General features: G+C 44.0%; 17 protein-coding genes and 1 non-coding gene across 38 annotated transcripts; 5 read left to right on the forward strand and 13 right to left on the reverse strand.

Annotated features, from left to right (window-relative positions):
- Positions 1–2003: 2003 nt before the first annotated feature.
- Positions 2004–17490, forward strand: ADAM8 (ADAM metallopeptidase domain 8). The gene is made up of 22 exons (XM_055810351.1): positions 2004–2175; positions 3336–3445; positions 7378–7454; positions 7720–7798; positions 7907–7983; positions 9717–9903; positions 10382–10447; positions 10551–10619; positions 11246–11415; positions 11518–11599; positions 12255–12403; positions 12649–12826; positions 13619–13708; positions 14464–14659; positions 14863–14962; positions 15089–15272; positions 15371–15448; positions 15537–15621; positions 15804–15918; positions 16022–16196; positions 16286–16372; positions 16625–17490. Exons 1-22 carry the CDS (start codon positions 2076–2078, stop codon positions 16799–16801), a joined length of 2631 nt encoding a protein of 876 aa, XP_055666326.1. The 5' UTR covers positions 2004–2075; the 3' UTR covers positions 16802–17490.
- Positions 17491–18022: 532 nt separating this feature from the next.
- On the reverse strand, positions 18023–37695 carry ERLIN1 (ER lipid raft associated 1). The gene is given in 13 exon segments (XM_055810529.1): positions 18023–21758; positions 21760–21903; positions 22096–22175; positions 22492–22581; positions 23135–23226; positions 24270–24328; positions 27083–27156; positions 28272–28397; positions 29299–29360; positions 35150–35196; positions 35735–35816; positions 37049–37172; positions 37608–37695. Coding segments are annotated over 12 exon segments (1092 nt in total). The 5' UTR covers positions 37162–37172; positions 37608–37695; the 3' UTR covers positions 18023–21635.
- Positions 37696–37798: 103 nt separating this feature from the next.
- On the reverse strand, positions 37799–69397 carry CHUK (component of inhibitor of nuclear factor kappa B kinase complex). 4 transcript variants are annotated; one of them, XM_055810360.1, is made up of 21 exons: positions 69239–69397; positions 69068–69162; positions 67121–67235; positions 64181–64250; positions 60533–60621; positions 59747–59836; positions 58988–59112; positions 57764–57871; positions 56073–56208; positions 54854–55048; positions 54369–54471; positions 51926–52049; positions 50516–50667; positions 49422–49483; positions 46855–46964; positions 44678–44727; positions 43744–43840; positions 42765–42912; positions 41759–41895; positions 40181–40280; positions 37799–38282 (listed from the first exon to the last, which is right to left on the reverse strand). In XM_055810360.1, exons 1-21 carry the CDS (start codon positions 69395–69397, stop codon positions 38256–38258), a joined length of 2292 nt encoding a protein of 763 aa, XP_055666335.1. In that variant the 3' UTR covers positions 37799–38255. The 4 variants fall into 4 exon arrangements, with proteins under 4 accessions (XP_055666335.1, XP_055666345.1, XP_055666354.1 ...); XM_055810370.1 differs by lacking the exons at positions 69068–69162; positions 69239–69397 and adding exons at positions 67385–68747; positions 68791–69004; XM_055810379.1 differs by lacking the exons at positions 69068–69162; positions 69239–69397 and adding an exon at positions 67385–69004.
- A 21-nt stretch (positions 69398–69418) lies between these two features.
- Positions 69419–85966, reverse strand: CWF19L1 (CWF19 like cell cycle control factor 1). Its single transcript, XM_055810519.1, is given in 15 exon segments — positions 69419–69653; positions 69743–69795; positions 69797–69841; positions 70773–70892; positions 71687–71896; positions 72473–72552; positions 74198–74309; positions 76560–76700; positions 77536–77620; positions 79349–79467; positions 81440–81654; positions 82446–82547; positions 84786–84864; positions 85663–85747; positions 85828–85966. Coding segments are annotated over 15 exon segments (1614 nt in total). The 5' UTR covers positions 85851–85966; the 3' UTR covers positions 69419–69508.
- On the reverse strand, positions 71060–71201 carry LOC114013635 (small nucleolar RNA SNORA12). Its single transcript, XR_003556713.1, has one exon. It is a non-coding gene; the product is annotated as a small nucleolar RNA SNORA12 (small nucleolar RNA).
- Positions 85967–97665: 11699 nt separating the features above from the next.
- ALOX5 (arachidonate 5-lipoxygenase) lies at positions 97666–132472 on the reverse strand. Its single transcript, XM_055810436.1, has 14 exons — positions 132256–132472; positions 124128–124326; positions 122238–122319; positions 120564–120686; positions 115488–115594; positions 111760–111932; positions 110888–111034; positions 110586–110789; positions 110232–110318; positions 108364–108542; positions 105543–105664; positions 103173–103273; positions 100470–100640; positions 97666–99048 (listed from the first exon to the last, which is right to left on the reverse strand). The coding sequence occupies exons 1-14, from the start codon at positions 132403–132405 to the stop codon at positions 98869–98871; spliced, it is 2025 nt and encodes a 674-aa protein (XP_055666411.1). The 5' UTR covers positions 132406–132472; the 3' UTR covers positions 97666–98868.
- Positions 132473–141013: 8541 nt separating this feature from the next.
- On the reverse strand, positions 141014–243993 carry MARCHF8 (membrane associated ring-CH-type finger 8). Of its 11 annotated transcripts, XM_055810459.1 has the most exons (10): positions 222330–222635; positions 221419–221741; positions 219139–219317; positions 196647–196778; positions 165497–165547; positions 155599–155678; positions 154449–155294; positions 152338–152518; positions 148389–148536; positions 141014–145932 (listed from the first exon to the last, which is right to left on the reverse strand). In XM_055810459.1, exons 3-10 carry the CDS (start codon positions 219232–219234, stop codon positions 145628–145630), a joined length of 1839 nt encoding a protein of 612 aa, XP_055666434.1. In that variant the 5' UTR covers positions 219235–219317; positions 221419–221741; positions 222330–222635; the 3' UTR covers positions 141014–145627. The 11 variants fall into 11 exon arrangements, with proteins under 11 accessions (XP_055666434.1, XP_055666453.1, XP_055666422.1 ...); XM_055810478.1 differs by lacking the exons at positions 221419–221741; positions 222330–222635 and adding an exon at positions 243856–243993; XM_055810447.1 differs by lacking the exons at positions 221419–221741; positions 222330–222635 and adding an exon at positions 243693–243849.
- A 14856-nt stretch (positions 243994–258849) lies between these two features.
- ZFAND4 (zinc finger AN1-type containing 4) lies at positions 258850–281467 on the reverse strand. 4 transcript variants are annotated; one of them, XM_055810415.1, is made up of 10 exons: positions 281342–281467; positions 280119–280421; positions 272665–272740; positions 272502–272569; positions 271766–271952; positions 267452–267599; positions 265483–266664; positions 264804–264858; positions 261866–261983; positions 258850–259758 (listed from the first exon to the last, which is right to left on the reverse strand). In XM_055810415.1, exons 2-10 carry the CDS (start codon positions 280300–280302, stop codon positions 259623–259625), a joined length of 2154 nt encoding a protein of 717 aa, XP_055666390.1. In that variant the 5' UTR covers positions 280303–280421; positions 281342–281467; the 3' UTR covers positions 258850–259622. The 4 variants fall into 4 exon arrangements, with proteins under 4 accessions (XP_055666390.1, XP_055666384.1, XP_055666401.1 ...); XM_055810409.1 differs by lacking the exon at positions 281342–281467 and adding an exon at positions 281146–281330; XM_055810426.1 differs by lacking the exon at positions 281342–281467 and adding an exon at positions 281141–281330 and having other exon boundaries at positions 261866–261980.
- A 2423-nt stretch (positions 281468–283890) lies between these two features.
- On the reverse strand, positions 283891–326421 carry WASHC2C (WASH complex subunit 2C). 4 transcript variants are annotated; one of them, XM_055810329.1, is made up of 31 exons: positions 326348–326421; positions 326153–326266; positions 325563–325727; positions 323949–324014; positions 323099–323272; positions 322349–322442; positions 321893–321951; positions 321029–321076; positions 319437–319538; positions 318829–318916; positions 317527–317595; positions 317045–317157; positions 314816–314888; positions 313955–314011; positions 311792–311956; positions 311077–311210; positions 309516–309608; positions 308907–309011; positions 307414–307530; positions 305816–305979; positions 305242–305353; positions 304196–304378; positions 302970–303152; positions 300505–300633; positions 300216–300311; positions 299019–299138; positions 297360–297422; positions 293613–293825; positions 290685–291296; positions 289910–290084; positions 283891–284365 (listed from the first exon to the last, which is right to left on the reverse strand). In XM_055810329.1, exons 1-31 carry the CDS (start codon positions 326390–326392, stop codon positions 284229–284231), a joined length of 4068 nt encoding a protein of 1355 aa, XP_055666304.1. In that variant the 5' UTR covers positions 326393–326421; the 3' UTR covers positions 283891–284228. The 4 variants fall into 4 exon arrangements, with proteins under 4 accessions (XP_055666304.1, XP_055666296.1, XP_055666306.1 ...); XM_055810321.1 differs by having other exon boundaries at positions 319437–319541; XM_055810331.1 differs by lacking the exon at positions 313955–314011 and having other exon boundaries at positions 319437–319541.
- An 11372-nt stretch (positions 326422–337793) lies between these two features.
- LOC101913903 (beta-microseminoprotein-like) lies at positions 337794–343002 on the forward strand. Its single transcript, XM_005242600.3, has 4 exons — positions 337794–337937; positions 340980–341079; positions 341637–341739; positions 342616–343002. Exons 1-4 carry the CDS (start codon positions 337935–337937, stop codon positions 342743–342745), a joined length of 336 nt encoding a protein of 111 aa, XP_005242657.2. The 5' UTR covers positions 337794–337934; the 3' UTR covers positions 342746–343002.
- A 2317-nt stretch (positions 343003–345319) lies between these two features.
- LOC101913566 (beta-microseminoprotein-like) lies at positions 345320–354997 on the forward strand. The gene is made up of 6 exons (XM_027794116.2): positions 345320–345353; positions 345638–345716; positions 346425–346539; positions 352482–352569; positions 353264–353366; positions 354538–354997. The coding sequence occupies exons 1-6, from the start codon at positions 345320–345322 to the stop codon at positions 354665–354667; spliced, it is 549 nt and encodes a 182-aa protein (XP_027649917.2). The 3' UTR covers positions 354668–354997.
- A 4778-nt stretch (positions 354998–359775) lies between these two features.
- NPY4R2 (neuropeptide Y receptor Y4-2) lies at positions 359776–370598 on the forward strand. Of its 2 annotated transcripts, XM_027794132.2 has the most exons (3): positions 359776–359906; positions 360399–360508; positions 365516–370598. In XM_027794132.2, the coding sequence occupies exon 3, from the start codon at positions 365633–365635 to the stop codon at positions 366764–366766; it is 1134 nt and encodes a 377-aa protein (XP_027649933.1). In that variant the 5' UTR covers positions 359776–359906; positions 360399–360508; positions 365516–365632; the 3' UTR covers positions 366767–370598. The 2 variants fall into 2 exon arrangements, with proteins under 2 accessions (XP_027649933.1, XP_027649934.1); XM_027794133.2 differs by lacking the exon at positions 360399–360508 and having other exon boundaries at positions 359788–359906.
- An 18975-nt stretch (positions 370599–389573) lies between these two features.
- LOC101924968 (annexin A8) lies at positions 389574–404201 on the reverse strand. Its single transcript, XM_005242578.3, has 13 exons — positions 404044–404201; positions 403887–403933; positions 399153–399243; positions 398794–398888; positions 397553–397666; positions 396607–396697; positions 395912–395991; positions 395254–395313; positions 394643–394736; positions 392759–392854; positions 392327–392385; positions 391379–391501; positions 389574–389951 (listed from the first exon to the last, which is right to left on the reverse strand). The coding sequence occupies exons 2-13, from the start codon at positions 403905–403907 to the stop codon at positions 389895–389897; spliced, it is 981 nt and encodes a 326-aa protein (XP_005242635.1). The 5' UTR covers positions 403908–403933; positions 404044–404201; the 3' UTR covers positions 389574–389894.
- Positions 404202–415492: 11291 nt separating this feature from the next.
- On the reverse strand, positions 415493–480026 carry ANTXRL (ANTXR like). The gene is made up of 18 exons (XM_005242597.3): positions 479441–480026; positions 466844–466915; positions 466652–466723; positions 464427–464508; positions 464290–464323; positions 462251–462330; positions 462071–462139; positions 461792–461872; positions 461628–461688; positions 453774–453872; positions 451439–451508; positions 450557–450635; positions 446301–446396; positions 445558–445596; positions 442353–442451; positions 440675–440842; positions 439412–439492; positions 415493–420649 (listed from the first exon to the last, which is right to left on the reverse strand). Exons 1-18 carry the CDS (start codon positions 479602–479604, stop codon positions 420419–420421), a joined length of 1677 nt encoding a protein of 558 aa, XP_005242654.1. The 5' UTR covers positions 479605–480026; the 3' UTR covers positions 415493–420418.
- A 3695-nt stretch (positions 480027–483721) lies between these two features.
- On the forward strand, positions 483722–511419 carry ZNF488 (zinc finger protein 488). Its single transcript, XM_055793744.1, has 4 exons — positions 483722–483898; positions 497885–498107; positions 502245–502473; positions 504386–511419. The coding sequence occupies exons 2-4, from the start codon at positions 497889–497891 to the stop codon at positions 505564–505566; spliced, it is 1629 nt and encodes a 542-aa protein (XP_055649719.1). The 5' UTR covers positions 483722–483898; positions 497885–497888; the 3' UTR covers positions 505567–511419.
- A 62-nt stretch (positions 511420–511481) lies between these two features.
- On the reverse strand, positions 511482–529453 carry RBP3 (retinol binding protein 3). Its single transcript, XM_013303360.3, has 4 exons — positions 526301–529453; positions 518561–518751; positions 514968–515110; positions 511482–513112 (listed from the first exon to the last, which is right to left on the reverse strand). Exons 1-4 carry the CDS (start codon positions 529346–529348, stop codon positions 512787–512789), a joined length of 3708 nt encoding a protein of 1235 aa, XP_013158814.3. The 5' UTR covers positions 529349–529453; the 3' UTR covers positions 511482–512786.
- Positions 529454–539828: 10375 nt separating this feature from the next.
- GDF2 (growth differentiation factor 2) lies at positions 539829–543501 on the reverse strand. Its single transcript, XM_005242576.3, has 2 exons — positions 542733–543501; positions 539829–541013 (listed from the first exon to the last, which is right to left on the reverse strand). The coding sequence occupies exons 1-2, from the start codon at positions 543070–543072 to the stop codon at positions 540082–540084; spliced, it is 1272 nt and encodes a 423-aa protein (XP_005242633.2). The 5' UTR covers positions 543073–543501; the 3' UTR covers positions 539829–540081.
- A 4513-nt stretch (positions 543502–548014) lies between these two features.
- On the reverse strand, positions 548015–560620 carry GDF10 (growth differentiation factor 10). The gene is made up of 3 exons (XM_005242595.3): positions 560163–560620; positions 553884–554791; positions 548015–549041 (listed from the first exon to the last, which is right to left on the reverse strand). Exons 1-3 carry the CDS (start codon positions 560458–560460, stop codon positions 548850–548852), a joined length of 1398 nt encoding a protein of 465 aa, XP_005242652.3. The 5' UTR covers positions 560461–560620; the 3' UTR covers positions 548015–548849.
- Between the last annotated feature and the right edge of the window lie 16096 nt (positions 560621–576716).

Genomic DNA, 576716 nt, shown 5'->3' on the forward strand with positions numbered 1-576716 from the left:
TTTAGCAGGGGAAGGCACCCATCTCCTAGGAGCGGGGCTCTCCTCCTCGCACACCTCCCTGCGGGAGATGTGGGCGCTCCCCTTCTGAGATCCCGTGCTGCTCCCTGTGACCAGCAGGTCCACACCCAGGTGAGAAAGCCCCCAGGAGGTCACCTACACCCTGGGTTTGGGTCCCCCCTGCTTGTTGCACCATGTACCAGCAGCCCACTGGCTGGATGCTGCCCCCTCGCTGTGCCTGCCCCAGGCAGAGGTGGGGATGCTGGTGGAGCAGTGTCGTACCAGCCTTTGGTTCCTGCTGTTTGCATGAGAATACACTGATAGGTAACTTCAGTTACCCAAAAATAGTGGCCCACATGTTGGATGCCTGATTGGCTGAGCAGTTTAAAGGCTTGGGGTGCTCGGAGAGATCTCCACCCAGATCTACCCACTCCTCTCCGAGAGCAGACCTCGGTCCAGGCCAGGTGCCTACTGCCAGCCCCGAGCAGGAGGTGGATGTGTCTTCTCCCCTCACCAGAAGCTGGGAGGTGCTAGGAGAGGGGCGAGAAAAGGTCCTGTGCCTGAATCCAGCAGCCCCCTGTCCCACGGCACGGCCGTCTGGTACCTCCTCGCCCAGAGCTGCGGAGTGGCTGCTCTGTGTCTCCCTGGCAAGCCGGGATCTGGGTTGGTCAGTGGCATGTTCAAAGCCTGTTCATCTCTGCACGCGTCGCAAGGGTTATGTCATGGTGGGGACAGTGCTACTGGAAATGTTTAGGTAGTTATCAACAGACATGCCTGGAAGCGTCAAGGGTGAAAGCACAGAGCTTTAATATTTATTGGGTTTTTAACCAACTTGACTATTTAGCAGGGAATTACAGAAAAGCTGCAGGGAGAAAGAGGGAAGACATTGGAGCAGCACTAGGCTACGGTGGTTTCTGTGCCATTTTGGAGGAAGCCTGTCCCTGGTGACGGAGCTCTGCAACAGCCAGATTTGGCATCTGATCCCCTCTTTTGTTAAATGTGACATGTCCTGGCTGGGCCTGGCCTGAAACGCCAAGAAATATAAAATACCTGTTTGCAGGAGGAGGTTCTCTCTTTGCAGGTTACCACATGGAGAAGGCAAGGGGCAATGGGTTGCACCAGGAGAGGTTTCATCTGAATGTAAGAAATAAGTTACGGTGAGAGCAATCGCTCACTGGAAGAACCTCTCCAGGGACATCGTAGAGGGTTTCAGGATGTGACTGGACAGGGTGCATGATAATCTCATCCAGGCTGTCCTCCCTGTGACAGGTAGGTCCTCAGAGGTCCCTTCCAACTTGGGACGGTCTGTGAGCAAGGGGCAGGCAGCAGCCAGCCTCGTGGCAGGGGGGAGGGTACAGTGCACCTCCCAGCTCAGCCCCACGTGGTGGTCCCAGCCCCTTTGATCCTTTGGGATCAGGGAGGGTCCCAACGCCCCCCTGATATGCCCTGATGTCCCATGGTTCCCCCTGACGGCTCACCCCCCCGGTGGTGATCCCAGCCCCTCCACCATTTCAGTGCTCCATCATTTCGATGCCCCACCGCCACCCCCCAGCACCTCCCCAGTCCCACTGCTGCCCTCGGGTACTTCAGCCACCTTCAGCTCTGGCGTCGCCTTGGGGCCACCCCGGCGCCCCACAGCCACCCCCTTCATGTCCGATGGACGCTGCTCGATGTCCTCAGCCCCTCCAGCCCCTCTGCCACCTTAGAGCCTGGCGGACACCTCCAGCGCCCCATGGACACCTTTTCCGTACCCCACGGGACACTCGCAGCCCCGCCGCCCCCTGTAGCAGCTCAGCGCCGGGTGCCCTCTGCCACCCCCGTGCCCTGCGGGCCCCTGCAGTGCCCTGGGACATGCCCCGACGGTCTGGGGACCCTCCCCGATCCCTCACAAGCACCCCCAGGTACCCCCCAGGCCGTCCCCGCCGCCCGCCCCGGGCCGCCCCTCCCAGCCCCGCTCCGCACGGGTCCCCCCGCGGGGGGCGGCCCCGTCCCGCCCCGTCCCGGGAGTGGCGGTGAGTCACGGCGGGCGGGGGCTGCCGGCGCGGCGTTGGGGCTGGCACCGCGGGCACCTCCGAGCCATGGCCCCGGCGCTCGCCCTGCGCCGCCGGCTCCTGCTGCCGCCGCTGCTGCCGCTGCTGCTGCTGCTGCTGCTGCTGCCGCTGCTGCCGCTGCCCCACGGTGAGCGAGGGGCGCGCGGGCCCGAGCAGGGCGGGCAGCCCGCGGGCAGCTGCGCTCCGCCGACGGGACGGACGAGAAGTTTTGGGGGTGGGGGCAAAAGCCCGGCTCCTCGGGGGTCTTCAGCCGTGGGGCGGGGGAGGGGGAATGCTTTTCCTTGCGGGAATTGAAGGGACGCGTGGGAAGCGGCACAGGAGGGATGCGCGAGGTGGGAGCGGGGGGTGCGGTGGCTCTTTGGGACGGGTCGCAGCTCAGCGGGGTTGCGGCTGCCAGGCTGAGCCCCGGGGTCACCGCGGGGTTAGGCGGGCATCGCCGGCACCCCCTCCCCAAGCTCACTCGAGGGCGGAGGATGCAGAAGGGGCTGTGAGGAGCGGGCTGGCCTCCCGCCCCGCGAAAGAGGGACCCTTTCGGGTGCGCTGGGTCCTGCCGCCCCGCCGGGGCGCCCGCCGTTATGTAAAGGCACCTCGGCCAGGAGGCTCCAGCGAACGAGGGGAAATTTGTCATCGGCAGCCTGCGGCGTGCTGGCGGGGGGACCGGTGACTCAGCCGGCCGAGGGGGTGGTGATGAGGCTGCTGGCTCCTGCTCGGGTCCGTGGGCGAGGGCTGCCAGGCACCCGCACCGGAGAGCCCTGCTCGGCCACTGCCTCGCCGCGCTGGCCCCGGCTCACCCCGGCAGCACGCGGGCACGGCCGCGGCACCGGCTCTGCGGGGCTCCTGCGGAAGGCAAAGGGTTTGTCGCAGAAACGTCTCCCTTCTGACACAGAAAAAAAGATGGGAGGAGGGCTGAGCCAGTCCAGACACGAGCCATCCTCCAAAACGCAACCCCTGGCAGCTGCCAGGTGCCAAGTCACAAACCGTGGCATCAAGGTGGGAAGCTGGGAACCCTCTGGCTTTACTTGCACACCCAGGGTCTCAGTAGGGTTTTCCAGCCTTGAAGGGACCTGGTTGCACAGGAGTCCTGCTGAGCACTCTGTGAGTGCCAGGGCTCGGGGGGGGGGGCGCTGGAGCATCCCTGGAGCCTGTTCAGGGCGTTCTTGTGTTCCCAGCAGGTATTCCAGGACTTCATGTTTTGGCTTTTCCCTGCACCTTCATGTTGGCCACTTCCCTTGTCCCCTGACTGTTGTTTATGGGCATCCTGGCTCAAAGCCCTTTGACCTTTCCCAGGTGCTGCTGCCAGGCTGGAGGAGAAGCTTGCCCACGTCGAGAAGTACGAGACAGTGATGCCACGCAAGGTGACAGATCCTCGGGGGAAGAGGGACCTCCCTGTGCGACCGGTAAGTAGCATCACCTCCCAAATACCGCCTTGGCACAGCTGCCCTCACTGCCTTGCAGGGAGTCCAGGGGGGGGTGTTGAATCAGCAAAGCCCCTTGCCCGACCACTGGGCTCAGAGCCAGACCCCCTTGGCCCACCATTGGGCTCAGAGCTTGACCCCCCTGGCCCACCACTGGGCTCAGAGCCAGACCCCCTTAGCCCTGTGCTAGAAGAATGACCTGGTGCATGTTCTCTTGCATTGCTTCTGTCCCAGACGGTGGAGATCTTGCAGGAATTGATCAGATAAGCTTGCCTGGACTGTTTTGGGTCAAAATAGGAACTGCATATAGGAGGGTGGACTCTCGGAGAGTGGGGGCTGCTTTCTCCAATGCTTTCTTTGGAGGCATTATTACCCAGTGGTGCCACCTCTTGCAGCCTTGCAGTGATCTTGTGACATCTGGTCTTTGCTTAAGTAGGGATTTGCAAAGCCTCATTGAGCTGTAAGCACTTTTCTTGCTGTGTTTGCTGAAGTTGTTTTTTTTTGTCCTTTGGGACAAGGAAATAAGAATCAGAAAGTTTCAGAAATCCACATGAAAGAAAGCCAGTGTTATTTTTCTTGGGAAACCTTGTAATTTGGGGAAAGGAATAGGGTTTGACTCAGGAGTTTTGAGTGCTTGGGGCTGACATCCATAGGATGATGGCCTTGACCTCAAAGATGCTTTCCTCATTGCCTTAAAGTGAAATTCAGCCAAATATGTGGTTTCATTTTCTAGGGCTGAAAAGCACTGATTTTAGCACCTGATGAGATGGAGGGGCTGGGGAGATTTATTTCCTAGTAAACTCTTTGTACAGCACATTCATCTGTGATTCAAACCCTTTCTGATAAACTAGCTTCAAAAACACTCCCCAAAAGCATCTGTTTTCTCTGCTCTAGAAACCTAAACTTGTCCACGAGATGAGATAAACATTCCTCAGACTATTTAGAGACACCATCTGTGCTGGGTGCGCCGGGTGGCTCTGCACTGATCCCCCTGGAAAGGGGAGCTCACCCATCTCAGGGTCCCTCTGCTTTCCGTGGTACAGGAGAAGATGCCTGCCTTGAGCTGTGTACTTAGGGACAGCCATGGGTGGTGTCTACCAGGTGGCACTTGGATTGGGTGGTCCTTGGATCTCCTAAATTGCTGTGTTGAGGGTGTGAGGTCTCCTGCCTTTTAAACCATTTTCCTCATCTTGGACAAAAGCTGGGTTTGATGGCTCAGTAACCTTGGTGGGGAAGAAGTTCTCTTCTGGAGGTGGCTGGACCACCACCAAGGCCCTCTTTGATGTGGAGACAGGATGGGTGTTTTCTGCACCAGCTCCTCCTGTGGCTTTGCAGTAGCAGTCTGTGGCTGCGATGGCCATGGGCTGAGAGATGGTTCCTGGGTCAGAGCAGCTGGGACACATGGGGTTGGTCCAGCAGTGCATCTGCTAGGTGAGGTTTGAAGCAGACCAGCTCCCCTCTGGCTTTGCTTAAAATGTTCACCCCTGAAAGACAGGGTGGAGACTTAGGGCCTGCCACACAGGATCTCCTGGGATGTCAGCCTTCCCACAGGTCACGGTCTTCTTAGCAGGGGCACAACAAGGCATGTGGCAAACCTGGGTTCTTCATGGAAAGGAACGTGAAAAAAGAGCAAGTACCTTAAAAAAAAATTATGGTTACATGCTCTTGATTGCAGAAGTGACATCTCTCTCACCCCCATGCTCCAGCATTTCAAAGAACTCTATTGAAATGGCAGTGTGTTTCCAGCCCATGTGAGACCCAGCATTGCAAGGTACTAGCTTCTCCTGCAGCACACCTGTGCTTGTGCATCCCTGCTGATCTCCCCCACCACATCCCACAGCCAGTTCATGCAAAGGGGCAAGTCCTTTGCCTGGGTGAAGACAGCTGAGCTCCTGCCAGCGCAGCCTGGGGCTCTGCAGGAAGCAGCAGGCTGTTGCAGAGCGAGCAGTGGGGCTGGACGGAGCAGAAGCGAAGGGGGGTGGTGGTGGCCCAGTGACCTGCTGCCCTTCCCTCCTCTCTTGTGCTGCAGCTCCTCTGATACATGGCACGGTGCAATGAGCCCCATCCCTACTGTCCTAGCGAGACCTGTTGCCTCTTACCATTCAGGGAAGGAATACCGTGTGCTGGGGGTGGGACAGTGGCATCCCGTCCCGATCCTGTGTAAACTCTTTGGGTCTCTTCATAAGACCAGATGGAAGAAGTCCCTCCTCTCTGTGTGCTGTGGCCACAGCTCTGCTTTGCTTGCTCAGCACGGTCATGGGGTTAGCATGGCTCAGGCAGGGGCAGGGCTGAGCCGCCTGTGCTTTCAAAGCCTTTCCATCTGGAGCCCTTGCAAAGCCCATGCTAATAGGGAAGGGGGTGATTCAGAGAAGCTTTATCAGGACTTTTTTTTTTAAACTTGCCCTGTGGTTGTCTCCAAGAGACAGTCCCTGACCCACCATCCCCTTTCCAAGTGCTTTCCTGCCATTTCCTAAGACCTATGCTGGCTCCGGCACTGCCAACAATAACAAAGCATTGCTTTGTCGGCGGACACGGGATGGGACGGCCACGTCAAGCGGGAGACACTGTTCATAAGAGAAAAATTTGCAGGAGACCCGTGAGTGTGCTTACACACCAGCAGTGTGCCTGCCTGCAGCTGGGGCTGCCTGGCGGGCTTGTCGCAACCTGCTCAGCCTGTGGAGAGGACATTTCATGGCCGGCAGCCCACTGCTTCAGCTTCAGATCGGAAATGCAAACCAGGTAGAATTGAGGGCAACCAAGTGAAAGACAAACCCACTCACCTGGCCCCGCTGGCAATGAGTCAGCAGGACTTTGTGCTCAGCTTCAGCTCCTGTCAGGTTGTCGATCATCTCCCTGGGAGTGCTGAGCCATTGTATGACAGCAGGTGCTGTCATCCTCCCCAGGGAGAGACCGCTCACCTCATCCAGGAGGAATGCTGGTCCTGCAGGAGAGGCTTGCTTTGCCTTTGGCTCAGCTCACCACCCCAGGATCCAGTAAAGGTATGAGGATGTGCCCTCAGGGGAGGTCTCTGTGCTGCCGCAGTGGCTGAGGAGTATGCTGGTGCCAGGGGTGCAGCCTGATATGGGGCACCAGGCAAAGGATAGTCATCTTTCTCAGTGGCCCTGGTGGGATGGGACCTCTGGAGCTCTGTGGCCCAGCCTCTGTAGGTGGAGATCACAAGGCAGCCTAGAGGGAAACACTTCTTCTGGAGGGACATCTCCATCCTGGGGGTTCAGGGCTTGGCTGGGCTGAGCCACAGCCACCCTGACCCAGCCATGGTGACTGGAGGTTGGACTTGAGGTGCCCTGAGGTCCCTTCCACCTGCACTAGGGTGATGCTTGGGGGCTCTGGCACATGGTGATACTAAAACGTACTCTCAATAGCAGACAAGAACCAAGAGAAGGTCATTCTCTCACTGTGATGTGGCATGTTGGATCGGTCAGAGATAAGGAAGTCTCTGCTGATGAGAGCTGTTGGGAACCAGGGATCTTTGTGGTTTAGCCTGTGAGTGAGTGAGCGATGAACTCAGCCCCCAGAAATGGAGCTCTATGACTGATGAGTAGGAAGTCTCAGTTTCTGGCACGGCCATCTGCAGCCATGTGTCAGACACGGGAAATCAGACTTTGCTGACTCTGTTTCGTTGCTGGTGACCTGTTCTTTATCTCAGGATGTGCCGGGGATTTGCATTATTGCCCACATGCTTTCTTTTTTCTCTTCTGATTTCCTGTGTCTTTTCTGGATGCCTCCAGGGTGAGCAGCCAGGCTCCCCGTCCTGCAGCTGCCTTCTAGTGGGGTGCATGCAGACCCCATCCCCTTTCTGGGCAGGACGGAGGCCAAGTGGTCCTCTGTCCTCTCTTCTGTAGCTCTCGCTCTTGGTGATGGCGGGTCTGTGATGTCATCTATCTTTCATGCAGAGCATCTACCCGGACCACATCCTCTACAGTGTCCGTGCTGAAGGCAGGGACTACCTCCTGCGGCTGGAGAAGAACAAGTGAGTGCGGGTGGGCACGGCGGGACGGCCAGGGGGCAGCTCACTTCCCACCCTCGCTGTGAACATCAATTCTCCAGGGTCGCTGCACTGGTGATCTAAGCCCTCAGCCCAGACCCAGAATACCACATTTTCTTCCCTCCTTGCCAAACCCATCTGGGGAGGTCATGGGCCCACTGTACCCAACCTGACCAAACCTCATCCCCAAAGCTTTCTATCCCTTCCCCAAAACTGGGTTCGCCGCTGACCCCCATTCCCCATCCTGCAGGGAGCTTCTGGGACAGCATTACACCGAGACGCACTACTTGGCTGATGGCACGGAGATCACAGAGAAGCCAAATATTCAGGTATGGGGCTGGCTCTGGGCAGAGTAGTTTTCCCCACTCCTACGGGGTCCCTCCATGCTGACAGCTGGTGCAGACCCCCTTTACACCTCTCCTTTCTCTTGGTGGCAGGATCATTGCTTTTATCAGGGCCACGTGCAAGGACATGCCAACTCAGCAGCGAGCATCAGCACCTGTGGTGGGCTCAGGTAGGTCCTCTGGCTTCCCTGGGGCACTGTGGCTGGCCAGAGGACAGCATCGAGCCTGGCCTTGGTGCATGTCACGGTACCGCTCCTAGCGGATGCAGTGCTGTGCAATGGTGAGCCGGTGTGACCAAGCTCTGGCCAGCTGGAGCTGTGCTGATGGAGGGAGAGTTCAGCTTTCCCCTGAGGAAGAGAAGAAGACATCCCTTTTCCTGCTGGCGGTGGGAGCGCTGACCGCCCTGGCTCGGTGCCCAGCAGGAAAGGTGCACCGCGTTTTGCAGCTACTCCTGCTGGTTGGGGGTTGACTTGTGGCACGGGATAAGACTGGGAACCCGAGCATGACAGAAGGTCCAGGCAGGAATGCCTTCTCCAGGCAGCAAGGCACAACTTGTCCTGCATCTACCCCCTTTTCCCAGGGCAGACTGGCCAAACTCACCCCAAGTGCTGCAGCCAGCGACACAAAGTTGTGCTCATGGTGATGCACGGGCCTGCAGGCAGCCAGCATCTCCTCCCTGTCATGCTGACCTCCTAGAGCTGATGGCCAAATGCCTTTCCGAAAGAAAACGAAAGCAGATGGAGCATCAGGCCAGCTGTGTCTCCCTCTACCCACTGTTTGCTGGCCATGCTAGTGCTCATTCCTCAAAAGCTGCCTTGAGTCTACCTTCATTTAACAGCAGAAAACGTCCTTGCAGAGTAACCGAGCCACCAGATCCATTCAAGGCTGTTCAGTTTGCCATGCAAGATTCACACTCTGCTGTTCTCTTTCTTTTAAGATCAGCTGGCAGCCAGACATTGCAAGAGTAAGCCAAAGAGGAAGGGGGCCCTTGCAGGGAGATGTGTAAGGAGGACGGGTGGTCCCTGGCGCACCCAGGGACCTGCAAACACCCATTTACAGGTGAAATGCCTGCTGGAGCTGTGTGGCAGCCACCTCCTCACACTGAGCATCTTGCGCATACATGGGACATTTGACATCCTTGTATAGTAGGAGGACAAGATGTGCAAGGGCAGAACAGGAGGCACAGACAGTACAGACAGGGTACATAAGACACCTTATAGAAAGCATCCTGAAGGCCAGAGCTGCTTAGTAGGAATAATGCTATGTTAAACCTGGCCTGGCAGCACTGGGCAGCTCCTACTGAGCCCTGGGACACTGCTGGTGCCCGAAGTACAGGATACTCCCCTTGCTACCAGGCACAGATGCTGCTCCACAGTTTGCTCCCTCCCAGCCCAGAAGCCAGTTTCCAGCCCTCCTAATGCTCCTTTTGTTCAGCCTGTGCTTCTGCAGCCTCCAAACGCCAACGCTGTGGACATGTTTCCTATTGCTCCCCAACTCCTGTCGTGCCTCAGGTCAGCTCCATCCTGCAGCATTTCCTTGGTGTACTCTTGGGCCAGGCGAGGTTTGTAGGGAAGAGGCATCGAGTCCCTCATGTTGCTGTGAGCTCCTACACCCTGTACCTCTGCACAGTGCCGTGGACCTTCATGCACTGCCCAAGGGCTGCTTGGGACTTTGCATTGAGTGTGGTCACGTGCACGTGGCCAGAAGGACCTGACTGTCACATCCTGCTGGTCGCCCATAGCTCATCCAAGCTGCCTATAGGAACCATGGAGGGGTGGGGTGGTTTCCTAGCTGGGATTTGGCAGCTATATTTTGTATCACAGGCCCTTGTGGGGGTGCGTAGGGTCCGTCTGTGTCCTGCAGGATACCTCCCCAACCTGATACCTGCTGTCTCTCTTGGCAGTGGGTTTTTCCGGGTGAATGAAACCACCTTCCTGCTGGAGCCCTTGGAGGAGGATGCGGCTGGCTGGCACGCAGTGTACAGAGCAGCTCACCTGCGGGGGAAGCGCGGCACGTGCCAGGAGTCCGGTGCCACCCTGGAATATGACCATGAACCAAAAATTCCCGCAGCCATGAAGCTCTACCGCTGGGTTAAGGATTGCATTGCTTCTCCTTCCTGTAGCTGAGTTTGCAAGAGCCTAGCTCCTGTGAAGTCCAGGAGAGGAGTAGGGCCATACTGCATCTCTTGGAGATCCTCCTCTCCCATGTGTTGTTGGCTGGGTGCCCAAACACAGATTGTTCCCAGTGGCCTAGCTCCTGGTGGGAGCAAGTCCTCAGGTCCTGTACCATTAACAGGAGCATCTTTCTACCCTGTGAGCTCCGTGATGCCTGCAAGCCTGTCTCATGCCTCATCCCAGTAGCAGGCTTGGGTTTTTCCTTGTATGTTGGAATATGTCTGAAACACCCAGCAAAGTAACATCAGGAAGCAGAGCTAAAAGACCTACCAGCCTTGAATAATGTTGGAAGATGCCCCAGGATCCAACACATCCCACAGGAGGGTCAACCGCAGGGCTCGGCAAGCTGCAGAGCTGAGTCCCTCTTTGCACTCACTTTCCTCTTTCCTTCCAGAAATCAGCTCCGTTACGGAAAGGTCCCCGATATGTGGAGCTGGTCCTGGTCGTGGACAACGAGGAGGTAAGCAGGGTGGGGGGCAAGCTGGTGCCTGTGTTTTCACTGTCTTCCACTGCAGCGAAGAGGTTGAAGCCAGCCTGGAAATCTCTCTGTGTCCTTCCTGTAGTTCCGAAAACACAAGGACTTGCGCACAGTACAGAACCGCATGAAGGAAATCGTGAACCACGTCGACAAGGTGAGGCCAGATGGCCGGATCCTCTCTCCTGGCTCCCAGACATGCCCCATGGTGCCAGCATGGGCGTGAATGTGGTGGAGGAGAGATGGGCATGGGGAGGGTGATGGAGCAGGAGCCGATCTCAAGCCTGCAGGTGGGCTGCTGCAGAGTGACCAAATCCCTTGACCAACAGGGTGTGCGACGTGGACAGGCCAAGCGGCTCAGCCCTGGGTCCTGGGGGGAATAGGACAGCTGCCTCCCATCTCTCTCGTAAGGGAAGGGGGGAGAAATTTTTTATAATCCCCAGAAGCTCTCAAGCTGGAGCAGGTGCTAACAAGGGGAGGGTGATGGATGCAGTGCACCAAGGCGGAGTTTCTCCTTGCCTTGCTTCAGCCCCACTCTTTGGTCAGCAGCATGAGAGCAGCATCTCAGCCTTCACTGGCCAAGAGGGAGCCCAGAGGTCCTGGGGTAAACCCTGTCTTGTGTGGTCACCCCAGCTTGTGTTATTTATTGAGAGGGTTACGGCGTGGTATTCCCAGTGATGTGTGGTCCTGGGCTTGGTTGTGGCTCTTCAGGGGAGGTGGGACCTTTCTTCTGCTTGTGGAGCTCCAAACCAAGCATTTCCTCCGGGCTGTCTCCCACCTCAGCTTTATCAGCCTCTTCGCCTGCGGGTGGCCTTGATTGGCTTGGAGGTGTGGAGCCACAAGGACAAAATCATGGTCAGTCCCAACCCAGAGGTGACACTGGACAACTTTCTCCACTGGCGGGAGGCAGAGCTGCTGCGGAGGAAGCCACATGACAATGCCCAGCTGATCACGTAAGGACTAAGGGGGGAGGCAGGGGCAGGCACCGCCTCGCTGTCCTTGCAGCCCTGCTGCCACCCAGGCCACATGGCCACAGTGGCATCTCAATCCCACAGGGGCATAGACTTCCACGGCACAACCGTAGGGCTCGCCAAGAAGCTTGTGATGTGCACCAGGGACTCAGGCGGTGTCAACCAGGTGGGTCTTGCTGCCTGGGCATGCGCCAGGAGGGCAGCAGCAGTCCCATGATCTGAGCTCCCTGCGTTGTATTGTCCAGAGCAGGTTTCTCCTCCACTGGTCTCCAGCTTTCCCCCTCTGCAGCCTTAGGGCTGGATCTGGTCCCTGACATCTCTGGCCCTTGAGTGACTGACCCCCAGAGAAGTGTCAAGGCCACAGGGGAAGGGTAGCTGTGGAAACCCAGCCGGGTGCCTGTGGAGGGCTCTGATATACCTGAGCCCAGATGAGCCTCCCAGAGCAGCTCCGTGGATGCAGGGCTTCTCCCACCACCTGTCAGGTAGCTGGGACTTGGTTTGTAATTGCTCCTTGGCCATCCTGGCTGGAGCAGGAGTGGTCAGCCATGGGACCTGTGGCTGTCCAGAACCACCACAAAGCATCTTTTCAGGGTAGCTGGTACGTGTAAGCTCACTTACACCCCTGAGACCCCAGGCAGGAGGTCTTCAGGGCCCATGGGACCAAGTCCAGCTTCAGTCTTCCTTTACCTTGGCACGGCAGCATCAGGGAAGGAATTTCAGACAGCAGTGAGACCTGGCACTGAGCAGTTGAAGAGCCCCAGCAGGCCCTGTGGAGATGCTGTGGAGACCATTTGAACCACGCCCCACTTCTTGTCCCACAGGACCACAGCACAAATCCTATCGGTGCTGCATCCACCATGGCTCATGAGATGGGACACAACCTGGGGATGTCTCATGACGAAGATGTTGCTGGCTGCCGCTGTCCAGTCCCCAAAGCAGATGGAGGTTGTGTCATGGCGGCAAGTGTTGGGTGAGCAAAGGAAAGGGGAATATCTCTGGGCAGCAAATATCTCGAGGTGTCCTCTGGCACTGCCCTGATGTGGTGAAGCCCGTGAAATGGTCAGGTCTGGGTGGATACTCCACTTGAAGCTGCACTTCAAAGGTCTGTTGGTGCCTTTGAGTCTGCTGGCCCTCCAGCTGCTCCCTGGGCTGGTGTTGTGAGGGCCCTTGGGCTCTCATCTCTGCTCATGACTGCCTGGTTTTGTGCCCCTTCAGCGTGGTTTACCCCAAGCTCTTCAGCCGCTGCAGCGAGCAGGACATGTGGCAGTTCCTCGGGGACCCCAGGACCAGCTGCCTGCTGAATGTCCCCAGGGCGGATGAGCTGTATGGGGGGCCGGTGTGTGGGAACCAGTTTGTGGAGCGGGGAGAGCAGTGTGACTGCGGCACGCCAGAGGTAGGGATGCTCTCTGAGAGCCTGGGGAGGGGCGTGGGCAGCAGGGACCTGAGACCTGTCATTCAGACTCAGAAAAAGTTGTGCAAGCCTCTTCCCTGGGCATCATGCTTTGCAGGACTCATCTTCCTTAGGTTCCTGATGCTTCTGCAAAAAAAAAACAAAACCCAAAACTTGCAGAGGATATTTGTTAACTTGGATGTGTGCCCCTCCTTTATGTAGCTGGCTGTGATTTTAGCAGGAGCATGCCTAGGAAAGTCAGAAATCCCCCCAGTATATCCTCCGAAGATGTGATCCAAGGAGGGGGACATCATGGCATGTTGTCCTTTCAAGAGCTGCGCTAAGCTTTTCCACATCCCTCGTGGCCCATTGCTGCATCAGGGGAGAGACTTGAGGCAAAGAGCCAAGCGATATCTCTGGGATAAATCCCTGGGTCACAGCCCTGCTCCGGGACCTGAAGGGATGCTCCCCCGATGCAAAGAGCACAGAGATCCTCCTGTTCCCTCCTTCCTGGAGATGTGCGAAGGGTGCTGCCAAAGAGCAGGGACCCAGGTCAGGCCCCATCTTCTGAGAAATCTCTTCCGGTCCTTTGGTTTCAAGTTGGTCATGGGGTTAAAGAGACAGCAAGGATGGTTCACACCTGGGATGATGCTGTGGTTTTGCCCCATGGTTCAGTCTGTGGTGGCTACACTGCCACTGGCACCTGGTGATGTGCAAATGGGTCCCCCCGGGAAGGAAGGAAAGGGTCTTTCAGTGGGGCTTTTGAGAGGGTTTCAGTCCTTCCCTGTCTCGCAGGAGTGCTCCGACCGCTGCTGCAATGCCACCACTTGCCAGCTGAGAGAGGGAGCAGAGTGTGCCCAGGGGGACTGCTGCCAGGACTGCAAGGTACTGCCATCGGTGGGGGACCAGCTCGGCGGGGAAGGGAGCTAGTGGGTGCAGTCCTGCCCTGGGCTCCTGTGGAGCTTCCTGGTAGAGGCAATGTGTGCCCATAGCCTGCTGGAGAGCTTGAAGGACCTCTGTAGCACCCTGCTCAGAGCCAAATGCACCCAGTGGTTTGGGGGAATCATGCTTTTCATTTCATACTCTCATGGCACGGACAGTCGGCATCTCAGGTGGGAAGCGGTTGGGAAGGTGAAGCAGCCTCCGTTTCTGGCCTCCTGTAGCCCAGGTCCCCTGGCTGTCTTAGGTTAGGTGCAGGATGAAAGCTGTTGAAGAACTGGGCGATGTTCAGAAGAGATCGGTGTGGCCCATTCCCGATTCAGGAAACCAACCTGCCTCTTCTGCTCCATTTGTTCAAGTGAAAGTTGAGTTGCACGCATTGACTCCTGCACACAAGCATAAGCAATGCTTTGATGTGAAGAGACAGGGCTGGAAGAGGACCCTGGGGCAAGTCCAGACTCAAAGCAAAGCACAAGGTGTTGCCTGCAGGGAGAGACTTCACTAGGGGAAGAGGCCTGGTGGTCTCTCCATCCTGTGCAGTAGCTCATGTCTTTCTGCCAGAGTGGCACAAGCTGCCGTGTCTGGGGGTCTGTGGGGTGCCAGACGTTTTGAAGACCAGGGTGCTGTCAGGCTGTGGTGCCTGTGTGGATCTGGGGGTGCAAGAGCATCGAGGCAGTGCTGACATCCCCTTTTCTGCACAGGTGAAGGATGCCGGTGTGCTCTGCCGGGCCAGCAAGAATGACTGCGACCTGCCTGAGCACTGCACTGGCCTCAGCGCCGAGTGCCCAGAGGATGTCTTCCAGGAGAACGGCATCTCCTGCCAGAATGGCAACGGCTACTGCTACAACGGGGCCTGCCCCTCACATGGCGAGCAGTGCCGCACACTCTGGGGCACAGGTAGTGGCTCCCCCACCCTGCCCACCCTCCTTGCCCCCTGCGCTGGGTGATGTGCCAGGAGCCCCGGCTCCTTGGGCCAGGGCGTGGCTTGGCTGCGGTCCCCTCCTGCATCCCTGGATGGGGTGCTATGGCTGCTGACTCCAAAGCACGGCCAGCTTGCTGCGGGCTTTGGCTCTACGTGACCCTTCCTGTGTCTCCCGCAGAGGCCCAGGTGGCTCCTGATGTCTGCTTTAAGCACAACAGCGAGCAGCACCTTCACCTCCACTGCCTCACCGAGTATGGGAAGCGACCCTGCAGCCCCAAGTAAGGAGCCGGGGGGAGCTCTGGGGGTGGTGTCCATGTCTGATGACAGCACTGCAGGGCTGAGCAAAGCTCCCCAGCCCCGCTGCCACCCCTGCTGCTCGGTGCTCATGGCTGCTTCTCCTGCAGGGATGTGAAGTGCGGCACACTGCTGTGCCTGAGTGACAACACCAGCCCCGTCCTCGGCGGTGGCTCCTACTCCCTCTTCTTTGGCCGCTTCAAGTGCAAGGCGGTCATTGCTGGCAACGATGCCAACGAGGTGGTGGCCAAGCTCAGGCTGGTGCCCACCGGCGCCAAGTGCGGAGAGGAGATGGTGAGCATGCTGGCTGCCACGCTGGGGTGGTAGAGGGGTGTGTGACAACTGGCTACGGGGACCCAGGGCAGCCTCAGATCCCCGCTCCCTGTCCTCAGGTCTGCTACGCCGGACGCTGCCAGAACCTCCTGGTCTACGGCAACAAGAACTGCTCGGCCAAGTGCAACAACCATGGGGTATGCTGTGGGATCATCCCCCCCCAGCAGCTGCGGGGCCCCAGCAATGGTGCACCCACCATGCTGATGCCGTCCTCCCTCGTCGCAGGTGTGCAACCACAAGCGGGAGTGTCACTGCGAGCCGGGCTGGGCAGCGCCTTACTGTGAGCAGAAGATTTCAGGGGTGGTGGCAGGTATGGCACCCGCTGTGCACAGCCAGCGCCAGCTCCCGTAGCCTGATGTGTGGGTGCTGGGCGGAGGGGGGAGCCTGAGGAGGGGGCTGGCACCCTGCTGCGGTGCCGGTAAGTGCTGCTCCGTCCCCACGGGGCATCCCCAACACCGGGGTGCCTGTCCCACGCTGACCGGGTCTCCGCAGGGAGCAGCAGCGTGGCCCTGGCAGCTGCGCTGGCTGTGCTGGTGCTCGCCGGCATCACGCTCGGCAGTGGCGTTGTGCTCTTCAGAGGCAGGGGGACGAAGCTCTTCCAGAAAGGGTAAGTCCCCTCTCCTCCCCCCACGGTGTGGCTGAGCCACGGCTGCACAGGCCGAGCCCGAGGGGTACGCAGAGCAGCCCCACGCTGTCCCTGTGCCCCACAGGACCCCCAGCGGGCCTGCTGCAGGTCTTGCCAACCCACTCTTCCACGAGGGCGGCCGGATGCGCCCCCCCCGCCGCCAGCTGTCCCACCGTGACATCGGGCCCCCCAACCTGCTTAGCAGTACGGCAGCCCCACAGGCCGCCCGCCCGCTCAGGCCGTGCCGCCCAGCCCCACAGGTAAGGGTGCAGGATGGGCCCCTGGCACGGGGCAGCCCTGGCTGCGGGGGGGAGGCAGCCCCTCGCCCCACTGTTTGCTGACCCTGCAGCCACCGGCACCAGTGCCCCAGATGACATCTCCAGCGACACCAGTGCCCCAGATGACATCTCCAGCCCCTCCAGGATGGCCCCTGCAGGTAACCACCCCTCCAAAAGCCATCGTGGCCTCAGAGCAGGGTGGCCTGTCCTTCCAGCAGCCGGGGGCCACGCTCAAGCCCCCTCGCCCGCAGCCTCCCTGGCCTGACCAGCCCCAGATGTGTGGGGCACAGCTGTGGGGTGGCCCAGGCAGCTGACTCGAGGTGGGGGTTGGGGGGGGCTTCCTCTGTCCCCTGCCCACCTCTGGGTCCCTCGCCGGTGCCCAGGTGAGGGACTCTGGTCTCTCCTCACAGCAGGTGAAGCCAAAGCCACCCAGCAAGCCTCTCCCGGCACTGAAGAGCAAGGAGCCGAGCCGTGGTGAAGGGCCCCCAGGACCATCACTCCCTCGCTCCCTGCTGACACCTCCCTCAGTCTTTCAGCAGGGTGTCCCCCTGAAGGTGGCCCTGAAGCCGTCCCCGGCCAGGAGGTGACCAAGGATGCTCCATCTGCCACCACGGCTGAGGAGCTGCTGGCTCTGGTGCTCAGGTGGCACAGCTGGAGAGCCACCGTCTTGCTTCCACCCTTACTTGAATTGCTCACCGGACCCTCCCCCGGGAGGGCACCAGTGTTTACGGATATTTGAGTTGTGCCTTAACAGACTTCGTAGCCTCACGGCTGGCCCAGGGAGAGCCATCACCCGGGGCTTTGAGGGGGAGACCAGGAGCAGGGACGATGCCAGCTCTGGTTTTGAGGCCAGCCCCAGGCTCTCCTGTGCCCTGGGAGCTGCTGCCTTCTCTCCCTGAACCTGTCCTGCTCCTCCTGCCCCTTCCCTGCTGGGGCTGCGTCAAGGAGCCCATCGGCTCACCGGGGCAGGAGTGCTGCACCCAGGGGCCCATGCCCCAGGGCCACCACCCTGGCTGGGGACAGTCACACGGGAGGGCCTCACCAGGTCTTTGGCAGGTCTAAGCCAGGCTTAACTTCCCCTCGGAGCTTTTATCTCTGAAGTTATCACTTGAGTTACTGTCCTCCTGAAAGGGAATTTCCTGGGAGCCTTTTTACTGCAGCCACTAACTTATGACAATTATGTGACCATTTTGAACCACCTCTTGTGAAACCAGGCCTCCCCCTTTTTGATATAATTTAGGTTGAATGCTTTTATACCAATAAAAGACTGAAGGTAGTGGTGTCACGGGGTGTCTCTCAGCAGAAGGGAGAAGCAGAGTGGCAGCGGGCAGGCAGCTGCCCAGGACACAGGGTGGATACGGCACAGGTGGAGCCAGGGGCAAGAAGTGCTCGAGCTGAACTCCCAAAGCCTGTGCCAGAGCCACAGGGGCTGAATGGCAACAATTTCTGCCAACCACACGAAGTAAAGCTGCCACAGGGGCTGCAGGATGCTGCAGAGTCCCTGTGACCCCCCGGCACACAGTACCACTGACTCCCAGCTGCCAACAGACCCCAGGCTCGCGCTGTGACCGAAGACTGGCTGCCATGACTCCCACCACCAGCTTGGCTACCATCATCTTGGTCCAAAACAAAAATCCATGCTTGCAGGCAACATCAGTCCCTAAGGACACTGCTCCCACCCAGCAGCACTGCCTGCTGGGGAAATGCTCCTGCACGGGTAGCTTGCGAGCAAGGCGGCTGAGGTGGGGACCTAAGGACATGTCACACCTACAGTGACAGTGGCCCTAGGACACACAAAACCACCAAGGCAATGGTAACAAAATAATTTTATTCTGCTTTATCAAAAGAACTTAACACTGTGCATGTAAACTTGAACAAATGCATCATGTTTCTTTAAAGAAGGTGCAGATCCAGTGGTAGACCCCTTTAGTCATGGGACCACACAGGCCTTTTGAACAGAGAAAAACCAGTTCCGTCCCATGTTCCTGGTTGCAACTATGTTCCTGCTCTGCAGCTCCCAGCTCAGAGAAGCAAAGCCCAGACAAGGGTGTCAGAGCTGTGGTGATTCCCTCCTCTTGCATACCTACTCAGGCTTCTGAAGAGGTGGCTGCGGAAGCAGAGAGGGATAGAGGCTTTTGCAGAAGGCACTGAGCATCACACACGTGTTGCTGCAGGACTTCAGACTGCAGGAGCATCCCCCAGTGTCCCTCAGACCACACGTGTAGGGTGGCTGATGCATACCCAGCCACAGCAGGATGATACTTAGCCAGAATGACTGCCACCAATGGCAAAGCCATGCACCCACCTGGGTGGCCACAAGGAGGCCCAGCAAGGTTCAGGTCCACACGGAAGCAGCCCTTCCTTTACCGGCCTGGAAGGCCTTCCTGCTCCCTGCACGGGGATCTCACTGTGATCGCTGCAGGAAAGCTGTGCGCTGCCTGGTTATTGCTTCTGGTGGTTCCCCTTGTGCCCTTGCTTCTTCACATCTGCAGGCTGGCAGAACCTACCCTGTCCAGCCAGCATTTGGTAGCATGGGTAGCCAGCATGGGTAGCCAACCTACCCACTTCCAGCCATCAAACCAGCCTTTGATGCCAGCATTGGGTAGTACCCAACCCCAGTGAGTGCCACAAGGAGACAAGTCTACATCCCCTCCAGGAGTGCTTCTGTTCTATAAAGCCTGCCTTTGTCTCCAAATTCAACCAAAGTCGCTGCTGCTGGGTGAGAAGAGGCCGTGTTTCTGCCGCAAAGTGCCTGCTGCAAGCTGGCAACACCAAACAGATGGAAAGCCAGAGAGATGCGACTCCACTGGCTCAAAGCCCTTCCCACAGGAGAAGGGGGACCTTGCAAGTCAAACAGTACTTCCAGGAGACATTTCAAACACCACAGCTATGAAATACACTGCCATCCCCTCCCTGCCCCGGCACCCTTCCCCTTGGAAGGGTACTGCAGGGTCTAATGGGGCTAATGCTGTGCTTGCCTGCTCCTCTCCTACTACATCAGCCGCATGTTTCAGCTCTGCCTTGCCTGATGGCTGAGCTGCCTTCCAGCACAACATGCAGACATCCTTCCTGCTCCTCTGCCCACCAGCATCCTTTGAAGGCTGCCCTTTGCCAGAAGGGCACCGTTTGCCCAAGCCTCTAGCAAGTGATGACACAAGTTTCCCCATGCAAAAGCTCAGCTTAGTACTCCCCAGGATAGGCTCTGCCAGGCACATGGCTGTGCCACATCCCCTGTGCACCAAGCATATACAGCAAAAGCAAGAAACCTCTCCTCCTGGCAACAGCAGTTCCCTTCCTCTCATCCTCAGAGCACAAGGAAGAACACTCATGCATGACCTACCCTGAAGCTAGCATTGGTGCTCAGCACCTTCAGCTAGCCTCTCACTGGGGCAGGGTCCTGGTCCCTGGCTCCTGCCACGGCTGGGTTTGAAGAGGAGCTGGTATCCTGGAGCAGAGCACCAACTGGGCCTTAGGAGTTTGCAGACAGACGGAGGAAAGAAAGACCACCTGAAACTGCTGCAAAGTCCTCCACTCATGTATCACCCCAGCTGGCCAGCAGCAGCAGCAGGAGAGGCAGGGTCAGCGCACCCCTGCTCTGCCCCAGAGATGGAGGCGGCAGTCAGGGCAAGAGCTGAGACAGCGTAAGGCACCGTACGTTACCAAACTTCCTTGAGGAGAGACACCGCCATCCTCCATGTCAAGCCTCACAGGACAGGAAAGCAGCACTGGAAAGCCTGAAGCCCACACAACTCGTCGGGGGAAATCATTAGCAGAGGTGAAGCACAGGCCATTTGTTTTGGGTTGAACGTTTCACCAAGGCAAAAGCTAAGCATGTTCCTCCCCTTGCCATAACACGGCAGATGGTGCCAGCAACAGATCTCAACACCAGCACCAACTAGCTGAGCGCCCAGAGCGTCACCACCAGCCAGCCTGCCCAGTGAACCGCGCCAGGGCCAGGCACTGCACGCGGCTGCACCCAAGGGGACAGGAAAGCAGGACGGACGTACAGATATCCCAGGCTGGTGGAGGAGAGGCAGTCTCTGAAAATACGGTGGGTTCAGAGGCAGAGAGTGCTACCAGCTGGGGAATGGCATTCCAGCTCAAGCAACTTGCCAGTTGCTTCCCCAGCCATCATCTGGGATCATCACAGAACTCAAAGAGAAACAGGTCCTAGAAACAATCACGTCCTTACTGGCAAAGGTGAGGACAGAGGAAAAGAGGAAAGCAGGTCGTACCAGCAGATTTCCCCCACCCCCTGAGCATGTCTACTTCTCACCCTGCAGCAGCACACAGGGAGCAGGGGTTGGATATATTACAACGCAAACCAGAAGAGCAGATCATCCTGCCAGCACCATTTGTGAGTTAAGAGCCCCGCAACGCAGCAAAGCCTGGCCACTGATGAGAGGACCAGCAACAGATTCCCCGCCATGGCTGTTCAAGGACACGAGACAAGGTCCCACTCCTTCTTGGGGCAGTGGATTTTGCCCAGGGGAGCATCAATGCTTCACCTGCTTCGCAGCCGAGTTGTCAAACATCTCATCTGCCACAGAGCGGGGTCCCTTCACTCTTCTCTTCCCCTTCACTTTGCCAGCAAGGCAGAGCAGTGGAATTTCAGCCCCCTTTCCCTGGTGAAAAGACCTACAGGGAGGCTGGGGTCTGAGCAAAGATTTCCCAGCTCTGTTCCCAACTGTCTGCTCGGAGGTGCTCCACGCACTCTGAAATCTAGTTTAGGATGCAAGGCGAGATCCAGCCACCCAGCTGAAACATACTACAGTCAGTCACAGGCAGCTAGCTTTTGCTTGGAGAGGGGGAGTTATAAAAGCCCATTAGAAATTGCTTGCTCCAGGTTGTTATCTAGTGCCACTGCCTACAGGAAAGAAGATAATGGCTATGCAGATCCTATTCAAATAACGTATTCCAAACCAAACCACTCCTTGCCAGGCCTTGACCTGAGGAGGAACACACAGCCTCTGCTTGACAAGGAGAGCCCACTCCACTGGAGTCCTTGAGGAGCGTTAAGATAGTGTTGGTAGAAACACGTTTCAGAGTCCACAAAGCAAAGCTTCATCGGCAGGACGAAGGAAACCTCCTTGCTCAGCCTTAGTGAGGAGCACTGGGGAATGGCCAGTGTGCGGCAACATAGCACTCAAAGCTACATCTCCTAGCTCCAGAGTAATGCTTGCTAAATAACTGCACCTGCTGCGGAAGGCTTTCCTGGTGTCTGTCTTTTAATATTCCAGTATAGGTATGTTAGTACAGGATTATCCCTCATTTGGAAGCACCAGTTTAATAGGGGAAGAAATGGAAGAGGCAGAGCACTTGCAATGTGTTGCTAGAAGAAAATCAACCCAACTGCCACCTATATACAAGGTGTCCAACACGCGCTGCATCCGCCCCACCAGCACAGGGCACCATCCCCATTCACAGCTGGGCTAGCTGTTGAGCTGTACCGGCTGGCTTTCTATCTCTGTCAGCCAGTGCTTTCCTTTGCTCTGAGGTGGCTTTCTCCAGAGGTCTCTGGGGCCTCCTGTGAAGGAAGGCTGGTTTCTTGGGCAGTCCTCACATTGGCTTGTTGGAAGGCACAGGAATCCAGAAACACGTTGGGGATGCGGTCACCAAAATACAGCTTGCTGTTCGCAGCTATTGCTTGATATTTCATTAGTTCCAGATACTCAGGAGTAAGTTTCAGCTACAAAAAGAGAAACCAGAGACTGTAAGAGACAACTTTCTGGGCACCACATCATCAGATTTCATCTCAGGCAGCTGCTTCCTGGGTTGTGGGCTGTTATGTGTTTTTCCAGTGCTGCCCACCTGATCCTAATCTCCTGTGCAGAGGAAAAGTGTGAGCAAGTCTTCTTCTGACCAGCTCTCAAGTGCTCACCTTGTTGGAATCAGCCAGCTTCTGAGCAGTATAGTACTCCGCATCAGCTTTTGCTTTCTCTCTTGCTAGGAACGCAGCATCTTAACACAGCAACAGAGGACAGACAGGAAAAGAAGCATTAGCAAGTGAACAGTCACTAGCACCTGAGCCTTCGTCCCCTGGGGAAAAGCTGAGCTGTCCCAGGTGTGCCCATGGCACAGCCCGGCTGGCTGTGTACCTGCACTGCTGGCTTCCCGGAGAGGTACCTACAAAGGGGAGAAATGACCCCAGTGCATAACCTTGTGCTACTGCACCTTGTATTGTTTTTGCAGGACAGCAATGCCTATGAGCCCAGTCCTGAGGTTCTTCTGTCTGCCACCACCCTTAGCTAGAAGATGACCCCAGCAGCACGGTTACCTTCAATCTCAGAAATTCGCTTCTCTGTTTCCTTCTCCATAATCTTCTGTTGATAGTGAATCCTGGCCACCTGAGCAGCCTTCTCTGCCTCTGCAATCACAACAGACTCAGCTCAGATACTCACTTCTCAGGGCTTGAGCATCAGCACCCTGACCCCAGCATCTGGTTGCAGAATCTGCCACACAAGTAGTTTGCTCTCTGCTGCCTACCCCTTTCTGCTTGGACCCTACAGTGCCAGTTTGTACTCTAAGTGATACAGTTACAGAAAGAAAACACAGTGCTGATGTTTTTAGAGTTGCACTGGATGACATCCCTTTTACAAGTGTTAAGTCCCCCTGGCACAGGGACATCTAACTTCAAGCCCAGGCAGTTTTTCTGGCAGGGCTGTTACCTCTTGGCCTGCCGCAGCAGGAGCCCCGCTGAAGGACAGAGGTGTTCACTGCTGCGGGGAGGGAGGCGGGACATAGACACTGCCGCACAAACACTCACACTTTCTAAGTGACTGTCGGTGCAGCCTGGCCCTGCCTCCTTCAGGGAGCTGTCAGCAATGGAAGACAACATCCTACCCCAGCTTATTAGGGAATGTAGGAATAGAAAGTCAGTCTGGCCCCCCATCTGCTAGCACTCCCAGCTGGTGACATACCAATGAGTGCTTTCTTCCGGTCTGTCTCTGCCTCCTTCTCTACCACTTTCTGCTTCTGGGCTGCAATCAGCAGCTTAGTCTTCTCAGCCTCCCTGCAGGGTGAGAAACGTTTATCACAGGGAAATGGAGCCGGGGAGCAGCTCTGCAAACCGAGGCATGAAACGCTAGAGGCACAAGAAGCCGGTCAGTTGCCAGCACCATGTCCTCATAGCCATGAGGACTAGTTCTGTTTGCAGCTCTATGAGCGCATGCGTAGCCAGCGAGTTAAAGGAAGGGGTTATTCCCCCTCTCTCTTTGGCACTGGCGAGGCCACCCCTGGATGCTATATACAGTTTGAGGCCCTTGGGATGTTGAGTGAGTCCAGCGCAGGCCAGGGTGTGCCAAGAGGCTGAGGGAGCTGGGCTTACTCAGCTGGAGACGAGGAGGCAAACGGGGATCCAACAGCATCTCCGCCTGCCCAAACGGGTACTGGAGACACCAGGGTCAGACCCTGCTCAGAGGGACACAGCGAGAGCCCCAGAGGCAACAGCACCAGCTACGGCATGGGAAAACCCAGCTGGGCCGAAGGAAACAGCCTCTTCTCGTGCAAGTGGGGTGACCCTAGGATGGAGCCTGAGCAGTTGTGGATCCCCATCCCCAGGGATGCCCCGACTTGGCTGGACACATCCCCCAGTGACCTACTGCAGCTGTGGCACTGGCCCTGTTTTGGGAAAGGGCTTGAACAGGAGATCTCCATGGGTACACAACAGACATACAATTCTGCAAGTCTGCCAGAGAGGAGCTTATGGATGAGACATCAAGACCCCTGAGCCCTGAATTGAGTTCCTGAGTCTTCTAACAGGTCCTCTATAGCACACCAGTGTCCTCTATAGCACACCAGTGTCCTCTACATTAGGGAGTAAGAACACAGCCTTGATATGGACTGAGCAGCTGTCTTTGTGAAGGGCTGAACAGCTTCAGGGTGAAAGAGCTATGGAAATGGATAAACAGAATGCACAAATGCACCTAGCCAAGCACACGCTGACTAGAGCTCACCTTTCACCTTCCAAGCATCAGGTTAAGAGCTTTCTAATAGCATTATGCCTGTTCTGGATGCTCAAAACCAATTCATACGATTTCATGTACAGCTACTCACATTAGCTCAAAATTTCTTCGAATGGCTTCTGGGATTTTGGGTTTTGTAACACGCACGGCCTATGGATAAAAAAAAAAAAGTGAGTGCACTTTAATTTAAACATTTTGATGCAAGCTGTGTAACTAAGAAATGTCTTTGCAAAACCAGGCTGTACTACTCTAGACATCTCCACATTGATCCAAGACCACACATAAAGGTTCACAATCCTCTTGTACAACACAGCTGAGCACAGCTGCTCTCACAGAGGTGCCTTACATTTGTATTTCCCATCTTTGTACCTTTTATGGCACCTAAGTGATCAATTAAGGCCCGTGCAGTAAACTGGCTAAAGAGGTCCACCACCTTGGTTAGAAGCAGCTTAGTTCTCCATTGCAAAGACTCTTTGAACATCACCAGACAACACTTCCCAAAGTACTGCTCGACAAAGGGGCTCACAAACGCAATGAAATCAAATTGCAGGAGTAAGACTTGCAAAACAGAGACAGGCTACAAGCTCAGGAGCGGATTTCCCAGGGGAAAAGCTTGCAAAAGTGACATGCAATGAAAGACATAGTGGTGAAGACAGGGGAGAGCAGCAGGGCATGGGTGGCTGCTCTTGTTGGCAACTGTGGATCACCAAGAGTTACGTGCATGGCGATACTGACACAACACTGGTACATGCCAGAGACAACTGCTAAGCTGCTCTGTGGAGGACTCTCTCTGAAATATGAGGGGCAACACCTCCAGGAGCAGGACCAGGAGCTACTGCTGTTCAACTGGCATGCTGTGTGGCTCATTACTGAGCTTTGGGAGATGCAGATTGACAGTCCACAACCCTCCTGCTCCACCTTCACTGTAGATCTAGTGCCAAACCTGCTGCTTCTCTCTGGGGTCAGTAAGTCTGCAAAGAACTGAGGGGCTTCCACAGAGGCGAATGGGGTATGGAAACATCCAAGCAAGTCTTTGTACACACAGAAAAGTTGTTTCAATGTGACAGGCACCCCGGTCCTTGCAAACACCATGCCTGGGCAGAAGGAGCCAACCTATCATTAAAGCAAGACACTCATTTGGGTTGGAAGGGACCTTCCAAGATCATCCAGTCCAAAAACCTCCTGCTATGGGCAGGTAGCTCAAAGCCCTGTCCAGTCAGGCCTTTAACACTGCCAGGGATGGGGCATCCACGACTTCTCTGGGCAACCTGTGCCAGTGCCTCACCACCCTTATTGTACAACATTTCTCTCTTTATCCAATCTAAACCTACCCTCTTCCAGTTTAAAACCATTGTCCCCTGTCCTCTCACTACAGGCCTTGCTAAAAAGTCTTTCTCCACCTTTTTTATAAACCCTCTTTATATACTGGAAGGCTGCAATAAGGTGTCCCTTGGAGCCTCCTCTTCTCCAGGCTGAACCTCAACTCAGCACTGGGATGTTAGACCAGAATATCCTTCAGTGAAAGGATTTTCTAAGCTGCCACTAGGAGCTAGGCCTCTCCAAGTCCCTAGAAAGTTACTGCATAAGAAAGCTCACCTCACCAGCCACTGCAGAGCGCACAGGAGGATATTCTTTCTACCTCCATAATACCCCCCGCACCAAAACAAAGATTAGTTTTGAGAAGTGCCATTTCTCCAACACTGCAAAGATTCCTCTGTAATCAGGAAAGCTGCCAGGTCTGAAAATCTTCATTAGCTTCATCTTGTTCAAGCCAATGGCTCAATCTATTTAATGGCTCAATCACCTACTTAAATCTAGTAGATGGAAACGCTACTGTGCACTGTCGATATTGTTAACAATCAAATGTTAACATTGGGACACACTGGGACTAATTTGCTGTGCAACAGCTTTGCAAAAAAGAGCATGAAGGAATCAAAACACAAGCTGACTATATGGCAGCATCTTTTCCCTGTGGCCATGAAATCCAGCTCCACCCTGAGCTGCACTGGCAAAAGCTCAGCAGCAGGCTGAAGGCATTTTTTATGCCCCTCTACTTGGCACCAAGGAGGCTGCATCTGGATACTGCACCCAGCGTGGGGAACCCCATAAAAGGGCTACCAAGAAAGTGGAGAGTGCAGCTGAAAGCCACTGAAATGGCGATGTAAACACTGCAGAGAATGGGAACAGGCTGACGGTACGGGACTTCTTCCCTCCTGTTGACCCTCCTCAAATTCGGGGGTGACATTTGCCTATTTCCAGTTATTAGGGACCTCCCTTGACCACTGTCATCTTTCAAAGTGGCTTCACAATGGTATGGGCCAGCAACTCAGCACCCTGGGATGCACCCCACCTGGTTTCAGACTTCTGTGTGGATCTGCTCAGTTGTCCTCTACTGTGGGTAATGCTTTACTTCTGCAGACTCTGCTGCTAGGGTAAGGAACAGGGAGGCCCAAGGGCAGATCTTGGCAGAAAGAAGTCAAAGGTGTTGAGTACTTCAGTCTTTTCCACATCCTTGGTCACTATGTGACCCTGCTCCACAGCTTCCTTGGCCTTCCTCTTGCTGTGGATGCACCTCAGAAGCCCTGTGTATTGCCCTACACAGCCATCATTAGGTCCATGCGTAGCTGAGCTTTGGTTTTCTTAACTCTGCCCCTGCACTCCCAGCTCACTGATCCCTACTCCACCTTTTGTGAGTTTCCTTTTTGCTTTCCAGCTCAGTCAGGAGCAATTTGTTCATCCAGTCACTGTCATTTGGACAGTCTTCACCTGACAAACCTCAACTCAAGGTTCAACTATTTCACATTATGTGGAAAATGGAAGCAAGAAAACCTCATCAATCTGGTGAAAGGTAAGCAAATTAGAGGTGGAAAAAAAAGAATAATTTTTGTTAGAGAATGAACCTACCTGGATAGTGAGACCTGGTGCCATGACATTGAGGTCCTTCTGCAGGGCCAACTTCAGATTCTCATCTATCTGATCTGTGTTTGGAGGACAAGAGAGAGACTGCTTAGCTTATCGTCTTTTCTCCAACAGCTTATGTGGCAGAGTGTCAGCTGGCCTTGAAAAGCAGGTGTCTCTATGGTGTAAGATAAAGATGCTTTTTGAGATCATTCAGTACCTTGTTTCCCTTCCTATACCGCCTGGAAAATGTTCCTGAAAGGAGAGCCACACACTAGTGTCTCTAGAAAGTTTCAGCTATTGATGAACTCATGGTATCTGAGCTAAGGGCAAACGCTTTCAGCGTCTCAGCAAGAGAAAGCACCCAGGGCCTGTGGTGGCAGTCCCTTCCCTTCACACCAGCCCTGCTGACAGCAGCAAACTCTGCCTTAAGCCTCTAGTGACCTGCAGGATCCAGTACCTGCTACTGAAAAAATGCATTTTGCCACTTCCAAGCTCCAGGAAGATCTTTCCACAGAAATGGCCAGTTACGAACAGATTAAGCTGCAGGTACTACCAGGAAACTCCCGACCACAGGTATTTGGCAAGTTTGAGTACAACATTCAAAGATGTACAGTCTCTGACAACCTTTTACCTTCCTGCTCTGCCACTCAAGAAGGAACAGGATGCTGTTATGTCTTTGCTGCTACAGGTAGGATCCAAGCAGATTTGCTCGTTCCTGAACCACTGCTATTCCCTTGTGAAAACACTAGAGCACTGCAATGAACTGAGAGCACATCCCTTCCGGTCTCACTTGCTAAGAACAGCCAGAAGGAAGCTTTTAAAATAAAAATGTCAATTGAATGACAGAACAGGGGCCTAAAAGTAGAAGTAGACAAGACAAAACCATCATCATAGTGAAGGCAAGGGGCACAACTGCTCGCACAAGAGCACAGTGGCTACTCTGTGCATCCAGAACTCAGTCCTAAATGGAAAAGGACTGAAATCAAATTCCCACATGCAGATGTGGAAAGGCAAAGAAATCTGAATCATTAAAGTTACACGGGAAGTGGCACATGGATATATAGGGAGGTGGATTCTAGACTGCAACTCCAGCCCAGCGGCTGTTGGCTCACAGGAGCCTGCTGTAACATATTCTACAGCACAGGGAGATTACACAGCCTTTGGCGGGTGCATCCAGCTGCCATCCACTTACCAAAAAGCTCAATGTATACTTCCTGCAGGGTATGGGCACTGCAGAACTGATTCAGCTCATGATGAATTTTATTGAAGATCAAGGTCTTATCGTAGTCTGCAGTGTAGTTTCTCACAATATCATACACTGAGGAAGTAAGCAAATTATCACAGGTCACCACCGACATGTATTGCTTTCTGCAATGCCACAACCACAAAACAACAGCTCACAGCATTAGGAAAGTAGTGCAGCACTGGGACAGGCGGGCGGGAAATCTCCATCCTTGGGAATTTTCAGGACTTGGCTGGACAAAGCCACAGCTGCTCTGCCCAGCTGTTAGCCAGAAGCTTGCTGTGAGTGGGAGGAAGGTCAGAGAAGACACCTGCAGAGATCCCTCCACCAATGCTGCTGGGAACATATGACTTCAAAGAGCAGAGTAATTACAAGATACACTGCACAGTCCTGTTTTATGATCTGCATAAAGAAATGAAACAGTAAAGCCTGTCCAGGACTTGCATGCATAGGAACAGATACTATTCTAAAGTAAAAACAAGTATCATTCCCAAAACTATGACATGAATTCACTCTTCAATGCCTCAGTAACACTAGCGTTTTGCATTAAGCTATGCTGCTGAAAAAAAAAGCTGTATGGGTGAAATAATCTGGTGAAGTAAGAAGGTAAGAGGCTCCTACACAGGCTCTGCTTTTATAATTTTCCCAGGAACTGAGCTGGCAAGCACCTGGGGGCTCTGTCCTGTATGTTTAGTTACACAGGTGGTCTCCCCTTCAGCAGCAAGCAATAGGATCGAGCACCTATCACATTTCTAAGCGTACAGGGCAGAAGCAATCCTAGAATTTATCTTAATCTTTGCAAATCTGTGGCTTTTCAAAAAGCTTGCAGACACATGCATGAAACTCAGTGTTAAGTACTGGGAAACATAGGAATAACAAGACACAGAAAATGGAAGTCTTGCAAACGAAGACAGAGCTGCTACAGGATGAGTGAAGACTATCACAGTACTGCTTGTTGAAACAGGACAGGAAATACCTGCATACGGTGCCAATTTATTCACAACTTCTATTCGATCAATGTAGATCATAACACCGCCACTGTAAGTGAAAAAGAGAATTCAGGAATTGTTACTGCAACTGTTAACAGTGGTCCATATTTAAAGCAAAGTCTTCTTTATCCCTCTTTTACTAAATGCTACGAAACTTTCCCAGAATAATTCTAACTTGAACATTTTGCAATTAGATGGCAGCAAATCCCAGCTTTGTACAGACTGGTCTCTCTTTCTCTCTCCATAAATCAAAAGCATGCTCCAGCAAGTCTGCAAAGCACTTTCACTTCACTTTGTATTCTACCTAGCCAGCAAAAGAAGAAGTTTTTTGACCAGGAATGTAGCTGCAACTATCAGAAAGGGGGAGTCCACCATAAAGAAGGGAAGGCAAGAAGGACAACAGATGACATCTGCAAGCAGCAGACCAGACACAAACTGCAGATGCACCACAGCTCTTCTAGGCAGTAAATAAATAGAAAAGCCCTTAGTTTACATCCACACATTTACCAACTCCAGCAGGAACTTGACAAGAACCCTGTCAGAAAGGAAGACACAAAGCATGTAACAGACTTTAGTTTACATTCCCTGCTTCAATGTCATGTCGCAAACAGCTCGCCGGTAACACTGCAACTGTGCACACACGCCCAGGCATGTGCACTGTCAAGAAGCTCCATACATCTCACCCCCAAGGAATCATGCACTGCTGGACTAGCAGAGAAAAACAAGAGGGAATCAGAGGCAGGGCTTGATCCCAGCCTGTGCTCTTACTGAAGTGGCTTTCAGCAGGTCATGCCCACCCCTAGGTACCTGTGACACCAGAGAAAACCACAAACTACAGTGAAGAAAAAAGCCTTAATTTTCAACAGCTCTTAAATCTCTCAAGAGTGTTTATTTATAAAGCACGATACTCTTGCAATTTTGTTCTCGGGGCAAAAGCAAATCACAAGCCAGAAGCTTTAGCAGAAACTGTTTATAGAGACAGCTAATCTCCATAAGTGGACCTCCCACATTTCCAAACTTGGTGTCTGTGATGTTTGAACTCCAAATGTATCCCCCATGACAAACCCAGTTTCTTACTTTGCAGATCTTAATCTCAGGCAGATGAAAGCTAAGCCTGCAGAAAAATCACCTGAACTTGCCTGTGTCTGTGCTCTTTAAAAAAGCTCTCCCAGGCACAGCCTGTGTTCACTCTGCAAATCTACCTGCTTCATGGCAAGCTATGAGCTAAAAAAGTTGGTGACGGACTGAACTTGTCTGCTGGAAGGGAGAAGCCAGCAGAAAAGATAGTGGTGGTTTAAAGAGAGACTTATTTCCCAGTGAGATACTACTATTAAGAGTATTCATCTCTTTTCCACTCCAGATTTCTCTTTAGGTCATGGCCATTCTTGCCGGCCCTCTCTCAAGAACCATTACTGTTATTTTTAAAGAAGACAGGCTTATGGATCCTTTATAGGTATGTCAGGCTGCACAAGCAGTTATAATGGTGCGGGGTTATGTGTTTTTCTCCGTCTCATCTGTTCTGCGCTCTGCCCCACCACATCAAATCAAATGGCTATTATTGGAAATAATGTCCAACAGCATTCCTCAAGATCTTCTGAACCAGCTCTCATCCTCCTGATTTGTTCTAGTCACCTTATGACATCTCCAGCAGGGCAGGGAAACCCAGCTACCATCTTGGGGTATCTCTAGATATCCCGGTGAGGAACCAAAGCAGAGTGCGTGGGCTTCTTCCACCAGAATCTCCTCCACTGCACATCTTTATGCTGGGGTCCTTCACACTTAAATTTTACAAGGATCTTAAAAGGACAAAGAGAGCACCTGAGACAATCTGCCTCCTATGCAGGACTCATTCACAGCCCCTTACCACCTCATGCACAAGAAAGGCTGGCACCTCAGACCAGAGAGGACTGCTTGCTGCCTGACTCAACCAACACTGCCTACAGCAACCCTGCCAAGGACCTCAATCAGCACGGGGCACAAATGAATTCTATCAGTCCTGCTGCTGGTCAGACAATGACTTAGAGGAAACACGTACTCAAGAGCCCAAACATGCTGGCCACCTATTTCCCCACTGAGGGCTTAACGTTAAACGAAGCCTACAAAGAACTTCCACTGTGTTTTCCATCCATCCACCCAGCTGCTGGACCCATCATCTCTTCATATTGTGCAGTGGCGATAGCTCTTGACCATGCCACTGTAAACACAGGAGCCAAACTGAACTGTAACGCTGATGTTAAAGTGAGCACCTCAGACAAACCTCCTCTCAAACAGCCTGGTCCAGAAGATGTTAGTAATTCCTGGGGTGCAGGAGACAGCAGCCTGGGCAGTTTTGGGACGCCTGCTCTGGCAGAGCACCATGCACTGATTCGGACCGATTAACATACCTGGTTGACCTGCAACTGTACAAATCCTCTCATCATCCACAGCTGTCTTCCCTGCCCTTTGGCATCTACAGCTTAAATGCTGGCTCAGACAATGCTCTTTCCACTTCAAGAAATCACTACCGTTCTCAAAAAATCCTTGTTTGCCAGAGCCTGCTTCTTGTCAGATGCAGATCCAGTGCAACACACCACCGCAGTTGCCACAGCCTTTGTAACACTGGTGTCTGCAGCCTCTGTGAGGGCTACTCACACCCACGAAGGTGCTCGCTGCAGAGCTGCTCATGGTGCCGGTCAGACAGAGCAGCACTGAGTTGAGCAGTCTCTTTGATTGGGGAGAGAGGAACAAGAAGAAATCCATAGGAAGTCTGAGAGGAGGATAACACGGTGACTATGTGTACCTGGGAGAAGTTTAAGCACGATTAGGAAGCAATGCTGCCTAACTTTACAGGACACAGTGAAAGTGTACGGGGAACGCTACAGGAGACTAACATACACTAGCAGGCATTTCAGTAGACCTTTAAAAGCTTCACACATTTCAGGATTTTAGCTTAGGCCAGGACAGAAGACAAGGGGAAAAAATGAAGAATGTTGCCATAAAAAAGGGGCCATGAAAAAAGGCAAAGGTTTAACACATTGCTAGAGCTGAGCACAAACAAGACCAGACCAGGTTAGGCAATCAGAGCATGTAAAAATTTGGCTTAAAGGTCAGATCTAGTCTACAGAGATACAGGGATTAATGCAATATATCCAGTTGCAATATTCATGACGTTTTTCCACATAACTGGCTAACAAACAGGTATCTGTCCGAGAACAGCATTCCTCCAGTGCTCTGTTTCCATTCCTGCCAACCATCTGCAGCAGAAGCACAAGACGATTCTCGCACCTTTGCAAATAAACATCTAAAGCTTGATCAGTACTATTGCTTGGCATCCTGGCTATTTACTGTTTCTTGGCATTGTAAAAACCTGCACGATATTTAGCACAATTCCTTCCAGCTAAGTTTGAAAGAAAAATGCCACTTACATAATTATCTCATGCATTATCTGCACAACACTATTTTCAACCTATTTATAGCATTCCACAATTAACATACCTGTGAGTATATTCATTCTCAATTAATTCTTCAAGTCAGTCCTTTGGAATACTTTGCGATTCTAAAACTAGTTTATCAGACTGATTTTCCATCACTTTTTAGAGATCAGCAGACCTGCCATGAGGAAACTGCTGAACTTTCTGAGGAACTGTGTGCACATTTTGTTGTTGGGGAAAGCCAGGTACCTCGGACACCAGAGACAATCCACAGCCCTGAGCAGATACATATTCCACCTGTTGTAATGAAATGGTTTTCGTCTTTGAGGTGACAGCTGTTTTATGAAAATCAGTCATCTGGTCCCAAAGTATTTTAAAATCTGCATTTAATGTATTCATTTAACACTGTCAATTATAAATGGGACAGGTAAGGCAGAAATTGGGGGTAGGACACCCACACAACCTTCAGAAGCTTCATAATGTGGATGAGGATACAGGGAACAGGAATATGAATATGGTGGAAGAGAAACCCAGCCTTTAAAATCTGATAGTTTAATAATCAATTAAGGAAATTTAAACTCTTTAGGACCTATTGTAATGAACTCTGAACTGGGATAGTGAAATTTCAGTTGATTCATTTGTTATTTAAAAGCTAATGTTTTATTAGGGAAATGTGGATTCAAAGCTTTGGCATGGAGCAGCTACAGACTTTGATTCCAAATGTACCAAATTTCAAGGCTCCTGCAGTTAACACCTTAAAAACGGAAAGGGCTACTGGGACCTTTGGTCTGAAGTGTACTCAATTATTAACCAAGAACTGCTTCACCAGCTGTCTGGTGTTTTAAAGCATGTTTATTACCTGTAACTTCACAACCACCTGTATTGCACAACTGAATCCTGCAATGCTGAAATGTAACAGGAATTTAATGAACTAAAAGTACAGAATTAATCAGAATATTTAGCTCCGAAATCACAGACGCACAGAATAGTTGAGGCTGGCAGGGACTTCTGGAGGTCATCTTGTTCAACCTCTCTGCTCAAGCAGGGTCAAAGCAGCACAGTTAAATTTTGACTATGTTAGCACATCTAACATGGTTAAGCTTCAGCAGAAAGCTTTTCTTGGTCTGTTGAGAAGGCCTGCAGGACAGCAGGACACCATTCCTGGCCCAGAGATGTGATGCTGATTTACAATGTCCAGCATGTAAAGTATTACTCCTATTTACGCTATTTATGAGCTAAAAGTTGCCACTAAACACATCACTAAAACTCTGCTGTGGCACAAAAACTGTGCCATTTAAAAGGCATGGATATAGAACATAAGTCTTACTCCTCCTTCCTGCAATTATTTTTCACTTGATCTAAAAGCTTTACCTGACCCCAAAGCCCTGGCTGCAGCACTGAACACTAGCATTATCTACAGATACTCCTGAAAGAGATTAGAGATCCAAAACCAAAACCAGCCAGGGCCCACGAGAACTTTATGTTAATATTTAAGCTCAAGTGATGTCTGATACTATAGGAAAAATTCCAAGAACTCATTTCAATAAGGGCTAAACCCGATCAAAATTAACTCTGCTTTATTAATGCTGCCACTAATGTTCAACTTTTAATTTCAACGTGGTCGTTATGTGTCGTCATTCAAGTCATACTGAATTATTTTTTTTAAACAGAAATATTGTTGATTACCCTAAAGCTAGAATACAAGAAGAATCACCACTTTTGTTTTTATCCTGAAGAAACAATTTGGTCATCACTTTATCTTGTGAATGAACCAACACAACAGGATCTGCAACCCAGCTGAGTTAGCCCTCTCCTGTTACCACTCTGCTTGTTAAAACTATACAGATCTGTGCTGACAAAATAATCAGCTTAATTATGAAGCAGGGAGGTGCCACCCATGCATAGGACTCTTTATTCTTTCTCACTCTCTCTTTACATCAAGTGAAATGTCAATTCCAAAAATGCTCAAATGATTCCAGAAGACTGATTTTCTCGAGTTGTTTTCAAAATAAACCATCTCCCATCAGGATTCCCATTCACCATTTACTTTTGCCCACTGCTGGGTTGAGCACTTTTATTCGCCATGAGATTCAGACCAGAAATACCGCAAAGCAGAGGGCAGATCAAAGCACAAGCAATGGACTATCAGAGTAACGGAGGGAAGGAACCAAGAAAAATCCAGAGAACATCACTAGAAATGCAAATACCCTCTGAACATCAATGTCAGCAAAAGCAAGAGTGCTCCTCCCCATACCTCCTGCTCTTGTATTTCTAAGTACAACGTATACACTTACGTTTGGGACTTATTTTAGGCCATGTGTCTTTACTTTTCAGCCTCTGTGTCACAGCACTGTAAATGGCTAGCGGCAAACTACACAATAAGAGTGCCTCTACGCATCACCAGAAGAAATATAAAGGAAAAACATACCTTGTCCCACAAGGCACATTTTTCACTTCATCAGTCTGCAACGTCGTCTGAAATAAGAAGACAACCAGTGCTCACAAAACAACTCCCATTCTCCAAGGAAGATCATGCTGTGCCAAGACTCACAACCGTTACAAGGGAACACGGAGCCAAAAACATGCCCTCTGCCTCCCTCCCGGCTTTTGCAGGTATGGGCAGATAGCAGACTTCTTTTCAACTGCCTTTTGGGAGGTCGAAAGGCAGCTGTGCTCATTTCTCTGCTCTCAGCTCCTGCAGCACTAAGACCTGCAGCTCTCCTAGGAAACAGCTAGGGCCACAGACACAGACTGTCCTCCCAGAGCAAGACATCTCCTGTCCCTACTGACACACATGCACGTTGCGGAGATTCCACCAAAAGGACAAGTCTCAGCACACAGCTGGGCCTGGCACCCAAGACAGAGGGAACCAAAGACTTCCTAGGAGCTGCTACTCTGACTATCACATTTCCGAGCCCCTCTGCAAACGCCTTGCCTGAGTCACTCCCATCCAGCAATATCCCTACCAACATCTGCTTCCACTCAGCCTCTTCCAAGATGAGAAGATACTAACCTGCACGGATTTGAACGTGGTAATGAACGGGAGCATGATGTGGTAGCCTGGTCCGCTCGGACTAGTTAACAATGCACCACCCCTACAGAAAGAGAGAGACATGGGGAAAAGGCTCAAGCAACTGGAAAACAGTAAGTGCTGGCTTTGAGAGCAAGCAAGTACATTCAAACTTCCAGGGGTCACAGCTATGGCAGCGCACATTACATTATTCATCTGCACCAAATTTACCACCAACTCCCCTACAAAAGGGCTGACTGAGTACTATACTTGCCTGCTGCAACTCAACAATCATTTGATTATTAACACTTAGAGAAGGCAGATATTGCAATGTTGCAATGACGGAAGAATTTAGCAAAGAGCTTCAAGACCACAGATTTTCCTCTCTAAATAGTTCACTGGTAACCATGGAAAAAATCCAGCAGTTGATGTGAAACTGCTAGCTTGAATTTCCACAAGGCATTTGGCACAGTCCCTTACGCAAAGCACAAAGGAAACCTGCAGTCTCTTATGGGGAATGGCAGGGGGTTAAAAGACAGGAGACAGAGGACAGCTCTAAGCGACTGATCCTTGGCATGCAGTAAGGTCTCCTGCAGCGTCCTTCAAGGGCCCGTGCTGTTCAACACGCTTGTAATTAAAGGAAAGAGCAGCACAGAGGAAACTGGTGGTGAGTGCAAAGGACAGAAAAGACAGGACAGAAATATAGCAGAAAGGGAAAAATAACGCAGAAAGGCTGGTGTTGAACTGCTCTATCCCTTTATTGAAATCTGAAGCAAAATTTAGTCAAGAGGTATTTAATGACTGTAACTACTCACTGCTGTGGACTGACAGTGAGTTGCTCTACAGACGCTACTCAGCGCAGCTCTGAGCCCCGAGCCCAGGAGAAGACTCATTTCAAAGCAACAACGAAGCAGGCACTGCCAGTCCTGGGACAGAGGTAACAGCCCTCAAGGTAAGAGGGAGAGATCGACAAACACGACAAGAGTGGACGGACCAAGAGCTTCGGTCCTCTAAGCTTCCAAATCTAAACTGTGCCCCACAAAAAGGGAGGAAGGGGAGGGAGGAGGAGTAGCTGAGCATTCAGAAAGACCAAAGCGTGTAACAGCTCTGCCCGGAGCCAGGCTGGCCAGGCCCACGCCGTTTCTGGTGCGAGAGCAGAAACAACAGGGCCTGTGCCCACCTGTGGGCAAAACACGGAGGGAAGCACGGGAGAGCAGTCACCTCCCGAGGCAATCCGGGGCTAGGGATGGGGCCCAGCTTAGAGCGAAACCCAGGGAACGCCACAGGAGCCGTGAAGGCGCCGGCAGGGAACAGTACCTGTAGTACACGGCCAGGTGCCCCTCCTCGACCCTGTGGATGGAGGAGTACAGGAAGAAGACGAGGAGTCCCATGGCAGCTGCAACTACGGCTCCCGCCTGGGCCATGGTCATCCTCGCATCACCTGCGGGACACGGACCGTCATCGCCCGCGGCACCCGCCGGGTCACGGGGCGCCGGCACCCGCCACCCGCACCCAGGTCTCCGCGCCCTCCCCCCGCCGCGGCCCCTCGGCCTCCGAGTCGGGGAACGTCCCCGAGGCGCCCAGCGGACCCGACTCCGCAGCGGGGCGGCGCCGCCTCCACGCCAGGCTGCGTTACCGCGGCACGGTACTACCGCGGCGGCGAGCCCCGACTGACGCGACCCCCGGCGCCGGAGGCGAGGGCGCGGGCACACGCGCTGCACCGGGGCTGCCCCGCCCCTCAGGCCGCTGCCTGGGCGGTGGCGGCCCGCGGCCGGACTCCCCACGCCGCCCCGGGGACCGCGGCCCGGGGTCCCGCCGCCGCTCTCGTTCGCGGCCCGGCCCGGCCCGGCCCCGCCCGCCGCCGCGCGCCCCTCACCTGCCGCCGCCGCGCGCCCACGTGCGGCCGAGGCCCCGCTCCCGCCCCGCCGCGCACGCGCACCGCCCCCCAGCTGCGCGCGCCGCGCGGCGCCCGCCGATGGCGTCACGGCGCGCCAGGCCGCCGCCCTGTTGCCCGGCAACGGCGTGAGGGCGCGGCCTACCCGCCCGCGGCGAGGAAGCACCCACAGCCTCTCCACAGCATTTATTGCAATCGACTCTATTTAAAATATATATAATCTATACATTCATATTACAGACGTGAGCAGGCGGGAGGGCCGGCGGCAGCGGGGCCCGGGCCCTACAGCAGCTGCCAGCCTCTGCCCTCCCACTGCCTGCCCAGGCCGCGCAGGGCCGGCTGCCCACAGTGCCCCGTAGGCGAGGGCAGCGGGTGCCGCGGGTGGCTCCAGCACGGGGGTTACTCGTTTAGTCGAAAGCCCAACTAGACAACAGCCTGCAAAACGCTGTTTGGTGCTGCCAGTGGTGTATCTGCCACCGACCATCACACCTTTGTGATCAGCTCCACTGAGGTTTATAAAACACAAGGTGATGGACGGACCAGTCCTCTCCAGCTTGTCACATTGAAGGCCGCCAAGCCACCTCTCAGCACACAGGCACTTTGCAGACAGCAGCACATCAGCTCCTGCAGCTATTTGAGCCAGCTCCAATCAAAACTCTGAAAGAAGCAGCAAGGAGACAATGAAGTGCAGGAAATGGTATTGACTGAGTATTTCCAAGGTGGTGACCAAGAGACACTCTGTACCCAGAATCTCTCGCTTCTCAGAGTCATGTTTATCTAACAGCTGAAAGTAATCTCGTAATTTCACAACTCTGTTTGTCCCCAATACAAAAATCCCCCGTACTCATTGCAGTGCTCAGGCATGTCACAGACTCTACTCACTTTGGAAATTATGCTTTGTGTCTGCACAAAACCTACTGTGTGGTTTCCTAGTGCACCAAGGGACCTAGCAGTAGTGCAAGACCACAAATGAAAAAGAAAGGCTCCAAGTCAAATGTACACAAGAATAAAGGTTCCTACGGTTATTCATTCTTTTTTCCTCTGTTTCTTCCCAAGTGAATCAAAGAGGATAAATCCCATTTTCTGCTGCTTTCCTTCTGCCTAACCTCTGTCACCTGATGCATGGAAAAGGGGAAAGAAACCAAACGTAAAAAAACAGATGATCTATAGAGCATGATTCCACAACAATTAATAATCTTTCTGGGCTAAGACATGCCAGACAGATGCTGCACCTTGGAATGAGATATGGGAGGTGACAGAGACATGGATGATTAGCAGGTAAGAAGCCAAGTCATATAGCTTCTCGCTGATCTCCAGCCACAGCAAGGAGACAAGACAGGAGAGATTGTGTTACACAACTTAACCCTGTCAGAATGGAACAAAACCAAACAAAGCGTTCATCAACCAATGGATGAAGACTGGGGTATGCATAATTAAGGCTCTCCTCCCCACTAACATAATTACTTTGCCTTAATCGGTAGTTAATTTCATTTACCCATTCACACTGCTCAAGCCCTTGCTATTCTCTGCAACTCCTACTAGTAAGTTTCTATTTCACCATCCCAAATAACTTAGTGAACTGAGAGTTTACTGGAGTTACTATTATTCATAAACATTATAACATTAAAAGGTTTATGAATTAAAAGAGCCCCATTTCATCAACGGCCTCCATTTCTGCAACCTCCTGTTCCTTCATATTTCACCAGTTACAACTGGTACACAGCTTCAACTTTTTTATCCCATAAGAATGGAAGTTATCCCTAAAGAGACCTTTAAGCTTCTTTTTGAAAATCCAAGTTATGGCATATCAGTGGATCTTTGACTTCTTTACAGGACTGCAATAAATTTGTGAGATAATCTCATGCTAACAGAAGCTGTATCGACTCTTCTCCGTTATAGAAAGGTCAATCTACATGTTTAACTGTCCTTTTCTCATTGTATTTATACAGGCGCTTCTACGATACAGCTTCTAAAATCAGCTGAGAGCCCCATCTAAAAGACTGGTATTCTGTGGTGCTCTTCATTCTTCTGTTAACGGGGCTCTTTTGAGCAATAGCTTACTGGCCTAAATTAGTGTTCAGGAACAGTTTCAGATTGCATCAAAACATCTGGGTGACTGTTACTTTTGTTATTTCTTGCTATTTCAAATACCAATTCGTTCAGAAAGTCATCTTAGGAGTCTCTAAAACTCCACTTCTGCCACAGGGAGAGCTTCACTTAATGATCAGGAAAGGGCTCTGGAATTGGAGAACTCTGCCCACTCCAGTGCAGACACATATCGCGGCTCTCCCATTGACAATGCAACCAGCATTCAGCGGAAGGCGCCACCAGCCAGGGGGGACCCACAGACCACTTGGCTAACACTAGCACCAAGCGCTACCTTCCATAAGGAGCGGCATGCTAACAGAGTCCAGGAGGGATGACAGACATCACATGCCAGACACAGCAATTCACACCATCATGAATGACCCCATTTAAGGAGTTCTCCACACCCCTAAATGACCCTGCTGTGACTCTTAAAATTCAGGTCCTCAGACATACATCAACAGACTTACCATCATGCTGCTGTTCTGCTCCTGTCTCACCTCCTGCAAAATACTGCTAAACAGTTCGAGGTAATTCAGATTCTCTTCTATCACATGGGCAAAATCTTCCCTGCAGGGAAGGGAAGGCATAAGATGGCAGATGTAAAACACAAAGTAACACCAACACCAAAAGGCTCTGCACTGGGGGAAAAAAAACCCACAACCCACCCAAAACCCAAACAACCCAAAAGAATAATTTACAGGAGTTCTCTGCAATCATAGGAGCTACCTTGTAGGGCACAAAAACATGCCTTGAGGTGGCATCCTGCAGACCCCCACCCTGGAAGTTTGGATCTGCACTCCTTCTCTACACAGACTGCACAAACCACACTGAAACTCAGCCTTAACAGAACCTAGGAAGTGAACTGAGTACAAGGGGCCTGAAATCACTGCCTGCTCCCCATATGGTTTACAACTATTGAATTTTTGTACAGTGCCTTGTGCAGTGAAGTCAGGGTTTGAAGAGAAGCTCTGAGGCAACCTAAAGGCACCTTGCTCAGGAAAGCACCTATTAAAAGGTGAACACCCCACATTACTCAGGCAAAATTTGCCCTGCTGCAGCAGACAGAAAAGAGGAAGCAGAGAAGGTTGCTCAGGGTTTCAGAGAATTCAGCTGACTTCCAGCAACAGCCTGCTTAGAAGATGTGTATCTTCAGAACCTTGGGATTTCCCTGACCACCCAAAAAGGAACAGATGGCCAAATGGTTTGATGCCAATGTTCACCACCCATGCCCTAGCCCCCTGCCAAACCAGCACTGCTGTGGATAGAGGGCTGAGCAGTATACGGGGCACCTTCCCTTCTGTTATGCTGACCGTAAGTAAAATTGCTAATGAAGTAAAGAATAAAAACATTCAGTTCCTGACAAATCTTTTACTCAGCTAGGACTGGCTGAGAGAGAGGGGCCTTAATAACCAAATCCAACCCCAAGACAGAATAACATGACATGCAAGAAATTAATAGCACAGTGCTTTAGCTGAGAGTAATATGTGAAACCTGCGCAGGACCAGAGAGCAGAAGTTTCTGAATAAAGAGTTCAACCTAATTCTTGATGTTTTAGAGCATTAGTAACCTATGAGCTGCTGAAACATTTTTTGGAAGGATAAAAAACCCACCAGATATTAGACCAGATGGATTGCTTAGTATTGACCCCGACTCCAGACCTCCATTTGAATTAAAACTTTTTAAAATCACTGAAGCTGTAAAGCACTAAGTATGGCCTGATTTATCTGGGACTTGCACTAGAACCTGGGCACGAAAAGAAACTGCATCTTGGCTCAAAATCTCATTGCTGCATTTTGCTGTGGTGTGGCCAGAAGTAAATTACTACAATTCCTGTCAGGAGTTGAACAATGTTGCCTTCAGAGACAGTCTAGTATGTCAAAACTCTCCTTGCCCACCATATCCTGAAACCACCACAGGGGATGTGGTGAAGACATGCCCCTTAGTACTAGAGACTCCAGTGGCAGAGGACAGGATTTCAGAGTGTACACATACAAAATGGCTACACCGACTTCTCGGGAGTGGCCTCCTTTCCCAACAGCTCTTACCCATCTTCAGGAGTTGCCATAGATGACAGGGGGTGAGGTATGCTCCCTGAGGAGCCCTGTGGAAGCCACGTGGCTGCTGAAGTCGAGGTTGTTCCTTCCAGGCTGGAGCTCACCAGTGATCGAGAAGAGCTCTGAGTCTAGAAAAAAGAAATTAATCTGCTGTGACAGACAAAGGATTTTTTGTAAATCATTTTTTTTTGGTAAATTTATTGTAAAAAAAAATTAATTATTTTGTATGCAAGACTCGCGATTAAACATAAGCACTGTTTGTAACATGCAATCTAGGCAGTGCTTGTGGCTGGCAAGTCAGCTGATAGAACCCTTTTCACAGTTCTGCAAATAGCTGGTACCAAATGTGTCTGCATGTAAGTCACCCAAGGTTGTACATGGCCTGTCTTCTACATGAAAGCATTAGGACGTGGTGCCATGTCCTAAACCGTGAGTCATGCACAGCAGCAACTCTCCTTACAGGGGAAAGACATAAGTGTTTCCTAGGCTGGCCCTGAATGCAGGCATACGGAAATCAGGAGATGGCTTCAGCTGTATATTGATGCAGAAAAAACAGCATAGTCTTAAAACACCTTAAACTAACTAGGAAAGCTATCTATTTCACTTTTGCAGCACTAAAATCACAATAGGTTTAATATATCAGGCTGAAGTTCATCTATCCCAGTGTACGTCCTCCAGCAGAGCCCACACTAGACATTCAGGGAAAGTACGAACAAGGCACAGAGCACAGCAAGACTACCATACTCCAGCCTCCAGCGATTTGCAGTTTGATGACTTAGTGGGACCAAGGACTCCTCTACCGGGCTGCTTTTCCATGAATTCATCTACAACCTTTTGAAACTTGTGTCAACTTTTAGCATCTCAAACTTCCCTTCTCTACAGTAAAATCAACTGTGCCTGGAAGTTATCCCTTGTTGGTCTCTTCAGAGTTTCATTTGATGTCTCCTGGCTCTTGCGCCAGAAGGAAGAGCAAACAAATAGTCCAAAAGCTACTTACACAAGCAATTTTCAGCAAATGCCATATTTCCCTTTGTCTTTTGCCCTGCATCTGCATTACTGAGTTGTCAGCTTCCTTGATGTTATTTAGAGCCTCTTCAATCTTTGGAAGTAAGTCAATGATCTTCTGCTTACAGCCCAAGAGCTTGCTATAATAAAAAACAAACACAAAGTTACTTTCCATCTTGTGTGGCAATATGTCCAAGTAAAATCAAAAGCCTCACCTTGGTATTCAAGAAAAATTCTGTTAGAACACTCCTTTCTCTTAGTGCAGCACTGTGACAGCTGCAGGTATAAAACCTGCAAGACTGGAGAGACACCTGAACTTTTCCAAGTCCAGTTAAGGCTCAAAAAAGCAGGCAGACAACACTACTATTAATACTGACAATATAAGCTCTTATTTGAAATGCAGAAATTGATCTTGATGATGATGGACAGCACAGCAACTCAGCCATAGTATTTTATTAATCTTCTCTTCTCCACGTTGGTCTCTGTGAGCTGACTATACCACAGCTAACAACTTTATGTGATCTACTAAGCATAAGCCACACATGAAAAGAAAATGAAACGATGCTTTTCTGACTACTGAGATCTGCATAATGGCATTTTTTCTGAGCTAACTGAAGAATTAATGAAGAAAACCACTGTGGTTATCTTCTCAGCTGTTACACTACTTCTTTTTTTCCTTAAGATTTTAACCCCAACCTAAACATTGGCAGATTTTGTCTCATTTTAAAGCGAATTCTTGGATGCTAACAGTACAAGCCATTCCATTCTCCTCCCCTTCCCTACTAACTACACACATTAGCTACATGTTTTAAAAAAGTAAGTGGAAATTCAACACAGACACAAGGAAACAGAATTAATATTGCTACAAGAAAAGTATAGTATACCTATGGACACGGTTTTCCCTCTCCTTTCCTGCCACAAAGCTACATATGCTGCAAGTTGCATTTGGTTTTTTTTCCTGCATAAAGTACCTGAGATGGCCAAAAAGCTCCTTGAGAACTCGGTCTTGGCTCTGTACTGTCTGCACAATAATCTTCACCATGTCCGTGCTGTCACTGTAGGCATGATCTGGAAGGGCCATCAATCACCACGTTAGTAAAATGCTCTTCAGCAAGCAGCACTCTGGACACAAACACCCAGAGTCAAGGAAAGATTTGACTTAATGAGTGCAGCCAAGCAAACTGAAACACAATGAAACATCTTAAAATCTGTCACAATCTCTCACTAGGCACAGCTTTTCCTTAATGTCTCTTCTTTCTATAGTTTATATGTGTAATATATATGTATTTCATGTGTGTATATATATAAAACATATAATAAATATACATCTAATGTATTATTATATATTATAATATATAGAGTATATATAATATGCTATAAGTAAGTACATTATTCCAGCCACTCTTTTGTCTAGATACTGGATTAAGTAACAACGGCAGGTAGTTCCTAAACACGCAAGTAACTAAATCTTTCTGCTCACCGGTTACTATGATCAGCACATAATACTCCATCCATGACAGAAGAGCAGAGGAGAAGAGATTGCCCTTGGGTTAAAGTGATGACAGAGGAATAGCAGTTCTCCCATGTCTGGGGCAAGTAAATCAACAGTATTGGGGGCAGGAAAAAAGGTAGAGAATGCCAGAAGGCAGACACATGTGTCCAGGACAGATGCTCCAAGACTGAAAGCCAGAAGACAAACCCATGGCTGAGGAGCAGGACTACAGAATTTGGGAGAGCTGTAGGCTCAGCAACAAGAAGAAATCATCTTAAGGTATGCCCTTGAGTCATGTTAACTTTAATAAAGTAATTTGCCTTCTCCTAAACAGTATTTTCTGGGTTTGAGTTCGTAAATATGAGTCATGGGGTACAAGTGTGAAACAGTCTTTGAATCATCTCCTTCCATACCTGGGGGTCTTGTTTTTAATTGCTTGTACAGGTCTATGGCTCTCTGTTCCCTTTAAAAAGAAGAAAATGATTCATACATGTATCAACAAGAAGATAACTCAAGGAAAAAAACCACTGCAGTTAAGTCAGGCCTTGCTGAACCTCACAGATTGCAGCTGCCACCTTCTACAGTTAGTATGGAAGTATAACATTTGGAACACAGGGATGGTCTTTCTGTAATGGAAACCAACTCCTCCCTAAAAGCTGTCTCTTTTCCTTTGATTAGGCATTTTCTTCTCAGATAATCATACCAACTGGAGATTATTTTCAGTTTCAAATTTTCACATGGCTCAGCTGTGTTTTCCTTCTGTGGTATCCTTCATTATGAAACTTAATTTTTGTAACTATAGGTACTTCTGCACAACTGCCTGAGAAATTACTGTTCTTGTTCTTCATTTTTTTGCCTGAATTTTAGTGATATTCTGCAAATGGAAGGAGACAGCTGCACCACAATAAAAAAAAGGGACTGTTTCTCTTCTTCCCATTAAATAAACGTTACTTCTTTCAAATATTTCATCAAAAGCAGCCAAATGCTGAAGCTTCCACCCTTGAACAAATCTTCACTGTTCTAAATCAAAAGTCTGTCAGAAACATGTAGCAGTTCAGCTAGACCTAACTCTGCTATTGGGCCCTCACCAGGCCTCCTCTTCCCCCTAGCTGTACTGTTTCAAGAGATCATGCAAGCTGCTTCTGCTTATGTAAGTCAGCATTTCTAGCATGATGGATAGTTATCCATCGTGAAACTCCTGCATCAGCCAAGGACAAGGGAAAGGTACTCTTTACTCCTGCTGCATTGGGAAAAAAAAGAGAACATTAGCATCCACAACTGTCAGACAAATCTGAGATCACCCAGGATCCATGTGTGCCTCATGGCTGTATAAATCAAACCTTAAGGTAGTGCTCTGCAGTATGCCTTCCTACAGCCCCAAAAAATAAAAAGCAGGGAACTCAATCTGTTCTTCACTTCATTCTTATTAAGAGGAATAGCTTTAGACAAGAATAATGAACAACCTAGAGCACACTTTAAATACCCCAAAAATAGCTGATGCAGCCTTGGGTTTGCAGTCATGAAATTACTTAAAAAAAAAATAGTTTTAGGAAAAAGATTCACAATTAGTTTAAGCTGCTCTGAATGTGGACTACTGCTGCAAGAGGTAGTTTCTCCCTTCCACCACTTCCTCCCCCGGGCACCAGTTCCACTGTTCCTGCAACTACACACAGACAAAAAGCAACTTAGCTGATCTAGCTCTGCACAAAGGGAGTGGGGAGAACATGTCAGGAACAGGCAGTGTTTCCTCCCAGAATACTCAGAGTCATTCAGAAGAGCTCTGATTAAAAAAAAAATTAGTGGCATTTCAATTTTGGTAACTAATTGATCCCTCGCTCTTATAATTGCCACTTGTGCTCCCAGCAACAGCCCAAACTACAATAATTGCTTCCTACGTCTTCCTATGGTCAATAATACCGCTTAGCTCTTTCATATTGTAATACTTCAAGTTTCCAAATAGTATCCACAAGTTGTTATTTATCTCTGCTTTGAAAACATTTTGAAGACCTTTAACAGGATTTTAGAATGATGTCATAATTTTCTCACTCAACACTATAAAATTCACTCTTCTCCAATGCAAAAAGAAATCCTCTGCATGCATCCTCAGTTGAGACCAAGATATATCCGAGGACTATCCTCTTCCAAGATGAAGTTTTATAGTCAGTGTCAGGAAGTGTCCTGTCCTTCCCAACTGTTTTCTCCATGTTTCCCCAGGTCTAGTTGTTGTGTGGCTGCAGGGTAAGTTAGGCAAGTTAGATGAGTTTTGTCCTGTGACTGAATGTTAATCCTGCACTGCTAACTTTTGGAGAGAGCAGCGTCCTGTTCTGCCTTATTATAAGGCTGCCAAGCAATCGTTAGAACTTCAAGACAAAGGAGGCATGTACAGCTGCAAGTGGTGGGACCTTCACTTTTACCAGCAAAACGATCTTAAAACTGATTGCAAGCTATTCTGTACTCGCAGTTTGCAGAAAGTGACGAGTGCGTGTCAAAGTGCTGAGGGAGCCACCAACAAACAAAAAAGCAAACCCTCAGACACCAACATATACAAAATCCATTTATGTGCAATAAAATTAATAAGTAAAGGACTTACAAGCTCTCCATAACCTCTCCTTGGCGCCTTGCGTATGGACTCTTCTGGAGCTCTACAATCTCTGTGTGCAGAGCCATGATCTGCTCATCCAGATACCCGATATCTTCAGCCTAATGGCAAAATGTAGTTACAAATCAAACTGAAGAATGAGAGCAATAGATAAAGATCCCCAGAATACTTGTTTGGATAATGGGCTGACTCCATGCTGAGTTCAGGAGAAAAAAAGCAAAAAAGCTCTATGACATGACTGCTGCTACAATAATTGAGGTTACTGTTCTCAGTGCATGATATCACCTAGATCCAGATCTCAGACATCCACACTGGATGAGAAAAATCAGTTTCTTCATAAATGATCTCTCTTTGAGATGCATGCTGCACACACATACACAGACTCCCTGGCTCTACATATGTTCCAGCAGTAAAGCTTTTCTCCTACTCTTACAGTATGGACAGAGGATGCTCTCACACTTTACCCTCCCACACGCATTTTGGTCTGACATTTCTCTGGTATTTCACATCTTCCTCAAAGCAATATAAAAGATACTAATTTTATGCCAAACCCTCACAGTAAGTCTGGTGAGGCAGCCAGCATTTCCGAGCATGAGAAGTAAGTATGTGGTGCCAAACATGCACTGGAGATCCTCAGCACGGTTAAGAAAACGCTGGTCGCTGTTAGAAAGCTTTTCCTTTCTAACCTGGAGCTGCAGGATCTAAAAATTGAACACCATCCAGAAAATACTCCTTGTTGAAACTGCAGAAATACTTGGTATGAGGCTGTATAAATGGGATGTGACCCCTTGACCACAAAGGGACGTCTCTAGGTCTTGCAGGTAAAGGATAAACCAAGAAGTGAGCAGCCACATTGTCAAAAAAGAATCAGATTGTGAGAAAAATGTGAAGCGAACCCTGTTATCAAAAGAAATGTCTTTATCTGGACCACCACGACTCACCACACAGCGTAACTGTGTCTCTTGAATTCACAGAAGTTAAGCTGCCCACTAGATAGACTGAGATACCACAGTGTATTACAGAGGAAAACATTTTCCATTCCTGATAAACGGACATAGTTATACCACGTAAGTGGACTGCACAGCTTGAAGACAGAACATAATTCTGTCTTCAATATTTGTTGAGGTTCCTGGTTTTCTGGGAACAGCCAGTGACAGCTTTGAGTTATTCTGTTAGAAATAGCCTCCCTTTTATCTTTCTTGCTTCCTAACAAGGAGCAACAAGATCCCAAAATGTAAAGAGCTGAACAGAGGTGAATTCAGGTGGGAGTCCCAATTCTCCCACCTCCATCATATGACCAAGCAGAATCAAGGCTCCAAAGAACCTTTTGACTTAGATGAAGATAGGCAACAGATGCCAGAACCTGAATTACCCAGTCTGTTCCTTCATAGCAGAAAAAATAAGACAATGTAATTTATTGTTCCTGTTTCTAATGGTGTCTGGGATTTTTATGTATTAATCACTGTGCTCTGTATTCCTATGAGAGCCAATACAAAAACTCCCTGCAGGGGAGAGAAGAAATACAAGACATCAACCAGCAAACCACGTGACAGTCCTGGTCAGCAGAACATGCAATGTTCTTGGCACTCCTGCAGCTGGCTGCTATCACAAAAAAAACAGTACATTTTGAGATATTTTCAAGACCTCCACTCTCAGAAATACATTACAAATGTGCTGATTTTTCCTTGAACTTGTTCTGAATGCTCCCTTCTCCCAAGCTTTATTCAGTACATCCAACAGAAGAAACAGCTTTTGACAATAAACTACAATCATCCTAACTCTGTCCCTAGTTTTCACAGCTAAAAGCTTATTCCTTCCCTATAAATGTCTAGACAGAACTGCAGGCAAAACTATTCTCTGTCAAATAGGCCTCTGTCTTGTCATCATTTTCCGTGGAGGTAAAATTAAAATGTTCATTCCCAGAAAACAGAGATCAGAATTCTAAGCAGTAGATAAATTTCAACTAGCCTTTTGCAGAGAACTAGCTCTCTGAGAAACAAAGCCATTATGTCAGCTTAACTGCCCATAAACCACAAGCAAAAGCATTAACCATTAGGACTACTCACAGAATAAGAACCGACTCTAGCTCCACTCTAAATTTATTAAGGATGACTCTTATTAAAAACTAGTTTGCGTATTTGCTTGCAGAATACCATAAATTTATGCCTGTACTCCTAAATCAAGTACTGCAATTTTGAAATTGCTGCATAGTAAGTGATTGGTATTATTTTCAGCTTTTAGCAATGGAAATTTTTGCCTGCAATAAATCCAATCAGGAAGACTCTTGTCCATCGCAGCACCACTACTTTTGCACGATAAATAATATGTCTCTATAGTCTTTTCCTACACAGACAACTGAATCTAGTGACTGGTTTTGTTAAAATCACTATATTCAAATACTTGGGGACTGGGGGCTGTTTCTTTTTTAATGCATCTCTAATGATATTCACACTCTCACAGCCAGCAGGATGTGAAACACACTGAAGGGACAGAACAGTGGCACATACAATGTCATGATTTCCACAGAGAGTTAATGAAGCTTCTGTAATATCCCCTACCTGGGCACACTGAGAGGCCTTCTCTTCCATCTCCTTCCAGGCTTTGAGCATCTTCTCTGAAGCTGAAGAGAAGAAAGCTGTTAATTTATAAAAAGATACTGACACAAAAATAAAGCATGACGTAAACTTTACATACATCAGTTGAATTTAAACACAAAGGGCATGATGCTGTATCTCCATGCAGGAGTCATGACCCAGAGATCACAGAGAGACAGCAAAGTTGCAACTTCAGAACTTCATGCTGGATCTTAACTCACATACAAACTCTTTGGTAGGATTTCACTGTTTGCAATCACTAGCCGGAAATGAGTATGAGTCTTTAAACTCCACCATTAAGCTCAACAACTTGCCACTTTTGAACACAGACTGTCCAAAACCAGTTCATTGAGTCTTTCCATTTTCCATCATCCTTCAGCCCAGTCATAATTTTTGACTCAAGTTTCAGTTTTTAGCCATATATCCAAACTATGCATAAGTCCCATTATTCTCCCCTGAATAGCATTTGTTAAGACCCAGACATTTCTGTGACAATAACTGTAGCTGGTGCTTTTTCACCTCGTCTCTCATCCTGACTAATGCTACCTTCTGCTATCAAGCACAGCAAAATTGCTCCCTTAGCGCTGTTCAACATGGTGTTTCTACAGTCACCATGCCTGTTTCTTCTGCCATGGAAGGTTAGTGGCCCTTCCACTGCACACCAAGCGCAGCAACTCTGCCCTCCACTTTATGCTCAGCGACAGCTCCAAATGAATTAAGACTCTGAGTGAATAAATAGCGAACATTTACATCACCAGTACTATTAATACTCCAGTTTTCTTAGCTTGGTTTTCTCAGTGCGGAACAGCTGACCACCTGTTTCACTGTCACTGAAGGTCTCCAAAAACATGTTACTTTTTATCCTTCTGCCTCTGCTTCTGCCAAACCCTTCTGCATCTGCCTCAGCTAAAACATACCCATAAAGATGCCAAGGAACACAATGGCAGCACCAGCATTCATTTTTTTTTAAGCTAGTTCTTACCCACTGTCCTTCATAGCCAGTCTGATCCTTTATAGGATCAGACAAGACACCCAGGCAAGCATTACAGAAAACGTACATATGCCATAAGCCATCTGGTCACTGTATCTCTCCAGGTCAAGGCGAATGCTTTGATGAAAAAATTCCAGCTTTGCTTTCAGTTGCTGAGATGCTGACACCATATTGTTTTTCATTTTGATTAGGTTGGCATTATAGCGAAGAAGACTGAGCCTAAAAAATTAAGTAAGAACAACACATGTTAGTTGAAAAGCTTATCTGGACTGATGTGGCCAGTGCTGTCACATTACCTGAAGGAAAGACATAGCTAGCAAAAAATTTTGTAAGTTCCTTGGAACAGGGAGTCTCAGTGGGGTCATAGACTCCATCTCATATCCTCAGAAGCTGCAGGTCCTCGGCAAGCAAAAGAGAAAGTACTTCCTTATTTGCCAGTTTTTCTGTCAAACTCAGTTTAATGGTCTGTGCATTTTAGAGTATTTCTTAGTATTTACAAGGTCCTGTAGTGCATGTTGCCCCGGTAAATGTTGGCACCTTTTATATCACTTGAAATATATGACACTGCCTATTCTGTGATTCAATCACAGGACCAAACCCTACAAATATAACAAACATTTCCACTCATTCTGCTACCACTTGTGAAATGACTATTCTTGGCTGCCTTAGGAGGAATGCTGCCAGCAGGCTGAGGGAGGTGATTCTTCCCCTCTATTAAGCACTGGTGGTGGGGCCACACCTGGGTCCAGTTCTGGGTTCCCCACCACACCAGAGACATGGACATACTGGAGAGAGGCCAATGAAGGGCTAAGAACATTATTAAGGGACTGGGAGCCTGTCTCCTATGAGGTAAGGCTGAGAAAGCTGGGACTGTTCAGTCTGGAGAAGAGAAGGCTGAGTGGGGATCAAAACGTACAAATACCTGAAGGGAGGGTGCACCGAGCACAGAGCATGACTGGCTCCCGTCAGTGGTGCCCAGTGACAAGACCAGAGGCAATAGGCAAAAAAATGAAATACAGGAGGCTCCCTCTGAACATCAAGAAACTCTCTTTAACTGTGAGGGTAACCAAGCACTGGCACAGGTTGCCCAGAGAGGTTGTGGAGTGTCCATTCTTGGAGATATTTAAAAGCTTTCTGGACATGGTCCTGGCCAACCAGCTCTAGGTGACTCTGCTTGAGCAGGGGGGTTGGACTAGAGGAGTTCCAGAGGTCCCTGCCAACCTCAGCTATTCTGCGAGTTTGTGACTATATTCAAGGTTCAAGTTTTTTCACTTATCATCAATGTGAGGCACTATGCAGTAAAATTCCTGGAGTGGAATAAGCTCTCAGCCCAAATACGTTTTATAATGTAAAAGTACAGACCAGCAGAGGGCTGTAAAACTTTGGGTAACCAAAATGCCCCAAGATATAATACATTTCCATGCAAAAAGTCTCTGTATTTGAATAATAATCTTCTGAATGAGGAGTAACAACTTACATGGCAGCTCTCTGGCCCTGGAAAAGCCTGCTATAATCTTCTTTTAGCCCAATCACGTAGTGAACTGCTTCTGCCCATACCTTGCGCAGCTGAGGAATTGGTAGTTGGATTTTACTATCCTGTACTGAATGCAAAAAACCACAATTGTACACAAATGAAAGGACAACTCTAGGAAAGGACTTCAGTGCTTACAACATTCCTAATTCCTGTTTCAGGTGCTTAAAGTAAGGGATCAAGTCACGTAAGATCTGCTCAATTTGTGTGTGACGCTGCCTAAGCATGTATAAGCTTTTCATTCTATGGCTCCCCAGGTGATTGACAGCCTGCTACTGGCCAGGCAACAGCTCACGTTTGAACTCACAGCTACTCCAGTACCGATTTCTTTGACCACTTTGGTCTGATGGCACTAGCAGACACAGTTCACACTACATGAAACGGCACAAGGCAGGACCCATGGGTGGGTTTATACAAAACATCTATCTAAAGCAGTTGCCCAAGCTAGCAAAGTAAATTTAATTGCTCCATTTAATCAGCTGATATTGGACAGTGTCCTGACTTGTGTTTCATCTGAAGATGTGTTCAAACTTTTGTACATTTCTTCCCAGATTGCTGGTGTAGATGTTTAAGGGGAAAAGATGCAGGACTCAGGCATGTTCTCCTACAGACAGGGAACTGTCAGTACGTTGGGGTAGGTATCAATAAACATGTTGTAAAAAGCCTTAGCTCCAAAAGAATCAGCACAACGATGCCACACAATGATATTCACCAAAGTTAAATAGCCCAGAACACAGGAAAAAAACCCCAATCAGAATAAACCTGAGTGACAATAAAAGGAGACAGGGAAAACCAGCACAACTTCTGCAGAGCCAGGCCAAAGAAAACTCAGCAACTTAACAGTAGCTTTATGTCACATGGCATTTCCTTCACATGCAATAACCTAGTAGATGTCTCCTGACCCTTGGCGCTAATTTTTCCTTCATAGAGATATACAAGGTCCTTCATACAAGTATAATGGGTATACATACATATACACACATCTTCAAAGAGGTATATTTGGTCCTGCAGGTGACCACTGCTGTTTCAGGAGACATGTAAGGGAAGCTGTAAGCCGAGAAGCAGCTTTCATGCATGGTCTAAAAAAGTGTATTGATAATGCCAGGGCCACACAACAGCACCAGAACTAAGTGGGACCAACTGGAGCAGATCCCACCAATATCCATGCAGCAATAGGCAGGCTCTACTCCTAACAACTCAAGAGGGGCCTAGACGGTCTCAAACACTTGGCTCTGCTTGGTGAGACTAGAAGTAGGATCAGTCCCATAGGTTTATGGACACACTAGAGCTGAAAGCTGCTGGGAAGACAGTACAAGAGGTTTTGAACCTCTGCCAAGTGTCTCCAAAGACCAGTTCTAGTTCATAACCTCCACAAGGGAATGACAGCAACTGGTGCAACATGGCCAAACATGCTGGCTTGTCTCTGTGATCAGAGTAAGCTGAGTTTCCTTGTGTAGTGCCAGAATGATCAGCAGCATAGAGCAAGGTACCTGTTCATTCAACTTAGGCGAGACATGAGAGATGGATCGCAGCTGAAATGCAACTATCACAGACAGTACAGGGCAAAAAAGGTAACCTCTACCCTCAGGATGCTAATATGGTATTCAGAAGCATATCTAGAAGAGCTGTAGGAGGGCAACTACTCATGAGCATCCAAAGCACCCAGTCTCAGGAGCCAGGACTGCAAGAAGCTATAACCTGTTTGTACCTGTGCACAGGGAGGAGAAGGGATGCGTATATAACTTCTACAGATGCTAAACCCTAAGATAAGACGGTCCCTGACCCTTGGTACCACTGAAGGATGTCTATGTGGCCTATCACTCAAGTTCTGCAAACACCTCCCAGCATGATGTCACTGTAACACTCTGTGGGTGTGAAGGGACAAGACCCATCAGCAGATCAGAAGGCTGTGCAAATGAAATCACTGCCCCCAAGATACAATCTTCTTTCCAGGATGTAGTGTACAGACAGAAGTTTCCCTCTCTAGGCTACAACATCAGGTTGCACATATTATCTCCCAAGCCTTCATTCACATCATGGTTCTGTTTAAGTGGGGCAATACTTAGGTTCAGGTGTTTAGGCGGGGCAGATACTGTTCAGTGCACAGAATTTAATATAAGGGCAAAAACCTTAAATGAATTCTTAATTTTCTCTATAGGAGAGCTCCCAAAGGGTGGGCAATAAATTCTCTGAATGGTTAAATCTAAAAAACGTGGAGATACAGCACTGTAGATGAAATTTTGTTAGGCTGCTCCAGGTTTCTCAAATAGTCCTCTCTGAATTAGACAGTGCCCTTCAAGATAATACACACAGATTTGTATGGCAAATCTACTTCATATTACGTGAGAAGCAGCGCTTTCAGTTCCCAGCTGCTCTCCAGTATACTTACCAATGTAATTTACACAGTCAGACAGACTCCGAGAAGCAAAGGGTCCATCATAGACAGTTTTGCTTTTATCAAACAAATAGACCATGTAGCTATCCCAGCCTCTCTAGTGAGAAAAGAGAGAAGACCATAAACAAGAGAAATCTCAAACAGTGCTCCTAGTAACCCAGCGGGTCCTTGTTACATTATGAATTTATTACTGTGGGCAGACACTCTTCTTATCAGGGGCCTTAAAAATGTGATTTTGATAGATCCCACAGAAACACAGGACAGGACCCTTTGCTAGCAAGTTACTTTATTTAAATATTTAGACAGAGTATAACCGTAAGAATCTGCTTATGTTAGCTGATAAAGGAAATAATGCTATACCTGAAGAGTTACTACACTTACAGAACTGTCTCCAGCGGGAAAAGATTAAGGCAATTTAACTTCCCCAAGATTTTAAATTCCCTGATAATGTGAAAGACATTAAACAGAATCATTCTTACTACGCCATCAATAACACACTGGGAAGCAGGTTTCCGAGGGTCCAGGCAAATTCCTGTTTCTAACAGCAGTTCCTGATTTCCAGTACTTATTCCAGTTTCAAACTCAATCCGAATCTGAAGGGAATGAAGGCTTTCCTCGGGGTACAAGAGAAATGAAACAATCTTGGCGGAGGTCATGTTTAGGATGTGTACTATCTGTAAAAAGAGTACAAGTTGATTACAAGTCACTGCTATCAAAGACAAAGGACACAAAGGTCTGGGAGGGAGCACGTAGCAATTAACATGTTAGACTGAGAACATCGTTTGAGTTTTAATTACTACAATAATCAAGTTCAGGACCAAACCCACAACACTCAAAGCCTGTGCCTGTAACTTTTAATGTCAGAGAAAATTACAATCAGACATACTAATAGCCTTCACAAGCCACGCTGCAGCTTAATTACATCAAAAGAATGGTGACAACCTAGCATAAAGGCCATCTTGAACCTTGCTGTCTCTGATGCTGGCCAGTACTACTCCCAAAAAATGGAGTTACGTTTCCTTTAATCCCTCCATACAAATAAGCTGTTACATATCAGTGCTTGTCTTCCCACGACTCTCAGGGCCCTCTCTACAGTTTTATTGTATCTGGTCAGACTGCAGGACCCAAACCACAATATACAGATTTTGACAAATCCCAACTATGGGCACAATATTTTGTGTTTTGAGCTTTAATTCCTCTGAAGTCCTTCCAGATCAGGCAAAATTATCCTCTGGCTTCTATACTTGCTTGCCTCAGCTCATCTTACTCCAGCAAAGCTCCAATAATTACTTGAAGGGGAAGAGTCAGGTGAATGTAATCTCTGTTATACTACAGGTACATGGGCCTGGAGGTCACAGCATCAGTAGTAAACTCCTGATAGTTGAGGAACACTGTTACTAGCAAATATTAAGCCATTACTTGATCTTGGTGAGTCCTTTTGAGACGACAGACAGTAATACAGGGTCATTCTTCTCCTCCAAGTGTAAACCTAGAGATTAATATTGCTGGCGATATTTTGCCTTCAGACATGCAATAGACAGGCTTTATACACGCTCACTTCCTCATACCAAGAAAGATACTCCTCATGATCTTGCAGCTGGATGATGCCAGGATTATAGCTTTGTGCCACTGAACACCCTTTCTGTTCTCAGAGATGCTTTCAGTAGGCCTTTAAACCCAGTATCAACCCTCACTCACCTTCAAATTCAGTATGTGATCCATTATTAGGAAACACTTTGGACGACTGGTCTCAGGATCTAAACCTCCACCCCGCTGTTGTGGATCCCAATTCAGCATCAGTTGCAACCAATTCTCCATTGGTTCTACAATTAAACTAAAACAGAAGGGCCATAAGAAAGAGAAGGCAGATATTCCACAACGCTCAGTCCACTTGGGAAACTAGGATCTCACAACAGGTTACAATACAGTTACAAGGTTACAACTCTTTTGTTAAGAGACCATGTGTGTGCAACGAACATGCATGAAGAACATAGATTTCACTGCAGTCACTCATCCTGACAGCAGGGAAAGCCTAGAAGGGGAGGAAAGCACATCCAGAGTGAGCATCCCCACTGTAACCAAAGTCTTTACAGACCTCAGCAGGTGCAAACCCCCATCCAATATACCCTGCAGTACACTTTTTCTGACTCCTATTCATTGAGTCAAAAGTATTTTGACACATCAGTAAGGCGTGTCAAAATGGATAAGGTGAATTGGGTTTTGGTTCTTTTTCCTCCAAACCCCATCCATAAAATAAAATAGTTTTCAAAGCCTTGTCTGCAGAATAACCATTCTCACGCTGCAGAGCCACCTGGAAGGTTCTCCTCCATGTTCATCCACACCAAGCAGCATGTAAGTTTAATGTCAGGAATGTCCCTGAAGACAGGGCACAGCACAAAAAGCCTAAAGCACTGGCACAAAGCTACTTATTTCATTCTTGGCTCCAGTACTTTTCCTAGAAATCTAACGGTGCCAATCAGTTGTGCTGCAAACCTGGGCACATCTAAAGACACAAGTGCTAAATAAGTGACAAATGATTAGAGTCTGACTTCTGACTTGGTACAGACCAATTAAAAGGCCCTCCTGGAGGTCTTCGGTCTGAGCTCTAGCCCACAGCAGGGCCAATGTCACAGCTACAGCAGGCTGCTCAGGGCTGTGTCCAATCAAGTTTAGGCAGTTCCACAGATGTGGATCCCTCACTGCTTGCAGCCCCAAGGATGCATCATTAGCATGGGGAAACCTTTTGCCTGTGCCCAAATTTCACTTCCCTTGTTGTAACTTGTGCTGTTGCCTTTGGTCCTTTTGCTTTGGCCCTCTGAGAAGAGCCTAGATCCATTGTCTCTGTAACTCCTCAACAGATAGTAGAAGACAAAATTAGATCCCCCTTTGCCTTCTCTTTGCCAGACTGAAGTGGCCCAGCTTCATGGGCCTCTCCTCGTATGCTCTATTCAACAGGCTCTGACCATCTTTGTGGCCTCTTGGCCTGGACTTGCAGCAGGTTTTTCCACAACACAAGTACTAGAAACTTCTGCTTTCATGGAGCAGCTAACTCAAGCCCTTGGTTTATGAGATTCAGTACCATCAAGTTATCAGGTAGATGTTACTCAGTGGCCTTGTGATAACGGGTGGAAAGCAGTTGCAGAGTTCACACTGCAAGGTGAACTGTCATCATCCCACAAACTATAGGGACAGTCCAAAGTATCAAAAAAAACCAAAAGTCATGTGGCTATGGGCTATTCCTTAACAGCAAACAGTGGCTTGCCAGGAGCTTGAAACACTCCTTAGGAGAAAGAAGGAGGACCCCACAGTGCTTGGGATAAAAGAGGACAAGCCCTCAGTTTAAAAGACAAGCCAAAAATTATCACACATTGCCACAAGGACACACTTACCCACAGAGGCTGTGAGGCTGTGGCAAATGGGTACTAAAGCGAACCTCCCCATTCATCTCTTCAGAAGCAAAGATGTGCTTTGGATCCTTCTTCTTGATTTTTTCATGCCTAGAAAATAAAATCCTTTGTGGATATACTGACAATGTTACTTCTGTAAAGGGCCAATTGAATATGGCAGCAGCAAAAAGCACCAGAGTCTAGTAGCTTTAGAAAAGAAGCTCTTCTTTCAGGACAAAGACATTTTCAAACAACAGATCCAGAATATCTCCAAGTGGAAGAGGGAAGCCCTTGAAATTAACTGTCTTTGGAAACATTTTTGCATCTGCTTGGAAGGAGGTCTGGACAGCCATCAAACAAGAGAGTCAACAGGTAACAATTCACTGCCCACACAGCAAGCCTGCACCAACAAAATCAGCCTCCACACACTGAGGCAGATAAGATTTGCAAGAGTCATCTGGCAAAACCACTGCCCTTACCTTGATCTGAGTGAAGCACCTAATAAGTGTTAAAAACACTGCAGGCTCTTGGATCCAAGGAAAGCATCACCAGCAACTGTCTCGGTTTCCTCACTTCACCACTGGTCTGAACCTTGCCTAGAGCTCATCTGCTTCAGAGCAGCAGGATTTCCTGGGGCAAGTTTACAGCCATCAGTCAGCTGTGAGGCAGCTGCATGCCTCTTGCTCCGGGAGGCTGCCAGCCTGCTCTGTGTCACAGTCAGCCCCAACTGGAACTGAAGCTGTATGTGTATGGCCTGTGCTGTTCTCTTCCTTCTTTTATGGATAGGGAAGAGCTGTTTCTAATCTCATTCATGCATTAGTCTTCTCCTACTTACATTAGGAAATCAAGTTTTCCATGCTGGAATAAATGCAAAAAGTACTGAACTATTTAAATAATGAACTCCCAAAGCTTAGCAATTAAAAGGGAAACCATTGCAACATGGTTAAAATTATTTTTTGTTAACATGTAAGAATTTTTTAAGCTAACACTTGCATAAAACCTCAGATTTACCTTTTCTCCTGTTATTATTTCAATGCTAACAGAAAAGCAAGATTCCTATTTTCTCCTGTTGTAGGACCACCCTTTTAAAATCCAAGCTTATGTATACTCCTGGTATTGCAAAGTAAGAAGTGGAAATATAAAAATATCCACACTGTCACCTCACCACACACAGCAGCTGTCATTCCTATTGCCTGGCATCACATCCTGCAGAGTAAAGTGTCTTACCAGGTAAACGGCTGTAGATTATGTAAGAAAGGTCTAAATCCTGCAATGCATTCAAACACCATCGTTCCAAAGCTCCAGTAATCAACAGTAACTGAGTAGGATTTATTCTCAAAGAGTTCTGGAGCCTAAAAAGGATCATAAAAAGACACTTTGAAAGTAGTATTTCAGGTCATCTATTTACTTGCATTTCTGCAGAGACAAAGCTGTGTCTAGGCATGGCCCCAATTCCAGGGCAGCATGGGGACGCTGATGTGGCCCCGCTTACACTGCCCAGTGGGTCAGGGCCTAGAGCGCCCAATCCATGAGGAATGGGAGGGAGCTGGGCTTGCTGTCTGGCTGTGGGGAGGCCAGAGCTGGGGGCAGGCTGAGAGCAGCTCCCAGCCGTGGCACAGGAAGGCATAGAGGAGATGGACGGGGCCAAACTCATCTTGGAAGTGACAGGTGATACAGTGAGGGGCAACAGCCCCAGATCACCATCTGTGAGGTTCAGGTTGGACATGAGGAAACACTTCTTCCCCTGCAGAGAGAAAACCCTTGGGACAGGTCTCCAGGAAAATGTGGGAGCTCCATTTTTGGATGTTTCAGGGCTTGGCTGGGCCAAGCCACAGCTGCCCTGACCTAGTGCTGGTGACAGTCCTGCTATGAGCAGGAGGCTGAAGAAGGGATCTCTGCCGGTTCCTTCTGACACACACTTCTGTGATTCTATAAAATGTGGCAATACCACATCACTTGTATAAATGAAAAAAACCCCAGTCTTACCAAATATTGTAATGTTCCAACAAATGAAGTGCACAAACTTCCTTGATCCAGATCCTTTGCATATCCCAGGTCTATTATTTTGTGAACAATCTGTAAACAGTTTAAATAATTAATCAGAAGAGCAAATTCAGAAAAACACACTCACCAAACAACCCAAAAACTGTGCAGTTACATCCACAGCATACACTCAAGAGGAAAGCCAGAATGGAAGTTCCGGAGAAAGTCCACAGCAAAGCTTCTGCATGTGACACAGTGTTAAGGCTTGCTGTTTCAACACGTAAGTTGGCGCTGTCCACCTGTCTCAACTCAAGACTGGATTTTAAATAAAGTAGCTTGCCAGTTACAGCTTGGCCAAACAGAGTAGCTAGCTTTTTAACTGTGAGTTGAAAGTAATTTGTTTAAAGAGTAACAATAAAGAAAGCAATTTTCACTAAGAAATCCATTAGGTCGATTCTTTGAACTTGGCTTGATTTTACATGCAGCCCTCAAAGCCACACACACAGGGACACACTACAATCTCTTAATTATTCATATTCTGTTGCAGGCAGGGATCCTGAATGGAAGCCAAAGTCATTTGGTTTTAATGACAAGGATTTAATAATAAGCAAAACCGAGTTTGTGGCTTCAAGACAACATAAACTTTTACTAAATTCACAGTTGAGTTTTCAGCCCAGTTCAATGACATGAACTACTTGTTCTCCATTGTTTCTCTCAGATCAGACCAAGCTGCTGACAACTTCCAGAAGTGGCAGTGGAAACACTACTGACAGAGGCCCCCTGGCTTACCTTTCCACCTTCATCTTGAAGAACAATATTTTCAGGCTTTAAATCTCTGTGTATAATTCTGTTTTCATGCAAATACTGGATACCAGACCCTGAAAGACATGTGTTTGATTTAATATAAAATAAACTCACACTGATTAAAGATACATCTGATAAAAATCTAACATCCCTAACTTTGGGGTTGACATCAATAAATCTTCAGTTTAAAGCACCATTAAGAACTATTGACTCAACAGATTCATGATATTTATTGTAGGACTGAATTAGCTCTGTTCCTCTGCTCTGCAGAAATGGAGATTGCTACAGAGTTCAGATCTCATGGCATAACTGCAGGTCACATGTCTTGCCCTTACAAGAGAAGCTGCTGAATTCCTCTCAAACTGTAGTTACAAAATGAACCACAGCATGCAGACAAGCAAAACAGGTCTCCAAAATGTGCAGGCAGCCTGAAACAGCCCTGCGTGTCCTCTAGCCTAAGATCTTGGTAAATTAACACAAGGTAACAAAAGGAGCTATTTATATATGTGAACACGTTATGCAAGATGCTGATGAAAGAAAGCACTGAAATTAAGCAAATGAAACAAGCTGTTTCCCTTTGACCTAAAACTACTGCCAAATAGTGGCTTACAAAGCTTCTAGTAAACTGCCACTACTGCCAAAGCACCACATCGCAAACCACCCCATCAGTGAAGCTGCAACGAAGCAGAAGCACTGCTGGAGCTAAAAAACGACTGCTGGGCAGTTTCTGGTTAACACTGCATGGAGCAGCTGACTGAGATGCCACCAGCAATGCCCCAGTAAGTATTAACAACACTGAACTTAGGGGCTCAAGGCTTCCCCTCTGCTGATGAGGGACTGATGTGCTCAAAGTAGCACCACTTCTGTCATCCCCACCACTGAAAGTGAAATTCCATGATTTCTTTAAGCCAGCCTATGTGAGGGCTGTCCCCAGAAGGAACACAGGGTCCCAAACCCTCCTTTCCCAGAAGTAATTTCCATGGCGGCGCAAGTATTTATGGCACCACATGATCAGCTTGATCCTGGGACCAATCCAGCTGGAAACTGCTAAGAAACAAATAATCAGGTTTTAGCCAGTCTGGTTTCCAGAACCTGCTCCTTGCCTGGGTATGGGAGTGACTGCAACAGGGGAGGGGAGAGGAGCACGCCCCAAGAAAAGCCAAAGAGCAGGACTTTGCCTTGTGGCAACAGTCCACACTTGAACTGCCTTGAGGGGACTGCAGAGCCACTAACAAAAATGAAAACAAGAGAAATCCTGCCTGCAGGAAAGGGAAAATTCACTACCGATCCACCCAAATAACAACACTGGCTGCTAAATAAAAGATTACCAAGTGTCTGCCACAGGACACAGCCAAAAAGCAAAAGACCACCCACAAAATCTGAAGTTTGGTTTTTAGTTTTTTTCTTTCAAAGTAATGGTGTTTCAATCTTGGGAGATGGTCAAGTGGAAATAAAAGAAAAGGTCCCATGAAAGGCCCAAGGCAGGTATTGTATTTTCTCATCTCCACCATGGGAGTATTTTAAATTTTCCTATGCAAAAGATATTCTGACTGCACATCGTGTAAAGCCTGCTTCTAACCAGCCGTGACTATATAAATTCATTATTTTAAGAGAAATATTCAACCAACATGCCTTGTCCACAGTTCAAACACTTTCTCCCATCTGGGAGAAAGTCTTCAACCTTCACTGCTTTATCATTACACATTTACCAGCTTTAACTTGCATTTCTTCTCCACTGCAGTTTCAACTCTTTGCCAAAGACATGCCAGAGACATTTAACTCATTATGAAGACAATAGACCCCATTCTGCACGTGGAAGGGGAATAAGGAGGAAGGAATACAGGGTTGTGCTTGATTTCAGGAACTCAGCTGAGCCCTCTGAGCACTGAAAGACAGAAGCCCAGGCCAATACATCCAAAATGCTTTCTCCTGCCAAAACTAGCTTCATTCCTACAAGTACAGACATGTTATCTGTAAGAGAACTAAAAAACCAAGGAGCTCTACTGGAAAGCCTAATTGCTAAAGAAACCATCAGTAGGCATCGTGCTCAAACAGATGACTTGTCCCTCCAATGGTGTCCAAGAAGCCAGGTACTTTCTAAAGGAAGGCCAGTTTCAAGTCTCACATCTTTTATTTTCTTACAGTTTCCTCAGTGATCAAGAATTTGGCATCAAGCAAGCTACAGCTCAACAGTCTGAAAAATGAGATATTTGATGAAACATTCCTGGATGCCAGCAAGTCTGTCATAGAATCATTCTCCTAGATTACTACAGCCTTGGGAAATGGCTTTAAAGCAGGCACCCAAAGGTATCAAATTAAATTGCTCCCCATGAGCAGTGGTGTCACCTTGGGCTACTCCCATCCTGTATGGATTTGCTGCCTGCTCCCTTTCCAAACTGCAGAATCTGAAATCCACAGACATCAGACACCTTCTGTAATGCAAATCAAGTTGATGTCTGGCTAATTTTCATCTTGTCATCACTCTACTTCCCTGCAGGCTGCCTTGGGACCTTTCTTAGGGCCATACGAAGCCCAACGGCAGTGTTAGTGGGAAAGGAGATTTCCTCTCCATCCTCGCGCTTCAAGTTGCCATTGTGCAACACAGGGCTGGTGCCCTTGTTATGCTGCTCATCAAGTACAGTTTAGTCCTATCCATCACCTTTACAAGTGCCCTTTTCTGTAGCACTCAGACCTTCCTCAGCCTCCCTGCGGCCAGACTCAATAAGCCCATCTCCTGGTGGGTCAGGTGCTCCAGGCCTTGTGCTGTCTTTGCAGGTCCTTGCTAGGATCTCCACACCCCTCTGGAACTTGGGGCCAGATGCGGACAATTGTATCCAGATGTAGCCTCACCAGTGCTAAGTAAAGGAGACGATGATCTCCACCACTGCACTAGCCACAGCTCTAATGCAGACCAACAGAATTGCTTTTCCAAAACAAGAAGCTTCTCAACATTTAGACATGCTTATTTTGGGATTGCCTACCTAATCAACCCTCAGTTGAGAGCAAATCATTAGCCAGAAGATTGCTGGACTAGCCCTCGCATAGTTGGCTTCCTCTTCTGCTATGCTCTTACCTATCTTGCTCTCAGCTCCACTCCAGTTTGTCATCTCCTCTGTAGTGTCACCCTGAACAAACAAAATTTCCCTCCTACTAAGCAAAACCTACACAGAGAAGCCATAGGGCAACTTTGGCACTTGTCACATTGGTTTTTGCTTTTTGGCTTGTAAAAGTTACATTCCTTCAAATAACATAACGGTTTGACACTCCCAGAGTCATGTACTGAAACGGGGTTTGAATGGAAAAACGTGGCCTTAACAAAATAAAATGTTAAGGTCATAGTTACATACAACTGACCACTACACAGGTTTTCAAATTCCATTCCACAGACAGGTCATTAGTGAAAGCTTCTTGTCTCTGTGATCAGTAGGGATATCAAGTCCTTCCTCTGCAATAGAAACCTGATTTGATTTAACACCCTGTTCTCCTAAGTCCCCTTTTCAGGGTCAGCTGAAAAAGCAACATGCCATTACACATAATTAACAGCCCCCCCCCCCAAAAAAAAAACCACAAAAACCCCCCAAGCAAACAACAACAAAAAACACCAAAGCACAAGAAAGGCACTAGACTACATACCAATGTCACTAAGCAAAGAAAGTATTTGACTTTCCTTAAGTCCGCAGCAGTTTTCCGGTTTGTTCAGCAACTACAGTAAATAAATAAAAAAAAACAAAAACAAAACCAGTTTAGACCCCTGTTGACAGTCAAGAGCAACTCCTTCCATGCCCTGCGGACATGACACAGAAAACAGCACAGTTCAAAGATAACTCCAGTTGAATGACGTAGTTGGTTTTGTGAAACAAGAGCATGGGAGAAAAAGAAAACAACTCAGACAAAATAAAAATTTACTGCAGAGATAAGGTTGAAAAGATTTGGACTACTAGAATAATACCACAAAAGTGTAAGAGACATCAGAAAGCAAATGGGCAAAAGACACAGGCAGGGCCATATGGCTGTAGGCAACAGGGATCCCAAGGCTCCTGGAGTTTGTTCCTCATCTCATGAAGTTTGGGAACACCCCATATACCTGAAGCAGGACTGCTGCTTGGGAGAACAACTCTCCAGCGAGGAAAATAAATTGAGTGACAAAAAGCAAAAGGAATGGATGTACATCTAAGCCCTTGGCATTCAAACACACATTGCTGACAAAAGGATGAGAAGGGAACCTAACAGGTTAACGCCTAAATTCAGCGTAGGTCACAGAAGAGACGATCACTGCAGTTATTTACTGCTCCCAGACAGCTTAGCTGGCCCAAAGCAATTGCTGCTTTAATTTGCACAAGCTGGCCATGGACTCTAACACAGCCTGTTTTCCTCAGTGTGCTGTACCCAAGTGATACTCCATGCTATGGAAAAAACAAACATCCAGGTATCAGCCCCCACTGCAAGTGGCTGCCAAACAATGTGCAGTCACCTGTAGTCAGTCCCCACTCCATTAATGCTGCCTGAGCCCTGCAGGGTCCAACCCATGATACCAGCCACCCACCTCATGGTCAGGCACCTTAAAACCAGTAAAGGGTAACTCTGATAATGGTGCTATGGCTGCAGACTGTCCCATTTCACACAAGTCACCTTCTTCAGCTCAGCGCTTGATTGCTGGCTAGCTCTGCCCTGGGACACAGTCTCCTTCCTGACTGCCCTCCAACGATGAGAGGCAGCTGCTTGACACTTCAGCATGCTGGCTTTCAGGCTGCCCACCTAGTTAAGCCTGAGCTAAAAAGCAGATCACTGGCCTGTGGATCACTGGAGTACCCACAGCACGGAGCATAACCTGAACTGTCAGCCCTGTCTCCACTCTAAGGTGCTTCATCTCTCTCCTCCCTTGCCCTAAATTTTTCTCCTCTAGCAAAAGGTCTAGTGGAAGCACCATAAGAAAACCTCTCCCAATCAGTCTTAATGATCTGTCAATAAGTAACCAGCAATTTCCTGCATATGCCCTGAGTCAGCCAAGTTGTGATCTGATTTTTACTTCACCGAAGGCTTTTATAGATTAGACTGAGGGTACACTTCTGCACTGCAGCCACTCCTGCCATGATGTATCCTCGTGGTTTTGCCTGCCTCCCACACTTCAGGCACAACCAGTAGTCACACCTCTACAGAGAAGCTGCCAAACTTCAACATCTCGCTCCTTAACTTCTGAGTAGATGTGCTGAACAACAAAGGACAAGAGGGGCAAAGTCAGAAATCAAACTCAGAGCCCACCCTTCTCTGAAAGAGCACAAGCATGAAAATGTGCGCGGCCCATAGACAGAAGCTGATGCTTTTCCACGCTTTATGGAAGATCACACAAGTGCAATGAGAAACTTACAGCAATGCAAAACAAAAATAACACCAAGCAAGTGTAAGAGAAAAGATTTAAAGAACAGGATCAGAAATAAAAAAAACATGCATTTTTTTTCTTTAAGGAACAAAGTGTTACATGTGATCAAATTAAATGAAGCATGTTACTTCCGTAATTGTCCCAGCATCTATGCAACATCAAAAGATTCATTAGGAATTAAATGATCAAATACTGCATTGTAAGTAGAGCTTTCTTGGTCAGGGCTTCCAATCTACCTTCAAGTAGTCTCAAAACTTTTTCTGCAAAAATACAACACCCAAGCATCGCTGAGAACATGGTAACCTACATGTGTCTGCAACATCCAAATGCTGATTTCATATATACCCACTTCCTTTCATTGTCAACCTTAAAACTGTCTCTTAAAATTATCCTTACTGTTTTAAGCAACCCCAAAAAGTAAAATGAGGCTCAGCAAGTTACCAGTTCACTAGCTGCTATCACAAATAAGCAGTTATTGCATTCAGAATCTGCTTGCGCTCATCCAGTGCTATTTAACAGCAGTACCAAAACCAACAGTGAAATTAACTTCCCAATCACTTCAACGAGGTGATTTCTAAGCAAACATTAGCCAACAGGGATTTGTTTCTTCATCCCTATACAAATGGCTGCTTCCTGAAGCCAGCTGCAAAGGAAAGAGAGCATAAATTCTACTGGGCCATGCAGCTGCTGCCTGGGGAGCTGCTGAAAGGTTCCTTTACTCTTGGGTGTTGCTGCTTTGCAGTAGGGCAGTTTCCAGTTCAGCAGGAAAGTCTCTGAAGACCTGGAGGCCCCAGTCCAGTCCAGTACTAAAAGGATCCATCCCTGTGCTGAGAGCAATACAACACTGGATAGAGGTGAAACAAAACCAAGTAAGAGACACACTGCAGCAAAGCCAAACAGGCTGGGTGTATCTAGGCTACGGGAAGTTGCATTAATGCTGTAACAGTTCCACGAAAGGAAACGCTGCTTCAGGATAAGAGAGTATCTGCCCTTGGATTGCTCTCTGTCCTCTGGTTTCAAAAACACAAGCCTCATTTCCCACACGTTTTTTTTTTTCTCCACTTTACATATATTTCCCCACACCTGTACTCAAAAAGCACCACAGAACACACGTGGTCTCATAGACAGCCGCAGTTACAGAAACAGCATTAACACTACTTATTTTGCTACATATCGTGAAGCAAAGCAGATGTTACCTTCCGGAGGTCACCCCCTGAACAATATTCCATCGCTAGAAGAGGAACGTCATTAACCAGGAAGTTCATCTCCTCAGGAACTTCACAGGCTCTTACTACATTGGGATGGTTCAACCTAAGCACATGGAAAGTTCGATGAAAACTGACCCCTTTTGGAAGAACGAGACAACAGATTGTCAACCAACCACATTTTATGTTTCAGGTACAATTTCTGTTCCCCAAATGGATCCTTGCTGAGAAGTACACTCTTCAACAGGTACCTACCAGTATCCAGATGCATAAAATCCACACACTTGTGATGAGAAGAAACGATGTCTCAAAGTCAAGGTAGAGGACTTTGATGATGGGTATCCAGGCTCAGGTTCTGGATTCCTACACGCTCCTGGCAAAGTTGTTACATACGTGTCTCTGTTTCTGCATGCGGGGACAGTTTCTCCCTGGCCCCAGGGTTTCATAGGAATCTGTTAACACTTGTGTAATGGTATCAGGAAGGTAGAACCAGGCAGGTGAAATCCACGTACATGGGGAAGGATTAGTTTCTGCAACCGAATTCAAATAGATGCTCCCTGACTGTCTCTAATATACATTACTCTTGACACATCCAGAAGGAAGTGAAGGCAAATTACTTCTGTGTGCACCTTCCAAAGCCTCTGGAAGCCACCACAAGAGCAGCTGTAGCTGTGCCGCTCAGTGCTTGTATTCAAGAAACAAATATGGTGAAAATGCTAAAAAGAACAGTGATCACCAAGCCCCGACCTACAAACTCAGGTTACCTGCAAATGGTCTCCAATGTTAGTGCATACAGTGAGCAGGCGAGGGCGACAAGGTGGCAGAGTAGGAGCTTGGTAAAGCTCTATGCAGCAGAGGCACTGCAGACCTTGGTGGAGACAACTTGGAACAACCCTCAGTGGTATCCCTGCTCCCACCAGTGGGATGGCACATTTCATGCTCCGGGATCTCTCTCAAAAGGGAGGAGAAATTCTCAGGACAGGGTCCCTGGTTAAGGGACCAAGGAATTCCCAAGGACCATACAAGGCCCCACCACCCAGAGCTACTACTCACATCCCCAAGGACAAACCTGGCCAGCTCCGGTTCAGGTACCTCAAAAGTGACACGATGGAAAGAGGGATGGTGGGCAATATAGAGTACATACTTTCTCATGAGAAAGTATTAGGAAACATTATTCTGTACATGCAGAAGTGTGACAGAAAGAAAGCAATTCCTAGGACCCCTCCAGGTGCTAGACCAAAGATGAACACACTGCACAGTATGAGAACATGCAGGTGTTCTCACGTCACCACGTTAAAACTCAAAAGCGCTGTGTGGTGTGAGTCTGGAGGAATTCAGGATGGGCAAACAGCCCAGGCAACAGAAGGGCAGGGGTTTTGGATGTCACAAGGTCCCAACCCAAGGCATGAGCTAGTACAGCACACCAGCAACACTTTGATAGCTTGCGATGACAGATAAGGCCAGCACAGAGCTGCTAAGTGACGGGCAGATCCTCTCCCTGGCTGGTTCAGAGTCTGGGGGCTGGCTGTCCCCATGCCCTGTCACCACGCCCTGGTCTCTCAGCCTGGCTGGTTCACGGCCATTGGGTCCCAGCTGTCCCCACACCCTGGTCCTTCAGCTCAGCTGGTTGAGGGCTGCTGGGCCCCTGCTGTCCCCCCCACTCTGGCTGGTTGAGGGCCGCTGGGCCCCAACTGTCCCCCTGCCCTGTCCCTCAACCCTGTCCCCACACTCCGGCTGGTTAAGGGCCGCTGGGCCCCGGCTGTCCCCTGCCCTGTCCCCACACTCCGGCCGGTTGAGGGCCGCCCCCGCCTCGGTCCCTCACCCCGGCAGGTTCTTAGGGCCGGGCCCCGCCTGTCCCCACGCCCCGGCTCCCCAGCCCGGCTGTTGAGGGCCGCTGTGCCCCGGCTGCCCGGGCCGTGCCGACTCGTCCGCACTCACTTCTTCATGATGTCGATCTCATGGCACCAGCGGTCCTTGTTCTTGACGCTGAGCTCCAGCCGGCAGGACTTGATGGCTACCCGGGCGCCCGAGTCCTGCAGGACACAGCGCCGTCAGCCGCCCGGGCCCGGCCCGGCCCTCCCCGCCCCACTCCGCTCCGCGCCGCCCCACCTGGTGCTGGTAGAGGCAGACGTTACCGAAGCCGCCGGTGCCCAGGCGGTCGCGCATCTCCCAAGGCCCGCAGCCGCCCGCCGGCTGCCCCCGCAGCGCCGCCCCGCCGGGGGCCCGCTCCGCGCCGCCACCGGGCCCGGGGGGGGCGCCCCGCTCCATCGCGCCGCAGCCACTCGGCGCCACCGGCACTCCGCCTTTATTGCCGCGTCACCGCGCGCGCCCGCCCGCCCGCCAATCGCCGCGCGTCCGCCGCCGCCGTCAGCGCCGCCGTCAGGCCCGGAGGGCGAAGTCGAAGGGCTGGAAGTCGCGGCGGAAGGCGCGGGCCTGCGCCGCCTCCTCCGCCCGCTCGGCCGCGCAGCGCCGCCAATCGGCCCGCTGCGGCAGCGCCAGCAGCGCCTCGCTCGCCAGCACCTCCCTGCAAGCACAGCCGCGTCACCGCCGGCACCGCGCGTGCCGCCGGCGCCGCAGGGCGGGGGCGGGGGAGGGGGACGGGGAGGCACCCACCTGCCGAAGTGCAGCGGGAAGCGGCCGCGGATGCGGTGGAACAGCTTCTCCCCCCGTGTCCAGCTCCACGTAGAAGTAGGGCGTCCCCGGCTGCGCCACCTGCGGGAGAGCGGGAGAGGCGGGGAGCTGCCGCACCGCCGGCAGCGCCGCAGCCCCCGCAGCGCAGGGCGCGGGTCTGGGACAGGGCAGATAGACGCTCCCGATCCAGGGAGGCATTTCGTTGGGGGAAACTCGGCTGCACGCACCCACCCACCCAGCGGCACCCAACTGCATCCGTAGCTGGCGACAAACCGTAGCTTCCATGCAACCACGATGCGATGGATCGCTTTCCACTGGGATCATGAGCTGAAGGGGCACTAATATAACATTGGTGGTGGCTTAATTCTGCAGTTACCACTACAGAGCAGTCAACGGGAGAACCAGGCGGTTCTGATTGTGCTTAACCTGAGCTAAGTCATCCCGTACTAACACGGCACACTGTTAGAGGAAGGAAAGCATGTGAAGAGACTGTTCACATTTCTCGCCTGAGACACCAACCTCTGAGCTTGCCAACATGCATATCAAGAGCTGTAATGGCTTAGAAAGGGACAAGCACACGTATATGCTATTTCTGGCTCCCGCTACAGATCAGGTCTCGCTGTGACCACTGAGCACAAAGGAAAAAAACAACCCTATGTCACTACTGACTCATTTCTGTGATATCACGGGAAGATTTCTTTCAAATTCTTACACAAGGGAACCTAAATCCACCTGATGTGCAGCAGCACTGAAAGAGGGCTGCTGTTTGATATCAGAAGTAATGAATTCAGCGAGCCCTAGACATAGCTAAAATAATTTTCAGATAAGCAACTCATCTATTGTTCACAGGAACTTCAGCCAGAGCAGAATATATCTGACATATCTCCAAACCAAGTCTACAATGGTCTGCCTCCAATAGCTTAACAGTACAACACAAAGTGACCGCAGAGGGAAACAGAGGCCTAGATAGGACAGAGGGAAAGTAAGTAACAGGTGAAATCTTGTCTCATACTTGCGTGATATCTGAGTGCTCTGGGATTTCTAGTAATTCAATCTGTTGTTCCTGTGCCTGTGCAATAAAGGACTCCTTAATGTCTTCAGAAGTACAGTGGTCTAATGGGACAGGAACCACCTGGAGAGGGAGGGCAACATTTCCGTAAAAAGAAGAAAAGACAAACCAACCGCCTGCAGAAAGCAAGCAATCCATCACTGGAGCTGGCATGCTCCTCAGTAACGCTCAGTATCATCAACCAAGACAGGTGAGCACCCATCTGTACAGGCTTAAACTTATGAGGTTTTTTCTGTAGGAGTTGAACAAAAAGCTGAAAACTAAAAGCTTGAAAAAGTTCTCAGCACAGCCTTCTCCATTCTGATCTCTGTGGTAGCTCAAGGCCGCTCTGTTACAGTTACAGATCTGCCAAATACAGAAACCACCACAATAAAACCCTGAAGATTGACACAAGGACAAAAAAAAATTAAAAAAATTAAATCAAACCAAAGGGCTGGTACTAGCAGACAATGACCAGAGTTCTGCATCTGTCTTTGGATTTTCAACCTACATCAGTTACAAATGTGAGCACCACAGTTTGTGTGCCAGTGTGTGCCAATCAGAGTCAGAGTGAGGTCTTGCAGCTTATCCGAAAACCTTGTGGGCTTTTTAATCAGTTCCATGCAGGGCAAAGTTTTCCTCACCCACTCAACACAACCAACGCTGTGCTGCTATAACGTGAAGAATTCAAGGACTGTGGTAGAAGCAGCACACTGGTTTTATTTTTGCTCTGGCTCTATTTGTGCATAGGACAACTTCTCTCCATGCTCTGTGAAGGCACAGAATAAAGAGGGCAAGCTGAAGGTGAGCTTTCTCTTTCAATTCATTTGCGGGTATGTACAAGTGTATATTCTCCCAGGGTGACACTAAAACCATACCTGTAGCTGCAGATGCTGGCTCTTATAATTTCTTTCAAACAGGACGTATCTCTTTCCCTTGCTTCTGAAAAATTCCTTTAGGGCAGCCTTGTACTTGGTCACTTCTTCCACCACCTCTGAAGATAAGTCAACCACTGACTGGTAGTGCCCGATAGGCAAAATCAAGACGTGATCAGGTAATAAGCCACCTTTGGCAAGGGCAAGATAGCACTAGAGTGAAACAATACACACCAGTTACTCACTGCAAGCAACACTTACGTACCACGTTGTGGAAATTTACTCTCTGACTGCATTTTGAGTATAGCCCAGCCTAGTGATTCTGCCTTGGGAACAGGAAGAATCTTCTCCTCTATGTCACTTCTTAGGGATTGTTTATTAGCTATTTATTAATTACTAGAAGAATGAGACAGGGACTGCTAAAGGACACACACACAACAAAAATATCTTTTGAATGCCAGAGAATGCCTTGTCTGCAGGATGCAGGAGTTCTGCTAGATGGTAACATAAGGAAACCATGAGGGCTGGCACAGCAAAAAGTTTTCTGGCACTGTAATCCAGCTCTGCTGATGGAGCAAAACTGGGCCAGGCTTCATTTTTTAGAAACTTTAGCTATATATTTACGTTTTTTGTAGGGGAGATGCAAAGAAACTGAAAACAAAACTAAGAGTCAGCTGCAAATAAAGTTTGGGGTTTTTAAGATTTAAAATTGGAGACTGATACTTCATATTGCTGTGTCTTGGCACCGTTCTGCTGTCATGTAGCAAAGAACATGCTACAGGTACTTACGTGTGTGCCGATACTAACAACCAAGTGCTTCTCAACTTCTGGGCTGGCAAGGCAAAACCAGCAGGGCCCTGTAGACTGTGCTTTATTGAGAAAGAGAAAGAAGTGTTAGCACAAGGCTTATTTGTCAGAACAAGGAACAGAACAAGATCTGGCAAAGCTGTTATTTTCCAGCCACCCTTCCCAGCTGATGAAGTGCTGAAGGTGTCAGAAGGACACAGCTCCTGGAAGCAGATCTGGTCAGGAACTGGTGTCTCTGAGAGATTCCAGCAAGACAGGAGATGGTGGCAGTCATGCACTTGTTGACTACCATTCTCATTGAGTGCTCTGATTTAATGGAAGAGCACCAATTCCAGGAATTTAGTGGTTACAACTTACTAACAAGAAAGCACCAGCAAATTTAAACAAACAAATCAAAATAAGGTAAAATTACTACATAGGTACAGACAAGGACAGACGCTATCAAACACACTTGTCAGTTCTGGCCTATTCATCACACTCAAAACACCTGGATTCACACTGAAACTGTGATACCTGAGCTGACCTTTAACGTAAGTTGATGGCATTGGTAAGCTAGGCCTCTCCTTATGGTCAAACACTATATTCACATCATCTGCAGGTTGTGTGTAAGAATAGACAAACAGTTTTGTAAATGCAATAAACATGACAGGGGTCTCCCAAGAACTGCAGGAAACAATGTCCAGTTCTGGGGTTCATTTCTCAGCAAAACAGTGTAACAAGGTTCTATTCTCATGACATCAAACTCCAGAAGACTTTGAAATTACATGAATATATAGCACACTATGTCCTACAGAAGCGATGGGAGAAAACAAGAAAACCCAGACAATCTTTCATTAAAATTGCCATTACAGCCAGTTGTGCCTCTGCAGGCACATATAGAGCAATGACACTGCGCTCATCTCAGCATAAAGTAATTTAGCCTGCAGACCTGTTATGGGCAAGGACTATGCAAAGGGCTTGGAAATCTAATAAATAAAAACTGAACAACTTAGTCTCACGTTAACAAGGGAAACTAGACTTTTCTACCAAAGGCATTTCTGAAAAATGTCTTCTTACCCACTGGCAGTGGGAATAGCTTCCACAGAAACAAAAGAGGAGGCCAACACCTACATTTGCATTTTAAGCCCAAATTTCTGTATAACCAAGACCAACATTTCTAAAGATCCATGCTTGCAATAACACTGGCACTAAGAAGTCATGATCTTTGAAGATTTCATCTCAGTTTCTTCAGGTCAGACAAACTAATGAGATTTACAACACAGAAATAGAGAGATAACAGGAGGGCTTTCTCCCTTCTGTGAACTCACAGCACAAAACAACTGAAGTGGTCTTTCAAGAACTCATCAGCACTGTGATCCAGTTTCTTGCAGTCCCTCTGAACGGAAACACGCTGCTTTGTGAAACTGCCTGTTGGCCAATTCGGAGGCCAGTATGGTTCAGAGGGTAAATGGAATCAGCCCACCCACAACCACCACAGATCCGACTAGCTTTTAAAACTATGCTTTTCATTTTTCTTTCACCTATTGATTGTCAGGTTTGCTGGAAACAAGGGACCCTTCATTTCTCTGTATTCCCACGGCATGTAGTATAGTGACAGAGCACACTGCCAGGTTGACATATACAGCTCAGCGGTTTGAGAAAAATGACAAGTGACATAGTCTAATGCCTCAAGGGAAGAGCTCAGAAAAAAAGCATCCAGATACTTACGGGGTTTTTTGGCTTGCTTAGGTTGGGAGTTCCCTCTCTCTTTCGCATCTGAGGGACGTTTTTTTCCCTGATGCTTATTCAAATCAAAGAAAAACTGACAAGCTGGTTCTTCCTGTTTAGAAAATGAAAACCAAAGCCCATTATAACCATATCAGAGTCACAATACATAGAAGAATTTGATTTTTCCTGAAGAGGTATGTAACCACCTTTGAAAGGCATCAACAGTGAAAGCATCGATATCCTGCAACGGAATGAATTGAGCTCTCCCAGAAACACAGCAGGGTTTGCCTCAGCCAGGGAAAAAAAAATCTGGGAGAGCTGCCCCAAATTGCTATGTTCTTCTTTTTAGTCTCATGCTGAACATTCAGAATTGCTTGATTTTATGGATTATTCAAATCTCTTTTTCACTCGACAACCAGTGCCAAAAGAATGTCTTTATTTCTTAGAGATGTTAACCTCTCAACAGACTCACAGAAGCTGAAACCATTTGACTAAATTGTCATGTACAGCAAAATACCACTAGAAGGCTTCAATGCTGCAGAGGAAAGCGCTGGGGAAGGAGATGGCAAAGAGCAGGGTTCCCACACAGGATCACAACTGCAGTCTAAAACACAGCCTGCACTGTAAGAACCAGCATGTACAGTGGAAGCATTTCTCCCAGTAACCCTGGCAAGCTCTTGTGCCTGTCATCAATTGCATAGTTCAGCTCAAAGGTACAAGTTTTGCTTCTATCTGGTTACTGACTGATTGGTCTGTTAAAAGCCTTGTTGCCAGGGGTTGAACACCACAGCAAGTCTCAGCTGGGGGTGGGGAGGTTGTCACAATTAAAGGGATCAGGAGGTGTCTGTCACCCTCATGCCCAGCCATGCTGACAGCTGGAAGAAGCCAGCCCCTCACTCTGTGTGCGCGTTGCAGGGAGAGAGGCTGGAGAGCAATGCTTGCACTTCCTACGTGACACACTGGTCCAGCAAAGACCAAGTCAAGCCTAACTTCAGGCCAAGTATTCTTCCCTTCTGCCAATGAGCTCCCAATTTGGTTTCTCTACATTACATTAAGATATACACGCACAGCTATTCATATGTCCGCATTAGTGGAGTACCCCACAATGCTTAGAGGGCATAACATGCTCTGCACAGGAAAGTAATCTGAGTCTCCACAGCGATGAACAGAATCTACTTGTCTATGATGAAATTGTGAAGGTGGCAATTTCAGATCTTCTGACACGAACAGCTCAGTGTTCAGGCCCCAAGAAAGAACTATTCTGCCCTCATCTGGCAAACAATCAATATTTAAAAAGGAGCATGAAGCCGGTAACTTAGCATGCTTGAGAAAAAAAACCTGTACCCAACACCAAACTCACCAGCATTGAGGGATACAGCGGAAATGCAACATCAAAAAATGTAGCATCTAAGTAGCCAGCAGTCTAAGGGAGAAAACTGAGGGCCAGCTGCACAGGAGTAATTTGTAGTCTACAAGCTTAGAAAGAGTAAGACCATGTTTTCTGAGGTGCCCATAGGGAACAGTCCTGACAAGCAAGCAGATCTAACTACAGCATCACCATGCAGACCTGCAGGAAAAATCTAGAGTGGTTTGAGTTGGAATAGACTTTCAAAGGTTATCTGGTCCAACCTCCCTGCAGTGAGCAGGGACCTCTTCAACTACATTAGGTTGCTCGGAGCCCTGCCCAACCTGAATTTGAATGTTGCCAGGGATGGGGCATCTACCACCTCTCTGGGCAACTTGTTACGGTGTTCCACCACCCTCATAATAAAAAATTTCTTCCTTATACCTAGCCTGAATCTACCCTCTTCTAGTTTAAAACAATTACCCCTTGTCCTGTTGCTAGACCCTATTAACCCATCTTTCCTGTAGGCTCCCTTTAAGTACTGAAAAGGCTGCTGTAAGGTCTCCCTGGAGCCTTCTCTTCTCCAGGCTAAACAACCCCAAAACTCTCAGCCTGTCCTCATAGGAGAGGCATTCCATCCCTCTAATCATCTTTGTAGCCCTCCTCTGGACCCACTCCAACAGATCCATGTCTTCTTGTACTGAGGACTCCAGAGCTGGATGCAGTACCCCACGTGGGGTCTCACAAGAGTGCAGCAGAGGGGCAGAATCACCTCCTTTGACCTGCTGGTCACACTGCTGTGGATGCAGCTGAGGATAAGGTTGGCTTAAGAAGGGACACACTGTAACAAACTCCCGCGCATTGAATCTATACAATTTGGTCAATAGAAATAGTTTGCACAGAACCTTGAAGTGTTATGGACAGAAATATTCCAAGGTTAAGCCAAACACTGTCCTACGCTCCCTGAACACAGAGAGTGAAACCACAGTGCACACACTGGGGAGAAGGCAGCAGTACCTCTGCACACAGGGGTGTTTTGGTCTTCTGTGCCTCCTTCCGTGATCTTCGGTATGGATTTTCCGTAACATCCTGTGGCTGTTTCACTAGCTCTGCAGGGTCCATCAAGTTCATCGGCACAATACTGAAGGCATAGAGATACTAGAAGAAAAACAGATAGCTCAAATGCAAGAAACTTTTGCCCTGACTGCAACTTTGAAAGGGTCAGTTGTGAACTAAGCCACCCTGAAATGGTAACACAACTTAGCACTGCAGTAACCCAGCAAATCAAGTGTTCAAGCTAAGGCAGGATATGAAAAACACACTTTCTGTGCCAGTCTCCCACCCAGTGCAACCAAGAGTTTATGGAGTGCTTCCAAGTGGCTCACTCTTCACTTTAAGGAAAGATCTTTTTTGAAAAACAGCAGTGTGTCCTACTTGAAAAAGAAATACCTTGACCCTTGACTGTTTCCAGGCCTTCTTTCTGTCCAGAACTCCTGGACCTTTTTTTGTTACCAGGCCTGATTCCTAACATTAGCAACCTGTCCTTCTACACTGATACTCTGTAACTTTCTTAAGGTTAAAACCAAACCAAAATAAAACAGCCTCTGCCCATCCCAGAAGTTATTTTCAGTGATTTGTAACCGTTCATTTGGAATTTTACTTCCTTCTTAAAGCAGGCCATGCAAACAGAAAATACATAAAGTAGCTGGGGAAGGGGAAGGAATGGCAACTTTCTAACCACTTTCCTCTGCAGCTGTCTTCACAGCTACACGCCATTTGACCAGGTAGAGAAAAGTTAACACCTCAGAACACACCTTGCAGACCTTACCCTTCTGACATAATGGGCAAATGGTATCTATTACTTGTGAGACAGATCCCTACACTTCAGTCAAGCTTTTAAGTGATTGATGCCATCTTCTAGCTAGCCAAAGCTGGGCTTACTGCCCTATTACTTGTGCTTGAATATAAAAGAAATATTCGGAAGTGTCAGTACCTTTTTCTTGCTTGTATTGCCAACATCAGCAAGTGCAATAAACCTGCTCACATGCTGTGGGGTCTCCTGTAGCACTGTGTGATTTCTGTAAGGAAGCAAAACATGACTGTACTGGCACATACAATATAGAAAAGGACAGTGGGAAAATCACGTGTCCTCCAGCTACTCAAGACAGCATGTCAGTCACACAGTGTCTTTGGCCAAGAACAAGGAGGCTTAAGGACAGACAGACTCATGAGGTCTAACGGCAAACAGCTACACAGACCAAAATTACATCTCATTGCACTCCAAATACAGAGATGAGAGGACAATTCACTAGTCTGAAAAGAGATACATCTTTAAAATGTTTCCTGCAGAAAGGTTAATAAATCTTAGCCAATGTTAACATGACAGCCTTAGTTTTATTTATAGGTTGTTCTGACACCTACCTTATAGAATCATAGAATCATTTAGGTTGGAGAAGACCTTTATGATCATCAAGTCCAACTGTTAACTCAGGACTGCCAAGTCCAGCACTAAACCATGTCCCTAAGCACTGCATCTATGTGTTTTTTAAACACTTCCAGGGATAGTTACTCCACCACCTCCCTGGGCAGCCTGGTCCAATGCTTCATCACCCTTTCAGTGAAGAAAGTTTTCCTAATATCCAATCTAAACCTCCTCTGGCAGAACTTGAGGCTGTTTCCTCTTGTCCTGTTGCTTGTTACCTGGGAGAAGAGACCGACCCCCACCTGCCTACAGCCCCTTTCAGGTAGCTGTAGAGAGCAGTAAGGCCCACTGAGCTTCCTCCTCTCTAGGCTAAACAACCCCAGTTCCCTCAGCTGCTCCTCAAGACTTGTGTCCAGACCCTTCCCCAGCTTTGCTGCTTTTCCCTGGACACACTCCAGCACCTCTGCATCCCCCTTTGAGGTGAGGGGCCCAAACCTGAACACAGTATTTGAGGTGCAGCCTCACCAGTGCCGAGTACAGGGGGACAATCACTGCCCTTGTCCTGCTGGCCACACTGCTGGCCCATGTTCAGCCGGCCGTACGTCAGCCAGCACCCCCAGGCCCTTCCCCGCCAGGCAGCTTCCCAGCCGCTCTGCCCCAGCCTGTAGCGCTGCGTGAGGCTAGTGTGACCCAGGTGCAGGACCCGGCACTGAGCCTTGTTGAACCTCATACAGCTGGCCTCGGCTCATCGGCCCAGCCTGTCCAGGTCCCTCTGCAGAGCCTGCCTGCCCTCCAGCACATCAACACTCCCACCCAACTTGGTGTCATCTACAAACTCACTGAGGATGCACTCTATCTCCTCATCCAGACCATCGATAAAGAATTAAACAGGCCTGGCCCCAGTACTGAGCCCTGGGGAACACCACTTGTGACCAGCCGCCAGCTGGATGTAACTCCAGTTATTACCACTCTTTGGGCTCGGCCACCCAGCCAGCTTTTTACCTAGAGAAAAGCATGTCACTAGTCACATTTTACATACAAAGTTATGACTGAAGACACCCGTCTCTTCACCACACAATAAGTTTCCCACAATACATTTTCAGAGATGCACCCCTGAATTAGGCTGAATGGTGTTTAAAGGCAACTGAGGGCAACTAACTTGGCATCAGATTCACATCAACGTACTCAGACAAGCATTGTCAACAATGGCACAGTTCTCAAGGCAGCAGGAGTTATAGCAATAAGATGCATGAGAAACAATCTTGACTCTGTGTTGGGGCTGGATGACTTCATAAAATTATTTTAAAGTTGTCCTCCTCCTGTGTTCTTTAAAAGTTGAAAGCTTATTAGACTAATAAATGAGATGTCACATGATCTTACAAACCTGTATGGAAGTCTTTCATAATAGGCCTTCTCTAGGGCTGCAAAGTGGTACCTTGGTTTGAGACTTGCAGCTAGGTCAGATACTAACTTGGAGCCACACTTCTTGGTATCTATTTCTCCCTACAAGATACAAACACAGTTTTATTAAAAAAAAACCATCAGATTGCAGTGAATGCATGCTGGAAATGAAGAGACTGACTATAGTAGTTGCCATTCCCTGGAAGTGGGAAAAAAAGTCAAAAGGGCTTGATCTCTTATTGCCAACCAGAGCCTACTCATTTATTCCATTCTCAGGAATAATGTACTCCTTTTTCTGTGCCTCCTTTTCAAAAGTACTCAGGGTTTGTATCCACTTGTTTCATTAATCCAAGTTTGTCATATTTTCCTTCTCTTTGTCTTGTGACGCCAGGGCAGCACAGAGTGAGTTTGGCAAACACCAACAGATGTCAAAATCATTGACAAGTTTTGACCATATGTCCAGAGTGCCAAAGCTTTAGTGTATGAGTCAAGTAAATAGGAAAACTCTGAGGTTTTCTTAGGAATCAAAATTTTTTCCCACTTCATCTCTAAGAATTCAGAGCAAACCAAAACACAACCAAAAAGCAGACCTGATATCATTTCCTTGGGTGAAGGCTCTTGTGCTATCTTTTCCCTTTTAGCCTTAGACTGTGAAGTAGGGAAGGACAAGGGCAGAGAAAGAAAGAGGTTCGGAAATAGCCTATGTCTGTTACCTTGTTATCTTCTGTAAAAGCACAGGGAACAGGGACTCTGACCTGGCAGGCATCTGCCACAGCCCTTCACTGCAGCAGCGGGACAGGCACTAACCCACCCTCAAGAAAGCAGTCCTCCTCTCTGTGCTCCCTCCTGCTTCTCTTGCAGCAGGCATGGCAGAGGGAAGCCCAGCAGCATCTGCACTGAGGGCTGGCTTATTCCAGCCCCACTGAAAACAGCCAGAGCTACCAAGCATCTCAGGAAAAGAAAACCCACAGAATTCTCCAGGAGTCAAATCCCACCCATGCACTTCAGCTCCTCACACCACTTTTGCTGAAAGAGAAACGTCAGGTAACAAAGAGCAAAAGCTCTAATTGTTTATTTCTCAAACTTCCTGCTTTCAGTGACAGGATTTCAGGGTCTCAGTGTGCAAGGGAATCTCTTAAGACTTATTATGAAAATCCTCAGGTGACAAAAGTACACACTCCCAACAAGATGCATATTTGAATATAATCATTATTAATACACTCCTCTTTTAATCCAAGTGAGTACATTATCAGAAAATTCACACCAAGGGAAACCAAGTGTGAAATGATACACTGAACTACTACAGAGAATTCCCATGGGATTTGAGAGACCTGGCTTTTTTTTTTTTAAGCCAGAACATCCCTACAACTTTTTTCTCTCCAACTCTGTAGGCTAGTTGGGTTGCTGCAAGATGAGGAAGGGTTCTTTATGTGTTTAGACTAAGGACCATCTGTCTTTGTCAGAAGATACTGAGAGGAAGCAAAAAGTGTTTTGACATGATACACGGCCCTGCTCTCCAGGAACGTTTCAGATCACCTGAACTTATGACTGGAAAATCACTTCTGCTGAGGAACATTAACAACAGAAAACTGGACACAAATGAAGCAACATCCTCAAAATTCAGACAGAGGAAGAACCAGAGTATTTAGTACAGGTGACTTATAGGCAAGGAAATGAACACCAAAATATTTTAAAAGTTTTGAAGCGGGGAGAAGGAACAACTTAATGTCAAGTGGTATTGAAGATGCTTAGAGCCCAGCATTCCACAACAGAGACTAGCAGCATTGTTTCACAGCAATTGTAACCAACTGAATTCAACATCTGCGATCAAATGAAAGCTACTGACTGATTTTTTCAGGCAGGGACAGATAAAACACCCTGAAGATTCACAATTCCCTGTCTCCACTGGTCCTTCTTCTCTGAAGAAACAGAACATTCGATATCCATTTTTTACTCTCAGCTCTCTCAAGCACTTGGAGATGGCCCAATACCCCAAAATGCCACAGCAAGCAGAAACACAATCCTTTGTTAAATCCACTTTGAAACCCATTGCAGAAGAAAACAGAACACTTACCGCACTGTTGGCAAAAGTCCCCACATCTCTGGGCCAGGGGGATGTCAGCAATATATCCACACCTTTAAAGTTTGGGGTTGATAACAAAGATGCTTTTAATTCTGCCACATCCTTTGCACTAAAACTGTAGGCAGGAGCTGGCTCATCCTGGGACTCGGTACCACTCAGGTAGGCGATCTGCAGTCCAGAAGTTCCACTGTAAAGACCTCGACGGCCTGCATTGATACACAGGCATGTGCTTGAGATGTAGATATTGCAAATAATCTTGTAGTTGCACCACAGACAGAGGACCAAATTCAATAGTCCTGCCTTACTTCTACTGAAACTATCCTTACAGACAGCTCATTTTCTGTGCCCATCAACTGTGGTAAAGACACGTTTTAGCACAATGGCTCAAACCCAACCCTGCCTACAGTGAAGCAGCTGTTCAGACAACCCCCAGTCTTCTCTTCTCACTGCTATCTTGTGTCTCAAAAATAAACCCATATCAAAAATTCAGTATGAAGGTTGAGTAAAAAAAGCCACTTGCAAATGCCTTTACTTGTTACGTTTTTGTCAGCTGGCATTCTAGAAAGAAACTAGTTTTTCCTTTCAGCTTTGCTATAGCTTCAGTACCTTTAAAGATGATACTTCTTACCTCTGCTACTCCAGTACAGCTTCAGTGCATGGCAAAATCATACTTCAAGGAGGAAACTTCCCCCATACAAAGATGGGCATGCTATGGGAGTAAGACGCCCTCAAAGAACACTCTTTCAACCACTCTTCCTTTTGCTTTGTAAGTTAAGTGTTAGAAAACAACACAAAAAAGCAGGGTTCTCTCATGTTTTACACGGCAGATTGTATCAGCTGTTCAACATAGAGTTCAACTACAGTCTGAACCCCAGAATAAGAAATGCCACCTTAAAACTTCCAGAAAAAGGGCTTTGAAGTGGGAAGATCAGAAAACAGGTTAATGACAGCATCACTGGGCAAATGCACATCCCTTACCAACAGCCTGCAGCCTTACCTAAATAAGTAATGTTCTCTGCTAATTCGCAGCCACTGATATCTGGAAAATAGCTCACGGTCTCTTGGTCATTAGCACCAAGCACATAGGTTGGAATTGGAGCTGAGGAGGAAAACCACATGCACTCAGTTTGCTTTAATTAAAGTACATTATCACAAGTTCAGTCCACATTTACTAGGAATTGCAGCAAGCCCCATCCATTCAGACCCCAACACTGCTCCTTTGCAGCATGCTGAGGAGCAATCAGCACAGAACAAGAAACCCTCCTTCAAAGTAAGTCCCCAGGCCTTTCCACAGATGCATATAACACCAGCAGAGAATAACCTCTGCTTTAACTACAACTCACTCCACTGCCTACATAAGATCAGCTCAGAAATGATCCATAGCCCTAAAAACATGGGCCTTCCCTAGGGCAATGCTAAGTAAATACCAGAGCAGAGGGACACCCAGCGATTCAGTTTAGGCTGATTAAATTGTACAGCTATCAAAAAACTGCCAACCATTTATGTTTTAGTGGGAAAACTCAAGTTCATCAGCTCTTTGATTCACTGGATAGAAGAATTTGCTGCATTACTTCACGTACAACTGATGGACATAATAAATAAAGAAAAGCAATGGGAAGTACTAGTTTTAATTTCTCTATGGCTAGGTGATACATAAAAATTTGTATCTCCAAACAGCGTAAGTCAAATCTTTTCAAGCTACTAAAAGTTAGAAAAAGCAACAACCGATGTCAGAGACACCTCCTGTAGATCTCCTGGCAGACTAGTACACCAGTAAGCTGGTCAACACCTGGTCACCAGGTCTTAAGTTTTTTCACTCAATAAAAACCAGCAGTAGTTTCCTATTCAAGAAGGGAGAGCAGCATCAATACTGCAACTCTGCTACAGCTGTAGTTAAGACTGTTGCTTGCAGTTCCAGCTCCCACAGTCAGAAGATACAGGAGACTGCTTTCAATGGCAGAGCAGAGTTTGAAAACTTCATGGATGGCTTATAACACAAAACTTGTTTGTAGCTATATAGATGTGCATATAGATGATATTATAAGCTACAGATTTTTTCAACCGTTCAAAGGGTAAAGAATTCAAGTGAGAATGAGCAAAACTGCGTTGGTCTAGGGAAGACTTTGCTGTTAACATCCACCTTTCTCACTGCATGCACAAGAGAGCTTCCTTGGGAGTGAAGTTTAAATCAGTTAACGATTCTCCTTATATTCTCATAGCAACAACACCACAAAGCAGCACACCTTGCCATGGTAAGTCCTCAGCCACAAGCAGCAAACAGGACAGTCTTTGTCTAGACAACCCACACAGATGCACAAACCAGCAGGGGATAACTGGGGAGTGATGCAGCAGCAGAGAAGAACCAGAAGGCAAGAGTCCCAGCTCCTTTCTGGCTTGCCTTAATGCCAGGGGTGAGAGCGAGAGTAGTACTGAAGAGGAAAGAGGAGCACTACAAATGCTTATGTCGTAGTATCTCCCTTACAAGAGGAAAGAGGCAGAGAAGTCCACGTAGGCCTTTTCATACCCATGCCTGGGAAAACATCTTCAGCACAAGGGCTGAGGATGAATGGGCAAACCCTGCTCCTCTGGAAAGCCTTATGATCTCCACAGCTGAAGAAAGAGACGCTCAGCCTGCCAGTACCTCTGCTTTCCCTTTTCTCCTTGGGACTGGACTGAATGCAGGGAGGGGAAGAGCAGCACAGCTCACACTGCGGAGAGGTCTGTGGTGGAAGTGTGAAGGTGAGTGTGAACAGGGAATGACAGAGAATTTCTTGCAAGGGAAGCACCAGAGTGGCAGAAGGACTACACACTGGCAGGCAGGCTGGGATCCCATGGCTTGCTGACTGAAGTGCTGTAAACATCTATGTACAGCTTCTCAGGCTACCCAGGTTGAGAAAACAAAGACTGCCCCACACGGCAGCCTGCAGGCTGAAGCTGTAAGGTGGTGACGGTAGGAACAGAAATGGAGCCATAAGATATCCAGGCAAGGAAAGAGAACACCCTGACACAGATTAGTAGTATCCCATGTTTCTCCTATGACTGCAAACAGTGCAGGCCAGATAAGCCAGGAACAGGCCTTGATGCCCAAATCATGGGCAGGCCACTTGGACATATGCATATTTCTGCTCCTGTCTGACAGCGTGACAGGAATGAGTTTTGTTTTACAATAAACTCATCTTTCTCTACTGCACAGAGTTTTCCTACTTGAGTTCAACTGCTTTAACATTACCCTGTTTAACTTTGACTTCTGAATTCAAAAGCACACTGCAATGAGACAGTGAAGTACTGGGTCGTGAAATAGTGTGGTCACCAGCATCCTGAGCGATGCCCTTCTTACCTTTCTTGGCCCCCGTGCAATACTCTGCCCAGTCTGTCTCTGCAGTAGACCCAAAAAAATTCCCAACACACAAAAGCATCTAAAAACACCAGATAAAACAAGAGTTACCATTTGACCAAAGACACAACACACACTTTTTTGCTGATGCGCTCAACTGTCACAACACCGTGACGTGCATTGCTTCAGCAGCACTTTGGTAAAGAGGTTCCTCTATTTACCTGCGTCTAGTATTAAATGCATAACAGTAACATTAGCAGGTGTAAAACATGACAAAGAGACAGCTGCTCCCCCGCACCCTCTGCCCACAGACTAGGGCTCCCCCCAGCGCTCTGGTGCTGGTCAGGGAGGGCTGAGGGATGCTGAGCCCCTTCACAGCCCCTCGCACGCCGAACGGACAGAGGAGGATCCCAGCCTCAGAGGGTCGAGCACGGCCCCGGACAGCAATGCCCGCCTGACCACCCCCACACACACCCTCTCCACACAAAACCCACCCAGGGACTGCCCCGCGCCCCGGCTCACCCACCACACGGGCCCGGGACCCCCGCAGCGCCCCGGCTCACCCGCCACACGGGCCCGGGACCCCCGCAGCGCCCCGGCTCACCCGCCACACGGGCCCGGGACCCCCGCAGCGCCCCGGCTCACCCGCCACACGGGCCCGGGACCCCCGCAGCGCCCCGGCTCACCCACCACACGGGCCCGGGACCCCCACCAGCCCCCCGCCTCACCCGCCACACTGAGCCCGGGACCCCCACCAGCCCCCCACCTCACCCGCCACACTGAGCCCGGGAAACCCAGGCGGAGCAGCCCCACTGACCCGCGCCCCGCAGGCAGCGCAGCGGGGCACCCCGCGCCACCCCCCAGCCCCCCGCAGCCTTACGTCGAAGCGGCCGCTCTTGCCCTGGATGGCCCGCACGCGCCCGAACAGCGCCTCCAGCCGCCCCTCCACGTCGCCACATGCCAGCCTGCGGGACACAGCGCGTCAGCGGCCGCCACGGCCCCCAGCCCCCGTCCCCCGTCAACCGTCCCGTCCCGCCGCACTCACACGCGCAGCGGCGTAGCCGCCATCGCAGGTGCGCTCGGCTCGGGAAGGCGCCGCCGCGGCCCGAACGCCGCGCTGCTTCCGGGTGCGCCGCCCAAAGGGCTCCGCCGCCGCTTCCGGGTGCGCCGCCCAAAGCGCCCCGCCGCAGCTCCATGGGACAAGGGTGGTGTCGGGGTGAGAGTCTGTAGCTCCAGCAGGGTCAACCCGCACCAGCCCCTTCCCGTTAGCGGCTGGTGCCCGCGCAGGGCTCTGAAGTGAGGTGAGGTGGGGGGGCTGCCTGCGTGGCGGGGCGCTGAGGTGAGGTGAGGGTTTCGCGTGGCGGGGCGCTGAGGTGAGGGGTCTGTGTGCGGGGCGCTGAAGGTGAGGTGGGGGGCTCGCGTGGCGGGGCGCTCAGCTGAGGGGGCTGCCGCGCAGGGCGCTGAGGTGAGGGGGCTGCCCGGCGCCCGCCTGGGGCTCTGAGCTGAGGGCACTGCCTGGCGCCTGCGCGGGGCCACTCGCCGTCGCCATATGTCACGTTCGGGAGCGGTTCCCCCCGACCCCTGGTGCTGAGCTGTGCCCGGCCAGCCTGTGTCACCAACGTATTTTATGGTCTCCGGTAACGAGGATGGTTTCATCAAGAAAAATAAATGCTGTACCCATCTAAGGTATGGGAGTGCTGTCTACACAAAATTGCTCTTTTTTTTTTTTTTTTTTAAATGCTGGTAACGACTGAGTGAGAGATGAAGTCAGTAGTAGTTGGTCACGTAAAGTCACGTCTGTGTGATTGCAGCTCGGAAAATCACTGTACAGGGGGATATCAGACGTGTCTAGGCGAGAACTTAAGATCCTGGAAACTGAATCTGAGCGCAGAGCTTATTCCAAGGGAAATCAGAGCAGCAGGAATCGCTAGGGACAAGTCTACGACTTGCTGAGATGTAAAGAAGGGAGTTGTCAGTGCTGTCAGCAGTAAAACTCTACCAAAAGAGGAAAATCCTATCCACATGCTTTCACATGCTGTCTTAGAAATACTGTAGTGAGATGCCAGAACATTTCCTTTATCGAATGGTAAAGATTTACAATGTTGCAAAGGACAGCAAATGTTTCTAAAAAATTATTAAGATCATTAACATGATCTAGCGGCAGCAGAGGGCACCAGTCACAACAACATCTGACTTCTTCAGAGTGCACAGTAATCCGCGCTGGGGCAGTCCCCTCCACCCTGCAAGGTCCTTTGGAGGCTCCCTCAGTTCTCCAAGAGTCCCCTTTGCATCTCTGCTAGGCTGCTTCCTTTCTCCAGCTGCTCAGCTTTGGGTCCTGCTTCAGTTCCACTCTTCCCTCAGGATATTTACCCAGCTCCTCCCTGTGTGATCCTTGCCCACACTGTGGCCATTCCCACCCTCGCAGCTTGTGCTCTGAGCCCCCTTGGCACCCTCCCCTCTTTGCTTCAGGTGCCCCTGCCCCAGGTGGAAGGAGCCCTATCACAGGAACATCCCCCTGCCTGCCCCACAGCCTGTGGGACCTCCCCAGAGATGTGCCTGTCCCACAGCCCCCACTCCAGGCTTCCACCATTCCTTCCCATGCTCTGCAATGACCCACACGTGGAACGGGAGAGGTTATGGCCACTATGGCTCTCACTTCATAAATCCACTGTAAGACACTTTAGAAAACTCTGATATCATTTTGCTATGAAGCAAGAGTTTCTTTTTCTTAGCCCTCCCAGTGATCTCCCAGAGCACAGTGGACTCTAAATAGTCACAAGCTACTTCCAAATCAAACCACCTTCCACCTGAAACAAGCTGGGTTTCCGGAATGCAAGAGAATAGTAGTGACAACCCATGGAAGACCCACAGTATTAAAAACCTAATTCATATCAGAATTCACGTCATACTTCTATCAGGTATTTCTTTCTGGTTTTCTTCAATGACTTATATCCAAAGGCTCAAAAGCGAAAACCTTCCTAGAGCTGCATCACATCTGCCCTCTCTTATCTCCCCTGCAGGTCTGAACACACAGCTGTCCCCCACTGGCACTCTGTGCATAGGAAATCAGGCCACAGACATTGCTCACTCGGTGTTCTGCCCCAGGAAGACCTGAGCAGGAAAGATTCATTTTTATACCCAGTATGAGATTAAGACACAAATGAGGTCAAATGCCTCTAATCAAGGAAATTTATTAAGCACTTACATAAGCAAAGTATTTATGTGCTGTGGTAAGAAAGCAGCGATAGGAAAGGGGGGAAAAGATAGAAAAGAATAAAATCTACAAGCAGTCAGGACAGAGTTGCAAGAGAGAGCCACCACTGTGGATCCAGTGGTGTCCTGTTGGCCCGTAGTCTCCGTGTACTTGGGTGACGAGGGTCCCTGGATCGTGCCTGCTGTTTGCTGGCACAGTCTTTTATAGGGTGTTGAGGGAGGTCGTTCCCTGGATGGCAGCACACACTGCGTTCCTGCGCACACTTTCCACCCTTCTTTAACCCTGGCCAAAAACTGGGTTTGGGTAGCTGTTGGTTCCTTACCCGCTCACAACTGCTGAGCTCTGTTAAGCCTCCACAAGTCTTGCAGCACGCTCAGCAGGAATGTAAACAAGCTTTGAGACAGTCAAGATATAGTCTCCTACACTTGGTGACACAGAGCCCTGGCAAAGCTCTAGCAAATCATTCCTGCTGCACTCACTGGCATGGTGGTCATGGGGAAGTAGTAGTTTCTTCTACAGGCAGTGTGCTCTTGTACTGTAGTACATGAAGGGCTGTCAATCATATGGTTATTTCTTGTTGATCACATGGTTTATTCTGAATGACACCAACTCACACAAGCAGTTGTCCTGTAAGAGAGCCTGAAAATCAACCACCAGTAGCAGCAAGATGCCACTGTCTTTATGGAGATAAGGCCAGAATTTGAATCTTACCTGTTCAGGCAATGAAGAGCCAGGCTCTTCCTTCAATAGCCTTAGTGAACCCCAAGTGACTTTAAAGGAATGAATGGAGAATTAGTGTCTTTGTAGTGGTAAAAAGTTGTGTTTACTAAAAAGTTACATTTTGTAGTGCAGTTTTTGAATGTGAACAATGTGTTGCATCCTTGTACTCCACACAAATTGCTGAGCAATAATACGTATCCAGACATCACCGAGTTTTGGAGAATATCCCATCAGAGCCAGGTTCTGGACCTAGCCACCACATATACCCCTGACCTAAGCAGTCAATCCTTAGTTCAAGTCCTCATGCAGCTGCTCTGACTTGGCAATGTAACAAGGTCAGGCAGAGATCTTATTCTGCCACAAGAAATCAAGAACATTATAGATGACATATTACTTTCTACAAGTGTGCTTGTTTAGGCGTATTTGAAAGATAACCACGGTCTGTGACAGCAGTTACACACATCATTTCTGAGAACAGAGACTTCAAAGCCAAACCATGGTGGTTTCCTGTGCGTTGTCTCACTGAGCCCAGTCTGGGATGAGAAAATATTAGTAGCGGTGGAGACCCTGAGAGCATGAAGATGACCCCAGGAGTTCCAGAGCATCTCTTACCACATTGAATCCCTCTTCTCACTTTCTCCTAGACAACTTGATTTCATTATTGGCCTGGAAATACAGGTAACAGGAAGGAGCACTAACTGCTTTTTGTCATGGTTTTCTTTTCTGAGTGTTGTTTCCAGTCAAGTAATCAAAAAGGAAAGAAGAAATCTGCAGGCACCAGGTCTGCCATTTATGGAAAAGAGAAGAGACTTCAGGACCAGCACCTGCGAAATAGATCTAGCAGTAGATAAGTCTGAGGAGGTGAATATACTACTAGCAGTAACTAATAACCCATCTGCAGCTAGGAGGTTTAAAAAGAAAGAAAAATATAGCCTATAGCAACAAGTACCTGTCTAATTACAATGGGATTTCTGGCTGAACCTGCCAAGGAATTTTGCCTGTTGACATTCTTCCCAAGCACTTGTGTCTGGCTTGGGAACAGCAAAACCAGAGACAAATTAATCTTTTCTGTAAGATCACTGAGGAATTCAGTGGTTGGGATAGAGACACGTATCTTACTGCCTCCACATGAAATAAAAGTGACATTACTTACCACATGGTGCTTGCAAGTCCCAGCAGGATGTCTGCTCCTTCCCTTTCTTATGTCTTGAATATGGGTTTTATAGACAGAACAAAACATCCTTCCTGGTTTCTCCCAATGCCAGTTCCTTTTCTTTCCTTCTTCCTTGTGCAAAGCTTAATCCCTCTTACGTCAGCAGCTGCCTTAGGAAAGCAGTGGAAAATGCAGGTGTCTGCTAGCGAATCCACCAGAGGCTTAGACCCTGGGATGTGCAGTAAAGTATTCAGGGCATATCTGTCTTCAGGGGCATAGCTTTGCTCATATTTCAAGCTTTTTCATCCAGTCTTGGCATCAGTCCAGCTAATTATTGGAAGAGGTGGAAGTATGAACTTTACACTCAGACGTGAAGAAGCTCAGTGCCTTGTTTCTTCCCACAATAGGTAAACAAATCACGGTGGGCCCACTGACCATCTGGTGGTGCTCCTTTGGTTTTTGGTAGAGCTCTTTTAAGAAGGAAGCCTATGAACAATTGAGTTTACTGACTTTCCACATAACCTTTTCTTGTTTTTTTTAATGGGGTCCTAACTCAGCTATGTAATTACAGAGTGAGCCTAATCACCAAGTATTGGATTTTAAACACTGTAATACTACAGTTAAAAGGTTGCTAACTGAAGTTAAAAGCATGTACAGTTTTAGTTGTGCTCACCAGAGAAGCTGAATTTGAAGTTGGGTAGAGACCTACCAAGTCCAGATATTAAAACTAGGATATTAGGTTCCAACTTAACTCTTACAAAGAAGTACTTGAACAGCACCTCACTTAATATTTCTCTCACTGTGCTGAAGGTATTCAGGTGTTGTTCACCACTTCCATACGTACAAACAAGAAATTTGTTCAGTAACACAGACAATTGCTGTGCAGATTGTGAAGCAAAACCAGCTCTTTCTAGCAGAGGATGCAATCCCTGAGGTGATGAGTAGAGGACAGCTCCAAAGGAGGCCCTACAAACCCATGAGCCATTGCTGTCCTACCAATTGACGATTCCCTCTGACGTGGGCAGTGACTATCTCATGCCCTGAAACTTGGACATCAGTGAAGCAGACAGCTGAAGATGGACTTGAGCTCGTAAAACTGACTCTTTCTGGATTTAGAGGCAGAATTAGTTAAAGCCTATGACAGTTCAGATCTCATGGCTTCATCCATGTTTCTGCCTTGTTATTCACTTAAATTCAGTTAATCTTAACCAGCCTGTTGCCTTGACATTATCTAGCTGTACTACTCAGTGCAAGCCAAGAAAACATACCTCCCTTAAACGAAAAAAAGTGAGGGTTTGGACCCTGACCCACTGAACCAAAGGCTGTTTGTTGGCAGTTACAATGACAGAGGTGTTGAGTCATCTGTTGAAACCAAAAGGACTTAATCCAACTTGATTTTTCCTGCTTTCACTGATTTTCATGTATGTGCAAGCTTTATGAAGCCTACTGCAATTACCCTCAGACCCATGCAGTGTTTAGGAACTCATACACTTTTCTCTGTCACCTAAAATGCTGAACTCTTACTGTTTTGGCCTTGTCTGCCTCAAAGACATCTGTCTTTGGTTTATGTGAAATGGAAAAAGCTGAAGCTCTCAAAGGTCTGCTTTCCAGAGGGTAATGCCAGATAACCTGAAAAGCACCTGTTCTCCTGGGGAATCTCAAGAGCAGGAAAAGCATTGGATAAGACGATATCCCCTCCAGACCAAGAGCTGGTGGGTGAACACCCTGTTCAAACCACCCTCCTGCCTCAAGCAGAAGTGAACCCAGCATGCAAAACTGCAAGTACTGAGTATATCAAGGCAACAGCCATGTCTGATATTGCCAAATAGATGGCAACAGACCAGTTATGACGTTCTTTCTCAGTATTAGTATGGGCTGTCCTCTGAAGTGCTGCTAGGAGAGCCCATGTGCCAGGGGGTGGCCAGCAGGAAGTGAGAAAGCCTCAGACAAGCAGATCTCCTGAGCAGCAGCTTGTGCAGAGAGGGAGCTTCTTCACGCCCTTCCACCTAAGCATGTATTTAAACCAACAGGTGGTCTAATGCAAAGGCAGAAGTACCGAGTACAAGCCAGCACACCATACCCAAGAGGCAGACTTCAGATGTTTGAAGTCTGCATTAACACAGCAAAGGACGAATGATGACCTATTAGAAAAATAAAATCTAAAAGATCAGTGATACGGTGTTGGCACTAGCAATCAGAATTGTGACTGAACAAGATCACCAGCTCTGTTGGAGAAGGGACCTAGCAAGAGAAAACAAGACTCATCTTGCTCATACTCGTATTGTCCAAGGCTGGAAAGAGATTTATTTGAATATTGCTGCCCTCTAGTGCTTTGGAAAAGAGTCTGCCCACAATTTAGCCATAAACAGATGTTACGCAAGGGAAGCATGCCATTTCCAGGAATGGACAGGAAAGGATCAAAATAATCAGTGATATCTATAAAAGCAAAAATTAAAGACAGCTCTGACTGGGTATAAATCCATATAGCCATTAATTATTTCAAATTAGCTATATCAGTTTAGAGCCCCCCTAGAATCTTCCCCATTTATGTTTCCAGTATCAACAAATAGATCCTTTACCTTCCTTTTACTGCATCCTGAGGCAAAGGCTTTTATCAAAACACTGGTAGTTGCTGAAGGTAAGGTGGCAACAGCTAATAATCCACACCACCTAAAACTGCTCTTGACACTAAAACTGACAGATGGTTCAGTGTCCTGGTTTTGGCTGGGATGGAGTTAATTTTCTTCTTGGTAGGTGGTGCAGTGCTCTGTTTTGGGTTTGGTGTGAGAACAATGTTGATAACACACTGATGTTTTTAGTTGTTGCTGGGCAATGTTTGTACCAAGTCAAGGACTTTTCAGTTTCTCAGGCCCTGCCAGCGAGAAGGGTGGAGGGGCACAAGGAATGGGGAGGGGACACAGCCAGGACAGCTGACCTGAACTGGCCAAAGGGATATTCCATACCATGGGACATTACGCTCAGTATATAAACTGGGGGGTGCTTGATTGGGGCCTGCTGATCACTGCTGGGGGACTGGCTGGGCATCACTCTGTGGGTGGTGAGCAGTTGCACTGTGCATCAGTTGTTTTCTTTCCTCTCTTCCACTTGGATTTCATTCCTCTCCCCCTCTCCCTCCTTTTTGTTATAACTGTTATTGTTGTTATTATTATTATTGTTCTTTCATTTTATTTCAGTTATTAAATTGTTCTTATCTCAACCCTCTAGCATTACATTCCTTTCCGATTCTCCCACCCATCCCCTTGGGTGAGGGCAGAGTGGGCAAGTGGCTGCATGGTACTTAGTTACCAGCTGGGGTTAAACCACGACATACAGGGACACTCTAATATATTATAGATATTAAATCATCTTCTGACCTCAATGATAACTTCAGGTCAGCAGCCAGAACATCCCTCATGATGTCCAAAATATGTTCCACATACCTCTTGTTTTTGCTGCGCCTGTTTTGTGGCTAAAGAAAGCTCATTAAAATAAACTACATGCAAAATAATCTCTACTCACATCTGTCTAAAAAACCCCAACCAAATGAACAAACACTTAAACCACTCTGTTGCTTCTGATTTTAAAAGTGATAGCACAGGTCTGTGAGAAGCAGCTGAAAATAACTACTTCAGCTCCCTTTCCCCTCTGCAATTTATTGTGTATCCATTCAATGAAAAATTGTGTTAAAATTCACCTCACAAAAACTAAAACTGTATATCTGCAGTCTCGGGGGAGGTCTGTCAGTAGCAGTAACACCTTCTCCAGCATCCCCATCTCACTGTATTGGGCAATTAACCTTCCCAGTGTTTGCCAGTTAGTTTAAAGGTATATTCAGGCTAGAATTTAATTCTTGTTTAAGAATTAAAGCTTTTCTCTCCTGCCACAGCTGAAGACAATCAGCATCTTATGCATTATTTTCTCCATTTATCTGGACAACTGCAACATCAGCTTTTGCTTTGCAAGGGAACTCTAGCAGTAAGGGAAGGAAACTCAGGCCTTGTGGTCAGATCACAGAACTGACAGCCTTGTTTTTCTGAGTTTTGCCTCTGCTTTTCTGAGTTTTGTCTCTACTTTTCTGAGTGGTTACGGACAAATCTCTATAGATTACATTTTCCCCTGTCTCTATAGTTGACATCTATTCCGTGATGTCTACTAGCACAGTAAACACCTCCTTTTGAGATGGGAGTCATTTCTCGCAGCTGTGAACAGGTTTGGCTGACCTTCTATTAAGCCTTTTAGACTCTGCTCTCCAGCCAAAACCCAAATACAGGTGATGAATTTGTGGCCAGCTGAAGCTCGTCCTGTGTCCATGTCAGTTTACCACACTACTCTGCCTTTCATAGAATCACAGAATGGTTTGAGTCAGAAGGGACCTTAAAGATCATCTAGTTCCAATCTCCCTGCCATGGGCAGGGACACCTTCTGCTAGACCAGGGTGGTCAAAGCCCCATCCAGCCTGGCCTTAAGCACTTCCAGTCACATCACCTGCCTGTGTCCTTATGATATATTTATATCCCTGTATGCGTGTACCTGCGTGTGAGTTAAGACAAGCCGGTGAGCAGCCAGTCCCTCCCTTCCCTGTGTGCTGGCTGCACCAGTGATGGCAGCACCTTTGTGAGTGCACGTGTCTGCCCTGGCAGGGTCCTGCAGGTGAGGCTTCCCTGCGTGCCACCCTGCTTCACCATGCCCTTTGCTGAGGCCACCGCTTGTGTCAGATGCGACGTTCACACTTGGTTCCTACCACCCATCTGTTCAGCAGAGATCACAGACTTGGAGAGGCAACAGCCGCTGAATTTGAATGCCAAAGCCGGTGCAATGAAGAGGCCGCTGATAAACCACAGAAACATACCAGTGTCCTCCAGTAACAGGAACTAGCAAGGCTAGGCCGCTGAGATCTGCGTCCAGGCTGGATCTCTTGAGCTGCTGGTTGCAAGCAAACAACCTGTTTTGATTTTACATGTCAAAGACCTAAATCTATGGACAGACTACAGACATAGCTGCAAGCAGGAGGAAATGCAGTGCATGAAGGAGTAATGACTGAAATAGCCACTGAAGCATGGTGGTTGTCAACTGCCCACGTGCTGTCCACACAGTGGTAATGATTAAGAGGTTTAAAGAAAGTCTTACAGCACAAGGCCCCAGGAAATTAATCTATTCAGTTTACCAAAAGAAAGAGGAAGGATGTAGCAGGGAACTAGTCACTGAAGGATCTTCAGTCACCCAAAGCTACTGCAAGAAGCTGTCTATTGCAAGAAGCAAAACTGCACGCAGAACTAGGAACACAGCACGCAACTTTCACAGCAAGAGGGATTCACCAGTCAGACAAGCACCACAGTGAACCATGTATTTCAGTAAATCATGAGTGGATGTCTTCACAGAAGATAATTTCATAGATCAAGCACCCCTGTATCGAAAAGGGAAATGCTTCATGGAAATCCAAAGACCTGTGTTATACCGAGATCAGTCTAAGCAACCATAGCCACATCTTCTGCCCGTAAAAACCCATGACTCAGCTTAACCTCCAAACTTACCAGCCATGTCTAGTTATGCAATATTTATTCCTGTTTATAGTACGAATAAAGCCAAGTAAGCACTTTGGGCTACTGTCTCAGTATGAGCAATTACTTCCTAGATACCATGTAGCTACTACTGTGGCAAGAAAGGCCAGTTGCCAATTAAAACTTGCTAGGTATAAACAGGTCCTCTGGGGTCTATTCGGTGTTCTGCCCTGCATGCAACAGAGCCAGTAATTCTGAATGGCCGAGTCTGAACATGCTGTCTGCTCTCTAGAAGGCTAAAATTAGCATGCTGCAAGTAAACAACTTTCTCATAATCTTTCTGTAAAAGAGGCACCTCAAATCAGAGCTGATCTGCTGGATTTCATTGCTCTTGTTCCATTTCCTCACCTGTAAAATGGGTATTGACCACAAAAAAATAGGTAGCATATTTCATATGGGAGGACTGAGGTATCTGCGCTTTGTTTCCAGGGGCAGTGAGAATCATGTGATTCTTGCAAACAGTGTTTCAGAATTGGGAAAGGGAATGTCCTAAAAGGAGTTCACAGGGGTAAACACCCTGCAAAAAGAGAAAAGCATGGGAGGTCAGTGATGAGAGCTGGGCTGGCTGCAGAGGGCTAAATCCTCACTGTCACTGATAAACCCAAAAAGTGAGTGACTTCAGCAGGGAAATGCTTGCACTGTTCCCTTGCTGATGGTCTGTCTCCATCTCAAGGCCTTCTTTTCTCCTTAAGGTGAGATTTTTTGAATCTGCTTGCGGATAAAACATTAGGCTTTCTCTTCTATTTGTGGCAGTCCTTTAGGACAACCCTTCTCAGTCCATTTCTCACTAGTACTAATGACAGTTGGAGTATCCTCTTTTGTGACCAAACACCAAAAGGAAGGGCTGAGATGCCAGACCCTCCCAAGTTACTGCTAGGACTTCCTGAAGGGGATGTCCCCAGCTCAATATTCCAGACAATTGAGGATCACTGCAATTGGAAAAGAGACCAAGGAAGCTTGAGCTGAAGAGACTGACTAAATTCCCTTGGACTGGCCAGCAGCAACAGCCATCCAGCCAAGACAAATGCTATCAGCTGTCAAACCCCATTAGACATGGGGTGATGCACATCAAACACTAATAGCTATCGCAAAGCTGAGTGCATGACCCTCTTCACAGAGAGCTGATCCTTTCATTTCCACCTAGGAGTGATCCTGTGATCGGACGCTGTACCTTAGTACCATGACTTTGGAGATACCTCTGTGCAAGTCCTGGCTAAAGATGTAGGGGAGGAATCCACAGCCCATGCGAGGAAGATGACTTTCTTGGTGGATGGTGACTAGCTGCAAAGGGAGCAGGGAGTGGGACAGCAACTGTGTACCCAGACCTTCTGGAAGAATAAGCACTTTACTAGTAGTTTGCATTTATTTGCTTCCTTTCTGGTGCCAGTGTTATTTTTAACCTCCTCATTTCTTTCCACAGCTTCTCCTGCAATTGAATCAGACTGCTAATACTGGCCTTCAAAGCTGCACAGTCAATTCCTCAACCCTCCCATCTACCCTATTTGTACCCCAGGTCCACAGGCTAGAGCAGAGGCAACAGAATAGAGCAAGAGAAGAGTCATCAGCCTCTCTTTCCCCGTTTTGTTTTCTAGACAGATACTTGGCTGTGCAGACCATTATCATATGAGAGCAGAAGCAAGAGGCCATTCACTGTTCACAGAGGAAGGAGAGGAGTTAGAGCTAGCATGTTGGATATATAACACCAGCTTGGTGCATTTTTTGCCTTTTTCATTTAAATTGCGCATTTCTTCTTTCTCATTTCCTCCCCCCTTGGTTCTCCCCACCCCCACCCCTTTGTTTTTTTTGTGTGTGTGTTGTTCATGTGTTATGGTCTCTTGATCCCCTGGTCCTATTCCACAACTGCATGCCTTCCGTCCCACAGCCATCACTTCTCACAGGATGCAGTAAAAGGAAGATGCGCAAGCCTTACAGGTACTGCCTGAATGACAGGAAGCGGTCTTACCTTCCACATTTTTTGCTGAAACTCTTTAGCTGGAGGGGGAGAAAAAGGGGATCAGTCTGCTCTAAAGGGTCTAAAATCAGTTTCCACACCTGTGTTTTACATGAAATAGGACATATTTTAGTAGTACCCTTTTCCAAATCATACATGAAGATAGAAATAACTATATTTCTCAAACTCCAGAGCTTCGTTTCTCTACACAGCATGTCGTACTTATTCCTACAAGCTTTTCAAGACATACAGCATTAGATAGTGGGTTAAGAAATAAAAGCTAGATGTTCTTGTTCAGTTTTGTTTTATTAGCACAAGAAGCTTTCTTATCTGTTGAGAAAACACACTGCAGGCTGGTGAAGCTAGTATAAGGAACAAATTGTGGGGAAAAATAAACCAAAATTTTTATTAACAAAACTATGACTCTTAAATTTCCCAAACTCTGGTTTTGCTTTCATTATCTCAGTGACTCTCTCAACTTTAACCAAAGCCCAAGTACTTGAACCTAATCACCTCTAAACAAAACAGACAAAACTCAGTTGTTTCTAAGGTGGAACATGCCAATTTTGTTGAATTGGTCAAATCTAAAGATTCCTCTTAGAAGCTGTCAATTACCCCTTCTCCACAACTTCTATCATTATACAAAGTAGCCTCTTCATCCCCCCCAAAACAGAAGAAACTATCCACAAAACCCAGCAGCCTCAGCAATGAAACAGAAATCAAGCATAAGCACTGCTAGGTCTGTACTTCTTGCCGTTGTGCTAAGCAAAACATTTGTCCATACATGCTGGCAGAGGCAAAACCAAACTTTCCTAGTTTTATGTAGAAAATATATAGGTTTATGTAGGTACAAAATTTTCATCTCCTATGAATCAGGCTATCTCATTTCACATGAACTGGTGTCCTGGTTTCGGTTAAATCACAACAACTTGGTAAGAAAGTGATAAAAACCCATCAGCTATGTTAAGAAAGTATCCTGCTTCTACCTTCATCCTGATTAGGTAAATCATGCAGTTATAGTGACAATATTTAACATTTGTTTTAATCAGATTAAAAACAATGCATAAACTTTAAAGATCTATTTTTATGTGTTACCAGTGTCACCTATTAAAATTCGGAAGGATTTTAAAAATGTGACTTGCTTATTGCTCGTGATGCTATTTTCATTGAGTAAGAGATTCTGTGATTATATTGTCTTGACCAGGAGAGGGAAAGCTATCAGAAACATGGATATTGATTCTAAGGTTAATTTAAAAAATCTTGGAAAAATGAACTTGTAACAAATTTGACCTAGAGAGCTGTCAACTAGCCTTTGTCTTGCAAGATCAGTCATAATCAAATTTGTTTGAAAGTCCAAACAGACTATGGGTCAGCTCTGATCAGGGGGATGTTCTTAATTTATCCATTTCTGAAAGTTCACTGAAAAGAAGCATATGTAACAGGAAAGCATCATTAGCCTTATAAGCCTCCAAACCCTCCTGGGCATCTGCTCAAACAGCAACGCTGTTGGGAATGCGATCTGGGGAAAGGTAGTAGTAAGGAAGCTTCTTGTTCTTGTTGCGCTCAGTGATGGTGTTGACAATCTCATCCAGATTCTTGCGGAATTTTGCCATAGCCTCCTTCACTGGCTTCTCCACAAAGTGTTCATCTGGGTACATGCCCAGAAACAGCTAATTGAAAAACAACAAGACATCATGCTCTGAGAAAGCAAAGGCTCTTCTGTTTCAACATTATGCCACCGAGCAGAACAACACTCAGATCCTCACAAATGTTACTATTAAAATAGTGCTATCAATATATAAGCTAGCCTTGGAACTGCCAATGAAAGATGCTCTGACATCCTTCCTCCACCGCCGGCTGTTTCTTTCCATACCTGCACCTTTTTGTAGTGCTGGTTCACTACAAAATAAGTGTAAAATAGTGCTGGTTCACTTAAAAATAAGCATTTTTATTCAGGCCAGTGGTCAGCCAGATCAGCTTTCTAAGCCAGATCTCTGCGTAGCCACTCAAACATTTATGCTGCCAAAGAAAAGGACAGCATGGGAGGGGAATGAATAGCCAGGGATGAAAAAGGAAGATGACTGATGCTCTCAGTGACAGCAGAAGTTTCTGTTGACTTAAAACTGTCCTTCAAAGTTCAGCCTGACAGTTGCTTTTGTCTGCTTGGACTCTAAGGGTGCCCTGAATACTTCATTGCCAATGTGCAAATATGTGTACTGGAGTATTACCTGCTTTAGGTAACCATTTCCCATGACAGCACCCATACTACTAGTTTCTCAGCTGAAATCCACTTTCTTCTTAAAGAAAAACTTCATTTGAAGTACCCTCTGTCCATCATAAAATCATTTAGGTTGGATAAGCCCTTTAAGATCATTGAGTCCAACCCTCAACGTAGCACTCCCAAATCCATCACTAAACCATGTCCGTAACTGCCACATCTACATGTCTTTTAAATCTCTCTAGGGATGGTGACTCAACCACTTCCCTGGGCAGCCTTTTCCAATGCATCTTCCATTTAAGGATTTCAAAACACATCCTCCAGACAGAGCCCTTGGGTGAGACCACCAAGCACCTACAATCTCATTTTACATGAGGGAAATGGCTATAGACCATGCTTGCAAAGACTCCTGTGGGATTGTTTTGTTTGCACTCCACACCAGGCACAAGCCACAGTTGTAGTGCGTATGGCAGTGGGGCACATTTTCCAAAGGGACAGGACATGGGAATACAGCGGTGCTGTACCTTCTCCACCAGCACTATTGGGGCAAGGAGTGGAGAAAACCCTTGTGTCTCTGCAGCACTCTTCCTCCTGCACGAGCATCCTTACTCAGCAACACCATGCTTGAGTTTAGAAAATTTTGTTTTGGCTGAAACACAGCCTCAGAGCAAATATAGGACTGCTTGCTCAGAGCTGGTTTGCAACTGGCAGAACAAGGGCAAACCCACACCACTGATACATCTCCATGGAACAGCAAACATGGTCAAGTCAAGAACAGAGCAGCACTACAATCTTGTGAGTCCACGTGGCCTTGCCATGGCTTTCTTGGTCTCACCTACAACTCCACCACCTAGAGATGGGAGGTTGACTTACTTCATTGTCCTGGAATTGGCTCAAGGCCCAGACAGCTCCAAGATGCCAACAAGAACGTCCCCTGTCTGGCAGACTCTCCACAATTTGCTCGATGGTGACTGTTCCCTTTTCTGTTGGAGGAGGCTGGCGCATTGTTGGTGGGGCATTGGGAATCCAGGAACACCAGTCATACTGCACGACAACGAAAAAGAGCACAGTGAAAAGCTACAGTAGCTGGTATTTAGGAACACTGTGAAGGAAATCAGGAGTCCTGACACCAGGGGTTTTGCTTCTGTAATACGAGCCTCTCAGAAAGAGAAGATACTAACTACAGGACAGAGAGATGCTCTAGAGAAGGACTGAAGGAGACAAGAAAGTGCTTGCTGTCTTTCTCAGGTTCTCACAAGGAAGAGAGTTGGGTTGTCTAAATCCTGCTAACCACATGTGCCACAAAACCCAGATTCACCAGCCAGGCTAAGGACTTAACTGTTTTCTTAAACAAAAATCTCTTCTGATAATCTGAGATGACCGCTCGTTAAAAACCCATAAATGATAGAATCTCCTTTTCTCCAGTTGCTTTTTTCTGCAAAATATGCTCTAAGAACGTGCACACAGTACTGTGGTCAAGTAGTAAAAGAGGCAAAGGATGCTGGTGCATCATGGAACATGGCATGTGGATGTGGCCACAGTGAGTGCCAGACTGGGAACTCAGAATCACTTCTGGCCTGCTTCAGTGTTGTGGGATGGTGATGTCTCATTTTGCCTCAGACATGACCTGGAGTTTTGCTGCCATCTGAGATGTTGCGCTTAGCATAACTCTTTTCCAAGCGCTTTTTCATTACCTTCATACATATCCCCTGCCCTGCCTGAGTGGAAGTCCCATTTCAGCTGCGTGCTGTGCTTACACTGCTCAGTCTGTTCTCTCCAATGCACAGCCACCTCCTCTTACCCTCAGGCCTCTCTCTCTGCCATTTTTTCCCCGTGGCTGAAGACCCTTTTTGCTAGTGAACTGAACATCCTCTGCACACCAAATTCCCCCTCTCATTCTCTGAAGGCTCTCTGCTAAACCCTAATAACCTGGGCAATATTAAGAGATGGTTTCTTAGTGGTACTTGGAACAGACAGGACTTCCTGACGGGGTGGCTGGGAGATGTCTCAGTCACTTGTAATGACAGGTCAGAAGTGAACAGTTGCAGAGGTCTCTGGTCATCGATGTAACACAGAAATAGCATGGGTTCACTCGACACTTGGCTCTACACCTGCTCCAGGGGTCCTGAACTGCTGGGGTGGGCAGGAGGGTCAGCATGGAGAACAATGTGGGATGTGTTTGGGAATAATCACCATAGGAAAGATAGTCCCCCTGCTAATCAGGTCATCCATGACTGAAGCCAGAACATGCCAAAAAAAAGCTCATAGAATATCTCAGATTGGAAGTGACCCATAAGGACCATCAAGTCCAACTCCCTGCTCCTCAAAGGACTACCTAAAACTAAACCATATGACTAAGAGCATTGTCCATGCTCCTTGAACTCTGACAGGCTTGGCACCGTGACCAGTTCCCTGGGGAACCTATTTCAGTGACTGACCACCCACTCAGTGAAGAAGCTCTGTGTGATACAGACTGACAAAGAGATGTGCTTCTGGCTGTGAAGCCTGGTTTCCAAAATGCCTTGATGTTGGGAGAAACAGCATTTGAAAGGCAGGCTGTTTCTGTAGTTTCAGGGTAGACATATGTCAGTAAAGGCAGGCAGTGATAACAGATTTTCAGTAGGTGACATATTAAACATCACAGAGGAAGCTCAAAGTTGCCAGTTGGCTCGCAAACTCAGGAAATGAGCAGTGATGCCCTTTCCATGCACCGGGAATATTACACACATTGGTGCTTTTGAAAACTCGACATACCTGACCAAAACCTAGATCTTCACAGATGCTTTGCTTCAACTTTCCATGCATGTCAGTGGGAGTTAAGTGTCTAGATATCACTGACTTCAGTGAGACTTTACCTTGTAGAGGCTTGTCTCTGCTGCTGCAGAAAGTAGAAGTGGAGGTCCTGCAGACATGCAAGGCAGCTTTCAACTTGTTAACTCAGAAGCCTTGGTAAATGCTCCATTAGGCCAGCTAGGTCACGGTACTGCTGGGACTGAGCTGTTGGAGGTAGCCAGCTGCACCAACCCAAAGACAGATGGTGTATGCATGAACTGCAGTCACAGCACTGAGCTGCGCTACACGTTCCCTAAGCCACATCTGAAAATGGGATGTATGTTGCTTCGGCCCAGGCACACTGCCAAATTAACACAACTTACAACAGCAACCCACGGCAGTCACCTGTGCATATACTTACAGCAAGTATAAAGTCAAGTCACTTAGCATAACTTACTGCATTTCATCACAGAACGTGCCACAGACTACCAGCACATATCATAACCAGGCAGTTCGGGTGATGTCTGCAAAGTATGGTAGCTAGACTGTGCACCTGAATCCTTAAGCATTTCTGAAAAGGGTCTTAGCAACCCATGTAATGCTTTAAAAGTATTGTTTCCCATCATAAAACTATAATATACAAGTTACAACCCCTAAACTTGAACTTTGTAGGTATTTGGGACTCAAAATGCCTTTCTCAGCTTCCAAAATACTTCCCTTTCCACAGAAACATTTCTCAGACCTTGCCCTGGTAGATGAACCTCCCAGTTCAGAAAGAAGAACAGTCTTCCCAGAAATTCCTACCTGACCAAAATTCACAGCTGCATGCTGGGCTGATGTGGTGAATATTATCACTGTGAGATATTCTGCTAGCTTCTCTCGTGTCCTGATCGCCTTAGGAAACCCTAAACAAGGGAGAAGAAAAGCTTAAGTAACCCAGCTATGAAGTAACCCAGTTACCTGGTAGTAATCAGCCACTCAAAAGGCATGAGTTGGAGAACTGTGCAGCAGTCACTGAAGAGCAGGGCATTCTCTTTTTGAATCTTGCTGTGTGGTCTAACAGGAGCTACTCAACCCCTCTGTGTCTTGGCTGTCCAGCTCTAAAAACAGAGAGATCCTGCCCTACCTCATACAGGTTTGTGAGGGATCACCACTGTTTGCAAAGCATGGAGTGCTCCTTAAGGGAAAGGCAAAGTATAATTACACCTTTAAAAAATACAGTATCCCTGTCCTCTTACCCTACCTACCCTGCAGCAAGGAACCCAGAGAGTCCACAGGGCAGGGGTCTCAGATGCTCCCTTTCTCTTCAGTCTGCAGTGCAAGCAGGAAAGGTTCAGGCCAAGGAGCAAACGACCACGTGCTTGTATTTATAAAGGTTCGAGGCTCAGCGATCAAGTGCACTGTGAGAAGGAGTGCAGGGAGAGCTTATTTGCTGAAACGGGAAGTGAGGAAGTGAGAACTTCTGAAAGAGAGACAATGGAATGAGGAACAGAAATAGTTGCATCAAGCTGTCTTTGGAGGGGAATAACCAAACAGAGTTATATAAAGGAAGAAGGGAATAGTTAGGCACTAGGGAAATACTTTGCTACCAAAGCACCCCCAAGCCTGTATCTCTCCTACCCCCACTACATCACAGCCATGTGCTGTACTCGCTGTCCCAGCCTAATGTGATCTCAGGTCCCAGGATACCCAGAGACCTGTCAGCACCCTGGGGTGAGCTGCCCTTGCTCAGGCTGCCTGTGCCAGCTGCTTCACACCTCCACCACCAACCTGACGCAGATGTGAACTCAGCCTGAGAGGGAAGAGGCACATGGTAGCTCTGGCCAGCCACCAAGCTCAAAGAAGAGGTGATGCACCATCCCCTTCTGTATCCTGCTATCTTACGCACACTGCGCTCATCTTTAAAGCAGTTTGGCAGGCTCCCAGTCAGAGCAGGAATGGAGACTGAAGGGGGAGCCCTGGGTGCAACTGCCTCCCCCAGTTATCTGCCTTCAGTTCTAGACAGACCCAGCCAAGTCCCCCTGCTCTATGCCACAGCCCCTGCTGTGGCAGCGGTGCAGACAGTGATGCTGCAGGCCTGGCAGGTTTCCCATCTCTAGTGGCAGTCCCACCACCAGTGGTGCTTGTAGTATTCCACCCCAGCTGTAGCACCAGAAGGGCTCGGTACTTGTCCCATATCAAGATGCTCAGGTCAAGCATGAACTTCCTACTAGGATGCCATTTCTAAGCTTTTCCTAAGAGAAAACTAGACAAACAAAAATGACAGCAAGTAGGTGTCCCCCAATCCTTTGCTTGTCCAGGCAGGCAGAGCCCAGGAGACTGTTGTACACCAACACATACTGGTAATGAGTGGAAACATGACCGTTTTGCCTGGAGGTCTCACACACAAACACGTGTGCATGCAATGCCAATGCCATCTGCCCCAGATCACTGGCCAACAGGTGTTTCCAGATGTAAATCAGTCAGGACAGTATGAAGGATCCCACCCACCTGTATAAATTCCTGAAAACCTGCCTGGACAAAGTTGAGTGGAAGCAAAAACACGTTTAAGGAAAGGCAGGAGTGTTAACTCAGGGGGAAGAATAGAGCCATATTATGGGTGAGAGCTACCATAGCCAAGTAATGGTTTGCAATAAATGAGAGACAGCAAGAGGAGACCGAGCACAGGAAAGTATTCCTTGGAAAGAAATACATGTATCTTCTCTTGAAGAGAACAGAACAGCTCAACAATGACACAGATACTGAACAAATGCAAGCTACTGCTGCAGAGGTTCTTACTGGCTCTTATTTGGTGCAAGGTTTGGAGGAGAGGATTCAAGAGGATCTCACAGCTCCTTGTGACTTTTATCAGTCTGGGTGGTGGTTCCAACAGCACATACAGACAGCCCCTCCCCTAACGCTTAAAGCGTGAGCTGGCAAGATCAAAGGACCGATCCCCAGTGTACAGAGAATTGCCCAGCACAAGTTGCCCAAGCTCGTGGTGAGAATCTGGCAAACGAAGGAGCTGTGTCCTGAGGGAGAGAGGGCCTGATCCAGCATCTGGTCCATAAAAATAAACATCTTTGGGCCAAGAAGGGAGAGGGTCTCCACCAGTACAAGGCATACTGTTCATGCAGCACTGCTGTCAGCAGGGGCTCAGCAAGCCGCAGACCGGTCTGGGCTATCATATCTTACCTGAGGCCTTCACACCCCTCATCCCATAGACGTAAATGTCTTTGACGAAAGCCTGGAGTTCCACATCCTCACACACCACCTCGTCACTCTCGTAGTAGATGTGAATCACATCCTCTGCAAAACTGCAGACACACGAACAAATGAAGAAGACAAAGCAAAAAGGAGAAAGCAAGCCTGTCATTCCCTGAAGACCTTCTACTGACCAGGCAGATGTTGCATACGGAAAGGGCAAGAGTTTCAACACCCTCCTACCTCCTTTCCACAAGCAGCGGGAATGCACAGAAGCAACTTTGATTCATTTCTGACTGCAATGTCACTTCCTCCCCCAACAAAAAAATGCTGAGCCACACTACATCCCCTGAAGAGTCCTGTATGCTTTATTCTCTTATTTGAGGCTTTGCTCCTGTGCAGACCTCTGTCATCACATCTACGTATATTTCTTCACTTAATACAGACTCTGTCTGGCATATCCACATGGCTTTCACAATGGGAACAGAAGTTCCCAACTGTGACACTGGCACCATCCCCTGTATCCCACATTGGGATACTCCAAAGCTGCTCCTGAATACCATTCAAAGAGTTGATCCCCTTCTATCGCACATCCTTTTCACAAAACCCAACTGGCACACTCCAAACCAGGGGTGGCCCTGGAAACTCCTCTTCAGAAGAAGAGGTTTAGAGCTTTTTCCTACACCCACTGCATACAGCAGGCATCCCCTCCCTGTTCAGTTCCTCTTCTCAAAATCCCTCTTTCTATAAAAGCTTCCCAGGCTAACTCACTTCAGAAATAAAGTCTCTAAAACCACTAAGATAACAGAAATAGTTCTGAAAGCAATAAAAATAGGTAAGCCTGATTTCCTGAAGATTTGTATTTCACGACTGCATGACTGTTTAACTGAGCTACGCTGAGATATTCTGTTAGCTCTGCAGGTACCTATAATCTCTTGCTAAGTATTTTGACAATAACCCATAGGGTGAAACATTTGACTACAGAAGCTGACTGATGGGATTAAGAAGTGTTATCCAATACAGATTTCCCCCCTAAAAAGCTATGCTTTTTTTTTTTTTTTTTTTTTTTTTTTTTTTTTGCAATTTGGAGACCTTTAGAAATCTGTCAACGTGGTTTCTATTAGCCAACTAAGTCAAGAGTTGCTATTGAGGCAAACAGCTGCATATACACCAAGGGTTTCAGTAATTTTGACTTCCAGAGAAAGCCAAAAGAAAAGAAAAATTCTGCATGATGCAGAGATAAAGCTGCTCTGCATGAGCTCTGCCTCCACCGCCTGGCACCTGGGCCAAATGCACACAGAGGGTAATCCTTCTCTTACACTATGGCAGTATTTTAGACCCCCTTCCATGCAAATATAAATTAGTATATGAAGTGTGGATGAGGCCTTTTGGATTGGAATATCTTTGGGTTGGAATATCTATCTGCAGTTAGATCAGAAATAAGAAGCTGAGCATTACAGAGGGGTTTAAAAAGTTGCTGCGTGAGCCTCACTGTTTGTAAAGGGACAATCTTACCAGCTTTCTTAAGTATAGGCCATCTACCACATGTAAGGCAATGCTGGGGATAGAAGTTATTTCATCAAAAGAGTGGAGACTGACACCCCTGCAGAGTGCAGGAGATTCATGGTGACTAGACACATGCACGACTGTGTGTTCGTGGGTCAGGATATCACACTCAAAAGGGTACTGCCCATGACATTTATAAACCAAATTATTCACTTACGAAGAACCTCTCAGCCAAGTTTGAGCCAATGTAACATCTTCCTCCAGCTAGGTTAACACCCACAAACAGTCAAACTACATTGAGTCGAGTAAGTACTATCTGGTATTTGAAAAGATGTATCTCGATCAGCAAAGAAAACACCGGAAAGAGAACATGGTCAAAAACCAGACTATATCAAGAAAACAACCGCAGAAAAGTTGTAACTTCCTTTACCCTCAAATGGGCACTAACAATTGCAGGAAACACTGCAAGATAACCCCTTGCCAAAATACAGAGAAAACACAGGAGACAAAGACGTACCCAACACTTCAAACATTATGCTTGCATTATAAACATCCCACTTTGTGTACACAAAAGGCTGATTTTTAATGAACATGCTTTTCAAAAGCCATGTCACCAAAACCAGCTGCATATTTAGCAAGCAACTTATGCCACGCAAAAAATACATTGTTTGTGAAATGCAACATATGAATCGTTCCATTCTGAGGCAGTGTTTCATAATTGAAAAGCAGTCATGTTGCTGTGGTCGAGCAGCCTTGCAGTACTTCTGACTCAGAATTGCTGCCCTTCTTGACAAAACTTGGGCCTTGCCATTCTGAGGCATTTCAAGAAAGGTTTTGCTCAAACTGAGTTTGAGAACACAGCTCTCATGCAAGCCAAGCTTATATTTCCACTCCACAAGAACCTTGACAAGCTCATGTGGCTGGCCCAGAGAGTTGGGTTCTCTCTTGGTTTGTGCATAGCTAAAAAGGAAGGCTAATTAAATTCCCTTTGCAAGGCTGAATTCCAACTCACTAAACTCTGTGAAAACCTACAGAAGAGCACATACTTATAAAGGTTCCTCTGAAATACAGCATGAAAGAAAGCAGGGCTGAAAAAAGCAGGAATTAACAGTCTTTCCAGGGTGTGTACTTGGCTATGTATTTTTCCTCAGATGAAATATAATGGATGGAAAAGCCACCACGTGACTGAACAGCCCACGTGCTCTTCACAAGCTTGTGATGAAGAGTGCAGTGAGCAGGGAGAAAACAAAGTCGTGTCTCTGTGACAGTGACTTTATTAGACATTTCTAGAACTACGGTCTCTTACCTCTTTATAGCCTCCCAGACTTTAATGCCATCATCCCGGTAATAGTAGTAGGGGATATCCTCTTTGCTCTCCATCCCTTTAGCTTTGATCTCCTCAGGGAAGCAGAGGGAGCTATAAGTCAGATCCTTCATTGCTTTCTGCACCATTTGTACATGTCCTCCTCCACCTGTAGCATTTGCCTGCAGGAAGAATGGCAAGACTGGAAGAGTGGGAGACTATGTTCACTTTGTGCTGAGATTGGCTTTCCTGATTTGCAGGAGGTAGTGTATTCAAAATGGTGGTGAATCTGTTTTTCAAGAGAAAACAACATCTCTACACAAACAAGTACCAAACTGCAGAGGTCTACTGCAACTGTGCATTTTGATTTTGAAGACTTCACACCTCTTTCACATTCCTATTATAAGCACCTACTTATAATGGAATACGGTAATAAAGTGAAGGAACATGGAAGCATCGAACCCAAAGCACTCTGCCAGCACTACGCTCCAGAACTGGCATATGTGTGAAGGAAGGCAGCCAGGAGCGTGTTGAAAAAGGGCTTTTGCTAAACCATCCACTGCTGCTACAGAGTGGTTTCAGAGAAAGCATTTAGGGATGCAGGCTACCATTAGCCACCCTGGAATTTAAGCCAGAAGATCAGTCCTGCTGGGTGGCTACCGATGAGGACTGGCTGGGGTTTCAGTATACGTTACATGTGGAAACACGGTGTGTCCACAACAAACTGCACTGCAAAACTCTTTAGATAATCGTTGCACAGAAGTTCCCAAATGTTGCTTTTCTAGCATGATGCTAGTGTTGTAGCAGTAGTCAGCTTACACTTACTGTCCCGTGGCTGGTTGTTCATCTACACTGGAACCAACAAATTCTGGAACTCCAGGATCCCCGCTGGCAGGTCTTAGCCACACACTCATCCCACACGCACAGGGTACCCAGATTATGGTTCTGTTCAAAGGGATGGGAGCACCTGCTGGGTCTCCACAGTCAGCAGAGGAGTATAGAAGATAAGGAAGGTGCCTGGATTTAACCTCTCTTTTCTTCTTGGGTGAAACACTCTGGAGCATGGAAGCTGGTTTTGGTCTGGTGCCAGAGGTGTAAGGGGGACAGAGTTGTCCTAAAAAACAGCCTCCCTCTTCAGAAGGGCCTCTGAAACCTCCCCAAACTTCCCAATTGCTGACAGCATGTTGTCACAGACACGGCTGCATGCTAACCTGTTGTGGTTCCTGCAGCATGCCATTTCTGGGGGAGCCAAGGGAGGAAAAGCTGTGTACACGTTAAACACCAGTGCAGTCAGATTTAGGTGTTCAGATTTGACCTAAGAGCTGATCACAGTCAATGATATATGGCTATGTTTCACGGACCCAGACAAAGCTGAGTTTTAAACCTAGCAGTTCTGTTGGTCTGTTGTTTACAGCAATTCAAGGAGACAGGCTGGAATCTACACCCACTACTTGTGGGCTTAGAAAGCTATTTTATCTACATGTCTTTCTCTGATGCAAACTTCCTTTTGCAATCACAAATTCTTCTGCTCCCCGCTCTGCCCCAAGATGAATAACTGAGTACTTAAAGGAAATAGGGGACTTAACTCCTGCACTCCTATACTCATACCACAAAGCCACATCAGGTATGAGTAAGTGAGATACTGACTCACTACTGACATTGGCCAGTTCTGAATTGGCTACTTAGTGGTAAAAGGTAACATCTTTAGCACAATGAGGCATCAGTTCTGCATGCCAGTTTCTCAGATGGTATTAGTTATGTTTGCCCTTTATTAGAAGGGTCAAGAAACAAGGCAATATGTGATGGTTAAAGGACAGAAACACATAAGGAACCATGAAGGATAATGAAGATTTACAAAGGGGATTACTTACCTTGTCAAAAAGGCCACATTCACAGATAAGCTGTTCTCTGGCTTTGGTATTAATGGCTATTGTGAACCGCATGTGTGGCACCAAGAGCTGTGAAACAGGAAAAACAATGAAAGAAGGCACATTCTCTGACTGAACTCAACAGCAAGGAGGTATAAAGTTTGAAGTCCTGGAAGTCCTGGTGGCTTAGCTGTAAGTTGCCTTGCAGGGAAGCCAGCCAAACTATCTCAGCTGAGCTGTCACCAGGCCTTCTTTTGGTTTGTCAAATTAACATGATAACCACCCTGACCCACTTCATCCTTTCATAATAACCACCCTGACCCATCACCCATAGCATCCCTTCATGCAAGAACCAACCTTGAAGAGGGGATGTACAGCAGGTAGCTGCCGGAACATCGCTATGCTGAACACCTCTGAGACTAAGTGGGTCCGTAAGAGATGGGTCACTGTCTGGTGGATGTGGAAATCAGATGAACGAACCCAAATTTTAGCTAGCAGCCAGTCATATGTGGCATCTGAAGGAAGGAATATGGGATTGTCTGGCCCAGGCTTTTGACCAAGCTGAAAGATTTAAGAAGAATATGAAACCCCAAGTCATTCATGTTTAAGATGAGACAACAAGCCATGTGCCCCTTTAAAGACCCTGACAGTAAGCCCACCTGGATTGCAATGGGTACAATTTTATTCTCCAGATTCTTATACAGCAGACAGATGGGTGCAGCCAGGTACTGTATTGTGCATGGGTCTGTTTTATTGGCATCCACACCATCCAGCAGCTCGTAGTCCACAATGAAAATGTTTCCTTGCTGCAGGGCGAGGGAAAAAAGCATGGTGTGTTTTAATGGAGTGCAAGCAGCAAGGCTAGGAATAAAGACTGGGAAGTCTTGGTCAGCGGTGGGCTTGTGCCCTGTGGTTAGGAGTGGCCACTGGCCCGCCCTTGCTCGTGGTGTCTCAGGGATGATGCCATTGAGACAGCAAGCAGCTTACACAAACTGACTTGTGTCTGCTGACTCTGGCAGTAAGCCTTTCAGCAAAGAGAGACCATGTATTTGGCATTCATGCAATGACAGTAAAATGCAAACAAGTTTCACATTGCCAGCTGAAGAGACCCCCATGCTCATCATACAACCAAAAGCAAGGCACCACCCTGGCTAACCCTTCTTCAGCATGTTAGCTCAACCCTGCAGGTGACAGCAGGGTAAGACCCTACCAGGAAAGGAAGAGGCACTTTTCCTTGCTGAGGCAGGCAGGCAGTCCCTAATCTTTCAGAGGAAACCACTGAAAAGGGACCCTTCACCTCGTGGTGACATCTCTTTAATTGAACCTGGAGAAAAGCACGGCCCGCAGCTCCAGGACAGCGGCAGAAAATAGTCAACAGAAGTGTCGCTAGTCTGCAAAGACAAGCAGCTTTGCCGTAACAAACCACACAGCCTGAAGAGAGGAGATGTGACTGAAGGCAGTTAGAACAGGGTTTGGAGGTTAGAGGATACAAGAAGGAACAGATGAAGTCCAACCTGACTCAGAGCCATACCTTTACTTCCTCCTCCAGGGTCAGGTTCCTCTCCAGACTGCATTCCACCATATCCATAGTCACAGGAAACTTCTTGGGTATCTCTGTGCATCTCCGGATCAGTACAGGATTGCATCCATTCAGGAACTGGTAGCCAAACATAAAATCTTCCTTCCAGTGCTGCATCACATATTCTACAGGAAAAACAAGCCTGCAGCATCAATATCTGCACGGCACCGTTATCCTACTGCACTGTAGGATTCCTCCTTTACTCCCCACTGTTTGCTATACTGCACTGCAACTTCCAACTAAAGCAAGCAGCAAGAAAAGTGTTCAAAAGCTGCCATCGATTTTTAAGAAAAAACACTTAAGATAAATGGACAACATAATCTTTGCTTTTCACTTTGAGAAGAATTAAACTGATAATCTGTTTCTCCATGCACAGAAGCAATGAGGAGTAAAATACCCCACTCCTATGAAAAATACTGTCTCCATCTGCAGACCACCTTCTCAAGTCTTCCAAGATATTTCTAAATCTCACTCTTTAAATTCTCAGGGTATGCAGTACAGAGGGATTAGTCCAAAAAAAAGATGGCACAGGCAGGAGAAGGAAAATACAGAGCAACGTGGGTAGGGGAAGAGTAACAGTGGCTGGAGCAGTTCTCTTGGCTGGAGCTGGGCGAGGGACACCTGGGGAAGGGTTTTGGCTTTGTCTCAGTAAAACTCCTCATTCATTGTTTTGCTTGTTTAACACCTTTTTTCCCTCTGCTTATTTTTCAATTGCTAATATAAACCCAGATTAACATAGCTGCTTAATAAAATGCTGGCTTGGGGTACTCCATCTCTTTACTATTACGTATGTAATACTACAGGATGTTTTCCATAATTACGCTGTGTTCTGTTTCATAATGTCATGTCCCCACTTCAGCCTACAAGTTCAGCATCAGAAAAAAACATGATTAACATGAAAAATCCCATTGGTATCTTCAGGTGGAAAATGAAGCAAGTAAAGTTTTCCACTATTGCCTGTTTTCAGACAAGGCAGAACTTTTTATGAAAGCAATTTATTTTCCTACAAAGGGTGAAAAAGATAGACCTGAAGGAATGCAGTGATTTTTTTTTTTTTAAAAAAAAAAGTCTTAAAAATCACAATGCTTTCTAAGAGTGGAAAAAAGTTAAGTTTATGTAAAGTTCGCATTTACATCATCTCTGTCAGTTGCATAATGAGTCTGGAGCTGTACCTGAAGTCTATACCAAGCAATAAATGACTCAACACCTTGGACAGAAACTGCATGAATGAAAAATGCCTTGAACCACCTTTTCCATTAGCCCTTTTCTGCCAAGGCCTGCAAATAAGCAGATTCAGAGTTGCATTAACATAACTGAGACCAATGTTTAACATTTAAAACTCAAGGAATTAGAGCCTTCCTTATCAATACGGAAATGTTATCGATGTAACTAATTGTAGATCATATTAATTCTCGTTTTAAAATTACTTTAGGAAGCAATCTTATTAAATGTAACAAATTGCCATAATTAGTTTTTAATAGCTCTGGCTGCTTTGTGTGCTTCATTTTACACCCAAGTCTGCAGAAGTTACTCTTATTCCTGTTAAGGAGTCCTTAGGCAGCCTGAAGAGGAGCAAAACTTCAGAGCAGGAGGGAAAAGTATTTTCCTTTGCAGAGTCTGAACAGGCTGTTCACACACATTTGAGGAGCCACATGCTAATCAATTTATAGTATCTGTGTATCAATTATATCTAATAATACAGTAAAATAATGTAACCGTGGGTGATAGTAGGTTGGGTCTGGCTCACAAATCAAATGTTTCCCAGCCCTGCTTTACAGAAACAACTCCATGAACTTCAAACCCCGTGTCTGTCTGCAGTTCTTCTTCCTGGGTTTTCAAATAACTGCTAAGATTTCCATATTGAAGAGTTAAATAGAGGTAGGATTTTGTCTTTGATATGTTAACACTACATCAATGGGATTTTTAACAGTATGAAAGATACTGCAGAAACTGAATGGCCCTGAAGACAGAAGTGAAACTCACACTCTTAGAGAGGGATTTCTGTCTTCTGGTAGGAGGATGCATGTATGAAATGGCAAGCACAGTGGGACACTTAGTGCAGTATGCACAACTAATTCTGACATATTTTTTTAAAAGAGATTACACTTCAGATAAATGCCACACGCCTTTTCAGGCCTAGCTTGCGCTTGTTTCCAATAAGAACCACAGTTCCTCAGGTTGTGTTCTTGGGGCCCATCCTGGCTGCAGCAGGACCAAGTGAAGAAGTTGCAGCTCCCAGGTCATTCCCAGCTCTTTGCAACTCATCCCCAGATCTGATGGCCTAACCACACGGGCTTTCAGGCCTGAAACAAATTCTGTCAAAATGACCCCTGTTGGGAAAAACTTACCACTGAGGAATACTGAGCTGCCCATGTCATTGACACATGAGAACTGACCGGGAGGAGATACAGGCGAGGTCACAACAGCAGAACTGAGGCAGTGTGTCCTGGTTTCGACTGGGATAGAGTTAATTTTCTTCCTAGTAACCGGTACATTGCTGTGTTTTTGGATTTAGTATGAGAATTATGTTGATAATACACTGATTTTTTTAGGCGTGGCTAAGTAGTACTTACTTCAAGTCAGGGACTTTTCAGCTTCCCATGCTCTGCCAGCAGGGAGGGGCACAAGAAGCCAGGAGGGGACACAGCCAGGACAGTTGACTCAAACTGGCCAAAGGGATAGCCCATACCACAGAATGTCATGCTCAGTGTATAAACTGGGGGGAGCTTGCTGGGGGGGCCGATGGCAGCTCAGGGACTGGCTGGGCGTCAGTCAGCGGGCAGTGAGCAATCGTATTGTGCATCACTTGTTTTTTGGGGGTTTTATTTCTCTCTCTCTTTTTATGGTCTCCCTTTTAATTACAATTATATAATTATTGTCATATTTTATTTTATTTCAATTATTAAACTGTTTTTATCTCAACCTGTGGGTTTTACCTTTTTTCCAGTTCTCCTCACCATCCCACTGGGGGCAGGGGTGAGTGAGCGGCTACGTGCTATTTAGTTGCCAGCTGGGCTTAAACTATGAAACAGTGGTACCCTCCCCATGTTGGAACAGGGTCAAGAAGTTGGAACTGTTAGCAGCAGTGCAACCAGGACAGAGCACATGGCTGCAAGTTAGGCAACTGCCTTTGAGCTGGTCTGTGTAAGAGGAAAGAGGGGTCACCCTCATACTTGACTTTATCAGAGGACATTTCCAGACTCACCTCTTTGGAGATTTGCCATGTATTTAGATGCCTGAAGTGGGACACAGACGATCAAGCTTCCAATAATGCCTCAACAGCTAATACGCTCTGTAAAGCACTCACACTAATCCGTCCCTAGGTTTGGATGTGAAATACTTATGGAAATTCATTCTATGGGACTTGAATATATCTGAAAATACATTTCTAAAAGCCAAAAGTGACTATGATGCCCAGCTGGCCTGACCTCCAGTATAGCTCAGGACAGAGTAGGTTACTGAGCAATCACCCATGAATTTTAGTTTGTGTGAGATCATCGCTTCTCTTTTTGGTCTTGTGGGCTGCTGGTGTCATCAGCAGTCTAAGATTACGGATTATTTATGAAAAAACATGGGAGAGCAGAAGTCTGAGTAAGCCACTTCCATCCTAATCAGATATGTACAAGACAACTAAGCAGTCATTCTGCAGTGCAAACATGAGCAAATGCTGGTAAACCCACCAGAGATTGTGTTGCTGATTCTGACAAAGATCCTCTCAAAATCTGCAAAATCACTCCAGGAGGACTGGAACATGTGCATGAAACGGTTGACATAAAGATTCTCCATCCTAAAAATAAAACAAAACATCTCTGAAAAAAATCAACTCCAGCTTCCTCAATACCCTTCCCCATTCTTTTCCATGCTTTTATACCCCTACATACAATACATTTTCAGTGGTGGAATGAGAGACTGGTTGTCTCCTATTTGTTGAGAAATTTGTTGGCTGTACCTTTACACACAGCCTGAAGGCATCTCAAGTGCCCAGTCCCTGCTATTGCACTTCCTGAACTCCATTCTAGAGTTGTTCTTGGCAGCCTACAATGGCAGTGCTTTAGGACCTATGTCATATAAAAACTATAGTCAGAAAAGCTAGTGCTTCACACACTGTCAGTAGTTAGCAACAGCTGAGAGTGTTAAGGTCATTATTAGCACTGGTTCAGAAAGGAGTATGGTGACACATACAGACTGAGTGATTTGCAGGAACTCACAACACACACAACCCAGGATCAGTTCAGCCAGTATTCCTAAACAGAGAACAGCTCCTGTATCTGTGTCACCAAGGCCAGACTGGACCCCTACAGCATGAGCCTGAGTTTTTGAGAGCTTTCTAACTACTAGAGCTGCTGTTAAGCTTGATGCTCATCTCTAACCTCGGGAATTAAGTCACTTCGTTGCAGACATCACATGAACATGGCAACTTGGGAGCCAGAAACATCCAATTTAAAGTGCTAATTCATCAAAGTTTTCTGTCTACAATAGAGTCAAGCATGTTCACTTTGTATAAGTCCTACATTGTTATGAAATATAAATAATTTATTTTCACTAGAAAACAAATAATGAATTTGGAAAAGAAAGTTGGCTTTCCCACTAACACTTTAAATGATCAAAGAAAAGCACACACGTCACACAAAGATAAGCAGAGTAGGTAACGGAGTAAAGAGGGGTCACACTGTTGCAGAAAATCCTCTCAAACAGAATTTGAGGGAGGAAAAATCCAAAGAGGGTGGATTTATAATCAGTAAACTTGACTGAGGCAACTTAAAAAGAACTGGATTAGAAGTGGCTGAAGAGGACCAAAAGCCTGGAAAAACAGCAAGTGGTAATCTGGAGGAGGGCTCTAGACCGGCATCACCATAACCCAGGCAAAGGAGCAGCTCCTGCACTAAGCCCAGGGCATGTAGAATGGACTGTTTCTGTCCAAACAGAAAACTGTTTTCCCCAATAAGTCAAGTACTTCTCAGATGTCTCTGGCACATACTAGAAACCAGAGCAAGGAAAAAATGGCAGAGTTGCTTGTAGAACTAAATCTACCCAAATGTGACACTGGTCCAAAATAGCTATGCAAGCCTGCGTTTCTGGCACAGAATCCAGGGTGAGGGTTTCCATTTGCTAGATAGCGCAGGTCACATCAGCATGGGAAACCTTCAGGATTACCCACACCTAAACATAATTAATCCCATAAACGTACAGAATTATCCACTGCCAACAGTATCTAAAGACTCAACCTTGCAACAACAGAAGGGACCTCTAAGACACATCTCTAAGTTGTTTTGCATGTCCCAAGGGAAATGGCTTTCCCCTCCCCTCTTCCACCGTTCCCTAAGTCTCATATAACTCTCACAGCTTTCACATTTTTCCTTAAACATGCTTCCTGCCCACTGCTGCACCATGCAACTCTGCACCTGCCCTCAGATTTCCAAACCTCCCTGTTTTCCTTCTTTCCCCATGACTTTCCCCATCTACTGCCACTCCATTCACACAAATAGTTGTCCCAAGCTCACAAAGCACAACAGGGTAGCTAGAAAAGGGCTATCAAACACATTCGCCAATGCTTTTCACAGTTCACCCAGCCAAAAGCATAGGTGAGGTCTAGATTTTCAGCCAAATGTGCCAGGCAAGAAGTATTGTTGCTCTTTAGAAAAACCTCTTTTGGTCATTCCAGTTCTCCCGAATGGCTGACTATCTGCAATAAAGTTTCAGGTTCCTACTTCATGGGGAGGTGCCCCTTACAGCCAACGACAAAAATAGATGTCCCTGCAATCTGTTGAATTGTTTGCAAGTTTCACTTGGCTGTGACTAAGGATCTTTGACAATATGCCACAGAAGGGTAGGATGGGATTGCTAGAAGGGGAACGTAGCCTGCAAACTGGTTATGTCTACTAACAGCAAACGGGTCACCTCTGGCTTTCAGATGCTCTTGCTTCTGCATCACCCAGATCCCCTAAAGCAGCTGGGGAAGGGCTGTTTTACACAAGCTAACACCATGTTAGCTAGAAGCAACAGCTCTTGGAAAACACAGGATGTGTGAAAGTTTGGAATACCACACCATTGCTAGGTTAACAACAGAAGATCCCAATGACCTTGCAGGGGTTTTGTATATTTTCATGCCTCTCCTCTTCCCTTAAAGGAGCTATTCCTTGCCTTTTCTGAGCTAGACTGTTTCCTGAAGATGGGCCAAAAGAAGAGCTGCAGTGTTTGCTTTCTTCCCTTGCCTGGAACAACTTGGTTTTGCCGCAGGCTTATTCACAACAGCACAACACGACAACTATGATGGATTTTTCCGTTTTTCAGAATGGCCTCACCCCTGGCTCTGTTCCACAGTGAACATGGACTGCTGTCCCACCTGACTGAATCTCAGAGTACTTCACAGACATGCATGGAGTCTCCTCCCAGCACTTTCTGGGAGGTAAAGGAAGTGAAATTATAAATTCAATAATTTGATAAATTCACGTTGATAATTTAACGTTATCAGTTTGTACACAGAGGGAAAATAAACTAAGAATTAGAGACTGGCTGTGGTAATCTGGCCTGCATTGTATTAAAGTCCTGACTACAGATCAAGAATGTTCTCTTCTGGCCTTATAAAAACAAAATGACTAGCCTTTTAAACAATGCTATGTAAAGTTCCACAGTTTTCTTGGGTTGTCCTGCCTTCCCCCCCCCGCCCCCCCCGCCCCCCCCCCCCCAAAAAAAAAACTATTTTTGATGGTCATGTTCATCACCTGCTAACTAAAAGGCCCCTGCAGGGCTGCGTTCCAGTACTTGTCTGTGGAAGAGGAACATCAAAGTCTGCAGTTTTCTAAGGATCTACGGTCAAGGCTCCAGAATCTTCAAAGCTTCTTAAACTTTAAGGATCTACTGAATACTCAAGGATTTCTTAAGGAATAAGGTCTTTCGTGAGAAGGGACCTCAACTTCTGGCTCATATTAAAGATGAGAGATTGGTTCTTTGGAAGTCTGAAAGCAGATCACAAAGTTGAGGCAATACCTGTGCCTTTGGGTAAGCTTGGGGAGCAGGAGGCAACTGTCAGTTCTTTGTACTATTAATCTAACCCAGGGGTCCTCAAACTATGGCCTGCGGGCCGCATACAGCCCCCCAGGGTCCTCAATATGCCCCCCGGTATTTACAGAACCCCCCGCCCCCCACCCCCCCACCCCCGGCCGGGGGCTGGGGGGGGAAACCAAGCAGCCGCAGATGGCTGCCTGCCACTTCATCCACGCGCCGGCCCTCTGTTTAAAATGTTTGAGGACCCCTGAACTAACCCTTTGTGTGACTCCACAGCCACTTCTCCAGTGTAACAACTAGTATTGCATTAAAAAAGTACAAAAGCAAGCACTCCATGGCCTGTTCCATCATTCTCCTAACATCCTTGTCTGCATGAGACAAAGCTAGAGACCCCTGGTCTTCAAAGCTATTCAGCCACCTTTATTCCAAATATCTCTGAAAGATCTAGCTCCACCTGGCCATATGTGCCACAGAAACACACCCATCACCTTGTTCACACCTGCTGGAGGTTTATTCTGCTAAAAAAACCCAAAAGGATAAAAAGATTTGTTGATCTTACAAAGTATCATTCCATTGTGAAAAATAGATCCTGGAGTGGGGGAGAGAGGAGGGAGGGAGAAATCTACAGCAGAGCTAATACAGCCAGCAAAAACAGGTGCTGTTTGAAGCTTCCAGTTTTCCAAATTAGAAAACAACCAGATGGATTCTCTCAGAACAAGCCATGGGATTCGACTCCGTGGTGGTAGGGAAATTCAGCTGCATAAATGTAACACCAAGAATGGTCCGACATGTAAGGTTTCAGTCACGGTCAGCTCCCCAGATGGACTCAGATAAGCAAGTATTCACATTTATTAGAAGGTGCAAGTTTCTCAGGATGGCTGTTAAACTGCCTAGTTCTTATCAACTTATGCTGACGTAATCTCTGTCTGATCACCCAACGGGGGGGGGGGGGGGGGGGAGGGGGGGGGGGGGAGCGGGGAACACCTTCCCAAAATATGAAGAGACCAGCATATTAACGGAATGACAGATGTAGAAATTGTGGGTGATTTTGGACCGGTCTTGTCTCATCTCAGACTATCCCACCATCTGCTAGTATGGACTTACAGGACAGAGAGGTCCTATTTGCCTCATTAACCCCGTACTATTTCAAAGAGCTCTGCAGGATTGATTATTCAGGCTCATCCAATGGCCAGGATTCCATTTTTTTAAATGACATCACACATGCAAATGGATGGACAGTGACTTTGTTTCCCCAGGAAGATTACATTCAGATGTGGTTAACTGATGAGCTGCTCAGAACAGCTTTTCTTCAATAGGGTCTCCAGGGTGTGTTGGTAGCATCTTCCTTTGGTGTGTGACTGAAAGGCTTCATTATCACAGACAGCCAGGGGAGAGAAGTATCTCCAGAGGGCAACTCAGAATTAACTCAAAAGTCTAAGGTATGAGGTGCCAATAGCTCTTCCTACGTTTTTCACCAGTGCCTCCTCCACCCATCTACAGCCAAAACAGTGTCTAATGAGAATGTGGAGGCTCAGCCAGTTCCCAGGGTGAAAAGCTTAAAATATTGAACTTATTTATTTATTTTAAATTTCAATGAAATCCCTTAGATTCTTTCCTACTTTGATTAGCTCCAGATCCAGCTGGGAGAAAAGAATCCCATTTTGGATTTCAATGAAATCTAAAAGGTGATAAGAGTCTTACCCTTGCCCAAAAGAGATTTACAAACCTCCTAAAGTTCCACAAACACTTACGCTTTAGAATAGTTCAGAATGAAGTCAATTCCCTTCTCATTGTCAAACTGGATGTCACGAGGCAGATCACTGTGGGAATGGGCATCAATGCTCAGGGGAAAGCCTGGGTGCCACTCCTTCCAACTGAGAAAACAAGAGAGGCTGGATTAACCATATAACCTTATCAGCACAGGAGCTGTATCATTCCTTCACCTACACTGCTTCTCTGACTCACCTCTATAAAGTAAGTTTGTGGCAGACTCATCTGGGCCAAAAATAGTGACTTATACCACATCAATACCTGCCAGTACCCTACAGAATCCTGAGGTTCTGAAGTACAATGAAGGGTGCCTACTTGGCCACCTACTTTCACAAAACTTGAAGTAACTTAGTATCTGTGGTATTTCCATACTCTTGTCAAGTTTGGTTGAAATTGGCAGTAGCTTCAAATGTATTGGGAGGGGAGGGGATGGACAGACAGAAGGTGCCCAATGCACATCATTCTTGGGGCTACATTTTTTGCAGAACTGAGATACAGCAGCTAAAAGTACTCAGACGTGTATTTAAGTTCCTCCAAAAGGCAACTCCCTGAGAGATGCAAATAGTCTTGATTCAGCTCTTCAGAAGAGCTTTACCCCCTAACAGTCATGGCACACATTCTCTGCCATGTATGTTCTGACACCATGTCCCATCTTTACTTCAAAACAAAAGGTGATGCGTAAAGAGTACTATTTCAATGCTATTTCCAAATTGCCTGCCACACAGAGATTGCATTGTGTGTTATCAGTTATGCATCTGAATTGTAAATAGCTGTTTCCCTGGAATTACAAATGGTTTTGCCTTCCTTTTTGCATAAGTAAATAAAATTTTGTGCCACACCTCTTTTTAAACTATATCTTCCTCTGCTCTACTTCCCATAATTTGTAAGCAAGATCCTTTCTTAGTGAAATGATATCAACAACTCATACACCAAGCCTCAAGCCATCAATTCTGAATGTACCCTCTGTCCTTCCGATCCTTACTCTCATGATAACGAGATACAAGGGAAAGAAATTTATGTTATTTTAACAGAGTATGTCTCTAGCAAAAGGAAATGTCTAATGCCTTCTGGAAGTACCCAGTGATAAAAGACAGCATTTTCCCATTGTGACCTTGATTAGGAAAAAATGCCTATGACAGTATAAAAGTGGGTATCACAACTGTGTTCTGATAACACATTCCAGTCCACTCAGATAGGGCCAGATCTTCCACTGCACACTGGTTCAGGAAAAAACTAGCTTGCTGCAGCAGCCAAAATGCTCTGCTAAGAGCTGAGATGTTCAAATCATGTTCCAAAACTGGAATAGTGCTCATAAAAGGCAAATTAAATCTGCCTTCAAATCTTCCTTGAAAGCACAACTGCATGCCAGAGGGCCCACACAGAGACGGTACCACTGGATTCCCACTTAAACCTTCCAGATGGGCTTATCTGGGGTTCAACTATCTCATAATGCCACTTGCACCAGGATGATGGTAATTTCACTTACAGTGAATTCCATCTAAGTAAGGAACATATATGGCCAACAGGGTTACTTAAGCTTTCTCTTATTCAGAAGTCCAGAAATCAGAGCAATATGATAAGCTGAACATACTCTGTCAACCTCTGACCCGATGAGAGCAGGCTCTGGACCTTCTAGGGAACTATGGGAAACTCACCGGTACATTTTTTGACGGGTCTCAAGCTCTTTGCGTCTGTGCTGCTTGAGAATATGAGTCTTGTCATCCCGTGAGAGCTTTGCTGGGAAACAGGGAAAAGAGACAGGGTTATGAGGTTCCTCTACCTACCACTGCCCAGGTCTTCAGAAAGAAAGCAAAGTTTCCAAATCTTTAAACTTCTGATCTATACCTTCACAAAGTTTTGCTGGGAAAGGCTTAGACAGTCCAATTTAGTACCTTGAATAGAAGCACAGGTCCCTAGAGAATCTGGAAGGAAAGAAACTCCTACCTTGTTGCCTCCAAGGGTTAATTAGCTCAGGCTAGGAGCTCTCTCAACTGTATATAAAACCTGGGTTCCTAGTGTAGACACTTGCTGTACATATCCAGTGTTAAATGGTCTAAATATGGTCATGGTAATTAATTTTACATTTCAGTATCTAAGGGAATTTTCATCAATAAGAGAAATCACAACATTGTTCCAGCTAATCTCTCTGCTAAAAAGACATCTACAGGAAGCACTTCCTATCCTCTCTCCTTGAGTTGTACTTCTCCCCTGGCAGCTTGGGGCAATAATCATATCTTCTTAACACAAGAACAGAAAGAAAAAAACCAGAGAGGCTTCATTTCCAGGCAGCTTGCTCTTCTGACCACACATGTATTCACTATACCATTAAATAACACAGAGACTTCCTTAGTGATCAGAGAAGGGGCAAGGTCCGTGACTCACTTTACATACACAAATGGGAAGGCAGATAAAGCCAGCAGGAGCTTCATGGAAATAGCTGTTTGGAGGTGGAAATGTCAGAGGTAGTAGAATGATAACATGATGGCTATACGAGTTTCCATCTGGTTGTGTTCAAGTTACCGATAAGGCTTCACTTGCTTTTGCTTTACCTCACCATACTCCGAAAGCCATGCAAAGCTGCTTTCCATGGAGTGTTACAGTTGTTATAAATCAAGTTATGAACAATGGTCCATCTGGAGACCAAATATAAACTGACACATAGTTCTGATTATATGACAAAAGGCTTCAAATGCAGAATTCCTCAGCCAGGAGTATCCAAAAACTTAGTGGGAAGATAAACACTTATTTCCTACCACCTCATACCTTGTTTCAGCTGTGTCAGGCACTCGTGCTGCAGACCACCACAGCAGCCAGCCTACCCTAGGAAGCACAGAGGGGAACCAGCACACATCACCGACACACATCTGCCTCAACCCTGACCGCAGGAAGCAGGTAGTCAGAGACAGCTAAAACACAAGTCCAACAGGCCACTCTCAGAAGAGCACAGAAGTGCTGCAGCACTTTTCTCAGTTGGCCACCACAGCTTGGTGGTGACCATACCCATCTCACCCTGCTTTCTGGACTTGCCAGGACGCAGAGAGGAGGGGTGAAAAGTGAAGCTGCTGTTTCAAGTCAGTCCTTGCACCCGCTGAGCAGCCTGCCTTGGGATTTTATTTCACTCTCAAGAAAACAAAACCATTTACAGGCAATTGATCATGGGCCACATAGGGGCTCAGTATGAAACAAAGATGGGACAGTAATTCAAATTAGATCAAAAGGGTTTTCAGCAATGGAGATGTGGAGCAGACAAAAATCTGGCATTAGGGTCAGCCTTCAAATTCAAGACTGGTGTAACAAGCCAGTGTAAGGACTTTTCCCTGCATGTGCTTCCCAAAATATCCAAATGAACGGCCAGCACCCAGCCCAACAAACTGCTCAGAAACAGTCCCAGTCATCAGGGAAAGCCCATTCCCCAGGATGCAGAAGGGGGCTGGCAGTGGGTCTCCATGGGAGAAAGAAGATTGGGAGGTACATGGGGAAAGGGGAAGGAGAAGCGAAAGAATTCTGGATGTTCTGCAGGAAATCAGGTTTCTTATGGCTCTCACCTCTTCCATCTCGAAGGACAATCTCTTTCTCATCTGTAATCCAACGGTAACATGGGAACTCCAAATAGTCACCCATTGGCGTTTTTACAGTGATATACTTAAGGTACCAGTCATCCTGGTACCAATATTTTCGTTTCTCAATTTTTATTAGCTGAATTTCTCCAAGGTCTTCTTCCACAGTCACATCATAGGAGTCAACCTACAGAGCAGAATACAGTCAATGACCCACCGCATGTGCGGGAAGCACAACCAGCACTACACAAGCATACCTGATATGGCATGGGTACAACAGAACTTGCCAGCTTCTTGTGGGTGAGAAAAGGAAGACCTATTATTGGACTGCAACGCAACAAAAAAGATGAATAAAAGAACAAACAAGAACATGTAAAACGCTCCAGAAACAGAGAAACATTTTAGTATGCAACCTAAAATTCTGTTACTCCTTGAAACGTTTGCAAGTCCAAGAAAAACATGCAGACCATGAAACCATTTATAGTTCTCCCAGCAACAGCTGAAAGAGGTATTGCTAGGGCACATCTGTCCATGCAGCTGGAATGGAAAGATGATCGTGTGATTAACACATTGGACTCAGAATCTAAACACCTGTGTGTATTAGCCAGATGTGCTTCAGAATAAGGATAGCATTCAGATCACCTACATCCCCTTTGTCTTGTACTTCTTGTGGCTGGTCTTCAGTTCTCCATTTTTAAAATTAGGACAATTGTGCATTTTACATTTGTACAGCTCAGATTTGGACAGGGATATACTTTATGTTTGTAAAGCTCAGATGTACAAAGCAATTTAAGTAGCTAACTGAAAGCAAGGTTCACAAGAATCCCATCTGGCTCTGGAGGCCCTTCGTTCTTTCACAGGAAACAAGCCAGCATATGGAGACATGGTTTAGTTCCTTCCTCAGTTTGGAGTTAACTCAAAGGCCTGACTCCTGCTACGTGGAGGGACCTCAGCGCAGACCTGCACAGTGGCTGCTCTGTTTAGTCCTTTCCCATACTAAGGGTCTGGTCGCAGGGTCTTTGCACTGAGCTGGTACTGAAGGCTAGGGACTATGCACATCTGCTCCTGCAGGAGTGCCCTCACTGGTGGCCTAAAGGGACAGGGCCCCTGAGACCCTGAGGTATTGGCCATGACACGATCCGGGTGAGGAGCAGACCATTCCTGGAGCTGCCCCTACACCAGGCTGCAGCTCTGAACCTGGCCAGGCTGAGGCAGTGACTGGGCACCATGCTCTCCCTTGCTTGATGACTGCTCCGGCAGGGCTACAAGAGAAGTAGCAATGAACATTTTCTTCTTCTGTTTAAAACACAATGGCTTCGACTACCAAGCTCAGCATTTCTTCCATATGGTAAGCCTGTTCTCAGCCCACATATACAATATGGCATCTCAGGGCTTCACCATCAGATGGCTTGAAATGGACGTGGAGCCACCTGGCCCACCAGGATGAGTGCACCTGTGAGCACACGTACAGACCTTAGCTGCTACACGCTCCAGCTACTGAAGGCCACAAAGAACTAGTCACCTAGACACAACAAGATGACTTTGGTCACTGGTTCACTCCGTAAATCGCCTCTCCCACAACACCGCTCTCAGCGCCGCAGCTACACGGCCAGGCCTGGGAGGAGGACGGCCGTGGACATGGTGCTCCCCTCAGCCCCTCTCGCCCATGCTAAGCACCCCCCATGCCGCACAACGGCTGTGATGAAAGCTGACTTAAGTGCCTTGCCAAGTTGCCTAGCAGGTGTAGGACAGTGGGCACTCGTCCCCGTACGTGGGTACTTCGGTCCCCTCATGGGGGTAACTTCTCGGGGGTACATGCAGTTCCTTACCACCTGCGGGGGCAGCGCCCAGCAAACGACAGTTCTGGTGGCCCTTGCACTATTAGGCAATACCAGCATAGCAAGAAATAAGTAATTATTTCAAACATGGCTGTAAGACACCTTGTGGTGCTAAGTGAGTCAGCAGAACAGGAACTGACTCTCACTTTCCAAGAGCAGAAGCAGCCCAGGGCAAACAGGAGCAGCCGAGTGCTCATCGCGACAAAGCTGAATGGGCTATGGCAACCACGGAAGCAGCAGCCAAAGCCTACTCTGCTCAGATGATCCTGCTAAGCTTCTTGTGGTTACAAGTAGGGACTTAACTCTTTCGTGTTTTTTCTCAACACAGTCAAAAGTTTTAGAAACCAACCAGGTGCTGATATCAAAAGGAAGAGGTACTGCACTGACACGCTGCAGTGCCTGTAAAAGACTCACCAGCCTATGTGAGCTTTGTCATTTGGCTCCTGACCTAGACACCACACTCTGCTTGTTCTTTTTAGGAGCACTTTCTTAGCCTACCCCAGACATTTGACCTATGCCCATTGTTACTGTCTTAGTGGCTAAAGAAAGGCTAATTCACATAAAGACCAAAACTGAAAAGTGAAGAAAGATTAAATTCCAGGCAGGAGAAAGGAAAAAAACAACCCACCACTTAAGTGTCTTCAGATGGCACTTAATATCTCAACTGTTACAAAAGAAAGATTCATGGCAACTTGCACCCCCATTACTGGAAGAACACACCTAAGAAGGATCCCTTGGCATCCCTTCTCTCCCATTTTACCCCAAGTTTCCCACATTATTGATGCAAAATATGCTTTTCTACGAGCTATCCATGAATCACCAGCTGCAATGATCGTTTTGGGATGAAGACACCTGTCTGTCCACCAACATTTGGGATGACTGACCTCAGTTCTCTTATAACCCATTACGTAAAAATACCAGCTTTCGTAAACTTCGTCACATCTAATTGACTCATGGGAGCCAGAGAAAAATAAAAAGCCCTATAGGCTTTGAAGTCCATCCTACAGACAATGAAACATTGTCCTTGCCTGTCTTTCCCCAAAGATGTTATTCAATCAACTCTGAAACCATCAGGCCATGACTGCTATACTGCAACTCATATGAGGCTAACAAGGATACTGGAATTTCTTCTAATATGTAGTCTAATTTAATTTTAGGCTCAAATACCTAAAATGGGCATGGACGGTGCTTATTTTGATTTGCTGAGACTTAACAGACTAGTCTTAGTCTGAGCTGTATTCTCCTCATGCCTATTAAAGCAAAAGCCATTGAACTGTTTTTAAAAAGGAAGCCCGTCATGTCTTAAATAAAAATTTGCAATGTTTATGTCAATAGCACACCCATACACCCCAGGTGGTAATAAACTGCTTCACAAATAGCACGGTAGTCCTCGACAAGCTTGGGATGACAGCATCTGTCTGCTAGGATGTGAGCTGGGAGATGAAAATCACAGAGCCGAGATTTCTACCAACATGTTAGAATGATGCTTGTCACTTTTCCTTGCATCTCCATAGCAGGAAAGAAATAGTTCTTTCTGTAGATCCAAGAATTATACTAATTTTAAACATTTTTTGAAAGTTTTATGTTGCTGATTCTTCAACATCACCACCACCTCCTCCCCCAACTATCCCAGAACAGCTAAAAGGATAATGTGTAAAGGTAAATTAATTCCCTTGGTGATTCATGATTTTGAACAAGCTGTGGGGATTGAAAAACATTCAATGGCTTTTCTCAGAAATCACAATTATAGCGCCTTGAGCCACAGCTGCGACAGTCAGTGGCTGCAGAACATACCCCTGTGCTCCTTGCTCAGAGAATGGAGATTCTTCCTTCCCACAATGCTGGTTTCAAGCACCACCCTCATCTTTGCTTATCACCCCACATCCAATATTCTCAGCTTCATTCTTGTCAGTTGGCATAAATAATTCTGGATGATGGCTACAAAATGCAGATAACATTCTCAGATGTTTTCCCATTCTTAAATCTTTCCAGAAATAGACAGCACTTGAACAATTTCTATTTCATATCCATTTCCTTTCAATTCCTGGTTTTCTCAATAAAAAGTGTCAATAAACTCTTTACCAGACTTAGGTTTCGCACTGAGTCAGTACTTCTGCAATTTTGTACATCTCTTTCCAGGACCAGATGGCACTTTGCGGAAGAGTCCCTCGTCACAGGCTGTCATACCATGCATCTCAAACTCAGCCACTTCCTGCTTGTGCATCTTTTAATACAATTATGACACAAAATGTATTATTTCAATTTTACCATGATCCTGATGCATTTGGCAGTCAGGAGCTGGAAGTAGCCACCATGCAGAGACACAGTCCAAACGAATCCACAAACATATCTGAATTATTACCCATTTGTGTTCATCACTACAAAGGAAATTTAAACATGTAATGACTAATGCAATAACCTACAGAGACAAATGATAAACTGCATCTGGATCATATTTGCTTTGTATTCAGCTACTTGGGATTTTTATGCTCCATCTTCTCACCCACTTCCAGGTCATGTACAGAGGAAGAATAAGGTGACCCAAGACACTGCCTGGATAGGGGAAATGCACTGCATTATTTTTAGCTCAAGTCCTCATGCAAACCCCATTGCTGTCAAGTGATTAGTATGGCACAGAAAGTCTGAAATTAGTCTTACCACGTCCTTTTTGCCTAAGATACCTTATTATCCTTTTTAAAATCCATATCCTTTAAAGGTTCAGCTAACAATTTCATTTTTAGTAAATCCTCATTTACACATATGTATTTCTATAGTTCTCATAATGTCACACCTATGCACATACACATCTGTATACATAAAAGATTTAAATTAAAGAGCAATATGAATCAGATCCAAACAGCTGATAGAAATGTCACATTGACAGCCAGTCTTTGGAAGAAACTCATTCCTCTGGTAACAACCTCTTTGCTAATATTACAAAAGCCCTAAAATAGTTGCACGTCACTGTTGATATAACGCAAAAAGGACATTCAATTAGCCTAAATGTTTCTGAAGGTTTTAAATCTTTTTATGACCATCACAGTGCCAATTTTAATGGCACTTCTGAAGTGAAGGTTCCCTCCTGATGTCTCACCCAGCTTTCACTGCCTCCAAGCCAGCGACACAATGGGCTCACCCGAGATGAAAATTTCGCTAATGCAGTAAAGGTGTGACAGGTTACAAATATGGTACAGAGTCCAGGTCAGAACTGACAGTTGGCTGCTCAACGTTTCTAAGGCGTTTGTGGTACAAGGTCTCCTGGTAAACACATGGCATCCCTGCTGACTGCACACTGAGCCAGAGATGCTACGACTTCTTACACAGTCTGAGTTCAGAGTGAAACAACAGAATTAACGAAGACTATTGGACTGTCCAAACTCCTGTAGCATCCTGTTCAAGCAATTTAAACTCACACAAAACCTAAAATCTTTCTTTCTGAGGAGAGACTCCTACCAACTAGCCTAATGTTGCAAAAAGGACAACACAGACAACCCCTCTTTCTATAAGCACAAAGCTCTAAGTGGAAAGAACTGTATTTCCCTTCTGGAAATACTTGTGAATACATTTCTTTCAACAAAAGCAAAAAGCAGGTGACAGGGTAACAGGAAGAAAACAGAGAACTGAGTGACACCCTAATCCTTGCTTTGAAAACACTTGGCACCAAGAGGAACTTACTCAAAAGACAATGAGTGAAGAAAAGCAGCTATGGCTTTCTACATAGCCTGTGTCGAATGCTTTGAGTAAGTCAGACAAAACCTACAACTAAGCTACCATTGTGCAAATCCCTTCAGTTTTTTCCAAGTCCCTTTCCCTCAATCCACATTTGGCATGCAAATCTCCTCCTCAGAACTGGCCCACGCCTTCTTCATCATATCTAGTAATATGCACAATTTGCATTAATTCAAATGAAGACATTACCAGGATACTGAACCTGGCCCAATATTTAGAAAAGAAATTGGATAGTAGACAAAGCTTTACAAGGTAATACTGTAAAATTCTGGTCATCCACTAAAACAGTGCCTTTTTTTGCAAATGTGTTCACAATTGAATTGTTTTGCAGAAAAAGAAAACTATAGCGATGCTATTGAAAGAAACACTAAAGGCAGAGCTGTGAAACCAGTTGCTACATTTTACAAATCAACCAACCTGAAAGTCTTTTGGCTTGCTTCAGTTTTATTTTTTTTGGTTCCGATTTGGTATTTTTCTTTTCTTTCCTTTTTTCTTTGTACAACACATTAGTAAGACCCTCAGTGTTTTGGGCACAATGTTACCTGAACAGGTGCCTGGAGAAACATGCTGCCCTCCAGAAGAAAACATCCTCAACAACAGAACTTAGCACGTTGTACTGCAGGTGTGTCACGAGCCATACACTTTATGGAACAATGTTATTCTCTAAATACACGCTGAAAAAACTGACTGCATATTTGTAATATCAATCACATAGCAATAACAGAAATCATGAATTTGGATAGGAGAATTCTGGATTTAGTCAAGAGCCTTGGCACTTGGAAACAAGTTTGACAAAAAGCAGAGACAGTCCCTGTCTCAGAAGGCTTAGTTAGCCAACAACACGTTTTATATAAAATGCTAGGACCCAGGTGAATATTTTCAAATGTGCCTAAAAGCTACCTTCCCGAGGAGATATAGGTACTCCTTTTAGGTGCACACATCCTCTGCTGTAGTGCTACTAACATCCACAAACCTCTGTTCATTGCTACCTCACGCAGAGGGGTCCAGCATTCACAGGCACCTCTGCTCCAGCTGAACCTGGTCCCACAGCAGAGCAAGGGTTGCTGCTGAGCTTATACTTAATGCTCACACCACGGCATTTTCTCCCTCTGACAGAATCCAACCCAATCCAATGAGATGTTCAGAATACTACCAGGCTCTCCATCACAGTAATCTCTAGAAGACATTCACACACTCTTTTTGTAGCCCAGGGACAAGAGCAAACTGTCTGGTCACTGGAGACCCTAGTGCTTATCTCCTCAGCTGGCAGGGCTCAGCTGTCCTGGGAAAGCACCCTAACCCTGAGGCTGCTGGACAGTCTGAGGTCTTCTTCATCCTCTCTCGTTAATGCTGTTAAGCTTTGCTTAAGATGTGTAACTGTTCCCTGAGGAGTGAGAAAATGACTAGATGTCCATTTGGGAGATTCAGCTAGCAAGGTTCTAAGCTAATGAATGTTAATTATCGAAGCAAGTAATCCCAACAGCAGCAGCTGTTAAGTCCCCACACCTGAATCTGCTAGAGCATCTCCTCAGAACATCGACTATAAATATCTGTGGACCATGTCTACACATGCCATCAGCACTTACTCAAAATACTGACTTCTGTTAACCACATCTGCGATGTCTAATGCAGAAGAGACCAGATACCTAAGCTATGAATTAAAAAGCACACCTAAGGGCAAAGCAGCACCATGACAGTGAAGTCTCACCTGTATATGCAGCAGTAGGTCTCATTTCCAAAGTGACTTACAAACACGCGGTTAAAACTTTCAAAGTTGCTTAAATCTCATCAGACCTTTTGGAAACAGTGAGTTAGGTTCCCAGATAAAATACACATTTTGGGAGGGGGGGAAAGAATTACCCGAGTCTATTATTTCCACAGTAGACAACAAGCAAATACATAAATAAAACAAATAAACCACTGCTCAGAGTATAAGCGATTACAGATGGATAGCCTTGGTACTGTGAGCAGATCACGGAGAGGACAGGGCACAACACGCAGCAGAAATCAAGGTTAGAACGAACAGCACAGCTGACAGCCCGGTCCCAGCTTCATTCCCACACCTGCACGGCCGTGCCGTTTTCCAGTTCTCATTGAAGCTGCCCTACACGTTTCCCTCGGCAGACACAGTGATTCCCACTGGAAGTTCTCACCTCTGTGTTTAATTCCTTGGAGATACCAGGGCTCTGACTACTATACCGACCCCAAACATCACAGGAGGCAGACAAATATTTTTAGTATTTGTGAGTAAAGGACGAAGGAAGCTGAAAGCCCACTGTAAGCCGAAGGGCCCCGTCCTCCCCCACGGCGGCGGGGCCGCTGCCAGGGCTAACCCCCGGGCAGGGGCGCCCGTGACGGCCGGCCGGGGTGGCAGCGGCCCCTCGGTCCCGTCCCGTGCGGCAGGCGGGGCAGCAGCGGCAGCCCGGGCAGCAGCGGCAGCCCAAGCGGGGCGCGGGGAGGCGGCGTCCTGCGGCTCCGGCCCCGGGCACCGCCAAGGGGGACGCGCGGCGGCTCGGAGGCGGCGAACGGGGCGCCAGGGCCGCACTCACCGCGCCGCGCTCGAAGTCGTTGTAGAAGGGTTTGTCCAGGAGGTGCCTCTCGCTGCAGCCCGCCGTGCCCTCCAGGCTCAGGTACACGTAGTCGTCCGTGCCCGCGAACCACTGGCTGCCCGTGGCCACCGTGACGGTGTAGGACGGCATGGCCCCACCGCCGCGACTCGGCTCAGCACGGCCCCGCCGACCCGACCGGCCGCTGCTGCGCCGCGATCCCGCCCCGGCCCCGGCCCCGACCCTCCCGGCACCGCCTCCTCCGCCACCGCGGCTCGGCCACCGCCCGCCCCTTCCCCAGCGCCCGGCACGGCCCGCACAGCGCCCCCCGCACCCTGCGCCGCGCCCCCGCCCGCAGCCTGCACGCAGCCCTCGCCTCGCACCTGCCCTCCCTTAGCACCAGCACGCTTCACACGAGCTGCCGCACAGCACTTGTCTCTGGGCGTCTTTCCACGGTTGCACACTCCGACACAGCCCCCGGAGCTCTCGGCACACGGCGCGCGGCTCTGCGGGGCAGTCCCGCTTCTGCCAGGCAGCGGGCACAGCTCGCGGCACCTCACCGCATGTATCCTTACAGGATCTCATCCACACAGCCTCAAAACGCTCTGCGTTCTGCAACCTCACCTCATCACCCCAGTTTGCAAGCACACACTCTCTTCCATGCCCACACCTTACGCATGTACTACACTGATTCAACACACTACCACGATCTACCCCCATATGTACACTGCACGTATCCCATTCTCTTCATCATCCAACGTTACTAACTCTGCACCAACACCATAGCGCACCCTCATTATACACACCGGATCTGCAAAACTATATACCGCTCACCCTTTTCTCAGGTCTAGACCCCCAAGTGCACAAAAGCTGGAATGCTTTATTCCCTGCATTCCCCTAAGTTTCTCAAACACTCTGTTGTCTGCACAACCGTGTGCAACACTAACTGCCAGCATATGTACGTACACAACCAACTCCCCATTTCCACAAAGCGCTCTAAAAACCCCACAATTTCACAGTCCCCACCCTGAGTGCACCAAACGCCTGCTATCATTAAGATGCTATCATTAAGACAACAGAGGAGCAGTCTGTGCTTCTTCCAGAGTCCAGCCTACCCCAGAAAAAATAACTCCATAGCAGCGACACTGCACACTTGGGCACCAAAGCCACTCACGCTCTTCTCTTGCATTTTCATCAGGCAATCAAATACCACATGCTGCCACTCTTGATACCTCACTGATAACCTTCCTTCATGCTGCTGCCAACAGCAGCTGCATGATACCGTGCTGAAAAAAGCCAGGCTGGGGCTTTTGCAGATCCTGGTGTCCTTCCACCATTGCTCTGTGATCAGAAAGAGCTCCTCATTTCCTTGCTGTTGGGCAGTTCTCCTAGCTGGTCTCTGGGCTCTTGGGAATTCCTAGTGTTACAGATATGCAGAGCAAGCTAAATTAAATCCATCTCAAAAGTGCTTTACTCGTGGTACACTTGCACCGCAGGTGCTGTGCTGGCGCAGTTAGCGTACAGCAGTAACTAATCTAATCATACTTTGGTAGAACTTTCAGTCTGAGGCACTCTCGTGCCCACAGGTGGGGCTGGGTAGGCATTATCAGCCACCAACCTTCAAACGCAGATGAAGAGAGCAATTAAAGTCAACAGCTGGAGGTTATTGCTGGCTCTGTCCTCTTCTATTCTGGCAAGCCCAGCTGCAAAGTGCCTTGTGCCTCAGTCCGGCATGGCTGCTGCATCTTGGGCTGTTGGGTGACACTGCAAGATGTGCTTACAGATTCTCTGCTTCAGGTTCTAAAATTGCAACTACCCAAAGTGTGTTGTGGCCTGTCTTACGCACTGTGGCCACAGAGCAACAGGGACAACCTGTAATAACCTGAAAATTTCCTGTTATTCTTCCATAGAAGTGTGATGACACTGGGCTACACTCACCCAGGCAAGTCAGAGGCCGTCTCCTGCATCTTTTCTCTACTAGTAGAAACTCAACCATTTGCTACATTGCGACTTATATTTCAAGGCTCTCCCACATTCAGGGTATGCATTTACATACAAGCATAAAAAATATTCACTGTGCCTGTCTTGGCTCTACTGAATTGCTTGCTCAGCGTGAATGTCTAGTCTGCAGCTACTTTTAAAATAACACCCAGAAGTGCGAGATGGCCAGCTGTCGCATGGCGCACCTGAGGTACCTGCAAAATCAGCCCAGAGATCTGAATTCTCCTCGTGAGATTTAACCAGCAAGGGATCCTTCCTGCTGCACTGCAATCCCTCCTTCCATGGACAATGTTACTCCACAGAAGTGCACCATAAACTCTTAAGTTCTTCCCTGGTTTCTTCTTTCCTTTACGTAAGATTTCAAAGAAATCATACATTAGTTTCATTTTTGTATGAGTGCTCTCAGTCTTAAAGTTTCTAAACTTAGGTTCACAGCCTTCTTGAAAGATGTATCTGAAACCTTTGTAATATGTCAAGTGCTTTAAAACCAGCTTTTGTCAGACACAAGGCCACCCCCTGGGCACCCTCATTTTCCCTGTAAACATTCAGCAAAGTTGTGTTCAAACCTTCATTGGTGGGTTTCCATGTTCCCTTGTGTCTCAGCTCTGATACACCATTTGAACCCTGTCCGGTCCCCCTGGGTCACCAGTTCTGCTTTCAGACTGTTTGGGTCTCCTCTGTGCAGAGGTGTGACTGGGAAGTCTCCCTACAGCATTACAACTCCTCTCATCAACTCCTTAAAGAAAATACTAGATAAGCTCAGTCCTGTACATGGTATTTATAGGAACACGTTTGTTACCTCTCGGCAGCCCCTTCACAGCAATGTCTATTTGTAGTCTGTTCCTTTAGCACCTCTCATTTTTATTGTCATTTCCACCTTCAAAGGTTTATTCATAAAGTTTACTGTTGGTAGAATGCTTCATCAAACTCCTGCCAAACAAAACGGTGGGCCATGCAAAAAACAAACCCAACCCTTCTGTCAAGAGACTACACTATTTCACCCCCGGAGACCCACGCTGTGTGAGACCCCGGCAGATTCTCCTGTGTTGTACCTGGTGGCTGCTGGATGTCTAACAAGGAAGCCACTCCTGGAAACTGCAGCTGGATCTCATGGCTGGATCCCAGGTGGGTGTCCCAGAGGTTAGGCTGCGGGCTGAGGCACAGCCTTGTATTGCAGGGTTTCCCCTGCTCCCCCAACACCCCCTTGGACTCTCGGGGTGAGCGGCGAGGGGAAGGTCCCGCTGCACCCTGCACGTGGCACATCTCCCGAGGATGGAGCGGGAGGCTGGGACGTGCCCAGGCCCAGGAAGACCCCGATCCCCGGTCTCCAGCTTCCCTTCTGGCACCACCGACCTCCCCGCCGCTGCCGCCCCCCTGGCCGCTGCATTTCACGGCGGAGCGCCGAGCCCCTCGGCGAGGCGGCACGGGGGCGCAGGGACCCGCAGCCTGCGAGGGGCTCTGGGGCCAGCGGCTGCCGGGGGGGGGTGGTGCGAGCCGTGCCCCCGCCGCGGGCACCCAGGGCGCCGCTGCCGTGCCCAGCCCTGAGGGCTCTGGGCCAGCACGGGGGTGCCCAGCCCGGCCCCGCCGGCGGCCGCCGGACCGCGCATGGAGCCGCGTCCCGCGTCCCCGCCGCGCTGGGCAACGGCGCCCCCTGCTGGGCCCTGCCGGGAGCGGCACGGGGGGCCGGGGCAGCGCAGCCCTGCGGGCAACACGGGATGCTGTTGTAAGCAGAGTGCAACGTTACCTCCTTTGCCACCGTGAAAAATAGGATAAAAACAAAACATTTTTTTTTTCTATTTTAAGATGGGGCCCCTGTTAGGCGGAGTGCAATGTTACCTCCTTTGCCAGCCTGAAAAACGCAAAAGGTGTCAGAGTCATCGACCTCTAACCACCATCAGTAACTGCCTTCGCACCATGCAGTGCTTGTGCACACAGCAGTGAGGACCAGTGCTGGTTTCTGGCACCTGCTTGCACCCCCGGCTGGTCCCACCCCGCCCCTGCCCCAGCGCAGGTGAGTGAGCCCCGGCTTATCCCCCCAGCCACTTTCCCGGGGAGGCAGTAACTGCCCCTACATCACCCCTGCACTTGAGCCTGAGCCCCCGTGCTTCTCACCCACCTTGCTCCTCGCTGGAAGGTGCTTTCACACAGCAGAGGTGGGATCCAGGCACCCACAGGCGGGGAGCTGGGAAACCGGGCTGATAAAAGCTGCCAGTGAGCTGGCTGTGTGTTAGTGGGGGGCTGAGGCAGCCCCCGGCCAGGGCACATCCACCCAGCCATGGATTTTGCTGCTTGTTATTCGCAGCTCCCATTCGCCTAAGCATCGCTCAGATCCACCACATGGAAATTCACGGTGGAAGTCCGCTGCTGTCCTTCATCTCCGTGCAGTGCCGGTGACAAGGCTGTTCTGTGTAGATGTCACATATCTTACAGCCCTCCTGAGGCTACAGGCAATTTGTGTGGGCAGATGGCTCTCTTGAAATATGCTAATAAAGACTGGGAGTGGGGAGGAACGATACAACATGGTAATTAATAAATGGCGGATGAGACCAGTAGAGCCTACAGAAATTTCCAAGCTAAATAATCTAAGGGGCATGGGCTGAACAGCTGAAAACATATGGGTGCTAATTTTGTATTGCTCCACCAGAATGGGAACAAAAATCTGCTTGTTCGTCACCTGCCTCTGTCCTAGCTCAGAGGGTCCAGAAATTAACTCTAGGATTGCAGAGCTCAGCACAGAGCATGTGCCAGAGATGCAGAGCTCTGCCACCCAGGCAGTGGCAATTCTGACACCAGCTGAATCTCTCCCCCACCACCCCCACACACACCGGGGGTGCTGTATCAACACTTATTACAATATCTTTATACCTTTACTGCAGGGGATCATCCAGATCGCAAGGGGCGGTGAGTCTGTCTCTCCCTGTGAAGCACCCACCCCCTTTATGAGGTGGGGCTCCTTGGATTCTCCATCCCATTTAGCGTGATGTTAGGATACCTTCCTCAGCCCTGAGGACCTGGGATCTGGGACTGCCTGACCTCAGCACTTCCCTGTAAATCTGCAGATCCTCTCACTGCCTCTGTGGATGCAGCTGTGCTACCGGCACTTTGCAAGAAGAGGAGAGGAGGGAGACAGAGGAGGCAGCCTGCTTTCAGGCTTCCCCTCCCCAAATCAGTGTTGGGAGGCTGCGCAGGTAACACTGCTAAAGGGGACGGGAGAGCAGAGGCATGAGACAGGAAAGCCATGGGCGAGGCAAGCACAGGGAGTACAGCTGCATTAGTAGCTACTCTCTTGGTATCATTTGGTGCTGCACATGTTTGAGAAATGCAAAACTGGAATAGCAGTGGGAGACTGAAGACTGTCCTAAGTCTAAGTCCTAAGCCCCAGCACAGCAAAGGTAGGGTCCTGATAGAGGCTTGTGGAATATCAACCCCAGTCTGAGCTGACACCCAAATTCATCCTTTAACTTCTACCGCAGTTTAGTTTGGTCTAGGGCTGCAAGAAAACTGCTCAATGATTTAATTGGTTTGATTTAATTTCTGACTCATTTCTCTGGTGTACACCAACTGCTTAGGTGTGACCACGAATGTAGCGTGGTCCTGAAAGCACAGTTTTGGGATAAAACAAACCATCATCTTGCTGGCAGGCAAAGCAACTGGTTTAGCTAATCGCATGATCAGAATCAGTTCTCTTTTAACACAGCACTTTCAAAAGCAGGACGTTAAACAGGAGAGCCAGACAAGTGGCAAGCCAGACTCCAGAGAGACCTCAGCTTACCCGCAGGAAAGGAACAATGGCACGCTGTGAATTAATTTGGGATGCTCAGGGGTAAAGCAGATCGGAAGTACTACATACACCTTCTAAGACAGCTGCACTTTCTTAGCTGGGATCAAGTCACCAGCCTGAGATATTTCCTATTCTCTCCCAACCACAAGGGTAACTGTTTCCCTTGACAAAGCCACCTGCTGTCCCAGCACTGGCCCCTACAACTCTTAACGTGATGAATTCTCCCAGGACTGCTTGCCCTGCCTTGTTGGCAGGTGCCCTCTGAGACAGAGACTGTTGGAGCAAAGCAGTGCAGCAATGGGCTCCCAGCAAAAATGACAGGGAGGTTCATTTTTGTCAAGTCTTAAAATGTTAGGAATTGTCAGCCTGATTTCTTGAAGCTTTGGGATGTAACAAGCACACCCTGAGTGGTGATCTCCTCCCTCTGCTCTGTGCAGTCTTCTGGTGTTTTATTCAGTTATTTCAAACCCTCCTCTAATGTTAAAGCCTTTGAGACAACTTCATTCGTCTCAATACTTTCAAGCAAGGTCGCTTCTCTGTTCTCAGCTTTCAGTTCCTCTGCCACCAATCTTGCCTTTTCTCTAGAACACACTTTAGGAGTATTCTTAAAGTTCGCCATCACTTGACTCTGAGCAATATTACATTTCCAATTACTCCACCCTGTGTAATGCACTGAACTTGCTGCCCAACTTGCTTCCCATTTCCTTTAGCCAGTGCTCTTAGGGTTTTTTTGTTTTTAAAAAAAATCCCCTGCCTCCCTTCTGAATTATATTCTCCTCTCTCTGTGTTTAGCCAAGATGAATGGATTCTTCCTCCGTTTGGTTCTTGTTCTGTAACAAGATATTCTTGACGGAATTTCTGATGTCATCTATCCATCCATGCCATGACTGTGAAAAAAGCATCCTCTTCTGTCTGTATTGCAGTAACACAATACAACCCCAAAATGTCAAGAGAGCATCCTACACATCAGAGACTGAAGCCTAGTGGATTTACAGGAAAAACTGGGATCACAGGTGGACATTTAGCTTTATTCGCAGCGTCACTTCTGAGCACTTCCACAGTCATTCCTATGAATCACATGATTATAATTTGGTTCCTCCTGGCACAAACCTCCCTGCCCAGCCTTGCCCGGAGGCAAGCTGAGGGACTGAGAAATGATGACAGTGATCAAAGGGTGGTGGTGGGGGGACAGGGTGGAAAGGAAGGAAATTTGGGTTGCACAAGTAGAATAAATGGAAAGGGGCAAACACATCACAAATTGGGTGAACAGGCTGGGGATAGGGAAGTCTGAAATGGAGGTACTGGGTGACAGGAGAGCGGTCCACAGGGCGGCTGTGGGAAGAGGGGGACTGGGGGAGGATATACAGTCCCTGCAGGATGGGCTGAGCAGGTGTGCAGGCACAAGCCCGGTTCTTCACAACTCTTGGACATGGTTTTGAGAGTCAGCAGCTAGAGTCACGCCATTTGATATTGCGGTAGCCTCCAGTGGGCACTCAGATGGACCTTGCCAACCCCTGCTGCTGCCCTCCAGCCTCCCGACAGCCTCCCTCTGTCCTGCTCTGAGAGGCAAGTCATGCTGGTCCTGCCAGCCAGGTACCAGTAACTACTCACCAGAAAGCTCCAGTTCCCAGGGACCAGCTGAAAAATCCTGCTCCTGGAGTCACAGCTGTGCCATGTGCTGCCGAGCCACTGCTTTGCTCCACCTTGGATATGGACACGCTTCACAGTGACAGTAATACTCTTTCAGATGAAAATGAGGTTTACAAGAGGAAAGAATGTTACTAAATAATTAACTTGAGGTGCCTGAACCCAAGACGAGGAGTACTTTTTAACCAGCAGCCAGATGGCTCAACAGGCTCTGTTCCTTAAACCGTCTTATCAGCTTTTCATCCCAGAGACTGTCAGTCAAACAGTAGGCCCTGGGAATTATCCTCTCTCCCGCAGGGTATTTTTGTACAGAGGTCTTGCTAGTGGGTATGCAAACTTTATATAAGTAGCTTCATTTACTACATCCAGACTTGCTTTGCTAAGGGAATACAGGGCAGAGCCTTTTGTTTTGCATGGGGGGGCACCTCTCCAGCGTTGCAGTATTAAGATTTCTTCCCCTTTCTCACCTAAGAGAAAATGAAAAACTAATCACTCCTTAAAAGAAATATAAATGAAATTATTTCCTTTGAGCCCCTTTGTGTCTGTTACAGACACAACTTTCCAGATCTCATTTGCTCTTTTGCATTGATGCTTCCACTACCAGCTTTCTCACAGCAGCGCAGTTAGCTGTTTTCTTTGACTTACTGGTGCTAGAAACCTATTCAAGAGAAACTGCTGAAGCCTTCCTGTTCGGAAGCTTGGTCCCGGCATGAAAACACACATAGCACTGCGATCAGCTCACGCCATCAGCAGTGAAGGATAAATGCATTCATCCACCACTCTTCACTTAACACAGAATTGTTAGTGAAATTTTTTTTCTTTTTAGAGGAGAATCATAGTAACGAGCATCTTCTGCTCTGCACCTCTGCATAGAAACCAGTGTGTGCCAGAATGCTGACTTCAGACGTGAAGCACTTGTAGCAAAACTTGGTGTTGATTCCAGAAGCTCCAGATTTTAAGGTCCACAGGTATCCTCTCTCCCTACCTCCTGCACAGCACAAGCCAGAAAATTCTCCCCACGATTCCTGCATCTGAGCTTAAAGCATGTGCACAGTCATATATTCACGCGGCATTGAAGGAGTCACTCACTCATCCTGTGTCTTTCTAAACTATCCCTTTATCATTATGAATCCTTTTAACATCAAATTGTTGTGGGATGCTACTCTGTGTTGGTCTGCTACACCAAAGAGCCATCAAGTTCCATGTTTATTTCAGTGAAAGTAACTCACTTTGATCATCATCTTACTACTGGAGAGCTCAATTTTTCTCTTGCATGGGCCTCTAATAGTTCTTCAAACAAAATGGATACTATAATGGTTTTGGTTTGTTCTGTTGTTTGTTTGTTTGTTTTATAGAAACACTTTATTGCTGCAGTCAATAACCCTGTGTATCACACACAAATAACCAATTACAATTTAAGAAACTAAAAATAATTCTGCAAGTGGTAATACTGAGAAAAGGAACATACATGAAAGGATACAAAAGTACACATTTAAGTTACTAAAAAATTACTAACTAAAAAATTCCGCAGAAGAGTGAAGTGTCTTGTATAAACTATACAACACATGCCAGTGTAAAGTTTTTAACGTTATACAATTACCTATCTACAAATGTTTTACCTAAATACAAGATCAGCTGCAATTTTTTAAACAGTTATCTTCTATACAAAGACAAGTGCTTTCAGTACTTCATTGGAATATACAGACACTGCAATATCTCAAAACTAAAAAAAAAAAAAAAAAAAAAAGAATAATCACAAAATAAAAGGTCCTGCTCGTACGTTTTCTTTGCATATCTAATGTAACACTGTGAAAATCCACAAAAGCAAGGATATTGCTGGCTATTTCCTGTTTCACCCATATCTGAGAGGGACCCGACCCAGAGTCACCCACCTCCCTGTGGCCACAACCTCCATAGCAGACCACAGCAGAAATTTGCCTCTTAACACACTTCAGCTTTAGGAGCAATGTGGACCCAGGTCCCACTTTGCAATAGATACCTACCCAGCCAGGCACTGGGCGGAGGTCACCAGCTCCCATGTGTGGCCATATCCACCTGCCACTTCAAAAGTGGCTGCAGAGCAGCACGCCAAGCAGACCCCTTCCCTGCAGCACCACAAGTGGGACTGATGCTCTGATCAGTACAGGGACAGGACGGGCAGAAGAGGGCTTGGACAGGGAGTTCCTATTGCTTCCCTGGGCTTCCAAGCTACAGCAGAGACCCAGCACTTCTCCAACCCCTTGCAGGCTCAGTGTAACCTTCACTGAATCCCTCCTGCTGAAGCGAAGCCAAGCTCGATGACATTCAACCAGAAGAAGCTGTCCCCAGTTCTGGCCATCTCCTCAGAACACAGGACAACATTTTAAACACCAGCCCCGCTCCCAAAATACAGGGTTACAGTTGAATAAAGTCCTGAGAATTCATAGGAATTGGACAGCCCACGATCTCTTAAATGGGATCCACATTCTGCAGCACACACCTGTCTTTCTAACATAATGCATGTTCGTGACCTAGCAGATACGCCAAATACGACGTGGTGGGGAAATGTCCCTGGCACAGCCGGCACTTTTTTGGACAGGATTTAAGTCAATGGAATGGGAGTCTGGTCAGATGTCTAGGGCATGGGACATACCAGCAAAGGCCCTGGCAAGCTAGGAAAGGGATTGTGGTGGATGGTATGAAGTCCATATTCCCTCGTACTTAAATTGTGGCCTCAAAAAAGTCCCAGGTAACCTGAACTAACTTTGGCCGAGGAACATGGACCAAAAAAATTTCTGATTTCTCTTTCAGTAATTTCAAAAGCTGCCAGAAGGAAGTGGTGGAAAACCTGACCTGACAGGGGCCGGTGGTTCCCCTCACTGACATCTGGGCTGGAAGGACAGAGCTCACTTGAGCTAGCATCAGTGCCTCACAGCTGGAAGCTGGAAACAAGTCAACAGTATCTCCTTGAGGAGAAAGAAGGAAAAAGCACCAATCAACCTCACAGCATTTGATGGCACCACGCAGAAGCAGAGAACTGTAGCTCCAGATGCCCACTGTTAACACCAAGCAAGAATCAACATGAGAATTGTGACCAGCATAAACGAAAACCCTTGACAGATGGAGCTCTTCTGCAGCCCTTCCTGGTATGAGCATTCCTAAGCAGTATAAAGAGTTTAAGTATGCGGCCTCAATTTTCATTCAGAAAAGACCGGCTGGGAGAGGGAATAGTTAGCAGCAGCACTGGCTAAGACTGTTTCATCTGCAGGTATTTTTCCCCAGCTGATTTTGCTGGAGATGATTTTTCTTCCCAAGTTAAGATACACAGGGGCACAGCAAAACCCTTCAGTATGGAGCTTCCAAAACACCAAATGAGATTTCACAGTGTTTCACCAAGAATCACATACGACAGCGATTGAAACAGGACCAGCATGTTACAATATACCATATCAGCACTTGTCAGAACATCAGTCGGACACTGGTGCCTCTCAGGTGTGAGCTGGAGAACAAGCAGGTTTCATACCAGAACTTGTGCATTTTCATTTCACCTGCTGGCCACAGATCGGATGAGAATGTGCACAGCACGCTGACAGCTGATTCTGTGCATCTTACAGCTGTAACGCAAGCATCTCGCAGACACGTAAGTCTTGCGCACTTGGGCATTTCAGAAGAACACGATGAAGTTGTACAAGACCTGATATTTAACCCACCTGAGATTATCTAGTAAATCTTTTCACAGAACAAAATACAAAACAAAACAAGACAGTGTATTATCCAGGCTCTCATAATAGAAGAGGATCACCCACAGAAGAGTTCAGGAAAGGGCCCAAGTAATTGCACTTCAATTATGGCAGGCAGAGGCAACAAAGTCTACATGTGTATGGTCATGAAGACTGCTGCCCTGCTACCAGGAGGGTATGCAGGGTTTGTCTGCCTGTATCATATAAGCATGGGACATCCTGACACCTAGCACAGTACACAACCCCCTGCCAGTGCAGCTTTGCTAGGACTGTCTAGAGGCCTTAGTATTTTAAACCACCTCCAGAAGCATGATGCTCGTGTATATCACAGCCAGTAAACTTCAAGCACGAGATCATGCAGAGGTATGCACGCACACACACACTTTTCCTCTAACAGTTCTTAGAAACCACTGGTGGGTGCTCTCTTACCATAGTCCCTTCTCTGCCTTCTTTTAAAATATCAATTTAGAAATAAATTAATACTACATTTTAAGGAAAAAAATCACCGATCTCTTACTGTTACTCTTTGGCAAGTCTTAAAGCAACTACTTTTATTATGAAAAGGACTTGCCCAATGACAGTTGTACTCAAAAAAGACTAAGTAAAACCTGAACCAGAGCTGGGGCTTTAGTTCAGTATCTGAACAAGTAAACAGATGCTTTTACCCAACTGAGAAGTCCAGGCAACTCCTACTAAGACCAGCCAGAGGATTATCATTGACTTTACAGAGATTTAGATAGGGCTTAGGTAGGACAAGTCAGCCTTCACATGCAGAGGCCTCGTGTGCTGACTTTTCATGGGGCTTTGTTTCTGCTCCAGCCACACTGAGACTTCGGTTAAACGAGGGCTTGAAGCTGGAAAGTGTTTCAGTGAAGCAGATTGGTCAAGTGAATTAACAGCAGACACCCCAGGCTTTGGGAAACTGCCTAAAGCCCTGCAGATTTTAAAGCTGTCCCTCTCTTTTCATTAAGGTTGGCTGATTAAAAAGCCAGTCCCATATTGAAAAGCACGAACAAAACTATTCTTTGACCATGTAATGCATCACATCAGGACTAAAACCAGGCAGGTATTTTTAAACTCATCCCCTTAATGCAATGTTTACTTTCGAGACTTTGATCTCACCACCTCCTCTGACAACATCAAATTCTTGGGTAATTCACACATGACACAGCACTAAAGAAGGAAAACCAATTTCAGCTGTATTGACTAAGTATCTTTTTTCCATAACAGCTCACATTTTTACCAATATAGCAACAAACCCTTTACCAGTGGTTTGGAATGAAAGTTACATCAGGTATATATGTGCAGGTGTGTTGATGGTCTGACCTAGTTAAAAAAAAAAAAAGCAAAACCAATCCCGAAAACAGAAACCATTACGCATTGGAAACCAACACTGTACACATCAACTACTCCCCATACACAAGTCACAAGTGCAATGTCCTTTGAAAAAAAATCACTCCTCAAAGGAAACCCAAAGAGGCAGAGTTTTTAGTGTTATGTTTAGTGAGATCATGTGGGCGTGTGTTGGAAATCACAGGTTGGAGGTTTTTTTAATTTTTTTTTTTATAAGGCAAGAGGTTTACGTTCCAGAAGAACAGATGGGGTAAAGAATGAAGAAATGTTTTGAAAATGACACATTCTTTCAAGTTTCATTCTCATTTGACATAACGTATTACAAAATAAAGATTTTTTAAAAGTGCTATATGCTTTGTAAGTCTCATCACAATACGTAAAGCAATATTTTACACCTGCTGCCTAAGACAAAATGTTAGTGGCAGTGTTAGTGATAGATTAGATTCTAGCTCTCCCATTTCCCTCAATGTCTGGGACAACCTCCTTCATCATGCTTCAAGAATAAACAAACAAACCCCACATACACATATTCCAGAATCATTTAGAGTCATCTTCTGAAGTAAGAGACTCCATGATGTTGATGACTGTTCACTAGCGGCTTGCTTGATACCAAACCCAAGCTCAGTCTACCCAGTATCCTGTGGCTCTTTGATCAGCCAGTACGAGAGACAAAACGTTGAGAGGTTTGCAACCATAATGACAGTGACAGATATGCCAAAGGGATTTAAAAAAATTCCAACAAAAATCAAGTGTAAAAAAATTGATCTGCCAGCTCTCAGCTGTTAGCCAATTTTAAAAAGGTAGAGCAGTTTGCAGTAAACAATGATATTTTAAATCTTCAAGGAGATACAGAAACAGCCCTCCCACCCAGCAATCAGACGTGAAGGATTTCTCCAGCATAGTCTTCTGGCTCTGTGTAATGTGAAGAGTTTGTGTCTGAATGGTGAACCCCAAGCATTTCTTTACTTTCAAAGTTTGGCTCCATTAGTGCAGGTTTTTCAAAAATATTCTTTTTGCTAGTTTCTGGACAGTTTTGGACATATATTACTCGGTTATAAGCTTTAAGTCTTTTCCACAGCTGTACGTACACTTTGCATTGTACGTACATGAACAGAAGTCCTCCAGTGAAACCAATAGCCACAACCACCAGCTTAGTCCAAAATGGCCACTCTAGAATCCCTGGAAGAAAGAAAATAAAAAACAAAAGAGGAAAGAAAAAGGACATGGTCAGTACTGGCTGGACTATGTTGGATCTCTCAAAAACATCAGTACGGAAAACAGTAAGGAAACTGTCACAGAGTTTAGGTTATGCAAACTGTTCTTATTTTGCCACTTTTCTTGTTTGGCCTTTTTTCCCCTCCTCCCTTCAAGTCTAACACATGCAGACTTCTACTTCATGTATCACATTTATTCGCACCCACCAGCGGAAAAACAAAACAGTTGATCCTCTGTGCTTGAGCCCTTGTGCAGCACAATCATAAACACAGTCAAGGTAACAGCCAGTAACATGTTTAGGTCATTTTACACCTGCTTTTAAACAAAAATTGGATCAGATTATGAAAGGCATTCTATGGCATGGTTTCCTCTTCATAGCAGGAGATGCAACTCAGTGACCCAAGAAGTCTGCTCCACTCTGTGATCACACAGTACATGGAGTCACAGTCTTCAAACTAAAAGGGAATGACTGCTACCATCTAGCTTGACACGTTCAGTGACAAAGACCAGACAATTTTATCTGCACCAGACCTAGTAACTTGTAGTTGAACTACAGCATCTCTTCTGATGCAAAACCGCAAGTGCTGGAGATGCTGAAGCATTCTGGCACGCTTACCCTCTGTCATTAAAAATGACCATATTACTTTTCCTGAATTTGTCTAGCTTGAACTTTTAGACATTGGATCCCGTTACATCTCTATCAACTCCTTTTAAATGAAAGAGTATTCGTTTTATACATCTTCTGCTTACACAGGTCCTGTACCCACCCAGCCTCTCTCCTCTTTGAAGATAAACAGCATCACAAGATGGACATGAAACCATGCTGAATCATCCACTACCAGGTTTCTCAGAGAATAAAATCATGGCCTTCCAAGTCTTCAAAGTTTCTACCAAGACACGGGCTATTGTTCTTTTGGAAACACATGGTAGCATGGGAGGAATGAAAATATTTTAGTCCCAAAATACAAAGGGCGCTGCAGCGTGACTACCGATTCTCAGACGGGCTGTCTGATGCCGTCTGTACGCAGTGGTAGTATGTGCTTGCCCCGGTGCAGGCATGAGCATATAGCCACACACACTCCTCAGCTCACTACAGCGACCCCCAGATTTAGAATCCAAATGAAGGAAGCAAAGGTGGCACTATAACACGTACTAAATATTCACACTATTCCCCCTATTCTTGTTCATCTAATGTACTTATTGGCTACAATTACCTGGAGATGATAAATCTTTGAAAGCATATGCTTTTCATTATCATACAGAAACCATACACTGAAAGGTCAGTAATTTTCATGGAAGAGATGGGGTTGGATGGAACAGAAACTAAAATATTCCATTCAAAGCAGCTTCCTGACTGAAGTCATGAACATTCAAACTACAGCCCAAATAAGAAATGACAGCAAAACTGTTCAGTTTAAAGTGTGATTCTGCTCTGAAGAGACTGGAACAGCTCTGTGGATTTGCAGGTTTATTGATGCTCAGAGCCGCCTCTCCAGATGACGCTCTGGAATCAGCAGCATAACATTTTCCACCTGCATGTCTAGCTGGCGTGCAGTGCTCTGTGAGCAAGGACAGTTTGCCTTCTAATGGCTCCCAGCCTTGGTAGATACCTCGTCCTTTCTATCCCCACCTTCGGGGACCGCTCAACTGCCTGAGAAACAGCCCTGTGACAGCTGCAAATACGCAGCCCAGCATACCCAAAACAGATTTCCATTTGGTAAGTTTACAGTGGCACGCTGAAGAAAACCTACTATTCAAGAAGCTGAGACATCCATACAGTGGGGTGGCAACCACTACATCAGTTGCAGTACACCTCATCTCAGTTACATGAACTGGAGCCCTAAGAATCAGCCCAAGTTCCTTGTGCTTCAGGAACAACCAGTCATAACATTTTTTTTCCCAGTCTAACGTGGCTCTCACAGGAAACTTGTGCTAACCCACCTCGCAGATGACCAAATGGGAAGAAAACCCTGTTGATTTACCTCAAAGGTTTGGATTTAGTTTCCTCTTACTTCTTCTCTTTTAAAAAACTGTCCTGCTTTTGCCCAGTTAAAATGTAGCCATAGCAGCAAAAAAAATATGCCTATGTCCTTATCTGCTCAGTAAGTGTTCCAATTCAAAACTAAATTAGCTAAGGCAGTGCAATTTTGTGTCTGGCTACAGTGGATTAGCTCTGATATCTCTGCATTTTATAAGTGCAAACTAAATTGACTTGAAATAGACTTAAAGAGCACCCACAGATTAATTTACACTCACTTAACTAAATCATTTTAGATATGCTCTTTTAAACCAACCCAACCTCAGGCTAAAGCTGACTAGTCTATAAACATCACCTGCACACTCATGCTCTGCATCCTCTCTGCATTCAGGATAAATAATTATTCCAAGAGAATAAGTGGGAAGGAAAGCAAGTAACATACCAGTAGTCTGTCCCTGTTTAATCTCTTCAGCGGTCCTGTCTATCAGGACATAGAGAGACCACACAACACAGGTGATGGCGATGATATGGAATGTTACAGAGCACATGATCTTCCTCCTCTCACTGGCTGTCATCTGCAGCTTCTCCCACTGGCAAGAAACCCAGAAGCAAAGCAAGGGATTAGGTGTCTGCTGTAGTTACTAGTGAGTATAAAAAAATAACAGTAAGAACAAAAACCAGGCAGATGAGTACCTTCCTCCTATTTTAAAAAAGGATTTTAAAAGTCAGATGGCGTTACTGCTCTGACATGTGCATGATGGCTGGCAGCTCACCCTGCTGTGACAGGAGCCATCCTGGTGCCAGAGGGGACCTCCCGTGCTCAGCTCCCACCCGGAGCCTCAGCACAATGTCATCACATCCTGCTTCTGCACGCAGGGGCAGCTCCAGCACAGAGGGACCCTAGTGCCAGGCCTGGCAGTGCAAGCAAGGCTGCTCCTTCCCCTGTTCCCCACTCACAGCGGGCACCCACAGCCATGCACCGCAGTGGCAGAGGGTACCTTTCCTCAGGCATTCAGTAACACACTGCAGCAAAAGTGGTACATGATGCAGCTGACCAGCGCGGGTGAGACATCGCACGCTGAACTCTGTTAAGAACCCCCCAGTGCACAGTCAAGGCTGTTCAGCTCTCAGCTCAAGGCTGTTTAGTTCTCCCCTCCTGCGTCTGGGGGTTTCATTCAATCTTCACGTATATTTAACACTACTTACAGCAGTGACACCCGTATTTTATTTTCAGTGTTTCAAGTGCACTTCAATGCATATGCCCCAAGAATATACAGTAGAACTGGAATGACAGCTTTTTAAGTGAGAGGATGCAGAAAATTAAATCCCCAGATCTGCATCTATCGATAATGCTTATACAGCCCAAATGGAAACCACAAAGTCAGGTCAACATAATTTAGGAAAGTTAGAAAGAAACTAGACAATTATAGATGCTTCTACTATACAGGGAATTGTTCAAAAACAGCTTCTATTTTTTTTACCTGAGATACCCTGAAGCTTTTGTTAAATTATTTTTTTGGCAATTTCCCCAACGTATATGATGAAAGTTTTTGCAGGTAGGGTTACACATCCCTCAGTGTATTTGTTTGGAACAGAGAGTTTAAGATGGGCTTTTCCTAGACTTTCACAAAATATATGCTGGGGCACATAAGCTTCTCATACATACCTATTTGTTTCTACAGAGGTGCATTTGATGTCTCCTAGACTAATTTGTAGAAGAAGAGGACTTTGACGGGAAGGAATAACATGGAAGAGGACTGAGGATGACCTGACTGGTAGGATTGATTATGTTGAATTACTGTTTCCACTGCTACAAATACCAGAATGGTTGAAACGTGGACCACAGACTTTGTGATCCCCTCTGTCTTGCCAACAATCAATCTCTTTGGCCAGTCCAAGCCACATGTCCAGTTCTGTAGGCACCCAAATCTCATTGTGGCACAAGAATTGAAGACTTGCAGCAATGACACGCTAGATGTTATGCTAGAAAGCATGTTTTTTCAATCTTTTTAGAAAAAGATTGGACAAAATGTTCCCTTCGGATATTGCATTTTAAACACCAAATTGCTTTTGCATCTAAACCAAGGTTTTATTAAACAATACTTTTGACAGAGTATAAATTAGTTAAATTATTTTCTCAAAATGTAAGCATGTTAAATCTATTTGTGAATGCTTTTACAGAGCCACAAGGACTTGCATTTTGACTAATTTATATTCCTCTCTTCTGTTCCATAGCTTGAGCTCCTCCACTGGACAATACCTCCTGTGAACTGCTGGCTCCACAGCCACCAAACCAACCCGCACCAACTCATCTCTTCAAGATATGACTGCACAGCAAAGAAGCATTCTGCAAACTATGCACTATCCCAGAGAGGAAACTAGAATCTGTAGGTACCTGCTGCATTATACCGATGATACAGCACATGGCATTTCCCAGTCAGCAGTTCTGGGGTTTTAAAGTGTTGTTAAACCAAAAAAATCAGCAGAAAATTGAGATTTAATGTCTTTTTTTTCCCACTGAAATTTTAAAATAGAGCATCCCTCTCTTGTCTCCCCTCAACTTCACTGGAGCCGTGACACGTTTTGTTTCTCATCCTCTTCCCTTGGTAACTTGGTGTTTGAACAGCCCAATGCTGCAATACAACCTTAAGATGCTGAGGAAGTTTAAATCCATTTCTGCTCTACAGACAAGCACAAGCCCTATTATTTGTCCCATCCTGTTCATAATCACGAGTTCCACACTGTTTTCTCCTGACTGACAGGATACCATAAAAGCTGAGCTGAAGATACAGAGGCAGCTTATCTTCTGGCTGCAGCTGAACCTCTAAATTATAAATATATTTAAGAGGTAAATTCCTTCTTCTCTTTTCTGTTTATAGCTCTGTCCCCACCTTTTGGCATCTGGTCTCTTTCCCACAGATGACCTGTTCAGATATAACTAATGATGCTGAGCAACTCATTTCTGAAGTTCTCACAGGGCACAAATATTCAGAAAATGTTTCCCACCCACTCCAGGCAGAGAAAGCACAGGAAAAACAGCAGCCAACTGCCAACTACAGCAACTTTTTTTACTTGGGATTCCCTAGAGCAACTTCCTTAATGGTCTATGGCTGGGCTGTGCAAAGTATTGTCTGTGCAGGTAACAGAGCCTATGAGGGACAATATTGCAACTCAGAGGTACGATGCTCTGTGCCGCAAAGACAAATCTGCAGTTTTTAGAAGGCACTGATGCACCGCAGTCATAAGCAGAGGTCATCCTACCAACTGGACGTGCTAAGCTATATACTTTGCAGACTGTAGATCTCTGCAAAAAAATAGGTGGTGTTTGAAATCTGCTCTATTTTCTGCTAGGAGTCACTTTTAGGAATTGGACAAGTTCTCATAACAGCTTTCAGATGGCTGCAGTCCAGACTTCCCACCATATGTGATTTAGACTCATCATAATTGAATGCAATGTTTCTCATTTATTCTAGTTCCAGAGTGAGGTTATTGTTATTAACCTCTTCCACTTTTGTAGACATGGCAAGATTTGTCTGTGCTGAGAATACCAGTGACTTCCATCTCAAAATCCTGATGGTAAAGACCAATTGAAATTGGAAGCCCGGAGGATGTGGGATAACAGAAAGGACACAAGAGCAAAACTGGCCTTACAATGCAAACAGCATTTAGGTATCTATACTTTAAGCTACCAGACTTACGAAACGTACTTTTCTACAAAACAAAAAAACAGGTTCTAGCAATGTGAAGTGTGCAAACCTAGCCATTCACAATCTAAGAAAAGGTAAAAAATAAAACCACATTTATTGGTGAACCTTCTTCTACTTACACTGTCATATTTTCACTAAAATAAGTTTGCTCCTTTAAAAAGAAAAAAAGCTATACATTTTAACGAAAGTACACTCAGAAAGTGATTTAAAGTGTAACCTGAAATCCACATATTTTCAAGAGAACTTCAAAGCTATGTGGATCTTGGAATAGCGAACTAAAGCAGGTAATGGTAATACAAAACTCCCTATTTAAAAAGAATGTGGATAACTGCAGAGCAAATACTTCTTTGCATCAGCTGTAAAATGTAACTGCAAAGAAAAAAATCAGGCTACTGCATGCACATACATGTATGCATGTGTATGTATATACATTTGCACACAGAGAGTTGCAAGGTTACAACAGCGAACTCTCAGAGCTGGATTCCACCGATGCTGGATTTGCCAGGCTGAGTGTTAATTTAAATCCCTTGGCACCTATCAAAACCGACCAGATGTACTGAGGAACCACAGAAACATGATAAATACACAGGGCGTGCTGTGGGCTCGTGGGCAAGGACAGCCTCTTTTCAGAGTGGATCTGTGTTTAATGAAGCATTTCCTTGGGGAAGCAGGTCTTGTGCCTACCTTTCTCAAAGGCTTCAGTTTCGTCTCCATGATGAACTCATACTTGCACAGTTCACAGCATCTCGTATCCGAGCTCTTGATCCATTGCTGCAGGCAGGCTTGGTGCACAAAATGAAGACTTCCCGTGCAGTGACAGGGGGTAATCAAAGGGCTCTCATCGTCTCCTTCACAGTGACATATCCTGAATCAGAAGCAAAGCTACTCATTAGGAGAAGAGGAAGCAGAAAGCATGGGGAAGAGGCATGTAATACCTGTGATCACACATGGCTGTCCATTGAAGATCTCGAGATACGTATCAAAGGAATATGTTCCATAAAGGAGCTAAAACTAATGAACTCCACTGCTGCACAAGCACATACACAGGCACAAAGTAATTGAGCAGACACTACTAACTAGACAGCTGCTTTCTAACAAGAGGCAGACACACAGAGCCTGACAGAAATGCAGTATTCAAAAGAAACAGGGTAAGAAATGACAACACTTCATCTAGAACAACAGTACTTAACTGAAAATAGCATTTAAACAGATCAGGCAGCACCTCCCAAGACAAAATAGGCACAGAGAGGTACAGCTACTCATAGATTACAATCTGAAACAGAAGATAAAACAAAATGCCCAAACCAATGGGCTAACGGCCCACTCCAGTATCACAAAGAGTTAATTTAGACAGCCTGGATTTTACACAAGAGAAGTCATTATTTCTAGCGCCAATTGCTAGGAGACAGATCAACACCGCAAAGCTACAGCACTGAATCTCCCCAGAACACACTCTGAATGGACTAATAGTTTTGCTCTCCAATTCTAACTTTGCAAGAGCTGCTAAGGAAGCATCAGCTCTGCAAAATCCCCCACTTCCCTCACAGTCTAGCTGTGCAGCCAGCAAGGACACCCGATATAGCGTTACTACCAGGTGCTGACATTTTGATTTCCAGCTTCAATTTATACACAACCTTTGCATTGCACCAAACATCACTAAGTCCTTACCATGTGGAAGAGGTCACGAATTGAAAGCGGGATGGTAAGGAGCTCAGGGAATTAATGTAAGTTACTAAGCATATGTGAAGTACATCCTGGCATGCTGACATCCCTGTCTGTTACTGAAATCTCTTACTGATGTGTAGCATCTTGCCTCTTGCGACCTTGCTGGTAGCTGGCAAGTGGAAATGAAGGAGTGGGTGGATTACAACAGCATCTTGTTGATGACAAGCCAGTACAGAACTAGATTTTGCTGGTAATGAGGGGGAAAATCAAATAATATTGGCAAGTACTAACAAAGCCAGCTTCAGAATGTGCTGTCAGGGAGGAGAAAGATTAGGGTAGTAGAACAGGCAGACAGATGGGACATTTGCTCCTGTACTTGGTGACCCCTGCGCCTCAGCAACATTTTGGAGCTGGGATGGGGCAGACTTGCAGACAAGTCACCACAAAGACAGTCCAGAGCTGGCCGTTCCCACCACCTGTGCACACACAACTATTCCTCCATAGCTGAAACAAGGACACCCATCTTTTTTGGACTTCACACTACAGACATCACAGTGGCCCACCACTAAAAGGGCACAGATCTCCCTTTCAACTAAGGCATCCACAAAGCCCTTTATAAATAAAAAGAGTGCGGTGGGATACAAACTCTGAGGAAAAAAAAAAAATCTTGATCTATATTGAGCTGACCTCAAAAGCAATTTTCAATAGTCTGTTCTCCTCCTGGCTCCCCACCCTCTGACCAAACCAGCAGTGGCTGTCAGGACAACACAGTGCTCATTAAAAGCTAAGATGTGTTCAGTTTGACCTTTAATATGTGTAGCTGATTCTCTCATGATACTCCCAGTTTGGACACTAATAAGAGAAAAATACAATCTCAGAACTCCAAACCTGAAACAAATTGCAGGAGAATTTATTTGACTCCAAAGGAAATTCTTTTGCTTAGTAGCCTTGGTAAGTGCATCAGAGGGCTGCAGGCCAGCAGAGAATGCTGCATGCTTCAAATTGCACATATTAAAGCAAGGTGACAGGGTGAAAGGGAAGATAGAAACAGCACAAAGGCAAGAGAAAGCAGAAGGATCACCACTGCACATTGGAGGGCTTGAAGGTAGGTGGTTCTCTGGTAAACCAACCTGCATGTATCCCCCGATGTGGACACAGGGGAGAGAGGGGGGAATTTTTCTGACAGAGGGGAGGGGCAGTCAAGGTCACTGTCCTTCTCAACTGAGCAGAGCGGCGCCCGCTGCTCTTTTGATTTCAATTTCACTGAGGTGCTGTCCTCAAAGACGTCATCATCTCCCATATCATCAGAGCAGAAGTCTGTGCTTTCCACCAGCATGCTGGAGGATTTCTCAGCTTGGAAGTGACTGGAATAGCTCTCCAGTTCGTGGAACTTATGCAGGCTGCTGGTGCTGGAAGTGTGGGAGAAGGAAAAAAGGTAACGCAACAGTTTTTTGCTCCTTGAGGTGTCATGGTCCACTTTGTCCTCCAGCAAGGGAATATGTACGGCTTTATGGTCCTCTGCTCCTCCTGACGCACTCGAGTAGTTGGAAAGGGAAGGGATATAGGAGTGCTTAGAATTGCTAAAAGAAAGAGGTCTGAGGTGCAGCGGTTTCCTCTCTTTGAGATGAAATTTGTTAATCCTTACACACTGCTCTTGAGTCGGGGTCAATTTGCCTTCTGAGCGCGTTCGCTCCACATAGTCAAAGCACTCACTGGTGCTCTGTGCCTTCTGGTCCACGTCATTGAGGGACTTGGAGAATTTCAGGGTGCGGGTGGGCTTTACATTCTTAGAAGACCTGAGTGCCTGGCCCCGATCCTGCCCACGGGAGTTTTTCTTTGCTGCATGTAACGTGTCCTGACAGATTACTGTCACTGTGACCCCTTGTGTCAGAGGGCTCTGGCAGTGAGGATTTTTCAAGACAACAGCAGACTGCACTGGACTGTGATGACAACACTCAGAAAACACTGCACTGGAACTGCATGCAGAACAGTGGAATAAAAGCACAGAAAGTAAAAAACAATTACAAAAGAGAACACAGATAATTAAAAGTGCAGAAATGAGAATTATTGCTAGTGTGGGAATGGCAAACATAGCAGGGCCAAACAGTCAGTGGGATTCAACAAAGCAGTGTTAGACAGCAGTCGAGTCAAACAAATGGGATGCTTCATAGGGGAACCCCACATTGCTTATTCCCCATACACGTGCTTTTTCGGTTTTGTTTTTCCTTAACTTGAACCTTGCACAAACCTCATTGCAGCCACGCAAACAACACGCTTTACCTGCAGATGTCCTGGTTGGATGGCGTAACAGAAGTCCGAGAGAAGCTGTGAGGGGCAGAGATAGAGGTTGGACTTCCAGCCTGCAGTGAAGAAGTCAGAACAAACAAAAAAAAGCAAGTCACAAGTCGGAAAAGTTTGGTATGCGCAGCAGTCACCTTCAGGACTGAACACAGCATACAGTCAGTTATCACTCTACATCCGATATTCAAGGGCTAGTTGCAAGAAAGTGGCTTTACTGACACATGCTAAGAAAGAAGCTTACTCCTTGGAAAAGTAGGAATCAGAACAGAAACGTTTTCCCCCAAGGTCAAATGCAGCCATCTCTGGAGCGGAACCTGCCAGCTGTCAAACACTGCACAGAACAATAGCTCAGGAAATGAGCAAAGCTACAGTAATTAGAATAATTAGATGGAGGTGTGTGTATGGACTGGTCCCAATTTAGCTACCACATTAACAGCTAATCCTTCCTCTTATAACGATGACAAGAGATTAGAGGCTTGGCGGGTTTTTTTTTTTCCACAAGACAGAACTGTCAGTAATTCAGTAACTCAAACACTATTTGGGGACCTATTTTCCATACTAGCATATGCACATGAGCACCATCTGCCAAACCAGAGCATTCCCTGAAGTACTCTTCGTACTTTGCGAGGCCCTTCATCTGCTCTTACTCTGACAGGGTCTTCCACCTACCTGCAGGAGAGGTGCAGCAGCAGTCACATGTTGCTCATCCAGCAAAAGCACAAAGAGAAATTGAGTAACTGAAGAATTCAGAACTCAGCTGAACTAACTCAAAAAAAAAAAAAAAAAAGGCAAAAAAAAAGCTAAGCTTGTGGCATATTTAACACTTAATAGAAAAACCTCTAAAATCAATATGGTAAGAACAATCAGCATCTCAAATTGGGACTTGACGGGTTATTATTATTATAGGCCTTTGCTGCTGCTATATTCTGTGGGTCACTAACAGAAACCTCTTGACTCTTCCTAGAGGTTTTGGCGAGGAAGAGACCTGCGTTGATAACCTCGTAATAGAGAATCTTTAAACCCGGTTCTCCAATGTTCCACAGCTGCTGGACAGGCTGTGCTGCTCAGCCACTGCCGCAAAACACCAACTGCATTTCAAAATTCAAACAAAGGTTTACAGCTCTTTTGATCTGCAAAGTCTGAAACCCAGGAAGAAGCAATGCAATCAGCACAACAACAGAAGCGTCAGCACCATGCTGGTCTGCACAAAAACCAGCACAGCCAGCACAGACTTGGATTGGGCAAGTGCACAAAGCCAGACTAGGAGAGACCTCAGGTCATCAAAGGTGTGCTGCCACAGAAGCATGCTGTGCCCAGCCCTGTGCTTCAGCTTGGGATGCCACAGCTAGCTCAGTCATCACTGCTTCGATGATCTCGGGTCACGCTGCAACACACACACATTCTATCAGTCTCAGGACTCATCCAACTATACTTATTAAAAGCCCCTATGGTATATTTAAACAAGGCCACTGCAGGCTATTACACTCTCACGGATACACTAGGATACATGTGCTACTTCATAAATACAGATACAACCATCATCTTCCAACAGCACTAGAGAGAGCAATGTATCTGGCCTCACGCTGGGATGCCTCAGGTGCACTGAGCCTGGAAACACAGGTATCCCCTTACAGCTCCGTCTGCAAGCACCAAGGGCAAGACTCAAACACACTCCTTCATCCTTAGCAAGACACTGTAACTTATTTCCCATCCTACCCAGCTAGGCACATGTACAGTATAAAACCCAAGAGATAAACCTTGTGCCAGAAAGCAAACTGAACTATGTTATGACTGTGACAAAACAAATAAAAGACTTGGAAGATCATTTATTTGCTTTCTTCTGGAAACTACGGTTCTGTGCATTTTACACCAGTTGCATGTGTGAATGATACAGGATGGTGATCATATAGTGAGGTGAATTCAGGTATTACTTGGAAATTTGCTCTCTATTTGATGCTTAACCTCTCCTAAAAGCTGGTACATCTCTGACTTCAAATCCTACCTTTTTTAAAAAAAGAGTTTGTGCAGTAATTACTTTTTTTAAACACTGACAAGTTAGTGAAAGGCCTGACACTGTAATGTGCTGCTATAATTATGCAAATGAAAATTAATATGTCTTTTTAAATAATTCATTATTTAAGTCTTACCTAGCAATCTTCTCAAAACAAAATATTGAACAAGTAAAACACCATGTTGCATTCTGCCATGGAAACAGAGGCACATATTGTTGAACTGAAGTCACAGATCAGTTAATAAATCTGTCTCAGGTTTTATGTTATGAGCAAATCACAGAAGTTAACCTGCTTAGAATGAATTCAATCTCTCTACTCCTTCACTTTAGCAATGAAGCTTTCCAAAAAAATGACAGTGATGTGACATATGATGTGACAGTCTAATAGCAGATGACTAGATTCAATGATTCAAAATTTCCCTTCCAAAACCATGTTACTGGTCTCCTGACCCAATTGCCTGGCACCAAGACAGTGTCAAAGTCTTGCCGCTTGGGAAATCAAAAGGCTGGGACAAACAAAAAATGATGGCATTTCATATGCATTTCAAGCTTACTATGCCATTTCTAAATACCAGCACTGTTCAGGACAGCTTGCAAAACCCCCACATCTGAGGCACGTTTCCTTTTCCTCCCATCTTCCTGCTTCACAACAGGAGGGTGTTTGCTCCGTCTTCATACATCATGAAAACACAACCAAAATATGAGCAGAAGTTAACACACTCGGAAATGCACAACAAAGTGGAACAACATGGGAGGAAGTTACTCCCCGCCCTTGGTTTAAGCCAACATAAGCTGTGGCTACCACCAAAAAGCCATGCTTGATGACCCCCTAGTCTCTCAGTCCATCCTCCCTTCCTCCCATTCTTTTTGCTCATGAAACTATTCACACAGCTGCACTGCGAATCCGATTAGAACAGCAAGGTGAGGTAAAACTAACCACTTCTTTTCCTGAGCTTGTTTAACGCTAGTCACTTCCCTAGCTTCAGCTGCCAGAGGGAACATCAGTCAGTTCAGAGCAACGAGCCTCTAATGACGAGGCACAGGTCACTGAGAAGAACACGCTAAAAAAGCTGAGCCAAGAGCCCAAAAAGTAAGTTCTGCCAGTTTTAGTAGTGGTGCCTGCAGCTGACGCTGGCCAGTCCACACAGCTTGTCTGTGTTTCCTGACTCAGTTACAGCAGCTATCAGGTAGAGAGGTGCCACAGAAAAGAGGAAACAACTAACAGCCCTGGGTCAGAACAGGGCAAAGAAGAGGCAATGGGATGGGTAAATTCAACAGAGAGGCGGATTCAGCTAGCTTGGAGCTCTGAAGTTACTCCCACACAAGGCTAAACAAATACGCAGTCAAAGCCTTCACGACTCCAGCTCCTGGCACACACCATCCTTAATGCACCAGCAGCAGCCTCTCAAGCAGCAGCACCTTTGGCTGAACTGGCTACTTACGATGGTGGCAGTAGGAGTAGGTTTCAAAGCACTCCTTGTCATAGGAGGTTTCTGCCATGCTCACTATGTGATGGGCAGCCCATGCTTTGACAGCCTGAACTGGATCCTTTTAACCCCAGATTCACTTGCTGCATCCCTGTGGACTTTCATGCTCTTTGCATGGAGGAATATCACCTCTAATGACAAGCCTCGGAGCTATGTGCTGGTGAGTTATCCCATACAGCCCAACTGGTTGCCTAAAATAGCTCTGGACTAAAGGTCAATAGTTAGTTAATTGTGTATATTGACATTCCCATCTAATGCAATTTAGTGAGGTCATAGTGCAGCCTTCTGCACTGGCGTTTAGATAATCACAGCGACACTGGAGGTAGCAATCCCTGGAAGCCTACAGCTCTCTGGAGGGTTGCCATCAGGAAGATATTTGTATGTATGTATGCACGTATCTATGTGTGTGTATGCATACATGTCTCTCTGTTGCTCTACATCTCTCTGTGTGTGTATGTGCTGCCATAGCTGGTTCTTCTCATTCTGCCCCCACTCCACGAACAGTGATTTGTTGGTGAAAAACCTCAGCCTTTTCCAATTACCTATTTGTAACACACCACAACAACAAACGTGGCAGCAGCACACAGGAAAGACAGTATCAGAGGGACAGTTACCACACCCTCTGTTTCAGAGGAACTCATTGCCAAAGAGCTTTTTTCTCTCTCTCATACACTAAATGTGTACGAAGGCAGCAAGGCTGATGCTAGACATGGACATGGCAGGCACTTATCTTGCACAGTACGTCTTCTGAGGCAGCGAAAGCTCCAGGCTCTGCTCCTCCCTTAGTTTACACCACAGAAAACAAGACCAGCCACCCCATACTGTTCCTTTGGAATGATCTAGGTATAGACAGTGACCTAGGAAAGAAAACAACAGTGATGGGCGCCCTGCCAAAAAAGCCACCAAGTGCCGCTGCAAGGTGCTACATAGCTAACCTGGCCAGTCTTCAGATAGGGAAAAGGCATCCAGGAAGAGACCCAGGGAACCTGACTCTGTGCCACCCCTGCCCCATTCCCTTCCCTTCCCTTTGACGGGGCAGCCCCAGCTCCTCCCACCCACAGTGGCAAAATTCAGTTCTGCCTGCTGTGCTGAGAATTCCTGAGCCTGGGCTGAAGGCAGGCAGGGAGGTCTCCATTAAACCCCAGAGACACATCCATCATTTCTTTCTGCCACTGCAGAACACACACAATTTCTTGGCTCCAGCCATCCACCAGGATGCAACAGGTTTGTGTTCTGATGCTTTCAGCAAGTGCTGTATCCCATGTACACGCTGGCTGATAGCTCTTGTTAAACTGCACTGCAGCTGTAAAGTCTCCAAAGCTCATCTGTGGGACAGATGTTGCTGTTTCACTGCATGCATGCCAAAGCAGGCCTCCAGCTGAACTAGCACACCCAGGCAGCAAGCCATTCAATGAGACCACCCAGCCGTGCCAAGTGTGCTAATTGACACGAGACAGCCAGAACTGGCCACCTATGGACGGGCTGGATGCTGTGAAGGGCAGCAGCCTGCTGACAGGCTGTTTTTTAAAGCTTTTCCTAAATACCAACACGACAGGATCAAACATCAGTAACTTCTAGTCTTCTCCATTAAATTCTCCTTACCAGACTTGTGCCATTTTGACCTCTGGTGCATATTAAAATCAAGTGTCTTTAGCTGGGGTAAGATGCATTATTGAACGGAGAGTGGTTAAAAAAAACTGGGAAAGAAAAAAAGAAGATATGGCAAAGAAGCATCTGAAATTTCCAGAATGATCAACATCACCATACAATTTTGGCAACAATTCAATAGGAACCAGCAGTCCACTGCCGGAAGAACTTTGTTCCATACTTTGTCAATGTATGACTAAAATCAAAATTATGTCTAGAAACTATGAGTGAAGCTGAAGTCAGCTTCCCCTCATTCTTCCTGAAGAAATCTAAAGAAGGATTCTGGCAGGAACTTTCTCTAGAGATACCAGAGCCAAAGGCAGTAGAGAAAGAAGGCTATCTATCCTTTCACCATCTCCCCAAGTATAATTCAACCTGCCTGTAGCACAGGATTAATGTTGACTAAACCCAGTAACAACTGCATAGATTCTGCAGGGAGAAGAAAAATAAAAAAAAAAGAAGTAGTAGCTCTTTGACTTTAAAATCTTCCTCAAAATATCTTGGCTGGACTGAGGAAACAAGAGGAAAGGGAACTCCTGCACACTCCCCTTTCACAGGGAGGCTATCGCACTCCTTACGGACACAACCGCACCATGCCCCAGCATGAGATAACTTGCTCTTGTGGGTGGGGAAAAGTGTACCTCAGTCTTCACACTACACATTTTTTCCTGTCTTTTCCTTTTCCCATATAGCTCAGCAGAAATATTTTTATTTTGTTTTAAGCCATTTCTCTTTCCCTACCCCCAGGCTCACGTACCTAAAAAGAACCTCTGAGCAGCAGCTCTTTACAGTAAGCCTCGGCCCTCTGATGAACCACAGGATAGCTAAGCTTTGCCACTAAAAAACCTGGACTGCTTTTCTACGGATGAACGCTCACTGAATCCATCAAAGCTTCAGGCAACAGTGGACGTGTGTATTCATATGCTTTTCTAAATCTGTTCCAAGCCGATGAACACCCTAAATGGATTTCAAATTTCATAGCAAGCTTAGGCTACCACTTTGTGTCTGCACTGGCTGCCATTCAGCCCAAGAATAATTTAATACTTTACAGTGTGCTTCTGCTCACAAGATAAAACTGTACAAGCCTTCAGAAAAGACAAAGCATTTACATTTTTTAAGGAGTGCACTTCTGATTTCTTTGCTGTGATCTCAATATCAGCATTTTCAAAGTTTACCCCTTAGAGGACCACAAAAATAAGACTACAAAATGCTTCCCCACTACGCTAAAATCAGCCCTCCAAGAGCAATCAGATGACAGGAACAGCACACAGATGACCTAAAGATATTTCCATACACCACATCATCAGTTCCAGGATATATCAGATATTTCAAAGATAAACAGTATCATTAATTTGAGGATAACTGTTTACAGACCAGCTTTGTTAGTGACCTTGTTTAATCTGCTTGTAAGCACAATTCCTTTATCTAAGTGCAGAGGGCATGAATTACCACCACTGTGAAAATTCTGGTTTAGCTGTTCTCAGTGAGTAGCTGTGGTTTAGTGTCAATTTCATCTATATTTAGAGGGTGAAGCTTCTATAAAGCTTATTTATTTCTCTGTGTGGCTTGTATGATGAAGGCACTTAGCAGCGAACAGTGACTTCTTGGCAAAAATGCTGGCTTAGTCAGGGTAAACAGCTGAGATGTGGATCTGGGCTGTACACCCACCCCTCTGCCAGCTGGGGGTGTTTCAATCAGCATCACTTCTCTTGAACAGGGCAAGTTGGGATTTGGGCCGTGACCAAGTCCCATGACTAAATCAATTCAACCTGCCTTCAACATTATTTTTTTTTATTTCAAAAAAACCCATAGAAAATAGTCCAGAAATTCAAACATTTCATGTGAAGCAGATTTAAAAGGAGCGTTTGAAATAAACACACCAAAAAAGCAAAGAAGGGCCTGAAGGAATGCCACATCCCCTACCATGCAACAGACTGCACAAAACTTAATGGCACCCTGTGAAGATCCCTCTACATCTTATTCCCTACTCCTCCTTCTTCGGCTTCCAGCTTCCATCCCTAGCCAAGTATTTAGGCGATTGTTTTTTCTTGGTCTGGCCACACGTACTAGGCATCTCTTCAGCCTCTCTTAGCATCTGCCTCTTGGAGAACTGCCCTTTTTCTCCCAGCTCCACCTGTCCACAACACTTGGGGTCTATGTTCAGAGAGGTCCTGCTACCTCTACCAGCTGATCTCATTTTCAGTGGCACCATCTGTCTGCCTCCCTCCTTGATCACTTTTAGCCCTAGGGCATTGCTTTCCTTGGTCACACCAAGTAACACAGCATCCTCTTGGCTAGAGGCTGAGTTCTGACTCAATCCTTTCTACTTATATGCCACTGTGCAACTGAGAGCAGCAGAAAGATACACAGTAATAATCCCAGCAGGTTCATAATGACATATCAGCACTAGAAAAGCTTTGAATCGAGTGTCAGTGCCAAGCATGTGCAGCAGATTTGCTATATATGCTATGCTGTAAGCTAGACTTCAGTGGAAAAATAATAGCTGAAACAGTCATTTGCAGGAAGCGTGATCATTATTTCTTTTGTACACATCTCCCCTCCCCAACATACCTGGAAATGCAGCATATAATTGATTAAACTCAATTTTGGTTAAATAGCTCCTCTTAAAATGATGTAGCATCAACAAGCTCTGTGGATTTTAGAAAAGGCTAAACAGGCAGCCAAGCATTTCCTTACTTTTTCCCCTACATGTATTCAGTCTGCCTAATTGGCCAGGTTGTTATACTATTCTGAACAAAAATAAAAGACAGTTTCCTATTAAACCTCAGAACTAATGAAATTTTTTCCACATACTTAAGCTTCCACACAGCATCCCATTACTATAATCTTTTCTCTTTTGTCCTACAGGTCGCTTGCAACAGCCAGCCCCCCCTGTACAGTGCAAAATAAATAGTTGCAGCCTAGCACTGAACTGCCTGGATGTGCAAGGCAACGTTGGGATGTATGAGGCGAATCAGAGGACTGATGGGAATTCCACCTCTTGCCCTTGTTAGAAGCTGTCTTCAGAGTGTGTCTGATCCATTCCATGTGCCTACTCCAGAGGCAACAGAGGAGCAGTAAGAACACCAACACCTCTGGGAAGCTCATGCTTGCCACCAAGTCTCACCCATTGAACTGGCAAAGCTGACTATACTCCCCCTGAGAACTTCAGATTTTGCAACACACAGCAACCATGTTGAATGTTTCAGTGTTTCAAGATGAATGCAAATATTGAATGTCTCACTTGCCAGTACTCCCAGGGAAAGCTTTGCCAAGTGTGCAAGGTTCTTTCCACTGCATTGCCACACTACCAGTTCTCAATGAATTAAGAATGAACCGTGCAGCTTCATAGGGGTACCAAATTGCTGCTGCCGAAAGGCTTGTTGTGCTGAACTTCAGGCACTCTTGGAAAAGTATGATGAAACTGAATGATAAAACTACCACCTCTGCTCAACACCTGTAAATCCAGTTAAGGATCCTTAAGAAGAGAAGAGCCAGGGTAAGAAAGAACAGGTGCAGTCCCATTTTAGAAAAGCACAGATAAGAAGTTATACTCGCATAATATTTCTTTCAAAACCCTTTCTGTAAATGCACATTTTCTGAATGTAAAACATAATCCCACATCACTCCGTGACAACACCACTTTCAGCTTGGTCAATTCCTTGTGCACTGACAGTTGCCCTGCTCATGATTTAAGACACACAGTAATCTTGTCTTTCTGCTCTAAAGTGAAAGCTGTCTGTGCCTGTATAAACCATAAATTAAGTGCAGCCACTGTTTCCTCTGCTGGAGATTGGCATGAATAGCTTCCTATATCCTCAAGTACCCAGAACAGATAAAAGGGACTCAAGCTCGTCACAGCCATACTGACTCAGTCTCTCATTAGAAGTCACTATTACCAGCAACATCAACTGTGGCAACAAAGGACTGAGGCTTATGCACCCCATGAAAAATACTGGTCAACCAGCACAGCCTGCCTTGCATGAAGGCTTTAAGCTACTGTACCTATGTAAGCAAAAAGGTGTCAGGCTTCTGGCTAATTAAAAATCTTCTTCATTTGTAATGCAGAAGTAGAAGCAGGGTATGTATTGTAGTAAGTTATCTTGGACTTTTTCCCCTAACAGCGTAACAAAGCAATTGTGCTTTTGACATGTCCATTGGCTATACTGAAGTGTGACTAGAACGGGTAGAGCATCATGCCTCCCTTACAGAATAAGGGTTGTAATAGCAAACATTTTAAAATACTGCCATAGTCATGCCCTGACAACAATGCATATCATGGCACTAACAATAATTCAGTGCTGAAGTGACAATAAAATAATGTTTAACCACATAGTGAATATATATTAGAGGATGCATGGCTATACGTATCTTACAGAGAATATTCAATCAGATAGCTTATGGTATAAAAGAGCATACTTGAGTGATGGTTTTGGAGCTAATTTTCCCCCCAAGGTAAGTTCTCAGGCATCTGTCATCTATCTTGCTCCTACCAGGCGAAGGAGGCTGACAGTGTGAAAGAGAAAACCTACAGTAGCTTCCACTTCATTTGACCTGTAAAGCCAGTCTGCAAAACACCAGAGAGCTGTAATGTTTCTGGCGTGACTATCAATGACAGACAGGCAGCATTTTCTACTGGTTATATTGTCACATATATCACCCCAGATTTGAAAGGAAAGGAAACCCAGTATCCTCAAGTTCATCAAAGACTGAGTTATATCGAGGAACATACCTTTGAGATGTTGCTAGAGCGGCTCACGGAATGCCCCAAAGCCTTCTCATTCTGAAAGAGGAAGAATAAGATCATTGCAGCAACAAATCACAGTTATGAGGATATTTTAAAGCTGGTATTAGAAACCAGACTCCATGGAGAAAGTCCTACACCTGTGGCTTTTAAGGATGCTGCTTCTATTGACATCAGCCTGATTTACAATCATCACTAAATTGCTTTATTTGCTTAACAAGATAATACCTTACAGAAAATCACATAGGCAAGACAAATACAAACTGAGAAATAGCGGAACAGTGCTGTCTTCTCTCCATGAATACTGCAAAGCCCTTTTCCCAGATACCATCTATTTAGAAAAGGGTATTTCTTGGTGCTGCTTCATCTACACCTAAAGGCAAACATCCAACACTAAAACTGAAAGCTCTTCCTTAAAGAAAAAAGTATTGCAGTGATATCTGGAAAAAAGCGTGAATAACCACATGCATGTCATTTCAGGAGAGAAAGCAGAATTACTGAGGAACTTCCCACTTCCCACAGAACTCTGAATTAAACTGGAAATATCATACAAGATGAAAATGCAGAAAGTACAATTCTCAAAAATGAAACCAGTGATGACTGTACCTGTCACTTTTCAGTGTGCAGACTCTGACTGATAAGCATGACAATCTTACCTTCTACCAAAATAAACTGTAGGTTTCACCAAGGTATTTTATCCTTTAAGGGTTCCTGGTTTCTGAATGTGTTTACCCTATGTGTAACCGGACACAGTTGCTCCACTGGGAAGAGCCTAGAAATCGCTCTGCAAAAACTTTTCTGAGTAAAATCCAACAAGAAATATTTTTTTTATAAACAAATATTACGAACAGGGCAAGTCATAAATAACATGTGGTTACAAATCAGTATCGATGTTCCTCCAAATCTGTGAAGCTGGGACACAAACTGGTTTGAGATTTAAACCCTCTGAAAAAAGGGTAAATTTATTACTATCTCCTGTGGGCTCTATGCTGGGTAGGAGTTTCTAGAAGCACATCTTCTCAACTAGGATTTTAGGAACCAAACTCTTTCACCTTTGTGCTTGAAAATAATTTAACCTAGCAGAGACACTCTGACAGCACCCTCTTCCAGTTCTCATTGGTGCTGACCGATCAGACAGAGCTTGAGATGCAAAGTCCTGCATATACAACAAATGGGGACAGAACCCGCTCCCCACCGCCCAAAAGAGTCAACTGCTGTTATTCCTAGATCAGTTCGGACACAGCACCATTGCTGCAGACCACCTGCCTATCGTTTGTTACAATTCAAGCCACCTTCAATGACTAAAGCCTGTATCACATCAGCCCAACCGGCCAGGCACCCAGATGCTACACCCACACTTGGAGATCCCTGCACTCCTGGACACTTCTTCCTACAGCACATCCCCAGAGCGACTTCAAAGCTTTGTGTTGAGAAAAGAGAAGGCAAGGCAAAAAATTTCAGCATATGCTTACAAAAGCAGGCTCTCTCTTCCTTACAACACCGGTTGCCCCTCAACACAGTCCTGGGCACTGCCTCAGATGGCAGATAGGAACTGCTCTTCCTCCCTTAAGAATGTGAGGAAGCAAATTCAGTGTTCTGAAATCCTCTGTATATAGCAGTTTGAGTACCCAGAAGACAGTAAAATAATGTTTCAGAAGAACAGAGAAGTGACCAGGGAAACCTCCACCAGTTTGGACTGACAGCCAAACTAAAACCCAGGAAGGATTAGTTTAAGGTCTGGAGTTAGTTGTGGCCCGAATTACCACTGACTTGAATGCCACACTTGTGTACTGCAAGACTGAGTTTGGTTTTCAGGATCACTGTGAGCTTTTGTAACAGATAACAGTATTGCTGGAACAGAAACAAACACGTAGAGACCCCCCAGAATGCGTACACTAACATTGGACAGGACTACTGCCGGAGCCAGTATGGCTAAGGATGGACTCTAGCCTTTAGGGAAGGACCTAGCTGATTTCATCAAAGGCAGCGTAACTATAGCAACAACAAAAAAAAGTTCACTGAAGCCGCAGAGATGGGAGGAAGAAAAAAAGGAGCAGGGACATGTTCTTAAGCTATGATGAAAAGAGACCAACATAAGCCGGCAAGCACAAGGGACTTGTCATTGCCTGTGTGTGAGGTGTGGGGAGAAGCAGGCTGTGCATGCTTGGCCTTCCAGGGACGCGTGGGAGGCACACAGAGCAAGGCTATGTGGGACAAGTGGGACAAGGGAAAACAATAGTGAGGAGCGTGACCTGTGGCCAAGAAGTATGCCTGGAGCAACACACAGAGCTCCACAGAGGTGACAGTCTCAAATCCAGCTGTAGGTGTCAAGGACTTCTCTTGGTGAAATTCCTGAAGATGAAATTAAACAGAGCAGAGGTTTCTTCATGTTGACTCAGTGCTTCCTAAATACTGCTGTCCAGCTGAAGATGCCTGCAAGGGGGCACGACTGAACTCACAGGGGCACCCGTGTTGAAAAAGATGTGCTAAAATTCAGTGAGTACAAACCCGCTGGAGGACAAGACATATATTTGCACAACAGTGTAAATGATGCAGAGCAAACAACCTCTTAGCCGCGCTACAGAAACCAGTCTTTCTGCCTCTGCTCCCAGAACTGATCTTATCTGATGGATGCCAGGAGCCTCTAAAGAGCCAGATGCGCATATTATCTTTATTGATCTACTGTTGGAAACATACCTAGGAGAGGTTTCAGTCAGTGGACGACTGCAAAGAGTTGGTTTCATTATTGCAAGAGCAATCATTTTTAAACAAAAAAGCTGTCTTGAAAAATACTCCCTTAAGGGTTATGGAGTGCACGCACACAGATGTTTAGGTATTGGTGATACTTCTAAAGGACTCCTAGCCACCTAAGCGCTCTTTCACATCTCGGTTTCTTTACGACACAAAGCTGGTACACCCATAAAGTCAACAGGAAATGCACCACAGCCTTAGCCCAGGCTGGCCAAAATCGGTGCTCTAGAGCTATGTACACTGACAAGGAGGAAAAGCACCAACTCAGCCATATTTTTCAAGGAGTGACAACTGACCCAACAGCCAGTACCAGATCCAACACAGACTTGAAAATAACACACATATTTTCCAGTCTGCTACCAAGCAGCCCCACCACCCAGATAAAATCACTTCAGTCCTCAGACACCAACTGACCCCACCTTACCCTGCCTACTAATCAGGGATGTTTTTTGAAACAGCTGCTCCAAGTCTCACAGCTTACATACACATAGCCTTTAAAATGTATTGGGCTGGAAAGAGATAAAAACCAAGTTTCAATGTGAAACAGCAATTTCCAGTTCACTATGACCACTCAGGTAGCACCCCTGCTGAAGGAACATACGGCACTTTCTTGCCCACTTCTGCAAAGGACCAAGAAAATTACTTTTTTTTACATGATTAACCAGCAACAGAAACACCTCAGAAACAAGAAGCAAGTAATACAGTTCATGAAGTCTAGCTGTGCTGTTTAATTCTCTTTTACAAATAAAATAATAAATATCTATCTATCAGGAAAAAGCACTGTGGAAGCCATTAAATAGAGCCAGTTTCCCATACTGTGATACATTAAGGATGCCACATGTTTTCCAGTCATTAAGACAGAAAAGAGCTGTAAAGCCATGGGAAGAGTTCCTGGAATAAACTCCTGGAATACGTATACGTATATTTTAATGGCAGGCACAACTACGAAGTGAGGAACAGAAATATTAAACAGATAAAAATTATTTTAAAGGCAAACAAACAAAAGCTTCCTTTTCACACTATATCCATCACCACTGGTACACTCATCCTGGGATCGTTTACCAATTATTCACAAATTAACACTGACACAGGAATGGCAAGGCCAAGCTTCTATTATGGTACTATCACTGCCCAACAAATAATCTTCAGAGGCTTTTTACTCGTATGTTCCCATTGCACAATAAGACATTCTAGTCTGGTAATTACGGCTCCAAACAAGCTCTCCTTCCCTTTTGCAAAAGCATTAATCTCTGCACTTGAATGAAAGGTCAAGACAAATGCAACATCTGCCAGCACCGACCATACAATTATCACCAGCTAAAGCAAGCGTCACTCTACTTTAGCAGATCAGTCTTTCTGGATGGGATGATGGGAACCCTGCCTTTCAAAATCATCCTACTCAACCAGAACCACCTGGCAGGCACTTAAAATACCCCCATCTAGATAGGAAAAAATTACAAGTGCAACTTCTCCTGAGCCACTCACTGCCAGCTGCTGCTCTGAGGTCCCCATCAGAGACTGGCTCTAGGAAAACAAAGAGGAAGGCAAAAGCAAGGAAATAACTGAAAACCAGAAAAACTGCTACCCATTCCTACAGTGACACGTTTCTCTAAACTCTGGATGCACTTGCTCGCAATTGCCTGAATCCCCCTCCCAACTTTTCTCTCTTTTTCTACCTTCACTTGAATTTGCTCCCAACTGTGAGCTTACATCTGCCTTCCTGCAGGGCTCTTCATCTTGCCATCTCCACCGTGCTGGCTCATTTTCCCTTCTGCCACCATTCCTTGGTTACTCTTGCACAACACCTCTCCCTCCTCAGTCCAGCAATCTAGAAGCTGACACCTTTATCCCACCTTCCCTTTTAGCTCGGTCTCCCATATTCAGCAATTCAAGTTATTTTACCCTTGCTTCCCTACCACAACACATCCATTTTCCACTAAGCACGACAACTATGTAACTTACACAGCCAAACTCACCAGTTTTGTGCACCCCAAAACACTGGTTACTATCACCTGGGCCAGAAGGAGGGTCCCCACTCACCGATGACAATTCAGGCAGCCAGAGCTGCTCTTGTGCGCTCACAGCACACCAGTGTACCCACGGTGACCTTCCTCCAAACTCAGTGGTAGACTGCACGCAGCCTCAGCAAGCGGGCACTATAAAGAAATACAACTTGGATGTCCTTGCCAGGATGGAAGGGGAAAAATATCACAGTAAAATGGTTTGGATTTTGTGTTTCCAACATTTTAGTTTTCAGTCATTAAGGCAAGTAAATAGAAGATAACAGAGGAAGCAGTCTCATAGCTTGTGTAGCCTTCTTCTGACAACCGTACCTACATTCAGTCCTAAGTACGGCCAATACTAAACACATCTTCATCTCTTGCTTATAGAACTGGAGAAGAAACTGCAAGCCACACCTTGGTGGTTTTGCAAGGTGATTTGCATTCCCTTTCCCCCTGGGAAAGGTGGACAAAGGTCACTAGAGGAGGGTCCTCATCAAGCCACTGCCAGCTACGTGTGAACATAGCACATGCCTGCTTCCTGAAGCCTTAATTCTCTGACACACCAGCAACCTGACAGGGCACTATATTCCCCATTTTCCAATACAATTTTTATGTAACATTACATAAAATGGGTTAAGATCCTCATCTAATGACAAAAGTTCTCCAACTAAAATCTCAGTGATGAAGAGCAGAGCCCTTTGTTTTGGTGATGTTGTTACTGCAGTGCCCCAGCCACACACCCCTGCAAGGCAAGAACTGATGTCTCAGCCCAACAGACATGGTTAAACCAACCAGGACAAACTGGCTAGGGCTCTGCCTATTTGTGGTTTTCTACGTGGAATCTGAAAGCCATTTTAACCTCATTTTGTGCACTACAATGGCATTTTACAAGGACAGATTAAGCACAAAGTCGGTATCTGGTGAAAAATTTACTGTTATCAATGAGTGGCACAGGCCAACAAAGTCTTCTGGGTAAATAGTTGCTTTCCTTAATTAAAAAAAACTTTGCAGAAGAGAATGAGTAAGTAGTAATTGCTCCCATTCATACAGCAATTCCCATTCTTAGATCTTATGAGAATTATAGAATGGGACAAAGAATGGCACTGCTTGAAATGGTGAGGTGCTGCAGTACTGAGTAGCTGAATGACCCTTGCATGGCAAAACAGCGTCAGGAGTGAAGCAGTTCTTCCACCAAGTCCCATGACCGCAGCATGAATGCACAGTTGTTCTACAAACACGCAGCCGTGCACACCCAGGTTTTGTTTCAGGTTTCATAACTATGGCAGATTTCCTAAGAAACTCTTCCCAGAATTTCTGTAAATCTTGGACTGCAATCCTGTACCTGAACAACAGAAATTAAAAAGAAACATACGCTTTAGTCTGGGGAGAGGGGTGGTTGTTATTGTCGACAACACTGGCACGTGCACTTAACTGTCTGAAATGGATAGAATGAGAGGAAAGAAAAAGGAGAAGGCTTTGAATTACTTTACCTGTCAAAAACAATGGATTGTTAAATTAAAAAAGCTTTGTCAGCACTAGATCTTGTGACTGACAGAATCCAACACAATTATTTCAGTAGCAAATGATAGTTTATCAACTGAATATGGCTTTTATTTGTTTGGCAGTCACCAGGTCATCATGGAAGAGCAATAAACTTGCTAAGTTTATAAAGCCAGTTTTTGGCAAACTTCTTAAACCTTGCTAATTTCAAATTTCTGTTCATAAGATATGACGAAATATCATCAAGGTTTGTCAATGATTTATGCATGCAGCTAGAAGAGTAATGAATGGAAGAATAATGGCATCTAATCAAAGAACAGTAATGGCATCTATGCCTTGCCTCTCTGCTGTTGTGTGGTGTTTATCCCTGGATGCTGGAAACCAAGGAAGGTGATGGAAATCACACCACCTTTTTTCCTTTTTCGCCTTCCTGAAAACCCAGTATAAATACTGAAAAAAGAATCCAATCTGCCCCGTCCATCTAGTCCAGTGTCTTCTGTTCTTGGATGATCCCACTTGATTGTCTGGGACCAGCAATCCACAAATGAGTGCACAAACTCAATGTAAGATTTCAGATCTTTCATCACAGTGAAAAAACTATAGCAAGTTCACTGTGGATTTACTCATCTTACTAACTTGCTCATTCACATTCACATCAAGCCATTTCACATAGCGGGAGACAAAATTGGAAAAACAACCTGAAGGCAAAAAACTGAGGCTGGAAGTAAAACAGGAGAATTAACAAGTTTTATTCCAGGTGCTGAACTTACAGCTGTGCCTGAAAACATCAGCAACGGAAGTAAAATCACAAGATCATACTGCTTTAACAGAAAAGAAAGACCAAGAAAAGGAAACGACAACACAGCAAATGGCTTTAATGTCAGAGTTCAAGGAACAGTGCCCTTGGGGGTTTGTGGAGAGGAGTCAAGGAGGCTAACAGATCATAAACAAGAAATAAAAATGAAAGGAAATTCAAAGAACAAGGCAGACACAGCAGAAATGTTGAAAAATAAGAATATTTTGCCTACGTCCGCACCACAGCGTGGTCAGAAGCACTATCTGCTTCATCTCCAGTCTGCTCTTAGCGATTGCATGGATGTGCCTGATACTAAACCTGACGGGCACACAGGTCCCTACATGTTCCAGATGTGGTCCACCTATGTATAAGTCCTTACTCATTGTGTACTGCTGGGTGCTCAGCCTCGCCAATCTGGTCTTTGGAGTACGTGGGATACAGTGCTTGGAACCATTCTTGAGTCCAACCAGACACTGGATAAGGTGAGAAGAGCATTCTCTTCTAAAAGGTCATTTTCTCCATGGCTTTGTTCTCCAGACCTTTTTCAACATACCACATTTCTGGTTTTTGCATTGCTTTGCTTTATTTCCAAAGGCTGCACAAAGTGCATCTGATTATGGATAACCTGCATCTCCAGCTGCTATTTCAAAATAGAGATCTGATCTCCATCTCCCACCTTTAGCTGAGCTAGATGACACAAAAGCCTATTGCTGAGCTGAAGGTGTCTCACCTGGAAGAGCAAATCTTAATTTCTGCACAAGACCATAAGTCTGGTACATTTCACTAAAACTACATTCATTTGCACACTTATTATGTTCACATGCCACGTGCCCACCTTCTAACAAAGAAGACAGACTGCGAAGTTTGGCACCCAGTGTTTTACGGATGTTCTTATCTTGCTGTTGCCAGAAAACCTGCCTAAAATGGATGCGTGCCTTTACGTGATACCGCACATAAAAATGAATCCTTCCCTCAGGGAACAAGCTATATGAACTACAAAAGACATGATCTGAAAATATACACCTTTTTTGATAATGGAAGCAGTATGCATTAAGCTTACCTTTACCTGTGTGATAGCAAAAATGCCGCTTCAAACAATTCCACGTTTTTAACAGCAGAGAGATACAAACATAGAGGAAGCCAGCAATTACAAACAGATTAACCTCCCCCCCCCCCCCCCCCCCCCCATCTTCTGTGAAGTAATTCCATTTAATACAGCTGCTGGAATTCTCATGGTACACTACACATGTCAATATGCCAAAGCAATTGACTATTTTAAACGTAGGCAGATTAAAACCCCCTCTAGGTGACTGGCAATTTGGAATTTCTCATGCTGCTAACAGACACAGGAAGCCTGCAGCCTCGATGAACTCTCCAAAGAGCCACCCTGTCTCAGTGTCTACAGGACTTTGCAGGCTCAGTCATTCGCTGCAGGAGCAGGCTGTGTGCTACGTGGCACGGCAGACGGCTGTGCAGTTTGCCCATCGTGTGCAAACTGGATGTAACACACGTGCCTGGATCGCTGCCTCTGCTCAGCTAGGAAAGCCCACCAAAGCCTCTCTTGATTTCCAGCTCATACCATCAAACAGTGCATCACAGAATCACATCTTAGCCAAGATTACAAAGGCCTCCTGAATCGAAAAACACATTCAGAACAATACTAGAAGACTGGGTACTTCCCAAAGCAAACTTGAAACTTCAAGTTGCTTCTCCTTGCTCAAGAATTTTAACTTCTTCTCCTCCCTTTTCATCTTAAGATATAAAGATTGTTTACTAACGTACCTCTGATTGTGTGGACCCATAAGGGCAAACAATATTCCCTGCAGCTATTAGAGGACTCACCAAATCATGCTGGGAGAGCATTCAGGGTATTTTTGGTAAAATTTAACACAATATGGTCAAAAGCACATGACAAAAGAGCTCTTGAAAGAGCACTTGTAGGTATCAGACCTGTTCAGTAGTACCCACTCAGTACAGACCAGCTTGGTTTTGCTTGAAATTTCATCTTCCTGTTTTTACCAGTGCTGTTTGCAAGATACTAACCCACAGCATTTCCAACTCACTTACCATTAAACAGTCACACAAATTTAGGTAAATGATGAACTGGGCTCTACAGATCCCGCTAAAGTTCCTTAGCCAAACACTGGTTAGAATGAGATCCTTGTAAAAATCTAACCTGTGATTTCTGAAGACCTTTAAGCACTTCACATTTCTTACAACCGTTTGTAAGCTCAGAGAACAGATAAAGAATAATATCAAAGAAAAACAACACATAAACCAAAACTACTTACGGAAATAACCACTCTCTGAAGAAAGATAATTCACAGCTAAGAGAAAAGGTACTTCATTCAAAGGGCAGTGCATTTCAACTGCAGAACAAGAATCTTTTGAAGCATAAATCTGCTAATGAAAAATTACATTAAGTGACTGTTCAGAGTTCCTGGCTAATTATGCAGGAAATTCAGGTAACTACTGACTATTTACCCCAAAAGTCATTTAAAGAACATGCATATGTGAATGCACGCACTTTACGTACATTAAGTTTTTTAATAAAAAATAAGCACACACATCCAACTACCCTCTCTTCCTCCAAAATACAACCCCTGATACCAGTGACAAGGGCAAAAACCTCTAGATGTAGCTGGCCACTCCAACCAGTATAACCATGAGCTTTTTGTATAATTTTGTCAGGGAAGCACAGTTAGTCTCACATGGGGCCTCACCTGGTGCTTTGGGATGCAGCCAGCCTGTGGGCGTCCAAAGAAGGCTACATGGGACCAGGCAGAAGACTGGCAGTGTGTAAAATACCATTCATGAGCACCTACTGGTGCTGTCAGTGTTCTGCGCTGTGTGATGCTATGAACATTTAAAGTCATTATACTATCAGAGTACCATGGTACGGCAAGAACCTGGTAAGGCAGTGCTTTGAAATACCTGGCTACACCCCAGCTTGCTAACTACCCCTCCCACCATGCTGCCCAGCCAGCAGATTTTTTTGCCATCACGTTATTTCAAGGTTTTCTGCAAAATTCAGACCTGAAGAAGCCAACATGTGTCTCTTGCTTTCACAGGTCTGTCTTTCAGGGCCATGACCTCTGCTCAAAGTCCTGTGTGAACAACAGTGACTCGAGCATTTCTCACTGACAAAGCAATTTATGATTTGCACAGTGCTGCAAGCTGTAAAATCCTCTTCTCTTAAACTCTGGGGGTTTAACACATTCTAAATGTACTCCTTTTTTAGCATAAAAATCCACAGTCATTAACTTCACTTCTACATTTGGTGTTCTGCACTTGAAATGTCAACACATTTAGTAACATTAAAGGAACTGAGGGTGCAGGTTCCCAGCAAACAAGGGCTGTGCTGAGAAATACTGCATTCAGTCACAAGCGAACACTCTGGCACACTCTCACTCAGAGGATGTTTAGGACCTGTTACTCACAGAAGAAAATCCTGCTGATTATGGTTACCTTCAAACCATATAATGGGAGCAGGGGAAGTACAGCACCACACATCACAGATATCAATGGATGAAAAATGAAAATGCTGGGAAAGTAAAGGACAGAAGCAGAATTTTAAAGTGCTCCATCAGTCTTTCCTATGTATCACTCATTAAGTGGGTCCCTGATATAGGAGCAGGGTAAGAAATCAGCATCTATCTGCAGGTCAGTTAACACCACTTAAATCCATCTCTAACAGCTGACACTATCCAGTTTACCGATACTGATCACTGGTATACACAATCTTCTTGGTGGAAGACAAGTAGTCAGAAGATTTAGATTCTCTACATTTTTGATACTTTCCCTACTCTCACAGAAGATAAGCACAACACAGGAGGCCAAAAAACCAAACAAAAATTCCTACAGGAGATTTATGTTTGTTTAGGAAGGTAGTTTCAACCTTTTTATTTAAAGAAGTTATTGGGAAAAAAAAAAAAAAAAAGATAGCATGGCCATACAGAATATGGGGAAAGTCTTCCACAATGGCAATGAAAGCGAAACAGTGAGTCCCATTTTACCAGGGTCATCTTTTCTAGTTCTGTATCCAGCAGCAATGCTTCTTGAAAAGGTGACCGTAACAGATCTCCTTCTCTCTTCAAAATGTAGCAGCATCCAAGAAACCGAACAAAATGCCAACATGGAGAAGGAATGGGTGGAATGAATATAGAAACAGAATAAAAACCAATAGCAGGTCAACAGCTTTTGCGTATGGTCACTAGAGGTTAAATCCTGGCTTTACAGATGGCAGGGGGAATTCCACCACTAACGTCAATCAGGTCAGGAGTTCGGCCTCTGTTTGTAAGAGATGCTGCAGAAATGCAAAGAGTTTGGCAACAGTCAGCTGGGGTGATCAACAAGAACACAAGCCTTTATAAGACGACAGCTGAAACAATAAATTATTAAAAGAGAAAGTAAAAAAACAAGGTGAAGAAAAGACATGTAGCTAAGTTACGAGACTTCACAGTGGTGTCCACGCTGTCAGAGGAACACCAGGAAGCAGGTAACTCAAGCCAGTTATTGCAGGCTAAGACACATACACTTGGATGAATTATTTCCTGGAGGAAGCAATAAACCAGCACTCCATGCGGACATAGTGGTCCCACCAAAACCAACAAGAAGCGCATGTGGTCTCAGGAAGACTCAGACTGCGCCACTATCAACATCCTGATCTGAAAAAACCTATTTCAGTAACTGCAGCTGCTAACAGGCCCACAGAGCAGATCAGGAGCTAAAGTAGTTTTAGAAATACTGATTTGCCTTAATGCAAAGCAGAGAGGAAGAAAGAGCAATAAAAGACAGTTAGAAAAATGTATCTGCACATGGCAATCTCCATTTACTTCATGTGCAGCAGGAGAAGCAGGAGCCCTTCCAAAACAACCCCTGTGCAGGAAGGGACCACTGTGCAGTGCCAACAAATGAGCAACACCAAAGCCAATGGAGCTGTACTGGCTAAATACAGCAGAGATGAGCACAGTGACCCAGCACAGTAGGACAGTCACCCTGAGGGCCAACAAACAGTAAAAGCCAAAAAGAAACAAAACCCAAAACCAAACCAGTTTTTTGAGCAGGTGGGGCAGAACACAAGAGTATGGTGCCTGGGAGCAGCCCTAGCCACGACTCCTGGTCAGGGCAGGTATTAGCTAACAAAGGGAGGCTCTGTGTAAGCAGCCTCGTTTCCCATCACTGTAATCCTAAAATCATCTGACTACAGCAGAAGCAATCAGATGGGTAACTAACAGAACTTACCAGGTGGAGAGAAACAGACTTCTTAAGAGCACTGCTCCTCACAGTCACCATCTAACAAGGAGGGTTGAGTGTGTGCCTGAATGAGCTGAATGCCAGCAGCTGCCTAAGAACTAAATTTACCACTGTAGTCCCAGGAATGCCTGCGTTTTCCACTAAAATAAAATCTCTGGGCCATTAGCCTATTGGAATAGAAGCTTTTCCACTTAACCGAAGACATTTACTCATTCTCTTTCTGCAATTCTCATGCTCCAGTTCCAGTAAAATCCTGCTTGGTTTTGGAGCTTTTTATGGTAACACACACACACACATCAGCTCTCAATATGATGCGAGCAGTATTAAACAATTCCCTTCACTGGGTTCCTCTGCCTCTCACGTTTATTCCTATGAAATAGAAAATGAACTGCAGCTGTCAAGAGTGCTGGATGACCTACTGGGGACTGCACTGCATTCCTGCACATGCGCTGACATAGCATTTTCTAAAGTTTATTTCCCAAGGGGAAAGGGTTGTAAATAAGTCTCATAGAGTAAATCTCCTGCCCTTCATTCCCTAGAGCTTTGAGCAAGGGTGGTTTTTTGTCACAGGAAGTTGCATCAAAGTTTTCAGAAAAAGTCTATTAGATTATACAATTTGCTTTTGTCAAACTGCCTCTAAATCGACCTCCACCACAGCTAGATTTTAAAAGCTCAGTTTGTTTTCTCTGTGCTCACTGCTCTACATCTATGAAATCTGCAGCTGTTTTAGAAGATAATATTTTATTAAAATACATTTTGTATTTTTTTAAAAGTAACTTTTAAAAAGCCGTGAAGAACCACTTAATGATGAAAAGCATTTCTGTACACCTTCTGAAAATACACATAGTCAGACCTCTGGGGAGGCTGTTTTCTCTTAGGCTCTGTACTTAAAATTGAGTAAGAAGCTGACGCAATTAAAGAGGGGCTTCACCTTGGGCTCTAGAAGCGAGCAGGGAGGATTCACTTGGTGGGCAGGATCCTCGGTTTGCAAGCTTTTATGCCTGGGGTATCACATTGACAATGTCTGCTGATGCCAACAAGGCTCTGATCCAGAACTGTTGCTTTCCAGTCCACACATTTACTCCCTCAAATGTACTTCTGATTCCTCTTAGTTTTGAAAATATAGAAGTTAAAATTATCCCTAAATGTAAGCACTATCCTTCTAGTTTGTAATGACCACTGAAGTGTTTTCTAGGAGATTGAAGAATAAGTAACTGCTGCTTTGGAAACCTATTTTCTTAAAGGGCAAACTCCAGGCAAGCAATATTGCCTATCTGGACAGGAGAAAATGTCAAAATTCTCCCTGAGATTTTAGTTTTAAAGTGGCCTTTCAGAAGGCATCCAGTGAAAAAAAGAAATACCAGATAATGTGCAGGCATTCTCCAAAAGGTGAAATAGATGATTTGGCCAGATAAGCACTCTGGGGAAAGGTAGGAGGGCAGAGGGAAGAAGGATTAGATGCTGCTGAGCTGCATCTTGCAGTGCAGCCAGTGGGACTGATGAAACAGCAGCATGGGATAAGGACGCAACCTGCAAGAACAGCTGGATTGTTCTCTGAAACAGAGACTTAAAAGCATGAAGACTCGAACCAGAACATCCTGGTCCACGTTCAGACTCCCCCATACTGGAGATTTACAATTCTGTGTTTCAATACAAATATTTACCAAAGGTGAGCAAGACCGGTGTAAATCTGCAAGGAAAAGGTAAGGGTTAGATACAGTTTACACCACATCTTTTGCATTTTAACCCTTTGCTTCTCTGTCACCGTGCCATTCATAAACGCTTTGCTTTCAGGAATATACAAATGTCACTGTGTTCTCACAGGCATCCAGGACAAAATTCATCTATGGGATTAAATAATTTGTTAGGTCAGGCAAGACTTGACACTGGGGAACAGGGAGGGATTCCTGCAACAAAATGAGCATCACGAACAATGGGAACCAACCCAGAGAAAGATGCAGGAAGGACCAGCGCTTGCAAAGGCTAACCACTTAAAAACTGATCAAAAGATACAGTTCACCCTGTAGTTATGACAGCTACCTATTAATATTACAGATTAATTTTTAATAATCCTCAAAGCAGTGAGATGGGGATATTTAAATATCAGGTCTGGAAAGAAACTGTCGCTCCTTGGACACGCTCCCTGTAGGCTCTAAGTAAGCTTCCCTTGCAAACTCTTGTTCAACACATGAAAAGGAAGAAAACATCTTCCCTCTAGTGAAAAGCAGCTGGACAAACCCCTTCCAGTCACTTAAAAACTCAAAGCAGTGAAATAGGCAGTCTCATCCTACAGCTAAGAACAAAGTAGCACAGCAGACAGGTAAATTACAGAAGCAAGGGTTTAAAGGGACAAGTGGCCAATTCTCTACGAACACACTCAGAAAAAACTAACACTTTTCTTGCAAGGTTCCATAGTACCTTCTGCTGCTAGCATCCTGAAAGATAGAACGGATGACATTAAAAAGAGGATGTGAAATTAGAAGAACCTCTCTTAATCCAAACATGCATTTGGGCATGCTGTACTACAGGGTTGAAACTTCAGCACACGATGAATGTGCTTCTTGTATAGCACCTTTCCTTCAAAACACTATTTCTTCTCCAAAGGGATCACTGTGGTGGTTCAGCGCCGAACAGTGCTAGGGAACAGCTCAAAGTAAGAGCTGAACAAGACTATATCTAAGACAAACTGTAAGAGGGACACGATGAGGCCAGTTTGCAATTTATAGCCTCTTGCAAAATACACTCCTGGAGTCTGACATCAGCACCCTGAAGCAGGTAAATGTGGTGGTCACCTGGCAGAGGACAAACCTGAGGCACAGGGAAATTATGCTGCCCTGAGTGAGATTCACCCCTACTTGCCCTGCTCTTCCAGGCGGTGTTGCTCAGTGTCACTGACAGCAGCCGTGCCCCGTCACAGCACACAGCTAATACTGCATGTGGTTTGACAGCAGGAGTCTCGTGTACAGCGAAACCGTGCCAAAGGAAGGAGAACAGGATTGAGATCACTGCCTTCCATTCTTCTCAGTCGCAGAATGGAAATTTTCAAGGCGGGTCTTGTCAGGGTGTTAATTTTCACATGGATTATCAGACTGGCATTTCCCTGAAGAGCTGCCTCCTGGAACCCACCACCTGGCAAAGCCCTGACCGGTCCTTACTGTGTGCTTCCTCTCAGTCAGAACAGTCTCCATTTACCCCACCAACCTTTGCCCCCGAAACCCCACTGCTTACGAATGTGATCCCAAATTCTCCTGGAACTTCCCTGGCTGTACAATGGCCTTTGGATCCCTAAGCATGGTGGCCCATAAGAATGCAGAAGGTGCTCCATGACATCCTCACTTCTGTGCACTGAGCAAAGCAAACTGAGGGCAACAGAAACAATAAATTAATGTTAAAAGATGCCTAATTATTTTTGTTGTTGTTGTTTTTACAGGTGAGGCACCACAGTGTAAGGAATCTACAGGCTTTTCCAAAAAAAGCTGGGATTTGGGATCTTGGAAGATGTTGGGATTTTGGGTTTCAAGACAAAGAAAATCTACTTTGGACAATAGTTGTGCGGGGACTCCTCATGTAGGTACTTTGATATTTAAATCTTTCCAACCTTTGGCAGGTGCAGAAACCCTGTGCTTGAGCGCAAGGCATAACTGGAGCATAGCAGTGGAACTGAAGTAAGAGGATTACATTTCAGGAGGGACATGTTTTGGTGCAAGACTAGAGGCTTAAGGGGATTAAAAGATAGGAGCTGTTTCCCAGGGTGACAGGGTGAAAACCAGCAAAGCCCACACGTAAACATCGCCTGCAAGTAAGCGTTGTTTTTGTTGCCTTCAGCAGCAGAGATATGGCAAGCAGGACGGCAAATGAACCAGTGACCACATCAACAGCATCTTCAGCCACCTCCACTGTCCCCAGCACCTTTTTAACTCACGTCACACCTCCATTTTCTGTCTCTTGCCTTTAATCACTCTTGGCTCTTTCTAGCTGCTGCTCTTCCGACACAAATGAGCCCTCTTCTCCTGCCTTTCTATTATTATCCATACTGTCTTTCTCTGTATCATGCCCTATCACCACTGTAAAACAATTTGGAAATAGTTTTTAACTCCATGCAAGAAAAGGATGTTGGGATGCTATATAAAAAGGAGGGTGACTTCCATATCAAGAAACTAGAATGGATAGAAATAAAGCTCTCTTCATAAGATCTAATCTTATAAAGCAGAACTCTTGTAAGCTTTAGAGAAAAAGGACTGCAATCTTTTTTAAATCCAGGAGGATTTTAGTTTTCTGCTAGCTAACCCTCCTCAGAAGTAGAGCATTAGATTGGGCTTTCAGTCCAATATGTCTTTCTAACAAATACAGAAACGGCGGTTTTATTCCCTGAAAGATAGGGAGTTAAACTCACTAACAAGAGCTACAAATGCTGGAGGGCCCAGCATGACTAGAACATCCTATTTGGATGTAATTTAGAAATTGGAGAAAAGTGCCAAATTCAACTAATGCTGTCAGGAAGGAAGAAAATTCAGGAGCAGGGCTGTGTGGTGCTAAGCACTGTAACACACGGCAAAAGGCTGCAAATTGCTTCAGAAGGTTCATAATCCAACACAAGAAAATGTAAAGGCGACTACAGCAGCCTGACAACATACAGAGGGATGGATACTGGTGTATTGAGTAAAAGCTGACAAGCATATTTATGTTAAATGCATTAAAATACACACACATGTAAATAGATAAACCCTACAAACTACATTTTGGTTTCATTTAATGGAAAGGATCTGCACTAGACAGGACTAAATACCACAGGCTACAGTAAATCAAGATGAAGAAACTCTCTCGAAAGACAAGTCCTGCAAGTGTCATCTGAATTTTAATGACAGAGTAGTCAATTTTGTTTGTAGCACAGACAGCATCAACGAGGACGAGCAAAGGTTAGGATGGCCACTGAGCCAGGGCTGGGGAACCAGGCAGTGTGCTTTCTGTGGTTAGACCTTCAGGGCCTTGGATATTAAACCTTCCCAAAGCTCAGCTGAAAAGAATGGGACAGAAAGTCAGAGATCACCTCTGAAAAGCGCTGACAGGTAAAACTGGTTCATATCTATAAATGGTAAAGAAGAGGACAACTTGCAAACACGCTGGCATTACAATGTGCATACTTAAATTCTCTTCCCACTGCTGCTCAGGAGCTCTTGTTTCCTCCTCGTTAAATTCATGCTTCTTGATATTGCAGATGCTCTCTTTTCATTTCAAATGTATCTGTGTTCACCTTTCTTTCCTTTTCAGTGAAAAGCATGTTAACATCTTCCCTGGAGTCAGACACATGAGAAGGCTTCTACTTGTACTTCCACAAATCAAAAGCAGCTGCTACATGGCATGGCATGGCAGAAGTGGGAACTCTTCTAAATAAAAAGCAGAAGAGTAAAAAGGGGAAAGGAGGACAGAGCACGTAATAAACAATATAATCTGCAATACAACTGAGGAAGAGAAAAACAAAAGAAACAATCCTCCTCTCCCCCTAATTATTTGTTTTATTTTTCTAATGGCAAGATTTCTTTGTTGAATTTGGGATGAGAAATGTAGGTCTTCTGATGAGAGAAAATTTGCAGAAACCATTAATGGCTTGAAGCATCAAGAAAAAGTGGACTGAAAGGCCTGCTTCACATGCTTCTTCATGGGCTAGGGAACAATATCTAATGGCAAAGGAGAATGAGGAATTCCCTTTCCAACTGTCCTACCCAAGGAATGTCCTTGTCCCTGTTGCACCTTGCTGACTTTCAAGATAACGGGCTGCAGGAATGAGACTGTTAACATCCATCCTACAGCCACTGCATCTCAGAAATCCTTTGACAGAAGAACCTCAGGTGCCCACCACTGAGTCACTTCCAGTTGTAATCTACCATAATATTACAGTGAGTTTGCAGAATATGCAGTTTTTTGATTCAAAGACATCAAGATGTCTTTTAAAAAATGAAGAGACAAAAATCTGCCTTTGGGTCAGATTATCACTGCATTTACCTAGCTTGATCCTTCTATGGCATTATATGAATTTGGCTCTGTCTATTTCTTTTTAAAAAAGGCTACCTTTGGTTTATTTCTTGAATTCACATACACTGCTTTACGCCTGCCTCTCTGCACTCAGGACAGCTAGTGACACTGGATGCTAGACAACCTGAAGATGGTCTCAGTCCTACCTACCAAAGGGCTTTGCGCCAGTATAGCTGAGCGACACAGAGAAGGAAAAGCATGCTCTCTAGAAATGGTTTACTCAGCTTGTAATGAGCTAGAATTCTCATTATCGGTAACACCAGTGCTTACAGTTTATTAGGAGGACTGATGTTCTCTTATTTTTAAACCACACTGTGTAGGTTAAGGCTACCTCACTTAGGAATTGGCTTAATCCTGGCACCACTTTTCAATTCCCCTTTACATTTGGCACGGCGTATTTTGGCAGAACAGAAAATGCCCAATGCATAATGAAGAGCCTGGATAGGGTTGTAATTTTTTTAGATGTCACACATATGCCATGAAAAAACACGGTGCAAAAGCAACTTATTCGCACACAAAACTCCTGCCTTGTACAGCCAGCGTTAGTTTTCCAATCAAAATAAGCTTTATGGACAGAGAGATCTTTTTTATGTTTTCTTTTGCCTGTCTACAATATGTCTGCCATTAGACTATAGGTATTGTGGTACATCTAAGCCTTCAAAGCACAGCTCAGGTTTTTAGTTCTCTTACCCTTACAGCCGTAAGAAAAAACTGATGAAAAGTCTTTTCATTGTGAAAATGCTTCCAGCTGAAATACACAGGCAGCCTGAAACAGCTGGTCAAGTGGGGGCAAGCTGTTCAGCTGAAATGCTGATGTGGCAATGATGATGTATAGTAACAATAATATGTCACCAATGCTCATTACCTTAAGGTTGATGGAAAACAACAGGGACAGTTAAAAAACCGTCGTTCCTTTGAAACCAGCAGCTCCCAAGCTTTCTCATACACAAAGCCATCCGAGGGATGCTGACAGCAGCTAGGCTCATCGTTTCTTAAATTAAGAGCTATGTCCACCTGTAATAACTACAACAGACTACAGGACAGACAATCATTAAGTCAACTCCTCCTTTGACCCTTGATTGTAAGCAGGGAAGTGAGAAGCCAACAGAAGTCAGGAGACTAATTTGACTTGAAACAAGGGATATTTTTAGGGAGGACAACGCAGAGTCAGTGCTCCCATGAAGACCAGAGTGAGTGGGCTACAATTATGGGAGAAGGAAGTAGTAAAAAAAATATTTTAAATTAGCAGAAGCATAGTTTCTGAATAAAGCAGACAGAGAAAACACAGGGATTATTACTCTAACCATGGTGGCCCAGCCTGGATTTGAAAGCAGAGCTGATGCCTCAAATAGCCTAAGGTGTTACATCTGATTCTTCAAACCAATCTGACCCCTTTGAGACAGACAAATACTTCCTTGGGGAAGAGCGTTGTTACATTTCAAAGTCCTAATGTTAACCACTGACTGTCAATCGAGATTCAACAAGCACCCCAATGAGTCATAAAACACTAATTTTCCATTAGACAGCAAGAGAGAAACTGATGACAAGAAACAACAACAAAATTAGCTGTTAAGAGAAACCAGATGGAATGGCAAAAACTGTTCAAAGAAAACTATTAACTTAATATCAAGAGAAAGAAATAACTGTGTAATAGTCACAAATGTCTCAACATGGAGACAAACCGAGCATCAAGGTCAACATAAGGGAGCTTAAATTGGGTGGTTTTGAGATCGCTTCCTGTTACGCTAGGCTAATCTGGGAACTTGATGTTAAATTAGAAAGAAAGGGGGAAAAAAAATATCCCTGAACAAGAGAAACACAAACACCCATGTTGACAGCAGCCTCGCTGCCCATCAGAATGTGCAGAAACCAGGTCCTGGAAAAACATTCTGAAGACCTTTCTTCCTCTTTCCATCACTCTCTTGCTACCTCAGTGTCGCCTTCTCTTTTGAAGTGCCAATTTCTATCACTGATGAGCTTCAGATTCACTTCCACTTTAAAAAAAAAAAGGGGGGGGGGGGGGGGGGGGGGGGCGGAGAAAAAAGTCAAGTCACCAAATTGCCACTGAAGCACTACTGGCTCTAGTACTCAGAATCCAAACTGCTCACCACTTTTTAAACAACTAAAATTCAGTTTCATCAACCTCTGATACATACAGAAAACATGAGTCAAGTTTCAAAATCATGAAATTAGCTTAAAATTCAGAAAACAAGTGCACACATCCACAATCACAGAGGCTGAGTACACCAAAATACAGATGACAAAAATTAGTCAGCAACACTGCCTGGTAACTGCAAGTGACAAGAAGAAAATCTTAGAAAATACGTTTCAAGCATTAGTTAAAAAAGAATAAAACTGAGTAAGATTTAAAAAAAAACAAAACGCAAAAGAAACCTTTCTCTTCATAACCTTTCTTTCAGTTATATGCAGGACAGATGCATGGGTACGGTGCTTCCATAGCTCAATCCAAAGATCACAAAATTACCATTTCTTTTAACATAATCATCTCATTATTTCAGCACCACTGTTTAGATTTTGCTTTTGAAAGTGTTCCATCTCAGGAAGAACCAACAGTATGTTCTTGTCTCTTTTGCCTGGGGGGTGGGGATGGCGATTGGTTTTTTTTGTTTGGTTAGGTTTTTTTTTTACTAGGATGGAAATTCAGGGTGGGTTTTTTTCCTCCAAAAGAGGCTGCTGTTCAGAGGCAAGGCTGTCTGAGGTTATCACCTAGCCAATAGGTTGAAGTCATTCCATCCCTTGCCACAAGGCAAAATGGACAAACAAGGGATGAGACAAGGGGTGGCGGGGCAGGAATAATCTGTGTAGTCTTTCAGCCCTGAACTGCTTAACCAGAGAAATGGAAATATCACCCTCTTACAATACTCTTCCCTATTACCTCACCTTCCCTGAGACAATGAGCTCTTTGAAGCACACCGCATGTCTTTAGGCATTTCTGGACAGCTTTATAGTACCCTTCTGGTATCTGCAGATAACCACAAAATAAGAGAATTTGGAAGAAACAGCATCTGTGGGTATGCTCTGTCCAGCCGTACGATGAAAGGCTTGTGCTGGGTCCTTCTGATTTCCTCATGGCTAGCCTCATAAAGAAAGCACATTAATTTATTTTATTTAATCCAAATGAATGAAAAATTATTCACTACCAAGCAGGAGACAAAGTTCAGGGCAAGGTTATTTTAAATAATTTCATTAATTTAACTAATTCAGCTCTCAATCAGACTTTACAGAGCCTGGAAGCCACACTGGGAGAGATAATTGCTACCTCCTTCAAACCCATTGTGGAACTGCTCTCGTGAGAAGCTAAATCACTTCAGCTAGAGTAAAAGGTGACATGAATCTCACAAGTTTTACGCCTAGGAGAAGCAGATGAACTTTACAACATAGGTCCTCAGAGACCTACTTTTCTTCAGGCAATCTGACTCATTACAGCCTAATTTCTGAGGTGACTGTTAAAGGCACTGATTGCTTGGCTGTTCTTGATCATCTCTGCTTAAGCCATGGAAGGTTCCCACACACCTGTAACAGCTGCCAAGCAAATACATGTAGCAGCCCTAGTTATTTGGTGAGCTTGAAGTCAAAGTAATAAAGTAGTGCCAGGAACGGCCCTAATCATTGTCTTTGTCTTTCATCCATGTATAGCAGACAGATGAGAAAGAGATGTTGCTAACGAAGAAATGTATGGATTCCAAGATACATTAGAAAAGTATTTTTAGCAAATGCAACCGTAAGAAAGAAATGCGTAGCTTTAGCAACAAGTGAAAAGAATCTGTAAATGAAAACTACATACCCAGAAGAAGTGATGCTTAACAAATATTAAATTCCAGTGTCAAAAATGCATCAAGAAGAGACATGAAAGGGAAGGAGAACAAGCTACAAAAAGGCATCAAAAAGGAGAAGAGGTGGGAAGAACAGCATAATCTGAAATTCTCTCTGTTCTTTACAGATCATTAAAGATCTGGATAGAAAAGGTTTCTCTTTTTGCTGTCTTTTTTTTTTTAGGTGGGGTGGGGGTGTCTTGTTTTCCTCAGCAACTCAGTGTAACAGATCTTGCGAAGTTTAGCTCTGCTGTATTGCTCTGACTGAACTGTCATTTTGTCCTTCTCACATTGTCAATGCAGTGGTAAGGTTTCCCCATTGAGGCTGACTCATTTCTATCGTAGCTGACAGGACTCTTGCTCTTCCAAAACCTTTGTGGTCCTTTGACATGGCTCAGAATGAAGAAGTCTATGTGGCATGTGAAGCATTATTAACAAATACAGAAGGTATGGCTTGGTAGCTATAAACTGGTGGCCATGCTGCATAGGACACAGAGACAATTCTCTGTCAAACCACTCATTGCAAAAGTTTTAGCAACTGGCATCAACTTCTAAACAGTTTACTACCAGACATCCTTACTGAAAGCCATGGGGGCACATTTATCTCTTGAAGGAAGAAAAATGTAGCCAGACAGCAGTACAGTTGAGTAATTTTCACGAAGAGATGGCAAATTGTGCTGATCAGAATCACCAGTGCTAGTCAGGGCCACACTGCCTTTAGCAGTGCAGATAAAAATCCATAGCCACCACTCAGAAATCAACACATCAGAGCTTTGAGGATGACAGTAATCACATATGATTATTTAACAGGAAGCTTAAACAAGAGCTAAGGGCAAACCTGGAGACAAGCCCCTTCCCTGTGTTTCCAGGTACCCCTAGTACCTCTGCTGAAAGAGAATTTCCCCTCAGAGGGGAACAGCCCAACATCAGTTCTAGTGAGGGAAGTGCTCAAATCACTGATTTTTGAGTCAGGGAGGTATGTGTTCATGGTTTCATTGTTGTTTTTACACACTCCTTGGGCAAGCCACTTCAATTTATACTTCAGTTCTTCAGGGCTAAAATGGAGCAAATAAACCTTTTTCTTGCCACGTGAGCTCACTTTCTTAGGCGGAAAGTTTTGAGAGACCAAAGATGTCCTTTTTCTACAGATCTACGATACCTACTACCTAGTAAAACAGGACATAACGTAAGGAGTATTCAGTGCCACTGTTACACAATGACATCAAAAAATAATGCTTGAAGAGCAAAAGTACCCATTGTCAAAACTGCCTTTAGGCGAAGCCATGTATAAACCTCACAGAAACTCTAAATTAGTCACCAGAAATTGGAAGTGGAGCAGGCAAGGACCACGCTAAGAGCTAAGCATGGCTGCCAGAAGTCCAAAGGAGTATCTGTAAAAGTTTAAAACATACAGGGTAAGAAGTATTTCTAGACAAATCAACAGCAGTAAGAATTATCTCGCCATGACTGATGCCAAGGTTTAACCTTTCAAAAGCCGCACACTGTCAGGCAGCTCGACATTGACACCCCGAGGTAACCAAACTCAGTCTGAGAAGGAAAGGCACTCATGCACAGAAGACAGGTTTTGTGCTCAGTCAGAATCTCTCTGAAGCCGGCATTCCTGACTCCTCGTTTTATTGGAAAGAGATTGTAATGGCCAAACATGACTCTTCTAACCAGCGGGAGAAAAAAATGCTATTAACCTCTCACTCTGATGTACTTGAAGACTGTTTCCTTGCTGCTAAGATGGTTTGTCAGGCTGAAGTTTTTGGGGCGACAAAGTTGAGAAACCACTTTCAATTAGAAGTTGAATTTTCTCTTCTGATTTTTATATACAAAGCCCAGGCCATATTACTTTCACAGCCTTTTGACAGACCAAAACTGTACTTCTATCTGCATCCCCATAGAAAAATGAACAAAAGAACCTAAACAACAAACCAGTATTACTAATTGATTGAATTTATATTCCAAATCAGACACCAAACATTTTGTGACTACGGATTAGAACATTTACTAAAGACATTCCAAGGAGGAAATAAATTTCAAATGGAATTTTCTAAAAAATGTACTAAATATAAATAAGTCTTTTTAGAGAACTGCCACACCGGCTATGCTCATTTTCCTGTGAATTCTTCCATCTTCAGCATGAGAGAATAAACAAGAAAACTTCAACACTCTTATTACTCAAACTCATCTTTGAACCAGGTCTAAGAAAGGCTAGTAGTCTAGGAAAACAAACAAAAAAAAAAAATCCAAAAGAAAAAACAAGATTTTCCCCAAAGGAAGTTATCAAAAACTTAGCACAGTCATAATGGGTAAATAAGCTGGGAGATTTTCTGTTCTCTTTTTTGCAGACAAGTGAACTAAGTTTAGAATAATTCCCAGACATATCACTTTAGCTTTAAGTGATTACTTGATTGTTATATCTACCTGCAAACGGATGTCTGGTTAAGAAGTTATTTCTAAAATCAATAGTATCTGGGTCTGGATTCCTAAATTCTATTACATTCTAAAATTAGCCTGGTCCCACAGCTAAGGGCTTATGGAATACAGTTCAGTTAGTCACCATGGAGCAGCACCTCTTGCTTAAAACTGCTTTAGTAACAGGGGTCTGGAAGGTGAGTAGTGCAACCACAGTTTCTAGCAATGATGCCAGGAAATATTCAGGAAACTACAGAGCAAGAAGGCCAAACCGGGCAAGTTTAGTGAATCATTCACTAGTAGATTTGTGAATAAATCTTATATATTGCAGCTTTTGTAATGGAAAGGTATTTAAAAAATTAAATAGTTTGGCATTTTTTCCCTTCTTCCCCTGAAAGCATTAATAAATGCATCAACTCCAAGATATTTGGGGATAGGATTTTGTCAAATTCTTTCTGTACACCAGGTAGTATAGGCTGACTAGCTCTGTGTTTTCTAAGCTACCACAGACAGAAGGAAAGGCTAACACATGGTACATATCTAACTAAAGGTTTGGACAGGTTTGTTTGGGTTTTGTTTTTTTAAATAGGAAGTTTTCACAGCAGAAGGAAGTCACCACCAGTGGAGTGTCACCAGGAGAGTTAATACAAAACTGCCTGAAAAGCCAGGTTACTAGCGAGGTGGCAAAGCTTACTTCCTGCACAGCCTCCTGCCATCAGCCAAGGCAAGGTACAGAACCACCTAACTGCACCAGGTAGTAAAACAGATGACATGCAGCCTGGATAAATGTCAAGTGACAGTCTGAATTTTACATATTCAAGGATGGGGTCCAGGGTACTTAGGAATACAATCTTCAGGTTATAAAAGTAATTCTACAGAAACATCAGCTCAGTGCTTGACAGCAGAATAAAAACTCCCAAGTGTTTGTAATTATCAAGGACAGAAAAGAAACCAGGAAACCACGATCTACAAACCCAGAAAAGCCATTTTAAATACTGTGTGCAGTTCTCACCCCACAAAAATCAAACAAGTGTTAGCAAGACATACGAAAACGATACAGAAAGAGTAATGGGGTGACTGAATGTATGAGTGGTTTCCATGCAAAAAATGACTAAATAAGACTGGGGCTCTTCAACATGGAAGAGAGGTAACGGAATCACAGCAGCCACAGAAAAAATAATTACAAAACCATCTCCTGTCTCTCCAGTAAAACACACGCAGAACATCCAATGAAATGAGCATTTCAGAATAAAAAAGACACTATTTCTTGCACAATCCATACAGCGGCACTCTGCCTCAGACAGTTTTTGATGCTCAGAGTTTTATTTGGGTTCAGAAAAAGCTACTGGAGGATTAGTGGAACAGGAATCTATTGAGAAAATTAAATACAAACACAGAAGAGACCCTGAGCTATAAATCAGTGAAGACTGGAGAGCTTTCTGGGGAGGCATCATTATATGGTTGATGATATGCCTACTTTTAGACAGATTACATAATTACATGCCTGATTTTACACTAGTCCCTAAGCATCCCCTGTTGCACACTGCCACAAAGTACTTTGGTCTAACCTGGTACAGCAGTTCTTATGTTCTCAATTCTAGCTATGATCTTGACTTTGCTGACAACTTTAGCATTCCTGTTACTGTGAGCATAAGGGACTGTTCAGGTCTTGGAGTCAGTTCTCTGGAACAATCATCACTCATAAGACATGCCTCTAATGCTGAAGGGTTCAAGAAAACATTATTTCATACACCTGTATAGGAGACAATTCTTTTCAGAAATTGAATTTAGACCTTAATAAAAAATAGACAAATCAGAAAAACAATAATGCATGACAGGAAGGGAGCAGGGGGGAAACAAAAAAAAGATGCCATCAGCACCTCAAATACCCGTAGAGCAGGGATGCAGTCCGATGGAGTTACATTAGGATGACCCTAGGAAAAGGACTGTGCTCCCCTCTGCAATATGACAAAAGAAAAATTGATTTCCAAAATCCCAGACTGCAGAAGCTGCTGTCAGTTCCTTCCTAACCTCCATTTTCTCAGTGCTTTCAAGCTGCTAGCTTTCACCAGCTTCACACCAGCTCCTCCAGCAGCACAGAAAAGCAACATTGGCTAAAGCTCTCAGCAGAGTTCAACACACAGGTGGTCTGACTCTGAGAGGTCTAACTGGCCTATCTGTATTCATGATTTTGTATCTAAGCTTGGCAAAGGTCATGAGCATCTGTACGTCAATATTTACAAAGTGTGTTGAAATGTCTTTCTGTTAGCTTTAGGCTGGGATGTTGCATGTGTCTAGTCACCTCACTTCAGTGTCCTTCTCTAAACATCACCAAGAGGCAAATACATGACTGGGGAGCTCCGAGGCACAGCTGCAATGACACACTACCATTTACTGTGCTAAACAGCAGAACGCTACTTTACCTCCAACCTGGTCATTTGCTGTTACTTTAACATGAATACACAACTAAACCAGACCAAACCAGAGCTGTATGGCCAAGACAGCATGTTGCTCAGCCCTGTGCCCAAGACTTGCTTAGAGAGAGGTGGCATACGGGTTGGCATTATCCCCACGCTAACATGCTCACACAGCTCTGTATCCCCACGCTAACATGCTCTGTATCAGCAAGACCTGACTTGCAGTCAACCCATGGAGATGCACGTGGCTGCCCGACATCCCTCTGTCCCTGCCAAATCTTACACAGGGTCACACCATCCCCACTGGAAGCTCCGTATTTCTGCCTGCACTGCAGTCATTCCCAGGCTGGAGGAAAGGATGGACAACACCGTTTGTTGTTTCTGTTCAGGTATCAGCGTGTTCAGTGCCTTTTGGAGAATAGCATGCAGAGGTTTGGGGAGGTGTTGCTGGGGGGAAACAGTCTCTGTCCCTCCTTTTACTGCCTTGTCACCAGTGGCCAAGACATGGCCATGATGAAGTGGCCAAAACCATCACAGTGTTGAAGCACGAGGAGATGATGGCAGCCCTTTGCCCTCCTCCACCAGATCAAGGTGCAGAGATCTCCAGCCTGGCATGCTGTACTTCCTCAAGGAGTGCAGAGGGTCCTGCCTCCTGAAAGCCCTACTGCTGTTTCCCTCCCAGCCACATCCATGGGAGGAAGCCAGACACCATTCCTCCCCACTGCCAGCAAAGGATGGAGGCAGAGGGCCACCCCACTCTGGGGGAAGAGACAGCAGCAAAACCATAGGGAAACTGGCTGACATTGAGAAAAGGCTAGATGGCACAGGGCAGGCTACAAAACTGACACCATGAATGAACGGTAACATATACTCCACCTCAATTTTACACCATTTGTCATGACAAGCAATTTGGCCGCAGACCCACCATGGCACCGGAACACTGCCCACCATTAAGGTTTCTTGGAGACAGCCTAGTGGCAGAAGGCCATGGACTGAAAATAGGTTCATTTTACACTACTTATCTGATTTTTCAATCTAAATTTATTCTTAAATCGTTTTTTTTTAAATAAAAAACCCAACAAACACAAAGTTATGTCTGTTCTCACCACAGACCTACCTTTAAAATTCCTTGTCACCTAAGAAATAAAGAATCCTGAAGTTTCTGCACTGCTCAATAGGTCCTAAAAAGAGAGGCCGCCATGGTTAACCTTCCCTCTTTTTTACTACTTTTCCCAAGGACATCACAGATGCAATCATTTCATTTAAATGTTGTTACAATACAAAACTGCCTTTCTATCACAGAACTAGCTAATAACTCCTCTTCCATTCCCTTTTTAATACCAACATAAGCATACTCTTCATTTCAGTTTGTGTCATTTCTGGCTGCTGCCAAATACTGAATATTTTAATTGCATTTTTGACTCTGCCATTGGGAACCTTGATATTTCATTACAAAGAGACACTGAGATAGGAGACAAAACTGGGAAGGAGTTTTATCAAGTCAGTCTCAGTCCTGGTCCCTGCCACCGTTTGAATACAGAGTATCATCTTTCCTCTTCTGGTTTGATTCCGCCTCTTCAGTGATCCACACAAAAATAACCACAAAATTGGATCTGTGCCCTTTTTTCCCTTATTCATAGGCTGGGGTTTTTTTGTTCAAGGCAAACTCTCACCTTCCTGGACCCGCACGTAATGCCTGAAGTGCTCTGCTCTGTCTAAATTATTTTCCTCACTCTTTGATGACAGAGTGAATATTTTGCAACATTTGTTGATATTTTGATCCAGAACATTTCCCAGGCATGTGAAAGTTCCTTATTTAATAATATTTTTACTATTAAATAATAATGTCTGAATTTTAAAAAATTGTAAGCAGCAGAATAAAACTTCTGTCCCCAAGAGTGAGATTTTATGATCTATAGTGTCATAGTCCATCTGGGTCCTTCATGCTTCAGCTGCATGAGAATTTTGAGGAGTTTTTGAAGCACAGGCATAAACCTGAGCACTTTCAGATGGCACATCAAACACTCTTATCTGGGCCCAAAGTGGTTTAAGCTGCAGGAGAACATGCTTGAGTCCTCTCTGTGCCAATAAGGTTGTAATTGCTGTTTTGTGCTACAGTGATAGCATCAAATTTTATTTGATTAATAAATAAATAAATAAATAAAATCTGCCTGGGTGGGTGGCAGGGCAGCTGAATACAGACAAGCTCTGAATGTGGGTAGTTGAAAGAGAACACCACAGAGATGCTTTTAGAAAACTTCATTTTAAACTATCAACACATCCACTCAGTATATTAAACATGCAAGTGCGGAAATAACTCTTCCTTCCCTATACCCTGATGACTAGACAACACAGTTCTGGACTCCAGGCGTAAGAGTACTAAAGCAGTAAAATACACTTTAATGCTAAACAAACAAAAAAAAGAACACAAATCTTAAAAGTTTAAATCACATAATCCCAAATCCATCTCTTAATTCCGTTGATTTCAATCAAGTAACTGAATGCATGGGACCTCACAAGTCTAATAAAATCCTGATAGCAAGCTTCCATGAAACAAGGATCTTATATGTTGAAAGGTCATACGATCTGTTGTAGAAGAGTGTTAGATCTGTCACCTCTCTATCTCATGACAAATATTGAAGCATCTGCAAACTTTAAGCAGCAGACCAACTCTCACTGTATGTACAGCATATAAATTTCAAGAACTTTTAACATGTGAAGTCAAAAGGAGCTTCAGTTTTTAAGTTAGCATTTCAAGTTATTTAGGACTCCTAAATTAGTACTGATTTCCCCCCTGCCCAAAGCTCCAGGCTGATAGTGTGTGCGACGGAGTCATTCCCAACTGTTAACTAAAGGAAGAACGAAATGTCGCTAAATATCATATTCTTGTGTACATGCAAATTCTATTTAGATGATCAAGTCATCTTGGAAGACAACATACTGGCAGGCAGCATACATTTAAGCTTCCCGAAAAGCACATGATCATTAATCTTCTCCTGGAGGATTTTACATAAATCTGACAATTTCTGCTCCCACCAGTAATGCTTATTTATTAAACCCTGACTGGACTTCAAGCTATCGTTTTGAAAAGAAAACAACTTGCCTCCACAGAAAAGCAATGTTTCATCCTAGTTGTCTAGCAGGGAGTCTTTGATTTTTTGCACTTTCAAGTTTGGGTTTTTTAGCAGCCCATCTAAATAAATAAATAAATAAGTTAAATCCTCCCCAAACCAAAGCAAACCCCCCAACCAGGAAAGGCAGGCAGGCGGGATGCTCACAAGCACGGTGCGGTTAGCAGCCAGAGGCAGCATACATGCTTAGACACACAAAGCAAATAACATTTGAATATTCTTGCCAAATGAGATTATGTGTTTGTATATCTCCTTCTCTCACACATGCAGAAACACACATTACACAGCAAATAATGCTCACAGAACAGAACAAAGCCCCTTTGTTATTGTTCCGTAAGGTTTTGCAAAATCCCCTTCTTTGTCTAAAACTGAACTAATAATGTTGCTCGAGCCCTGATGATCTAAATATACAAACCTTGTACACAGAAGTAATATAGATTTCTTTTAGAATGACAACATTAGAAAATACAGACAAGCTTTTGTGAACAGAAGCCTCAATTTACAAGCATCTTTATTTGGGGGGGGAGTAGTAAATACTGCAGCCATTGAAGTGCAGACACTCTGAAAGGACACAATTGGAGCTTAAGGCTTACCACATCCAGCTGTGTTTTAACAGACTCTCTTACGGTTACCTCCCCCCAAATGAAAGTGCTAATACCAATACAATTAAAACACCAGCTTCAATAAAAAGCACCCAAAAAATGTCCAAACACCAGCGAGTTATATGTTTGCTTTTCAATCCTCAGCACCTTCAGAAGAATGTTAGCGTGAATGAAGGAAAGGTGCTTAAACACCAAAAAAGGCAGCTTCACAATTATAACTGAACCAAGTATCACACTGAAAGGGATTGTTCACGTAGCACTCTAATGAGGAGCCTCTACAGCAGCCTCTCTTGACAGGCTGCCCTGACGTACATATTTGTTTTGCAGGGCTTAACAGCACCCCTACAATGAACTGTAAGATACTGCCAAGATACTATGCTGACAAGGCATTCTCCTACCTGAAGCTTCATTTTCCAGCATGAATGCATGTGTGTATCCTCAGTGTAGCTTCCTCTGGTTGCATGACTCCTGTTATTCAGACTAAAGAGACGGAGCTGTGTAAGCAGAGCTGCTGACTGCCCTACATTTGCCTGCAGATGAAGAGAAAGAGTTGGTGCTGTACTTGCCTGGGCTTGTTTAAGCCCCCTAAATATAATACTAGTGTAGCTCAAACTAGACTAACTACTTCCTCCAGCTGATCCCAGTGAAAAGAGCTTGTGATGAATAATGCATGAGAACTCCTATGAACACACTCCATTCCTTGCAGCAGCTCATGCCCACCTCTCCCCTTTTCCTGAAAGCAATCCCTAGCAATTTTTTTGTTCTATGAAGCATAAAAATTCTCCCAATGTCCAGAGCAGGGAGGATGCCCCTCCCAGATCCATTTTCTTTCCTCCACTCGTTAGTCAAACTAATAGATCTGGTGATTTTTTTTTTTTTTTAAGATAAAAATCTGCGCAGCTAGAAGCCAAAGAAAACATGATAAGCACAGAGCCATATGTCTGGACTACACAATCCTAGTCAATTCAGTTGCTTAGTAATTAATTTTTCTTATTCTTAAGGGCTGTGATGCGAGAGGCTGTATAAAAAGATGAACAGCAAAAACTGAGAAAGAATGTGACAGACCAGAAAATAATACAGCACAAAGAAGGTGGAAAAAAAAATGCCTGCTGTAGCTGGCAAGTTCAGTTGACTGTTTAGAGAGAAAAGATACTGCTTAGGAGAACTTGGTGGGCGGAAGAATATGGGGGATAAATTCACATGCTGCTTTTCTTGAGCAATAAATTCCGCTATGTCAGTACAACTTTGCAAGCTAACTACAAAAATCACTTTCAGATATTCTTCCAAAGAGTGAACAAACCCAGGACTAATTTGCAAGTATTTTATTTGCAAGTGCAATTACTGCAATAGGAAAATGTCAATACATGCCACTTGTGGTTTCAGTCCTATTTCTCAGAATTGTTTTGCTTTGATTTCGCTGTTAGATACACAATGAATTATTTGGCATCTCTTTATCAGTTACCTGCTGCAATCCAAGTGACATTGCTGTCTTAACACAACTGACAAGGCTCTTACAAGCCATTAGCTGCCTGTAAAGGAAACGTGGCTTTAACGTTACCATTTGCAGTGAGAGAGTGTGTGCAGCTTCCTAAACCCTGAACCACAGCTTTTCAGTTTGGGCATAACTTAACTCTAGACATCTCTGAGGCTGCATTTTTCAGGTCACATCACAGCTCAGCGACAGTCCCTGCTTTCTACCCCCACCTCAGGTGACTTACGCAAAAAAAGACAGCGAAAAGGTGAAGACAACTGAGAAAGGCCAAAGAGAAAGAGATACTCAACACATTGGAGTGACCTAGTGCTCAGCCATGACTGGTGGTTATTTTCAAAAGTACTCCTCTTTCACCTCTGCTAAGGATCAAAGCTAAACTTAGGATTCTCCAGATGACACTATCCAGGCAGTAGCATTTATGGTCACACTTTCCCTAGGATACCTCTGACCCTGGGAATGCTATACACACCACAAGGCAGAGGAGGGGATTTCCCTTCCCTTCAACTGCACTTTTTTCCAGACCAACTCCATCTTCTCACCCTCAGCAGTTCCCTGCCCCATCCACTTTTAAACTGAGGTTTTCAAATGACAGCACCATATTCAAAATTCAATTTTACACAAAATTACACGGTACAAGCCTTGTGGCCAGGGCCACTCTGTACGTAACTTTGTTTCTCATACTCAAGGACAACACCCTGAGCTAGACGGACCTTCTGTCTCATCCACCACAGCTGGTCCCATATCCTCAGCACTCTGCAGAATTTGCTGTTTCTTCCTCCCCCCATACCAAATATTTCTTTTCAAAAAGGAAAAGCACAATACAAAATCAAATCCACACAAACATTATCAGAGCCATAAACAAAGGCTGGGGAAATGCTTCACTTACCAATACGCTATGGATAAACCTCAAGGAGGCAAAGCTTCCTAATATTTAAAAACACAGCCCTAACGTCCTCCTTCAGCTCCTCCACCACAATTTTAAAAATGGGAACCAAGAAGCTTCCAGAGAATTAGCAGGGCTGCCTGAAGTGAGAAGGTGGAGGCTCTGCATTAACCCAGCCTTGTACACCACAAATTCAAGGAATGCGATTGGGCTGAACATGACAGATGCAGGAGGGCTGCTTCATGGAGAGATCTTCCATTTCTGCAAAGGATGCCAAAAGGGCTACACCTTGTTAGAGGTAACATAATCACATGGCATAACTCAGATTCTACACTATAAACAAACAGCAGATTAAACAGCTGAAGTGAATCATTTAGAGTGCAATCTTACTTTTAAACTTAATAGTTTTTAAACAGGGTATGTTACATTCATGTCTATACAACTGACTCAATTTCAGAAACCGCAGCAAATAGTAAATAACAAGCTGCAAGATTAGCTCTGTCAATGGCTGGGTTCAAAACTCATCCCCCTATTTTCATACCAGATGAGCTTCTGCTAAACAACAGAATGCTCTTCCCTCTCCACGCCTGCCTTGCAGACTCTCCTGCAGTCTCACAGTGGTGCCTGGTTTTGGCTCACACAAGACTTGTGCAAAAAGCACTTTGTAAACAAAATTTCTGCCTTAGTTCAACCTAGGCAACTGCACCGCCATGAATTCACTCTCCAGATGTTATCTTTAATATCTAAAAGATAATGTTGAATTCTGAGGTGTTTTTTTTTTTCCCCAAGGGCTGTAACTCTGAGGCTAATGGAAATGGATTGCTGGGGGAGGATGGGCGATGACACACATGATAACTGCCATAAACACGTATTTGTGAAGCTTTATGTACAGGGAAGTATGTATTTAGGCTCAATTAATAATTTTATAGAGTCCTTTGGATACTTACCCTCTTCCTCTTAGTACTTCAGGTTAGTTCAAAGGTTATGAGGGTTTGTTTCCAAATTCAACAGGTATATTACCATTACAAAGAATTATAGGAACGCAGCAGGCTGGAAAACAAATCCAGTTTAATTACATTCTGCACCAGCATTTCACCGATGGACTCTCAGCAGAACTACACCTACATGTGGCACATAGGACTACTCCCATGACACCAGGTGTTATGAGTAAGTTTCCAGGAGAAGCAAACCAGAACACAGATGAGCATGACAGTAATTAAACACTTTTTATTATTTCAGAACATTCTCTCCTTTGGGTACTCAAATTAAAACATATGAGAAAATTAAAGCTTATCTGCCTTCTAAAAAGCGTCCTTCATAAGGATTTAAACAAAAAAATAGTGCTTCCTAACTTTTTAAAGAATAATGAGCTCAAATGTTTTCTGAATCCATCCATTTATTTAATGTAGCATAAAAAGTTTGTGTTTCTAAAAACCTAATGTCTGAAAACGATGGAATTTACACTGATTGTCCATTTAAAAACACCCATCCATACACAATTCCCCCAATTCCTATGTATCACAGCTTCAAAAAAAAAAAAAAACGATATTGACAGTCTAAAGCCACATGGCAAACAACTCCAAAGTGACATGAGTTAATGAGGTGATACCTGACTACTTAGGCTTAACATACTGTTGAGTCTTGCATCCCCAAAATAAAGCAATTTGGGGTCTTTTTCCCCCATCAAATATTAAACATTCTATTATGTAATAAAATATTGGAATTTAACCCATATGTTAATTCTTACATTTATGAGGCTAAGAAGAGCAGTTTAAAAATTAATGGCATTCTGATGAACAGCTTTGTATTTATTTAAAGTTAACTGCATCTTGTAGCATTCTCCTGCATGCCCGAACAATCATGTTGCCACCATGAAAGGAAAAGACATAGGAGAGGGCTGACCAAAGCAAGAACTGTGCTAGCAAAATCATCTTTCATTCATGCGCGCTTATTAGGTGAGACTTGAAATAGTATGTATGGCTTCAGCTCACAGACACATCACTTCATTACGTGCTTATGCTAGGGGCCAAGCTGAATAATTTTGTTAAGTATTTAGCTACTGGCTGGCCAGTTAATTTTACAGTCAAATCTTGTACAGTCTATTTAGTTTCTCCCATTTTTAAATAACTGCAGCCTCCTGGGGAAATTCTCTAGTAGACCATCTGCTCGTTTCCTATAAATCCTCCTTTCAGACCTTACGCAAATTTCCAAGCTGCCAATCAGAACTTCTTTGATGTCTGGGTAAAAAAAAACCAACTCAACTATTCTGAACTGAAAGGGGCAGCACAAAAAGATCAGTTATCCCCTGACCAGTAAAATAACAATTGCAAAGTGGGCCATTTCTCTGCAGCGCATCTCAAGCAGCAGGTACACCTTCAGTGGGATGAGCGCTTATGGTCCTCCCTGGCCACAGGTTAGGAAAGGATGGTCATGATCTAGGGACAATTTATCTTGCATTTTTAGCTCATTTATTCTCTCCTAAGTTTCTGTGTGCCCGAGCACCTTGTTTGTGACCATCTCAGTTGGTACTGCCTGGGAACAGCTGGTGGATGTTTCCCAGGTCTGACCCCAAAGGAGGGTGGAGGGAAGGAAGAACCAATTTGGATGGCAAAAGCACAATGGCAAAAAGGTGGGATGAGGAGATGTTAAATACCAAGCAGTGTTTCCTGTCCATGAACTCGCATAACCACACTTGTGCAAGTGCTGCAGTGCTCCTCTCTGGTTTATGCAATGCTGCAGGCTGTGCAGACCCAATGTTACACCAGACTTTTTCCAAACAAACAAGGCCAGAGGGAGTTTCAGCAATCAGAAACACAATGAAGGAGCTAACAGACTTGGATCCAGCAGATGTTTCTCTGAGCTTATGTGAATTTAACAGCGGAAAAAGATGAGGATTTTGTATGTATTTTAAATGAAATTAGCACCAGCATCTGAACTCCGTACCAGGCATTAACAAATACCACAGAACATCCCATGCTGCCATGGAACAGGCAGAAAGACAGCAGTACCTCTAGGCAGGAGCTGCCTTTTTGCTGCTGCCTGTGCCTAGTTCAAATACTTGCCACCGCAGCAGTACATTCACAACGCTGCAACGCAATGTAATAGTGCTTACCCAAGTACTGTGGGTGTCACTAATGCACCTACAAGAGTGGGGTGTAACAATACGGCCTGTAGAATTTTTCCAAAAAGCATTAAAAGATTGATTCCAGAAAAAAAACAAAACAAAAAAGCAACAACACACCAAATCCTCAAAAAGGACTTCACAACTTCACACTAGAGGAAACTGGGTGACTGAACATGAAATAAAAAAATCAAGAAACTAAGTGGCGTATTGAGCTTCCTAAATGGTTTTACTTCCCCTCACATCTACAGTTTGGGCTCTTTCTTCTGCTTTTTGGCCTTAGAAAATATAACTGAGTTCAGAATAGTGGATTACACACAAGCTTTCCCCAACAAAACCACACTTGCAGGAACTAGTTAACAGACTTTCACAAACATTTGAGAAATCTAAGAAAAAAAGTAAAAAACAGAACTTTGTTATAAAAAGGAACTGTAAGAGCTTCCTCAGAAGTTCTTTAAAAAAAACCAAACCCAACCCCCCATCAGATTCAAAACTCATGACAGCTAAAACCCACCTAAATATTGCACAAGGAGAATTCACCAGAAAGGATGTAACAGACATGTTGGTCATGGCTCTGCATTAAACACTCCCAAAAATTCTGGTTATAAACTAGAACCTCAGGCTTCACAGTTATTTCTGTCCTAATGACTGAACTGAAAAACAGCAGGGCCATAAAAATAGGCTGATCTCATCTGCCTTCCCTCACTCTGTAATCCACCAAGACTTGTGTGTGCCTTGGCTGGGTTTACTGCAGGTAGCCAGACAGAAGCCAGTTTTAAAGGAGGACTTCAACGATCTACTTCTTGTGTTCCTGTTGGTTACCCCACAGCATCTGTGGGGACAGACAGTGCAGGAGGCATCAGAGCCTGCTGCCGAACTGTTGGTGGTGGATGTGCGAGTCAAGGGACCGTGGTGGACATTTTCTGGAAGAGGATAAATCCTCAGAGGGGGCCAGAGGATAGATACCTGGGTTTTGCTGGATGAGACACCTGCAAATGGCACTTTCAAAGTAGTTCCTTTAAATGAGTAGCTGTAGCACCAGAGGTGGGGAGATGTCAAAGAGAAGTCTTTAAGGAACTGCAGGGCTCTTGTAATGATTAGCTACCTGCTACAGGCTTTACAGGTGGGCTTCTTTTGGAAAGGTCAGACTGAAACCAACAAAGCTGCTAAAGTATTTAGATCCAGGTATCAGAATTTGTGAAAGAAAATATCTGGATCTGGAGATGATGCTTAGCAGCACATTCAGTACATATTTTTGAACTCTCACGGGGCAGTAGGAGCATTCCTGGCAGACTGGAGGCAGAGCAGCAGGGCCAGGCAGAGACTAAAACTGGGAACGCTTTCAGGAGATAAGCAGCTGCTACCAGTCCTGTTCGGCGTGAGACCAGGTGGACTGGGGGGAGTTCAAAATGCTCATAAACGTAGGAGCAACAGCAGTGCTGTGCTCTCTGCTGTATCCACATTCAAAAAGAAACAGAGGTTTATAGATGATAAAGGGGAAAAAAATAGAACAAAACAGCATGGTGTGGACACGATACAGCAGGAACTGAAGGTCCGAGGGGAACAATGCAGCCCAGCCACGGAGATCCTCTCTCTCTCCCTAGCTGCATTTGTGGGAAAGGCCCAGTTTCCCATGGAAACTGCAAACTCCTATACTCCAGTCAGTTCATTCGAGTAACCATTAGGAAGCATCTTTCAAAGCGGCATTATTTACTCAAGCTCCAAAATACACCGAACAAAGGGTGTAAAACAAGGCCTTAATACCTGGGTGCATTATCCACTCCCAAAATTCTCTCTGCTAACTCTTGCAGACGAAACATCCCTCACACCAGCTGAGCTCAGGATGCAATTGGGATAAAGCGCTGTCTTGCCGCAGACATGCTTACCCTATCTATTTTGTTGGGGTTTTTTGCCAGCCTATTATCTCCTGTTAACACTTCCCTAGAGTCTGTTTTAGCTCACCAAAACTCCCACCTTCACTATGTCTGATATGGTGGAGCATTTAGTTTTATTTCTTTTCCCAAATGTTTCCATCTAAAATGGAACAAATTATAATGATAAAAAACATGTTAAATGGTGAAAACGTGACTCCAGACAGATCTGAAGTTGGCCTTGTCAAGGCAGAATCAAATGAAGATGTTTCTGCTGGTTCCACAAGATCAGTGCTAAGCCAGGCATTAGGCAATATTTTCAGTACTCATCTGGAAATGAATTTATGAAAAGAACAACATAGGAAAGTCGCTGCCAGTTACATTTACCGGTGACACAAAGCTTAGCAGGGTGCTAAAAATGATGAGGTTTACAGCCACTTTACAGACACTGAGCATCTGAAATTGATTTGGGGGAAAAAAAACCCTGTACTCAAACTGCGTTATATTTTCACCAAATCAAAGTGACACAGGCTGTAACTGCAAGTTATACAGGCTTCAGCCTATAAAGCAGGAGTACAGTAAAGGGTTTAGGAAGCTGCAGTGAAGTGACAACTGGAGATAAAACCTGAATGGGTCTGAGGTCAGGATCAGTGCCGCTCGCCACTGCATTATAGCAAGCAGAGATCAGTTTTCCCCTCTGAAGTCCAGCACTGCCAAGGTAGGTGCTGGAGAACTGAGGGAGAATACCACTAAAACCCTAAAAGCAAGAGAAGCACAGCTTGCCTTGTAATCAAGACACTTGCACCTTCAGTGTCCCAATCTTCCCCTTCCAGTAGAAGGAGAGGGGGCTGAAAAAGATCTCCTTCCATCCCTCACTCCGCCCACACATTTTCAAGGCTGTAGGAAACACCCTACTAGGAAAGAACAAAGATGTTACCTGTAAGTTTATTTAAAAAGTTGATGACCTAACTTATTTGTAAAACACACTGATAGGTCCAAAAGCACAATTTAAGAGCCTGTTTCAGTTAATGGAGAAAGAGCCACCAACAACCAGCATCTGAGAGCTGAAGCCAGAAAAACTCAGAATTAAAAAATGAAAGTTGTGTGTGGTTTCCGTAAACTGCGATGGTGGTTGGCATGGAAACAAACTGAGTAAGATAGAAGATTTACCCTTCATCTTCAAGTCAAGGCTGGAAGCTGAAGTGCCTCTTCCAAATACCATGAGTTATGGGTTCAATGTACGTCGCATCTAGTTATCCCTGTAACACAGGTCACCACAAGTCAGATCTGGCCAACCCTGCTGGCCTTCAACGTCACAAACTTCAAAGGACTCATTAAAATAAAACACGCCATTTTCAACCAGACCGATGGGAAACAGTTTGGTGGTGGAAGGTGCTGCTTTTGTGCTGCTGATTTCAGTTAGGAAGCAGGGCAATCAGTCCTTTATTACTAGTGCCTACAGATACATGAATATATATATATTTTAGATAGCTATGTTCTGCTTTGCATATTAAAAAATTACATACAAAATAGCTGTTGTTTTTTAAAATTTAATCTACACTCCAAAATGCCTTTCCCTCTTCCACATGAACTTCATGATTGTATGATGATACATATTTTTTACTTGGCAATTTGAATGTAAGCCCAATAGTCAAGGTTTTCAGATTACTCACAGAAGAAAACCAGTTCAGTTCCCAGCTGTAAGGGGAGAGGGTATCTTTCATTACTTTAAGCACAAATTAACACTGGCAGTGCCCAGTGGCCCTAATTTACAAGTGTTTCCATTAAGTACCCCAGCGATTCCCTTTTAAGCGCTTAACTCCAAATAGCTATGGTTTAAAGTTTACAGGTAAGCAGTAGCTGTGTTTCCCTCTTCCCAAACATCCCAACCTCTTTGTGTGAAAACAGAAACATCCTATTTAGGGGTCAGTTCCACATTTCTGCCTGCAATGTTTCAGTAACTCCAGTGTCTCTGGAGTACCTGATGCTTATCAGCAGCCAAAGGGGAAGTCACACTGCAGCATTTCATGCGGAATGAAGCTGTTTAACTGCTGTTACATTAACCAGCTCAGAGAAATTAAGATGCAAAAATCAGTGAATGTTTCACTTGGTTGCATATGAGCCTGCTTTGCAATCTTTACCCTAGTAATGTGCTTTCAACCATCTGTATTACAGTAAACATAACTAAAGAGGACTGAGGGGGAAAAAAAACCTCAAACAGCAACTCTTTCCTATTGTCTGGGATCAATCAAACGCTTTCACTGTTGTTATGCTTAAAAACTAAAGCCAAAAAAGATCATGTAATACACTTGCTTAAGGAAACAGTGATGTTTGAAACTGAACAATCCAGAAACCACCTCCTCTGACATCTACTGCTTGGGAATAGTTGCTAGAAATAGGCAGGCAGATGATTTCCAGAAAAAACTGCGCAACTGACATGGGGTTTGTGCATCCAGCCAGAGCTGACTAAAACATTCCCTGTTCTGAAACTTTCCATTCAGGAAAAGCTACCAATGTGTGTTACAAGGCTGCTCTTTGACCACTTTAAAGGGAAACATAAAAATCAGTTGGGTAGTTAGTATTCAAAAAAGCCAGAAGCAGCCCCTACACCTTTGACACCACCTTATTTTGGCTCCTCTCTCTAAATCCTAGGAAAAGGTTAATCTCATGCTTCTTTTAAGAATTTGATGCCAATCTGTAATTCTTATCAACATGTGATCGTAGGATTTAAAATATAGTATACGAAGAAGCTAAAGAAGAAAAAAAAAAAAAGTATCATACACTAGTCACTCCCATGGGCTGTATGGTAAAGTCTGGCATCAACATACACTGCAGAGGTTATAGGGCACAACTTCTCTTGTGTGCCATCAGTCCCCTAAGGGCCTCAGAGGACTTAGACATGCCTGCTTCTGTTTCTGTCTGCCCTGGAAAGACAGTACTCAACTATGAAACTACAACTTTTTGTTGTACAACCATTCCCCAAACACTAGAAGATACACAGAGATCTGCTTCTTGCTCCTACCAAGCATCTTTTTTCCTCTGTTCAAGAGAGGTTAACTTCCCACACACAGGGAAGCACCAATCTAGCATGGGAGATGCTTCACAATAGCTCAAACTCGATAGACACTTTTGAAACGAACCCTGGTAGTGACTGAGCAGCTGTCCTGAAATAGCGTGAAAATGAGAAAGGACCATATGGGATGCCGTTCTTCTAACTCATTTCTTGTTTTCCTAGTGACAAAGTACAGAAGAAAGAACAGTATACTGGCTCAGAAAATCCTTGCTCAAATAACATGCCTCCGCACAGATTTGCAGTATAATGTGGGCAAGCTTTTAACGTCCATTTTTGACAGCTCTGTAGAAACTAATCAATTAATTAAATGGCTAATACAAAACTCAACTAGCAGAAGAAAGATCAACTACTTTGTTGCAAAAGATTTCCATGACTAACAAAAGTTCAAGGACAGAAGTCCACACCTGATGATCAGTGTATATGTTTCTACTGCACACCGCCTCTCCTTTCTGCGCTCATTTCTTCTTCACCTGCCTTGTGAATCAGGCCCACATTAATCACACTTATAGAATCACAACCAACTAACCAGCATCCTCAGCAGCCACGATCTCAGATGTGCTGGGGTGTTTCCGATACGTATTCTGGGTTCTCACTTCCCTGTACGCTCAGGCCTCCTGCATCTGTTGCTGGAATGGCTCCTAGCCTGGCCTTGCCAGCTGAGGTCACCTCTCCTCTGATCTGCCACCATGGCTGTGCAGCATTCTGAACTCAGCCCTCACATCTACTAGCTCACGCTCCAACTGTGATATGATACATTTAAAAGTGCACCTGAATTAAGATTAGCACCTCAAGGACTTCCTCAACCTCATCTGCTCTGCAAGTTTCCCATCTACTAAGGTCACACACTGTTCTTTGTATTTTTGCCTGTGAATCTCAAATCTGCTACAAGTATTTGCTAATATGAAGATCCTGATACACCCACATAGACAAAGGAACGGAAGCACAAAGCTGTTACAGCGGTGACTGCCAGCATGCAAGTGGGACAGGCTGGGCTGGAAGGCGTTGAGTGGCACACATGCGGCTAGACGCTGGTGTTGGAGGAAGGCAGGGGTTCTCAGGAGGGGCTACCACTCAGTGTTTATACTAAGGGTGCTGGGAAGTACTACCTTACACCGTAATGGGATAATCCCAGCTCACAGGGAGGCGTCATGTGCCTCTTCACTTCAAACTTCTACTGGAGGAGTTAACCTCTAGGTTGGGAAAGAAATTTGGTATGTCCTGAAGCGGCAGACAATCTCTTGACAGATTAAGTGTGTATGTGTGGGTAACAGTGTTTAATTATGTGGTTATATACTGTTATCCCACTTCATGGGCATACTGAAGCTTGTCCAAGGAGGTTGGGACAAAGGGTAAACACAGTACTGTTACAAACAACCCTACATAAATATACTAAAGGTGACTGAAATTAGCTGACATGCCACATAAACCTGCTTCCTTTGTGGAAAGATCAAAATGTCTATTAAAGCTGTGGATATCTTGCACAGACAATCCTGCATGAGGACAGCTGCTATTTATATATAAACCTAGAATATCACCTCTGCAGTAGAAGTTAAACCTGCAATCAGAAGAATGAATGAACTGAAAGACTAGTAAGAAACACTTGTTTCTGATACTTTCCTCCCCATTGACAAGATCTCTCTGCGTGCTTTACAATAAGCACGTGAATCCGAGGGGCTACAAAACCACAACAGAATCACAACTTAAAGAAAGCTCTTGGACCTATGCTCTGTCAACTGGATGATATACTCTCCAACATTACAGCATATCATCTAAAGGAAAAACACTTTGCACAACCTATGTGCTAAAGAGCCATTAAATAAAGAACAGAACATAAATAATTTTTTTTCTTTTTTCCTTAAGAATGGGCTTGAAGGTGAAAGCAAAGGCAAAACAAGTCTTTTGGCTTTTATATGAAGATACTGTAGATCCAGGTTTCATCTCACATTGGAAGTGCATGAGTCAAGAACAGGTGACAACTACAAATGTCTGTTTATAAGGTAATTCAAGAACATCCGGAAGCAAGTAATTTTTCACACCTAAAGCTATTTACAGTGTACTTTAAAAATAAAAATGGAGCCAAAAATTCTTCCAAAATCCCCACAGGTTCATTGAGATATTAAGTACAGTGTACTTAACTAAATGAACACAACCACACACTAGTTCCAGTTAACACAGAGTGAACTTAAGAGTTAAAAAAAAAAATCTGATTGACTTTAAACATAAACATCCATAAATCCTTCTATGTCTATGAGATCCAGAGTAGTGATTTTCCAAGGTATAAGTACTTAAAAGCAGGTAATTAAATTATCCTTCAAGGCAGTAAGGCACACTGGAAATCTGTCTCCAAATCCAGCTTTGATATAGACACAAGTAGGTTACACAAAAAATTTAGATGTACAACCCATTTGCTTACTATAAGATCTTTGAAAAACCTAGGCATAAGATACAAACTTTTTACTGCAAATATTCTAATGTTAAAACTATACCAAAACCTGTTTCTACATTCATAGAATCTGAGTGTATGAATAACTGTGCTAAACATGCACACTTGCAGTTACATCAACAGATGCGTAACATGCATGCAAAGCATTAAGTGACATGGTCCCAGGCTCTTGCCTCCAGCACTACACCCTTAAAGAACGTGATGGAAACACGCAGCATCCACTCAGCACAGGGATGAAGCCAAATGCTGCAGATGTGAGAACAATTCTCTCCCTGACCCAGACAGCCACCTGTTGTTAGGTCCACAAGGAACTGGATGCAGCCTGCATTCAAGCATATGAAAAAATATAAACTAGCCACTTTTACTCATTTGCATCAACATCAAAGTAGCGCTCATTTACAGGAAGAGAGAACTAGGCTGTAAATAAACTTAAACCTCCACAAATAGGAGATCCCATTCTTCCCTTTGTCTTTAAAGATGTCAAAAATTCAGTTCTTGACTCCTAGAAAATGAAATTATGAATTGCAGCCACTGACCTCACAGAACACACATTTGGGCTTGCTCAGTTACAAAAGCATGCAGACTTGTAGCTCTCATGAAAAATCTCCATAAGCAGCTTCCTAAAACAGGAGCAATGTCTGCTACCAATGGGAAACATATTTAGTAGCAGATGACAGAACATCTCTTCTGGGACCAAGAAAAGCTGAATGGATCCCAAAGGTGGATTTTGTTTCTAAGTCTGAGGACTACTGACTCAGAAGACTGTACTCCTAGGAGCTTAGATTTCAGCAATGCACGGAAGAGCAATTTCTGAAGAGTAACTTCCCCCCCGCCCCCATGAAGAATTCTTCATAAATGGCATAAAGGCCAAGCAGAATTACCTAAATCCAGGGGTGCAAATCTAAACCTATATATAGCTTCTCAGAAGTTAAACCTTTAAACTGCTCGGGTTCATGGTTTAAAGGGAAATCAGCAATTTGAAAGGTAGACAAAGTTTTTAAAACTCTGAAGTTAAGTACTTTAGGGGTACCACACCACAGCATGCCTCCCTGGCAGAACTGTTAAGTCTTTGTTCTACTCTGAAAAAAAACCCTGAACAAAACCAAAAAAAGCCCAAAAGAATGCAAACCCCCAACCTACTTTAACCATTTCACCAGGTAAAGAAACACACCTGTCTGAAAGAGCAAACCAACCAAGTAACTCACTATGCATCAATGAGTGAGGCAAAACATCCTACAGGAGGAAAAAAATCCTCTGTACTTCTGGTGTCTCTCATTTCATTTACAGAAATTACCTTTAATGAACAAAGAACTTGAAAAATCACTTTGCAGAAACCTAACAGCATCACTTTAACAAAACAGTATACCCACTGGATGATGAAAATCACTGGAAAGTATGATCAGGGCCTTGTTTCATGCCTTTGTGGAGCTGCGATGATTTCAGTGGCACTCTGCACTGACACAGATAATTACACGCACATACAGCTTGCTGTGGGATAATGGCTGACACACTTCTTAGAAAGCAAACAAGGAAGCATGCTTTTCACAGAACGGTCAGGGTTGGAAGGGGCCTCTGGAGATTGGCTAGTCCAAACCCCCTGCTAAAGCAGGTTCATCCAGAGCAGGTTGCACAGAATCCTGTCTGGGTGGGTTTTGAATGTCCCCAGAGAAGGAGGCTCCACAGCCTCTCTGGGCAGCCTGTGACAGGGCTCTGTCACCCTCAAAGTGAAGACGTTCTTCCCCATATTCAGAAGGAGCTTCCCGTGTTGCAGTTTGTGCCCGCTGCCCCTTGTCCTGTCGCTGGGCACCACTGAAAAGAGCCTGGCCCCGTCCTCTTGGCACCTGCCCTCAAGATATTTGAAGACATTGACAGGTCCCCTCTCAGTCTTCTCCAGGCTGAGCAGGCCCAGCTCTCCCAGCCTTTCGTCACAAGGGAGATGCCCCGGTCCCCTCACTGCCTTTGCAGCCCTGCGCTGGGCCCTCCCCAGCAGTTCCCTGTCCCTCTTGGACTGGGGAGCCCAGCGCTGGACACAGCACTCCAGCTGCAGCCTCCCCAGCGCAGAGCAGAGGGGCAGGATCACCTCCCTCGACCTGCTGGCCATGCTCCTCCTAATGCACCCCAGGGTCCTTCTGGCTGCCTTGGCCACCAGGGCACACTGCTGGCTCGTGGGCAACTTGCTGTCCACCAGCACTCCCACATCCTTCTCTGCAGAGCTGCCTCCCAGCAGGCCAGCCCCAGCCCGTACCGGTGCATGGGGTTGTTCCTCCCCAGGTGCAGACCCTACACTTGCCTTTGCTGGACTTCATCAGGTTCCTCTCTGCCCGGCTCTCCAGCCTGTCCCGGTCTCACTGAATGGCAGCGCAGCCTCCTGGTGTATCAGCCACTCCTCCCAGCTCTGTGTCACCTGCAAACGCTCTGAGGGTAGCTCTGTCCCTTCATCCTGGTCACTGATGAGTAAGTTGAACAGGACTGGGCCCAGTACTGACCCCTGGGGAACACCGCTAGCTACGGGCCTCCAGCTACGCTCTGTGCTGCTGGTCACAACCCTTTTGCCAGGGAAGAAAAAATTATAAACTCTAAAATCATGAGCTCAGAGCCAGGGCTGCCTATATGTAAAGCTGTTACACATTAACATACACCAGAAGTAGCCCCAGACCTGCAAAACATCACCACCAAAACACACTCGGCTATCACATAATTAAACAGCACCAGCCCTTCTCTTAGAAAACTGAAGAACAAGACTCAGCTTATTCAAGTGAACTGGTAATGAAAGGTAGACAGAGATTGTGTTAATATCAGAGAGGTGGTTTAAAAATTCAGGTTAATGTAACAGCTACAGATCACAATAATTAACTCTAAATTTCTAGTCTTCAGACACCAAAGCAAGAAGTTCACAGGCAATAAGCAGACAAAATCAAAACAGAGATTGTATGTGAATGAGTCTGATTACAAGCAAACAGCAAAATCTGAAACTTCCAAGTTTCTGCTCTGAAGCATCAGTACATAAAACTCTGCTGCCGTATCAACTTCTGTTAGATTTTATAATGTTTACTGAATTCTCAAAAAAGAGGGTTTTCTCCTCTTCTTCAAATCCCTTTCAGAAACCACTTCCCACAGTTTGCCTTTTGTAGTTCATCTCCACTCAGAAGCCATCTGCTCCTTTCCTCACACACACATGCTGTACACACTCCAAGACAAACACAATGCAGAATCAAATAGCGCAATCTGACTTTTTTTTTTTTTTTTTTGTCAGAACTGCTTAAGCGGGAGCAGCTCCCTTCCCTCCCATCCCATCCCTCCTGCCTCCTCTCTTCCCACTTCGCTGGGGTTTGCTAGGAAGCAGCATGCTTTAGTGTCCAAGAGTGGGGCTCAAGAGGACCAGCTTCCCATCCTGCACTCAAGCACAAAGAGAGCAAATGGATTCGGGAAGGTCACAGCATTTTGCACATTTACTGTGATCGAGATGAAGCGATGCCTACATGCAGGGGGAAGACCCCTCTGCTCTCCACGCACCCCATGCCCATCACGTTCTGCTGCAGGGCTGGCTCAGCAGCATCAGCTGCAGAGTGGGACTCTGGCAAAGCAGTCGCTCTATAGGATCTACTAACAAATGCTTTCAGCTACTCAGCTTGTAGCTATACACCTCAAGCCCTTTAAAAGGCTAGCCAGCAGTGCTAGCCTTCTTTCAGACAGGGGAGGAAGGATAGCACAGGCACCCAAGGGACTTGCCCAGCACCTTCTAGCACGGCAGTAGAAGGCAAACAAATCCCATGCTCCAGACCACCGTTTTAATGCAGGCCTGGCTGCACTCTGTCTGCTTCTTGCCAATTTTCCAGGTACCACACAGAAGGGGAGGTTAGTGGTGCTCTTGCCAGGGTCATGTAGGAGAGAAGAAGCAAGCCCTGAAGTCAGCGAGGGGCAAGAATGGGACAGGGAGAAGGCAGGCATGCAAGCGCAGAAAGAGCACCTCGGGCAGTCACACCAGTGCCGGAGACCAGGATATTTATAGGAGTAAAGAAACAGGCAACGCCCCATGAGAGCACATTTGCTAGGCCACCTGACAGCAACTGCCAAGTGCTATGCCCAGGCAGGGTTTTATGCAAGTAACAGTTCAGGTGTCTTAACAAGCACAAGAACAACTCTCCTAATATCCCAAAGGAAAGATCACAAGCAGCGTGGTGTTTAAGTGTGTACAAATGCACCCATGGAGAATAGAGAGGTGTTCGGTGTGAAGCAGTTTCTCAAGCAATTTTCCTGTTTACTTGGTGCTCCTCATTAGACTTAACCTGCTAAAGGTAATCAGAGTGGAAGTACGTTTGGGCACCTGTTCCTACACTGACATGTTCCAAAAAAATCTGTTTTAGCATAGAAATCTGCCATGGAAATACCACCCTCTCAGCACAACAGCAACGGTACAATTTGAAAGGGTGTTACAACCATCTCAGTCACCTGGCGTATTCTCAAATGATGAGGTCTGGGAAGTATTCCTACCTGCTCCCAGACTGCAGAAACAAAAGCATTTTCACTGCAGCTCTTCACAGGTGCTTCCGTCACAGGTTGCCTGCTCTGTCAAAAATTTGTCTAATTTCTACTTTTTAAAAAGTGGGAAGTGTGACATCAGCTTTTTCTGAGAAATGCTTTATGATCCATAGAACAGGCTAAGTAAAAGCCAAGGTCTGAATTGTCACAAAAGGACTTTGCAATTCCCACTTTGAGGCTAAGCCTAGAAACAGCACAGCAGGAGATAAATTCTGCTTTCCATGGAAGACTGAAAGGATACTTGGACAAAATTTCTTTCATAGTTAACCAGTTTCTAAAGAAAGCAAATTTAATAAAGGAAAAATGCCAGGCTCAATGTTAATACATGACACGGCTCACATAAATCTCGGTATAAAAATAATAAGGGGTAAAATTCTCAAAGGATTTGCAGCCTGGCTGCTTAATGGATGATTTGGTTCAATGGGCAAGGAAAACCAAACACACACGCACACACACCCCCTTTACAAATGCCTGAGTATTTGAATCCAATTCAGCCAGAGCCCACATTCCCAGGTCAAAGTCCATAAAGCGAATGGAAAAGTTCACACAGTGCTTCTGTACCTTAGAAACAGTGTACCAGCTCTTAAAGTATCACGCTGGATTCAACCATGTAAAGCATGCTCCTTTATATTGCACTACTGATCTATGACTAACAATTCTTACAAATGCCTCTATTGCTTTTTCTTTTCTTCTTCAAGTAAGTCCTGCTTTTCCAGTAAGATGTGGCTTATTTGAATCAATAGGCCATAGTGCCTTTCCTGTTACACGATGCAAGAGATCATTAAGAAGGCAGAAGAAATTTAGCAAGATGCAACACGATGAAGATTTCCCTCACCATAATTTCATCCAGCCATAGGATAGGTAGTCTGCTATCTCCTGGTAGTCATAGTATCTCCACAGTGACACCTTTGAGAAGCACCTGCAGATGATTGAGATCATCACAGCACCTCTGCTGAGCACGCAGCAGCCAGTACTACACAGCACTTAGAAGACAAGAAGACAGTTTCTCTAGAGCAGAGGACAGAAGGAAGTTTTGGTTATCAACTGGAAACTTGCTAGTTTAAATTTGACTAGCACATTCATCTGCTTCTGTGATAAATTCTACGTGATCTTTGATGACAACTGTTTTTCTTCTCAGTGGTGTAGACCTGGGAAGCAAGAGCACTGCGCACCCAACACGACTTGCACCAACACCTCATGATATCTCATTCAAACACTGATCCCGTCCATCCTGATCTGCTTACAAGATCTGCAGAGATCACAGCACAGGAGGCCACAACTGGGAAGTTACTCGCACACTCTTAGAAGAGCAGTGTAGAAGCTATTGCTCAGGGAGCTTCACTCGCTGCAGCAATGTACACTAAGAACTTGTGGTACACATCAGCCTACTTCAGCAAGGGAGACACAAAGCCCTCAAACAGGGAGTGCTGTAACACAACAAAACCAGTGCAACACCTCAACCACGTGCCAGCGTTGGTTCCTCATTTCCAATCCAAATCCTGACAGCTGTTAGCTTTTGGATATGTCAGGAAACATGACTGCTAGTGTGCTACCCACCAAACAGGGGCAAGGGGTGGGATGCTGTAGCATCTCACAAACAACAGAGTGACTCTCCCTTAAACCAGGTAAGTATAAAGCTATTCCTAGTGAAGGATAAGTAAGAAGCTAACGATGGTTATTAATAGCCCTTAAAGCTAACAGTTCATCTGAGTTAAATGCAAGAGTAATAATCCCTTTATGACTTTCCCCATTTTTAGTGGGGGAATGGACAAAATGAAAGACTGCCATTAACAACAGTTTTCAACTATTTTAAATTTGAAAATTACACTAACCTGAATCAGAATCTAGCAGGCTCTGCTATTTATATATATCACTGAGGACTCCAGCCAGAAATGGTAAGCAGGAACTCTGCTTTTTACCACCTCTTCAAATTCAGTAAGATTTTTGCTACAGACTTCCACAGGTATTGAATCTACATGTTAATCTGCCATGAGGTACGCCTAGGGACTATAGATCACCCACAACTGGACTGTAATGATAAAGGTGGTAAGGATTTCTTGCTATTCTTCACTGTTAGTCACAAATTAGCAGCCCAGAAAACTTGCTGTTGCAGCAAGGAAAACTATTTCTAAACCTGGTCAGGCCTTAACTGGAAATACAAGAGCTACACCTTGACCAGAACCATGAAAGAGAAGAAACAGATCTGCACTGTTCAGCTTGAGAATTTTTCCTCTGCACCTCTACTGCAAATATGGATAATTAGACACATCTATAATCACAAAAGATAAAAGAATAGGATATAAAGCATCCTCCTTCTGGAAAATAGGACAAACACTTGATTTTTCACAGACTGGCAAAGTTCTCTCTCTAGGTACATTGGTACTTCATTTTCTGCTGCTGTGCTTCTTGAACCCTTCCTCTGAAGGATTTCTTACAATGCAGGATGCAAGGGGAGAGAAGTCAAAGGTCCAGTCTGAAATAGCAAGGACAAAAGCAAGGCAAAATTTCATCTAATAGTTGACACTCTACCTTTATTCACTTTGGCATTAGCCAGAGCCTGGCAATAAACAGGGGAGATTATGTACGTGATTCTGCTCACTCTACAAAGCACACACCTGGCAATACACTTGGTCTAAGAACATAGGCTGGTATTACAAAGCAAACCTACATTATTTATATCTGAAGTAGTAATACTGGTTTTGATTGTGGTTTGGTGTTTGTTTGATTTCATTCAGATTGGCAAGTGGCTTTGTACAACTCAAAACACTTCAAGACCACAGCGTACACAATTCTTTGAGGTGCTTACTGTTGTTCCTACACACAAAAGGTAAGGAGTGTTTCTATTACATAGTAAAGGTAAGGTAAGAAAACCATGACACTTGAATCAAACTGTGAAATGTTGCACCTGCTCCTGAAAAACTATTACATATTTTTGCAGAAATCCATGAGAACTGTGTCTAGGCCATGCACAACACAAAGAAATAACTATGAGCTGTGCTGCATCATGGGCAGTTATGCAACTGAAATATGAAAGTATTGAAGTTACACTGACTTTGTACTGAGGTTACAAAACTGAAGTGCAAATACCTTCTTTCTCAGTTTTACCTAGTGTCCTTCTCTTCTACAGCGAATGTTACCTAGGGCACAAAAAACATCAACTACTCAGCAGATTTGCTCAACACAGGATCATGATCACTTTGCGTGCTGCTCTTTACCTTGCAGTAGCTCCTATCTCAAACAGAAAACAGGCAGTCTGAAGTGATTAAATATATAGCAGCAATAATCTACAATTTCTTTCTCTTGCACCGTATCTCTCCTTTACTGTATAGTTCAAATATAAGCAAAACTCAGAGTCACAGCCAGTGGGTCCTGACTGCACCCAAGAGTTGTCAGGGACTCCGACTAGCAAGTAGCCTTGCATTGTCCTGACTGATGCAACACAAAATTTTAACTGGATTGGTCAAAGTCAGCACATTAACAACTCCAGCTCATTTGTTAGACCCAGCACTGAATGTTAACACCAGAAGCAATGCAGTTCACAGGAGTGGGGAAGAGCGTACAAGGGCTAGGCAGTGGCTTCCATGCACAAGAGCAGCTACAGTGTCACTACGCTATGCAGGACACTTGGGGGATGAATGAGTATGCTGACAGAGACAGGAAGGACAAGACCTGGGAAACATCAAGTGTTTCCAGGTTAGTCTGACCTATTGCCCACATAGTCCCAGTCCCCATTATTTCCTCTGCAATACTGCACGTATTTAAATAAATATTCTGTTCTGTTTCAAATATCCCAAGGCATGACAGTACAATAGCCACTTGGTATGGGAAACAATAATCAACATTTCAAGTAGTTATCGTGAAGGAAACATCAGGGAGACTCGTTAACACTGAAGCCGCTGTGTCAGAAATGAAGAATGAAATGAAGATGACAACTTGGGACTCCCACTCCTGGGCTCACTGCCTGGTCAGAGTTAGCAGAAGTTGTTCTGATCTGACTGGCCTCCTAATCCCCATCATCCCAGCAGAGGGTTGTTAATTCCCAGGACTGCCCACATTTGGCAGTGGGGCTTCACTCTCTCACAGCACACACAATTTCAATAAGGGAGGGGACCCAAAGGAAGAAACAGCAGAGTCCTCTTATCTAGAGAGCTGCCCAGACGATGGATGTGTGCAATGGGTGGAAAGCAAGAGATTCCAGCAGACTCTGGAGACAAGGTGCTTTATGGATTTAAAGCACCTCATCTGTGATGGTGACTTCTTGCCTGGCAACCCAAAGCAGCAGCGTTCCAGCCTAATTAGTTACTGGTTTAAGAATCTGAAGGGCTAAAATCCATCTTAAGGTGTTACTAAGGAGAAGACTCCAAAAAACAGCAATGGGACTATTTATTTTTACTGACTCACCAGTGACTTTGGTAGGTGCAATCTGGACAGCTGGTAGGTGAGAAGGATAGTCATGGCAGATGATCCTAACACATCAGAAGAACTTCTTTTATCCTACCCAAAGTTAGTCTTAGTGAATGCTTTTCCGTAACATGACAGTGCCTTTCTTGTCCCTTATACTTAAGCTATGCCCTATCTATAATCAGTATCACCCTAGATCTCCTCAGAATTAACCACTGCTGAGCAGACCACAAAACAAGCCCTGCAGCTGTACCATAATATGAATATTCTCTTGACCTGATTTTATGTTAAAGTAAAGCAAAAAAACATAAAGAAGTTTCTGTGGAACTGACAGATAATGTAAAATTCAATGCAGTACAGTATATGCTAGAACATGATGCCCACTAAGGTCTTCGGGCTGGATTGGAGATGTACTCCAGGGGTAAATAAGGTTGGCACACAAAGAGTAAACATGGTGTGCTATTAAAAATTGTTAAGCAGCCTATTAGATACTATTAGACTTCTAATCATTAAATACTTCAGATGTTTTTGCATTCCATTCACACACGCGCTCCCAAGTTAAGAATACAAATCATATCTCTAGAAAACAGCCAAGTATAGGTGCGGGTGTACATTTCCTTCCTTGTGATATTCCAGTCAATATGAACCACAACATGGCTACTAGAAGCTGTCAAGAGCAAAGGAAAACAGGATGCATGGCTGCATATAGTTCACACCCCGTACTATTTTTCTTTTAGAAAGGTAAAATACACCTATAACAGCTTCTTGTGACAACAACGCTGGAGTCATTATCCAAAACCCCTATCTGCCTTGAATTCTCATGCAAAATAGGTCATAGCTTGCATTTTGCAGAAGTTAGTGAACAACAATGTCTAGAATTTTGTAGTCAGCTGCTTTAAACTAGCAAATATGAGAATAAAGGGCTAATCTGGTAACATTCATCTTCACTAAAAGCAGCAATCGTGCAAGGAGTTGGGGCTTCGGAACAGAATCAGGCCTGATTTGATAACTCCTATAATTTTATACTTGGATAACTTCCTGTGAAAATCAAGCATATCTGACAGTACCTGTTCCTCTTTTTCTTTGGTCTTGCTCCTGGTGACTCTGGAAGAGGTAACATCCGGAGCTGGAATGACAGAGATTTGATGCAGTGGCATGTTCATCACACCGCCTTGTTTGGTCCTATCATTTACAGGAAGGAGGCTTGAAGGCAGTGCTCATTCGGTGCCATTGTCAGGCCTTGCACCTAAAAAATAAAAAGATTAGATGATGTTAAAGGAGCTTGAAATGCAATTATTTCTAAACCAAAGCTAAGCCATCAACTGGACCAACATGCACTTCTTATTTTCTCTCTGGATTCTCAACAGGAGAGAGTTTCGTGCACCGGCTGGGTGAAAAAAGACACAGGAGAGCTAGAACTAGACAGGTTAGAGCATAATTTATGCAAATGAGTGAATAAATAAACTATCAACCAGTTCTGAAAGTGGTCCAAGAGCAGAGCCAGAGGGCAGCGATCACACGAGTCTGCGTGGATAGGAAGGAGCAGGATGCTTAGCTTGGAGAGCTGCTCTGTGGGAGTGTGCTACCTGGAGGTGCGGAGAACATAGCTCATGCAGGTAGCTTCCTAAACTGCCAGCCCCACACAGGATCAACCTGCCTCAGGCATCATCCTGAATCAATCGGGCCGAATGCCGTAGCTTTGGTATAAAAACAGTGGCCTGCATTTGGCTCCTCTCATTCATGCAAACATGTACCAGTTGGCAATAGGAAGACGCAGCACATGAGCTGTTCCTTTCTTAAGGTTAATTAGAGAATAATATATTCAAAATCCCTGACTAGGTATCAAGAATCCACTGGACTACACACACTTTATCCTTCTTTTACTAATACAACAGGGAAACATTACACATAGGAGAGACAGTGATAGACATAAATTAACCAGAATTGGCAATGCTAATCTGAAAGGCAGGCATAATTAGCCATACCTTTTATTAGATTAGCAAAGTTACATTAAATAAAAAGCTTTTTGAAACATGTAGGATCAGGGAGTGTTTATTTGGAATGTAACCTGTCACAAATGATACACAATCAATTGTGTTTAAAGAAAGGATTAGAGGGGAATTAACACAGTGGGAACTATAATAAATAGGGCAACTGGATGATGCGCTGTAGTTTCCTTGACATACCAACTTTCTGTATGTTTGTTTCTGAATCTTTGAAAGCAGAAAACAGAGAATAGACAGATGCCCTACATATCATGTTGCTTAACAATGTGCAAGTAGTATAGCCTAGCACTTAGTGCATAATTTGTATTGTACATATTTTTTATTGAATATTTAATTAATTGGAAGTTTTAAAGATAGGCCAAGCTTCCCAGGTTTTTTGATTCTGCAAAATATGCCAGTCTGGTTCTATTTCTATTAGACTTCACAGGAGTTCTGCAGCTGTGTAAAATAAAAATAGGATCATATCTTTTGACTGCTTTTGATTAAACAAAAAAAAGAGAAAAGCATTAATTACATATCCCAAGGGACTTTATACAGGGAATGACAGTTCAGTATTGTCTTTGCACTGAGAGGGAAAGAGTTATCAGAGGTCATAAAGCAAGTAATGACCAAACCCAAAAGTGCACACACCACCTCCAGTCTCCCATTCACACACTCCATTTGCTGGATGATGCTATCTGCTCGTTAAGAGGGCTCAGCCAGATTCAAAAGCCTTACTGACACATGGTGTTGTGGTTTAACCCCAGCCAGTGACTAAGCACCACCAGCCATCACTCCCTCCACAGTGGGACGGGGAAGAAAATCAGAAGACTAAAAGTGGGAAAACTCATGAGTCGAGACAGAGATACTTTAATAGGTAAAGCAAAAGCTGTGTGCACAATAAAGCAAAACAAGGAATTCATCCAGCACTTCCCATGGGCAGGCGGGTGTTCAGCCATCCCCAGGAAAGCCGGGCTCCATCACACGTAACCGTTACTTGGGAAGACGAATGCTGGAACGCTGAACGCCCCCCTCTTCCTTCTTCTTCCCCCAGCTTTATATGCCGAGCGTGATGTCCCATGGTATGGAATATCCCTTTGGCCAGTTCAGGCCAGCTGTCCTGGCTGTGTCCCCTCCCCATTCCTTGTGCCCCTCCACCCTTCTCGCTGGCAGGGCCTGAGAAACGGAAAAGTCCTTGACTTGGTACAAACATTACCCAGCAACAACCAAACCCATCCGTATGCTATCAACACCACTCACACCAAATCCAAAACACAGCACTGCACCAGCTACCAAGAAGAAAATTAACTCTCTCCCAGCTGAAACTGGGACAGTATCCACACCTTATTCCATACTACTTACATCATGTCACACTTTCCAACACAACCTTATTAACCATCATCACCCTTCTCATCCTTTGATATGATACACAGACATCATTCTCCTAGTCCGTGGACCAACCCTGTAAACATGTGTGTAGAATGTCCATAAAATGCCCACTGCACTTGTTTAGTCCAGACTTTGTGCTCCAACTGTTATGGTTGTCACTCAGGAGAGGAGAGGTGGTGTGTTGCATGGGGTTATGGGGCACCAAAGCCAGCTCAGACTGTGTTGCTGCTGCATTTGCATTGCTTCTTGTAATGCTCGTCCTCCATTGGTTCAGGTGGTTCCTACTATAGCCATTCCTATAACGTGCAACTCAATTAATGGGTTACAACAATTTAAAGGTATATCCATTACAATCTCTACCCCTGGTCCCTTTGGATCAGTCCACAGGGTTTAACATTGCAGTGAACTTCTCCCCTTGCCCCTGCTCTGGCTTGGACTTAGCCACAGACCGCAGTTTGTATCTGCTCCAAGTGGAGCTTTATCTATGAACCACAGTGTCTCCACGGGTATGTCTGCTGCGGCACAGACTTATCTACTGCCACAGTTGCTTCGAGGTGGACCGGTTCCAAAGTGGCCTTAACCATGGGCCATGACCATAGACCTGCTCCAGCGTGGCCTTACCCACAGCCACAGTCCCTTCAGAATTACATCTGCTTCAGCATGGGCTTACCCATGGCTGCAGTCCCTCTGGGGGTGTACCTGCTCTGTCATGGGCTTATCCATGGCCACGCACTTTGAGATACTCCAACATGACCCTGTGCACAGCCACTGATGCTTCAAACTGTACTTGCTGCAGCATGGCCTTATCCTTGGGCCACAATCCCTTCAGAGCATACCTGCTGTGGCATGGACACAACCACAGACAGAGACACTTGGAGATATACCTGCTCTGATGTGGACTTATTTACAGCCACAGATGTTTCAAGGTGTCCTGCTCTCACATGGACTCATCCACAGGTCACAGTCCCTTCGACTCAAGTTCACACTGGAGTTCCAGCCTGTCCAGTACAGCAGCAGTGCCCTGGCCATCTGCCAGCCCAGGCGCATCACCATTCCTGTTATCAAAATGTTCCCAGGCACAGCAGAGCAAGATGATAAGCAGTAGAGCAAGCAGCAAAAGCAAAAAGCAGCCACTAATGACCACTAGACTCTAACAAACAGTAAGTCAAGCAAGCCCCATGGCAAGCACAGATACTGCCCTTTAGTAGCTTAACAGCAACAACAGCTATAAATTTGATCTAGCACATTCCAATCAAATCTGTTGTTACCTTGAACCCTTTGAGCCCCACGTTGGGCACCAAAAATGACTGTCACACGTTATCCCCAGCCAGTAACTAAGTACCATGGAGCTGCTCACTCACTCCTCCCACAGTGGGATGGAGGAGAGAATCAGAAGACTAAAAGTGGGAAAACTCATGAGTCGAGACAGAGACACTTTAATAGGTAAAGCAAAAGCTGTGTGCACAATAAAGCAAAACAAGGAATTCATCCAGCATTTCCCATGGGCAGGCGGGTGTTCAGCCATCCCCAGGAAAGCCGGGCTCCATCACACGTAACCGTTACTTGGGAAGACAAATGCTGGAATGCTGAACATCCGCCCTCCTTCTTCTTCCCCCAGCTTTATATGCCGAGCGTGATGTCCCATGGTATGGAATACCCCTTTGGCCAGTTCAGGCCAGCTGTCCTGGCTGTGTCCCCTCCCCATTCCTTGTGCCCCTCCACCCTTCTCGCTGGCAGGGCCTGAGAAACGGAAAAGTCCTTGACTTGGTACAAACATTACCCAGCAACAACCAAACCCATCCCTGTGCTATTAACACCGCTCACACCAAATCCAAAACAGCACTGCACCAGCTAGTAAGAAGAAAATTATCCCAGCTGAAACCAGGACATGTGGTCAGGATTTATATTACTTCCATAGATGTTAAGATGGCACATCATAAAGCATGCATGAAAGCTTTGAAGGCAATGCCTGCAAAACTTCTAGGTACCATATTTTAAAAATAAACCACATTTATATGCATAAACAAGCAACAACAAGGACACTTCCTTAATGGAGGACAGAGGGAAACACGGGACTTACCAGCACTATTGAATCTCAGCATAAAGCATAAAGAGAAAACACAGAACCTCCCTGGGTCCTCCACACACCTGTTCAGCTGCATCTCTAAAGGAGTCAGGCTAGAGGAGAGATCAATGTGGGCTGTGACAGGAATATCAAAATGCAATAAACAAGGCGGAAAAGGAAGGTATTTTCCCAAGAAAATATAAGGAAATGAAGTCCAGAAAACATCAAGCTCCAATGAAAATATGCGAAGTAACATGTTCTGTGCTACTGTCAGCAATAGCTGAGCCAAGGAGAAGGAGACGTACCCTGGTCTGTATCCCCCTCAAAAATGGTTCTGGGCTTGCAGGCAAGGACATGTTACTACCATAAAGAGAACAAGGAAAATTATTAGAAAACACAGTTAAAACACCTCTCATGATGACAAACAAGTCAAACCAGTTTTTCTACTGGCACTTTGAGGATAGCATGTGTTAAAAGTTCTTTGAAAGAGCTCAAGCAGCAGATACCCAATTCAAAGATGATGTGAAACAGCCCTCCTCTGGTAAAGGAGCCTGGCAGATGCTCTAATAAAGCCTGCCTTTGTTCAAGGGTGGCTTAAAAAAAGCTCTAAACTTAATCCAGATGCCACTCTACAGCATCCCCAATCTGGAAGGTCCCTAACAACGCACACACTCCAAGCCTGTCCGTATCAACTTGAAGCACATTAACTCCACAGTGCTAATTGAAGGATAAAAATTACACGGCTCAACGGACCACCTGCAATACCAAGTACAGACAGACAAGGGCCAGAAAGCAATGCCACTCAACATAAAGCAAGTTATGACAAGCTCCACCGGACGTTTTCCACACCTAAATTAGCACCACGTGCTCCTCAATCCAGGGGTGAGGAGTTGGGCACCTGTGTAGAGGGATCCCAGCTTCAAGCACATCGAGGTAGGGGCCCGCTAAAAAAGCGCTCAGTGAATAAATGCTAAGGCAAAGGAACTGCTCCTAGATGTTCCCTTCTCTTCAGGATTCCAGTGAGATGTTCAGGCCGTCCCTCACACAAAGTGAGGGTTCCTCATGACTATAGCACCTCCACCGAACAGCTGAGCACACCTGCCCAGGAGGTGGCAGATAAGGGCTCAGCTTCCTCCTCCCTTGTGTGTCGTTTATAAACCACACATACAAGGCAAGTCCGAGGATCGCCAGTGCAGATGCTGTTCTGTTCACAGAAGAAGGACTTTCCAGCTCCTTTTTGCCTGGAAAACTGAAGCAATCATGGGATGGCAGAATAGGAGAGAGAGGGTATGTGCACCAGCCAGGTCCCATAGGCAAGGCAGTCATCTGCCTCTGAAGGAGGGACCCTATTCTCCTCCCACCCCTATGGCTGTTCACATACTATTCACTAGAGAAAAATACTTAAACAAAACCTCTCTTAGGAGTTTGGGCATTCAGCAAACTATAATAAAAGTTAAGCTTGTTTTCATAGCTGGACTCTTTAGAGATTTCTTTACTGATGCTGCCAACAGCCAATAAGCCACAAATACAGACTACTGCTCTTGTCCAGGGAGGTTTTCTGCAAACCTGGCTGGGGAGCATGGGAATACCATACAATGGACAGCCTGAAGCTCTACTGTTCCCCTTATTTATAGCCACATTGGTTCCTGCAAAATGGATTCTAGCCATACTGCCATTACGGAGAGTCTTCAGAAACCAACACCATTTCAAAAGACAATAGAAGTCAAAATCCTGTCCTCAGAACCCACAGGAGATCTTAGTTCAGTGGAGCTAAGATCTCATCCACCCAGCTAGTCCAGTTTTGCTTTCTCATGGCAGGCAAAACAGTAACTAAAAATGCCAGCAGGCAGCTGGAACCACATCAGCTGGGTCCTCATTACATTGTTGTAACCATGAAGCTGCAGCAAGAACAGTCAGATTCAGAGGAAACAAGACAGAGGCTCTGAAGGTAGCTGACAAGAACTGAAAACGGAAGAAAAAGCATGCACATGACTTGGGCCTGGTGGCTGGGGCGTTCCCCTGAGCAGTGGATCTCCTGACAGCAACAGAAGCAGATAATTAGGTTCCCCTGGGTTATCAGCATTAAGTACATGAAAAGGGACAACTAGCAACAGCAGGTAACCTCACTATAACAGAAGCAGGTGGGCGACCACTTGAAACCCCACTTCCATAATCCACCCCATCAGGACCTCAGTTTCCCAAGTGACAAAACATGAACATAACTCAGCCATGAAACGAACCTAACAGTCTGTAAATCGCCAGATTGTTACAGTGAGAAGTGCCACTGGAAGGATGCAGGTGGAGGAAGCTGTTCTGTCATCCCTCACCTGCCACCCACTGCAGCTTCTCTGCCCATTAGGTATTCCAAAATAAAGGCTAAAGTGCTCTTTGCCAAAAGTTCTCAGCTAGACAAGGGCAAGTTAGCACAAATCACGGTTTCATGTCTATGGTTTGGTATCTACCAGAATCTAAAATCATGCAGTATGAACTGCAGATTTTACTAGGTCATTTACACTTCAGAAAGTCCACCGTATTCCCTTGCTACATGGCATATGCTGGAGAACTTCAGCAGAAGCTCTGGAGCTGTAGTGGCACTGGCTGCAGATGTACACAGGCCTTTCCAAAAGAAAAGCATCCTGAGGATGTATGTAGGTGTGTACACATGCTCTGCATTACTCACAGCAGGGGGAAAAAAAGGTAGCAGTCAAACATGTCAGTTGTTTTCCTATTTAAAGTACAATAAGTACTCTGGATTATAAAGAATCTGTCTTTACATGCATGAAGGATAAACCCTGGAACCTGAGGCAGCGGCAGGATGATAGCTGCCAACAGAAAGGAACTGGAAGGAATTTCACCTCTGAGTCATTCTGGTCTGCCCCAAGGCTTCTTACACTTTTCTTCAACACCCCTAGCCCCCTTTAATGAGAGTGAGCTGCACTGCATAGGTCAACGGTCTGATAATCAGTTGCAGGGTGAGCAGGTTAAAAATAACAACAGATTGTTGCTGCCCAGATAATCCAGACACTGCAGTGCTGTGCGCTGCCGTGACATCCTGCCATGGAATGGATGCAGCCTGTGGACTTAGGGAGTCCTATAGCTGCAGGCTGGGAAGTGCTGCCTTAAGGCTTTGTGGATTGTTGTGGCGAACTCTGGTCTTCTGAAACTTCCCCTCTGTGCAGCATGAAGCCTGACCAACCCAAACAAGAACAGAAACCTGCTGAAGAAACCTCTGACTGCTGCTAGATGGTGTAACATCTTCATCAGCTGGCTTACCTGCTCCTAGTGACACTTGAAATAATCTATTAATGCAGATTTGGAATCTGTTTTTCTTCTGGAGGTCTTGATGTGAAATCTCAAAACCCCCTAAAAAAAAGTAATTTGGTTTTGGGTTTTTTGGTGTTTGTTGTTCTGAAGGTAACAGAAGCCTGCATCCAGTGACCTCAACAGTACCTGTGTGCATCTTAACTTTTCTAACCTACCCTGACATTTCAGTTGCATATAGCTTATGCCTACTTCCTGTACGCTACATTTCCCATATTTGCAAATATTTCCAATCCTATTAGCTTGTGTTGGCTCCAGTTTGAAGCTTTTATTTGTTTGATTTTGAGCTTGTCCGGACTCCTGCCCTACTAATGTAGCTTACATAATTCTTTTCTAGAGATGACAGATGTGCATTTTTCAAAAAGAGGATCCTGCATCTGCCTTTCGTTTTCTTTTACTGTAGCTTAATCAGTACTTTGTTAACAGCATTATTTAGGAGATGTTATCAACCCTCATGCACTTCACATGCATTTGTTAACTTGACAAACACATCTAATCAAGGAAGCTTAAGGGAGAGAAACTAGCACTTCTTTCCCTACAGTAACTTTCACATTTCAGGGTTAGTACAATGCTGTAAGTGAAAAGAACCGTTGTTCTAAGACCAGGCAGATATAATTCTGGATTATTGCTATTTATAGCTATGCCACTGCCCATATATCATGCATTGTTTAGTAGCTCAGCTGCAACTTCTCTCTTCATTATCTCAGTTCCTCCTTTCCTCCACCTGCTAGTGTCCTAAAAATAATCTGCTTCCAGACTTAAAAACATTTTTCTTCTAATTTAATTTAAAAAAAAAAGTTATTATGAAGTTGAAATCAAAAGAAAAGCTTAGAAAGGGAACAAGAGATCCTTCTGCATGTTACTCATGTTCCCTTTGAAAGCTTCTCAATGTACAGGAATATATAGCTGTAGTCTACACACAGTGCATAGAGAAACAGAGGTGTGTACCAGCTCTGGCTGACTCCTTTCAAAATAAGAATATGATTGTTTTTACAAACACAATACAACTCAACAAGCAAGTTGTTACACTACAGCATCAATAAATAGTGGTCCCAGAGCTCTTAACAACCCCCTCCCCTGATTTCACTGGAAGCTGAGCAGGATCTGCACCTCTGAAAAACTGATACCTTAAAATCTGTCCCCTTCAAATCAAATCAGCTGCTAAGTGCAATTACCAACTAGCTCAGTAGCATTCAGAAGAATAAGAGTGTCACTTCCTCTGTTCTGATAACCAAATAATTTTTTTTTTGGATGGGACTCTAATGATTGTATCATTTTTGCCTGCTTATGCTACTAATAACAACTTAGCTGCATCAGAAGCATCAGCAATCATTCCTGATGTCCTGTGGAAAGAATAAAGCACCAGGTGGACTCCACACACAGAGGCAGAAAGCTTCTGCTACAGAGGCAAAACTTCAACTACATCAGTGGTCTGCTAGGTAATACACATTTTTAAGTACTCCCCTTGTACATTTGTTGATGAAAGTCTGTAATAACATCAGCAATAGTCCCTGGAACAGTCTCTAACTGTAACAAGCAAAAAAATAAACAGGTAATGCAGAAGTTTCAGTCTCTGCACTGGGAAGCCCTAATGGTGGGGGCCTGGAAGAGGTCAACAGCCAGGGCTGCCGTTTTCTCAGCCAGCAAATTGCTCTACCTCCTCCACTGCATTTTCAAAGCCATTTGTAAAGAGGGTACCACTTGTACTTTTGCCTACATAATCACCATTTCACTTCATCCCTTCACATTAAACATATCCTCCTGCCCCGAGGAGCCTCCAAGCAGACCAGGTCTAGCCCATGAATCACACCGCAGGCTGTGAGCCTTCACAGCCATGCTGCAGGCAAGATGCTGTGTCACAGCCTGTATGGGACTTGCCTTGCTATCACTCCTAGCTACGATCACATCAAGTCTCATAACAAGCAGAGACTGACTTCCTGAGAAATTAATGCCTCCCTCCAGAAGAGGCATTCTTCCCTCCAACTTGGCACTGAAGCCACCCTGCAGAGCAAAAGGCTGTCTTAATAACATCACTCAAACTACATTTTCCTTAAAGATAGGGATGATGACTTGCTTCTTCATAATACTCATCAGATAACAACATGCCACAGTACCATCCCTATTGCTACAGTTTTTGAGAAAAGCTGGTTTTCCTTCTTCATTACTTGTTCAAAAGCATTGCATAGCAGTAGCCTACATGGATTCCATCACAGTCTGCACACTGGTGATGCAACGGTCAATACACCTTTTCTTTAATAACCCACAGAAATGGTTAGAGAGAGAAGTAGGTAAGGTTTCATACAATTTGAAATTTGTAAAGGAAAACCAAAAAAAGGTCAGATTACTGTGAACACAGGTTTGGGAATGGCACACTAAGATTGCCACAGTTGGTCCCCTGCAATTGCAGATCACCCTGCAACCAGTGCAGAAGGGTCCACAGTACACCCACTGGATATAAAAAAAACACTCCCCTCCCTCCTATTCATAAGCAAAAGCCAAACCAGGAAAGACATCAAATGATATCAAGGACAAGGCAACACCCCAGATCTCCAGAATAACAGCAGATCTATTGGGAAAAATGCCCATGTGATCATTATGACTTGGCAAAGCACTCCATATGACAATTGATGGTCTTTAAAATAAAATGTTAATGAAGATTATAATCAAATGGAAAGATGGACATGCTAATACATGTATAGACCAGTGAAAGAAATCTGCATTAACATGCAGGCAAATTTCTAGCCCAGTACACAAGTCCACACGATATAATGTAACATGTATGAGTAATTTATGATTACTTTCCATTCTCTACTATACTCTTTGAGGTTCATGAAATCCAGCAAAAAACTGCTCTGTATTTTTATCTTCAAAATTAATAAAACTATTAAAAGCAAATGCATAAATTTACATTGAAGACAATGAAAGCCTGTGTTTCTCAAACAGTATAAATATTTACAATGCAAGATAGTGATGAAACAAAACAATCTTGTCATTGTTTAGCAAGGACATTGCTTACATTCTGTATTGTACACAGATAATGATGCATTTTTAGGAAAATCCTGTGGTACATCACTTATTTTCCATTACATCAGAGCCTAACAGTTGTAAAGGCCATTTATGTACAAGAGGCACCTATGCAACATTCTTCACTATTGTTTAACTGCTACCAGGCAAAACACTCCTCTTAAGCCAGAGTAAAAAGAATATACTATTGACTGTATGATTCTGTGTTTTGAAGAAGTATGAAATCATTTCTTCTTTGCCTGTGGGTGAATAAGAAATTTCCAAAGTGGTGCATGTAAGAATATATTTCTTTTGAATGATTTACGAGTTAAATGCCAAGTAACTCTTTATTTACAGGTTTAAGTTACAGCATATCTTTGCTCTGGAAGTCTTAATAAACTCTTGACTTCTGAATCATTATGACAAATGTTTAAACTCTTTCTGAGGAAATTGCTACAAGCCACATTCATTAGGACGATGAAATTGGAGCACTGAAATCCAGTGTCTTCAGAAGTTCAAGTATAGAGTAAAAGGGGCAATGTGCCAAGCATCCTATACCTGATGCTTTCACAAACTTGCATGACATGAGTTAATTATGTTTCCAACCATAATTTCCCACATTTTAAAGCAAACTGAACTTTGGCTGCAAAGCTAGCTGTGAAGTCATTTGCTATCCCCATAAAATTTAAAAGTTCAAATTTTAAATACAGGCGAATACTGTAGTCATTGAAGTAAAATACATTTTGGTGACACCTTTTTATCGGGAAGTATGTTCAGGCATAGCATGCCTACTTTATGGGGGGTTTTTTGTTTCCATCTTTTTCCATGCTGATACCTTCTCTATATATTTGCCAATGTCCAACAAGAACCCTCTCCCTAGAGGGAGAAGTGGGAAGGACCAGTAGCGCCAACTGCACAAGAGCTTGTGCTCCAGGCAGAATAACCAGCTGGAGGTGTCCACAGCCCCCTAGACATAAATGCTCATTTTTTATTTTATTTCAAATATCACCAATACAGAGGTGTGCTCGCTGGCTGCAGTTCAAGAAGGCAAATAATTTAAGTTCTTCAGTTTAGTCACCTCTGTGCAATGGAAGGATAACAGTACTTCCACTTCCCCGCTCCAGGCTGTTTGGGCTGTACAGATATCTTCTGTGGGGGATAGTACTGTTCCTTACCATGGCAATGTACGGTACCTGGTACAACCAAGAGCACAGGCCGAAGTGATACAGTAAGACAAGCAATCAGAGCAGTAAACATCTGAGTCACTCCTTCAGCTTCAACCTGCATCCTCACCAAAACCAGACCTTGACTGGCGACAGTTGCTAGCCAGACAAACATGGTATTTCTTATCAATTTCAACATGAAAATTATGCTAGAAGAGCTTAAGAACCTATGTGTCACAGCATTATCATTACAAAGTACAGCTGCATAAAGCCTACAGACAGAGCCCAGGTCTGTGAACAGAATTAATTCCCCTCTAGTGCCAGAAAAAGACAGCCTCTTCCAGCTGCAACTTGGTATCATGGGACACGTTGCACAGTTACAATGGCTGCATGTGCTCTTCTGATCGCAAGTGTCCCTGGTGTACTTTAAAGGCCAGGCAACCCATTTCACAGGGCTGACAAACTGCTGGGCTGCCCTCATCCCAGCTCCCCACGCCACTGCTGACACCAACAAGCACTGGCAGCAGAGAAGCATCAGCATAGTTTCCCTTCATTAGGGAGTTATTTCATCCGAGGATGCTGGCACGTGTACGCTGTTCTGCCTGTCCTCCCCCCACAACAGTACTCCGTGCCACCCAAAAAGAAGGGACTGGCATTACTGAACCCCACAGACAAGGCACTCCTTACTATGGTCTGTAAAAGGCCATTCATTTCTACCATACCTAAAATAGCCACTGGATACGATTGTGAGATGAATACACAACTGTGGATTCCTTTAAACTGCTGCCTTCTTACATGGACAAGAAACCAGTGTCCAGTGGTTACATCCTCACTCATTGTCCTTGTTCTCAGTTCAGTAATTAAGTGTTGACCCTTTCTGTCCCATCCAGTATTAGTCCTTTTGTTTCTACAAATATTTGGAAGTTTAAAGATTTTATGAGAAGTTTAGAGAAACAGCACAAAACTCCACCAATCCGTTCCTATGCACTTGCAAGATCTACATACGATCCTATTAAATCAAATCCATCACAGCATTCTATCACCAGAACTGCAGCATTTCTGAAGTCTGTCTGTCAGCCTCTAGCTGCCCATTGCCAGTCACCCACAGCCAGCTACAGGAAGCTGCTAAGACAGAGTGAAACACCCAGGTACACAGAAATTGTGCCTGTTCATGAGAAACCCCATGAATTGCATACGTCTGTTGCTGCTGGAACGAGAGGCTTGCAGTGCTCTGCTGCCCTACTCTTCAATAACTTCTAGTTTTTCCTCCAGCAGATGCTTCAAGCGATCTTTGAGTATCTGATAAGGGTGAGGAGAAGCCCATGCCATTAGAGAGCAACGTGCTGTGAAGACAAAAGATGGCTTAGAAGGAGCCTGGTGATAGCTGGGGCAATACGGTGGAATGGATTCCAGGATGCTGTCGTATATCCACAGGGCAAGGAAAAGAAGTTGGTAGGGGAACTTGTCCAAACAAAGAAAAGCTTAAAATAAAATTCAGGATCATGGCCACGTCACTGATACCAATTGACATGTCACATTTTTCAACCCAATCACATTTATTAGTGGCTTTTCTGTCTTCTCCCCTAACAGATGCTCTTTGTTTTAAATTAGTTTAGACAGGAGCCAGAGAGATGAGCCAAGTGTGCTAAACAAGGCCCATGTAATCCTGGTATTGTAAAATCTGAAACATTAATGAAGGTAAAATTTGGAAGGAACAGCAGTTTCTATCAGGTACCTGCTGAAATTAAAGGCAAGAAGAAAAAAAAAATTTAGAAGCTAAAATCTCATCAGTCCTGGAAGAAAACATACTCCTGGAAAGAGGGGGAGCATCGAACCTGTCGAGGCCACATCAGAATTTTGCATCAACAGCATTCAGAGCTGCAGTGAGATAAATCCACCTGACCCCACCCTGTTCTCCTTTACATTTTCCAGGACCCACATCTGCTGATCATGTGGTTTCCTTCTCTAAGTAGTTACAATTACAGTAACATTCAGGGACATTTGCTCTTCCAAAGAGCAGATACAAAAATTACTACTACTACAGACAAATAATTCAAATGTCTGCTGAATTAGGCTAATGGAGAGATAAGGACATATTTCTTTATTAACCATTTTAAAATGGCAAATGCAATATTTTTTTTTGATTGAAAAAAGAAAACTACTCCCTATTCCAAATGCAACAGATGCTAGAAAATCCAAGATAAAATCTCCTGTTTTCTGCTTGCTTAAAACAGTTGGCATGTTCCACTCCAGAGACAGTCCCATCTTTGGCACAGGCTCCCACACACGGGCTGTACAGCAGCATCAAGATGGTCATAAAGTATTTAAAGATGAAGGATATGAATTCAGCTATTTTTGAAGTGACAGGAATCCATAAGTGACCAAAACACTGCTGCTTTCTCCTTGGAGGACCAAATCAGTCCCTTCAGTCTCTGGGTGTTAGAGGAAGAAGCAGCACTGTACTTAGGAACAGGCATGGTCTCCTCTGTGTCACAAGTGCCTGACACCATCCTTCTCCATCAGCCATGCTCTCTCTGAACAGGCGTAAAGCCTTGGTCTTGGAGCAAGTTACACATCTTGTTTTACAGGGACATGTGCTATTCAGGGAACGGTATTACCTGGTGATGGCAAAGGCTCCCATTACCATCCTCTGTTGAAGAAGTCATTTAGTACAACCTGACATCACCTATATTTCCTGCAGAGTTAACACAAGTTTCACAGCTCAGCAAGGCTGGCTGATCTCTTACTGCCCCATCACAGACAGCAGTAGCCACCTGACTTAGAAATGAAACTAGAAAGAGTGTAAAAAGTATTCAGACCCCAATCTTTGGAAACGTTAAATATCTCAGCTGAAAAGCCTCCCTCTTCCTTGTTGGGCTGCTTCTGCAGCAAAGCCAGACAGTCGTCTTAGGATGCTCAGCCAATGTTACCTGACAGCTTCAAGCAGGAAACAACAACATAACACCTGTCAATGTTTGTTTCTGTGCTCATGGATTGTTTTTTTTTTTGGGCTGTGTGTTGGGTTTTTTTGGTTTTTTTTTTAAAGAAACCAAAAATTTCTCTAGGAAGATGCCCACCAAGGAGGGTGGGCATCTTCTCTGCCTAAAAAAAAAAAAAGACACTACTGGCAAAACTGCACCCTACAGCATTTAGCTGGGGCAACGACTCAGCAAAAATCCAGTGCAGAGTCAGTACCATCACCCTTACAGCACCTAGTCTCCCCCCAAAATTCCCTTCCTAAACGTTGATTCTGCCCAGTCTTTCCTGAATGGCAAAACAGAGATAGCACTACAGTCTCTGTTAGTTGTGAATATTAGTTATGAATACTTCTCTAATTAGAGATCAACTGTGGAATTAGAGGGTGGATTATTTTTAGCAATCATCTGATTGAGCCGGAGCTGCAGTCAGTTGTAAATTACTCGCTGCTTTTTCTAAGGCTACATTTTACACACCAACTTCCAATGCAACATTCAGTATCTCTTCAAAAGCTGTAATCTATCAGTCATCTTTGCAATGAAGAAAGAGGAACCAGCTATCATACAGCTGAGAATAGACTTCTTAAGTTCTTCAGTTTCTCACTCAAAGTCTAGAAAGAATGGCAAGGGAGATGAAGAGGTCTGTAAAGGTACAGCTGCCTTCACACACCAGTGGTGAAGACACAAGCTTGAGTAACCTATCCCTTTGACAGCTGTCATGTTGGAGTGGCATCTCTTATAGAAGGAGTCGGAGAAGGTGCAGTGACAGCATACTGTGCTGGTTTGTTGCTCATCAGGTTAAAGCATGACAGCCTGCCAGTGATTTTCTTCTTTTCTTGGCACATTCCAATAAAGGAAGAAGAAAAGGTTCACGGAAGAAAGGCTCATCTCAGACACTTGCCAACTCTCCTCAACTCACAGGGGTTGCTGGAGACTGAGGATAAAGAGCATCTCAGAGAAGCAGGTCTGTGCTGTTTTATGTCCATGTTACTGGCCTCGGTGCAACATGCAGTGTACAGTCAAGCTGCTTTCCACTCCCATCCCCTACTGACAAGAATTACTTTCAGATGTGAAACCCAACAGTTTCATCATCTTAGTAAATTCCCCGTTCCTGGCTCAGGTGTCTCTCATATGCATTAGTTAGATTACATCAACCACAAAGACCTGTCCATGAGCCACACAGGATACAGCTCAAAGGAGGCCAGTCAGAGATTGGATCATCAGCTGTCTTCAGTTTCTCCTCCCTTAATTCACAGAAGCAGCAATTCAGACTGTGTGACAAGGGATAAGTATATGCTTTGTGGGGTCATGTGGAAGGGAGGTGATACCACAGCACCAAGATGCAACTGGCAAATGTACCTTCCCGGAGCAGAGCATCCACCCTGGTGCAGAACCATCCCTGCAGCTTCCTCCCACAACCCCTGTACCTGGCATGGCCAGGAAAGACAGGCTAAGCCAAACCCATGCAGGTCTTAAACTGAAGAGCCTAAATACAGCAGCTACGGAAAACCGAAAAGGCAGCTGGCAAGCAGTCAAGCAGCAGCTTAACCAACAGGATGCCTGCAGGGCACCACAGCCCTACCAAGTCTGCGCAAAGCACCTGCAGCACAACAGTGAGAACATGTTGACTGAGAAACTTCCCAGCAGGCATTCAAAGATGGAAAAGAAAGACTGAACAAGTGTCCCAGCTGACAAGTAGAGCTCAAGTACACAGAGAAAGCAAACAACCGTAACAAACGTCTAACAGACACAACGGAAGATCACAGCCAAGAATAAAATGCATGATGTACCTAATTCCCTTTCCATATAAAGAACTGACCCTGACTCAGCTTCCTTGCTCTCAGGCGGCCGGACCACGCAATGCTATGCTTGCTTATTGTCAGGGTATCACTAACAAAGGAAAATGAGTGAGAAATCTAATCTTGAATCAAACGTGTTCAACAGCAACTGAGCTGGGATCCTTACAACATCACTAGCGAATAAAAGCCTAGGTCTGGTGCAGAGAGAAGCACCTCAGGGTCCCCAGAACACCAAATGCTGACTGACCATGGGAGACTGATCCTGGGAAAAAGAAAATCACCAAATGACTACAAAGCGTATATCTGACTTATCCCACTGCATTTGGTATGTATGTAGGTAGAGGAGATACTCCACTACATGCATCTCTGATACAGCTTTCTGAGCAGGGGTAAAAAAGCAAGGAGCACTTAGGCAACCCCTGGTACAAGGCACAGGGCTCTGGCAGAGCCATGTAAGCGCTGCTCTGAATGCACAGCTTTGAAGCTGCATTTCTAATCTATCACTTGCAATCACCTGTAATCTGTCACACACCAGCAGGGAAGACTTGCTTTGCTAGAAACAAAGCCACACATTTTGTTTAAGACAGTAATCAGATGGATCAAGTAAGGTCAAAGAAGAATTTTGAACCTCTTGCCATTTGGAAAATAAAACAGCGTTGCAAACCCCAGTTTCTCAATGATTTGCCTGCAAAACATCACACAGCAGTTTTCCTGCACTCCCAAGAAGGCTCATAAAAAGAATCTCATCTCAGTCCTTGGGAGCTGCAGAGCTCCACAGGTGTACCAGAGCAGGACTCCTCATACACCTGCCAAAGCATGTAGCAGCTTGTACAGAACGTGGAGACTTTTCAAGCCCTGCAATTTTGTGATGAAAGAAACTTGGTGAATATTTCTGCAACATCTGAAAGCGTTAACTCTAGCAGCCTCAGTCAGAAGTTATCCTCCCTGGTTAACCCTTAGGAGGAAGGGTACAAAACAGCTGAACATGCTGTCACAGCAATCACAGAAACAAATACCCAGCTCATGCAAAGGAACTGCTAAAAGGCAACATATGAAGTTACCATGCCAAAATCAACGAGGTATTTCAAGGCTACAGTGTTAACACACTGCATAAGAACACTGATGCATTTAGAAGGCTGAAATTTGATCTTGTTTTTATTAGCTTCTGCTTTGTTATGCCAAGAGCAAAGTTAAAATGCCCTTCCATCTTTAATCAAACACGCTATTTTTTTTTGTTAGCTCCCAAGATCAAGCCAACCTGACAATACTCCTGTAATTTTACAAGGGAATCTCTCCTCCCTCCACCCCCTTATGTTATCAAACATTAATTTTGTGAAGAGCCTGCTGCACTGTGCCAGCTCTAATTTAGTAGCAATATTTAACCTTTTCCCTTCAGCTCTCAGAAGGCCTGGCAATGGAAGAAGGCCATCTCATGGGCAGACTGATTAGCACAGACTGATTTCCTACAGTTTGGCGTCCTGTGATTGCAGGCTTTGTAAGGGCCACTACCCACATGAACCATCCTGGGTTTAAAAAAGTGCTTTCTCCATGGGCTTGGGCGCGGAGTGAGGCTGCAGCTCCAGGCCATGACACTGCAATTTACAGTCCCTTCTTCCTGTGACGTCTAAATATTTGACATTTAGCCAACAGGTTCAGAAGTTACTTGCAGCGTGATTGCATAAGCCTACTTCCCCTTGGAAAGTTGAGCAAAAAAATTATTTTTCTTTTTTAAATCCAAGAACCTTGCAAAAACCGTGATACAGACAACAACTGAGTTGCAGGAAACTAAGGTGCATAGGTGAGGTAGCTTAAACCAAAAAACAGAGGCCAGAAGCAGGAACAAGACTCAGATTTCCCGTCTCTCACAACAAACCTTCAGCTGCCACCGAACTTCCTCTTCTCTTCAGAGCTAAGCAGCTTGCTTCTTTTTCTCTTTGCAACAACGACTTAGTGCAGTAAGCGTTTATGCTGTTTGGTATAGGAAAACCCTCTCATCTAGAGATCATTTGCAATGTCAAAGAGCAGCAGCTCCTCTGCAAGTCTTCAGTCTACTTGGTTTTTTTCTGTTTTGTATGCATATACGCACGCACACACACGTTTTATACAAGCAGCTTCAATGTAAACGATCGGTCTCAGATTGTGCTTCAGAAAAAACACTTGACAACTGTCCTTTCTTGTCCTGGCACTTACAGTTCAGATTTGGCAGGCAAGCTCTATGTGAAAGTGACACTGAAAGCTATGGTGACAATAATCGCATTTAAACAGATGTTTTGGATGCAGAACTACCAGGGAAACTCACTTCATTTACCAGAAACAAGGAAAACCCAAACCCTACTGTTAACTTCAGAAAGAGCAGATTGCTCCCGTGTGTATTTTCCTCCCTGTCATCACCTATGGTAAACTATTACCTAGTGCTCTTCACATTGCTCTGGTATGTCAGACTTCACCAGGCTTATTAAGAACTAAAAAGCCATGGCCAACTTTCACTTTCTATCTATTGTAGCAGAGTTCATTATGCTGTTAAGTGCCAAGTCCCTTAAGAGTGGTTTGCTGAAGGAGACCACGGGAAACCGGTGAGAAGGGGACAAAACCCACACTCAAACAGGGCAAGAGGCAGCATTTGCAAGAAGCTCTGGCTATAATGTGGCCCATGTTATGAAAGCATGGCAGAGCCCCATATTGCATCACTCCCTGTATTTCAATCCATCAATCTTCCCATAAATATATATATACACACACAGAAAAAGAAATATATATGCACACACCGAAATATGCCACATTTTCCATTAGCCTTCCTCTTCTGATTGATATGCTCATAGTTACAAGAGATTGCAACAAGGATTGGCCTAGTAGTGAATCACCCTCAACAGCACACTACACACTACACTTTTACAACTAGAAATAGAGGGATCAGAGAGATTAATCCTCTCTGTCCTGGATGACATGAGGAGCCAGTGACAGTGAAAGCAAATATAAACAGGCAGAGAAGGGTCTCTGTCTTTCTGCAGTTCCCTTTGGTTTTGAAGGAGCCTTTCCCACCAACAGATACCTTAAGAGGTTGTTATGAATGAAATTAAGCAAAGGCATCCTTTTTATAAGCCCTGCAATAAGTGGGAGAGGAGGAGCTTTCATTAATAATTCCTGTGACACCGCCTTCCCTCTTCCAGAAAGTTGCAGTGGGGCTGAGCCCGGCCTTTAAAGAGAAGCACTGATGGAGGCAAGATTGAGGAAGTATTCAGTCAGATATTTAATTAGTGCTATAGGGCAGGCTGTACGTACAGCAGGCAAAATTCACCCAAAAGTGTCCTCTACAGGCAAAATTCACCCAAAAGCCATGTCTAGAAGTCAGAAACCTTTGGCGCTAGGAGTCATGGCAATACACGGACACCCACTGCTGTCACCACACAGATTCTTGTGTAATAAGAAAGCAGAACTCAAACCCCAACTCTGGTGACAGGAGCAGAAGGACGTCCCCCCTCCTCAAGCATCACCAATGGTGAAGAGTCATTAGCAGTAAGTCTGAGTGACAAATTATTCTGGTTATTAGAATCAGCAGATCAGACCCAGGGGAAGCCTATCTGTTTATTAACAAGTGGTGTTTTTTTCTGCAGATACTCTTCCTTGCAGGCTCAGTACACACAATAAAGAGGAACTGAAAGGCTTTTTAAAAATAAAGTACATTTGAGAGGAAGGGAGGGACAAAGGATTTGTAGGCTTGTTTTGAAAATTAACAACTTTGTGTGTAACCTTGAACCCTTTTCTTTCTTTTTTTCTTGTTTTTTGTCAACCTAGATCCTTCTATCTTTCTTTCCTTCTCCTCTGTCTTATCCAAATGACCTCTTTGATTCAAAGAGGAATGTTTCTTGTCCTATGTCCAGGACATAACAGAAATTGAGCTACCTGCTCAAGGAAGAACAGCAACAGGGAATATTTTATTCCTTGCAATGAATGTTTTATCTTTGATGGTGTGTAAACACATGATCTTACTGAAGCCATGGCCAAACTGGGGGGCAAACTCGCCCTCACTGGTTTTCAGTCACTGGTTAAATGACATTTCTAAATCCAATACCTAGTTTTCCACCGAGAACCTCTGGCACAGTTGTTCATGACCAGCCTCACCTGCAGACTGGACTGGTGACATGTATTCTGTCCTCCTGATGCCTTTCGAAGGACACAAAGAAACTTTAAGGGGCAGATATCAAGACATACCTAACTGATAAACAGGAATTACCTACCCTCAAAGAATACAACATTTATATTCTATATTGATTCTGGCCACATATTCTGCAAGGTTTACAACTGGGATCCTTAAATGAGTCTCCAGTGATAAAGTGCTCATCTACTGGTTGACTTGATTTCATCAAACTATGGAAAATTTCAGCCACAATTTCTAGAATCTTTTAGTATTTTCCACTTACTCAATGTATACCTGGCATCAAAATTTCCAACACTGTTTTCAGTCAAGGTCAATCAACCATGACATCCTGCCAGGTCTCTGGTTAAACTAAAGCCGTGCTACCAAGCTCCCCTACTTGCTGGCAGGTATCAAAGGTGAACTCCAAAGAGGTTTTAATTTTTAAAAATAGAGAAGTAACAGTTATTTACATATATCTTTGATCTAAAATGGCCCATAACTGATAACCAGCTGGGCACATAATAAAGGCCAGCCTTCCCCCTAGTCCCTGGGGAAAGAAATTGCAAGCACTAGAAACTGCTCATGGTTGAGGTATCTCTTGCTGTTTGTGAACTGGCTGGCTCGCAGGCAATGATTTACATTTAAGAATAACGCAGCTCTTAAAGCACATCTTTAATTGCGAAAAGACTGTGCTTTCAAGGGCTCTTGTCCATTTACCTACCCCAGAATCAATAAGCACAATATAATCTGCTATTTGGGGTTTTAGTGCTTCACATGAATTAGGTACTTTTATCAAAGACCCCCAAAAGTAGTGTGGGAAGCAGTGAGGAAGGTTCTGTTTTGGAAATGATGAGTTCTTTGGACAAGTGGTGTTTTCAGTAAAAGCCAGATAACAGAAGTGGTAAAAATGGCCCTAACTTTGTGAAGAGGGTTTTGAGGACCTGGAGCTGTGAAGCTTCACAACAAAGTCCACCCAGCAAGTTTAATACCAACTCTGCTATGTCACAGCAAGCTTTCACCAAATCTTTGCAGTCAATGCACAAGTCAGCAAAATAGAAGTCACATTAAGTCCTGCACGGGTTCTGCCTCACTATGGGAACTAATACAGTTAACGTGGCTCACTCAGTTCCTGCAGCAGCTAGCACTAGATGCACCAGAAGAAGAAATGGAGCAGGCAGTAATTGGACAGCTTGTTCCCCAGGAAGATTTCCCCTCTAATACCTTATGCCCTAAAAGAGAATTTTTTTCCAGACTTGAAGTTTTCCATTCCATATAGCCCTCTGCAGCTTTGGTATTCACTGTCTGCCACATGCACACACAGTCCAAGCACAACAATGTCCAGGGCTCCTGCAAGCTCCTTCCTCCAAAGTCTGTTCATTTTTTAAAGCAGCCCAGCTACAGCCTCTTACAGAACACTAGTTAGATACTTCTACAGGATCAAGGGTTCCCTCATTTTTGGGGGAAGAAGGAAGGGCAGGACCAGAGCAAACTAAAATCAAATAACCCCCACCCCCAAACAACAGAAAAAAGACAATCCATTCCTGTTTTCATTTTCCCTGTCAAACGGCCATGCTCACTCCAGTCTTCACCATTTCTGAAGTTGGCTATGAGTCACATTAGGGCTGACTGCTTCCTAGATGTATGGCACGAAAGACCCGTAACAGGAGACTCGTTTTTCTTAGGCTTCAGAATCAATTCAGGACTTGCAAGAACCATCTGCCGCTCCTTCCCTGAGTGGCATTACTACTGCGAGCTGCCACACTCCTGCAATGATCTGCCTGCCTCACTAACACCAGCGTTTGGAAGACCAATAAGGAAATTAGGCTGGCAGAGAAGAGACTTCAGTATGTTATCCAAAGTATGTGTGACAGCCTCAGGAGCAGGGAAGACTGAGTCCTTTCACCCTTGAACATAGAAGAGTTGCTGGTCCAAAAGGTTAGACCTAAAACAACAGAAGTTTTATGTGTTGTTTTTTTTTTTTTAAATCTCATTGTGAAAACACATAGTTCACCTGGCATGCTAAATTAATCCATCCTTGTTGACACTTAAGAATGGGCAAAAGCAGCAAGGAAACAGGTGGATTTTCTAGCACTGGAATCATAACTGGCTCATCTGGACACTCCACCAGTTCTGGCCACATATCCCTACACTGAGTCATGAAAAGGCTTGCCGCCTCTCTTCCAATACTACACCCCAGGCCAGAAAGCTGCTTTTCAACTAGTTTACCTCTACAAGCAAAACTGCTGACTAGGGCTAGGTGAAAGCCGTGTTAAAAAAACAACAAAAAAACCCCAACACCGTAACTACAAATATTCAGTGAATTGTGAATTTTCTAACTTCACATCAGACTGTAACCCAAGTCACGCGAAGTCCCCAGCACAGAAACAGTTGATCAGACTACTGAAGTCCTATCGGTTTCACCAACCGTAACAGAATCAAATTCTGGGGAATGTCTCACTTTCTCTGAGCAGCTAGGGCCTTGCTCAGGGCAGTCTGGCACCCAAAACTGTTTGGGCCACAGCTGAGAAGCTGTCAACACCCCTCAGCAGGTATTATCCTGGGTGCTGGGCCATACCCTTGAGCCAGGACCCTCGATGTTTCCATCTCCAGAGGCAGACTTAGCAGAACTTTGCATGAGTGGAAATTCATCAGCATTGATAGGTTTCAAAGAAAACAACTTAGGTTTGATATATAAGCATTTTTCCAAGAATACTTCCGGAGTAGTGTCAGATGACGCTCAAGTTGATCCAGGGATAGCCCTAATCAACAAGTTTTCAGAGGAAGTAAGTTATTTCAGCAGCAAAAGTTCACAGAGTGCCGCTGCTTCAGCTAGTGTTACTGTCAGACCAGCAATCCTCTTACACACCCATCTTCCTCCCAAAATCTCCTTCCACCTTCACTCAAGCTCTACCTAAATGGTCCCTTCCATGCTTATGCTGATGGGTTATTTCACAACTCTGCTGTGCCCAGCATCCAAGCCCTCTGCCAGCTGCAGCACCTGAGCCGTGTGTCCCCTTGCACTGCAGTATGAAACAAACTGATTTTGCGTTGGCATATTAAAATCCTAACTTTGTTTGCACTTCCAGCATACTAAAATAGGAAAAAAAGCATTACACCTCAGGACAACTCGAGCGTTACACTGCCAACTAGCTCCAGGAAGCACAAAGGAATTCCGACTATTTTCCAGCCTGCCGTGAAACTTCACAATTTGTTATGAACACGCTGCGACCAGCACACTCTGGTTAGCAGTTTTATCCCTGGCGTGTCTCCACTCCACATCGCAAAGCGAACGCAAATGCGGGTGCTCCTCCGCAGCGGAGACCCCGCGCCACCCCCGCAGCCGGCCCGCTCCCGGCGCCAGGCGCACACGGACGGGCTGAGGCTGAGCAGACAAAGCCGGCGGAGGTGGGAAAGCCGCTTACAGCGCATTAGGTGCCGTTTCCCCGGCTCTCCGAGCAGCGGCTCCGCCCCGGCCGCCCCCGCCCCGCGGGCCGGCGACCGCGCTCCCTCCGGCCCCGGCCGAGGCGTCACGCCGCTGCAGCCGGTCCCACGGGGCAGCCACGGGCCGGGCCGGGCCGCCCCCGCGCAGCCGCCTGTTGCTGCCGGCGCGGCTCCCGGCGGCGCCTCACCTGCGGGCGGGCGGGCCCGCCGCCAGACTCCCGGGGCCAGGTGGTGTCGCGGGGGCGGGACGAGCGGCGGCCGCAGGCACCGAGCGGCACCGCGGGCACCCCGCCCGGGCCACCCCCGCCGCACGGCCTCGCTCCCCGCGGCGGCGGCCCACCCTACCTTGGTGCCCCGCGCAGGGCCCGGGCCGGCGGCTCCTCCTCCGGCTGCGGCGGCTGCTGCTGCCCATGCCCGGGGCCGGGAGGCGGCGCGCCGTGGCGCCGGGGACCGGGAAGCTCCTGCCGCGCCGGGACACCCCCGGCTCTCTCGCCCGGCTCCTGTTTACCTCGGCTCCCCGGCCGGCCGGGCTGCCTGTCAGCGCGCCGCCCCGCCCCGGCCCGCCCCCGCCGCCATGGCCCGGAGGAGGACGGGGAAGCGAGGCGCGGCGCCGGGGACGCGGCTCCCTCCGGCGGGGAGTGCTCCGGTGGGCAGGGCCCGGCCCGGCCCCCTCCGGGCCCAGCTTGGCCGGCGGGCGGGCGCGCAGCCGCAGCCGCCCCTCCGCCCGCGCCGCCGGGCACCTTCCCCCCGAAGCGCGGGGCCGGGCACGATGCAGGCGGGGGCAGGCAGGGCCGGCCGCTTACCGGGAGCCGCAAGGAGAAAACCCCCAGCGAAGCGGGTGCCCTCCAGCTGTCCCGAGTTCTGCTCTCGCCCATACACACCTTACAGTCTTGCCGTGAACAGTGACGCTAATGCCATTTCCGAGGGGAAAACGGCTTGCCCTTTACAAGAATTAGAAGAAAATGGCTAAACTAACTTCATAAGGTGCCATTTAACTTTCTTAAAATGTATGTATGCTGTAAGCCTGAAGATGGCTCACAGCCACTCTCATAAAGTGTTTTTTATTAGTGATTCACCTGCCTGTATTGGTTTATCAGCAGAAGACCACAGAATCATAGAATCAATTAGGATGGAAAAAGGCTTCCAAGACCATCAAGTCTAACTGTTCACCCAGGACTGCCAAGGCCATCACTAAGCCATGTCCCTAACCACTGCACCTAGCCATTCTTTAAACACCTCCAAGGATGGTGATTCCACCACATCCCTGGGCAGCCTGGTCCAATGCTTCACCACCCCCTTTCAGTGACAAAAGTTTTCCTAATATCCAATCTAAACCTCCCCTGGCACAACTTGAGGCCATTTCCTCCTGTCTGTCCCTTGTTATCAGACAAGAGACCGACCCCCACCTGCCTACAGCCTCCTTTCAGGCAGCTGTAGAGAGCAACAAGACACCCCCAGTTCCCTCAGCTGCTCCTCATCAGACTTGTGCTCCAGACCCTTCCCCAGCTTTGTTACCCTTCTCTGGACACCCTCCAGGACCTCAACAGCCCTCTTTGCAGTGAGGGGCCCAAACCTGAGCACAGTATTCGAGGTGCGGCCTCACCAGTGCCGGGTACAGGGGGACAGTCACTGCCCTGGTCCTGCTGGCCCCACTGTTTTGGATGCAAGCCAGGATGCCCTTGGCCTCCTTGGCCACCTTGGGCACACTGCTGGCCCATGCCCAGCCGGCCGTCAGCCAGCACCCCAGGGCCTTCCCCGCCAGGCAGCTTCCCAGCCGCTCTGCCCCAGCCTGTGGGGCTGTGTGGGGTTGCTGTGACCCACGGGCAGGACCCGGCACTGAGCCTGGTTGGACCTCATACAGCTGGCCTCGGCCCATCGGCCGAGCCTGTCCAGACCCCTCTGCAGAGCCTGCCTGCCCTCCAGCACATCAACACTCCTGTCCAGCTTGGTGTCATCTGCAAACTTACTCAGGGGACACTCAATCTCCTCATCCAGATCATTGATAAAGATATTAAACAGAACTGGCCCCAGTACTGAGCCCTGGGGAACACCACTAGTGACTGATCACTAGCTGGATATAACTCCATCTACTACCACTCTTTGGGCTCAGCTGTCCAGCCAGCTTTTTACCCAGCACAGAGCACACCTGTCCAAGCCATGAGCAGCCAGTTTCTCCAGGAGAATGCTGTGAGAGATGGTGTCAAAGGCTTTACTAAGGTCCAGGTAGACAACATCCACAGCCTTTCCCTCATCCCCTAGGCAGGTCATCGTGTTGTAGAAGGAGATCAGGTTCGTCAAGCAGGACCTGCCTTTCACAAACCCATCCTGGCTGGGCCTGATCCCTCAGTTGTCCTGCATGTGCCACGTGATGATGCTCAGAACAATCTGCTCCATCACCTTCCCTAGCACCGAGGTCAGGCTGACAGGCCTGTAGTTCCCCAGATCCTCTTTCCTGCCCTTTCTGTAGATGGGTGTCACATTGGCTAATGTCCAGTCTTGCGGGACCTCCCCAGTCAGCCAGGACTGTTGATAAATGATGGAGAGCGGCTTGGTGAGCTCCTCTGCCAGCTCCCTCAGTGTCCTCGGGCAGATCCCGTCTGGCCCCCTACACTTGTGCCCATTTAAGTGGAGCAGCAGGTCACTGACCGTTTCCTCCTGGACTGTGGGGACTTCATTGTGCTCCTCCTCATCGCCATCTTCCAGCTCAGGAGGCTGAGTTCCCAGAGGGAAGCTGGTCTTACTATTGAGGACTGAGGCACAGAAAGTGTGAAGTACCTCAGCCTTTTCCTCGTCTTTTGTGGCAGTGTTCCCTGCTGCATCCAAAGCAGCCGGCCTGAGCTCTAGCTGGGCTTTCGCCTCTCTGATCTGCGCCCTGCATAACCTCACAACATCCTTAGAGTCCTCCAGAGGGGCCTGCCCCTTCCTCCAAAGGTGGCAGACTCTCCTTTCTCCCTGAGTTCCAGCCAAAGCCCTGTCCAGCCAGGCCAGCCGGCAGTGTCTTTGGGCACATGGGGACAGCCTGCTCCTGCGCCTTTAAGACTTCCCTCTTGAAGAATGCTCAGCCTGCCTGGGCCCCTTGGCCCTTCAGAACTATCTCCCAAGGAACTCTGTCAACCAGGCTGTTAAGCAGGCCAAAGCTGGCCCTCTGGAAGGCCAAGGTAGCGGTTCTGCAGATCCCCCTCCTTACTTCTCTGAGAGCTGAAAACTCTTATAATCTTGTGATAGCTACAGATACAGAGGAGACCAGAATGAGATCTTCCTAGGTACCATGTGTGCAGCCTGTTAATTTCAGCAGTGCTGTTATTTCCCGTCACTGGAATGTCAAAACAAAATATCCCAAGACTTAAGCTTCCCTATAAAGACCTGCTCCTCTAAAACAGCTACATCCCATTGCTAGGCTCAACAGAGGGGCTTGATTTTTGAACACTGCTGCTAGATGAGGAGAGGCGCCGGCCAAATCGGGGCCAAAGACCACACCTTCCTTCTCAACTTGGTTGATGTAAACAAAAACCTAAAAAAGATTTACTGGCCTGCAGCAAAAGAAAAGGTAGGATTATGCAAATTAGCTGGGAAAGATACCCATAATGTACCACTTTTTTCAGGGTTCCTCAGCCCTATAACCAACCCCCTGCTTATGTCTGTGGCACAGGAGCATTGCACCCTCTCTGTGGATGCACTGAACTTGGAACTCAGAGATGAAACTGTATTCTGGGAGTATGGTCAAAACTTGGGAGTCTAGCAGGTTGAAATGCCCTTTCGATCCTCAGCAGCCATTTGCTTCAGTCATGGCATACGAGTGCCTTTATGCTGGAACAGCTTCTGATTTCCTTGGCAAAGACACTGCTCTAACATGTTCTCTGGGCCCTTCTCATGACCACCGTTACATCAGAACTGATATTTCTGAACATCACTGGCTTAGTGGAGTCTGTATGATGTAAACTAAAAGGTCTGAGTACTAGAAGGACGCTAATGAAGTTTGCCCATAGCTATATCTGCGTGCCATAATCTCTGTTACTATTTTACACTTTATTTTGCAAGTAGATATGCTGGACTAGGTGAACTATACTATCAAGGTGAATTATACAGGGAAAAAAGCAAAGTGACAGTTTTATGAGAAGGTGCCAAGGGAGAGATTTCCTCTCTCCAGACATGGTACCTATCCCCCTTGGGAATAAGTAAAAAAGAACAGGAAGACATGCAGCCTTGCTGAACTGTTTCCGTCAGTGCAGTGCAGACAAGAAAGCAGACAACATTAAGAGGAAAAACAGAAAACAAGGCAAGCTCCTGACTTGACATGCAAGTTCATTCACTAAACCTAGTCAAAGTTTTTCATCTCCTGTGCCTGTACTTTTCATGTCAATAATTTACAGGACTCCAGAAAGATTACATAGACCCTTAGAGAACAGTGAGAAAAGCATACAATCAGTAAGGTAACCCCTCTTAATGCAGAGTGCAACCACACACTACAGAAAAATGACACATTACAATAGATTTCAGAGCACAGAGAGGCTGGGCTGAAATCCTGTCGTTGCATTTCAGAGTTAGGACCCAGCACACCCATGTAGTGAAAGCGGGTGACCACCAACCACAGAGTACAGTGTGTCTTCCTGGGAAGAGGAGGGTGTGTCTGCAGCTCCTCTTCACTCCTATGTAGACTGCAGTTAAAAAACCTGATACTTAGATCATACCCTTTCACAAGATAGGTATGGTAACATGCATATGTGAGGAGAATCATGTCTTCTTGATACACAGTGTATCATAATGCTGGCTTGTAAAAACAACCAGTTTCCATCCTAAGCTGCACTGCTGGCTTACCTAGAGGCCACGGGGATGTCTCAGAGGAGGCTGTTTTCCTTCTTCATATTCGCAGTCCATTTTGTGGTGACTTTTTAAAATTATTTTTCAGGCTTTTCAGGAACAGTGTAGCTCACCACCCGGTACTGTATGCCAGACTAGAAAAGGGATCTGTAGATGCAACTGGAACAGAAGTAGAAATTATACAGAAATACAGTCACAGAGGGCAGATTTTCCAGGGAGACTAGAGTAACTAATGATTAGGCCTCAAATGAAGGCAGCCGCAATAAGCTTCCAGTACACCACCCTTGATTCTCAAGGGGAGCAAAGTGCCTGAACTCCTTTGCAGATCAAAGTCTCCCTGTGTTTTGCAATTTATACTCCCTAGTGTCTACATTTCCCCAGAAAGCTGGTCTAGTATGTTAACACGTGTTGCTGTTCTTTCCTGAGAAGTCTCAGCAACAACCTCCTGAACGCAACACTGCAGAGCTAGGACTAAAGCCTCAATGCTCTAGAGCAAGCACTACTGTGGAACATCCTCCCTGCATGCCTCACAGCCCACCAGTAGAAAATGCAAACCTAAGCCTTTGCAAATGTTCCCACCACCAAATTTACAGCTAGTTTAAAAAGTAGGGAAGGAAGAATAAACTTAAGCTGAAGGCAATTAGTCAAATGGAAATCTTAAAATTCTTCTAGCTAGTGTTGCTTTTCACAATCCAAGTAGGAGATGAGAGGTTTTAAAGAAATTATGGGAACAGAACATCTCCACTTTACTAACTGGATACCTCTGGCTCAAAGTTAAAAGAAAACTGTAGTTGGGGAATATGTGCCTAGAAATGCATACCATGCTTAGCTGAAGATACAGACGGGTCTGCAGAAGAGCTGCCCCAATGCCTTGCACACAGGATCTGGACTGTGAGCATACCTATGGCTTTTGAAAATACTTGTCATCAACAAATTTAATTTGTTTAAAGTCACGATAGAAGTACCTCTGTGCCCAGGAGACTCCAAATCTCTCTAAAAGCAGCACAGATCTAGCATACGGTTATTAAGACTATGATTTTTCAGAAATACTTTTACTCCTTTTAGCAGGAAGACTTGAACAGCACTGTGGGGCAGAAACCCTGAACAGTAAAAACTGCTGTACAACTGTGCCCCCTTTTTTGTCTTTAATTACAACAATATATACGGTAGCTATGTGGAAAAGAATAATTAATTTTCCCCCCAGATAATTATAAATGATCTTTTTATTCTACAGTAACAGTCTGAGCACCTGCATGTTTCCATAGCAACTCCACAATACTTCAGGGGATTACTTTAGAATTCCACTGTGGTTTGGGTCTCCAAAGTTAATTTAGATTTTTTTGGGGGGGAAAAATCTGTTTCCAAATATAAATTAACACTACTACTACCACCACATATTTAATGATCTATACCAGTCTCCTATGTTACCATCTTCAGAAACTGCAACACTTCCTTGCAGCTTTTTGCACAAAACCATGCAGTATTATGTTATCACTCTAACCAGAACAGCTATTATGGACTTATGGCTGGAAGCATCCCCAGAGGTCTTGCAGGGGATCACACTTATGGGAAGGGCTGATGGAGAACTGTAAATCCCAAAAATCCACATCCCCAAAAGACCCCTTGCAAAGAGTAGGCAGGTGTACGCACCTTCATTCACTGAAGTATATATACGCTCACTCATTTCACATGCATGTATGTCAATCTGTGGCTATCAATTTAAATTGTAGAGAAACACATCTATTAGACTGGTAACAACTACTAGAACAACTACTAAGCCTGATGACTAGGAAGCTTTAAATCCAGACATACGCATATGTGCTCACACGTGCAAACATGACATGAATACAGACAGGACAGGATGTGCTCCTAAGGCTTTTTCTTTGCTAGTTTTTTTCCAGGTCAGCTCAATTCCTTTACTTCCTTCCAGCTGCATATCCTGCGTTGTGTGTTGCCCCATTTGTTCACTCTCTTCTATGCAACACTACTGGAAGAGATGAGGGGAATTTCTCCAAAAGTTCTCTGATGACCCCCAGTTTTACTGGGGGTGAGCCCAGGGTTCACTTTTGCTCTGCTATTTTCTGTCTGTGCTAGGTGAATAAAATAGATTCTGGTAAGAGCAGGAAAAGACGAGAGTTAGGGGAAGGTGAAAGGAACTGATGTGAATTCAAGTAGAAAGATGGAAGGAAATACAAATAAAGTTTATGTCCTTCCTGACTCTTTTTCATTCATACAAAGATGATTTCAGGTTCCGAAAGGAAAAGGAAAGAAAACAACTTACCTCTGTATGATTTGGAATTCCTTAAAACCTGTTACCAATGTGCTTCACACAGCACCGTTTTTAAGTCTGCTCCACGGGACAGGTGGGAACATTTTTTGCCATTCTCTCCCTTAAAACATCAAGAAAACCAGATGCATTTTTTGGTGCCAGTTTTAGGAGGCAAATTATTTGCTGAGGTTGTATCAAGAATACAGAAAGTTAAGCGCTTTCCTGATTCCCTCAGGAACAGGAAAGGAGCAACTACCACTCCCTTTCTTCCCCAGCTCAGAACATCAATGTTATAACCAGCAATGCTTAGGTGTGATGACTGAAAGATGCTCACTGTCTGAAAACTGTATTACGCTACAGTAAATGGCAACAGCTAAGAACAGTGAAAGAAGAAATTAAATGATGCATGAGAATTGCAAGGCAGGCACCTGAAAGATGTTGTAACACTGAACAAGCACCGTATAGTGTTAAAGCATTGATCCTTTCTGATTAGGAGAGAAAGAAGTAAGTCTGCAGTGAGGCTAACCTTCAAATATATACATGCAACATATCTAAAGAGCTGCAGTCACTGTGAAATAAGCCATTTTTCTTTCTCAGATAATTTTTGTGACCCAGCAGAATGCACTGTTCAAAGTCTAAGGAAAGAGCTTTTACCAGAAAAGCATCAGATTTCACAGCTTATATCACCTTTAATGGAAACACCACCAGAGCTCCAAGTAGGTGTTTTGCAAACATCTTAACAAGTGTATTTCTGAAGTGTCTCAAATTTATTGACCTTGCTTCAGTCTCAGACACAGGATATAAATTAGCAGTGCAGTAAATACACTTTACTAAAACCTGGCCTTCGAAAATCACTAGAATGAGATCATTTGAACCCCATCTCCGAGACAGAGTGGCATCAGCCATTAGTCTCTCACTTGGAAAGCAACAAGAGGAAAAAAAGCATTCCTGCCTGCAAACACAATTGTAACCTTTCTCCCCATACAGTGATGTAAGATCCTTGCATATTGTAGATTTAGGAGACAATGACTGCCCTACATGCAGCAGTTTTAATCTGGCATGGTGCGTGACAAACAGGCATATGACTGCCCACCCCAGCAGACTTCAGGAACTCTTCACAGGCATGTGAGGGTGCCTTTGAAGACTGACAAGATTGGATACAGCTTTGAATCTGTCTCAGAGCAGATAAGCCTTTAGAGTCATAAAGCCTAACTCAGGCCTCATAAATGCTATCCCCTGCAGAAGTGTTAATAGGGATTTTCTCATTACTGAGCCTCAAAACTAAGGAAGAGGTTAGCAAATGCAACAAACTGATGTTTTAGGATAATTTCTCTAGATAAAACTAGTTGTCTAGGTATGGGTGAAATAGCTCTAGGGAAATCCAATCAAAAACGTTAAGGTGTCACACTGGATCAAGGCTTACAGCACTGCAAGTCATTTAGTATCCAGATAAAGGAGAAGCCTACACCTTAGTCCCTTCTTTGTAGCCCAGTAAATGTATGCATTCATTCAAGACAGGATATGCACTTCTAGAAAAAAAGTGAAGCTCAGCAACAAGCGATACATCTACAGAGGTCAGGTGGTACTGCAGCTGGGACTACAGCTCACCATTTTCTCCTACTTTGCAAAAAGAAAAAAAACCACAAAACAGTTTCCTCCTCTGCTGATCAGAGCTTGGAAAAAGGACTTCACTGGTGTGCTGTACTTCCAGGTTTGTTACTTAGACCACTGAGGAGTGTACAGAAAATTGTATTAACTTACTCCCCTGAAACCCATATATGCAGAGGAAGGAGGACATTTTTTGAGCTCATCTCTTAGCAGCCGGTATTTCAGCTTTGGCTGCCCCCACTGCAATAAATATTTGCATGCATGCAACACACAGAAGTGGTAAAGGTGTAAAAATAGGCAGCCTATTTCGGTGTAGCAATACCCAGATGTCATCTTTCTCATAAACATAGCTATTGTGCTGAACTCTGCTAGATGTTGCCCTTACAGAGCTTTCCTACATTTTCTCCTCGTACTCTAACTATTTATATCCTGCCCAGAGTACAGACAGATTAATAATACTAAGCATTTCTATGGGACCTCCCTTGGAAGAGCCCTGGACAGATTTTACGAGGTATTTTAGAAGCTTGCATTTTAACAATACCTTAGCAGCTTAAAGCTAAATATACAAGACAGGAAAATGGGAACCAGGGGATTGAAGCAGACAGAAGGATCTCTGAAAGTATACTGCACAATTAGAGGACATTCAGAGGACAGCAAGCATAATTAAGGCTCTGGAACAGCAAAGACAGTGAATTGCTACCATAAAAAAGATGAGTGAGAGGAGAAGTGATATAAACACAGAACATACTGAATACTCAGAAGACGCTATCGGCCCTTTCTCGTAACACTAGACCAAATTAACTTCAATGACAAAATGGTAGGAAATTCAAAACTACAGTGAAAGAAAATGCTTTTCACATTACACATAAATAGAAATAAGCGATACTGTGACTTTTATCAAGACTCAAAAATAGTCTCAGACCTTTATGGACCTCCAAATTAATACTCTACACTGAGACAGGAAGTTCTTCTTCAGACCAGTCATTAGCACAGGAGGTACGATCCAGTGTTGAAAACAGGTTCCTGCACATTCCGCTACAGAGGAATTCTTGCATCTTCTTCTGAACTGTCTGTTACCTCCCTCTTCTCAGAGACACATGCTGGACTGGATGGACCTCAGGATAATTAAATCTACTTTGATGACCCCTAAAGCAAACTACCTATAATTACTGGCAAGACAGAGAACGATAAGAAGAACATCTTGTCCCTCAACTCTCAGTCTCAAGACCATGTTTAAACCCAAAGATATTTCATTATACATCCTTTGTGTTGTAACTTTGCACCAGCCAGTGCAGGTTTTTAGCAAACCACTACCATACCCCAAATACGGCCCATTTACGGGGCAACAGTTCCAGCACCTGGTATTAAGGACAAATTAGATTAATGCAAAATAAATCCAAGCCTACTGTTAAAACATCAGTTCATGTGAACTAAAAAGACTGTCTGCACATTAAGTTTATGGATAGAAGGGAGAGAAAAAATGTAAATGTTCGTATTTTGAAAAAAAAATGTTAATTTGTTAAAAAAACCCACCACACCGCTGAGAAAGAGGAGAGGGTGTTTCAAAATTCCTGATTTTTCCTTTTAGAAAACTTTAGCGTTTTTACTTCCAACTCATTAACCCTCTTACATACCATGTAAATAATTTTCGTTATTAGGTATTGTTTTGAATTTCTGATGCTAGACATAACACCTAATTTCAGCAATAATTCACCATCCAGATGTGATTAGAATACATAACCCTTACATAACTACATACACACACACACACACACTACATACATATATGATATATAGTAATCAGTCCTACTGAAGACTGGATTAGAAAGGACTGAAAGCAGCCTTAATGTGTGGTTTCGGAATAAATTTCTGTTGCTGAAGACCTGTAAAGCTTCTTGAATTGCAAGGCCAGAAATTACAAGTAGTAAGGAATGGTCAATTTGTTTGAGGAGTTACTGGTGTACACTCCTCACACATCACTGAGTTTATTTTTTCATACCCTCACCCTGTACTTGTAAGAAAAAGAAACAGTGTTTGTCATTCTCCAGTATGAAATTATGGGGACAGGTAATATTTTTACTGCATATGTAGAATCCAGCATAACTTAGCCAGCAGACATCTCTGAAATTCATATTTGCAGGGTTAGTGGGGATCCGCAGAGGGCGGCTTTCTGTTCTGAAATTCATTCAGATTACCTCAGCTTGCATCATAAAAACCAGCATGGAATTGTACATTTTTGAGGCACTCTTCCATTCTTTTCAAAAGTTTCTCAAAAAAACCTTTGGAATTAGGAAAAGGTATGGATCGTACCCTGCTGCTGACCTCCTCTGATCTGTTCAGAGCCGGCTGAATAAAGGTCATAAAGAAATAATCAGTTTTCCTTATCCATGGTTTTCTTGCCAAATCTTGTTATTGGGCAAACCCAAAACTTCCCGTTCCGAAACGCCTCCGCTGCCCCCTGGTGTCTCTTCTCTGCAGCTTCACACGGAAAGCTAACGCCTCAACAAGCCCTCTGCCGCAAAAAAGTTAAGGCACAAACCAGTGGACCACACTTCCAGATGCAGCTCTTTTGCAGACTGATGTTTATAATACTTTCTCAAAAAGATCTAATTACTAGGCAAGCCTAATTCCAGTAAGATACTTAAAAACAAACTAAACCTCTTACATTGAACATCGCCAGCAGAAACTGCTTCACATTAGCCAAAGTACCAACAAACTGTACTGAAGACTTACAGTAAGCAAGGAAATAGCTGTCTTCCTCTTTTATGCAAACTTCTGTAGGTATGCTATTAAATTGCTGCTTATATGCAAGGATTTTATTTCTTTTCCCTTTTTTCTAAAGAACTGTTAATGGGAAAGGCAAAACAATGACCTGAGCTAAAATACTTTCCAAGAAAAAGGCGCATAATGGCCATAAAAGAACATAGAGCAAAAAATTACATGATTGCATTGACAGGAAGCCCAAACATACCAGCTCATTCATGGACTCACTGATAAAAAAGATGGAGACCAAGACTGACACACAAAAGAGCTGAAAATGCAAAGTCTCTCAGCCAGAGACAGTTGTAGGGAGAAGGAATGGCTGGAATCAGCAGAAACTAAGCTACAGAGATTCACAAATCTGTAAAGCAAGATGCACATTGGATTCTGCATTAAACAGTGTATTCCTTTCGATGCATTTGACACAGGTGCTTTTCAGTCTTTCTAATAAGACGTAGCTAGTGGTCCCAATAGAAAGTGGTAACAATTGGGTTTTTATTCATGGAATTAGCTGCAGGAAAGAACTTGGCTCAAGGAGTCAATCCACATGGTTTGGATGATGTGGTTTCATCTTTTGAGAGAGAAACATAAAGAAAATCTGGCACATCATTCTTGAAAGACTGGAAAGACTTTCAAGTACAACTTGTTCTTTAACCACACAACTGTCTTAATGAAATTCTTACCAGATGGAAGGATTCATCAGGAAAAATCCTATAGGATCTCAGGAGGTCCCAAGAGCTAAAGTAGAGGACCCCTCTCTTAAAAGCTATGGCTGTAAATTCTAATAAAAAAGGAGTGGTGGATTTACCTCAAGAGGAAAAATAAGGCAAACATCCATCCTACTGTAAACAAAGTCAATGGGGGAAGAAAAAAGACCAGCTTGCTGAAATACTTCGCTCAAGAAGGCTACCTGATTAAAGGAATACACGTTTCACTAATCAGGAAATAAAGACAGGTTGGGAATGTAAAATAGGTCAAACCCAGCAACTGCTTAAGCATCATTAGAAAACCACAGTTCTGTTACCAGTTTTTATGTTTGATTGGTTTCTCCCAAATGTGCTCTCAGACTGGGGTCGCCACTGACATCTCATGGCCTTCATGTAACACTCATATTTGAAGTGCAACCCTCATCTTTTTAAGCAATTGCTCTTTTCTGGCAAAAAGTGTAGAAAAAGATTTGTGATTAGTTAACATTTTTGCTTGCAAAACCTTTGATTTGTGTATTTGCTCAGTATGTGTAGGGAAAAGGAGAATAAAAACTAACACTGTGAAAAGAAACGTCCCTTCACCTGTGCACAGATATGCTTGTAACATTCAATGGTACATATAAGTAAACTTAGAAACATAAAACTTAAACTAGGAATTGAAACCAGCTAAAGAGAACAGGCCACTTTGGCAAGCTTCTGCTGAGAAAGTGAGTAATTACAGTTCTACATATTAAAAGCAAAGAACTACTGCCCACAACATCCCAATGGCTCTAAACAGACCTGCCTCACAAGAAACAAAGTTCATCTTTCCATTAAGCACAACTTCTGATATTTTTAGACAATAATCTTTAACCAGGACAAGAACTACAGAAAGGAAATCACCTTTTTTCATTGTTTTCCACTCAGCACCCCAACCATTAAAAAACTGCCCCAAACTAAAATCAGGGTAAGAACTACAATAATCAGAAGCAGCACAGGCTCACACAACTGTCCCATAGCTTCACATGGCTTTCTTAGTTGTCCTCACATGAGCAACTGTGGCTCAGTGCTAACACAGATACCCAATTTACATAAAAAATGGAAAAATGTTGTGACCCAACACAAAAGCCACAGGTGGAAGCAACTCCTTACACACACAAGCAACTCCAAACTCACAATTTACACCCAGAAGATGGTGTCCCATTACAAAATCTGGAAGCACTTGAAAAGAAACAGAAGCGTCCGATTCACAACATGTAAAAAAAAAGCTAGAAATACTTAATTTCTGTAACATAAAGCATTAACAATTCTAGCCTCATCTACAACTGAAGACTGTTAACACAAGGCACCAGTGCAATTACATTGCAGGGGACTGCAAACTGAATATAGAGATGAGAATTGCAAGCAGACAGATTTTTATCACCTTTCAGAGAAAGGATACTTGTTCAAGATCCAAACCCACTTCTGATGCCTCAGCGATGCTTACCAATGACACAAGACCAGCCTGGTTATGCCTCACAGGTCCTCAAGCATAAATGAAGCATGCAAAAAATGCTTGACAGGAAGGCAGAGAAGCACACACCGAAGTAACTGTTAAACTTCTGTTATGCAAATGATTTACGATACAATCTAATTACATGAACAAATACACAGAAGCTAAACATTTTTCTACAGCAGATGCATAGCACCACAGTGCACTAATATTCAGAAACCCAAACCATTCAGATAAGTTTACACAGTAAACAGTAATTAATCCACAGCACAGTCTAACACAGGATTTGGTAAAACCCAATAGCATACAAATTAGCAACTACAAGAGTTAATTTCAAATTTAAGTGCTCTTAGGGCTGTACTACTGGTTGAAAATAAGAGTGCCTGTAACAGAGTATGGGAGATAAGAACAAAATCAGAGTTCTGCACAAAAAATGTCTGTATTAAGTGTAATCAAAATGAGGTATAATAAAAATTATGAGAAGCCATACACATGGAAATTAATTATTACTACACTGCATTTTCTGAACAGCATTGTGCACTTCATTATGCATATGCAGAAGGGGAAAGTCACAACTGAGATCTGACTCAAGAGACTTCCTGCCACACATTTCAGTTATCCAGTCTTACTAAAATTCGAGTCAGCCATTCTAATGCACTGCAAAATAATTTCCTGACAATCATACTTAGAAGAATTAGATTAAGTGGTGACAGCCAATATTATTTTAATTCCACTTCTTTCCAAACCTCTACTGTACCTACAAAGACCAATACCTCTGTCTTAAAAGCTGCTGCGCTACAAACAATTGTTGGGAAAACAGTAGTACATTTGCCTTGTTCCTTATTCTTTTCCTTTGGCATCAAGTATTATCATATGCTGGAGGTGAAATAAGAACTACAGGCATGTTCACAGTACCTAGCACTGCTCAGTAACAACATGATCTTCATACTAGGTGCAACTTTGTCCACCAAGAATAAACCCAGAGGTCACACACACACAAAACTACTTTTTTACCTTATCACTGCCCAGAAGAATGATTTTGGAATTTTTTTTTCTGAGATCACTCTGAAAATTCCAGAAGGTTCAAGAAATTGCAGGTGGACTACATGAAATGGATTTCCTCCAAGGATGAGAATTCTTCAGGTTACTTCTCTCCCTTTCAGTGATCCTCTTTTTTTTTTTTTTTTTTCTCTCCTGGCCCAACTTTTGATTGCCTTGCTCATCAGCTGCTACTGTTCGTCTGGAATGCAGCATAGAACATTTTAATACCACAACCAACTAAGTAGCTGAAGACTTGGCAAGAAAGGGATGACTACATTCCACTGTCTAGATCCAGCGTGGAGGGTTTAGTTTTTTTGCTGTTTTGGTGGTCTGATGTAGAATTTTATTAATCTGTTTATACTAGAACACCTCAAGCAACATAAGCCTATAAACAGATTTCAGACACACCAAGTGAATGAAAAAACAAAGGCCTTCATTAGGTGTATTCCTCCAACATCACTTTCTGCAGTAGCTGCACACTCATGAGAGGCGTCTCAAAATTACTGAACTGCCTTTGTACAGTACGAGCTGGAGGGGAGAAAGGCTGCAGGTTAATATATGCCATTCATTGAACACCCATCTGCCTTTGCTAGTACATCTGTAAGACCTCAGAAGGCTTATTTAAAGCACACAGCATTGGTCACACTGCTCCTAATGAAGCTGGTAGGAGTTTTCCCACCAATTTCAGGAGGAACAGGTGAATCGGTGCTTCTTAAAAACAAAAACCACCAACAAGCCACCCCCCAATAACAACGCCCAAGTTTTAATTTAAGAGCATGCTGCAAAATATGAAGAGATTTTGTGCATTTACAAGAGCATAAACCAGAATAAAATTTAATATTTATTAGAATTTCTTCCAGTAACAGCATTCAACATCTTAACAAACCAAGTTGTGAAGTCTTAAAAAAATCTAGGATTTCAAGAAAAGTTAAAATAAGTTGTTCCTTATATTTAATGGCAACAAAGGGGGAATTTTCTATTTAAAAACAAACTTGTCATATAAACAGTATTATTTTAAGAAAATGTGATTAACACAATATGTAATTTTCAGAATGGGTACACAGTGTATGAATACCAATCTGAATGGAACAGAGGCGTGGAACACACTACCCCCTTAATCTCAAAATAGGCTGTTTGAAGAAAGGACAGGGAGAAGGATCTTTCTAGTGAAATAACTTAGAACATACCACGCAATGGACAAAAAACGCAAGAGTACAGAAGACATTACATGACACCCTCATTACGACACCCCCTCAAGTCTGGTTATACAGTAAATAAAGTTAGTAAAGTGCATCTTTTAAAGACTTGTCTAGTGAAATAGCTTTTCCAAATATAAAACACAACACAAGACGTGCAGTAACAGTTAAATCAATAACGTAAGTTTTTAAAAACTATCTTTAACTTTTCATTCACTAAAGAAGAAAAGCTTTAACTGCAGTAGTGTTCACATCATTCTTCGATAGGATGCATCCTCATGTGCTTTTGTTACTTGGCAAATCTTTAAATATAGAGCATGGCAAAATTATGCAGTTTAAGCAAGTGCTTCTCTCAATGTGATACAATTCTTCAATGGCAGAACAGCCACATGCAGCACAACCATGTTAGATTTTGGGAAGCTTTGGTGCACTAACGACGGGATTGGTCTCCTGCAAATACCTTCGCCCTGCACTCTTATAGTCGTAGGTGCAGGTGTGAGTCTCTGCATAGCGGTGCGTTGCACAGAAGTTGTTTCCACATCTGAAGAATCAAGAATATTAGAAGTTACAAGCTTTTAGAAGCTTTTAACTCTCCGACATGCTGGGAGCCCTTTGGCTTAATCACGTCTTGTTTATTTGACATAACTGCCTGGATTCTAACCATCCTTGACTGATAACATTAACTGGTGAAGTAATCAAATTGACATTTTTGTAACTGAATGTTGCAGCTTTGACCCAACAGTCTCTTCAGCTGGGAAATTAAGCAAGATAGTACTCCTGGAACCAGCTAGCAAGGATCACACAGGATCTTATAGATTAAGAATTACTGGTCTTTGATTTATTTTATTTCTTTTTAAAGATCTCACACAACATCAGCTGATAGAATTCAGAGGACAAAACCATGGAACTAAAATAATGGCATTGGGCAAAATCCACATAATGCATTTCAATTCAAAACCACCACATCATTCAGACCATCAAAACAGATGATGAAATAGTTCAGCACAGACTACCTGGCATAAGCTCAAATTAGTCATCTGAGATTAATAAATGCAGATTTAGTCAGCTGTAAAGACATCAGACAGACTAACTATAGGGAAAACTACTTTCTATGTGACTGGAGAAGGGCGCATCTTGCATGTATCAGTTGCAATTTTCATGAGTTAAGGTTATGATTTTTGCGTTCAAACTTGACAGCTCAGCAGCTGAGACTCATAACAGGAGAGAAGCATACTCTGGATATTGTATCTGATCTGGACAAGTGCTTTAGATGGAGACTGCTACTAGTGTCCTGTTGACTGATTATTTGATAAAGTTGCTTCTTGACAGTAAAACGACGACAACATTCAAAATTAGAATTCTCCTGAAATGGATTAAGCATTACTCATCCAACTTACTGTCTCACCATTAGACTATAATGCTCCATTTATGTATCTATCTGGGTTTGGAACAAACTCTGCAGCTGTTCCTGAGGCTTTTCGTGCCTGGTAATAATTTTTTTTTTCGTTCTTGTTCCTGTAATCACCAGTTCCTTCCTACAACTGTATTCTCTATTTGGTTTATATTCCATTCTAGTAAAAGGTCATATGATTCCTCCCTTTACAGCTAGAAGGAATGCTATTCTTGGAGATGTGCGATTTTACCCCCTTTTTCTGTGCTTCACTTTCAACCTTGAGCAAGCTGCTTAGTTACTTCTAGAAGAGCTTGCAGCTATTTGCTTAGCCAGAAAGTGTTCAGGGTCCAAAACTGTTTCAAAATCAGTGACTGAAGAGTCAGTAAGAAGGCAGTTCCTCATCCTGAAACTCTCCAACACAATTTCCCAATGGCAGAAGTCTTATTCTTTTTGTTGTGATTGGCATAAACCAAGATCAGCTTCAAATGTAGCACTCAAAGTGCAGCAGTTCCCAACCTTGGCTGGCTCATGGGAAATGATACCGAGAAATGAGTATCTTGTGGGAAACTACTTCAAGAACCAAGATCAACAGAGAAAGCAGGGGTTTTTTTTGTTGTTGGTGGGGTTTTTTTGTTGTTTTTGTTTTTAAGTTTCCAGTGATCACTACTAAGTACCAGGTGTCACTGTGCTGTCTGCAAGTCATGATTTGGGGGACACCACTCTGGTATTTTGCTTTTGAGACGCTCTAGATGATCAAAGGTGACCGAAGTCTCACAAGAAACAGAACACACATAAAAATCAAAAAGTTGTCAAATATAAACTCATACAAATTCACAAACTGTGCCGATGTCTTGCAATAGAGCCAAATCTAAGGGAGATACTCTGAAAACTAACAAAACCAGTTTTTCCTTGAGTTGTTAATGATGTAATTATCGTCAAGAAACTTTGCAGAACATGAATCTGTAGCAAGTTCTCCCCACACAAGTATAAAATATAATTTTTTTGGTAATATTTCCTGATATTTTGCATTCTTATACCTTGCATTTCTTGATTTTCCTGGAAGAACATATACCTCAACAGCAGAACAGGTACTACATTCCTGAAATTTCCGGAGTTTTGCTGAATTGAGAACTGCAACTTTTGTAAGGGTTGACTTTTGATTTGCTGTGCTTAAGCAATACCATGTACCATAGAAAATCTTTTGGTTAACGCAGCTATCAGTTTTAAACAACAGCTGGTTATACGGTCGGCCTACCTGCACTCATAGCTGGTTGCCAATCCAGTTTTCTTGCCACAAAGAAAGCAATGCTTTGCAATTTTCTTTTTTGCTTGAACTGAGTCATTCACAGGTGGAAGATGGGTTGCTTCACCTGCTTTCAGAGGTAGAAAGACAGCAAAGAAATTTTATTTTTATTTATTCCTGATCACAAACTAGTTCAATGTTATCTTTTGAAACCCAGCTTCATTTGCATTTCTTGGGATACTTCAGGTGGGAACCCCAAAGCCTAAACAGGGAGGAAAAAAACCCAAAAGCCAAACCAGAAAACACCTCAAGCCTATGAACACCTCTAGAAGAGGCAGCACAATGCGGGACTTAGACCCATTATTTTTAACACCTGCTGAAAGTTCACATAAGCAAGAACTTACAGAAGAAATCAAGGAACACATCTAACTGTCTTCCCAAATGCAAAGTGGAAACACAATGTGATTAGGAAATCACTGCACACAGTAGCTTTCCAAAGAATCAACTGGGCATTCAAGTACCTAGCATGTAACTCGTTTGCCAAATAAATACTGCAACATCTTAAAATCTTCTTATAATTATGGTATATCACCAAAAGTACATTACTAAGACTACAGGCCTCTATTTAGCTGTATGGTTTCATAAGGCACTTTGCAGATGTTTGTAAAATTTCTGTACTTAAAAATGTACTTTAACCACTTGCCCTATAATTCTTGATGGTTGCTTTATTAACTGAAAAGCATGTAAAGAAAAGGCACCTTCCCTCTGTAGAAGCAACCTCTTAGTTCCCAACTTGCTTATTCACGTTTACCATACGCTAGGACAATGAAAGCATGCAACGCATCCTCTCAAACATTCTTTGTTTCTGCCGCTAGTGTCAGGATGATCCCAAAAAGAGACCTCATGAGTTCAGAAGTACTTTTTGTCGAGCGCACCTTTAATCCCAACACTCGTTTCTCAACTGAGATACAGCAGGCTACATTCAATAGGAACACCAGGCAGTCACCACACATTGCAGTCATCGCTACCAACCAGCTATCCCACTGCTATCTAGCATCAAAACTTCCAGATGTTTACTTGTCTATGCTACCAATTCCATCATTTAAAAGCATGCTATCTCAGAAGCATCAGTCAGCCCAGTTGGTGAAACAGACAGGGCTTGAAGACAGCCCCCCCACCCGCAGACCATACTTAACCAGAAAAAACAATAGTTCTGTCACCACACTCACAGCCTCTACAGCAATTACATGAATCTGTCCTTTGGCCAGTTATACAACAGATCATTACCAGCCACTTCTCTTCTCAAGAGCCTGCATGATATGACAACACCAACTTTGCCTTTCTCCTGTCTAGAACCTTTTTGAAAATACCAGAGGAGTGTCTTCTTCATAGTTCTATCCAAAATGACGCAGATGTTAGCAGGCTTACCCATCATGCAGACATGGCTACTAGGGTATCACCTCTTACCACGGAGTAGGTAGGGACAGACCTGTTTAACTGACTGCCAATTAACAGCTGCACCCCCAGCTGTGAAACAAAGGCACAATCCACTATTTTAGCAGCTTTTGCTCCCCCATCATCACATCAGTCTTCCTGTTGCAACTGCTATTTGCAGATCTTCTAGCTCATTCTCTATGCCTAGGTCTTAGAATCCTGGAATACATGCCTTACTCTATTTTCCTAAGGTCATATAGAAAGAAAAGAAAGCATGCAAGCTGCAAGTCAAAGATGTGAAGAAGAACAGTTAATTGTGCTGAAAATCTTTAGCTCACTGTCTTAGGAGTTTTAAAAGTACTAGACAGTTACATTTCCCCCAAGAGAATTAATCACATAAGAAATTAATATTAAGGCACAACACATCCATTTTCAGTAGACGTCAAGCATTAAGATGTCAGCACTGGCGAAGCTGCACCTCGAACATGGTGTTCAGTTTTGGGCCGCTCACTTCAAGAGGGACAGAGGCACTGCAGTGTGCCCAAAGAGCACTGAAGTTGGCGAACGGTCTAGAGAACGAGTCTTATGAGAAGTGGCCGAGGGAACAGGGATTGTTTAGTTTGGAGAAAAGGAGGCTCAGGGAGACCTTATTGCTCTCTACAGCTACCTGAAAAGAGGTTGTAGTGAGGTAGGTGTTGGTCTCTTCTCCCAAGTAACAAGCGATAGGACAAGAGGAAATGGCCTTAAGCTGTGGCAGGGGAGGATTAGATCTGATACTAGGAAAAATTTCTTCACTGAAAAAGTTGTCAAGCATTGGAATAGGCTGCCCAGGAAGATGGCTGAGTCACCACCCCTGGAGGTAAAGGACGTGTAGATGTGGTGCTTAGGGACATGGTTTAGTGGTGGGCTTGGCAGTGCTGGCTTAACAGTTGGACCTGGTGATTATAAAGGTCTTTTCCAGCCTAAACAATTCTGTAATTCTATTCTACAATTCTGTGATTAAGCACTCCACAGTTACCAAGACTAGGGTAGAAAGAATGACGCCCACCACAAAAGAGAAAAATCTGCACTATATCAGTAATCTTCAGCATCCATGCCCTTGCTGCTTCCTCCCCATTTTTCTTTTGCTAAATCCCTCTGACTCAGGCTGTAGTTCTAAAGACTATGCTACCAATAAATTCGGCTCTGATTTTAGCAGACTCAGAACTATTCACAGAACCGACCTTTTGAAAACTTCAGAGTAGAACATCATGTTTATGTCTACAGATGACATGCAGGATTCATTAAGTATTAAAAAAAGCTAAGAAAGTCACAGTTGTGTCTACCCAAGATCTGGATGAGATCTGTAAGTTAAAGAATTGCTTTAAAATTTATATCCTGTTACAGAAGTGTAATACAGCAAGAACTTTGAAAGCCATATGCCTTACAAAGATAAATGATTCTTGTCCTCCACATATGTGATATATCAGAAAGATTAAAAAGTCATCTTCAATTATTATTTAAGTCCATTACTTACCTGCTCTCTTCCCTACAGCTGCAATACTTCCATTCATTCCAAGCCCATGCGCAGACTAAAAAAAAAAAAAAAAAAATTTCCACAAGGAAATTACTAGCAGATGAAGTTAAATGAGAAAGTTAGGCAGTCTGGTATCAGCTTATTTGAAATCGATCAGCATACCTACAAAGAGCCCAGGATGACTTCTGTACACAAGTTTGTAATTCTGCAATATAAAGCCTTATTCAAAATGACTATTTAATAGTCTCTCCATACTTCACAATGTACTAAAACAACTAACTACATTAGAGACCTGAAGCTAGGCACATATGGTGCCAGTCACAAGGCAGACTTTGGAATAAATGAAACTAGTGAGCAGCAGCAGAAGTCAGATGACCCTTCAAGCACAGACACACATAATTCTATTATTATAATAACTAATAATTTTAGCTGTGAACAAACAACCACTTCAATTTTTATGAAAAATTACTTCTAGGACCCATCCAGATAAACAGACAGTTAAGATACCAACAGGAATTCAGGAAACAGTTCAAGACTAACAGGAATTTAAGTACACCTCCCCCTCCCCATGTGTCTTCCCTGAAAAGACACATGGACACACGCGTGAAAGTACAGTTTTCAATGTCAGTACCAGAAAAGACAGGAAAACTACAATTTCTTTGGAAGCATTAGTACTCACTAGAATATATTCAGCAGCTTCATTTGGAGGAGCTGTTTTCCTAAAGCTTTCTTCCTGAAAATGCTGCAGGTTTGTAGGTAGTGCAACACCAGAAGTCCGAAACCTGCCTGTCCCACAGGAACTCTGTAAACTTTCCCTATTTGCACTTCGGGCCAGCGAAGCCAGAAATCCTAGGTTACTTACAGAACTCACAGGTTCTTTGGATGCCTTGTTAGCCACATCTGTGATGTCCCTAGCATCTGCTTTTGAAATTACATCAGGTCTTTTGCCAAGTGACTCTACTTTCACACTACAAAATCTAGTAGTCCTAGAAAAAGAGGAGTCTGCTATACTATGGACTTCCAATGACCGAAGCATGTTTGGGGAGGCTGTAGGTCTCAAGTTGCCAGCCTCAAAGCATTTGGATTGCGCCTGTGGTTTCAGAGAACTGTGACGCGCCACTTGCGCTGAATACCGAAGAGGTGACAAAAGCAGATTTTTCTGAGGACTTAATTCACGAGTACTGAGAAGACCAGCCCCCATTGCAGCAGTGCTCAGCACTTTGCCAATAGGTTTTCCATGCTGCTCTACAACCTTAGATTCTTCATCTCCATCAGACAGTTCAAGTTCTGGGTTCACCCTCCCTATATCATATATCTCACTACACTGCTCAGTGGTACTTGCTTCTGTTAACAAAGCAAAAGCATCTGTTTCAGGTAGAAGTTTTTCTTCTGCTCCATACAGTTCTACATTGGTTATATTTGGAAACAAAACAGCATCCTCCTCACTTGCTGGGGTCACATTTTCAGATGCTTTTTCTGAATTTACAGGCAGAGATGAAACAGGAGTCAGAATATTATTTGTAGGCAGCTTTGCATTTTCTAGTTCAACACGAGATATTTTCGGTGGTAATCTGATGCTACTAACTGACTGAGACCAAGAGTTGCTCTGCCAAGTGTCGTCTTCCTTAAGAAAGTCATTAGTTGTAGATGGCATTGTTCTACCAGCAGTGGCCAAAGTAGCCAGTGCTGAAAGTGCATTTTGGGAGGACTCTGAGTGATATGAATTCCCAGGAGGAGGTAGGCAGGACTGTCCAATATGGGGGAGCACTCTTAAAAACCGGTGACGAGCAGCAGCCACTGAGCCACTAGATGGTCGAGGAGTCATCGGAGGACGAGGTTTCACCTTGACAGTTTTCTTAGGCTATTAAAAAAACCAAAACCCACATACAACAACAGTTAGTATTTGAAGTACAGTTGCATTCAAAGACCTGACCAAGATCATATTCCTAGGAACTCAAATAGCAAAAGGCCAGAACGGACCAAATCACTCTTTCCAACGCCTCATCTTTTACTAGCCACCAAGACTTCACCCCAACATCTGAGTAACCAAATCAAGTAGTATAATCAGAAAAGGCTTTTTAGTAAATGGGCCACGTCAGAGGAATAAAAAAGGGAAGTCAGAATGCCAAAGTTACTGAGAAAAGCTTAGGGTCTCAAAAAAGACAAACAATGAAAGAAAGCCTATCTTCTCCATTTTACATCTAGGTAACCTAGACAGACATAAACACCAATGTAACATTTTCTCTTCTAGGTAATCTCATTTTCATATTTAACTTCATAGGCTCTTCAGTTACAGTATTTCTAATGAAGTTTCATTTAAGAGAAACACTGATTTTTACCACAGCAGTACTGTGGAACAATGCTACTTAAAGTATTGGGAGAAAAAAGAAACCCCAAAACCTCCACCCAAATAAATCCAGGGCCATCAGTGAATTCTTTGAATGTGGACGGGTAGATCCAAGTAAAGCCAGTGCCACACAGCAAAACATTTATACAGTAGCATTTACTTGATCAACAGATAAGAAATCATCTACCCTTGATCACTTCACTTCCCAAAACAGCAAAGTATCTGACCTGATTTTTAGAAAAGTCAGCACTAGGAAAATGCAAGCTGCATTATGACAGGAAAACTGAAATTACAACTTCACCTTTTTACTCAGATTCATGTTCTCCATCTTTGCTTTGAGCAGTTTCATTTTATTCATAGTAATTGAATTCTCTATAATCTGTTGGCCAGAAGGTGATGCCTCTGTCTCATCTTCATCATCAGCATATAAATTATAAACTGAACCACCACTGAAAATAAAAAAAGTTTGTATTCACCCTCTAATCAAGTAATTTAATTATGTTTTCAATGTAGACTATTCTCACAACTAGAAAGTCATATCTGTAGTTATCTGTTGACAAAGCATTATGTAAAACTGTATGCAGACATTTCAAATACATTTATTTTAGTACATAAGCATTCCTTACAAGATGCTTACGCAGAGTGACGATGGTGAAATCAGAACACAGCCACACTTCTGGGAAGTGGTTATACCATATACATTGGTTCACACTCACTATATATTTTCCCCACTGAGGGGTTATCCAGTTCCACAAATGTCTCCTGAAGGTATGGCCAAAGCTGTTAACTGTGTGACTCAGACAACAAGCTGAGCAGTTTTCCAATTAACCAGACAGTGGCATGGAAGGAAAGTCCAAATTTCTATCCATCCTGAGGGGTGTTCTCACCATAAATGGAAATGGAGGGGTCACCCATGTGGATATGATAGTCTATTTCTCCTTTTCAAAATAATAAAAAAAAAAAAAAAAAAAAAAGATCAGTTTAAGTTTCCAAAGAGTCTCACATGTGGAAAAAAACAAAACAGATTAGAATTGCTAGTCCCAAGACAAAATATTTTAGCTCGGTAGTCACTGGAAATTCATAGCATCACGTTGCATTTTTCCATTCTGTATTCTAACAGAAACTGAACCTCAATGTTTTGAAGTCAGCATCTGACTTGTTTTTCCTATGAAGCAATGAAGTATTAATCACTAACACATATCCAACATGTGAAAGAGAAATAAAGAACCATTAGGAGTATTTAATTCATTACAAACTCATGCATTTTCAACACTGTATATAGTACATTTTAAAGAGTGTTTTAATTCTTCCATTAGACTGGCAGCATCTAGAAATTGACAATCATGCAGTTTCCGTGTGTTTGTACAAATGTCTTGGTAGATCTGACTAAAGTTCCTACTCTCGAAAAGAGGCCAAGGAAGAACTAAAGGTCATGAGGAAGTCAGCACCAAAAAAAATAATAAAAATTGATGAATTAGAGCTGCCATCTTACCTGATTCTTGGAAATATTCTGCTGCTCTTAGTCAAGAGCCAGTATGTTTGCACTGACCCTCCAAATTATTTCCTAAAATGTAGCAAAATTCCAAAGGCAGCACAGCTGGGAGACATATCTTTAAGAGCAAGATATCAGCAAAGTCAAAGCAAGAGTCAGCAAAACAGTCGACTCATTTCTTACGAAAAACCGAACAACTACATATGGGGACAGTTCGCATATATATTACATACCTCTCCTAGTGAGGACTCAACACTAGAGAATAATTTCAGAATTTTAACTCTGCAAAGACTTAAGTCACCAACTCAAAACAACTCTTTGAACTTCCTTTCCTTCAAGGATAGAGATGTGTCTCACATGCTTCGTTAGTGGTTTTGGGGGTTTTTTTTAAGTTTTTTTTTTTGATGTAAAAATAATTATTACCCTTTCTCTTGCATTTTCTGGGTAAATAGAAGCAAAAAAAACTTTAAGTAGTAACAAAAGTTTGTTTTTATTATTATTTAGAAATAAATTCTAAATGCATATGCATAAATATAAAAATATATTATTATAAATAAAAAAAATATCAAAGTTAGATAGGAAGCTTTGTTCTTGGTGGTACTTTTAGCCCATTTTCCAATGCATAAATTCCAAACTGACTTTGTCCATAGCTGTCAACATTCCCGAGATCTTGCTGGTAAATGCATGTCTCAACAATGATCAATAGCTGGCTTTTTTGACTTCGGTGCCTGCCAGTCCTCTAGCACAGGTTTCTTTTAATCCAGAGACAATAAACATTGTATGTATTTACACCTTGTCAAGCTTTAACCATTAACTTAACCACAGATAAATAAAATTATCTGGAGAACTACAAAACAAACGCAAACCAGTGTCTCCTTTCTAAACTGCAGTCACTAAAGTCTGCTCCACACATAAGCAATGTGAGAAAAGCTGATAAACAACTGCCTCAAAATGCTCAGTCACCAGTATACCCACACGTACAAACACATCTGTCAGTGTGGAAAACACTAGTATTCAGAGTGATTCACAATCTTCCTTTACAAAGATAAAATGGTCTGATTTGTTTCTATTCTCTCCTCCCTTTGCTACTTTTTCCATTTCCCACGAAGTCTGACCTTGCCATAACAACAAATTAAAAAATTAGGACCCCTTGCCCAAATTACCGTCTGCCTTAGTAGAAAAGCTAATAAATGAACTCCCATAGAAAGCACAGAGGAAGAGAAACAACGCAAGCTGGATGTTTTCAATTCAGGTGGCTTTCAACCTAACTGGATCATTTGACCAGTGACAGCATATTTCTTAAGCATAATGTGTTTGACTTTTATACATGCTATTGTGCTTTGAAAGGCTTACCAAGATGTCTTGCAAGAACCAGAAGAATAGTTTACTCTTCTGATTTGCTACATTTAGCCAATCTCAAGTAAATTATTATTTAGTCTATACACTAGGATTACCTAATCAAGAAGTACTAAGAATTTCAGACAATTGTCCATACTAGTTTTAAATGGGAGGCGAAAAAAAAGTCATCACAAGCACACAAGAATTTGAACAGACAGGCAGATACTGGAGAGACCCTTAACACTGAAAAATGAAAGTTCAAGCTCCTTCTGACAACTCCTTGTGTCAACTCACAGTATAGCATCCGCAGCCCTAGCTCTTTCGATTGGTTTGGATGTTTTTGGAGTCAAAACATAGAAGAGAACAATTTGGGAACAGGCAAGCAGGTTATCAGTGAAAACAGGAATTACACCTGTATGCTCCTCTTTCCACAAGTGTATGTAGCCCAACGCAGCAGCAAGGTTCACAGTTCTGGTGACAGTGGTTTTTACCCATTTCAAATCTACACAATACCATATGTGGCTATTTACTGAAAAAGAGTGCACGGGCTGAAAGAGAAGATCACAGATCTGAAATATTTGTATCTTTCCTCTTCTTTCCCTCTAGTAATTGTACATCAAACACTAGCTCTTTCTACTCTGTGTAACAATGTGGGAATTCAACCTTCACATTTCATTCAGCCTGTAGTTTCTAAGATCTCCTATAAAAGTTTCTAAGAGTAATATTCTGAATATAAGCACACCAAATATAAACCCAGTACAAAGCTCTTGCTTTCACTTTGCAAACAGTAACAAGAATCATTACTTAACAACAGTGCAGGCCTTAGCCTTGGAGGAAAATGCAGACAGTCCCCAGAACAGGGACTACCTTCCTTACTGTTGTACGAAGACAGAGTTCTTCACGAGATGAAAAAAACCTATCCAAAAGCTGCAAAACCTAGTAATTTTAATAGACATAAACTCTGATAGCTTTAGGAAAAAAGACTACTAATCTGTTTACTAAGTGACATATGTGCCTTTCTGATCATAACAGTACTTTGATTCTGTAATAGTGATTGAGACTAGTTTGGTTAACTCAACAGTAGCCAATTTGAGGCTTAATTATGTCCAAAGGCTAGCTCTATTGGTAATTATTTCAGTATATATATAAAAAAACCCCAAAAATGTCACACACGCCACCACCACCCCCCTCAAAGAAAAAAAAAAACCTGAAACCAACACCAAAATAAAAGAAACAAAACAACCCTAACCCTGCCCCCCCCCCCCCCCCCGCAGTTTCTCTGAAACTTCAGACAAACCCTCCCAGGATTTTGCACTGCCAACCTCCTATCTTCCTCACTAACCATTTGGTCAAGTCATATCCATACAAAAAAGAAAGTGTATGCGGTGAGCAGAGAAATATTTTATAAAACTAAAGAAATGCCTTAAAATGGAAGAGAAAGTACTCAAAAGTTTTTGATACCTTTATTGCCAAATTGTCTCTCCTGTGAAACATTCCCTTTTAGAAAGGGCTGGAATGCTGAGAATTGCTTTAAGCACATGGTCAGCTTTATCTCACTCTATTGACACACATGGCAGTAGATGACCATCAGCATGAGCACTGGCCATTAAGTATTACTGGGCTGTTCGTCCATGTAGTTACAGCATTTTAGTAGCCCTTAGAGAAAATTCTTGCAATATTCCAGGTATATTCCCAGATATTCTTTTGATAAAGTCAACAAATTAAGCTGAAAATTGTAAACATCCCCCTTTTGAAGAATAATATAAAGGTTAAAACCAACTTTACCTCAAAGATTCAGATAATGGTGTTAAAGTGCCATCTCCCCGGTCTACCACACGGAAGAAATTCAACTGATCTCCTTCTCGATACACTAAAAAGGTAACTTGTTTGTTGGATGGCCCTTTCTCCCATATCTCATCTCTAGTGGGTTCCATGTATTCAGCCATTTCCCTGATCGGGTCTTCCACAGGAACTTGTGTTTTTACAAAGAGAAAAATAAGTAAAACCAAATTATTATTATCATTATTGTTTTGATCACCTTTGAGAGTTCAGCTCGGTTTACAATGGGAACTTCCAACCTAGAAGATATGCTGACGTTTTTCCAATTGGAAATTATCAAGGGAATTTCCCATTTTCATGCCTCTATAGATGATCCACATAGCCAAGTTTATCATCAGACTGAACCAATGCCTGATTCTTACTAACCAGATTTGAAAAACTATTTGTATAATGACATTACAGTATCATTTTTACTGCAGGTGAAGAATTGCCGATTTTAAGACTTGATGATTCCATACATACAAACATACTTGTTAAACTAAGGCTAAACAAAATGAAGAAGATGGTGTATTGGTATGCTAAGGAAGAGAAGATGGAAAAAAATCCCTGCGCTTTTGTTAAGTATTTTTTCAATTAATTTGGAATTGAAGTCTGCTCATCTAAAATACTTAGTTAAGAGAAGCTGTTCTCAGTTATAAGATGTTGCATGAAACCCACTATTTTTAACTCAGTTAACACTTACCTCTTCTAGTGTTAATAGGTCCACCTCGCATCGCCAGAACTAACTTCAGAGTGCAGCCTTCTGAAATGCTGTAAATAACAACAAATACATTTTTGTAGCATTTTCTATTGCTTAACCTAACAATCACTTAGAAACATTAATTGCAATTTTGTTCTATACTTACTTATAATCATTCAAACAATAGTCATCCTTCAGTTCTGTATTATTCCAAATTAAATGCTGCTGAGAGACAGGAATACCTAAGCAAGACAAACAAACAAAAAAACAACTATTAAAATTGGAGTTGGTGGGAGGGCTTTTGAGGAGTTTTGCTTCTTGAAGAATGTGGGGCTAATGGAGGAGAGGCAATGAAGTGGATTCACAAGGGAAAGAACAGAAGAAGGAAGACAAGGACTGGCACTTGAGCAACCTTCAGTCATGATATCTAACCTCCCAAATAGTTAAGAACAAACATAACATTTTCAGCAGGCTTGGGCTCAACACACAAAGTTTGATCTTTTGGCTCAACAAGGGGTCTGTAAAAGTATTCACTTGCTTGAAGTTTATTGAATACTTGTTCTTTTCTAGTCATCAGATAAGGGAGGTTTTTCTCTTGTTACCTGTACCTCAGAGCTTTATGTCTAGTGACAGGAAAATCAGGATAAAAACCTCCAACTACAGAATTGCCGAATAATTTAATCACAGGCTGATATTCTGCGTTAAAGACAAGATCACATTAACGTAACTGGTAGCAGCTCTATTACAGTGGTGACAACTGTAAATGTTATTTTATCATTGCTTGGTTTGGAACGTGAAAGTTCACATGTACAGTATAGCACCATAGCAATTAGTCAAACTTCATGCTACAAACACTTCTATTTTGTTGTGGGTGTTCTTTTAGGCCACCAGGATGTTTTATTAATTATATCTAGTAATACTAACTTTCAACTCAAGTTCAGTTTCAGATTTGGCTATTTTTTGTTATAAGTAAGCATACTGAATATTTGTTCCATATTAAAAATCCATATTCTACAAACCTATTAATTTTGTTTCTTTCTGCCTGCATAGTCCACTCTTTTAGATACAAATGTAACACACATTAAAGAGCATAACGTGGTACAACCTGTGGTCTTCACACATTTTTACTAGAATGCTGCCATTTTCCAAATTTTGGAAAGAATACAAACCAGGGCAATTATAAAAGGATGCGACATCTCTGATCATCATCCAAAAAAAATAAAGGTTAAAAAACATCAAGGCTAATAGGAAGATGAATAGCTGAGGTAAAAAAAAAAAAGTATCTTCCCTTCAGCATCAAAAAGAGGTGCTGATTTTCAGTTTGTAAGTAGTGAAATCCAGGCAGTTAAGATCTCACTGTGCATTCCTGACAAACTGATTCAAATGAAGATCTATAGAGGCCAAGAACTACTTTTCAAGAAGGTCTAAACACCACTCCTCAGACTAAGCAGCAAAAGCTATAAATACAGTTTCTAAAAGGTTACATTAAAATAAACTTAACATTTTTATTCATTGCATGCTCAGATACTTAAAAGGAGATGCATGTAGCAATGCTAAACAGTAAGACTTCCCAAAATACATCTGGCAAGAGGGGAAAACAAAGATCAGTCTTCCTAAGGCTTGCAAGACTGCTTAGTAAGCTGTGGCAAAAGGTTGGTTAAGGCCCTTCCTAGCTGTAGGAAGGGCACAAAGCTACCAGCACCCATCACCAGCAAGGAAGAAAAAGGGACCAGGGTCTGGTAAAAGTCCAAGCAGATTCAAGTGACAAGTAGGAGGTGCACTGAGTGGACATGCCCATGAAGGAGAGTGCACTTCGGAGGAGCTGTCACTGTTATTAAGCTTTAGAGAAGATGACAATTTCCTTTTCCCACCACAGCTCACATCTAGATCTCTTTTATGAATGACCAACACAATTCTACTTCACTTGGATAGCATTTAACGCGAATCTTGTATCCTCTGAAGTTCACAAGACATTTATGAGGGGAATATGGTCATACTAACTATACATAGTTACTATACATACATAGACTAAAATAATCACTACTACACTGCAAGCTATTTAATAAGTGACTATTGGTTATGTTTCACATCTGCAGTGTAAGCAAAACAAGAACAAGCTGGCAACAGCCAGCAAGTCTACAGTGAAGTTCTCCTCCGAGTTGTTTTGCAGTCTTCTGATTACAAACAGTCATTACTGTCTGCATTTGTTATGGTTTCAGCAGCCCCCAAGGACCAATTTCCAATTACTTTGATAAACTGAGAGAGCATTTGTTAAAAAGGCTGGCTTTTAACCGGTAGTATTGCAGTGAAACATGTTTTTCTTCATTTAACAATGACAACATTTTTGATGAAAAGACTATTCTCTTCTGTAATGGGAAACAGACAAATCTTTATTACTAACTCCCTTTTATGCTACTTTCTAAGAATTCTGTATTTATACACTGAGGAAATAGTATGTGCTTTGCAGGTTCAGGAAAACATGCATCAGCTGTCCCTTTCCTGGATTACAGTAAGGTTTTCTTGAGGAGACATTTGCACATGGGAGCAGCATGTAAATTTGGCAACAATAATGAGAACTGTGAGACACCAATCCACTATCCCCTCTCCCTTACCAGCAAGTGACTGTATCACGTGTCTGCTCTAGATCAGTACTGAGAAGAGAGGTAAGTGGGGTAATAAGCTACATTTCAATGCTCAATTTGAAGTCGGCTAGGCAGGTGATGCTACAGGAGGATAGAAGAGTCTGCACTGTCTACTGCAATGGCTGCAGAAGGACTGAGAATCCGACCTGCTAAAATGGGGGGAGGAAAGGAAAGAAGAAGGTACACTAATTCCAGAGACAGGATAGAGTATCAGATACACTCTTAAGCTTCACTCCTTTACTCTTCTTTTTGGCACGCTAAGTAAGCTCACCAGAGAAACTGATGTGGTCAAGTATGACCCAGAAAAAAACCCCAACCATAGATTTCAGAACAAACTTGATTTATGTTGTAGGTAGAAGGTTATTACATTTAAAACCACCACAAACATTTCAAAGCCAAAGTTCAAACAGTATACTTATCTTCCATCCAATGTTGAAATTGCTGGAGTTTCTTACTTGCTCCTGCTTACAGAGAGGCTGCACTGACAGCCTTTTCTGCCCACCCCCGCCCCACCCTCCCCCTCCAAAAAAAAAAACCCACAACAAAAACCCCAAAAACCACAACCAACCACCAACCAGCCACACTAGGTAGGAGGTGCAAAGGTTCACAAATGACAGCAGCAGGATCGCTTTCATAACTGTTGGACTCCTCAGCTTTCATCTGCATGACAGTAAGCTACATTAGTGTAAACGGTGGTCAGTACTGACCTACTCTTTACCCTAGGGACTGACAAAGAGAAGACTGTAACAACAGCAAGTCACCAGTAACTGAATGCAGATCTGCAAAATTTCCTGACAAAGGTGACCTTATTTACACCTACCAGATGCTGCTCTAACCATCTGATCTGGGCACAGTCATGCATTTGCAGGAATGTTTTCCCAATTCAGACAAGGCATAAGCTTAAAAAAAAAAAAAGCTTCATGAACTTCTTAGTCTCTATCAGCACAGTAAACAGGCAAATGACAAAGCAAACAGGAGACAGAGGGAAATTAGTAGACAGAAGAAAAGCAAGATTGGTTCTGTTAAAAACTTGTTAGACTTGTGCAATCTAGTTACTCCAATCCTGACAGAAGTATAGCTACTTTCTCTAATGCAAGTAGTAATGAAGATCATTATGACACACTGAATTCATAGAGTATTGGAAGAAATTACAACACCAGAAGTGTGCTTGATATTCAATCAGTTCCTTTCGCTTAAGGTGAAGCTGCTGTACATGGGCTGGAAAACAATGACAGCAAAAAGACCAAAGAAAAATAACAACTCTCATGATGAATTGAGAGTGCATACATGTAAAACAAAATTGTTGCATCTGTCATTCCCCACTGAACACAAGCATTTCAAATTAAGATGTACTCTGAAAGCCAGTTGTTTTTCTACGTCACAATAATACAAGAACAAGAGAACCTAAATATCATACAAAAAGATAGTGTTTTCAAATACCCAGATTATAAAATTAAAATAAAAGTCATGGTTTGTTCAGTGACTGCTTGAAATTTAAAGCTAGCTACGTAGATGAAGGCTTTAACACTCCATACTGTTGAATGCAAATTTATTCCCACAAGATAAGTAATAATGATAACTATGATTATTATAATAATAACAATCATGATATTAATGACACACCAACACCAAATCCCAAACCCCACCTCCTCCCTTCAGACTCAATCCCATCTTACTGAAGACACATGTTTACAGGTATTACCTATGGTGCTTTAACATGAAAGCATTTAACCACTACCAGGAGCACACTATCTGAACGTTCCTTCTTGGTGTTTCCAAATGAGGAATACTAAACTTTGTCTGGCCTAGCAGCTACAAAGATTCATGCAACGGAGGAAGCAAGAATAGATTTTTTTCAGGTAAAAAAGAAAAAGCTACTTCCTCTTTCAATGAAATCCTGCTATTTTGAAGTACCATTCACATGTTAAACCTCAGTCTTTCATGTCACCTTGCAACTCTGATACCATCCTATCCACATCGATCAACACATGATCCTGCTTTCAACTACAAATAATCAACAAGTAAAACCAATGGAGTAGGTAGCACTGCTGGCAACACTAAGCTACGCCGCTGGCTGTGCGTATGCTAGCTTTTGTGCCACCAGTAGAGACAGAGAGCTATTTCTTCTCCTGTGTACCATTTTAGAAGGCTCACTCAATGAATCTCAGACCAGAAGGATTTACCCTCGGTGGCTCCAAAGTCAACATCATAACAAATCTAAATTTTTGGATACCACGTGCCTGCTTTGCATGGAAAATATTTGAGGACAAATGCCTGGATCTGATCCAAATAGACATCATATCTGCTTTAACTTCAATTTACAAGGAGACTTGCACTGAGATTTCAGATGCGTTGGAATCCATTAATAATTTTTTTACCCATATTCTTTACTGACTAAAACCAACTGGAAAAAGAAAGCTGGAGATGTGGAGCTCTTTCTTAGTAAGGTACCAATGTCTACTACAGCTGTCTAAACAAACCCTTTCTGTATCAGATCATTAAACAGGCACCAAGAACGATGAACAGTATCAGAAGTATACAAAATTCCTAACATGCCATCCATATTAACCTTTCCTATTACACCGCTAACAGTCTACAGCTATTGATAACTCCAGTTGTTGGCAAAGGTCAGGTTGTCTTGATTCAGCCTTATTATTAGCCTCTTACAGTTAAAGGCATTGGTGACATTTGAACAGATTTGTTAATTCCTGATATGGTCCTCTATTTTTTTCTGGGAGATCTTAGGTCGCAGATAATGTCCCAGAACCTGTCTTTTTGTATGCTTACATACCATCATCCTCAATACCCAACTAAGACCACAGAGACAATACCCATACCAGGGACCCTATACAGTCTCCCAGCAGTGCAGGAAGCATTCTCCAATACTACATGCAACTTAAATGACAGAGGTTCACACCCTGTGAAAGTTGACGTGATACAGTAAGTGAAAAGTAGCAGCAGAAACAGGAATAGCTTCCCATGCTAAATCACAGCAAAATTAAGATTTTCCTTCCACCTGGGTGATTCATTATTTGAACTTGTGCTCTATAACAGGAACTTTGTCACTGAAAAGTTATTTTTTCACATGCAATAGTAACCCCAAATGCAACATAAAACTGATTTGCCATTGTGTATCTGTCCTCTCCACACATAATCAATGTGTTTGCAATCTGTCTCCCACAAATCATATTAATCAGGAAATTACTGATATTTTAACTCCGTTCTGGAGTATGAAGGTACTTCAACTGACTTCTAGCAATTCAATGATAACACCATTGAACCCTTATTTTCCATATTTTAATGGAATTTACTTAATAATTATGTCTATACAGCAGGCACCTAAGCTATTAATTATCTTACCATCCTATGAACAGCAAGATGTGAACAAAATTCAGAATAAACAGTATTATAACTTTATTATTGAGCTTTTGTTCTAATAAATTATTATCATTTTGTAAGCTAGGTACACCCAGCCTACAATAATAAAGTGTAAGTATAACTCAATATGTCTATTCACAATCTCCCAGCTTGGACTACAAGAAATTTGAATTCCTCTTCCTCACATCCTCCTACTGGTCATTTCAAGCATCCTTTAAAGCTCACTTCATCTATACTGTCCAGATAACCTGCCTTTTCCTGTACTCTGTTGCCTGTGCTCCCTTTTAATTCACTCTCGGCATTTATCACCTATCTGCTTGCATCTCTTCTACGCCAATATTCAACCATGGAGAAGAAAACCCCTTTCCTTTGCTTATTTCACCTCTAGCCTCTAGAACCATCTCAACACATTTTCTGACTTGTGACTTACAGCCCTATCCACAGGAAACAAAAGCATATCCACATAGCTGCACTAATGTGGCTACACTGATGTAAACTCTACTTACTGGCATGGTAGAGCTTCTATTATGTGATCTTAATAGCAAAAAGTCACCCTGATTGCTGCAATCCTCCGGTGTTTAAAACTTGTACCAACTACTTTTTTTCCCCTTGTCCATTAGTGCAGATTTCCGTAAGAGAACAGTATTAACATTCAAGTCTAATGCATATCACATTTCTCAGAGGGTGGGTTCCACACAGACAGAAGCACGAAAAACATGTACAAGTGTAGTGGGCAAAGAGAGGAATCCCTTTTCTTAAAATTAGCAACTCTGGTACTCTCAACTTCTGTAGCCACACCATTCTTTAACTCCCTTCAAGTGAAAAGAAGACATATTTCAAATCACGTTCTTTCATGCAGGATCATTCTCATTGTAGAGCGAAAGGGGATGAGAGGGGACTAACCTGCATCTTTTCTCCATGCATTAGTACCTGGACTGGCCTCATAGCTTAAAGAAGGCTTTCACTTTGCAAGACGTGCCAAGTTCATCTCTTTAAGACAAAGCACCACTCAGCCAGACCTCTACCAGAAAAAGATCACTCACCTAAACAAAATTCAAATCAGTAACTTGAAGCTGCCTTTGGGATTTGCCTGCACTGCAGTTGCTCTTGTGACTGCAGTATCATAAACATAGACTAACCTAAGAAGCAACAACCACAGCACCTAAAGTATGCTCAGACAGTTGCAATATAGACATACTACAAGGTTCAGTTTATAACCCTGCTAGTTAACAAACAACTTATGTCTGAGAACCCTTTCAATGCCAAAAATGCTATATACCATATAGTATCAAAACAATTAATGATTTAACGTAGACTTTTTAAGATTTATATTAAAAACAACATACCAAAAAAGAAAACACAGGAAAAGAAAAGAAGAGCAACAATATACCAATTCCAGTGAAGCCTAAGCCATGAACTTACAAAAAAAGAACAGAAAACCTTTCAATTAAACCTAAGCCATAAACTGAGCACCTAGCTCATCAACGTATTACTGAACAAATCATTCAAATTATCTGTTTTGATTTTAGCAATTATAACTTGAAAAACAAGACTCTTTCTAAAGTGATACAGATGATGCTGAAATAGGAGAGAACAGTACCTTCCAGTCTTTGTATCTTAGCTTTCACAGAAATAACTGTTTCAAAGGGGGAAACTCGCAGCTCAAAGCACGTTCCCGTGAGGGTTTCAATGAAGAGCTCCATAGTTTCATAAAAAGGAAGCTTGTAGTGAAACGGTCCCATATTATCTTCATTGAAAAAAGGAGGCTCTTTCTTGTTGGCCATTACAAAGGATTTAGAACTTCCTTGTAAGAAGATCTGTCAGGGAACTACATTCCACTTCTAGCCAAGTCAGCTCTGAGGACAGGTGTGGTGCATTGCTGTTCATGTTTGGGATTTTTCACCTATAAAGCAAACAAGCAAGAGTTCTAACGACATGTAAACGTAGCTGTTAAAGAGAATTTCAATTTATTCTTGATTAACAATAAAATAGCTCTTCAGAAGCAGTAAATTACTATCTAGATCGTGCAACAGATAACCACAAACAGTATTAGGAATATCATCGTTTTGGGACTCTAGTTTCAATCAGCATTCCAGATCCTACCTACGACCTTTATTTTGTTTTCACGAGCAACATGACGATCCGACCCGCGATATTAATGCCCAAAGCGTCCTGACAGCGCCTGAGCTCTCGAGAGGGTCAGAGCTGGGAAAAACCTCCAGAACGACACAAAAATAGGGACTCGCCGGGGCTCGGGGAAGGCACAGGAGACGGCAGCTTCGCCCCCCGCGCCGGCGGCGGGCCGGACCCAGGCCAGCGGAGCGGAGCGCCCGCAAACAAAGGAGCGAGCGCAGCCGCCCACCCCCTCGCCGCCACCGCGCCCCGGGGCGGGCCGCACACCCCAGGTAGGACGCGGGGCCTCGCCGCCCGTTCCGCCGTGCCCCCAGCCCGCCCCGGGGCAGGGGGAACCACCCCCTTCCCTCCAGGGACGCGCTTCAGGCCGGCGGAGAGCAGGAGCCAGGGCACTGCCCCCGTCCCCCGGCCGCAGGGGCCGCGAGGGAGCCGCGCTGCCAAGGGCCCGGGCACCGCCGAGCGACGGGAGGAGGGCGGGCAGGGTCTCACCTCACCTGCCGCCGCCCAGGCCCGCTCATGGGGAGACGCGGCTCCTTTCCCCCCGTGCAGCGCCGCCCACCACACCTCACCGGGGCTCGCCGGCCCCAACGGGCCTCATGGAACGGGAGGGGAGCCGCCGGCGGCGGGGTGGGGGCCGAAGCCGGGAGCCGCCCGCACCGCCGCTCGCTCCCCAGCAGCCTCCGCGCCTACCTAGCCTTTATAACAGCCCCGCCAGGCGCCCTCCTCCGGGCCCGTTCTCCGGCAGCTCTCCCAATCAGCTCCCGCACGGGGCGTTGCTCCCGGCGCCGTCAGGGGCGGGCGTCCCCCGGGCCGCGCCGCGCTCATTTGTTGTGATTAAGACGCAAGCGGCAGCGCGTGCGCGGGCAAGGACCCGGATGCAACGGCCCCGGCCCGCGCCGCCGCGCCCGCGGGGGCCCCTGGGACGCGCAGTCCCACGGGCCGGGGCCGGGCGCGCCCGGGGTCTCCCGCCGCGGCCGAGGGGGCGGCGGCGCTCCCGCTCGCTTCTCCTCAGGGAGGGCGTGCGAAGCCAGCATTCACCCCCCGACCTCAGCCCAGGGGGCAGCTGGGGAGTGCTGGCGCCCACCGGCGTAGTGCGAGGCGGGCCGCGCCGGTGCCCTCGGGCGGGTGACAGGCCGGGGGCGGGGAGCGCTGCTCTCGGGCGCCTCTCCTCAAGGTCAGCGCCCGGCCCTGCGTCAGGCGGCCAGGCCGGGCTCCGGGAGCAGTGTTTCCCTCAGGCCATCGCAGCCTTCCAGCAAAATAGTAGAGAAAACAAGCTTAGCTAATTACATTAACCGCTTTCCTTTCCATTTAGGTTTTAAATTAGGCAAGACCTACCCTGACTCTAGCTGTTAGGTTTCAGGCCCAGTCAGAAGGCTCAGGACAAATGCCGTGGTTTTCCACATGCACACAGCAGGAAAGGAGTGCTCTGACAGAGCGGTAAGTGAGGCCGGTGCGCTGTAACATTGGGCCTCTAGCAGCCCCCTTCTCAGAAATACAGCCGTGGTTTATTAAATTTGCAGAAAGACAACCCAAAACTCAGTTAAAGAAGTTACCACTCAGACCAAGCCCTCCCCAAAAGATCAGGATTCATGGTCTGTCACCAGGACTCTGAGGACCACACATTTTAATAGGAGGAAGAGACACTCCCTGTGCCAGCTCAGAAAGACTTGGCCGGGGGTGGGGTGTGTGCGTGTGTAATGCTTTGATCCACATCACAGTGCAAGTTTCTGTCAAGAGCTATTCTCTACCTAGCTTTCACATTAAAGTTTAAGAAACAGTTCAAGGCAGGACCTTTTTCTTCTTCAAGAGATTTTGGCCCCCAGGGTTCTCACCTTGTGAACAGCACTCTTTGCAATGCTAAATACAAGTTATTAACGTGAAGGGCCAAGAAGAAAAGAGGATGCAGAAAAGAAATAGAATTCACTATTTTTCCCTCTTTCTCCCAGGATGTCTTTGAAGCCCTCCTAAGCACAGGAGTAAAGAAGCAGTCCAAATCACGTATGAAGCATATGCAGCAGATGTAATGCCTATAAATAAAGCGCAAGTGCTCTCACTGTAGACACCCATTTGCAAATAGCTCCCACATTCTTTTCCAAGCTGCTACTCCCAGCTAACCCCCCGACTTAACATGAATCATTGCCAAGCCCACCTATAGTACAAACCAATATATGGTATTTCTTTATCCCTTCCAACCCTTCCTTCTGCTTTACCCCCATTAGTGCTAGATGCTTTGGCTATAGTATTTACTGTGTCTGATGAAGTAAATCCAACTTGAGAAACAAGAGACTGGAGCAGATGTCTCAGAACAAGGGCTTCAGTGAAAGTAGGAACTGCTCTCAAAGAAGCTCTCTAAGCACATACTTTAAATTCACAGAGAGCAGAACAGTTTTCAGAGTTGAAGATAAAGTAGTCCATCAATAAAACCAGATGTGCTGCTGTTATAATAAAGTCAGAATTGCAGGCAGTTACTGGTAAAATAAGAAATATTTGATCCTTCTGCATTTATGCATTTGCTCTGCTTATATGCATGCAGGACAGCAAGTGTCAACCATTGGGTATCAAGTACGGTTAATGGCATCAGTTCCAGAAGGGCAATCTATAAAATACAGGAAGCAAGAAGGTTAAGCCAAATGCATCAGTTTAAAGGGATGCCACAGAATAACAACCTTCTGTAAACAGCCTACAGTGTGTTAGGGGTAAGAAAGGGAGGCACACAGCAAGCCTTTCCGCACAGGCAAGTCTCTGCACCAAGGTATGCACACAGGCTTCTTAACCTTGAAGTGATCAAGCATGCTCAGTACAGACAGACTTCTCGGAAAGCATTATTTGCAAAACTTTGGTAAATCCAGGCAGGTGAAAACCCTCATTTAATGGCTTACAATTTTAACAGAAGACAATGTTAGGTTTCTGTTGTTTTCATGGAGTGCTAGGGCTCATCTGTAGCACACTGTTTCTGGCACAGAAGTGTTAACTACTGTTATTTTTATAGACCACATTAGCTCCCAATATGAAATACCTTGTGTCTCTACTTGGTGTCAAGCCCTGTGCTAAGATTTGTTAACTGCTTGATTACATAAGAGGAGAAGCTGTACCTGATAACAGAACCCAGCCTTAGCCTAATATTGCTCTGTAGACTGGAGCTGACCCAGACAAGGCATGATAGTGGTTTTGGTTGTTTTCAAGTCATGATGCAGGTGTCACTTAGCAAGCATTAAAGAGGAAAGTAACACAGACAGATCTGGTTTAACAAACTCTGTTTACTATTTATCAATTATTTTCTCTATAGATCTGTTCAATAAAACAAACTATACTTTGTATAACAGATTACTTCATTGCATGTATTGCACAGGCTATATTCATCTGGGCACCATGGAAACAAGATAGCAGGAGGTTACTGTCTTTTTTAAAAAATATATCATTTAGCACAATTAGACAAGATAATACTAACCATTTTAAATGGGTAATCTTTAAATATCCACAGCCATCTCATTTCAGCTGTAACGGATTAGAGAATCCACAGCATTAGTACTGGACAGGGCAAAAGGAAGGCTTCCTCTCTGTAACACGCTCGCCTTTGCTACTGGCCTCCAAAGGCATTCAGTGGGTCATCAAATGTGCTCAGTGTCTTGCTTTCAGATTTTGCTTCTGAGCCTGCTTGGGAAGATCTGCTTTTGGGAGTGGGTATCTTGACCTGGCTGCTAGAAAAGATGTCATCTAAAGGAAAAAAAAAAAAAAAAAAGATAGATTTTAATGTGAAGTGACTGCCAAACAGAAGTAACATTGTACATTAAGAGTCTCCAGCACACAGCAGTGACTGCCAAGGACATTCTGTGATAAACAAATGCTTTCCTGCTGCTTGCGATTCTAGATGCATTTGTAAGGACATACGTGGGAGCTGATAGCTGTAAGTCAAATTAAGTATTTTTTTTCTTCTCAGTAGAGCAGCATAATCCTTGTATTTTATAACATGTTCAGCTCTCACAGACATTTGAGAAGTACTAGTAAATTAAACCTCCACAATAAATGTCTGCTGGAAACACAACACAGAGGAGAGGAAACAGCCTAGGAGGTTCCTGGAGCGTGTGGAAGGTAACTTCCTGACACAGCTGGGCAGTGAGCCGGCAGGGGAGATGCCCCACTGGACCTGCTGTTAACAGACGGGGAAGGACTGGTGGGTGGTGCAGTGGTCAGAGGACATCTTGGGCATAGCGATCTCGAGATTACAAGAGTTTTCAGCTCTCAGAGAAGTAAGGAGGGGGATCTGCAGAACCGCTACCTTGGCCTTCCAGAGGGCCAGCTTTGGCCTGCTTAACAGCCTGGTTGACAGAGTTCCTTGGGAGATAGTTCTGAAGGGCCAAGGGGCCCAGGCAGGCTGGGCATTCTTCAAGAGGGAAGTCTTAAAGGCGCAGGAGCAGGCTGTCCCCATGTGCCCAAAGACACTGCCGGCTGGCCTGGCTGGACAGGGCTTTGGCTGGAACTCAGGGAGAAAGGAGAGTCTGCCACCTTTGGAGGAAGGGGCAGGCCCCTCTGGAGGACTCTAAGGATGTTGTGAGGTTATGCAGGGCGCAGATCAGAGAGGCGAAAGCCCAGCTAGAGCTCAGGCCGGCTGCTTTGGATGCAGCAGGGAACACTGCCACAAAAGACGAGGAAAAGGCTGAGGTACTTCACACTTTCTGTGCCTCAGTCCTCAATAGTAAGACCAGCTTCCCTCTGGGAACTCAGCCTCCTGAGCTGGAAGATGGGGATGAGGAGGAGCACAATGAAGTCCCCACAGTCCAGGAGGAAACGGTCAGTGACCTGCTGCTCCACTTAAATGGGCACAAGTGTAGGGGGCCAGACGGGATCTGCCCGAGGACACTGAGGGAGCTGGCAGAGGAGCTCACCAAGCCGCTCTCCATCATTTATCAACAGTCCTGGCTGACTGGGGAGGTCCCGCAAGACTGGACATTAGCCAATGTGACACCCATCTACAGAAAGGGCAGGAAAGAGGATCTGGGGAACTACAGGCCTGTCAGCCTGACCTCGGTGCTAGGGAAGGTGATGGAGCAGATTGTTCTGAGCATCATCACGTGGCACGTGCAGGACAACTGAGGGATCAGGCCCAGCCAGGATGGGTTTGTGAAGGGCAGGTCCTGCTTGACGAACCTGATCTCCTTCTACAACACGATGACCTGCCTAGGGGATGAGGGAAAGGCTGTGGATGTTGTCTACCTGGACCTTAGTAAAGCCTTTGACACCATCTCCCACAGCATTCTCCTGGAGAAACTGGCTGCTCATGGCTTGGACAGGTGTGCTCTGTGCTGGGTAAAAAGCTGGCTGGACAGCTGAGCCCAAAGAGTGATAGTAGATGGAGTTATATCCAGCTAGTGATCAGTCACTAGTGGTGTTCCCCAGGGCTCAGTACTGGGGCCAGTTCTGTTTAATATCTTTATCAATGATCTGGATGAGGAGATTGAGTGTCCCCTGAGTAAGTTTGCAGATGACACCAAGCTGGACAGGAGTGTTGATGTGCTGGAGGGCAGGCAGGCTCTGCAGAGGGGTCTGGACAGGCTGGGCCGATGGGCCGAGGCCAGCTGTATGAGGTCCAACCAGGCTCAGTGCCGGGTCCTGCCCGTGGGTCACAGCAACCCCACACAGCCCCACAGGCTGGGGCAGAGCGGCTGGGAAGCTGCCTGGCGGGGAAGGCCCTGGGGGTGCTGGCTGACGGCCGGCTGGGCATGGGCCAGCAGTGTGCCCAAGGTGGCCAAGGAGGCCAAGAGCATCCTGGCTTGCATCCAAAACAGTGGGGCCAGCAGGACCAGGGCAGTGACTGTCCCCCTGTACCCGGCACTGGTGAGGCCGCACCTCGAATCCTGTGCTCAGGTTTGGGCCCCTCACTGCAAAGAGGGCTGTTGAGGTCCTGGAGCGTGTCCAGAGAAGGGTAACAAAGCTGGGGAAGGGTCTGGAGCACAAGTCTGATGAGGAGCAGCTGAGGGAACTGGGGGTGTCTTGTTGCTCTCTACAGCTGCCTGAAAGGAGGCTGTAGGCAGGTGGGGGTCGGTCTCTTGTCTGATAACAAGGGACAGACAGGAGGAAATGGCCTCAAGTTACCCCTGGGGACATTTGCATTATATATCAGGAAAAATTTCTTTGCTGAAAGGGTGATCAAGCATTGGAACAGGCTGCCCAGGGATGTAGTGGAATCACCATCCTTGGAGGTTTTTAAAAAATGCGTAGATGCAGTGCTTAGGGACATGGTTTACTGCTGGACTTGGCAATGCTGGGTTAACAGGTTAGACTTGATGATCTCAAAGGTGTTTTCCTAAATGACTCTATGATTCTATGAAATTCCATTGTGCAAGTGCCAGATAACATCCTTCATAACACCCGGATAACGTTCTTATCTAGATTGTTAGTACCTGAGGAACCTGAAAGATCCAAGGGCTGTGGGGCTGTTGCAAAAAGAATAAATCCGAAGAGGAAAAGATGGCACTTGCTATGCAACATCCACTAGTCATCAGTCTTTAATCTACAGCTCAGTGAAGAACACAGCATAAATCACTTGAGAACAGAGCACAGCTAAGATGCAATGAGGCAGAGAGCTACAACCTCCATCCTGCTGAATATTCAAAAAGTATGTCTACACTCCTGAATCAAGATCTCTCACCACCTTCCTCAATACAAGCATTTTTGTTATGAATAACTAGAACCATGAAGTGGAAAAATATCATGTTGCTATTAAGACAGAGCCCTCCCCTGAAGGATAACAACAGGTAGAAATTAAACCCTCCAACCTGGATACCCTGTACCAGCAGCAGAGCTCACAGACCTGCACTTCTTGCTTTAACTAGTGTGAAGTGTAACTAGTTTAGGACTGTGCTCACAGAAAGAGAAAGAGCTGCTACCATACACGTGCTCAAGTGTTGCCCTGACGCTTCCTGGGCACACACACAGTGTATCTCTTCATAGGAAGAGAAGACTCTTCACAGGAAGAACATCGAGGTTTTAACTTCAGGATACTCAGATTATGCAGTTGGACTATGAAGGAATAAAAGAATACATTTGCAAGGCTGAAATATATGGCTCATTAGTGATTCACAAGGCCTGTATAAGTAGCACATAACTAGTCTTGAATCCCTATTAAGAAAACACAGGTATTATACAGAGGTTAATAGCCATTTACTAGTCCTGACTATAAAAACTAGTATTTCACCCTTCACCATATATCCTAACCTTGAGCAGAGGCTAAGCACGAAGTGGCTTATCACAACATGCTTGCCTTTCTCTTCTCACTACTTCTTCCACTCCAGCACGTGTCTGCTACTGTGCTGATCATAGGGATTACATAGGAATAATCCAGTACAACATTTCATCACAACAGCAGTTTAGAAAGGCAGTAAAACAGAGTAATCCCCTACTGGCATCACTCCAAAGCAAGAAGCTACCATATGGATTATCTTCAGCAGAGCAGTACAGTGCCATAAGCAGTAGAGGTATCACTCCCAGTTTATAACAAGGCTTAAAGAATAGGAAAGTTTTGGCCATGGAGAACAGTATTTGTCAAAGCTCGGTCACCATTTTGCAGACAGGCAGAGGTGACCAAGATGTTTGTGTCATCAGCTGTACGGTCGCTGAGGAGGCTAGGATAAAGACCTAGCTAAAGGTTTTTTAATAATGCTGCCACCACATGCCTAACACAAATACAGTAGTGTCTAGAAGCTGTGGTAGGACAAGGGAAAGCAGCCTGCAGCCTCCACTCCCCCAAGACTGCACCCACTTACTGTTTTATTTACAGCAGAAAGGATGTCCTAAGACAACAGTATACAGCCCTGATAAAGTCCTATTATGATCACTTAAGGCGACCCTTAACCTGAAGCATAGGCAAATGCCAGTTCTACTGCTCTACTGCCAGCAGGGCATCCTCCACCTTCAGGCATCCTCCCTACACTCCTGTTGGTGTTCTCGAGCTCCGTTGCTTTAGGCACTAAGAAGCTGCACACCTATGATTGCACCACAGAACAATCAACACTCCAGAGGTAGATGAAGTCTATCAGATACAGGGTGCTGTAGGTATCACAATCAGATGTGTGACATAAAACAACAAGCTCTAGCACCAGAGTAGATGTTAAAAGTGGAAGTGCAAATGACAGGTTCTGTTGTGGCTAATTTTCAACGATATTTTCAAGTGGCACTCTACAACTGTTTTATTCAACATGAGGTCTGGGGTTTTGTGCTGAAATATTTGGAAGGGGTAGCTCTTTGGGAAATTCTTTTGTTTGCTACAGGCTACATGAAAAAATGTAAATTATTAAAATAAGATATTTTAATCATCCAATACATTATTTCAAATACTTTGCCTGCAAACATTTAAGTCTTATTTTTTTATATCAGTTGAGAAAGTTTTGAAATCTTGAGATGTTCATTCTCCGGTAAGGTTTCTAACACATTTACAGACTTCAACCAGGTCATTCCATCAGGCTGGAATGCTTAACAGCAGTCCAAGCAAAACAGTGATAAGTCAGATTCAATTTGAATAGGTTGGAAAGAATGAAGACTGACAAGAATCAAAGCTAGAGAAGGGAATTTTTGTCTTAGAGGAAAATAAATACTTGCAATCCCAAAGAAGAGCTATAAACATGAAGAGCCTGAGAACAGACAGACACAGGTGGAGATCAAACGACTTTCAATACCTCCACTGATGAAGATCAGGAAAAGAGCATGCTTTGCATCATTTCAAGTTGCTATATGCTGCTTTTTCAACAAATTATACAAGATAAACTTTTGTTCTCAGGTGTAATATTTGTAAATTGTTCTGGGTATACTTGGATGTAAACAAAATCTTACAGGCTCCAAGGCCGTCAACATGACAGTGAAGGTGGGGCAGGAAGAGATGCTAACTTCTTCATATCAATGATTCACCTAAAGGTACAATACAAAAAGCTGTGTAGACTGAAATGCAGAATGTATCTCAGAGCCATAACAACATGAGATTAATCTCTTACTCCAGACAAAAATTTTTCTCATTCCCACAGGTGAGAAAATCCCTATAGGAATTAAACTATTTCTTCTCTCAGAATTTAATACACTCTACTAAACCATGTAAATGCTGTGCTAGTTCTACAAATCTAAGAAGTTCACATCCAAGGTTAAAATCCAAAGATGACCAGGGATTTCAGAGCAGTTGAAAAGTTAAAAGAAAGCAAAGGGTTCTAAAACATCTTCAATGAATGCAACTCAGGACAGTATTATGAGATTAGCAGCAAGTCATTAGACACTCACCCATATCATCATCAAATATAGATTTTTGTTCCACCTTTTTCTTGGTCTTCTTTTCTTTCGGTTTTACGGTGAGATCCGCAAAAATATCAATGTTATCATCAAACAGGTTAGTCTCTGGCATTTTCTCTTTTGCTTTGTTCATTGGTTTAATTGCCTCAGTAGCAAATATATCATCCTTGGAGCAAAGCACAGAGAGATCATCAATACACAACACACTTCAAGAGAATAGTCACGATTCGTACGCAACAACTGAGATGTTAAATTCAACTGACAGCCTTGCACTTCTCAAACCTGAGAAGTTTGAGTCCCTTCTCATGGAGGACCTGGCAGAAGTGCCATAATGTGGGATTATGCACAGGTCAAGCACAGCACACAGATGCTTCCATCAGCTGCCCAGACTGACAACTTTATTCCTTTTTTTAAAAAAAAATATTTTTAAGAGAGTTATTTGAGCTGCTGTCCGCTGAACAGACTGCTAATATCCAAATACTTTATTACTCTGATAATCATAGGTATGTTGTCACAGCACAGTAAGTGACATGCCTGCTCCGTGTTAAGGCTCCACCTTTTCATCCACTCTTGCTATTAAGGGGGTGAACAACCAAAGATGGTGTTTCTATTGCCCAGTAATAGAGCATGATTGGCAGTTTACTTCCCTACCTATCCTGCACACCCCATCTTATTCAGCAGCCTCCAATAAGTCTGTGTTTAAGTAAAGGGGTCTGCATAAGGCCCAGGGGATCAAGAAGGCCAAGTTGGCAGGCTCAACCATTACCTCAAAGATATCTTGGGCACTAGGGTCAACAGCTTGCCGGACAACAGATTTCAAATCCTTTTTTCCAGTTTTCTGACAGGTGAAGAGAGAGTCTTCCTCTTCCTCCAGAAAAGGTATAGGGCTGCTTTTTGTTGAAGATTTTTGCTGTACAGGCTGGAAGAGATCATTGCTGTCCTGATCGCCCAGAACAGACAGATCAGACTTTTTTTCCCTGCCCTTGATGAGTTTGTTAGCTACGCTGTCTGGCATTCCCTCCTTTAACTTTGATTGTGCAGCTGGTTTGGATGCTGAGCTGCTTGCAAAAAAGTCTTCTGATTCAAACAGATCATCCCCTTGGTCCATGGATTCTGGAGGAAGGAGTTTGTTTGTCCCAGCATACAAAACACTGCCATGAGCTGGTAGTGACACGCCAGAGAGAAAGCCATTTTCCTTGGAGTCTGCTTCAGTACTAAGAGGCTCCTTTATGTTCACTACTGCTGACATCTGTTTTGGTAGAGAGAACTGTGATTCTTTAGAACTGTCTATCTCCTCACCCTCTTCAGACTCTTGGGCAGCTAGACGGCGGGCCATTCTGCTAGGAGGTCTTCGTTTTCCTGTAACCTTGATCCTGGTCTGCAAGAAAGGAGTAAAAGCAGAGTAGGGTTATACAGAAGGAAAAAGAACCATCCACACTGCACAGAAGACAGGTTAGGATTCCTGTTGTTTCCTCCTAGCACTTTGCTTTCACAACACTGCAATTAACACGCATCACCCATTTCACTAACACACATCACACTAAAACTCAATTATGTGCAAGTTCTGCTCACAGCTCTGGTTTAAGTTACTTAAACAGCTACATGTACGTTTAAACAAATGCTCAGTTGGGAATCTTCAGCAAGGAATGCTGAGACAACACTGATTTATGTCATAAGGAGAAATAACAGGAACCATTCATCATCAGCTGCTTAGCATCATCCATTCTCCCCATTTTTCAGAAAGAGGAAAGACAGACAAGTGGGACATTTAAGCTCGGAGTAGTTTGCAGCAAAGTTCAGAAAAATAACCCAGTGCTTTTGATTTGCTGCCCCCTGTTCATTCCGCAGCAGGTGGAATTGTGGTACAAAAGCAACAGTACTTGCATGTAGAGTCTCACAATAAAGGTCAGCAAGCCACTCTAGCCCCTCGGCTTTAGGTAATACCTTAGTCAGACAGCTTGCTAATCCAGGGGCTTCTGCGCAGTTAGTCTGTCCAAGCCATGACTAATTATGTTTTCCATTTAATTTCATTTTATGTATAGCCTTCTGCAGTTCATTCTTCCGCTGCTTTGAAAGAAGCCCCCCTGCAAGCTTCCATTATAGCCTCTACCATATCACATATGGACAGGAGTATTCACATAGGTAGGGAAACAGACCAGTACAACCTCCTCTTCCCTTTTGTTAATTGCAGTGTTGGAGTAGAAAGACAATCTGGATGGATATGCTGTAACACAGCTTAAAGGAGCCACGTGCTTTTGTCAGAATCATTGCAGAAACACATCTGCCTTCAGAGTGTGGGGCTGTTTTAATCAGAGCATGGCTGAAAACCACAAAAATGATGATGGGAGATGCACTTGAAAAAATTTGACCCCTGCTCCATGCACTGTTGTTTGAAAGGATAGCCAGAATGGTGGATAGGTTGCTTTGTTCAACCCTTTGGAAAAAAATGCATTTGGCTGCATACATTCACAGCTTAAACTCAAACTTGAAAGGCTGAAGAATCACATACCAGAAGTAAAGCATGTAACCAGAGCCACAAAAAAAATTACTGTATAGCTACTGAGATACCTCTCAGATTAATTCTGTAAACAAACATGCATCATCACTATGCTAAAGTCAACATTTGAGGTTTACCATATGCAGCTATGTGAGATCTACTCTTCTGCAAGCTTATCTATTTAAAAGTATCACGATAGAGGTGTTTGTTGTGCAGGACATGCTGGTATTAGAAACAACTATGCCTACATGGTAACGCATTAGTTTGATGTACAAGCTTTAAAGCCATTTGACACTAAGGGGTCATGTCAGCTATTGTGGTGACAGCTGCTGCACCTTCCCAAGTCATCTCTGCTACTCATCGAGTAATTAACAGTCCCAGCAGCATTAAGGAAGGAAAGAATCAAAGTTAGGATACTGAGTTATCTTATTCAAACAGCTGCTGTCAGGAAACCCGAGATTTATAAAATCAAAAGCAACCAGACCAAATCTTAACTACATGGTTCAAGCTTGCTTTTTTTTTTTTTTTTTTTTTTAAGAACCCCTAAATCTTTAATTAGAATATGCCTTTTTCAGTCCATAAAGTAAAAGGTATAAACAAAAATAAGTGACTCAGGAGGCAGAGATCTACCATATCAAAAGCTGTAACACTTTTTTTGTTGTTTTCTGTGGGATTTTTCATTAAAAACAGTTTTTATTTGAAAAAGAATTGATATTGAAAGTTCAGGATAACATGACACTTTTATCCACTGAGGAGGTAAAGGTCAAGCTACAGCACTAATGCGTTCTTGATATCTTGCCACAGCAACTGTCCATAACATACTTTGTACTTAGTTTAGAGAGATGCCTTTTTTATGGTTTTCAGGTTGGCATCTCCTGGGACATCAGGACAAGATGTTATGCTATAAAGTACCTCTAACCTATAGAGAAAAACACTGTATTTGGGGAACGTACGTGTGTACCTTAAAAAGGCACAGAATTAAGCATATGCATAAGGCCCTTATAGAGCTAAGAATGTAGGAGGCTTGACTTTCTCTTCAGTGGTCCACTGAAGAGAGAGGAGATGAGATTTTCATACCTCCATTTAGATTCAGATAGGCCACGCTTAGCAGAACATGCATACCAAAACACAAATTCCAGCATGAGGACAGACTGTGGTTTTAATCCCCCTTTCCATTTTCCTAAATACCAAGGTTACCTTATTGGCACTGTGCAAAGTATCCGCTTGCATAGGCTGATCAAAGCTAACACCTAGTTCTTCGTTGTTTCCTGAAGCAGAGAAGGCTTCGCTGTTCTGTACATCCTTGGGCTCGTGTAAAGGAGTATCCAGAACTGGTAAGGGGGACTTCACATTAGAGACCTTGGGCATTGCACCAGGTAGTAAGGCTGCAGGGTTAATAGCTAAATTAGCCTATAAAACAATAGAAAACAAAAGCATACACACAAGAAGAGATCACATTAATAACTCTTTAAGTGCAAGCATGGCCCCAGAGAATGAGCAAGCACTAGCATATGTGGGCATTCAAGTTCTACTTCTACAAGTGCCTGGCCTTTCTTACACCTATGCACTTCTGCATCACCCACATCCTCTGTCTCACTAAGCCTGTGGAGGGCTCAACACTTATTCTGTATAAGAGCTTCAGGAACAGCATGGCTACGTTATGTTGAACTAGACGCTTATGTAGCTCAGTATCCTTTCTGAGGACAACAATGGTTCTGACATTAATTCCCACATTCTGACATCGTTCCCACAAAAGTAGGACTCTGCTTTAGTTTCCACTCTCCCGCATTACAACCAGGAACAGACAGGAAGCTTTAGCAGCTATAGACACCCACGAGCAAGGTCTGTGTGGAGACACTGTTCCAGCAGTACACACTGACTCCTGTAAATAGAAACTTCTGCTTGTAGTGGGTGACTCTCTGTTAGGGGGCACCAAGATACCCATCTGCTGGCCTGACAGGGAGTCACAAGAGGTATGCTGCCTTCCAGGAGCCAAGGTCCAAAGAGGGTACTACAACTTGTCAAGAGCACGGCCTGCTATCCTCCCGTACTCTTTCACATGGGCACAAATGACACTGCAAGCCAGAACCTGGGCAGAATCAAGGAAGATTATAAAACCCTGGGGCCACAGGTGAAACATTTTGGTGCCCAAGTCATTTTGTCTTACATTTTACCAGTAAGAGGAAAGGGTGCAGCCAGAAATAGATTTATACTGCACACCAACTTATGGCTTCACAGCTGGTGCTGTCATGAGGGATTTGGCTTCTGCAACAATGCGACATTCTTTGACTAGACCCTGTTAGGGTGGGATGGGACCCATCTGTCTAGAAGCAGCAAGGGAATCTTTGGCAGCAGACTGGACAGCTTGGTGGGATGGGCTTTAAACTGAAGGACTTGGTGTGGGTTGGGGTCCAAGGTGGCAATGCTCACACCATCACATCCAACTGGGGAATAAGCCAGGCCAACCAGAGCAGCGATGCATGTTCCCTTGCTGCCTCCCAAGATGGGTACAGAAGGCCAGCCACCTCAAGGGTGTGCGTGGCCATGGTGGATCCTCTTGCAGCCCTCCTGGGAAACCTGTGTGCTCTGAAGTGCCTGTACACCCACGCACGCAGCACGGGGAATACACAGGAAGAATGAGAGAGCAGTGTGCGGTGGCAGGGCCATGATCTCATTGCAGTTATGGGGACATGGTGGGGTAGCCCACATCACTGGAATGCTGTCATGGGTGACCATGTACTTTTTAGGAATGTCCATTTGGAATTAAATCTGGTGAGGGAGGTCAAGGACAACAAGAAGGGTTTCTTCAAATACATCAGCAGGAAAATGATGACTTGGGAAAACGTGGGCCTGCTGCTGAATGAGGTGGGTGCCCTGGGGACAAAGGACACAGAGGAGGTGGAGTTACTGAATGCTGCCTTTGCTTCAGTCCTCGCTGCTGAGGCTGGCCCTCTGGTTTCCCAGACCCTGGAGGCAAGAGAAGAAGCCTGGAGAAAGACAGACTTTCCTTTGGTCAAGGAGGATCATTTTGAGATCACTTGAGCAAACCTGACACCCACAAATCCATGGGGCCCGATGGGATGCACCCCTGAGTGCTGAGGGAGCCGGCAGGTGTTATTGCCAAGCCACTCTCCATCATCTTTGAAAGGGCGTGGAGAACAGGAGAGGTACCTGAGGACTGGAGGAAAGCCAGTGTCACTCCAGCCTTCAGAAAGGGCAAGAAGGAGGACCCAGGAAACTACAGGCTGGTCAGCCTCATCTCCATCCCCGGAAAGGTGATGGAACAGCTCATCCTGGAGGTCATCTCTAAGCATATGGAGGGGAAGAAGGTCATCAGGACCAGTCAACATGGATTTACCAAAGAGAAAAGGCCTGACCAACCTGATAACCTTCTAGGATGGAATGACTGGCTGGGTAGATGAGGGGACAGCAGTAGATGTTGTCTATCTTGACCTCAGCAAGGCTTTTGACACTGTCTCCCATAACGTCCTCACACGTAAACTGAGGAAGTGTGGGTTAGATGAGGAGACAAGTGAGGTGGACTAAGAACTGGCTGATTGTCACAGCTCAGAGGGTTGTGACCAGCAGCACAGAGCGTAGCTGGAGGCCCGTAGCTAGCGGTGTTCCCCAGGGGTCAGTACTGGGCCCAGTCCTGTTCAACTTACTCATCAGTGACCAGGATGAAGGGACAGAGCTACCCTCAGAGCGTTTGCAGGTGACACAGAGCTGGGAGGAGTGGCTGATACACCAGGAGGCTGCGCTGCCATTCAGTGAGACCGGGACAGGCTGGAGAGCCGGGCAGAGAGGAACCTGATGAAGTCCAGCAAAGGCAAGTGTAGGGTCTGCACCTGGGGAGGAACAACCCCATGCACCGGTACGGGCTGGGGCTGGCCTGCTGGGAGGCAGCTCTGCAGAGAAGGATGTGGGAGTGCTGGTGGACAGCAAGTTGCCCACGAGCCAGCAGTGTGCCCTGGTGGCCAAGGCAGCCAGAAGGACCCTGGGGTGCATTAGGAGGAGCATGGCCAGCAGGTCGAGGGAGGTGATCCTGCCCCTCTGCTCTGCGCTGGGGAGGCTGCAGCTGGAGTGCTGTGTCCAGCGCTGGGCTCCCCAGTCCAAGAGGGACAGGGAACTGCTGGGGAGGGCCCAGCGCAGGGCTGCAAAGGCAGTGAGGGGACCGGGGCATCTCCCTTGTGACGAAAGGCTGGGAGAGCTGGGCCTGCTCAGCCTGGAGAAGACTGAGAGGGGACCTGTCAATGTCTACAAATATCTTGAGGGCAGGTGCCAAGAGGACGGGGCCAGGCTCTTTTCAGTGGTGCCCAGCGACAGGACAAGGGGCAGCGGGCACAAACTGCAACACGGGAAGCTCCTTCTGAATATGGGGAAGAACGTCTTCACTTTGAGGGTGACAGAGCCCTGTCACAGGCTGCCCAGAGAGGCTGTGGAGCCTCCTTCTCTGGGGACATTCAAAACCCGCCTGGATGGGATTCTGTGCAACCTGCTGTAGGTGAACCTGTGTTAGCAGGGGTGTTGGACTACATGATGTCCAGAGGTCCCTTCCAACCCTGATCATTCTGTGATTAAAAGTGATATTGTGATATAGACAGTTATTAGTCATTTCATGTCAGAGAGGGACATAACCAAAAGCCCAAACCCCTAAGAGTCTCCGAACGTACTTAAAATAGTGCTGAGAATAGCAGGTCAAAGAGGAGCCCACCCTCTGCCCCCACACAGAGTAAAAAGTGCTGCTCAGAGTCAGTTCTGAAATGGGAGGGGGAAATAATATTATACATGCAATATAGAAAAAGTAATAGAAAATAGCCCATCTAAAAAAATAATTGCAAGAGTAAAGTAAGGAAGTAGAAGATTTTGTTTCAGAGAAAGCCATCAGTGAGGCAAGGAAGACTGGTTTTTTTTGAAAGTCAAAATGCCAATAAAGTTAATTACTTGTAGCTTTCCAATCCGAGATGAGGGCTCTTTGGTTTTAATTGGAACAGGACCTGCAAATTTCTGCACAGAATTACAGTGGATTAAACAAGTGGAGAAATTGTTATCAACCAGATTATAGTTTGCATTTTAACACATCTATAGAAAGCTGCTCACTGCTTACCAATTTCTTTTGAAGATATCTTGTTATCATCACATTCTTCTGCCAGAGCTACAGTCACTCAGTTTTCAGCTTCAGTTCCCCACATGCCACAGCCCCATCTTCATTACTACATTTCATTCCACCCTCCTTCTACCCAATTATTATACTTTGCCATAGTAACCCAACTTCCACCTTTCCAGGTCACACAACACCACTCAAATCAAACTGTTACAGCTACCCTCCCTCCTTGCTTATTCTCTCCCGTAAGACCCTCTGAAGCCATGCTGCCCGATCATGATATAACTAACTTTTCTCTTTGTGACTGGCTATGATAGGGTCATAGGGATGCCAAGGGGGCTGCAAAAATGTACCTCTCGGCCTGCAAGGAAAACAGCTTCAGAGAAGTGAGTGCTCCTCTATAAAAAGCAGGCCATTAGTGCCAGAAATAAGACTAGACTAAAAGAGCAAGAACAGCTGTTTGGTCTGAAGACATGGGTCAATTGTAGGACTCAGGGATGAATATAATGAGCTGAGGTGCTCTTCCTAGGGCTTGCTCTTTACATGTTTGTAGTCTACATGGTTCTGTGAGCTAGTCTGTATTGCTGTTGGTATGATTGGGCAGTCAGAGCTCCTTCAGCCACACTGAAGTAACTGAGGGTTTGCAAAGGTTTGGACACTGGTTTTGGGGTGTTGATAGCATGACAGAGGAATCCTAGTGTCCAAGGAGATCATTCTTCACTTAAATCATGTGGTATTCAGCTGAACTTGACAGGCTGAGCTCATTCTTAGACCAGGCTGTCAATTGCTACAAAAAAAAAGGGAAGATAAGTGTGGTTCTACACTTCAAGGAGTACTTCACCATAAGGGAAGACAGGCTAATTACTAGCCCTACAGATTTGCTTTGTGTTCCTCAGCCCAGGGGAGAAAAAACACCACCCACCCTCCGCAATGAAAAGCAAATCTCTTACAGATGGAAATCCAACAAGCAGCTCTGGTGAGGCACAAGCCTGAAATCAGATCCAGACTGCCTCTCCCAGAGACCCTTGGTTCTGAAAGATTAAGGACAGGAGTAGGAGACATTTTGCTCACCATAAAGTCTCCAAGATAAGATTCTCAACAGCCACAGATCTGTGTTGCATGCCTTGATCTCCTTCCTGAGAAAGCCTACCTGTACTTTAAAGAGCACATTCACTCTTAACAGACACTGGCACTTCAGAAATGAATAAACAACAACCCATTTTCAGTTCAACTGGACCTGATGTATAGTTCTTCACTGCCTTGTACGTTGTCCTTTGAAGTGTGTGGGCAATGAATAAAACACTGTATCAATAGCATTTAGACTTCTTGCTAGTAACAGTGCACCTGCTGATAACCAGAGAGAAGTTTGGCCATGCATTGCCACTCTGCAGCCAGTGAATCCAGGCATTAGTTTTGATCTTTTCAAGACACATACTGAAAACAAAATGATACATCTTTCTCTTTGCATGCTGTTCAAGGCATAAGATTTAAGTACTTGCCTCTGTAGTTACTGCCTTCAGAGCTTCATCTTGTTTGGTACTTAAAGCATTTTCTAGAAGGTTACTGCTCTCCAAGGAAGGACCAGTACTGGTCTTAAGAGTTTTCTTCTCGGCTATTTTCTGAAAGTAATAACAGAACAAGTCAACATGAATTGGCTATAAAGCATGGTCTGCAGATTAAAACAAAAAACAAAACAAAAAAACACCACCTAAAACAAGCAAAGCTTTTTAAAATCTTGCTTCATCTGAGAAGAGAACTAGCCACATCTTTTGGCTCTGCAGTCCATAGCAGGCATTGCCTTTTGGCTCCGCAGTGACAAGGGCCTTCCACTCCTTCATTCCTACCTCAACTTTTGCTGTCTATGTTAATGATAAATGAGAGTTTCAACAAACTTCCAAATGCATACAGATTTCCTCATGCACAGGACAGCAAAGAATATAAAAGGCACAAAGCTAGCTAAGAAACACTGCTATTTTTACGTTTTCAAGCAAACAGGCTCCATATATAACTGCCAAGCACTAATTACTTAAGACCACCCCTTCCACAGTCCTCAAAGGAACTGTTTCCAGCAACTATTGCATTTTCCAGCCCAACTTCCAGCTAGAGACATTAAAATAGACTAAAGTAAGAGTTGACTTCACTTTAAGCCAGATGTTTAGAGTAGCAGCTTAGAATGCGTGTTAGGACTTTGACCTCAGACCACCTGTAATGCAGTCTAGTTCATTACTGCAGCTCCTTGCCCTCTAAAAAGAATCCCATGATTCACAAGTATTCTAATACTGCATTCATTACCTTAAATCAAACCAACCTGCAGAGACTTTAATTAAATAAGTCATAGTGCAAGGCTCATCAGTCAGGTGTGAACTACAGGAAAGCAATATTAGCAAGTTAAACAATAAAACCATTAAAAAATACAAAATACTAGTCTGATTTCTGCTCAGATGTGCTCTCTTACACCTAAGCCAGTCCAAGTGGTACACAAAACTAAAAAGAATCCAATCCTCTCATCCCAGATTTGGCAGACCTAATGCATCTGTTTGTTCCCTGTGTCTCCAGGGTCACAATGACCATTTCTATCCTCCCAAAAACACTTGAGATGTCACTTCACTTCTTGTGGGAATACATATGGGAAGAATTCCTTCCATATACTTTCCAATGCCTTTTATATAAGCCATTTACAGTAGAGGAACAGATACCGGAAGACTTGTTTTAGTGGTACTGAAGAGATCATCCTCATTGTCATCCCCAAAAAGCCCTCCTCCAGATGATGGCTTGAGGATACGGTTTGCAGGCTAAAGAGACAAAGAATAAAGAAAAGATGTGTCAGATCAAAAGCACATCTCCTCCGGCCCACGATGCCTGAACTGATGTTAGCACTTGGCACTCCCTGGAAAGCAGTGACTGTTCAAACAAGGAACACTAGTAGGCTGTACACTTCAAAGACTGTTTTTAAATAGCGGGTTCAGAGGAGAACTTTGAACTCACTATTGATTTCTTGGGGCTGGCAAAGAGGTCGACATCCGGATCATTGTCCTTCTGAAGTTTGTGACTGAAGAGGAGCTCTTCATCTTGAAAGACTCCAGTGCTTTTGGGCCAAGTAGTTTTCTCAGAAGCCTGGAACAAGAGAAGAAAGGTCCACACAGTGAGAAACTCCCTCCCCTTAAGGAGTTTATTTACCTAGTGAAAATGCAGGTTGCAATTCACCTGAAGCTACACTGTGACCCTGGTAACAAAAATAAAACTTGAACTGCTAGTTAAATATTTTACTTCGAACTGTGAATACAAATACTTACACAGTAAGTTTCACAAATTTGGTCAATTTCACGAGAAGACATTAACCCAAATGTATCTGTCTGCTGACCTGAGATCCTGCCGCTACTATTTACTTGTAAAGCTTCCTTAGAAGGAAGAAAAAAAAAATTCAGTATGTTACCATGAGTGTGCAGTAAGGTTTATATTTCAGTAGTAAGGTTTATATTTCAGTAAGACTTTAATGCCTTGAATTTCTCAGCTGAGGGTGCAGGTCACAGAAGTGAGAGGAAGAGAATTTGGTTAATTATCTTTCTAAGGTACCTTTTTAAAAGAAGAATAATATAATAAAAAAAACCCCAAACCTAAAGCTGAAGGCCTGTAAAGCTGTTACTGTCACTAGATTCTCTATTCTCCTCCCACTAAAGCAACCGCACCCCCACAATGAAGAACAGAACATACTGTCTGCCTTTGGCAAAGGCTTGTACTTTCCAATTTGCTGGTGCTGGGGAAGATTGACAGTCAAACATACCAACTTATCAGCCCTCCATTATCTGGCAAACCAACCAGTATCAGTTGCTTGGACACCAAAACCCATGTCTTTCTATGATCATGGTCACTGTATGCACCCAGGCTGATTTTCAAAAGGCGAAGGGCCCCACTGAATGTCTAGGTAAAGGCCAGTATCTATGTTTCACCACCCAGCTGTCTCTTCAGGACCTACACAAATGAAAGTATGCCTTTGAAGAGCGTGACTGAACATCCAGTAGCATAACATCAGACTCAACTTCCAAGCAGCAGGAGCAGTAGTCATAAGAAAAAAGCTCAATTCTCCTCAGTCCAAGTCTCCAGCAGCCCCAGAGGGCTGCCTTCTAGTTTCCAGTACACTATTTTTGGTGCATACCTGTCTCAAGATTTCTATTACTGCTCCATTCTCAGCCTCTCTGTGCACCAGCTTTAATTTTGTATCAAATGTCGGGTCACATTTTTAGAGCACTGTAACTGCTGTTTATGCCCAGATAAGGAAAGAAAGCCTAATACACATCTCAAAGTATCCACACATGAAATTCATGCTAAGCCAAGATAAGCAAGGAAAATAGTAGCACCTCTCAGATTTGCCTATCAAAAAGATTAAGTTCCTAAACTACCTATTCCAATTTTTGCATGAATATGCATTTCAGTGAAACGCTTAATCACACTTATATGTTGACAGCTGAGTGCTTTGAAGGATCTGTATCTTCCCAAATTGATAAGACATATGTGGCTTCTTGCAACCATCTCACAATGTGCCCCCCAAAAAACCTCCAAACATAGGATATACTCGCAACAAGTAAATAAGCACTCAAGCTAACAATCCATTTCAGCTCAGAAGCAGCTATAAACAGGGATTTTACTCCAAGAGACATCTATTTCATTCAGCTCCAGCAACTTCCGAATAAAGTGTGTATAGCCTTTAGGGCTGACAACTTACTTTACATGGTCACACTAAGATGACGAAACTTTGCAGTATACTGTAGTATAGAGTATGTACTTTTTTACATGACTTCAAACTTAAAGAAAAAAAATTTGGTACATCTGCATCAAGTAGGAACAAGAACATTAACATGAATTCAAGGATATTGCTTCTGAAGATTCAAAGTCTACTTCTTGATGGTATATGCTACATCAGGGAAGTGAGACAGCAAGTATACGGCAACTGGAGGCTTTTTAAAAAAAGTGAATGCACATATTTGAAAAATAAAAGTAAATACTGAATTAAGATGACTCTTGCTGAAGCTAAGTTTGCAGGCATATATCCACTGAGCAAACTTCAACAATATAAAGAAAATAAAGGGATAAACCACAGAGCTTCAGAATCTACATCCTACTTCCTAGTACCTCTGACCCTAAGGGGTAAATGTGGAATCAGTTCTATACAGCAGACACCAAGTAGCTGCACTAAAACATCTGTACAGAATTTCTTTTCGTACTAGCATGCAGCAAAATGCTTTCGAGTTAGTGGGATGGAAAACTTTACAGAAGGATTCAGGATCATGGGGAAGAACAATAATAATTTATCACCCAAGAATCTGAAAGTTTAGAAACAGAGAAAGATTAGCCTCCAAGACACAAAGAGAAAGAAGGGTAAAACCAAAACCTTGCCTAGAACAGCAAAGGTAGAAATACTATTTCCTAGTGTTCAAGAACTGCCCTAGACTCACCACACCAATTTCTTTCTGTGCGCTTTTAATGCCGTCATCATCTTCCAGTCTTTCCTCTTCCTCCTCCTCAAACAAGCTTAACACTTTCTTAGCTTGGATCTTGACATCCTTCTCCAGAGCTGGTGGTGATGCTGCGAAGAGATCTGAACTGCTGGTTGGCTCTAAGGATGTTGCTGCAAAAGGCTACACACACATAAAATTAACACATCAGCCTGTTATTTAGTTCAGGTTTGCCCCAAAACCCACAAAGCTTTCTTGGTTAAATGCCAGCAGTGGTCAGAGTTCTGCAGTTTATTACCAAGCAGACAATTACATTCAACTCTTTTTTTCCTAAATAGACAGAACAGCAACATGCAGATTAGCAAGAGACAGGAGATAAAGAAGAGAACACACTTTATGGCTCCAAAGGGAACAGTTTCCTCCCATACTGTATGCTGTAGCACTGATGGTAAGCAGCTTCCTGCACAAGGTTTCCTCTTCATCTGTATGTCGGGCTGCATGTGCACCACATGGCTGCATTAAGCAGCTCTGCCATTCTCTCTAAGGTACCTAGTACATGCAACTTGGGATTCTTTGGAGCGGGCAGCACTACCTGAACCTGGAAAGCACTCAGGAAAGTGCAAAGCATAACTACTCTAGAAATTAATCAGCTGGTAATTCCCGAACAACCACTCAGTAAGACCATGCCCAAGATTAAGTTCTGATGAAGCTTCTTCAATAATATACTCAATAATACACATCAATACTGTTATCTTAACAGTACTGCCCAGGAGAAATTCACAATGCTGAAAGCCACAGCTTCCAACAGGCGGTAGGTTGAAACGAAGTTACTGAGCTTGAAGCAAAGCCTACATATTAGTATAGCCTATCTTTTAAAGGAAAGCTCTGTTCATATGAATAAGGATTACCCAACCCACTCTGGAAGAAAAACAAGATTCCCCCTTCTCTCCCCTCAAGCCCACAAAAGCCCCGAAACAAACAACCAAACAAAACCCCAAACAATTCTCTCATCAGTGTCAGTTGGGAAACAACTTTTAAATGCCATTTAACCAATTTGCTGTTTGACTAACAAGTGATTTTGATAAATGGAGACAGAGTTATTTTCTCTTTGGCAACAGAATAGGCAATTTAGAAAGAGAATTCTGTCCCAGAGCAGCACTGTTAGATTGTGTTATTTTTTAACTGAACATTACCAAACTTCAGAATAACGTAAGAAAATTTCTCACTTTTTCCTCTGTTTTCTGCCCTGCAACATCTTTTCCTCTAGGCACAGGAATTGCTCCAGGCTCTTCTAAACACCACAGTGTATCTTCTACCTGGTTAGACTTTGCTGCTCTGTCTGGCGTATCTTTTTCCTCTTTTTCTCCTTCGTTAAAGAAAGGTGGTGCTTCTGCTGGTTTTACCTTTGCCTGCAAAATTAAGAACATGTTGGTGACACAGAATTGGTGGGTATATAAGAAGCATATACTGCTCTGGGATAGCAGTCTCAGTTCGCCTGCTGCAGGGACCTAGGATGCTGGCAACATGCTTGATTTCTACTTTCCTCCCATGCAACATTCTGGTTTGTGACTTTTGATTTCTAGTATTACAGGCTCTTGAGTCTGCTTGAGGAGTGCCCAGAAGCAGCTGCAAGCTTAGAGCTGATGGCCTGGGAATCTTGCCTTGTCGGTGCAGTTCCCTGTGACTGCCAGGAGCTAGACAGTGGCTTGCCTGTTTCTTCTCCTATTCCCAGGTCTAATATCTTTATGGACAACCACTTTCCAAGTAAGCAGAAAGGCAAGGAGGCAGAGGGGAGGGGGCAGCACACACACATGTACAGAAACTTTCACTACAGCTGTGTTAAGCTTTTGCAACTCCTGCTCTCAATTCCAAAGCACAAGAGGATAGCACAAGCACCCTCAACAGAGGGCCAGTAAAAAGCCTGTACACACATCTGAATTGGTTTGGGTTGAGGTCACACAAAAGGGTGAAGCCCTAGCTTCACAGTCAGCAGTAAGCTGTTTGCTCCTTTTAACAGTATTTTCTGGTTGACAACTCTCAAAACATCCTCAAAAAGGGCTTTTAGCATAAACCAAACAAATTTAGGGTTAGTGGTCAAGAAAATTTTGAACTCTCTATTAGGCTGATGGTAGTATGAAGTTTTAATCTAACATTCATTCTGCCCTGTTCCATCCTCTAAAACAAGTTAGACTTATATTCAGTACTTAACAAGGAAAAGAGACTATAAAAAGACTAAGTGTTCCACATTAGTTTTAAAAGAAAGGGGAGGTACCACTGCAGCTTTAGCAACTGAAGGAAGTAACGTTGATTGGGAGCTGAAGAGAGATTCTCCATTAACAGCATCATCTTCAAACAGCAATGATACCTTCTGCGGCTTCCTTTGGCTGCAGTGAGAGAGAGGAGAAAGTGGAAGATGCAGTGCAAAAGTTTCAGAGGCCATGCACTGCATCTGTTTAAAAGTATCACTTAGGACCACCATCTGCAGCAAGTGGTCCCAGATACAGGACTCTGCTTCCTTGCTGTCTCAATAGTTCTACCACCCTCCCTTCTTGTCTGCACAACTTTCTACAGAACTGAAGATAAAAAAAGGTCAAAAGGATTTTATATGGCAGGCATGGAAACTGAGAACCCAGCTCAGTGGTGGCAAGGAGAATGATCCACCACAGATACAAAAGGGAAAGAAAAGTCCAGCCCTGCCCATTTCCACTCACACACCACTACTTCCTCCTCAGTAGCAGTAGCAAGGGACAACATCTGCGATATGCCTGGGTCCATTTGGTTTTGAGGGTGCTGCTGGACTGTTCTGACAAAATGCCCCACCCCCCTTCCCCTCCCAGGACTGTCACCTCTCTTTAGTGATTGCAAATAAATCCTCCTCATCCTCTTCCTCAAAGAGGCTTGTCTTCTTCACAGCTTTAGCCTGACTGACAGTGCTAGCTGGTTTTGCAGGGTCCTCTTTTCGGTCATCTTCAGAAGGAAGTTTAGCTGGCTTGGAGACATTCCAGTGTTCCTTAAAAATAAGGAACCCTTAAGTTTTCTCTTGTCTTGGTCAAAGCCACTTTCCCATCTTCTCTATAAGCAGAAATACTTCAGCATCTCGGCAGTCCTTGCATCTCTCTGCTAGCTTTTTTTCCTGCCTTTGTGTTAGCCACTGGAACCTGACATTGTTCAGGCTTTGCACAGGGCCTCACCGCCTTTCAGCATACAGCATTTGCCCAGCAAAACAGGGTATATACACTTTACTATTATAGTTGCTGTTGACAACTGAGGTTAGTGTCAACTGCTGTGACAGGAGTAAGGTCACCCAACAGAACCTGATTTGATCCCCTAAAATAATTAGCGGGTTTGATGTATGGGGAAAAACCAAAAAAACCCAAGAAAAACCACAACATCCACACTCAAGGCATCTTATTACTATAGTGCATGATGCTGTACTTACTTCCTCAACTTTCAGCCACAGTACTTCCACCACCCCACCCCACCCCGAGCTAGCATTTAATCAAGCCTACCCACTGAAAAAGTCAAAAATCTACATTAGAAGGAAACACTTCTGGGACTGGGAGTTTTCTGGCTTGTATGCTTTCTTATTCCTAGCATTTCAAGTTGTTCGCCCCATTCTCCCCCTGTGTTTGTCCCCTTTCTGAAAGGGACCACAGGTCTGTTGAAATATAAACTTGGTTTATTCTACATTAAGATAAAAATGTATTAAAGATATTACTAGTATCCACTAAACGAGCAATTACAAGACAGATAAAAATCAAGTCTACATGAAAGAGTAATCTTGCAGAGTGGGAAGGCTAAGAAGAGTCTGGATCCTATTCATGTGAGTTAATTCAGAGACTTCCCAGACAAGTTTTTAATTTACTTAGTGTCTCCAGCTTTCATTTAAGATGCAGGACAACAACTAATCCATCCCTAGAAGAGCACTGCTCTCTGGGAAGCCTAGCTATTTATGTTTCACTTTCCCATCCCTAGATTTAAAAAACAAACAAACCAAAGCCAACAACAAACAAAGACCACCAAAACCTAAGCAAACAAAAACTCCACCCCAAAAACCCCAAACAAAGGAAAACTCATCACGTATCAACCTAGAACTGCTAAACTTTCCTTACAGAAATTAAACCAGTAAGAACAAACATTTTTCCCTTTTATTATTTTCAGGTCAGATTTGCTGGCAGCAGCCTCCAATTGCTATTGATTTTTCTATAAATTACACTGAAAATAATGATCTTCTCTTCCACATGACTTCTGTAACCTAGGTCCTGAGATAATTTGGGCCAAGAATCAGACAGCTTCCTCAGCTGCACACAAGTCACAGGATTGGGCTAGGCACGGCATGTGGACACAGCAGAGTTTGACTGTGGTTCCCGTCTCAACAGTTTTATGCTCTTTGCCCAGCATAAAGCCCAATAAACCCTTTCAACCAAATCTTACTCCTCAGTACCTCCTCATCGCTGCTGAACAATAAGCTGGAGGTTTTCTTGAGTGGCTCTGACTGTTTTGCTTTGTCTTCCAGGGCTTTTTCCTGGTGCTTCTTGGCAGGTACCACACCAAAGAGATCCTTAAAAAAAGATTAAAAAAAAATAAAGAAAAAATCAAAAGCCAAAACCACAATGAAAAGCTCACTGAGAAGTCATTGGCATGCAAGACACTGTTGTCATCCACTTCTCAGTTGAGCAGGATAGAGAAATGGTGATTTGTGACCCTTTTTGAAGACAGTGTCAATTGTAATACAGTATTCTGGTACAAGGAATTCTATGCACGCGGCATTGAATATACCCAGAAACATGTAAGCATGCAGCCTGGTTTTGGTCCACAGATTCTCCACCATAAGGCTTGACCAGCAGCCAAAACACGCCTAATTCTGTTGCACAGCAGCTAACACAATGAGGCACTGTTTCTACATTTACATAATGAAACAGAGAATGAATCCTGCTCTGAGGGCAGGCAATAGGCAAGCTGAACCACTACCACTGGGCAAACGCCAAAACTTTTCACCTGAAGATACTCATGCAGATTATTATACAGGCATCAGAATATACAAAAGCATATGCTGACTTCATTGACTTCACCATCTAACACTTATTTATGCTTTTCTCCACTAAACTGGAACTTCAGTTCCATAAGACAACCTTCATGGCAGACACTAGATACCTTACCACATTACAAAACGTTTCACTATCCTGACAGTTGCTTCTTAACAGCCCATATTCAGAAGGGTGAGCTGGAAGCAGCCCTCTCTTGCACAGGAAACTTTTATCTGAGTTTGCAGAAGTCCCTTATCTTATGGCTCTGAGCAGACCTCCTGTTTGCCTCAGCTTAAGGCTATAGAGTAAGCTAACTCACAAAGAAGGCTGCATGCCCAGAGCTGAAAGCTCTTTGGAGTGTGTGTGGGAAGAAGAGGGTAAAAACATGAAGAGAAGCACACACTAATCCAATTTTGTAAAGCTTCTTGTACAAACTGTGCTCTGAGCTGTTTCTGCACTAGCAGCCACAATTCTTACACACTGAAAAGTGAGAAAAAAGGAATTCTCCAGGCATGACACAAGAGAAACAAGATGTCATTCATGTGGCTAGGTAGCACAGACTAGGATAAAACAACTTCTTGAAGCTCATATTCATTCTTTGGCTCAGTGTTTTCTCTAGTCCTATCAGAGGGATAACATCCTTCACACTTAGGTCCAGAGATGATATGCGCTGACTACAAAATACTACAAAGAGACCAGGAGCTCACAAGAGTCCCTACCACCATTCTTCTCCATAACGCTGTCCACATATTCAGAATTGCTACAAAATACTAGATTGACTTAATGCTCTAATTTAGTGCTCCATTTACAAGCTTAGTGCTGTAAACTTCTGAATATTTCCTGCTGCATTTGCAAAAGGCTGTGCAAGAAGATTCCCACACACAGGCAGTACCAGCAAGTGGTACCTTACCTCTTCATCATCATCAAACAAGGAAAGTGGAGCTTTTGTCATGGACTTGCCAGTGGGGAGAGATGCAGCTTTGGACTTCACAGTTTTACTTGATGAAAACAAGTCCTGCGCAAACCAAAGAAATGTCAATTTGCAAAGCAATGATGTACGTTTAAGAATTCTAAATGGGACATTCATGTTTTTCCTTTTAACAAAAGCATTTATGTGCCTGTGAAGTATGGAAAGAATGTCTTACTTAGATGCACCATTCACTTGCAACTGCACAGCTTTGCAGATTAATCGCTACCTAGAAGCCGAGGACACAAGATAAAAACATCCGCAGTCCTTCAGGTTTCTTGCTTTTGATTCACTGACCTTTCCCCTCTTTGGGCTTTCAACTTATGCCTGTGGGTATCACACAAGTTTAACTTTCCGAGGACAGGGAAAACATTCCCAGGGGTTTCACTCTTGGAGGAAAAAGGAGCTCTCAGGATGGCTGGAAGCGGATGTATGAGTGTCAGAGTTCCCAATCCTACAGATAAGTAAGCAGTCCCCAGGAAAGAGTGAGCCGAAGTCAGCGTGACTCAGATACCAAGGATTTCCGTAGGGATTTATTAAAGAGATACTCACTTCAGAATCCTCCTCATCAGAGAAGAGGCCCCTCTGTTTTCTTGGAGGTGTTTCCGATAAAGGCTTGAAGTCCTCACCTGAAGATGGTCGACTCTTTAGGACAAATAAAGACACTGTATCAGCACCCATTTAGATTCAGTAAGGGCAGGCACATCATATGACCCTTTCTAAGAGGCATGCCACTGGTAGCATCCCAGCAGTTGAAGGGACAGAACACAAGCTTGTCACCGATGGGCTGAACTCCAAAACTGATGTACTGAGTGAGTTCCTGACATGCAGCCTGAGCTCTGCACAAGTGACTTGCAGGTCTTACCATAGGCCTCCCCTCCCATCACGACCCTTCTCAACTCAAAAATATATGCAGCAACTCATGCCTGGCTCCCTCATCAGTTAAACAACAAAGTTTCTTTCAACAAGTTGCGTTTTGCAAAGGATGAGGGCAGCTGTGCCAGCCATCATTTCCTGCATTAGCACAGCACAGCACCAGCCCGCCACCAGCTATATTGCCATTAAACTCAGAATGATTCCAGACACAAGCACTACTGTCAGCAAGCTTGAAGTATAAAACCAGCCCTCACTTCCTGACAGAGCAGGGAGTGCTGCTGCTGAATCAGTTTTCATCCTCTCCTCCAGGAAAGCCAAGTGCTATGAGATCAGAACGATGGCACTGGATGACCTCCCACCACCACTCCTGCTCCACTGACCACGGATACTCTTGCACCGCACCACAAATAGAAGCGGGCTTTGGCCCTTGTGGTCAGGTGCTTCTCCTAAGGCAATATGGAGAAAGTCCTACAGCAATTTCCATTAGACAGCCCCAGCACTGTACCGTTCTCAGTCCAAAAGGGAGAAGAGTCCCTGTAGCTCATTATATTTAAATACTCCTTGGACAGCAAATATGTTAAAATGAGTATATACAATCCTGCCATAGAAACAAAGAGCATTACTGTTTTCCTCAAGACACTGCTCTGAAAATGAAAGTGGAGTGGGCGTTAGGAGGCTCTCATAACTCTGTCCTCGGGACAGCATTTATAGCTTTCTATAACTTAAAGAATTTTCAGCTGAAAAACAGCTCTTTGAACACTCCAAGTATTGTATATGCTTAGGTAGAACCATGACATCCATCTCCCTCTCCCACAGTATATACAAACAATGGGTTACCAGTTAAGTTGCTATCAGCAGTTGGCATAAATGGAGACACAGTCTCCACAGCACAGAACCATGACATCAAAGGTTCTTAAGTCAGGCTGGTTTCATCTCAGCCATGACCTTTATAAACATTCTTTATTATCAGAGGCTAATCTTTTTGCTCCCATTTCAATCCTGCCTTAATAAGATTCTTCCAGTCAGTGCCCACACAAGAAAAACCTCAAATAAACCCAAAAATCGAAGGGCAAAAGGCATTTAAGGACCCCTGAAGCACTCAGGTCATGGAAGCCCCTATGAACCTAGTCCTGTTTCACAAATATGGCACTTCCATAGTACATGGAAAGACTACTTCAGCTGCATTAGTAACTCTTTCCTAAAACCTTAGCCATACATTCCATTTATATGCCATTACCTTTTTTTCCATGACTGTCTCCCTAGAGCTTTCTGTTTCTTTAGTTGTGCCAGCAACCACAGGAGGAATGGCAGCTTTTTCCTTGAATAAGTCACCTTCATCATCATCATCAAATAGGTCAGCTCTGGACTTGACTGCATCAAGAGACAAAACACACAGGGAGCGATGAGAACACAACAGCCACTACTAAACACAGAAGATATCAGTCTCAAAAGATACCATGATTCCTTTTTAGAAATGACCAACATCAGGAGTCTTAAGACGAAAAAGCTAGACAGCCTCTCAAAGTGAAACACCGTTTACCTGAGAGCACTAATGAGAGCACAGTCAACAGGCACTGGGGTAGACTCAGTTGGCACCTCTACAAGCAGTGTTTTGTATTGGCTTGGCACCTCTAAATGCCTAGAGCCTGCCAACAGGGAGTTGGGTCAGGCACCTGTTGGGCACAGGGACTCAAGGCTGTGTGAATAAAGCCTGTAACATTTCCCTGATTCAAGTCTAGATACTGCCCTAGCAGTAGGGGCGTCCTAAGAGAGGAAAAGCGGAGAGCATGTAACAAATCAGTCCCATACCACACCGAGGAAAAGAAATAACAAAAACAAAACAACAAAAATAACCCTGCAGTGATGCAGGTTTGAGTTTTGTAACTCACTGGTTCCTATAAATTTGAATTCTGATTAATGTTTAATCTTTCACTGCACATGTATATAGGTACCTGAATCTGGAGGCTTTTTAGTTACTCCCACAAAGAAGTCATCATCGTCATCATCAAACAGAGTAACTCTCCCAGGCTGTTTAGGAGTTTTCTCTGTGCTCTGTGCTGCAGATTTCTTGTCTTTTTCCACAACTGCAGTGGAACTAATTAACATATCACTTCCTCCTGCAGGTCAGATGGGGGTGGGGGAGAGAATAAAATACAAACCCAGAGATCATTGCCAGAGTTACCAAAACACTGAACTTGTGCCATAGTAAGCAGAGCCAGGCAGAGTTTGTGTCCCAGCAACTTTTAACGCGCTCCTGCAACAATGCTGCATCAAGAGGATTAGCTAGAAACTTCCTGATAAAGCCAAGCCACAGACAGATGGCCCCTCGCTCTCACTGCAATCACTTCTTCCTCAAACATGCTCATCTCCCCTAGGAACAGCAGCCAGGCTCTGTGTTAAAGCCAGAAGACCCACCAGTCCCACACTGTTGCCCCTACGAACTTCTCAAACCAGGATCCTACTTCACTAATGAGTAAGCCAAACCATTGTGGACAAATAAAAGTGCTTGAGGAGAGGAAAGGACAGCTGACTGAATTCTCCCAAGAAGCTGCACTTGTCATGCAAGACTACTAGCAGTACTGCAGTATGAGGCTGTCTTTGGTGCCAAGGTTCCTGCATTCTTCAGATATGGCAGTGATCAACTACAGTAAGTCGGAAAAAACTGTTTCTTCTACATCTGGTGTATGTCCAGCTTCTACATGCATGTTGATAGACTGTCTGCAAACACTTCTAGCATTTTTGGTTAAAACTGGCAGCCTGGCTCTAAGCCTGTCTTTTTCCTTCTTATGTATAGATGCCTGGAAATGATGGGGGTGAGGGGGAAGACTAAGTGAAAGTTTGGCAGAAAGTAGAACTGCTTTTTGGTTAAAATTCAGCACAATGCACGAATTTTGACCAGTACAGCAGCAGTTTGTTCTAAAAATAGTGTATCACGCCATTAGAAAGTGCCACAGGATTTACAAGAATACAGCCACAAAGTTTGATTAATTACTAAACATTCTCAAGTTCCTAAACAAACTGTTCACTGGGAATGTGCTCATCAAGCAATTCTGAAGAGCAAAGGAGCCTCAATCTTGGTTTTTCTCTGGTGACTTTAGCCTGGCTACGAGTTACTGAGAGAGAACAACCGTAGACTTTGAATAAATGCTGCATGTAATTTAATTCCTGATGAACTAGAACTGTTACAATGATGAGAAATACAATGCTTACGCAACAGTACCCCCAAGAAAGAACGAAGGATAAAGAAAGCCTCAATCTGCTGTTTTAAACTTTGCTACCAAGTCTTACAATTATATAGAATGACCACTGCTGATGTGTATCTTTGATCCTGGAGTAAAAAGGCTGTATTTGTATACACCCTACTCTAAAAATCATGCTGACTGAGAGCTCAGTCAGACTGAAACCACAGTCTTAAAATAAGCCTTTCTTAATAAATGGCAAAATTAAGGTAACTCAGGTGAAGACCCTACACACAAACAGAAATCGAAGTCAGTTGATTCTAAGAGACTAGTGACATATGTTTCTTTTCATTGTGCAGCTTAAAGTCTGAAATGGAGCAGAGATCTTTTTTATTATTCTTTTTTATTTAGCTCAGAGATCTGGTCCTTCCCCAAGTATGCAGATCCTCCTCATCAAAAATGGAAAACCAAGATTGGTCTCATTTACCTGTACACAAAAATGTAGGAACTTGATGCTTAAAAATGTTCTGCTAACCCAAGTGAATATGACCAAATATGAAAGATCAAAGTGCATTTCCTTCTTGGAGTACAGAGGGAAGGTGTGACTGCATGCACTGCAGACTTAAGCTGTATAGTATCAGCTAAACTAACACACTTTCTTAAAAGTTCATAGCACAACACTGGAAGTTGACATCAGCTAATATCTGCCATCAATTATATCTACCTCCAGAGGTTGTAGAGAATCTTGATTATCCATAAAGCATGCTGCAGTTCAGGCTTAGCATGGTAGAAGCATCTGTATTTGTCACTAAACATATGATCAAGCAACGCAGCGCTGCTGTATTTGGACAGTTTTCTTCTTTAAAACCTCCCCAGCAGGTTTTAAAGAACAGAGCATTTTATGCATGAAGCGATTTGCTACTGAATGAATCATACCTGGGAAAAGAGATACTGCACCTGCAGGAACTTTCTTTAAGGACTTTGTAGAGGACACTGAAATCATAGGAAGTACAACACAAATGGAGGCACTTGTTTTATGCTGTCAAGCCTTCAGAACTCTACTACAAAAATAGGAATCTGAGAAGTCTTCTGAGCTCTGTTTTTTTCCCTCAACAGCTCAAACCTCTTTAGACCTTCTCCTTGAACTTCTGGTTTTTTGCAGATATATGTAACAGTCTAGCTATTTTTCCTCCATTAAAACTCCACAAAACAGCCCTACTAAACTGAAACTTATAAATAAGATATACATTTACACATAGCATTATTTACAAGAGTTTACATTAACACACTCAAAACCAATTCAATACAAATCACGCTAAATAAAATGGCTTAGTCTCCCATTCCATATCTGAAAATTCATCAAATACAGTGCTTCGGTAAAAGCTGCTGCAGTACAGGATGTGTGCTCAGACTCCTTAAAAGTCTAGATATGCAGCTAATGGGAAACTCAGACATGCATTAATCTGCAAGAAGAAATCTTTATTCCACTCAAACCCAGAACTGGATCCTGCAAAGTACTCTTCAGCAGCAGGAATCCAGTGCATGCAGAGAGCTCTGCCATCATCAGTAAGGACATCCTTTCAGCTCCAGGAGAGTAGGTGTGTATAAGAGATCACAGTGAACAAACACATTTAGAATTCAATGAAAACACAACTGTTCTCTATCAAGACTGGGGAGAAGAGACTTGCCAGCAATTGCTACTCCGGACTTTCTGGTTTGGAAACAAATCAGCCTAGCTGCTAGCAGTGATAAATCACAGCACAAACAGGACTACAAGAGGCAACAATTGGTTCTTACCTTCACTTACTGGGACTTGCTCCTCTCCCTCTTTTGATTCTTCTCTTTCTGGTGCTTCAGCAAAAAGATCACTCTGTAGATAAAAATGCAAAGGGGCGGGGAAGTGGTGAATTTGTTTTTTGTAGGAAAAGATAGCTGCTGATTTTTCCACGTCAAATATCCACTTTAAGCCAAGACAGAAGAGGTACCACTCCCTTCTCAAAAGGACGTATACACATATAAACTTAAACCTAGGTACTCAAGTGTTAATTTGAGTGCATACATTCAGAAGAGTAGCTTTCTGTCTTCTAAAGTTTAATTTACCCTGATTATCAGTTTGCTTACTGCAGAGAAGAAATTACCTGTTATTTGCACATCTTCAAGGGTTTACACTATTAATCTACAGCTGTTTAGGTCCTGATTACACCCTTTTAAGCTATCTTATTGGAGCTTATACAGTAAGGTTTGAAGGAAGAATTCAGGCCAGGACAAACACAGAAAAACTCATGAACTTCACAGGGTTAAGATGAATGATTTATATTGTTGCTAAGGAGATGCTAAGATACCAGTAACATGCAGAGATATACATGATATCTCAATCTCAAAAGCATTTCAGGAACACTCTCGCAAAAGTCCTTGTATTTGGGTTGCAGTTGCCCTGTGCCAATCAACACTCAGAATCACAGTCTAGATTTCCAGGCGACCTGCAGATCTTGTGAGTACTGGCCATTTAACTTCTTGAAAGCCTCCCTCTTGCAGGACTTTGGGTATTAGAAGTTGCCTACCTGGAGACTCAAAACACATGAACTTTGTATAAAGTTTTGTGGAAAGAAGGCAGCAATACTTAGGAAAGGGTAGGGGAGCACAAGGCTGCGGCAGGGATGTCAGTGATTAATTGCACATCTGTCAGTTACTATTTGCTTGTTGACCTACTGTGGCTGCCTTCTAGTACAGTAAGGCCTCCTCCATTGCACAAGGCCAGTGACCCTTCCTAGATGATTAACTTTCAGGTAAACAGAAAACCAAGAACAAGTGTATGCAGGCAGGCAACAATCACAGACAAATCTGCTTGGGTGTCCTGTGTTTACAGGATGAGGAAAGTAGTCCTGCCATTTGCATCTACACAGGGATGGATTGCACTATCAGATTACTTCATTTTTTTTAAAGCTCTAGGCTGCCATTTAAAAAGAAAGCATGTCAGTATTTTTTCAATAAAGCTGTGTTTGACTGGAAAGCATTGCATAGAACTGTCCTCTTCCCTTCACACAATGCCCCTCTTTGGTGCTTCTTGGCTATATTCTAGTAGATTGGCATGGTAAGCTTAAGGTCAGCTGTACATGATTCCTCCTTGCAAATTTCAGTCTAAGAGCCTCCTCAGCTCCAAGGAACACCTGACGTTTGTTCTAGTTGCAAAGAGGAACACAACATCCCACAAAGGCAAGAGTTTGGCTACTATTCTGGACTAACCTTGACTGTTACTATCAGATTCTTAAATCTTAAGTACCCCTGACACCAAGTTTCTATATCCTTTCACGTGCACAAACAAGGCTAAAATAAGGTCAGAAATAACACTTTGTGCCATTCTTTTATCAAATCAGCTCTAGATACACAGCACAAGAATAAGGTTAAAGTGAACTTCTATTGCCAACACAGGTAACCCAGGAATTGTACAATAACTAGGTGAAAGAATACAGCATAATTGCATAGGGAACTTTTAACAGCACAGAGACAGAGAAACCCAACAGCATCACTATCTGGATATGGTATGTGAAAGATAAAAGTGTGAAGAGCATCATACTCTCTTTTCCTCTCAAACTTCTCCCACACCCAGGGAGAAAAAGAAAATGACAAAATTCAGTACTCTAACAGGCATTTTATTAGAAATCTGCTATTTCAAAATAAATAAATTGTACGGCACTCGAATTACCTTCACAGAAAAAAGTGAGGAGGTGAGTAAGCTCTGCTGGAATTAGAGCCTGCCTAATGTAATGCTAGAACCATACTTGCATCTCTCACCAGCACCACTGCAGAAGAGCAAGCTTTGTGCCAAGGGGAATGTAAGTACCCACTCACGTAGTTCTGTTTCTCCACTGGAAAGCTATACTGTCCCAATACACTTGAATATTACCAAGAAACAAAATGCTGTTTCCCCTCTCTGCCTTACAGAAGTGGGAATTTGTGGGGATCTTCTGTTTGGTTTTAAAAAGGGGGACAATTTCTATCAATTTCTATCCTCTCCAGTGTTCTCACCTCTTCATCATCAAAGAGACCTGTTCCACCACTGAAGAGGCCACCCCTAGAACCAAATGGTGTGAAGTCTTCATCAGTCAGCTTAGGAGGCTTGAAAATGTCATCATCTTCATCTAGAAAGCAAAAGAGCTAAGAACTGTGGTGGGGCTGACCGAGTTTCAGGAAGGGGGATTAAAGAGACAATCAAAATAAAAACTGGTTTGATTCCAACCCCACTTATAAACATGACACAGAGAAGCTGCTGTAGACAAATTGGGTTGTATGTGGTTGATCCACAAGACCACATTTAAGAAGGAAGTCTCACTAAGCCTGTTTCTAGCCTTGTTTTACATGCACATCACAACCTAGATTTGTTTACATACTCACCTTGAAGGATGCTCACTAAAATCCCACCCAGTTTCTAGGGTAGACGCCACAATTTCCTAAGCGGTGTCTTACAATCCAGCCCACAATTCAAAAAGCAAGAAAGGATGATACCCTACCATCTGATGGAACTCTAACTTCCTTCTTCTCTTCCAGGGTTTTCCTTGTTTTGGCCTCTGATGACAGGGCTTCAAGAACAAAATTTCAAAGCAAAAATAAAATACTGCAACTTTACTGGCAGTCTGCAATTAATCTATGGTAAAAAGAACTAAAAAACCAATCTAACCAAGATGACCTGTACGTTTTCATATGAATCAGCCCACTGGAGCAACTGTACAAAGTACCTGTTCTAAAATTATCACTTAAAATTGCAATAGCATCATTCTGTTAGGCACTATGGGTTCAACATACTTGCTCACATACAGACTAGCGTCACCTGAGATGTCAGAGACCAACACAGCGTTCCAGGTGGTACAGATCCCACACAGAGCATGCGGAACCTTTGAGCATCTCAAATGGCTCCAGGCATAGTATACCTTGATTCAGCTACCAAAAGCAAATCTAGAGTTTTATTTTCTTTGGCCCTACCATCACAAGGCTATTTCAATGAACAGAAGACTTTCCTGTAACCAAACAAGGCAAGCTGGTATGTTTTATACTGATATACACAGACCTAGCCTGATTGTTTGAACCGTGAAAGAACACTCACACACACTGTTCTTGTCTATTCATGTTCTCAAAATTACAGGTCAAAAACTCACAAGCACTTGCCAACTTAATTTCAGCCAGCTATTTTCAACTGCTGTTTTGCTGCAAGAATAACTACTTGAGAGGTCTCCCCTCTTGAAAGTGACACAAAAGTAAATGCAGTACTTAATCTAAAATATCACAGAAAACAGCAGCAGGGAAAAGTTCCTCAAAATGCAGTATATTTAAGCCAAAAAGAGGAAAACCAAAAAAACTACACCACGTGAAAACATCAATCGACTGCTTGAGGAGTTTTCCACTCTAGAGCTCACAGAAAGACTACAGTGACCAGCACTTTCCACATACTTAGTTGAAAAAGGGGGAAGTACATGTGATGAAACAGGCAGTTTTGCATGTAAAAGAAGAATCAGATTGGAGAGAAAACCTTTCCAATAATACATGTGCTTGTGGAGTGGCGTATCTCACCTGAAAGCAGTGTGTTGTCCACTATAACACTCAGTGAATTCCAATTCAACACCATAAATTATGGCCAAAAAGTTTCTCAGAACACAAAATAGTGCCTTTAATTCCTCTTGTTGGGCTTTCACCTAATACATATTCAAATAATAGATCTGTGTAACTTCACATACTGTTACACAGAATCTCTTGTCCAACTCTCTCACAAGCCCCCCACTATCTCACCAGCACTTTCTAGAACTAAAGAGCTAACTTACATGAACGCTCTTCATCCTGTTTGACTAGTAGTTCTCCTTTGATTCGGGCTGCCAGCTCATCTGCAAATGATGTTGGTCTCTTCTGTTTCTGAGTAGGGACAAACAGCAGCATATTCTTTATATAAAATCCAGTTACCAACTTGAAGCAACTGCAATTATAAATATTGTATTCTACAGCCTCATGTGTACAATATCCTGTCTAGACTTTGATTGAAGCCCTCAGAAGAAGCAATACACCTTTCTATCAAGAAAGCAATTAAAAGATTATGCATCAAGAGAAAAAAAGAGCCATTTCTAGTTCCTTATGACCACATAATCTTTAATGTCACCTCATTTTGGGAGCAGGACAAGCAAGAAGCATTTACCGCACACAAATGCAACAAGTATATTTTTTAATGACCTTTAAAGACAGCTTCAATGCCATCTTAGGGTGCAGGAGTCCCCTAGTTTAAATGGGTAAAGCCTAAACAACCATGTTGAAAGACCATTCAGGATTTTTACACGATCTTATCCCAGATAACTGAGCACTACTATTATAATCCTTCTAAGGACAGATTTTTCATGAGAGAAGTCAAATCTTTCTCTCCAGGGAGGCAACAATTACTTACAGGCCTTGTGCTTTCATCCAAGCCTCCATCCTCATCATCCTCTTTGTCTGAGTCAAAAAGATCACCGCCGTCGTAATCATCTTCATCACTCATTTGTGCCGTCTTCTAAAAACAATAATACCCTGTTGTGTTCTCCTGAAGTTGGCATATAAAACAAGCACAAAACTACATCTGCTTAGGTAACATATTCAAAGCAAACCTACTGAAAGGAGGGAAACATTCAGCCAGTTTGGGGTACTTCACAGCTTTTGAGAGGTAAGGAAGGAGTCCCTTTAGCTCCAAGCAATTGATGCATTCTCTAGTACACCTCTGTGCTGTGTCACTGAACATTTCTGGACCAGAGGTGCAACTGAGGACGCTAAGGCTCTCCTCACAAGGAACATACGGCTACTACACATGAGCCTTAAGTACTTGGGCTGTGCTGCTTCCCTTAGTTATGAACTCCTCTCCACTAAAGACCTAGTATTTAGCCTTAAATTGGGAACTTGTGATTAGCTAGGTAACAACTGTATTGTCTTGAGTGAGTCCCGAGGTGGATAGCAGAATGACAAACAACACATGCCCACATCTTGGCTTCAGTCATGTCAGTAAGGGGATTAAAAAGATGAAGTGAATGGTGAGCTCAGGGCTGGCATGGACAAGGGCCCAGAACTGAATTAGATCACCAAGAACCCAAAGATAATTGCTCATCTGAAAACACATGAGGCAAACAAAATTACCCTATGAAGGTTAGTGTAACATCTGAGTGCTTCTGTAACATTGGTTTATTAACACACAGATTAAAAAAGGGTTGCCTTTTGAAACTTTGGGTTTTGGCAGTAAATCATTTTGGATTGAGGATCCCCACGTAAAAGTCTTTTGCAGTGGCACATTAAACATGGGTAGGATTCTTTCTCCTACTACCAACTAAAGTCAGGCTTCAGTTTTTCATGTTAATTTGTTATCCAAATGGACATATTTTTCAAACATTTAATACTGTTCACAGCTTTGATTTCATGTCATACCCAAACTGCACCATTCCTTCCTTCCTGCATAGCAAGTTTAGAATTTTAATTATAGACCAAATAATCCCACAGGAACCTAGTTTTCTTTGGGTAGTTTCTTTGAACTCTCATGGCATCAAAGTAATCTCTGAGGAAAAGACACACCAGGTAATGCCATCCCACATATGTATTTCATCTAATGATGGCTTGCAAGCATGTCTTTAAGCCCAACCCAGGTTCAATTTCACAACACAGAGCCATCTGGCCAGGACAACCTTCCCCAAGTTATACAAATCAGGCTTAACCAAAGTTTTTAATAGTTAATTGTCTAGAGCTCTTATCGCAGGGGTCCTCAAACCTTTTAACCAGGGGGCCGGCGCGCGGATGAAGTAGCAGGCAGCCATCTGCGGCTGCTTGGTTTCCCCACCAACCCCCAGCGGGGGGCGGGGGGTTCTGTAAATACTGGGGGCCAGATTGAGGACCCTGGGGGGCCACATCCGTCCCACAGGCCGTACTTTGAGGACCCCTGTCTTATTGCCTCTTCCTTGCATCCTCAGTGTGTCAAACCTGGAAAGTCTCTCAGGTATGTACCAGGGTGTATAACCATACCGTCTTTTGCTCATCTTCACTAGGATTTCCAAATTCATCATCTGTCTCCTGGAACACAAAAGACCCAAAGAAAAGTATCACACATTACTTCATCCAATGGTTAAGGGAGAGGGCTCAGAAACTCTGGACTTGCTTAGGTTTGGATATTTGGATCTCCTCACCATGACCTGACCAAAGAATTGTTTCCTTACCACTGACCATTGTTATGAATGGAGCTCACTAGAAAGTCATTAATTTAACAAAGACAGCAAGCTCCATCTGACAGTGCATTTGAGTAACTCAAAAGGGATTTAACTTTAATTGAGCAAAGAGGCTAAAAGCAAACTCCTCAGCAAAAAGGGAGTGCTTCCATAGCACAGTTACAAAGCAGAGACATCCCAGCCAAGGCAGGCAAAACATATCAGAAATTGGAAGTCCACTGCAGAAGATTTAAGAGGCAAAGCCTGGAGATGCATTACTGACACCTACTTAACCTTTAAACTTGCTCCTGTTAAGTCTCCATTCCGTTTCTTTGTAACTAATATACCACAGATTTGTTCCCCATAAATGCAATTCTTGATAAGAATCTGATTCACTTCACAAAGTGAAATCAGACTGGAATAAACCACTTCAGTTTGGAATATTCTACTATAATGGGAATTAGAGCTAACACCACTTTACTGCTCCCCTGAAAAGCTGCAGAAGAAACTACTGTATAAGAATAGCAGCAAAAACATTTACCACAACCAACACAGGGCACAGACATTGTGCAGTACTATCTTGAGACCCCGTGTGAAAAAGCAAGGTAGTTAATGGCCTCACACGCAACCAAGGACTCATAAATGCTTGTGCAAAGTAGCTGGTACTCTGTTACTTGTCACTTACCTCTTCATCCTTCTCTTCACTGTCAATTACACTTCCACGATCACTGTCTACCGATCCTTCTATTTTAAATGGAAACAGAAAAGTTAGGATCAGACACGACACCTGTGCACAAGAGCAATGTGGTCATCAAACGTTATCGACAGCAACTTTAAAGGCTTTGTGAAGAGAACTAAATATCAGGTGGAAGAGAGAGTGGTTTGGAAGACCTTTGAAGGCTGCTAGCATTTTGCATTTCTAATATACAGAGCACAATTTACTGAGAAGTTACTGTTTTGCATGCTGGAAAAGTGGTTGTTACAGCACAATGCACATTTTTTTCCCCAGCTAATTACAGTGTGCATCTAAACATACAAAACCACTATGCAGTATAACCCAAGCTGTGAGTTAAAACAGACCAAAATCTCAGGTTAGGAACTAGTTACTTGCATACGAGTAAAAGACCATGCCAGGACATACCTTCACTAGAGAGATCTCCAAGGCCAACATCATCTTGTTCCATAAACTGCTGAGAGCCAATCAAGTAAGGTAAAGGCCTGTCAATATAGAGATCCTGGAAAGAGACAGCATCAGGTCTTACTGACGCCTAGGAACAGCTTCATTGCCAATGAACACAGAAGTCTTACACCCTTTGTTTTAACTCAAGGAAAATACGAGCTTCTTTAAAGAGAGTCCCACCAGACATATGCTCCAAGTCAGCACGCAACTGGGTGGGCCAAATGAGGTTTATTACTTTTTAATACTGCCAGAGAAGGGGGCTACTTCTATTTGTCTGGTTCCAACTTGTTTTCTAAGCATCATCTAACAGAAGACTTGCAGGCATCAGTCCTACCCCAAATCCTGCACCTAGGGTTCCTAATCACTGTGACAGTAAATACCACCTATGAAGATATGGTTTGTACCTAAAGAGTGTGAAATGTAAAGGTCCCACTTCCCCCAGAACCGAGGCTTCCCTTTCCAAGTTCACTGCCATTAAACTAAGTCCCTTTAGGGTGCCACACCTTAACGCTAACCCAACTGCAAGACAAACAGGCTACACAAGGAATAGCTCAGCAAGAAGCACTTATTCAGATGTAGTCATCAAATCCTCATTTCAGGTAATGAATATTGACTTTCTACCAATGAAGTGATACCGCGGACAGAAGCAAAAAGCAAGTCCAGCAGAGCAAAACACAAACCCAGGCCCCCAGCAAGAACAGGTCTCTGTACCTTTGGCTCCAGTATCAGTTCCACCCTTTCATTACTTTCTTCTTCTTCTGAGTCAGAGTTGCCTGCTTTGATGTCTAGCTGTTCAAACGCACTGTCCAGAACTTGCAACCCATAATTCACTGCTTCTTGGATTTTGGGGATCAGATCAGCTTCTTTTTGTTCCCGTGTCTTTTCCTTTAGTAACAGGAACAACACACTCTCACTGCATTTTACTCAAGACTCAATCTCACTGCAACACGCATGCAAAATTTTAACTTCAAATTAGTACAAAGAAAGCTTCTTCACTGTAAGTAACAGAAAGACCCTCAGAAACTTTTTTTGCTTGACTGACTTAACCTTTATTACTCCCAGAAACACAGATGTTCTAAACATCCATGCCAACACAGTACTATCTTATTTGTGCTACAGTCCCATCAAGGGAATATAGATGGTAAAACACACCTAGACTGTGTATATATAAAGCTCTCCGAGTTTATGTCCCTGGGAATTGCAGTCAGATTCTGCTTCGCCAATTCACTACCTCTGAATTCAGTAAGAACGCCCAAGGCCTCAGTTCTCTTGCTGAAAAAACCATGCAGAGCCATTTGAAAAATCAATGCATAAGTCTTGTCTACTGGACATAGTATTGAGCTTGGGGAGGCCCTAACAGATTATCATACACTAGTAGCCTCCAATGTTCCTGTCAACTTTATGTTTGAATGAAATATACTATCCAACAGAGAGACTTCAAGGAGAAAGGGAACAGCTTGGCTTGTAAGCTGTACGTGTCTGCAAAATAAGTTTGAAAATGAGAAAGTAGACAACAGCTGCAAAAATACTGCCAGCACTCAAGGCAGCTTAAATTAACTACCTGCTCTGATTTGTCTCCAACATCAGCTTTGGGAATAGGCTCTTCCACTTCTTCATCATATACTCTCTAAAAAGTCAAGCAAAATGGATTCAAGTAAGAACAACATGCTGCTGCAGGGGCTAAACCACAGGCACCACCAACAAAATAAAATACAGTGTTAATGTGCAATTAATTACTCATTAATTCACTACACATTTTCAAAAAGCAGCCATGGATGATGCCATAGCCCCTTCATAGCCTCCTCCATGCATTGAAGTCATCCTGAAGTTACTACCAGGCAGCTTCTCAACCCAACGGAAGTAATTCAAGACTGCAAATGTCACTGCAGTAGAAGACAAGTTGACCATTTAACCCTGTTGATTGACCTGAATATGTTGAAAAGCAGCAGTTTTAACCGCCCCCCCCCCCCTTACCATAAAACTATTCTAGAAACCTTCAAAGTCAAACCTAAGTTTACTTATGGTCTGTCAATTTTCCTTTTGTTTTCTGCAATTTAGTAGGTTTCCTTCTTTAGTGTTTACCCTTTTCCTGTACTTACAGAGGTTCACATCATCCCTTAGTCTTCAGTTTGTTCTGCTTATCCCTCCCATCCAGCAATTTTAGCACGCTTTTGTAGAATCAGCTACAAAGAGACACAAGGGAATAAAAAGCCTCCCTTGAACCTGCAAACCTAAATCCAAATCTCTCAAAGGTGCAGTTATCCCCTGGGAAGAGACAGATTTTCACATTAAGTGCACAGAGAAATAGGTCTCCTCATTTCTAGTTCTCAATTTAGTTAAATTCAGAAACAAACAGCTTCAAGCACCCAAGATTTAAGACATTTGGTACAAACTGTTCTCAGCAGAATCATTATGCTGAACAGCAAAGGTAGGCCAGAAAAGACACTGCAGCTCTGAAACCACCCTCCTCCGCTACCACCAGAAAAACCCACAACTGAAATCCAGGTTTCCATTGTCTTGTCCTCTACCAGCACCTTCCAATAATAGCATCATGGCTTCAGATGACACGTGTGGCCTGACAACAATGCTGATCAAAACAAAATGCCCAATAAAACTCACAGTGCTAAAAAACCCCTCCACAAATCTGAAAGACTTAAAGCTCTACATCTTAATTATACATACGTTCCTAGCAACATAATGTCGTAGCAGGCTTTCAAGTCTAGTTTTCACCTTCCTACAATAGCAATAGTCACGAAGGGGGAACGTTAACCAATAAATATGCTCGTCACAACCAAACATAACAGATAACTTGCCTGTAGTCCAACGTCTTTAATACCAACCGCTTTTAGCGTAAAATAACATCACTGGGCAAATGTACAGCATCATACAACATTCCTCATATTTAGACAGTACTAACTCATTCATAGTGCTAAAATGAAAGCTCTGATCTCCATATCACATATAAACAAGGAAAGAAGGTTCCTCAAAAGAGGCAAAAAGGAATCTGCCGATTTTGCATAGTGCATCACTCACAAAGGAACTACGACACCCTTTAAAAAGTGATTAAAAGCCATTTCATCTCTAAATTAACATCAGACTTGCCAAAAAGTCAAATCACTTCTCCGCATTACAGCGATGGCCAACACCGATGTTTGAAGCACAAGAACATACTCACATTCTCTATGAACTGCGTATTGGACAACATAAGAAAGTCATTGAAGACGTTGTGAAGGCGACAGTCCGTGGCTTTTGTTTCGCTAATCAATCCATCTACCTGCTTTTTGATTTCATGCGTCCTGGAAATGGTTTGCTGGGAGAACTCTTGCAGAAAACGCAGAAGCTGTGCACAGCAGAGGGAAGCGGCAGTCAGCATCCAGCTCCTTTTTTTCGGCCCCGTTTACGACGCGGGCAGAGCCGAGCGCACGCTGCAAGCCCGCATCAGCACACACAGCGCCCACATCACAGCGCCCACATCACAGCACCCCCCGCGCACCCAGGGCCACCCCCGTCCACCCCGCATCCCGCCCTTCCCTCCGGGACGGCTCTCCGCCTTGGCCCGCCCGGCCCGGAGGGTTAATGCCGTGTGGGAGCCTGGCGGCCGCCGGGCCCTACCGGGGCTGCACCCCCCGCGCCCTCCCGAGGCGGCCGGGCCCGGCGAGGCCTGGGGGTGCTGGGTGGGGGGCGCCGCCGCCCGCTGCCCCCGCCGCCGGCTCAGGCCCGGAACTCAGGCCCCGGCTTAGGCCCGGAACCGTCCGCACCGCTCACCCCGGCGTCCGAGGCCAAGGACCAGCTCTGGCTGCCTTTACGGATCTCCTCCAGCGACCAGGGCCGCTCCCACACCGGCGCCGGCTCCGCCGCGTCCCGCGGGGCCCCGTTCATCTGCGGGAGAAGGACAGTGAGCCGAGGAGCGGGTGCCGCTCCCCGTTCCGGCGCGGCCCGTTCCGGCCGGGCGACGCTCACCGTGACGGCGGGCCGCGCTGCTCCCCCCACGCCCGCCGGCGCCATCCGCCGCCCCACTGCGCGCTGCCACGTGACCCGCCCCGCCCCGCGGCCCGCGCGCCGGCAGGGCGGTAGGGGGCGCGCGCGGCCGGGCCGCTCCGTCCCGCTGCCGGAGGGGAGCCCCGAGCCGCGGCTGGCCGAGCGCGGGCGGCTGAGCGGGGCACCGGGGCGCCGGCAGTGCCACACGGGTCTGCGGCGGCCGCAGGCCAGCCCCGGCCCGGCCCGGCCCGGCCCCCACCCGGTCCTAAGTCAACCACGGCAGCGAACAGCTCCCGGGAGGTGGCTGAGCCAAGCCGGCTGGGCTGGCTCGCAGCTGGGGAAAGATCTCACGCCGGTGTTCCTGCCGGTGGCGAGGAGCATCTCGCCCGGGCAGGGGCGGCGAATTGCCGGGCGGGAGGTGGTTTCGACCACTGCACCTGCTTCGCGGGCGTGGCGCCCTTGACCGAGGGACCGCGCGTGACTTGGAACGGGGACGGGCACAGGGGTCCCCGCTCTACGCTGGGAGCAAAGTCAGGGCCGGCGGGAGCAGCAGCAGGGCCGGCGGCAGGGCCCGCGGCAGGGCCGGCAGAGGCTGCAGGGCCGGCGGCAAGGCCGGCAGGCCGCGGCAAGCTGTCTGCAGCGCTGCAGCGCCCCCTGCTGGAGCACTGCAACGAGCCACGCCGATGCCGGCCAAGCCTTGCAAGGAGAGACGCTCCTTCCTCCTATTTTTCGGACGAAAGGAAGTGCAAGACTTACAAGTCAGGAATCTTAATAAACCCACACCAGAATTCCAGGATTTGCTAGAACGAAACATTATATACACTAACATAAATAAATGCACCGTGCAAATCGCCAAATTGGGATTCACAGCCAGCTGGTGCTGGGGCTTTGCAGGTCAGACACCCACTCTTAACTTTCTCACTGAGTCATTCTTTTACAATGGATTGAAAAAACTTGTCATAAAACTGTTTGTAAAATGTTCTTTATGACACGTGAATTAACCAGAAAGGAAATTACAATAAAATCATCTGTTCTTCCAGCTGGTAACTAAAGAATTCATTGGAAGTGGTCAATTTGGATCAGCCCTTGATATTAGCGTGTGTGGTTTATTTACTTACTGCACCTGACTGCACTGATACCACAGCAGACCTTGCGAGGAACCAGGGCACTGGGTGATTTACTTCTTACTTATGTTCCCAATGTAAATAAGAAAAAATGCCCAAGATCTCCAGGTTCTCATATTTTTATGACATTTTATGGCTACATCCAGATACTTGAAGGATATTGCTAGATTAGGGACATAAGAACTTCTAAAAGCAAAGTATCATCATATTCATTTTTATTCTATTTTTCTGTGATTCTATAACAAGATAGCACTACTGAACTAGCTCAGACCTTCAACCCTAGTAGAATTTAAAGAATTTTAATATAGATAATAAAGAACTTTAATATAGATAATAAAGCAGAAACTAACAAAGTACAAGTATTAGCCTAGGCTAGTTTCACAACAATGTCTTGAGCAAGGTTGTTAAAAACCACACAGATGGGATTAATCTGAAATTATTCTCCAAGGCTTTTAGTGTTTTGCCATAGTTCCTTCCACCGCAACATTCCAAAAACTAGAAAAATTTGCCTTTAGTTACTTTCCATATTCACCAAAATGTGGAATAAAATCTAACAATTCCTTTGTTGTTATCACAAAGTTCAACTGCCCAGAACTTTGTGCATTACAAATGTGAGGTCTATATGCTCTGCCTACTGATGCTGAAAAATGTTGGGTCTTACTATCAGACAGCTTGAGGTCTGGCGGTCTTGCAGATTAGTTTCCATTTAAAAAAAAAGACAGCAACATAGAACCTGAATGTTCCCTTTGGGGAAATTGTTTATCTATGATACGTACACCAGTCTCTGAGTGGAGAGCGCGCTATGAATGGCACAATAAAAATCTGCTTTCTAGGAGTCCCAACCTAAACAGTACGGGCAGGGTCCCAAAAAGCATTTCAGCCCTAAAACTCCTTTTAGAGGGGAATTTAGACAGGTTCCTTTTAAAGGTTAGAGAGAAGATGGCAACAAGAAAAATAAGTTGCTGTTCCCCTCAGAACTTTCCAAGCTAATATGCAAGGTAAAGGTATCAAAAATCACATATGTCATCAGGGACTGATTTGCCTATTAAGAACCAGAACATGTAAGACTGCATAGAGCTGAGCTCTCTGATATCCCTGCTTACAGCATGCCTTAGCTCTGTGGCATCACTTGCTACTTGTATGTGGCCACCTGAACAGGCTGCCCAGGGAAGAGGTTCGGTCACCATCCCTGGAGGTATTTAGGGATGCAGTTAATAGTTGGACTCTATGACCTTAAAGGTCTTTTCCAACCTTAATGATTCTATGAGAACTGTGCCTGTGCAGGTCCCTAGGGGCAGATTCCCTAGGACCTTCCAGAGCAGGGCAAAGGTCTTCTGAACCAGTTTGGGGTACAAGTCTTTCCTGCACGGCCACAAGGACAGAAGTTACAGCAGAGCAGTGTTTCTTGTAATCTGCCACTCTCATGCAGCTGCTTAGCCTTGTGTGTTTGCAGCAGTGTGAAATGAGCCAGAGGTCTCTTGGTGGGACTCTGAAAGGCTGCAATAAAACTGTTTAAGGCAGGCTCAGGCAGTCAGGTTACTGGAAGGCCCCTGTGGATTGCAGAGGTGGGCCAGAGTACAGGACTCAAAGGGTCTGAAGAAAATATACACGAGACAGATGTGAGAGGCATAGCACATACTGCACTTGCTGCTCTCCTTTGCCCTCCAGTTTCTGGAGAAGGGCTAGCACAGCATAATGGGATGCTATAATTGTGCAGACATGGTGCAAGAGGAAACAAACCTTTATGGATCTCTTCCTGGTCCTACTTCAGTCTGTGTTCTGCAGTGTTGCTCCATAGTGGAAAAAGCCACTGCCTATCCAGAAATTGATTGTTAGCTCTGTCTAAAAATTTACTACCCCAGACTGCTGCCAGACCATAAATCCTGCTGGTTAGTTCTGATAAGACAACACTTAAAAGTGGAGACAATAGTAATGAAAGTTTGTGGCTCTGCTGTGAAAACTTGCTTACATACAAACCTGGCATTGAGGATATGCCAGAAATTAGAGCTGGTTCTGGAATTTCCCAGAAGTTGAGGATACAGATGTAAATATGTGCCTGTAGTCTGCCTCCTCAGTGTAGTAATGAAATCAGCAGAGTTTGGATTGAGCAGTGGGGGCTAATCCTGGCATACTTAGAGATTCCGTGCTTTAGCAATCTGGATGGCTTTCTCCTGGTGTAGATCCCAGGAAGAAAGAACCTTTCTTTCTGTCTAATACACAAAAAAGAACCTTCACTGTGAAACAAGGCATGGAATGGGTTCAAAAAGTGGTGGGAGGGGTAGTATGAACAGCTGGAATTATCCAAACCAAAAAGCACGCTAGGACTCCTTAATCCACCAGTTTAAGCATGGGTTGTATTAGCCTCAAAGTTTATTCTTTATGTCCACAAAGAAACATCTGTGAACACCAGCACAAGAAGGAATTGCAAAGCAGAGGAAATCTAGTATTTACATTCTTGGACAAGCTGACACCCATTCCTTCCCCTGGACCTGGTCCCCAGTGGGGACCCACAATAATTTCCACAGGCCTATATAGGGCTGCACAGAATTTTTAGCAGCTGCAGAATGGCTGTAGAAGACTAAAGACAAGATAATGCAACCCTGAAAATAATTTGGAGGCGAGTATTGCATACTTGTTATGTATGATCGCAGCTTACTGTCTCTTCACAACGTCTGCAAAGCTGAAAGCAAACATTTTCATTAGAAGTGGATCCTGATTACTCTCAAACCAAGTAGTAGATTGTTTTGTCCAGAAAATATCTCTATAAACAACATGGCCAGCTTTAAGGGAGGTATTGTGTATGCTATACCTATTCACTGCTGGGCATATGCAAGTCTATTAAAGACAGGATGATTTCTAACACACATACACAGATTATGAAATAACAAGAAATATTCTTTATTCATACAGGATCATTAGGAGGATCTGATCTTTCTCTTCTACTTATATTTTTTAAACTGTTTGTGTGAAGTAGCTTCTAAATTCCCATTAGCACTTGTCTGTGAAGAAATTACAGTTTACAGTGGACAAAGACTTCAAGGCTTGTGTGACATTCAATATAAATTTAAATATAATTCTTCTTCATAATCTGGGTAATAATATGCCACATAGCTAGCCTAGGTATTTTTTTTTTCCTGTGGCTAGAAACTTTGGCAGAAGTACTGCTTTCTGTTGCCTTATACTGGAAGTGCTAACAAAAGCTTAAACAGACACAGCACTTGGTTAAACTCACAAATATTTACAAGGTACAAAATGAAAGAAAATACCACAGCCCGCTTTCCCAATAGCTAACAGAAAGTAAATATGTTTTTATAACTTGAGAACAGGATGCAAACAAAAACTCAAGTTACAGTTAAAACAAAGAAGCTTTTTTAGCACACAAGAAAGAACCCCAACACAGTTTGTGCATTGTTCTTAATTTTCCCTGCGACTCCTTATTTTCGTGCACAGGTTGTGTTGTATGGCTTGGTAGAGACATGGAGAGATATGGTTGTCCAAGCCCTGCAATTACCAGAACTCCCCAGCCTCTAAGAGAAAGTCCCAGCACCTGTGTTACCTGCAGGCTGCAAAAGGACTTGGGGAAGACAAGTGAAGTCAGGGCTTGAAGATGCCTTAGTCTCTGGTGCATCATGTAGAAAGGAGTGTCTGCAGCACAGGAGCCTGAAGCCCACAGAGGTACTTCTCCTCCTGCTTGGGATTCATTGCTGATTAATGCAAGGACAGAACACACCACTTGCCGACCAGTGTTTTTATTCATTTCAGGGAATTCAAAATCAACTTGCCTTCAAAATAATTAGTTGTAGCCTGTGTGTCAGAAATAAGCAGACTAAAATAACCCACGTCACCTAAAAGACCTTGCTGCTATGTACTAAGTCAAATGACTTACTGCAATAAGTTACTGTGTAAGCAGGAAAAAAATAACCAGGCTGATAGACTCGGTTCAGTTCAGTTAGCTCCTCTGCGCTGGGGAGGCTGCAGCTGGAGTGCTGTGTCCAGCGCTGGGCTCCCCAGTCCAAGAGGGACAGGGAACTGCTGGGGAGGGCCCAGCGCAGGGCTGCAAAGGCAGTGAGGGGACCGGGGCATCTCCCTTGTGACGAAAGGCTGGGAGAGCTGGGCCTGCTCAGCCTGGAGAAGACTGAGAGGGGACCTGTCAATGTCTGCAAATATCTTGAGGGCAGGTGCCAAGAGGACGGGGCCAGGCTCTTTTCAGTGGTGCCCAGCGACAGGACAAGGGGCAGCGGGCACAAACTGCAACACGGGAAGCTCCTTCTGAATATGGGGAAGAACGTCTTCACTTTGAGGGTGACAGAGCCCTGTCACAGGCTGCCCAGAGAGGATATGGAGCCTCCTTCTCTGGAGATATTCAAAACCCACTTGGATCATCCCCTAATCATCTTTGCAGCCCTGCGCTGGGCCCTCCCCAGCAGTTCCCTGTCTCTCTTGGACTGGGGAGCCCAGCGCTGGACACAGCACTCCAGCTGCAGCCTCCCCAGCGCAGAGCAGAGGGGCAGGATCACCTCCCTCGACCTGCTGGCCATGCTCCTCCTAATGCACCCCAGGGTCCTTCTGGCTGCCTTGGCCACCAGGGCACACTGCTGGCTCGTGGGCAACTTGCTGTCCACCAGCACTCCCACATCCTTCTCTGCAGAGCTGCCTCCCAGCAGGCCAGCCCCAGCCCGTACCGGTGCATGGGGTTGTTCCTCCCCAGGTGCAGACCCTACACTTGCCTTTGCTGGACTTCATCAGGTTCCTCTCTGCCCGGCTCTCCAGCCTGTCCCGGTCTCACTGAACGGCAGCGCAGCCTCCTGGTGTATCAGCCACTCCTCCCAGCTCTGTGTCACCTGCAAACGCTCTGAGGGTAGCTCTGTCCCTTCATCCTGGTCACTGATGAGTAAGTTGAACAGGACTGGGCCCAGTACTGACCCCTGGGGAACACCGCTAGCTACGGGCCTCCAGCTACGCTCTGTGCTGCTGGTCACAACCCTCTGAGCTATGACAATCAGCCACTTCTCAATCTCTGACACATTTAAGGGAGGAACCCGAAGCCATGCATCAAGTCAGTAATGGAATGAAAAAATAAAAAAGCTTCTGAATCACAGTCCCATAGCATTCTACTTCAGTCTTTAGCAAAGCTTTGAAACATGAAACTCACAGGACTGGTAGAATAGTGCTACCCTCCCAGTTTTGTAAACAAGTTAAGAAATTAAACTTTTAATATCAATTGATATATCATAGTTGATAAAGCAACACAGAGCCAGAATGACTGTGAACTTACATTCCAGGTTAGGTACAACAAAGCCTTTCAAGGTGTGCACTTGAGAACAAGGAGTGGTTCCACTAGAGACAATGGAACTACCCACTTGGCTAAAGCTGAGGATAAACTTAAGGGCATGAATCAAGCAAAGCACTAAGATCTCATCTGGCTGCAGAAGTTAATGGGAGTTCTGCAACTTTTCTCAGTAGGCTTTGAATCTATACTGAAAATTATATTTGTAATGTATGTGAGCTTTAGTTATCTGTGTGACATGAGCAAATATTTATCTGCATGATACATGGATGTTCTATGGAAAAAGCAGTGAGCTTTGCAAAATATTTGGTCTCTCATTGAGTATTAATCCACCATGAGGACATCTGCCCTCTGGCTGTGCAGGATCTGAAAGCAAAAGCTTTTTTGATGGAAAGTAAGAACATAGAATCATAGAATGGTTTGGGTTGGAAGGGACCTTTAAAGATCATCTAGTCCCAACTCCCCTGACATGGGCAGGGACATATTCCACTAGACTAGGTTGCTCAAAGCCCTGTCCAGTCTGGCCTTGAACACTGCCGGGGATGGGACATCCACAGCTACTCTGGGCAACCTGTGCCAGTGCCTCACCAGCCTCACAGTAGGGAATGTCTTCTTAATATCTAACCTAAATCTACCCTCTCTCAGTTTACAACTGTTACCCTGTGTCCTATCGCTACAATCCCTGATAGTCTCCTTCCCCATCTTTCCTGTAGGCCCCTTTTAGGTATTGGAAAGCTGCTATAAAGTGTCCCCAGAATCTTCTCTTCTCTAGGCTAAACAACCCCAACTCTCTCAACCTGTCCTCATAGGAGAGATGTTCCAGCCCTCTGGTCATCTTCATGGCCATCCTCTGGACCTGCTCAAGCAGGTCCATGTCTTTCTTATGCTGGGAGCCCAGAACTGAACACAGTACTCCAGGTGGAGTCTCACAAGAGCAGAGGAGAATTACCTCCCTCAGCCTGCTGGCCACACTGTTTTTTGATGCAGCCCAGGATGTGATTGGCTTTCTGGGCTGCTAGTGCTCATTGCTCATATTCAGTTTCTCTTGTCCTTCTCCATAGGACTTCTCTCAATCCACTCATCGTCCAGCCTGTATCCATGTTTAGGACTGCCCTGACCCAGGTGCAGGACCTCACACTTGGCCTTGTTGAACTTAATGAGATTTGCATGGGCCTACCTCTCTATCTTGTGAAGGTCCCTCTGGATGGTGTCCCTTCCCTCTAGAGTATCAACTACACCACACAGCTTGGTGTGGTTGAACGTGAACCTTGCATATAAAAAGGAAGGAAAAGCATATTCCTTTTTATGTGGAACTGGATACATCAGATTTATACATACTTAGATGAGTAGCTGAAAGCAGCTACAAAGGGAATAAAGCTGTGGAGCAGTTCTAGAGGCATTCCAAAGAATTCTTGCTAGGTGACGTGTACACTTATTCATACTCAGAGACTTAATTCCCATAAGACTGACATTGCATCTAAAGCTATTAAAGGATCATGACTTCAATTGCTGCTGATAGACTGCAGCTGCAGAGCATACATCAATCCTGATACACAGAAGTGGCCTCTCCTGACCACAACAGTGGCAAATCCAGTCTAGCAGATTATGATGTTTCACTCCAAGAACATTATTCTAAACTCTTGCTTATATTCCAGAGTTCCTCAACAGTAATGAATTTAAATTAGTTCATTTAAGCCAGTGCAAAACATTTAATTGCACTTAAAATTAATCTCTCTAGCAGTTTCTCTTTAGCTGACAGGGAATTTACATAAAGTACTATTACCAAACTACTACTTAAACCTATTGCTAGGTGTAAATCAACATTACATTTACTACATTTAAAATAAAGGAAGAGCATCCACTAGGTTTTACATCAATTTAACTAAAAGATTTTTAAATAGCCTGGAAGTGAAATCAGAGGAATTAGGCTTTTCTTTCTCTCTCCAGCTCTAAAAACATACTCTACAAACGGCCTGGTAACAATAGACTACCTTGAGCTGTCAGTTGCCAGTGGATCATGAAGCAGGATTATGGGGACAGGACAAGGCTAAATGGCACCACCTTCCTTTCCATCACCCCAAATCAACCTGCCTTTTAGAAGGTTCTGTAAAAGTACTTCTAACCATTACAAAAATAATACCTTAATAGCTTGACAGGATAACCTTTTCAGAGATTTCTTCAGGTGTCAACACTTCAGAGAAAACTTCCTGAGAGGCTGAAAGAGACTAGACATGTTTAGCAACATTCAACTGGAAAATTAGGAAAGATCTAAGTATGAAATCCTTAGCAGCTGTCCTGCTAATGAAGCCTTAAATCTGTTTCTTGCTTTTTAGTAGTCTTGCATTCAGAAAAGGGAGACCTTAAACCTGTGTTTTTTCATAACCCAGCTATATCAGCTTCATGGGAATATTGAAAATTATCAGAAACGGCTGAGCTGATCACAAGGATCACACAGTTTTCATAGGATGGCTTGTCAGTAGTTTTGTCTCTCCTCATGCTACATGACAACTGGTGAAAAAAGCAAATTATTGCAGTGCTATGGAAGCAGTCGTTCTTGGAATTGATTGGAAAACTCATTGGAGAAGTAGTCAGATGTAAGACTTTAGGAAGAGATTGAATTCTTTTACAGCAAGATCTGCATATCCTGAGGCAGAAGGTTCAAAGGCATTCAGAGGCATGCCAGCCTACCAGCAGACAATCAGCAGCACAGCTGGCAGGGCACCAGCATCTTTATCAAGAACTCCTTGGCAGAAGAATAAGGTGTTCTGCCTAGCAAGTGCTTTGAAAGCAAAAACAGTCTTGCTTTGAGCTCTCTGTCAAAAAGCACAAAAGGACTGGCATAAAATTTCCTGTCAAGCCCAGAGTGACCTGGGGATAGCAAATCCTGGACATGGCAGGTGAAAGAAAGGGAATGCTGTGAAACTGGTGCAATAGGTTGGTGCCCATTGTCTGTAGTTTCTCTGTACTAGTATGAAACCCTTATATCAAGTGATCTGGGAGAAAATATAAAATAATTGCTGATAGATTTTGCAAATAATGATTAATATGACAAATAATGACTAAGTCTGGTTGTCTGGTGAAGTGGTGAAATAAATGATGCTTACTTAATGCTTTAGAGATTATTTTTTAAAAAATTTTGTAGGAATAGGAATTTTTAAAGATTCTGTAAAACTTAAAATCTACATTAACAACAGTGCCCCTGAGAGAAGTTCAGGGATAGAGTGCAAATGTTTTGTATCGAACAATATGGTGCTTAAGACAGCAGATGTGATCCCTGGATATATATACAGTGAAAAGCATTATGTCCTTCATAGTATCTAGGGTCATTTCCACAGCACTTAGAAGCTTTTATACCTTGTTCTGTACTCAGATTTGAAATGAGATACTGTCAGATTGGAGACTGTTCAGAAATGGGTTACAAGAATGAAAGGAAATCCGTGCTGAACAACTGGAGACCAGAACCATTGTAGTCACCCGAGAGAAGTTATAAGCTGACTTGACACTGTAAGTACAGACAAGAGGAAGATTTTGATGATAAAGTACTATTACCTAGTATGCCAGAAGCAAAGCATGAGAAAGGAAATTTATTGAATTTTCTCAATGACATAAACATGACTTTCATGAAATGAAATTTTTAAAACATGCAGTGATTATATCAGAACAACAACAACAAAGAGTCAAGTGTATTGTCTGTAAAACTGAATGCTTAGTAACTTTTAATTAATTATGTATTTCTTACTAAAGGATTATCAAACCTGCACAGGCTTCAACTTCAGCATTTCCTCCAAGAAAGTCATGGTATTGCTTCATGCGATATACTTCAAATTTTTTTGCTTCTCTTGAATTCTTTGGATTGAATACATCCAAAACCTGAATTAATTGTTATTAGTACTCAGTAATACATAGTGCATAGGAAGAAATGAATGGCAAATTTTCTTGCCACCATTCCAAAGTATTTACAGCTCTGTGTTTAATTTACTTTAAAACCAAAATAAGCCCAAAATAATTTAGCTTGTAGTACAGCCAAATTTTATTGCATTTATTTTTCCAAAGTTTCTAAATATAATCTGAAAATCATGTGCCAAATTTCCTGTAGCTGGTGATAAATCTCCCTCAGGAATGAATTTAAATTTGCTTGCCAGCATCTGTAACAATGTCTTTTTGAAACATAGGTAGGGCCACAGTCTCTTATTTCATTCTAAAAAGAGGTTGCAGGAGAAGGCAGAGTATTTGATTAGCACTCTGAAATTTATCACTGCTTGTGAAAGTACTTTGCACATATAAAACTGATCATAGAATCACAGAATGGCTTGAGTTAGACTGGACCTTAAAGTTCATCTAGTTCCAACCCCACTCCACTAGACCAGGTTGCTCAGAGCCCCATCCAGCCTGGCCATGAACACTTCCAGGGATGGGGCATCCACAGCTTCTCTGGGCAACCTGTGCCAGTGCCTCACCACCCTCACAGTAACATCATATACTCTATCGCAGTTATTCAGGTCAAAGCCTGAACAGTCCCACAGGAGCAACAGGCAGGCTTTTGATTTGAGAGGAAATCCTTATTTTACTTGAGGAGAAAGAGAAACGTAGTGTGATCCAGCTTTAACTAAGATCTAAATGTTAAAGAGGTTTTAATACCGGTAATGGCCAAGTACCTTCAGTTATCTTACAGCACACTATGGCATTAAGCATGAGTATGCAAAGATCTGGCAAAAGCTCCCTAAGTTATTAATATCTAGTTACCTAGTCTAAGCATATTCTAGCCCACTAAAAGCAGAAATAGTCAGCAAGCGTTTCCTGCCACAGCTGAAAAAAATCCCCCAACTGTACAATACTGCCTACAGCTTAGCTATCAGTACTTGTATTTCGTCAGAAAGGCATTTCATCTAAGCACAATGCTTCCAAGGAATACAAAGTTCTGGGTTCAACCTTTTACCCAGGTCAGTGCTCTACAGAATCAAACATTTTCTCATTGCCAGCTGGTGAAATTTTAGTGATTTCTTTCAGAAATGTCAACATAACTGCATTTGAATTGAGTAAGCTTTTTCCCCTAGACTCGAATTGCTCAACCATAAAATACGTGCTCTCAGATTCCACATAAAGCACTTGCAGAGTTCTTCTGGAGGCTTGGAGCTCTCTGTAAGCCAAGGATTCCACAATGGTAAGCCAAAGGTTTAAATTTCTTTTAAAATGGGGATACAGATAGCTAATTTGCTTTAAAACTGAAAAAGAAGGGTATTTAAAAGAATAATAATTACACATTTTCCAACACGGATATATTCTATTTTAAAAATGCAAAATGCAAAGAAAGTAAGACCTTTGTGAAGATTACTGCAAATCTTGTCCTTTGTTTGTAATTCTTTGCAAGAAACTGTGTACATATATCTTGTCTTTCACTTGCCATTATCCTTTTCTCAGAAATGTTTGTGAAAGTATTCAGAATTTTGTAAACATATGGGACCATGCTTTTAAAACCTTTAGATGTGAAACACAGTTTGAAATATAGTCCCTTTACAATAAAAGGTGTAATAATGTGTTTCATCTACATTTCTATTTGATCTATCAAGTTGTTTCCTGTTTCAGCTCTCCCAAACTTCCAAATGTGAATCTGAATCAACAGTTAAGTAATGCTAAATAGACAGATAAAGCCCTGTGGCCCAGTTTCCCTCAAATTTATGCTCACATAATCCACAAAGGTATAGACATCAATTACTACCTTTGATGAGAATCTCAGGAAATACATACATTTTACAGAAGAGGCAGCAGTTTCTGTAGTATATGTAGATTCATAAATAAAGGGAGAAATTATCATCTACTACTTTCTCTGCCTAAGATTTCCTAAGGGCTTGTCTATACTCAGACAAGACTTAGTTGAACAAAATTATCTGGTATCTCATTCCACAATAATTCACCCAGTTTCAAAGGCCATTAAATCCAGTTTGGAAGATTCTGTTCTGCAGGATGGCTGGAGGCACCCCCTTTTTAAGAGAGCAAACAAGTGGGGGGGGGGGGGGGGGGGGGGGAAGATTCCTTGAAGTGCCTTGCTCAGAGACTGGCCAGAACAACACAACTCTGACAAGAGCCCTTGACACCACTGTGACTGTAATAACCTCTCCCATTTCTAACAAAGGTTTCTAGTAAAGGATACTGTTTCTACCAGTGCTTTCTTACCTGTTCAACACCCTCTGTGCTCAGCATACTTACGCATGGGCTCTTTACTGCTGACTGTCTGTTGCTTAGCTGACATATCTTTGGTTGCTCCAGCAAACGGCATTGGTTAATCCAGACAGTGATTAGACACCACAGACTCCCAGACTACCCCTTCTGTTTCTGTTTAGATTCAGTGAAAGTTCCAGAACTTTGGTCTTTAGGGAGAAGAGCATGCTCAAGTTCATTTAACTGCTAGTTCTAGGAAGAGAAAGATAAGGAAAAATGTTGGAGTGAACAAAGGATAAATATTCACAGGAGACAGCCCAGCATAGCAAAAGAAGGATTTTAGTCTCTTCTATAAATACATGAGTGACAGCAGTAGTAGAACTGGCCTGTGCTGTTACAAACACCTGAAACAATTTGGAGGAAAACCACGACCAAACTCAACATGGATGAATAATACACAGTGAGGAGTATCCCAAGCATGTTGAGATCCTCTGTGGAAAGCCACAATGCCTTGAGTTCACAAAGCCCCCACTAGCTGCAAAGCACAGATAGCCCCACAGATCCATGCCAAATGCACATGGATCCTCAGCAGAGACCAGCTGCAGTGTTACATTCTACAACTTCACAGAACAGGAGTTGCTTAAACAATTTTCCTTCGGCCAGGCACCACAGAATAGCACAATTCAAGAGTTTCAGTCTTTCTTTTTAACTTCTGTTATTCTGGCTATAGTGCTTAGCATGGCAACTGGCTTTATTCTACCCTAAAGCCCCAGGAACTCCAAATCACAGAACCGCTATGGAAATTAAGCATTACACCTTTCCCAGACCACTTCACAGAGCCTCCTCCTCTCTTTCATTACCCTATAAAAGTCCTTATCCCTGTAAGAAAGCAGCACACCAAGGATTAATATAGCAAGTTTTTTCCACAGCAGACAGAAGAGATTCCCCTTGGGTCACCATCTGCCCAAGGTTCAAGACCTTTCAGTGTCTTTTCATGTTCATGATTCAAGTAACCAAGCAGACAGCAGAGCTGCCTGAAAAGAAAGCCTGTCCCTGCCATTTTAAACCCCAGTTTCAAGTAGCAACATCCTCTGGAGTTCAGAACAGTAACTTGGAAAGATCTACTAATTTTATGATCCTTTCATGTTAATCTACACATGCTATCAAGAAAATGTAAAGAATTCCATTGCTTCTAAGTCTCTGGCCATTCTTAAACTTCTGCTTTAAGTTATCTAGTTTGAGCAACCAGTCAAAATAACCCTGCGCTCCCTCATGCTTCTGCAGTCCCTCTACCCCAGTATAACTGTCACTGCAGTTATGCAGGCTTTTTCAGGAGTCCTGGCTGTTAAGCAGGTCCCAGCAAATATCTCTGAAGAGCTCTCACAGATGTTTAGCTGTTGTCGCAACTAGGCAAAAGCTGTTGTCACCACTATACAAAAGGAAGGCTGTACTGCGACACGTCCAGATCTGTGTGTGCATAGTTTAACAAGATGGCTCACACAGTGCTAAGCAGAATGGTTCAGCACTGGAATTTTGCCCTAAGACACTAATTTCTGTCTCTGTTCTCTGCCCAGCTACCTATTTAAAAAAACTTACTGGAATATAATGGGGTCTGAGATCTCCACTGTACTGCCAACTGTGGAGAAATTGCTGTACCAAAAAGGAAGGAATGGGATGCTATACAGACAGTGATTTTTCTGAAGAAATAGCTAAATCTGGATCAAAGGCAATAACTAAAGTGCTAATAAGAGTCCGACAGGGTTTCAAGGGTATAATACTATTGAAGCTTCTTGTGATTTCTAGAGATTGGACTTTTGCAGGGAGTGATGCTGCTGACACGTTTATGTCATATCATTTTGTCTCTTCCCACCTAAAGGAAAAAAGTCATCAATGCAGTGAAACATCTGGAGTGCCCTTTTCGAAAAATTTAATGTACACATAAGGCTATTTCTAATTTTTACTTCAGGTTTACTGACTTATCTTTTGAAAACAAAGATAATCAAAGTGGAATTAAACTCAAGCCATGGGCTTCATGTCTCTTTTACAGAAGAGATTTCTGGCTTTCCTTGTTGCAATGGGCATCATAGTGACACTGGGTGATGCATACTGCTTTTCTAAACTCCACAAGCCAGGGGAGGCCAGCAAAGGTAAGAACAGGGAAGGGCCTCTTACTTGATTGTTCTGTGGTAGCTCAGCTCTATGCGGAGCTGACAGTAAGGACTCAAAATACAAGGGAGGGGGGAGACGTCAGAAAGACATGAATAGGAGAGTCCTGCATCAAGTTACCAAAAGTAGGGAAAACCAAAGTCTTCCCTTGGACTGGATATGGTTGCAGCAATATTATTGCTGTTGGTGGTAGGTTTCTGTTGCTCTTCCATGAATATATATATATATATAAACACACACATGAAGCTGATGCAGGACTTGAGAGTAGTTCTGAATAAAGTCTGGTGCCAGGTGGCAGACCTGGCTGTTTGGTTGCTCATTTAATCTCAGATCTGTCACACTGAAACTATCTTTAACAAGTGAAGAAGAAACAAGCTCAGGTTCTCAAAATAGTCCAGGTTACTACCTGGAGAACAAAATTCCTTCTTTACCGTTGCTGGGAAAAGCATTTTCAGAAAACTTGAGATAATTTTTAAACTTTTCATCCTTTATGTGGAACTTCAAAGAACATGCTTTGTTTTGCTGCTGTCTTATGCAGGGTGTATCCTGGAAGGAAAACTATACCACTTTGGAGAGATTGCGAGGACAGAAAATTGCTTCAGATGCAGCTGCAACCGAGAATCAATGCATTGTTGTTCCCTGTAAGTTTGAACTTCTTGGTGGCATCATTGCCCATAGGAATCCCACAGCTTTCCATTTGGTGGGGATAAGTGACTTTCTAAGGGCACAAGAGAGCCTTTCTCCTCACCCATATCACAGAGCGAGGGCAAGCCACATCTAGCTCTTGATCATTTGGATCCTTGGCTGTGTTTACCTTAGCTCACTTTCTGCTGACTGGGAGCGGACACAGGTCCTTCCAGACACATCCGGTTGGTGCTTGCCTTTAATTTTTAGGAACTTGTGAACCCCTCTTACACTGCAGTTAGGTCTTCCCTTAGCAGGGACAAGGGGGTAGATAGGAATTTGTTCCATAAGGGACTTAAGTGAAGCTCCTTTAAAGGGCTTATGATGATCTAAATACCTTTCCAGAGGTGTTTTTCTCCACTGAATATGCTGACCCTAGAGTGACAAGGCTCTGCTCTGAAGTATTTAACTCCAGCATGCTCCTTTCCTCTTATCCTACCTTCTCAAAGGGCCGAAATTACTTGATTATGACCATCATCTTTGCTCAGGTGACACTCTATAAGGAAACGGCTACCACATTCTAAACAGGCAATAATAAAAAATTAATGGAAAGAGGTAGAACATGCCAAGACCATGCTTGTGTCACACTGTAGAGTGCTGTGCTAGAAAACCCTATGCTAGTTCTGAGCATACTGGTATATTACACAGTGCAGTGCAGCAAGGCATCATTTGAGGCCCTGGAAGCTGTAGCTGTGTGGCTCAAGCTAGGCAGGCTGGTCTTAGCTATAACTTCAGAGATACCTCACTCGGCATTAGTTCAAGCTATAATCACTGAAGCATTGAATATTTTATTGCTCTCAGACTAACATTTGCTTTCTCTTTGCCAATGACAGCTTTCATACTCCTATTGGTTATGACAAAGAGAATTGTAAAGTAGTTTTCAACAAGCAAAGCTGTGACTATGACGTGGTGCAGAAGAGTGACCCCTCAAAGGAGTGTTTTGTCTATTCTCGTGTGGGCTAACAATCTGCCTGCTCCAAACCTCTTTGCACTGTCGAATTCCTCCCTTTCCTACAGATGCTTTGCCATCACAGAGAAGCTCAAAGACATGGGAGATCTGGTAAGAGAGAGTACTTCAGTAGCTCACTTCTAATCTCCTAATTGTTCTAATACAATAAACAAGATGCATAATGAAATACAATGTCTCATTTCTGTCATTACTTGCAATGGTATCACTGAGCTTTTTTGAATACAATAAATCCAGATGAAACATCCAGAAATGCTTATAGTGGTCTCTCTTTTTATGTAATAACATGAGGCAAAGTCACCTTCTAGGTCTAGGAGAAAGGAATGCATTTGCCCAACTACACTGACATGCCGTGCACCATTGCCCTGGCACAAGCCTCTTTCATGCTTTGCAGGTTCTGTTTTAGCCAATGGTCAGAGCAGGCATTTTAGCTCGGCAGGTGTCAAAATCCATTATTATTTGGAAGGGATGCATTGTTTTGGGCATGCTGTACAATGGCTCCTACTCAGAGCACACAGGGCACATCTGTACTGCTGCAGGAGTATAGGCAAGACATGCTGCTAACACCTGTGACTGAAAAAACAGTGAGGATGGAAGATCACCATCCTTTTTCGCCTTTTATTTTTCTTTCTCTTCAGCAATGTCATCACCCAATGGCAGTGACTGTTCCTTTCCATTGCCCACTCTGACCTGCTGCCAGGTGTCATCCCCCAAGCCCTGCTCCTCAAAGTCTGTACACACTACACTGCATTAGTGGTTCTTGCCTACACTGAAAAAGATCCAGATCGCCCCCCTGGAAACATGGCAGCAGAGCTTAAGGTACTAATAAAAAGCAGGCACCTTCTGATTCTTCAGTATAAAAATTCCCCACACTCCCTGGGGAGAGAAGTCCAGCCAGTAATGGGCATGAAAACAGAATGTCCCACCTGGCAATTGGTAATATCCTACATCTGCCCACATATAGGAGACCAGGCAACAATACCCTATAAAACGCTGCTTCTACATGGTCTCTGTTCTCCAGAATTGAGTATTAAAAAAACCACAACAGTCTGCAGTTAACTGTTGTATGGTTTGAAAAGAAAAAAACCTTCCAGGACAAGCAGACTGTTTAATGATGCTCCATAAACACAAGGAGTCTGTTGTCTTCTAAAAGTACAAGGTTACACACAGCTCAGCATTTTTAGGGCAGGGATCCTCACTTGGCCCAAAATCAATTGTCAGCCTATATTTATTCAGAGGGGTACTAGCTTCTTGAGATGACCCGTCTCAAGCTCTGTGAGCCATCAGTAAAATCAGAAGGATTTAACATGGCATGTTTTCTCTGGCTTTGTTTTTGGTAATTTGCCTATGAACATTGTTTTAAACTTGCTTATGGCTTTACTTAATATAATTCCTTTTGGGAAAAAAACCCAAGCGTTTGCAAGCACTGGTATTATGTACTTCACTTTTTAAAGTTCTCTGCACTGCAGGCTGGATATCAGTCAATTACTCTGTGTTTCTGTACAATTCACTCCTGCAAGTCCAAAAAAATGTGCATATGCCTTTTAAAAATCTGACTTCCATTCACTGATTTAATCATGCCATTCCTCTAAACAGCAGCATGTGTTAAATGAATGTTCTCACATTGCTTAAGGTCCTAAGGTAAGTTTTCTCCAAAGAGTTTTTGTATCCTGCAGAACAGTTTTAAAACTTGTCCTGAATGACTTTGCCCCTTTTCTGCCAGCTCGTACCAGGATTACACAGAGCACAGCCTCAACTGGTACATGAAGGAATGTTCCCTCTCCCAGAGAACAAACAGCTGCAGCTTCTTAGGGGAAGTAATATTTTGACCATGGAGATCCAGAGACTTCCTATCTAAATAGCTCACAGAACTGTTCCTGGAGAAAAATCAGTCTTCATTATCTTTTTTTTTTTTTAATCCTAGTTTTAAAAATAAACATTTTCATGGCTAACAAAAATGACTTAGAGGTCTCTCATGGATTATTTTTAATTTGAGCCACTGAGAAGTGCATGCATCAAGATTAATATCCAGTTTGCTGTAGACTGGAACTGCTCCACGTGATACTGGAATTCTTTCAGTATAACAAGTTTTTCTCTACCAGTCTTACAAATTAAGACTACTTCTTTCTTCTAAAACTTATGAAGATTAATTATCTCATAAGGTCACATTCATATTCATAATATCAGTAGTTCCTCAGTAACACTTCATGTTTTAAGTGATTTACAGTGCTTATTTTACTTTTAAATTAAATAGAAATTCATTCTATTTATTACCTTATTTGGACATTTATATTATTTTATATTTTATATTTAATTTATATTTATATTATATTATTTATAATTCGGAGCCTTATTACCACTTAGAGTCCCAAGAGCTTCTGTAGAATCTAGGTACCAGTTTTCTTACAGATGAAGACAACTTTCTCAGTGCAAGAAGATTTCTGGCTTGCTGGCAGCACCAGTAAAAGCATGAGGAAGGGAAACAAGAAATCTAGTACAGGCTTTGGATCTCATGCTTAATGTATTCCTTAAAGTTATGGGATTGGGAAGAACTAGTACATTTGACCAACATGATTAGCACATCCTTCCAGAAGTTATCCATGGGTGGGTGCTCTGATTCCTATACTTAAAGATGAGCTACTCCAGGACACTTGATACTGCTGAGAACCACAGGAAACAGGGACCCAGGATAGCCGCCTTCATGTGTGAGAGTAACAGCGGTCCTCCTCTGCTGGGGAACCTCCACATTTGCCAGATAGGGACGTTAATGTAAAAAGCCAACAAAGATCCTACCCATTTTGTGCAAGCAACGCTGTTGTTAGTGCAATAGGTCTGACACTGAAGGCTGCTTGCACACTACATTTTCAGACTGCTGTGACTCGAACGAGAGCTGCATGATTCCCAGTGGAGGACTGACAACTGCTGTGGTTGCTCCTGTTCCAGGGATGGAATTGACTGCTGCTCCAAGTTTAGTTCAGAGCAGCAGTGGGGTTTTTTTTCCACTGCCCTGATACAGAGTAAACCACATCCCTTCACACAGGGGTCCCTGGGGAATGACCACGACCCTTCTCTCACTCAACTCATATCACAAAGTCATGCATTAACCCAACACCATCATCACCAAGCATGCAAGAAGTTCCTCTGACCAATATAGCTCATGTTTAAAAAATTATTCTTGACTAAAAAAGGAGACTTAATTCTTCTTGGGACTAAAATTTCAGGCAAGATACTGATTCAAGAGAGAACATGTAGTTAAGAAATTTCTGCTGCTCCTAATCCAGATTTTCCGAAAACCACACACTGCCCCTCTTTTCTCTGAGAAGCAGCTTGAGACACACTGGCCCACTTGTAATTCTTCCTATAGTGACATCCACCACCCATGCAATTCTTTCTCCCTACTGTGGCTGAAGAGGAAAAGCAATGATATTGGAGTAGCAAATAAACACAGCAGACATCCTTTGGGTATAAATCAGATGAGTAAACTACAGCGCTCCCCTCATCCTGCTTAAGCAGCAGGCTAAGTGACATTTGAGCTGGGAGCTTTGTCTGAGCTCCCTTTTCTGCTCCTGAACACCTCCTCAGTAAAGCCTCTTAATATTAAAAGTGTAGATACCATCTGAAACAGAAGCTGTTTACTTCTTGGTCTCATAGCCTCTTTGTCTTTTCCAATGACAGCTTTACGACACCAACTGGCTGTGATGAAAGGAAGTATGTAAGCATTTTCAACAAGGAGACCTGCAATGGTAAAGTAGTTGAGAAAGATGATCACTCAGAAGATGCTCAGTCAACAGTGAGTACTTTAACAGAAGAGTTGTGGATTTGGGGGATATTTTTTTGTGTTAAGGTTCTATTTCTCAAATTAAAAAACACTGAAAAATTCAGCTACTGAGTGAAATCTACTCATAAAACCTAACACATAATAAAACTGAATACCTACTCACAAAAGACTCCCTTGGTTTCTCTGTCTTCTGCTTGCCTGTAAAGAACGAACTGACTTGTTCCTTACTTGAGGTCAGAAATTAAAGCAGACAGTTTTAAGTGTCGTCAGTAGCTGTTAATTTTAATTCTTCTCTAGTCACACTCCAGTGCCAGGGAATATATACTGTGATCTAGGCACGGCTGTACCTTGAAGCTAACACAAAATCGGACAAAGCATCAGAAATTCTTATTTGCTTCTTTAAGGATGGAAACCTAAAGTATTAACATTCAAAAAAAAACATGGGAAAGAAATGAAAAGCAACTTCAACATCTTTCTGAACACTCTCTTCTCTAGGACAGTGTCTTATATGGTGATATTTTATCCTGTATGACTCCCTGGATCCTGCCCAATGTACCAACTGCAGGAACCACCAGCTACCCAGTCTAACCCAGTGCTATGCTTCCATTGCATGTTAGTAAAAACATTTTTTGTTATCTTTTACAGCAGTGGCCAGCCTGAGTTTCTGCTGGGCTTTTGCCTCTCCAAGCTTCACCATGCAAGTCTTAAGTAAACTTGAACAAAGTTTTACTTTCCTTTTTAAGACTGAGTAGGCATATGCACCCAAATTCCAGAAAAAGCCAGACTTCCAGTACTCCCAGCATGATCCAGTCCTATTTAACTGCATTCTAAATCCACCCAAGCCCATTTCTCCACCATCTGTGAAGCCTTGTTATGCTATGTGGATCTACCCTGTCTGCCATACAGAAGTAGGAAAGATTAATTTCATGTCTAATCCAAAAAAACCTCCAGCAATCAGTCTGCTCCATGTTTTGGCAGTGAGACAGATGATATTAGCTCTCGCATCTGGTTTTGCAACACCAGAAGCACAGCAGGGATTTGGCTCCCTTCTGTAGCCAGGAGCCTAGCTGTGGGAGGATGACAAAACCCTCAAAACTGAGAAAACAGAGACAAAGTGTACAAAGCTCTACTTTGCTCTCCCCACTTTTACAAAGTGATGCTGTCTTGGCATTTTACTACATCAACACAAACAGCTACTGTCCCATATACCCCTCCGCTCCCAAAGCTTTAGATTGTAACACCACTAGCTCCACATAGTGGAAACATTCACATAAGAGCGTCCTCAATTATCTCAACATGTTAAAGGCTTAAGGGGCTCTGCAGAACCTTTAGAGGCAGCACAGCTCAGGCAGAGCAGAGGAAGTTTTGTGCTCTCTTCCCTCTGGTTTCCCTCTCTCCACCTGGTAGCACACAGCTTGCCTACTAGCCCTGCTAGAGAGAGAGGCAGTTTCAGATAGCTGGCCACCACTCCAGCAATTCTTTTAAAGGCAAGTCTTTTCAGTACTGCAAAGGTGTTCTTGCCCTAAAAATGAAATCTGGTGCTTAGCCTACTAACTACCAAGTTTTTTAAACCAAACACCAGAACACACACATAAATCTGATGGAAGTTTTCCTATTAAACAGTGTATATCACATAAAACTTAACAGTTTTGTACCCATTCATGTTTTGTTTCCATTAAGATTTTTACCCCGACCTTAAAAATAAAGTCCAACCAAAACAATTCTAAACAAGGCAAGTGTATAACTCAATTATATTATGCATACCAAAGAAGCTAGATGCTTGTGGTTCACATTCTGCTTTGTGCCAATTTTAAAAACTTAGATAAACTCAATTTGTGACAGTTTTTCTTGTTCCCTTTGGTCTTAGTTAATTCTTTTGTTGGTATGCAGGAAAGTTTGCACTGGCATCTTTTGGAAGCCTAAAAGTTTCTGTGCCAGTCTATTGTGTGCATGTTCCCCTGGGCCAAGCTGTGTTTTATTTTAGGGCAAACTGGCTTTGTAACAGGTATTTACATGAAACTCCAGAACCTGCGAGCCATACAACCAACCTAAAACACTCAGCAAGACTGTGTTATTTAAACACTCCTCCCCACCCTCCAAAATTGTGTTTCCACATTTCATTTCTTTCAGCATGTCTCAAACACTGACGCACGCTTTTTACACTTCTCCAGGGCTTCAGTGCTCCTACACAGTTGATATTTCAAGTAGATCTCCATTAAGGAGCACTGATAAACTGCAGTCCTTTGTCACTATAAGATGATAACCTCCTTCAAAATATCCCAGTATTTTTTCCACTGTAATTCCAGAGGCTTCTCCCATTGCTGCCCTGTCCTGCTAAAGGTGCAGCAAATCTAGAGAGGCAGAAACAAGCAGGTTTTGTTTAACAGCTAACTATAACGGCTCGGGGACAGTGAAAGTATTCATGCCTGAAGCTGTATAACACAGAAGTCACTCCAGTCCGCTGTACAACAGACGCTGGTGCTGCTGCACCCCTGATAAACAGCAAACTATACTCTCACTGACAAGGGCCAGGTGCTTTTGGGAAAAATATAAAGTTTCATGAAGTCTTTGATTTCCCAACAGTTGCACACACATTAGGTAGGGTCTTACCCAATAGCTCATCCCCACAAGTTCAACTAAAAATGGAGGCAACCTGTTGTCAGAGCCGGAAGGAACATCACTTTCCCTTACTAGCTTCTCTAAAACAGATTGACATGAACCATTTTGAAATCAGGTCAGATTTATTCACATGTTTTAATCTAATTTTGAAGCCCACCATACTGCTTAGTCATTAAGCAGTATGTTGATGTAGCTTTGAATCAGGAAACACAAGGTGAAGAAATAGATATCCAGCAGATCATGTCTAAAGCCACTAAAGGCTACTGAAGAAGTGTTTTCAACATAAGCAAGTTTGAACCAAATTACGATTTGATAGCCATCAGAACCCTGGTGATCTGAAGCCACCATCCAGGCACCCCTCTGGTTCAAGGGAGGACCACAGCCCAGACCCTCCAACCTCAGGCATCTGCTCAGAAAACTCAGAATCCTTTTAATCGGCAAAAGCTTTCCAGGGCAGAATTGCTTCCTTGGATTGGCACAAAGTCACTATTTCAGCCAAGCCACCAACTTCCCTGACAGACCCAGGAACTAGATAAACAGGGAAAGGCAGTGCTGGATGTTCCTTTCATTGCATTGGAACTCAAGCTAAAGAGACCCATACATTAAGTACTGCCATACTCCCACAGCCAGTAGGACAGACCCCAAGGGAGAAGGTACAGAGGGAAAGCAGCAAGCTGCCCTCATGGCTGTGTCTCAGGGACACTCAACCTTCTCACCCATCACAGCCATCAGCCAGGCAAGCTGGACTAGGACAAGCCCCAGAGGATACTTGCTTAACACTGCAGCCCCAGAAGGTAACTAAATTTACGTCCGCACAACAGAGAATCCTCTCTAGTCCTTTGTTACCCATTATGCCATAGAAAACCTTGCTTGTCTCAAGAGGAAAATTCCAAGCAGCTCAGCAGGAACATAAACAGAGACAGGCTGAGCCTCTGCTCTGATACAGATCCCATAGACAAGTCACTCAATATTACAGGCTTTCATAAGAATTTTTTTCTTCATTCTCAAGTTTGCAATCCAAGATGCTTTAAGCTGCTGCTATTTTTTGTTTATTTGTTTGTTTTCAGGAAAAAACAAAGCACACAGCATACTTAATATACATTTCACGTTAAGAAGGTAGAGCTACCAGGCGTTTCTGGCAGCAACAGCTTTGGTTACACTGCACTTCAGTTTCCTGTTTTATATGTGTATTTCATGCATTTATCTACCTGAGAAATAGCAAGAATTATAAGAATGTTATTAATATAGTTTTTTGTCTCCAAGGAAGAAAGGATAATTATATAAACTAATTATCTTAAGTAAGAGAATAGTTTAGAATCCACCATGCCCTTCAAGTCAGAAGTTGCTTGTTACATTTCCTCACAACTGTATTCTTATTAGAGATATTACACAGTATAATATTTACCTCTCCTCAAAAAACAGCACGAGACTTGTCAAGAGTTACAGCAGGGACAGGGCAGAAACAGGTCTGGCCTCTAGTTAGACCAGACCCTAATCAAATGGTTTCAATTGAAGTGAAACCAAATTCATATCAAAGGCTTAGTAGTGTAAGAGCTATACTGTGTTTTCACCTGGTTGCCTCCAATTACTAACAAAATCAGTTTGAGCAAATAATTCCCTTCAAATAGAAATTAACTATTTTAAGGATTATCAGAAGAAGAGTATTTTCTTGAAGCATTTAATTAGGTACCACAACTGTTTTCCTGCAGCAGAACCACAGAGAGCACAGCCTACCAAAATCAGAAAGTTAACACAAAACTTGACAACTGCACCGCAAAGCTAAAAGCAAAGTACAGCAGAAGCTCAAAGCCTCTTGCTCGGTACACACACACAAAATAATAAAAATGAACTTGCATAAATCAGATCTGCTAACACAGCAAACAGCCACCAACTTCTCCGCAACAACAGATCCCTCAAGAAACCATGCTTATTCTGCCACTGCTCCTTTTATCCCAAAACCTCTTCCAGTGCAGCTTTGCTTCCTCTAGTTGTTTGCAATCAGTGGAAGATAATGAGTTTAGCCATACCAATCAAGGTGTCTAATGAAATCCAGGTGTGCTGAAAGAGCCAAGCTAATGAAATAAAATGCAATTCATTATGCTGGGAATCCTCTGGTAACTTTTAAAACTTGTTATGCCTATGCTCCAGTTCAGTAAAGGACTGAATCCCTGCAGCCTCTGATACAGCCACAGGGATCTGTGCTGGTTTTCCTGACTGGTTTTGAGATGCAGCCTCACGTACTGCGTGTTGCAACAGTCTAATGGCACAAAGACCTGGACACCTATAGCAGGATGTGTATGGAAAGAAATGTCCTCATTTTAGTGGCAGAAACAACACTACTGTGGATTCCAGCTGTGTTAGAGGCAGGGCACGCATATGGTGAAAGAGAACTGGAACTTTTTCTTTCTTTGCCTCCCTTAGTCCTTAGAATCACAGTTATTGCTGTCAGGAAGGGAGCTGTAAGTGACAATCATCCTGACTGTTATGTTCGTTTAGGACTAAGGCAACGCACAGCTCATTTCACTTCTGCTACCAAAATGGTGCTATCTGGTCGTGGTGATGTGCCTCTGTTCCCCATACCTGGCTTTGCTTCAGCAGCTGAGAGCTACAGCACTACAGCTAGTCCCTGCAGGTCACTAAATATGGACAAAATAATATGTGTCTAAAATAATTGAAATTATAATAAATCAGTCTGAGAACAGTGGACTTTCCACACTGCTGCACTGTATGAATGGTGTGTTCCATACCTGGGGGCGATCTCCTCGTACAGGTCAGCTGAACAATAGTGCCCTGCTGCCTTGCTTAGCATGTGCCCTTTCCCCGCTGTTCCTTGATGGCCTGCCAGTTCTGGAGGAATGGCTTTCTGGGGGTCAGGCTCTTCCACTGACACCAATGTCAATGTGGAGTAACTAGCCTGTCTGATGGAGTTTCTTCAGATTTATACCAAAACAATGGAGATCAAGATGCCAACGTACGTCAGTGCACAAAACAAGCCTTTGCAAGCCTTTTTGAGGTACCACCTTCTGATTAACGATCAGGACAGGTTAGAGTGTCCATTGGCACCCAGGGTGCTCAACATTTACATCACCTCCCTTTGCAGGGACCATTGTTTCCTCACTGTATATAAATACACACTACTTCTCTTTATGAAATGTGAGCACCTCATGCAAGTATGGTAAGTTAGAAGCTTATTGTTTGTGTGTGTATGTACACTGGAAGTATTTTTTATCTGAGTTTATTTGGAATAGTAGGATTCATCCTTAATTCTGTGTGAGTTAGTCTGCTAGAACTTTGAAAAAGCCATCTAATTTTAAAGATTCTTGTTTATTTTCTAGAAATACTTGCCGCTTTTTTGCTTGATCCTTCTCTTCTCAAGGACTCTGTGTGATGCTCGCTGTTACTTCAGACCAGCCAGCAAATACGGTAAGAATGGCAAATACATTAGACATCCCTAAAGCATTAATTCAGATTCAAAGCCCTTTTTTTTCTTAGAATTGTTGGAAGAGTATAATACATTCTTTGCTGAAGAATGATCCAAACAGCTGTATACTGAAGAATCAACCCACCTGGAGGCATCTCTGGGCACACAGAGAGAGACTCTATCCTGTTCAATAGTTACCCTCTGGGCTGATGCATAACTGAAGTCCTGGCCCATGTGGTAAAAACCATGTACTTTTAAGCAGCATTGACTAACCTGAGGGAGGTACCTGACACTAACATAAAAGCAAAGACAACACAGCTGGTCTTTAAATTCACTTTAGTACAGCAAGTTGAAGAATTGGAGAGGAGGGAGAAATTAAAGTCTAGACCTGTATGTTGAATATGAGAAAGGGCAGAAAGATCTGACCGTAGCCGTAAGCTAAGGCATTTCTCATATCCACTGCAACAGCAGAATAATACTTCTCTGGTATGTGGTTGCTACCAGTTTATCATGCCATGTAATATACTCATGCACTCCTCGGGAACAAAGGCACGGTGTCTTTTCTGCAGAACACTGGGTTAGATTCTTCTCTGGTGTGACTCTACAGAAATCAGTGCTTTGATAAGATTGTGGTCTGTCTGTTGATAAATGTCCATACTGATCTACTGACTATCATTTTCTGGTGTGTACATGCAGGGTGCCTTTCAAACAGAAACCTCTATGTTTTTGGTGCGGTGTGGAAGACTGAAGATTGTTACCAATGCAGGTGTAAGATGAATGCAATGATTTGCTGCAGCTTGTAAGTTCACCCAAACTTTTTTTATTTTTTGCTTATTCAGGAGCTGATTGAAATGTTCAGACTTAAAAATCCTCACTGAAAGCACGCACTGGAATTTCATACTTGCATGAGCAAAATCCCTCTTCCTGTTTCCCAGTTAGCTCTCATTGTGACCAAACAGAATAATCTGGCAATCACATAGATTTCTTTGTGAAGAAACAAAATGAAACACAGTTAAGGTCTTTCCGGCACACAGCTCTTCCTCATCACCTAGTCCTTTTTTTGATTCTGACACTAACTGTGTCCATGGTTCCCTTTGCCCTCTGTTTTCTTCCTCTTTCTGTTCAGCAGTTTGTCTCCAGATACCTAAACACACCACCACACGCATATGTGTGGGTTTCTGCAGCCCTGTATCAGACCAGTGGCCTGCCTGCAAATGTCTAATGAGGCCAGAGCTGCTCCACATCTTTCCCGTGCTGCCAAGAACCCACCCTTCCTGCTCATCAAAACAGGACATATGCCCTGCTCTGATACTTTGCTTTCTAAATCTTCTTACTTGTTCCTGCCTCATGGATGGCAGGTGATATCCCAAGGAGAGCTGTGTCTTCCTGAATGTAGTAGTGTGAACTGAGTATCTGCCAAGAAGGCTGGTAAAATTCTCCTTGAGGTGAGGGAGAGAGTCCCATAAGGGTTCTGTGAAGAAGGATGCAACCCAAGGAACCCTTGGTGGTAAATATTCCTGGCTGTCCTCAGCCGTAGAAGGGAGGGATTTGGCTTGTGCTGAGAAGAGACTCATTAGGGAGGTATTCTTCTTGGGGTGATTCAGCACTCTTTAAATGGTTTGTTATTATCAAGAAAGTCTTATTTGGAATGGGGAAGACAGAATTAATCCTTGTTTTGTTCTGTACAGGAATTTATACTAATCTCTAATAGAGTGACCAGTGGGAAACACATTTAAACCAGAACAAACATTGGGAAATCACTTCATCTGTTCAGCCATGACCAGGGCTCTGTATCCCTCCTATGATAATCCATAGCACTTCTATTAATATTTTGTGTTATTCTATTAATGTTATCAATGAGTCAAACTGATCCATGATGTAGCTTGCTCCAGGATGCCTGTGGCTCAGTAAGCATCCTTTTCAGACCATGTCTTGGCCGTTGATTTTCTCTTTGCCTTTCTCAATGACAGGGTCGTAATCCCCAAGAACTATGACAGAGTGAACTGTGTGGGCCTATTCCACAAGAAAAGCTGCTCCATCCGAGTGGTGAAGAAGACTAATCCTGACATAAGCTGCAAAGTCTACAATGGAGCTGATTAAAACCGTGTGATGTATTTCTCCTCTTCCACACCTACCCTAGAAGTTGAACATGCTCTGGATCTGTCCCTTAGAAGAAAGCAGCAAGGCAGCATGGTTTCAGGAGGAACGGGTTCACCTCGTGCCTTTTACATCTCTAATTGTGCCTCATCTATCTCATTTCTGACACTAGGTGGTTTGTCTTAATAACACACACATTTGTAACCCAGCTTTACCACAGATAATTTTGTGACTTTTTTCCTGTTGGGATCCAGAGCTAAATAAATTTTCACATACATCAAATCACTGCTTTTCCTTCTAAGTAGTAACTGAATGGTCTTGTTGAAAACAGAATTCATGGTGTCTGTAAATGTTTGTAAATCTAATTATTGATTTTGAAATTATCTAGCTTTTAGAGTAACAGGTATTATATTAATTGTTGCCAGATAAAGATTCATTATGCTATTACACTCATTGACATTCCCCCAAGGATGCGTGCACTAGAAGAATAGGATGAAAGAAAGCAGAAAACAGTCCTGTAAAAACCTGCCCCCACATCCCCACCCCGGTGCCTTGTGTAGGTCAATCCATTAGTGCAGATGCACAAGGGAACATATTCTCCAGGAGATGGCAGGTATATTACAAAAAAGGCAAGCTCATGCCTAAGCGTCCAACCTACTGCAAAGAAATGCCATATAAATAGCTCTGTAGCCTTCTGTACTGGGGTAGAATTTCCTGCAGTAATCTTGTTTGGATCAAAGTCCACTGACAAACAACCCATGAAAGCTGTTTGCACAGAAAACAACATGTTTATTCTGTAGACTTCAGACACTATGCTGTGCCTGGTACAAAGTCCATGAACATGTGTTATATAAGAAATATCCTATAAAACATATTTAGACAATATTAAGAGCAATTATAACTAGAGCTCTGTACAGGTTAAAAGGCCCAGATATATCATTTGAGTGTGTTTTTTCAACTCTAACATGATAGGTGTTTTCTTCATCTGTCTTTCCTCTACCTTGCTGAAGTGTAGTACAACTAAATATTTCAGCTGATGGAAACAACAGCTTATTTTTAATATCTGTTGTGGAAAACCACGTTCACATGGTCTATTTTCAAGTGTGGTGCTGAGCATATGTAAGTAGAAAACCTGCACATACTGAGGAAAACAGCTTACCAATGGTTAGAAGAAAACCCATCCATGGCTCCAGGCACTACCAGGAAGTCATTAAGGTGATTCCAGGAAGCAAGTAAAATGAGAAATATAATGGCAGCTTCTCAAATCTTTGGCCCTTGTGATTAGTTAGAACTAGCTAGTAGCAGCTCCCTTTGATGATATCTCCCTGTGCCTTCCTGGGAGTAATGGAGTGAACATCACTGCAGCTGGTTATGACCCTTCCAACCTGTGAGTAGCAGATACTGGAAGGACTCTCATTTTTCTGCTTGCTGAAGGTGGATCAGAGGAATTCACCCAGTTTTATATACATATATATATATATACACACACACAGAGATAGATACAGATACAGATGCAGATATAGCTATAAACATAGATACAGATGTAAGGGATCATACTATCCACTTCCCAAATGCTAGATGCATTTACAAGGGCCTTCCTAGGGGGCCCTGAGTAGCAGGGCTACTTTCCTGAAGGCTTGAACATCATTTAAGCACTTCAGAAAAACTCCTGGGAAGATACAGCAGTTTCATAGCTTCCCCAAGGAAGGAGGGTTATGAACAAATTGGAGAAGGCTGAAAATGGTTAAAACATCAATTCTGCTTCAGAGCGAGATAGAGATTCTGACAAAATAAAGCCAAACCAGACTTGTGCAAAATACCTGCAAGGATGCTGTGTAGACCTAATAAGCTTGGCATACACATGAACTATGTACTGTTCCACGGTGCATTTTCTCCATATGCTTTTGTCATTGAATACCTGGTACTATTCTTTGTGGATGCTGTTTGCTCACTGTTTAACAGTGCCAGAGAGAGCAGGACTCCAGATGCTGGAACACAATTAGATTTGTTAAATGTACTGTAGGAGAATTGGCCTCTGAATTTCCATGCTCAGAGGAAGAAAGAGAGAGCATCAGGGATCCATCAATGAGGGCTGACATGGCCAAAGACCTGGCACAAAGGCGCTGGAGGAGACCCTCAAAGCATCCAGAGTGCAGCTGTAATCCCACTGCTGTGACAATCCTGGTGCTCTCAGGGAAATGCTCAATTGCACCCGATGAGTGTTTGTTGGTAGGGGCCCTGCTGTCACCATCGCCACTTGCAGGAAGGAGTTATTTGGCCAGAGCAGAAGACTGCTTCCCCCTGCATCTGCACCCCCTTGAAACATGCTGTCTCCATGGAGTCCAACTGTCTTAGGAAATAAACTGCAGAAAAAACAGGACGGTTCCCCAGTGCCCTCCTGTAACAGGAGCACGTGCTGTGGACAGAGAATGGGAGCAGGCCTCCTTATCACTCTGTGCGCAGCAGGGCAGCCCCATGCCATACCAGCTGCAGTTCCTTTGCTCCGTTCCCTATCAACAGCAAACAGGGGTTGGTCCATGGGTTGCCAGAATCAATGCAAACCTACTGATATGAACAGAAACGGCCGATCTAACCAGCACATGACCAGCAATAGGTGGGACTACAGTACTTCCATGCTGCTTCCCAGTAGCAATTGTCCTGCATATAGAGGAATTTCCACCCTTATGCACCCTCACACACGTACTGCTTGTGCATTTTGTAAAAGCCTTAATGGGTCAGGTTCCTCACAGAGACCCTCCACAGGTACATGTTCAGTTATCCCCATCATATAGTGAAATTAAACATGGCTACATTCAAACCAGCCAGCTTGGGTACCAGCATCCTTTCCAGCAGGGTGCTGAACCAAGCCTACAAGACTTGCCTGGATGAGGAAACGGGCATCTGCACCTCTGTCTTGCTGCTGCTGTTCTCACTCTGAGCTAGCTCCAGTATTGTCTCCTCTGTGCTACAGGCTGGAGAGCTACTGCATGGCAGTTCCAGCCCCACAGCATCACCCGGCTTACGCTCAGTGGCTCCTGTGTGAGTGTAGGTCCCAGGTACATGAACTAGTGTGGGGCTGGAATGACCCAGGTGCTGCTCCCTCATTAGCTTGTTAATAGTAAGCATTTTCACCCTGCAGTTCGACAGGATGTGGAAAGAATATTCGCGTAGTAGGACTCTAATTCATCCCTATTCACCTCATCAAAACATGACCAGAATCTTGCTACAGCAGCTCATCCTAAAAGTCTGTCAAGAAGAAAGTTCCAGATGCCACAGCAGAATATTGGTGCTTCGGTTATTTCCTGATCCCCGGGTAGCAGAGCACAGCAGTCCTTCAGGAACAGTGCTGCAGCTGTTCTCTGTTGACTTTAAGAAGAGAGCAGATGCTAATTTGGTAGTTTGCAGGCTCTGCCTGAATGTCTGAATTGAGAGAATGAAAGTGACACAGCATATCTTTAAGTGATTGAAAGGTGTGGAAATAAGGCTGGCCAAGGAATGCTGCAAGCTAAGGGAGACGAGAAGAGCAGCTTCACAAATCAAAATACCCCTCAGTAATAGGACTGTCTGTTTCCTAGTGGGTTTTGTCCCCTGACTTTCATACTTCGAACAGCAGAACAAATAAATATGTGATAAATAAATTAAGGAAGAAACAGAAGAGAACAGGCCAGCTAAATAAATAATTTCAGCTTTTCTGGCTCCAGTAAGATGGGAAACTTCCACTTCCTGAGGAGCTGGCAAAAGGCTCAACATCTATGTGGCATGGTACCTTTTTGGCAGGACAGGCTTCATGTCCTCTTCCCTACCCAGATGAGAAAGATCGTCTCCTTCTGAGGTCCTAGGGTAAAAGGGAAATTCTGGGATATGGAGTGCTGGTTCAAACTAGCTGGTAAATAAAGCTCCTGAAAAGGGGGATGGGAAAAATAATACAAAATATGCAGCAGCTCAAGCATGCCCTGAAGAAAGAATCCATAACTAAGGACCGCTCTCCAGCTTACATCACTCATTACACAGATTCCAGTTTTACACTTTTCAGCACTGTAAGACATAAGAAATGCCAAAATACCCTAGGAAGACCTTAAAAAAATCCTGCTTCTGCTTTGTTTACTTCTTTAATGATGAAAGATGTCAGCCAAGCTCTTGAAGTACATGAGCCCATTTGTAATAGCTGGTACCAGAAAAAAATGAAAGAAAGAATACCGCACAAAGGAAAAATTATTTTCACAGTTAGTTGATAAGAACTTGTATATATTTTGATATTGAAATGTTTAATTTCTGTTGACATACTATATGCCTACGAATGAAAACATGCATTCGCTGCAAGTATGTATCGCACCTTTAGAAGGGCCCTGGAATAGCATCAGCCACTGAACTAAAGTAGTTGACCACGGGTTAAAACCTCCTTTAAGTAAAGACTGAAATTAGGTTATTCTGGTATAGCCCTTGGAAATACTCTGTATATTGAAATATTCTGCTTGTGTATTTTCCCAATGCAAGAGAAAACTTTGTAACTCTGATTTCTGCCTTGGTTTTTCATGAGAAAGTCCTGGGGGAAACCAAAAAAAAATTGGCACTTTTGCAAATCCTTCTTTTCCTCTATTTCCATTGTTCTCACATTTCTGAGTTCTTTGCCTGAGTAACAGTGTACCTCTTCCCCTTTCATAATTTAAAGACTTGTAGCCTGGACCCTTCTAAAATACAATTTCAGAATCAGTCTGCCTGTGATGGAATGGAAAAATTGAGAAAACTGATACTGGCAACGTTTTCATACCTATAAGGCAAAATTCTCTTTGACCCCTATAGAAGTCCTGCCTAGGGAAGGAGAACAGGGTTAGGCTCTGCTCCTGTGTTTTGCCCCTTTGCTGCAGTGGGCTTCCACTCCAGTTCCACTCGTCTGCACCACGGGTGCTTCAGACGGCTTCGTAGCTTCTTACTGGAGTTGCCATCCCTCTGAAGCAGCCTTAGACATTCTATGTAACACCAGAGGGAGCCAGAACTTCAAATTCGGACCATCATCACAGAGCAGAATTCATTGGCTAAGCTGAAGGGAGGGAAGGAACGAGGGCGGGGGAGAGAGGGCGAGAGGGAGAGAGATGTCATCCAAATTGTCTACAGAAACAGCGAGGAGAGCTTCTCTGCTGGATTGCTAGGACACAGACAACCTTACTTTGCTGCTACAGCATTCCTTCTTTCTTCCAAGACAGAAATGTGCAGTGACAGCAGTCATCTTCTCAGTCAGTAACAGGTAAGGATTTTCTAAATTATCTATTTCAGACTGATAAAAGCTCAGATCTCTGTATTCAAATTATCACTTCTGATTGTAAAAAAAAAAAGGACGTAACTGTATTTGACTGTATTGAATGAATCCAGTCTGAGTTGTCATGACAGGCCCAACCTTTGTACCTACGAGCAAAGCTTTGCAACCTTTCAGGGTGCAAGAAGGAGGTGGCAGCTTCTGGGGGCTCTTTGGGGCTCAGGTGTGCTCCCTGCCACCTTGCAGTGTGACAAAAAGCCTTCCTGGTTACCACTGGTCACTGGAAAACACTTATCTCCTAGCCCCTGAGACTTCTTGTTCCTCACCCAGCCCTTGCAGTTTCTGGCCACACACATCATGACACTCTCCATATATCCTAACTGTCTGTCTGCTAATGTGTCTATTACAATGATTTATGGATTCACCATCTCCTTTAGTAAAGAGTACCTTTGTAAAAATATTATTTTTTTCTCTTGGGTACAGGTCAAGTCACAATGGCCTTTACTCTGGAGGAATTGGGGACTAATTACTGTTCTCCAGTCTGCTGACCTGCTAGTCACATTTTACCTTTGTGAGCTGGCTCCGTGTCTTTGGTAAGGTTGTTATGAATTTCACCAGAAAATAAAAGGTGGAGTGGGTGGAAAGGTTATTATGAATTTAAGCAGAAGTTGGAGTAGGTGCTTTTGCAAAACCTCCCTGATTTCTGCAGGATTGGAGAAGGGTAACTCGTAATATAAGTTCATAGCCCTTAGAAGGTTTCCTTCTGAGAACATGCAGATGTGAGAGGGGAAAAAATACTCACTTTCCTGGGTATTTATACTATCCCCGGTGTTATAGACTTGTAACATATTAGTACACACAACTCATTCCATACCCTAATTATACAGGTTTTAGAAATTTTAACATATATAGCTTTTTCAATGACCTGAGACAGTTGCTCCCAACATTTTTGCAACACAGAGTTAAACAAAGATGAAGATTCCACCATTAAATTTCATTGTGCCAAATCCCTTATGGATTTAACATTGCTGTAGGATGTATGTGCGTACTTAGTGGCAGGTTTCTTCTTCTAGTTAAGTGTTCCCTTCCTGGGAACCTGTAATGATAGCCAAATAATTTTTAACCTTTCTCTAGGATGTAAGGTTAAGCAGGGTAAATCTGTTTTACTGAGATAACGTCACTGCCAGCAAAAAGGGGAGTTGGTCAGGCTGTTAGTCAGTCACCACCACCTCTATTAATATCTGCAGTATGAATTTCAGAGTTCTCTTAAACCTTTCCACTGCTCCTTTGTTTCTAGTTTACATGAGGCAGATGATAGCTGCTTTACTTCAGATAAACACCATAACTCTTTAAAGAAGTAATACAATCACTTCATGTCTTTAGGAATCGCTTCTGTCAGGAATTCTTATGGACTGAAAGCAGCAAACATGGCTTGAGCAACTAGTTAAGTTCTAAGCTAGATAAGCAATTGCTTCTAAGTACCACATAATGAAGCCAAACACTACAAATATTGTTTTTCTTTGACTTATGTTTGATGTGGAAATTGATCCACACTGTCCATCACAACTATGGAGATAGGGTTTTGGTGCAGGGAGGGGACGATCATGATTAGCTTTGCAAGAATGAGCCGCCCTTTCCCAGTGAGCACATAGAACACGGCATCAGTAGGAGTCTCTTGCTTTATCTGGCCTCCAGGAAAACAGACTTTATAAAGGATCTCATAGGATGTCTTCAGGTCCAGAGGTGTCTCAAAAAGGCAGTCATGCATTAAGTGCTTGGGCACACTTACCGTCTAGCGGTCTCCCTGAAATCCACTGAGAGTTTAATTTTCTTCCCTGACCCATCCCTGCAGAATTCCCTTCCTTTTGAGGAATTTTTCTGGGAAATAATGTATAGCCCCCTGAGGTAAGTCTTTCAAACTGACTACTTGGCTTCCTTTTTTTGAGACAACCTCAGTGACATCTGTTAGTTTAGGAGGCCATGTTGTTCACCAAGACAAACCCTTCAAACCTTGCCCGTTGTTCTTCCTGGCTTCCAACACAGGCAGCAGAGTGATGAATGCTTGCAAAAGATGTGAGGAATAGAACTTACACTAAGATTAAATCTGAAAGCTCCTTCTCTTTTTCCTTCTGTATCCTGTTCATTTGCTGCAGACTTTTCTGACACTTAGTTTTTAGAGAAACTGTCTCATGCTGCATCAATTAGAAAAGAAAACCCTTACTTTTCAAGCACGTTAGCTTTTGTTACTGACTGCTTTCCTGAAGTTCATTAAGGGTTCTGAACAGAATGACTCTTTCCTTTTTAAAAACAAAAAAGCAAACAAAAAAACTATCTAACTTTTCCCCCACTCCATCAGCAAACTGATTTAGGAGACGTGCTTCTCAGTCCTACAAGCCAAGTAAGCATTGCTTCACTCTCTGGAGGCAAAAGCTGGTTGTTTTAGCCCATAAAGTTTTTGCTGTATTTCACTGGGTAATTGACAAACCTTCGATACAGTGAAGGGACTAACATCCTTGTTCCTACTGCATTGGTGATTCAGTATATTAGCTAACATTTGATTCAAATATCTAAACAGAAAATGTACACTTTGCTTATTACTGGCTCTTAATTTAGACGAAACTGAATGGCAGTTAAACACCTTAAGATAACACACTGGCAGTGACTAACCTTGAGAATCTGCCACCCAAGGATACCATGACAGGATACATAATGTCACCACAACAGTTATTTTTCTGTTTTTCTAGAACTTCTTTTTACATTATGATTGCCAGTATAAGAGGTCCAGAGAACTATGGACCTAGGTAATCCAGGCTCTGACTTTTCCAAGACACCAGGTTGGCAGAGAGTTTTAAGTACTGCACAGTGCACCACAGGTTCCCTTGAGACACTGGACAACTTGCCTCCTTCTCTGAGTCACCTATGGTAAGAGGGTGATAGTTCCTTACTTACCTCTGGGCAGCACCATGAGAATGAACGCCCAAGAAGTGCTTGGCAGTCACCTTGTGTGAGACACCATGGAATGTGAGGTGTTAAAAGAGAGGAAACTCCTAACCCAACAGAAGGCATTGCAGAGCCTTCAGAGATGCTCTTTATCCCCATGTTTGCCATCTGCAATAAGCCACAGCCATGCTCTGCCTTTGGCATTCTCCTTGGGAGTGTGCCCCTTAGAGCTGTGGGATCTGGCTCCTGCTTTTCAGGTGGCTCCGCTACTTTCTTTGGTTGCTTCACCATTAGTAGTTCTCAGTGGCGCCTCAACATGTCCAAAACTGTCTGGGACCCTTGAGAGAGCTTACTCTGTGGGGCACAGATGTTTGTAATAACTCAGCACACATTTTTCAAGCAGCAAGAGAGAACCATGTGTTTGTTGTCAAGGATACCGTAGCTAAGGACACTAGGCTGGGGCTGTAGTAAAAAAGCTCGTGTTTGTTTACAGCAGAGTCTGTTTGTTCTGTCCAAATGCCAAGACTGAGCTCCTTTAGTACCAAATAATATTACAGGCTGCTGATCCCTTTGCTCTGTTTTGTTTCTAGCATCTCCACTGGCCATCGATCATTAAAAGCTAAGGCACTGGCTGATGGTTTTTCATTCCATATCAATTTTCACATTGAAATAGGCCACCGCACCCTCCCCATATGTGACTGAGCAATCCATACCTCATCATTGCCTCTTCTTCTAGTTCCAGAAAATAAATCAGTTTACAGGGCTTGAATAACAACACAAAAGTGAGTGGACCTAAAGAGTCATACCTACATCCACAATTTGGAAAATTTCCTTTGTCCTCTAATCAAGATTTAAACTACTAAGGAAATGAAAGGACAAGAGGAAGAAAAGGTTACTATTTTATTCACATGACTGTCTCAGACAGATGGATACAGCCAGATGACAGAAATATGGATAGATACAGACAGGTAAATCAGCAGGTCTAGCAAAGCAACAAAAGATTTGACTGTACTAATTTTTGCTGATAAGCAGAACAATGATTCCAAAGCATCTTTTTATTTACCGTGCACTATTGCTTTCATTAGTTCCTGAGAGGCAACATCTTTAGAAGCATACAATTCAATTCAGAAAGAAGACAAGGCAAACAAAAAACTGTAGGATGGGGGGCGCTTTTCTGTGCAGTACAGGTTACCTTTATGCATGCAGACATCTGGCAAAAATGCTATTGAAACAAAGTGATAAGCTCACTATACCATTTTATTTATGTATTCATATCTTGACCACTTGTTTTTCTGAAGCTGAGAAGTTTTTCACAACCCCACAAACTTGAGTGGCATTTTATTGCTGAGGAAAGGGTCATGCAATGAGTAAACAGCGTCATTCCTCAAGTATTTACTTACTTTTCACATTACAAGCTATTGTACAGCATGAAACTGCCTCTGGCCTGAAGAGAACTCCCAGAAGAGTCAGATTTTTTTCCTATGATTCCTGGACATGGAGGATTTGGGCTCCAGGGTCAGCATTATTAAGCAGGCGCTGTTACGGCAGATCACAACAGCCTTGCAGGAGCCATCTGGTAGAGCCCAGTCAGCCCTAGGGCTGAGGTTTCCAGAAGTGTGCAGCCCCAGTTAACGCTGTGGGTCCAGCTCCCTGACACCCCATTGAAAATCCTAGCTTGGAGCTTGCAGCAGTGGTTAGGCAGCAGGCTCCCCTGCCTGTGCAGGAACAGCACCCAGGAGACAGTACATACTATTACAACACTTGAATTCTCTTGGTTAAAGAAAGCAAACTTATGCTGAGACAGAATCAATAAGAAGTCTCTCACAAGGAATTAAGAGACATCAAAATCACCTACTCTTAAAGCCAAAATGAGGAGACTGGACTATATAGCTGATAAACCTTGTCGTGGCCACATTAGCCACCCAGAGACATCAGTTCTTCACAGGCACTGGAGTTCATCCAGAATGGGAAAGCAGGAAATCTGGACTGCAGTTCCCATGACCTATCACAGCTGTGTAGAAGCTGAAAAATGTTGAAATGATTTTGAATTATTTTAACCTTTTTCAAAATTGTCCCATGTTATGCCTCCTGAGGATATGAGCCTGAATTTTTGCAAGGTGATCATCTCAAGCAAATGTCAGTTCCGGCTGCAATCACAAATGCATTTCATAGATCAACTCACATAAGATATTTTAGTGTTGGCTTTATGCATCTAACATGCCTTACTTTTGACATTGATGTCTGGCTCAACTGAAGGTAAATGCAGCCCCACAATGTGTGTTCTGCTCTGTTTTGGATCAGAACCCTGCAAAACCAGAATTACACACAATTTTTACCCACAAGTGTGTTTGGATCCAGCTTTCTTGAATCACTACTGCATTAGTGAAGTTCAGGATAATGCACTGAGTTAAATGAAGATGTTCTTAAGTCCATGGGACAACCTTACAATGAGTAAATACAGTCATAATTCAATAAAGTTGCACAGACTTCCATACCACAGTTTAGCAAAGGGTTCCGTTTTATGATCTGATAAATTATATAAAAAGAAGCTGCAGAATATACACAGAAACCCTGCTGTTTTCTTCCCTGTCTACCCCCTACCTTTTTGACTAATTTCTTGTAGCATAACTAAGCAATCTTTTTTTTCCTTTCCTTTGCAGATACACCTAGAACTTCCACGATTAAACAGACCAGATAAAGCCTTATTTAGGTTGGTTCCAGAAGAACTGGATTCTGTTTGACTACCACCTTTTTGGATAAATATTTTGGGGTTCAAGATGAATAAGACAAGGGCTGTTAATGATGGTTTTCCTTTCCTGAACAGTAAGAACTGGAGCTCAAACCGAAGCTTCCCCATGTACATTTCTAATCAGTGCAGGAATATCACTGACCTTACTGTCTTTCTGGCCACCTCTTACAGCTTGGAGACTGTCCTAGGCATTGTAGGAAACATCTGTCTGATTGCTGTCATTGCCAGGCAGAAGGAAAAGGCCAATGTCACCAACATCCTAATTTCCAACTTAATAATTTCAGACTTGTTTATGTGCCTTGTCTGTCTGCCTTTCACTGTTGTTTACACTATGATGGACTATTGGATATTTGGAGAAGTTATGTGCAAAATGACCTCTTTCACTCAGTGTGCATCTGTGACAGTGTCAATTCTTTCCCTTGTTGTTATTGCTCTGGAAAGACACCAGCTCATCATAAACCCGACTGGCTGGAGGCCAAGTATCTCCCAAGCCTATCTAGGAATTGGAGTAATTTGGACTTTAGCATGTCTCATGTCCCTGCCCTTTTTGACCACATCCATCTTGTCTAATGATTTGTATGAGCAGCTCTCACACATCATGAATTTTTCCACTGACAAGGCCATATGCATTGACTCGTGGCCTTCTGAGCAACACAGGCTTATCTACACCACAGCTTTGCTGCTCTTGCAATATTGCATCCCACTGTTCTTCATCATACTTTGCTACCTGCGTATCTACTTACATCTACAGAAGAGAAAGGACATGTTTGAGAAGAGCGAATATAGCAACCGAGCAGTTCAGTTGAGAAGGATAAATATTTTGTTAGCATCCATGGTTGCTGCTTTCGCTGTCTGCTGGCTACCACTGCATGTTTTCAACACCATTGTGGACTGGAATTACAAAATCATTTCTCCTTGCCACCACAATCTGATCTTCTCATTGTGCCACCTGGTAGCTATGGCTTCCACCTGTGTCAACCCCGTTATCTATGGTTTCCTAAATAGCAACTTCAAGAAAGAAGTGAAGTCACTGATTCTGAGCTGCCAGCATAATTCAGTAACTGCATCAATGGAAGAATATGATCATTTGCCTTTATCCACCATGCAGACTGAAATTTCCAAGGGCTCACTGATGCCGAACTGCAGACATAATTCTATCTAGCTAGTAGAAAACATTTCAGAGGGATGTACTGCCACTACACACCAATTATTACCTGTAGGTATCAAAAGCAACTGGTGATGCCATAGCTGGGATGTGAACAGGAACCCATTATTGCCTGATTTTTGGAAGAACAGGCAAAGGAAGGTCATTAATGTATAGAGTAGCTGCTGTGGTACACAAGTTGTTTATGTCATTGAGATGGTACAGACATTGAGGAGTCTGGGCTGATGTATATGTGGCTGCTCTAACAGATCAGTAACTAAACTGTGGCTGCACATAGACAGACACGAGGTTCATCATCTCACATCTCTACCATGGCATACCCAGACTTCCAGTTTCAGCACGGCAGGCTGCCAAAAGTTGCATTAGAGAAGACCTTCCGTTTTTCAGTATTAGTAAGTTTTTTATGCATGGCTGACACACCAGTGGAACAGAAATATGTAAGTATATAAAATTTTGTGCTTTACCAGCTCTCACAGCCCATTAGGTAACAGTAATCTTTCAGCAGATCTCGTTCACATCAAACAACTGGATGTTTGTATGAAACCTCTCTCTGTCACACAGGCTTGGGAATAGCCATTGCCTCTGCACGTAGGATCACAGACCAGTGACCCCTGGTATGTAAAGACGACAGTTTCTTATTGAGGGATGGCAACAAATGAAAACGTTACTCAATAGATTAAACTCTTAAAACACATTGAGGTGATGCCGAACATTATTTTTAAGCAAAAGAAAAACGGTTGTAAATCTACATGGAAACAAGTCTGACTGACTGCAATTCCTGCTACTGTCAGTCAAAAAGCTCTGCAATGCCAAAACTGCATGCCATCATCAGAAGACAGCTGGATTACTGGAGTTGTTTCAGGTCTCGGTGGCAAGATGTCACTTTGTTTCAGCAGCTCCTTGGTACTTTAATTGCAAAGTATATCATTCAGAAGGTCAGAATGGGCATGAAAATGTTTGTAGAAACCATATCTTTTCAGAGTGGGTATGCTCACAAAGAAATAAGCATATGCGTGGAGGCTTTTGGTTTCCTATTAAAATAAAACCAGGTGTCAGTTCCCACTCGCTGGCATCAGCAACAGAAATGGAGCTGAAATTCCAACTAATCAGTACAAGGTCAATAAAAATATACAAGTGGAATCCAGGTCCAATTCAAGCCAAGCTACATGTAAATAGGTAGTATTGCCAAATGCTAAAGTGAGGGTTACGTTTTTTCACATTTATGGTATTTTTAGTCTTTGACCAAAAAACTTACAAACCATAAACTCATTTTAACCTCTACAGCCGGAGATACTGTTCAGTGACTACTGAGAAACCAAGAAGCAGGTATGCCCAAGAAGCCCTTACTAAGGAATAGCTTAAAAAAAAATAAGGCAGCAAATGTAAAAAGGAGGCCAACCAGGTCAATGCTAAAGAAAAGCGGAAGCATATTCTGTCCCGAGTTGTTAAACTAACCTTAGCAGAAGACTGAACTGGGTGACCACCTGAGGAAACTTCCAACCTGAATTATGCTATGATAAGCAGTCACTATTCATTGTAGCCAATGGGTTTGCATTGAGTTGAAGCCTCGCAATGTATAGTTATGCAGATAACTAGAAATGAGACTAATTGGTAAATAGGTGAGGAAAAAAATTGTCCCATGCTGTGGTCTGACAGGCAATATGGATGTTGGACTGAGTATTTGAAGATGAGCAAAACCTTATGCTATAAGGTAGGCAAGAGCTATCAACAGGTATGAGTCCATATCCTCAGCTGGCAGAAATGGGAGTAAAACCCTTTCCAGGAGCTGGGTGCAGAGAAATCTGTGGCAAAACTTCACATTTGGACTGGAATTCTTGTGTGCAGAGTCTTAAGGCAGAAGCTGTTTCAATGCAGCCCCCCTTCTAATTCTGAGCAAAACCTGTGTATCTCAGTAAGAGAGTTTACATGCAATTATCTTTTGTATCTTCCTCAATTATCTGGCAAGACGTTTTTGCTTCTTTTAAATGGACTTCTGCTTTCTTTTTCTCTTTGTTACTTGCCGCAGTACGATGAGAAGTTGTTTCTCTTGATTTGTTTGTATGAAATGCCATTACTTTGTTTGTATGCAATGTCATTTCTAGAATGGACATGGAGTCTACCAGAAACACAGAACAAGAGGACTCTCATTTTATCTCATATGCAGCTTGAAATTTGCTACTGTAGCCGAAACCAGAGCTGATACAACCACGCCATGCTGAGTAGTACAAAATACAGTAACTCCTCATCAGCTTGATTTATACCAAAACTGTGTTGTATTGTTTGAGAGCTTAAATACTGCTGAAACTTCATAGAGTTTGTTTTTGTATTTAGTATCAATTTAATCCAATTAGCCTTGAGCAATTCTGCCTGTTTCCTGCACTTGTTATAATTACACCATTTAATTAACTAAATGTGTGTTAAGCTACCATAAGAATACTTTGTTAAACATGTACATAGAAGATTATCTGATTTATGATCTTAAGTATACAACTTTTCAAGCACCAGTGTCTTAAATGGAAATGGAATTACCTTTAGAATGTGTACTTCCATTAATGCATCTTTGTCACTAGTTCTGAGTGAAAACTTGTTGAAAGAGCACTTGCAGCATGTCAGACCTGCCACTGGAGCTGTGCCCTGACATTGTGCATCAGGTCCCAGTTCTTCCTGCAAAGGGTAGAGAGATCAGCAGGGCTTGACTCTTTGTTTAACTGTAATTCACGTGGCCATTTGTAGCCATGAGCACAAGTAAATATGCAAAGCAAGCAGATCCAACTTTACAGTAAAGCAGACACAAACAGATGTATCTTCCTCTGGTGATTAAGGGAAGCGTCAAGTTTGGAGTCAAGTACTGTTTAATGCTAACAGACTTCAGACTGGATAACCTAAAGAATTTAGACACTAAAAGCCACCAAACTGCACTCATAAATCTAACTGCAAAAATGCAGATCCAAAAAACTCTCAACCAGCCGCTGCCTATCCATCTACTTACATACCATCCATACTGAGGTTTTCCAACCTCCAAAATTCCCTAGGTAACTAAATAAACTTTCGAGTGAACCTGCAGGGGGTGGGGTGGATGGGTATATATATAAAGTTCCAAAGGACTGAATATCTGTGTCATATGTAAGCCCTATGTTAATTTACACACTAGGCATCCTGCTGGTGCAAAGAGCCATACCAGGAAAGGTGACTTTATCACCGTTTCTTCATTCTGTGTGGACATCAAGGCTTCTGCAGCTGAGCACAAACGCAGTAATACATATAATGCTGCTGGTTTTCAAGAACTGCTCTAGCAACTATTCCCTGTACCCTTTGAAGGCAAAGGCACAAGGCTGGATGCAATTAAGCCTGTGTGGTAAAAAGAGTTATTTCATTTGTCACTTTGAGGTCTTAATGCAGCCAAGGGGGGTTATGCCTCTTTAGTCCCAGCAGAGGGTAACAAAATAAAAATAGCTTGCATACATCTTATCCATGTGTAAATAACAAATAAGGTTCACATCCAAGAAGGATCAAGCAATTTTGTATTCATTGTATACAGGTGATGCTTTTGAGTATGCTCTTTACCAAGTTCTGCTACTGAGTTAGAAAAGCAATGCTGGGGAAATGTGCAGTTGTGCAAATCACGAGTCCATACAATTCTAAGACCTTACCCTGCCTTTTTTTTTTTTTTTTTTTTTTTTTGTAAAGCTGTTTATAATCCTGCCTCTTGTGACATGTTGTAAGAAGACAGTAAGATTTTCACAGGAAGAAAACAACTTACTGTTGTGATATAAGTGGCGCACTGTGGGGAGTCTAATAATAATAAAATAATATTGCCTGTGTTACTTCACTTCTCTGTGCCTGCCTCTGTAAAATGGCATACATAGAACAATGTACAAAAGATTTAGTTCTCAACTAGTACTTATCAAGAGAAAGCAAGTTATGCTGTATGATAAGAGACATTGATACAGGAAGGATTACTAGCTTGATGATTCCTAAGGACAGACAATGATACAGGACAGCCAGCCAAGGAGGAGAGGACAGGGTAAGTATCAAAAACTCAGCGTGGGACACTGGAATATTCCAATGCCAGGACTCAGCTCATGTTCCCAGATTGCACAGGAAACTGGGTCCTACATGACATAGAATCCTGAACCATGACCAGAACCCCAACCAGAAAGTAACTACAACTGCCGAGATGAAAACCTATGTGGGACATTTATCAAAATTTTATTGAACCTCAGAGAAGTTTTGACTGGGTTAAAAGAACTGGTACATTTCTCTGACCTGGGTTACCTGCCTCGACTGAAGGTAAACCAAAGCACTAGAGATGCCCATAGGTTGTGCTGTAACCAGGTTTGTTATTACACTTACACACACAAGGAAAGAGTGCAATGGCAGTGTCTCCTACCCGCCTGGCATGCTGTTGTATGTCATAAATGTGATGTAATCATTGACAGCAGCTGGGAATGATGCTGTGACAGCAGTCAGTCAGGGTCTGCGCTGCAGGTCTGCTATTTGCAAACGCGGCGTACACACTTGTATGACAGTCTAAGAGCTTATCGTAAATTAAGACGTCACATCCTAAGGACTTCTTAAGGGATTCTTTTACTTTGACCTGTGTGTCTTCTTACAAGATCACCTGACATTTCTTTTACAGGCCATTCTCTTCAAATTTCTAATTAAATACTGGCCGGCCAGTATTGATTTCAATGGAAATTGCTGTTGCTTAGTGCCATGGATAATCTAGGTTTACATTTTATAAGCATCAACATTCCGCATAGCTTTCATGACCTTCCCTCACTTTCTCAGTTGGCTTTACCAAGTTACTTCTTTGACCACAAGAAATCATAAGTAGAATAAGCCTGAGATTTATACTTCTGTATGCCTTTTTCTGTCAGACAATGCTCATTAGACTTTAGTCAGAATTGGTTTGTTGTCCTTCCAATAAATGCTTAATAAACATGAAATCCAGTAGCAGCACAGAGATTATATGATGGAAACCCGGGATGAAACTGAATTTCAGAGATTTTTTACATTTTTTTAGAACTTAAGTTGATGCGACCCTACCACCCACTTATAAAAAAATGCTCAGTTAAATAGTGCTATGGTATACATCCCATATGACAGAAAATACTTTGTTCAATAGCAACTATAAAGCAGATTACCAGTCATAAAAAAAAAATATTTAGTCATGGTACACAGAAAATACAGCACTGCATATTTTTTCTACCGATTAGCAAAATAGTTATATTAAACATGGTGACATAATAATGTGAACAAGTATTTTTTGTAGAATATCACAAATGCAAATACAGCCTCATTTTATTAGGCTCAAAATACAGCCTCTGGCAGTAGAAAGATTTATTTTGTCAGTCAAAAGCTATGATGACATAGAGAACATAAAACTTGCACTTTAACTCTTAAAAATACAGGTAAATTTTGTCCTTAAAGTCCCAGAGAAAAATTTCTGTCCTTTGAATATTGTAATTTTAGCTCACGAATTACTGTGTTCCTTATCCAGACTACAGGAATACAGAATCTCCATATTGGCAGCTAGTGGGCAAATACTACTTCATCATTCATGAATATTTGTCTTGATTCCATTTTGTTACAAGGTAACTGCATGTAAAATGCATGCATGCATGCAAAATCATCACATGCTATGCCTGTAGTAAGGTAATGAGCATTGATTTATCTAGTTGATAGGCTGATTTAATGACTAAAAGTAATTACATACACCATGTATTTCTTCAAGACAGAATGTAGGGAAATTCCTGATGCCCTAAAGACCAACATAACCCCTTTCTGAAACACACTGCAGTCACAGCAGAGATGGCTGAAAAATACTAGAAAGTTCTGGTCTCCTCACCAGGTATTATATATATTTACAGGAATTAATACAGCCAAGCAGAAAGTTTTGTTTAAACTAACAGCAAATACACAGACTGCTTCAGGAGCCTAATACATATGTACCCCCTGTGCCTGTGTTTTGGGAAGGCTCGCGGCATTCAGAGATAGCAGAATCTGGCTGGCACTAGACTTTTTAAGCTGATTAAATCAACTAATGACACCAGGGCCATTTAAAATTCAGCGTGTACTCAACTCCATTCACCAGAAATACAGCTATACCATCACAAATAGTGAAGTAACCTTTCACAACCACCCACATTTCCACAAGCCACCGCAGAAGTCCCACACGGCACACAACAACGCACGCAGGCACGCCCACAACTTTGCACCAAACAAGCTAACCTTCACTAGCAGACCAAAAGGTCTGCCGTTACATCTACAAACTGCTAATACAGTTTTTCTCCCTCAGAAATAGTCTATGAAAAATGGGTCTTAATAGGGTGAATATATTTCCCAGGCATTGCAAGGGAAAGCTTCACAGCAGAGTAGTTGCATTCTGTGTCTGAGTTGCTTACAGACGGCAGGGCAGAGCGGTCCTAAATAAGGAGTATCTTACTATGTGCAGTAAGGAAGCAGAGAATTATTTGGCTAAAATAAAAGGAAGTGTTCCACCTGCACTCAGAGCAACAAGCAATATTTGCAAACAAAACCCTAATCCAGCACATGCTCAGCTCTTTGCACTGCAAAATGAATATATTACATTCCAGATCTGCAAAGGTTGAGCTTTAAGCGAAGACAATATGAGGCTTTATGCTTCAAAATGTTTTCAATGATCAGTTTCTCACAAACCTCAGCCTGTTAGAGTAACAATATGCAAACACTGCAGGATTAAAATTTATATATAAAGACAAATCATAAGCCCATATAATTTCTTGGGGTCTGGGTCATGGAACAAGTGTACACTACACATTTAAAAAATCATTAAGAAAATCCACTTTATTTTGACAATTTCCAAGCAATAACTCACAAGTATGAAAAACAGTCCCTCATTCTGCAAGCAGGTTGAATGCACTAATTATTTTTTTTTACTTGAAATTATGTCAGGAAAAGAACTAGCTTGGTTTTAGACTTCTTACTATGCAGCACTTCCTAAGTTAAGACATTAGGTTCACTAGAAAGAACATAAACCGTACAGTAATAATAAACACTGTAAAGCACACATGAATGCACTATTGTGACTGGACTGTAGTAAATGGTATGATTTGGTGTAGTACAGAGCAGCCAATAGGTTCTCTTAAGCATAAAAAGAAGGAATGTGACTTTATTTCAACCAGCTTAACTCAGTATCACTTTTTTACAAGTAGAATTCACATGAAAGGTAGTAGCAGGCATCTGTATTTGAGCATAAGGACCAGATTTAAGACATTAACCTTAATCCTCTTTTATCTAGGAGATTACATAAATTCTCTACCAGTTTTTTTAGACCTGGAAACAAATCAATTTATGCTGTTGCTATGATTCAGCCATTAGCTGCACTGGCTGTGTTCATTTTTGTGTCCATGGTCTGTTATTATAGTTAGGATATGAAAGTAACGACTGCGATGCTTATTTTAAGCATGCTTATCAGTGGCAATCTCCCATTTTATATTAAGAGGAAATGATGTTTGATGTTTCTTTTTATAATTAAGTACAAATTAATAAGAAATATGGGGCCAATAAGTAGTGCCAGCTTCCAGGAACGATTCTTTATGAAACTTCTTTTTAAATAGCATTTACAATATCTCGTCAGGAAAACACTGTCAAGTGTTTTAATAGAGGTTTACAAATTACTGCCCTGTTAGGAAAGAATCTGTGTTGCATCCTCTCTTAACATGCATTAATTGTGAATAACTACCAGCAGCAACTCCTACGACGAGTTCCAGGCCTCCCAGAGCCATCACAGTACACAGAAATTAAGCGTAGGAAGCTACAGAGAACTTTATTTCCATCTGCAGGAGGACACTGACTTGGACACTACTGTGTGTTTTCCTACATGCCACAAGCACATGCATGGATATGCACACACGTTCGGGGCTGCAGACACGCAGCTGGAGAGCACCTGCTCTTTGCCACTTGAGACAACAGTGATGTGCAGATAATTAACTCCTGGGAACAGAATACACTAACACATTAAATCGGTTTAACACCTTACCTTTCTCTTTCCAGAGCCCTGAAGACACGATAGATAATTTTGCTTATCTACCTGTACTACAAATGCAGCTCTCTGCTACTGCAGAAGCTGTGCAGGGAAGTGAAGAAGGGTCTTGCCTGCACAGCAGCTGCTCAGCAGTCACAGTGTGAACGCAGGGGAAGTGTGTTGCCCTGCCCAAGCCACTGATGCACATCTAACGGAGCAGGCTTTGGAAAACACAGGCTGGCAGCACCTGCTCTGCAGATAGCAGCAGCAGGGACTGGGAAGGTGACAACTCTTAGGTGGTGATGAGACCAAGGGGATTCTGGACATGGCCAGAGCAGGCTTCTAGGTGGTCCAGGGAAGTGGCACAAAGCAGAGGTCTACAGTTAGGAAGAACTTTGAGGATCCCATTTTGAAATACAAGTGCCTACGCTCCATCTAAATCTAATAGTAAATTCAGCTCCAAGGTGACATGCAGAAGTCACGCAGGGAGTAGGTACCTGAGCAGGTGTTGAACCCAGTCCTACAGCAGCACACTAACCCATAACCCACTAGCAAACCTGAACCTCTGAAAACTGCAGCCCCAGCATCTTCAATCCAGAATAGGCTCAGGGAGTAAGAGCACTGAAAAGGAGACAGGGCTGTACAAGGTGACCTGAATAACGACGGGCAGCCACACAATTAGAACAATTCCCCTTCTTGGGGAATCACTTGATTTTATAATTAACTTAGTTTGATTTAGTTTATTTCTTGCAGGCTCTGTAGTACTAATGAGCCATCCAGCCCTTGAGGAACACGTACCTGTGCAGGACTTGCTGGATATACTTTTGTGCAATTTTAATTCTTACTTGGTTAACCATTAAACCTCCTCAAGTGCACCTAAAGAAAGCATACTTGGTTTTGCATGCCTATCCCCATAAGAAGAGTACCCAAGAGGTACAGTCAACTGAAGACAGAGGCATGATTTTTTAATTAATTATTATCAAATAACAGATATTTCTGCTTGCAGTGAGAGATGGTGTAAGTCAATGTGCAGTTATATGGTATGTTGGATCCAGGCATCATATGCTGGTGTCTTTCCAGCATTCTCCCAACCCACTTGTTCATCATCCCATGTGCTAAGACCATAAATGCCAGCAAAGCCAGGAGATGCACAGCTGAACTGACACACATGTAAAAATAACCCTAAAAATAAGAATTCTTAAAAGAAGAAAACTTGTTATTTTTAACTGTGTCTTATATTGATCCAGTTAATGCTGTGGCCCTATAAGTAGTTATATCACCCCAAGTAAAGAGACAGTGATCTTGCAGCATGAAAAAAAGCAGAGGAGGGAGAATGTTGGAGGCTGAGATTTCTTAAGCCAGCATCATGCAAGTCAACATTGTACCTAACTAAACCCTTGGTGTCAGGATTGGTTCTTTACCCATACTGAGGGGAGTGTGGCCACAACCTTCCCAAAATCGTGGAGTGGCTGAGGTTGGAAGGGACCTCTTGGTGTCATCTGGTCTAACCCCTGAGCTCAAGCAGGATCACTACAAACAAGTTGCCCAAGACCACATTCAGATGGGTTTTGAATACCTCCATGGATGGAAACTCCACAGCCTCTCTGGGCAGCCTCGTTCAGTGCTGCCACCTTGCACAAGCAGATGTATCACTGCCTCATCTTGCTGCCTTAAGCTATAATCTTCATCACATGAAGACCAGTCTGTCTGCACCAATTGCAATGGGACATCACTGATTTACATCCCCTGGAAGTCTGTCCCCTACTTTGTTCACTCCAAGTTTCTCACTAGCATTTGAAATTGCAAATTCAGCCCTAGTTCAGCTGCAGGCCCACGTTGCCCATCTGGGAGCGTGTCAGCTCACAGGCCAAGAAGGAGTCTTAAGTTTGATCACAGGAGGTAGTGCCTTTGAGCTTCTTATTGAAATTCAGGCCTGACTTGCATAACTCTGTTTCCTTATAACAGCAGCTTTTGTTTGTTGGTGTTGTCTCCTCAGGCAACGGTGAATGTATAACCATGACAGTGACTTCAAAATCCAAGGTAGAACAGATTTTTTTACTAAAATATGAACAAAAGCTCAATGACAAACATTTTCATTGGGAATCTGTTTGAACAAGTCCCCTTCTGAGACCTGTTACTTGTTGCTTTATTTCATATCCTTGCAGATACCCCAATGGCAGGAGGGTTGGAACCTAGATGATCCTTAAGGTGACTTCCAACTCAAACTGTTCTATGATCCTAAGATTACGATGTGATGGTATTCCCCACCACATCTATTTTTCCATTATATTTGTCAGAGACTTTTTCCCTGTTGGCTACAATATGAAGTTCATTGGTCTCGTTTGCCAGGGTACTGTGGTGTAAGGACGTGGCAGCCAAAGCAGGAGTGAAGGTTGTGTCTGGAACTTCCACAACAGAAGGATCATGCTTGTCTTCTTTTACTTTAAGGAGACAGTCTTCACAGCTGCTTGAGCCGTGCTGCAATCCAAACCTTCAGGGAATGGACTGACCAGCAAAACATCAGCTCATCTTTTCCTCTGCTGTGGTCTTAGTTTTTAAAAGAATTTTTTTTTTTTTCTAAGCTGCCCTGATTAGATAGTACTAATAACATTAAGGTAAATTGGTTCCTTGGGAGATGTCCCAATTAAATGGCTATCCTAATTAAGCACATCCTGATTAAGCAGAAGATCCTATAATTATAATAATGGCATGTAATAAAAACTGGCCCATAGTTTTGTTCAGACAGAAAGCATTTTGCAAACCTTATTTACAGGAACCACTTTATCCACACCTGAAACACAACCAGCTCTTGGGTTAAATGTTACATCAGTTTAACAACGTTCTGTAGAACTCAACAGCCTTTTGGAGCAGGAAATGAAAAATTTTGCACCATCCTGACAATGCAGACAGTGTCATGATAAGGCAGAAGGTACTTCACATGTACTTTGAATAAAATACTTTGACTAGTCTTAGAAGAATTACTGCAGTATTTACAATTGCTGCAGATGATCACAAGTGCACCCGAAAGTGCATTTTATAGAAGCTTCTATTACAAAGGTTTAAATCCCAGACGAAATGGAGGAAAAGCACCTCACATTGAACTTGTGGCTTTTAAGTTCTGAAAAAAATTTATCTCATTCCCAGTTTGACACCATGGATTTTCCTTAGTTTATAATACTGGGGAGAGTGCAGTGCAAGAAGCCAGGTACAGCCTGATAGAAGTACTAACAAGAATAAATTAGCAAGTCCTTTTTCTCCAACGAGCCATAAAGCTGAGATCCTGACCCTCTGTAGTTATTGCAAATGTATGGCATGTTTTTTTTGAGTGCTACTGTGTTAGAGGTAATTCCTACTGTATGTTTTGGATGTTGTTTGTGTTCCAGCTTGCATGACTGTATTTAGCTGGCTCAGTTCCTCTCTGGATCACAGTGGAGTATGACAGCTTCATTTTTTAGTTTGTCCTACACAACACTGAGAGAAAACATTAAGTAACGCCCAGTAAGTAATGGGAGTTTGATCAACAAATCCAAACAAACATATTTAGTTATTAAAATTACTTTTTGTTTTTGCCTCAGTGACAAAAGACCAGAGCCAAGGAGTCAACATGAAGCTCAAATGGTCAGAAGTGTCAGCTGATAAAAGCTAAGTACATGGGTAAACAGCCCCAAGCTAGTAAATTATCACTGAAGAGAAAAACTGGTAAAGTCCACCACAAATCGTTATTCCAGGGAGTATGTATAACACCTCTCTGCATCTCTCCTTCTTGTCCTGCCGTTGTCATGCCTGAGCACTAGAGCGCTGTAAAGGTATTGCAATATTTGTTTATTCAAAGTTAGTTCAATATTGTGTGGCTGTGGAGTCTTTAAACTATGCGCTATAACCCTGAGGAACAGAGCCTGGTCCCTGCACAGACTCAGGAATATTTATAACGCAGGTGCACAAGGTACATTGAGGTACTGCTCTCCACAACATTAAGGCAGATGCCCAAGTCCATCTTCTCAGGTACCATTATAAGATACTATAGTATCCTTTGAGGAAGGCGATGGTTGCTGGTGCTGCTAGATGACAATGCCCTTCCAGCATTACAGTGAGCTCACAACACAAGGCAGCTATGAGAAGCATAAATGCAACCCAAAACCACGAAGAGCGACATAATTGCAATACCTGACAGAAGCGTCATTGTGCAAGGACCTCATGCAGGATACAGTGATCCACATTGAGGAAGGATCTACAGGAATCAGGACGAGCTGCAGAGTAAGAATACCAGGATCAAAGAAACAACCAAGCTATAGCCCAAAAACGATTAAAAGGAGCTTCAGTATTCAGGCTGTAATTGCTACTTGTATCTGCATCAGGCAAATTAAATCCAAGAGAAAGAAAAGACAGTTCAGATAAAGGAGCACTGTTAGCATGCAAATGAGGTAATGTTTAGGCTTGAGACCAGAAGGCTTTCATTGAGGTACCTCCTAGCCTTCCATAGCACCATATGAACATCTCTGTAAGTGACAGGTGTCTCAGAACAAGACAAAAACCCAAAATAGTCATAACAGAGAGGACCTTTCATTAGGTCTCCAGCAATAATTACTCTAGAGCGAAATGTACTAGGCTTCAGCAGTCCTTGCCTCTTTTCAGACCCACCTTCTCCAGCAAATTACATAAAAAAACCCTGTCCAGCCCCTTAAATAGCATAATTGAAGAGCAAGTCTTCTCAGCCCCTCCCTAGCATGCCTCAATCAATTACTGTAGATTGGAATTAGATGAAGCTTGATTTTCTTATCTTTCCATGCCCTGATGCCTCAGGTGGTTATTTTATACTTAGGTGTTCCCAATAAACTGCAACCAATGTGCTTCCTGATTTTATGACTTTATTTTCAGCATTTAAGATAGTGAAAGTGCATCATACTTAAAAAACTACTTTTTGCAAAACACGTGGCAATATTTTGCAAGCATTAATAAAGCCTCACAACAATCTTGAAAGCAGGGCAAAGGTTATGATAGATGAAGTGGCAGCTACCCTGGCAGGGGAGGTTGGAAGAGTGTTTTATTTTAAAAAATCCATTTCCAGGCAGTCAGGACTTGCTCAGCCTTTGGGAATTGACAACTGGTTGAATTAAAACCAGATTTTCAGCTGCTATAAAACAGCAGAACATCATTGGAGTCAGTGAAACAGGCTTCACTTGTGTGTATGGCTTCTGCACTCTACAAAGTCACAGGTTTTCTGTAACAGCAAGCACAGTCAAGCCCTACTGTAGGGAGTAGCAGCAGTCCCCATATCCACTCAGTTCTACACTCTAAAACAGAGGTGAAATGTAACATGACTTTACACACACAAGGAAGTATACAGATACCACAATACAGGTGTTGTGTAAATGCCTCCAAGTAACAACAAAAGATGTTTGTTTTGCAGGATTATCATCACGACATCTAAAACTCATTGCACAGGCTTATTTATCAGCAAGACATTATCATAAATACATGATGCCTTTCAAGCATTGTGACATTCCCTTCCTGCAGATGGCTGGAAATGTTCTTAGATACAATATTTGCAATTAGCTTGCTGATGAGATTAGTGCTCTGAAATGGTTAGTTTTATAGATGCCCATGTTGCTCCCTCTGTGGCTATTACTGCTTTAACCGATTTGAGACCCTGGCTGAGAGCACTTTCTCAGGACTGCAGTATTGAGAGTGCACAGAAACATAGCCCAGCACAAGCAGAGAGAGGAGCAGGTGATTTGTCTGAGGATCTGACAAACTGCATCCTAATCCCTGCTCCACCGCTGACCCTGAAACGGTCACTCACCTCTGTTTCTGCCTCAACAGAATGAGGACAGTGCTACTTACTGCCTGCCAGCCCTCCTGTTCCTGGCAGAGGACGTGCCATGGGAGGGCTCAGAGTCATCAGCATTCCCAGCGGCCAGTTCTGGCGCCTCCTTTTTGCTTGAGTAATCGTCATCTTTCCCGACATGTACTGCCCTGCCCCTCTAATTTACCCAACAGGAAGGTTTGGAGCATGTGTTGGAAACATTCAGGAAGAATCCCTTGAACTACTCCCTGAATTCCCCCAGGAGAACTGTCCTGGTGCACACGCTGCTGAGGATACCTGTCCCTTGCCTGCAAACTGGAAGCACATCAGTGACAGAAAGGATCTTTCAGGAAAGCAGGGACTTCATAGGTCACGTCAGGGATCTCAGGGGGTCCCATACAGCTAGGGCACAGTTGCTTCAACCCACTTTGCCCCTGTTCACTGCTTTGTGCCATTGGGATGTGTAAGAGCAGAGTCTCTTCCACAGAAGCAACAAGGCAACTCAGAATGTAATGACGCTTGGATTCCTGCTCCCTTTGCACCTAAGCCCATCAATGTCCTGGGCTGGTTTTCACCTTTCACTGACAATAAAGTAGTTTGCTCATAACAAACAGCTTCTCATCTGAAAGAGGAGTGGCATGAATCATAGTGGAGGCATGAATCAAAGAGGACTGGCATGAAAAGCTCATGCTCATTTTTTAATATTTCATTATGCCCTGATTAATTGGCAGTGGCTTATGGCTCTATCAATAGTACACAGTCCCTGGAAGAACGACACGTTTCTGAGAAACCCTCAACAGACCCAAGCATGTACTATTTAAGAGTTAGGAGAAAATCATCTGCATCTTGTTACAAATCTAAGATTTAAATCAATTTTGCCAGTCTTTTTGATTATGGCTTCCCTCTGAAACAAAGTAAATTTCCCCTGAGATGAAGGATTTCGTTATGGCACCAGCCTGCAGCTCAGGAGACCTGTACTCTCTCGTGGGTTCTGCTTCAGACATCACGGGGGATCCTGGACAAGACATGTTGAAAATGTTTCCTATTCTTTCTGAGGTGGAGTCCCGTTTTAAAAACACCTGTGAGGGTGCAACGTCAAAGCCCAAGGCAGGCAGCCAGTGGGCCGACTGGCACGGCCCTTCGCTACCCCCGCTGTCCCCGGCAGGGGTACTGGCAGCCTGGTGGTCCCACCAGGACAGGGCTCAGAGCCGGCAGGAAGGGAAGGAGGCAGGTTTGTTATTACTGCACTGAACTAAGAGCTCTCTGCCCGCTGAAAGGGATTTCTCCCTTGCCTTGGCTGTGATCTCAGGCTAAGCTGGGGCAAGTCCCTTCCCGGGCAAGGAAGCACTGCGCCAGGTTTTTGCTGTTGGGGCTGGCACATGGTCAGGCAAAGCCTGGGAGCAGCGACAGGCAAGAGTACGTGGTTGGGAGCAGGGAAAGGGGAGTGGAACAGCTTGCTTTCACCATCAGTGAGCTGTTCAGTCTGTTCAGGCAACCCCTTGAAACAAATTGCAGCCTCAGGCTACAAATACTGGTGTAAGTTCTCTGCTGATTTGTCCCCAGCAGCAGTTCATCACCGAGTCAGGTGAGTGCCAGAGAAAAGGAAGTACATCAGGTCTGCTAGGGCAGTGGGTAGCTAGCACATAGCTAACATAATGACATAATTGTCACCTGTAGCATAAAACCACACCCTAAACCGCCTTTTTCCCCCTTGGTTAGATCTATCATCTGTCCTGTACATTGTGTGATTTTTCTGTTTAAACTCAGCCTTGGGGCAGGAGTTTCCCCTTAACGTGCACTTGTGCAATGCCTAGCATCATGGGGATCCAATCTTAATTGTGTGCCTAGAGATCATCACTACTCTTTAAGTAGTCTCACAAAAATGGAATGCATTCAACTGCTGCCAGCAATCTGGGCTATCCAGTAGTGCTCCCTCCTCACTATATTTGCAGACCTACTTTGGAGAACTTTTCCATCTTCTCCTGCTTCCTGCAGGGGTATTATCTGTGCTTGCAAGGATTCAATTAATGCCATTGATGTGGAATGTTGTTCCATTCATCACTAGCCACTGCATCTAATGAATAGGATAATCTAATTCTCCCCAAATGAATATGACACCAAATTAAAAGAGTTCATAAACAGACTCCAAAATGGAGTGAGTTTGTTTCAATTTATTGCCTTTTAAATTGCACTGGATCCCTCAAGTACCAACCTAGCTATAAACAAGTCAGTGACTGAGTTTGAAAGATTATTATCACTAATGTTCGCCTTTATTTATACTAGAATTGAGTGTTAGTATTAGCTGGAGGAAAAGCAAAAGGAAGGTCATCCAAATGCCACAGTTTTTAACCACAATTTTCCTGAACTAGTGAGAGGGCTTTAAGGCACAATGTATTCTAGACAAGTATTTTTGCTATGTTTACTGTCACTGGAGCATTTAACAAAGTGGTTATGACCTATCATTGAAACCATGTGAAAAGTTCACCAGAAAACCAGAAAAAAGTAGCAATGCCTACTGGGTACTTGGCCAGTTTCAGAAGAGGCTTCTCTCTCTAGCTTCCACCAAAAAAACAAACAAACAGTTATTCCAATGTTTTGCCTGGTATCGTTTTATTTTGGAACCAGCTGTTAGACAATTTATTCTGTACATGAAGACAGATGATCACGCCAAGCTTTTTTTTGAATTCAGCCTGGGTTTCAGTATCCTGTCCTTGTCTGACCAGCCTTTCCAGAATATCTGACTGGAAAAAAGATAATTAGTGTGGCTGTGGACTTCTTACAGGATGATCTAGATGAAAGAGGAAGAGAAAGGAACTACATACAGACTTAGTGTAGTACTTACAAAGTATATCATATAGGATCACCGGTTTAAACATGGACAGTATCTGGCTTTTCAGAAGAAACCGATCTTCTGTTTTACTGCCTGAAAATCCAATTTATTTAACAGCTTCTACCATGGAATCGGAACACTTCCCCAAAATTAATCAATTCATCCTCATTACAGACAGTCCTAGGAAGTAAAGATCTACCTCTGCCTGGCTTTTACAGTTAGCCCATTACTTATGGTAGCAGAGCTCTGGCTTAGAAATCCAGAGCTATCAGGTCTGCAGAGCATCTACCACATTGCTGGGCAACCTGTTCCAGTGTTTCCCCACCCTCACCATAAACAGTTGCTTCCTTATATCTAGTCTAAGTCTACCCTCTTGTAGTTTAAAACCATTACCCCTTGTCCTATTGCAACATATGCTACTAAAAAGTTTCCCCCCATCTTTCTTATAAGACCCCTTCAAGTATTGAAAGGCTGCAATAAGCTGCCCCTGGAGCCTTCTCATTTATATCATGATTTTCAAAGACTACAAGACAATTTTCTTTTCAGCCCTAAATTTGGCCTTTAATACTCCATGTGTGTGGCACAGACTCAGACCTTGTTCTGCCTTGCCGGCAAGGAAACAGCCAAGGCTGAGATGGTGCCTGTGCATGGATAGCCACGAGATCCTATCATATTTAAGCAGGAATTTCTTGAATTAATACAAATGATTGATATGATCTTAGGGAAAGGAGTAGCTCTGTTTAGTAAGGCATCTCTCTTTGAGTCTAGGATACTGCAGTATTGAATGAATATTCTAGTATTTTACGTTAGGGAAAAAGAATTCTAAATAGCTAATAAACTTCTGAACAATAAGCTATGTTTGGAATTGATCAGCACAGAATGGGAATAACTTTCTGCACCTTCCTTTTGCTACTTTTCTACTGCAAACTAGAAAGTTGACCATGACTTAGCGTTTCTTACAAAAATATTTCATATTCATGTGTCATAATTGCTTCTAGCTAAGTAATGAAGTAAGGTTGAGGTGAAACCCTAGAAACTGTGGAAAGGAAAGGCTAAGTGACTAACACAGCAAGGTAGCAAAGCTGTTGGGTGATCCTGATAGGCTTCATAAGCTTTGAATTTATGAGTTCATGAGTTCACGAGAGGAAATTCCAGCAAGGCTAGAAGTCGACGTTAGCTGTTCTCTGCCTATTTCTTCTTGTCTAGACCTTTTGGGATATGTTTAAACTCAGAATTTAGCCCCCCCAACAATGATCTTTTCTGTTGGAGAAGATTGTTAATGACATATAAAGCAATGACTCTTCCCTCCCTTTTGAAGAACATCTGCCTTTATTATGGCTAAAATAACAAGGGATCTTTCAGCTCAGTCTGTGGGTAAAGGGAGGAACTGAAGGGGACAATGTGGTTCCTTGGCTTAAACTAAACCAGAAATTTAGAATATTTTGGAAAGTAAAAAAAATATTCTGAGGCAAACTGAAATATTCAGTTTTCTCTCCTCCAAAATGTCATGTTTCAGCTTCAGATTAATGAAATCTTTTAATAATTGTTTTTCAGCTTGAAACAGTTTTTAAAATAAAGTTGCCATTTAAAAATCAATACATGGAAATGTTGACTTTCAGTTCTCCCCATTTTTCTGCCTGACCTTTATTTATAAGCTCAGTTAAATTTGATTTATGTCCACCAAATGCCATTTTTCAGTGAATACGCTACTGTCAATAACGTTTTGCCCAGTACTGACTGTGATTCTATGCTTCCCTAGAACATTGCTACACATGACTCAGTTCCTGCTTGGATTGTAACTCAGTTTCAGAGCTCACTGTAATCTATAGCTCCAAAGAGCAATTTCAGCTGAAATCCTAAATTGAATTACAGATTTGTATTGCATTGCTCACTACTTATTAATAATATTGTGCCTACAACATATCCTGTTCTTCATTACCAGAGAGAAAACAGTACTGGTTCCTCTGCATGGTACAGAGCTATTTATTTCTCCAAATGTTAGATCCCTGCATGTACAGAATCTATGGATAACTGCTTTTCTTTTGTAATAAGTACTTTTATCTAGCCAGTAAGGCAGGAAAGGTTTCTCAGGACTATAAAACCACTTGGATGTATCCATATGATTTATACGTCGTAGGAAAATATCACCATATGCACTCTTCTTGTTTCAAAGAAATACTAGCCATTATGGGATGAAGCCCCTGGGAGCTCTGAACTGCCATACCAGTGGCACCCCTAAGCATCATGCATACAACTTTGGGTCAGAAATGCCAGTCCTAAGCTTCCAGCCGAAACGAGCAGTCCAAGGCACAATGCTGATGCAACCAGGGCCAATTGAGATTTGGAACGGGAAGGGATATTAGGAAAACAGAAGCACAGCCTGAATAAAATCATACCTTCCTTCAAACAGACAGGAGCCCAGGTCCCTAGGGCTGACTGTTTCTATCATCTTCTGGGAGGACAGTCAGATATAAAACCTGAAGTATGATTTTTTTCCTGCAGCCTAGCATAAGGGCTTTAGTAAACAACAAATTCTCTACTGCTAGTTTCTTGGAACCTCAGGGATGAGTCCTTTGGGTTCAAATGGATGCCACCAGAAGACCAAACAGCAACTACTTGCAAGGTCAGTATTGTTTGCAGTGATGACAGCGATGGAGAATTGGAATAACCTTCTTGTTTACATGTGGTTTGAGGAGAAAAGCTCACTGCACTGTGTCAAACAAAACATCTCTCTCTGTGCTGCTGTGGTGTCCCAGCCATGGGGATGTGCTGCACTTATCAACCCCAACCACTAAAGAAATGATGAGTCTTTGGAGTCAGCTTGGGCATTTGGATTCAGGGCAGAAGTTGAAGGAAAGCCTGTTATGTCTTTGGCACAGTCCCATCTTAGCATCTTACAGTTTGGCACTATCTTCCCTGCAAGGGAGATCCCATCCAATAGGTCCCAAAGAAGGTCTACAACTTCATCATCTGATGCCCACCATGCCAGCAAAATGGGCTCCTTCAAGAAAGCCAGGCAACAAACCACAACACTAGGAGACTCCATTATCCCATCTAGATGTCTGTGGCAGGCAGTATTCCCTCACTGCAGCAATTACATTAATAAATCAACACTAATTTAACATTAATTGATTAATTTAAGAATAAAAAATAATCAGCAGTTTCCATTCAGAAAGGCTCCCCTCTGCCCAGCAATGAGGATGCTTTCCTCTCCAGCCTCCCTTCAGCCCACTCCAGAGTGACTAATGGGGCCATTCATGACAGTCCAACCCCCCTCCCCTCCCCCCCAGGCAGCACACTGTGCTGTGCTGTCCTGTGTTTTGGCAAACCCATCCTCTGCTGTGAAGAGAAGAAGTGCTGTCTGGCCTGCCTCACAGATGCCCCAATGCCAGCTTTGGTGGCTCAGGCAAGGGTCTTTCCCTGCCCCAGCTCAGCAGCCTACACCATCCAGGTGTGCCTCTGTGCACTGCTGGGGAAACCACAGGGAATGAGGAAAATGGAACATCCTTCTCAGATGATTTCCTCCCCTTTAAAAAAACATTCCTAAGCATAGGGAGATGGGAAAGAGTTCTCCCACTTTGCCCAACTAAGATATTTGCTGTTCTCCTACCTCCTGACGAGTACAAGATTTTTTTTAACCTCAGTTTGAACGCTTAAATATATTTTATCCAAAAATTACTCTGACTTGCTGCAAAATAGAAACACAAGTGAAGCCAGACCCATCCAGTCTTTTTTTTTTTCTCTCCAGAAGTCACAGTGATGAGATACCACTCAAGCAGAGCCTTTGCTTGCCTGTGGCTGGCTGCTGCCTGGGGATGCTGGGTTTCAGGCCACATCTGCACTGGGATATTGGGAGAATTAAGGAACACTATATAAAGTCAGCTTCCTCTGGAATGGGAGCCTTAAGGGATTAAACATGATTTACATGCATTACCATCATATCTGCAATAGATTTTTGTTAGGTTTTCCAGGTGTCAGGAACAGATCTAGTAGTTGGAGTCAACTATTCCTATGTACACCTGGGTGTGAGATGAGCAGAGAGCCTACACCCCACCACACTGCCAGTTAGCACAGCTCCTGCTGTGTGTGCGCCGTGTCCAAGGACACACAGCAAGCACCCAGGGAGGGACAGCAAGGTGGCATTAGTGCAGTCTTTGGAGACTCCCCACACACAGGTCTTCCTACACCACAGAAGGTGGAGAAAGGCTTGCACACAGGCAGCAGGTGGCCCCACACCAGTCCCGGGCATTTTTTACATTGTCCCTGTTACCTTTTCTTTGCTGAGCTTTTATCTTGATTTTGGTGCAATAAAATCATATTAATTAAACTGTGAACGAATAGAAAGGCCCTAAGTCAATATTTGCATTTGGAAAAGACTGGTTAGAACAGCTTAGGAATTGATTCTGCTTTATTAAAGCACCTGTTCACCCAGGGAACATTTTAGCAGCAATCAATATGTAATTAAATCTTTATTGATGTTGTACAATTGTTTTGTTTCCCAGCAATTATGGTGATAGAATCAGCTTCCCTCGGTTGTTCCTCCTTCCTAGCTTTGCCTCTGTACCTCTCCCAAGCTGGCATTAGTGAATGGGGACCACAATGACACCAAAACAGCTCTAACCCTAACGCACTGCGCCAAGCACAGGCCAAGGAGAAAAGCCAAGCTCTGACCTGAATAACCTGGTAACAACAACGGGTGCATCAAGATGATACAAGCACAAAAGTTTCGAGGAAATCAATGGGCATCTCTGGACTAAAATATCCGTGAAGAGATGAGCTTTCATTAGGCTGTTCTGGTCAGATTTTAAGGCGCTCACAGCTGGGATTACTTCTCACCCCCTGCCTGTCCAGCCCCAGGAGATGCAGATGCCGCGGGTAGGAGGGCACGGATCACTCCCGCTCCTTGCCTGGGCAGTCACACACTCCCGTTCGGCCTTTCCCAAAGCACCCCCCGAACACGGGGGGAACGGCGCCCGTTATCCCTAAAGCCTCATCCCACCCGGCTGGTCCCAGCAGGATGCTCCCGCAGAGCCTCTCAGCCGCACCGGAGCTGCGGGGCTGCAGGGCGAGAGTCCCGAAACTGGGCCCACGCAGGGGACAGCTGCCAGCAAACGCGCCCCCCCCGTTACGGGTTTTTAAAGAGCTGAGAGGATAAACCTTGCTTAAAGAGGAGCGGGGCGCCCCGCATTCCGCACTCCGCGCCGCCCCGGAGCCATGAGGGGGGTCCGGGCCGCGCCCAGCCACCCGCCCCGCCGGCCGCCAGGCGCCGGGGTCCCGCCGGGGTCCCTGAGCCCCCGCCCCGGCCGCACGCGGGCGGCCCCCAGCAGGTGGCGCTGCGAGCGCGGCTTTCCCCGCGGCGGCCACCCACCCCGGCGCGCCTCCCGCAGCCACCGGGGCAGGCGGGTCACCGGCGCCCGTGGGGACGAGCGGCTCCCCGCAAGCTCAGGTGGGGCTTCTGCCCAGGCTCCTGGTCACTTCGGCAGCGCAAGGGAGGAACCACCCCTCTGCCAGAAGGTTCACCCACCTGATCAGAAAAGCCGCTTTTGGTAATCACACGTGTCACTGATTTGCTTTAAGTGCGGAGAGTCAAGACCCGAGCTTCTCAAAGCATTCCACCCTGCTCTCCCTGCCCGAATCTGCAGCCTCACTCAGCAAGCGGTAGGTGCAGTCATGGCTGGGACGGGGGTGGACTTCCAAGGGATCCACTGACTTGTGTAAAGTTGCTGTGAAACTAGGAGCAGAAACAGGTCTGCTCCCAAGAGCGGGATATCCTATATTCACCAAAACATCCACCCCAGCTTTGATTTCCCCACAGTCTGGCACTGATGTCCCCCCCGGGCTTGCCGGTCTGCCCCCGCGGAGACTCGCACAAGCAAGAATTAAAACAGAGGCACGGCTTTCAACTTTCACATGCTTACAGCCCCTTTGGCTCTGCCATTCCCGGCTCCTCGGGGAGCCTGCGCTGAAGTTATGCAGATAAGGCTGCTAAACCAGCCCCCTAGGACTGAATTCTCCGCGCTGACCCATGCCCTCAAGCTTCATTAATAATCTGGGGCTCCCTCCAGACCTGCCCTGCTAGCATCAAAGGGTCAGTGCTGGACTACTTTGCCCTAGTGAGCTTAACAAGGCTTCAGGACAGCCCAAGCTTTGTAGGGTTGTTCAGACTTGCAAAACACCTACAGAGGGTTGAAAAAGCATCTTTAATTTCACATCTAAGTGCCACCCATCACAGCATACTAAAAGAGAAGGGAAATCACACAGAAAAGAATGGAAACAAAAAAGAAACATTCCCACTTGTGTTTGAAAAAACGTTGGGGAAGCTAACAGCTCCCACATACTTCAGAGAGCTTTGGAAGTCATGACCATTAATTTGATCTTTTTCTTCCCACGTGGATCAATGAGTTTGCTACATGTACACCTTCAGACCCTTGTCCCCTGTTGATTTTCTTTCTGTATCTGTTTCAGATCCTCCTCCTAGATTTTGTCAGTCACTGCCACAGAGATTCAGCAAAGCTGTCTTGTAATCACCGCTGGTGTCATCCTGAGGAGGAAAAAAAAAAGAAAAGAAAGTGAGTGTGGAAGTTCCTCTGCATGCTCCGAGTGTTGACACTGTCAGTCCATGGAATATGCCCACACAGGAAAAGAACTTTGGAAAGAGCAAGCCTGACTTCAGCAGAGTTACTGCCAGCTGACACAGCATCAAAAGTGAAGGGAGAGATGAGGCTTGTAGCTGCCACCTGAAATAACATTTATCAAGCCCAATTCTTTTCTTTGGAATCCAGGTGAGCAGTTCATCAGGGCTCCATCCCACAGAGCAGCACAAAGTCAGCATGAATGAAGACAACCAAGCCTGTTGGGTTCAAATTTTACATCCCTGGGTATTTGTTCCAGAGCACCTCTCTGACAGGAACAGAAAGGGCAGTACAGTTAGCCCTGACGCATGATGTGTTTTTAAAAGCCACAAATATGGTCATTTTGGTCTAGAGAATCACTACAGAGAATATCACTAGATAAAAAATTTGCTCCCTTTGAATGTTTTGTGATGACAGGTGTAAAGCCAGTTCCACTTCTCAGAAAGAATCAATATTCTGTACAGACCCTTGAAGACTGATCATTAATCAACATGACAGACACTGACAATGTTGATTAGAAGAAAGGCCCTTCATTACAGAGCCAGACTTCCCATGGGGACTGCTAAGGACAGGGCTTAAGTGCCATTTGCACTGGGGGAGAGGAATGTCCCAGAGTCCTTAGGACAAATGGTAAAACCCAGCATTTCAGCCCTAACAGGGGAGGGCCATTCACCCAGAGCTGAGACTCAAGTCTCAAAAGCTACAATAAGCTTTGACAAGGTTCAGTTTCTAAACTTATCTTACCACGGTACAGACCAGGCCATCATCTGGGATGTCAGCTTAACAAAACCAAACCAAACAACAACAACCACCCCACAAACCAACCCCCCAAACAAACAAAAAAAGCCACACACACACCCCAAAAAAACACCCAACAACCCAAACCACCCAACCAACAACAAAAGGAAAACCAAAAAAGCACACACAGCACCGTTTTGACTTGTACAGCATGGGTCTGAGGTAGTTAAGGACTGCAGAGAGAGGAGGAAAAGGCACAGCAGCATGGGAAAGGTGTAACAGGGAGGCTTAAGTGAATCTAGATTCATTTAGGAGATCACAAAGTGCATGGATACAGAGTCTGGTCCATGAAAAACCTGGAGCAGTCTCTCCTCAGGTTTGACTTTGCCCAAGTCACTTATAGACCATACAGTCAGAGTCACCTTTTAGGCATATGTCTCTCAAGGAGATGACTATTAATAGGCCTAATGAAGCAGAGCTATGATCTTAGCAGAAATGAGAGTTTTACTGAAAACAACCGTGAAAGCACCCCATAGTGCTGGGCACGTTAGGAATGTATCTGACAGCTGAGAACCATCATTATCAAGATGCTGCTTACCAGAATCATACTGGAGAGAGATTTTCCTGCCATACGCTTGAATTCGGGCTTTATAAGATTTAGGTCAACTTCACTCCGAGAAACAATCACTCTTATAAGGGTCCCATCATCGGTGCCAGCCCCCTGGAATAACAGATATATCAGTCTGCAATGGTAGTGGGTGTTCAAGGGATAAGCTGCTGCAAACTGGTCCAGGACACAGGAGATGGCAGCCTTCAAATATTGCTTGGTACGCACATCTGCTTCTCTTTTTGGAGGGCCAGCAACCCACCCACCCCCCAGGGGCCACCATCAATACCATAAGCCCACCATGGAAGTGTGCTATAAGTCTTTGCACATGTCAAATGCAAAAGCAAACATGCTACAGAGTTGGAAATTGGCACTGAATACATTGTGCTTCTGCAGCATCACCCATGCAACACGTGGCTTCAACCAATATTGTTTAACCACGTACAGGAAAATTAAGATCATGTTGATAACAAAAATAATCAGTCATCTCAGCTTTCCACAAAGCTGGGAGAGCTGACATCTTTTACATATCAGTTAAGAGTTACAGCGGCACAATCTGCAGATGCCTTACAGGTCCCCATTTGGAACTCTTTCATTTTATACAGCCATTGAGAGAATTACTTCCTAAAAAGAAAATAATTTAAGTTAACATTATGGACAAAACTCCACCATGATCATCCTCCTATAAAAGGCTCTTCCAGCAGTTTTGTCCATTTTCTAGAAAGCGGGACCGAGCTCCTTACAGACTACCAAGACATAAAAGCCAGACTGTTTTGGTAGCTCAAGCTTAAAGAGTACTTTTCTACCCAAGATGTTTGAAGGCATTGCAACAATAGCACTAAACTTGCTGGATTTTGCCAAAATCTTGGCTCTTCTAATTTGAATTGGTGAAAGCCAGGTTACAGGTTAAGTCCAGTATGTTACAATGAAGAGTCTTACCTTTAATGCATGGTACAGCCGCTCTGCAAAGTAGCAATGGACGTTCCTGGTGCATTTCACTGGACACATGAAAAGGCTCAGTAAGAATCAAATCCAGTCCAGAGCAGCAGGTAACAGATTCGAATGCTTTCTATTAAACCATTGTGCCTCTCGGATCTGAGTTTATCTTACCTAAGAGGTACGCTTTGCTTCCTGCCAGATACCTTTATAAAAGGTAGATCAATCCCATGAAGTGCTCAAGGCCAGGCTGGATGTGGTTTTGAGCAACCTGGTCTAGTGGAAGGTGTCCCTGCCCATGGTGTCAGGGTTGGAACTAGAAGGTCTCTAAGGTCGCTTGAGACCCAAACCGTTCTATGATTCTATAACAGTCAACTGCTGCAGGAAAAAGGCAGCAGGCTCAGACAAAAGGAAGAGAAACGTAGCTGCTCTTACCAATAGCCAGCATGGCATCCTCAAGCGAGCCATGAGTTTCACTCTGGATAGAGTCCTCTATGCTCTTACCGGCCAGTTTCTGGTATTCTTCAAACACTGTTTGAAACACAGAGAACTTAATTTTTTTTCTACCAAGCAACCGCTCAGGCATTTTGTGCCCGATATTTACAGGTATTGCTTGTGTGGTGATATGAAAACACAGATACCACTACAGCAATGGCCACATTTGCACCAACTTCAGGAGACTCTAGTCAAGCCCAGAAATCAGCTACAAAAGTGGATGGCAATGTTCACGAAACCCCAGCCCATTCATGGGTCTTAATTCCTTGCCTTCATTTGAAAATGCAAGTTCAGTTACCTTGTATTCATTTGGAAGCCTGACCCTTTGTTGCTGCCTTTAACCACACAAACGAAGCAGGCAGCAGCAGATTAGGTACAAACCTATCATTTGGTCTTGTGTTTGTTGATGTCACTAACTTCAAAAACAAAATAAAACCAAATGAAATCTAGGACTATGCTGCTCATGGCCCTTGGACCTTTAAATGATGACAACAGTTTGGGAGAACTTGTTATTTCAACCACAATTTTTTTTTAAAAAAACAACCACCTCAGAAAAAATGAGCAAAACAGGTGCAGATTTGAAGAAATTTGAACTCCCACATTCATAAAAGCTCAGCAACAGAGTTTTTGTTTACATTATACACTCTGGGTGCACCAGGGTTCAGAATTACAGATCTCAGTTTTGATTCCTAGCTTTCAGACTAACAGAGAAGGAAAACTGTTAAGCAATGTGATGGACATCTTAATGAAGTTTGCTCAGCATTCAAGATCAGATACTTAAACATTAACACTCATACTTTGGGGAAAGGCAATACCACAGAATAGACAGATGGATACAGCAGTCTCAACTCAGGCATACTCTCCGTGTTAAAAACAAAAAAATAAATAGCAGCAACAATTACAGGCTGCCATAGCACAGAGAAAATGACTTGCCCCGTGATACAGTAGGTCCCAGAGATGGCTTGCATCCTGACCACAAACTAGATGAAATTCAGCTCTTTAAGGCAGACACAGCCAAAGACTAGAGACCACTTTTTTTCGGTTCGTTTTCTAACTGATGCTGGGAGCTTAAATTTCAAACGCAAGGGGGAGCTGGCCTCCGGGGCCTGGAAAACAGCCTCAGAAGACCTCAGCTTGAAAAAAGCTCAGGCATACCTAATTTATCACCAGCTACATTTATCAGTTTAGATCCAGCTGATTTGCACAGTACTAGATATGCTTAGATTCAGCTGACATAACAAAATCTCTTAGTCAGAGCCTTGGACTGCTTCAAAAGTCTAGAGATGACAAGGCCAGGTCTCTGCTGCCCAGGGCAGTGGGGAGCTGAGGCTCCCTTAGCTGGAGCTGGGTTAGTGTCTGCCCTCCCGGCAGCCTCTGGCGCCCTCAGCAGAACTTGGGACAGAAACACAGGGTGCACCTTGTGATGCTCCAGTATTGAATAATCAGATACTTTTTCTGTGATTTTTTTTCCCCAGAGAAACCCACATCCAAGAGCTCACGGGTCTGTCCATTCCATGCTCCCACCTGGTTAGGAAGGGATTCTCTCTCCCTCTCCCCTTGGGTTTACAAAAACTGTTATCCCATCCAGCCATCACCGCTGCATAATGACTCCTAGATAAGTCACCTGATTTTCAGCAGCACTAAGTCTTCATAAGTTTTCATGGAAGCTGCTGACAGCTTTTTGGTCACTGAGTGACCAAGGATTAGGAGACACTCTCAGGTGTTTCTTTCGGAGCCATCTCTCCCATCTATAGCCCTGTCTCTTCTTTTTTGCTAGAGTGATTTCTCATTTCAGAGGCTTGGGCGTTTGGGCTCGCTCCATACCTTTAAGCAAGTGTGTGGCACTCCTTGAGCACAAGATGGTGATGAACTGCATCTCATCAGTGCCCCGTATCTTCTCCCCAGCAGCATAGAGAGTCTGTAATCGAACACACAACTGTTAGAGCAATGTTCTGTATGTGCAGCTGGTAAAGAAGCAGTTTGGCTTAAGGCCTTGCTAGGTAAAGGGGTTTGAAGTGACCAAAACCACTGTGTGAACTAGGCTCTTCTAGAATGGTTGATTATGAACCCTGACCATGTCTTCTAGTCAAATTGGAGCAGTCACTGTCTCCACCCTTTCCATCCCTCCTGCAGCAGCTGGAGCAGCCAAGAATATTTCTGCGGTTTCTTACCTATTCTTTGCTCTCCCCCTCCACCACACCCGTGTACTTTCACACATCAAAAGCAGCTGAGCCCAAGCCCAGCTCTCATCACTTCTCTTTGGAACATCAAGGCTTAGCAGTGCAGGCAAAACTGAAGAATCCCAAGTTGCTTCTGCTTGAAGACCAGCTTGCCCAAACTATTGTGACTCCAGGACTCTGCTGCCCACTGAAGCGCTCTGAAGTTCAAGACAGGTGGGCTACAGGCATACCACTGATCACTGCATTGGAGAGTACCTTTGCATCCTGGAGAGCCAGCGCTGTGTCCACATAGAGAGTGGCATTGTCCCTCTCACCCTGCGGGAGGAAAGAGAAAGGCAACCATTTTGTCTCATGAAGGTTCTTCCATATATAAGGATCACAGTACACATTCTGGGCAAAGATCGAGTGTCCTTCTCAGCTATCTATTTCTGCAGAGTACTCATTCAGGTAGCACAAGTGCCAACGCCCTCACTGAAAGGCACTGAAATCAGTCATATGAAGGAGAGTCAAATAATTACTAAGTTATTCTGCTGCTAGGGAAGAAAATTCGGAAAACGTGACAGGATAAATGCATCCAAATGCACTCAGCATTGAGGGCACAGACTGTGGAAGGGTGGTGAATCACGGTTGAGGAGTATTGTTTTCTAAGACCCTTGCAGAGTGCAATTGCCTTACACACATGTAAAAGTGAGATCTCTACCTGCTGCAGAGCTGACTGTAAGCTCCCAGCTCTCTGTGCTGCTAAGGAAGGGAGGGCTCCTTGCTTCAGGCACACTGAAGCTGAAACACAGATCCAGTTCAAGTGACAAGTTTGTCTCTGCCTTTTATGTGGTGATCATGATTGTATTGCCTCTTCTATTCCATGTCTCCAAAACGTGAACTTTATAACCTCATTTTTCTTCTCTAGCGTTACCTGAAGAAGGCAAACCAGGATCTGTTCAAAGTGACCACTTGTTTCCGATTTTATGTCTTCCTCAAGATCAGAACCATATTCTACCCAAGGGAAAGAGAAAGACAAGGGAAAGATTTATTTGGGTGATATAGTCAGGATATTACCAGTCATCCAAAGACAAACAGTAGCCTGACTAACCACGAAGGCTGCTAGGGAAAAACACAGGGCTGAGACCAGTTCTCACCCTCAGTGATACCCAGGTTGGCGTTTGCATCCAGCTGAGTCATCCCTAGCTCCACTGATGTCCAAGGCTAATGTTAGAGATGTAGTTTCAGGGACCAAATCGATACCAACTATTTACAAATATGTATTTGATAAATTCTCATCTAAAGTGTATTTAATGGGGAGAAAAAGCCACGTGCATAGCTATAGCTCTGTTTGTGTTCTGACAATAGCTGTGTGGCCAAGCTGAACTAAATTTGTGATTTGCTGACCTTTTTCTGTAACTGGATGGAGACCTAGAAATAGATTTTCAAATTCTTTCAGCATAGCCATGTTCTGTTTTCCAGGCTGAAAGCAGATTTAAGGTGCGCCTTCTTGCTCTTAAAAATCCCATTTTCCTGCTGACAGTGCTAGCTGGTTACAGCATTCCTGCTGTGCAATCAGGCAGTCACACATTGCTCCGACCACACAAATCAGAGCCCCAGGCACTTTACCTTCTTTGTAGGCCTTGATTATCTCTTTGATCTGAGATTTTGTCCGGGATGCCAGGATCTCTATGATAACATCTTCACTTGTTCCCACACCCTGTAATAGAAAACATAATGGAGAAATAAAGGTGGAGAAAGGCATCTCATCATGGAGTGGACTTTATTGCTAGAGAAGTATATATAAAGAAGATGCAAGTGAGGAGCTGGGTGGCAGCAACGCGTTAGGCTGTGTGCTGAGCTGTGGGAAACTGTCATGATGAAAGCTGGAGACACAAACCACATTTGGTTTGAACATGGTTTCTTTTACTGAGGTGCCTAATTCACACAGGATGGTTTTATGTAACCCTGCACTTCTGCAGTGCACTTCCGGACTTGGATCTTTGATGACAGACAGCGTTAGAGGGATGCAGGGACACCAATGCTTGTCTAGTCAGTCCATCTTTGTACCATTTTAATAGATCTCTCTCCATCTGAAACTTGAAAAGATGCTGTATGAATAGGTAGGACCCCAGCCAACCCCAGCCTGGCCCTCACACCACCACTTCTTGCCTTTATTAAAGGTTTCATGTCTCAGGTGGTGCATCAGGGCAATAGCTTTGTGTCACTGAGCTTGGTTCAGCACAGGCACTGCAGAAAGCAGCGAGGAGACGTTTAACTGAAAACTGTAATGTGTGGATGTTCATTCCATGTTAAAGCCGAATTTAGTTTTGCTGCTGCATTCCCCAGGCTTTATGAGACACCTATGTACAGAAACTCTCCTACAGCCCTAAATATTAAAGCAGCATTCCCCCCTCAGAATATGCATTAACAGTACAATTAACTATTTCTTAAAGCCAACTGCTAATAACAAATGTAATCACTTAACAGTCCAGTTATTACCACTTGCATTAATAAGCACAGTTACAGGAAACGAGCGCTGTCTGCGCTACGGCTGAAATACCAGCACCCTTACCTTCATGGCATCATAGAGCTCCTTGGCATCATACTTGAATGGGGTGTACATGAGAGCTATAATGAGCCTCTCAAAGTTGCCACTCAGTTCAGACTTCAGGCTTTCAATCAGGTCCTGTTAAACACACATCACACAGTGACACAAAAAGCCTCACCGGATCTTTTTGGTACCCAGTGCCATTTCCATCCCCACAGCCTACAGCAATGAAGCTGAATGACAGTATCATGCTGATAGTTTATTAGGAAAGGTCCTGGGACTCAAAAAGGCACCTAACTCCAAAATGGGATTTGTCTAGGGCCTTCCACATTCCCTGTTGTCCCAGTATGCAAGCTTCCCCCAGGTACTAATTAATTCTGCAGCAGAGCAGGGAAGGTTAAGCTCTTCCTCCACCCTGCTTTACTCTGAGCAGAACTAGGCAGCTGAAGGCTGGATTGAGCAAGGGACACAGCTTCAGAGCGAGCCAATTCCCAAAGCCTGCATATAAACCTGCACCCAGGACTTCTGCAGAACCAGGCGTGCAGTCTTGTTTGAAGACAGATTTCAAACTTTCACGATAGTGCAGGGGTTTTTAGGGTATGAAACACCCTGGTTTAGTGGGATGGAAGCCCTCTACTCATTGTCCCATACTCGCCACACCCCCACATTTGCTTCCCTTTCTGAGCCCTTTCACAGCAGTCTCCTTTCCAGCAAAGGTCATTGGAGACTACAGAGTAGGGGTGGTGGCAGAGTTTGTTGGTGGAAAAGTTTTCCCAATAAAAGTAAGATTTTTACCAGAGACAGAAAGATCACACGAAAACACGGTTGTCAATAACCACAGTTCGCTGTCATTTTCAGAATTGCCAAACAACTATAATTAAATAAGTCTTTAAAGTGAACTTTCTTTGGCATTTTAAAGGGCTCCAAACCAGTATTTTACTCAAAATACCATTTCAAAAGGTATCATTTTTTGTTACATCTTCAAAAACAAGAAGAAATCACACTTTAAGTTAAATTAGATTTTTAAAAAGTATTCCTGGTCAAAATGCATTTTTAAAAAAATTAGTCTTTGGGGGAAAACCAGTTTCTTTGACCAAAAATTAATTTCATACATTCATCCCAGGTGTTAGAGATAAATATTACTCTAATTATTTGCAGAAGACCTGCATATTGTTTGCATCATCCTTGCAAGATGAAATGTACACCCATTGACTAGATCCCACATAGTGCAACAATGACTGAAAATGGCTTTGTTTTGGAAGAACCTTTCCAAACTGTCCTTTGAAGGATTTGGCAATCTCCTGACGCTGCCTATTGCTCCTCTTGGTTAGGACATCAATTATAGCCTGTTCATCAGTCCCTGTGAAGAACAATAATAAGCCATAAACACAGTGTACAGAATAAGTTGAGACTGGTCCAAAATCCCAATTTGGATATTCAGACAGCCTCCTTTACTTCATTGCTTTCATGTAGAAGTTTATGTATGCACTGAGGAAACTTTAATTTTTCATTTTCCACATTAAAAAAGTGATAGCTTTGACTGCAATTTTCTTGAGGAATGGCTTTCATTGTGGCAGTTATAAGCAGAACATAGGCTTTACAGATGCGGTTGGAGTCAACTCACCAAGCCCTTTCATGGCCTTGTAGAGAGTCTGGGCATCAGGTACGGGATCAAAGTTTAAAGCACCTATCGTGGACTTGCCCTCTGCTTCATTCTGAAAGAAGGGGGGGAAAAATATACAGTACTTTTCATCACTGTTTTTCACCAGCTGAAGAAAAAGTATTTTGGAAGTACGTTAACATTATTTTTTGCCTGCACATGGGGAATGCACAGAAAAGCGAAGGGAGTGGTTCAAGGTCTCTCAGCAGAGCTCCAAAGAGAATACAATTTTCCTGCCTCCACCTGCCTGTACCTGCTTTTGGCTCCTGACGCCGACGTGAAGTGCAAAGCATGACTGACACCACTGCAACAGTCACTAGGTCAGACAGTCTGGCAGAAAAAGCTGGGTAGACTAGGCTTCCCTATTCACCCCTTAAATACAATGCTTCACAATGTGTATGTTGCTGTATCATACTGCATTTCCCAGTGGTTTGGTGCAGAGTAGTTTTTACACATAGTTGTTTGATTTCATGGAATACCCATGCTCTCACAGACCATTTTTCTAAGCAACAGCTTTATTCTGCTGCTGCTGCACTTCTACACAGTTGAATTCAAGAAGGAAGCATTTCTACTAGAAGGATTTGGGCCAAGAGACTACTTTGAAGGAAGAGATCCATCTGGAGGAATGCAGGTTTGATGTTCTCCCTGAACCGAGGGCCAACTACACAGGAACCCTCCAGACAGACATCTAAGGTGCTTCCAGTGCCAGAGCCCCAGGGCAGAAAGACATGCTGAGGCTTATTCCAGTCACCACAAGGTAGTAGGGCCATCAACCAGAACCCAGGCTCAGAGCTTTAATTTAACAACAACTTCAACGGAGTGGCTTGAAGGTATTGATGCATCCCTAACAACAGAGTCCTATCAACAGGGGAGTACACAAGTGGCTAGGCACAAAGAGTCATCATCACTTTATTCCAGTAACGGACACAATTTTCACTTTCTTAGCAGCAGAGAGGTTTACGTTGCCCCAGGAAACTACTATATTCTCATAAATTTATTGCAGGGATAGGGTTAATATTGAACTAATGATATCAGTCTGATCTGATGGAGTTTTCAATGGGCATGGCTTCACAGTCAGATAAAAAACACCCTGAAATCAGAGCTTGCAGACCAGAAGGGATCACTGTGGTCATCCCATCTGACTTGCTTGACATGGACCACCAAGTGCCACCCAGCAGCCTCCTGCTATGACGCAAATCCCTTCTACTCGTTTCCTGTGTGAAAGAGGGTTCTACCCCTCTTCTAGAGTCCTTCCAGGTCATCCAAACCCTTCCCAGAGAAAAAGAAAAGCCTCCCCAGAAGACAAAGCCTTCAAACAATCCTTGCCAAGGTAAAAAAGGTTGTGGAAATTCCCTTCAGGACCTGCATTCCTGTTTTTTAATGAGACGCTGGAAGATTGATGGCTGTGTGCTCAGGAGTGTCTGTCAACAAATGCCAGGTCCAGCCTAGCGCCGCAGCTGAAGCGTGGCTGTGTTGTGCTGCACAGATGCTCAGGCTGGCTGTGGGCAAACAGCTCAGGTGTCCTTGTTGAGTGCTTGACCAGTCGACACAGCTGGCACACATTTGCATGCTGGCCCCTTTGCCAGCCAGGCTCTGGGAGCAGTGACAAGCAACCAAAAGGCAGTGACAAGTGTCAAGAGATGCAGTACGTTCATCGATCACCAAGATCTGGGGAAGTTTGCTTTACAGCTAGTGCAGAGAGAGACTCCTGTGCTACCATACCTTGCTCCCAGCAGAAAGACCAGCTGTAAAGCAGATGGTATTGACAGGAAGCTTCTCCATAGGTGAAACTTTGAATCCCAATGATAACTGAGCAGCAAGTTTAAGGCTGTGGTGAAGCTGTCACTGCAGAAAGAGCAGTGATGGACTACAGCATGGCCACCCCCAATTGCACCATGGTGCATGACCAGCCTGGAATAGAGTTTGGCTGAGCTGGTAGGACCCTTGCAAGCGCTCCTTTTCTGGCTGCCTGTGAAGTCAGCCAGCACCATCACAGCTGCCCTGGAAAGGTTACACTCATCCATCTGATTCTGCTCTGAAAAAGGTTGACGACCCTCTCTAGCTCCATGCAAGAACTATGCAAAAGAAACACTCTGGACTCATGCCCGGTGACTCGGTGAAAGATATGGAGTGCAAAGCTGAGCTTTCATGTGGAGGCAGTGGAAAGAGATTAAGCAATGGTCTTTTTTGATCCTAATTCCAATAAACGTTCCCAGCCTATCTTGGCTCAAGTAGCACACCTGTGACTCACTCATACACCTCATTCTCTGTGTACATAATTGTTCCAGCACAGGTACGATCACAACAGGTCTTCAGAGAAATCCTGTTCAGTTTGGTCTTGTTTCCCTAGATGAATTGATCCTACAACTACCTAATTGAAACTACTCAAGGCATCTGCATAACTCCCATGTGAAGACTAATAATTGGCAACAAAGCAATGGAATCAGCGTACCTTGCAGCTGATGCTGTGAAAAGTTTTACAAAAAATGAAGGGGAGGGTGATTAAAGGTTTTCCTACCAGAATATTTTCAAACCTAATCACTAGTTCGTTGAAAAGCTGGGGACAGGTGGGGTTACTAGTTTTTTCAGTAGAAAGTTTCTGAAAGAGTTTGACATTTTTAAATTCTTTTTGGTTTTGAACAGTATTTTTTATGAAGGGTTTAGAAAACCACAACAATTTTTTTTACCACCCTTCCTTTGCCCTCTCATCTTTTTCTCATGCCCCATCCTCTACAACACTGACAGGTAAGTGATCACTGGAGCTTTCAAGGGCTTTTCTCCTTTTCTCCCTCTAAGTTTTCAAACGATTTTCAGCTTGAGGCGTAGAGGGGAACAGATCAGCAGAAAGGGAAAATTTAAAAGTAAGAGCTACCCAAGTTTTGGAAAAAAATTCCATTTCACTATACTAAACTTGCAAAAGGAGATGGGGAGGCAGATGGAAATAATCAGAAAAGAAGATTACAGTTTTAATCTTTCGGGGGGCAGGGAATCATTATGATATGTTTTGAGATAGGGAAGTTTCCATTCTGATGCCTGCTGAAGGGGAGTAGGCTTTAGTCCGGTATCCCCCACCCCAGAAGGTTTTTTGGGTTTAGTTTGTTCTTTTTCTCCAGCTCCCACCCCTCGGTTACAAAACTATAACTGAGGACCTGAAAAACGGTCATGTCTATGCAAAGTGGTTTCTCACTCCTTGATGATACATTGCACCTGGGGTAATAGAATACACCGCAAGACAGCTCTCCTGCACTTCCCGGGTACCTTTGCCGGTGTGTGGCAGCACAGGCCCCTTGCCCTGGCCTCGCTCAGCCACCAGCACCAGGACTGCCAATGCTCCAGCTTGGCAGAGGAGCGCCAGCACTGGAGCCTTGATGCAGGCTCACCCCTTGCACGGGCTGCTGAAACATGAATCACAGAGTCATTTAGGTTGGAAAACACCTTTGAGATCATCAAGTCCAACCGTTAACCCAATACTGCCAAGTCCACCACTAAGCCATGCCTCTAAGCACCACATCAACACTTTTTTTGAATACTTCCAGGGATGGTGATTTCACCACACCCCTGGGCTGCCTGTTCCAATGCTTCACCACCCCCTTTCAGTGACAAAAGTTTTCCTAATATCCAATCTAAACCTCCCCTGGCACAACTTGAGGCCATTTCCTCTTGTCCTGTTCCTTGTTATCTGGGAGAAGAGACCGACCCCCACCTGCCTACAGCCCCTTTCAGGCAGCTGTAGAGAGCAACAAGGTCCACCCTGAGCCTCCTGAAGGCCTCCTCACAACATGGAGTGGGAGGGGACTCTGGGACAAATCTTTCCACAATGACAACAAAAACAGTCCAGGGAAGCCCATGCACGACTGGCAGTGGTGCTGGGCAGGGGCTGGGTGGGAAAGAAGACTCCTCTACCAGTATTCCTCCACCGCATGTCTCCAGTAGGTCTCTTGTAGGCTTTGGTTTATCTGGAGTCCAAGCCTGAGGGTAAACCTGGCCTTCCACAGAAGCTAATGGGAGAACTGCCATGGATGGCAGCAAAGCTGTGCACGTTGCCAGAGCTGCCTGCTGCCTGGCGCCAGCTGTACCCTACAGGCTGCCCCCACACACCTCATGAGCATCCCCCCCTGCATCCTGCTACATACCTCCCAAAGCCACAAGAGTCTGAAAGAGAACATACACAGCATTTCTGGCTTCTAGCAGACAGACAGGGTGTTCACGTTCACATTGTCATTGCGATATTAAAAACCCATCAAAAACAATGTGGCTTGACCACATCTCCCTCTGACCACAGCCTGCCAGCACAGCTGGGGATGAAAATGGGGACAGGCCAGTGCCCTGAACTCAGTGCCACAAGGGAAGGGAGCGGACAAGGAGCCCACAGCTTGCAGGCTTCAGCTGTGAACTTTGCGGTTCCCCAGTACCGTCTCCCCATGCACAGAGGCTCACAAACACTCCCCTGCAGCGCTCTTAACCAACTGATCAGGGAGACCCTGCTCTCCTTAAAGCCAGTCATGTTAACACCTTCCTTAATCAAGCTTTTTGAAGTGCTGAATGCTATTTTGTAGCCAGAAAACCAGTAAATAGATCTTGCTGATTTTTAAAGGGAAACATTTAATTCCCACATAGTGCCTGATGCAACTTGTAAGTTACCTTATTAGGGTGCCAAAAAATATCAGGGTGTCTTACTTCAATGTTTCCTCTACTTACCCAGGCCCTCCACCACGCCATTGCAGTCTCAGCAGCGATACCTGGGTCTGTTGATGAAGAGAACCACACATATCACACCTCACGGTCAGGGAATCTCAGATTTGAAGGGGGTGGAGGGAGAAAAGGAAGACGCAAAAATTTGTTTCAATAAACTTACCCCTGGAAAACTGGAATAACTGTACTCCTCAGGAGGCTTGTTCCCTCTGGAAGCTGCAGAACGTAACTGGCCTCTCTGTGCTGGGAACACGCAGGTATAAATCATCCTTACCTACAAATTCCATGGGGCAACGCCCTCAGACATGGCTCAACCTGTTTTTCATATATGATCTCACAAGGAGAGATCAAGTTGCTCAATACACAAGGCTTCCCTTGTGAGGAAAGCATTCAACCCCACTGACTAAAGTTCACTGTAATTTTTTCACTGCTTCTCCCCACACACACCCCCTTCCCTGCTAACATTTTGGCCTCTGGCACAGACACAACATACAAATTACAACCAGGTAATATCTCAGCGTAAAACTCCACCGAGACTTGGTGAGTTCTGCTGTAACAGAATAAGCCACTCATTATTACCGACTCTATCTCTACCAATCTGGGACACAGCAAAACAGGACTCTCAAATCTTAACAAACCCTCCTCCACCTCTCTGCCTTCAAAAAAACTTATCTCAAAAAAGAAAAACCACGAAACCTCAACAAAAAACCCACACACCACAAACATAGCCACATCCCACACCTTACAACAAAACTCAATAAAGCAGCATCCTGTGCAGAGACTTGGGAGGTGTCCCCCGTTCCATATCAGACTCCCACGGCACGAGTCAAGGAGCATTCCTAGACTAACATGGGACCAGCACATTGAAGGCTAAGAACTTTCAGTGACACTAGCCCCAGTAAAACTGTCACAGGGCTTGCACTAGCTGCTGTGACATGTTAAGGCTTAGGAGTAAAATATGAAATGTTTTGGGTTTTTTTTCTTTTCTCCTTTTTTGTGTTTATTTTAAAAGAGCTGAAACAGCTTTTAATGCTTTAATTTGGAGAAATGTTTCTGTGAAATCAGCTGAAATATCTTATGGCTGTAGCAATATTTTCCTGTCTAGACTTTCGTCAGAATCTACACATGCCAGCGTTTATTTATTTATTTAAAGTGGAAAGCTGCCCTGATGGAAACGTTCCCACCAGCTATATCTTAACCCTTGCTATATAAGAGCTTTGTCCCCTCTCGCACTTACAGACCTGCACGGGAGGCTGGGTAACCACCACACCATGGGCCTCTCATTTCCTTCCCACACCCTGCAGGGTCCCCGATGGCCTGGGAAGCTGCCCTGGCTATTCCCAAGAGAACAAGCTGTGCCAGCTGCTCCTGCCTCAAACACATCCATCATACAGCAAGGGCGAGTGGTGGAGGAGGCGGCGCTGCCCTTGGCATAGCAAGCACGCCACTCGGGACTGCGCCGGCTGGGTTTCTAGCAGTGTTTGAGAGGCAGGTTCATCCATGGTACACAGCAAGGAGAGCCCACGAGTGGTCCTTCATTCCTCCTCTGGGGGCAAGATGGACTCACAAGCCGGGTGGATTTGTTTTTACTGGATCTCAAGGCTGTGCCTGGCTGGCTATGTATGCCTTTTCCCTGCGCTGGGATTTAATTGGGTCAGCTTGTCATGGAGGTCAGCTTTCTTGAGGACTCCAAGGACAAAGAAGTCCTTCTAGACATAAAAATCACAGTTAAGCAAACAGCTGTTCGTCACAGGGGAGCAAAGACCAAACCAGACAGAATAAGGAAAAAAGACCAAGTGGTCTATCCTGCCAACATAAACTGAAAAGGCTGTGAAGGGACACACCAGGAGTTTTTAATGCAGAGAAACACTGGCCGGATTTGAAGAAATCAATATGGATGGGCTAGGAGAGGTCTGGAGAACCTGAACCCTGCAGCAAGGCTCAGACCAGCACTGTGCAGCCTTAATAGAGGCCACCGCAGCTGGCACTCAAAGGCCGGCAGAGCAGGAAGCGGACACTACAGCCCAATATTCCTTTTGCTTGCACAGATGCTGTTAAAATGAGAAGCTTTAATCACAAACAGACTCATCTTCACTCTTGCCCCTCCCTTATCATGCGCTGTAGATGCGAGTGAGCTTATCCGCAGTTCATGCACTTTACTATTGCATAGTAGAGAATCACACACATCTATTACAGCAGCAGTAAGCTATATAAGGCACAACCTCATGTACAGCTCAGTGATTACCCTCAGGGACATGCTGAACTTCAGAAAAGGGGCAGAAGATGATGCACGTGCTCTCCCAAGCCTCATTGTCTCACACCTCACCCCCATGAGGCCATTTTTGCATCTCAGGTAATACTTCTTTCTGGAAAGCGAACTCCAAATGCACTGACAAGACAGTCAATAGAAACACTGCCCAACAACACATTGAAGTAGTTAATATTTGACTTGGACAGTGATCCTGTTTGCTGGTACCACGGCACTCCAAATATAGTCATCTCTCAGCTATCTGTAGGAGGAATACCTGGGCAGCAGGTCAATAGTGCTGAGGGTACAGACACCCATAGACTGCCTGTGTAGTGACTCTTTCTCAAGCCTCATCCACAGGCTGTCTCTAGGCTTTCAGAGTCCTTGCTCTTGGCGATGTGCTCAGCACAGCCATCAGCCACCAAGAGTGGGCAGAAATCTCCAGCAAAAGAACATGCACCATAATCAGATTTGGTTTGTGCATTTTTAAGCCATTCGGTCCAAATCAGTTTTCAGCTAGGCAAAATGGAGAAGCTACCAGTGTGCTCAGCTTTTCTTGACTCTGCCTCTGGGACTTTCCAGGCTTGAATCAGTGACGTAGGCGCTGCTCCCCGTACACACTCAACCAGCATAAGGAAAGTTACAAGCAGCATTTCGCTCAACATTTTTCAAACCCCCAAAATATTAAAAGCATGAAAACCAGTGCCAATAGCCTTAGAAAGGTGCATTACTGACATTCCTTCAAGAATCTTTTACCACCCGTTAAGCTCTGGCTGTTCTGTTGTAAGTTGAATGAGAGCAGTCTAAAGGATGCTTTAATTTGGATTAAGGATGACTGAAGCTTCTAGGGCACAGAGGCAGCCCCCTTTCCCATCTGTAGGTTTTAAAGTCTGGCCCTGTGCCTGGAAAGTTTCAGGCCAGGAGCTGACTGCTTTGGAACATGAAAGCTTATGGAAACCAGGTTCTCAACTGCTCAGCAATTTCTCTTACTCCATGGCTTTCACTTCTAATAGAAGTTTTTCCAAACATAGCAAGAATGGCACAGCCCATTGGGAATTTCACCCTGAAGTTGGTATTTGTTTGGTTTTTTTTCAGCCAGGAACTTTGAAATCAAGTAGAATCATCATGGAAACGAGACCAAACACAGAGAGATACTTTTGTGCAAAGCAATAATCTAATAATTGTATAGCATAACTACTTAAGTTTGAGGAAATTAGAGTATACCTCCCAGACCGAACAGGAGAGAGGTATTCCACTACAAGGCTAAAAAATTAATAACTTTGTCCAACCCAGTCTGTAAGCAATACCACACAGAACTGTAGCTCTGATGATGACCCAGTTTGGCAAGCTGCAGGATTTTTTTTTCTATGCCTAAAAGAAATCAGCAAACTCATAAAGTACTATGCTTTCCAGGTCTGCACGTTACCTCCTTACTTCCAAGTCTTTTAGCTCTACATCTACTATTAACAATACTTTGCTCTACCTACCAGTGTCTTACACCAGTGTCTTGCCCCAGCAGCTGCTATGTTTGCAGGCAGGCTCGCATACTCTCACTGCACAAACTACACTAGTTTCATCCCACAGATTTTAAGCCACTATGAAAACAAGCCCAGAGACCAGGTACTATCTGCTTCTACAGCTGCTCCCTTCTTTTTTTTTTTTTTTCGTTTTCCTTTTCTTCCTCCTATTCACTGCTTAAATGGATACAAACAGCTGCATGCCCTTAGACCTACTAATCAGCTCACCATCACCTGAATTCAGATCGTTATACGGGAGAGCTGTGTAAATTTGCCAGGAAGCCAATCCAAACAAAAAGTTATTGTATGTTTATGAAAGAGGTGTGAGCTGGGGAAAATGATGGGGAAGGCAGCAGTTTTGAGCAAGGGGAGCATCTGTAATGCAAAAATAAAGTCACTAACTGTACACACCTACCTGGCAGCTCACCGCTCACCCTGCCCTTTCCTCTTGTGCCTTTGAGCCATGCTTCACAGTAAAAATGACCCCAAACCAGGATTACTTTCATCTGAAAATCATTAGCACAGTTCAATTTTCCAAGTTTCCTTTATTACCGCAAGCAGCTTTGTGCCAAGTATGGTAAGAGAAAATTCACGTCTATATGTTGGAGGGGTGTTCAATCACAGAAGTAGCAATAGATTAAAAACTCAGGGCTTGATTCCCCTCAGCAGCTTTGTAGCTCAGGAGGACGAGGCTGGGGGTCAGTGGGAGCAGCCAGCTCTGCAGGGGACTGACTGCATGGAGCTTTGCAGAGGTTTGCGAAGGGTGTGTTTGCCTTTCCAGAGCACCTCTGCTGCCCAGGGCCCCTCTGCTGCCTGGTGGGAGAGCCAGGGTGAGGCACTAACACAAACAGAGCAGAGCATGTCCCCTTGGTGTCCTCTGCCTCTGCCCTGCTTCTGAATATGGCCGAGCATTTTTCTGCTCATTCTTTACTTGCACTAATGCTGGTGCCAAGGAATTCCTCCCAGCCGCCCTAACAGCCTTTCCTCACACAAAGCAGGCAATTGCTGCTCTTGTTTAACCCCAAAGGCCAAAAAAGAAAGCACACTCTGGATCAAAAGGCAAAGGCAGCTCGCTGGCGTCTGATGGGGACATGACAGATGCTGGGAGTTCACGTGTGGGCAGTGGGTGGTGGGCAGCGTTCAGGAAGCCTTTAGATGCTTGTGTGTGAAATATTTTGTGCATGTCCCCACCTGCGTCTGTGGTGATTGTTTTTCATGTAGTCCTTGATGGAATAAGTACAGGTATCTGTATACAATTAAAGATAGTCCTGCTGCTTGACATGACCCTGAGATGGAGACAGACTTATACAGAGCAGCCTAAGGAAGAAGAGAAAATGTCCCTGGATGTGTCTGAGGTCCAGCTGTTCGTAGCAAGGCAGCAACATACCTGTTACTGATTGCATTGACTGGCATGTCAGACAGCCTTTCTTGGTAAGATTTGCTTTTCTCCAGCTTTTACACACTCAGTAGTAGTAAAAGAGACATAAATTACTTTTCCTAAGGGCAAAAAAATTAGCAGTTTGTTACACTGCTAGCATGGTGTACAATGTAGGTGTCCAGCCTTCTTGATCAGCCAGGCTATCTACCAGTATCATTATACAGTGAAGAGCCACAAATCACATGCTTAAAGAGCTCACAGACTATTAGGGCACAATGTTATCATGACATTGTCATCAGAAGAAACAGGTATAGGATTGATACACTAGGAAGAACTTTGCCATCAGATGCAGATATTTCTCTGTGTTCCCCTGTCACTTGTAAAACCAGCAGAAAGTCTCCCAATGAGTTCAGTGAGTGCTGAGCCGGACCCATGGTCTTTTGGTTGACTTTGGTTCCCCTCTCACTGCTGCAGAATTGCAGTAACATTATTGAAGTCATTGTAGCTACGCCAGTTACACGGGTAACATGGCAGTTGGTATTCAGACCTCTGTTTGTGTACATTCAGATGGTTTGGCGGGCACAGCAAAGGTATTTGTGTCTCAAAATGTTGACAAAGGAAAACTGAGGCAAAAAGGCATGAAGTATTGCTTTCCTCTATTGAGGACGTGGCCTCCAGTCTCTACTCAAGTACCTATAGTCTTCATCACCTAAGCAGACCATTGGGAACGCTTTACCTGAGCACTCACTGCACCCACAGGCGGGAGCAAGGCTTTGATAAATGGGTCTGCCTGGGACAATATGTCATTCACGGTACAGATGGGTCGCGGAGCCACATCTCACAACAATGTGGACATTTACACATCCTCCCACCCAGCCGGATGCCAGCTTCTAGGACCTGTTGAAGATTTCACAGCTACTGGGAATATGTGAGAGGAATTGTTTGGGTTTGTATTTATTGTTTGCTTATACAACAGCTGCTGCTTTCTAAAAGAAACCAAACTATTTCACTATTTGTTTTTGTAGTAACAAGAACAGAAAATGGGGTAAATAATCTTATAACAAGAAGATTTTTGCATTAAAGGAACTAAAACCAGCAATAGTTCTGCTAAAATGAACAGCCAGTTATCCTTAAGCTGAGGGCTGTAGTCTGGCTGTGTTAGTTGAAAATATTCCAAGTGTTCAAGTTTTTTCTTGGAGACCTGTGCCAGATATGGGGCTGGGGGGGGACACACACCTAAGACCAGCCCCTCTGTGAAACTGAGATGATTAGCATCCACTGGGTCAAACCAGAGGGGATGTGTTCAGGGTCATGGTAAGAGAAAGAAATCAAAACAAGCTTTCCCAAAAGCCAGACTCGCAGTACCACAGGGTCTCGGTTGAAGAATGGCATGAAGCATTCACTCATGCCTCAACAGACTACCTTGTGCCCCAAACTGTGGGTTATTTTCAGCAGCAATTTTTGTCACAAAGGTGATAAATGAGGGCTGAACGTATCAGACAAGGAATTGTCATCAGCTCATAAATCAGCTCAGTTAGGTGCAAGAACAGAAGGGAACTGATAGTCAGGGCTTGTTTGCCTGGAGGATTTTACTCTGCACATGTCTCAGGGTTGATCTGTGTCTCTTTAATAGGGATGTAGCAACCAGGTCACAGCTCACCAGTGAGTGTTGCCTGTATGAAGTGCAGTGCAGAAAAACACAGCACGGGCTCATGCGCTGCTGCGTCACCAGCTTGACTCTGCGCAGAGGCTGCAAGAGGCAGGGGCATGGCCAAGGAAGTGGTGGCTCTGTGGAAGGTGAAGGAAAGAGCCCGGCAAGAGAGACTGACCATGGAAGGAGCTGAGGGGGGACTGGTTGTGACAGAGGTCTATGAGTGCTGAAAGGAGGAAAAGTGGCACTCCCCAGGTCTGTCCCACGCTTCCTTCATGGGCCATCCTCCAGGAGAAAGAGAGAGCACTGAGACCAGGCTACAGTTATCTCGCTGTGGTTCTGCTGTTGGATGGCCCAGAAATGCTGAACCCATCCTGGTCCAAGAACTGAAACTTAGCGGGAACCATTAGCCGTCAGACCATTTTTAATTGCAGAGAGCTGGTTTGGTGCAAGACCAGGCTTAGGAGACAGTCATCTTCTGCAGTGCAAGCATTAGGGAAAGTATCACATTGCCGCGGAAGCTGTGTGATGTTTGGGGGATTACTTTTGTTAGATCGGCATGTCTGGTTCTGGTCCTCTGAGCTTTTGGGAATCTCAGCAGAGACTTGAGCAGTCCTATATAAGCAGCAAAAGTACTGCATTGCATCCCAAGCTAATGGTAACTGGGAAACAACTGAAAACTTTTATCCCAGGGGACTTTTACAATTGTAGTTTCCAGTTTCCATTTCCAAAATGGCATCTCTCCCGATGTGAGCACACGCGCTCATGGCGTGCATCTGCATGAAGCAGTTCAACCACATAGACACACACGTGCGTGAGCTCCCTTCTAACATTACAGGTGCCCAGCATGACCTACAAAAGCATCTGACCTACCAGGGTGAGCACACACTTCCAGCAGCCAGCTGCTCCCCGCTCCGTCACTCCGCCAGCCCAGCCGGGCGTGTGGGCCGCCCGCTTGCGGGGGCTCAGGCGGGTGCCGGCCCAGCGGTGGAGGTGAGGTGGACCAGAGCGATGTGACCTGCAGGTTGTGCAGCCAGGGAGCTCTCCCCGGCAGGGCAGAGGAGCGGAGGGCACCTGGGCGGCACCTGCACTCGGTGGGCAGCAGACGAGGCTGTTGCTGGAGCGGGCACTGCGGGTTTAGGCAGGGTTTCCACAGCAAAACCAGACTGAAACCGGGTCGTCGTTGGTTTAAGGCAATGCCAGTTTCCCACTCTGCTCTGGAGAAGTGCGGGTGGGCTGCTCTGCTGTGGGAGATAGGCTGTCGAGCCTTGCCCTCCAGCGGCAGCCCGGCCCCCGCCGCCCCCCGCGCCCCGGGGCGCTGCACCAGCTCCAGGGAGCCCCTCCTGGCACCAGCAGGCTGCAGCTCAGGCCCCCGGGGAGCAGGCAGCCACCATCTGTGCGTGCCTCAGGAAAAGCAGAACAGGATTCATGACTGATGCAGAAAACTCACCTTCCAGATATACCTTCCAGAGCCGCTGCCTAAGGCCACCTGGGAAGCATCCTGCTTGCTCTTCCCAGGGCGGTACTGGGTCCGGCTGGATGGGTCAGAGGCAGACCTGCTCCTTCACTCCTGCATGTGGCTGGGGGGGAAATGAGCTATTTCCTATTTTGACCTGTGAGTCACTTCAAGGATATAAACCATTAGCATTGGCAAAAATAGTCAGAGGGCTGGGAAACTCCAGAGCCTGCAGGGAGCCACAGTTTCTTCCTGCCCACTTTGTCCCCTGGAGAAGGACAAATGCTGCGAGGCACCAGCAGTATCTGGCCGTGCCTGCTAGCTTGGGAAGAAACAGACCCACCAGGCTCTCCATGACTGTTCTGGTGGACGGGCTCTCACTTGTGGTGTCTCAGACACGGGCTGTATGCATTCCTGGAGCAGGTGGCTCCTAGTGACACGTGGTAGACCCAAGTTTACCATCATGATGATGATGGCTTGTAAGGATTATTAAATACCTTCTGGAGGCACCTGTCTGCTGAGGACATTGCAGCATTTCCCAGTTGGAAGCAGACCCAACAGCCTCACCGCTGCACTGGCATCCCCTTATCACCAAAGATCCCAACACACCTTACACAGGTGGATCAGAAATCCAGAAAAGAATAGAAAAAAGCCCTAAAGCTGATCAGGACTAATCCCTACCTCTAAGCATGTTCACTTTTAAGTAAGTTATTCCTGCTGCACAAGGAAAGAGGGGCACAAAGCAGCCACAGTGTTTTTGAAGAGGATAAGCTGCCACATATGCTTGCCATATTTTCCCATTGGTTTTGGTTGGCCAAATATGCCTTTGATGATGGAGGGGAATCTTGGGAGTCCTGTTTTCAGTTCAAAACATCTTCCTATGTACTGAAAAGATGGAGACTAGGTAATGTTTGAGGGCACTCGGTATTTTACCCTAACAGTGCATCAGGAATGATCTATAAGGAAAGGGTAATTTTATTTAAGTAACCTGTGTCAAACACATGTGTGTTTATTACATGTGGGTACGTCTTGGCTGGTATCAGTGTCCCCTTGTGCACTCTGGGAAGACACATACTCTAAATCCATACCCCTCTGCCATCAGAGGGAAAAGTGTACAACTCCAGTGTGAGGTGTTCTGCATCACAGGACCTAGGATATTTCTGGAGGGCCCCTTTTTCTATCATGATGAAACAGACAGTCTACACCCAAGAACCATGGCCCAGAGGCTCAGCAGGATGCAGGAGGACACTAGCACGGATGAAGGGCAACTCACCTGCTACATGGCAGTGACAGGCTGGCAGGAGAGCTCACTTCAGTGAACTCTGTGGCAGACACACAGATAGGGTCATCTAAGGACTTTCAGTGAAGTATTTATCCATGCACAACAATCCTGCACTTCTGAAATCTTAAAAGGAAACATTTTTTGATCTATGTCACAGGCAAACTTGTTCAGCAGAATGTTCCCTTTCTTTCAGGGAACTCTTTCATCTCATCTTACCTCATCTCATCTCATGGGCTCACAGTTCTCCTCAGCTGCAGTCAGAAATCAGAGTAATACTTGGCTAGGAAACTCCCAGTGTAACCCCCTTTGCAGTGAAAAGGAGGGTCCTCAGTGTGCAGGGAAGGGGGGAACTTTGCTGCAGAAACAATGAAGCTTGAGATGAGTCCCAACCTAAAGGGCTAAGCACGTTCACAGAGCAAAGATCAGACACCTTCCAGCATGGGCAACATGGTCTGCCTGTGGTTTCTTAAGGAATGGGAAGACAGGGGGAAAGGGCATTTTTTTCAGTTCCTGGCTTAGATTGCTGAAGCCAGTAAAATTCCTGCCGCTTACTTCCTTGTAGCCAGATAGGGTAGGCTGGTGTATGTTCACATGTAAATGCCACTCCTGAGACTGTGAAGTATGTTTGATGAAAGATGCTAAATCAGCACTAGAGGCTATTTATAGACAAGTCTGTAACCAAAGCCCTGGATCTGCACATTCCCAGTCTCTGGGGGAGTTCAGGTCAAATCTGAATTTTGTCGTCTCAGGCATGCATAAGCCTAACCAGCCACAGCTGCAGCCAGTGTCGAGGTTTTGTTAATGCAGAACAAAAATGCCCAGAGCTTTGGCTCCAGGACCACTTTTGTTTATCTGATCTCTTTTGAGAGCTGGAGCCTGCTTTTTGCATAAGAAGCAGATGGAGGAACAAAAAAGAGCGAAGGCCACAAAACCATTCTGGGTGAGTATTGTCTTGCCAGCTTGGGGAGCAGAGTGAGAGCAAGCTGGGCTCTTTGTCAGAGCCCCTGACTCCACTAGGGAGGAGCACAGCTCCAGGAGAAGGGTTTTGGCTCCCATTAGCATCACAGCCGGTTGGAGCTGCCAAGGAGGGGGATGCCTAGCTTGGCCACCACACAGCTTCCACCTGCTCTGCCACCATGACTTCATGTGGCTACCGGACCCCCCAAAATCAGTGACCACCGTTTCTGCAGATGAGGCTCACATGGGCTCAGGGGGCTGCGTATGTGCAAGGACCAGCTTCCTTCCCCATTGCACACAGGGCTGTGGCTGCCATGCTGGGCAGACTGAGTGTGTAGCACAGCTCAGCAGCTTTGCAGCAGCCTTGATTACCCATAATTGCAGCCTGCTGGTGTTGGACATTTTTGTGGCCTACTCCTGTTGACCTTCTTGCCTGTCTTATGTTTCCAACAGCCCCCGCCCCACCCCCCACCCCCACCCCCAGTCCTCAATGGGGCTCAAAGAGATACAGAGGAAGCATTACAAGCAGGGAGGGGAAAAAAACCCCTAGCTTCAGAGACAGTGAGGGAGAAGTGGTCTTATGACAGAGTCCCGTGTCCTTCAGGCAAGACTCCTAAAAATCAGTAGTTGTGTTTGAAGCCCAGTGACTCCAGTGTTTTCGTAAGTGTAGGATTTACCACAGACTTTCTCTTTGCTGAAGTCTTGAGCTCTAGCATCTTGCACAGCTTTTACTTTGTCTCTACGCATTAGACAACTTCTCTTCAAGGCAGCAGCAGTAATTTCAGATCCTGCCCCTTGTGTTAATCAATGTTTGAGCGCTGACTCCAGTGGAATTTACTTGGCATTTCTACCCTGCTACCTGAAATCTAAAAGGGTTTCCAACAAACGATGGCTTACCTTTGAATTACGGAAAGACTGAAATGCTCAGGCTGGAAGGAGGAAACTGAGGCACAGAACAAACCCTTGTCTCTAGTCAAGTAATGTATCAGTAGCAACTCGGGGATGGGAATTCTGACACGAAACCCTGTGTTTTTCTCCTGACCATGAGATGGCCGAGCTGCTTAGAAACCAGGTACAGGCAAGTTTATCCCCTCTTAAAATGACCCCGCAATGAAATTCTCTGTAGTGTTTAACCAGTAAGCACTTTTATTGTTGATTTTGAATCCATTAAGACTACATTATGTTGGATTATAAAACTTTGGCTACATCTCCCACATTTGCATGCAGGCATTACATTTGCAAGGTTTTCTCAGAAAAATGGAACAGGCGGATAAAATGCATAAAGGTTATATGATTATAACATGGAAGCGGCATGTCAGTTACAGAAATTTGTACCACATGTACCAGTAACAAACCCACACCCCCATGTAAAACTTCTTTGTCCCTTATAAATCCAACTGCTTCCTCTGTCCCTCATCTCCATGCCCTGGCTGTCAATCAGCCTGCATCTCCACTGTTTATGAAAACACATCTTTTTCTAAAAAAAGTTTAGTACAGTACATTTTTTCCCTTAAAAACTAAAACATTTCTCTTTCACTACCCCCTCCCTCCCCCCAAAATGAAAAATCTATCATAATCTACATATCTGTTCAAGCACTGTTATATGTTAGGAATCTCTATTGCATTACTCAAAAGTATCAGATCAGTAACAAACCTCTAAACAAACTAGGATGACCCAAAAATTCCCCTTGCTCTAAAACTACAGAGAACTGAAAACGCTATACTGCATTATCACACTTGCATGCATGTATCCTGAGCCACCTGTATTTATTTATTCACCTTAAGCCCCTTTTAATAAATAACTGTCCAGCAGTAACATCCAGAAGTGTGCTGTCTCCTCCAAATTAAACTCTATATTTACAGAAGTAGGGCTGTTTTCTCAGTGAAATGTGTAAAAAACAAACAAAAAAATAACAATAATAAAACCAGCAAACAATTAAAGAGAGAAAGCATATTACTGATCATGTTGCCTAAAGACCAACAGGAGTAAAAAGCATTAGGAGCAGCAGGTGCACATGCATTTGAACTGGTACAGTTCATGAAATAGTGTCATTCATTGTTATTCTCACTAATTCAGATGAGGAGCTGTTTCTTTTCCTTCCTTTCTTCCTTTTTTTTTCCATTTAGGACTGTCTGCTCTGCAGGCTACTCCCACAGATGGCAATACATGCACTGAGGTTGAAAGGTGGCCATAAATATGCTTTGACCAATATGGTTCTGTATCATATTTAAACACATGGGGTTTCCCTACCCGCTGCTTTGCACCTTGTGTCATTTCACATCTGTGCCAAATGTGAGCCAAAGGTCTTCCAAATCCACATTTTTCTCTTGGATTTGGGGAAGCATTAGATACTCACTTTTTGCAGGTTTAAAATGATGCCTGCTATATGCTGGAAAACACAGGAGAATCATCCCACATGAGAACATTTCTTAGCAGTGTAACTACTGTAATTCCAGCTGACATACAAGCACACCAAAACATTGAAATATCAAGCCAGTTAGAGGGATTTTGTCCCTTCATTTATTTTGAGCCAGCTCTCAGCAGACAGACACCAGTATTACTGCCTTGGTTTCAGCTGGCCTACTTTGATTTATACCAGGTAAGGATCAAGCTCAACAGACAGTAAAATACTAACCAGTTTCTTCTACTGCATTGTTACAGTGCCTGAGATCACTGTGAACAGGTACATTTCTATACAACCAAAAGGCCTTTCTGTAGCCAGTGCAGCATATTCATCGCCCCCACCTTTGCAAAGGCAGTTCAGTTCAGGTTCACTTGCTCTTCTTTCCGCTTTATCAGTAAACTCAATCTGCAGTGCTCCCATCACAAAAGCTGCAGCCAAAACTAGTGTTACACATCAAACGCTTAATTTTATATAGTGAAAATGCTAGGAACTCCATTTATGCTGAATACAAATTTCCAATTCATGGTGGTTCCTGTTTTATCATACATGGCTCTGATCACCTGGAAGCCCAAACCACTTCTCACTGCACTTGCAAGTTATGCAGAAATTGTTAGTATCTGTTACCTCTGCAAGACTGGCTGTTCCAGCAAAGAATAATATTCCCCTCAACGGCAAACAACAGGCATGTTGGATGTGTGATTGTGAGAAGCCCCCCTAAGCCAACATCTCCATTCCCACTGGAAGTGAGTCAAATTCTACCAACATTAACATCAATGCAAATCTGCAACAACTCTACGGACCCCCTTCAAGATCTGTACAGGTGCAAGACAATAGAAAATCTGGTTCCCAGGCTTTGCATTAGCTAAAGTTTACTCCTGATCCATCAATTTGACTTTATTAGCAGATACTAATTCTGTACACAAGTTTTTCCTTGTATCATTAGACCATTTGTGAGCTGCACCATTGTTTCAATCTCATCACCACCTGCTGATCAGAAACTTGGCATCTAGAGAAGTGGTCTGCCCCACTCCCTCAAGCAGCTAAAGCTCAAATGCCATGTTTTGTCCTGGCAGAGGAATTGGTTTTATTATCCTCTGCCATTTCAATTCCTGGTTAGCATTTGTTGGCTAATTATTCTTAGACAGCCAGCATGAGAGGCTGGTACGTTCAACTGTACATACACATTACAAATGGTCTTAGACCCAGCAAGTTTATTTCACATAGGCGTCCATATAACCAAAATAAAGCCTGCCACCGACCTCTGTTTCTAAAGCTCCTTCCCCCACATCCAGGTCCCTACTCCCTCACTGCAGTCACCCAGTTTCTTTCACTAGTATTGAAAGTGGAGCTTCACCGGAATTGCAATGGAAAATTGGACATGTTTTAGTTTCACCTTTCAACTGAAAGAAACAGAGGTGAGTGAGTGACAACTGTGTGTTGTCGCACTGGCTGCAAAAGCCTTTCCATTCACAGGAGTGTTGCTCTCCAAGTAATTTTTGTAAAGGAAGAGAAACCAAACAAGACCGCACACAGTTCCCACATACAAACACAGACACACGTACACACATACACACACACTTCTCTCTCTTCCAAAAAGAAATCCATTCTTATGGGCCAAATTATGCAGACCCTATTCAAGTGACTAAAAAGAATGAGGATAGGGTTGACTGCATCCCAATTCTCCCTTCTGATCTCAATAAATTCATAGGTCAGCAAATTAATAGGGCATAAGGATGCTCCTCTTGACCTGCAGGAGATTTTAATGCATGCAGAAGCACTTTGCTGGCTCAGACCTAAATTAGGAACAGCTCCAAGGCCAGCTGGCACCCACAACTGGGATTCCACTACCTGCACCAATATACATGAGGTAAGAGCATAACTCAAGAGAGCAGAGCAGTGCAAGAGAAGGAGGCTCTGTGGTTCTTCTGCATACACACAGCATGTCACAGCGATCAGCATAGACCAATGACAGCTTGGTATGGCGTTCTGCAAGTGGGACATCCACTGGAAATAGTAAGCCTGATTTCTATTTGTACCAGTGCAACTTTATATGCCTGTAACAACCGCATGAAGAGCCCTTAAATCTGGAGTAACTGCATGATACAGTCAGTGTTTTATTTGGATTTATGTGCCAATAACTACTGTGATGTGCTACACACCCACACCTACACACAGATGGAGAAATAGGTATATGCTGTGTCATAATGCAACATAAACATCATTTCTACAACTACTCTAATAACACAGCCAGTGCCAAAGTGAACCAGCACAGGGATTTGCAGCCACCCTCTCCAATATGATAGGTGGTGGTGGTGAAAAAGCAAGCTCAGGTGTTATTTTGATTCATTAGGGAATGATCTGGGCACAACCCACTCAGGTGTTGCTTAGTGAACACTATTTATGGGCTGGCCCGCAGTCCCGCGTCATATATTCCCACATCTGTGTGGGTGCTCACATCACTTTCTGGTGACACACAGAATTGAGGTCATGGGCGCACAGTCAAAAGGTTTGGGAAATCCTCTAGTGAAACACTATATAAAACAGGGATAAAAGCTCATACTGACACTTCAGGCCATGCCTCTGAGCCATGGGTAGACTGCAATGTCAGGTGTTGGTGGGATCCGGGCTGCCTAAAGAAAGCGATACTCAGAGAGGAATTCATGTCTGAATCACAAAAGGATCTCGTTCTGGTTGGCAGCAAGATCAAAAGGAAATTTATCCAATTAAATAGCAATGAAATCAGTCCCTCAATGTTGCTGATAGAAGTAACACATGCTGTTTGCATATTACAGCATTTATGCTCAGATTGCATGTATATTTGCTCCATTTTGGCCCATGTTTTCTATAAATGAAAACTATACACCTTGCCAAAACGTTTTTTCTAAAAATTCCCCTGAACTTTGGGCAAATCTGTACCCAGTCTCATTCAAGGTTTGGGTTTCTAGAACCAGTATCTGGCCTTCAGTGGCTATCCTATGCAAAACAGTCGAAACATAAGCAGAGATGGCAGGCTCAAACCTGATTTTCTCAGGAGAAAAATGCACCCTTTTTCTATGCTAGATTGCTGCCTCTAGATAATTGGCACATAGTCTCATCTTACTTCATTATCGTTCTTATAAACTTTCATGGAAATTCCACTGCAGAACCAAAATCAGAAAGTTATCTTTGCAAGTATTGTTCCATATTAACATCTGGATGCAGTACTGTTGGGGAAAAGAAAGCAAATTCCTCAAAGAACTATGTTTAACCGACTTGCAGGTGGCAGCTATCAAAACAACTGATGCGCATGTACCAGCTAAAATTATTAATGAATGATCTGACATACCAAGTCAGACAAATGTCATATGTAAATAGATCTTCAAATGTCTACATACAAAAGCTGCTACTGTATCTAGATGAACATTTTGGTTTGTTTCTATACCCCATAGCTCTGAATCCTACCCACTGAATGTTTACTCAGCACGTGTGGTATAAATATATTCATACACTAAAATTGACACTTGGCAATTTTTCATTTCTTTTTTCTTCTTTTTTTTTTGCTGACCAGCAACAAATTCTGATATCTTTAACTGTAAACCGATACTCAATAAATATGCCGTGCTCAGCAAAGAGACATGTTTTGTCAATCAGGATTTTGCCACACTCTAAGCTATGGGCTGTGGGGGTGGGCGCGAAGGAGGAGGTCCAGGAGGCGCTCGGGATGGGGGTGGTCCAGGAGGTGGCTGCCTGGAAGGGGGCTGAAGAGACACAGGAGGAGAAGGATTCCTTGGAGCATTGTTGAGAGGAACATCATTGCGCTGCGGCAGCTTTAGCGGTGGGCTGTAAGGGGCAGAGGTTCCATCTGATTTCACCCGAGTGAAGTTTATGCATCTTCCCTAAAGGGAAAGAAAAAATCATTACTCATAACAAGCAGATGTTTTGATTCAGCAGCAGCTAGCCAAAGGAACTAAAAGCAGAGGGGCCAGGCTGCACTCAGAAATTGTCATCCAGTACCGTTCACTGGGTCCTAGAAATAATATTCAGACCGTGCTGTACTAAAGGTCGGTGCTAGAAACCAATGCTGTCCTTGGGTTTCAGAATCCTGCCTACAGAGAACAGCCTAGGACTGGTTTAAACCAAAATGGACCTCAGTGTAACTCTGCTCACATGTGCCCCCTGCTCTGCTACTAGAGCTACACAGAATACACCTAAAGCCACAGCTCCACCAAAGTCATGGCTGCCTTGGTGAATTCCCTCACGGACAAAGCTGTGCTTGAAAAAAACTGATAGCAGAGACAGGATTATATCAAAGGAACACCCTTAGCAAAGACACCTCCTGTAGCTTTCTTCTTCACAGTGATGCTAGCCTAGCTAGTGCCCATGCTTTGAGCACTACACTGCAATAACACATCTGCCTTCTGTGCTCTAACGTAGATGCGGCCTCCCTCACAAGCACCGACAAGGTGTGGGACTTGCACAGAGGACACTCCACTGACTGTATTTTCAGAACGGATGTGGGATGCAGGCAGGCAGAACCTGATGAGAGAACTGTGGATGGAGATTTTAGAAAAGTAGCAGCTTGGGTTTGAAAAAACAGCAAGCACTGAGGATGTCCTAGCCAACCAGGGGAAACACATCTGGATTTCCTTTAGCCAAAACCTTTTGCATAGGTTCCCACTAACCAAGTTCCAGACAGGAAGAGAGACAGACAGACCCAAAGACCACCTAGCCTTTCCTGTGGGGAGCAGCCAGAGGCTCCTGGGCACTTCAAAACTTACACGGCAGCCTCAGCCACACACCAAGATCTCTGCTGTCTGCTGTACTTGCTCCTCCACGTGACCTCTCAGTTTTGTTACAAACTGCCCCACTGTTTCTGTGGAGGCCTTACGAAATCCTGTAGACACAAACCTTGTGTGAGGAGATGCAACACTTGGCATCACTGTCTCCACCTTCTCACCTCAGGAGGTGGGAGGAGATGCTTATGCAAGAGCCCAGCTGCCACAAGCTTGGCAGAAACCTGCACCTGGAAGTCAAAAAGACCTCTTATCATCACATACAAAGGCTGGAGACTAAGACTGCCTGAAAATGCAGGAGGGACATTGCCAACAGCCCATTTACAGGAGCTGGGATGTGGTTTCCGAATAAGTAACTGTGGGCTGGAAAGTACCCATCCCATCAGTGATGAACTCCATTTGCAAGCCAGCACCTTTTCTTTTGTACGGCAAGCCTGGTTTGTTCCATGTAGCCATCATCCTAGTGAAAATGGCCTCTGTGGTTTAGCATGGAGGGGAATGTTACCTGTTTCTCCCTTTTCAAGGCAAACACTGTCTGGGGGGAAAAGGAAAAAAAAACCATTTAGTTTGTTTAAAAAATATCTGTCCCAGAAGGCATTTTCCCTCCATTGTTCTGAAAGATCCACAGAGCCACAATGCTGATGAGAGCCAGAGGTTTAGGTTGCATGCTGGCATCAACAAACCAAATTCAGGTGAAGATTACGTCAACATCCCCCAAGCAAAAGGCAGGAGAAGGACTCCAGATTTAGAAAAGCTTATCTCAGAGTTCAGCCACTGTAGATCACGGTCCCCACAGCTACCAGTGGCTGTGATACCAGGGGAACACTGGAACCCACAGCAGTGACAGATCGCTGCCAGCTCAGTGCTGCCTGGCATGAGGAAAGTCAATCAAGAGAAGCTTGTATAAGCTCGAGAGCTCAGAAAATTATTCAATAAACTTACTAACTCCCAAAGGGCACCCACCCTACCCCTTCGGATCAGATGGCTCAGGGCTTCAAGAGCTCAGCTGCAGCTAAGAGTTGTTTGAATGGGCATGTTGGTGCCTGTACATGAAATGTACTCTGTAGTTCTGCCCCAGCTTTCACCATCACAATTCACCACTACACTTATACATCAGTGTCAATAAGTAGAATAAAATCCCTTTTCTAAAAATATAGGCTTGTTACAGCAGACTTAGGTTATGAACTAGGCTCAAGGCAATACTATACTGGGGCCAGAGCCCTTGCATGGAGGCAAAGGGCAAAAGTCAAGGTCTTGGTTACTTCTGCAACAAAGATAAACCACTGGATCAGAAAAACCAAGTTGACACTTTGCTCTGCCCCGTCATAGAACTCTAGTCCTCACCAGCATTGCAGTGGGCAGCCGTTCTTGTCAGCTCTGTCTTCTGCTGTGCTCCATTGTATTCAGAACTCATTTGGAAACTGAGCAGTATTTACTGTCATGCAATGAATGTTACAGATATATTTAACAACTGTACTGCAAATACATTTAAGAAAACTCAGCCTTGATATTTATAAAGTTATGAATTTAGAACAGCTAAATAATAACCCAGGACACACAAAAAAATAAAATGTTGGAGGTATTCAGATAAGATGCACTGTATGGGGAGGGAAAAAATTAAGAACAAAACTGTCTCCCTTATAGTAAATACAAAGCTGCAAACCCACCACTAGTGCTTTTGCCTACAAGCCTTTCCTGTGTCTCTGTTGTGTCTCTCTCCCAAACATCAATTCCAAATATATTCATAGTCTATAATCAAAGGGGATCCCATAAATCTGTTTGCATTACTTTCACTTCAGTTAAAGTGATAGGCGACGTCAAACTGCTGCCAGTTTCTGCCACACTTGCTGATTTGTCAGACAGATGGGTAATTTAAAGGCCATGCGCTGCATTGTGTCATGAAAAATACGGTTGGGCTGGGAGACTCTGACAGACAGAGGCTTGGATGATCGATGTATGTATTGTGACACTTCCTCACAAAAGATTATCGGTGTTAGCCTGCAATCTCATATATCAAAGACTTCTGGTGAATACTGGAGCAAATCCTCCTCAGCAATTCATGCAGCCATTGATAAAATGAGGCTGAACTCTTAGCCAGTGTTAGGATTAACAGCTGAAAGGGAAAAGGAAGAACAAAGGATAATAAATCATAGTTCATAGTTTAGACTTATTAAGTGTATTTCACCAAAGGATTTCTAGGTTGAAGAATTAAGTTCTCCACTCACCACATCTCCTAACAACAGTGCCACAGCTATTCTACCTAACATGCACATCCCTCCGGGGTTAGTTTATAAAAAAACCCATGATGTTTCTCAAATAAACATGCTAACCACAAGATTTTTAATATTCTGTGTTTGAAAGGATTAAGTAATTTCCTCTCCAACGACACATAAAGGCTTTTAAACCGTAGAGAACATGGACAGAAATCAGGTTTCCTGCACACTCACCTACGCACTCCCCATAGAGGGATTCACAGGGATCAAGCGCCACCACCACTCTAGTAATGGTAACAGTATTTTTATTCCAGAAGCATGGTATACACTGACTGTTTTAGGGAAGGTGTCAGAGTTGCAAGGTGCAGTAATACCACAATGATCTCAGGCACAACAGCTGTTGGTAGCTGCTTTATTGTTTTCTAGGAAGCAGATGATCTACATAAATCCAGTTCTGTCTGCTTTCAGCCCCACTCCCAGTGCAGCATCCCTCAGATGGTGCGACCCACATTGAGTACTGTCATTCAGGCACCAACTGAAGGTCAGCAATGTGCCATATGGAGTTACGCCCTTGTGTTGTGCTCACATCTGCACAGTCTTCCTAAAGCACAATTATTTTGCCTCCCCATATGTCCATCCACTTGTTCGGCTCTTGTTATGCTGCTTGCCAAACTGGCTTTTCAAAAAGTACAAATACTGAAGCAGCGGGATCTGCCCTTGTCCTGACTCCAGCTTTTATCCCAGTGTAACAATCACATGTGCAATTTAGGCATTTTGTACTTCCAGGCAATGCCTCCTCGACCACCTAGGATGTGGTTTTTTGTGTCGTTTAAGGCGGGGAAGGAAGGGAGGAACCTCTTGAAAGCCACCATCTTATTTCTGGGCTACTTTCATCACAGTGCTCAGTATATCACTCCCCAGTGCTTGTTGCCCCAAAATCTTTAGCTGCTACTCAGCAAGTTTTCAATGGAAAGGAACAACTGTTAAAAGGATCCAGGCAATTCAAAAAGTCTCTTCACCCATGATACTAAGAGCACTTCAGCAAAAAAAAATTTAAAAACCACCCCATTTACCAGTAGACGTCACTTTTCTCTGTTCATTTTCATACATACATTGGTGTTTACTTAACAAAATCAAATCCAGTTTCATCTCTGTGCATGCCAGAGTGTTTGTGCACACAAGGTATGTCTGTTTCTTAATTTTAGCTGCATTAGTTGACCTAAATAAAGATAGCCTTCCTATTACAAATTTTTCTGAGTTTTCATTCACTCTTGTTTTTGCTTATGAAGCCTCAGTGCTGCAACTCTGACAGCAGAGGCGGGTATCTGACTGGGGAAGAGTTGGCTTCACTTAAATATTTACTGCAATTTTTTTTTTTTTACTTTGTAAGAATATGATACTTGCTTTTACCTTTCAGAATGGATTAAAATAAAATGATTCGTTTAAAGTTTGAGCATAGCAATCCAAAACACTGGGCCACCAAACTAAAAAAATAAAGTGGCTCTCAGTCAAAAGTAGTACATTTAGGATGCTGAAATCTGTAATGAACGTAATTTCCTTGGGCTCAAATGAGCAGTCACCTTTCTCCCCAATTTTGTTTATGGATGTCACAGGGATGACTCTGCCAGATTGCTAGGGACATGGTTTGTCAGCATGTAGCTTCACTTCCTAAATATCTATGGGTAGTTCATTGTCAAAGCAGAGCTCTCAAACTCAAAAGAATAGGTTCAGGTTTTTAGGCTACCTACAAAACCACGAGAGCAAGCATCTACAAAAAGTCATAATCACTTTAGCTAAGTGAAGGTTTTGATACACACACCCAGAAACCAATGGGATCATTTTCAGATCAGTGACTTTTTCAAAAGCTGAAACTTGGAAAAATTAGAGGACAGGGTAATCCCTGTCCTCTAATATGGACCAAAAGTGTTCTAGCGGAAACACCTACACTGAGCATCCTGAAACAGCAACAGCATGGTAAACTTGTTTAGCATATGCATTTATGAATGAGGTAGATTATGGATACAGTAATTTTACAGAGGTGGTACAGAGTTCCCACTATTTGAGTTCCCTGGGCAAGTGTCAGGATTAGGAGCTGACTCCTCAGGAGCCAGGATCTATGTGCATCAGCCTTTGCCAAAAGCTTCCTCACACTGCACTGCTTCATGCTGACTGTGCACTGAACATGTCACAGCTCATTAAAACCTTCACGGATTTCCTGGGAATTGCACTGATTACCGTGCAGCATACAGGCTAGAAATTAGTGAGCCACTGAAACAGTTTGTCACGTAAAACCTAAGCCTGCCCAGTTTTCAGGCACATTCAAGTAACTTTTACTAAATCCTACTCTTACATTTGGGACTCAGGTACTGGTTTTGTGTTGAAAAAGTACTGGAAATTTCAGAGATTCCCATATCAGTAGTTTGGTGGTTGATCATACTTTCAGGTCAATAAATATGTAATTTATAAGTAATTTCTAATGATATTATTTAACAATTAAATTTGAATCATAACCATTAATCATACTGTGGCTATTGCATTAATCATGAACAACTAATTTATTAACTGCAATTAATTTTTATATGTAGCCATTTTAAGTTATTAGGTCTCAAATCAAAACATTAAATATCATCAAAATAAAATATTTGTTTGCATCAGAACATGACTCTTTAAATACCTTCCAGTTTAATAAGTCCTTTCTTGTCAATAACAGCTTTCTGGGCATCTATTTGGCTATATCACTTAGCACTGATGCCTAAAATGATAGTAATACAAAACTATGAAGAGATTAAGAGAAAATGGGGTTGACTGAAGAGAGGAGTATTTCAGAAGTAAGGTTCAGTGAAGTGGCAATGTCCAACAAGGAGAATATAATTATTATTTTCTTTAGTGCTCCTTTTAAAAAGGAGAATCAGTTCAGCCCACTCTTTATCCAGTGTATCATCTGGCCTCTAGAAGTAAATTTATCATTTCTGTTCCCTCCTCCTTTGATGTGGTTATTGGAGGGGAAGGAAATCATTGCATTGTGGGCTGTGAATCACTCATAATGTAACAGTGAGACCCTATAATGGCCTTAGGTACATCAGATAATTTCAAATTGAGAATTACAAAACTATGAATGCAAATGCCCAAGGATGATCTAAGCAGCAGAAACCTCTGTTTACCGCACCGTGTGAGTGAGACGGGGCTGCCAAGGGCTGTAACTTACTGGATACACTCAGTGTCCTTCACACAGCAAAAGGAATTAGACTGAGCTTTAAGATGTGGGAGGTAACGTAACTTTAAACAGAACACATGTCCTGACCCAGAAAGGGGCAGTGATACTTCAAAGCAGATGAGGCACATGTGGAACCTTCGCACAATCCTCAAATACACTCTCATAAGCAAATTTTGTGCCTTTTACTTTTTAGCAATCAAACTAAACCACCCAGAAGCCTCAGCCACTGGCTCACAGGTGCAGCACCAGGGAGACACAGCACATGAAGTTAATCCCTTCTTCGGAAACTCTGGTGCCCGAGTCGCAAAGGAGAAGACAGCTGCACAGGGCCGAGAGCAGAGCGCGCACTGACAGTGAGACACAGCCAAGCAATGCCTCAGGCTACTGATACGTTCAGAATAAAACCTGTTAGCTTAGCAGAGACATGGTTCATGCTGCTGCCCAGAAAGCCCAGGTGAGAGCCAAGCTGCCTGAGCCCCTCTCACAAAGGGGGACCAGCCTTGCTTCGTAGAGGGGCTGGGAGAAGAGACCCTTCAGAAGCCCAGTATGCCCTCAGACACCCTGGCTATGGGAGCCTGATAGCTGAAAAAATAGGATTTATGGAGTGGGGAAGGGAGGAGTGAGCACAGGAGCTCTTCTGACACCAAGTGTGCAGGGGATCCCCCTGTCCAGGGGATCCCCCAGGGGCTGAGGGAGGTATGTGGCCAGGGCAAACTCACTAAGAGGCCCATGGCATGCACCACACAAAAACAGCAATAGAAGTTATCTTCTGGTTCACTTGCTGGCCAAGGGAAAAGTCAACAACAACCAAAAGTCTTCATTTTTCAGGTAAAAGTAGTATGTTACAGTAAGTTTCACTTGGGCTTGAAACACATACGTGGTTCAATTTGAAACACCTTTTCTGTCCAAAACTCAAAGACAAGATATTTCAAAACAAAACCTGAAAATATTGAGACTTTTTCAAGGGTATTTTTTCAACTTCAGCTAATTCCATTAACATGGAAAAATATTTACAGCCCATCTAAAAAAGCAGCTTTTAGCCAAAATGAAGATAGTCACGTGGAGAATGGTGTCCAAATCTACTAGGGAATGAAGATAGGAACTGTTTTGCAGTAATATTAATAGCTGCAGTATCTCAGGCTTCTTTACTGTGTACTGTATTACTACTGTAGCTTATTTAATCACAATACTGAGAGTTGAATACAACCAAGTATTGATAGGTTCCCACGACACATGTCTGCAGACACTGCTCCCCAGTTCACAGCCCCAGCTGTGCATGGCACTGCTTGAAACCAAGGACGGGTACTCTGGGAGCAGTCTATTCAGTTAGCTTTAAGACCAGTGCAGGAATACACTGAAAAGAAGACGGCTACTTCCAATTTACCCCTGCAGAAACCAGCCAATAATGAGGCATCTGAGGGAGGAATAGCTCAGTCAGGGTAATCAGCCTTTTAAGCTAGGGCCAGGACCCTTCAGCAAAATAAACTTTGTGCTGAATACATCCCCACCACCCAGCTCTCACGTGTCTGATACCACTTTTCCAGCTTAGGCGCAAAAGGAAAGTGATACGGAGACATGGAGCAGGTGACATGGAGAACCCATCCCAGTATTGAAGGCAGGGCTATTCAAATAATTTGTATCACACTCTATTCAGCAGGGAGCTACATGTTGATTCCAGCCCTGCCTTAGAAGGAAGAGGCAGCAATGGGCTGCAGATACCTCCTGAAAGAATGGCCAGAGTCACAAGATATCTTCCAGGAATGCACAAAACATCACATGTCTTGGACCTTGCTGAGATTGTGGCTGAAGTCACAAACAGTGCAGATCTGTAACAAAGCCTGTTGATTCTGAGCCCTAAAAGTGGCAAAGGGAACAGAAAAGGATAACCGTGGGCATAATCAAAGTTGAGGTCTATCAGGTGTACTTTCTACTCAGTAATGATATCAAAGTACAATCAGGACAGACCAAATCTCACCCAAACCTGAAGCAAATATCTTAACTGAAACCTGCACTCACAATGCATGATTTACTGCCTTCCTCTTTTCTGACAGCTTTTATAGATGAGGCTCCCAGAGCAGAGGAAGTGAGGAGAGCTACTGTCAGGTCATGCCATCTATGCAAGGTTATGCAGCAGCTTTGGGGAAAAAAAATATGGTATTTACAAGTTCAGGACTCGTGACTCACATCCCTTGTTTTACCACAGCACCACACATTTCCACACTTGAATGCTGACCAGACTAGAATGTGGTTCAAGAAAAGAACAGTGGTTGGTTTGCAAAAGAGTTTTCTCTTTCCTTTGGCGTTTTCAGGGAAAAGGAGATTGCATTTGTCCATCATCCGCAATAGGGAGGGCTTTGGAGCATAGCAACAAGAGCAACAAACATTTGCTGGGTGCAACAGACTCATCCTTGAGGTATTGGTGGCTTGCTGGGAGGAGCATATTAGACCACAAAGGACCATAACTGGTCTTACTCAAACTGTAATTAAGTCTCATCATGCTTTCCAGGGTGAATTATTTGATTGTCTCTTCAGGAGCAAGCTGGGATTATGGTGTGCACAGAGGAAAAGCACAATGTTCTTTACCCACCTAGGGTATAAGATAATGCTGGAGACTCATGAGATATTTCTGGTGAGAACAGTTATCATTTTTCCTTGCCACAGCCAAAAATGTAAAATCCTGGCCTACCACACAGTCAAGCTGCCTCTTTGTTTAGGGTCTGGAAACAGATACAAGTACCCCCAACCCATCCCTGGGTACCTGGCCCTTAAATGGCTCTGCTACTACCTACAGCAAGTAGATGGTAAACCTCCACCAGTTCCTAGGTTGCTCTGGGCTTGTCTCACAACGGTTTTCTTCTCCTGGGATGAGACTCATACAGTTCGTTATCATATTTACATATTTACAAGGCACAGAAAACCTCTTGTCCCCCAAAAGCTCCTATGTTAAGTTGGATGGAAGAGCTCCTTAGGACACAAGCACCTTACTGTTTCTAGGAGTGAACACACAGGGAAACAAGTACTAAAATCCTGACATGGAACTCTCCTTCCCATTTCAGGTATGCTACCGAGACCCAACACTCTATGCAAATATCTCGCTGCCATGTTTCCCCTATGCAGCTTGACCAGTCTACCAAGTACCAGCTCTGCATTCTGAAGTTACTCTTTTCCATGAGCACCCCATTGCCACCTCTCTCATACAAACTCTGTTATACACCCAGGTTTCAACCTACCAGAGACAGTGACCTGTTCCCCAGCAGTAGAAAAAAACCCAGGTACACCTCCTCTCATTTTTCAAAAGTCTGCTCCACTCAGAGTGCCCACCCAGCCTTTAGCACTGCAAGAAGGGACACTGCTCTTGGCAGGTCTCGCTTCAAAGTTTCTGTATACCCCACTCCTTAAAGTTACCAGCCACTGAAGACTGAAGTGCCTACCTGGGTAATTGCATTCCCTAGAAGAATCCCCAAAAGGAGGGGAAAAGAAGGAATATGTTTATGTGTGGGGAAAGAAAAAAAAAAAAAGAAAGAAAAAAAAAAGGCAGAAACATCTTAAACGCTGCAGAAACTGCCACTGTTGCTGCAAAGAGCGCAAAGTGTTTGCAGTCTTCTTCCAGGAACAGTTCCTATCCAAGACTAAAACTGGCATATAGAATTGGAGGATTTTATTATTAACTTAATGTTTATATTCAAAGCAAGATTAAGTTAAGACTAAGACTTAACAGACATAGCTCATAAGCTCTTCAGGCTGCCTAGTATCTTTGCATTACTCACACAATGGCAGACACAGTGATTTGAGCTTTCTTCTGGTGCCACAACATGAACCACAGTAGTTTGTACAAGAACAAAGGCATCCAGAACCACAGCTCCTCTGTAGAAAGTAAGGATGCAATATCTTTTGATTTTTAGTTATCACTCTGTACAATAACTTTAGTATGAATAATAGCATTAATACATTATCTTACACTTTTTTATTTCTAGAGCTCAAACACCTTCAGAGGAAGGCCACAGCATTGCATTCTGCATTTGGGCAATCTGATTCCTACACAGTTACTAGAAATACATAAGCAGGGAGTTAAGGAAGGCAGGGTAAATTAGTTTCGGGACCGTTACCCAATGCAGAAGACAATACAGGATGCACAGCTCCCAGCAACCCAACTGGAACAAGGCAATATGGGGTTCAGCACTGATTCCGGGGTGCTGCCAAGAAACAAATACATGTACTGGCCGCAGCACATCTGTTTCATTTGCATGTGCAAATCGTGGATCTGTACAGGCAGTCCAAGTAAGCAACTGCATATGCATTTGTGCACATCTCAAAAAAGATGTACCTTCATTTGTGGGTTTCCTCCTAAGCCCCAAGATAGTCATCTGACTCCAAGCCAGGCCTGCATGGCTTAGGCACACTGTACTCCCAGTACTATTGTGGAGCACCAGTGAAGTGCTGCCTGGAAAACTGTGATAACGAGCCTATTCCCCCAGTCGTGGACAGATCACTAGTTCTACCTGGGGGCAGACAGGCAGCATCTATCCCCAAACCCTATTTGTGAATTCTTCCTCCACATCAGAAATAACATGAGCCTCTTACAAGTGAGAGGTGATGCCAGTCCGTGGGCTTCTTGCCCAACAGGAAATTCATTAGTCACTGATTACATGTTTCCAGCTGCAGTGCTCAGCACATCCTGGGAACTGTGCGTTAGGACATGGGTCCCACACCAGGGAGCTTCCCCCCCCCACGCCATAAGCCTGCTACAGCAGGAATGAACCTCACAGATACTGGCGTCATTTGCAAAAAGTAAAAAATGAAGTAAACCAGGAGCTATGTGTGTCACATTTTCATTGCAAGTGACAAAGGGAGATCACCTGCTGTGGCAGGCAGAGCTCCCCTCTCTGATTTTTCACCAGCTTATGAAGGCAATTGGCTCCACAAAGGTTAAGCAAAGGGAGAAAAGCCCCAGAACCCAGCAGCAGCCACTGAAGGAGCTCAGTGCTGCTGTTCCAGCACCCCCTGTAGCTCTGCCAATTACTACTTGGGCGATGACAACACATCTCCAAGCTAGTGGCAGAGAAGCCTATTAAAGACCATTACTTGAAAATAAGTCACCAGAATGAGCTTCTAACAGCACTGCTACGTGGGCAGCTAGTGTGGAGTGACTGTCATCCTCGTGGGCTGCATTCAAACTGCTGCCCACCTGTAGGTAGCAGCCAGAAAGTAATTACTAGTAATTAATAATCCATAGGTTTGGTGTCCCTCCATTCATTTGAGGAGTCCCAAGTGCCTGGCAGGACTTAACTAAACCTCACAGCTGTATGGAATGTAAATACTGTGTTCTCATGATTATTTTGCAGCTGGGAAATCAAAGGCACATAGAAGTCATGGTAGCATTACAAGGAATCACTCAAAATTTGAGGGTAAACAGACCTTCTGAGCTTTAACAAACCTATCAGCTTAACAGTGATTACCTTGAAAGGGATGCACAGACTAAGGAACCCAAATAGTCCTCATTTCGGAGGCTAGTGTTTAAAATCCCAGCTGCTGTGCCTTGTTCAAAGTCATGCAGTAAATCAGCAGTGAACACCTGAAAGAACCCAGAAGTCCTGGCTTCCAAAATGACCAGCAGCTCTTATTTTGTGAAATTTTTGGCTGCACAGCAGCCTTTTTACTTTCAATTTTGTAGAACGAAGAAGAAAAATAGGCTTTCAGTTTTTTGTACAACAGTCTGCTTCTAGTTCCCTTCCCCAGAAAAGGGCTTTGCATGTGCAAACCACAGGGCAGTACTGCTAAAGCATTGCTTTTTTCTAAGAAACGTCCCATGAGTACAAAAGGGTGATGGTGACAGCAAAATCCAGCCTACACTCTCACTCCTTCCCAGGTAATTTTCAGTGACAAGAATGAGATCACTTTCTAAAGCTTTAAAGTAAACAAGAGCAGTTCTCTCTGAGGGAAAAGTTATCTTTTTTTTTTCTTAGTTGAGGTTTTTGGTAAACCAAGCCTCTGAGAATTTCCTGTGACAGTATGCGTGGCAATGCTAAACGGAATGGATTGGCTGAAAGCAGCAACTAAGCAGACCATCTGAAAGAAGCATCTCACCTTCCTCTCTGCACATATTGGGGCTTTTAATGTTTACTTGCTGGCATTGGTAACAGCCCCACTTTTGATCCATGAGGCCAAGGGGAAGAGCTTGAAGTTCCATTTCGCAGAGACTACTGACAACCTGCCCCACCAGCTGCTGTGGTTTCTGAGAGACACTTCAAGATAGCCAGACATTATTATTTCCCAAGCTCTAATCTCCATGGCAGTCCCCTGCAAGCTCAGAACGACACCAACACAGTGATGGGGATGTCCTCAAGACAACCTGTCTTCAGCAATACATAGCTCACCAGGCCATGTGGCCACTCTGATATGTTCCCTGTTGCTGGACGAGTAGTGTCCCTGCCACACAGCTGTCAGTCCTTGTCTTGGGCCAAAAGAGTGTCTGCTGGTCTTCTAAGCCTCAAACTTCTGGGGGAAGAAGCAAAGAATGGCAGCCTGGCTCTAAGGGATCCATCACTGCAGCAGTTGCACAAATACCTATAAAGGCTTCACCTTTATACATTACTGCAAGGAAGAAAGATCAGCAATCCACCGCAGAACCACTAGCCCTTTTTCATTTCTTCACTCTTCCGCTGATGCTGTATGAGAGCTTAGCAAAAAGCCATCCTACAAATAGCAGCCTATCTGCTAATGATGGGGTAGAGCTAAGTGTATTCATTCCTTGTTGTCCCATCCTGGTGGAACAGAAGCTCCTGCTAGAGATGACCTGCAGACATCAAGTGAGTGGGGTCCTACGACACTTTACTGAGATACTTGCCAATCTAACAACCAATTTCAGTGGTGGTGCTGTGACATGATCTTGAGTAGAGACCAAGGGGAAAAGCTGCCTGCAGATCCAAGCCAAGCACCATGGGCACAGCTCCCAGGCAAAAAGGTATCAGGGCTTGTGCTTGGCTGGTCTTCTTTAAATAGGCTGTTCCAAAAAGTGCCTGTGATTTTCACAGCCAGTCCTATTAACACAGTCCTGCCTAATACTGATGGGTCATCCATCCCGAGATCCTTTTCTTGATCCACAGAACTCCGTGGAAGGCATTAGCCATGGCAGGGGAGCTCTCAGGAGTCTCAGCCAGCTCTGCAGGGAGGCCATAACTCAGGGCATGCTAGAGTGTGAGAAGAACAGGGGAAGGAGGCTGGTCACCAGCCCATTGCTCCCAGAGGGCAGGACTGCAGGGCACCAGTCTGTCTCATCACGGGGAGGTGCAGGGAAACAAGGACTGAGACAGATATCAAGGAGAGGAAGAAACCACAGAAGGAAATGGAAGGGAACGTGTAGGGCAGGAGTCCAAGGGAGGCACAGGTAAGGAAAAGAGCAGGCGGTTTGAGAAAGAGAATAGGATCATGACGAAGGAAGAAATAAAGATGGAGGATGGACAGCAGCCCTGCCCCCCAGAGCAAAGGGCAACAGAAATCCCCTTGCATCAATCAGCCCTGTATTCTTGCACACATGCTTCAGCCTGAATTTGCACTGCAAGGCTCACAAACACTCTGGAATGGGCCTCACCACATGAAGACACAAAAAACATATGAACAGTGCCATTTTTAACTTTACTTCATGATGGGAGTGGGGGAGAAGTCACGATTTGAAAACATGGGGTAGCAATACCGCCTTTGCTGTATGGTTTGCAGACCCAAAAAGAAGAGGGCTGTGTTGTGGGGGAAGATGCTGAACAGCTCTGAAAAAGTCTAACAGACTTTTGCTTCTTTGTGACATAACCAGACACATTGGTGAACATACCAAAACCATTAACATATTTTGTTTTCCACCAAAACTATCACAGATAAAATTTTCCTACAAGTATTTTTCAGATTTTTTGCGAGAGAAAGCTCAGTACTCACTACAGAAAACCACAGTACTCATTTTCAAATTATGAACAAAATTACAATTTTCAGAAGTTTTAAAGAATGTTTTAATGCCAAAAAAAAATTCTCCTTTGTCATCTTTCCCCTATCCCAAAGCTTTGTGAAAAAAATTTTTCTCCCTGTACTGTGGATATTCTTATCTCTATAATTAGTACTTTCATTATGCAGAAAAAAAAGTGTTTTGCTATAACTTCTCCCAATGGCTACAAAAAGCAAACATATGCCCAAGTGAAGCAATAAAAATGGAAAATGAAAACTGTTTGGTTTCTCTTTCAATGGAGGTAAACTGTGAAACAGAAATTTGGAAAATGTAACTTCAGTGAGTTATCTTGTTCCAGTGGGAAACAACCTCTATCTCTTGCAATCCCTGAAAATGTTAAGATAATAATTTGACTGATTCTGGGAAATTCAGAGATAGGAATTTTCTGAGTTATGAATCTAAATGCCACTCTCAAAACAGTGTTAAATTGTGTTCCTTTGCTTTTCCTGAACAACCAAGACAGCTATGAAATTACCTTCAATCAAACGATACAAGGCAAACTATAAAACCCAAAGAACCCTTCCCCCTGCTCCCCCAAATCTCTCAAAACCCCACACAGGAAAGCAATCCCTCTCCAAGATCACCGCATAGTCACTGGCCTCTGGATGGCACAGTCTGGAAGAACACCATGCACTGAGGCATGTTGGGCTGTACTTTCATGTCTACCTACCCAACAGTAAACCAAAACCCACTGACTGTGCAGAAGTGTCCTTGTCCCTGCTGGGGATGAGTGGAGCAGAGCTGTGGGCTTGCTCCTGGGGCTGCATGAACGATTTCCCCATTCTTCAGCCAGAAAGTAAGTGTGTGCACGTGTGCATATACTCCTATATACTTAATGTGTACATTCATGTATATTTATACACTTATCCCCCACCAAAAGCATAAGGAGCCAATTCTCCACTGAGAGACTGCTACTAGAAAAGTCAACCAAACAATAAATAATAACCTTGATCTTTCCTGTGCTAGCTTTCTTCATGAAATACAGGCCTGTGATGTCTTTTTTTTTTTCTTTTTCCAAACAGCAGAAGGATGTCTAGTCATTTTCTTGTTTCACTTTCAGTATTCTTCAGCTTTAGTTAATTTCACAGGCCAGGGAACAGAGATGATCCTATTCTTCCACAGAATCTAGCTCAATAGGATTCTTTCCACCCTATTTCCCAGATGTACATTTGATTTTTCTAATGTTCTCCCTGATACAATAATCCTTCAGCTCACTCTCTTTTACATTGCCTCTTTTGAGCCCCTTGCCCTCCCTGCAGCAGCGCTGGAAGGCGAGGAACTGAGGATCCCTGTTCAGAGCCAGCCCCCTGCATGTGCCTTGACTGCGCAGGCTAACAGAGGCTCTGTTGTGCTCTGCACTGATAGAAATGTACCAACCGAGGGAGTGAAAGGCAGAGGATAGATTTGTATTATACAACGTTAGCGCTATCAAAATACAGCTGGGCCTAAAGAGCCTATTCAGAAGCTCTAGATCGTGCTTAAAAAGTAAATAAGGTGTCTTGAGCACAGCTGCCTCGAAAATGCAGCTTAGTGCAACAGTTAAGACCACCTTACAAAGTAGCATAGGAAGCTGAGTTTGTTCTCTTAGTTTCCTTAGGCACCAAAAGAAAATTGGAAGAGACTGACCTTCAAATACTGAAGCTGCATGCTTGGTTAATAGCTAGACAAATGGCATAATGGTATTTTGCCAAAAGCCAGAGGGATGCAACATATTTGCCCAGGTGATTCAAGTTCGGGCTACTTTTAAAATCTGTTATTAGGTGTGAAAGTCACCCAACCAAACAAGCCCAGCACAAGGGCCTCTGCACCGCTCCTACCCTGCAAAAACACTTTATGGCCCCTACTGCTGTAACTCTATAACTCTCTCCTGAGAGTAAAGGTGATGACTCTGGCTGGAGAAGGGCCACAGTGGCGAGAAAGCTGCTGTCATCTCTGCCCAGTCCTTATGTTTCAAAGAGCCATAACCAAAAGCCAAATCTGAAAGTGTAACAGCACTCAATACTTATGATAGAACAGTTGGGGTTGGAAGGGACCTCTGGACACCATCTAGGCCAACCCCCTGCCAAAGCAGGTTCACCTACAGCAGGTTGCACAGGACCAAGTCTCAGCAGGTTTTGAATGTCTTCAGGGAAGAAGACTCCACAGCCTCTCTGGGCAGCCTGTGACAGGGCTCTGTCACCCTCAAAGTGAAGACGTTCTTCACCATATTCAGAAGGAGCTTCCCGTGTTGCAGTTTGTGCCCGCTGCCCCTTGTCCTGTCGCTGGGCACCACTGAAAAGAGCCTGGCCCCGTCCTCTTGGCACCTGCCCTCAAGATATTTGTAGACATTGACAGGTCCCCTCTCAGTCTTCTCCAGGCTGAGCAGGCCCAGCTCTCCCAGCCTTTCGTCACAAGGGAGATGCCCCGGTCCCCTCACTGCCTTTGCAGCCCTGCGCTGGGCCCTCCCCAGCAGTTCCCTGTCTCTCTTGGACTGGGGAGCCCAGCGCTGGACACAGCACTCCAGCTGCAGCCTCCCCAGCGCAGAGCAGAGGGGCAGGATCACCTCCCTCGACCTGCTGGCCATGCTCCTCCTAATGCACCCCAGGGTCCTTCTGGCTGCCTTGGCCACCAGGGCACACTGCTGGCTCGTGGGCAACTTGCTGTCCACCAGCACTCCCACGTCCTTCTCTGCAGAGCTGCCTCCCAGCAGGCCAGCCCCAGCCCGTACCGGTGCATGGGGTTGTTCCTCCCCAGGTGCAGACCCTACACTTGCCTTTGCTGGACTTCATCAGGTTCCTCTCTGCCCGGCTCTCCAGCCTGTCCCGGTCTCACTGAACGGCAGTGCAGCCTCCTGGTGTATCAGCCACTCCTCCCAGCTCTGTGTCACCTGCAAACGCTCTGAGGGTAGCTCTGTCCCTTCATCCTGGTCACTGATGAGTAAGTTGAACAGGACTGGGCCCAGTACTGACCCCTGGGGAACACCGCTAGCTACGGGCCTCCAGCTACGCTCTGTGCTGCTGGTCACAACCCTCTGAGCTGTGACAATCAGCCAGTTCTTAGTCCACCTCACTTGTCTCCTCATCTAACCCACACTTCCTCAGTTTACGTGTAAGGGTGTTATGGGAGACAGTGTCAAAAGCCTTGCTGAGGTCAAGATAGACAACATCCACTGCTGTCCCCTCATCTACCCAGCCAGTCATTCCATCCTAGAAGGTTATCAGGTTGGTCAGGCCTTTTCTCTTTGGTAAATCCATGTTGACTGGTCCTGATGACCTTCTTCCCCTCCATATGCTTAGAGATGACCTCCAGGATGAGCTGTTCCATCACCTTTCCAGGGATGGAGATGAGGCTGACCAGCCTGTAGTTTCCTGGGTCCTCCTTCTTGCCCTTTCTGAAGGCTGGAGTGACACTGGCTTTCCTCCAGTCCTCAGGTACCTCTCCTGTTCTCCACGCCCTTTCAAAGATGACGGAGAGTGGCTTGGCAATAACACCTGCCGGCTCCCTCAGCACTCAGGGGTGCATCCCATCGGGCCCCATGGATTTGTGGGTGTCAGGTTTGCTCAAGCGATCTCTAACATGATCCTCCTCGACCAAGGGAAAGCCTGCCTTTATGGATTTATCCCCCCCGAAAAACAAGATAGGGACAACCATAACAGTGCCAGGCTCTCATGGGCAAATTGAGAGGCCTCTGAACTAAGTATTACAAGTGGCCAAGGGGCAGCACACAGACATGTCTGTGGCTCTGAAAGGCACAGACCCCCTGCTTCCTCCCCAGAGAAATCTACTCCTGACCTATGTTTGGCCAATAGACTTTAACAAGGCAGGAGATACTTTCTACTTACGTATAGGATATGACTGAGAAATATGTCCGTGCACAGAATTCTACAGAAACTTTGTTCTTCATTGACTTTGCTATGATTTTTTTCTTCATCATCAGTTCATGATTTCTCTCACTAATCACTTAACACTATCAGTAAGTCTGAGAAGCTTTTTTATGAATTTGGGTAGGAAGGATAATTACTGTTGTAGAACAACTACTGCATAGTAAATTCAAAACAAGCAGTCCCCAGAACCCACAAAGAACCTATCCTTTAACTTCAACACATGTGCCTATTAAAAAAAGGCTAAGAACTTATATGGCAGCAAATGGTCTCATATGTTACTGTGGCTGGCCAGCTTCTTCCTCAGCCTGCTCAAATCATCACAGGGGAGACATTGCTGTTGACCTCTTGGGGCAATACTTTTAAACAGATGCCACAGCAAACAGTTTACCTCATTTTGAAATCTCTGGTTCTCATGACAAATTTTTAGCCTTAAGTTAATGTGAAAAGAGACAAGCTAACTGCCCCCCCCCCAAAAAAAAAAAAAAATTAAAAAAAGAGAGATGGAGGAAAAAAAAAGGTGGTTGGGAGAGAAGAGCACTGCTGCTCCTAACAGAGAAGTGACATGCCAGTGTGTTTGTGACACCTTACCTTATCCCCTGGCTGTGGTCTCATAAGAGAGACTTGATCATAGCCTCGTCGAACCAAAGCCCACAGTGCATCAAGTTTGCCCTAGAATTAAAAGAAAAACCCAAACAAACAAATTAAAAAAAAAAAAAAAACATTCACCACTCAACAACAAGACATGACCCAGAAAGATCCAGCCTTTCTGTATTAAACGGCCTGCACAAACATTGCTCCTGTGTCCTTGCGTTCTGTATACTGTTTAGTGGGACAGCCAGAAGACAGACCTCAACGGGGTAACATGTACCTGATATGGAAAAGGGTAAATTCAGCCTGCTCAAAACTCAGAGGATGACTGTAGTTTAATGTGAACAACTCCCCTGAGAGGCACAATTACACAGGTGTTACATTAACAAAAGCGCTGTACTGATGGGAGGCAAGCTGGAGCGTGGATAAACAGCCACAAGACCACCTACCTAGGCAGGCTTTAAAATTCACAGGCACTTCCCAGACAGTAAATTTAAGCACTGTTAAACTGATCTGCGAGCACGGGGGACGACGACGACAATGATCTCATCCCCCAAAGCACTGGTTTGGGACATGGCCACACATTTCTGGGTTGAGCGCAGTGTGCTGCTCACTTGGCCTGCACTAGCCCTCCAGCTTCCTTCTCTGTAAGCGGAGAGAAGGGCTCTGCCCTGCCTCAAGGATGCTGTGAGGATACATACATTAAAAGACAGGAAGACACCAGATAGTAAAATGACATAGGAGAAATGGGGATGCAAGTGTGGAGAGACTGAGCGACTTGCCCAAAATCAAACACTATGTCTTGTGGCTAAACTAGAGGGGAACAGAGCTGAATGCCAACCCAGGGCCTTAGCCACAGCGCAGTCAAAGCAAACACGGCACCTTTTATCTGATCTTCTCTGTGTGCTGCCTTCAGATGGCATGGACCAGCAGCTGCCCTCCCCAAGAGTTGAGGTATCTGCTGTTCCAAACCAGGCTGCACGAAAGGACCTGAAAAGGCGGCGTGAGCTGAGAGAGGGAAGATGACCTCATGACCTCGTATTCTCATGACCTCAACACCCTCCACTCTTCCTCAAAAAACTATGGCCGCACAGTGCCAGGTGAAATGCACATTCCAAGGAACGGGCAAAGCTGAGGGTTACTGGCCATTTTTCTAAACAGGCTCTCCCAGCTCCACCATAAGAAAGGCGGTGCTAAGGAAGTGGGATGTAGTAACACGCACAACATACGAGACCCGGTGAAACGGAGGGGTAGAGACATTACCTTGATTGGAGTGTACCATTTCCGCTGGGAAGGTGGTTTTCTCACATGGGGCTTTTTCGGCTTGGGTTCCCATGGCTCATACTCCTGTTCAGGCAACTTAATAATAGCATTTTTGGGCTTCTCCAATTTTGCTCCTTCCTCTGTTGACCCCTTGTCTCCCCATCGCACCTGAAGCCAGGAGAGCACACTGTAAGTAGAGGCACTTCAGCAGTCCCCACCAGCAGGTGGTTTTCACAGGCTTTAATCTAGTTCCCATCAGATGACCCAAAGCCATGAGATATGAAGCCAAATTGATGAAGGCACCAAACTCTCACTAATCAAAAATACACATTTAAGAGTCAAATAGTCTCACTCAAAAGCTACTTGAACTACTAGGCTTTGCACCTTCCAGTAACCTAAGACGTTGTTATTCACAGCATTCACATCTGGATGCTGGAATTCACAGCATCCAGGGCAAATTAAGCCATTTTCAAGTGAAATGTGAGGCACTCTGCCCAGCTCTGCGAGGACACAGGTGCAATACACATCCCGTAGTCTCATACAAAAGGCAGGTGGCAGCACCAGATGAAGGCAGGCAGTCTTTACAGCTAGCCCTAACAGCTCCTGCTGTTCAGTTCAGAAGTGAAAAAAGCACCAGTAGAGAAGCACGTGAATGGTGTAAGAGCATCAGTGCTCAAACTTGTGCAGCTACTACTAAAAACAGCTCTTCCAAAGACAACCTTGCATAGTCACAAGAGAGGTCAGAAACTTCATCTTCCCACACTATACCCTACTTATTTCAAGCTGAAATTCTGATTTTGTTGTCTGACTTACCTCAAACAGAAATATGACTCTGCATTCAAGGATATATGATCCGTAAGGTTACTCAGCACCAAGGATAATATTCTCCCAAGGAAAATGGTTAAGGATATTAAGATGAAATACTTCAACTGAAGACTTGCAGGTACCTGCTGAGACACCACTGCTTTCCTTCTGTTATCCCTAGTTTGGTCCAAATCCTCAGCTGGCTTACATTAGCCCCTTTCCCTCAGCTATCAATTAAATCTAGTGGGAGTTGCTGGTGTGACATCCCTAAAAGTCATCATCAGGCCCTTGGCTGACTCCCTGAATGTACATACCACAGGACAGCACAAGGCAAATTTCTTTCACACACATCAAGACTGGCTTGTGCATGAGTCTCAGGGCAGGATTTGCATCATTGGCCAGCTTCAACACAGATGTGGTTTTGTGCATTTGGAAAAAGGGGGGTGGGGGGGCGGCACGGGACATAATTGCTGTTTTAAATTCCCCAAACCAACTGCATCCAGCCAGCCAGGCACAGTGTAGATGGTACCCTCAAATATTCAACACCAGTGTAACTCTGCCTGAGACAGGAAAACTGGACCAGACTGCACTGAAGAGTTTGATTCAGTAAATTAAAACTTCTTTCAGTGCTTATTCCATCTCTTAACCTGCAAATTTTGGTGGCTCATAATTCTAGATTCGATTTATTATTCACGTGAATGATGGCAGCTTGATGTCTGTTACTTGGACAGCAGGTGCAATCGGGTGGTCAAGCCCTAATTAAGTCTCAGTCTCTAGTCCAACAAGGCAGCTTTTTTAAAAAACACGTAAAAATATATTGTTACAATTTATAATTAAATGTGCTGATTTTTACACTAAAGAATAAGCCGAATACCTCCATCCTCTTAATCCCACCAACACCTCGACCTCCATAATAAGACGCATCCACAGTTGGCCACTTTTTCTTTGGCAATCCATCTTCATCATCCGATTCCTATGGAAAAGACAGGAAGATATTACTGCTGTTCTCACAAACAGCATAAACTACAGAAAACAAATTAACATCCTATGATCCAATCCTTTGATATCTAGCTTTGTATGTTACACTTATTTGATGACAAAAAAACAGAAGGCTCTTGTCTCTGCAGCTGCAATTTTAACTAGGGAGGCCAAAGAGGATTGCCTATTCCTCACTCCAGGCAGCTTTTATTTAGTCAAATATGCATTGAGCTTCAAAATCACAACTGACTTGTAAGGGAAGGCAAAGTTTAGCTGAATCGTACATTATACTGGCTTGCCTCTATTCTATGCAGAAAATGCAGCAATCAGCCCCAAAAAATTATTATTAATTGTACTTTTAGAACTTGATGTCACCTAACAGGGAAAAAGGCTATCACTATGAGTTTTCTAACATGTGTATCAGTCCCTCTACTCATGGCAGCTGTAACCAGTAACATTGCTTGATTCTTTGTAGAGCCTGGCTCAAGCTGTACAATTTGGAACCAGGACTCAGACCGGAGCATCTCCAAATTGTCAGGAAGCTCAGATCCACAGGTTTTGATCTGCAATTATAAAGACTACCGATTATTTTTCTCAAATGTGGGGGAGTCTGAATAAGGGATTTACTTCAGGCGCTTTGTTCTGTTCTTGCCTAACTGAGAGCTGGCAAGTGTTTCTGGTTCAACAACCCTGGAAACACATCTCCAGCTCTATCATCGTGAGCCAACAGAAGTCACTGGGGTTTCTCAGGCTCCCTATCATCACACTGAGTGGAGGCAGCTGAAAGTCACATCATGACACTCTCCAAGTACACACATAATTGAGGAAAGGGCCCAACAAGCCTCGTACAATACCATCCTCATTCCTCACACTTTTTAATAAGGAGAAAGAACTACACCTCATGCTGATAGGCAGATGTGCATGCTGCTCTTGAACTGGCCATGCACAGTGCCCTCTACTAATATTCAACAGTACAAGTATGCTCCTAGAAACATTGCCTGGGCTTAGTTTTTACTGAAAAAGAAAATAATCAAATGAAATCCAAATACTGGAGAAGGACACAAATTATTGTCAGATTTCTAGGTGACCTTTTCCTCAAAATTGTCCTACATGTTTCTACTGGAACGTAAAAGGAATTGAAAGTCCAAAAGCCAGTAACTGCTTTTAAAAAACATGCCTTAAATTTTGTTTGTTCATATTTAACTCTTAGATTATACCCTGGAGAAAGGTATTTCCATCAGTTATTTCAGTAACATCTGATCTCTCAGCTATGGCTCATGGGTCAGTTCCTCCAACAAATTCTTCAGTATGGGCAGGCAAGACCAGAGCTGACAACCCCAGTAAGGGGGTTGGGTTTGGGGATTTTTTGTTTGTTTGGGTTGGTTTGGGTCTGGGGTTTTTTTTGTTGTTTTTTTATCCTGTCAGGGAAATAAACATACAAGGAAGGCATTGTGGTTTGTGTTGGGTTTTGTTGTTGTTTTGGTTTAGTGGTTTTTCTGGCGGGTTGTTTTGAAAAGCCTAACAAATACACAATTTTTATCCCATTTTGTGCCACATCTGAAACCCAGTTAACTACTACAGCAGTTTTAACGAATTTATATTTTATTTCATTGTCAACTCGAGTGCTACATAAAATAACCAGCCTCTTCCATACAATGTAACACAGATTTCAAGCGTTCAGGTCTAACAACCCTTATTGCTGGCAAGCCTGGCAGTAGCAGGACACAGTTAATAGTGATGGCTGATACTTTTCCAGCTGGTAAAGGTTTTATACCAAATATCCCCTACAACGAACACAGAAAGCAACATCAACAGCTACCACATACATTTTGAAAAGCAATGGAAATCTAACGCTTGTGGTTTAGAATAAATTTTAGATAACTATATTCAGTTTAATGGACGTAATACCAGATTGCATCAGGTAAAGAGCAGGTCACCATACCTAGGGAGGCTAGTGGTAAGCATAATGAAAAAGCAATCCATACTGGATAAAGACAAGGTCAAGTAAAGGGGTGGGTAACATCTGTGTTCAGTGTTATTCCTGGAGGCTCACGTCAGCTCACAGTCTCTTTGATTCCATTTAAAAATCTCTGCTGATCAGAATAATCGCAAAGCACCTGGAAACCCTGCTGCAGGATTGTGATGCTCTCTGAAAGCTCTTTCTAACACAGCATGGCTGCAATTGCATGCTTCATGACGATACTAATCACCCTAAAAGCAGCATGATTTTTGGTGTGTATTCTGAAGTTAAATTGTGACAGTGCTGCTGCCCAGGACAAGCGACAGGATCACATACACAGTAATGGTGGCCTCTGGCAACCTCAAAACAGCAGCTGTGGTTGCCTCCTTATATTCATGCCAAGCTACAGCAAATCAGCAGCAAACTGTAAGCGTCTCTTGTGGGTTAGGCAAGTATTTTTCCATCATTTAACTGCCTATGCCTAGGAAAGAAATAAAGGGAGGCATGAGTTTTCTCTGGAGGTACTTTTATTTATTACTATTATTTTTATTAAACAAGTACAGTGAAACTAAGCTGAGTTCAGGGCTACTGTCCAAAAATAACTAAATACAACCCTGCCTCAAACAGCTCACAACCTAAATGGATGAAGGCTAAATGTCCTTCCAAAGGTCACTCTGCAGCAAAGCCACAGCCAGGGCAGGCTCTCGTCTCCCTCTCCTGTAGCAAAACCACAACAACGTGGCTTTGCTGTCCTGTCCTCCAGCTGCCCGATTTTGTTTCTTACTAATAATCTGGGCTAAACTGCTGAGAGCAATGGCAGCTTTACTGGAAGAGGGACAGGTTTCATCACAGCTTGAGAAGCAAAGATTTGCTTACACACCTGTTTGATGTGCAGCAGAAGCAAAAATGAACAACACAGGAACTGTTGTCCGTGGACTTTGAGTTATTTGACTTTTCTCTGTGGATGGAAATAATCTTGCTGTATGTATATAAAGAGGCCAGAAAGCAGAAATAACTGTCCTAACGCAAGAGCCTTCCTCTCACAGCCTTCAAGGTGTCATTAAGACACCTACAGGGCTGACATTCCTGGGCAGCACAACACACTACAGTGGCTGCAGCAGCTCAGAAATAGCACACTTACAGGCTCCGGAGGTGGCGGTGGCGGTGGCTCCTTGATCACCTGCAATATATAAACAATGGGAGAAATCTGAGATAATGGTAGGTTCATCCATCTCAGTGCTATGTCCTTTCTGCTTTCTTGCCGATACCACAGACGGGTTGCTGGGCTCCATTCCCCTACATTCAATCCTTGTTAGCCCCATTACATTTCAGCAGGCATAAAATAAATGTGGACGAGAAGCTAAATCCCTAACATTGAACTATCTGATTAGTCAAGAAGTGCCCTATTAACTCATAATACAGCTCCATGATGGTAGCTCTGCCTAAAAAATGTCATACACCAAGCTAGTGCAAAATATTCACTCCGCATCTGCAGCTCCTCTGAATAAAAGAGAAAGCCTAACTCTTGTCCCTAAAAAAGACTGTTAACAGCTTATGCACACATTCGTAAATCAGTTCCACTACACTTTTCCCGCAGCAGGTTTAAAATCTTTTTCTAAGAAGGTCTCGATCCCTACAGAAATTTGGGCCATGTCCATGAGCTCACCTAAACTTCTCATTCAGGGTCGAAATCATGTAGGCTTTGCAACACTCCAAAACTCAGACCAGAGCGGCTTCAACACATGCCTTCAGCAATTTGTTGAATCAGGGCCTTACAAACCTGCCAGCATTTTTCTTAAAGTTAACCACCCACTCCAACACTGTAACCGTGCTTCTGCAGAGAAGAGATGAAACCAAGTCAAAAGAACAAAACCCTGTACTTACCACTGTGCAGCAAAGGGGCCAGAACCACCACAGAAGAGCCAGAGCCAGCAACAGAAAGAGGATCAGGAGAGCAATGAAAAGGATGGTTCCAGTCAGCTGCAAACAAGATGATTGCTTCTGAGTGACCTGTGCATGTCACGAACAAGGCAGGAGCCCTGACATCACACATTTAGACTGGGCAAAGTAAGCCAGGTTTCCCTCAGTACAAGGTCTCAGGTAGGTTGTGCAGTCACTCACTGTTATCATTAGGGTCACATCAGCACTTGGTGTGACACATCTGTATTTGAAGTCACAACTCCAGGAAGCACCTCCTGTTTGTGGTGTGTATATATAAAATATATAAATGTATTGTGTTCATAGCGCACTAGATTCAAGGGTGCTGAACTTGAATACCAGCCATTCCCAAATCTGTGCTGTCAGGTCCTTTCATACTGTCAAAGGGGCATTGCAAACTACATGACAACAGACTCTCAGGTGTGAAGAGTAACCTTTCATCACTAGAGATACAGAACATGCAAACGCTGATACTCAAAGAATGGGAATACTGCAGCTAAGAGCTTACGGGTAACTCTGCATATCAACAACAAAGAACACAGCACAACTTACTCGCCCAGGCGCATCAGCTCCCCAGCCTGCCCATATGGCCTCTTGCCTCAAACTGCGCACACAACCCCAGCCGGAATGATTAAGCAAACTAGTACTTAATGCTGCTGGTTCTTGGTATGCTTCCTAGGACTGGTTTGACTATTTTTAATGTGATGCTGTAATCACGATCTTAAGCATTTCTGATTCTTATATTCCATCTATTTCTCTGCAGAGAACAGTGGGACTCTTGGGCTGGATAGCTAAGGGTTTACATTAAAAATCAAAGTTAAATTTTCTTTAAAGTGACTATAATCAAAAAAAATTTCAAGTGTTAGAAATTAGCTTTTGAGAGCAGCCAGGCAACCAAAGATAATCACGGTTTTGATTTTCCTGGGTACATCTTGAGGGATTCTTTGCTTTCAGACCATTTCATGTCAGCGCGTTCAGAAGAGATATTAACTCAGCGTATGCTCTGATGACTACAGGAAAGCAGGTCTTTATATGCTTCTTGGCCCCTGCAGAACATACAGAGCACATGGCTTTTTGGAAATTAAAGGATTTGTGGCAAATGGGCAGCGGCATGCTGGGACATGCTCTTTCCTTGGACTGCACTGGGCTCTGGGATGAGCATCTCTGGTGCTTCAAATATTTCTTTCATACTGGGAAAAGATACCTCTTCAATGATACATTATCAGAGTTTGAGAAAAGGTTAAATTCACCAGCAACAGGAGTACAAGAGAACAGGCAAAATGTGGCAGCAAAGTAGAGGAGAGCCTGGGACTAGAAAGATGTGAAAAGAGCTTGAAGAGAGGTCTGTGAATCAGGCTGAGGAAATAGGGGCTGGTTAGAGAGGAAGCTGCAAGAGATTTATGGAGGATAGGTGGGAGGATAAATGGAAAGAAAGCAAATTCCAAAGAAGATTTATGGAGGATTAAAGTCCATGACATTCACCTTATTAAATCTGAAACTACTTGCTGAATTCACATGACACCAGAAACAGGAGTCCCCTTCACTGTTCCTAGTGGGCTTGTTTACCCCTCACACAATGAAAAAGCTGAGGATGGAAAAGGAAGTACCAGCTGACAAGAGCTTTGCAAAGCCTGGGTGAGATCCCAAGTGGCTAACCTGGGTGGTTGTTTGTCAGGCCAGATCCCAGAGCTATCAGGACCGACATGTTGAAGATGGGACTAACACAACCACAGCTTCTGCTCCATGCTTTTAGGCAGGTAGCCTAGTATCCCATATCTCTGTGTCACAGCATCACCATCCATCCACTGCTCTGTGGCTTCTTGTTATAGATGCCACAAAGTGACCTGTTTTGGGATATGCTATTTAGCTCACCTCATTTAGCTGAAAGCCAAGGTGGCATACTGCAACATGTGCCAAACCCCTGCCCAAAGGAGTCCTGTTAGAAAACAGTTCAGTGCTGCAGCCCCCTTCTCAGGCCCTCCTATAGCCCCCTGCAGCACGAACGCATCTGGAAAGCAGACACTTGAGAGACATGAATTCCCAGTGAAGTCAGTTTGCTGAGAAAAGGACGAGTAAAAGTCAAGCATAACTTTACGGGGTATTGCTGCACTCTTTAAAAACAAATCCAAGCACAGTAGAAACACAGTGCAGGAGCCACAGATGCACATACCACTCCTGTTGTTACTCCAAATACACATTACCTCCTTGTTTTGTAGCCTTTGTTCCCAAGCTCGCTTTTCCCATGCTAAGAGTTCATATAAATTGCTGAGACATTTGCCAGCCGCAGCTCAGGAGCTGCTGGCAGCAAGAAGCTAAAGAGTCTTCTTTTAACGATTAAATATACAAAGCATCATAGTGAAGCTGGACTTCGAAAAGGAAATAGCAGACTTCATGCAGCTGAACAGATACAAGCACAGGGCTCACACAGAGGCTTTAGGAGTAAAGTAGAGAAGATACTTACTGTACAGAAAGGACAGAAGGGCCAGCTGGGGAGGAGAGCTGAGCAGGCCAGCTGACTGCCACCCACAGAAAAGGAAACGGGAGAGGAAAGGAAACGGAGGGAGTCTCTAAAATGAGAAGAGTGAAATGCATGAAATTAAGACAAAGTTGGAAACTGAACTGCCAACCTCCCTACTTATGGGATGTAACTGGAGTGAGACAGTCTTTTTGTACCAGCTGAGAATCAGGCTTCCTGCCTCTTTCACATTCAGTCTGCAAGACTGGTCAAAAATTGTCAGATTGACGGGACTGGAGATCAGATTCCTCTCTTTATCTGAAAGCTACCAAGAGGAAAGCTTCCTCCGTCCATGCTCTGGCCTGTAGGGACCCCAGCTAGGGCTAAGACTTCACTCTTCATCAGCAATAAGTTACATATGGGTAACTAAATGCACCAGTTAACACTCGTGTTTCCCTACAGACACAAAAGGTTTTATTGTACCCAAGGTAGAAGAGGGGAATAAAACGTGAAAATACCAGTCTTCAATGTAGAAAATTTGGAGGAAAGTTTTGGAAAAATGAAAGCAATCAGGTGAAGCAGCAAATACATCTCTGCTAAATTCTGAGTCCCTGCACCCTGGACTGTTCCAGCAACCTGGCACGAGGCTTCCCAGCTTCATTGCTGAAAACATCAGAAAGTGAGATTGTAAGTTCCAGTCACTGCCTCTGTCTGCATTCCTGCCCTTCTGTTCTGCAGCTGTCAAAAAGGCCAGCAATGATTACAAACCAATATGACAGCATTTGGCATAGGCTATAAAAGTCCTTTTGACACTAATAACAATAAAGCTCAACTTTGATACCAGGTACTTCAGCCAGCTTGGTTTAGTCCCAAGTACAAGGCCACATCTTTAGCTACTGTACCTGCTTGCACCAGCTATGGGTGTTGCCTATTTTAACTCCAAGGCAAGGAAAAAGACTAATTAACTATTAGCTTCTTCATTTTGACTGATTCTAAAATCTGATTTTGATAAAGGATCACTTCTAGCTGCTGGTCCCTCATGCTTTACCTGGTATTTTTGACCAGCTGATGCTTGTACCACAGCAGCACATTCACCCTTGGCTGGACTGAGCAGCAGCCTTTTATCAAGAAGCTCATCCCAGGATCTGAAGCTGCTGTCTCTTTCTGGTCATCTCCCATGACGCCAAAGAAAAGCAACCAGCCCCTATCACTAAAACTATAAAACCACCTTAGCAAGTCATGAACTAATAAAGGTAAATTGTTGTGGTTTAAGAACAAATGCTGTAAGCACCAACCAAAAAATAACCACGTAAATTTAAGAGGACTTTCCATGCTGTGGCCCTTCCAGATCCAAGTCCTGGCAGTTGCACCTTTCACCCCAGATCTCACAACGGATCCCAAAGCTCAACAGTATTGCTTCCTGCTGCTCCTTCCCTCATTTTCTCAGGTTCCCTTGCAGTTGGATTCTAGCTTTAAAGTTCTCCCTTTCCTGGAACAGGAATTGCCAGGGTGCCTTTTGTTGTCATTTTTTATTCACTAAATCTATCATAATCTACCCATCATCAATAACAATTAAATCTTAGCTAGCCATGGTTATTTTTCACAGAACAGCTGGGAATCCAGTCAATGACCGTGATGCAGAAGCTGCAGAGAGCTCATGCTCACTCAAGGCGGCTTTGCCTGAAGAGCTACTGCCTCTTTCCAGGATCTCATGGTTTCTCTGTCAAGCCCCATTGCAATGACTTACACACTGTGTGCTGGTGATGCTGACAGAGCTGGAGATGAATGTTAGCCCGCTGTTCATGCTGACTTGTAGGAAAACCACCCTAAAGCACAAAACAGATACATTTATTTTTAGTGTCATCTTTATACCCATTGTTACCTTTATTCTGGCTCTGTTTTAGCCATTGGCTCATGAACACGCATGGATAGCATGTCCTGCTGAGTCAAGGCATTTTCATGGCTTCAGGTGCTTACCTGAATTTGCATCTCTGCTTGCCCACGAGCTACCCTTTTTATGTTGGTTTAATTGAATTGGGGCATATGCTCGTTATTAAAAAAACCTTCATCCCACCTGGGGAAAAGGGCACCAGGACAGCAAGTCATAACAAAGTCTTAGATATTTGCAATACTACCCTATATAGCACAAAAAAATTTAAGAGCTTTTTTTTTTTTAAACAAGAACAAAAAAACCTTTTACAGCTCAAAGAGACAGAATGTGCTTTCTTTTATATCCAAGCAAATCCAGGATACCTGTACTGAGGTCAAGGATAAAAATACTGAAATGACGGTGAAATTAAAGAAGAATTTGGCCCTAGCCATTCTACAATATCACAGAAAGGGTCTGAGTAAAGAAAAAAAAAACAAACCAAAAAAGCCAACAAAACTTCACCAAACAACTTTTCCTCACCCATGGACAGGAAAGGAGAAGGAGGCATTCCCCCTCAGCCAGCTATGCTGGCTCACACTAGGACAGGATTTGGCACAAAGGGGATGGCTGTAATCCTGTCATACACACAAAAAAGCTTATTTACTTGATACTTTGGGCAAAATCTGAGCCCTTGGCTCAGCAGTGATATTCTCATCTAGAAGTCCACTCTCTCAACACATCCTGGAAAACAATACTTACTGTCCAGCATCTTCTATCACTGGGGCAGGACAAAGTAAGTAAGTATCATGAACAAGGGTTGGCTTTTCATCTGAAAAGAAAAGAATATAACTTTCAGAGATTAAAAACAAGAAGTCGTCCCAAGCAGGCCACCCCCTGGAGAAGTGTTGACACCAATAACAGCTACAGACAAATTCAGTATATAGGCAAGTACCAATATTCCCCAGTGATCAAGTACTAGGATGACCATTCTTGTTGATGCCAATATAAAGTTAGCAGGCTAGAGATGCCACAGCTAAGAAATGGAAGCATACCTCTGGTCCTGACAGCAGCGATCAGCCTTTTGGAAACCAGCTTTGAGCAATATTCACCTTATCTATCTGAAAAGTGCACACAAACTCTGCTCATACTGAATACTCTGACCCCACAAGTTTCTTGAGGGCAAAAGTATAGGGTTTATTTTTTGCCTACTCGCTTCCAAACGCACAGACAAGAGAAGCCATGGCTGCACTGTTTGAGCCCAGAGAAAAGGAAGGACAGAGCTGGGGTGGAGCTGAAGCAGACAGACACTAGAAAACAAAATGCCATGGTTGGTCACATACAGGAGACATGTAGAGAGGGGCCATGACTGAGGTTACCACGAGGACCTATCCTGCAGTACCTGCTGCTTCTCCTGCCCCCACCACCCATCTGTGGCAGCACCATCTGCAAACAGCCCATGTTTATAGGGGTTTGGTGCAGGCAGAGTCAAAAGCAAGGCAATGGGTGTTTTCCTACCCCCTTGCACTCCACTGCTCCAAGAGTCAGCAGTGCCCATCCTGTTGCTTTCAAAAATCACATCCACAAAGCCAAGTCCCATGAACACAGGGAGGAGGCCCAGCAGCAATCCTGGAACAACACTCTACTGAAAGTGTGCAGGCTGAGGCACAAGAGCAGACAAGTCACCGCTGCGACACAGAGCTCAACTCTAAATGGCCCACAAAGCAGCTACAGTGCTAGTCCAAAGAAAGACTAGTCCACGGGAGTCCAACCCAGGTGAACAGGGGGCAGGTAAAAGATGGCAGTTTATTTGCATTTTAAAGGCTGGATTACTCTTTCTACCTAGGGAAAAACAATTATGCAACAACAGAGGTAACAGTTGTTCTTTCATGCTTCACTCACTCCAAGCACACCTGAAGACAAAACTCATTTCCCTGTTTTGGCAGGGATGAGGCCATGAAAATCACAGTGATATGTTTCAGGGCCAGCCTGAGAGCAAAAAGCCAGCAGGCATAGATCAGTGTCTCATCACATCTGTTGCAGATGTAACCCAAGAAAAACACAACAGGGAGGAAGGAGATGTAAAATCAGGGTGGCTTTCCTCCTCTGTACTTCCAGGCCCAGATCAGTGCTCACTGTGTGAATTCCAGTCAAGGTGCTAGTGGATTAGGGACAAGGAAGAAAAAGCAAGAAGGCTGTCTACCTGGTAAACCACAAGAAACAAATCCCTGGCAAAGGGCATCTGTAAGTGGAATCGGAGTGAGACCACCAGAGTTTATTTAATGTAGCCTCCACGTAGGCAACCAGGATGGGAAATGAAGGAGTAATTCATGTGCTCCCTCTTGCAAGTGAATTCACCACTAGTGAAGGTACCAGCCTGACCACGAAAGGATATGAAAGCCTCTACTGTGCTCAGCCAACAAGGGGAGCATATACAGAAAGGGAGCAGAGCTCCTCTCCCCATGCTGTGCTTCACCCTGCCAGGCATACACAGCTCCTCAGGAATGAGAGGACTGCTGAGAAACTGGACACTCGATCTTTTTTGGCCATTCAATCCTTCGCCTGGCTGCTGAGACAGCAAACAGAAGACCCTGTTTAGCATGGCCGTGACAGGGAGTTTGTGTGTTACACACTTGCTGTGATGAGACCAACAACCGGTGTCAGGGAGGAAAGGAGCAGGCTCGGGGGCCCTGCTTCATGGTGAATGTCTCCTGAACCAGTGAACAGTCTGCAAACATCACCAGGGGATGAAGGCAGCATTATTTCTTTTTAGTAGTGATGAACAAGGGAATAGGGAGCAATTTTATTTCTCTCTCTTCAGACTTGACACCTGGTCCTCACTGGCTGTATGCATCACTCACATCATTACAATGATGCTGATAATTGTGCAGCTCCACGTAAGCACTCACAACACAATGCTCACAGGTCACAGGACTGAATAAGGGTGAATTTCAAGCTTCTGTTAGGTGTAGATCCCTACCCAGCTCCCCCGACATTCACTGCCATGGACTCCCCTCAACATGGATGAGAGCTGGCCTATGTCTGATGAGGTGACAAAGCCACAGGGGCACTGGAATCCACCAGCCTGCAAACTTACTGATCGTAAGGCTGTCGTTGAGCTTGAAGCTGCAGAGTACCTGGTCGATATTTCTTGCATGATAAAAGCCATTGCCTCTTACCACAACTTGAAAGGATTCTGTAAGTAAAAATACAGAAAAGTTATGAAAAATAACTCAAATACAGCATTTCTGTCCAGAGTGATCTGAAGTACAACATGACAACGGTCGTTTTCTGCCCTATGCCCGAAATAAAACACTCAAACCAACACTCTCACTGTTCAGCAGCAGCAGCCAAGAGTGCTATAGTGGCATTAGGGCTTCACAGCCTTCTCTTTTGTCTCGTTTGCTCCTGCAAGCACACCATATATCACCAATGCCTTAATTAAAGATGCCACAGTAATACTCCAAGTCTGACTTGGCTGATGTCATCTCATGGCTCCTCCATGTCTTTTGGGACAGACATCTTTGCTAACTACAAGCACCAGTCCTGCCTCCCGTCTCCATGGCAGATGGCACTCAGCTTTCAGCAGCAGCTGTGTTCAGGCAGATGCTGACAAACAGGACTTCCCTCCCAATCCCCTGTGAATCAGAGGGGAAGCTTTGCCTCTGGTACAATCCCTGGAAAAACACAATCCTTCTGCCTATACAAGAACTCTGCCTGTGCACAGTCCCACTAGCTCCTGCTGCACATTGTAGTAACTAAGAACCCAGGCACTGCCATCTTGTCTATGCTCTCCCTGCGCACCCCTGCTCCAGCAGCAGAAACCACCAGTGGTACAAGACACCTGCTGTGTCCTGATAGTCCTGATAGGGAGGGAACCTGTGATTTTTGTCATTATCATGATAAGCAACTGTGATTTATTCATTCAAGCAGGAGAAGCATCATCAGTTTTTTCAGTGAACTTTCAGTAGTCTTTTTACTGATAGAGCAGTTTTGCGTTTAAGTAAAGCCATTCTAGGAAGGGTGCTGTTGGAAGTGACATCCCAGCTGCACATGTCCTCCACCACTGGCGCCACAGATCATGATGCAGTGCACTGAGCTAGCTCAAACACCCGAAAAAGGACCCTGTGTGTTGCCAGAGAGATCAGTAAGGCGATCTGCCCAGCTGAGCATCTGCCAGGAATAGAAGTGTGGAGAAGGGAAGGGATAGAGACAAATAGTGGTAGTACCAGCTGAGTTTATGTCTATCATGAAAGCAGCTGGAGTCACTGTACCTAGAATAAACAGAAAGGCAAGGTAATTGGAAGAAGAAGGTATGTGGGGGTGCACTTCTCCTACTTTTCTGGGCTGTTCTACCCCCCCAGGAGCTGCTGGCTAGGCACTCAGCCTCAGCGCCTTGAGTCATGAGTTGGGCAGTTAAGCCCCCCTTCACTGTACCAGTAACTCTTACTCGACTAGGGCAGAGAATGGCACTGCCTGTGCTGGAACTCCCATGGACTGGCCAAAGCAGGGAAGAAGAATGGAGACAAGCGCTTCTTCACTGGCAGCCCTGGAACACTCCTGCCTGATTGCAGCCTGAGTGGTACACCCAGAGGAATGGTAACAGTGTTCTTGGAATTCTTGAGAAAATTACGAACCCGGGTTGCAGCCAGGTTGCTGATGACCAAAGCCAACCATCTCACAGCCCCATAAACAGCCGTCCTAAAGTGACACCCCTTGAGCTCTCCTGGACCGCAGCAGGCTGTGCCCAGCATCCCCCTCTGAGCTGGACGCCACTCAGAGCTCACAAACCACCAAGTCTGTGACAACAGGGGGACCGGCGTGGAAAGTCGATGATGGGGCCTGGGCTGATACCCCTGCTCCTCCAGGCTCAACCCTTCAACCGCTGAGGAATGCAAAAGGCATTTGATATATTTCACTGAACGTGGGGGCAAACTTTTAACAGGTATACTGTTGTTATAATACGCATTGCAAGCTTGAAGTAGTTAGGTTATTTTTTGTGATTTAAAACAAAAAGTATCTCATTGCTTTGTAGCTAAAATCTTACAGGTAATCTTGAATTGTGAATAAAATCTCTCCCCCCCCCCCGCCCTCTGCCTCTTCCCTTTACATCCAATCCGTTGTCCAAGTCTGAGACTAGGAATAGACCCAGCCGCACCCAAACTCTGTGAGAGTTTAGAAGGGGGGGTCTACTCCAAACCTCGTGACTCAGCAGGAGGATCTCCTTTACCCTCTTACAGCTTTGATATGACTCACTTTCAACTTGATTTATCTCTGTGCATTTACTCCATGTAGTAAGTAATAGAGTGAACCTTGCCATCGAATCTTGTGTAGTCACATTTTCACAAGTTCATATTAAACCTATTTGGCTCAAACTCTTTTGTGGTAATTCTTTAAGCAACCTGACCTAAACCACTCCTTTCTCAACAAGGTATTAAGAAATCTGACTTTGTTTTCTCAGCTTCTCCATAGCAAGCTTTTAAAATTATTTCTTAGTAACCTATATAGGTAAGACTTCTTGGAGCCCTTAACAGCACAACTGTTTGCTGCTCCTCCTTCCCTTATACTGCGCACAGGTGGAGCCCAACACCAGGCCATGGTCTTCCTTCCTCTTGGGGCCAATCTGAATTGCTAGGCTAGGCAAAGATGCACCAGGAGGGGAAGCAGCACAGGAGACTTCCCTCTAGGACAATAAATACATCACAGCTACCACGCTGACCACAGAGAAACAGGCAGGCAGATGGAGAGACATGTTACAAATTTGTTCTGTCTCAAATGCATTTTTGAAACTTGCCTTGATGCTACATGCAAGAAGCCAGCTGACAGCCGAGACTCACAGCATGCAGCAAGGGAAAGCACAGAAGTTGCTCTTTCACATATAAATCTACTACTTTAGCCGAATCCTTCACAGGGCTCACTTACACCAGCCCCTGAGCAGCATGTGAGACCAGCCTGATACCAGGGGAACACCAGCACAACACAGGACCAATTAATCCTCAAGCTACACATAGAAAAATAAGAAAAAACTACATAGATGTTCTCCATTAGCAGCAAGTAAAACCATGAACAAGTCCATAAGCATTATAAATTATACTTTGATCAACATACTAAAATTAGAGGAAAACAATGTTGATAGGGTTGAGGGGAGAAGTACCTGATTTTCAGTGATGTGAGGTCTGACTTTTGATAATGTTTTATACGATGCACTGCCATGTTATTTGTATGCTTTGGAGGAAGGACTTATTGGATAATACTACGTGAGGGCCAAAGGCAGCTGAAATATGTATTCAGCTTAGTCTTCCTGCTTTTCACTACCAAGTTACTGCAAGGCAAGCTAGCATGAGGATGTGGACTGCTGTAACTTTTCCGTACAAACAGCTTGTTCTTGCCAAAAACACATTCTCACTACATTGATGTCTAATGCAACTCTGTGTGAATTCGATAAGGGCACAGACAAGTTATGATCAAGCACTGGAAACCCACACTCTGTTTTCTTCATGGTTAACTTTCCCTCAGAGCTCCCTCTCTGAACTGACACAGGCTGCAAGGAACATGGGAATCGGAGAAGATATTTTGGGAGGGGGAAAAGAAAATATCTACTGGAATTCATACTAAAATGAAACACGTGCTTTGGCACTTTGCTAAAGAAAGATGATCAAATTTGTGACCTCACTGAGCACATCAAGAGCTGAATGCACAAAGCCAACATCAGAATTTGACCTCTTTTTTAAGGGAAGAGTGATACCTCCTGGTTCCCACTGGGGGTGGAAGGCACTTTAAACAAACAAAAATGTACCGTAGGGCTGATTCAGCTGCTTCTTACTTCAGTAAGAATGTGCAGTTACTCTGATTCATGCCTTGAGCCATTCCACATCTCACCCAGCTGATATGCTGAGACTTATTCTTTATAAGCATCCCTTTCTTTGCCAGCAGAGCTAAGAGTCATGGCCAGCCCCTGGGGCAAGGCCCCCCACCAGAGCTACCTGCCTGGGACCACACATTACCCCAGGCCTGCTCGTAGCCAGCCCACTCCAGTGTGACTTGAACATCCAGCTAAGGTGATAATATATTCTTTTCTCTTACTTTTATATTAGAAAAGCTGCTTGCTGAAAGAAAATTGCCTGTAGATTTTTCCCCCCTCTCCTGAACTAATGGTCTTCAAAGGCAGCAACCAAAAAGGCTTAATTGATAGCTATTTCAGGGGCTTTAAAAAGATGTAGCCAGTGACACAAAACATCAAAGGTAAAAGCTAATCTAGAATTTTAGTCTTGTCAATACGGTTTACCCCTCCTGCCCTTTCTTCACTGTCACTGCCGCTTTGCACAGCCAGTTGTGAGTGACTGACGGGGCAGGAACCTGCTCACCAACACAAGCTGACAATGTAGTTCAATACCAGACTTGCATGGAAATGTGAAGAGCTGGTACTGGATTTGGTATCTGCCGTTAAGAAGCCTACCCCTTCGGATGCTCTGGAGCATTAATGTGTTCTGGATGATGGTCTGTTGAAATGGCTAATTCCATTTAATTTTGCGCCCTGGCTCTGGCTGCGTCCTTTTCTTCCTTAGTTACTGTCAGATTGTAGATTGTAGTTTTTGACAAGATAGCGAAGGGAAAAAGGTCAGCACTGAAATAACCGGGCGGTGCTGGCAGCGAGATGGTAGGTTGAAGCTGGTGTGTGCTGGCTGCGCTGTCGGCTTCGCTTCTGTGACTCTGATGAAAAGCTGACGGCTTGCATCCACACCTGGTAGTTGATGTGGCCAGTAGGATGCCACACACAACAAAACCTTTCAATCACATCTGTGTACCATAAGCATAATCAAAGCAATGATGCTGTCAAACAGGATATGAGGCACCTCCAATTCTGCACTGATAGCCTGTTTACAGGCTGCATGTCTCGGTCACTTTATATCAGAGGGAACAGGAAGGACCCAGCTACAGTGCTCCACACTGGCGACGATGAATTTGCAGGGTCAAAAAGCATTAAGCATCAGATAGCTGTCACAACGTGATGAGATCTTGCCAGATTGCTTCGTCACAGAGAGCCACAGTCTCAACTGGAACTGTCACCACATGGAAATAGTTTCACCAGCATTTTACTAAACCTCTGGCAAGTCAAAAATGAAGCCAAGATCACCAGCACCAACACAGCAGTGATTATGAGGTTCAAGAGCAGTTACAAGGAGTGGGTCAGACTCTGCTCTAAGCTCTGATCACAACTGGCTTCCACTGAGCAGCACAAAGCCCTCATGATCTCATACCAGATTCTACAAATTAGTAATAATGCTAAATAAAAGTCAAACTGATTATCAACTCCTCACTCAGATAAGTTTCATACAAAAAAGCATGGAAAGGGACACATTTCAAGACTATAAACAAGCAAGCTTCTTTGCTGCAGAATGTAATAATGTCTAGCACTCTTCCAAAAGGTCTACTATTTTCAATGAAAAAATTGAAATGCAAATTTCAATTACGTATGGGGTTTTTTTGTTAAAAAAAAAATCTAACCTCGAAAAAGGGGAAGGAATGTTGCATTTCTAGAAAATACTACATTCTAATTTTCAGCCAGTTCTAAATGCAGATGCATATAAACTTTCATACACGATTCAACGGGTATGTATCTCACTTATACATTAGCAGTAAACAATATTAGTAATTACCCACATTTAAAATGCATTAAAATTCTGAGATTACTTCATAGGCATCAGTATTTTTTACATTAAAGTCCAGATAAAGTACTTATAGAGTAGAACCGTATCTGCCTGCCCAGTGAACTGGATTCAGGATCTGGATTCACACTACCATGAAAAAAGCTGTTCAATCCCAGGAGATTGCTTCCAGGAGATGGTGGTGCACACAGCTATAAAGATGAGCCGCTGGCTACACTGAAGCGGAATAAAACAGGATAATGAAGCCAAGCACAAGAGTAAATATTTGCAGCCTCATGTTGTAAAACCTCTTGCAGAAGTTCGCTTCAGCTAAGGCTTGCAGGACTACATTCATACTAAAAGCTACCACAGGCCTGTAAAGACCATTTAACACAACAGCATGCACCATTTGGATCTGCAGGTTTGGCTTCCTCCTATTTTCAAGCTCCCTGCTGCTATAAACAAACCTTCATGCATGCCAGATCCATGTTTTCATGCCCTGGTGATCACCACCCCACTTTGCTGTGTGCCAGACTTTGCTGGATGGCTTTGTCAACAGAGTGGACAGAACACACCTCAGAATTTAAGTGAAACAAGTGCTGGTATTTTGCTGAATCAGCAGCAATGCACAGAAACTTGCTCTGCTCGATTTACATCGGTTTTATTTGAAAACCACAAAGACAATGAAAAACTTCTACAGATGCAAGTAATGCAACATATATATATATTTTTTTTTAAGAAGGACAAACTATTTTTAAGTGCACTTGTGTATTTTTAATCACGTCTGTGATAAACTAGTTACTTAATAAGCTTGGCAAAAAATAAAGTGGTTTGAACTCATGAATCAGGAATAAGACTGATTCCCTTTGAAGAAAGAAAGTTTACTCTTTTTGCTAAAATATACCATTTTAGAAAAGCAAATTTTTCCTGAAAATTTATTTTCTCAAATACTTATTAAAAATATTCTTTTAAACCAAAACAATGGTTTCAAATTCAGCCTTTCAACATTCTAAACACTGTTCCAGACAATTACAAGGATACTACTGAAATCCCTCCTATTGGAAACTCATATTTTCATGTAGCTAAAAGCAATTTTTGTTGAACAGGAAAGCTTGCAATAAGCTGTTGCAAAAAAATGTGCCTGGTATACAATAAACAAGCAAAAAAAGAAAGAATTTATCACTATGAAATTAAAAAAAGCTTTGAAATGTCAAAGCTTTAAAATTGTTTCTGATCAACTCCACAAGGAGATTTTTAAAAGCAAAATAATTCCTTTTTTATTTTTTCCATAGACTAGATTTAATCACAAATGTCTCATTCACAATTATATATTTAAGAATAGTTCAAAAGATACAAGGATATTTCATCTTAAATTGAAATACTCAGGGCAAGATCATATTGTGATCGACATGTGGAAATGAAGGGTGAATAATTTCTCTTCTCTGTGATATTTATTTTTGCTGAGTTTCCTATTTTTATCTGTTTTCAAGGTCAGCTTTCATGCATCATTGCTATTTCATTTTTCTGTGCTCATTTTTACAGTGTCTAGGGAAACAAACACAAGACAGTAACATCAGATCTAAATAACCACGCTTTAAACTCTACCTTCCAGCAAACTTACGGTGTCACTCTTACTCTGCTGCAATAGCCTCTTAAACAGACAAAAACACAGCAAGTGAATTGCTAACGTAAACCAGAACAAATCCATGTTAATATACTAGACATGAAAGGCATGAAATTATCAACAGCTCCTCTGGGGATTCTTCACGTTTACCATATACACCAACTGTCCTTTCATTGCAAAACAGTAAAACGCTAGTACTTTGGAAAAACACATCAGCTATCTCGGCCTATGCAGTCAATTACACCTGGGTCAATAAACCTGAAATTTCTGTGAATGTTTTGCAAAATCTTGTTCTAACTGCTGATGAGCCCTAGCAGATGCCAGGAATGCAGTCTTCCAGAAATTTGTGAGAAGTCACTTTTAGACCTTGAAACACCCCTGGCATCTGGCTTTACATCACTTTTGTCATCTCTTTGTCTCGGATATTTAAAAAGAAGTGGTAACGCCAGTTCCCTGAACACTACCTCAGCCAACTCTCCAAGCTGGTACTCAGTCACTGCAGCTACACGTTTACTGGCACATTTTTTTTACTCAAGCTGAGAAGGAACACACAGGGCTTTAGCCATGGCCTGAGGGGATGCGCTAACACACCCACAGGCTTCAGCTCCCCACCTTAGGTAGGTACTGACATTTCATCAGTGCCACTCATTTGCCTTATCACACTGTTCTCGTGGCAACTTACCTCCTGCACAAACACTCGATGGTTCAGCCGCTAGGATCTCAATGCAAGATTTCTTGAGAATCTAGAAGATTTAGATAATGGCATTTTTGGTAATAATTTTTATCTATGCTTTATTAATACAGGAAAGGGTGCCCCTCTTCTGTGATTCAGAATACCCAACTTACTGAATCAATGGTTCCTCTGAGGGCATAAAAGCCTCCCGTAACTGGAAAAACATGATCGATGCTGTCAGCAATTGTTGACAGCTGCAAAGAAAGACAATCATAAATCATGAGGAAAACAAAATTACAGTGAACAAAACTGTGCCCTTTCATACTTGCTAAAAGACATCATACTGACATGAAATGATTTATGTCTCAAGTAATTAAATAAATGCTTTTATCTGACGCTGCTACTTGTGCAGCAGTGTAACAGAAAAAACAAGAAGAAAGCAAGCAAGTTACCTGAGTTTCATTGAAATCTTTTACTCCAACACAATAAACAATAGCTCCAAAGCTTCTGGCTCTGTTGGCCTAAAATAAAAATAATTGCCATTAAGTGCAAAGCCATATAATCAGTGAGCCAGCAGCAAATGCCTACAGGTTTGACATAAGCTAGTTTGGGTAAACGTGAAGGTGACTTACTTCTTGTTCTGCATAATAAAACTGAACGTCTTGCAATTCTCCATCCGTCAGAGCAATAATCACACTAGCGGTCCGAACTCCTACATGGAGGACAGTTAAGAGATTGCATACATATGACACATGATTCAGCAATGAAAAGCAAGTTTTAAGTGAAGCATTCCTTTTTTGCTGACAAATAATCACAAAACTGTAAGGCCAGACTCTCATCTGATGTAGGGACTTTATTGCAGGTATACCAGCATAAAAACTTGCTGCATAAGCCAAAACTTGCGCACCTTCGCGTCACAAGCACCACTGAAGAGGGAGTGCTGCTCTCACAAGGTCTATGCACAAACTTTTCTGTTCGGCATAAAATATAGCACATCCCAAGATTACACCTGGCCTTTTCACATGGAGAAGTGGCAAAATGGATCTACAGAGAAGAGGAAGTTTCCTCTCTTCTCTTAACAAACTTGCCTCTACACAAACCTTGCCAAGCGGTTGTAGCAAGAGATACCTCTGCGAAAGGAGCTTTACTGCCATCCCACCTCCCCCTGCAGTGGACTTTGAAAGAGCAGCCCCACTGAACATGGCACAAGATGTGCCCCTGTAAGAGGTTCAGTCCTACACTTCTCCAGCAACAGCTGTCGCTGAAATTCACAGGAATTGAGTGTGGGAAAAACCTTAAGATCAGGTCCACCGGAGAAAATTCGTGTCTTGTGATAAGACATTTCATACCCCACCTAACCTTAAGTGAAAAGGCCACACAGACTTTGGATAGCTATATATGTAATGCGGTACACAGTACAATACTACCTAGAAAAATCCAACATGTTAACAAAATTAAACCAAATTAACATGCAAACTACAGCTCAACCAACCATTCTGCATCCAGTTCCTAAGCAAAGTAATAAACATACATGTTACTTTCCAGGAACTATTGTTATTTTTTCAAAATAATCTGTTACAATTTCAAGTGTCTTCCCTCATACTGTCTGAAATTAAAGACTGATTAGTTCTGACAGGTTTCTTATGCCATGCAGGCCTTCCCATGTCATGTCAGACACAGACATAAATCTTAAAAAAAAAAAATGACCTGCAACTTGGGGGGTGGGGAGGGAGGGAATTGCTTGGATTCCCTTATTCCTCTTTTATTTTTTCCCAGCGCGTTTGAAAGACTAAAAAATGGGAGATCTTACTTTGTTTTCTTTTGAACATTTTGTTTCTTCGCTGATACTTTAACTTCTAAATCCAGATCTCATCTACTCCTTTTTCCTTCCTAATCAACTTACAGAATACTTGATTAGTTCTTAGCCATATGTTATAATGAGGTAAAATAGTTCTCAGCTGGACTCCTCAGGACTGCTGACTTCACTGGCAGAAGTGCCTGAGAAGCCATGCTGAGCTGCTGTTGAAGACTCTACACTCACAGCCCATTTTATTAAAAAGGCACTGAGTCGTTTCTCCACCTTCCAAAGAGACCATCAGCCCACAAATGAGAACAACCTCATAGACAAGGCACAAACCAGGCAAGAAGTGTTCAGTTTAACTAATTAGGCCTTCTTTTGGCACTGACCAAAACCACAAATACATTTCCGTCTTGAAATTTAGTGAAAAGTTATATTTTAGGAACTCAGAATCTGATCCCAAATCATTCACACTGATGCAAAAACCTCAGCTGGCTGCATTCATTCCTATACTAATGGGAACGAGGACTTGGGCACACAAGGAAGACAGGGCCAAGTGCAACAGGACAGAAGGGTGCAGGAAAATCTGGGTATTCCTGTCCCCTGGGCGCAGGACAGGCAGTTCTGGCTGTAATGTTTTGGTCTGTATTCTTCACTGGGTCAGATCCGTGATCATACTGGTCTCCTCTGGTCTTAATAAATCATGAATCATGCATTTAAAAGTAGGGCTGTAGTCAAAATGGAATGTAGCGATTGTGTAACACCAGTTTCTTCTCCAACACTTCTTTCAACGGGTTTACTGCAGGTCATATAAAGAACTATCATCTGTCTTTTCAATGCAGACATATAACATAAGTGATATACAACATATACCTCCATAGGTTTCATGGTAGATCTGTTCATTTGCCTGCAACGAAGTGTAGAACATTGTTAGCTCTTAAGTACACTGGCAGCCAGCAAAGCAAAGTTTGTATGTATAAATCAAAGAACGGAGGTACTGTGATGTGTACCCTTTTAAATCCTTCATGCATGAACGTGTCTCCTCCAGGCACTTCATACTGAAGAATGTCGAGCCCTCGTCTTATGGCTTCCCTTTGGATTATTAAAAAAAAAAAAAAAAAGAGACAATTTTAATAAAAGTTCTTTTTTTCTTTTGTTGAGATATTCCTGTACCACAGCACCCTGTCAACACATTCTGCATACACATGTATGCATACACAAGAGTACATACACATCAGCTAAAACACTGGTAACGCCAAGATTTTTCAAACACCCCAAGTTTTCAGCCAAACACCCATGGGAGCACAAAACCAGATACATGATACAATGTTGGGATTAACATGTTTTAAGGGTGCAATTCTGTCTGTGCTTCCTCATTCCAGTATACCATCAGTCGGAATAAGATTGAATTAAAGCAAATGCCAGATATTAAACTCTGACAAACTGCAGATGGAATGAGAGTTTAAAAGCTTATGACCCTGTCATGAAAGTGTGACAAATTAAAAGTCTGCATTCTATCAGTTATCAGGACAGTGGGATTAGGACTTTTCCATTACAAAGACAGAGGCCAAAAGATAAGAGAACAGCATGGGAATTATGAGAATTTCCTACCCTAGACCAAGGACTTATCAACCCTCCTGGGTCACAGATTGCTGCCTGGTGAGAGGGGGACGTTTATACCATGACCCCTGTTGCATAGCTTCTTACTGCACAATACCTGTTAACCAAGAGGATTGCTCAGGGAAATTTAACTGATCGCTGATCACTAGAAGACCCTGATTCTTGGCAAAGTATTTGTTATATTAATGAAACACAAACAAGGCACAAATATTCAACAGACGAGATGTAGGCAGCGCAAGCATCAGCCCCAGATGCCATGGGACCATCCTTCTCTAAAAAAGGATAGCAAGAGCCTCTCTAAGCTCCATTTTGCAACTGGGTATTTTAGGCAGCACAACCCCAGTTACGCAGGAAACAGGAGTCTGTGGGATGAAGGTAAAACCAGGAGCCGGGACTGGCGATGTCCTTAGGGCAAAAGCACATTCTTACCCTCTCAAAGTGCAAAATGAGCTGGAAAGGCACACCTGATGACACAGAACAGGAATTTTGGAGAGAGAACATTCTAATGCCACAATTAACACATCACCACAGGGTTCCTGGCTACTTTCTGCCTGGCAAAGAGCAAGCTGACCCAGGAGAAGTGAGCAAGTTTGAGCTCTGTTGCCAAGGTACAAGGCAGAGACCTGAGCCAAAACCCAGTGGAGCCAGCAGAAATGCAAGACCCTGGTGAGGTTTCTGGCTGTGGGCAAGGCCCCGGTGTACAAACCAGAGGGAGTGCTGCTCTTCCAAGCTTGCTCCAGAGCCCCCTTTACTTACGTGGTGCACTGTGCTACCTAGGCCCTCTCACACAGACAAGCAGCAGCAAAAGAAAGGGCTTTAAGCTGAAAGAAAATACTTAGTAACGCCTTCAAGAAAAGGATTTGTGTGCATCAGGCAAATTAAATTTAAAATTACTTGGGTTTTTTTGGTTGGTTGGTTGGTTGGTTGGGTTTGGGGTTTTTTTTGGGGTGGGTGGGGGTGGGGGTTGTATGATGTTGTTGGTTTTGTTGGGGTTTTTTTTATTTTAAAAAAGAGGATTTGGTTGTGAAGGTGGCAACAACAATTTTTCTCCAGGGTCAGACTCTCTTTCTCTCAAGAAGACTGTTGCCTGGCTTTGAAAACGACCTCCGGGCCAGGTGCTGCCCAAAGGCAGCCCAGGAGAGGGATATGCTAGCCTGGCAAGGTAGCGCTCCAGCAGCGGGCACAGCCCACGGCTGGCGGAAAGCTCAGGGATCTGGGTCACTTCGAAGGGCACTATAGGACTTCATACAGTCTTTTGCTCATCAGCTCAGAGTCTGAGAAGTCTTACACAAGAACTGCCCTTATGTGGGTAACTGGGGACAGCAAGTATGGGGATGTGAATCCATGACAGGAAACAGTTTCTCCCCGAAATACTGCTATAAAGAACAGGCAGCCCAGTGCAGCCTTTCTTTTATAAGGCTGGAAAAATAATGGTAATGGGAATCCCAAAGGCCTTCTTTCTAAGCCCTCTTCCAGTTGGGAATGGTGGAAAGGATTTCAGTTGGTGCCCCACTGAAGACAGAGACAGACCTCCAAATTCTGGCTTTGGGGCCATTTGCTTCTTGAGAGGAGGGATGGAGGATATTTCTGGATGAAAGCTGTGGGGAGTACTTGCCTGTTTTCTGTTAGTTTCATGACTGTAGTGCCTCGTGAAGAAAAAACGATGAAAGACATTCGCAACATTGGACTGAAACAGAAGAAAAAAACAGATCCACGTCATAGACACACATTACTTCAGCACATTTTCATTTGCTAAGAAGCAGTGAATGAAAATATAAATTTTATATATAGCAATTGAAAGCTTTACCTTATGAACTTCTCAGCTAGGCTTTCCACAAAAGAGTAAATTTCAGTCCAATGATTTCTGACACTTCCAGACCTGTGTACAAAACATAATTGATTATATTAAACTTATTTCACAGTGAAATTTCTTGTTCCACTCTGAATTTTATGCCTGGGCTACTCCAAAGGCGGTCAGGAACAAAGATTACATAAAGGTCTCTGACAATGAGGCAGCCAGCTCTTCTACAGCGGTTGTGTTGGAAGCTGTAACAGGAACCATCCATGACAAAACCCGCTGACTCAAAGGGAAGTAGAAATAGGTCTGAAATTATTTACCATACAATTTGGAAATAAATTTGGTAACTCTTCCATCTGCTTTTGTTCCTTTTGTAACATAAAATAGAAATATTTTCTTCTAGTTTAATTCTGAATTCACTAAACCATCTGCTAGCAGATTACTTTCCTAGAGCACAGCTTTGCCCTCGCAGCCACACAGAAAGCAGAAAGTCTTGACTGAGCTATTCCTCCCAGAATGCGTAGGAGAATGTTTCCATGAATTACTGTTTGTTTCAAAAGAGAAAGCTTTTCAAGTAATTCAGCAGGGAAAGGCAGTACTGGTAGCTGATTCGCTGGATTAGCATTCTGGAAGTCACTCCCGGGTTGTGTTACAAATTTCTTGTGAAAACTTGAGCAACTTGGTAACGTGCACAAACTTAGACATTCATGACATTCATGCTGCCATTTCCCACGTATGAAACTGCATTACTGGCACTCCCTGGCTTTTTTCTGCTTAGTCTTACATCCTCAGGGACGCCCACAGTCTGGTGGGACTCAGAGCCTTCCACACAGCAGCTCAACTGTAAATGACAGGTGGTTTCTACCATATGGATCTATGCCATACACTCTCAAGCCATTAAAAAGGCTACGAAGCATGAGAAATCAATGGCTTTAAAAGCCCTGCGTAGGACTGTGGTGTTTAAGAAAGAACAGTTCAATTGCTTTCCTTGCTAGGCAAACTCACATATTGGGCGCCTTGGGCCAAAAAAGCAACAGCACATCCAGAAGTATTGCAAGGGCTTAGAGAACTAAAAAATTTCAGAAATTTAACTACTAGTAAAGCAGTAGGTTCCTTCTAACTGCTGCTAAGACATTTTTCTGTGTAAATATATAAAAAAAATAAGTGAGAAAATGATCCTGTATCACAATTCTCAGTTCTACCACAGGCTTTCCAAGCAACCTTACGTCAGTTGCTCATGCCCATGTAGGTCAGGTACAGATCAGCATACAGAAGCCCATGTATGCAATATAACATGGCACTGCCTGCCCTGCCAGCAGTGCTGGCAGAGTGGAGGAGAAGAGCAAAGATAAAGGAACAAGAACCAAAAGGAGACCCCTGAAGTAAATAAGCTAGAATAAGCTTGCTCATGTAACCCTGTGCTTTCACGCTGCTCTTCTGGAGAAATGGCGATTCATTTGCAGAAAAACCTGGTGATCAAAGAATGCAGAAATTGCCAGGCACTGAGGGAGGGCAAAAACACACTGGGGGCTGCTCAAACCAAGGCTCTAGAACCTCTGCAGTCTCTGATTTATATGTGCTGCGCAACAATACACTTACATATTCATGAACAGCAACCAATGAAAGGTGCTGGCACTATTAGCAAATAAGCCCTTTTCTCGTAATTAAAAAATAATTCATACTGATGCAAAGTATGTACTTTAACAACTGCTTTTCCAAAAGGAATCTGAGGCAGCTCAACACCTGTATTCTCCAGGATTTTTCTGGAAGTCCCAGACTAAATCTCCAAACATGATGAACTCAAAGAGATTTTCCTCAAATCTATGCATTTACAGTTCCCAATATTATTTTTATTTAATTCTTCCCCCCCTTGCCAGAGTTGATGCTTTCAGTTTCATTCTGAGCTTGCCATCCCACTTAAATCCAATTCCTGCAACTTCCAGCGGAGCCACTTCCCTACACCAAATAGCCACAGTTTCTTACTTGGCAAAGACCGACCTATGCTGGATGCAGCATCACATTTCTGTTGCCAGCTGCAGAGGCACTGATGCAATCCAGAAAAGAAAGCAGCAGTGAATTTTCTTTATAACAGTAACAAACCATCCTCTCCAGTACCTTCTTAATTACCCCCCCACCCTTCCTTTTAGACACCGAAAATTCAAGAAAATCATAAGCCACTAATGGCTGAAAAACATGAAGACTTTTCAAGTGAAAATGCACAGATAACCTTACTTAATACTGTGCACTTCCACACACTCTGACTACAATGAGACACCCCTTCTTGGAACGGCTACTGCCAGTGACACTAGGAATTGGTTGTAGGCATCTATAGATGCTCACCTCTGAAAAACTAGGGAGGTCTCTCTGTGTCATCAGCTAATCCTCACAGGAAGCATACTGCGTTCTCAGAGTGCCTGGCTCTACACCACCGAGCTACAACCCCACTGAGCAGAGGTACTTCAGCATGGCAGTGGGTGTCCTTCTTCCCTAACAGGAGTTCTGCACCCACATGTCGCTTATCAGCTGAGGAGTGTTAAAGTGTCCTGATATATCAGCCAAGAAGTGTCAAAGCCAGACAGAAATACTAGCAAGAAAATATTACTGTTTCAAAATCCCATTTAAAGAGTACCAGTGGTCAGCACTTAATCACTTCCCCCACCACACTCCTCCAAGCCCAGGTGTGTCATTTCCCACTGCAAATGACGCCCAAATGCCACCAATGCCAGTCATGTCAAGCCCCTCATGCAAACCCGTAGGGGTGGCCTGGGCTATAGAAGAACCTGATTTCCCCTCCCTCCCACCCAAGTTTACCTCTAAAAATCCCTGTTTGTAAAATATTTTTATTTGCTGTTTGATATATATATATATATGAATGTACGTATGTAGGTAGGTACGTTTTAGAGGCTTCTGGAGTTTGTCCTGATAGTTTCATCTGTTGCCCCAGAGGCCTGACCCCACACCACCAGCAATGGCAGTTTTAATGGCAGATTAAACAAAAAATTACAACAATAAAAATGTTTGCTAAACTATGTGCCAAGTTGCTAAAGGCTGTGAAATATTACTCCCAACACTGAAAGAGAAGCTGCCCACCACTACTGAAAATACAGAAGCATTTCACTGCCTTTGGGATCGATCTTTTCACACTGCAGAACCACTGACAGCATGAACTAACTTGCTGCCATTAATGGCTGGATCAGACTAAGAGGTTCTTGCCTTGGTTTCGCATGGCAAGTGGGAGGCTCTAAGCTCCTTTCTGACCATGGCCAATGCTTGAAAGCCATATTAATTTTTAACCCCACAGTTACAGAACCCAGAGAAAGCCTGGGGTCTTTCAGTGATGCTCTACACCACACATCATTCTTGGATGTCCACACAGCATGATTTTTACAGCAGTTTTGGTGCTTTTGTTGTTTCCCTTAGCACCTTACAGTAACTAAAACCAAACTCCTGCTAATCGGTGTACCTGAGCTGACAGGAGCCTTAGACAGAGCTCCGTGTTGTCCCAAAGTGCTGTCAGTAGACAACCACAGATAGACTCCTTGCCTGGCCTGTCTGGCCACAAAACGATACACTCCTGTAAGATTTCAGAGGAACTGTGAAGACTTCTGAACAATGAGGAATGAATAAATAGAGCATGGAAAAGATCAGTGCTGTGCAGAAGAAGCACTGGGCATGCAACTCGCTCATTCACCCTCACCAACAAGTAGGAGAAGCCTCGGGGAAGAGATGCAGCCAGTGAACCCTATGTATCCTGCTGTGCAGGTTTGTACCAGTAGATCCACCAAGCCAGTGCTGTGCCTGTCTGCAGAGGAAGACTATGTTACAGCCAGACGCATCTTGCTGGCTCACACCTTAGAGATTCCCTGCTTTCAGCCATCAGCTACCTGGTCCAACTCCTCACATCAATCAAATGGCCACTGCCACCCAGCCAAGCCCTGGGCACCTCTCTCTCCCTGCTGAAGAAGCCCAGCAAGCCTGATGTTCCCCACGAAGTACCAAGCCCACAAGCTAAAGACCTCTGCGGATAGTGACCCACAGCCACAAGCTGTTCATGCACCTTTCACGGTGAGGTTTCAGCCCCCGGAGATTACCTAATTCTCATGGTGAAGGAAAATGCAAAGCAATACACAGCTGCTGCGGGCTGCCAGAGCACCACAGAAAGTATTTCAGGGTCTCCTTCTGCTGCCGGTTCCACTGGGGTGAACCTGGAGCGCATCCAGAGGAGTAGCAGAATTTCCCCACGTTCATGCCTATGCAATTAGGATCAGAATTAGGCCCAAGAGAAGTGGAAAAATACCCAAAGCAGCTATTCCCTGGTCTGTGAGCTGCGCTCCCTTTACACATGGGACAAAGAGAAGAGTCAGCAAACCACAACACAGGAAGGAATGTTCTCCCTCATCGGCACTCACTCAGAGGAGCAGCTGCTGCTGCTGCAGCTCCTACTGCTGCTGTTTTCCTGAATTTCACATTGCTACTGCTTGATGGGAGGAGAAAAGAGGAGGTCAGTGAGTATTTCTGGTCGTGAAAGGAAGTGATGCGATTGCAAGGCTTGGTTCTGCTCCTGCTTGCTTTGGAGTGACTCCTCCTAACTTAGCAGAGCTCTATGTCAGTATGAAAACAGTAAGCATGTCAGTCTCATGCCTACTTGTTGTGCCTTTAGCCAGGATAGAGTTAATTTGCTTCCTAGTAGCTGGTGCAGTACTGTGTTTTGGGTTTAGCAGGAGAATAATGTTGATAACACGCTGATGGGTTTGGTTCTTGATAGGTAATGTTTCATACTAAGTGAAGGACTTCTCAGTTTCTCAGGCCCTGCCAGCGAGAAGGCTGGAGGGGCACGGGAAATGGGGAGGGGACACAGCCAGGACAGCTGGCCTGAACTGCCCAAAGGGATATTCCATACCATGGGACATCACACTTAACATAAATGGGGGGGGGGTGTGATCGCAGCTCAGGGGCTGGCCGGGCATCAGTCAGTGGGTTGTGAGCAGTTGTATTTGCATCACTACTTCTTCCTTCTCCTTTTGGATTTTATTCCTCTTTGCCTCTCTCTCCTTTTCATTACCATTATTATTATAGTTCATTTAAATTCAATTACTAAATTGTTCTTATCTCAACCCCTGATTTTCATGTTTTTCCTCCTCCCCATCCCACCACAGGGCAGAGGGGGTAGTGAGTGAGTGGCTGGTGGTACTTAGTTGCCAGCTGGGGTTAAAACACAATGCTACCCCGATCCGAGGTATTTCACTGCTGTTTGTGAAGACAAAGTGCAAGATGAGCTGGAAATCTCCTCTTCTTTCCTAATGGGCTCCCAGAGGCAGTAGAAGCTGGAGCCCAGAGAAATCCAGCAGCACAACTCTGGCATACGGGTGCTGCTCTCGGCTCAGTTACTGCAGCAGGCACAACCCAGGAGGGTCAGCTGTGCCAAGCTGCCAGGAGCTGACACAGATCGACCTAGTGCAACACACATCAGACTGGCAGCTTAGCAGTGAAAGTTAAAACCCCAGCACTACCCAAACAGCAAATATTTTTATTACCACATGTACGCAGAGAGAAGGCAACAGGACCCAAAGCCTTTTCTCCCTGCTTAAAGTGAGACAGTAAAACCCCTTGAAGGTACAGAGCTGCTCCTTGTCCTGTTGTACCACCCACGCACATTTGCCTCTGTTACAGATTCACTGAAGGCAGCAATTCCAGAGATACTGGAGCAAGAAATAGACCCCTATTACTGAGGCTGGGTTCAGTCTGAGCATGGTATCAGGGGAGTACAACACCCTCTCAGTTTGCAGGTCCCTGCAAGTCTCTGTCCCCTGGAGCTAATGGTGGCCCTGTATACAAGATGCTGCTCAGAGAAGCAGCACTTTGCTGTTATTTGGAGGGCTCTTTGCAGCCGCAACCATGTTGTAGACAACAGAATTCTTGCACATGGTTAATAACAGCTCTGCAATAAAAGTAAACCCTGGGGCATCTAGTTTGTTGTGGTTTCAGACGCGCACATGTGCGTGTTCATCCATGCCTCTGCTCCCTTCTGCGCCAGCAGAGCATTCAAAGTGACAAGAATCCTCCCCTCCCAAACAATGCTTCTTGCAAGCATGGAAGGGACCTTGACTGGGCGATTCATCCAAGCAAAGAACTAGTTTATATTATCTCCTCCAGAGGCACTAGAAACACTGGCGGAGACAACCATTCTGAGACAGCCTTTGCTTCAGAATACTTGCAACTTTAATGGACAAGACAAGGGCTGGAACGGGCAGGGGAAGATGCAGAGAAGTGACTGGAAAATGGATTCTAGTCCTAGACCAGCACCCAAGCACAGGACCCAAAGTACGTGAAACCAAAAGGCTCCATGACCAAACCCATTAATTTTAGAGACAGCTTTTCTCCTATAAAACTACTGACAAAGTCTGCAATGACATTACAGACTTCTCTAAGTCATTATTAATTAATCTCAAAATATTGCCTTTTGCTCCTGCAGTAAGCAGTCTAATCCACAAGTCCTGTCCACCTGGTGCTATAGGTCTTGCTACACCCGCAGCCAACAGAAATTCAGAAGCCTTTCTCACCCTGCATCCAACCACTTTGGATATTCCTGTAAAACTCCAGAGCTGCTCTGAGCAGCAACAGGGCTGGAAGACCCACTCTCGGCATCCCAGTCTTTTTCAGCACAACATGAAGAGCAAAGCAGGGCACTCAGTCCCAGCCACTCTGCAACACTCATAACAAGGTGCAAATTATAGGCAGGAGCAGGAAGATACAACTCTTGAGCTGTGAATAACCGACAGGGGTCAATTCATCCTCTCCACATTTTAGACGAAAAGGTTCAGTCCTATACCTCGTGCAAACTCATGATTCACACCAGCCTTTGGCCTGCAAGCTCAGACAAAAGTAAAGAAATTCTCAAACTCAAGCACACACGAACAAAAACCCTAGATAAGTAGGAATCTTACGGTTTACTTCCTTGGCCCAAGTCCCAAATAAATCAGATTTAGTTACATGCATAAGTAGACTGCAAATGACAAGCTGCCATGGCTTTTTCTTCCCATTAACTGTACACATTTTATGTCAAATAACCACTACCCATTAGCTTTGCCTTGTGTTTTATAAAGAATTTTTTTCTTGGGGCAGAAGGGAAGAGAACTGGTTTTCCTGAACATTTTTCCTGCCAAAAGGCAAAGCTGGCAGAATAATATCAGACAAAATACAAACAAATAAAACCTGGTTCCAATAACATAGGTATGTCTGAAGCTGAATAAAAATTTGCTTTGGAGCATTCCAAGCAATTATACCTGACAGTAAGAAAATCACAGCACTGGCTGCAATATAACCACAACAAAGAAAGATGCAGAGGCAAAATACCAACAGATTATGTTTGGACAATAAAGAATATTGCTTATGCGTAGAGTTTGAGAGTGTGAGAGGTGTCATGTAGATGATGTGGCTACATTATAAAGGGGAAGCAGGAAAGTCAGCAGAGGAGGAAGACAGACACAGCCACAATTTTTAAATATACATGCATAGTAATCAATGCCATTTAAGGAACAAAGCTGGTACTTTTGTTCAGTGAGAACTCTCCTCAATCTCAATAGGCAGCTGGCCTGCATCAGGTCCTACATTTTTCAATGAACTGAAGTTGGGCTGCAGTAAGTAGATATCCTTGCTTACAGAAAAGAGAGTTCAGCAGTGGTTTAAACAAGTCATTGTAAGATTTTCAAATGCAATTAAGCTGGGTGACATGTTAGAACATGTGTTCAGGCACCCATCCTTGCCAGCAGTCTGATTTCCAACCACGATAACGTTAGTCACACCCTTCCCCTCCTCACACACTACATAAAACCAGAACAACATCAGACAGAGACAGCAAGGACAGAGAAGCTCCCACAGGTCCAGTTCTGTCCTAATGTGCTCGGGCTGGGACCATGTGGGCGCAGGAAGAGAGGCAGAGGGCTGCAGTGAGAGCCCAGGGCCAAAAATACTTCCTCTCACTAGTCCTTGTAATTCACGAGTGCTAAATGCGTTCAAATCATTGGCAAGGAAATCGTCCAGGGAGGGGAGCAGAAAATGTGTTTACCAAACCCTGTTTGCTTTAAAATATAGCATAGTGTGAAAAAGCATAGTATGCAAAAGCAGCAATTCACTATAGCTGCCTTAAAAATTGTAAAAGTTGACCTGGCCTAGAACAGTAACCCCCGAAATGTTCTGATGGCTTTTTGGCTTGCCTGAGGTGAATTAGGAAATATCAACCCGTTTCCCTCCCAACACCTCCCTCCCCCACAAAACTAGCTTTACAAGGGGACATTGCAAAGGGAGGCACACACCCAAAACCCCAAGCCAGGAAGGGCATGGGGCAGGGTAGCTAATTTCCCATCTAATCAGAGGTTGTGCTCTTCCCCACCAGCTCCCTAGCAGCGACACCTCTGGAGTGAGACTTACCAAGTGAGAGGCTGGCCACGTTGTACTGGTGTAATTACCAAAGCTGCCGTTGACAGGGATGTTCTTGGGAGCACAGGAGACAAAGCAAAACTGATGTGAAAGACAGTATGGTTGTGGGCTCAAGAGACAAGAGTACCATGCAGAGGGACTCCCCAGAAAATCAGGGAGAAGCTGAGGAGTGGAAAAAGGGTAGTTAGACCAGCTTCTCCCCAGAAAGAGAGTTACAACCACTGCTCTGGAAGAAAACCAGCCAGGGCTTTACTCAAGCCATTTGTAATGCCATGGTCTGTGCTATGGAAAAAGAAAACATTTTCCCAAGGCTGTGCCGCCCATTTTTCCTCAAAATCCAAACAATTTCTTAGCAAACATCCCAGCAGGAAAAATGAGAAGATACTTTTGTCTACTTCACATTCTGCCTCCACCCCACCCCACCCCCATTTTCCATCCTGTCTTACAGTCAAAAAGTAATCAAAGAAATTTATTCATATTTGGTAAATATAAAATACAGACAGCTCTGCAGCTCAGATCTGTCATGTCAAGCATCGCCGGCAGCAGATATTTATGGCAGTTATACGTCCTTACTTTAAAAAGGTTTCTATTTGTTGCACTAATAAACAATCATAATGATGCTACCAGGCACTGTTATAATTAGAAAACACTAGAGGTCAGACATCCTTTCCACTATGCAAGTGCATTTCAATATGATTGCAAACAACAGCTGGATGTTAACGGCAATGCAGGGATGAAAGGGAGTTATTTACATACTCAAGCACAAGGATGTCACTACAAGACCTGGTCGTTAAGCAATCAAATCCCTAAGAGGACCGGTCCTCAGCAGTTAGGGATGGGATTGAGACCAGTTCTTCCTGCACCTGGACAACCAAACCAACTGAGAACTACACAGCTATCAGTTACGTTGGGCTCAAGAGCTATGCTTGTTTAAAGGCAAATATGAGACCTTTGATACCACGCATGACTTTATTTTACCACACGCCACAGAAGAGACGGGTATGCCAACTGCCTTACCTCATGCAGAGGGAGTGACTTAGCTGCAAACAGAAAAAATTCTGCTGCTTCAGTATGATACCTTAAAGTCTTCCATTACATGTCCAAATAAGCTCAAGCCTCCATAACTTGTAACGTATGACATACAGACAGCACAAGCTTGCAGACTCTAGGCAGCTGCCACTGCAGCCAGCAGATGTCCACTCCTAGCTTCAAGAGACTTGCTCGTTTAAGCATCCCCAGAGACAAGGCACTCCTAACGTCCCAAGGCTCTGGCAGTCAGACAATCCTAAGGAAGACGGTGGCAGGTCTTCCTCCCACACATGTTGGTTTTCCCTTTCATCACATCAGCTTCTTGGGCATCTGAGGCTTAGTTCCACTGCTCTGATCTTGCCTATCCCATGGAGTTAACATAAAGAGCTGCAATCAACTTCAGGCAGAGAAAAACCGTAAGAAATCAGCAAGCTGCTTTTTCTAATTGGCAGCATATATATTATACCAATAACTTCACCAGCAGATGATCTTTTCCATCTGATGGTTGTTGCCTGCAGGATTAAATCCCCACAGACTTGGCCTGGCAGAACGAAAAGGAAAAATCATGTCCCAATAAAGTCATTGCAGTAACATGGTGCTTACATGCATAAGGAGAAAGGTTTGTCGTCTTCTTCCAGTTTGCCTCCTATTGATCTGATATTACATCTTTCTATGGGGAAGCAAAGCAAAGCAGATTTAAAGTCATTTTTGTTCACCCATGCTGGTGAACAGGGGCTGTCGTTCAGCTATAGAATGTGCTACAGGGTCACAGGATTAAAGCCTGGAGTTTTCACAGAGCAAATGCTTCAATCCCCTTCTTTGACAGCTAATTAAAACTGAATGTATCTAACTTCAGACGGGCAAGGCACCAACGAAGGGAGGCAATCCCCAGGCCATGTGGGGACACTCTGTGGTATATAGGGCTGGATTTTTCTGGGAATTCTCCCATTAGAAATGACAGCCAGAATTCTTCACAGATACATATCAGCATAGAACCAATTCTAAACAAAAAAAGAAAAATAAAAAACCCCTCCGTCCATTGCATTTTCAGATTCGACCAGCCTTCTGACTGGCTTCCTGCCTTTTCCCTACCAGAAGAACCCTGACCCTTCTCAACACTAATGGATTATCTAGTTTCTTCCTGGTGAACTGTCCCAAGATCCAGACTATCCATTCAGTCAATCCTCCCTGCCTCCATAAAGGTCCTTGTGTTGTGCCAGATGTCACAGAATACAGCTGGGACTAAATACACCCTCAGCCAGCATGGGACCTATGGCTCCAAAGATCTGGCACTAATATTACCCATATGGATTGTAATGAATATTTCTTTTCTGTAATGAAAAACTTCGTAGAAGCAGGGATGGATTCTAAAACCACCTGGGGGCCCAAGTGAATTTACTAAAGCATTTTACCAAAAAGGATCTCTTTGGTGTAACTCTTGAAGGTTACAAAGACTCAATTTGCAGTTGAAGCCAAAGCGAATTTTCCCACTGGAACCAAAGTGCCGGACTTTTACTTCCACCACTTCTGCAGTGGACCACTGTACTGAGTGGATAGCACCTGAGCCACGGCAGAAGACCTGCAGCATGCTAGAAGAAAACATATGATTTCATGTCCACGATACTGAAGAACTACTTGCTTACACAATCACCTTCCTATTGCTTGACATATCAGTAACCGAGCAAATCTCTCCCTTCTCTGCCTTGATTTCCCCAAATATAACATGAGTGATAACGATCACCCCAGTAAAGTGCTTTCTGATCTACAGGTGAAAAGGAGCATAGGAGTGCAGCATGGTGATTACTAGGGGTAAGCAATACCTTGTAAATGATGTCACGTCACAGAGAAAACCCTATTGCAATCACCAACAGTTGTTGTCACAAGGAATTCAATATGAGAAGCAAGCATAACAACAGTACCAGTCACTTCTTGAAAGCCTGGTGAGAATGACTTTGAGAACTAACACTAGCCCCCCACAGAGCTCTTTGTAGACACAAAGGTTATTTCAGGAACAAGCTCTTAGTGAAAGGAAACAAAACAATGATCACATCACACATGTTAGTGCATCTATTAGAAAGGCAGAATGCCTTTGGTCTTCAGAGCCTTTTGCTCCAAAAACAGAATCACTACCTAATGATACTTTTTTCTTCTTCTTGAATATAGGAATATATTGGCTCCTGAGTGATGGTGGCTTTTTGCCTCACGCAGGCTGTGCAGAAGGCCTGATGGACTGAACAGTTCTCCCAACAGGGAAACAGCACAATGCAGACTTCATACCAGGCTCGTGGGCAATACTCATGAAGAAAAGGCCTCAGACTTTCATAATACCATGTCGCATATGTAACCTAGGATGTATTAGATACATCACACTGAGTATATGTGGGAGACTAACAATATACTCCCCGAGTTTAACCCTTGGCTGTCAAGCCAGAGCAGTACACCAGAATAAACAGAAATCTGCGCCTTCTGAAAGGCACCTATGGGTGCACCAGTTTACCACTCACTTTGCTACTGCTTGCTACAACACACCTTTAAGTGGGAGCTTAACCATATCCTCTGGTCAGACCTAAACTGAGCTAACACAGTATTAAAGAAACGTATCAACCTATTTTAATAGATGTAACACAAACACAGGTAGACAATTCCAAAGTAGCTGAGCAGAAACAAGTTTCATAAACCTTACAGTGAGTCTGTAAAAAAACAGCCACTGCATGCAAGCTGTCTAGTCTCAACTTCAGGTAGCTCTGCACATCCCTGGCACTGCTAAATCCCACAGGTGACATGTCAGCGCTCAGCCCAAGCCTTGACAACAAACTCCATGAGCGTGGGGGTCGCTGACCAACACCCCCTCAAATGCAATGTTCACAGCCCATACACCATGCGCTACAACCTGAAGGTGACCTGATTTCCAGGGTTTGCATCTGCAGTTAACCCAGGATAAAGCACAGTGCTCCCCTAAACGCTTCTCTAGGGAAACGTGCAAGTTTTGAGGAGCAAAAATAAGGACCCTGCCCCACACATCATGTTTGGCACAGGGAAAGTGGCGGAAGGCACCCGGGGAGACGGCGGAAACAACGTCCCTGCTGCTGTAAGGAGGCACTGAAGGGTGAATAAGCGTTTTTAAATGCGACTGTCACTTACTTATCCAGGACGAAGTAGAGATCAAAGGCACCGTGACAGGAGCGCTGCTCTTCTTGCCCTTCTTCCTCCTCCTCCGGCCGGGCGCAGGAGGTCAGGCTCCACATCGCCACCAAGAAGCAGCACAAAAACGCTGCTTTCTCCACGTTGCTCCTGCAACTCGCCATCTTTTCCCTTCCTTAATTCTTCCTCCTCCCCCAGTCTTTCTCGCTGCAGACCTTACGGGCTTTTCGAAAGAACGCGCGGGGGGGGGGGGGGCGGGAGGAAAAAACCCACCAACTTCAGGATCTGAGCTTAACCCTGCGGGCTCAAGGCAGCCCTGCCCGCCGGGCACTGGGCTGCTGGCTCAGGGCTGGGGGTTGCGCCCGGCTGCACTCCCCCCGGAGCCCCGTCCCCATGCCCCGCCGCCTGGGCGCTGCCCCGAGCGGCTCAGCCCCGTCCCGCACCGACAGCGGCGGCTCCTCTCGCAAGGGCCAGCGGCAGGAAGGGGAGCGGGGGGAGGGAGACAGGATCTTATGGGGGCAAGCTGAACCGGGACTTTCCTGTTCCGGGATAGCGAGGTGGGACAGGCTGCCGCGAGCGGGGGACCGAGGTTGGGGACCGCTGCGCCCCAGCGCCACCGCCCGCCGCGGGCACAGGGCGGGTGTGTGTGCCCCACCCCCCCCGCGGGCTGCCCCGGGGCGCCCGGCAGCCGCAGCGGGCAGCGCAGCCCCCCTCATCCCCCGCGGGCGCTGCTCCGCGCCGCCTGCCCTCGGGGCTGGGCAGCGGGGACGGGGGCTCCGCCGGCGGCGGGGACGGCGCGCAGCGCCCCGGGGCATCTCCGCACGGCCCGCTCGGCCGCAGCCTGGAGGGGTGCCAGGGGTCCGGGGCTGGCAGGAGTCCTGAGGCGGCGGGGGCCGAGGGGCGTGAGCCGCCGAGGGGGGAGTAAGCCGCTGTAGGAGCTGGGCGTCGTTCCGAAAACCTGTAACAGACCGGAGGTGGGAGAATGAGGGCAGAGGGCACTTTTAATTGCAGGAGATGAGCGCAATTAAAAACGTTATTGCCTGGGGGCGGGGGTAAGGGCAGGTCTGCACAACCCTCTCAGGCCACAGCGAATTGTTTCTCCTCCGAGGTACCCCCCCCCCCCCCCCCCCCTTATTTTACACCTGGAGTCCGCACACATCCTGCAGGCAATGAGTAATGACGAAACGAAATCTCTTAATGGGGGCTTTGCACAGTAGCTTAACCGCTCCCAGCCCGATACACACAGGTTACAAAGCACTGCCCTAAAGAGCTAACCTAGCTCATCTGGATGCTGTCTCCAAAGTTCGAATAATTAGTGGCTTCCAGCCGCTTCCCCCTCCCCCACACCCTTTGCGGCCCCTAATTAATGAAAAGAGCCACGGGGAGGGATGTGAGCAGAGTCACTTTACATGACAGAGCTGGGACTAGACGTTTCTCTGTTTTGCGGGGGGGCGAGCGCTTCCCAACGCGAGTCAAGGTCGAGGGAATCCATCCCCTGCGGGGTGCTGGCACGCTGCCCCAATCGGGCAGTAGCCCCCCCAGCACCCAGCGCTGCGCTGCGGGCCTCTCCACCCGGGAAGCCACGCCGTAACGCTCCAGCCAGGAGCCGCCTCTACGTGCCCACAGCAGAGTGACACCTCCTGCCCACGGGAAAGCTGGCACCCGAGGGGCGCAGGGCCCACGCGGGCGGGGCTCGGCCCCTTGCCCTGCGGGGAGGCGCCGGGAGGGCTGCGGGGTGTTTCCCCGCAGCACACGGCGGCGCGGTGCCCCCGGCCGGCCCTGGCCCCCTGCGCCCCGCAAGGACGCGCGGCGCCCGGTGCCCCCTCCAGCAGCCCCGCGCCTGCTCTGTGCGGCGTGGCGGCCGCCCGCAAGTCTGAATAAAGTTTGCGCTGCGGGGAAAGCGTCTCGGTTTCAGCTGTCTGTTTCTGTGCTGGACAAAGTTCAGACGCATGCAACCGCGGCGGCGGTCGGGGACTTATCAAGAAAAGATTAGAGGGTCCGTCGGTTTTGAGCCGCTCGCCCAGTTTTATCTATGCACAGCTAGAAGCTGAACGCACTGCTTGAGCTAACCACTGTAAAGGTTTTTGCGCACTGCCCAGTTGAGACCCAGCGATTATTTAGATCATGGAGAAATACGAGAAACCCACATCCTCCCTGGTGACATTCACAAAAAATGAGCAAGCGGCTGCTGGGCAGCGGGAACCCCCCCCTTCCCCTCGCACCGCCGGGCTTCGGCCTCGGCGGTGCCCACTAGCGGCCGCAGCCCCGGCACGGCGTCCCGGCCGCCCTCGCTACCCCCCGCCCGGAGCCGTCCTCCCCCCGCAGCCACCGTGCCCTTGCAAAACGCAATAAAAATGCCGATAGCTAAAGATTCCCTCCGTGCTTCGTGAATATCACACTGTTTCGTAAAATACGCTGCAGACTTCAAGGGAGTCTCCAAGGCACCACGAAGAAAAAAGCCGGCTGCAACTATTTTCTGACCGTGTGCATTGCTCTCCTCTGACCGCTAACAAATGACCTTGCCCTCCGCAGAGCGCGGACTGCCTGCCCTGCCCGCTCCGAAGGGTGCGCGGTCCCGGCGTGGGCGGCGCGTTTGAAGGCTCGTCGGGCGCACGCAGAGGCGGCGGCAGCGCCGCGACGCGCCGGTTACCGGCGGCCACGGCTGGTGCCGAACACACCAAACACCGGGGACCGGGAGGGCCAGGCGCAGCGTGGGGCTTGCGGGTTGTGTCTGCGGAGCCGCCTCCCGGGGCCGCAGCCTCCTACCTCCAACAAAACAGGTTTTCCCATCTGCCTCAGCCCCTCCGGTGGCTGTCACGCACGGCGGGCGAGCCTGACGGCTCCGGAACGGGAGCGAGGGGTGTGTGTGTCGGGGGGCGGTTAGTGCTCTTGTCCAGGGCAGGGGAGCGGGGTGGCGGGGCTGGCGAGGGGCGCCGCCGGAGCCGGAACCGGGCCGGGGTCGCAGCCCCGGGACTGCCAGTGGCCCGGCTGCCCGCGCTGTGGTGCCCGGGTTTTGTTCGGAGGAAAACTAAACGGCCCGTCAGCTGCGCTGCCCGCGAGGTGCGGATCTCGCCCTGGGACACGAGTTACCTCGGTGCCCGGACCGTTTCGCAGTGATTCGGGCTCCGTCAGGCAGGTGACAACGTCTGCTCATCCCTGCCTGCGCCTTCTGTGGCTGTCCGCATTAAGGCTGCAGAAGTGTAAACCTTGCCATAAGAATTGTGCATCTCGGTTTCCTGCCACCCGCACCCCAAATCAGCGAGTGTTCCCCAGGAAGCCTGAGGAGATGCCAGCGGCACACGAACGCGCCCCCGGGGGCGTCCGGCGCGGGGCTGCCCGCAGCGGTGGCTCAGCTCCTGCAGCCCCGCTGTGCGCTGCAGCCGCGCTCGCTCTGCCTGAGCTCAGACGGAACAAACTCCGGAGTTCATCCTCGTCAATCCCTGTGGCACAGAGCGCGGGGAGCGTGGGTCACTCTCTCTCCATTGGGATAAGATTACTCTTTAATTGCAGCGAAAATCCGTCCTTTCAAAAGCATTAAAGGGTTGACGTTTCTTCTCCCGATAGAAGCTAATATTCAGATTACATGGACACTAATCAAATAATCCGGGTTATTTCATTTGTCAACATGTTCATAAAAATTTTCTACCAGGCGTTAAAGGCATTTATACGGAACGACATCTTTCAAAAGCAATGTCGCTAGTCCAGGTTTAGGGAATATTTGATTATGACAAGACGTTTGATGGTTTTATTTCACATACCAGCTGTGCCACAAACCGTTTCATACCTCAAACAAATTCCTAATTTTGTATTCTGCGAGTACTTTGTATGAAGAGGTAATTTTCATTATAAGCCGCTCTCATCAATAACCTGCAGCTCCCAGAACAGCCTCACATGCAAAACTGTCGTCAGAGGCTCTAAAGGACAAGCGGCAAGCAGGCTCTGCAGGTCTTTTTGTTTGGTTTGGTTCCCCCCCTCAACTTCAAAATAAACTCTTTCTGGAGCACCGGTACAAGGGGGAATCCCGTCCACCCCCTGAGCCCCCGCGGCCCCGCGCCCGCCCCCGCTGCGGTCCGCAGCCGCTCCCGCGATGGCTTCTGCCTCGGGAAGGGCTCCGCGCCCCCCGCGGGCGCTGGTGGCAGCGGCTCCTGGGGGCGGGGGGCGGCCGGGTGCCGGGGGGAGGCCGGGGGCAGGCGCTGCGGTAGGCGTTTCCCGGGGTCTGCTCTGGGCGGGGAGCCGTGGCGGGGAGGAGGATGCCGCCGTGCTGGGGCGGTGCGGCGGCGGGGGGCTGCCGGCGCAGCTCTTGGGGGGCCGGGCGGCCCCGGCGGTGGGGTGAGGGCTCCGAGGGGCCTCGGCCGTAGCGGGATCCTGGGGGAGGGCTGCGCCCCGCGAAGCGGGCACGGCGGGGACTCCGGTGCCGGAGAGCCGCTGTCCGCGGACAGCCCGGGGCTGGACCCCCAGGTGAGCGGGGTCGGGGCAGAGGGGGCTCGGCGGGTGGGTGCGGGGCCGCGCCGTGCCTCCCGCCCGGGCTGCGCGGCCCCCCCGGAGCGGGGAAGGGCGGCGGCGGGGGCCCGCGGCGTTCCGGGCCGTGCCGGCGGCCGGTGCGCACCGAGGGGGCGACGGGGCCGGATAGGCGGCCCGAGGGGGCCCCCGACCCGCCCGGGCGCTGCCGCAGCGCCGGGACCTGCCGTACCGGGGGCCGGGCTGCCCGCGGGGACTTGCCGGGGAGCAGCGAGGGCACGGGGATGCCCCGTGGTGACCAGTGCTTAACCCCGACCTTGTCACAGCCCGCTCCGATGCGGCGGCGAGGGGCCCCGCGGAGAGCCCCCGGTGCGGCGGGTGCCGTCCTTAGGCTGCCGGGGGGCGATGCGGGGGCGGCTGAGGGCGGAGGGCAGGCGGCGCCCCCCAGCCCCGGGGGCAGCGGCCCTTCCCCTCCCGGCTCCGCTTCGCTCGCCCAGACCCGCCGAGCATCACTCGCCCCTCTATTGCTTCCAGCTCTCCGCAGCTTCCAGCTTCGGCAGGTGATCGCATCGTGGTGGCTTTAGGTACTTACTGAGCGTCTAATTGCTTTTCAGAAATTGATGAACTTTCTTTGGAATTGCTCGCATTGTTATTCTCTGTTTGTATCTAATACAAGGATATCCATGTTCCTTGGCAGAAATTTCCTACTAGTTAAGTAAGTTACAAGCTGTTATTGCTGGCACTTTAAAATGTCACATTGATCTTTACATTTGCAAATCCTTCCATGAAAAGGTTTCTGTAGGAATTCAGTCTAGTAGAAATGTTTGAAGCATTTTAATGACTATTCTATGATCCGACAAGTACTAGTTGGGAGAAACGTTAATAAAAACTTGATGGAATACATTATTTTTACATATTTTAGATTTTTAATATAGTTGCTCTTAAATAAAAAGCAGTTGCACTTATGCATGAAAATCAGAATTTAATAATAAATCCTTGCTCAGGAGCTATCTCTTATTTTGGCTTTTAAAAATGAAAAAAATAGTGTTTGACACCTCTTGTTACCATCTATTGAATGGTAACTAGGTGATATTATTGATGGTGAACATTATTGAATCGTACTAGAGACAGGGATTTGTTTAGGCAATAAGAAGTTTGGGAGATTGAATTTAAGATTTATTTCTTTTCATGTGTGAAACCACACCAAAGCATAAGCTGCTCTTTGAAAAAGCAAAATTGTTCAGTATTTAAGCATTTCAGTATTTCAAAGCAAAGTAGGACTGCCTTGTAGAACTCTGTAGAGATACCACCTTATGAAAAAAAACAGCTTTATAACCATAGAAATATTAGTGTAAAGTCAAAATACTACTTTAGCTTCTATTATCTGAACATAATATAACCAGATGAGAAAGTACAAAAATAAATTCAATGTAAAGAATTAGAGATTGTATGGAAAATTTTGCAGAGGGAATTACTTGGCTAAATCCTAGTATGTTATATGCGGATATTTCCATGTCTGTCATGCTGTGAATCAGTTAGTATGGTTTTCCTGCAACACAGACATATGTTACTTGCAAATGCTATTAATAAACACCAGGTCAAAGTATTTTGTGGGGGAACATTATTTTATAAAGTCAGACCTATCTTAATTTACAGAATTCACTTTCCATTAAAAGGTTTCTTTGCTTCACTGTAGTGTAAAATCTGTTGTTTATGTTGTTCCTCACAATTTCACATTTCATGGTGTTCCTCAGCTCAGTTTCTTGCTGTTATTGGGATTGACATTATGTAGTAAATTTAGCATTAATGTAAATAAGGTTAATGTAAGTTAATGTTACTTAGTATTGTTGAAGAAATCTCCAGTATTAACCACATGAAATTGAATGCTCTTAGTTCTAAAATGTTTCTCTTCAAATACAGATGAACATGCAAAACCACAGAAGATTATATAGCTGTATGTATAGCTATATGTATAGTTGTTAATGTATATGTGCGTGTATATATATGTGTACATATATATATGTATATGCTTGCACACCAATATATTAGTTTCATAAGAAACATTTGAATAGAATAACATTTTTTAAATCAAGAGCTACCAAAAATTAATAGCAGGATTGTTAAACAAGAATGTACCTTATATATATTGAACGTCGATCAGATAACATAATTCTTTTGATTTGTGAAAAGAAGACACGAATGTGAGCTATAAGAGAGAGGAAAAATGATTTGTGACTGTTTTATCAAGTTACACCTTTTCGTTCTGTCTGTGTTTGGATTGCGTTGGTGGTTCAGCTGCCTGGCTGGTTGTTCCTGTTTCCTGTGGCTCCGTGTAGGGAATGGTGGTTTTGTCTGCATCGATGCCTGCCTGAAGGAACAAATGCACAAATCTGTGTGAGAACAAATGTGTTAGCACAAGCGCTGTGGTTGGTGGCAATTTGTTAGCACAATTTGCCTTGGTGCCATGCTCCTATTTACGTGAATCAAACGTGGATTTTGCTGAAAGTGGAGACACATATCTGTGTGACAAGTAACTGTTTTACACTATGATGACAGGTGACTAGTTGCCTGCTCTGTTCCCCCTCCCATGGAATAACTTTGTTTCTTTAAAACACGGGTTTATTCTGTGCTTTTTTTGGTGTTAGAAAAGTAAAGGCATTTTTACGTCTGCTTTCTCTCCCTTCCTGGTTGTCCCCTATAAAATTCAAAACTGCTGCGACATTTTGGGGTGTTGTGTCTGTTGCTGAATGGTGAAGAATGCCAGAGCAGCGGGAGCAGAAATCAGACCAAGTCTCTGAGGTGAACACTAGCAGGGTTCAGGTGTGGAATATGAAATACTGTGTGCTCTGAACTGAAATATATCCAAACATTGTACTGCATGTACTATGCAGCTGAAATTATGTTAATTCATAACATTTACAGTCTGAGAATCCTCAAGCCTGGCTGAAGAGTTAAAACATGCTCCCATTATCCTACAGGAGCTCTGTTGTTTAGGTCTTAGGCCTTGAAACCACAAGAGCAAAGCGGTGGATGAAGGTAATGCTTCCATTAGACAGAACAGCTGTAGCCCAGTGAGGAGTCAGCCCTTCAGTACAGTGCCCTGCATGCAAAAATGTAGTCTGTGAAAGCCAGCAGACTACAGAGCTGTACAAACTCCTTTCTATCCACAGGTGGATTGTCTGACTTATGGCTGACTTGTGCAAGCCAGTACCATCCACCAGGGTCCATTAGATCAGCCGCAGTGCCAGACAGCACTAATTCTGCCTCTGGGGCCAGCCCAGCTGGAAGGGGGCATTGACATTTTATGCAACATGGAGCCAAACTCCTAGACCCAGTCTGTCTGAACCACTGGGAGAGCAGAAAATACACATATTTCATCCTGTCTAATTAGAGCAGGATGGTGTTACTGTTGCTTATCGCCCAGCTGGAAACATCAAGAGCCCTCCCAGTGTCTGCCATGCATTTCTTGGATTCAAGCACTGGGAGGTGTGGAACAGAGACCTCAGCGACTCTGTCACTCATGTTCCACCAGATTGAAACCCTCCAGTTTACTACAAGGTCTGCCAAGCAAAGAAGGCTTCACGTGGAGCTATGCAGGCATGGATGTGTCACACATCCCAGCAAATCAGTATTAACCAGGTTTTCTTGCCATGTGGGACAGTCCATTCCTCTTCCTGCCATGGAAGATGGTGGCAGTAGAAATAGGGTTCAGTGTGGAAATTTCTTAAGAACATAGGGAAGTTTGGTGCTAAGCTGCCATTTGCAAGTCAGTGGGGCTAGAGTACATAACTCTACTGGGACTTGTTCAAATCTCTTTTATTTTTTTTATCAGGCTAGATCTGATGCTCAGTTGCAGGCACTTTGTTCCTAGGCTTTAGGTAAAGAGTGGAAATTGCATCCTTGTGGTGGTCTTGGAGAAGTGATTCAATCTGCATCTACTCTACGTGTCTGTGAGCTATCAGGCATCGTGAGTGAGCCCACTGCAACTTTCCCTTTCCTCAGTGGAAATAAGAAGAAACTTGGAAGATGTTCTTTTAATCTGCATTTCTAAATGGCTGCTGTATTTCACAAGACTTGCTTAAGGCAAATGTGGAGCTTGAGGTATTTACTTATTTCCAAGCAGGGATTTTAGCTCTGTCTTCTTCATTATTCCCACTGAAGTTTGAGAGACTGTTCATAATAAAAAGATTTGGCAGCTTCATGATTCACTAGGCTGGGTATCCAGCCAAGATACAATGATGGTTCATCAAGAGCTGTCAGTTTACATTGCATGTACTGGGGATTTCAGGTGATGGAAGACAGTCTAAAGACCATAGAGCCTTAAAATAGTATGAATTGGAGAACTGCTCCCTGATTATACAACAAAATTGTGAGCACCCCATAAGCTTGGAGGTCTCTGATTCACAATAAAACCTCCAGAAGGAGCCAATTTCTGGAATCTCAAAGCAGACACCAGGCTCTTCACCCTGAGCAGCCTCATGTTGTTTTCAGGGGATGCTAGGCAGCGAGTTTCCCTGTTTCTACCCGCTCTTTTTAGGGGTTTGTCAGGTCAGAGTTGTGCAGCTGCTGTACAGGAAGGTATGGTCAAAGCTGGGGATGCCTGGTATGCCAAGGGAAAACCATTTTCATGCGTCAGGCTAGTTCAGTCCCAATTTTATTCCACGCTCTTTAGATTCAGTTCATTTTTGCAGTCAGCTAATTCCCCCTTGGTGCATAGTTGTATTTCCTTCTGCTTCTTCCCAGATGCCTAGCTCAGGCAAGCTGCGGGGACAGTCATCCCAGGAGTACAGGGCATATGTTCAGAGCAGCAGTACATCAAGGGCTATGAGGAACTGAGAAGTACTCACAGTATGCCCCAGTTGTAGCCCTGGACAGTAAAAAAAAAGATCCAGTCTCCACAGGTTTTATTACCATTATCTCAGTTATTTTATCAGTGCTAACTGGGCTCTTCTTACGACATAGATGGGAAGTGGCTCACTGGCAGGAAAGGGCCCTCTTTGGATCAGCTGCTCCTTTGCTTCTGTGCAGAATCACTGGGATCCAAATTTGCCACCAGTGAAAAAGGGAGGATGAGAGACCATACCCAAAGCTTGGAAATTCAAGGAGTATTTTCTATGGGCTGTTTCTCAAAGATGGACAAGTTGCTAAACTTGAGACTCAAAAATAAGTGACATGACTCGTGGTTGTTTTTTGTTTGTTTTTGTTTTTGTTTTTGTTTTTGTTTTTTTAATCAACAGCAATTGCTTCCTTTCTAAGGTAATCTAAGGCTTTTGTATACACTGGTTCAGATACAATGGCTGTCTGAGGGGTAGCAAACCCACAGCTCACTTTGTTCATCCCAAACAGACTGGGAATGGGCAGCACATAGCTATATCTGCCTGTTCTCTCCATGTATACTTGTACAATTTTCTTCGTGTATGTGGGATTTTCAGCACTATGAAGGAACCCCTTCATGCCCAGAACGAAGCAGCTCCCAGACTGGCACCCAAGCTGAAGCACAGAAATTCTGTCTTGCAGTGGCAGTGAGCTAAAAGAAATGACTTGTTTAGACTTTTCATGCTTTAAAAGAACCTTCTCAGCTTGTGATTTAACACGTTTAGGAAGCAGGTTGCAGTTTCTTTTAGGATTTATTTTGTGCGTTCTGGAATTACTTATTTTATCTTTTAAAACAAGAATTCTCTATTCCTTTCTTTAATTTCCTGCCAGTTTCCTTCAGTTTTAGTTTTGGTTCTTCTTTGCAGTTCACAACTTGAATGAAAATAAGAATAAAACTTTGCACAGAAGGAAAGGAAATGTCTAAAACCCAGGAAGTGGATTTTCTCACTTTTCCATCTCTGATTCCCTTAGAATTCCCTTCATCTGTTAAGAATCCTCAGTTCCTTATAACAACAGAGAATAATAAATGCTGCAGACAGAAGCACTCTGTCTGCATCAGCTCAATTCCTTTAATATTTGTAGTTTATTGTGCATGACACTGCATGTCTGATCATGGATTCCTCAGACCAACAGACCTCCTATTGAAATCAAAGGCAGTTTTGGCAACGGCTACAGGAGTGCATTGGCATGAAGTCACAGGTTACGCGCTTCAGGGAAAATGCAGTCATGCTTTTTTGTAGAGAGGAGTAAGTTAAAAGGTGGAGTAAATGATGGTTCCAGTATTTTTTTTTTTTTTCTTTCCTTCAGATTTGTTGACATGGCAAATGCAGAGGCATACTCTTTACATTAATCCCTGCTCTGGAGAAAGTCTGGAGTAGATGTAAGAATGGTTGTGGAGGCTGTGGAATGATGCTGTCCAGGATCAAACGTTTTCATTAGTTTTTATGAGTCACTTCGGTGTGGGTTTTTTTTTTCCAACTAGGATACTTGCTTTGAAAGTGATATCACTGTATGCAAATTAATCCACAGATAAAATGGAATGTAAAGGTGAAATCAAGAAGCTATTGACATTAAAAAAAGTCAAATTCTTTTAAGAGAAACAATTTTTATTATCTCCTTCCATTTATGATTGTGAAGAGCTGAACTAACTAATTAAGTTCTGACTGAAAAGGTTCCCCTCTTGCAAAGGTGATTGATTCGTTTTCTTAACACTTGCAACGTCAATCGTAGTATTATGCAAGGCTACCAGTGCTTTTATGACCACCAAGAAACTCCAAGTGAGGCCACAGTTCCTATGAAAATAGGAGGCAGGGGAGTCCTTGCTCAAACTGGTCTTTCAGCTTTTGGGAATTTTCAGACATTTCTTAGAAGAGCTTGCAGTGACATCTGAAGGCCATATAGTAGAAAATCAGGGATCTGAAAATTAGCTCAGAACTGTTACTATGCCCTTCTCTGGCTTCCCTGCTCTAGGAACATTTTTCTCATGAGCTGAGGGAGCTACGTAAAACTTTTTCAGGAAGGCAGAAGCTGCAACCCTAGTTAGTTAATGGGATGATATGCAAGTGCTAGGAAATAGGGAGAGAGGAGGAGAAGGCTTTCTGCAGGGGTCCAGCTTGGAAGAGCATTCAGAGAACCAAAAGATGACTAGCAATTTGTGTGCTGCTTCTGGGAGTGCGCAGGCTGGGAGAGTTGCTGTGAGCACTGTTTCATGCGCTTTTTGATGGAACGTCCATAATTGCATAATGCATAGGGAGTTGCCTGCCCACAGGTACTTGTTGTTTGACAGATCTGTCACACTTCTCAGAAATCAAGATGCAAAATCCATCACTCAGGGACATGGTATATGTGTATCAGATACTCTCTGGGGGATGAAGAGTCCATTAAACACCAAGTCCCTAAATTCATCCATATGAAGAATCTGCATCTGTGACAGATAGAATATGGAGAGTACCCGTTGTCCAACAGGTGATGTGACTCTAGTGTGCTTCTAAAGCACTATAAATATTAATTTTATTTCAGCCTTTCAGAGGCATGTGTGGGTGAGCCCAGAGGGATAGGAACTGCTTATGCAGAACACGAGTGAGAACAGCAGGATGATGTTGCATGAGGGGGATCGTGTCCCTGGGAGGCAATGGCACTCCCAGCACTGGTGGTTTGAGGCAAACATATCATTGCCTGCATGACACAGAGCTGAAGATATGACCTTCACAAAGAGGCTTGTGACAGAGTTCTGTAAACTTTGCTATTTAGTAGAAGAAAAGTGAATTAGTTGGATGTATGACAGCTAGCAAATCTGTAAGAAATTGGAGCACAGTAGAATTATAGCTCCTTAAAGGAGGTAGCCAAAATGTGGAAATCATTAACATAAGGCAGGAGTAATCAGTTATGTGAAGTCTTGGAGAATTCTCTTGTGATGATCATTTTCTCAGTCCTTCACTCACTGTGAAGAATCTGAGAAATTCACCTACTTCAGCCCATCAGAGGAAAATGCCAGGCATTCTAGTATGCTTTCTCCGTTTCTCATCATGACTCTATTTGTAGGTTCTTAATGACTTGATTTAGACTATGAAGACTGGTGGCAAAGATGTGAGATTTGCATTGAGACAGGATTTAGAATTAAACAAGAGTTCAACTACTGGATTCATGGGTTGGTGTAGAATTCGCATTCAGGTTCAAGTCTGACGTTCCTGAAAACTAAGGAAAATTTGGCAAAACCCAAGAATTCTTGGCTGTGGCTGGAGTTTTGTCTTTAGATTATAACCACATGAAAAACATGTAGAGGTTGTTTTAGATCCAAATCAAACTTCCTTCCAAACTGAGAGGCATTTCAGATTTATATTCTGGCCTGCTTGCACATCATCTTACTTTGTTTTAGCTCATTTCTGTCATCTGCTTGAAGCGTTGCAGGCAGTGCTGCTATATTTCAGCAATGCCAAGCTATGTGCTGGTGCTTTCAAGCTATGAGGTTGCATTGCCTGTTATGCAGCAAGCCTTCTGCACTGCATGCTGCCACAGCTCAGACACCTGCTGACCCCTCGGAGAATCCAGCAGATGCCCCTCCGGCAGCTGTCGAACCTGACCTTACACACAGTCATTTCTCAGCTGTCTCTGTGTTTGCGATGAGTGGTGGTAGGACTGAAAAGAGCAGAGCTGATTAGGCCCTGGGCAATCTCATGCCTATAGCCCATTGAGATTTACTCCTGTAAAGTATCAATAAGCATTTCACTGGACATACTAGGGGAAGAGCACCGGGCAGATTTAGGCTTGGGATACCGCTAAACTTTCCTGAGCTTTGCTGAAAAGGCACCTCCATGTACATTTTTCAGACACTACCATCCTCAAATTTATGGGACAAAGGTAAAATCTATGTTACCAAATTTTCTTAAAAAGTGCCATGCAGCCTGGTAAGTTTTTTTAACAGCAACGATTAAAAAGTGATTTTAAAAAGTTTGCAGTGTAGAAATGCGTTGCCTAGGTTGTCTGTGTGTGCATGCGTGTGTGTACCCTCTTTCATGCTGCAGCTGCTGAGTTGCACAATCCAGCCACAATATTGCAGCGATGCTTGTGAAGCTTTCATAGATACTTAGTTCCCTTCACCTTTTACTCCTGTCGTCTGTGGTCCTTTTATCTCCCTTCAGCTCACCTGTTGTGTTTCCTTTGCTCCACCAGAGTGTTCAGAAAGTAAATCAATTCAATTTCTCTGTCTCCTCTCAAGTCATGTTTCAAGACTTAGTCTTTACTTCTGAGGAGATCAGTGTTTCAGTTCGCCAAGATAAGGGCTGCAGTTACCACACAAGCCCCTACCACCCCTCACCTGTGCAGGAGGCAGGACTTGTTCCAGTACTGTCCTGTGGATGAATCTGCACCTTCCGATGGAGCCCTCTGAATGAGTGCTGGCCCAGGTCAGGACTCCCCCAGGATGCAGCACATCTCTTTGCAGAGGTAGTAGCTCATTTTTGAAAGCTGTACAGTCATGCTTGCTTGCTGTTACCCCTCAGATGGTGCACTTGCCTCTGTTCCACAAGCTGAAAGCTCGTCCATGCAGAGGGAAGAGCTTTCTCATGCTGTTAAAAGATGGTAGGAAAAAGATTCACCCTTTTTCTTCTAAAGACATTGCAGAGTGTAACCACTCTCCACTCTAAGTACCAGCAGCACATCTTCAGCCTACCTTCTCTGTTTCAAAAAGGCAACAATGTCAATTTAAATTACACTCCCTGCCTGACGTAACCATGACCAGACCCTATAAACCCCCGTGCCTTTGGAGGCACCCGGCCTCCTGTCTCAGCAGAGGGTGGCAGAGAGAATGACTCTCTCAGGAGAGAAGCAACTCATGCCCGACAAGGTACTCAGAAGCTGCAGTCATGCAACACGCTAAGGACACCAGGGACTCGGGGATGTCCTGCTGCTGGTTAGTCTTTGTGTTATACTGAGATGTTACACTAGATGGTGCATTCGACAAATTATTGGAGGAGGTTGATCTTCCCATGCTGAAAGCTTTGGGCACAAGGCTAACGGTTAACAAGGCCATTTGCTGTGTACACATAGTACATCCTTTTCACGACTTTTCAAAAAGTTGACCCTTCTGTGCAAGGGTTGAATGTGACTACAGCTGCCAAGGCATCACTTTGAGACTTTAACATTTATACCTGTAGGTTCTGGGGATTTTTTTGCCCATTACAGATTTTGACTAATTCAAAAGTCACAAGTCACAAGCAAAACATAATGGCATATTGCATTTGAAGGATGCTCAAGTTTGGATAGAAGAAAGATCTGTTAGAAAATATCTGATATTCCTTATTAACCTGCATTTCCTATCTCCCATCAGTCTAGGCAAATTAAATGGAACTGAGGACATGCATACACTGATTTGTCTGCTGGAGAATAAATATTTATTTACCCTGTGGCCAGATACCTTTGCCATAGGGCAGTGTAGCATAAAAATTGGTTAGGTCAGGTCACTTAAAAAATTACCACCAAAGAGTTGAGTGAAATAAGTTTAATATGAATTTGTGAAAATGTGACTACACAAGATTCGATGGCAAGGTTCACTCTATTACTTACTACATGGAGTAAATGCACAGAGATAAATCAAGTTGAAAGTGAGTCATATCAAAGCCGTAAGAGGGTAAAGGAGATCCTCCTGCTGAGTCACGAGGTTTGGAGTAGACCCCCCCTTCTAAACTCTCACAGAGTTTGGGTGCGGCTGGGTCTATTCCTAGTCTCAGACTTGGACAACGGATTGGATGTAAAGGGAAGAGGCAGAGGGGCGGGGAGGAGAAATTTTGTTCACAATTCAAGATTACCTGTAAGATTTTAGCTACAAAGCAATGAGATACTTTTTGTTTTAAATCACAAAAAATAACCTAACTACTTCAAGCTTGCAATGCGTATTATAACAACAGTATACCTGTTAAAAGTTTGCCCCCACGTTCAGTGAAATATATCAAATGCCTTTTGCATTCCTCAGCAGTTGAAGGGTTGAGCCTGGAGGAGCAGGGGTATCAGCCCAGGCCCCATCATCGACTTTCCACGCCGGTCCCCCTGTTGTCACAGACTTGGTGGTTTGTGAGCTCTGAGTGGCGTCCCGCTCAGAGGGGGATGCTGGGCACAGCCTGCTGCAGTCCAGGAGAGCTCAAGGGGTGTCACTTTAGGACGGCTGTTTATGGGGCTGTGAGATGGTTGGCTTTGGTCATCAGCAACCTGGCTGCAACCCGAGTTCGTAATTTTCTCAGGAATTCCAAGAACACTGTTACCATTCCTCTGGGTGTACCACTCAGGCTGCAATCAGGCAGGAGTGTTCCAGGGCTGCCAGTGAAGAAGTGCTTGTCTCCATTCTTCTTCCCTGCTTTGGCCAGTCCATGGGAGTTCCAGCACAGGCAGTGCCATTCTCTGCCCTAGTCGAGTAAGAGTTACTGGTACAGTGAAGGGGTGCTCAACTGCCCAACTCATGACTCAAGGCGCTGAGGCTGAGTGCCTAGCCAGCAGCTCCTGGGGTGGTAGAACAGCCCAGAGCAGGGGAGAAGTGCACCCCCATCGGCTGTGCTCCTCATGAGGAGTGATGGCTTCCCACTCCCACCCCAGCAGGGAGGCTTAGCCTGCAGCAGTGGGACAGTGTGTACGGGCAGTGCCTCCTGTGCCCAGGGGATTTGTTCTTGCCCTTCCCTTTGGGTGTGTGGAAACCCTTCTGTATCCGGGCTTTGGGACAGGGGAGCAGGCAGCACAGCAAGCGGTACACAAATGGCTGGTAACTGCTGCCACCTTCACCAAGGAGCTCCCAGGAGCTGCCCAGGCTGGAGGTGTGGGCTCTGCCTGTGCTCTGGGAGCTGGTGGTTGCAGACCAACCTTGCAGAGTGCTAAAGCATGTCCTGCCCCGGGTGAATCTTTCTGTTATGGCCGAAATCACTAGATGGTGCTGTTACACGTAAATCTTAGGAGCTTTTCTTGGGTATCTGCACGTTCTGAGTCTTGGAGAAATGGTTTGTGTTAGGGTTGGGTTTATGGTCCTCTTTGAAAAGCTGCTGCAATAGAGGAAAGTAGCAGGCAGCGTAGGTAGCTTCTTCAGACCCTTGTATCTGTGCTTGGGCTGAGATTTCTGGAGGAAGAGGCTGATTGCTGACAGGTAGCACCCACCCTCTTCCCAGGGGAAGCGTGCGTGCCCAGAGCCAGCATCCTTCCCCAGCTGTGAGGGCCCTGGCTTCTGCTTCCTCTGGATGACAGCAGTGTGCCAAGGCACAGCATTCTCTGAGTTTACATGGAGAAATTCAGGTGAATTTCATAGGAAAGGAAATCTTAGTAAGAGGAGTTGTCTTCTAGGCTCATAAGTGGGTAAGTAAAATAATGTCACCAAAGATTAAGAATTCCCTGAATGTGAATTATTTAGAATAGCAACTGGCGCAGGTTATAATTTATTTCTAAACTTTTTCTTATTTAGAGAGAGTTTTAAGCATTTTAGACCTCAAATTTATTTTATGATTGGTTTTTGGGTTTTGTTTTATTTAAAATAAATTGACTGTTTACATTTATTAAAAATTGATATGTAGTTTAAATGGAAACACACACATACACATGAATATCATTGCATTTGTTTAGGTAGATTTGATATATTGTAGAATTGTATACATAGATCCTATCATTCTGTTGTCACACCAACAGTAACTTTAGGAGATTATTGGGATACCAGATAATGAAACTCACCATTAACAGAAAGCAGAAACCAAATTTATCCTTCTTTGAGCAACTAATCTCTGGCAAGCCTCCCAACCTTTTTTTTACCTTTTATGTTCCACTCTTTGCCTTGGTTGTCTGATTTAGCCCTTCATCCTTCAGATGTTTACTACTTACTGAATATGTAACCACGTATTTTAATATTTTCAGGGTAGGGCCATAGACCTTGCCGACCAGGAAGAAATTATACTGGATTAACTATAGTGATTTAGAAATTGATTTAGTTAAATCAGTGCAACTCTCCTGAGCACTTTATATCACTTCAGTTTAAGTCATGAGCCAGTGAGTAACAAATCAATTCTGTTGGCAGAGAGTGAGAAAGATTAGAATGGATCTTCAGCCCTTCTATCTCAGTATTTATTAGGCTAAGACCTCTTCAGGGCTTGTTGCTGTTCTCTTTAATTTTCTCTGCCTAATGGACCTGATCCAGCTCTTGATGGCATAAATGAAGGTTTTTCCATGACCTCCAGCTGGGAGCTGGAGGTGGCAATATCTTTATTAGAAACGTAGAGAAGCTTAGAATGACAAATAACTCAAACTTGCCTCTTCGCTGTATGCAGAGTTCTCAGATAGTGGCTCATATTGTAGAAATCACCTCTGCTCCGAAAAATGTAATATTCTATATTCAGGGCAGAAAAAATTGTCCTCTAAAGACAGCAAACTCTACTGACATTATGCAAAGAGTATCACCATGCAAAGAGCCATAGTTGGTTGAGATTTTCTGAACAGCAGCAGATAAGTAAGATCTCACATGTATTTTGAGACGGGATGAAATTAATATTTTTGTCAATCTCCACAGATTTTGTGCATTCAGGTTAGATAGACTTGGGACTCAGGTTATTCCTGGTTTTGTACTGGCTTAACCAGAAACTAGACTGATGTTGCACACTCAAATCAAAAAACACAGCTTTTTCAAAATGCACTTCAAGAAATGCTTGGGGTTCTTTGTGTGTGTATGTGTTCTGCTTCTCTACCTTTCTTCACACTTCTACAAACTGCTACGAATAAGTAAGAAGGATATCTAAGAATATGCTGAAAAAGAATAAGTTGAGTTCCACTCACTGAAAATTTTGCTTACTGTTCCCAAAACTTCTTATTCCTGGCTGTGGAGAGTAGCAGTGTAGCAGGAGTTGAACTCTTGGAGTGCCTGCCTATTCCAGAAAAGAGAAACTCACTTGTTTACAAACCTAAGATTTTGGTTTAGTGCAAAGTTATTTTTTGCTTTCTGAACTGGATGCTAGTATAGCTGTAAACTTTGTAAGCAACAATGTCCTGGCATGCTCTTAAAATTCACCTACAGCTCCTGGAAGTCTTTACATTGTAAGTAGTGATGCCCCCTTCCACTTCCATCTTTAGTCCAAATGTGATTTCTTGTTTATTTTACAGGTTTATGATGGAACTTACATCTTTGCCTAAATTCCTTTGGACAAGTGACAACAAACTTCTGCATCACCATTTTCCGGACATATTGGCTACCGTTCATACCACACAAGATATTCCTGAAGAAGTTGTTTTTGGACCATGCATGCTCCAGAACACCCTGCTGGACACTGTAGCTTTTATTGCTCTCAAATGTTCTGAGAGAAGGAACATCCACTATGTATTTAAGGTAGGAGGAAGCAGCATTTAACGTTAATCATACAAAAAAGGGCTACACCATCCCTGAGAAGGTAACTTTGCTGAGGGGCAGATTTTTGGTTTTTTTTCAGCACAACTAACAGCTCCTTCGAAAGGGGAAAGCAGTGCCTTTCTGATTTATGAGCTGTAGACTGGAGGGATCTCAGTGAAAACTGTTTCTTTTGCAGGAAGAATACGACCCACTTCTGTGCTGACGTTTGATGGCCTGCTTCAGCACTGACCGGGAGTAGGAGGAAAGATGGACAAGTAGTTTAGAAACTTCACACTTTTGTTTCGTCCTTACAAAGGACACAGGAGGCTTATCAGGAGGTGTGACACCCTGTAAAAGCAGAGAGGGAAGACTGTGGCATTGTACCGATTCATGCAGGTGGTACATTCACAGCACTTACTGACAGATCTGAGCAAGCGTTAACCCAGTTTCCTCAGTTATCCATAAAAGTAAAGCACGATGGCAGTGATCTCAGGCTGGATGAACTCTAGAAGATACCAGTCAGGCAACTAGTCCTCACAATCTTCAGGCAGCCACAACTTACAGCTATTAGTACATGGACCTCCGAAAGCTACCTTCGGTATGCTTGTCTGTGTTACAGCTGCACTTTTCACTGTAGAGAAGCTACAGAGAGATGTCTGTGAAACAAAAGGAACTGTCCTGTAGGGAAAGTCAGAAACCCCAAGACTGTGATTGAGTGTTAATTCTCCAGCTCTAGTTCCCATTTTTTTTTGTTTCCTAGCCCCTGTTTATCATAACATTTTCATCTGGACAATGCATATTTCTCATGCTGGCCTCTTACCTTGCTTTTCTGGGTCTTGGAGTGCATTTCAGTCACCGTTGGTCTAGGTGAAGACAGGGAGGTATGTTTTACGAAGGCAAGCAAGTTTCTCACACACTGTGGCATGGATGGATCTGGGAGAGATCCAGGTTCTGCTAAGATTTCTGTGTTCTGGAGAACAGAAATCCCAGGGAGTATGTGTAATATGGAAGATGCAGCTGTTGCGAGATACCTGTTTTGACACTTTTTGCTTTAAACAAATTAAGAAAAAGAAGAGGCTTCAGGGTTTTTCTGACTGTTTGTTTGAGTTTCCAGCAGAAGGTTGCTTGCTTGTGCAGTGTTATTAGTACTCCAGGAGAACTGCAAGCTCTTTGGAGAAAGATCTCTCCTGAAAGGAGGCTTTATTTATGGAATATTTCTGTATTCCTCCTGGGAGTTTTGGAATGACTGTAGACTCAAGAAAGAGCCTCAAAGGGTTTCTACATTGGAGGAGCCCCCCAGAGGGATGACTTTAGTGTTTTGCTACATTTGAGCAAAGTAATTGTTATGCAGCCATGAAATTGGATGCCTGAATTGGCTCAGATCTCTGTCTTTTGGCAGTAAATACATAAATTCCGTGCAAGTAGCTGTTTCAGATGCAATCGGTGGTCCCATATCCTGTTAGGTACTCATAAAAAGTAAACCTTCCAGGAATCAGGAACTATTGTTAAGCTCCTAAGTCTGTGTGTAGACAACTAAACAATTCAATCATGATAATACGTTGTTATCATGGCACTGAGGTGCAAAACAAGAAATGGGTTTTGATACGCTGGCTATGCTACATACACAATACACACAGTAGTAATTTGGCAAGTGGGCTCTTCATAGCTGAAGTGCATGTTCATCACAGTTCGGCAGCACTCCTGCAAGGCTTTGGGAATACTATTTCTAACAACGGTTTCCTCATCTTGAACTTGCATGTTTAGTACAAAAGGGAGCTCTGTGTTTCTTCTCTCATCCTCTTGGAAAACCTGATTTGAGCTCCTTGGGCCAATTTGTGTGCTTGGGCAAAGAAAATGCCTTGGCCACCATTGGCACAGGTGGCTCTTTCTGGCCAGTCATTTATCTCAGCAAAGGAAACTGGCCCCTGACAAAGCTACCTGTCCCACTGAGGTCCTCTGCCCCTTGCATTTGGTGGGTTCCAAGGAAGAGTCTTGTTTTCTCCCTTCTCCTCCAGCCTCGTTCAAGTCAAGGAAGCCACATAGCCTCCATAGTCCAGCTGTGATTGACCTTGTTGGGCTGTGAAGCTTTTACCTGATACATGGTTGCAAAGGATTCATCTGAGGGATGGCCATCCCCAGAAGAGAGTGGACTTGCAGTGTTTGTAGTGTCTTTAAACACATGGGAAGACCGAAGCTGGAGCATGCTTCTACTTGACAGCACCCAGACCTTATGTTCTGTCCTTTACTCCACTTTCTTTAAGCTCTCTCAGCTCTTTCCTTGGCACTCTGGTTCCTGGAGCAGCTGTGTTCCCTTTGACTTTGCTTAGGGCATTGGGTGGATGCTTGGTATTTCTGAAACACAGAAACTAATAAATGACAGCCTCTGTCATAGCTATTAGTTACAACCACTGTGTGTGGGTGGGTGTGCTTGTGTCACTGTCAGACTTTTGTATTTCTCAATCATTGTTAATTACTATGGCATTTAGAGAGAACTAGTTGCAGGGCATGCTGATTTATTTTCTATTTTATTCTTATTAACTCTTACCCTATTTGTCCCTTAATGTTTCATTCTTGTATGGAGCTACTAATCTGCTCATACTTTTTATGGTAGGTAATAGTCGGACAGAGTTAAAAACAGAGAAAGAAATAGCCAAAATACTGTTTCTGATACCAAACACGAACAAGTGGCTGCCTTGCAATTAGTGAAAAACAAAGAGCTATACATTGCTTGGGGTGAAATTTAGATCATGCTTGTCACTGGACATTTTTCATTTCCAAACTTCTTCCTTTCTAAACAATGACTGAGTGCTTCAAAAATTAGTTGAGGCTTTTTGTGCATGTAAATGTTGCCCTTGATTGCCCTGTGTTTCAGCCTCCAACCTATGAAAATCTTCCTCATCTTTCAAATACTGCAGAGGACGTAGATCTGCTGTGGTAAACACCAAGGAAAAACCTATAAAAAACCAAATAATTCCCTGTTCAGAGCAAATGCAGTAAAGTAAGATGAGAGCCACACACTGAATGAGGAAGACAAAGCCAAATGTTTTGTAGCTGTATTATTTCTGGAGCATGGTCAACCTGTGAGTAAATGAGTCAAGAGTCCTGTGGAGAAAAGAGTATATGTGAGTGAAGATTGTGCTGTAATATACACACAGGAGGGAAATTTAATTTGAGCAGTAGACTTAATATTATTTTTTTGACTTCTGAGTGCCTGACCTTACAACCCAAACAACATTTTTTAACTTAATTTGTTCAGTATTTCTGAATGCACACATACTGAAAGTAAATCAACCCCTCCCAACTCTGAGAAATAATTTATTGAAAAATAGTATTCTGCTGAGTTTTTTTCTGTTTAGATACCTTGAAATGAATGTAATCAATTTATTAAAGGCAGGAATAGGAATGTATAATTTTATTTCTGAAAAAGGAAAGAGATCCTGCAAGTGCTTCTTAGTTGTATTTATTAAAATCTAATTTTTATGTAATCTATCCAAACATTTATATATGCAGATGTTGTCTCCTTGGGGTGTTGAATCAAATAACCAAGATTATTCTTGCACCTCCTGATCCATACCCTCTCGTGTCAGTGAAAAACTCCACATGCAACTGCCCAGAGTGTGTGTTCCTTTCCAGGCTCACACTGCACTGATCCAGGGGTCTGCACATCTCATGCCCTGCAGACCATAGTGCTTGCACTTCTCCTGACTCAATATCCCATTTTCCCGTGGGACTGAGATCCCTGCTTGCAGAGGAGCACACCTTACGTACCTCTATGATCCACGCCTGATACAGTCCGGTGGGTCAACCTTCATCAGACAGAGGACATCATCCTTGCCATGAGTGAGCTAGAGACTGACAAACATACGAGCCCTGGCATTGCCATGAGATGTTAAGTGTAAACATCGGTGTCTCCTCTCTCCCATGCAGCTGTATTCCCAGAGCTCCAGCGCTCACGCTAGGGAAGCCTTCTCCCTATGATGACTTTGGATTTGGTGACCCTGGTGTATGAATTGGGCTCACAGCTTTGGCATACTGGCTCTGTGTGAGGCAGAAAACAGGCTTTGGTCTAGAATTTGATGGAAATCTATTTTGCATCCCAAGACCTGAAACTTCCCTTTTTTGTGTCCTGTCTCACAGGTAGATGTTACGTCTGTGCACAGTCCCACAGGACTGCCTTGGATGAGACTTGTACAAGCAGCTGCCAATAGCAAGGAGCAGAACCTGGAAGCTTACTTAGAAAACAGTCAGTTATATTATCGCTCTACCAGGAAAATCAACAAAAACGAGGAACTCCTTGTCTGGTATGATGAGGAGCTTTCCTGCCTCCTGGGTTTCAATGAAATAAAAGCTCAGAGTCCCCACAATGGTAAGTACCTAACTGCTGACTGCAGGGGTCAGTGAGCACTGAAGCGATTCTGCAACTTCTTTAGTATGCAATAATCTTGTAATACAGGAAATAAAACCCGTCTAAATCCTTAGCTGGTCAGCTAAGAGAAAAGACCTTCTGCTTTGGGGATTGAGCTGGTGGCGTAGAGCAAGAACAAACTTGCAGTTCTCAGTGCCATTGTCATTGCTACTTTCTAGCAGAGGATGGTGCGCTAGTGACTAATGCTGAAATTTTTGAGCTGTGTAATGAAAGTCTATGCACCTGACTACCTTGGAATCTAAAAGCCTCAAATACCAATTGGAAACATGCCTTTTTTAGCTCCTTGAGGAATCAGGTATAGGCTAGTGTTCAGCTTTAATCTTGTAAATGAAAAAAACACTAGTACTTAACCACCCAACCAGTACTGCATACAGCACAGTCTGCCTATTTAGAGTGGGACACAGTGGGAGTGAGAAAAAGGGCATGATTTTAATTCTGAGATGTCGCTAGAAATTTATGGATTTAAAAGAAATTGACTTAGAAATTGTTGAAAAAAAATATCTAGATTACGGAGAGACCAAGCAAATCACTGTCGGGTCTATGACAGGGTTGACTCCAGCTGTCATTTGCTCCACTAACTTTGATCTAGTTAGATTGGAACAAACCCCTTTCTACATTCCCTTTGGCTGGTTTAAACACAGTTGGTTAGTAAAGGTGTAGATTGGTAAGAGTATGAGTTGGTAAATGTATATGGTACTGTACTTGCCTGTAAATTTATATTAAATTAATATAGACACATTTATAGCAGGAACCCACTAAATAATTCTAACTGATTTCAGTGTATTCTGTTAGCTTTTGTGTAGACACACACTGTCAGCCCTTCAAATTTACCAGGGCAAAGTGTTACCTACACAAGAAACACTGTATCTAGACTCAGGACTTTAAACTAGCAGGTATAATGTTCCACCCAAATCAGCAGCCTTATTTTCTTGTAAGAAGTTCAGTTTCGGTAGTCTGGGAAGTGATCTAAGCTGTGGTGAGCCTACAAATTAGGGGGTTGTAGTTCTGCACAACCAATGTATGAACTTGCCTGCGTATCCCAGGCCTCAGGTGGGGTCTGGCATCATGTGCATTTAAAAATTGCTGTGTGTTGTGAAATAGCGTAGCGTGGATGCTGTTTGCAAAGGTTAGGATGTGCCATATGTGTCTCGGTCCCTGAATTATGTACTGTCTATTCACGGGCAATCAATCCTTGCGATGAATCAGAGATGCAGTACATCTGAAGGCCAGAAGGAAATGGTGTTCCCCATTCCTCCTGCCCACCGCTGCCATTGTTTCACTTTGAACATTATTTTCTGTGCCTTAAGACAACAGCAGTTTGCCAAACTGGCATGAGTAAGGGCTTCAAGCATTATAGTCAGATGATTTGTGAAAGGTATTAAACTTCTGGAGTATCCTATGCAGAAAATAGAGGCTCATGTCAAAATCTTTGAGTCCAGGTCTAAAAGACATTATTGTTTGGGTACACAGAATTTAACATTCAGCCTGTATTAAAGCCAGTGACTGACATAGGAAATGTAGACCAAAATCTGGGTTCAGACCTCAAATTATTATAAAGTCCATATGGTTTTATCTAGAACGTTGTGTACTGGCCATTTTAGGTAATACAAACTTGGCTTGAAAATCTAAATGAAAGCATTTCTGCAAGTAGCACATGGATGCAAATATGAGTGAACCATTTTCCACAGCAGCAAGGGACCTGATTCTGCACTGGCATTAGCTTTAACGTGTAATCTTGTATGACACAAGGGATGTCTCTGGTGTTTTGTTTGTGTTAATGACAAGGTCAGGATCAGCATCCATACATGATTCTACCTTTGCAAAACTTATCATCTGTTGTCTGTTTCTGCAGAGTTGAGATGCCAAGAATGTGACCGAGTCTTTAAATGTGAGCATACCTATCTCTCCCATGTCCGCTTCCTATGTGCCCCAGAGAAGAGCACCCTGCTATGGAAAAACTTTCAGAACCCTAAGACTGAAAAGAGCAACTTATCTGAGCAGACCACGAATTTCCACAGCCTGGCAAGGGATCTAGAGGTCAAAATGGCAGCTTGTAAAGATGATGCCCGTGGTCTCACAGGAGAAAGAAGAGCAAAATCTGAGGAGGCTGAGAACAACAGGAGCAGGAAGACTGTGTTGTTGGAGAAAACCAATAATCTGAGTGAAGAACATAACTGTGGGGGCAAGGAAGAAGCTGGGGGAGAGCATGTATTGGCTGGCTCTTTCTGGAAGCTTAGTTCAGGAAGGCAGTCAGTTAGGAGGGATGCTTTAGATCAGAAGCAGAGTGCTTTCACCGAGGTCAGGAGGATGAAGGAGAAGGTGAGGAACGAGAGACTGAAGGAGCCAGAACAGGAAGATAGCACGGTTCCCCTCGGTAAAGAGCAGGTATCGAAGGAAGTGTTGCTGAACTCCTCCGGTAGTGCATTCTCCTTTGTGTGGCCCACTAGAGCCCGAGGAGAACAGAAGAGTGCTTTCAGCAAACCCAGTAAGTGTCTAACAGAAAGAGCTGCAATAAATTCTTCTCATCCCATAAGTGAGTCACCAAAGAGCCTGGGGGAGCTGTCTGGCCTCATTGCCACCACAGACATTATGTGCTGCAGCACTCTTCTCAATTCCAAGTTCTTTGTCAGTGATTTGTGTAATGCTCAAATGCTGCAGACAAGCATCACTCGGAGCAATGTTTTCCCATATACCTCAGAACCATGGCCCAAGCAAGCAGGAGGACAATTACAAAACACAACCACCACTACTTCTTCTTCTTCCTCCTCCTCCTCCTCCTCTTCCTTGACTCTTCTTCCTCCCACCTTCATGTCCTTTGGAGTGGCTGCCCAGAACTGGTGTGCCAAATGCAACCTGTCCTTTCGCATGACATCTGATTTAGTCTTCCACATGCGGTCACATCACAAAAAAGAATACTCCTCAACTGAATCCCAGTGCAAGAGGAGGCGAGAAGAGAAGCTAACATGCCCCATTTGTCATGAGTACTTCCGAGAACGCCATCATTTATCCCGGCACATGACTTCTCATAATTAGAGCTGTGCAGAAAGATGTCACCAAGTGACTGGGCAGGTTGGATAAAGAAGGGGAACATAAGTCACTTGTATCCATTTCTTTTTGAGTTTACATTAATTTCTTAAAGGAAATCACTGTTTACAATAATTTATAATAGATGCTTTCCAAAAAAATATAAAACTTTTACAAGAGTCTGCGTTGGTTGTAAGTTTTGAAAACTCAACCTAGCCCTTGCCAATCTATTTTTGAAGAAATAAAAGAGTGAAATGAATACACATACAGTATTGATTTGAAAAGACTTGGGAACAAAATTGTTGTTTTGCAAACAGTTTTCTTTGCTTGTATTTGATTTGCTGGTGTTTGTGCAGTACAATGTAAATACAGAAGTAACAACCACCTCATTGAATGAGGAATCTTTAAGCACTAAAAAAATCAGAGCTTGTATGCTAAAAGAAAAGAAGTTACTGCTTCTAGCAGCTTTGGTGGACTTTTACTCCTTTATGTTAGCTGAATCGGCTCTCTCATCAGATTTGTGAGTCTGAGTAAAATGCTTCTATCTTACTGTCTCCTTGGCTTTGAAGTTAAGACTGACTGAACTTTGTGATCATCAACAACTGACTGATAGACCGCCAAAAAGGATGTGACTTATAAATCAGTATATCTGAGTTCTATCCTATGCTCTGCCACTTTTGCAATATCTTTTATAAAGTCAAATCAACCTGGATCTGTATCAAAATGTGACCTATTGTCAATGTTACTGTCTAGGCAGTGAGCACAAATTCTGGCCTGATGTGTGCTTGCAAGATCTGTGTGACTTTAGCAGGCATACAGATCTGATGGGTGTAGAGTGTGGCCTGTGGTTTGCAGGCTTTGGATATTCTAAAGGAAGCAACTGGAGTATTTGAGTTACTATTAGCCACTGATAGATAGAATCTGCACAGTAATTGTGGATGGTAGGCTCTGTTCTGCTAACACCTAGAAGAGGAACGTCCTTCGCAAAATGACACAGAGATACATGAATTGCATTGTATTAGACCATCTTGTCTTTCCTCTGTTTTCTACATGGGCCAATTCCAGCTTTTTTTAAAAGAAAGTGCCAAATCCTCTCTATAGCCTGTCCATTTGTGAGTTTTTTTTATTGCCTACTTTGGTTTGAGCTCTGCTTAGTCTCAGAAGCAGATGAGCTTATACTGTTCTGGGTGCGTGGGGGGTAGCAACAATCCTGTCTACTGTTACTGCAGCTCACCTAATTAGCCTTTCCCTACTTTTTTAATCTGTTAGGGGCTTACTCTTGGTAGCTTATGACGTGTTCTTCAAGTGAGCATTCATCTCTCTTTTGGATAGTATTTTTTCAGGTTGTCTGATGTTTTTGTGGCCTGTTTCTGAGCCTCATCTGCTATTATTCCCTTTCAGATAGAGAATGATCAAACCCCACTCATTTCCAAGCTAAAAGTAAAGGACATTGCAATATGCTGCTTATTATTTCCCACCATACTGATGATAGAGCTCAGTGTTTGCTGCACAGTGGACAGAAGTTTTCTCTGAGTTCCTGTGATGATGCCTAGGCTGATAATGCAAGTACCAGCAAGTAAACACATCTGAATTATAAAAGCCAGCCCAAGAGTCAGTTGGGTTCGCCATATTACACTCATTGTCATCTCTTTGAAGATTTCTATAAATCAGGAGACTGTGTTCTTCCCAATATATTATTGGTGAACATGGCTGCTGACTATTAACATAAACATTTGACTTACTGCAGACCAGCCACTGGCTGTGCACCCCAGCTTTACTTTCCCAACATAAAGTGATTAAACTGTTTATATTATGCCTTTGAGTTCAGAAGATATACATTGAGACTGGAGGTCTGGTTGGATTGTAACACAGCTTTCCAAGGTCAGTGGTGGAAGCTCTTTCACTGGAGTCATTAAAAAGCAAAATGAACAAAAGCTTTGAAACATGGAGCACAGGGAAAAACCTTGCATTGAGCAGGGGATGATGTGGTTTCCTTCTAATCTTTCCATCTCTATTTTGTGTCCAATAACATTTACTGTGTAAGGAATATATTTATGGCAAGGTTTAATGGGCCAAATTTCACTCCATCTAGTTTTATCTGGGTGCCAGCCAGTTTACTGTGAAGTCAGTGTCCATAAAGTGTAATGAAGGACTCCATGGTGTAACAGCATTCGTATGTGGTTAGGTTTACAGTTCCCATTAGTAGTTTAGGCCAGATTGTGATCTCATTTATTCCAGTGCAAATCCAGAATAATTCTATGTTGCTACTCCTGATTTACATCAATTACTTTACGATCAGTCTGGCCCAATATAAATAAGTCTAAAGGTTTTTTGGTACCTTTGCCGCAAAATGTTCTATTCTGTACTTATTGAGAGATGCCGTGTTTTCTTAACAGTTTTATTATTAGAAACCTAGCTTCAGATTTCTTCTGGAAAAAGACAAGACCAGCTGTGTAATGCTCCCCAGTGTTATGCTGGTGCATCGCTTCAGTGTTACTCTGCTCCAAGGGCCTGCTTTTTCCAGGGTGCTACACCTGGCATATCATTTAGATCAGAATGAAGCAGCAGCAGATCTCACTGGTTACAGATTTTCTCTGATTTTTTGTTGGTGTAAGTGATCTTGAGAAAGTGTGGAAAGTCAGCCACTGATAAACAACTGCTGAATCTCAAAACCTCTTCCAATGGTGTGTTAGATCTACATCCTTAGAGGTCTCACCAGTGATCAAAGTTCTTCGTGCTGCTTATGGTATGAGGCTTAAGCAAGCAACAAGGCTACAGGGAGAGAGAGCTTTCCTTTATGTCACGAAGTTGTTTTCTTTGTGAAAAAAAAAACCGAAAGGTTAGAACTCTTACCCAGTTTCTTTATGGGCGTACCTCAGCCACAGCAACTTACATACTGTGCTGACAAGCAATGCATAAATGCCTCCTATGCACAGACAAGCAAGAGAACCAGTTCCGAGAAGTGGCAAAGTTGATTCAAAATGCAAAAATGAAGAGAAGCAGTTTTTAATCAGCTTTATTTCTGGTACCATCCTCACATCCTCCAGCTGCAGGGGCAGCGCAGTTTGGTCTGAGCATGTAATGACTGGGGTTTTCCCTCCTGCAACATGGAATTCACACTGCAGGCAAATGTGTTCAATACTGCCCTTGCTACTTTGCAGTGGCTGCTGGCATAAAAATTGAGTGAACAGATTGCTTCTTATACTTGACTGCTTTGTGAACTAAGCCTTGTTTACACACACAGCTGATCAATATGATACTCTGTTGCCTGCTGCACCTGTGCTGACATCACAGCAAACCAGCACAGATGCCAGTGGAACCAGGACTTGATTCCTTATATGTAAAACGAGCTCTTGTGTAAAGCCCCTTGTGCAGGCACAGGGAATGTCTTACGTGTCTCAGGTTTAACTGAGTGTCTTACCTAAGTTGGCTTACATAAACCAGGGAGCTTATCCAAAATTATTGCAGATCTTATGTCTTTAAACAAAAATTTTCTTATTAAAGCTGAGTGAACCAAATATTGCACAGGCAGAAGGAAACCTAACGAGACAAAGAAAACCAAACTTCTTATAACTGAGTCATGCCGGAAGCTTTTTTTCCATTATGTCTAGAAGTCTGAACATTTGAATTGGTGCAGATGAGAGGAAATCCTGCTGGAGGAAAGGCACTCTACTAGTAGAGCAGGGGGTCATGAAGAAGTAAAGCAACTTAAGGAATTCATGAAAGGCTGCATTCTGCCCCAGTGCAATACCGTGATTTTACAGCAGGGATCTGTATCTTTTCTACAAGTAGAAATGCTTGGAAGAAAAGAAATGTAAGATTTTGATTTTTTAAACAGGATGAGACAATGTGAACTGGTTTGTTTCCTGTCTTTGCTAGCAACTGCCTGTATCATCTTGATCAAACCAGTTTGTCACAACATCTGTTTCTGGATCAGTGGAAAGGGGCATAACACAAAGCTTTCAAGCTTAGCTTTTCAGGCTGTGTTTCTGCAGTGGGATGTGAGTTTACTGATAGAGAACGCCATGTTAGGATATTTGCTCACTCATTGATCCCTGAACTTTTTCCATTGTAGATGTGTTTCTCCATCAAAATGGCACTCAGACACACTTCTGAAGAATATATATTTACTTGGTTTTTTTTGAGGCAGTTTTCCACTAATTGATGCAGTCTGTGGCTCTCATTGGTCTACAGAGCACAGTTTGAAAATCACTGGATTAAGGCAGCTTTTGTGGTATGATCAGGGAAGACTACATGAAAGGCACTGTCCAGAAAGCAAGAATGCATCATTTTGTAGCAAAAAAAAAAAAAGAGTAAGATGGCTGCCATTTCTTGGTTAGAGTTCTCTGGAGGAGAACTCTCTGAAGGAGAAAGATCATACTGTCAGGAGGCCTGATATACCAACTCCTTCCTTCCTGCTTTTAAAGGGAACACAATTAGGATTAAACTTTAGGAAGTTCTTCTAAGTGGGATGTTAAGGAAATGGTGCTATAAACTGTGGAGTGTCTGTGTCAGCTCTGGAACCAGAACAGAGAAGGGTGGCAGTTTCAGCATGTTCCTGTTATGCTGTGGAAGAGCACTTCTGAAATTGCTTGTCCCTCCCTAACAAAACTTCTTTCTCATTTAAACCACAAACCATGGATTTTCTATAACTAATTTACATTTATAGTTTTCTGATGCTCAAACCTTTCGGTGCAGTGTAATTTTCTATACAATTACAGTCTGTTTTTTTGTGAGATCTGTTGATCACACTGTGCTGTGGTCATGGTTTGGTTCGAGCTGTTTTACACATCAAAAATGCCAGGTGGTGCCAGACCTGGGGGACATACATACAAAGCAGGACTCCGGATCTATGTCTTCCTTGACACTGTAGAAGAAGGTGGAAGATCCATGCAGAAAGCAGCTGTGGGAAAAAATGTTCTTGACTGCATAAGTGATAGAGATCTCTTTAGTTCTGAAAATGCACGTCCAGATTTCAGGGAAAGTTCTGTTACCTATCGTAATTCTAGATGTTCTTGAAGTGTTTGGTACTTCTAAACTGTACAATTGCACTTGCTTCTCTTGCTTCAGTAAGTCCTACAGGCTCTGCCTTTACATGTATTTCCTTTCTGTCAGTTCTGAATTTACCACCTTTCAACTGCGCTGTGTTCAAGTGAGACAGGATAGGATATAGCTTGTCTGTCCTGCTTGTTATCCCTCCATTCTGAGATAAGAAAGCTGGTCTTTTCAGTATCTTCAAACAAGAAGTTTCCTGTGGTCCTACTCTGAGCAAAAAGTACAGTCTAACACAATTTACACTACACTGTGTCCAAGTTCTAAGCTCATGGAGATGGGAATAAATATGATATAGCTGTTTGTGAAGACAGGAAAAAGTTGTTTTTTAACACACTGGCCTGTATCATGCCTGACAGTTTCAATGCTAATTAGCCAGTAGATGACCTATGAAATAGTAAATAATACTTTGCCAATTAATAAAGTTTGTCAAGGTTGCACATTAATTTTCCAGTGAAATCGATCACTTCAGTAAACTAACAGTGCTACTGATGTCAAATGGACTCACCAGCAAATGCATCTTCATTGTTTGTTTTCCCAGCTGGATTCCAATTTCTAGACATAATTATTATTCATAATTACTTACCATATTACTACGGGAAGAAATTATTTGCTATTTGTGCCCATATGGTATAGCTTTTGGTTCTTGAATGGATGGCTAAAGCTTTTAAATGTTGGGTTTAACAACTACTGTTTTTTGTACATGACAGCACAACTGATTGTGTTTAGGAAAACAAAGTATATCTGGATCATTTAGATATTAAAGAGGCTTAAAAGACATTAGAAGAAATACATTAGTGTTGTTTACTCATTCATTGACTACTCCAGTCTTTTCCATATTAAGAATCTTTAATATTCTTCAAACATATATCACTTTACACAAAATTCTGTATGAGTTAATTCATTGAGTTTAATTAATTTAAGTATTTTTCACAACACTGAGAAGTTCAACAGCTAGTTAATGCACAAATATCAGAACATGAAAATGACTCAGAAGAGTCCAAGTTAGTGATCACACTGAGTGTAGTTGGTAAGACAAACAAATAGTAAAAAAGATGGAAAGTCTATCTGGTTGGTAAAATCATTTTCCTGTAAATACTGAAAGAGATTCTCTGCAGTCAGGTGTTTAAACATGATTCATTAAACAAAATGGCAGTAACTTACAAATGAGCAAGCGAACAGCAATGTGTAACTACTACAGACTAAATGTCAGGGGACCATTTTCCTAACTTAATTACCTTACAGCTGCATTTTGTAGAGATGAGAATTTTTGAGATCTAGATTACAGTTATATGTATTTCTAAATAATGACAAAGACAGACGGTTAGATAAGAACTGTAAAAAAGGAATGTTATGCATTGATTAAGCTTGCACCAATAACTGTTAGTTGCCCTGGAATACACTATTACTTAATACTTAGCTTGTTAGCAGGGTGTAAAGGATATTTCTCTGCTTTCTTTTTGTCTTTGGGGCAGGACACACAGAAATCTGTTTTTAGCCTTAAGTAAAAACATATGATTCTTTTCCCTGAGTCTGTTATCTAAGCAATGGGTGAAAGAGTCAATGTACTACTACCTTTCTCCTGCTCATTCCCACTCCCTTTGCCAGATACTAGGGGAGAAGCAGGCATGTACCTAAGAAATACCAGGAGTCTGGTCAACCCCGACAGACTAGGAATGGTTATTTTTGGTACTTCTAAATGATGAAATGGGGACGAGGCTTAATTAAGCTCTTGCAGTTTGGAAAACACACTCTCAACTACTGTTAATTCTTCTTTAAGATGTATAAATATGAATGTACACAATTTCCAAAAGAACAGAAGTGCCTTTTCTATCTTTGCATAAATGTTTTGAGGTGACTTCCATGCCTTCAACACTGACAGCTGTGATTTTCTAAGGGACTGAAGGAAATCTGTGATTTAAGTGAGCTAAATCTTAAAAATAGACACTGCAACAACTAACATTTACAGAAGAGGAATCCAGAAGCCCCAGAATTATACAAGTATCTCAACCATGTCCAGAAAGAGCTGGGTTCCACAGAACAGGGTAAAAAAGTCATCATGAGGAACAAATCACCGACCGTAGAGACTGAAATTACATTCCCACTCCTTTCTAGGGTTTACATTTGGGGAGGTAGCTTGCTTTCCCTAAGAACTAGGGGCATGTTCCCCCACTGGGCTATCTAGAGCTGTGCAGGTGAGCACTGAGCATCTCCTTTGCTTTGATGAGTGCAGTTTCAGCTGGTGTTTCCATGTGAGGAGGCACCCCTTTCCCTTCCCAAGCAGTGCTCTCTTGGGTAACCGATCTGGAGGTGGGGATGATGATGTAGAAGTTGGTATCATCTACTTGATATGTCTGCGGGGAATGGCACCCACCACTGGTCTGTTCTCCAATGATGAGAGCTCTGCCCAGCCTCTTCATTATGTATACAAACTCCTCAGCAGCCCCAGCTGTCACAGCACTGGTAAGGATTATTAGCCCCTTCTGAGAGCCATACCTCTCCCCTGTGGGATAGCACAAAAAAGTCAGAAATTAATCCATTTTCAGATATTTGTTTGCATAATGGAGCAAGAGGGGCCAAGATACAACACACTTCATTTCCTACCTGCTATTAACAATTAAATAAGTTTGGAAATATACTTTGTACCTATGATGGTATTAAAGCACTTTTTACACTAGCCCAGCCTCTATACTGTAAGAAAGACTATCGCTCTACATGGTACTCTTGTGCCATCAATTCCTGGTTATAAGCTCCAGCAGCTGGGAGGCCAGCTCATGGTTACTACTGCTGGCTCTTCGTGTCTTTGACTTTTACAGGAGCTCTAGATCCCTCAGACAAGTGGGAAAGGCAGGTGAAGAAAGTAACATTTTCCACTGCTCCGGCAGGAATACTCAAAGCTCAGCCAGCATCATCTTCAGTTTCACTCTCATCCCTGCTCTAGGAATATGGGTGTCATAGAGCTTGGCCTGCAAACTATGCAGGCAACGTTTTATGAAATTACAATTATAGTGGTTTCCCACAGGCTTTTTATAGTCTATAAATGGAACCTGTTGCAGGGCCTTTGTCCTAAACCCTTCAACAAATACCCCTTTATTATTAGGATCAAGCCAAGTTATCTCATTTTCTTACATAAACCAGCTGACAGGAGTAGAGGTTTTTTGCACCTTATTTTCAGTATGTCTGAATATGCTAGATACTTTTTGAGTGCTTAGTTCCTTTGAAAAACTGATCAGTGTGTCATAGCTGAGACCTGATAACTTGAAAACTAAATTGCTCTAAAAATGTCATTCTTAAAGTAAGTTACAGTATGACATATAATTCTCATACTAATCTGTAAGAGAGGGGCCAATAGCATGGTAATTAATTTCCACATCATCTTTGCTCTTCTCATTTCACTATAGATGTAATATCCATTAGAAGACCCTTTTCACAGTATATATATATATATAATACAGGACCAGATCCAGCTGCTTTGAAGTTAATATGAGTCTGCCTGTTCTTTTTGACGGGAACTGGAATGTGCCCATAGTAATCATATCCTTAGCACCTCCCACCTCTGAATGCCTGGGAAAATAGATGGACCCTGCAGCCCGTGACAAAGTTTAACCATTTCAGCGTGATCCAAGCCAATAATTGCAGACAACATTGTCACACCTTTTTTGGTACTGTCTTAGCTTTAAAGGGGAAAAAAAATAAAACCAATGTTTAAAGCTCTTTAGCACTCTAACTGCACTTTATGAGCACTGGAGAGCTCTGTTCCTGCATGTTGCAGCACCCTTTCAACTTTCACAAACTGTGGGGCAGGGTTGTGTGTGCGCGCGTGTGTGATACATTGCCAGATGTTCCAAACTGACTCAAATGTGCAAAATTCAGTGCTTTTCTTTCTCTCTTGCATTATCTGGATAAACTGGGCCGTTGTGAGTATTTCCATCTACTGAAATAGTGGATTACACAGGTAGACAGTGAGGAGCTGCATATAAAACTATGTGTGAGTATTGGAAGAGATATTACTAGAAGTCTAGGCAGCACAGGATTTATTTTTAATTTTGGCAACTTTTAAAAGCAACAAGTCACAACTGTTGTACACAGTATTCAGCTAAACTTCTGGGGACCAGTTTACAAACTGCCATGCTTAACATACACTATTCCTAGGAGCAATAAACTATTATTTATAAATGGCATTGAGGGACATGGCTGAAACTAATTTTCTTTTTTTTTAAACATTCTCTGCCCAGCTTGAGCTAATCATGGCAGATGCTTTCAGCAAATGAGTTATCGTGTCTAATGGCTCACTTTAAAATACACAAGGAGGGACATCTGAAATGAAAAGCTACGCTAAAAAGAAATTGTCACATTACCTTTGACCTGTGGCTGGGTCCATATTTCCTTTACTGAGTCACTGGGCCTGTCATAAACTTTGTCCAAGAGAATTTGGCGTCCTTCATCAAAGAAGTATGAGCATAGAATTGCTATGGAAGTGGTGGAGCCTCCAATATTGTACCTTTTCAAAACCAAAAAATATTAAGGAAGCAGTTGAAAATTTATGGCAGACAGTAAATCTCCCTTCCAAGTATTGTTCCTTAACATCAGTACTGAAAGAACTTATGGCTACATTTTGATACATTTACATTCATTCTCCTCTATCAGCATTTGCATATTCATCATAGAAACAAAATCCTGTCTAAGAGTTTTGGACTGTTATTGCCCACAAATGACTTTAAAAACAAACATAAAACTGAATTGTCTATTTTTTATTCAATCTGGAAAAAATTCAGAAAGCAAGCAAAGACTCTTCATCTGAAAAGAAACATCAGATCCTTGTTATTATTCTACTCTGAATAAACCATGCTGTTACTGACATAGGCAGCATAAGTAAATACCTAAAACCTTACATATATGTAGATGTTTGTAAAGTTGTTGTGTTCTTATTTCCTGCTGCACACAATGAGAATACTTGGTGTTTGGCACTTCATAAGATCAGTTCATTCCTTTTGGTGCCTAAAGATTGCTTTAGCTGTGTCATTTAGGACAGCCGTGTTTAAAAACATCATTTGTAGCTTAACTTCATACCAGTCTCTGAAGATTAAATTCACTGAAGAACCTAAGCATCATTGGAGAACCCCTGCTATGAATACACACAATGGAATACCAAATCATTTTTTGTCTATCACTTTTCACTAATACTAGAGCACATACAGCACTGGAAATGTTTGTACTTTGCTTACTAGTAGGAGATAGATACAGTGCTTTCCTGCAGCTGATGTTAGGAATGCCTGGCACAGACATTCCAGCAAAAACCTGCTAGAAAACGAGTTTTGCTCAGTCCAGTCTGTAAGTTTTTACTTCCAGAAATGGAGTACGTAGTCCAGGAGGTCTCTGTGCCAAAGAGTGAAGCTACCTGTTTATGCTGCAGCATTTGGGAGCTGTATGCTGGATTCACACTCTTGACTGGTGAGAACTGAAATAAGCCTTTTCAGTGTGTCCCAGGTAACGCTGTGCTGCCAGGAGCTCCTGCTGCTGCTGCGCAGCCCAGGAGGCAGCTAGACCCAGCAGAGCCCAGTTTCCTGCAGCTGCCATCATGGCTGAAGTGAGTGGCAAGCAGGCAGCTAAAGCAATGCTGGAGAGCTCTTCCTGGGACTCCGGCAGATAGTGAACCTGCGGAAACTTTAGTCAGTAATGACTGAGAAGTTGTTAGAATTTTAGCTTAACTTTTGGACGCAAGTCCTTCCTTCATTACAGACTTCTTGTGTGACATTGGGGAGGCTGTTTAGTTTATAAGCATCTCTTCTCAGTGCTGTGAAGGTTAAAAATACGAAGTTTGTGAGTGGCACAGCTGTTCCACAAAGGCGAGAGACATTATGCCTTATGGTTAATTCCATGCAAAATCGAAATTATCAAAATATGAAATGTATGAGTGGCCCAGCTGTGTTCCAGGGAGGAAAAGTTGTAAGATGAGAAACATTATTCATTGTAGTTAATCCCATGCAAAATTGAAATTATCAGCCTTCCCTTAAAATCTTAAGATTGGTTTAGGGAGAATTTCAAAAGTTAAAATGTTTGGAGTTATCTTCTATATGCCTTCACAGACTGGGTCTTTTGTGTGCACTGAAAAGGCTGGAAATACATTAAATAAAAACAAACCAAAGCAACCCAAGAAAAAAACCCGAGACCATCTGCTACCTGGGGCATGACTTCACCTTTGTTGTTTTATTGCTCCTGGCCCTGATATAAATGGGTGAAACTCATGAAACTCTTGGGTTTCAGCTGGGAGAGAGTTAATTTTCTTCTCAGTAGCTGGTGCAGTGCTGTGTTTTGGATTTGGTGCGAGAATAATGTTGATAACAGATGTTTTTAGCTGTTGCTGGGAAATGTTTATACTATGTCAAGGACTTTTCAGTTTCTCAGGCCCTGCCAGTGAGAAGGCTGGAGGGGCACAAGAAACTGGGAGGGGACACAGCCAGGACAGCTGAACCAAACTAGCCAAAGGGGTATTCCGTACCACAGAACATCACACTCTGTATATAAACTGGGGGGAGTTGGTTGTGGCTTGATGAGAGCTGCTTGGGGACTGGCTGGGCCTTGGTCAGCAGGTGGTGAGCAATTCTATTGTGCATCACTTTTTTTTTTTTTTCTCCCTTCCCTTTGGATTTTATTCCTCTCCTCCCTCATTTTCATTAAAATTGTTGTCATTATAATTCTTATTATTGTTTTGGGTTTTTACCCTCCTATTTTATTTTACTTTAAATATTAAATTGTTCTTGTCTCAACCCTTGAGTTTTACATTTCTTTCTGATTCTCCTCCCCACCCCTCTGTGTGGTGGTAGGGGAGTGAGTGAGTAGTACTTAGCTTCTGGCTGGGGTTAAACCATGACATACAAGTTTTAGGTTGGGAGAAAACCGGGGCAAGAAAGAAGAAAGTCCCAGTCCTGTCTCAAGTCTATTGGAGGATGGTGGTGCCTTTGCTGAATTTTAATTCAGTCATAGGTGTGTTTTGTTGGTTGCTGCACTGCCCCCTCTGGGCTCACATAGTGAGATCTCTGCTCTCATCACCATGCACTTTTCCTGCACGTGCTCTAAATCCTAGAAGAAGATTAATTTACCAAATATTGAGACACCCATGATGGCAATGAACATAAATGGTTCTAGCATTAAACCCGAGTTCTTACAAAGGCCTTCTTTTCTTTAGTTTATATTTGTAATTCTGGGCTTACAAACATTAGCTCTGGACCAAGACAAGGGAACAACAGAGTTACCTAAATATTGTATGGGAAAATTGTTTGATATTCATCTGCTTTGATAGCTGGTGACAAATGGATACCATCTTCTGACTCATAAGATTTGGAGCATTGTTGACACACTGGAGTGTACAACAGAATCCTAAGTTGAGAGCAGGCATATGATGCTGTAGCCTGTTGCTGCAGGGTTTAGGAGTGCTATGGTATCTTTAAGCCACCTTTGTGCTCTGTGCACAAGGGTTATTCTGTAAAGGGCTGATTGCCCAGGACAATTTAGTGCTGTAGATATAGCAAAATAGATGTTATAACACAGCTTATGCATGGTCTTGTTTTTTGACTGTTCAATCACTTGACCACTGCCTGCAGTAAAAGATTTAATTAAGCCATATATATATATAATTAATACAAGGCACATGCACAGTTAGATTAGAAAGAAATCAGGGGAAGAAAATAAATGTGTCATCCAGGATTGTGTTCTACAAGACATTCCCTAAATTTGCCTATTTATTTCTAAATATCTGAAGTGATGGTACAACTTATCTTGAGATATACTTCTAGACTGTTATTGTTTTCCTTGGCTGTTTTCCTTTTCTCATTTTATCCCAGCAATGTTAGTCTGTAAACAGGACAGTAACCCATGTAAAGCTGTAAATTCACTGTTACGAATAAAACACTGCTTTGAACGAGCTTTGGTTATTTGCCATTCAAAGGTTTACCTCATGTCTATGATTAATGCATCTGTGTGAACAATTTTCTTCCAAACATGCTCTACCAGTAGGTCAGACACCTGGGTTAGAAGTTCACAGTCTCCAAACATATCAAATCTCAGATAGCCGATGTTGTTTCCAAATACATTTGTGTGGAATGAAAATTTAATCAGATCTTCAAATACTTCTGGGGAAGGGATCTGAAAGAGTTTGGAAAAACAAAACAAATCATTTTCTGGCACTGATAGCTTGGCACAAGATTTAAAAAGAATATTTGGGTCAACTTTAGTCCAGGTGGGACATAAGTGAGTAATGTGACCAAGTTTGAAGAACATAATAAATTATATTAAGATTCTTGCATATTAAACATAGATTAACATTGGCTGCTGCATAGTTTGCCCAGTATAGGGCACATCAATAGCACACCCAGAACCTAGATCAGGCACATATTTGTCAAGGCTGTTTATTTTTGAAAAATACAGGAATTTCCTTAGAACAAAGAGGCTGAGAAGGCTACAAGAACTAACCTGCAGCATAGGCAGCTACCCCAGACCTGCCACCCAGCCCACTTGTTTCCTTTAGCAGCTCTTTCTAAATAAGGCACTTGGGACATTTATAATCTCTTGATTTGCCTCAGCTGACAAAGAGCTTCTGGCTACAGGTGGGATTGCCCCAGCCCCTCTTAATGAGCAAGTCCCTGTGACAGTCAGGAGCCTGATGTGTTGGACATGTGCTAGGATATTCATGAGGTGGATGTGTTAAATCTCTTATTTGGTGACCATGTGCCTGGACTCTCACGTGTTAGGCTGTGATTAGTTTAATTTTGTTTAGTTTTTGTTATTAAACAGCAGGCATTTTTTTAATAGCAACGTGTAGCCAACTAATAAAATTACCCTAGTAACCCCTATGTGCATTGAGACATAATGTGCTTTTATTGCCAAACTTCTGTCTTGCATGCATGTACCTGAAAACAAAAGATTCTCCTTCAGCTTAATGAGATAAGGCTTTGGGATGTATATGACTTATGTGACCTTCAGCAATTTGGCTTTTTCTCCTCAGGGTTGCTGTGAAAATGGTATTATATTTGCTTTTTAATCAGTTGCCCTCTGCCATAGCTCAGTCCCAGACAATACATACTTTTACACCTAAAAGAACAAGGAATCAGCAGTGAACCATGTTCTAAAGGGTGCTCTCCCAGCCTGCACCATGCCACAGAATTTGGGAGGCATTTGGGCTCTCTGCAACTGTAGAGGAGTCAGGCAGCCTCCTGCCCTACATGTGCTCTGGTCTGGGGTTGTGCTCCCGCCAAAAGTAGGTCTGCCACAGCAGAAAGAGGGTTTCCAAAGGTGTGTGAATGTAGCTGTACTTGACAAAGCTCAAGCACTTTACATTTACCTGGGGGAAAATTTCCCACCACATCACACTTCTGGCTGCCCTGGGTTACTTTATCATTCAGTGCCTTCTGTATGTCAAAGCTGCCAAAATTTCAAACATTAATTCAAAAGCCCTGTTTGCCAGTAGTTGTTGATCTGATGGTAAAAGCCAACCCTGCTGAGTCTTTTTCTGTACCCTTCTTTCTCACTGTACCTTGTGAAAATAGCCATCATATCTGGACTGTAAACGTATCAGTCCAGCACTACTGAGTTTGTCATTTCCAATCCACTTCCCAGTGACAGCAATGCTACTTGATCTGCCCACTGTAGTTTGATTAACAAATCACAGTTTTGAAGAATATATCCAACATGCATTGCACTGTTCTGACAGAGCTTGTATCTAGTTCAGAGGTACTGGTCCCCCCAGGAGAAAAAAAGTCATCACTCATTGGTAACATCTAGAAATAAAATTGATGTATTAGTCTCAGCCACTTACTAATGATATTTTAACTGAACACACAGATTTCTTAGCTCTTTTTCCAACAATAATTGCTAGATGCATACACATAAGCATATTGATTCAGAATAACCTCCCTGTCTATATTTGGTAATTTTTCTTTCTACTTGTTCTTTTACTGTGCTGCATCACATCTTCATTCGCTGAGGACTTCAGTACTTGCTAACAGTGTTGCTAACTCTTGGAAATTCATTATAGATTTCAAGGTGGGCAGGTTGCTTTTAAAGCCTCAGGTCTTATGGGGTAAAATGAATATGTGAGGATCTCAAAGAAACTCTTCATCTTCATGGCTGCAGGAAAAGGTATGAAAACATATCCATTCTAAAGGCTCTAAGACCAGAAGTCAGATGAAAGGCACTCAGAAGGTATTTTTTTTGTGGGGAGGGGGAAGCCTCCTGGTTTATAAGCAAAAGAGGGGAGGAGGCTAGGACTGACAGTAGAGCTACTATCCTGGAAAACTGCAGCTGCATGACACTGACACGTGGGCCATGTGCTGCTGGTACCTAAGGAAGTAAGTGTAGCTTCAGAAAGCAACAGTGTGCTCTACTTTGAAAAGCAGCGTTCTGTTTGCAGGCCAAGGACAAGCTGGGACAGGATGCAGCTGAAAGTAAGATCAGTCAGGCGTTGTTTACATACAAATAACTTGATGTTAAATATAAACCCTCAGGTGCCTTAGTAATGTGGCTAAACTAAAGGACCTCCAAGCTAACACCGCTTAAGCCAAGGAAGAATAAGTTTTTCATTAGCTACATAGGGTCTCCAGCCCTATTCTGCAGTCTTCTTCTACAGGTGAGTGGTCTAACTGGAACAAGTGATGTGACACAAAATCACATCCTAAAGGACCTAGAATGCTGCCCTAGGACTCATGCATGGAGTTTCATTCCTGGTTCTGCTACCGACACATACCCCAACCATGGGCAAACTACTTTTCCAGCTGTGCCTCTCTTTCCTTCTTTTCTCCCCTTTTACCTCTCCCCTAAGTTGTTTTGTCTATTTAGATGGAAACTATTTTCATAGCTGATTTTGTGCTGACCATTGAAACGTAACCCTGATTTCCATTAAGGCTGCTAAAGCTGTCAACTGCCAACTGTTAAAATATTATCAGCTAATACCCTTGTGTCATTGCAAATCCTGAGACGGGTTAAAGAACCATGAGATCTTGGGGGCTGGATGGCGGGGTTGTGCCTTTCTTTCTAGAATATCGTTTGGGTTCCTTGTGTACCCTCACAGGTGGGAATGGAACTGTCCATGCTAGTAGGTCCCCCGGCTCAAGGACTGAGCAGTATCAGCTATATCCCTGACAGCCCACTCTCACTTGCTCTCAAAATCATCCATATCACTGGGTGATTTCCAGGCAATCCAGTCTAGTACGTCACTAGCCTTACTATTACAAAGATGTTTTTAACATCCAGTGTAAACAGTCTAAGTTCACTACTTTCTACAGTTTAAGTGCATTACTTCTTGGCCTGTTTACCATGTACAAGGGAACAGATTATTCTCTTTGTGTTTGAAAGAGCCTTTTACGTATCTGAAGACTGTTTTCATGTCTCCTCAGTTTTCTTCTCTCTGGAATAAACAACTCAAATCTTTTAAACCTTTTCAAGATGACTCTTCAATCTTCACTTTATTCCCGCTCCTCTTTTCTGCTGTCTCCCCACTTGAGCCGTATCTTTCCAGAAAAGCATTGCCCAAGAATGTGCATAGTATACTCTAGCTGAATTTTCTTTAGAGCTGAATGTAGCAGAAGAATTCACATATCTTACTAATTATATTCCTCCTTATCCATTCCAGTTTGATGATTGTTACATTTTACTGCAACAACCTGACTCTATCGACTTGTGTTCAGCTTATAAACTGAAGAACGCATATACTTTTGTACAGGACTCCCTCTAAACAAGCTATTTTCCTCCAAGAGTTGTGCAGTCTATTACTATCACCGTAGAAACTGTGTAAGAATCCTGCATGTGTTCTTATTTAACCTCAGTTTTCCAGAACTGTAGCTTTGAATTCTAATCCTGCCCTCCATTGCACCAAGACAGCCAGGATGGGGGTGTTACCACAAGCAAAAGCTGAAATCCTCTGGGACAGTGCTCTGGAAAGGATTAAAAGAAGTTACTTAAGGCTCTCAGTCCCCAATGCGGGAGTGCAGGGCAGAGGGAGAAGCTGTACTTTCACTCCGCAAAGGGGGCACTGCACAGCAGTGTGTAAGCCTGCTCTGACAATACACAGCTTGTAACATACTCATTGCCAGCCAGTGAGAAGTTATTTTCTAGGCAGTGCCCTGGAAGATTAGATTTAAAAGCAAAATTTGAAATAATGATTCATGGCCAAATTTTGATTTTCATTCAAAACCCACTGAAAATCCTTAAAACTAATGGCCAAATCTACTGGAACATTAATGACAATGGAAAACAATGAGTACAAATGGATCTCTTTGGTGGGATTGCAACTGCAGACATAGCTGCATTAAGCTTGAGTATCAGGATCAGAAGATGAAAGATACTAGAAAAAGAACAAAAGCAAATAACAAAGTGTCACAATTATTTTCTGTGCCAAATACAAGAAGCAAGCATGAGTTGCAAAAGGTGAAATTTCAATGAGGGTTAAAAAGAAGATTTTTTTTGGCTTGCATAAACTTGAATAGTTTCACTGACTTTACTGTGGTTATGTTGATATAAATCAGCATCATATGGGCCCACAACATTTTTTCCCATCTGTTAGTAATAGCATTTAGTTATTATTAAAATGTTAGTGTAGCAATTTGATTATGTATCTTGACACTTGGAGGCTCAGCATTTTGATCTCACTCATTAATGAAGGGACATAAGCAAACTATACTCTTTTCTCATGAAACATCTGTGACTATTGCCTCCTTCAGCAAGTACAATACTCTGTTATAGATACATATTATTTATCTGGGAAAAGGAGGACTTCAAATGCAGGAATAATTTATATTTATAAAGGATTCCTTGTTGTCTTTTATTCTGATCACCATTTAAAGCTGCTTATCTAAGACATTAATACAAAAATTCTCTTAGGTGTGAAGACTGCATTAAAAATATTTGGGCATTACCAAGGGGCCAAAAGAGTCACTCAGGGAGACTCTTGTCACTTAAAATTGATGTAATACATTTGCCAAATTCAGGCAGCAGTTCTTCTATAGGTTATCTACAATACTGAGATGTTTATGAACAAAGAATTTCAGTATGGAAAGGAAAGTATGACTGGAGGGGGAGAGAGGCAAACAGAAGAATGAGAAGTAGGGACTACTGAACTGTGCATCAGCAAGTTCATAGAGCTCTGCCTTATAAGCAAAATGCTATTTTCTGAGTTACAAACAATATATACAACATTTGCCTCTGGGAAGACTGACTTTGCAAAATGGCATTTATGCAGCAGACAATTCCAGCTAGCATTGACCTTGCTGTTGTGATAGAGGAGACATACTCACTATCCTGTATTATGTTCAGCAGCTATTCTAGTGTAGCAGATGCAAAGGTCTACATGCATTTCACTTGTCTGTCTCCTATGTCCCATCCCATCCTTCCTGCAGTTATCCATCATCACTTTCATTTAATTGTGATGGATCTGCTTCGCTGTCAAGGTCATTATCAGAATGATAATCCCACTGACAAGGGAAAAGGTGGCTTGGAAGGTAGTACAAGAGAAGAACTAGCCTTCAGGTTTTTGAGGAATAAAGGGGATACAGATTAAAAGAGCCACTATGTCCACGTATAAGGCTGTCAAAAATTTTTTTTTTAATTTACAAATGCAATTAGTGCCACCATGTAAGCTTCACTGTAACCTTAAGGCATTTGTTCTCTGGGATACCGGTATTCCTGAAATGTTTCACAGCAAACAGCCCTCTTGGCCCTGCAAAAGCAAGGCAGGAAATTAAGGTACTTTTGCTGCCCAGTGCTTGGTGGAATGGGTAAACTTTATTTTACCTCTATCACAAGAAGAAGCCTTTACTTCAGTGACTTTGGTGTCTTTGTTCACTCACTCTCTTTCACCTTAAAATGTCTTACCACCACTCTCTTATCTCTTTGCCTCCCAATTTCCTCAAGCAATATCGGGGAATGCATATGCCTTTGGAAACCATTTTAGCCCTATAGGGACCTATGCTTCTTCTCAGTTATTTATACATTATTTCCTCTTGAAGAGTCTCACATTTGTCGTGATTTTCATCCACACTGATGGGATTTCTTACTTATGTATGTATCCCCAGCCTCTTCCAAGCATTTTGCTTGACAAAGAACTGAAGTAAACAGAGGCATTAATTAGTGTAATGGCATTTCCTCACTAGCTCTATCAGGATCAGAATTTCACGTCATGTCACAAATAAGATATTTGTCCTGTATGTACTGTTCTCAACATTCAAGTTCTGAATAAAGTAAGTAAGGTTTGAACAAGTAAAAATAGCCAACAATATCTGTTAACAGCCTTCAGTGAAAATAGTGACTAATTTGCAAGATGGGCCAACTTTGTAGAATGAGAAATTATGATGTATCACTACTGATATGTTGATAATAATTTAGCAGGGAGCTCTGTGAAAAACATCTTCAGAATGAAGTTTTCTACACCCAACAAATGTAGGAGGGAAAGACTGATGGAATAGAAAAATCCTTTAATTAATTATTTCCATTTCAGCTTAGAGGCAAAAATGGGGCAAATATCTCTTGGCTAACAAACTTGAAAAAAATGCCATCCCCTGGCAATGCTTGGACTTTGTCCTTGACCTTAGTGTTGGAGATAATACCACAAAGACCATGCCCGCTTTAAATCATGCATGCCAAAAACTTCAGAAGGTGGAAGCACACAGATTTCCTCCCCCAGGAAACATTTAATAGTTACCTGACACTTAGTATACTCTGGTTCATTGCAAAGGCAAATGCATTCTCTTCAAAAAGTAATTTTATGAGTCCCTGGAGAAAAGACGTCTGATAGCCATGTTAGAGCAGTAGCCAGAAAGGAGCTAACTCCATCCAAGAAAGGGATCAGGTTATGCTAACCCTCCCTTTAATTTGAAGATAGAATTTTAACAAGTGCTCCTGGGAGCTCCCTCCAGCACGACAATGAACAAGAAAGATTGCCAAGGCAGACCAGTGTATAAATATCCAGGCTCAGAACAAAGCACAGACTGTTATGCAAACCACACAGCAAGGGCAAAAGTAGATTATTAAAAATCAATTTCTCCCTGGGGTCACCTAACTTCCACCCAGATACTTCTTCCAAAGTATTTCTAGGTCGCTGGGAAACTGTCTGATGCTGAGCATGAGAAGCAATCAGAACAACTTCCCACTGTCACTCCCAAAGAAGTTGCTTGTTATTCTGGTGTAATAGAAATCAGGTACAGCAATTTTATACAGAAAAATCCATTACAGAGTGTTTGGCTGCATGTTTTCTGGGTGTACACATTTACCCTGGTACAACCAAATCTTTCTTAAATTACAAACTCAGTTTGTAACCAGTAGGTTTCCATATTATATTATTACAGCTTGAAAAGCCATATCACTAAAAGAGAGGGGATCACAGAGACAATGAGACATCTCCCCTCTGACCACAAAGCCCTACAATATTTGCTTGTGGCAAAGGGCAACTGAAAGAGATTCACAGTCTGCAAGTTGTTGCCAAAATGCATACATCTAGAACTACCATGTACTACCACAAGCTACTATCCTGACTTGTCTTAGTGTCAGAAAGAGCTCAGCCTCCAAAACCCACTCAGGCAGTGGCTTTTCCTCTTGGTACAGGTAAATCTGGTGGGTTTATGATATGGGCTAGAAACGCGATAGAATATCTAACTCAGTGCTCTCACTCTAGCTGGCATCAATGCAGCTGGGTACAAGAGAACTGTACCTGTTTTGGCATGTTCCCTGGGATGCTGTCCTTGGCCTGTTCAGCAATGTAGAGTAATTTGAGGTGCTTGTCATCAGAAAGAGCTTGCAACTTGGCAGTCACCTTCCTGGCTAGCTCCTCTTCTGTATTAATCCTTTTATAATTGTCTTTGTTGAAGCTCTTGGTGAGGTTAGATGCTACAACAGTCCCAATATCCACAAAAGCATAATTATCTGCCACAAGCTTGCTTACAGTTTGCAGTGTCTGTGGCACCTGGGCACGCAGATTAGCAATGTGCTGAGCTACAGCCATGGCTTCACTGGCCTGGATGGTGATGTGTGGTTCCACCCCAGACACACTCCATACTTTGCCAGTGACTGGGCTGAGCACCACTTGACTGGGGATGGAGGCATACAGGGAACTGTTAGCAACACGATAAATGCCAGCTGAGAGGGAACCACCTACTGTGGGCTCACCAATAACTGTGGCCCGGTGTAGATCCTTCATAGAGCGAGTGAAAGCTTCAGCTGCTGAGCCACTCATATGGCTTGTTAGGATGTAGATATCCTTGAGGGAGCCGTACCTCTTGCCGATGACTTGGGGGAGAGTCCACGCCTCTGTGCTGCGGGAGGTGCTACGATCAAAGACAGTGTAGAGGTGTTGCCGAGGCTCAGGCTCAAAGAAGTAGGAACAAAGTATTGGGATGGCAGTGGAGTAACCACCTGTGTTGTACCTCATGTCAATAATCATGGCATCTGTGTCCACCAGCTTGTTCCATACCATCTGCACCAGCTGAGGCCCAATGGCCTTCACTGTTTCTGCCTCAGCCATCATATCAAAGCGAAGGTAGCCCAGGTTGCCTGGCAATACCTCAATTTTGAAGAGTGCCTCAATAATGTAGCTCAGCTCCTTGGGGCTGGGAATCATGTTGGGAAACTGTTCTTCTGGTGTTGGTTCCACATGGCTGTGGAAGACATGAAGCCGATGATCCCCTGAGGCCTCCTGCAAGTCACTGGTAAGCTGGGAAGCCAATGTCTCAAAGTCTACAGCTGATCGATAACCTCCATGGGCCCGTTTGGTGCTGAGCATAGCCCTGGCCTTACCAGCCACTTCTGGGATGGCATAGTGAGCCTCTAGGAGTTGCCCAGTACCCTCCAAAAGTACTCCCATGTTCTTGTGGAAAGCTAGCACCTCTTCAGCCTTCTCCAGTGCATCCTCAGCCAACACTATGGCATCAGGAACAACTCCTCCGCCCATCCAGCTTTCCCCATGGTTGTCAATGAGGGTGATAACAGGAACTGTGACAGTTAGGCCATGGGTTATTCCCTGCCCAGGCTGCAGAAGAGGGTAGGTGCGGCTGTGTAAGAGGCTTCCTGCTGTGATCTCACCGATCACTGTGGCACGGCCCAGGGACTGCATGAGGTAAGCAAACTCCTCAGCAGCTGTAGCAGTGTGGTGACTGGTGAGCAGGTAGATGCCACGCTGAGCCCCGTAGGATTGGCCCAGCAGTTCTGCCTGGCTGTTGTGCTCCTGTGTTTGGTTGGTGCGCCTGTCATACGTTGTGAAGAGATGGACAGGGCCAGCAGCAGGATCCTGGAAATAGGAGAGTAGCACAGGCACAGCAGAGGAGGAAGGGCCCCCAGGGTTGTAACGCAGGTCCATGATCAAGTTCTCTGTATTTTGGAGAGGCTCCCACACTTTATGGACAATGTAAGGTCCCAGCTTAGCAAGCACAGAGGCATCTGCAAACTCATCGAAGCGCATGTAGCCGACATTGCCTGGCAACACTGACACCTTGAAGACAGTATCCACCAAGGCATGCAGCAGTTGCTCATTGTCAGGTAAATTGGCTGCCACTGCAATTGGCCTCTCAGCAGGGGGGGCAGCAACTTTACCTGGCATCAGGACTTGGACCAATAGGCGGGGGTCTTCAGATAAGGTCTGCATCTCAGTGTTGAGCTTGGTGGCCAGGTCCTCTGCTGACCGCACAGAAGAGAAGTCAGAGGTGATCAGGTGCTGGAGCAGCGCTGGCACTCTCTCCACTAAGCTGTAATAGTCCTTTAATATGTTTGTGAGGTGCCTTAGGGTGTCAGGCACTGCTCTGCGCACTGCCAGGATGTCTAGGGATTTCTGCAAGGCTTGCTCTGCCTCAGTAGACACACATGGCATCACCCCATTCACCTCCCAGCTCTGTCCACCTCCACTCAAGGGGCTCACAGATCGTGATACAGGAACCATCATATAGAAATTGGAAGGGCCAATACGCAGCTTCTGGATGTCCAGTGAGCCCCCAGCTGTCTTCTCCCCAACAGTGATAGCCCTGTTCATGTTCTTGAGGATGTAAGCCACATCTTCAGCCACTCCTGTGGTGTGGCGGCTGATCAAAACAATGACATCCTTATCTTTGCTGTACCTCTCTCCCAACACCTTTGGCAGTGTCCATATCTCTGTGGTGGTGTTGGAAGGTCGATTGTATACAGTCTCAACATGCAGCATCTTGTCTGCTTCATGCAAGTATGAGATGATGAAGGGGAGGCCAGAAATCTGTCCCCCAGTGCTGTGACGAAGATCTATCACGAGAGCAGATGTCTCTGTCAGCGTCTTCCACACCTTGTCCACCAGAAAAGCTCCAACTTTCTGCACAACTTCCTGTCCTATGATATAATCGATCCTTAGGTAGCCAACATTGCCCTCCAGCTTGTCATACATGACCACATGCTCAATAAGACTCAGGAGTTGTTCACGAGTTGGGGAAGCCTCAGCTTCTTCTTTGGGAGCTGCATGCAGTGATGGCTCATACGAGATCACTAGTCTTGGGTCATTCAGAGCACCCTGCACTCCAGCTGTCAAGACACTGGCCAGCATTTTTGGATCTGAGATGTCCAGGATCTCCCCGCTCTTTATCGCTTGTTCAATGGCTTCTTGCATTCCTACTAGGTTTTCAGGATAGCAGTAGTTATCCAGAAGGACTTTAGCCATGTCCAGCACTAGAGCTGGCTGGAAGATTTCCTCAGCAGGTATGCTGCACATGATCAGTGCTGAAAGCAGGAAGAAATGTGTTCTGATCATTTTGTCTTTGTATGGAATAGAAAAGAAGGAAAGAAGTTGGAAGCTCTTATTGATCACGATGAATGCAGCTCTCCGATGACTCTCTGTTTGTGAATCACTCTGAAATCCCTGTGTTGAATCCAGATGCACTGAACAGATAAAAATCTTTTATCTGCATTAAACCTTTAATCTCATTAAAATGGAGTGCATCATCCGGAGTGCACCAATAGATGAAGTTCAGCTCCTTACCACTTCACAGCCCTCTTACAAAACAGTAATAAATTCAATCATCAAGGAAGATTGTTCTGGCAGTTAATTGTTTCCAAAAGGTAATGCATTGCCTGTTATAAACCCATCCTGGCTTATTCTAACAGTGGATTGCTTAAATGCAAAACTTTGATTTTAACCACAGTTAGAAGAACAGTCAATCAATCATACCATTATTTATGAAAAGCTTATACCAGGAGATTCTTCAATGACTTAGTTGTATCAATATTTAATATTTTTTCAAAAGTTGTTGACAATACATTGTCTTTGGTGTTTTTCAGTCTGAGCTGCAAAGGACTATTCTTACATTCTGTGACTAAGGGCTTCAAACAAGGAACCGCGGACATTTAGAACAGCTCATAAAATCAAAGGTAATGACAGCCTGTTAATTTCCTTGCTGAGAATTGCCAGCATTTTAAACAAGACTTGGAAATACATTTGCCTCAACATAATACAGCTAAATCTGAGGTGACTTTAATCTTCATAATTTGCACTCAATTAGGATTTACTTGTAATACCATTGAGTAACATATGGTCATGTCTGATGACAGCTCCCAGCCAATAGACTTTAGGCTCAACATACCAAAATAGAACATAGGGGGTTGTTTTCTTCTGCTTACAATACATTGGAAGACCCTATTGTATTAAGAGTTTGAAATAGGATCAGAATATACAGGATGCAGCTGCAGGCTGTACCCATGTGAGTTGTCAACATTCAGAGCTCCAGAATGACATGCCAAAGACATACAAGAACAGATTCTTGGCTATAAGTCTGAAATTGGTGGCTACCCCAGTCATTCTGCTTGCTGGAGGTAGCTGCAAGAATAGGCTAGGGAATCTGGAAAGAGCACATATTGGTATTGCTTTCAAAATGTTGCTTGACGCTATATATGAATACACGTGTAGGGAAGTCTAAAGATGGTCTCTCTACCCTTATTGGGTGCACTCTGTTGGTGTCATGCGAGTGTCATGAGTGAAGCCTGCCACTCACATGAGCAAAATTTATTACAGTCTTTCTAGGTCATACAGTTGCAGTAATAAAGGAATTTTGTGAAGTTCCTTCCTTTAAAAAGTCTGTATAGGAATAGCATTGTCTATATAAGCAGGCACTATTTCATCCCATGGTTGATTTGTATCTGTGTGTATGTAAATGTACAAATGTAAATCCACCAAAGGGAACAATTAAATTGTTGCAAGAGTCCATTAGAGATTTTTTTTAGATTTTGAATTAGAGAGGACTGCTCTATGGCAAAAGGTGTAAAACTTGATGTTACAATCACAGGTATATCTTGACAGCCAGGCTGTGCTACCATCTCTAAAAGCCCTAGTCTAAAAATGTTGCCACTTCCCTTCTCAAAGGAGAGGCCTAGGATGTAGTTGAAACTGCTGTTGATGATGTATAAATAAGTAATTAAACTCCAAGTGTGCCACAGCAACATTCTGTGTGCCTCATTGGAAGAGAAGCAGTGAGATTCAGATCTGTTTTATCTTCTTGATTTCGGGGGGGAGGGTGTGTGTTCTATATTGTGGCAGTGTGTGACAGCCATCACAGACCTAGCTCCAGGAAATTATCACCAGTTTAAATTGCTCTTCTTGCTTTCCTCCTGCAAAGAATAATTCAGTAGTCTAGTGCAAAGGTAGCTGGAATAAAACCTCTCCAGCATAACCACGCTTTCGCCAGAAATTGACTTTTGAGCTACAGGATTCATTGACAGAGCTGCATTAACTACTCCTGTGGCCAATACAGTGGACAGGACCCTGGGCAATTCAATTGCTATTGCTTTTCTAACCCAAGGCTCTTCTGTCTGCCTAGTTTGGAAAGTTTTTGGGGCAAGGGATCTCTTTTGCTACGTTAATGTCTACCACATACCCTACCTTTACTTCCAGCCTTTGATTGTATATCTAAAGGCTGTTACCACAGGAATAATTGCACACACTATTGTGTGCAAAGACAATCAATTCAATAGACAAGACATTGTACTTCCTAAATCCCCAACTTAATTCTTAAGCACCATGTGCTCTGTGCACTGACTAAGGCAGTGGGTGTCCAAAATAAAACCATTATGAGCTGTGATTGTGTGATTAATACATACAACCAAGAGGGGTATAATTCATAGATAATCTTAATTGTGACATTTCCCACTTTGGAGTGCTTAACATTTTAATGTTACTTGCGATTTTTTTGGTTCCAACACCTTTCAATTAACTTGAAAGGGAAGATATAGACTAGCTAATCTTGTTATGATGGAAACAAAACATAACAATGAAGAAAACGTAGGTATAATCTAAGACAATGAAGTAAAAATGTGTAAACATGGAAGGGTAAGATATTTCGCCTCCTGTGCTAGGAAGGTGGGTTGTTCGATGGGTCCCATTTTTTGTTTCTTATTTATTTCTTCCTTTTACTCCTGCTGGGTGCTGGAGGAGGGCATGCCCAGAAGCCAAGGAGCAGTGTTACAAAATGGATCCATTGTGACAGGAATTGGGAAAAAAAGTACAATAATCCATGTCCCTAAGAACATGTCAGGATGGATCTCTGTTTCTGTCTGTCTGTACAATAGCTTTAAGCATGCAGCTTTCTATCCCAGAAACAAGAATGACATTGCACGTTTATGGTGTATACAAAGTACTTTCTTTTTTAACCCTTCAGTACATAGTACCTAATGGACATTTATATTCATATGGAACTATTTACCAAGTACAGAATAATGGTGGAAATAAGGTAAAATTATTTACCATAAAAATCAGAGACATTAATATCTTCTGGATTTCTTGAAAGTAATTTCATTCTGCTGTTTAAATCACAGCAAATCTAAAAAAACCCCAACTTGTAATTTTTATAAGGGCCTTCTTTTTCACTGTATTCTCCTCTGCCACTTTCTGCTTTTAGAATAAAAATTAATATAACTTAAAATGACAAAGCATTACTCAAATTACCTCAGTTTCAACCTGCTGGGCAAAGGGTGTTATAGGGTGTTACAGTTGTTATGTATGGGGTGTTAAGAGCCACCTCATCTTACTCTGAATGTAACAGGCATAGACTAATTGCCATGAAGATGATACTTATAAAGGAGACAGTAACTGAGCATTTTTAACTAGGCTATGTGGCAGATAATTATCTTCCATATCCAAATTATTTCTATATATCCACTGCTAAACTCATTATATGATAATTTTATTCCTAGCATTTAAGGAAGTATTTCCACAGATTCACAATATTCTTCTCTAGTGAGGCCTTCTCTAGAGGTTAAAAATCATGAAATGGCCCTTTCCTGCCTGTGATTGTTGTAAAATCCTAAGATTAGAAAAATAACTTTTCTGTTTTCCTAACATTTATTGTGCATTGTATCATGTGCTGAAGTTTTTTATATCAGAAGAGCTGGAAACTGTAGCTGAGGGTTTTATGAAGCTAGGATTTTGAGAAATATATATGGGATTGTGATTAGTTTTACCCAGTAAAAGCCAAGATATGGCAACACTTCAAAGCTCAATTTTTATTCCTCAAGTTCAGATACATACTCTTCCTCATGCACTTTTTATCACTGGCACACAGAAACAAAACTAGCATCACAATGTAATGTAAAATATATGCTTTTCCCAACATGCACAATTAAAAAAGCTGGGACAGTGGAAAAAAAGATTTATTCCCACTGAGTCTGTTCAGTGATCTATGTCTTTCGCCCTGAATTCAATATGACACGCATCACTCACTGCTACTTCGGTAATTATTTATATATGATGCTAGAAGGTAAGAATCCCTCCTTGTGTGGTGTGGATTCTTCAGGCTTTGGTGAGTGACTATTTTCTTATGTACTTCTTGATAGATATAGCTTAAATTTTCATTAAATTTTAACGCAAGTCTGTTCATTGAACCTCATAGTATCTAGCTCCAAAATGTAACTCTGTCATCAGTTCTAATTTCTTATATAACTCAAGCCAAATTCCTATTTTGATTTTAGTTTTGAGCTGAACTCAATAGCTCAGGCCTAGCTCTAGCTTTTATAACTCATAAAACTTTATGATCTTTTAATAACTGTCTACAAGTATTTCATTTTCCGACTTCCTGTGGGTATGAACGTCCCACATACTATGAGGAGAGGTATTTTCTTTTATCTGTCCCAGACTAGCCTGCATGCACGGTCTGCATCACTCAGATTGCATGCTAAAAATCTGCCACAAAAGCAAGATTAAATGTTTTGCTATGTATTTTTTGCTCTATATATTTCGCTTCAGTACTCCCTGGTTCTCATCTGTGGCTGATCTCACCATTCCCTTCATCAGGCCCATACAGACCATTTGGTCACTGATAGCAGGAGGCTCATCTCAAGCTGGCAGCAAAAGCAGTTTTTTCACTAGCAGAAATGCCAGCAGGATAAAGGTGAAATTTGGAAATAAACTACTTTTCATTTTAGTAGAGCCTTCTAGTACTTCTAATACTAAGCCATATTTTAAATCAGATGTATGAACTAAAATTAATGTAAATGTGATATTTGGCTCCTAAATACTGAGAGGCAGGGTTTATTAGCTCAAGCACAGGACTATGCTAATGAAATATTTAATGCTTCCAGGACTTCGGTAAGTATTTCTAGACAAACCTTCACTGCCTTTTATAGATGTACAAGTCTGGGTCAGTGCTACTTCATGGCTGGCTGTGACGGGCATGACTGGATTGCATAGGTATGGTCTAAGACTGTCTTTTCTGTTCTGTTCTTGTACTGTTTGGTACAAAGGAAACCTTGTCCCTGCATATGCTTTGTAGGCCCCTTAGTAATACAAATAATGAATAATATCAGCCTTAGATTCCTTTATAATTCCCATGCCAAAAGAAGTAACATTACGTATCTGTCCCTAAGTTTTTTAGTCCTTATGCTGTACAAACCTGTATAGATTTAAATTAAAGCTGTTGGAAGTTTTCTTTTGCCTTTTTTTAAATATTGAAAGCTTTCCATCTTATGAAAATGGGAATGGCACTCCAAGTGAGTTCTTTAATGATTTAATTTGTAATAAGAAAAACTTAAATCCAAAATGTGTTGGATTTTTATTTTCCTCTGTTAATATTGCTTTTCCCTTCCCTTCCCTTCCCTTCCCTTCCCTCCCCTTTCCTCTTTTTACAGTGACCAAGAAAGAGAAAAGAAAAAAAGAAAGAATGAGAAGACTATTTGTTTTATTGAAAGATTGGGTGAGGGTAGAAAACGTGTATTCCTGTTTTGAAACCTCTTTAATTTCAGCCAGGGGCAGGTGGAGAGTCATCACAGTTCACAGAACACAGCTGTGATAAACTCACTGACCAGCTCTGCTGAACAGATGACCTGCCATAATCTAGGTAAGCATAAGGTTCAGGAAGGCTGGAGGAAAATGCACTGCAGCTATTCAACCTGAACTAAATCAGGAATGTATTTTTGAATTTTGGCAAGTATTTTTTTCAACAAAAAGGGGAAATTGAGAACTTGGAGAGTTGGTATGTGTTCCCATGATACTGTCTTTATCCTCTAGGTCCTACATTTCTCATAGATTTACATGTTTGTTCAGCATGGTGCACCAGAGTTAGCTGATAATAAATAGTGAATATTAAATACTTCATCAAGAACAGTGAAAACTCCAGTCATCCATGGTAGCCTTTGTTTAGTGGCCAGACATTGCCACCAAACCAATGTGATCACCACAGACTGAACTGCTGAGAGCCTGACACTGCTGATGGATGGTCAGACATGTCCTGACACTGTTGTCCACCATGTTGACATAGGATGGAAGTGCCCAGTATATCCTGGCAGATCAGCTGTTGGCATCTTAAGCTATGCAGTTTGTTGTAAAGAACTAGGCTTTTCCCCTGCTGCTGGATCAGAAGTTTTGGCTGCCAGCCCAGGCCCAGGCTGCTGGGATGTTGCTCGCTCGGGTCTTTTGGTGTGCTGGGCCAGCATCAAGGCTTTTTTGAGGGCTAGTGGCGGGTCTGCTGGGCTCCAGCCAAACCATATGCCTCAGTGAGGGGACTGACTCGGAGCATGCCATTTTCCAGGGCTACACTGAAGCCATTCTCCTGTGAAGCTTTTAGCCGAATTATGACTGATGATGCAGCAGAAACTTTAAGGGAGAGGCAAAAAAATGAAACAGGAGCAGCTCGGAAGGCCGACATTTTCCTGAGACACCCCTGGAGGCAGCAGCCAGTGCAGACATGGCAGTGGGGCAGCTTGGAGACACGGAGAGGGCAAAAAAATCTGTAAGCAGCTCAGAAGGAGACGGCAGGAAGCACCTTTGGGCTGAGAGGTTTTAAGGTAGCAGGTGAGGGAGAGAGTAAGGTTTGCCTGAAGACGTCTGGGGAGGAACGAACGGAGCCGGCGCAGGAGCAGCGCGCAGCCTGAAGATGGCGCCGAGGCAGCACGGAGCCCCCTCACAGCGCGGCTTTGGCGCGGCGGGAGCAGACTGCAGGCCCCTGGCAGCCCGGCGGTGGCAACCGAGGCAGCACGGAGGGGTCAGTGAAAGCACGGAAAGCTGAAGAGAGGCCAAAGATTGCCCTGAGGTGATTTGTAGGCGGTGGCTCAGTGGCGATTTGTAGGCCTCAGTCAGACCCGGGGCAGCGCAGAGCAGATTTACCTCGGGAACCTGCGGTTAGAGCGTCCAGCCTGTGGGCGGACGGGCCTTTGCTCTCTAGAGACTGCTGAGTGATCTGTCCTGTTTTTGTCTCTGCTAAACACACAACAAATGGTACGTTGGTGGCTAGGGACGTGGTTAGTAGTCAGATGCGATGTCCTGTTAGCTGTTGAGAGCAGCCAGAAGAGGTGTGGAACTGTTGTTAGGCTGTTTTGATAGCGACTTGCCTCATCTACTATGTGTTGGCTTTCCCAGCTTGTTGTGTGTTCCCACCTGTATCTTTTAGCTCTGCTTTGCAGTAACAAGCTTTGACTCGGCACTGCCTATGAGGGGCCTTGGCAAGGTACTTACCTTTCCTGGAGCTCACAGTGTATGCCTGTTGTAGATCTACATGGTGCATGGCCGTGTACCTATGTGTGTTACCCGTGTGGTAACGGTAACCTCCACACTCTGAGGAGGCTGGAGAGAATTCGCTGCAGTCTGTGAGCAGCGTTAATTGTGTTAGACCACAGTTGTGTCTGAAATGATAAGCCTCCTTGAGAGACAGACTAAAATTTGTTATTCTGAATATTGGGAATTGGCAGTTCTAGCTTAACATTTCTATATTGTCAGGATCTTTCCAATGTAAAGGTGTCTGAGCAGCTACCAGCAGAATACCTCCCGATTCCTATGAGGCCATTGCTTCTTCACCTGTGGAAAAGAATAATGAAAATAGAGATCTTTTTGACTTCCAGTGATTGCTGGTGCTGTGTTGTTAGGTGATAAGTTGCATCACCTGTGTGGGGACATGGCACAGAGGAGTGGATGAGATCAGAGGACATCGTGCCTGCTGTGGTACACACACACAAGGTGGGAAGCTATGTAAAAATAGCAACAGCTATATCTCTTGACCAGCTTCCACCAGCTTACCATGTTTATCTACTAAGGCTGAAGTGCTATAGGGTAGCCTTAAAATTGGCTGTGGAGTCAGCTGGTGGTGGTTTTGATGTTACAGGGCTGTTACACAGATAGCTAATGGGCCTGAGAAGGAGGGCATGCTCCAGCCACGTGTTTGTGTTAAATAAGTTTTAATTTTAACTGTGCATCTGCTGGACAGTGCACAAACCCCAGCCTGCTCCCTAGTAGCAGCAAGCTGCTGGCCGATGTTCGGAATCCTGTGATGAGAGGGGTTTTTTTCAGTGTCTAATGGGGCCCAGCTTAAAGCAGACGGCAAGGTACTTTGCCTGCTTTTTGCAACCTGTAAACCTTCTAGCACATGTTGGCCACCTGCCTGATTTGTCACATTCCAGCTGCTTTGGGATGCAAGGGAACTCGAATAATTGTTTAAAATTAAATGTTCAAAACTACATAAATTAAGCTGCTAAATTTACAATGTAAAACAAAACATCAAGTTGGCACGTGCTTCAGCCATGCTGTAGGTAGCATCTGTAGTCACTACTAGCTTCTCATTTCTTTTTGACCCTGATCATCACCCTATAGAAAGATTAATGTTTTGGTTTACTACTGTACCAATCAAAATGTTGAGCCTATCAGAATGTGATTGCTAAAGTTGACTGGAAGAGCAATTGTTTTTTTGGTTGAAATACGAAAGCGACCTGTAGTCCAGTTTTGGGATGGAATCTGTAGAGCTTCTCTGAAATTCTGGTAGCATAGCTAGGATCTGAGTTTTTGAGCCAAAAATAGCTTTGGATCTTGTTTTTATTTTATTTTTTTTTTCATCCAAGTAAGCTTGTGGAAAAAAAAATCAATGTTTGACTTCAGAATGTGAAAAAAGAATTGATTCTTGAGAATTTCTCTCAGTGAGGGTGTGGGAACTGATCTTTCCCCTTCCTCGCTTCTTCATTTAATTCTGGACAAAGTCTTTTATTCAGTGAAGTTGAAATATAACTAGGACGTTGTGTTTAGGTGACTTAAGGGCACACAGCTACTATTACCTTGACATATGGGTGAATAACTTTTGTAATGTGATTACACCAAGTGTTTGTTTGGTGGTTTCTTTTACTTAAGAGAAGTTGTGTAAAATGTCATGAGCTTAGGAGACATGAACAAGAACAGGGGGTTCTGAAAGGAGGAAGAAATAACAATGACTAAGATGACAGAAGCCAGTAGGAATGGTAAAATGAGAGGACTGTTACGGGGAGATTAAAGGGTTAATGACATGCAGCTATGGATGGATGGGGTTTGCATGGACCCAGATCTCAGATCTGATCCGATTGCAGCCTAATTCTAAAGGAAAAGCCTATAAATCAGTCCAGGGATTCCGGTGAATTGTGCTTTGTGCTCATGGTTTGTGATGTAACCAGCAGTTCTTACTGGAATTACAACCACCCTGATCACACTCACCTGCTATTTGCTCTGTATTAAGTTAACAATAGTAAATAAACTGTGTATTAGATTTCAAGCTGGCCTGTTCATGTCAAATGAATTCATCTTGCCCACAGGCTGCCCTAATTTAAAACGTATGTATCAATTTAAATCCTGTTGCTTCCATACATTAAGCTACTGTTTAGATTTCTGCCTCATCAATATTCTTCACCGTTTTGAACGGATGTGTAGTTTGCTGTGTGTTTGGATCTAAAATGTTCTCTGATAGATTTTTTTTTTTTTTTTGAGGGGGGGAGGGGTGGGGTGGTGGAGGAGTAGAAGTGAGGTGGACTATGGTGGCATTGTACAGCACTTACAGCTATCATCTAAAACCAACAGAATACACTTTGTCTCTTATACAGGCCAAACCTTCATTAGAATCAAAGGAAGTTTACTTTAATTGCAGGAAAGATGAGGTCCTTGTTTAGTGAAAATACAACTGAAGTCAGGAGAACTATTGTATGATAGTATATTTTCATACAGCAGCAGAAGTCTCATAGAACAGAGAAGTTTTCAGTTTTTCCCAGACTTGTAGGTGGTGAAATAATTTTGTATGTAAAATAGAGTTTCTCCTAAGAAGAAGTTAAAAAAAAATATCGGAGCCTAGCAGCAGACTCCAAAGTACATATTTAGATCTCTAAACAAGTAGCCTGGGCTTTTCAGAAGTGCTGAGCTCTGCCTACCCCCACTGCTCTTAGGATACGTGTCCAAGACTGAAAGTCATTTGACTGCGTGTTCTTGCAAAGAAATACTAAGAATATGCAGTAGGTCAAAGTGGCTCCTTATCTTTGTGCAGAGATAAGGGCTGCTGTTCCTCCTAGGAAACAGTGTCTTAGAAGCGGAAGGCTGCACTTTTTATCAGTCAAGTATGTGCCATAAAGGGGTAAAAATAGGGACGCTGAGGATAAGAAAGCTGAAACCAAGGCACCTGCTACCCACAGAAGGAAACTTGGGAATGAAATAAGACTGAGTCTCTTCTGTTTTGAATACGGCAGATCTTCATTTACAGGAGTAAATAGTTTGCCTGTAAAAGCCTCTGAGATTACTGATACAATAAAAGGTTTGTGGGATTTCGATTCCTATCATGAAGACTAAATTACATTTACTGAGTTTTACAGAAGTTGAAAATATCAGAGTTGGCTGAGAAAATTAGATTTCGATACCTATTAAATGTTTACAGGGCATCCTAAATCCCCATTGAAAATCCTCTAGTTTGTGACCTAAACAGAAAAGTTGAAATTAGGTATTCAAATTGCATCACTGTTGCCAAATAATGCATAATTCATTAAATCTCACAATATTTTAATAATCCAGTATTCACTTTGCCATGATATATAATGCAGACTATTTACAATGATTGCCATTCTTTAAATGCCAGTTTTCCTTTAAAACAAGCAGCAACAACAATCAGACCCATACCCTGCTCCAAACCTTGTTTGCAAGGATTTTCACTTGCATCACTAATGTACAGATTTACACAGAGCAGAAAAAGGGGGGTGGGGTGGGTGTATTCTTATTCTGAGATTCTGCCTTGTATGCTACCTGCAGCCACATTCTGCCACTTTCATCCCTTCGTAGTTATATATCAAAGTGGGCACACCAGCATCATCCTTATAGAGAATAGAGATTGAATCCAGTTTGGTTGGAACACAACAGGCCTTGGAAGCTTTCTTTGGGTTTTGGAGATGCACCAAAGTCTGGACAATAGCATGTTTTGTTGGGGTAACGTTATCTGTCAGAGGGAAGAAGCAACCTCCTTTACACTCAAAAGCCTCATAATCTTTTGGTGCAATGATCCAGGAATCCCAGCCAATCTCTTCAAAGTTCACATGGAGAGAAGTTCTCCGACAGTGGTTGGCTCCAATGCTTCTCTTGCTTCTGGAGGAATGCCGGTGGGGCCCAGTGATGGTCTTTTCCTGTTCTTGCTCTTCAGATGAAGTGTTGTTCCCTAGTTTCTTTAGCACACTTTCTTGTTCGTGAACAATCATCTCCCGGAGCTCCACTTTGGTTTCTTTTGTCCTGTTGCTGCGGTCATTGGAGAACACTATTAGCAAGGGCAGATTTTTAGTGTCTGGGGTAACACTGATATCCAGCTTCCCACAAGCGAAACCACTCAGAGCTTTACTCTCTATTACAACCTCCAGCTTGTTTTTAGTCTTCAGTTTGTCTGCCCTGACCCATCTTTTCACAGCACTGGACACTTCAAACATCTCCCAGCCACACTCCTGGATATTGTGGGAGACAAGGAAAGATTTGGTACTTTCTGGGTTTTCCCAGTGGTCACCATCTAGAACATCATAAATGACCATGTTGCCTTCCAGCCTAGAGAGAGACCCAACTCCCCTGTGACAGGAGATATAAATTCTCAGTTCAGCTCTGGTGATTTCCTCGTATCGTGGAATAGAGATGTTGAAGAGCAAGATGTGTTTCTGAAATGGATTTTCTTCTGGTGAAGCTAAAGAAACAACATCTGCAACAGGAAATTAAAACACATGGTTACAGTGATTCTGACTTGCTTTTAAAAGACTAAAGGTGTACTTTGGGGGTAAGGTAAAAGCATGGCTACCCAACATTAAAAATAAAATTAAATAATACCATCTTCTGGCCAAATTTCAAGGTCAGGGAGTAAAAAGATGAAATGCAGGTTCCTGTTGTTGGTAGTATTTTCACCAAGATTGTTTAGAGGGGTGCGTAGAGTCTGCCTAGAACAAGCTGTGGATGATGCTGGTTGGTATTAAGTACATAAATAAGGCATCCAGGGAGTGTTAAGATTTAGCAATTTCCTAAAGAGATTTTTACACAAAGAATTCTTAAAAAACCCTATGAATTTTCTACTCTTATAATCATGCAGTGGGATGAACTGCCCTCCTAATACAGCAAAGTATACTACATATTTAAGTGTCTCTGAGAACTAGCTGTGCTGAGGCTTTTGTTGTTGTCTTCAGATAACTTTGGAAGCAGCTTGGATTACTGGGAGTTTGGGGAAATAAAAAAGTTTTTTAAATTCTGAATTTAAGCTTCAGGGTCTGTCTAAATTGGGACTTGGTGATAAACAGCCTTTCATGCCCAGGTGCCAGTCTGTTACAGGCTAGACGCACTGAGCTTGTGTGGGTTTTGGGTTTTTGGTTCTGTTGGTTTTGTTTGTTGGTTTGTTTTTTTGGTGGGTTTTTTTTTTCCTGCAAAGCTATGTGCAGTACCAGCAACTCTGCCTTGGGAAGTGCAGATATTTGGCTGGAAGATCTGACTGGTACTGTTTAAAAGCCATCACTCACTGATGTCTATTTGATGGTCAATGTAAGATAACTGCTCAGTCATGATTGGCTTTTAGGTCAATTTTAATTGGCTAATATTGACATTTCTTCACAGTGTTTACCCACTAAAGCAGTCAGAGAGTGAGATATGGAAACTATATCATCTAGCTCATACTGTTAAGTTTTCTTTCCATTTCAGGACTAGGGGCACTAATTTGGGAATTTGGAGTTCTCTGTAGTGCTGTTACCTGTGTATGTCTATTTTTCATATAACCAGAAGCTTTGATTCTCCCTGTCTTATTTTTATCACAAGGACTGCATTTACTTCTAACTTTTTTTACTGCTTCTTTTGGAGCTTTTAAAAGTCTACTTAATGTTATGCAGACAGGGTTTTTATTTTTTTTTAGTTGAGACAAGCTTGACTACTCATTTCATTATAAATCTTTCTGTCTAACACAAATTTTGGGGGAGCACTGCTGTGCCTTGCTTGGATCTGGAGACATGTTTCTCAGTTGGCTGCTGTGGTTTCTAAATACGTGAAGAGCCCACCTGAAAGAAGAGCTGTCTAGCATGAGTGTCTCAGTTACAGACGAACACAAATTTACATTCTGACATTAAAAATCAGTTCCAATTCTCTAGCTTTGAGAAACATGATTCATGTAAACCCTGTTATTCAGTGCGTCATCTCAGTTGATGTATTTGAGAAGAGAATATTGTACAGTGAAAATACAATTACCTTTAGTTTTTTTCTGTTATATTTTTTTAAAGATTGAAAGAAAATACAGAGCAAGACTACAATCCTAACTTTTAAACTGTTTAATTCATAAAGTATCTGTGGAAGTTAGGCACATAGTTCCCTCTGAATTTCAAAAGAATCTGAGTACCTACTGTCCATGTACTGTAAAAATTCTAGTCCACGTATTTAGGACTTCTCCTACCTTCAGTACTGAAGCTCCTTACAATATTGGATGCAGGGATGGAGGACTTGTCTGCAGTGTATCTGTTGTATAAATCAATCATGAACTGTGGTGGTTCTTCTTTGCTCTTCACTTGTGAGGGGACTCTTGACAAATTCAGACTCCTTAGTAAATCTGTCTTCATATTCTTCACGAAAGATTTGAAATCGAAATGGGTCTCATCTTCTCCAGGATCATGAAAGTGTGCATCAGACTTTCCCATAGCTGATAACTTGTCCCAATCTTCCAAAGGCTTGCCTCTTGTCAAACATGCAATGATATTGAAAACAGACAGTCCAGCTAATACTCCAAAATAATGCATTTCTTCTGTATTTACTTTCTGGTGGAGAGACAAGAGGACAAGGGTGTTTTAGCTGATTAAAAGTCTTGTTTCATTACAGAGGAAAGGAGATGGAAGGCAAACAACTGGAATGTCCTTTGCAAATCACTTTCTTGTGTGCTTTTTGCAGTCTGCTTCAAACCCCAGCCTCTTGTCAGTTGTCAAGCAGATTGGTTGTACGCTTGCCCTTATCAGAGTCATTGATGCCATGCTTCAGCTTCTGTTATCTAGCAAAGCTCTTAGTTAATGAAGATTCTGTAAACATCTGACAAACACATGTGGCTGGTGGGAAGGACATTGTATATTGTAAAGAATCCACATCTCGCTTTAGGGTCATCATTGCTTAATTATACTCTTGTATCATTTCCTTGCCAACACAGAGAGAAGCTTTCTTAGGGACGCAGAAGATTTCATCAAGACTGGAAATTAGAGATCTAGAACAAATTCACTGTTATTAGCTATTACTAAACATCATCTGACAGTCTTTATTACAGGCCCTTCACATGCCATCAGAAAATCGCTGATCATTTGATGGAGACCTGTGGTTTTGCAAGACGCTATTTCATGACGATACAAACAACCTTAAAACTTCTTTCTGTTTATCAGCCAAGAGCTATTGTTTGTACACAGTGAAATATCTGTTTTGCGTCAAGTTTCCTTCATGTTGGTTGCAGGCTTTTCCATTTTCAGTTTGATTCCTTTGGTGTATGGGAATTTAGTCTTGTTTTTATAGCCTCTTATGTAATATATTTCTTAGATTCTTGATGGTCAATCCAGTCTAAAACCAGTCATTATTTCAGTGACTTCATTTTGAAAACATAACTAGGCCTTCTAAGGCCACATGGAAAGTAAAAGGTTTCTGTGAAGATACAGGAAATTATCTGTGAAGATGGGAAGAATGGGCCAAGGCAAACATGCAAGATGATAGAAAGACATGGTAGAATTTCTCATGATACAGAAGAAAAAACCATAGTTTATGTATAGACAAAAATATCACTTGCTATTTATCTTCATGAATGCATTATGTTTTAATCTAATGATTCATATGTTTATCTGTACTATTAATACATCATTTTTTCTAAGCACAACTCAATACATACTGTGCATGTGACATAAAATCTGAATAGTATTATGAGCTTTTATATTAAAAAAAATAATCAATCTAATGGCAGAGATGTGGACAGGGTTTTGTCTTTGCCAGCCATTCTTCTCCAGTTTTCTAGCAGTGCATACCCAGCGTTTAAAGTGATCCCAGACTTCTCAAATACTCACTTAAATATCTGTTGAAGTAACAACAGAGGTCCAAGATGCTGGCTAATTATGTTCCTATGATGTCAGAAAGGATTATTTGGCATTAATCCTGGTCTCCTGCATAGCAAGACTGTTATGTTTTACTCGAGGCCTTTGTGTTTCCTACCTGCTGCAGAGCCCAATTACTTGTGTTTGGCTGAAACATAACTTTAAAGGTCTCCAGAATTTATCTACAGATGTCAAAGAATAGAAGATTTCTTCAATTTTTGTAGCGCTTACTCTAAAGGTTTATAACTTACAGTTACAAAACCGTGGTGCTTCATGTATTATTTGATTATGCCTGGCTTCACCTTCTTGACAGGAGTTCTTGTAACTTTCTGCCTGGCTTGAGGAGCCCCATAATGCTTGCGTTTTCTGTCTGTCAAAGTACTTGTACGGTATAATCAAGTTACTTCTCAGTTTGCTTTCTGATAAACAGATTGTGCTTTTTAGTCACATGTTATAAGGCATTTTCTCTAACTGGTTTTGTTTCTTTTCATGTCTCTTTCAGAATGTGAATGTCTTTTTGAAAAGGTGAACACTGGAGCTATACAGTTTTCTAGTGGCAGTCCACTAATGCTACATGCAGAAATAAAATTTCCTTTACTTATGTGGTTCACTACTCCAGTGTATATCTTTTCAAAGTGTTTATTAGCTCTCTACATACCATCACCCCGGATGCTCATACTGTGCCATAAATCCATGATATCCACAAAAAATATTTTAAGATTTACGGCTTTCGAAGGTGCAGACTTTTTACTCAGTAGAAGCAGCCTCCATTCCTTGTGCCTAGGTACCAAGCTCTGCATCTGTCTGCCTTAAACTGAATTTTGATCACATAAAGTGCAGCTAGATAAGTGATCTATATAAATACCTCTCTCCTAAACACTGTTTTCTGCAAATGCTGTGGGGGTTGTTATATACAGACTTCCAGTTCATATATAAAGATGTCACATAGTGTCAGGCCAAGTGTCAGCTTTGTAGAAACTTTATAATGAACAGTTCCACTCAGTGGCAATTCCTTTTGAAAGCTGCTCTTTGAGGTTTGGCAGTGACACAGTTGTTAATTCATGTGATAAATGAATATATTAATATTGTCCAGTGTTTTCTATTAATTATGCAGCCTTGTGCAAATGAATTGAAATGCTCCACAAAAACCTAGGTGTATTCTAGCTGTTGCTGTTATGGCAATTAAATTGTGGCCTCAAAGAATAAAAGTGGATTTGTTTCAGAAAAAAAATGTCCTTAACACTTTGCTGGCTAGTATTAGCTGTTTTCCTGTTTTATCTGTCTTTAATCAGCCCATGTTAGTATATCCCCAATTCTTTTAGAATTAGTTTGTGGAATTATCTTGATGTGCTCTTGTAAGTATTTGTCAATAGGAACTTTTGTCTAGAAACTTAAACATTGAATTGAATGGTTTATAGGATGTTCGTAAAAATCAAAAGATCCGTTAGAACCAAGAGAGTAAGGGTATCAGTGTCTTCCAGCAGCAGCTGACTGCATTTGTGCTATTCAAATGCAAAGTTTGCTTTTCTAGAGGAAGATTAGACATCCAGGTACCAAAGACCCAGAAAGTAGTATCTTAAACCGCTAAACAGATAGTGGCTTAAGACCTTGTTCACGTTAGCGAATTGACTGGTACAGCTAAACTGAATGCAATAAACTTTACTAGTAAGAGAATTGTATTGCTTGAGTAGTAAGGGTGTGCCTTGAGAGCTATGCTACTTAGAGCTATAATTTTGTTTTGCCTATCCTAAAAAACAGAGCTTTGCCAAAAAACTTTTAAATGCAGACTAAACCTTTCAGGGTTCCATAGGTGTCCTGAGGAGTACAGGAGAAGCATTTTTCATTATGTCCTACAGACCTTATAGCAGATGATAGGATGATATCTCTTTCCTTATTGCTTGCATCAACACATCTTGGAATGAAAGTTTGTACCCAAGGACTAATTCAAGATACAGAAATGTTTCCTTAAGGAAAGCAAAATGCAGTAGATAAGAACATAAGCTCACTAGGTTAATAGGTCATGTTGTTCAGAGCTAGTGCTAAATGGGAGCAAGACTAGACCTACAGAAAAGGGTAGATCTTAATAGAGAGCAGAAATGACAGTAACCTAAGATACTTTGAAAAGTTTTACACTTATGGCTGTTGTGTAGGAATAAATGATTAATTTCTGAGAACTTTTAAATTTTTCTTTATGCATTTGTCAGCTGCAATTTAGTTTCTTAGGGTTTGTAAAAACATAAGATCCTACATTTTTAAGGGAGATCTCTAATGGCAACAGTATGCAGAGGTTTGTCCCGGTAGTTCCAGTGTGGATCACCGTAGGTACTTTGTTAGAAATGCCTAGCTAGATCCATGATCTCTTGGCAGTCGTTACTGGCAGTCACTATAAGGTGCCTTAGAACTATTACTTATTGAGAGCTGTTTAGGAGGAACTAGCAAAAACTGCTGTGAGAGTAACCTGGCAGAGACTCCTGTATGTACTGAGTCTTGCTTTTATGTAGATTAGCAGGAAGTATCATATTTACACACCTCTGTAGTGTGTATCTGTACTACATGAGTATGTAATATTGGTGGCAGAAGTTACTTGGCACCTTCCAGGATGGCAGCCTTTCAGTTAGTCATTCATCAGAAGGTAGTGTGTATGGTATCCTTCCCCTAAACAATGCAACTCTTAATAGGATAAGATAGTGCAGAAAATTAAACTCTCTCGAGGAGGAAAACTCAATGTCTTGTGCTCTGTGGTACCTCACAGACTTCAGAAGTTTGTTGTGCTCCTGGTCTGCCTATGCTGTTGTACAGCAGGTGGGTGAAAATGGAATTGTGGCAAGTGTGTCCTGGCACTGGGGACACTGAGGAAGAGGAATGACAGGCACAGTAATGGAACGTCAGCTCTTAAAGGAGTGCTGCAGTTACAAAGGCTACCATAAATGTATCAGTAGAGAATTGTACAGGAGTTAGAGGGATGCACAGACTTTATTTCTATAAAGACTTCTAAGAGAACAACTGCCAAATATTGTGTCCCATTTCCATGTGCATTGTTGGAAACGAAAGTTAATGAAAGTTCTGAGAAGAGTTCAGAAAAGAGCTTTGAGAAATTTTTTGAGGCTTAGAATAAGAAAGCAAAGTATCTATTTAAATCTTAGCCAAAATGTAATTTGATCGAGCTCTATTTACTAAAAATACTCAGTGACAGTATTTTGGATAACAGATAAAAGGGATCTAATAAAATAGTTTACAGTAAGATCTAGTGAATTGAAACTAAAGCTCAGCAAATTCAGACTAGGATTAAGTCACTGCATATGAACAAAGAGCACTAACTTTTGGAACAACTGCTTGTAGTCCAGTAGGGATATTCTACCACATGAAATCTTCAAAAACAAATTTATGTATGTTTTTCAAAGATGTTCCCAAGCTCAAAACAGAAGTTCCATAATGCATGGTGCAGAAACTACTAAGTAAGGTTCTTTCATCTGTGCCTTGCAGGAGGTCAGTCTAGATGATCACAGTATTCCCTTCTGTCTTTAATCTATTGAGGCACGTTATGACAAGCTTAACATGTATTTACATGTTTCCATCTAATTAACAGAAGGGAACAGAATACACTTATAGAAAGACAAATCAACTATTTTTAGATACTACTGTACCTTTAATTTATTAGCTTTTGTTAAAAGCATGTAACAGTCTAGAGGATATAAAGTATAATTTACAAAAATATAAATCTTGGTTATTTTATTTTTAGTATTTCAACATATTACTATATAGTATGTGTTACTCAGAGAATATGTTTAACAACCTGAAATTATCCAGCAAACAAAAGTGGGGGATATTACATATGCCTTTTGTAGAACAAATTATGTATTAGGGAAGGGTAACCAAAAATGACTATATTAACATACTGTTTATATGAAAGCTTATGCAGTGCAGTATACTTGCATCCTGAAGAAAATATACATTTTAAGCCCTTTATTACAGCATTTTTCGGTATAAATATGCAGATTAAGAGTATGAGTGTTTTAGGCAAAAAGTTTTGATTTGTGTACAAAAGTGATATTCTAAAATGAGCCCGCCTTTGCAAGTTTACTTCCCATCTTCTTGGTTAACTGAAGAGATAAAATAGTCAGAAAAATAGCATATAAAAACATATTTTAGTCCTTTGATTATGGAAAACTTTACACTTAAAGTTCTCACTAAACACCAGGTGTCTTGGCTAAGTGGGTTAGGAAGATACTTGTGAAAGTATTGAATTCCTGGAAGATGAATATGAAAGACAAATGATGACAGTAAGACATAGCCTTCCAGGTGAGCATGTGTATTGTTTTAGTCTCTCCGCATGCTTTCTGTAGAGGAATTGTAGGCTTGCATTCATCCATCAACAGAAGTGGATTCATTTCCCATTTACAGCTTTGCCAGTGTAGTTGGGCAGGATGCGTGGGTGTTGTTAAAGATGTGTTTATATTAACTTATCGGCAGGCGCAACTTTCGACCGACATATTGGGATATACCTTTAAAACAACATTTTTGTTCTCATCTAAGAACAGGACACTGAGTGAGCTCATTTTGTCAGGAATGCAGCAGGGTTCAGGGATGCCGGGAATGATTCCTACTGCTTTTACAATGCTCTGGATTGTAGCATGATTGGATGGCCGGACAATCTGGAACAGAGAAGGAAATCGTTATCACTTCATTTATGAGCAGTCACTTTCCCAGATGGACTTGGAAAATGACAACAATTACGGTTTTTTGTTGGTCAAAAAAGTGAATATGTGTGATTGAGTCACGGGGCTGTGCAGCATAGTAAGTCCCTCACACTTGGAGCTTTCTTGTGCAGGGTCTATCTCTCAGATATTTTGTATTCCTTATGCTGCCTTCATAAATACCAGAGGAGGGCACTGGTGGCACAGCCAGCAGTCAGTAGCCTGAAGAAAGAATGGCCCTGACTGCACCTACTAGATGCTGGGAGGCAGGCACACAGGAGAAAAAGTCTAGGGTGGGGCACTCTTCTCAGTCATAAATGTTATCTTTTGTTTTCTTAACCTCTTGTCTGACTTGGAGAATTGGCTACTGGAAGTATTTCCAAAATAACTGTTCCTATGTTCCAGTGGTATTTCTCCTCATGTATGCTAACCTGGAATGAGTTACTTTTTCGTGGAGTAATTACTCTTTTAAGAGCAGAGTGCCCCAGAAGTAATGTTCATGGGGGAGTTAGTCTGGAATAGTCAGGCAATGCGACAGCCTTTCTGATCATAACCTTGTGATGAACAAGTACTTCATACCTGTAGTCTGTTTGCTTTCCTCTGTTGTCATACTTGAATACTGTCCCAGCAAATGAGTACAGTAACAGTAGGAAAATTGCACTGGTCATATCAGGTTTTTGCTACAGTTTCACAAGGTTTCCTCACAGATCTGGTATATGTGGCACATGAAATCTTTCATTGTTGTTGGTGCGTAGCTGTGTATCAAGTGGATAATGACATCTGTGGGACACAGACAGGGACTTTGCACACCTCCACATGGAAGCAGACACTTCAAGTGAGAAGAATTAATGTCTCCTATATCTTGTCTATTTTTCAAATAAAAATTGAGTATATGCAAACCATGATTTTTCATTTCCACGTGAAAAGTTATGTAGTCCATGGCTATAGCAAAGGAGCCATTTTTTAGGTTAATTCAGTTTTGATACATTTGCTTTAAATGCAATATCAGCAGATCAGATCCAAACCTTAATTGCTTTTAAGGCTTTCAGATGTTCTTTAACTAAAGCAACCCCATTTGGGCCATTACAAGGAGGAATTGTGAAATCCGTCCTGATCCTTTGGGGCTTCAAGACAGCATCCTTATAGCCAAGTCCCAACAAGTGACTGATCCTGGAAAGTGACTTTCTGTAATTAGCACATATTGGCATAATTAGCAACAGCTTGCTCTCTCAGGCCACCCTCCATCTTTAGATTTCAAAGCCGTCCGCAGACAAGCAGCAGTAAATTGTCTCACAGCTGCTATGTGAAGTAGAAATAAGCTTCTGCCTGCATTGGCCATGTCAGCAAATCTGGACAGCAAGAGAGACACAGTAGCTTTCACGTGCTTAAGCAGCTGCAGAGTTTAGAAATACAAAGAACTAGAGCTTCTAGGATCCAGTTCTTTAACCTTTAGAAAAACTTCCTGAAGTGTTCCTAGCACCTTTTATTGTTTCATGTTGTTATTTAAAACAGTTACAGATCCTGAAGTGCTACTGAAACTGAATTTCTTGACCCCATGCAGAGGATAGCCATCATTGCCCTCCGTGCCAGTTACTGACTTACAGGATTCCTGGGTACAAACCTGCAGAAGATCCTGCTAGGATCTTCTCCAGCTGTGCAGTCTCTAATAACCGCAAGGAATAAACAGATTTGAGTAAAGTCTAGCAAGAGCAGCTGTCTACCAAGACAACAGCACTGATAAAATTTCTAATGCCTGCAAGTGTACACACTACGCACAAAAATGCTTAGAGAGAAAAATGCTTATTATGGTGTATTACTCTGTAAAAAATCTGGCTGCCTGAGCCCTACATCCACAGCAGAGCCAGACAGCACACCTATCCCACATCCAGCAAGGCTCTGAATTTTCCAGCCCTTCTGGAAACCTGGCATGAGTGTTCAGTGATTATGGGCTAGGCTTCACATTAGCCTTTGTACCGATGTGCTAAAGTGGAAAGCTTGAAATAATAAATTGAATGCCCAGTAGTGATGGCACTGAGGAAGTGCTAATGCTTTGAATGCTGGCTACCAAGTTGTGTACAGCAGGCCAGGTTCTGCTCTTACTTAACCTCTAGGACAATCCTAGGTTAGAAACGTTTTGGGCCCCAGAAAATATGAGGATAGTGATGTAGCCAGAAAGCAGTTGAACAGTAGGTTTGAAATACTTTAGACCCTGTCCTTCTGCCTAGCTTATACCGCTTTAAAAATCTGTTTTATCATGAATTTGACCCTCAACACCCCCCCCACCCCCATCTTAATAAGCAATACATCCTAGCTTCAGGAGAATTTTGTTCTCATGTTTGATTTCAACTCTTGGAATTAAACTTATGAACTGATGCACTTACATGAAGTCAAGATAATTCTAATTACTGTGGACCAGGGAAAGGATATGTTCCCAGTTCCTTCTACCAGAGGTAAGACTAGCATTCATTTGGCGAATGCAGCAGTACAGGCAGCCATTAGTAACTGTATACGCTAATCTTCCCCCTCACAGTTACAGTTCAGGGAATAAGAAATTCAGCAGTAAGATAGGTGAACTTGCTCTGACAAGATTTGTACCAGAGCTGTTTTGTATCAAGATCAAGAATTGCAGTTATTAACATAATATGCAGAGTGATGTACTGATACTTTAAAAAAAATAATATCATACAATGTGATGATTTTCAGTGTGCCAGGTATATAATTCTATCTCCACAGTTATAAAAAGAATACCTTGCAGGTTGGCTGTGTAGACATGAATAGCATTAATCTGGCCTTTGATTTAGGAGTGCCAAGATCATGTGCATGCTCTCCTGACTTAGGGTAAACACATAAGAACAAAAGCTATTTCTCTCTCCATAACAATTCTTATGTTCAGACCTGAAGCATCATCCATTCTGATGTCCTAGTTAACTCTGTTCATTTGGAAACAGTAATTTAAAAAAGTTCTGTGAATCTGCCTTTATTTTCTTTTCCTCTTCAAAATACAAAGCCAACAAAAAGTAGACCTCTTCTAAATCAAACCCAATCAAAGAGTGTGTCAAACTAAAAATCCCCAAATCTATGTATCTGTGATTCAATTTTAAATCTCTTTGGTTTTTTTTGTTTGTTTTGGTTTTTTGGCACCTAGATGCTAGTGCAGCCACGTTAATTTATCTAGAAAACAAGTATCAAAATGAGAACTAAGGTAAATGTTTTTGACTTTCAAGGAAATCTTTATTATATAGCAAGTAATATTGCTAGATAAGAAATTAAATAAATCAGCAATATAAGCCTATTTAACTATTCCGGCTAGAAACAAATCCACTTTCTTTTGGTTCTGTCAGCTTTTGTGTCATGCTAATCTGCTCACAGGAAGCTAGATGCATTAAATGTATCTCCCCCCCTCCCCGGTATGTATGAATGGTGCATTAGACTGTGGGTTTATGGCAGAGGATCTGTACTCCCGGGCTGTTTTTTGTTTTGGATAAGTTAAATGGTGCTTGTGTTGCATGATCTCTTTCTACTACGGTAAAAAAAGTGAAGTTGTATGTGAGCTTGTGTAAGCTTTAATTTTTACCAGACCATGTATCAATTTATGTATACATAGTTCAGCGCTAGCCAGCTACACAAGAACATGTGGTCAGATTCATACAGCTTACTGTGATGTCTGGATTTCCGCTATTTCTGGACTCAAAATAGCCTGCATATCTACTCTTCCTGAAATCATACTACTTATTTCAACACAAACATACATCAGTCTCCATGTATGTAATGTAGGGCCGATTTCTGTCTCGGAGCTTTGAAATTCTTTGCTGTAAAACACTGTTCATTATTTATGTGCCAGGTGATCACATTCAGAAATGTCAGGAGAATAAATAATCAGGCCATTTGTAGGTAGAATTGCAAAATAATTACAGTTTCTAAACATGCAGGTTACACGCTGCTTCAAATCCTCCCCTCCCCCATTACTTCAAGGCCCTGTAAAATGCCAATAATTCTTGTGCTACATAGGATTGCCAAAATTTCTACTTTTTGCCATAGAGTGAGTGAGTGGGAGTGGGCCAAATCAAAATTCCATTGGAGCAGGAGTTCATGTTTGCCTCTATTAGCAAATTTCACACTGCTGCTATAGGAGGAATTAAGTATGCTAGCTTTAGAGTGTTACGGACAGCTATGTGGCATTTCCAGCCACATAAGATAAATCACCTTTTTTGTTCCAGCAGGATTATCTTAATTTTAAGAATTTAGTAAAATAAAAAAACACCAGAGAATTTTGAGACACAAGTATCGGCTTAACCAGCATTCTTATTTTCGAAGTGACAAGCAATTTCTTAAAGTTAAAAATACCTCAGGGTCACTACTCTGCATTTTTCTCCTAAGGTATTTTCAGTGGAATTCAGAAATACTCTGAAACAGCAGCTTGTTTTATTATTAGCATATAATACCTTATACTTCTGCTACCACAACAGAGTAATTTGATGATTTAGTGTGTGTAACCATATTTTAATAAGCTGCATAAGTCTTTGTATTATGGTTTAAAGATATAAGATGAGAAATTGTAAGATAAACCTGAGACATTTTTCTTATTGTTCAGATTACCTTTAAAGATAAGTTGGAATCTTTTTGCTCTGTGATTAATAAGTTGATGGAAACAATATTGCTGAAATTAATTACTCTGGACGAGTCAATAGGGTACAGTGAAAAGGGTGAAATCTGAAGGAAATTCTAACTAAAGAAGCAGTTGGATAGACAGAACAGTAGTTCTGCTGTTTGCAGGCTAACAACAACAAAAAGGCATACTACCTTGGGCATTGGAAATTCACATGCCCCTGCACAGTAGTAGGCATCAAATGATTTGGGAGATATGATCCATTCATTCCAGCCAATATCAGCAAAGTCAACTTTCATGTATCTTCTTGAACAAATCCTTGGCTCATTCCATTGTTTTCGCCTTGCTTTCTTCATAGTTTTCTCATCAAATTTTAGCACCTGAGACTTTGTAAGTGTTTCTGTATTTTCTTGCCCTTTTCTCCTTCGGTCTTTGCGTGAGGCTTTTGGTTTCAGGGATTTGTAGGCATTCTCCCATATGTCATGTTTGTTGTATTTATTGTTGTTATAATCTACTTCTGGCAACTCATTGTTCTGAATAGGACTAGAGAGGTAAGTATCCCTCCTCACTCGGGTGTCAGTAGAAGCATTGGAGGGTAGATTTGGGTCCCCATCGTTGGAAGGGAATGGATCATAACGCTGTAGGGTGACTGCCACGCTGTTAGGCTCTGAGATTGCAAGATCGTTGGCATAAACTAGTATATAAGGTAAATGGCTGGTGGCCTGTTCAGGGAAGCCCTGATGTTTCTCCCCAGAATCAAGCTCAGCGCAGAGAATGAGCTCTCCAGCCTGTTTTGATTCTTTTATGATGTGTGAAATGTCCTTTGCATGCCAAGCCCCTCGCCTTTGAAGAAAGACAGTAATGTTCCCTTTTACTAGCCCATAGGCAGAATTCTGATGAATACTTTGGAAAATGAGGTTGAGCCGCAGGATCGGAGGCAGGTGAAGGAGTCGGCAGGAGGAGTTCTTGGAACGCTTACAAAACACTTCCCGGTGCCGAGATCGTTTGTCAGCATAGAAGTGAAAAGTGGCAGCAAGGATCATCTCTGAATCCTGCATGGATGTCAGATTGAAGCAGTACACAGGCTTCTGGGCCAAGAATCCTACAAGAGAGCAAGGAAAACATGGATAAATATCTGGGACCAAAAATGGTAGTCAAACCCTTATTCCTTTATAAGTGGATTAACAAATTTTGATTTTCACTTGGCCATTTCAAATCAGTTAGTAGCAAACTTGTCACTTCAGCTTAAAACTATAGTGAATCAAAGGAGGAAAAAACCCTAACAATATTTAATGGCAAAATTACAATAACATCAGGGCTGTCCAACACACTAGGCAATTTTTGTATACATGAGGGATAAAACTCTTCCCAGAGATTTTCAGTTTCAGACTGCCTTTCATTCCAGGCAGGCAAGAAAAGCAATCCTTGCTTCTATTTCGTTTATAACAAAATCAAGCTCAGAGAAGCTATCAAATTTGTCCAAAGCAGAGCTCAGAATGGTACCTTACTCAGTATACCAGCTGAAAACCAGGTTTATAGTTAATATTCAAAATGGTCTAATCCACACCTGACTACAAAGATTCCTGAAAGATCTCTGGGTGCTAACTCTGTGGGCAACACTTAGGAAGTTCATTGTCCGTAAGTAGTGCACAAGAGACATTTCACAAGGGGGCTGGAAGTAAGCAGTGCAACATATTTTGGGGGCCGTTACTTTTGTGAGCAGTCCTTCTTTCTGGTATACATCTTGTAGGAGCTTTGTTTAAAGCACTGTGAAACCTACTTTGTTTCTAAGACTTGTGTTTTGATCTGCTTGAAGTTAGTGACAACTACTGTTGAGTAGGAGCTGACTCATAAAATTAAAACTCCATTTGATGTAGTTCCTTTTTTGCTAGTGGAACAATGTGTGCTCAAGTTATATCTCTATGCTCCTCACAAGGAAGATGAACAATTTTACACTAATAACTGTTTACACCATGTTTATTTAAACAGTAGAAACCTCTCTTAGTGTGTTAAAATGTAATCCCAGAATCAAAAGACCATGCATTAACGGTCTATCACTGTGAAAATTGGGTGGGGCGTGTTGTTTTGGGGTTTTTTTTTTGTTTTTTTTTGTTTTTTTACTAGCTCATGAGTATACAGGAAAGTGGTGGCAGAAGTGATTCCTGTTCTCCCAAACTCAGACTACAGTGGGTAGGTTTGTCTCATTAGTTAAGTCAAGTGGGCAAACCCTCTAGCAGCTCTTTTTGACATACCTGGAATTCTCTGGCAACAGGGTGGAAAAAAACTCACAAACAAACAAAACCCAACAAACCCAACAGCCGGTCTTCTCAGAAACACTTAGGTTTGTTTTTCAATGCGCCGTAGATGATGAGCCACAGAAATCTTGGCAACAGAAAAGCAGTACTGTTAAGTGCTGCCTGCCAGATTGTTCCTCCTTTTAAGCAGTTTTATTTGAAAGATGGAAATTAAATCGTGCTACATCTCACTAAACTGGTGCTTGCTGTCTTCCAGTTCATGCTGGATAAAACCATCATTCAAACTAAACCATAGCAGGTTAGGATGTTCATTAATCCCAGGCCCACATAGGCAGTCTGAAAGTACAATGTTCAAGTATGCAATTTCAATCTGCACCATCTTATTTTTTTCCTGATGTGGTGAAGTGGAACAGCTTATACTGATGCCCACATAATGATTTCATAGGTGGCAGAGAGGCTAACAGAAACAGTATGCTGTGATGAGAACCTATTTCTTTCCTATCAGTAAACTTTTAATCAATACTAATGCACAGGTGATCATACTATGAAAAAAGAGTTTAGATTCTATTCAAGTCTTTTAAGCATAGAATTTTCACAAGGCTGATAGCCTATTTTTCAGACCAAGGAAGAGAATAATTGTAGTTCTTCCTTTAGAACAGCAGGCTGTTGTCTTTTTCATTTCAGAAGGCATATTTTTTAGCCTGTCCACTGCCTCTCCCTACCTGAGCTGTGTACAGTTGAAAATTTTAACATTTTTTTAAGTAGTAGAATGCTTCTAGCACTATGAGCTCTGTAGATGACTATGAGGCATATGCATCATTGGGATAAAGGCATTTCAAACACCAGAATCCCAGGGTTTCAGATGTGAAGGTAACTTGTAATGATAGCTCAGAGACAGGGAGTTCTAATTAATCTAAATTAATTCTGCATGCTGGAGTGAAACAAACCCTTCAAAAGTCAAAATCCTTTGTAGAACAGAGTAAGAATCTGTAAATCTGCAGCTACTGTAAAGCCAGAAGCCTGGAAGTACAGGCTTTTAGGAATTGAGGAGACCTGAGTTTTGGATGGAACATACTCATATTTATCATATTGCATCAGATCACTCAGGCGTTTACCAACCTGTCAACCAAGCATTGTTATGTTTTCCAGGTCTACTCTGAGTTGGAACTGTACTAGCTGTATACATTAAAGCTGTTGCATCTACCTCTGCTCACTGTAGACACCTTCAAGTTAGGAATACAGGCAAGGTGTGTAGAGGACACATGCCAAGAGACTGGAAGGAAAAAAAAAAAAGCAAGTGGCCAAGGAAAGAAAATATTAGCCTTTACTACATAATCCACATAGGAGAATGTTGCATTTCACTAAATGAAGACTAGCAAAACAGATTCACATGTTATTTCTGATAACACATTTGTGAGAAAGAAATATGCAGAGAATGTAATTCAAAATATTTTAAGCTATAAAATTATATTAAAGCAAGGCTCTAGAGACCAGAATTACAGTTGCCTGGGCAATCTTGATTTGGTTTTCTTGCACATATACATTATAATACAGTCTTAATTAGATGGCTGCTATTTTCTACTATTCACCAAGGCCTTTGCTTCATTTAGCACAGAGTATGGATAGTGTTCAGGGAATGAGCCTGAGCTGCAAGAGTTGATTTATTGGAAGTTTCATGGCTTAGGCAGCAGATTGCTTCCATGAAGACTAATTCCCCCTAATCTTAGCAATTTAGGTGAAGTTGGACAATAACTTAATATTTCACATTTGGTCATGAACCACTAACGACTTGACTGTGTAACTAACTTCACTCAATTGGTGCTGTTTTCTAAAGCTACACAGTTTGCTGAAAACTGGAAAGCACCTAAAGAAAAAAAGAACTTGAGAAATTAGTTCATAGGCTGTCTTTCAGCTCCTTATCACAGAAGTAATGAACTGTTGTGAATACAGGTAGAGGTAAGCTCAGGGGAGGTGATCAGATGTTTGTGAAGCACTGTTCCTGAAGCAATAAGTGCTAGAGGAACATGAGGAAGCTGTATTTAGAATATGTGCAAACAAGTACATGCATATATATATTTTGAGTGCCTCACACTGAATATGGAGAAATTGTACATATTCAGTAACCCTGTCAGCACCATCTATATCCTGCAGGGGATATGTAGGATGGCAATACAGCTGCTGTAGTTGAGGAGGCTTCAATAATGCATGTGACAAAGGAGCAAACCAAGTCCAGACAAACATTTTGCACCTCTGGAGCCCTCATCCTGACAACCATAGCTAACAGTGATGCTCAAGTGCTCCCTAACAAACAGCTGTAAGCTGCAACATAGGAATGGAAGGATTTTCTGAAAGGCACATGTAAAGAAGATATCCATTGCTTGAGATAATGAAAAAGAAATTATTATATGTGTAATCCATTTTGCTTATCTTAATAGGATCAGAATTATCATTATATTTTATAAAGAATGGATGTTCCACATATCTTGTTAGAAAAACATGCCAATTTCTTCTTTCAAAAGAAAACACTAGAATTTCTTGGAGGAGATAAAGAAAAAACATACTGTCAGATAAGGTTCTCCTTGTGTCATTCTATGGTTCATTTCAGACTGTTCATTGCTAGGTTGATGAATTACAATTTGTCATAACAAAGGTACACTGCAGATGAGCTTCTGCTTTCATGCCATGTTACTGGGGAGAAATAGGATCCAGTAGAGAAGGTACACAGGAGACAGGAATTTTGGACATGGGTGTACTTTATTTTCACTGCATGGCAAGACAGGTTACTTCCAGGTGTCTCTGGTTTCATGATCTGGGAGATGCACAAAATAATAGCACTTTTTAATTGGTCAGTAGTTTATGTGCGAGTAGAAAATGCGGCTATTTTAGTGTTTTAAACCACTTCAATGCAAGTAACTTGTTCAGCAGAGTAATTGGAAAATGAAGAAAAATAATATAGTGCAATTCATGCATTCTTCCAAAATCACTGTTGCAGTCCAGGGCCTTCCTTGGGTAGCAGCCCGTATCAGCTGCTCAGTTCACAGAAAAACAACAGTGATAGCAGGAGGTCATGGAATAACCATCCACAGTGGAAGTTCCTTCCTAACCCCTAGTAGTTAGGAGCTGCTAGCTAATGATCAAGAGCATGGCAATTTGTTTCTCTCCCAAATGCCTGCAGTTGCCTTACATCCTAACTTCCAGATTTCTAGATATTTTCATTAGCCACTTACCCTTCCATGGGATCTCCTACTGCTTGAGTATCATTACCTTTTAATATTATATTTGGCATAGGATAGAAGTTCAGTTGGGATGCACTAGAGAATGAGTTATTGTGCATTATAGTAACAGTTCCCTAACACACTGTGTGCTGCGTTATATTCTATAGCTGAGGCTTAAATGTAGGAGAAAGATTGAAACTCACAAAAGCAAATTTTGAATTCGTTTTTATAGGCATCTGATGAATATTTCTGGCAACATAAAAATTATATTCCAGAAACTTGTATAGTTCTTATTTTAAGAGCCAAGACCATAGTTATTGTCCGTGGGAGTTAACCAAAGGAGGAAGACATTTTCCAGAAAAGATACTTTGTGTTTCCTTGACAAAGGATAGACTAAAGAGAGTATTAACTACACAAACCTCCTCTTTACTACTTTGAAGTAAGACTGGGATAATGAAAGCATGGTTTTGACACAGTATATATGCTCTTTTACCGTCATAATCAAGCCAAGTAAAGCTGAGGAGGGGGAGCTCAGACAGCTGTCTTCTCAGGTTTAGACAGTGCAACGGACTTAAGATCCCGAGCAGTTTTAGGCGGTCCCGTAGGCGGCACTCTTCCTAACAAACTTGTGAGCCTGCGAGAAGAGCCGGAGGAGAGGACCCGCAGCGGGTGCCCTGGCTACTAGTTTTACGCTCCAAGTATCTCTGAAAACATCTTTCGACCCAGTGCCGGTGGTTTGCATCCACAGCAGCGGAGGCTGTCTGGAGGGAGATACCTTGTTGCAGATACTCCCGGGGAAGGGAAGGGAGCCGGGGGAGGGGGGGAGCCATCCGCAGAGCGGAGGGGTGACACCGTGCCCGTGCAGTTAGCAAGGGTCCCCCCCGCATTCACCCAGCGTGACAACCCCCGCAGTCAGTGACAGCCTCGGCGCAAACCCGTCGCTTTAAAGCGAAAAAGGAGCGAGGGGGCTCCAGCGGTGCCCCCCGCGCCCGGCCCGTCTTACCCGGCCTGGCTTTGAAGCTGCGGACCGTGTTGCCGTCGCCGGGCCGGCTGCCTTCCCGGTTGTACTTCTCGTAGAGCTTAAGCATGTGGACAGCTACCATGTCCTGAGCGATGCTGCTCAGCGCACCGGGCGGCGGGGAGCCCCCGCGGGGGTCGCGGCCCGGGGAGGACGAGTCCCAGGCGGCCGGCGGCTGGACGGGGCAGGCGGCCTGGCTGCCGGCGCCCGCCCCCGCAGGCGAACGGCAGCCCCCATGGCCCAGGGCCCAGAGCAGGAGGCAGCAGGTCAGGCGGCCGGCCATCGGGGGGATGCTGCAGGGCGGCCGGGCGCGGAGCGGCGGCGGCTTGGTCGCTGCCTGCGTCCGGGTCTCCCGGTTGTCCCTGCCGCACCGGGGCGAGGGGGCGGCGGGGCCAGCGAGGGAGGAGGGAGGGTGGAGGCGGCCCCCCCCCTCCGCCGCCGCTGATGCCGCCTCCGCCGGGCCAATCCCCGGGCCCGGGGGTGAGGAGCTGCGGCCCGGGGGCGGCGGAGCGGGGCTATGGGGGGAACTCTGCATTCCTCTAGCGTGGGGCTTCCCCGCTCTTTAAAACGTAGCGGGGGTAGGAGCTACGTTAATTAGCGTACAGCCGCTGATTGGAGACACATGTCACCGCCGCCGCGGTAGCAGCGAGCGCTGCGGCAGGACGACACCTTGGCTGCCTGCGCTAGCGAGGGTGGGGCCTGAAAATAATTTCAAAAGATAGAAGCAAATAGCTAGCAAGGGGAGGCAGGCGGTGGGAAAGGACGGGAGGGTGGCAGGGACAACGTGAGAAGGAAAGGGTGCGCACGTACGTGCACAAAGAAGTGGAAGGGTCTTTTCTGTTTTAGTCGGCAGAGCTGACAGTGCTGTCTTGGGAAAGCAACTCTGTAAATAGTGTTTGTTTCAAGGATCCCGGAGAAAAGAGAAGTCCCCGGTGGGGTCCGCACTCTGGAAGACCCAGTGTGAACTAGCCAAGAGTGTAACGAGGGTCACTGGTAATTCCAAACAGATACTTAAATAGTAGGGGTTGGAAGGACAGTGCGTGGGCAAACTTCCATCATTGGGCTATTTCTATGTGTGATCCGAAGGAGGAAAATACTGGTGTGAATTTCTGAAGGATTTACGTGGCTTAGGTTGGAGGAGGTTGATTTGAAAGTGAATAATGCATGTTGTGCTTATTTGTCATGTGGCACAGGTAGTTCCGAATCATAGTTTATAGTCACCCGGTGGGTATAAACGCTGCTATAATGAATAGCAGTTTTAAAGACAACCTATAAGGAGAGTAGTATATTTTAAGGGAATTTGTTCATTCTGCCTCCTTTTTAAAAGCTTGTCCTCTGGTAGCCAAGTTACTTTTCTTGGAGACTATACAATACAGTAATAAAAAAATTGTTGGAAAAAGCCAGTGTTGCTGTGTATAACACAACTCTTGTGATTATTTTTTTTTTTAACCTTGGAGTGTCAAATCTGAGAAGATAATACTGAAAGCCTCTGAACCACAAGTCTGTAGTTTTTGGATCATGGCAAGGAAAGGTTTGATAATTTTTAAAATTAGCAACAGGCCACATTGCTCTGTGCCCCATGAATGTATGAAACAAACAATTTGCAAATACAAATTTGACCAAATGTATGTTGCTAAAGTATCAAACCTCCTATTAATTAATCTTTGCTTATAAATAAGCCAAACCATCCTTTGATGCCTTTTTTTTTTTTTTTTCTCCATGGTAGCATGCTCATGACCTCCACTGGGGGTGTGAGCGAACCTTTTGTTGTTTGTGGTTTTTGTCTGTACTGTTTCTATACAATCAGGGTCCTGTGAAAAGGAGGAAGAGGCAGCAGGAGGTAGGAACAAGCTGGGCTATTTTGGACCAATGTCCCATTAAAATGTTCTCTCTCTCCTTAACTCACTCCAAACTCCTATTCAGGCATACACTTTGTATCAGTCTTTAACCTGCACTAAAACCTGTAGGACACTGATACTTTGACATTGTTGGGAAAGAATTAAAGAATCAACCAGGGATGGCTAATATTTCTTGCCTTATTTTATTGCAGAACAGCAGGAATTCAAAGTCTTTAAAGCTCCGGTACTTTGACTCTTTTATGCAGCTGAGATGATGAAATAAAAATGTGTTTGGTAAAGGAATTCAAATTAGCACTGGGTCACATAATTCCCCTGTTCTGAATATGGGCAATCAATGGCATCTCTAAGGCATCTAGAGGCAAGAGCTATGCAATTTCTGCTCATGCAGAATAATATTCCTAGCGTGGAAATTTCTGCTAATTAAAGCTCTTGCCAAGTAGAGTCTTTTTTTTTTTTTTTTTTCTTTTTTTTTTTTTCCCTTCGTCTTAAATAGCTCAAGTCAAAGCTTTGCAAGACAGGACTTAGAGAAAGTCTCCTCATAGTTAGAGCAGTGCATTCAAGATTTTGAACTGCAGATCTAGGCTTCCTGCTAAAATCATTGTGATATAAATAGTGTTACACACCCTTAATAACATCTTATATGTAAACACCCCCCTCCCCCCCCCGATAATATTTTCTTATGGAATTAGACAAATTATACAAAGGAACTATTCTGACCTGTGTTTGTATTTTATTGTAGAACTTAATGTAGGGAAATATATAAGAGGGGATACAGGGCACCAGTAGTATCTATTCTTTTTGTTCTATGGTAAAATAACATAACTCCCTTTAGGGTTAGATCTATCTATATTAAAATAATTATGCCTGACTTTAATAATAAAATCAGTACCAGGGATAATAAAGGTTAAAACTCCAGGGAAGTTAACGAAAAATAAATTATTATTGAATTTGGGCTTCAGTCCAGATTTCTGGTTACTACTTACTGTAGGAGAGCTCATTCATTTTTCACTCACAAAAATACCTTGCTATGTATAATGCTACAAAATTAGCTAGGACCATACAAACCCATTCCTTAAGTATATAACTTATTAATTAGAAGTTAACTGAATGAAATGCAGTGGGCTGCAGGTTCTCATAGAAACTGATGGCAGAACTCTTAAAAACCCCTTTCATATTCCATCCAAAATCACATGGTGTGACAAGAACGATATACAGTCAGTAAAAAAAGCTTTTGTGTTTTGCTCAGATTTCCTGAACAGTAGTGAAATTATCTTTATACCCCCAAAAGAACAAAGAGTCATAGTGGTGTTTAGGTGTTAGAGCAACCAGAATGCTCAGAGCTGATCCAGAGCCCTGGAAGACTCTCGATGTTGCAGGAAGAGTTTGGGCATATCAGATAGTGCCAATTGTTCACAGGGAAATCTTTGCCTCTTGAGAAGCAGCACTCACTATCCCAGTCCATTCCATCAGCTCAAGAACAAGCTCTCACCTTGGATTTCTGTTCTGGATCCACGCTCCAGTCTGTGGCAAGAATAGCCTTTCCCCCTGCTGGGGTTCCCATCCTTCATTTTTAGTGACAAAAGTTTATTTTGGAATTGTGTCTATTCACATCTTACCACACTATCAATGATGCGTAATTACAGAAAGTAAAGAGCTAGGAACCAAGATGCACAGACTCAGTACAATCTAGTATAATTTGTCCCACCCTACTGTGTATGCCCAATACTGTTCATGTGATCTGTGCTGTAGGGGTGCCTGTTGCTTTTCACTGGCTATAAAAAAAAGACTATACTAGCTAGCTGAGACGTGCAGAAGATGAATTTCACTCTGAGGGTGGTTGTATGAGCCAGAGAGCACCTTCCTCTTCCACTAGTTTCACTGGCATATGATAGCACATGCACTATTCAGCCTCAGGATTAGTGTTTTGCAAGACTGGATTTAACTTCAGTTTCTCTCTGCAGAGCTGGTACGTAACAGGTATTGGCATATTAATCCCTTATCCCCATCAGTAACAATAATGTCACGAGTATGTATTGCTTTTCCAGTTTTATCTCACTGAGAGTTCAGGATTTATTCTTCCATATTTGAAGACTTTCAGAACATACATTTATGACAGGTCTGTCTATTTGGAGCCAGAGACTTGTGTTGCTACCTTGAGGTCCACCATTTATGCTTGTAATGAGGATGGCATAGGCAATTACCAGACAAGCATGTCCCATTCTGTTGCTACCAGAAGCTGTCAGGCTCTATTGAAGGATTTTCTCCATGCATAGGTGACTTAAGTGCAAAGGTGTCAGCTGGTATTAGCAGAACGAGTAATTCTGTGATGTTACTAGACACTGGGCTGAAATGAAGACCATGTTTTATTTTATTTTTTTCACGCAGGCACTTTCAACTTTCACTGACTTGTGTACCACCACACAGAGCCATTTAGGAAGAAAAAAGGCTAGATATTTTTTCGCATTAAGAAAGGGAAGCAAATTTTTCTAGTGGAAATTCCAGTGGTAACTATTTCTTGGAAACCTGGTTCATCCAGGTTGATAATGCTGTCTTGGAACTCACCTGAACTGCAGTAGCTCCTGTCATTGTTTCAGAGGTGTCTTCTTACTGTGAGAGGGTGCATCACAAGTGCCTGGCCATTGCTTTTCCTGGGATACATGGGAGAGGGAAGCTACAGACCATGCAGGAGAATGAGAGCACAAGGCAATCAGACCATACAGATTGTGACTGAAGCAAAAGTAGACAGCTTTAGGGAGGAAGGGGTGGTGGTGGTGTTTAAATCCAATTTCCTGTTCAGAAGCAATTTTAAAGAAATATTTCAAGCAGCCCTAGGCACCAGTCTTTAAGTTTCAGCCAGCAACCTATAGGGCTTTGAATTTCCTGTCCTTTTACTCAGTTTGTTTCCTAGGCAGCAAAGACTCTTACTGAGGTCAGTGTTCAGTACAAATTCAGAGCTCAGCCTGATGCACTTAACAGGCAAGATCCATACCTGCTGAGCCACAGTTGCCAGTGTAAACACTAGTGCTTTTCAAGAGAACAAGTGGGGATGGGAGGTGGGTTAGATAGGCTTGATGAGACTGCATCATGCTGCTTATACCCTGCATCAGTGGTAAGATGGCCAGCTGTAATATCCATCTTCAGACTCCTGTTTACAAGTGGAACTTGAAGGCTGTGGAAAGGGTGGGGGAAAGGCAGCAGCAGCTGGGAGCCATCCATGACCACAGCTGGTTTTGCAAAGATCTTCTTGCAAATTGGGTTGGGACCTCTCCAGGATTTTCTTGGTCTGAGTAATGCTGCAGACGAGAGGAGGATGTATTGTGCTGATAGTACAGGAGGGTTTCTGCACGTGGTGGACTAGATTAGACAAATACTGGGGTTAGAGGCGTGATGAGCAGCTGCCGACCAGCAGGTGGCAAGCGTGCCCCTAAGTCAAGGCTAGCCCGTTGCTCTGTCGTGTGTGGGACACTGTCCTGTCCGTAGGGTGACAGTTGGGATCACTTATGATCCTGTAGCATTTTTCCAGCGAGCAGGTCTGTCAGGTAGTCTCAGTGTTTCCAGCTTGCATATTCATAGCCTTCTAAGCCTTATGATAGCTTTGGCTGACCTCCTGCACAGTCCTTATGGGAGAACCTGGCCCAGTGAGATACGCTTGGTGCTCACAGCTCTCCCCTGAGCTATAACAGCTGTATTAAGGATCCATGCTTTCTTAATTGCAAGTGATAGAAAACTCACAACAGAAATTATATTTTAATTGATATTTAAGATTTACATGTTATTTTTATTTAAAATTTGTTGAGTTTGGGTTCCCCTGTACGTTCAGATACAACTCTTTTTTTCTTTGAACTGCAGTATGGTTTCTATGCAAGCATAAGTGGTTCTCATGCTCTTTGCAGAAAGGCCAACATTGAAGTAATGAATAAAAGCAACTATGAATGTACTAAAGCCTGACTCAGAACAGTGGTATCTCTTCCATAGATGTAATTGAATGTTGGTTTAGGTTCAGAGTGCATTGAGTACCACAGAACTTAATATGATGCTGCAGATACTTAAGCAGAGCTGATCCTGCCCTGAGGTAGGGTGAAGAATGATCTCCCAGAGAGCTTTAGTTCCTAAAAATTCTGTAGTTCTGTTAATGGAAAGGGTGATAATTTATACTAGTAAAAATTTAATACTAAGTATGGCAGACATGCTAGGGTATTTGGCCCCTGTGAAAACTTCCCAAGCATCTGTGTTTGACCCGAATACACTAAATCAATATGGCATCTTAAGCTTCTCTTAGTCTGTATGAGATGTGGGAGCATTTTGTTGCCTAGGTCTATTTGTCATCTTTCTGGAGAACATGCTCTTTGTTTCACCATCAGAGGCATGAGAGTGTGTGGTATTAATATTGTAATTGTCTGGATCCATGCTGAAATCCTTCCCTCAACCCTTCAAATACTGCAAAACACGTAGTTTTAGATCTTTCCCTGAGCATGTGTGCTGAACGCGAAAGTGACTTCTTCTTTAGGATAGATGAAAGCAAAGAGATTGAGAGGTTTTAACAGGTTTGCAAGCACACTTTTTTTTTTTCTTTTCTTTTTAAATTCTTTTAAATTAAACTTCTACAGGGAATGTGTAGTTCCAGGTAAAAGAGTAAATGCACATACATGTTACTTTGACTGTGATTCCATACCCCTTTGGAATATTTTACTTTTTTTTAGTAGATCAGAATGCCTTTGGGAGTACAGGAACCTTTTGTGACTTTGGTCTGAATCAGTGGTAATTGTATAGTGGGAATGATGGTGAGAGTCAGGACAAGTTTTGATGTTAGAGGTAATATTTTGTATTTGATAACTAGCATAGGGAGGCTAGAAGTTTTTCTGAATTTTCCATCCATAGCTGTTGGTCTAATGAGAGCTATTGCCTCTATCTGCCTTGCTTCTGAAGCCTCTTCTCTTGTTTCTTATTCTTTGTAAGCACTTACCTTCCTCTTCAGGCTTGTCAACAACTCCGCAGAATTATTTCTCCAGGTATATCCCTTTTTCCATATTTCTTCAACCCTTATGCCTCTTTCTCATTTTCACAGTTTTGAAGTGAGATACCAACATCTCTCACCTCTTTCTAAGGAAATCCTATTCGGTCCTCCAGCCTTCAGCAGAAATCTGCTTGACTGGGTGAGTGCAGAACACTTGTTTTCCTGAGGATTTCACCATTCAGCTGTCTCATTTGAAAGAGTCATTCAGGTTATCATCCCATATTACATTCAATATGCTTAAAAAACCCCAACAACCAACACAGAAGGTGATTAGAGCTTGGAGTTTTTATTATGATTTCCATAAACAGAATCCCTGGTAGTAAGCAGAATTCACACACTGTGTATAAACTGACTCCACAGATCACTGTTGCGTAGTTTGGGTCCACATGGGTATTTTGCTTGTTTTAAAATAATATGAAGGGAATGTTTTCTGTTTTTCTGTTATACTAAGTTGTGGGCCAAAATGTAACGTCACTATGTTAACTTTGGAGTTGTACCCAAGATGGATTTGGCCTTGTCAGTTGTTAAATTCTTGCTATGATTGATCTCAGCTTGCTCAGAAAGAGATCATGCCAGACTAGCAACCACAGAAATCATCAGCTGAAACTCCACCGGAATAGTCATTCCCTGTAAATTGAAAAATTAAACTTTGAAATGAAATGCTTTGTTCTTCAATCTTACACTAACTTTTCATTAACATATAACTCTCAAGCTCTTAGGAAGATACCAATTAAAACAATGGATTGAAGTATTTGAGTGGAGAAAAATAGGAACATGACTCTAAATGAGGTATCATACTAATTCTTGGTATCTTGTGGCATCTTTTATCTGATATTTTCAGTTATAAATTTAATTCCCCCCTATTTATCATAGTTGTACATAGATGTAAGTAAACTAAGGCCTATTCTTGGCATGTTTATGTTATGTTAAAAAACAGTCATCATCTGAATGAATGACAAAAATATGAACACTTTCCCAGCTCTTTCTCCCAAACTCTGTGCAGAGCGTTTTCTTTCCACAGAAAGTAGAAATACCAGAAATTCCATAACACTCACTCAGAATTGCTTTATAGCAAATTAATGAAAAAAGCTTGTAGATATATATTGGAGCAGAAGAATCATGAAGCTAACACTAGATTTCTTTTTCAGTACTTAGAGGTATAAATGCATGTAAGTTCAATGAATTTCTGCTCTGAAAAGTTGTTCTAATACAAGGTTTTAGATTATCAACTCATCAGTGGAACAGAAGGAACAAACAGATTCTAAAAAATCTGCCATCAATAATTGATGGGTTAGTCAGTATTGGATTAAAAGGACCACTGATCTAATGGCATGGCAATCCCTTTATGCACCTATAATGGCATTGTACATTCATGGGTTTTTACATGCTAGTGATTTCAACATCAAATAGCTATTTCCACTTTATGCACCAGTACTTTTAAGTTTCTGCAAGCTAATGTGAATTCCCTGGGCCAGCTCTACTGCATTCCTGGTGGGGATGGGTAGGACAGGAAAATTCAGAAATATGGGTAATCAGCTTGTGATCAGAGTACAGTAAACTACCGTGCTGACTCTCAGATAGGTGTAAACTCTACATTCCTAACCATATAGGCATAAAACCAGTAAATATTTATTTTTATCTCTAATGTCAGAAAACAAAAAAATGCAGGGAGCAAGTTATTTTACTTGAAATTACTAGTTTTTAGAAGTTTTTAGAAGTTGAAACTACTTGTATGCATTAATAATGTTCAGCATTGTTTTCATATATTTTTGATCCTGTATTCCAGGTTTTATTATGTTCAAATGGAATACCTGTGCATTTTATTAATATAACGTTTGCAGAAGCAGCGTAGAATAGCTGTCAAATCTGCTGGATTTCCTGTCATTGAGAAGGCTAACAAAACCTTTTCACTGAAAAAAACATCACTAGGAGAGATGTGTATTGTTACAGGTTGGAGCTTTTTATGAACCTGAAAGACAAACAACTGTGATGAATGTTTAGGTGGAATTGAACCTGCTGTGGGACAGGAGAATGGAATGGGTGACCTTCTTGCCAGCCCTATTTCTGTGTATTGTTTGCAAATGGAAAAAATGAGTCTTATCCAACCTTGTATTTATAAAGCCATGGGGTAATTATGTACCAGTCCGGGTAGTGAACTTGACAAAGTCTGTGTGCAAAGAAGTAAATCTGCAATGTAAATTCATATTTCAGCATTTATTAATATAAGAACATTGAAGCAGTAGCAAGTGTAAACACTAAAAGTATGGTGCAGTTGTGCCCAACATTAAATGCTTTGTAAACTCTAGATCTTCAGTAAGATCTGTGTCTTCTGTTGCAGACTTATCAGTGTCTTAGCAGCTGTGCAGATCAAATAAAATGTTAAATCTGATTTCAGTTCTTCATCTGGCTTGATCTGTTATGAGCTTCTCTAGAAGGATCCAAAGTGCAGAACAAGTTGCTTATAGTCTGCATGAAAAGAAGGGATCTTAAAACTGCTAAATTAATTAGCAGTTCTGAAGTAAATTAAGTACCTTGTTTTAAATATTAGATAAGTAATTGCTGATTGTTAGTGATAGTCTTAGGGACATGGACATCTTCCTCACACCTTCACATCAGATGGATATCTGACTTGCCTGGTTAATTCAAAATCAGTTCAATAAAGCATTCAGCTGCATCTCTTTGGCAGCACATTGCCTTCTGGGGTTTTCAGGAGATGGAGTTTTCTTCAGGGCTATTTGAAACAGTAGAAAGAACTCTCTGTGTAACTAAGGGCTACTGAAACCCCCCCCAGCTTTTGCTATAAATGTAAGATGCACTTCCAAGGCACAGTGCACTTTCTTTTACATAAATAAAAGACTACATATATTGGGTGGGGGTTTTTTATATATAAACTCCAAACGAAAAGATACTTCCATGGCCAGAGAAATAATTTAATTTCTTCATTCATGCTTCTTCTCTTGAGGAAATGTTGTAAAAACAAACAGAAGACATATCTAAACTCTGTTGCTCAGTGTACCGTTGGATGGTGTTCTGATGCTAAAGTGTTGTAGTACAACCTGCGTAAGTTAAAACAGTTATTCGAGACCATTTTTGCCAGCATCTTAGTATCTCACAGAGCTTCACTAGAGAAATAGACATGATCTAATAAAGTAGTCCAAGTGAGATGGGCAAAGATTGCATAGTAGACTTCTGGCTCCACCAAGGTCTAGCCTCTGTAGTTCTGCTCAGTGAGACAGCTGTGAAGCAATGAAGCAATGTGTTCTGAAATTGGAAAGGGCTGCAGCAGGCAGTAAAAGTTTGTAGTCAAAGATCTAAGCTTGTACTTTGTGTTTTTGGTGGGTCAGCCTCCTTCCATAGGAGCTGAAAGCAGCCGTGGTGCCGCCATGTCCCAGAGCTGGGAGTCAGAGAGCTAGTAAAGTGGCTCAGCAGGGTTGTGCTGAAGCAGAGGCAGCTTCCAGCGGCCCTGTCTTTAGTGAGGAGTGTCAAGTTTTTATGAGCATCGTTACGTTTTTATAGTTTAATGGGTTTGACTATTAAAGCATAACAAAGCACATTAAAAACTTGCCATGGCTCATTTCCGCACTCAGTAGCAAGTCCTTGCTATGTGCGGTGTGGGTCCCTAGGAAATACTAAATAACAAAAGCCGGCTTAATACGGTGCTTTTCACATCTTCCTTACCCACTTTAATAATCTTGGTCCCTTTCTATTTAAAAACAGTCTTGATTTGAGGTGTGTTTTATTCAGCTTCAAAGCTCTCACTGTAGTGGCTGGTCTGGAATTCACACCTATGGTTGACTTTTCCAGGAAAATGATGGTAGTTTGTATAAAGACAGCAGATGAGAAGAGAGGTCATTAGAAGAAATTTGAAAGACTGTCATAGAAAATAATTTGAAAGACTGTAATAGAAACTAAGGAGCGCTGGATTAAAGAATTGGGTGAGTAGTTTCTGTAAAGAAGCAGTAAAGAAAAGAATACAGTAAAGAGAGCAACTATGATTAGTTGCCAACACTGAAAGTTTGACAGGATGGAGAATGGTGTATTAAACAGTCGTGCTGGCATCTTCAGTTACAAGAACACAGAGGTGGATCCAGGCTGCAGTCCAAGGGAAGTTTAGTGTAGCAGCAATTCAGAATTCACTCTAGCTACAGCCCATGAGATTTATAAATCACTAGTGTTAAACTGAGATGGACACTACCCCCAAGGATGGCAGCGTTGCAGAGAACATGGTAGGGCACTGTGGTATTCAAAGCTGGCAGGGACTCCAATACTGGACCTAGGCAGAGGAACAAGTACTTCAAGGACAATGGAAAATATGGTGCAGAATGTGAGGAGCAATTCCTTAGGGCAGGTGAGGGGCAGCACTGACTTTTTGGTGCTTGTGGATGTGAGATAGAGTGCTCTGTGGGGACATTTCTTTGCATCTCTTTCTGCATTTAGAGAAAAGTTAGAAAGTATGATAATTCAGTTAAAATCTCATAGGTAAAATTTTAGATGGCTTTAAATTTTAATGTAAATAAATTTAAATTTAAATAAGTAAATGTCTAACAGGCAGCTTCATGAAATGGATGAACAGAATAATGCTTGCATTTGATTTTAGTTTGCTATTTCAATAGTGTCTTTGCAGAATAGTTTTAAGATTTCCATTAAACCAAAACCTATAAGGCAACTTAACTGTAGTAGAGCACCTATGCACGTATATATTTTTTTAAGAAGGTATTTGGATGTCTTAAGATGCAGATGTATATGGTCCTAATGGCATTTTCAGAAGGAGGTTGGTATCTATATTAGGAATTTTGGAAAATCATACTAAGTGCTAATTGACATTGTTTCATGCCTAAATGTTATTATAAATGGATTCCTTGTGAGTTTCAGAATCAAAGGGCTTTGGAAATGTAAAGTATTTTATTATTATTTACTGCCTTTGCTTAATTTGCTCATATGTTTTATAAACTCTTGAAAGCCATTGCAGAATTATGGCAACATGGTCCAGACCTGGAATAAACCCACTGATGATGATGCATTCAGAAGGGATGTATTTACCAAAAGGCCTTCCAGTACTTGTCAGTGGTGCCTAGTCCCCAAAGATAGTTTTTTAGTACATTCATCTTCTTGCTAATAGTCTGCATTTAATACCATTTGCACTCATGACTCGGAGAACGCAAGTTCATCATGGGGTTACTTATCATTGCCAAAGAGACTTCACTCATTCTTTTCTCCTTATTCCCAGAAAAGAAATAAGGACTTTAGCAAACTATTCCAAAGGGAACTGATAAGTTCAGGGATGCTTCATGACCTGCGTGTTACAGGATCTTTTACAGCAGAAGGGATTTACAATAAATGTCACTGAAAACATATTGCAGATCACTGTTAAATAATCCCTGCTTTATTGCAGTGAAAAACGGTTCAACAGTACAATGACAAGCGTGGAAGAAAATCCTTCTAGTGACAGGACATACGGCCTTTTTAAGGTTCTGGAATGGTATCTGACCTTCAGTGGGAGGGCAAGTAAGCACAGGTGGCAGGTGTCTCAGCTGGCAGATTTTGAAAGCTTGCAGCTTGGGAAGGAAGGAGAAGGACTAATTATGCAGCAGGTTTCTCAAAGGAAAGTGTCCTTGCTGGATGGAAGGAGGAGAAAGTAGCCTATTCTTTTATTTGACAGGAAATAAAAGATTGATTCTGACATTTCACACCAGCCTAACAATACTACTTTGCCATCCCTAATAGGAGTTATGATCTGCTGAATTATCCATGTTGGTCAATTTGCAAAAGTGATAGACATCACAAGGTGAAGAAAAATCTTTCAGAAACATTATCATGTTGTCCACTTGGTTTATTCAGTGCTTCTGAACAGTTTTGTCTTCTTTCTTCCCCCTTCCAAATAATAAGTACTGTTAGCTGCTGTAAATATGAATTGTGATTTTACCAAGAAATGTAGAAAGTAATTCTGCCTTGACTATGTGTTTTTATACAAGGAGTCTTCATGTGGCAGGGGTTGAGGTGTAAATAGGAAAAATGTGAAGTTACCCTTTCTGATGTGGTCAAAAGTTAATTTGTCAGTGCAAGTGTGTTCCAAGAACAGGAGCTGAGATAATGAGAGGTAGGAGGATATGAGGCAGAGAATGCCATGGGATTGAATGATGAAGGGGATGATACAATATGAGTTTAGTGCATTGCAGGGAGAAAAGCTGCTTAGAATGAATATGGTAATTACATCTAACTATCAGTAAGAGGGGGAGAAAGTATGTATACTACAAGTGAAGCAAAAGAAATGTTACGATACTGATGTTGTAGTCCTGTTGAAACTGTAGTCATCTAAGTGGAGAATGAATAGCTTGGAAGGGTCATCTGCTCAAATTCTCCTCTGAAAGGTTTCCAAGTCCCACTGAAAATATCTGAATTGTCACAGTGAAAAGAGATTTCAAGGTGCACTGAGATCTCATTCCCCAAATATTCTGTCCAACTTTCCCAGCAGAATCTGTGGGGAGATTTGTTGGCTTCTGTTAGATTTGCATAGATTTTTTGGTTGAACCGAGCTATATAATGCTTCTGTTTATTTTTAGCGTGAAATGTTTTCATCTTTTCCTTTCATTCCTATTATTAATGTAGAATTGTTCATGCAATATAATCTACTTTTATCCCAGTCAGATCGGTAGCATTTACTTCATGTGCCTAACAACAAAGGGTAATGTGAGAAAGGATTAATTCCAATAACTGTCATACTGTGCATGCCAAAGAATTATTTTCTAAGATTGATTTCTGCAGAATCTGGATGTGGCTGGTGATGACACCCACAGATTAAAGTTACAGTTCTCTGGAAAGATGAAGCATCTGGCTTTTACACATCCAACGTTATGTGAGGTGGATTCCACCACAAAGATAGCTAAGTTAGGTGACTGAAATTGGGTCCTCTGAATATCCCTAAGGATGGGGAATTACAGGTGCCTAAACTTAGTGTGTTAACTTAGTGACCATTCCACTTCCCTATTCACTGGCTAAATGGTAGCACTGAAAGTGAAATCAAGTTAAACATGATGAACTCATGCTAGCCATGCAAGTACCATCATTGTATCAGGTATTGCAATCTTCCCATGACATGTAATGCATGATTTGGCATGCATTACATCCATCAGCTGCATGTCTACTATCACTTGCCAGGCAGCTAGCACATTGATACTTCTTACTGGTTGTGCCCTCTGTTAACACACTAACACAAAATTACTGAGGAGATTTCATTCTCTTGTAAAACAAACCAGTGAATTATTTTCACTATCTCCACCCCTCAGACAGGAAGTATTATTTGTGCTACTGCATATATGCAAAGTGATTTCCCACCTTTCCTGTATCAAAACCCGTTTCTATACAGAAAATACCCTTGTACACATATACAAACGTATTTTCATACATGTATCATGCATTTTACATAGCGATGTTTATTAAAAAGAAGTTCTCTTTATGTGTTTCTTTTCATATTCACTTTAAAATGAAATGGGAAAAACTGCCTTTGCAAGGAATTTTCATTGGCGTAGAATATCATTTACTTTGGCTCCATAAATCAAAGTGCAGTCATGTTGCAAAATATGGGTAGCCCATTTAGAAATATTCCATCAGGAGGTACAGAGGAACAGTATATTATACCTGCTGTTTCAAATAAATAGCATTCTCAATTCCTGTTCATCTGTGTATAATATCTTTTATTGCAATGTGGTGCTTTCCATCAAGTTAGTTAATTTTGTTCCTGCAATTCAAGATGTGATTGATCACTACAGTACTTGCCCTTGGGACAAAGTATCTTTTTATCCAGTGTGTTGTTTCAACCTTCTGCCATTCTTTAAAAAATATTCTATATGAAATATCATAGCCTGTGCAATAAGTTTTATAGTTGTTTTTTTAAATTATTTTTTCTATCTTCAGCATATGTGTGTAGTTTGTAATATCTACTGCATATATCCTTCTGTTCTCTACCTGTGTTTTGTTGTGCAAAAAGATGCATTTCAACATCATTTGCATGAAGCTTGTGGATGATTTCAGTTAGTTTTAGATCACAAGGCTTCAGTTAGGCAAATTACTAGTTTGTGCTTAATTTATAGAGCTACTCAAATAGAGATTAGTACAGAGCTATGTTTTAAATTTAAAGATACTATAATTAATTTTATTTATAAACTATTACTTTGAAATAATTGCAGTGGTTTTCTATTGAACTTCTGAAGTCTTGTAAATGTTTTATACATCAAAATAATTTTTGTTTTGAAAATAATTCAGAATGAAAAATTAATGAGAAAGTGTGTCACTTTGTAACTAAGATGACTCTGTAGCCCAGAGTAAGCTAAGAAATAGGTCAGGAAGGATAGAGGTGAATATCTTTTGGTAGAGCTGCTAAAAGAAGGATTGACTCACTGAAGCTAAATAAGACAATGCCTCAAGAGTGGTGATGTATTTCAGACAAAACTGTAATGGATCAGAAGTGGTGTTATCTTACATTTCAACTGCAAACTCTTTGGGATAGGGAATGTGTTGCAAAAGGAGTGGTTAGGTCAGGTTGCTTAAGGAATTACCATGAAAGAGTTTGAGTGAAATAGATTTGATATGAATTTGTGGAAATGCGACTGCACAAGATTCAATGGCGAAGTTCACTCTCTTACTTACTACATGGAGTAAACGCACAAAGATAAATCAAGCTGAAATCAAGTCAGAATAGAGTTGTAAGTGGGTAAAAGAGATCCTCCCATTGAGTCATGAGATTTAGGGTAAGCCCCCTTGCTTTCTAAACTCACAGAGTTTAGGTGTGGCTAAATCTGGTCTTAGTTTCAGACTTGGTCAATGTTTTATATCTAATAGGAAAGATATAGAGAGTGGTGTAAAGACTAAGGCAGTCCCTTCCACTGAGTCACAAGGTTCAGAATAGGTCCCCTTGCTTTCTAAACTCTCACAGAGTTTAGATGTGGCTGGATCAGTCCCTAGTCTCAGACTTGGACAATGGATTAGATTTAAAGGCAGGGGAGAGGTGGGGGGGGGAGAGAGAAAGTTTATTCACAATTCAAGATTACCCATAAGATTTTAGCAGCAAAGCAAATCAGTAAAATTTGTTTTAAATCACAACCTAACTACTTCAAGCTTGCAATGTGTATTATAACAACAGTATACCTGTTAAAAGTTTGCCCCCACGTTCAGTGAAATATATCTAGTGCCTTTTGCATTCCTCAGCAGTTGAAGGGTTGAGCCTGGAGGAGCAGGGGTATCAGCCCAGGCCCCATCATCGACTTTCCACGCCGGTCCCCCTGTTGTCACAGACTTGGTGGTTTGTGAGCTCTGAGTGGCGTCCCGCTCAGAGGGGGATGCTGGGCACAGCCTGCTGCAGTCCAGGAGAGCTCAAGGGGTGTCACTTTAGGACGGCTGTTTATGGGGCTGTGAGATGGTTGGCTTTGGTCATCAGCAACCTGGCTGCAACCCGAGTTCGTAATTTTCTCAAGAATTCCAAGAACACTGTTACCATTCCTCTGGGTGTACCACTCAGGCTGCAATCAGGCAGGAGTGTTCCAGGGCTGCCAGTGAAGAAGCGCTTGTCTCCATTCTTCTTCCCTGCTTTGGCCAGTCCATGGGAGTTCCAGCACAGGCAGTGCCATTCTCTGCCCTAGTCGAGTAAGAGTTACTGGTACAGTGAAGGGGTGC

This window comes from Falco peregrinus, chromosome 1 (genome assembly GCF_023634155.1).
Source record: "Falco peregrinus isolate bFalPer1 chromosome 1, bFalPer1.pri, whole genome shotgun sequence".
Taxonomy (NCBI): domain Eukaryota; kingdom Metazoa; phylum Chordata; class Aves; order Falconiformes; family Falconidae; genus Falco; species Falco peregrinus.

What these genes read in the sequence shown, in the direction of transcription:
- ADAM8 (XM_055810351.1), top strand. Translation starts at nt 2,076, where the DNA reads ATGGCCCCGGCGCTCGCCCTGCGCCGCCGGCTCCTGCTGCCGCCGCTG. An exon ending in ACGAAGCTCTTCCAGAAAGG is followed by an intron (nt 15,919 to 16,021) that starts GTAAGTCCCCTC and finishes TGTGCCCCACAG; the next exon opens with GACCCCCAGCGGGCCTGCTG. An exon ending in CTCCAGGATGGCCCCTGCAG is followed by an intron (nt 16,373 to 16,624) that starts GTAACCACCCCT and finishes CTCTCCTCACAG; the next exon opens with CAGGTGAAGCCAAAGCCACC.
- CHUK (XM_055810360.1), bottom strand. Translation starts at nt 69,397, where the DNA reads ATGGAGCGGGGCGCCCCCCCCGGGCCCGGTGGCGGCGCGGAGCGGGCC. An exon ending in TTGGAACATTACAATATTTG is followed by an intron (nt 59,113 to 59,746) that starts GTAAGACTGGGG and finishes GATCCTTTTTAG; the next exon opens with GCTCCAGAACTCTTTGAGAA. An exon ending in CAGCCTCACAGCCTCTGTGG is followed by an intron (nt 56,209 to 57,763) that starts GTAAGTGTGTCC and finishes CTTCTGTTTTAG; the next exon opens with TTTAATTGTAGAACCAATGG.
- ALOX5 (XM_055810436.1), bottom strand. Translation starts at nt 132,405, where the DNA reads ATGCCGTCCTACACCGTCACGGTGGCCACGGGCAGCCAGTGGTTCGCG. An exon ending in TGTCCTTCGAGATGGAAGAG is followed by an intron (nt 122,320 to 124,127) that starts GTGAGAGCCATA and finishes CCTGTTTCCCAG; the next exon opens with CAAAGCTCTCACGGGATGAC. An exon ending in AATGTGGCCTTTTTGACAAG is followed by an intron (nt 108,543 to 110,231) that starts GTAAGTAATCCC and finishes TTCTTCCTGCAG; the next exon opens with GCAAATGCTACAGGTGGAGG.
- MARCHF8 (XM_055810478.1), bottom strand. Translation starts at nt 219,234, where the DNA reads ATGAACATGCCACTGCATCAAATCTCTGTCATTCCAGCTCCGGATGTT. An exon ending in AACTGAAGCCTTTGAGAAAG is followed by an intron (nt 148,537 to 152,337) that starts GTAGGCACAAGA and finishes GTTTCTTGCCAG; the next exon opens with TGGGAGAAGCTGCAGATGAC. An exon ending in TAAACAGGGACAGACTACTG is followed by an intron (nt 145,933 to 148,388) that starts GTATGTTACTTG and finishes TCTTTCTTCCAG; the next exon opens with GGATTCTAGAGTGGCCATTT.
- ZFAND4 (XM_055810415.1), bottom strand. Translation starts at nt 280,302, where the DNA reads ATGGCCAACAAGAAAGAGCCTCCTTTTTTCAATGAAGATAATATGGGA. An exon ending in TATTGTTTGAATGATTATAA is followed by an intron (nt 272,570 to 272,664) that starts GTAAGTATAGAA and finishes TGTTATTTACAG; the next exon opens with CATTTCAGAAGGCTGCACTC. An exon ending in ACCTATTAACACTAGAAGAG is followed by an intron (nt 271,953 to 272,501) that starts GTAAGTGTTAAC and finishes TAAAAACACAAG; the next exon opens with TTCCTGTGGAAGACCCGATC.
- WASHC2C (XM_055810321.1), bottom strand. Translation starts at nt 326,392, where the DNA reads ATGGCGCCGGCGGGCGTGGGGGGAGCAGCGCGGCCCGCCGTCACG. An exon ending in ACAGGATGAAGAGCGTTCAT is followed by an intron (nt 317,596 to 318,828) that starts GTAAGTTAGCTC and finishes TTGTTCTTGAAG; the next exon opens with CCCTGTCATCAGAGGCCAAA. An exon ending in CTTTGCACAGTGCCAATAAG is followed by an intron (nt 291,297 to 293,612) that starts GTAACCTTGGTA and finishes CCTTTCTTGCAG; the next exon opens with ACCAGGATCAAGGTTACAGG.
- LOC101913903 (XM_005242600.3), top strand. An exon ending in GCCAGGGGAGGCCAGCAAAG is followed by an intron (nt 341,080 to 341,636) that starts GTAAGAACAGGG and finishes TGTCTTATGCAG; the next exon opens with GGTGTATCCTGGAAGGAAAA. An exon ending in TCAATGCATTGTTGTTCCCT is followed by an intron (nt 341,740 to 342,615) that starts GTAAGTTTGAAC and finishes TGCCAATGACAG; the next exon opens with CTTTCATACTCCTATTGGTT.
- LOC101913566 (XM_027794116.2), top strand. Translation starts at nt 345,320, where the DNA reads ATGATTAGCACATCCTTCCAGAAGTTATCCATGG. An exon ending in GGAATTGACTGCTGCTCCAA is followed by an intron (nt 345,717 to 346,424) that starts GTTTAGTTCAGA and finishes TTCCAATGACAG; the next exon opens with CTTTACGACACCAACTGGCT. An exon ending in GCAATGATTTGCTGCAGCTT is followed by an intron (nt 353,367 to 354,537) that starts GTAAGTTCACCC and finishes TCTCAATGACAG; the next exon opens with GGTCGTAATCCCCAAGAACT.
- NPY4R2 (XM_027794132.2), top strand. Translation starts at nt 365,633, where the DNA reads ATGAATAAGACAAGGGCTGTTAATGATGGTTTTCCTTTCCTGAACAGT.
- LOC101924968 (XM_005242578.3), bottom strand. Translation starts at nt 403,907, where the DNA reads ATGGCGTGGTGGAGGGCCTGG. An exon ending in CAAGGCCATGAAAGGGCTTG is followed by an intron (nt 398,889 to 399,152) that starts GTGAGTTGACTC and finishes TGTTCTTCACAG; the next exon opens with GGACTGATGAACAGGCTATA. An exon ending in AATCAAGGCCTACAAAGAAG is followed by an intron (nt 395,992 to 396,606) that starts GTAAAGTGCCTG and finishes TCCCTTGGGTAG; the next exon opens with AATATGGTTCTGATCTTGAG.
- ANTXRL (XM_005242597.3), bottom strand. Translation starts at nt 479,604, where the DNA reads ATGGCGAGTTGCAGGAGCAACGTGGAGAAAGCAGCGTTTTTGTGCTGC. An exon ending in CAACGACAGCCTTACGATCA is followed by an intron (nt 451,509 to 453,773) that starts GTAAGTTTGCAG and finishes TTTTCTTTTCAG; the next exon opens with ATGAAAAGCCAACCCTTGTT. An exon ending in GGCCCCTTTGCTGCACAGTG is followed by an intron (nt 445,597 to 446,300) that starts GTAAGTACAGGG and finishes TATATATTGCAG; the next exon opens with GTGATCAAGGAGCCACCGCC.
- ZNF488 (XM_055793744.1), top strand. Translation starts at nt 497,889, where the DNA reads ATGATGGAACTTACATCTTTGCCTAAATTCCTTTGGACAAGTGACAAC. An exon ending in ACATCCACTATGTATTTAAG is followed by an intron (nt 498,108 to 502,244) that starts GTAGGAGGAAGC and finishes CCTGTCTCACAG; the next exon opens with GTAGATGTTACGTCTGTGCA. An exon ending in AGCTCAGAGTCCCCACAATG is followed by an intron (nt 502,474 to 504,385) that starts GTAAGTACCTAA and finishes CTGTTTCTGCAG; the next exon opens with AGTTGAGATGCCAAGAATGT.
- RBP3 (XM_013303360.3), bottom strand. Translation starts at nt 529,348, where the DNA reads ATGATCAGAACACATTTCTTCCTGCTTTCAGCACTGATCATGTGCAGC. An exon ending in GCATTAATCATAGACATGAG is followed by an intron (nt 515,111 to 518,560) that starts GTAAACCTTTGA and finishes GGTTTTGAAAAG; the next exon opens with GTACAATATTGGAGGCTCCA. An exon ending in GACCCAGCCACAGGTCAAAG is followed by an intron (nt 513,113 to 514,967) that starts GTAATGTGACAA and finishes GCTATCCCACAG; the next exon opens with GGGAGAGGTATGGCTCTCAG.
- GDF2 (XM_005242576.3), bottom strand. Translation starts at nt 543,072, where the DNA reads ATGCATTATTTTGGAGTATTAGCTGGACTGTCTGTTTTCAATATCATT. An exon ending in AAGGAGCTTCAGTACTGAAG is followed by an intron (nt 541,014 to 542,732) that starts GTAGGAGAAGTC and finishes TTCCTGTTGCAG; the next exon opens with ATGTTGTTTCTTTAGCTTCA.
- GDF10 (XM_005242595.3), bottom strand. Translation starts at nt 560,460, where the DNA reads ATGGCCGGCCGCCTGACCTGCTGCCTCCTGCTCTGGGCCCTGGGCCAT. An exon ending in CAGCTTCAAAGCCAGGCCGG is followed by an intron (nt 554,792 to 560,162) that starts GTAAGACGGGCC and finishes GCTCTCTTGTAG; the next exon opens with GATTCTTGGCCCAGAAGCCT. An exon ending in GTGAATTTCCAATGCCCAAG is followed by an intron (nt 549,042 to 553,883) that starts GTAGTATGCCTT and finishes TCTCTGTTCCAG; the next exon opens with ATTGTCCGGCCATCCAATCA.